Raw genomic sequence first — 561467 nt, forward strand, 5'->3', positions numbered from 1 at the left:
ACCTTTGTCTACCTGTTAGAATGGTGGAGATGCTTCCCGTGGGCCCACTGCAGGGGCTTTGCTGTTGCATCTGTTTCTCCAGTTCCCGGAGCACATGATTCTGTCCAGAAGTGTTCTGGTTTCTTCGAGTCTCAGCCCCTCCAGGGAGGCGGGGAGAACAGGACTACAGTCGGACAGACACTGTGAGAGAGGAAGCCAGGACCAGGCAATCCTGAGCAATAAAAGGAGTCCGCGAGCATACAAAAATCGCAGAGCAATAAGGAATCGATTAACCCAATATAAACGTTGATTAGTTTCCTAATTTGGCCGGCTTTGGGGTCCTCTCATAACTGATTCTGTGCTGCCCCCTTGTGGGCCTTAGGGCCACACTGCCCAGGTTCTGTAATGCCTCCGAACTTCTAGAAGGGCCCTGTTCTGCAGATGGTTTCAGAGATACAGCTGGGGATATGGCTCAGTGGCACAGCCCTTGTTTGGCAAATGCAAGGTCCTGAGTGCTCGGGTACAAAAAAACTGTTTTGGATATACAACCACCCATAGAGGAGTGAAGACCAATCTCTCCTGCTTTTGGAATGGTACTTTAACCCTCTCCAAACTACTCTTGATTAAGTTACTTAGCCTCATTAATGATGTCTTGGCAGCATTTGAGATCAGGAACTTTGCACAAATTCTTTAAACTTCATAAAGCACTGGGTGTGGTGGTGCATGCCTGTGATCCTAGCACTTGAAAGGCTAGGCAAGTTTGAGGTCACTGTGGGCTACACAGTGAGTTAAAGGCCATCCTAAACTACATAGTGGGACCCTGTCTCAAAACAAGAACACACACAAAAAAAACTTCATAAAGCATAGAAGTTCACAGAATCATAAACAAAAATATTCTGCACATTACCTATAATATAGATATTTACTGTGTGATAATTGTGTCACTTTGTATGTGCACCTATGTCTATAGCAGCATAATTTGTAATACCCAGGTCTTGGAAACAACCTAAGTGCCCACTGACTGAGGAATGGATTAAAAAAAAGATGTGGTATTTTTATACAATGGAATACTACACAGCCATAAAGAAGGATAAACTGGAGACTTCTATAGGTAAATAATGCAACTTGAGACCGTACTCATTAGTGAATTAATAAGACACACATGTGTAAACATCATATTGTCTCATTAGTGTGAGAAGCTGAAAGAAACAACATATATATGTATATGCAGAAAAATAGTTAAGATAGGTATACTAATTTCTCTGAATTCACTGAAGATAAAGATTTGTGCCAGTATTGTTTGGATAACTGAATGCAGATGTCTTGGGCTCGCACTGAATGATTTGGGGATGACAATGAGCAATGTGTGTACCATTATTGCCTCCTGATGGACATGTTTTGAAATTTTGCTTCAGTTTTTTTCTTCTTTTCCACCTTGAAATAAAATGGATTTGGAAAAATGTGAAAAAAATAATTGGGTCACTTACAAGTTTCCTCTGTAGAGAGACTCGAGAGCGAGAGCCTTGGAACACATATGGATGGCATGTGGAGGGTGGAAGAGAGAGAAGAGAGACAGAATGTGACCAGGGAGAGGACGCTTTGCATATCCGCCTGAAAGGACCCGTGTGGGGTAAAAGGAACCAGTTAGGGCTTCATGGGCCACAAGAGCATCCATGGATGGTACCTGATTCTCGCGATTGGCTGCCTGTGGCTGAAAATGATTCCCGGTATTTGAGGGCAGGAAAATAAGGCTTTCTTCCCACTGAGGAGGGGGAGCTGCCCCAGACAGTGCTCTGTGTTAATATAGATGACATCAAGGCTGTCTTAGTTAACTTTGTGGTTGCTGAGACAGAACACTGAATACCCAAAAATAAAGGAGAAAGAGTTGACTGTGACTTACAGTTTATAGTTTCTAGTCCTTAGTTGGCTGGCTCCAGAGCAAGTTAGCATGAGAGAGGGGCATCACAGAGCAGAAATAGTTCATAGTGTGGCAGACAGATGGCCAGCCGGCCTTCCCCTTTTATCCCATCCAGGTTACCAGCCTTTTGGGTGGTGCCACCCAGAACTATGCTGATTTCAATCAGTGGGCTAATTTAGTTCCACACACTCTTCTTAATCCCAGTATCATGCACCCTAGATAGAGCCAGGTCCAAAAAGCCCCAACTATGAGTATAGGAGGACATGGAAATATAAATCTGTAACATACATAAATTAAAACATTGTATCATACCTCATAAATATGTACAAATATTGTAAGTCAGTAAAAAACTTGTAAAAACTATAAAATGTGAATCGTCTTGTATTTATTAAAAGACTCAAATATGGACTTAACATCTGCCCCCATAAAGGAATACCTGATTGTAACTTACCCCTCTTCCCTTTTCTAGATTTGGTTCCTCCTGTATTTGTTTTTGTTTTATTTTGGTGATTTGGTTTGGTTTGCTTTGGCTTATTGAGTTTTTTTGATACATAGTCCAAGATGGCATTGAACTCATGGTATTCCTCCTGCCTCAGCTTCCCAATGTTAGAATTATAGGCGCATACCACCACACCCAGGGAGTTCCTCCTATTTCTTCCCTGCCACACACTTTGTTGGCCTTGCCAACAAGAACAGGCCGTCAGGGCCCAGCTGCTGCCCAGGCACCATGTGTAGTCACTGACAGGTGATGCTATGCAGCTGGGCTCATGGAGGCTGAGCCCTTATTCAGAAGCCCACAGAAGCACTGTATTCTACTGAAGCACATGTCCGACAGTCACACTGGAAATAATGAAAGACAAAACATGAAAAGAAACAAGCTGGTGTAGAGATTTAAAAATAAAACCAAATTTATACCTAAGTAACTAAGACTGAGGGGGACATTGAGACAGGGTGAAGAGACCAGTTTCATCAGGAAGCATAGCAATGGATACCCAACCATGGTCATGCCAGACAAACACAAGCATAGCTCCAAGCTGAAGTGGATGTGCAGCCTGACAGTGTACAGAAAGAGGTTCTGCATCCCACTTGCTGATGAGCCCACTAGCAACGCAAGACTTAATTCAATTGCATGTTAGTTGTATTGCAGAATCCAAGAGATCAGAGAGACCAGTGGAAAAAGAGAATTTCCAGGATTTTAGATGCTCATCAGCCTAGCTGAACTCATGTCCAAAGTGCTGGGCACTATAACAAATCAAAGGTTCTAGTTTTATACATTTGGATGAGGGGTTTGGACTTTAAAAACTGGTGGGGTGGGGGTAGGGCAAGATAAAGCAATTGATAACTTCGCCTTAAAAGAAGACAGAATCTCATGAGTCCTGCAGGAACAAGATGACTGCTTGAAGGATATAGCTGTCAATTATATTTGTACAGAACAAGAAGTTATAGTACTGGGGAGGGTGGGAGGCTCAAGGGAGATTGTTCTTTAAGTCCTGCTTAATTCCCTTTTGATACTTTTTATAATGTTTCAATAGAGAGCATCACTATCATTAACATATACCTTGTTATGGGGGTTGGTCCTCTATTGGGCAGGGAGAAAATTACAACAAAAAAGGAAGACTTGTATCATATCCCAATGCCAATCCTCAAACTCCGGCCATGTGTAGACTGGTTAGCTCCCCAAGTGACTAGAGAAGTGCTATTGTTTCCTCAAGCTTTGGGCATGTGTAGACTAGTCAGCTTTCAGGGTTTATCTCCAGTCATGGCCTGATTTCACTGAAGGATCAGCTGTTCCTGCTGGCTGGTCCACCTATTTTGGGCCATTGTCTTCTGTCTAATGAATCTAGGGCACAGTTTTTTGTTTTTTGTTTTTTAACTTTAAGAGCAGTAGGGGTAGATGAGATGAGATTACAGGATGAGGTCCATCCCATATGAGCTCCAAAATTGTTGGATTTTTTTTTTTTTTAACCAAAACCAAGTCCCCAAGTTTGAATAGGTGCATTGGGTCTGTCAGGCTCATGGGCATTTTTTATGCATGGTTGTAGAGGTCTTACATGACTATTTTTAAAACCTGTATTTGTCTCTTTAAGGTTAATTTTTAAAATTTACAACAGTCACACTCATTTTTACCTATAACTGGGGATGACCAGCCAGATAAGATTTTGTAAGAGGAATATCCAGTTTGGTGGGAGTACAGCGGACTCACAGGAGGACCATGAGTAGAACATGATCCCATCTCAAGTGGGTTTTCTGACTTACTATTGTTGTTGTCTTCTTTTGTTTTTTAAGACAGGACCTCGCTACATGGTTCAGGCTGGTACTCACTATGTAGCCCAGAATACCCAGGCTGACCTCAAGCTCACAGCAATCTTCTTCTGCCTCTTGAGTGCTGGGATTACTGTTGTATGCTGCCATGCCTGACCTTTAACAATATTTTTGGACAAATGAAAGTCCAGTTTATGTGTTTTACTTTTTTTGAGCTCTGAGGCCAATCAGCTTTATGAAGCCTTCATTTTATCTTTAACATCTATGTGAGTTCCTGGACTCTCTCAGCTACAAATGTGAGTTATCTGACCCCAAAGTCAGGGGCAGGCCAAATCTTGGGATGAAGTCTCTTAACAGCACCTTGATCATCTTTTGTGTTTTTCTGTTTGGATGAGGAAAATTTCTACCCATTTCTAGAAAGTGAAGACAAACATAACGTAAGTCTGTAACATAAATCTGTAAGCAGGTTTTCACATGGGCTAGCTCCTGTTTCCTGGATACCCAGTGTTGGATGAGCGCTTGTCTTGGGTGGCTTTGTCAAGGTCACACACTATTTAGTAAGTCATGACACATAGAAATGGCAACCTAATAATGTTTTTAATGTTTGTGAGACTCCTGATGGCATTGTTTAATGAAACTGGGGGATGGCTAGCCTCTCATCAGCAAATTTTTATTATCCCCCACTTTGGATATTTTCTTAACTTCTTAGACAAACCAGGTTTTTTTTTTTTTGGAGAGTAATTTGTCTTGTAATCCACAAACAAGCCCCTCAGAGCCCCCAAACTCGAATTCCAAAAAATGGGGCAGGACAGGTTTTTTTTTAAAAAAAGTAGCGCTGATTTATTTTATCCTGGGCCCAGTGACACAGTGTAGTTGGTGTTTGCAAACGCTGTGTGTCTCCCTCAAAACTTTCCCAACTTTTTGTAGAGAGCACAGTTTACAAAGTAAGGGGTTATGGGCATAGATCAGGAAATCTGCTAAGGAAATGAGGAAGACCTCTGTTTCCCTTGGCAGAGGACAGAGTAGTCTAGCAGTAATTAACAATCCTTTGTCAGCTTATTTTTAACATCTGTTATTTGTAGAAGGCAACAATGGTTTAACATATCAATTAGGTTAGGTTCCCAGGGATTCACAATTCTTTACAGAGGGGAGCATTGATTAACCTATCAATTAGGTCACCCAGAGGGGCAAAAAACACATACAGACCAGTACAGTGGCGTTACAGGTACTTTGGCATAACAGAAACATAACGAAGCTCTTTTTGCTAGTGTACAGCATTTGCAGTCCCTGGGAGGGGCTGCTCCAGAATGAGGACTCTCCTTTGTGGGGCTGTCACAGCAGACCCCTTTTTTTCCTGTCTGCATTTTGGTTTTCTCTGGCCTTTATTGTCTTAGTCCTCTGGTGTCCCCTTAGTGTATAATGGTCACTTTCCTGGGGCCCATATTGCATCTAGCAACTGCAAAATTTTTCAGACTTTTTTTCTTCTGCAGCTGTTGGGAGCCTGCTTTTTTATATTTGGAGTCAGTATATATGTTAACATTTTTGTATTTTGTCATCAAAAGAGCCTTTGTCAAGGCTGTTAGTTTTGTCTGCTGGGCTGAGGTTCCAGAACGTAGGCTGGGCCTCTACCACAGAGTCAAGTCACCACTGCACATGCTATTTGTTGGATCCCTTTTAGCACAGCCATACAGTCATGAAGGAGGGCTCCTAGTTTGACAGGGAGCAAAGTGGTCGGGTTAAGAGTGCTCATTGTCTCTGTAATTATGTGAAGATTTTTGCATATGAGCCCCTGTACCAAGTCTTCCTCCAATTTGAAAACCAATGGTGTCCTCTCTGATCCATTAAGGTTATAACTGAACGTGCTACTTGAATGGTCAGTTTTTGTCCATAGTCAATTTCTTAGCCCCCTGTGTCAGCAAGATGATGGTAGCAAGTGGCCTAAAGCATGGAGGCCATCCTAGGACTACAGAGTCTGTTTTGACCAGTGTGTTGTCTGATGATGTCAGGATCCCATTATCTGGATTAAGACTCCTATGGGCATGTAAGAAGGAAGGTTTGCTTATATCTGACAGTCCTAAGGTCGAGGCCTGTGACAGGGCTCCTATGATTCGTTTAAATCAATTTCCTGGTCAAATTTCCAGAAGATTTTTCTTCCTCCATTTCATGGATTTATCTGAATATAGTCTCCATTTTTTTGTTTTTGTTTTTGGCTTTGACCTGTGTCAAGCTCTTTTGCTGTGTTATCTCCTCTGTGTGTAACCATACCCTCAGTTTCACATTGGCCCTTAGCTGTCAGCCTTTTTATGAGCATAATTAGCTTCTGGCTGCTACCGTGCCTGTCGCTTTGGGGGGTTTTTGTTTTTGTTTTGTTTTTCATAGCTGCGCCAATGTTACATGTTTTTCCTATGGAGTGTGATTTTAGCTATGTAGTGTAAAGGAGTCACACTTCCTATTATAGTTTCGCCTCTGTATTACACTGAGTGCTCTCTAGGGTTACCTGTCTCTGTCTCAGTCACTTTACTTCTGTGGCTTGTAGTTGTAGTTCCTCCAGTGACTATGAAGCCTTTTTTTTTTTTTCTTTTTGAGTTTTCTCAGCTTTAGCGTTCACACACAAAGCCAGTTTTGTCTCTGTTTGATGTTCGTGTTCGCTTTCCTTTGACATCTATCTGCAAGCAATTAGGCTCCTCTTATGCTTGCCACCTTTGGGCTTTTGTCTCCTTCATCTATGTTCATACAGCCCCTAGTTCATCCTTAATCCTACCGTGCTGGTGCTCAGTTGTCTCCAACCATAAGCGTACCAGGGGGATCTCCTTTTGACATGTAGGCTGTTGTGTTTAGTTGTCTCCGCCCATCGGGTCTTGGCTTGAATCTTTGCCTCTGAACTCTGCCACAGATGTAGCTCTTCTTAGATACTGTGTTTTTGCCTATCTGCTGTGGCTATCCTCTCTCATATGTGCCATCGTAGTTTTTGTGTCTTGAGTTCCATTTATACCTTGTTTTGGGCATGTGCCTCTGGCAGCTGTTTGAGTCTTTCTATCTTTTCATCTGCTGGTGAGACCCTGCTGCTTTATATTTGGCATGTTTTTAACCTCCTTGGCCTCTTCAGCTGCTTGCCAGGTTGCCTCTGTGTGATCATGTAGTCATTTTACATGCTCCTCTTGTTTACCTTTGTAGTCACTTATGAGCAAACCACCTGGAGCTGTTGAGCTCACTTGTTGTGTTGCTTCCTCAGGCGTTGGGCATCTTTCACCTTGGCCTTGAGTCATTTGATTTCAGTGCAGCCTTGTGCTGCCTTGTGGCTTCCTCAATGAAAGAATCTTGCCGGGGAGACCAGAGAACATGGCGGACAGACAACAGCAACTACCAGAGGCTCTCTGAAAGGTTCGGCTCAGAGGCCAGAAATAATGCGGACTAGGGAGACACGAATCAGTAGAGATATGCTCTGCTGACTCAGGAACGAACTGGGCTGAGAGAATCCAACTTGGAATACAGTCCTGGCGCTAAAATAGGAACAGAAAAATCTCGGTGTGGAGGCTCGACTCCGCGCCATCGGAAACCGGTTTGGATTTCCCGCCGTGCGGCGGCCGGCTATCTCCACAGCGGCTCAGCAAGGAGAGACGCGCCGAGCTCTGGGAGCGCCGAGCTCTGGGAACGGGAGAACGGAGTCGAAAAAAAAAAAGGACGGACAGAGGTGTACACGAAAACTGACTGGTGGCGAGGTGAGTGAGAATCTGACCCCCCACCACAGTTTGACTCTAGCGGAGATCTCTCTGGGCGCCATTCCCCTCTCGGACGGGATTGGAGAAAAGTGCCTGGCCTGAGTGACGCTGCTGGCGGACTCTCTAGGCTAGACTAGCCTAACCCAGATCCCAGAGCCGGACGATGGCCCGGAGGAGCGACTGACTTCCGCGTAGGCTGCCTCCTCCGAATCCCTGGTGCGCAGCGGTGGGCGGGAACAACTAGCCAGCGCAATTTGATCAGGCTGTGGCTGACAGGCAGGGAAGCCGGGCCTCCTTTGTAAGATTGCATTTTATAAGGAACAAAAAATATGGGGAAGGGAAGCAACAAAAAAAGCTCCTCGGCCCCCAATCCTGAGAAACAGGCAATAATGGACGCCGCACCAGTATACATTAAGCACCATATTGAGAGCCTCATAGACCAATTCAGGAATGAAGTTATCAATGATCTGAAGCTAGAAGTATGCAGAATAGTTAGAGAAATGCTAAACACCACCCAGGAAAAAACAGATGGTGGAATGGAAGAACAGAAAAAGAGGGGAGAATTGCTTGATGGAGAAAACAGAGAAAGCATTGAGTATGTGAAGCAGGTTCAAAGGGACTATCAAGAAATTAATAAGTCTATACAAGACTGGCATAACAGCTTGAAAGAAACTAAGGACAGACTATCTGAACTGGAGGGCAGACTTGAAATATGGGAGAATGAAATGAAAAACTTCTTAAAAATAACAAAGAAACAAACAGCAATAATACAAAGACAAGAAGATGATAAGAGGAGCCACCACTTAAGGATTAAGAACATAGAAGAAGAAGTAGGGACACAAACAAATGAATTACAAAAGCTACTCACAGAAATAATCCAGGAGAATTTTCCTAATTTAGCAAAAGGTAAAGATACTCAGCTGTATGAGGCATACAGGACCCCAGCTACCTACAACCCTAACAGAGAAACACCCAGGCATATAATAATAAAAATCCCAGAAATTCAATACAAGAACAGAATATTAAAAGCTGTAAGAGACAAGAAACAGATCACTTACAAAGGAACACCCATCAGAATTACAGCAGATTTCTCTTCACAAACCATCAAATCACGAAGAGCATGGGGGGAAATAATTCAAGCTTTGAAAGATAATAATCTCCAGCCAAGATTGAGATATCCTGCACAACTGTCCCTGGAAATTGATGGAAAAACGAGGTGCTTCCAGGATAAAGAGGAACTGGGGGAATTTGCAACCACCAATTCAACTCTACAGAAAGTATTGCAGGATATTCTAAAAAAAGAAAAATACAAAGAACCCAGAAATAGTGGCAGGGAGGCCACAACGAATGGAGCAGAGAACAAAATGAAGAAGACAAACTGACAGCTACTGACAGAAAAAGAGCTCAACAGAAATGAGACAGAGAAGATTGGATGATAGGAACAGCTATTTTTGAGAAAATGACATCTTAATAGGTAATGCTGATTCAGTACCATCTTGTTTTGAAGTCTCATCTAGCTTTTGTTCTTCTGTCTCCAATGGTCTAACCAGGTTGTATCTTATTGGATTTTGTTATGTACGTTAGTATAAGCAAAAACCTTTTAAAGACAAGGAGATTATACAGAGACCATTGTTCATTTTCTGTTAGTCAATTCCAAATACTCTATAATGCTGTCATTCTCTTAAATGGTTTTACATTGTTTTGATATACTTAATGCTACAGTATATGAAGTTGTACTCAAGGACTTCAGGGAGGGAGTCAATATGGTAACTATTTTTAAGTCGGAAATATCTGGTGGTGAAACACTATTCTGCTTAAAAGGTTATGTTTTGATCTGCCCTGTTTCGCTGTTATGCCCTCTTTTTCTTTTTCTCAATCTCCACTCCATTATATACTTTTTTATTGTTATCCATTTAATTAAAGGGAAAAATATAGCAGGATATAATATAGTAACCCACTTTGACTTTCTATTTTCTCGATTTGAAGCCCTGTATTACTCTCACCATCTTGTTTTTGACTGAGGTTCCTCTATTCTGTTTTGCTGAATAGTATCAGGTTCGAAAGTTTAGGCATCAGCTGAGAAGATAATGAGATTCATTATAACGCCCATTCTCGTTGACTTCTATCTACTTTTGAAGACCTACAATATCTCCAATGTTTTGGTTTTGTCGGTTTTATCCTTTACGGTTTTGTTCAATAGTATTACAACTAACGATATAGGCAATTCTATTAGAAATAGCGGGAGGCATTAGGGTAACCATTGTTGATCACCTTGTATTATGTTTTTATATTATCTATTATATCCACCCTTTTGACTTGACCGATTCTGTTCTGTCATGTCACATTTGGTTTTACTCTCTTCCAAAAAAGCAATAAGAACAGTGGGAGCAATGAAACCCAAAATGTGTAATAGTCACTGTACAAAAGAGAGGAAAAGAAAATGCTCTAAACTATATAACTGCATGTATATTTAAATGTATAAGACAGAAAATGATATCACAGAGTTCTAATGGATCATTGAACAGAACTGTTTGCAGTATCATTGCTGGAATGTCCACTCTACAAACTTTAATTCTGTGACTTGAACAATTATTTCTAAGATGGCAATATGTAATCTATTAACTAGTGATTTCCTACTGCGCATTTTTTTTCTTCTGTAAATCTGTATAACTTGTACCCTTCACTGTTTTTTTTTCTTTTCTTTTCTCCTTAAATAAAAATTAAAAAAAAAAAAAAAAAAAAAAAAAAAAAGAAAGAATCTTGCCCTAGGCCGGACACTGTGTCCCCAGGAATTTACCTGTGGCGTGAAATGAATTCCAATGGGCTGCCTGTGCATCAGTAATACCCCTTAGGCTCCACCCCAAACCTAAGCTACATGTATGCCCCCATTCCACGTGTCCGATGTAGAGATTGCCAGACCCCGGAGAGAATGCTGGACCCCGGTGGGGCGGGGGCCTCTCCCCGTATTCTTAAAATAAAGGTCATTTATATTTCATACTTCTTTCCAATTCTATCACTCCTCACTTGTTAGGTTCTTTTGTATATGTTCTTCGGCCTCACAGACTCACTGGTTTTTCTCCATTGCCAACTGTCCCTGCCAAGCGGCCTCCCCGTGTTGTCTTGTTTTCAGTTGTGCAATGCTTTCTCCGTTCTGCTGGGAGGGGTCCCAGCTTGTGTTGTCTCTGTCTTGTGAGCAGTAGCCTTTTCAAAGCTCACCGCAGTGCAAGAAAATGTTTTTATTTTCACCATTGATTCAGTGTGTTTTTTTATCAGTCCCTTTTACGGCTTGTGGTGGTCTGTTTCCCGAGGTATGAAGGAGCCAAAGAAAATAACTTGGAAATCAAAAATTATTTATTAAAGCACAGGCCTGGCAACACAGCCTCCAACAGCCAATATGGAAGACTGCGCGCTGGACAGCTAAGGGGCAGGTAACACAGCAAACATCTGCTGGTCTCACAATGCAGGGGGGTTTTCACAGGGGCACTAGCACTACAGAACAGAAACACAGTCGTTACATTCCTCAAGAAGAGCAAGGTTCAGGTAAGGGTTGGGCTAACAAGCAAGTTTAGATTAGGTAAACATCCTCTGGGGAAGGCACATCTTGCAAACAAACAAATTATCCTGCAAACAAGCAAGTTTAGATTAAGAAGACACTCTGTTCTGCTCTTAGAGTTATCTTTGATCTTTCTCTTGCCTCTGGGGAGACTTATGAGGGGGTTTTATATAGATTACAACAGGCTTGAGTTCAGTCTTTGTTTCTCGTGCAACTAGGTGAGGCATTCCTCAGTGTCAGACTTGTGTTGTTGAGGGGTTTTGTTTTGTTTTGTTTTTTATCCCTGTGGCCCAAAGGTAATTTGGGTCTGTAGTTTTGGAGTAGGTCTTTTTTCAGCAGGGGAACTGGACAATTTGGAAGATAAAGGAATTTATGTTGATCCTCTTTTTTGTTGTTGTATAACTCTCAGACCAAAAAAATGGCCTCTTTTAGAGACTCTGGTGGCTCTAACAATAGTGACATGGTTTTTTGATAATGGTCCAATGGGCTGTGTCTTTACCAAATGTTTATTTCCGCCATCTACCAGAAAGTCCATTAGCGGGTCTGCTGTAGTGAGTCCCCAGTGCCTGCAAGGTGTTAGGATGCATGGCAGAAAGAAAAAGCAAGATAAAAAATGATGAAGCAGTGAGGAACTGGGATGACCAGTGGTTCACAGGGAACAAAAGGCCGTGAAGCAGCCAGAACCAGGGGTGTTTTGATTACATCTGTGTCAAGAACAACGCCTCCACTGAGCTAAATTCCCTTCCCTTGAACAAAGCATTCTTGCAAGGATGAGACAAGGGACAGTAAGGAGACTGCTGTTTCCTCAGGGGAAACTATTTCCCATGTTGCTTTAAAGATCGTTATTGTCCTCTGCTGGTTTTACCTTGCCCTTGTGAGTGCCACAGCATCACTAGCTGTAGGGCTTCAGCTGTGGCCAGAAGACAGCAAGGAGTTTCTTCATTCTAATTTGGCTCAAATGACAGGACAAGGAATTACTGAACATTCCCTAGACTCAATTTATTATCTGTGTTCCCCAACACTCCATCAGTTGGCTCTCTATTCTCATTGTGACCATGGGCTTTTAGGCGTCTAAGGCTTTGGCCTAGTCTGGCCTAGTCCTGGCAAGCATTAGTTCCTAGAAATGACTCAAGTATATCCTCCTCCATGGTAGAGTAGTACTTCATTGTATATATTTTTTAAAACCCACATGTTCATTTATTAGCTGATGAACACTTAGGTGGTTTCCAAATTATGAACTATTATGACTGTGTTGCTATAAACATAGATGTACATATATCTATGTACATATATCACTGTGACATGATGCTTTAATGATTTTGGGAAGATACACAGAAGGGGAATGACTGGGTCAAATAGAACCTCAGGTCCTAGTTTTTTTGGTTTTTTTTTTGTCTTTTTCCTTTTTATTGGTACCAGGGATCGAACTCACGACTGCCTGCTTGTAAGGCAGGCGCTTATGCCGTTGAGCTAAATCCCCAGCCCCAGATCCTAGTTTTTTGAGAGATATCTTCACTGATTTCCACAATGGTTGCACCAATCTGTATTCCCGCGAACAGTGGAGTTTTCCTCAAAGCCCCACCAGCCTTTGTTAATGGTTGATTTCTTGATATTAGTCATTCTTTCTGAAATGAAATAGAATCTTATTGTTTTAATTTGTGTCTGTTATGTGACCAATGATGTTGAACATTTTTTTATATATTTTCTGTCTGCATTTCTTCATCTGAGAAGTATGCATCCATCTAAAATGCCCATTTTTGGATTGAGTAAATTTGGAAGGTATGATTTTTTTGAATTCTTTATATGTTCTTGATAGTAATCCTTTATCTGAGGAACAGCTGGCAAATATTTTTTCCCATGTTGTGGGCTGTCTCTTCACTATGAGCCAACATTTTAATGGAGTGGGTTTTGATGTTCTCCCTCCTATATCTACTCTGTTATGATACAAATCACTTTCTTAAGCATTTCTGTTTTATGTGAATTTGATCATTTTCTTCACAGGAGTTTTTAGAAGAAACATGATTTTTTAAATTTATTTTTTTAATTAAGGGAAAAATAAAAATAGCAAGATATAGTAATTTTTTTGATTTCCTATTAACTTGATTTGAACCTCTGTATTGCTCTCTCCATCTTGTTTTGACTGATTTTACTCTATTCTGTTTTGTTTGACAGTATCAAGTTTGAGGGTTGTAGGCAACTACTTTGAAGGCAATAAGATTCACTATGATGCCCACTCTGGTTTGACTATTATCTTCTTTTGAAGTCCTGTAATGGCTCCAATGTTTTGGGTTTATTGGTTTTGTTCTGTACTGTTTTGTTCAATTTTACTATACCTGATGATATAGGCAATTCTTTTTAAGGTAGCAAGAGGCATTATGGTAACCATTGTTGATCACCTTGTATTCTGTTTTTACATCATGTACTATGTCCATCCTTTGTTTTGACTGACTGCTTTTGTTTTGTCACATTTGGTTTTATTCTCTTCCAAAGAAAAGTAATAAGAGTGGTGGGAGTAATAAAACCCAAAATGTGTAATTGTTATTGTAAAAAGGAGAGGAAAAGAGTGCTCTAAAGGATACAACTGCAAGTGTGTTTAGGTGTGTAAGATAGATGACCATATTACTAAGTTTTTGTTGGATCATTGAACACAACTGTTTGTAGTCTCACTGTTTGAATGTCTTTAATGCTTTAATGTCTGTGTATGCTTTAATTTTTAACTTGAACAACTATTTCTAAGATGACAATATATAATCTATTAACATGATTTCTTACTGTTTATTTTTTTGAAATTTTGTATTACTTGTACCCCCTTTCTGTTTCATTTTTTTCTCTTTAAATAAAAATTTTTAAAAAAGGAACAACATGAGCTCCACATAATTAATGAGTAGCCATACATATTTATTTTTCAATATACTTTCACATGCTTTCCTTGATATACATATGCTTTCCAGTCTTGTCATTCTCTCTCTCATTTTTATTTATTTTTTTTTTTTTGAGACAGGGTCTTGCTATGTACTTTATTCTACCTTGAACCCACTTTGTAGTCCTGACCTACCTCAGACTCCTGGTGATCCTCCTGCCTCAGCCTCCCAAGTGCTGGAATTATAGTGTGTGCCACCATGCTTGGTTTTACCTCTCTTTTTACCTCTTTAATAGGACAAAACTTTCATTGTACAAAATCCTCTTAAAGTGGGTTCGTAAACAATATAGGAATCCAAGCAGACAAATTGATAAATTTGTAATTTAATTAGTTGAGCTCAGTGACCATTCGCATGGACTCCTTTCAGAATCTCATTGAGTGGCCACGAACTAGAAAATTACAAAACCTTTAAATGCAGAACCACAAAAAGACATGCTGTTGGAAACAATTTAGCTAGAATCTTACATTAATTTTTGGTTGACACCTGTATCCTGCTTCTTTTGTTGAGCAGGTTTTTTCTCCTGGGGGCTCACTCTGCTTTTCTCATGGGACTTATACCCTGATTAATTTTCCATTTTCTTTGATCAAATACAGGGAACTAGCTAAATGCAGGACTCAAGATGGCATAAGTTATGCAAACTACAATAACTCTCATACAAAAATATCTTTTATACTCATAGCCTTTTTTTTTTTTTTTGTCTTTTTCCTTTTTATTGCTACCAGGGATTGAACTCACCACTACCTGCTTGCAAGGCAGGCTCTTATGCCGCTGAACTAAACCCCCAGCCCCATTCATAGCCTTTTTAATTTTTTTATTTACTATAAACTTTTTAGTGCCAAGCATGGTGGTGCACACCTGTAATCAGCACTCGGGAGGCTGAGGCAGGAGGATCATTGTAAATTCGAAACCAGCCTGGGCTGCAATACCCTGCCTGGCAGGGTGAGAAGCAAAGCTAACAACTGGGTCACCTGGAAACTTGGAGGTCTGTTGGGAGCCGCGGCCGAGCCCGGTCGCCTTACTTGGCGGACGTGAGGCCTGTAGGAAAGAGCAAAGCCTGAGCTAGATTACCCCTCCCATCGAGTGTGCTAAGATGGCGCTTATCTCCTGCTTCCTGCTTGGTAAACAACCCGCCCTGTAAGATTTCCTGCTTCACAACCCGCCCTGTAAGATAGTCTGCCTAGCAACAACTGATGTTAGCCAATCAGCCCGCATCGCGCGCTTTGAACTGATTGGCCACTGTAACCCTATAAAAGTGAGTGCCTCTCCCGCCACGAAAAAGAAGAAGCAGAAGAAGCACGCAAGGAGCTGCGGAGAGCGGACCGGTAGAGGCTTCGGGACAGACTGTAGGGAGAAGCACGCAAGGAGCCGCGGGGAGCGGACCAACAGAGCTTCGGCCGGGAGGATTCCCGGGGCAGGCTGTACGGAGAAGGAAAATAAAAGAAAAGGTTGTCCACTGCCAGACTTTGTTGTGTGTCCTTCCTGCCGGCCGGGAGTGACACCGACAGAGGTCAACCTGGGCAATCAGAAAAATGTGGGTGTCCAGGATGAGCAGTGAGGATAGTGGGCAAGAGTACAGGCTTCCCAGATGGATGTGTTAGAGTTTGACTGTAATAACAAAGTTTCTGAGAAAGTCAACTTAAAGGAAGAAAGGCTTATTTTGACTCTCATTTCAGAGACCTCAGTCCATGGTGAGCTGGTTCTGCAGCTGTGAGACAGCCAGAGTGGGGTGGAGTATCGGGTACCTGGCCAAGAGTCCCCCAGTTGTCAATATCAGGAACCCAGTCAAGAGTCCTGATTGTCAATCTCAAGAATATCGCAAGAAAAATAAAAGACAGAAACAGGTATCTTATTCCAACAATGGTTGGGAAATCAAAGTCCCTGGATCCAAGCTATTCACTCCCAAACAGCCACTATTTATTTAGTCTATACAATGATAGATGGGGCCAGCAAAGGATCACGATTCATCCAAAGATTCCAACTGCAGAGTGCATCGATAATCTTATGTTTGAAGTATTTTGACTGGAGGATAATCTTGTGGTTTAAAAGGCATAGATGATTTTATGCTTAGAAGTATCTTGTCCGTCCTAATCCTAAGGTAATTTAAGAAGGCATAGATGATTTTATGCTTGGAAGAGTCAATGGGAAATCCCAGATGGGTGGTATCAACAACAATCCAATTCTTCCTTTCATCCCACAGAGAAATACGCAAAACCAGTCACTGTGAATTTGTGGTCCCCAACGATGGAGTAAAGCTGTTTAACTCATGCAAGCCAAGAAGCAGAGTGGGGAAAGAGCCAGCACGAAAGGGGCCAGGGACAACACATACCCTCAGAGCCACTCTCAGCACGACTTCGTCCAATTAGACCTCACCCCCTGGTAAACCCAATGAACTAGAAACTTGACCAATGGACTATCCATTGATCAAATTAGCTCCCTCATTATCAGGGGAATTCCAGGGTTTTGGTGCCCTAAAGAAAGAATTGGACAAGACCACAGGCGGCACAGGGTACATTTATTGAAGGAGAAAAAGAAGTAAGCTCTGCAAGGCAAGAGTGATCAGCAGACTCATGGTGGTCCTGAGGATAAGGGAAAATGATCTTTTGTGTCCAAAATCCCCAGACTGACTTCTCCCACATACAAATAAGGTACTGAGACAACAGACCTATCAAAAGACTCACTTGACTTACTGCCAGATGTAAATGAACTGAAAATAACATTTTTCTGATTGGAATCATGTACCGAGCTCAGGAGCTGTGGAGTCTTTTTGGGGGAGGGGATTTGAAAAATAATCTATTTAATTTCTTTTTGTGCATGTTTGTTTTTGTTCTGTTTTGTTTTTGAGACAGTCTTGTTTTGTATTTCAGGCTGACCTGGACTCATTATGTAGCTCAGGGTGGCCTCTAACTCGCAGTGATCCTCCCGTCTCAGCCTCCTGAGTGCTAGGATTACAGGTATGCACCACCAAGCCCAGTTTAATTGACTTCTTTTTTGAAACAGGGTCTCACTATGTATGTAGTCCCAGCAATCCTCCCGCCTCTACCTCACAAGTGCTGAGCTTATACGCCTGTACCACCACACATGGCACATACTCACTTTGGATCCTGTGTTCTGTGCATGTCCTGACTTTTTATGATTTTGAGATATTCTGCAAGCTGTTTTTTCAGATTTTCCCACCCCTAATCTCTAGCTCACAATCTCTTCCTAAAAGCCCCATCTCTGAACACAACTGCCTTGGAGTCCAAGCCAGCAACACGTGAGCTCTGGGGGACATAACCAAGTCCAAGCAATTGGCGTGGGTATAGGTTCACAGATGGCTCTGTTTCTTCTGGAGCCAAATTCTCTCATCTGTAACATGGAACAATCAGACTTATCCTGGTAGCCCCAGGCAGTGCTTCTCAGACACCACTTCAGGAAAGCTAGGAATTCTCTTCGAAGATTAGCATTCGAAGATTGGCTGGAGAAAACTGGCTCTGCCCAAGGTCAGATCTCCTTCCTGGGCAGCCCACAGCCAATCACAGATTACGGGGGAAGTACTGAAGCCCAGTTCCTCCTTGAAACTGGGACAATGGAAGGATCCCTTAGCTCCAGGGCTCTGTTGGGTTGAGGTGGGTGTGGGCTAAAGCTTTCAATGGTCTGCATCACCCTCACACCAATTCTGCCCCTCACCCCTCCACACCCCTCCAGAAATGTGTGGATATTAACCTCTGTCTCTGACATCTTCCTGGGGAGCCCACATTGCAACATCTGTCCCAACCAGCTGTGAGCTTCCATAAACTGAGACATGCGGCCAAACGCCCAGGCTCCCCTGCACCTCAGTCTAATCCATTTGTCCAGGATGCAGCCAGGAAAACCTGCAACATACATGCGGTAGCTTCTTCCTTAGGTGGAACCTTCCACTTCAGGGAAAGAGAAAAGAAAGGGAGTGAGAGAGAGAAAGAAAAGAAAAAGCTGGGCATAGAGGTGCAACCCTGCCATCCCAGCACCCTGGGAGGCTGAGGTAGGAAGTTGCAAGTTCAGCCCAGCCTGGGTAACTTAACAAGACCCATCTCAAATTAAAAGTAAAAAGTTCTGAGGATGTACATCCACCAAAAAAACAGTACCACAAAGAGACAGACAGAAGACAGAGACAGAGGTAGAGAGAAAGGGGAGCAAGAGGAGGAGGAAGGAAAAGGGAGAGAAGCAAACAGTGTGAACTCTGCTCTCTGGCTCCTCCTCCTGCCTCAGCCACCTAAGTGCCGGAATTATGGGCCTGTGCCACCATACCCAGCCTGTGCTTTTCTTAAAAAGGCGGAAAACACAGGAAAATGTGGCTCGCTCTTTAGAAGGGCACTAGCCTCTTCCATAGGTGTGGACACAGTTTTTGTTTTAGTTTTAGCTTTTTTAAAAATAGGTAATTTATTCTTTGGATTTTCTGGACCTACGAGTCAACTGCTTTTCCTCAAGCCATCGTATAGTTACAATAGTTACGGTTGAGGTGGCTGTGGGCTCGAGCTTTCAGTGGTCTGCATCACAGCCTGCATCATCCCCTCAATAATGGTCCCTCCCCACTCCCTACCATACTTGTAGTATTTCTGAGGAACTTTAGATGTGATGGGTCTGGTAGGGAAGAAACCTAAACGTACTCTTGCCCAACGCTCATGGATGGCTTTAAATAACTTTGGCTGAGTCTTAAAAGTTGCAGTCTTCTTATAAAGTACACTTTTTAGTTATGATTTCCCAGTCTCATTTTTACCTGTGTTTCATTTCTCCTATCCTACCTTGTTTTTTAAGTTTTCTTCTGTGGCTGCCCCAGATGCTTTGTAGCCAGTGCATTGAGTACCATGGGCTCTGCATATTTTGCTTAGACTGTAACAGGCTTCAGTCCTGGACCTGCCCCAGATAACTGCTCTGCAGCACCTCTAGATGGCTCTGTCACTCTGCAGTCTTCCTCCTTAGGTCCTCAAGAGTCCCCTCCTCATAACCAATCAGAATTTCTGACACTACCCATGTACAAGCCCACCTTATTGTTCCCATACAAACAATGTCCCATATCCTTAGCAGGTTCATTCCGTGTGTTGTTTCTCTTTATGCTGAAACAGAATTCCCCCAACTCACCCTTGAAAGAAAAAAAAAATTCTGGATGGTATTTTTGCCTATTCATGATTTCTATCTCTAGTAAGGCATACTGAGCTGGTACGCTATGAGCTGCTACACCAAAGATTACTGGGAGCTGAGACTAGTAACACCAAAGACATCTAGCAGTCAGAGAACTACAGAGAGCAACTAAGAATTGCTAGATCTGCCTTATGCAGTGGCCAGGAGAGTTCTCAAGGACTGCTAGTAGCTATTGGTTCTGAATGGTAAGTGAAAGAGTTTTGGCCCAGACAGGACACTGTAGCGGGTAAAGCCTCAGGTGGAACCAAGGAGCTCCATCTTCCTCACCCCTAGGAATTTACCTCTGGCGCCAAACGAGTGCCAATGGGCTACCTGTGCATCACTAATGCCCCTTAGGTTCCACCCCAAACTTGGGTTACTTATATGTGCCCACACCACGTGTCCACCAGAGAGAAAGCCAAACTCCAGTGGTGGTGGTGGGGGGGTTGTTTTCTCTCTCCACATTCTCAGAATAAAGGCCTCTTTTATCTTATACTTCTCATCTTTTGAACGCACTATAATCTTATCAGCAAGAAAGGCTGCTAACACTAAAAGAACTGATAGCCACGGCATTCAAAGTCCAGAACTGTTAACACTAACAGAGCTACACTTTGCCAGCTGTTATGGTTTATGTCAATGGCCCTCCCAAATCTCATGCAATCATGGATGCTGTTTAATCTAGCATTTGTGATTGGTTCATTACCTATTACTCAGATTGACGGTGTGAGTGCTACACCCACCCAAGGGTGGAGCCAGCATATAACAGTGGAAAGAAGACATGTCTTTCTCTCTTCCTGGTTCACATTTGCTGTTCACTGCAGCCCCACCATGCCACCCTGATGCTTGGAGCCAGCTGAATATGGACTGAAACCTCCAACCTGTAAGAAACAACCCTTCCCTTCCCTAACTTTGGGCATCAGGTATTTAGTCTCAACAACCAGAGAGAAAAGTAACTAAGACATCAGCTCATGATTTCTATATCAACTAAGTGAGACCCCTCAGCCAATTGATGACATTTTAGAAGCCCATATGGGGCCCTGCCCTTTAGAAGATCCTGAAGAAGAGGGTGGACAGTGGCAACAGTTATAAATTTATCAAGAATTGGTGCCACTTGTTTTCCATCTTAAAAGCAGCTAAGAATCCACGTTACCTGGAGACACCAGCCCTAGTAAATCCACAAACCCACAGTGCTTTAAGTATTAAAATGTCATACAAACCAGGTGTGGTGGTGCATGCCTGTTATCTCAGCACTTAGGAGGCTGAAGCAGGAGGATCACTGTGAGTTCAAGACCAGCCTAGGATACAAAGTGAGTTCAAGGCCAATCTGAACTGCATGGTGAAACCCTCTCTCAAAAAGACAAAACACACACACACACACACACACACACACACACACACACACACACATAAGCAAGCAATGGGAAGGATGCTCAGGATTTAAACTAGGGTCTTTGCACTGAACTACATCCTCAACCCCTTTCTGATGTTTTATTTTGAGGCAGGCTCTCACTAATTTGCTGAATTTCCCAGGCCAGGCTTGCATTTATGCACCTCTGTCCCCAGATACTGTAGTGACCAATGATCTTTTTTCAGGCCCTTACTGTCCTGTTTGAAGAATTGGAGAGCAAATGAAATATGTAAAAGCTTAATATTTATTAGAAGTAAAGCAGGAAGATAAGAAATGCTCCAAAGAAGAGGTGCCTTAAAGAAAAGAGAAGGAAAAATATGTCCTGCATGCAGGATGGGCCACTGCAAGAGCAAGAGAACAGTGGCTGCATGACCAGTGGCTGCCACCTTTTACATCCTCCTCCTGATGTTAGACCTGGGCTGTCCCACGCAGTGCTCTGCACGTGCGTCCCAGTCATGACAGACAGGTCCCTGCAACTAACAGGTCACACAGATTGTCTAGCCACTTTGCCATGCTGTAATCTCCTGCCTCAGCCTCCTAGAATGCTGGTAGTAGAGGCATATATCACCATCTCTGGTTTCAGATAAGTAATTTTTAAACTCTTTACTGAAGTATAAGATACAAACAGAAAAGGCCTCATGTGCCCCCTGCACACACACACTCACTGACCCAATGGCAATGAGCAGTCCTGGAACCCCTGTGAACATAGTTATTGGGAATGGTGGCCGTAGGCAGGTGCCATGGGGATGCTGCGAACTGAACCAGCTCCACTTCCAGTGAGTAAATTCACGGAGAAACAGGAATGGATAACAACAGAAAATGGAACAGCGGGACTCAGCAATTTTTCACAGCATGATTTGAGGGATATTTACTGTAGTCTGCCTGACGGTGGGCCAAGATTGAAAAATCAAGATGAATTTTGTGCTTTGGAAAGTGTGAAAGCTGCCTTTGAAGTCTCCCCTCCTCTTACTAGGAGAAACAACCAAAGGTGAGAAAGCACTTGCAGAAAATCCAGGGCTTGTCAAGAAGTCTTGTTAGGGAGGTGGGGGGGTGGGGGGGTGTTAGCTCAGTGGCTTAAGTGCCTGCTTGGCAAACGCAAGGTCATGAGTTCAATCCCCGGTACAAAAAAAAAAAAAAAAAAGAAGAAGTCTTGTTACGGAGATGGGTGGCTGATGAAGACATCACGTGGCCGCTGAACTAGGTGGTTTCAAGAGCAAGGAAGTGATGAGAAACACTTGCAGTTGACTGAGGAGTGAAGCTGCACCCTAAATAAACTAGTGTGAAATCACTTACTTCAACATGGTTGTCTTCTATTAGTGAAAGGTAAAAATTTTAAAATATAAATTTAGCCAGGCATGGTGGATTACAGCCATTCCTGTAATGCCAGCACTCGGGAGTCTGAGGCAGGAGGATCACTGAGAGTTCAAGGCCAACCTGGGCTACATAGTAATTTCAAAGCCAGCCTGAACTACACAGAGAGATCCTGTCTCAAAAAAAAAAAAAAAAAAAAAAGAAAAAAAAAAAGGGTTAGCAAAAATGTAATGATGGAAAACCTGCCCCTGAAAGAAAATACAGTACTCATAACTTCCTAATGATTGCAGATAAACATAATGTGCATCATTTTTATATGCAATTGCAAAAAACATCAAAACAGCATGCAGGATTTGGAATCACATTTATTTTACAAAGACGGGCACAGACAGGAAACCAATTGTCTCTAAAAATGTTAGACCTCAAAGGGCCAGGGGAGGGAGTTTTTTTACAGGGTTTCAAAGGGGAGGTGCAGTGCTAAGAATATAGATTAGCAGCACATTGCCTGCCTGGAAAGCAAAGGTCCTGAGTTTGATTCCCCATACAAAAAGTGGGAGAGGGGGAGGCACAGAGACAGAATTCTACATTGTCTTTGATTGGTTTTTACAGTATGTGTCAGAGTGACCAGTCAGTTTCTAGGAGACAGTGGTAAAAGAAACTATTACCTACTAACAGACTGGCTGGGGATATTTTCTGCTACAATGCATCTTACGATTTTTAGACTAGGCTGTAGATTCTGACTTTTAGGATTCATAAAATTACCCATGGTAAAACCTTGGTACAGCAGGGCATGGTGGTGCACACCAGTAACCCCAGCATTTGAAAGGCTAAAGCAGGAGGATCAATGTAAATTTGAGGCCTAGTTGGGCTATATAGTGAGTTTAAGGTCACCCTGCATCACAACAACAAAAAAACCTTGTTACAAAAAATATGCAATTCAAGGATAACATTGTTATCATATAATATTGCAACTTGCATACATTCCTTCCTCGATTTTGAGCCAAATGCTTAAATTATCTTCTTGGAAATAACCAGGAGTGAAAGAAAGTGTCAGTTGCAGTTGTCCAATGTCAGATGAAGAACAACGTATTTTTTTGAGATAGGTTTTGCTATGCCTTTCAGGCTGGCCTTGAACTCATTGTGTAGCCCAAATTGCCCTTGAACTCTTGATATCCAGCTGCCTCAGCCTCCCTGCTGAGATTACAGATGTGCACCACTATTCCCTGTTTAAGAACAATACTTTCCTAATTTTACAATACATTGCATTAAAAAAAAAAAACCATCCCTGCAACACACTGCATTTGCTGATGTTGTTTTTATTCAGTGAAGCAACAGCTTTGCAGAACAATAAGAAAAAATAAAATATTCTGTTTCTTTGGAAATAAAAAAAGGCTTGATGAATTCTCAAAACTGGACCAGTACTCAAGAAGCCATGCATTTGTAACCTGCACACTTAAGCCTCTCTTCTCTCTGTCTTTCCCTTTTGTTTTCTGCTCCTTCCTAATCCTTTTTGTTGAAGAGAAGCCTTTCCTTAATGTTCATTGCTATATTCCAGGCTGATACAACTCTAGATAATGAAGCTCCCTCCCAGTGCATGGATTTCTTACCCAATCTCTGTAATCTCTTTTTCTCTGATAAAAGCTCTTCGTTGATAGAGCCCAGACAGGGATATTACCAGTTCAAATGAGCCCACTACCATCTTAGAGAAATGTAGGTCTCATTTTACTTAGGTCATGACCAGTCCCCCAAGGATGTGTCAATAGGTCACAGAGGACACATCAAGTTACGAGCCTGCCTTTTCTCCAGCCCACGACCTCAGAAGCCTGCCAAAAGAGACAGCATCTCTGTTCTGCTCTCATAAAGAAGTCCCTCTCAGATTTAGCAATAAACTTGCTTGTTGAGTTGTGTCCTGTCTTTCCCACTCCTTCATGGCCCAGAGTGGTGGCGTATGCCTGTATCCCCGGAAGTCTAGGAGGCTGAGGCAGCGACATGCTCAAGCTTGACCTAGGGAATTTAGTGGCTTAGTGTAAGGCTTTGTTTTAAAATATTTAAAAACGTAAAAAGGTAGGAGATGGAGGTGGAAATGTAGTTCAGTACAAAGGCCGTGGCTTCAATCCTTATTGTGGAAAAAAACCTGAGAGATCTGAAGCAGAAGTCTCCTGTCTTCAGGGCCAGTCTTTAAATAAAACCTTTTCATTCCACAACTTTGGTCTCTCAAGTTTCTGGTTGACAGAGGTTCAGCACAGACATTTTTGCTCTGGTACCATAACCAGCCTTCACATTAGTGTTACAGTTAAGTGGGCCAAAAACAGTCCAAGTTCTTGTCTATGACAAGGAAAGAATTGCCAAGTGTACCAGGTGGTAGCTATCCAGGGACAGTACCATCGGGAACAGGCCGAAGGCTGAAGTGGAATGAAAGGGGGCTCATTAATAACTGAGTAATAAAGGGTCACACGCTATGACCCCAGGTGCCCACCCGTGTCTTACTGTGTCAGTAATCTGCAGGTTTGGGTATCAGACTTCTCATCTAAGCCTGAGTAGTCATTAGGGCGGTGTTGTGTTTATGGTTGGAGAGAAGGGAGGTGGTTTGCAATGTTGTCCCTGTTTTAGGATTATGGAAGCATGGATAATCTTCAGGGTGGTGTGATGGAGAGAAGGCTCATTGGCTCCCTCGTTTCTGACAGTATTATCAGGACACAACACTTGAAAGCTAGTTTGTTTTAGTCACCGCCCTCCAAATCCAAACACTATCATGATTTATTAAAAAAGTTTTCTTTTACATAAAATGAAATCTTAAAAATATACTCATATCTTTATAATTTGATTGCTTTTACACAACACTGTTTCAGAACTTGAGTGATTTTCCTATTGTGCTGCTTACTTAAATACTAACACTACTGCTGAAAAAATACTAAAATATCCATAATTTTGCATCAGCATTTAGATGTGATTAAGTCCTATGAAAACAGTTTTTAGCCGGGTGTGGTGGCTCAAGCCTGTAATCCCAGTACTCAGGAGGCTGAGGCGGGAGGATTATTTTGAGTTCCAGACCAGCCTGGGCTACAAAGTGAGCTCAAGGTCAGCCTGAACTGCATAATGAGACCCCGTCTCAAAAAAGACCCCCAAAAAACCCAGTTTTAAAAAATCCATGATTTGCTGGAGATTTAGCTCAGTGGCATAAGTGCTTGCCTGGCAAGCATGAGGTTGTGAGTTTGATCCCTGGTACCAAAAACAAAACAAAATAAAACGAAAATAAAAAATAAAAATTCATGATTTGCCATGTTGTTGATTTAGGAAATCACTCTCTAAAATAGTTAATGATTTCTTACTTACTAGTATTTACACTTCCTATGTGCTAGGACCACTCTAAGTTCTCTGTGAATATTAAACTTTAATCTTTTTAACAATCTTCTATGGTAGGTTCTGTAATTATTATCTTCAATTACACACAAGGAAATGTAAAGATAAAGAAACTGAAGCACGGACAATTTACATAAATTTCTCCAAATCAGACAGCTAGTAAATGGTAATCTTGGAGAGGGGAGAGGGAGGATTTGAAAGCAGTGTCATCTGAAAGGGGCTTGAAGGGGCAACTGGTCTCCAATAGCACAGCAAAAAATATGTAAGTAAATACTTTTTTTTTAATTAAAAATTTTTAAATAAAAATGTTCAGAAACAATAAAAAGTGTTATGGTTCTGTTTTGTAATACGTGACCTAGAATTACAACCTGTTCTTAACTGATATCTAAAACCTTTAACTATTTTTGGCTATGAAAAAAGAATTTTGAGACAGTGCCTAGGAGGAATTTAGGTGGTGGACCACTTTAAAACATATTCTACACTCCCTTGATTTCGCCCTCCTCCCTTCCTTTAGATCGCGTTTCTTCAATTTGAAATCTCGCGAGAAGTCGAGTTCCCATGAACTCTCGCAGGAACCACAATTCTTCCTCTTCCTGTAAGCGGCCCAAGGTGAGTGTTGTAGTGGTTTGTTGGTCCGTGTGTTTAATCCTCCCTTCATCTTCGCCATCCTGGCCTTACCGGCTGTGGTGTCAAGTCCTCCGAGAGGGAAACTCTTAGAGCTTCGATTCATCCCTGAAAGAGGTGTTCCCTTGTGCGGAGGGAGGTGTCGGAGCGCCAGATTTACGACAGAGGGCTCAGCCGGCTTCTGCAGCTTATGGAGGAATGGAACGAACGGGAATGGGGGAGACTGGGCTCTTCCGTTGGTGTGGGCATGGGTTGCCTGGGTCCGTCTCGCTTCCGAAGGTCCAGTGTCCCACGGTGAGCAGTGAACAGGTGGTGTTGAGGCTTTACTCATTTCGTTAGTGCTGCACGCTGGATGGCTCTGGGCGTGGGTGAAGGCCGGGACTGGAAAGCCTGCGTTACTGTGATGGCTGCGTGAGTGAGGGAGGCTTCTATACAGAGAGGGAAACTGATCTTGGCTTTTACCATGCTCACGCGTCACGTTACACTTGAAAGAGCTGGGGCTGGCTTGAAGGGCTCCAAAGGGAAGGGAGAGCGTGATGAGGGTGACTGGTGATCAGTGCTGTCTTCACTGGAAGATCCAGAGCCGGGGAAAGCACTAGGGCAAGGATGGCTGCGGTGATGGCGTTTCTTAGGACACCTTTGGATTAATAATGAAAATAATTACTGTCTGAGCAGCCCTTACCATCAGTAGTTTAATTGCATTAGTTCCTGAAGTATGTGTTATTGACGGGCTAGTGCTGTCTTGCAGGTAACCTGTGAAAATGGTTCGCTACTCTCTTGACCCAGAAAACCCCACAAAATGTGAGTAGAACTTAAACTCGGTTTTTCTATTTTGGGGTGAACATAGAACCCAAAATTAACAAAGACTTTTTTGTTTTTTAGCATGCAAATCCAGAGGCTCAAATCTTCGGGTTCACTTTAAGGTATGGGAATTCGGACTAAGATCTAAAGAAGTTTTACATGTACTACTAGTAGCTTTTGGTTTAAAAATGGTAGCTGCGGTGATGCCTTTCTTAGGACACCTTTGGATTTACCATGAAAATAAATAAAATTCTGAGCAGCTACCTTTTATGTATTTTAAGTACTTTAAGTACACAGTACTTAGAATTTGAGGAAATAAAACTACTTGATAATGCAGGTCAAGGTGGGGTACAATTGGAATAAAAGATGATGGAATTTAAACAGTTTAGGGTTGTGTTTAATTTTCGTTAGCTTCACAGTCTTCCTGGTTCAGTGTTTGCTACAAAAGATAATTCTTTGACATGATTAACCAAGACTTTTATTACTCATTTAGAACACCCGTGAAACTGCCCAGGCCATCAAGGGTATGCATATCCGCAAGGCCACCAAGTATCTGAAGGATGTCACGTTAAAGAAGCAATGTGTGCCATTCCGGCGTTACAATGGTGGAGTTGGAAGATGTGCCCAGGTGAGGACTGTTGAGATAGTTGAAAAGGCAGAAAGGTGAATGGGTGGAACATTGGGTAAGGTCTGCCTTTATCAGGTGCTTTGTGGTTGCTATGATGACGAACTTAGGACACCTTTGGATTAACCATGAAATAAACCATATTCTGAGCAACCATGATGTTGGGCAAAAATAAATTGATCTTGAGTATAATGTTGATGTAAACTAAGGAAAATGTCTAATGGCCCCCCTTTATTTCAGGCCAAACAATGGGGCTGGACCCAGGGTCGGTGGCCCAAAAAGAGTGCTGAATTTTTGCTGCACATGCTTAAAAATGCAGAGAGTAATGCTGAACTTAAGGTACCCAAATCCTTAACATCCCTTTGTATTTGCAATTTAGATGAGTGTTTCACCTTTATTTTCTTGATTGTCTTGGTTCTCAGCAAGTAAATCTCATGCCAAAATTTAATCTAAAATTTTTTTATGAATAAGTCTGACTTTTTTACTGTAGGTGCTTGTGAAGTGTTTTCCCTAGGCTGAGGGTGGGTGGTAGAACATTTGGCCCTACAAACTTCAGGGACAAAAATATGTTTTACCAAATGCCTGTAACTTTTTTCCATGCTGTGGATCTTTTTGGTAATACAGTTGTCAAAGTGACTGCCTTTTAGTGGTTAATGTGGTTTGTTGCCTACATTTGTAAGGAAGAAAAATAGTAAATTTCAGATTAAAAAGTAAACAGGATAGTTGACAAAAGGTTCTCCATTGTTATCTTTCACCCTTTTGCATATAAGTCTAGTACTGAGCTAGAATTATGTTAGAAAGGCTTAGAAATTGGCTTTGCTTTATCCTACACCTCAAGCCCTTTAATGACCTGTAGGGTCATTCATTTAAAAACCTACAAAACCTTGCATGGTGGCACACAGCTGGAATTATTGAGGTAGGATTATGAATTCAAAGCCAGCTTGCAACAGAGACCCTGTCTCAGAAACAACCTATGTTTAAACCCTAGTGCAGTGGTATGCACCTGTAATCTTTAGTACTTGAGAGGCTAAACCAGGCAGATTGCAAATTTAGGCCAGCTTGGGCAATTAGGCAAGACTAGCTCAAAATTAAAAGGGCCAGGGATGCAGCTTAGTGCTAGAACATTTGCCAAGCATGTATAAGGTCCTGAGTTCAATCCTCAGTGCTGTAATGGGGATAGGCGGGGAACACTTGGTTAGTCTGTTTTTGAGACAGGATCTGTTTTAAGACAGTCTGTCCTTAAACCAACTGTTACGGAATAGAACTGAAGGAAGTCCTCAACCACCTTACAAGTCCTGAGATTACAGGTGTGTTCCACTACACTGTTTATGGTTTTTTTGTTTGTTTTTGTTTGGTTTTGGGGAAGTTTTTTTGTTTTGTTTTTTGGTGCTGGGAATCAAACTCATGACATCATACTTGCCAGACAGGCATTTGTGCCACTGAGCTAAATCCCCAGCCCTACCATGCCCAGTTAAAAAAAAAAAAAAACACATTTATTTAGTGCATTGAATTCAATGATGATTTAGGTGCTAATTTCATTAAGGCAAGGGTTTGAGGCATGATGGGGAATTTGTCAGTGATATGGTTTGGTGTTAGAAGTTACTACCTGAGTTTTATCTTTTTTCCTAGGGTTTAGATGTAGATTCTCTGGTCATTGAACATATCCAGGTGAACAAAGCACCCAAGATGCGCCGCCGTACTTACAGAGCTCATGGCCGTATTAACCCATACATGAGCTCTCCCTGCCACATTGAGATGATCCTTACTGAAAAGGAACAGATTGTGCCTAAACCAGAGGAGGAAGTTGCACAGAAGAAAAAAGTAAGCAACTTGGCACCTCGGTTTTGTTGGTACATAATACTAGAAATATTTGGTTGCTGTGATGACTATCTTAGGACACCTTTGGAATCACCATGAAAGGAAAACTATTCTGAGCAACCCTTTACCCTTTTTTTTTTTTTTAAGTTTGGTGACCCTGATTGGTTTCTTTACTAGTAATATATAATAACTGCATTTGATAATAATTAGCTGTGTCATTTTGTCAAAGTGCTCATTATTAGCAAATGATCGTGTTCAGTTCTTGAAGCCAAGGAATTGCCTGGGAATGATTCTATAGTTTTCCCTTCACAATCGCCTTCCATTAACGTTCTCACTTAAATGTTATCTGCTCCTTGCTCTTCTTGGGCTTTTGGTCCCCAGCAAGAGTTGAAACCCAGGATTTATTGTAGGTTTGTCCTTAATGGTCCTTTTTTTTTCTTTCAGATATCTCAGAAGAAACTGAAGAAACAAAAACTTATGGCACGGGAATAAATTATGCATTAAATAAATTCAAATAAAAGTAATATTGTTTGCCATTATTAGTAAACATGTTATCTGTCCTTACAAGATGGATCAAGTGGGTTTAATTAATTGACTCAAACATGCTAGTTGTAGGGTTTTTACATTTTGAAATGAGATAGTTCCTAGCCAGTGGAGCAAACCTTTTAGAGCTTTCAATGATAACAAATTCACAGCAGCATCTATGCCATAGTAGGTTCAATGTTTCTCATAGGTGCCACTTTCTAAACTGGACTCTAGCCCATTTGCTTCAGCCTCCCAAAAGTGCAATTAGGTAATGGAATTCTTGAAACTGATTCTGATCTAATATCCTTAGCAAGATTTAGAACACAGTTCACTCACTAAAAATGCAGCAGGATTGGGTATGATGGCATGTGTCTGTACTACTACCACTGAGAAGGCTGATGCAGGAGGACCAAGTCTTGGGTTTGAGGCCAGCTTGGACTACATAGTAAAACCCTGTATCAAAGACAACCAGAAACATTTCAAAGCTTAATATATTTATACATCCTGCCACCATAATCCATTGCAGAATGTTTTCCCTGACCATAAAGGAAGTTGTGGAGTAGTGAAAAGTGTTGAACATCACTGCCACCTATAGTGAGGATTGAATCTAGGGCTTTTGCACTGAGTTGGGTCTCTTAAGTTGCGTATGCGGGTATACATTCCTATGGAAGCCTGGAGTGCAGGAGTTACATAGGTGTAACTATTCCATGTTTACTCCGTGGCTGTTTGTGGTGTCAGATGGTGCTGCTGTGAACCTTTTTGCATGCAGGTTTTTGTGTAAGTATGCTTATCAAAAGTGAAATTGGCATCTTCAATCTCAGCACTTTTGGAGACCATAAGTGAGACCCCAGACTAAAGTGAGTCCCTGCTGGGGATGTAGCTGGCTGCAGAGACCCTGAGGTCAATCCATGTGGAAGAATGAGTGCCATGATTAGCAACGGTTGGGGTGATGGCAGATATTTTTGAAGAGGCTGCATATGGTTGCCGTGTTTGAGAGCTACAAATCAAGATAATTCAGTGTGATCTGGTGGTTTTGGTACTGGGGATTGAACCCAAGCCCTTCCCACCAGAGCTAACCTGCTTTTGAGATAACTTGGATACTGGAGACAACGTAGCATCCCACGTGCTAAGGATGCATAGTACCCCTGTTTATTTTTTTATTTTTTTTTGTTTTTTTGGTCGTTTTGAGACAGGGTCTCGCTATGCAGTTTGTAGCCCAGGCTGGTCTGGAACTCGCAACGATCCTCCTGCCTCAGCCTCCCGAGTGCTGGGATTACAGGCATGAGCCACCACGTCCAGCTCTTTACCCCTAAATTTAAAGCTGATCCTAAACTCCTGTACTTCAATAAAATACAGTATTTAAACTGGCTAAAAGAGCCAAACCACAATAGCATCTGCAAATAGCGTACGCGTGTGGGCCGTGATGCCTTCTCTGTGCGGTGCTGAGTCAGTCACCCACATGGGTTATTTTCAGTGTTTTCCTTTTCCGTATTCAGGAATAAGGTCTACCTCAGTTCTTGGCAACAATCGGACTCACCCCTCCCCGTCCCCAGGCACTACTAGCTGCCTCCACTAGCCCCGCCTAGGTGTCAACGTTACGACCCCTACGTCCACACGCTGACATAGCGCGCCTTTGTCCGCCCCTAAGAAGGTACCCATTGGCTGAACAGCGGTAGTGCGCCTTTGTCGGACCCTGTGAAGGTGCCCATTGGTTGAACAGCTGCTCGACCCGCCACCGGAAGTGCGGCGTTTGCCTCCTGGTCGTAGATGACCCGGATTTCTCTGTTGGAAGATTCGTGGGGTATCGCCCGTGGTGTGTTCTGTCCTCGGCGTTTCCGAGTGGCTCTGGAGGCTCCAGCGCGCGTGGTCACAAAATCCCAGGCTGGTGCGCGACTCTCCTGGCCACCCAGCCTTGTGGCGGCCTGCGCTCAAAACACCAAGCCCGACTCTTAACGGTATGCTTCGCTCCCTCTCTTGCCTCTGCCGCCCGGGCGCCCTGTGCTTGCCACTGGCCGTTCTCCGCCCTGCCAACCTCGGTGCTTCTCTGTGTGTGTTTCGCGTTGGCATCATTTCCCCTCCCTGATCCTCGCGGTTGGCCCTGCCCATGCCCTCCTGTTTTTTCTGTCGGTTTTGCCTCACGTTCCTTCGAAGTGGCTTTCTCAGCGTAAAGGCGAGTGAAAGGGGACTCGTCTACAATGTCTGCAGTGATTTTAATCCATCTTGCTCACTTTGTTTGCTTGGAGAATAGTTAAAATGATGCCTTTCTTTGCGCCACCTTCTAGGCTTTTCTAACCCGTTGTCTATGGTGTAAAATAGAACGTCAAAGAAACATTTATGAGGATAAGATGAATACAGAAGCTTCCTTCTGAACAGAGCTAAAGTTTTATTGTTATTGTGGTTTAAGTGATTAGTAGCATTTGTTTTTGAGAATTTATTGACATGTGTGCAAACTTATTTAAGACATCAACTACAAAGATAAAAGTGGATTTTTTTTTTTTTTCTTTGAAACAGGGTTTACTGGGTTCGAATTTGCAGCGATCCTCCTGCATTGACTTCTGAGTGCTGGGATTACAGGTGTGTGCCACCACATCTCGCCTAAAAATGAGTTTTTATAATGAACTGCCAGTCACCAGTTTAACCATGCTGGTAAAATTTCCATCTGTTTTGAAGGAGATAATTGGTTTTGAAGGTTATGTCCCTTGTGGTTTTTAGAGTTTAGAGCTAGGGAATGAGAACTAGGAATTCCAGTGTTAATGTACTCTGTTAACCTCTTTGTGGAATAATGGAAGGGTCACAACTTTTGGATCTTTATATTTCTTTCTTTTTTTTTTTTTTTTTGGTATCGGGGATCGAACTCATGACCTCGAGCTTGCCACTGAGCTAAATCCCCAGCCCTATTTTCCTTTTTAGAATAACAGTATGTGAGGACACTGAGCTTTGTATTCACATCCCCAACCCCTACTGCGTTCCTGAGACCGGATACTGTCTAGGTTTAACTTAAGAGAATTAAAGTTCAGTCTCAATGAATAATTGCTCAGACACCATGTAGAAAGCTGTGAAGCAGGTCTCAAGTCTAGGCAATTCCAGTGGAATCTGCTTAACTGTGAAGTCAGGGTACCCTTAAGAGGGTGCATCAAGTCCTTAACCAGATCACCTCTGAAGTCTCTGTAAATCAGATTTTGACTTTGTGACCAAAATAATCCCTTGAAAGATGCTAAAAATTTACTGCTCAATTGGTTTATTTTACTCAGGATATATGTTCCTTAAGACAGATTGTTTTGGTAGATTGTTTTTTTTTGTTTTTTTTTTTTTTTTTTTGTCTTTTTCATTTTTATCGGTACCGGGGATCGAACTCACGACCGCCTGCTTGCAAGGCAGGTGCTTATGCCGCTGAGCTAAATCCCCAGCCCCGGTAGATTGTTTTTGTTTGTTGTTGTTTTGGACTAAGGATCAAGCTTACAACCTTGCACTTGACAGGCAGGTGCTTGTGCCACTGAGCTAATCCCTGGCTGTTTTGGTAGATTCTTAAATTCTTATTTTAATATTTTGAAAATCGGCCTGTCATGGTGCTGCATGCTTGTAATCCTAGCATTTAGGAGAGCAAGGCAGGACAATCTTGATGAGTTTGAAGTCTGCTTGGGCTGCGTAGTTGAGTTTAAGGCCAGCCTACAGTGCACAGTGAGACACTGTTTGAAAAAAACGAAAAAGGTAAATAAAAACAAAGTTTGACATCTTGAATTAGACTTCTCATACTGTTCTGAAGGTGGTGTTCCGGTTTGGTTTGATTTGGTTTGGTTCTGCTTTTGGTTTTTGGTACCTGAAATCAAATTCAAAACCCATGCTTGTCAGACAGGTGCTATGCCACTGAGCTATATCCCCAGCCCTGAAGCTTATTTTTTAAAGCTTGTTATCTTACTTCTAGAAGCTAGGGCTTGCACATGCTAAGCAAGTGCTTTAGCGGTGAGCTGTGTGTCTCCAGCACTTTTTATTTTGAATCAATTTTGCTAAATTGCTCCTGCTTGCTTCCACTGGAATCTTTCTACCTCATTTTCCCACAGTGCTAGGATTTCAGTATGCCACTCCACACATCTTTGAAGAAAATTTTCTATTACTTAGCACATCTTAAATTATGTTCTTATAAAGAAAGGGAGGCCTGAGGGTGTAGCTCAGTGGCCACTCATCTTGCAGGTGCCCTAGTATAAGCTCCAGCACAGGATAAAAAGGGAGGAGAAAGGAAAAGAGAAAAAACATACTGAAGAAGAGTTCTTGCCTGGGAAAAACCAGTTGATTTTTACCCTAGGAATCTTTGGAAGTGGTATCTTGGTAAGTTTCATATTATAGAATTTGCCAAGTGCTGTAAGATTTGGCTAATTGATATTGTCAGATCCTGAAGCTTAGAAATATGGAGACTTCAGAGGTGATCTGGTTAAGGATTTGATGCACCCACTTAAGTGTTGTCTACATTTAAAAGGAAAATAATTCATAATGTGTTGTGCCTTCTTTTCTTAATCTGTGATTGGAGAGTGCAAGGGTACTCAGCCTCCCTGTTTTTTGTTTGTTACGTTTTGTTTTTTGGTGGATTAAATGAGCTATTGTTTATAAACTGCTTGGCACCTGCCAAATACCATTGTCTTCCTTTTGTTACCAAATTTATGGTCAGGAGCCGTGACTGGAAAGGATTGGACGTACATCTCTCCATTCATGTCTACCATCTGTCATTCCTTTACCTTGCTGATAGAAGAATTTTTAAAATATTTTTAACAAATGATGCTTGAAATTTTTTCTTTATTGTAGAGTTGATACCTTAGGTAAAGTCCTTCCATCACTAGCCTAAGATAAACTAATTTTTCCTTTATATGTATCAGCAGCTTAGGACCTCGAGCCTGTGACAATGGTGTGCATTCCTTGCATAGTCATACCGATTCTGCTCTGGATCTACAAAAAGTTCCTGGAGCCATACATATACCCTTTGATTTCGCCTTTTGTTAGTCGTATATGGCCTAAAAAAGCTCTACAAGAGTCCAGTGATAAAAGTAAAAGTCAAGTTGACTGTAAGGTAAGAATTTCCAGATGCCTTGAAGAGGCGGTATTTGAGTAACACTTGGTTTGTAGAAGGACAAGTTTTTAGAACAAGAAGCTTCAATAATTGGTCTCACAGCACTCAGAAGACTGAGGCAGAAGGATCATTGTGAGTTCGAGACCAGCCTGGGCTACAGAGTGAGCTCAAGGCCAGCCCGAACTGCATAGTGAGACGCTGTCTCAACAAGACAATAATAATAATAATAATAATCTGTTTCAATTCAGTAACATTTGGGTTAACCTAAAGTTTCCAGCAAAGCTTCTGATAATGCTTTCGTCCCTTCCCTTATGGCCCAAACAAATTGAAGTTTTTTTGAGAACAAATTTTTAGATAACAGTTGTCTTTAGCATTGATGATTGTTGGGTTCAACTTTGTGTTCTATTGTGCTTGTTTAGTCAACCTACACATTTCTGAATCCAGAATTGTTTCATTCTTGTTGATCATCTGTTTTTAAAGAGAATGTCTCTTATTATCAGTGTCTTTTTTTTTTGTAATAATTCTTAAAATGTTCTTTCATTTCAGGGTGCAGACATAAGTGGACCAACAAAAGGACCAACAGAAATCTGTGATAAAAAGAAAAACTAATGCCATTTTCCCAAAGGATCTCAATTGTTTTAAAAATGGACCTGATAATATAAAGCACCTTTTTCGTAATTATCTCTGACCTTTTCTCTGAGACCAGAATTCAGGGTAGACAGTTTAGATATTCACCTGACACTAATCAGGAAATACATAGTATTTATATTTAAAATATATTTAGTTGTATTTAGTGACTTCATTTCTAGTTCCTTGTTCATTAAAGTAGCTCATTTCTATTATTGCCTTTTTTGAGGATTGGAACAAATTGAAGGTTTGTGCAGTAGACACTTTGTTACTAAATCAGTACTTAAAATCCTAGAGCCTGTAGCCTTTGTTCATATGAATTAGACTGCTGCACACTCTAATTTTTGTGGGTTTTTCTAATTTGAGTGGAGTAAATTTTACCATAAAACATGATAATGATGTGAAATGTAATGGTATAATTACTATCCAACATGGCGGAACAGTTTATCCATGAGAATAATAGTTATTATTTATTGTTCTAAGAAAGGTAGAAAAGATGGAAATAGGAAACTTATTTGAAAAATGAAACATCTTCTATGTAAATATTCAGTGAATAAATTCTAACTTGCATTCCTTCTATTCCTACAAATACATTAAACATTGTTTATCTAATGGCTCTTTATTCTTTTGAGGTCTTTATTGGAAAGAGACATTTTTTACAACATCACAGCACAGTTTTAGTAATGTGATGGCATCTGGATAGTGGTGGGACAGCAAGTAGCTTTTGTTTCCTAACAGACACTCCAGTATGGGATGGTTTCAGCAGTGACTTAACTGGGGACCTGGTCTTTGATCTTGGGCTTCCTCACGTAAGTGTAGGCGTCTGTAGCTATTCAGAGATGATGCGTGCTATCCGTATGCCACACATACTCTATGAAGCAGGGTGAGATTAAGGAGGCCTCTTGCGTTGGGTCCCCAGTGAAAACCATCATTTGATATAAGTCTCAACTATCCTGCCCCAACCCAACTGAGGATAAAGTACATTAGCAACTAAGTCAAGCTCATTAATTTGATTTTCTTTGTCTTCTAGAGGGGAGGTAGTACTGGGGTTTGAATCCAGGGTTTCCTACATGCTGGTCAAGTGGTAATACCACTGAATTACATCACCAGCTTGAATAGTTTTTATGGTATGAAAACTATACTATAAAAATAGCAGAGCTTTGTAGTAAAGCAAGAGCATATTAAATGACAAGTTCATATTCTTTGATTCCCTTCTCAAGCCACAACTTTTTGTATGGCCCTCTAGCAGTTTATTTTAAAATGTTTTTGTTGCATACAGGCATGATCTTACATAATGTCCTTTGTCCCAAAAACTTTGCTTATTACAATGTTACTTTTGGTAGTGCTCCATATTTCTGAGTTATACAGTAGTGCGTCAGTTCACAATCTTAATTTGTTTCACAATTTTGGGGAAGAAGAAGGCTGTGTTCCTGTTCATGGGAAGATAGCCATGGTCATGTTCATCACTAGGTGTGGAATTCATGAACAGAAGCAAACTTTAGCCAGACTCTTCTGTTCATGAACTGAGTTCACGTGTTATATGTATGTATATATGTGTGTGTGTGTGTATATATATATACCTATATATATATTTTTTTTTGTTTGTTTGTTTGTTTTGTTTTAAATCAGTCTCACAGTGTAGCTCAGGTTGGTCTTGAACTCATGGTCTTCCTGCCACAGCCTCCTGAGTATGGACTACAGACATCTTACCATGTCAGCTATAGTCTGCTGTTTTAATTTCTTTTTTTTTTTAACTTCGTTTGCAGTACATAGTCATTACATTTATTGAGGGGAGTTGCTACAAGTACATAACATCTAAATTCCCGTACTCTCCCCTCCCTAAACCCCCCATCCCTAAATTGCCTTTCCATTTGCAAAAGATCTGTCTCCTTGTTTGTACTGCTGTTTTATGAGATTGACTTCCAGTTGTGGTTGCAGTGCACCCAGCATACACTTCTGCTTCCATGCATCCTTTCTATGCTGTTGGGGGGCCACTGAAGAAAGCAAGTGCTTCAGATTGAACCCAGAGCCTTGTGATTACTAAGCATATACCCTTAGTACTAACTATACTCTCATCCCCTATGCTTTAAATTTCTATAAATCATTAATCAGTGTTTATATTTTGACTATGCCCACTGTCTTTAATTTGTTCCTCTAAACCTCTGTTACCTTTGTCCTGCTTGTCTGCCTAGGAAAGCTGCATGAGTTACGTCAATAGGCTTCCCATTCATCTAGGTTCTGCTGGACTTGGAACGTAGGGATACCCAGCAAGAGAGAAGAGTGGTGCTTATTCCCTTGGCTCGCCCATTGCCAGGTGGGCCATGTGTTCCTCAGCCAAGTGGCTGGCACGAGGAAGTACACAGGGCGGTGAGTGCATGGAACAGTTCAGTCCTGAGCTCTCCCTCTTCATACCATTTTAAGTCTAGCAGTGGTAGCATCTTAACTAGTTACTGGCTTAACTACTTACTGGCATCTTAACTACTTACTTAACTACTTACTGGCTGTAGGAACCCGGATAAAATGTGGATGTAATACCGCATGCTGCACAGGTAGCAGGAGTGTGCTACAACTGAATATCTACAAGCATTGTTTTCTTGGAGTTACTGATTACATTGTCTAACTGGTGCACAGTTGGTTCCTCAGGACTTGACTTTGCCACTTCCTGTGTTGGTTCTTGGTTCCTGCATTCAACATTTACTTTTTATGTAGCACACCAGTCTTCTAATTCAGTGCTCATAGGTGATTGAGGATGAGTAATTTTGAAGTCTTTCCTGGACGACTCCAACTGAATGATGATCACTTTACTGAGAATTATAGGTCTCAAGGCCTTTCTAGTTTTAACATCCTGTCTCTAGGGCACTGGTTTTCAGTTTTGTAGTTGTGATACTAATAACATTTTTTTAAAGGGTAGAGGTAGCTAATACACAGTTGCCAACTTTTTCTAAGTTAGAATGTATGTATGTTGGGCTGGAGATTTAGCTCAGCGGCATAAGCGCCTGCCTTGCAAGCATGCAGTCGTGAGTTCAATCCCTGGTACCGATTAAAAAAAAAAAAAGAAGAATGTATGTATGTAAAACAGGGAGGGTCTCAGTAAGCTACTCAGGCTGTCCTTAAACTTGGAATTCTCTTGCTTCAGCCTCCTGAGTAGCTGAGAATACACACACATTGCACCATGCCAAGTTCTAGGGAAAGGGAAATATATAAAATTTAGGTTACTGTTATATATACATTTTAAATATGTATCAATAACATAACAACCTATTAGACCAGGCTTGGTGGTGCCTGCCTGTAACATCAGTAATTGGGAGGCTCAGACTAGAGGTTCACTGTAAGTTCAAGACCCTGTCTCAACCAAGGGGGAAAAATAGCTCTTTACGTTTATGAAGACTCTCGTATTCACTGTTTTGCCCATATGTATTTTTTCAGTTTTTATGACTGGTTGGAAAAAGCTATCGGGTGTCTTTAGACTGGGTTTGGTGGCTAAGGTCCTATACCATACAAGTGCTGTCTTGTCCCAAAATACCAGTCCTAATCTGCCAATCTACATACTGGAGTTGGCTACCTGCTGAGAGCTATCATTGGTTAAAACACCTTGTGCCTGGCACTGTGCAGGGGTATTTCAGGTGCATGAATGTGTCTGGTCATGAAAGTGAAATAGTGCAAAGCACAGGCTCGTAGAGATTAAATATATTAAGTGGCATGCTCAGGATGTCAAAGTCACCCTCAGACTCTACACAGAGGAGTCTTGCTCAGTTTCTAATACTCTAATGGCAACACTTGATTGGACAGAAATGGAAGAAAGTGAGTTTCAACTCAGTATTTGTGAAGTTTTTTTTTTTTTTTAAGTTCTAATTTTGTTCACCTTGCAGCATGACTTTTTAGCTTACCTACTTTTCAATAACTCATTTTGGCATTAGTAAATTTTAATTGCATTTCCTGTCAAGCTTTTGTGTGTCAGGTGCATTTGCTCAGGTAATTATTCAGGGATCCTCTGAAAGATTCTGGGGCTTGTCATATTTTTTTCTTCATTACTGAGCTGCCTTCTTAGGAAACACAGGTGAGTCAGCATTTTCTCTAAACGCCATGCACCAGAATGCTGATTTTGGCAGATTGACCGGACTGAGGATTTAACCACTGCTCTGAGGTCTCCAAAACCCATGGAGTTAAAAGCTCCAGGTTTACTCACAAAGAGGAACAGGAAGGAAGCTCTCTCATTGTTTCCTCCCTGGGATGTTACTAGCTTGTTCTATCTCAGACTTGTATTTATCATCACCATAACAGACCTTAAGGGAGAAGCAAAGACCTTGGGCACATTTATTATGAAGTAATAGCATGAATTAAGAGGAAAAACAATGTGGTCAGGACTGGATGTGTTAGCACACACCTGTATTTGAGAGGCTGAGGCAGGAGGATCTCCAGGAGCTCTAGGACAGCCAGAGGTACATAGTGAGCTCAAGGCTGGCCTGACCTACATACACAGTGAGACCCTGTCTATAAAAATACGTACATACATGTATACATACATTGGGAGAGACTTGGGTTTGAGTAGGTTTAAAGTGTTGGTGGGGAATGTTAGAAATTTCCATTTTTTCAAGTGAAGGGAAAGGTTAAAAATTGAAAAGACAGAAGCTGTAGATGAATTGGGAGGGGCCAGTGTGTGGTAGACCATTGACTAAATATCCAAATGAACTGGTCTGGACCTTAGGTTACACCTATTCCAATCCTGCCATTTGCACTGAGCAAAAAAGTTTAAAAGGAAACCCAAGCACTGGACTACAGCAAGAGTGGCATTCCCACAGGGCTGCCAGGTACAATTGTGCTAAGTGCATATTGCCCACTTTCAGAAGAGCCATTGACATTGAGCTGTGGAAATGATTCTCCTGGGCATGGACATTGTGCGCTCAAACAACCTTATGGGAGCACTGCTCCTGAGTGCAGTTCAGCAGTTGTGATTGACGAAATGTGATGTAACAGACTGATATAATAGATTATAGGTAATGAGATAATTAATAGTTTGTGCCAATTTGAATAAGGATTGTCCAACTAAATTGGATCAGCAGAGTTCTGGGTGTGGCTGAAGGGATTTACAGATGACAAGACCCACCCTGGGCAGGAATAAAAGGGAAACAAAGCTGCTTCTGTCTCTTAAGAGGAGCTCCAGTCTTCACCTTCACCTTGGATGTTGTCTCTTGGCTTCTGACACTCTTCAGCCTCCAATATAGACCTTTTGGTCTCCTGATGCACTGCACAGACATTACACTGAGTTCTAAGGCCTTCAACTTGATCCTGCAGATCTGCAACATACAGACAGACTTTTTACACTCTTCCCTACCTGGCTCTGTTGGCAGCCATTGTAAGCAAATCTTGGAAGTCCTGTTAAGTTTGTATATTTTGCATTGTCTGTTTCTCTAGTAAACACTGATACATGACATATGATTTCCTATTACTGCAAAGAAGTTACAACAAATTTAGGGGTTTAAAAGAACATAAATGAATATGTCACAGTTTTTATGTGGCAGATATCCTAGTATAGTGTAGCTGGCTTAGAATTTCACTGGGCCGGGAAGAGAATAAGAAGTCAGCAAGAGGCAAGTCCTCCCTGGGAATCAGCACCATGTGGGGCCAGTGAGGGGAGAGCCAGATGCCAGCCCCTTTGGCACGTAGGCTGGGAAACAAGAAGAGCCAACATACACATTCCTCTGCCCTGCTGAAAGCGACGGGTTGATCTGGAGAAACAGGCTGTGATGACTGCTCTTGAGGTAAAATACAATTTAATGCTTATAGTGTTTAGTGTCTCACTGACTTTGCAGGCCTAAAGCCAGTATTCCGATCATCTGTTCACAGGATAACAATACACAATGTAGCATCTATATGGGATATCCTTCTGAAGGTGAAAGCCATTGTTAATTCCCTATCATCTTGTTTTGAAGTCCTGTATCATTTTCATTGTTTTGTTGAGTTGGATTTTATTCTATTTTGTTTTGTTTAATTTTATTATATCCAATGGCATGGGCCACTATTTCAAAGATAACAAGATATATTATGGTAGCCATTTTGGATTTACTCAGCTTATTTTGATAACCTTTATTGCATTCATTTTTTGTTTTTATTCTATTCTGTTCTGTTTTACTTGATTTTTACTATATCTGAAGTTACGGGCAGCTATTTTGAAGACAGCAAGATGCAGTATGGTAACCATTGTTGATTTTCTAATGTTTTGAAGTCCTGTGTCGCCTACATTGTTTTGATCGGCTTTGTTCTGTTTTATTTTGCTTGGTCTTATTCTCCTTTTTTTTTTGGTGGTACTGGGGATCAAACTCATGACCTCACACTTGCCAGACAGACGCTTATACCACTGAGCTAAATCCCCAGCCCCTGAGTTTTATTCTCTTTAAAATAAAAATTTAAAAATTTTTTAAAAAGGTGCTTGGTGACTCAGGAGAGCTTGGAAGCTGTGCTGCTGTTGTGCTCTGGCCTCTAGATACCTCCACCCCCCTTCTCCCCAAAATCATGTGACAACCCAGACTAAGTCAGCTGTCCTACTGGCTTGTGCACCAGCTTCTGGGAAGGTCATAATAATTACTTACTTCCACAGACATAGTCTAGTGTGAAAACAGTTTTCACCTACTATGATTCACGAGCTCCAGTAAGTTTGCCTAATCATTACACACCCTTGGATCAGTTCTATTTCTTCAAATCTTCCCTAGATTATTTGCTTTTATACCAGTGTTAAGAGTTCAATTTATGCCCCTTCAAAATTTCTACATTTGAGTCCTAGACCCCAGACAGAGAATGTGACCTTATTTGGAAATAGGAGCATCGCAGTTGGAATGAGGCTTAAAAGGTCAATACGGTGGGCCCTAGGCCAATACGCTGTTGTCCTCATGAAAAGGGAAATTTGAACACAGAGACACATTCACCAGAACGCAGAGGTGAGGCCATGAGCGGAGGGAAGGCAGAGCTCCCAGTGAATCTCCAGGAGACAGGGAAACGGTCTGTGCTTCCTTTATTACTTTGCATCTATACAGACTTAGAGTACAATGAACACTTTCAATTGCCTGCCCTGTTTATGGAGTTCAGTGAGTTAATATCCTCTAGGCTCTTTGGAACTTGAGCCATGTCCTCTCCCTGCCTTTTTGGTTTTCAGTGTTTAGAATTAAAAAAAGTTAAATTGTACATATTTTTAAATTTGTTTTTAAAGTAAGCAGGCACAGCAGCTATTTATTCACTTGTTAGCTTGTTTATACCTTTCTTCCTAAACTTACTTTAGATGACTCACAAATAAATGTTAATGCAATGTATAAAATAGCAACATTAGGGGCTGGGGATTTAGCTTAGCAGCATAAGTGCCTGCCTAGCAAGCACGAGATCATGAGTTTGACCCCCGGTACCCAAATCGCAACATTAAAAACAGAAGAAGAAGAAGAAGGGTGAGTAACTAAAGGCAGATCCCATGTCCTGCAAATCCTCCTAAACTCAGCAGGCATAGGGTGCCCACCTTTAATCCCACCACTGGAGAAGCTCAGGCAGAGGCAGACACCAGCAGTACATGAAGACTCTTACCTGCCTCCTAAATTGGTTTCTCTTTCCAGCTAAAATGCGTCATGGTACCTATCGTACCCAGGCTTACTGGTTTGCTGGGCTGCCACACCAAAGTACCAGAAACAGGGCAGCTTGCATAAGAGGCTTTTATTATCTCACATTTTTAGAGATCAAAAGTCCAAACTCCAGGCACTGGCAGGGTCTGTGGCTTCTGAGAGCTGTGAGGAAAGATCTGCTCCATGCCTCAACCTCTCAAGTGCTAGGACTGCAGGTGCGAACCACCATGCCTGTTCTAGAAACGTGTGTTTTTGAATGGCCATGGTGGCATATACTGTCTCTGGGATAATATTGTGTTGGTCTACGTCAGGTCTGCTTGTTTGAATACCAAAGGAAATTTCAGTTTTACAGATACAAGTTCTGTTGTAAAGAAGTTGGTGAAAATTCTTACCTAGTCCTAGTAGTATATTTTCAGCATTTATTTTTCAAAAAGTTGTCAATTTGGGGAAGAATATTAAGCTATGCTGGCTGTTCTCTTGCATCATGATTATTTATTACATTTTAAATATGTGTAAAGCCTCTTTGTACTACTAGTCCTTAATCTTCATAAAGGCAGACCAGGTCTGAAGCACAGCACTTAGAGAGTTGCTAAATAAGTACTTATTTTGTTTTTGTTTTGTTTTGTAGTGCTGGAGATCAAACCCAGAGCCTCGCACTGAGCCCTGGCCCTTTTGTGTTCTCTGTTTTGAAAAAGGGTCTCACAAAGGTGCCCAGTCTGGGCTTGAGTTTATGATCCTCTTGCCTCAGCAGGGATTCAAGCCTGCAGCATCACACCGAGCTGGTATCTGTTGACTCTGAATGAAGGGTAAATGAGTCAAGGGAATCTGTTCCATGAAAGGCACATCCTCCTTGTGGGATGACTGTAGTTTTGGAAAGTCACAAAGCAGTGAGGAGAATGAATGGATTCCTCAGGAGTGTGATTTCCAATGGTGTAATATCCCTAATGTTCCACTTGACTCTTCACTGCCTCACTGGCTTTCCTGTGCAAATCAATGTACTTCTCGTTCACTTTTATAATAATCTAACCAAAATGAGCTGGAAATGTCATAAAGTTCTGCTACAAAAATAAAAATTGCATGCCTTCCAAAGTGAAATAGAAGGAAGCGAAGGTAGGAGGATCACAGCAAGTTTGAGGCCAGCCTGGGTTACAAAGTGAGTTCAAGGCCAGCTTGAATTGCATAGTGAAACCCTATCTCAAGAGACCAAAGGTGGGAAAAGGGAAGAATCCAAAGTGTAGTACAATATTTGTGTGTGTGTATCTTCTGTTTCTTGTTTTCTTTCCAAGTAGCACAATGTTGGGAAGATAAGGCAGTCATTTGGAAGTTCTTTTTTTAATTAAACTGTTAATTTTCAGATGCTTTTTTTTTTCCTGTTGCTGCTATAGCACATTGCCAGAAACCTAGTGGCTTATAATGACACAAAGGTACAACAGTTCTGTAGGTCTGAAGTTGGACATGGTCTCCTTGGGCTAATATCATGGCACTGGCGAGGCTACATGAGTTCCTGGAGGCTGTAGGGAATGTTTCCTTTCCTCCTGCAGCTCCTAGAGCTGGCTGCCCATCTCCTAGCTCTTGCCACGTTCTAAATCAGAAGTGCCTGGTGCTTGTGTTGCATCACTCTGACCTTCTGTGACCTTCTGTAGTCACTTTCTCTCTGACATCTGATCCTCGCTTTCACTCTGATTACATGTGACCACTCTGACGATCAAGGATGATCTCCCTATTTTAAATTCAACTGATGAGTAAGATGAATGCCTCCACAATGTTAATTTCTCTTTGCCACAGAACCTAACATATTCAAAGATTCTGGGGATTAGGAAGTGGACAGCATGCCAGGGGGCATTATTCTGTCTACCACATGGAATAATTTTATATTTAGAAGAGGTACACGGGTTACCATGTACAATATCCTTCACCCAGCTTTCTTTGATGTTAACCATTTTACGTAACAAAGGCATATTTATCAAAATGGGAAAATTGGCATTGGTACAACGTCCTTGCCTTCATTTGGATTTTATCAGTCTTTCCATTATTGATTTTTTGTGATTTCCAGATTCACTGCATTTAGCAAAAGGCTTTCATGGCTTTCTTGTTGAGGTTTGTGCACTAAGTAGAGACTGATATAGTCAAGTCAGGCAAAGGTATCCTGATACTTCTCTTTTTCTGAGACAGGGCCTCATGATGTAATTTGGTTACAATTGAATGGGCCAAAAATATTCCAGGTTCTTGTCTAGGACAAGGAAAACACTGCCAAGCATACACCTCGTAGTATGTGGTAGGTTTATTGAAGATCACAGGACAGTAGCAAAAATGGGCACAAGGACAAAGCAGGGTTGGGGGAGGGAGGAAAAGGGACGAAGGAAGAAAGAGGGAAGGGAAAACATGGCAAAGGGAAAGAAAGGGCCTTGATAACTCAGGCGTCTGCTATTTTTGGGTCGGATACCACTGATCCAAGGTGCTTTTCACTGTCTCTTCCTGATGCCAGCAATCTGGGTAACCTCCTAAATTTAAACCTGGGTAGTCATTAGGGTGATGTGGCATTTATAGCTGAACAAAGGGACTGGGATTCCACACATTTGTTTCTAATTGTACTAGTTCAGCTAAACTCACTGTGTAGACCTGGCTGGCTTCGAACTGAACCTCCTGCCTCAGCCTCTCAAATGCTGGGATTTTAGGCATACAGCTTCTCTAATTTAGTGTTTTGTCACCAATTTTTAATGTTTCCTTCAGAAGTATCAGGATAAACTTGACATGGTGGCATTTGCCTGAGATGCCAGCACTCAGGAAGCTGAGGCAGGAGAATAACCATGAATTTGAGGCCATAAATTTGAACTACATAGTGAGATGGTTTCAAAAAAACAAAAAACAAATAAACAACCCCAAAGCCAAAAAGCAAACAAGAAAACCCAACCGAAAACAACCGAAGAAAATTAACACTACAAAAGAAGGGTATATAAAATGTCACTAATAAGATCACTTCAAAGGAGACTACGTTGCTTCTTGGTCTATAATAACAAGTTTTGTTGTCGTTGTTGTTTGTTTTTTGAGACAAGGTCTCTATGTATAGTTTAGGCTGGTCTTGAGCTCAATTTGTAGCCCAGGCTGGCACTGAACTTGTGTCAATCCTCTTGCCTCAGCCTCCCAAGTGCTGGGATTACAGGTGGGTACCACTCTGCCTGGCAACAATGCCAGTTCTGAAGAAAGGCTCATAACTGTTGCTCTTATAATTTGGCAGAAGTAAAGTGAGTGCCAGGCAAAATCACAGAACAGTTAAGCGTTTGTATTTGATGCCTGCTTCTCTTTTTGTTATGACTTTGAAATTATACATGAAATTTATATTCATTGTAGAAAAATTAGAAGAACGGAAAATTAATTGTAATCACCCATGATCTCTTTACCTTAAATTATATATTGTTAATATTCTTTTAACCGCTTTGTCTCCTGGGCACATATGCATAAGTATTATGAATATAATTAATTTATAAAAATTGCATATTCATACTTTTTTTCGAGACAGTCTCACTATGTAGCCCAAGAGTGGCCTTGAGCTCACGGAGACCTACCTTCTTCAGCCTCCCAAGTGCTCATGGCCCAGGCTGGTCTTGGACTCACAGTGGTTCTCCTGTCTTATCCTTCCAAGTGCTGCCCAGCTATTCGTACTCTTTCTACTTAATATATCGTGGAACATTTTATTTATTTGTTATTAGTACATGTTGCCATGTGTAATGATCATATTCATCATGGGCCATGGACACATTTTTAAAATAAATATGAATCTATAGCACCCCTTACAATAGCTGCATATTAGCGCCTGCTTGTGTTTTAGTTAGGTCCCCAGGTACCTTGTGTTTAACAAAGTTTTCCTGCACTAATTCTGCAAGCTCAGTGAATGCACAGGTAATTGATACTGGAAAAATATGTAATATTTATTCTGCACTTTTGGAAGTTACCAGCACATATCAACTGTATAATGAGATAACTGTGAAAGCTTCTTCATAGGTTTATTTGAAGAAATAAAACAGCAATGCATAGCAAGTAGAAAACAACTCATAATATGAATGATTGTTACAGTCATGTTAACTATCATATACATAAAATCTAGGTGAGGAAACTGACTGAGGGAAGTAATAGAATTGCTCAAGGACGTCAATCTGGTAACCTCAGCTCATGGGACTTTGAATTCCATATTGATTCCTGTGGGAAGTGTCCTGACAATAACACAGGCAGGTGTAGACTTTCCACGAAATTATAGTCCATAACGTTGCTGTAATGCCATCAATCTCTGATGCCGAGATTGGAGGATATTAATTGGAGCCTAGCTAGGGCATTTCAGCGACTTTGTCACACACTGTGTAAAAATAAAAATAAAAAATAAAAAGTTAAGCATGAAGAAAGTTGCAAAAAGAACGAAAACAGGGGGCTGGGGATTTAGCTCAGCGGCATAAGCGCCTGCCTTGCAAGCAGGCAGTCGTGAGTTCAATCCCTGGTACCGATAAAAACGAAAAAAAGACAAAAAAAAAAAAAAAAAAAAAACGAAAACAAATAAGTCAAAAAGGAAAGAAACTGAATACTGCATTCAGATAAGGAAAAAGAAAATCCACCTGGGGTGGCGGTGAACACCTGCAATCCCAGCACCCTGAGAGGCTGAGGCAGGAAACAAATTTGAGACCAACCTAGGCAATTTAGCGGTAGAAAGGATTAAACCCAGGCCGAGGATTGAACACTGGATTGAATACTGAGCGACGTTTCCAGCCCTTTATCAACATCGTTGTTATCATCGTCATCGTCATTCTTAATTTTGAGAGAAGTCTGTGCTGAATTGCCCAGGCTGGGCTTGCAGTTGCGGTTCTCCTGCCTAAGCCTTCCAGCATGGTAGCATTGCAGGCTGGCACTACTGTGCTCAGCCTGCTTCTCACATCTTGGAATTGCTTGACAGTGGCATGAGTTACTCATCTGGAACTAACAGACCTTAAATTAAGGCACTAGAACAGGTGGGAGAGGTAAGACACCCAATGTGGCACCGGAAGGCTATAATTTTGAGGCTTACGGAGTTTGCAACGTGGCTCCACGGTTGCCTGGGAGACGATGGGTGGGTGTGGAAACCAGCAACGCGGGAGGACTCCATTTCCCAGAGGCCCGCGCGCCGCGAGCGCCCCGGGACCGCCTGCTGGCGCGCGTCTGGCCGTTCGGTCCCTATTCGCTTTCTTGGCCTCTTCCCTGTTTTCCCCGCCTCCCGGCCTCCGCACCGACTCTGCCGGCGCTGGAGCGGATTCGGAGTCCGAGCCGCAGAGACGTGGACACAGGGAGGCCTGAGCCGGCTTGCGCCACCCGGGCTGCTGCGCGACCGTGCTTCCCTGACGCCTTCCGTCCGCCACCCGCCTGCCTGGCTGCCGTGCCCGAGGCTGGACGCTGAGCTTCCTGCAGGCTGAGACAGGTGGGCTCCGGACGCTTCCCCTGCCTGGCCGGCGCCCGGAGGGCTGGGCAGCTCGGTCTGCACGGGGACGTGGGACTCTTCCCCGGCCGGGACTGGGCCACAGCGGGGCCGCAGGAGTGACCGTGTGCCTCGCCCAGGCGGGCCCTGGGGGTGTGTTAGACCCGAGCGTGACCTCGGGCCGGTCTGGACTGGGAGTTGAGTGATACCGCCTGACAGTCGAGGCTTCCGGAGATGCAGCGATGTGGGTCTGACACATGGGCGTGTGATGGGCAGGGTGAGCAGTAGTGCGTGTGCGCGTGTTTGTTTGACATACACTTTTTAAAAATTGAGATATAATTCACATGCCATAAAATTTACCCTTTAAAAGTACAATGAAAGTACAGAGCGGAATCTTTTAGCATATTCACATGGTCGTGCAACCTTATCACTAATTCCCAGAGCATTTTTATCACCCATTAAGTAGCCCGCACCGTTTAGCAGTCACTCCCTGTTGGCCCTCCTGCACACTGCAACTATCAGGATGCCTTAGCAGTTGGATTGAACTGAAGAGGGGGATGTTTGTGTACTAGTGGCAGTAGTGGGGAGTGGGTAGTGGGTGATAAAACTGAGAAGGGTTAGGGAAGCAAGGGGATGGGTGTAATAAGGCCAGCAAAGGAGATGTAGGGAAAAGACTGCTGGTCGATGGAGTGGGATCCTTGAAAGAGCAAATGCGGCTTGGAAGATCCTGTGGGTACAAGGGGCTGCACTGGAATGTATGAAGAGATGGAGGTGGTGGAGAGGACTGTAAACTTACCAGAGGAGCCCAGGTGCTTGGGCTAATGAGTTGGGGGCTCAGAGAGGCACTGGAAGTGGAAGGGAAGAAAATCTATAAGAATAGGTGAATAGTTGTTGCAGTGGATGGATTTTATAGCTCTGGCTTTCTAGAATGGTTATCCTGCTTTGGGGTTTTTAATCTTAGATAATCTTGGCAACTCAGAGATAGGATAGGCAAATATGAATATTCCTCATAAGAGCTAATCTTGGAAGCAACAACAGATGAATAAAGATAATGTGAAAGTTAGACACAGTGGAGCACTACTCTGCTATAAAGAAAGATAAATCTGAGTAATTTGTAAGCAAGTGGATGTACCATGAAACAATGTTAAGTGAAATAAATCAGACATACAAATTTAAGTGGTACATAATTTCTCTGATATGAGAATCTCGAAGTATAAGTAACTTAACAAAATAAACATTGGGAAAGAGGGAGGTAGATCTTTTGCAAATAGGAAAGGAATCTGGAGGCAGAGGGAGCAGGGGAGAGAGGGCAGGAAGGGCAAAGAAATAAAAAGGATTAAGATGTTAAGTACATGTACCTGCTCTCTAAGATAAGTGTAAACATGTAGTACAAATATGTACTAAAAAAAGTGAATATTCTTACTCTGTAGATGAATCATTCTTTCACAGCGGAATTGTTTGAGCTTGTAAGGTTGGTGATAAGACAAAATGAGTTGAGATTCCAGAATAATTAAAATTATCAGTCCTAAGTATATTAAACTTGATGGTTGAGGCAGTGCATGTTAATAGAAAAGACATAAAAAACTGGAAAGGACATTATCTGTTTAGTTTATATTGTAATAAAATGTATATAGAAAGGTCTATTTTATCATAGGTCAAGGTATTTTTAAATTTTTGTGCCTTTTTTGGGTACCTTTTAAATACAGAAAAGTTCATACAAGAGCTGGGAGTGTAGCTAAGTGATAGGATTTTTTTTTTTGTTTTTTTGGTTTTTTTTTGGTTGTTTCGAGACAGGGTCGCACTGTGTGGTTCAGGCTGACCTTGAGCTCACTTTGTAGCCCAAACTGGTTTCAAACTCCCAATGATTCTCCTGTCTCAGCTTCCCAAGTGCAGTGATAGAATCCTTGCCTAGCCTGTATGTAGCCCTGGGTTCAATCCTCAGCAGTTCAAAACAACCACAGCCAGGGATTTAGCTCAGTGGCATAAAGTGCCTGCTTAACAAGCGCAAGATTGTGAGTTCAATCCCCAGTACCAAAAAACCCCAAAAAACAAAAAACCAGCAACCATAGTTAAATTGTATAATGTAGTCCCAATGTAGTCTCATGCACACATTACCTAGCTCTAACAGTAATTAAGTCAGGGCAGTTTAGTTTCATTCAAATCCCTATCCATTCTTAAAACCATAGTCTCCCCCAACTTCCCCCTCCCTTTTTTGTACTGGGAATTGAATGAGGGCTTTTGTACTGAGCTACATTTCCTGTCCTTTGTTTATTTTTTATTTTTGAAGCGAGATGTCTCTAAGTTGTTAAATCATCCAGGTAAACCCAAACTTGTGATGCGCTGCCTCCTCCTCCCAGATTTCTGGCATTACAGGCATGTGCCACTATGCCTGGCTTCCGGTTGTTTTGGAGCAAACCATATATGTACTATTTTGTCTGTAAATATTTCAGTATATGTTTGCAGGAGATTGCTCATTGTCCTTTTATATGCCTATAATACCATTATCACACCTATAAAATTAATAGTAAGGTCTTCATATCATCAATATGTACAGGGAATTTTTTTTTTTTTGAGATAGGGTCTCACTGTGTAGCCCAGACTGGCCTTGAACTTGTGGCAATCTTCCTGCCTCAGCCTTCTGAGTGCTGGGACTCAGGTGTGTACCACCACACCTGGCTAGGATTTATTTTTTAAACATAGTATCCATTTGATACATGTTTGACTCTGAAAAATATAGCGTATCACTTCACTTTTCCAGGAGATCATAATATCCTGTTCATTTTTTGGATTAATATGCTGCCTTCCCTGCAAAAAATTTGAAAAATTGTCAACATTAACTGGCTTTTTAATGAATGGACTTTTGCAAGGGTAGGAGAGAAATAGAAGGAAAATATACCACAATATGCACAAAAAATTCTTATAGTGTTCTAAATATTTGGGCAATTTTATTGTATTTTTTTTCTAGATAATTTCATATACTGTTAGATGTCCTTTTCTGTGTGTGTGTGTGTGTGTGTGTGTGTACTCTTTCCATGACTGTCGTAATACAGTAACACAGATTTTGTGGCTCAAAACAACATAGATTATTTTATTCTCCTGTGGAAGTCTGAAATGCTAAAATCAATACATCAGCAAGGCTGTCTACCTTTCTGGAGGTTTCTTAGGAGAGAATCCACTTCCTTGCTCCTGTGATTTTCCAGAGGCTGCCACTTTCCTTGGTTTGTGGCCTCCTTCCTCCATCTGCAAAGCCACACGGATGCTTGTCTCTGTTCTTCTATCCTCACTTCTCTGGCCACAGCTGGGGAAAGTGATCTGCTCTTAAGACCTGTGGGATTGGATCAGGTATCCTTGAATAATCTAGGATAATTTAATCACTCCCACAAAGCCACTTTTAAATAACATAATCACTGTTTCCCAAGATTAGAGATGTGGACATCTTTGTAAGCCATCATTCTGCTTACCCCTTTATGTTTTGGAATATTTTGTTGAGGTTTAATAAAGCAAGTGATTCCTTTTTCTGCTGTAGATACATTGAGATAATGGTTGTAGATAATGGTTAGATCCAGTGAGGACTGTTGGATTTTTCTTTTCATTAAGTGGGAAATGCCTGTGATACTTAACAGTGTTAAGATTTTGTGAAATGAGACCTTTTAAAGGGATTAAGTATAAGAGTGATGTTAATCCTTTATCAAATTTTTCTGTTTCATTTTAGCCTCTTTTTTAATATTCATGGTTTTAAAATACTTCATACCTATACTGTTTTAATGCCAAGCCTTGGGGGCTGTGATGGTTACAATGTAGAGAGAGACTGAGACTCTGTCCCTGGAGGAAGTAAATGGAGGCATCTCTCCTGCAGCAGGAAGAGTATGTTCTTCGAGTGAAAGAGTATTTTTCATGGAGAATAAACTGCTGTGAGATTTGGACCTGAACAGCTTTCTCAATTCTTCTGTGACTCAGCTGGACATGGTTAAGTGCTGTAGGCCTGAAAGCAGAGTGACAGGATGGCCACCATTCTTCTCTCCCTCCTGAAACAGAAACTAGTCTTAAGAGAGGGCAAGGGTCCCCAGATGTCCTTTATTTACCTTGGGATCCTGCTTTCTAGTGCAGCTCCCACGCTGTGAAGTCTTGACTGTCTCTGGTGAGAAGGACCTGGCTGCGTTGTGGTCAGGGCTTCTCTCATCAGGAAGTGTAATGGGAATTACTGAATATGTATGTTTCAGCCTGTATTCTCCTTAGAAGAAGTTTTTGCAGAGCATGATGTTTTGTGTGTGTGTGTCACTGGGTGTTGAACCCAGTTCCTTCACACTGAGCTATAACCCTACTTTCTAGCCCTTTTATCATTTTTTTCAAAAAAATTTTTTTTGGTACTGTGGATCAAACTTACGACCATGTGCTTGCAAGCCAGGTGCTTATGCTGTGGAGCTAAATACCCAGCCCCATTTTTTTTTTTTTTCAATTTTGATACAGGTCTCAGTAGCTAAGTTGTTCAGGCTGTGCTTAAACTTGTGGTTTTTCTGCCTTAGTCTCTTAGAGTGCCAGGGTTAGCTGAGTTTAATGCTTTGAATTTAATTTGGTGCCTGAAAGTAGTTTGTGCATCACATCACATTGATTATTTCTTTTCTTTTTGATGAGGAAGTCAAGGCAAGGTCCTGCTATGTAGTCCACACTGCTTCAAACTTGTGATGTCCTCCTGCTTCAGCCTCCTGAGTACTGGGACAACAGGCATGTACTGCCATGCCTGGCACATTACTTAGTTCTGCAAAATAATCTAAACTAGCAGGGTTGGGAACTACTTTACATTTAGGTTTTATTTACTAAAATTTTTTTTCCCATTTCATTAAGAAAGCTTAGTACTTTTTTTTTTTTTTTTTTTACTTTTTAACTTTTTAATGGTTTTCTTTTTTAATTAGTTTTATTTTTTGAGACTGAGGCTCGCTATGTAGTCCATGATGACCTTGAATTCACTATGTAGCCCAAGCTGATCTAGAGCTTGAAGTGATCCTCCTGCCTTAGCCTCCTGGGTGCTAGGATTACAGTCATGTTCCACCATGCCCAGCTCTTCATATCTAATTTTTATCACATTCTTTAAAAATTGTGGACACTAGACATGATTGCAGCTCTCCAATGGAAGAATGGAAGAATTGTCTTTAAAAACTCTTCTATATGTAACATGACTGTTTCTATTTGTTAAAAATTAAATGAAAATACCTTTTATCTACCTAGCAATGCATACATTATACACATTTATTTTGCTTCTCTTCTCTCAATTTCTGGACTTGGATATCTGAATGGGTGACATCAAAAGAGGAATTAGAAGTGGATGGGGAAAGATATATACATAATTCACTATTGGGCACATAGAATTTGAGTTGCATTTGGGACACTCGCTGATCCAATCAGGTTGACATCAATTGTGTCAACTGTCAGACTGTGCCGGAGTGGGCACTTATTTTGGATTTATCAATAGGTGTGGGTAGTCACAATCTGAAAGTCTTAGGAGGTGTGTGACCGTATGGCTACAATGTGCAGAGTAAGAAGACATGCCCTTAACTAAATCTGTCCTTAAAGCATCAGCTTAGGTTCAGGCTTCTTTAGACCTCCACTTTTATTCCTTCCCTCTTACCCTTCAGGCCTCAACTTCTTAATTGGCACTGGCTGCTTTTGTGGTATGAGCTTTTCCTGAGTCTTGGCTGTGTTTTGGATCTTGAATGTCGCCAGGAACCCACGTTTTAGGTTTGGTCCTCTAGTGATGCTGTTGGGAAGTGGCAGAACCTTTGAGAGGTGGGGCCATGGAGGAGGTCCTTAGGTCACTGGGGGCATCCCCTGGAAGGGATAATGGGACCTGACTCCTTCCTTTCTGGGTCTCTGGCTTTTGTGAGGGATACTCTTACTGTGATGCACTGCCTCTCCAGAGGCATAAAGCAGTGGGGCCAATTTGTCATGATTTCAACAGGTAAAACTGTGAGTGAAGAGACACCTGTTTTTCTTTTTTTCTTTGTAAGTTATTTATGGTAGATTTTTCATTATAGTGATGCAAAGCTGATGAACAATCTCAAATAATTGTATTGTTATTGTTACTATTTTGGTTTTTTGAGATATGGTCTTTCTATATGCTGTGCTTGTGTAGCACTAGTCACGTAGTGGGTACTGAGAAATATTTGTTGAACGCTGACAGGGTCCTTTGTGTTTACTTAACTATAATGTGATAGTCTGGGTACTGCTTGTTTGGATTTTTAAACCCTATAGTGCTTTTGATATTTCACATTGAGTTGTTTACATGAATCAATTGTAAAATAGTGTAGCACGTTCGTGTAATTTATTTAAAAGTAGTTTAAAGGAAATTCTTATGTACAGATATTCTTCATTTAACAACCTACCTGTTAAATGACTGTTTGGACTTATCAACCTGCTACTTGGACTTATGATCTTTTTTTATTTTTATTTTTGGACAGTTCTGTACATCTTGTTTATAGAGCCTCAGTGTCTTTTTTTGTACAGTATATATTTATATAGTGCTGTAATTTTTACTCATTTTACTGTACAGTAGTACTGCATTGTAGTTTTGTATTATTTTACATTACAGTACTACATGTAAACATGCAAATAAAGTCAAGTCATCAAGATGGAGTTGCCTTTGACTATTTCTTTGTTCTGAAAATGTGTGTATGTGTGTGGTTTTTTTTTTTTTTTTTTTTTTTTTTTTTTTTTTGTCTTTTTCCTTTTTATGGGTACCAGGGATCGAACTCACGACTGCCTGCTTGCAAGGCAGGCGCTTATGCCGCTGAGCTAAACCTCCAGCCCCTTGTGTGTGGTTTTTTGATACAGGGACTTGCTCTGTAATTCAGGTTAACCTTGAACTCATTATATGGTCCAGGCTGGTCTTGAATTTGTGGTAATTCTCTTGCCTTAGCCTTTTGAGTGCTGGGGTTACAGGTGTGCCACCATGCCAAGCTGTGATTGATTTTCTTAATGACCTAATCTTGGGAACAGAACTTGATCATTAAGTGGGGAGTATATTAGAAAATAACATTAGCTAGGAAGGTATATTATTAAAAAAACATGAAAACCTTATCATTTTTTTTAATCTACCCAAGGCAACTACTTTGAAAAACTCTTTTTGGCATGGCACTTAATGACTCTTTTTATGGTAAATGAGGTGCCTCTTTCATCTCTAGCCCTTTCAGTGCATGGATTAATTTAGTGTTTAATATTTACAATTAATAACAATGTAAATATTGCTTAGTACTGGTGAATAATTTGCCATGTCCCTCTTACCTCCTCAAATTTGCTTAGATTTCCATGAACATACTAGTTTTTATCAAATACTTTGAAAGACCTGTGGGAATTGGTGCCCAGGGAACTGATGCAAGATGTTACTCTGGCTACTGCTGCTGCAGTCCCAGAGGAGCCGTGTCTTCCTGAGCTTTGCAAATAAAGTAAAATCTGAGACCTTTCAGAGGCCTGACTTAACAGTGTTGCATTCCTGTTTTGCTTGTGCTTTTTTTTTTTTTTTTGGAAACTCCTATTATTAATGTATTAAGATCTTCTAAATTTGTCTTCCTTTTATTCTTTATCTTTTATTTTTCATTTACATGTCTTCTTATTCTTTATTATGAGCTTCCTTGACATACCTTTTCTCCTTTCTATTGAATTTTTTAATTGTATTTTTAACTTAAAATTCCTTTTTTTTTTTATGACAGCCTGTTCTTGGTTCATGAAACAATTATGATATTATTGTTTATTTATTTATTTGGTGCTGGGGGTTGAACTCACGGCCTCGTGCTTGCCAGGCAGGCACTGGTGCCACTGAGCTAAACCTCCGACCCCTGATATTATTATAATGATGAACAACAGCACAGTTGCTGCAGCCAGTTTTCTTGGTTTGAAACCTAGTGTGCCACTTCCTAGCTGTGTAATTGTGGGCAAGTTACTTAACTTTTCTTTACCTCCATGTATTTATATAGGCTAGGAATTGTCAGATACTTTGTATAAAGGAAAAATTATAGATATTTTAAGTTTTATGGGCCAACAGGTAAAATGAAGGATTTCCCCCCTTTTCTCTTTTCTTTTTCTTTATTAGTACATGTGTGCGGTACATAGTGGTTGTGTTCCTTGTGTGGAGTTGGTTCATGTACATAACACATTTTCATCCTCTTTCCCTCGACTCCCTCCCTTCTCCTTCTAGCTCTTGATTGTCTTCCCCTTTGAGAAGGAGCTATGTCCCTGCTTCCCATTACCTGTTACTTTGCTGTTTATTTATACTTTGGATTGCTTAATTCTAGGAGTCTTTTGATGGAGTTTGTGAAGTCTTCTATGTAGAGTATCAAGTCATCGGTAACTAATGCTACTTTAACTTCTTTCTTTCCTATTCCGATTCCTTTTTTTTTTCCTTGTCCAATTGCTCTGCCTAATGTTTGCAGAACTGTATAGAACAAGACTGGTTCTAGTGGGCATCCTAAATCTGTCATATAAGAGAAACCATGTGATATTTAAGCATGTCTGGTTTATTTCAGTTAACATTATGGACTCTAGCTGCATCTGTTTATCTACAGATGACTCAGATATACCATTCTTTATGGCAGAGTAGTACTCTGCTGTATGTAAATGCAATATTTTCTTTATCCATTCATCTGTTGATAGACATACATGTATAGGCCACTTCCATAATTTAGCTATTACAAGTCAGGCATGGTGGGCACATGCCTGTAATCCCAGCATTTGGGAGACTGAGGCAGGAGGATTGCTGTGAATTCAAGGCCAGTCTGCACTACATAGTAAGAACCTTGCCTCAAACAAACAAGCAAACTCTGAAAAAAAAAATTTAGCTATTACAAGTTGTGTTGCTTTAAACATGGGTATATATGTTATTATTGTAGTTTCATGTTTTAACTTTTTTGGGAAGATAACCTAAAAGGGAAATAGGTAAGTCAAATGGAATTTCTAGTTTCAGTTTTTTGAGAAATCTACATACTGATTTCCAAAATGGTTGTACTAGCTTACATTCCCACCAACAGTATAGGAGGGTTCCTTTTGCTTGCATTCTAGCCAGCATTTGTTGTTATTTCATTTCTTGATGATGGCTGTTCTTTCTGGGGTAAAATGGAATCTCAGTGTTTTGTTTTGCATTTCTCTAATGGCCAGCAATGTCAAACATTTCATTCTTTATTTATTGGCTATTTTGTACTTCCTGTATGAAGTGTCAGTTCATTTCATTTGCCCATTTGTGACTGTGTCTTATTTGGGGAGTCTTAATTTTTTTGAGTTCTTTGTGTATTCTAGAAATTAGCTGTATAGCTGACAAATGTTTTTTTCACATTTAGAGATTATCTCTTCACTCTGGTGGTTGGTGTTTTGTTTTTGTGTTTTGTCTTTCTGAGACAGATCTCTCACTGTGCAGTTCAGTCTGGGCTTGTGCTCACTTTCTAACCCTGGCTGGTCTTGAACTTGTAATGATCCTCCTGCTTCAGCCTTCTGAGTGCTGGGATTACAGGTGTGCGCCAGCTTCTGTTGGTTGTTTCTTTTGCTGGGCAGAAGAAGCTTTTTAGTTTGATACGATCCCAGTTTTTGATTATTGGTACTATCTCCTATGCAACCGGGGTTCTTTCAGAAAGTCCTTGCTTATGCCAGTGACCTCAAGAGTGATATATATTTTATTTCCCAGCAGATTGTTTCTGTTTTAACCTTCAGTTTTTTGATGTATTTTGATTTTAGTTCAGAACATGGTGAGAGATAGGGGTCTAGCTTTAGTTATCTGCATGTGGATAGCCAATTGTCTCAGTACCATTAAAGAGACTGTCTTTCATTCAGTGTGTGTTTCTAGCTCCTTTGTCAAAGATCAGATATACTGCACATAACACATCTTAGTTCTTTTCATCCTCTTTCCCTCGACTCCCTCTCTTCTCCTTCTAGCTCTTGATTGTCTTCCCCTTTGAGAAGGAGCTGTGTCCCTATTTCCCATTACCTGTTACTTTGCTGTTTATTTATACTTTGGATTGCTTAATTCTAGGAGTCTTTTGATGGAGTTTTTGAAGTCTTCTATGTAGAGTATCAAGTCATTGGTAACTAACGCTACTTTAACTTCTTTCTTTCGTATTCAGATTCCTTTTTTTTTTCCTTGTCCAATTGCTTGTTTCTGTCCCTTGAGCCTCCTGTTTGTTTTTCTCTCTTTTTTTTTGTACTGGGGATTGAACTTAGGACCATGTACTTGCAAAGCAGGCGCCTATGCCGCTGAACTAAATCCCCGGCTCATGTTTGTTTTTGTGCCACATCATGCTGTTTTTATCACAGTAGCTTTGCAGTGTAACTAAAATGGAGAGTATTTTCTAGGTACTTTCCTAACAGGATAAAATAATTTTGTGTAAGCTTTTATTAGTGATGTTCAAGATCGAATACTCATAATGGTTAAGAACAATTTTTTTGTGATGAAAGATTTGCTAGTAGGAAGAATGAAATTCTTTTTTGTTGTTACAGAACAAATAATGTAGATTACAAATATTTATCTATTCTGATTTTTTTGGTTTATTCTGATTTGTGATGAGATTTTTGTATTTCATCTTTCAAAAAAATCTTCTTACACAGATATTGCCAAGTAGTAATATCTGAACATTTGGTTTTAATGTGACATATTTATTCCTTGGAGATACTTATAGAATTGTTACTTTTCTCTTTGTCTCTCTTTCTGGGAGATGAATCCAGTGCCTTCTTTACACATTTTGTTTTTAAAAATTTTGAGACAGAGTCTTGCTAAGTCACTGCATTGCTCAAAGTGGGCTTCAATTTGAGATCCTTTTGCTTCACGTTCCCTGAGGGCTGGGAGTACAGGCTCGTACCACCATGCTCAACTTCTTTTCTGGATATTTACCTTTTCTGGATATTTTCTGGATATTTACCTTTAGCTTATCATTGCATTGCAGATAGATACTTTCATTAGCAAGTGATAGATACTTTCATTAGCAAGTGAAGTTCAGGCTCCTCATTACATAGTTACATGTGGAAAGTTGTACTCCAATTAAGGTCTGAAAAATGGTGCTGGGATTATAGTTTGATTTTAGAGGGCATACGTGCTCCACATTTGTCTAGGAGGAGAGTTCTCTGTGGTTTTTTTTTTTTTTTTTTTTTTTTTTTTTTGACAGCATAGGAAGGGTTTGACATGATTTAGGCAGTTATCAGTTGTCCCTGAAATGATTTTTATCTCACTGTATAGGTTTTTTTAAAAAATTAAAAAAATTTTTATTTTAAAGAGAATAAAACCAACCAAACAAAACAGAACAAAACCAATCAAAACAAACCAGTGTGACACAGAACTTCAAAACAATAGGAAATGAACAATGGTTACCATAATGCCTATTGCTGTCTTCAAAATAGCTGCCCATACCTTCAGATGTAGTAAAAATCAAGCAAAACAGTACAGAATAGAACCAAGAAAAACAAAAAATGAATGCAGTAAAGGACTTCAAAATAAGCTGAGTAAATCCAAAGTGGCTACCATAATATATCTTGTTATGTTTGAAATAGTTGCCCATGCTATCCATACAGTAAAATCTAACAAAATGAAACAAGACAAAACCCAACACAAAAAACAGTGAAAATTATAAAGGACTTCAAAACAAGACAATAGGGAATCCACAATGGCCAGCAATCTCAGAAGATTCCCCCATAGACCTTACTTTGCGTACCACCGGCTGTAGGTCTGCAGAGTCAGTGAAACACTGAACACTACAAGCATTAAATTGTATTCCACCTCAGTAGCATTATCGCAGCTTGTGTTTCTCTGGATCAGCTGGTCGCTTATGGTAGGTGAGGAGGATGGTGCTGGCTCTTGTTTTCCAGCTGTGTGCCAGAAGGGGCTGGCATCTGGCTCTCCCTGCTGTGGCCTGCGCATGGTGCGGATTTGCAGGGAAGGCTTGCTTCTTGGTGACTTGTTCTCTCTCCCACAGTCTGCGAATGACACTGACTCACGAGAAAATGCTGGCTTCTGGCTTTCCCTGCAGCAGCTGGTGCATGGCCTAATTCGCAGGGAGGACTTGCTTCTTTTTTTTTTTTTTTTTGCTTTTGTAGGTTTTGTGTATAAACACCATGGACCTTCTGACTTGTTTTCCTTTTTTATTTATTTTTGTGTTTTTAAAAATTTTATTGATACAGTTTAGATATATATAGCATTCATCACAGGGAATTTGTACCTGTACATAACATATCTTGCTTCTTTTTTCTCCCATTCCTTTACCCTCCCTTCAACTCTTCCCTTCCTTATTGACGAAAGTTTTGCTTCTATTTTTCCTTGTATCTTTTTCTTGATGTTTCCTTTTTCTCCCTCACTCCCCCTCCCTTGTTTCCCTTCTCATTTGAACATTTTCTTCCCATTTCTCAGTATCTAGGATACATTTTAGTCTTTATTTACAGTTGCAATGTCTCACATCAGAGGAACAATAGGTATGATTGATTGATTATCCTTTTTTTTTTTTTTCCATATTGGGAATTGAACTTAAGGCTTTGGGTGGCTAGGTGGGTACTCTCCCGCTGAGCTACATCCCCAGTGGCTCCTTGATTGCGTTTTTGAGACAGAGTTTCTCTCTGCAGTTCAGGTTGCCTTGAACTGACTTTATATTCCATACTGGCCTTGACCTCATTCCAATCCAGCCTCAGCCTCCCAAGTGCTGCATTACAGATGTAATGCCACCACAACCGGCTCCACATGCATTTCTACCTCCATCATTTATTATACATCATAGCAAATTTCACCTCAGGTTGTCCTGAGTTAGTATTTTCTTTTGAAAATATTGATGCCGTAATGATTCCATATGGATTGTTCTTTAACTATGTTAATTCTGTTCACTGAAAGAGTTGAGATATTAAAGGTGGTTGTACTGAACGTGCTGTATCACATCTGTAACTTCAGCACTCAGATAGTTGAGGCAGGAGGATTGCCATGAATTCACAGCCATGCTGAACTACATAATGAGTTTAAGGCCAGCATAAATTACATAGTGAGATTCTGTCTTTAAAAAAAAAAGAGGTTTGTTTTTTCTGTAATACGCGTTCCTTTGTCTGCTGTAATGCAATCGTTCAACTCACTACTGATAAAGCCTTTCCATACTTGATCAACAAGTGAGAAGTCTGGAAATTGTCTTTGCTTATAACCTCATTTTCATTTTTTATTCTTTTGTGATGAGGTGACTTGATGTAAACTGTCTAATTTTCCTGACCGGTGTTCTTTTAAGTTGGGAGTGCGGGCTGTCTGGCAGGTCAGGCCAGGATGCTGTGATGGATGTTTAGTCTGGTGATGCTTCCTTTATTGTGTTTGTTTGTTGCTGTTATAAATAAATAAACAAAATGCTTTAACATCTAATTAGAATAAACATTATATTGTAGTTTAAAGTGACATCAGAGTCTACTTTTTTGTAGATTGATAATAAAATAATTGTAGTACAGCAACATGCAGGGCACTTGAAATGCTGTTGCGTTATGGCTGTGTAATGATTTGTGGGGTGCAGAGTGGCAGTATGAAGGGATGAGGGCAACATGGATGAGTCTGTAGCAAACCTTTAATTCTCAGGAAAACAGCTCCAGATAATATGTGAACAAGGGAGCACAGCTGTGTCCTAATAAGTCTTTGTTTAAAGACACCAAAATACTAATTTAATGTAATTTCCATATGTCACAAAATATTCATTTGGTTTTTTCCCAGTCATTTCAAGTGTAAAAGTCATTTTTCAGGCTGCAGGCTGTGTTTTGGCACTTGAACCATAATTTATCAACCCATGCATGATAAGCTATGAATATAACAGTGCCAAGTCTTCAGTTGTGGTGGAGAGTAATTGTGTCAGTACAGTACATGGAAAATACTTAAAGCAGTGCCTGGGGGATACAGAAGATGTTATATAAATATTTCGTATTATTTCTGTTTTAGGACCTCTTTGAAGATACTATTTTTTTGGTGGTGGCGCTACTGGGAATTGAATTTGGAGTCCTTACATTAAGCTACATCCCAGCTTGCCCTTTCTTTCTATATATATATATTTTTTTTTTTTTTTGTCTTTTTCCTTTTTATCGGTACCAGGGATCGAACTCACGACTGCCTGCTTGCAAGGCAGGCGCTTATGCTGCTGAGCTAAATCCCCAGCCCCTTTTTTTTTTAGATTTTCAGACGAGGTCTTTGTCTAGGCTGCATTTGAATTTGCATTTCTTTTGCCTCTGCCATACTGTCTTTAATTTTGTCTTAGGTTTATCTGTTGTCTAGGATTCACTTTTTTATTTTGGTTAGCATTTATGTTGGGTTTCCTCCACTCTGCTGGTTTGGCTATACTCTCCCATTTTCCACACCTCACCAGATCTTACCTTTTCTTAGATCTTTTTATGTTCATTAGTCTCAATTCACTGGGGTAGAATACCCACGTGTACTTAATGCAGCACTTGGAACCTGGTCACCTTCCAGAGAATGTCCCATTACTTGCTGGACTCATGGCACCTATGGCATTTCACATGTTCTTAGACTAGAGACCATTGCCCATTATTTCTCTGGTCTCCAATTTGAATTGAGGTTTCTCCTTAAAGTCTCTTTGAGTGCAAAGGAGGTACATATATATGTATATTGTTTATACATGTGTGTACATATATACACACACTTTTTTAGGAGGCAGACAGTTTTTTTTTTTTGAAACAGAGTCTTGCTATATATTTGAGGCTTGAATTCACTATGTAGTTCAGTCCAGTCATGAATTCAGTGTAATCCTCCTGCTTCAGCCTCCCAAGTGCTGGGATTATGCTGTGTACCACTATATCCAGAAAGGCAGGCAGATATTTGGAATATAGCTTAAGAATTGTGTATTCTCAACCTAGGATGGAGCAAAGTGCACCAAGGTGTCCTTTATATATTTTGAGTTTGTTAGGACAGAATTTGGTTAACATAGATCAGATAGAACCTCTAATATTTGCTTTCCATTTAAAGCATATTGAGTTAGGAGCTGACTAGTGAATAAGCACACACAAAAAAGAAGAGATTTAATTTATGTTCATATTAAATATTTCACAAGCATAAAACTTTGAGCATGTAATTTCTTGGTTTGTAGTACTATTTTTGTACAGGTAAAATTGGCCTGGGGTAATAACTGATCTGAACAGTTAGGAAGGCGGTACATAGCAAAACAGGCATAATAGAAAGGGAGTCAAACTCACATGAGTGGGGAACATAAAGAGTGCTCCAGGATTACAGAGAAAAAAGAGATCATTATATGAGGAAGTGAATAGAGTTTGAGGTATGTGGAACAGATACGTGCGTGAGTGTGTGTGTGTGTGTGTGTGTGTGCATGTGTGTATGTTTTGTTTGCTTTATGATTATTATTATTTTTGGAGACAGAGTCTCGCTGTGTAATTCAGGCTGGGCTTGAATTCACTGTGTAGCCCAGGCTGGTCTTGAACTGATGGGGATTCTCCCACCCCAGCCTTTGAGTGCTGGGACTGCAAATGCACTCCACCATGCCTGGCATTGAGACTGGATCTTGATATGTATTCCAGGCTGGCCTTGGACTCACTAAGTAGCCCAAACTAGGCTGCAACTTTTCATCCTCCTGCCCCAACTTCCCTGAGTGCTGGGATTAAAGATGTGTGCCACCACACAGGGCAGATTCAGTGTTGAAAGGGAGGTGGATGGCAGGAGCGGAGGTGCAGCTAAGCCTGGTAGAGTTTGAGAGGATAGCTTGTTACAACTTTCTGGTAAATTGAAGTTTACAGACCACTTGTATCAAAATCACTATGCATATCTTTTAAAAAATGCAGATGCTTATATGCTATATCTTGCTAGTCTGAGACTTTGCCTCCAAGAATTTGCATTTTTAACCAAATGCTTCTTGGGTGTTTTTGAATTGATTCATGTTTGAGAACTACAGGTTTGGAGGGGAGTTGGAGATGAAGATCAGAAGTGTGCTCACAGGTAATGAAGAGTTCCTTTATAGTTTTTGAGCTGATTAATGAAATGGGGGAAATGGTAATTTTCGCAATACTAAATCACATTTGACTTTTTATTTGGTTGTACTTATTCTCAGCCAGGGCCCTTGCTCAGTGTTTTGCATGCCTCCCCTTGCTTGATCCTCAGAAAATCTTACAAGTTATAAGCACCGATATTTTTTCCTGCTACACACTTGGATTTTATAAATGTTAAAATGAATACTGAGACTTTATATAGACTTATTAGCAGATCTCTGTCACATGAGAACTTTGGTCACAATTGCTACTCTGGATTGAATTTCCTAGACTTTAAGGATTAATTTAGCAGTGGAGTGTGCAAAATGATTCAAAATCGAGAGATTGGAAGCAAAGAAATTAGAATACTGTTTGCATGAAATCAGGTAAGAATATAGTGCTATGAAAGTATAGACTAGCATAGAGGTAGTGGATTATAAAGGAAGAGGCGGATTTCAAAGACTTGTAAACCTGTGGGACTTGGTGCCATTGGAGAGTCAGCACAGTAAAGTGGTAAAAGAGCAGTGACTCTGGAATTAGATGCCTGGTTCAAATCCTGGCTTTGTTCTTTATCTTTGGGACTTTGGCCAAATTACGCATGCCCCGTGTGCTTTAGTTTGCTTCAGCTGTAAGTTGAGCTTCTACCTCTTTGGATTGTTATGAGAACGATAAGGGTGGATAATTGTAAAGTACTTAGTTTCTGGCATATAGACCAGCAATAAAGAAATAAAAATGGGTTAATCAAAGTGCCATTGTATGTACTGTTCCTTCTGCTGCAAATTCTCCTGTAGTTCCAAAACTTCTTGAATATAAATGAGTCCATTGTAGTACTTCACCATATTGTGTTATAATGATTTGTTGATATATTGTCTTTCCCATTAGAATTTAGTTCATTAGCGGTAGAGGCTTGATTTTATTTGTTTTTGTGTTTCCAAAAACTATTCTAACACCTACCATTTGAAATACACGGGTATTTGTGGAATGTATGCTTGGGTATATGAGATAACATGAGTGAAAGATGCTGATAACATTGATAGAAATTTGAATAGATTTTGGAATGATTTCTTATTCCAAGGGGCAAATGATAAACTTTTTTTTATTTAAAGAAAGACAAAACAAGATAGAAAACAGGCAGAAATAGTGCATACTTGCAAAGAAAAGAAATAGTAATAAATCACTAGCTGATGTTTTCATATTGTCCCCCTATAAATAGTTGTTCAAGGTACACAAGTGGAACATATAAATGGGATTTCAACCAGGGGAGAGGGCAAACAGTTCTGTTCAACTATCCAACAAAAACTAAGTATTATGGCTATCGATCCTATACACTTAGACATGTACGCGTTTATCCATATCTTCATTTATGTTGAGACCTAACAGAGCATATTAGATTAAAATCTTTCTGAACAAAGATTAACAATATTGCTGGATTTCACATCATAACACTCCAGAATCAGGATTGGATACTGCAGTGCCACTTCCTTTCTTTCTTTCAAAGTTTTTGTTCATTTCATCATGTGTCATCAGAACAGTGCTCATAAACTGTTTATAGGTTTTACATAAGCTTGAGTCTCAACATATATTTCTATCCTTTCTATGTTAGAGGAAAAAACATAACAAAGCAGGACAGAACTAAACTTTTTCCTATAGACATATAAAACTAAAAAGACTTATAAATCCGCTGTATAAGGAGTTCTATCCTGGTCACTATGCTGTTTCTTGTTATCATCAACAGAATTGGCTATATCATCAGATAAAGTATAATTGAGCATATAGTACATAACAGAATTAACAGAAATACAACTTTATAGATAGTGTAGAGCTACAAAAACAGGTAGTAATCAAATCAGAATGGATATCGTAGTGAATCATTGTCATTTTCAGTATAGTTGTCTGTACTCCTCAACTTGTTGCCATCAACCTTACAGGTTTTGAATAAAATCTGTCAGTAATAAGCAGCAATCAAACAAGTCAGATTTAACTAAGATCAGTCATGATATAACAGTATAAGTCATACATGGATCCTGATTGAGTTAATAGGGAATTAAAGATGTCCCCTATGCTATGGACCCCTCAGATCCAATGCTTGTATACAAACTAGGACAGAACGAGTTCCAACCACGCAGAGTGGTGCGAATAATAGGGGTTTTAATTCCTGATACACTATTAGCTATTTCTTCTGCTGTTTTTTTTTTTTTTTTTTTGAGGACTATTCCTCCCTTTTACTCCCCCAAAATGAACTGTGTATTTTTGGGTCTTCACAACACTCACGGTTTTGTATTAGGGGGGAAACCTGCTATTTATTTAAGTGTTTCTGAACTTTCTCCCTCCTGGGCTGGATTTCTAGTTATATTTCTTCATTTCTTAAAGCCTGTCTGTTCAACCTATCCATATATATTGGTCTAGTTACCCCTATTACTCTCTGGTTCACTCACATCGAGTTCCATTTTCTCATGTTTGATTTTGATCAACCTTCTTCAGGCTAATTATATTTCCTATAAAGAGCCTCGTGGTGGATTCTATCTCTTGATCCCCTCTGCCTGCTATTCTCTATTTTTTCCCTGAAGTTAGGGTATCTAGGCCATCTATATTAGAAATTATATCCAACCTTCTTTGCCTCATTTCTGTTGAGCTCTTTTTCTGTCAGTTGTCAGTTTGTCTTCTTCATTCATTTTGCTTTCTGCTCCATTCATTGTGTCCTCTCTGTTACTGTTTTTGGAATCTTGTTATTTTTCTCTTTTAGAATGTCCTGCAGTATTCTCTGTAGAGTTGAATTGGTGGTTGAAAATTCCCCTAGTTCCTTTTTATCCTGAAAGCACCTTGTTTCTCCATTAATTTCTAGGGACAGTTGTGCAGGATATATCAATCTTGGTTGGAGGTTATTCTCTTTCAAAGCTTGAATTATTTCCCCCCATGCTCTTCGTGATTTGATGGTTTGTGCTGAGAAGTCTGCTGTAATTCTGATGGATGTTCCCTTGTAAGTGATCTGTTTCTTGTCTCTGATGGCTTTTAATATTCTGTTTGTCATGGTTTATGTCTGTGTCCCCCAGGCCTCATGAGTTTGCATTGTGTATTTGTGATTGGTTCATTGTCTACTGCTTGGATTGATGGTGTCAGTGCTCCACCCACATAGGGGTGGAGCCAGGATGTGATGTATTGGCAGGAAGAAGGTGTGTCGCTCTCTCTCTCATTTTGCTGGTTCTTGCTTGCTGTTTGCAGCTGCCATGAACAGCAGCCCAGCCATGCCCACCTGCCTTGGAGCCAACTGAGTGTGGATTGAAACCTCCAAAAACTGTAAGAAATAAAGCTTTCCTTTCCCAGCTTGGGCTTCAGGTATCTTGTCTCAGCAACGAGTAAAAAGTAAGATACTATTCTTATATTGGACATCTGAGTATCTTTACCTTTTACTAAATTAGGAAAATTCTTCTGGATTATTTCTGTGAATAGCCTTTGTAGTTCATTTGTTTGTGTCCCTACTTCTTCCTTTACGTTCTTAATTCTTTTTTTTTTTTTAATTTTTTTTACTATCTTTTTTTTTTTTTTTGTCTATTTCGTTTTTATCGGTACCAGGGATTGAACTCACGACTGCCTGCTTGCAAGGCAGGCGCTTATGCCGCTGCGCTTAATCCCCAGCCCCTTACGTTCTTAATTCTTAAGTTATAGATCCTCTTATCATCTTCTAGCCTTTGTATTATTGCTGTTTGTTTCCTTGTTATTTTTAAGAAGTTTTTCATTTCATGATCCCACTATACAAATCTGTCCTCCAGTTCAAATAATCTATCCTTAGTTTCTTTCAAGCTGTTATGCCAGCTTTCAGTAGAGTTTTTAGTTTCCTGGTAATCTCTTTGAGCCTGCTTCACGTATTCTATGTTTTCTCTATTTTCTCCATCAAACAATTCTCCCCTTTTTTCTGTTCTTCCATTCTACCATTTGTTTTTTTTGGGGGGGGGGCGCTGCTTAGCATTTCTCTAACTATTCTACTTATATCTTGCTTTACTTCACTTTTGAACTTGTCTATGAGGCTCTGGAGATATTGCTTTATGTCTATTGCCGTGTATGTTTTCTGTCCTCATTCTCCTTTGCATTTACCTTTCCTGGATCAGTGTTCTCAGGATTGGGGACTGAGGACCCTTTCTTGTTGCCTCCTCTTCTCATATTTTTTGTTCCTTCCATACAGGCTTATATAGGAGGCCCAGTTTCTTTCTTTGTGGGTTAGCTGGCTAGGTGTTCCCACCCACTGCAGTGTAATAGGGAGACACAGACTTCTGCCTCAAATTTCAGAGTTGCAAGGTTATAGGTGCTACCACAAAACTGATTCTCTAACAGAGATAACTGGTCTTGGATCATTGCTTATGTTTCGTAGAAGCAATTGATCTGTCTCCTATAAGAATCTGATGTTTATTGAAACTCATAGAATTCTACTCTTGCATTTTCTTTGTCCTTATTCAAATTATTTAGAATATTTTTGTATATGCACACATTTAAGATCTTTCTCATTTTTTTTAATGCCTTTGGAGTATTCTATTGTATAGTTATTCTACAATGTAACTAATCTCCAAATGATGATCATTTAGGTTTTTTTTGTGTATTTGCTGTTGTGAGCAGTGATGTGATTAATATCTGCATGCAGAACTTGTCAACTTCTGTGGATTTACCTATAAAATAAAATTTTGAAACAAAAATTGTTGGCATAAAGGCTATGTACACTTGAAATTTTGGTAGATACTGCCAATGACTACACTAAATGTGAGAATGTCGGTTTATTTCTTACCCTCATACCAGTATCAAGCCTTTTAGCTTTTACTAGTCTGATAGGTAAAAATGATACTTTACTGTTTTAATTTGCATACTTTACTCCTAATTTAGCCTGAAGATTTTTCATGTATTTATTAGCTGTAGGCCTTTGACTATTTCTGCAGGGATTTTTTTTTCTTTTGAATACTTTCTGTCTAACAGTGTGCTGGAGATCAATTAGGGATTAGAAGGAAATAACAACCCTGATTCTGCTCTCAGGAATAATCTACCTGGGGAGATCTGTTTATATATACCATAGAAAGGTAGCACTTCAAGGCCATTTTTGCATAATGGGAGTTTGAGGAAATAATGAGCTGAGAGGGGAAACTTTTTAGGAGGGATAATGAAATCAGTTTTGCATGTGTTAAGATTGAATTTTTTTTAACTTTTCTTTTTTTAAAATCTTTTTATTTTAAAGAGAATAAAGCCAAGCAAAATAAAACAGGATAGAGACATTCAGAGCCAAACAATGAATGTGATTCAGGACTTCAAAACAAGATAAAAGGAAATCAATGACTAACACAATACCTCTTGTTATCTTTAAAATAACTGCCCATACCATTAGACATAATAAAATCAAAACAGAACAGAATAAAACCAATCAAAACAAGACAATGAAAGCAATACAGGGCTTCACAACAAGATAGTAGAAAAACAACAATGGCCACCATAATGCCTCTTGATATCTTCAAAGTAGCTGCCTATAGCGTGTGACACAATAAAATCAAAATAAAATGGAATAAAATCAATTAAAACAGTGAAAGCAATACAGATCTTCAAAACAAGTTAATAGGAAATCAGTAATGGCTACCAGAATATATTTTGTTATCTTTGAAATAACTGCCCATTCCATCAAATATAATAAAATGAAACAGAACAAAAAAGAATAAAACCAAAGCAAACAGAACAATGAAAACAATACAGGGTTTCAAAACACAATAATAGATTAACAGTGGCCACTGCCTTTCCTTTTTAGACATTTCCTCCTCTTTCATTTTCACAATGTCTGTGTACATTTTGGATCCCACTAACTACTCTAGTTTTTTTTTTTTTTTTTCTGTCTTTTTAGACAGAGTGTCACTGTACAATTCAGGCTGGCCTTGAGCTCATTTTGTAGCCCAGGCTGGTCTCGAATTCACACCGATATTCCTGCCTCAGCCCCCAAGTGCTGGGATTACAGGCATGTCCCACCATGGCCAGCTTACTCCTTTAGTTTTGTGTACTAGGGAGACAGCACGACATTTACCCATGTGGCTCTGAACCATTTCACCTATGAGCATGATCTCAAGTTGAATCCATTTACCTACAAGAGCCTCAAGGTTATCTTTCTTTATAGCTGAGTAGCTTTCCACTGTATAAAAATGCCATATTTTTCTTAGCCATTCTGCAATTGATGGGCAAGATACTCCCACTTTTTTCTGATTCCTTGTCACATAGAGCATGTTTTCTCTTCTTTGACTTTCAGTCTGTGGATTTTCTTTTGAGTTAATTGTGTTTCTTTTGTAATTCTTTGAGTTTTTGTTACTCTTTCTCGTTAATTCTTTGAGTTAATTGTGTATAAAGCATATTGATGGATCCTGTCTCCTGACCCACTCTGCCTGTGTTTCTTTTTATTGGTGAATTGAAGCCGTCTACATTAATGGTTGTGGCCAGCATGCACTGGCTTATCTCTGCCATGCTGTTTTCCTGCCATTCGGTGCCTACTTTTCCCTTCCATTCAGTTGTCTGCCCCACTGGGTATCCCTCTCTGCTGCTGTTCCTGGAACTGTGGTCACTTTTATCTCTCTTTAGAATGTCTTTCAGTATTGTTTGTAGGATTGGTTTGGCAGTCATGAATTCCTTCAGTTGCTCTTTGTTATGGAAGTATATTGTTTCTCCATTAATTTTGAAAGATAGTTTTGAGAGTACAACAATCTGGTTGGAAGTCGTTTTCTTTCAGAACTTGAAATATTTCACTCTAAGCTCTTCTTGACTTGATGGTTTGTGTTGAGAAGTCTTGTGATTCTGATGGGTTTTCCTTTATAAGTGATTATTTCTTTTCTCTAACAGCTTTTAATATTTTGTTCTTGTGCTGAATTTCTGGAATCTTGATTATTATATGTCCGGGTGTAGATTTATTTTCGTTATGGCTAGTTGGAGTTCTGTATTCTTCACTTATCTGTATGTCATGTCCTTTTCTCATGCATGGGAAGTTTTCTGCTATTACTTCTGTAAATGGTCTTTTTATGTCATTTGTGTTGACCCCTACTTTTTTGCTGACACCTATTATTCTTAAATTACTTTGCTTTGCATCATCTTGCAGTTGTTTCATTATTTCCTGGCTCTTTGTTACGTTTAGGAGTTCTTTCCTTTCTCGATCTCTAGCTGCAAATCTGTCTTTAAGGTCTGAAAGTCTATCTTCTTAGTTTTTTTCAAGTGGTTTTGTCAGCTTTTGATAGAGTTTTTAATTTCCTGGATTGCTCTTTGAATAAGTTTCTTGTATTCTAAATCTTTCTTACATTGTTCATTCAAGGTTACCTTTATTTTCCTATTTCCTCTATTTTTTAAATTTATGTCTTCTTTAGAGATACTTAGCAATTCTTTTTATTATGTTTTTTACTTCTTTTACCTGAGTTGGTATTTCTGTTTTAATTTCTTTTATAGCCTTATGAAATTGTTTCTTTATTTCAGTTGCCATCACTTCAGAAATTTCAAGTGTATAACTCTCAGTCTCTTCCATGTTTACATCTCCTTTGCACCAGTTGGAGGCCAGAGACTGCCTTTTGCTTCTCTGACTTGACATTTTCCTGGGTTCTTCTGGACAAGCAGGTAGTGGGGTCCCAGGCGCTTCCCACATTGGCTGCAATTTCTCCAAAGCATGACTGTTTGGTTCTCCTGGCCAGTGCTTGCTATGGGTATCTGATGGTAGTCATTAGATATGCTGGTGTGGGGCTGCTGCTGTTCCCAGCTTGTGCTGGTTACCAGTAGCAGGACGTGTCCCTGATGGCAGCTGGTGTGCGCATGAGGTAGGGCTGGCTGCTGCCTCCTGGACCTGAGCTGGTTAGTTCTGTTCTTCAGTTCTGCCTAATCTGAATTTTTTTTTTTTTTTGAGACACAATCTCACTATTTGAGACTGGCCTCAAACTCATGGTGATCCTCCTGCCTCAGCCTCCCAAGTGCTGGGGTTACAATTGTGTGCCACTATACCTGGCTGGGATTAAGTTCTTTATTATACTGCATTCAATGCAAATGGGTCTTGTTATGGTTTAGATCTACCTCAAAAGTCTCATGTGGTTGGCACTGATTCGATCATCGGGTGCCATGCTCATTGATGGATCACTCACTGTGTTCATGAGTTCACAGGTAGCTGAATGTGCTGTTGTGAGATGGTGCATGGACAAAAGAGGTGTCACTAGGAACATGACCTGGAAGGATGTGTTTTTTTTCTCAGCTTTTCCCTTCTCCTTGCATTCCTTGATGCCATGGGTTAAGCAGCTATTGTCTGTCATGGTTTGCTATCATGCTCTTGCTCTTTCTGCCTTGGAGCCAACGGCCTTTGTACTGAATCTCAAAACCATGAGCCAAGTTAACTGTCCTCCTTTAAGTTGAGGATGTCAAGTATTTTGTCCTTATGACAAGAAATCTGATACAAGTGCTTTGAATGATTTACTACTGTCTTACTTATCTTGATGAGACAACATATTGGACATCCAAAGTTGAAGGAGGAAAGATTTATTTAGCTCACAGTTTGCAGAGGTTTCAGTTCATAGTTGGCTGCCTCCAAGGCAAGGTAGCATGGAAGGGGGGTATCGGAGAGAGAAATAGTCCATGCAAAGCAGGGGAGGCAGCAAGCTGCAAGCTGTCCTTGTTTGTCTTTTGTATTTATCCAGGCTACCTGCCTTTAGGATGGGTAGCACTGGTACCCTCAATCCTAGCATCACATAATGAATCCACACCAGCATAACATTCTGGATCCCAGCATCATGCACCATAGATCCAGCCACCTCCAAAAAGCCCCACCTATGACCACATGAGAGTTTGGGGAGGGTACATCTGGTTAGAAGCCATTGCACCTACTAAAACCATCAGCAATTGCATGCTGCTAATTTCTAGCCTAGATTATCAAGGTGCACTTTAATCAGTATAATTACTGATTACATGAATATAGGACTATAGATATTATACTTAAGTTAAAATATTCTTAACTATTAGGGCTATCTATAGAATTGGACTGATCAGAGGTTGTAATTAGAATGGAAAGATTTGAAAGTTGTATTATTTAAAGCCATTAGTGAAGTCAGGAAAATAAGATTAATTGCTAACAAATTTAAAGAAAGACAAACTTTGTTTTTAACTTTGCTTTCAATGGATTGGTAGCAGATAGAACTTTCTGGCCAGTGTAGGTCAGTGGTGCTCCTTTTTGCTTGGCTAACCTTGTTCCTCCTGGGCATTCCAGTTCCTTAGAAGTTGCTTTCACCCTGTTCTGTGCCAGTGATACCTTCCCATTGCTGCTGGGGCAATTCTTTTTCTTTGGATTTATCATACCTTTATTTATTTATTTATTTTTGGTACCAGGGATGGACCTCACAACCTTATGCTTGCCAGGCAAGCATTTACGCTGCTAAGCTAAATCCTTGGGCCCTATCTATACCTTTATTCTTTTATCTGTGTAAAACATCTTAAATACTTAAGTAACTGTATAAGAATAAGTGATACTTATGTCTCTTGCTGGAAATGTGAATGTAATAGCAAATTTCTAAACTATGTAAATGTCCATCAGTATGAGCATTTTATGATGGAAACCTTGAATGTAGAAAGGAATTATGATGCATGAAACAGATTCAAAGAGAGATGCAGGAAATTAAATATTTAATCGAAAGTTGGCAAAACCACTTGAAAGGGACTGAAGATAGACTTTCAGACCTTGAAGACAGGATTGCAGCTAGTAATCATGAAAAGAAAGATCTCTTAAAAATAACACAGAATCAGGAAATAACAACTGAATGGCTGCAATATGATGTGAAGAAGCATAACTTAAGTGATAGGTGTAGGTGAAGAAGCAGGGGCAACACATGAAATTAAAGGATATTCACAGAATTAAAGAAGAAAACATCTCAAACATGAGAAATGGCTCTAGCATGCAGATAAGTGAGGCATATAGGGCTCCCAACTAGCCATAACCAAAGTAAATTGACACCCAGACATATAATAAAGATCCCAGAAATTCAGCACAATAACAGAATATTAAAAGCTGTTAGAGAAAAGGACAGATCATCTATAAAGGAAAACCAGTCAGAATCACAGCAGACTTATCAACACAAACCATCAAGTCAAGAAGAGTTTGGAGTGAAATGTTTTAAACCCTGAAAGAAAACAACTTCCAACCCAGATTGATCTACCTAGAAAAAGTATCTTTCAAAATTGATGGAAAAATAAGATACTTCCATGATAAAGAACAACTGAAGGAATTCCTGACTACCAAACCAACCCTACATAGAATGTTAAAGAATATTCTAGAGAGAGATAAAGCTGACCATGGTTCCAGGAACAGCAGCAGAGGAGGATCACCAAACAAGACAGGCAATTGAATGAAGGGGAAAAGTGGAGGGTCAACAACAGGAGGATAGCAGGCCAGAGACCAATCAATGTATGCTGGTTGGAACCATTAATGTAGATGGCCTCAGGTTAGCAATAAAAAGAAACATAGGGAGAGTGGATCAAGAAACAAGATCCATCCATATACTGTATACAAGAAACACATCTTACTGGAAAGGCAATTCAAGACTGAAAATCAAAGGAGAAAAAACAATTGTTCTGTATGACGGGAGACCAAAAAAACAAAACAAAACAAAACAAAACAAAAAAACCCAAAAAACAAACTATGAATAATTTTGCAGAATCTGCATCAGCTGCAGAATGGATAAGAAAGATATGGTATTTTTATGCAGTGGAAAGCTACCCAGCTGGAAAGTAGAATAATCTCAAGGTTCCTGTAGGTAAGTAGACGCAGCTGTAACTTATATGCGTAAACCCTAGCATAAGAAACAGAAGGAGTTAATGAGATCCGAAAGAAAAATAGTTACTGTAAGAGCAAAAGGGAAGAAACAACTGGGAGGGAAAGGTGGAAACTGTCAATTTCTTATTGTCTTGTCTTGAACTCTTGCATTGTTTACACAATTTTGTTAATGGTTGGCTTTGTTCTGTTTCATTTTGTTGGATTTTATGTGTCAGATGGTAGGGGCAGCTATTTTGAATATAATGGGGTATATTATTGTAATCATGGTTTCCTATTATATTGCTTTGAAGTCTTACAGTGCTTTCATTCATTGGTTTGATGGGTTTTATTGTTTTGTTTGATTTTATTATGTGTGACGGTATGAACAGCTATTCTGAAGAAAACAAGACATTATGGAAACCATTGCTGATTTACTGTCATCTTGTTTTGAAGTCCTACCGTGCTTTTGTTCTTCTGTTTTGATTGATTTTATCCTGTTGTGTTTTATTTGATTGTAATAAGTGAGATGGTATTAGCAGGTTTTTTGAGGAAAATGAGGTATTATAGTAGCCATTGTTCATTTCCTGTTATTTGATTTTGAAATCCTGTAATGCTTTCATTCTTCTGAATGGTTTTCTAGTATTTTGTTATGTTTGATACTATTGTATGTGAAGATATGCTTAACTATGTCGAAGAAGAGAGACATTATGGTAGCTACTGTTGATGTCTGGTTGTCTTGTCAAGTGCTGTGTTGCTTGCATTGTTCTTATTTGGTTTGTTCTGTTCTCTTGTTTTATTCTCTTTAAAATAAAAAAATTTAAAAAAGTATTTGAAAGATTTGGGAAACAGGAAATACCAATATTTTTAAGTTGGTTGATGAAGACAAAATGTGTTGTGTATTCCTCAAAATTAATGAAGTTTATATAGAGTTCCCAAAAGATGCAAAGACATATTTTGCTTTTATGCAGTTCAGGCCAGTTCATTTTTTAATAGGTCTGAAAAAAGAATTTAGGGAAATTAGTTGAAGTGAAAGAGCATTTGAAGGCACTAAGTAACTATAATGTGAGCTCCTAATGTGACACTGTGATAAGGTGATTTAATATGTAAAAATAAATAGGGATGTGAGAGAATCTGTTAGTTTGATTTGTTGGCAAAGTACTGGGATATATAGATTAGATTTTTTGGTTAAAATTTTAATTGATTTAAAATAACTTTTATTTTGAAATAATTTTAGGCTTTTTTTTCTTCTGTATTTTTGAAACAAGGTCTCGCTATAGCAGTTCAGGCTGGCCTTGAGCTCACTTTGTAGCCCAGGCTGGTCTCGAACTTGCAAGGATTCCCTTGCCTCAGCCTCCTGAGTGCTGGGATTATAAGCATGCATCACCATGCCCAGCATAATTATAGACTTTTAAAAAACTACAAAAATAATGCAGAGTGCCGCATGGTATTTTATCTAGCTTCCCTTGATGTTAATGTAATTGCTATAAAGGGAAGAGAAAAAAAACCAGAAAGGAAGAAAAAAAGGCAACAAAGCTTTTTTTTTTTTTCTTTCCTTTTTCTCTGTACCAGGGATCGAACTCACGACCGCCTGCTTTGCAAGGCAGGTGCTTATGCCACTGAGCTAAATCCCCAGCCCCGGCAACAAAGCTTTTGTAAATGACACGAAGAGATGTTAAAGAGAGGGAGTGAGGAAACAATCAAGATATACTGTGTACAGGTACAAATTCCCTGTGATGAATGTGATCATTATGTATACCTAAACTACCAATAAACTTAATTAATAAAACAGTATAACCATTATATTGTCAAAACCAGGAAATCTGATATTGGCGCAGTGGTCCCAGATATTTCTCTAGATTTTGATGCACTGACTTTTTAACTTGTGTATGTATATAGTTCTGTGAAATTTTATCACTTGTAGATTCATGTAACCCACACATAACAGAAAATTTCCATTCCTGTAAGTGGTCTTTAGTTTTCACTATAGTTTTTGTTATTCCTTGGGTTTTGTTTGGTAAGTCCCTTTTCTAATAAGTTTCCAACAGAAAAGTAGAATAGTAACCACCTGTTTCTCCATCCACATTTTTCCAGTTGTTAATAATTTTGCTTTATCTCTATTATTTCTTTTTGAACTATGTGCAAGTAAGTTGCAAATAGGATGACTTTTCACTCCTAACTGCTTGAACAAGGATCTCCTGGACATCACATAATTTTCTTAGTGAATCACAGCCGTACCATTATTCCTGTAAGTGCCAAGTATCTCCTGCTACTCAGTCTTTATTACATTTTCTTAATGATCTGAAGGTTGTTGTATATGGTTTCTACCTGCTCATTCTTTGTCCAACTCTGGATTTAATTAAAGTTCAGACAGTCACAGTTGGTGGTTATACTCATTTAGTTTTCTTTAATTAGAACAACTCCTTTCTGTAAATACGTATATTTTCCATGATACTGACTTTTCCCCCCCAGGTTTTTTTTTTTTTTTTTTTTTTTTGGTCCTGGAGATAGAACTCATGACTTTGTGCTTGCTAAGCAAGGGCTTGTGCTGCTGAGCTAAACCCCTGGCTTTTTTTTTCTGTTTTCAAGGCTTTTTGTTTTTGTTTTCCCCTTTATTTTTATTTTTTTATTTTTATTTTTTCTGTCTGTTTGAGACAAGGTCTCGCTGTGCAGTTCAGGCTGGCCTTGAGCTCACTTTGTAGCCCAGGCTTGGTCTCCAACTCGCAACGATCCTCCTGCCTCAGCCTCCGGAGTGCTGGGGTTATAGGCGTGAGCCAACACGCCCAGCGAAAAATATTTTTGAAGAGTCCAATTTTGCATTTTATTATGTTCATGGGGTCATGTAAGTTGTTTCTCTGTCCCATTGATTTTGAGTACTCAAAGTACTTTATTCTTTTAAATTTGTTAAAGTGTGTTTTATGGCCTAGAATGTGACTCTAACTTTGTGAACATTCTGTGGACTTGAGAAGAATGTGTATTCTGCTATAGCTGAATGATAGATATCAGTTTCATACATTTGATTAATGATACTGTTGATTGCAACTAATCTGACTCATTGAGGATCTGACCATTTTGATAGGGGTTGTTGCAGTCTCCAGTTATCATAATGGATTCATTTATCTCTCCTTGCAGTTGCATCAGTTTTTGGACACTGTTTTTAGGTGTGTGCACATTAAAGATTGTTATGCCTTCTTGGAGAGTTGACCCTTTTATTATTGTGCAGTACTATATTCTGTTTCTCCTTGATAATATTCCTTGCTGTGAAGTCTGCATTTTTTTTTTTTTTTTGGCAGAGCCGGGGATGAAGCCCAGGTTCTCATGCATGCCCAACAAGCTTTCTACCGTTAAGTTACATTCCCATTCTTTCAGTTAGTGTTGTTAGCATCTTTCTTTATTATTTTATCATTAATCTGTGTGTGTCATTATATTTAAGGTAGATTTCTTGTAGACAGCATGTAGTTGGATCTTGTTTTTTTTTTAAACACTCCAGTAATCAATCAATCTCTCTCTCTCTTTCTCTCTCTCTCTGGTACTGGTTGATTGAACTCATGACCTTGCACTTGCCAGGCAGACGCTGTGCTGTTGAGCTATATCCCCAGCCCCTCCAATAATCTCTTTTAATTAATACTTTTAGACCATTGATGTTTAAGGTGATTATTGGTATAGTTAGATTAATATTGTTATATTTGTACTGTTTTTTATTCATAACTTTTGCTCTTTTGCCTTGTATTCTTTTTCTGCCTTTTATGATTTTAAGCATTTTATGATTCCTTTTTCTCTTTAGCATATCAATTATAACTCTATTTTTGCTTATTGTACTGGTTGCCCTTGAGTTTTTTAGTATATATGTGTTTACAAGGAATCCGAGTCTACTTTCAAATAATACTGTATTGCTTTATAGTAGGCTGTGTACTTTATAATAGCAAAACATTGTAGTCCTAATTCCTTCTGCCTCATATCATTTTTCACTTATGCTTAGTCCATGGTCACTGAATGAGTTTTTGCCTTTAAGAAGCAAGTTTTTAAAGAAAAAGTGCTTATGACAATGCCTTTGCTCAGTTACAGAGCATCAGTGGCTCATTCTTTTTATCCCATTATGCGAATGTCTTCATTTGCTTATTCATTCACTTGGGACTTTCAAAGGATGTTTGATTTGTTTTCAGTTTCACTATCACAAATAAAGCAGTCATGAACACTTGTATGCTTTCATTTTGTTAACTTTTCATTTTTCTAGAATTATAGGCCAGGAGGACAATTATGAGATGAATGGTATATATATATATATATATATATATATATATATATATATGTCTAACTTTATAAGAAACTGCTGAATCATTTTCCATAATTGCTGTATCATTTTAAGTTCCCATCAGCCATCTATGAAAGATCCAATTTCTTTACATCCTCAGCAGAATTTAGTGCTGTTGGTAGTTTTTAAATATTTTAGTAGATATATAATGACATGTTACTGTATTTTAATTTTCAGTTCCCTGATGTCTAATGATTATGGAATCTCTTTTCATGTGTTTATGTTCTGTTTACATATCTTTGGTGCTTTGTTAAAATCATTTGTACATTTTCTAACTGGAATGTTTTTCTTACTGTTGAGCTGAGAGAGTTCTTGATATATTCTAAGATCTTTAAAGATAAGTGATTTCAGATATTTTCTTTTAGTTTGTGGCTTGTCTTAAAGTCTTTCATAAAAAGCCAAGTAATATAAAATCTAATAATATATCAACTTTTTTTTAATGGATTATGCTTTTGCATTCTAAGAATGCTCTAACCCTAGGCCCTAGAGACTTTTTCCTGGATTTTCTTCTGAAAGTTTTATAATTTTATATTTTACATTTAGGTCTGTGGTGTTTTTGGAGTTAAATTTTTATACAGTATAAGATATGAGGGTTATGTCAGCGTGCTGTCCCTTACCCCATTATTGGCCACATATTCTAGTCCCATTTGGTTAAATACCATTTTTTGTTCATCTTCTGTTGAATTGTGTTTGCATCATTGACAAAAATCAGTTGGCTGATTTCCAGGGTTAATTTCTGAATTTTTCTGTTTGGTATATCTGTCACTACTGAGGGGTTGAATTTAATTCCTCTTTTCTGACTAATCACTGACTGATTTGTTTGTAAACTCGTACAGTGTAGGAATTTTAAATTTATATTTTCAGAGATAGCGACTTCAGTTTATATATATGACATTAAACTGTCAGACATAGACTTTTTCTTTTAAAATGAAAAAAAAGATACAGAATTCAAAACAAAATAATAGATTAACAATGGTTAATGTATTGTGTATTAGCTTCAAAGAAGTTGCTCAGGTTACCAGATATAGGCATGAAAAAAGGATCAAACAATGAAAGCATAAGCCATTCTTTTTGATGAACTAACAGATTAGTAGTACAATTATCTATCTTGTGTATATATTGAATATGTCATATACTATATATATGTATATATATATAATCTTTTCTTTCTTTTCTCTTTTCCCCATCCCAGTTGTTCTTTCCTTTTGAGCAGTTTCTTCTCCTTTCACTTTCACAATACATATTGTACATTTCGGATCTTATTTACTCTTTCAGGTTTTTACACTAGGGAGACAATATGATGTTTATCCTTGAGAGTCTGATTTATTTCACTTATGAGTATGGTTTCAAGTTACATCCATTTACCTATAAAAGCCTTTAGTTTATTCTTCTTTATAATTGAGTAGTATTCCACTTTGTAAAAATATCACACTATTTTTACCCATTCTGTGATTGATCTGCATTTGGGTTGTTGCCAAGATTTAAGCTGTTACAAACTGTGCTGCTATAAATATGGATGCACATATGTTGCTATAGTATGATGTTTCGAGTTGTTCTGGGAAGATATCCAGAAGGGGAATAGTTGGATTGAATGGGACCTCCAATCCTAGTTTTTTGAGGAATCTCCACACTGATTTCCATAGTGGTTGCATGAATCTACACCCTTACCAGAGAAGGATTGCTTTTTCCCCACCAGCATTTATTATTGTTGATTCCTTGCTGATAGCTATTCTTTCTGGAATCTCATTCCATCCGATTTCTGGGATGAAATAGATTCTCAGTGTTGTTTTACTTTGCATTTCTTGAATGACTAGTAATATTGAACATTTTTTCACATATTTATTTGCTCTTTGTGTTTCTTCATCTGAGAAGGATGTATTCATCTCAGATGCCCATTTTTGGATTGGGTCTAAATTTGAGAGGGGCATGGTTTTTTTTCAGTGGTTTATATGTTGTTGATAGAAGTCCTTTGAGAGACAGTTGGCTAAAATTTTTTCTCACTCTGGGTTGTCTTTTTACTCCGTTGATTTTTTTTTGATATGTACAAACTTTTTAATAAAATGAGATCCCAGTTGTTTATTCTTTGAAACTGCACTTTCTATGCAGTTTGGGTTTTGTTCATGAGCTCTCCGCCTACCACTGTATCTTCAAGATTTCCACTTTGTCTTCCAATAGATGTAGGATTTCTGTTTTACTATTTAGATCTTCGATCCATTTTGACTTTCTAGTTTTAGTCTTTGGCATATGGAAAGCCAGTTTTCCAGCACCATTTATTAAAGAGTGAACATGTTTGGCCCCTTTGTCAAACATAAGGTAGCTGAATGTGTTAGTAGTTGGATTTGCATGTTCTAATTTGTTCTGTTAATCCTCCAATACCATGCTGATTTTATCACAGTAGCTTTATAATAGAATTTCAAATCAGGAATTATGATGCTTCTTGCATTGCCTTTGTTGCCCAGGATTGCCTTTGCTATTTTAGGTCTCTTCTGTTTCCAAGTGAATTTTAAGAAAGACATAGATTTTCTTAAGTGTACTAGTTATCTGCCTCAATAAAGACTAGTTCTCATTTTTGTTATTTGTTTCCTTATAATGGTAATATTGTGTATTTCATATATGTTAAAAATTTAAATCACAATAGGAAGTGTGATGTTGGAGAAGGTTAAAAGTTCTTTTGAGAAAAGGTCTTGCTATACAGTTCAGACTGGCCTTGAACTTGCATAGGTCCTCCTGTTTCAGACTCCTAAGTTCTAGGATTACAGATGTGACTGGCAGATGGACATGGTTTTTTGTTTTTCCCCTTATGAAATCAAATAATATAATAGACTTAAAAAAATACTCTTCCTCATTGAGAATCTTTTCCTCCCACAGGGAATCTCAAATTTATTACCTATTGTTCTCATTATTTACCTTTTTTATTTATTAATGAGTTTTTTAAAAATTTAGAAATTTTAGATGTTTTCTAGTGGCTCCCTATCTGTTGTGGAAGATGAAAATGTGACACATTTAAGGCACTCTTTTTCTATAATCTTCTCAATTCAGTTACCTCTGAATTTTTGGTTATATTTTTGTTTACTATGTGTGTGGTAATGCTTAGATACATGCAAATATTGATTATTATTGAACTGAGTCTGATTACATGACCTTTCTTGAGCAATTTTTGATTTTTCCAAAGTACATAGTCTTTCTTTTTTCTGGTAGTGGTGGTACTGCAGAATGAACCCATGTCCTTTGCACAGAACTATATTCTCTGCCTCTTTATATATTTATTATTTTTAAAAATCAAAATAAATACTTTATTGTTTTAATATTTTTTTGGAGTGGAGTACCGGGGATTGAGCTCAAGACTTCATGCCTGCCAGGCAGGTGCTTGTGCCACTGAACTAAAAATCCCCAGTCCTATTGTTTTAAGTTTTAAAGAAATCAGCCTTTCTGTGACATTACAAACATTCATAAGCCTTTGAGATATTCTTTCAGAAAAGAGTATTAACATCCATCTCAATCACTGTATTTTTTGTTTTGAGACAGTGTCTCTTTCTGTAAGTTACTTAGTTGTCCAGGCCAGGCTAGAACTCTCGGCTTTCTTGCCTCACCCCCTCAGTGTGCAGGGATTAATTACAGGCCTGTACCACTATGCCCAGTTAAAGTATATAATCTTTAAAAAATTGTGTTTTCTTAAAAACCAATTCCAGATTTTCTTACAGTATTGTAATACTCCACATAAAGCATTCAGACAGATCAACCTATCAGTTCTGTTTTTCCTTCTGCAGATCCTGGAGCCATTCAGCTGCTACACTGCTCTTGACCTGTGGCTTTGCTTCATCACTGCTCTGTGTTGAGTCCATGTTTCCTGAATTTTGTCTTCTTTTTTCTTGCTTTATTCTTTTATATGGAAAGAGTACATCTTCCAGTAACTTACAGAACATGGGATGCCTGGAAGCTGTTTCGAATCTTGGCAAGGCAGAAAATGCCTTCATTCTTCCTGCGTACTTACTTGGTAGATTGGCTAAGTCATTTTCTCTTAATATTTTAATGCTATTGCTCACTTGTCATTTGGCTTCCAGTATTGCTGCTAAAAGTTGAGAAACCAATTGTTTCCTTTTAAAAATTAACACACAAAACAGTTGGGAACAGGGTGACCTAACGAAAACCCACGTAACTACTGTCCATTTCAGCAAATGTAACGTTTGCTATTTGTGCTTCATTTCTTTCCTTTTTCCACTTTATCTCTGCCTGTGTCTTGCTGCAGTGCTGGAGGTCACACCCAGAGCTTTGCACATGGTAGTCAAGCCACTTTTTCCTTTAAGTATTTATTTATATCGCTGCCTCTCTCTCTGGCCTTTCTGATATGACTAGAATTTGCTCTTGTTTTCTCCATGTGTCTTACTACTTATGCCAGGTATTAATATATCCATAAAATTGTTTGCATGTTTTAAATTTTTTCCTTCTCTTCCCTTCCTGTCCCTTTCTTTTTCTAGTTGGGGTCCCTGTCCCCATGACTAGGGAGGCTGGAAGCAGTGGGGAGCCAGGGCAGCGTTCCTCACTCACCTTCTACAGCGCAGCTGCGCATGTGTGCTGGGGGAAGCCTGTGTCCTAAGATAAAACTCGGTTCACTTATGAAGAGAGAACATGGCAATTCTGACCCTGGCTTTAGGGCTTTCGTGAAAGGAGGAGGGACATAAGTAAGTTAGTCACTAATAAAAATTTTCGTTTGACCTGAGCTTTCTTTCATCATTGAGCCCACATTGTTTTCTTTCCTGGTGAAGTTAGTGTAATTGTTATGCATCTTATCTCCATTTTATTGTTCAGTGAGAGACAAACTGAAATATAACATGATCTATTAAGTGGGAGTTGAGAAACACAGTGTAACTAAGTCAAGTAGTAGGAAATAAATTTGTTTCTGTCTTTTCTGCTCCACTGTTTTCCTTCTCCAGAGGTGATGGCTGGAGTAGCAGTCTCTTTAGATTCCTTCAAACCTAGTACAAGTTATTTAAACTATACTCCTTGTAGTCTTTCAAAACTACACATAAGTAGTAAGTTAGGTAAAATATACCTTGTGTATGTAAGCACATATGCAGGTTCCTTATTCTATTTAATGACTGATGAGTAACTATAGAATATATTTTATCAGTTTTCTATTGATGAACATTTTTTTCCTTAATGGTCAAAATCACTCACTCATTCCTTCAACATAGTATTTAGGGAATGTTTGTTACATGTTAGTCTAGATATTGGGGCTAGAAAGCTAAATTAAGATTACCCCTATATCAAAGATAAGATTCAAGGTTCAGGAAAAGATATGTGTCAGTAAATACCGTGAGTGTTCTAGAAGAGACTGAGAGTGACATTACATGCGATTCCTTTGGAAATGAAGTGTGTAATTCAGGACAGACCTATCCCCTCTCCTCCCAAATGGACGTAGTTTATAGCAACTTTTCTGCACATTCGCTGTCCTGTGTCTGTATTTCTCTGGCATCATCATCTCCATTGTAAGTAAGCCCTATTTTCAGACCTTTTTGTTAGTAAGCTATCATTACTATGAATTTGCTGTGAGATTTTCTTGGGCAGAGGTCTGCTCCTCCTAAGATCTGTGATTCAAGTATAAGTTTGGAGACTTGTGTTTTTGTAGCTAGAAAAATTTTGGCTCCATTTCCCCCTTTATAACTTTGTATCTGATATCTAATATAAACAAAAGGAGGTATGATTTGTTTTATAAAGTTTATAGTTTTTAAATAAATAGGCCAAAGGTGGTAAAAGAATGGTGACTATTTGGAAGAAGTTTGAATTTTTTTCCTTTTTTTTTTTTATAGGTTGCCCTGTGGAAATGCAGGAGTAAAGACAAGTTGTCCTACCACATTAGAAGATGGGGTCAAATAGCAGCAGGATCAGTGATCTTCCTAAAAATGAGTATTTACAAAAGCTGTCGGGCACAGAATCTGTCTCTGAGAATGACCCATTCTGGAATCAGCTTCTGTCATTTTCTTTCCCTGCACCAACTAGCAGGTAAGAGATTCCCTGAAGATAAAAGGTCCTATGAACTTGTGTGATATGTTGTTTTTGAAAACATATTTTTAGTGATAATAGTCTATTTGTGTCTGTCATGCATCAGTAGAAAATTGGAAAGATATGAAAGAGGGAGTTAAACTTCTTGTCTCTGCTATTCACCATCTCCCTTCTTCAGAGGTGATTGCTTGTATGAGTTTCTTTGGAATCCATCAGACTTTGTACAAGGTTGTTTAAGAGCTGTGCCTTATGTAGCCTTTCAAAATCTTTTAAATATAAGTAACTAAAATGTGTCTGGTATATGTAAGCACATGTGCAAGCTGCCTTAGTCTTTTTAATGGTTGAGGAATAACTATAGAATATGATAGAACTGTGGGGGACCGGCGGTGACTGAAAAGATAAGAAGTATGAAATATAAATGACCTTTATTTTGAGAATGTGGGGAGAGACACCCCCGATTCCCTGAGGGGCGGCATCTCCCCCTGGGGTCAGCGATCTTTCCATGGAACACGTGGAGTGGAGGCATATAAATAGCCTAGGTTTGGGGTGGCACCTAAGGGGCATTAGTGATGCACAGGTAGCCCATTGGTCTTTGTTTGGCGCCATAGGTAAATTCCCAGGGGCGGGGAAGATGGTAAATTCCTACGGGTGGGGGAGATAGGAGCTCCTTGGTTCTGCCTCTAAGGCTTCACCAGCTACAGTGTCCTGTCTGGGCCCAAACTCTTTCATATCCTGTCTTACGATTATTATTATGAAAAGGGGCGAAGATTTCTCTCTTTAATTACTTCCTGCTGGCAGAGGGCGCAGTACTGGTGTCTAGGGGAGTTGATGAGATGACAGTTGATGCCCAGGTACAAGCTGGTGCCAGATGTTTTAGCTAGGACAACTTCACTGGTAAATGCACGTATGTTAGACTGGAAAAACAAAGAGACAAGATGTTATGAGGAGGCATGGCACTGTCATATTTAAGGACCCAGGTGAGGTAAAAGGAAAGGTGCCTTGATTAGACATGTCATTATATCAGGACCACATTGAGGTAGGATCATTGTCCCGGTAAGGTAGAATTCTGAAAAATAAGTATGAGGTTAGGAGGAGTGAAGTTATGAGAGGTGATTACTCCCCCCATCTGAAAGGGTAAAGGTTAAGACGGTAGGTAGGTAAGGCTTGTCTCTGGTATGCATGATGTTGGAGTCTTTAGGAAATATTGTTTTTTTTTTTTTTTTTTGTCTTTTTCATTTTTATCGGTACCGGGGATCGAACTTACGACCGCCTGCTTGCAAGGCAGGTGCTTATGCCGCTGAGCTAAACCCCCAGCCCCTAGGAAATATTGTTGAGAGTCCTGCTGTAAAAGGAATAAGAAATTAGAAACCAAATTGGATAACAAAACATGACAGCCTAAGAATTGTGGCTTTGGGGCCTTCGTAAGGCAGAGATGAGTAGGCAACAGGACAGTTAGATCAAGGGCCTGAGTGATGTGAAACCAGAATGGCAATCTAGCAATGAAATAGGCCCTGTTTATAAATGGCACAGATTGACCCTCAATGTCTTCTAGAGATTGAGGACTTAATATAGTGGCCTGAAAACTCAGGAAGAACTCTACATATGGCCTCTATGTCCACAGGTATAGAGAATGTCTTACCTGAGACTTTTAGTAGGACTTGGACTCTGAGACAGACACCTTAAAGTAGGCTACTGTTGACCCTGAGCCCCGTTAGTCTTCAGCAGCACATTTAAGCAGATCTGTCAGTGATGAATCTGGCAGTGTTGGCATTTCCTGTGAGGGCTAGAAGTTAGGATGGCTTACCCACTTTCTGGTGGCTAGGACAGTCCAGTAGCCCTGGGGTAAGGTCTCAAAGAATGCCAGGATGGGGCACTCTGTTGCCCAATGTCTTCTGCTGCGTTTGAGGCATGGTCCATGGGGGGGGGGGGCCCAGGCAGCTCCACCTTGTGTTGGTTTACCTGTCTCAGAACGCCAAGTGTCACAAGTGTTATTGTTATCTCTGTTGTTGAAAATATGAAAAGCCATATTAAGGTCTCTATGAGGTTTGAAGGTCAAGTTTTGCCTTTTTGTTTGGGATTTGGTCTATAGTAGAAGGTATCTGTAAAATTAAGTAAGTATGCAGGAGTTAAATATAATCAACAGGGTATTTGTAATTTTAGTAATGACTTCCCATAAGGAGGACAGGTCCAGAGAATTTCAGGAACTGACATGTTATTTATGTCATATATATAAGTATCTCTCTGTTATTAAAATGTCTAATGCCATCTAATTTTTAGAGGATGGCCTGTTTCATTAATTTTTTACTTTTTTATTTAGGAGAGAAATCAGCTATAGTGTTATTTAATATCAATTGAATATAGTTAATTATGGCTTGGTGGAGGGCTGAGCCAGGGCAGGCAGATAGGCTGGGAAAAGGTTTAAGTTTGGCTTCTGCTGCACTGTCGGTTTTGTTGTTTTGCATTATCATATAACCCTTGTTTTGGAAAAGGGCTAGTGGTTCTCAGCAAAAGGAATTTATAATTATTTTTAATTTTAGTTGTTAAACATCTAGACTGTATATCTCTAAGCGTATATCTGGATCTAAAAGAAAACATTTGTCATGGCTGGAACACAAAAAAGGCAGCAGAAACAATCTGAACTTTATATCTGAAAACGTGAATACAGCATCAGGTCAGCAATATAATGAGTTGTCTGCTGCACCTGTCTGCACTGGCAGACAGAGCCACGCTTGAGCTTGGGGGTGGGGACTAGTCTGCGCGTGCACAGAGCATGCCCAGTGGTGCAAGCAGAGTGAAGGCAGGGCAAGCGTTGGGATGTAGCACGCAGGGCGGGCTGGGACTGCCCCCGGAAATGCACAGGGCAGTGGTGGCAGCGGCGGCACACGGGGGCGGAGCTGGGAGGCAGAGTTGGGACGCCGTGTGAAGCTGGGGCTGCTCCCGGAGGTGCAGCCGGTAGCCGACCAGTATGGAGCTGAGCCGCCATGTGGAGGAACTGTTCACAAGACGTGCAGATTAGGGCGCTTGAACTGCTTACGGGGCGTGCGGATTAGGGCGCGGCATTAAAGCCAAACCCTGCATGGACTTGGAGCGGGGCATGAGATCTGAGATACCGCACGGAGTTGGGGCGTGGTGTGAAAGCCTAAAGCAGTAGTATCTCCCAACACTGATTTCTCATGGGCTGGAGTGCGCTTGAGAGGTTAAAGCAGCCTCTCAACACTGTTTGGGCATATCTCTCAACACTGTTTGGGCTCATTTTTCCCATCTCAGCGGGGAGGTGGGGGAGGGGAAGCAGGGAGGAAAGGAGACGCTGAGAAAGCTCCGAAAGGCTGCAAAGAAAGACACTATTATCTCTTTCAGTATGGGGAGGGGGAGGGATCCTGGGGGAGCAGGAAAGGACACACATTCCCAAAACAAAGGCTTAAAGATAGAGAGTCTTGTAAACTTGTCATCAGTGTGGTAAGCCATAGATAGGTATGGTTTTTTAGGGGGGACCAGGAAGTGGTCCCCAAGATAAAATCTGGTGTGGGGTCTAGCACATGGAGTTATAGCCAGATGAGGCAATGGACCGTGGTCTACTAACTTTAAAGTTGTCACTTTTTACTCTAGACCGATCGGTTATTATATGATTCCAAAACTCATAGTAATTGGCCGTCACCAATATATGAGTGGATTTCTCATGGGTTTAAGTAACAACTCTGCCCGTGAGAACTTAAAAAGCTCTGAAGGACGTGAGAGTCTTTCAGTGTCGACATAGGCTGGCCCAGGAAGACTCTGCCTTGGGCTATCCGAACCCAAAGGATATGAGAGTCTCCTAGTATAGACACAGATTGGCCCAGAAAGACCCTGCCTTGGGCTATCTAAGGACATGAGAGTATCACAGGAACCCACGGAAAGGGGGAGAAAACCCGCCTGGGCCTGGCCAAGTGGCAGTCTCTGTGGGGTTGCTCACCTGTGGTAAATTGGATCAGTGTTGTTTGCAAACCGGCAGTGACAAGTTTACAGCTCCCAAGTGTAGAAGTGAGGAATTAATGCAGGATGCAGTCTGGTGCTGGTCCCCTGAACGGCAGGGGACTCAAACTGGGTAAGCCCCAGGAGTCTCTCATCTGCCATTCCCGGTCAGGGAACCATATGATAGAACTGTGGGGGACCAGCAGTGGCTGAAAAGATAAGAAGTATGAAATATAAATGACCTTTATTTTGAGAATGCGGGGAGAGACACTCCCGATCCCCTGGGGCGCGGCATCTCCCCCTGGGGTCGGCAATCTCTCCGTGGAACACGTGGAGTAGAGGCATATAAAATAGCCTAGGTTTGGGGTGGCACCTAAGGGGCATTAGTGATGCACAGGGAGCCCATTGGTCTTTGTTTGGTGCCAGAGGTAGATTCCTAGGAGCCAGGAAAATGGAGTTACAGGTAAATTCCTAGGGGTGGGGAGATAGGAGCTCCTTGGTCCCACCTCTAAGGCTTTACCAGCTGCAGTGTCCTGTCTGGGCCAAAACTCTTTCAGAATATACTTAATCGATTTTTATTAGTGGACATTTAGACTGTTCCAGTCTTTTGTTGTGGTAGATAAGGCTGTATACATTGTTTATCATGCATAGAATGCTAGTATTTCTGTCTTAGTTACTTTTTACTCCTCGCTGAGACAAAATACCTGAAGCCCAAGTTGCAAAAGGAAAGGTTTATTTCTTACAGTTTTTGGAGGTTTCAGTTCTCACTCAGTTGGCTCCAAGGCAGGCGGACATGGCTGTGCTGCAGTTTACGGTGGCTGCATACAGCAGGCAAGAACCGGCAAAAGAGAAAGACACACCTTCTTCCTGCCATTACATCACATCCAGGCTCCACCCCTATGTGGGTGGAGCACTGACACCATCAATCCAAGCACTAGACAATGAACCAGTCACAAATGCACAATGCAAACTCATGAGGCCTGGGGGACACAGACATAAACCATGACAATTTCTCATACTGGAATATGTCTCTAGTATAAATTCCTTAAAGTAAGACAGATATAGTGGTTTATACCTGTGATCCCAGTCAAGAGGTAGAGGCAGGAAGATTGCAAGTTTGAGGCCAGGCTGGGCAATTTAGTGAGATCCTATTAAAAAAAAAAAAGGCCCGGGATGTATCTCAGTGGTAGAATGTTTATGTATCTTTTGGTTCCATCCCCCTAGTACAGAAAAAAATAAAAATCAAAACCCCTTGAAGTAGAGTTGCTGGGTCAAAGTATATATGGATCTATAATTTTAGTAGGTATGTCAAATTGCTCTGTAGATATTTTTGTTGTAATCCCCTCCCAAAAAACAAGGCCCAAGTGAGATGAAAAAAAGAATGGGGCAAAACGGCGTCGCTTTAAGAAGAAGCGCTTTTATTGTAGCTGGCCCAGCGACACAGTGCAGATGGAATTTGCAAAGCTGTGCAACTGAGTTAGAATTTTGACTGATTTTTATAGTTCATTTATGATTAGCTCATTGATCATTAAGTACATAGCAATGAGAAACAGAAATAAGATGGGCCTTTGTTCCCTTTTGCTTGAGGTCAGAGGCATTTGACAGTGGGGCGGTTAGCCAATTCATAGCCCTTGGTCTGCCAATTCCAGGAACATTTGTCTTTCATAAAGGGAACAATGGTTGACATAGCATCTTTTGTCTCTTACAAGGGGAACAAAAGTTGACACAGCAAACAGGTTACTAAGGTGGGCGGGGCACAACACATTACAGAATAGCATGATGACGCGGTCAGTTAACTTAGAACAAATTTATAGTAATGTGGTCAGTGCTCCAGGTACATGGTTACTAGGGTACTAAGCATAGAGCATAATAATTTTATTCTCCTACAAGCTGTGTATAAGAAGGTTTACTTCCCCACATCTTTGTTAATGTATTTTTTTTTTTAAAAAGATAGAGTCATACTTTGTAGTTTAGGCCTTGAACTCACAATGATCCTCTTGCCTCAGCCTCCAGAGTGCTAAGATTACAGGCACACACCACCATGCCTGTCCTTAATACACTTTTTGACCTTCTTTTATTTTTTTTAAACAAGATCTTCCAAGTAGATCAGACTGGGTTTTAATTCATTATGTAGCCAAGGCTGGCCTTGAACTCATGGAAATCTATCTGCCTCACTTTTCCAAGTACTAGGAGATTATAGGCATGCACTACAATGCTCAGCAACTATTGACACTTTTTTTTTTCCTTGTACTGGGGATTGAACTGATGACCTTTCACTTGCCAGGCAGGTATTTGTGCCACTGAGCTAAACCCCTGGCCCACTATTGCCATTTTGATAAGTGGAAGACAATATGTCATTTTAACTCTTTATTATAAAAGTCAACTGAAATATTGTAATACAGAGTGGCTACAAGTTTCCATATGTTCAATAGCTAGGTTTAAAACAAAATTTATATTTTAACAGACTTATACACATGCAGTAAAAATCTCATTTCTTCCCATATTGACCTATAAGTTCAAGACAGTTGTTAAAATTCTAATAGCATTGTTTTGGGAGGTTGGGGGGATCTTGATAGATTATAAAATTTAAATAGAACAAAACAAAACACTGGGCTTGGTCTTTCCTCCGTGTGCCCAATGTGGGCAGAGAGAATCAGAAGACCCTCTTCTGCTTGCCGGGTGCTGCCACCAGAAGGCCCATTCTTCTGCACTCCCGGAGTGGTCCAAAGGAGACAGACAGATCCACCTCTGCCCGTTGTATGCCGCCAACAAGAGGCCACGTCCTATAGGCATCCAGTATGGGTAGAGAGAACCAGCAGATCCACCTTTACCTTCAGGGAGATTCTTCTTCCTGCAAGCAGCCAGCAGGAGCAGGGATACTCAGCCAGGTAAGCCCTGTGCATCCATAGGCCACCATTTGAGGCCCTTGGTTCCCTTAGCAGCCATCATCCACTAGCAGAATTAGACAAACACACGCCTGTGTGTCTGCCACCATCATGGGAGTCCCCGTGTAGACACATAGACTGAGAGAAGCAGCCCCACCTCCAGGCACCCCTGATCATCAACAAAGCCACAGTATAACTGCATAGCTCTGGAGAAGTGTGCTGTACACCCTGCTATCTCTTTATAAGTCTGGAATTAGAGGAACCCAGGTACCTGTCCCATCCCCCCCTATACTGCTTAGGGGCACACAATGTGGGAGGGAAGTGCCTGGGACCCCTCAACGAGCTTGCTGGGAGAAATTTAGTGGCATATCAAGATGAAGGAGCAAAAGGCAAATTGAGACCTCTAGCCCATACAAAATAAGTCTGGGAGATATGGTCATAGACGAAAACGGAAGTCACTTGAAACCTCTGAGAGGATAGCAACTGAGGTAAGGAAACAACTTCATGGGATTGTGAAAGCAGTCAAAGCAGAAATATTGTCTCCGGTAAAAGACGAAATCACAAACATACTGAAAGAATCGTTCAGTGGGTCTAAAGAAGACATAGTCAAAAAAAAGAGCATAGGAAGATGATGGAAACCTTCAATGAATGTAGAAAGGAATTACAATTCATGAAACATTCAAAGAGTGATGCAGGAAATTAAAAATTCAATCGAAAGTTGGCAAAACCACTTGAAAGGGACTGAAGATAGACTTTCAAACCTTGAAGACAGGATTGCAGCTAGTGATCATGAAAGGAAAGATCTCTTAAAAATAACACGGAATCAGGAAATAACTGAATGGCTGCAAGATGATGCAAAGAAGCATAATTTAAGAGTGCTAGGTATCAATGAAGAAGCAGGGTCAACACAGATAAAATTAAAAGGTTATTCACAGAAGTAATAGAAGAAAACATCTCAAACATGAGAAATGGCTCTAGCATGCAGATAAGTGAGGCATATAGGGCTCCCAACTAGCCATAACCAAAGTAAATCGACATCCAGACATATAATAATCAAGATCCCAGAAATTCAGCACAATAACAGCATATTAAAAGCTGTTAGAGAAAAGGACAGATCATCTATAAAAGAAAACAATCAGAATCACAACAGACTTGTCAACACAAACCATCCAGTCAAGAAGAGTTTGGAGTGAAGTGTTTCAAACCCTGAAAGAAAACAACTTCCAACCCAGATTGATCTGCTGAGCAAAACTATCTTTCAAAATTGATGGAAAAATAAGATATTTCCATGATAATGAACAACTGAAGGAATTCCTGACTACCAAACCAACCCTACAGAGAACGTTAAAGGATATTCTAGAGAGAGATAAAGCTGACCATGGTTCCAGGAACAGCAGCAGAGGAGGATCACCAAACAAGACAGGCAGTTGAATGAAGGGGAAAAGTGGAGAGCCAACAACAGGAGGATAGCAGGCCAGAGACAAAACCAATGTATGCCGGTTGTAACCTTTAATGTAGATGGCCTCAGGCCAGCAATAAAAAGAAACACAGGGAGAGTGGATCAAGAAACAAGATCCATCCATATACTGTATACAAGAAACACATCTAACTGGAAAGGCAATTCATAGACTGAAAATCAAAGGAGAGAAGAGGATTGCTCCATGTGACAGGAGACCAAAAAAAAAGCAAGAGTAATTTGCCCATCACTTGCAGAATGGATAAGAAAGATATGGTATTTTCATGCAGTAGAAAGCTACCCAGCTATAAACAGAGTAATCTCAAGGCTCCTGTAGGTAAATGGACACAACTGGAGATATGTTCATGGCTGAAACAATTTGAATTTATATGTGTGAACCCTAGCATAAGAAACAGAAGGTGTTAATGGGATCCAAAAGCAAATTAGTTAATTTAAGAACAAAGGAAAGGAAATACCTAGGAGGGAAAGGTGAAAACTACTGTAAATATCTTGTTTTCTTATCTTAAACTTTTACATTATTTACACAATTTTTGTTAGGTTTGGCTTTGTTCTGTCTTGTTTTGTTAGATTTTATGCTGTTAGATGATAGGGGCAGCTATTTTGAATATAATGGGATATATTATGGTAATCATGGTTTAGTATTATATTACTTTGAAGTCTTATAATTCATTTGTTTGATTGGTTTCATTCTGTTTTGTTTGATTTTATTATGTGTGATGGTATGAACAGCTATTTTGAAGAAAATGAGAAATTATGGCATCTATTGCTGATTTATTGTCATCTTGTTTTGAAGTCCTACCATGCTTTTGTTCTTCTCTTTCGAATGGTTCTATCCTGTTGTGTTTTTTTATTTTTATTATGTGTGATGGTATTAACAGATTTTTTTGAGGAAAATGAGAGATCATAGTAACCATTATTCATTTCCTGTTGTTTGGTTTTGAAATCCTGTAATGCTTTCATTCTTTTGAATGGTTTTCTAGTATTTTGTTATGCTTGATACTATTGTATGTGAATATTCTTAACTATGTTGAAGAAAAGAGACATTATGGTAGCTACTGTTGATGTCTGGTTGTCTTGTCAAGTGCTGTGTTGCTTGCATTGTTCTGTTCTGATTTGGTTTGTTCTGTTCTTTTATTTTCTTTAAAATAAAAATTAATAAAAAGAAAACCACTAGGCTTGGTGGCGCAGGCCTGTAGGCTGCTCTGATAGGCTGAGGCCGGAGAATTACAAGTTTTAAACCAGTGTGGGCAATTTAGTGATGTAGCAAAATCCTGTCTCAGAATTAAAAAATAGAGAAAGCCTGGGGATGTAGTGCACCTTAAAGGTCTTAGAATCAATCTCCAGTATTGCCAAAAAACCAAAACAAGCTTAGACTAGCTGAAGAGCTAAAGAATACGGTGTGTATATCTTGGAATGCCTTGTCTGACCCCCTGTGCACGCGTAAAACTACGTATTGTACTGAGCTCTGTGTGTAAGCAGTCTGACATCATGATAGTTCATCTGATAGCCAAGTAGGCTGCTGCTTGACTAACAGGAGGGCAGCATATACGCTGGAGAAAGGGACGTTTCAAAACCAAGTGAACAGGGCTGCATGGAAGGCACAGGATTTCTTGTGGTACTCAGAGTGGTATGCATTTTAAAGTTTAATGGATCGGCTGGGCATGGTGGTGGACATCTGTAATCCCAGTAGTTGGGAGAATGAGGCAGGAGGATCACCGCAAGTTGTAGACCCGCCTGGGCTACATAGTGAGTTCAAAGCCAGCCTGAACCACATAACAAGACCCTGTCTCGAAACAAAACAGATAGAACAGAACAAAACAATTTAATGGATTGCTTATTTCTGGAATTTACCATTTAATATTTTTAGACCATGATTGGTCATGGGTAACTAAAACTGTGGAAAGTAAAACTTTAGTAAGTGAAGACTATTATACCTGATTTACGTAGAGTTGGCACTTAATGGCTGTGGGGAAAAAAGTTGAACTTTTTGTTTCCTTTTTTTTTCTTTTGAGACAGAGTCTCACTTTGTAGTTCAGACTGGCCCAGCACTCACTACATACCTGAGGCTGGTCTCTAACTCACAGTGATCCACCTGCCTCAGCTTCCCAAGTGCTGATACTACAGACATGTGCCACCAGGCCCAGCAAAAATGGAATGTTTTAAAACATAGCAATAGGACTAATTAATTATCCGTTTTTGTCTTTTGTAATCTCCAAGTCTGACATATGTACATCATTGCTTTATTATATATTTTTTTAGTTTGTTTTGTTAATTATTCATTTTTCTCAAATATCTTTGGTTGTTCTCATGTGTTTCTTTCTAATGTCATTCCCTTTTCGTAATTTACCCAACTTTACAGAGAAAGGTGTAAAGGAGTCTTAGAAAGTGTAAAATGCTGGGAAGTGAATATACTGCACATTGTAGTTTAGCGGTAGTACTCTTTGTCAGTTCATTTGTAGGTTCGTATACTTTTGGTGGCACATACTTCGTCACTTCGTTTTCTGTTTGAGAAAGTGACACTTCATTTGTGAGAAGCTTTGCTATTTGTGATGATGATGATATATGATTTTGCGATTGAGTAGGCTTTGAAGTAGTAGGCCCTCCCTCATTGACAGATTCAGGAACTGGAATTGCCTTGCTTATAAATTATTCAGGGATAGGATGAATCTCTGTAGGAAATATTCTCAATTTAGGTATTTCTGAGATTGTTCATTCCTTGAATTCCTTGGATCCATAATGCTATCTTCAAATATAGCCTATATTTGTGGCCAAAAATTGATGTGTGCCAGTTTTTAGAAATACTAATAAGGCCTTTAGGACTAAGCAAATCCTTCTATACTATTAGTTATTTTTAGAATTAGAGTAATCAGATTTTGTTGTGATTCTAGTCATGGTTGCAAAATCTAACTAGTTTTTCACTAGTTTTTAATTCTTCACCTTGTTAATGCTAATCATGAAGCAAGGATCAGGAGCTAAGTATAATTCAAGAATAAAGTTTAACATTTTTTGTGATATTTAACTATTAAAAAGTACTTAACTATTCACATAACTGATTTTATATGTATTTCTAAATCACATATTGATAGCGAAAGTGCAAACTAATCTGTGCTTATTATTTTTTTTAGTTTGTAGATATCTGAATAGCTCACATGAAGATAGGTGCATGTGAACACACTCATAAATGTATGTCATGCTTATTGAGAACTGCAGGACCAATTGAACTTTCACTGTGTATGGATCCATTCATTTGTTTTTTAGGCTATAATGGTTAAGTAGACAAAAGGTACCACTTGCCCTCTAAGGGTTCATAATCTTATTTGTAAGCCAACAGTTGACCTTGGTGATATGTTATGGAATCGTATTGGGAAGCATGGACACCCCAGGAACATCTCACCCACATTGGAATGGAGCAGTTTAGGCCATAAACTTCCTAGAACACATAGGATTCATTTATTTCTTTCTTTTATGTTTTGAAAGGTTAATTAAGTACTATGGTTTGAATCTCAGAACATCCTAAAGCGTATTTGATGAAAGGTCTCCTGCACAGTGTTGTGGTCAGGGTTTGTAAGGGAGACAGTTTATAGAAGGGCACATAATTTATAGTATTATTTTATATTATAATAGTCACCCAAAGAGTCAAACACAAAAAGTGCAGGAAATCTGTCCACACATTAAAGACCCCAAAGTATCCAGCTAAGGGCGTGGATCCCATAGTAGTATCCTGTATTAGTCCAGCTGAAAACTTAGAGCCCATGACAGTGCCCCCTACAAGTCCAGCTGGAGGCCTAGGGTCCATGACAATGTCTTATGCAAGTCTGTTTCATGGATCTGGTCTGGCAAGGTCCCAATGGGTAGTGGAAGCTAGTAAGTCTGGGCCAGTGAGATGAAGAATCTGTGACAATAGCTGAAGGTTCTGCAGGGGAGCCAGGAAGTGGTGCTCAAAGTAAGAACCAGAGCTCCTTTGAGAAGTATCATAGCTGTCTTCAGCAACAACGAGGTCTCGGGCTCCTCCAATGTTAAGTATAGCCAAGTTCATATCAAGAAACCAGTGTGACAAGTTTCTTCTGCAGATTGAACAGCACATGTGTTTCCCTTTGGAGCCAGAAAGTGATGCTCAAAGTAAACCAGAGCTCCCCCAAAGTGAATTGCAGCCATTCTCAGCAACAACAAGCTCTTGAGCTCCTCCAATAATGGGAAAACCAAATTCATGTCAAGAAAGAAGCTCGACAAGCTCCTCCAGGAGAACAGTGGTAGCAGGAGAACCAACAACACTAACCTCTTCTTCTCTAGTTCTCCTTTTTATGTTGGCAACAGTCCTCAGGTGGGCCATCTGTACCCAAGCACCATACTGACTCAGTTCAGCTGGTTGTTACAACCAGCTGACCACCGGTGTCAATCTGCACACATTCCTGTCTTCAGCCACCTGAGTATTCCTTTCTGGAAGCAGCCAAAGTTGACCTTTGAGCTGAGACCTGAGCCAGAGAAAAGGGCTGGGAACAGGAGAAGGCTGGTCCAGGTAGGAGGAACAGCATTAGGAAGACTTGGTGGTGGGGAAGAACTTGTCAAGTTTGTAGAACTGAAGAGAAGTGGTATGGGGAGAAGGATGGAAGAGCTGAGAGTTATAAAAACACTGAGTTTCAGTTTTGTCCTAGTATCAGTGAAAACCACTGAAGGATTTTAATTACAAGAGGCGTGATCAGGTCTTTATTTGATATTCCCTTTGCATCACCTTGTGATAGTCATTCTGTCCTCCAGAAATTGTTGTTTCTTTACTACCAAGTTTTTTCCTTACATTTTAGTGTTTAGTGCAGGTATTCTGACTTACAGCCATCTTTTTTTTTTTTTTTTTTTTTTTGAGACAGGGTCTTCCAGTGTAATTCAGCCTCCTGAGTGTTGGTATTACAGATGTGAGCCATCACACCTGGCTTCATGTTTTTAATTTTTTTTTGTACAATTCTGTATATTTTGTTTATAGAGTCTCAGTATCTTTTCTTGTATGTACATCTTCCTTATACAGTGCTGTAATTTTTTGATTGCACAATACAGTACTGTAGTTTTATGTTATACATCACAGAACTGCATGTAAGAGTTTTGTAAAGGAAAACAGTTATCAAGTTTGAATTTCCTTTGGCTACTTCTTTGTTCTGAGCATTGTAATGTACACACAGTATATTATTTTTTTGTTTTTGTTTTTTTGTCTTTTTGAAACAGGGTCTCACTATGCAACTCAGGCTGGCCTTGGATTCACTTTATAGCACAGGCTGGTGTTGAACTTGCAACAATCCTCCTACCTCAGCCTCCTGAGCGCTGCCATTACAGAAATGTGCCACCATGCCTGGCTTGTATATAATTCTTCATTTAGTGACCAGTTCATTTAACAGCCTAGTCATAGGAGTGCAACTTGGTTATTAAACAAGGAACATCTGTACATGTTTGCAGTGCATAATGTTTACATTCCTCGTGCGAGTTGGTACATGAATATAATTCATCTTCCTTTTTCATCTCCACCTTCTGTCCCTTCTCCCTCCCTCTCTCCATCTCTTCTCGATTCCTTTCCCATTTGAGAAAATCTATCTCCCTATTTCCTACTACCCTATTTCCTATGCATGTATTACTATAATATGATATCTTTAACTCTTTTGGGAAGATTCTTAGGAGTACCTAGGTTGAATGGAATTTTTAGGTTTAGTTTTTCGAGGACTCTCCATACTGATTTCCATAGTGGTTGTACAATGTAAAAGGGGTCCTTTCCCCCTACAGCCTCACCAGTGTTTGTTATTATTTGATTTCTTTCTGGGGTGAGATGGAATCTCAACATTGTATGAATTTGCATGTCTGTATTCAACAGTGTTGAACATTTCTTCATATATTTACTATTTGTAGTTTTTCCATGAAGTGTCTGTTCATTTCACTTGCCCGCCTTTTGATTGGGTCTTTTATTTTGGGGGACTAATTGTTTTGAGTTGTTTATATATCCTGGATGTTGGTCCTCTGTCTGAAGTATAGCTGGTAAAAATTTTCCCTCCATTCTGTAGGTTGTCTCTTTATTCTATTGTGTGTTTCTTTTCCTGTGCAACTCGGGTTCTGTTAGGAAGTACTGGCATACACCAGTGACTTCAAGAGTTTTACCTGTTTTACCTTCCCCCGGTTGCTTCTGTTTTAACGTTTAGATCTTTGATTCATTTTGATTTTGTTTGTTTGTTTGTTTATTTTTTGGTACCAGGGATTGAACTTACAAGCTTGTGCTTGCCAGGCAGGTGCATATGCCCTGGGGCTGTATGCCTGGCCCCTTGACTTAGTTTAGTACATGTTGAGAGATATGGATCTGGAATCAGTCTTGTACATCTGGATAGCCAGTTTTCCAAGTGCTGTTTATTAAAAAGACTGTCTTTCTTCCAGTGTATGTTTTCGGTCCCTTTGTCAATAAATAGGTGAATGTGCTTGAAGTAGTTTCTGTACCCACAGAGTTCATTACACCTCCTGTTTTTATGCCAGTACTATACTGGGTTTTTTTTTTTTTTCACTCCAGCTTTGTAATACAACTTTAAATCCAGATTGTTGTTACCCAGGATTACTTTTGCTGTTCTGAGTCTCTTGGTTCCATGTGAATCTTAGGATTGTTTTCTCTTTTTCTGTGAAGAGTGTTGCTGATGTTTTGAATGGGATTGTTCTCGGTAATGTTTTGAGTCTTGTGTTGAACAGGAGTAGTGACAGTGGATGTCCTTGTCTTGTTCCTGATTTTAGAAGAAAAGTGTTCAGTTTTTCCCCACTTAATGTGATGTTGGTGGTAGGTCTGTCATAAATGGCTTTTACCAGTTTGAGATAAGATCCTTCTGTATCTATTTTCTTCAGTATTATTTATCATGAATGGATGTCAAATTTTGTCTTTGTTTGAATCTATTGAGATGATCATGTTACTTTTGTTTTTGCTTTATGTGGTATGTTACATTTATTGATTTGTGTATGTTGAACCATTCCTGCACCCCTAGGATTTTGAAGCCTACTTGTTCAGATGTATGATCTTCATGATGATTTGTTGTATTCTGTTTGCCTGTATCTTGAGGATTTTTGCATCTATTCACTAAAGTTTTATTATGCATACTGAACACTAGGTGGTGCTCATATAAGGCAAAAAGGCAGCATTTGGCCATCGCTTAAAGCTAATTTTTTTTAATGCTGAAATGCTACATGTTAATTTTTAATATTTTCAACAGCACAAGTAAAGCAGAAAAAGGAGATAAAAACCAGTTGGGCATAACTATTGTTGCCATTTTGGTTGCATATCCCTTTAGTTCTCATTTAAAAATGTTTTCATCATGTTCTGTAGTTTTTCTTCAACTCACATTTTCTTCATGTTAGTGCTTTTCTGCAACATGATTTTAAATTTTTGCTAAATATCCATAAGTTATTTAACTAATATTTGCCATTTAGCTCTTAATTTTCATGAGGAAAGTACAGTGAGTTTCCTGATAACTAAGTCTGTGTGTGCATCCCTAATGATGTAAGTAGACAAATTCTTTACAGTTGATTTGTCAGTAAAACAATCTTTCTATAACCGGGTAAGTAATCTTCCATTATAGAAAGTTAGAACATACAAAAGCAAAAGGGTAGTCATGTTTTTCTTATCAGATAGATAACCACCATTAATACTTTGGTTTATATTTTTGTATACTTTAAAACATGTGCGTATTCTTTAAATATATATGTGTATGTGTGTCTTTTTTTTTTTAACTAAAAGGTATACTGCGTTGCTGCTAGGTACTTTTTTGGATTAATATATTCAATATGTTTTCTTTTCAACAAATATGCATATTTTTGATTGCTAAAACAAACAAATAAACAAACATTGCTCAGTGCCTCATATTTGCCAGGCACTGTTTTTAAGAGCTGAAAACATGAAGACAAAATCCTTTGCCCTCATGCAACTTATGTTAGTAGAGAAGATGTGCAATAAACAAGTGAACAAATACATAAAGTCATTCTTGGAAGTGTCAGATATAATAAAGAAAAATAAAGCAGAGCAAGGTCCTGGGGAGTGACAGAATGGGAGCAGATACAAACAGGATGTTTCTTCAGTGAGGGAGTTTCTGGAAAAGCAGCGTTTGAGTAGAGGAAGAAGTGAAGCCAGGAAGGGAACTGTGCATATTCTGGGCAGGAGTGCAGTATTTTAGGTGGCAGGAAGAGCAAGAATCTGAAGCGGTAGTTAGTCTGGCTTGTTAGAAGAATAGCAAAAAGGCCAGTGTGGTGGGAGAGTGAGAGGAAACAAATTGCATACGGACTTTGGGCCACATTAAAGATTGTTTATGTTTCATGTTCCAGAGACGGGCATGTTTTAATGGTAGTATTTGGGAATGGAGGGTAGTCTGCTATAATTTACTGTTTTCTATGATACAGGGAGATTTTACAGAATTTTATTATCAAATACATATAAAATTTACATATTTAAAAGCCATTTTTAAATGTGTAATTCAGTGGTATTAAATATATTCATAATGTGCCTTTCTCTCCGTTTCCAAAACCTTTTCATCATTTTAAACAGAAATTTGTACGTTGGCCGGATATGGTGGCACATGTCTATAAATCCCAGTACTTGGGAGGCCAAGGCAGAATTGGTGATAGTTCAAGGCCAGCCTGAGCTACAAAGTGAGTTCAAGGCTAGCCTGAACTACCTAGTGAAGCCCTGTCTCAAGACATAACAAACAAAAAATTCACTACTAAGCTCCTTCTCCCTCCTTTCTCTGGTCTCTGGAAACCTATTCTAGGTACCTTATGTGAGTGAAACTATAATATTGACCTTTTTATGATTGACTTATTTTATTTCGTGTAATGCTTTTTAAAAAATATTTTATTTTTGGTACTCAGAATCAAACTCAGGACCTTGTGATTGCCAGGCAGGCACTGTGCCACTGAGCTAAGTATGCAGCTAGTTTAGTGTTTTTAAGTTTTACCTAAATTGTAGTCTGTGTAAGAATTTGTTTCCTTTTTAAAACTGAATAACATCCACCGTATTATATACCTCATCTTTTAATGTTCTTAAAATTTTACTTCATTGTACTAATGCATTTTCTTTAAAAAACCTTTCTCTTTAGCATTGTTTGATTCCATTACTGCTTTGATTTTTACTTCAGGGATTGTTCTTGAACATAAAATATGTACATTCTGCTAAGAGGCTTTGCCAATATAAATGTCATTGTTAACTTACTATTTATTTGTTGAACATTTATTATATGCCAGTTGCTAGGCTCATTATTTTGATGCATTTCTTTCCTCACTTAGTTCTCATGTCTGTGTATTATTATTCTTGCACATGAGAAAACTGAGGCCTAACAAAGTTGTCTAAGGTTAAACCAGGTATATGTAACTCCAGAGGTGAGTTTCATTGATCATCATGGTACACGTATGCTTTTGGAAGCATAGACTAACCACAGACCACGCTTCAAATAATGACTAAAAAACTGCACCATTAAATTATCTGGTAATCTGTAAGAATCTCCAGATTATAAAGTCACATTTTCAGGTTCTTTCAAAGGTGCAGGTCATAATCAGAGATAGTGTATTTAAATGCCATTGTTTACAATAATGCAAGCTGGCCTGTGATCTGTCTCATATTTTTAGCTTGATAGAGCAGAGTGTGTCTCCTCCTAGAGGAGCTGCTTAAATGATCTTTTCTCAAAGTTTCTTAATCTGTTTTCTTAGTTGAGAAATGGAAAAAGACTTTTGTTAAATTAGATGACAAGTTTCTGACAGAAACAAATGACTATACAATTATTTATTTCTTTGAACCTTTGTCTGCTTCTGTGTTTTTATTCTCTCTGTTATACTTAGCATACAATTTTATTAGACCTTTTCAAATTGAAACAGTCTGCTGTGTCATAGAGGTGGGCCCGGTGCATTACTAAACTGTGTTCTGAATTCTCTTCTGAGTTTTTTGTCATAAGTTTGCCTGGATGATGACTAAAATAACTAGGCCATTTTACTAATGGTATCACAATTTAAGACTTTTCTTGGCATCTTATTTTCTCAAAATGAGGAACTACAAGAAGTTTAGTTTTCACATGCTTAGTCAAAATCTTTATTTCTTGCCCTGTGTTTTATAGCTTTATGTGGTGAATTCATTTAAAAGGTGATTGAGTTTGCCCAGGATTAATTATTCCCTTAACCTCAAAGTTTAAATGGGAGGGGGCTATAAATAGCATTGTTTAAAGCATTAAAGTAGGGGGCAAGCTCTATCCCTGCTACACCCTTTGTGCCTTTTCTCATTGTGTTGGCTGGAGTCTGATATTTTTTCAGTCTTTTCTTTCTTGTAGTTTCTTGAGAAAATAAATATAACATTGCCTAGCATGTAGTTACTGAAAATTGGACAGTTCAGTGGTTATAATTCTTTCATTTGGCAGTTGAATGATAGCATGTAGAATAGTCTTGAGACTCACATGAAAATAAACTTTTTTGGTTCTGCTTGATGCATTGAAAATTGCTAAAATAATTTTATATGCAGTTTTTAATCCTTTGCATTTTTCCTATGAATAGGCCCTTTTAAAATATTAACCTTCCCACAGTTTAGCTACTGAATGGGCTGATTCTTGTTAGTTTTGTGAATGATTTCGGTAATTCTGTCTTTGCTAAGGTAAGGAGGAGACAAGGCTTCAGAAGTACTTTTTGTGCTTTTCTGAATAGTTATTTGTTGACTTAATCAGGCCATATCTTTTTCTTTCTTTCTTTCTTTCTTTCTTTCTTTTTTTTTTTTTTTTTTGTTTTGTTTGTATGAGACAGTCTCACTGTATAGGTCAGGCTGGCCTTGAACTCACTAATCTAGGCTTGCCCTCACCCTGGGACTGTGGTTAACTCAGCCCTCTGAGTGCTGGGATTACAGGTATGCACCACCACCTGGTGTCAGGCCCTGTTTTAAATTGACAAACATAGGGGGCTGGGGGATTTAGCTCAGCAGGCATAAGTGCCTGCCTTGAAAGCAGGCAGTCGTGAGTTTGATCCCCAGTGAGTTTGATCCCCAGTACCGATAAAAAGGGAAAACACACACACACAGACACACACACACACACACACACACACACACACAAAAGAAAAGAAAATTGACGAACATAATGTATTTATAAGAATAGGTATGTTGTGGACTGAAAAATGACATTATTAATATAAAGTGTCAATTTTGTAATAATTTTATGACAGAATTTTCAGTGAAAATCATTTTCAATATTTATTTTATGGACTTCATAGTTTGCTTGTTTAGCAAATCTGTATTCAGAGTCTACCCTAATTTTTACCCTTGACAATTTTTTGCCTGTCAGTTTTTCTTCAAAAGATTTCAACAGGGCGTGTAGTGCAAGCCTGTGATCCTAGCAATTGGGAGGCTGAGCAGGAGGACTGTCTTGGCTTCGAGATCAGGTTGGGCTACATAGTGAGTTCAAGGCCAGCATGGACTATAGCAAGACCCTGTCTCAAACCCCTCCTCCCAAAAAAAAGATTTTAACTATAAATTTATTACCTTCATTATTGAAATTTATATACTGGACTGGTGTGCTTAGAAGTAAAACCAGTCTAAATTACCAAAAACCATGAGGTAGGAATGTATAATTAAAAAACTTAACTTCTTGAATAAACTCGCTTATGGTTTCATGGCAGTTATTAAAGTCATCAGTCATTTTACCATTTTCCTTATCAGTATAAATTTTTAAATTTTCTTCTCAATTTTTTATCATTTTTTTTTTTTTTTTTTTACATATATAACTTTTTTTTTTGGTTTTTAAGATAGGGTCTCACTGCGTGATCCAGACTGGCTTCAAACTCATGATTATTTTGCCTCTGTGTTCAGAGTGCTGGAATTACAGATGTGTGCTACCATACCTGCTTTAGATAAAATTTTTTTAAATAAATGCAATATGTGATATGTGATATACAATAAGTAAATGTTTTTGTAATAAATACTTTTAGGATTACATACATAGAAATTCCAAGTAGTTGGCAGTAGGGATTTTAGGTTTGATGTTACCGAGATTTACTTGAATTCAAGAGTATCTAAATATTGCTCACATCAAGTGAATTAAACCAGAAGTTAGATATGTTGATTCTTACAAGTGATCTTAGGGCTTGTATTTAAATATCTCCCCAAAGCCTTCTGTGGTCTTGCGAGGGGCTTTGCGGAGCTGGCTGGATGTGGGGTGTGTGACACTAGGATTAAGAGTGTGGCATCCAATTCGTCTACTGACTGGCTTAGCGCAGTTCTGAGCTGGGTAATGGGAAGGCTCCTCCCGGGTGTGCGTGGCACCACCCAGAAGACCTGAAGCCCTAGTGGGATAAAGGGAGAAGGGAGGCCTCCTGCCGCTGTTCGGCTGCTTGCTGCCTCCTGCTGCCGCACCGTGGACTGTCCCCTCTGTGTCCACAGCCCCATACCGTGCTGCCCTGCCTTGGAGTCACTGTAGACTGTCCCCTCTGTGTCCACAGCCCCGTACCGTGCTGCCCTGCCTTGGAGTCACCGTGGGCTGTCCCCTCTGTGTCCACAGCCCCATACCGTGCTGCCCTGCCTTGGAGTCACTGTAGACTGTCCCCTCTGTGTCCACAGCCCTGTACCGTGCTGCCCTGCCTTGGAGTCACCGTGGGCTGTCCCCTCTGTGTCCACAGCCCCATACCGTGCTGCCCTGCCTTGGAGTCACTGTAGACTGTCCCCTCTGTGTCCACAGCCCCGTACCGTGCTGCCCTGCCTTGGAGGCAACTGACTGGGCTGAAAGCTCTACAAACCGAGCTGAGACACACCTTCCTCCTCACATTTGAGGGTGTTGGGTATTCTTTTTCAGCAACAGCAAAACTAACCAAGACAAGTAACTTCTCTGTTTCTGCTTATAAAATGAAAGCAATTCTATTTTAGTCAATGTTTGAGGGTTTTTAAAAGAAATTATATGAAAGAACTTTGAACAATGTGTGTGTTTCTGTGATGTGGGTAAATTTATTTGAATGTCAAAAATTAATATGCTGATGTTTTTAAATATATTTCTTTTGTAGAAGGTTACTTTCCCCAAATCTTTCCCTCTCATTGAAATACATTCTATAAAATATAACACAAAGGATGCTTTCGTTATTTTTTCTATATTGTAAACAATTTACTTTTATGTGGTGCTATGGTTTAGATGTAGTTGTCTCTCCAGGGTTTCTGTATTACATGGTTATTCTCCTTCCCTCCCTCCCTCCCTCCTTCCTCTGTCCCTCCCTCCCTCCATCCTTCTTTCCCTCCTTTTGTTCTTCCTTCCCTCTTTCACTGACACAGTGTCGTGCTATATAGTTCCACCTAGCCTTGGACTACTCAGTGTGTAGCCCAGGATGGCCTTTAACGCACAGCAGTATTCCTGCCTCAGCCTCCCAATTCTGAGATTACAGGTGTATGCCATCATGCCTGGCTCATTAGACCATTCTTGAAGTTAAGGCCAGCGCTGTTTATCACACCAGGGGATTTTGGCAGAAAGTTTAAGTCCAGAGAGGTTGTACTATGTGATGTGCCCCATCTTCCTTCTTATTTAGTATAAAAATTGATTGCCTGATACAACAAATAATTTAGGTAGTGTTGAATAGAATTTTTTCTGAATTTACAGTGATATGGTAATAATTTGCTCATTAAATTTGTGTCTTTTGTAAATTCTTTGTAGCTCATTTTGTGGGAAGGGATCTATCTTTGCATAGAGTCTTATGATTGTATACTATCATCATGTATTCACCTTGAATGTAAAGATCAAAGATTTGAGTTTGTAATTTTTTAAATTTAGCATAATATTGGCATTTAGCCACAGTTATGTACTGTTAGTGAGTAATTGGTTAGATCTTTCTGGCATGAACGTGTGATATTCACCAAAACCAAACTGCTCATTGATTTAGCAATTGTACTTGTAGAGTTTATGTTAAGGAGATAATTGAACAATTGAAAAAATACCTATAGAAAGATATAAATATATTCATATTTATGATAATAGGTCATTACTAAGAACTTAAATGTCCACAAGTAAGGAGATTGGAGCAGTCAGTCAGTCAGGATTGTGCATCTGCATGCTGGAAGAACACATACCCTTAAAAATGTCAGTCTCTTTATAGACATAGAAAGGAATCTCTAGCATATTAAGTGGCTAAAGTGAGTTATAAAATAATTTATATAGCATAATCTTGGTAGTGCAGATTGTATTTGTGTATATTTAATTGACTTTTGGGGGGGGGTATGGGGGATTGAACGCACGACCTCACGCTTGCTAGGCAGGTGCTGTGCCACTGAGCTCAAGTTTGAATAGTTTATTTTTATGGTTCAGATTTTTAAAGCTTACTTTAAAATAACTTTTATTCATAGGAAGTTGCAAAAAATGTATAGTTTTCTCTAGCACCCTTCAGTCAATGTCTCTTAACTGTAATATCTTGTATCTTACGGTCTGATACCAATGCTTAGAAGAGTGACATTTGTACAATCCCCAGAGATTATTGAGATTTCAGTGATTGGTGGTGTGTGTGTGTGTGTGTGCGTGATGTCATACCATTTTATTCTGTGTGTAGATTTGATGTAGCCACCACCCCAATTGGAACAGAACTGCTGCATCCTGATAGGGCTCTCTGCCCTTACGCCATACCCGTCTTTTCCTCTTCTCTGTCATTGTCCCACCCACGTTCCCTGATAGCTACTCATCACTTTTCTATCTGTATAATTTTACTTGAAGAAATATTATGTAAATGGAGTCATAAAATGTGTTTTGATATTGACTATTTTCGCTCAGCGTAATATCCTTATGATTTGTTGAAATTGTGTGCCTTAATAATTCATTCCCCTTTTTTTCTTCGTTTTTGGTTTTTTGAGACAGGGTCTCACTGTGTAGTGCAGGTTGGTCCTGAAGTCACTTATATAGCCCAAGCTGGCTTCAAACTCACAACGACTTTCCTGCCTCAGCCTCCCAAATGCTGAGATTACAGGCATGCACCACCATACCCAGCAATAGTTCATTTCTTTTAAAAAAATAGCTCATTCTTTTAAAATTGCTAGGTAGTACTCTTTTGTTGTAGATGTACTATAGTTGTTTTAAATAGTCACTGAGAAAGAAATACTGAAATTGATTTTACCTTTTGGCTATGATAAATAAAACTGCTATCAACATGCCTGTATTTTTGTGTGAATGTAGATTTTCATTGTTGGTGGGGGGATAAATGCTAAAAGAGTATAATTGCTGAGTAGTTATATGGTAAATGCAATTTACTTTAATATTTTTAAACTTTTACTTTATTAGTATGTATTTACAGTACATGAATTTAACAGTCATCTTGGGGAGTTAGTTTATGTACATAATATGGTTTGTTTTGTTTTCTTTTTGGTTTCCTTGAGACAGGGTCTCACTATGCAGTTCCAGCTTGCCTTGAATTCACTTAAGTAACCCATGCTGGTTTTGAACTCAGCAATTTTTCCACCTCAGCCTCCTGAGTGCTAGGACTATAGGCAAGCACTGCCGAGCCTTACTGTTTGTTTCTGTTTTAAATTTCCCTTCCTGCCCTCTCCCTCGCACATTAACTTTTATATGAAACTGCCAAATAGTTTTCCAGTGGCTATATTATTTTACATTCCTACCTGCAGTTTACTAGAGGTTCAATTTCTCTGAATCCTCCTGGCATTTAATACTACCACTCTTTAACTTTAGTGGTTCTGAATGATATATGGTATTACTTCATTGGTTTTTAGCATGATTTATTTTTTATAATAATAAGTGTATATATAAATACTTTTTTTTGTCTTTTTGAGACAGGGTTTCACTATGCAGTTCAGGCTGCCCTTGAACTCATTTTGTAGCCTAGGCTGGCTTGAACTCATGGCAATCCTCCTGCCTCAGTCTCATGAGTGCTGGGATTGCAGGCATACATCACCATGTAGGCCTAACTTTTTTTTTGTTTTTGAGACAAAGATCTCACTATGCAGGTCAGGTTGATTTTGAACTCACTGTATAGCCCAGACTAGCCTCAGACTTGCAACAATCCTCCTACCTGTCTTCAGAGGGCTAGGATTACAGCTGTGCACCAGCAGGCCCAGCAATAATAAGTCTTTTAAAAAGTTACATCCTTGTTCTGCTGCTTAATATTTTCTTTTCTTTTTGTGGTATGAGGAAGTGACCATAAGGCCATTGGACTACATTCCTAGTCCTTCTGGAAAAATTTGAGATGGTGGCTTGTTGGCTAAGCTTGAATTTGGTATCTTTCTGCATTGGCTACTTAGATGGGTTTACAATTGTGGGTCACCATGCCCAGCTAGTATTTGCTTTTCATAAGTATCACTTATTTGCAGACTAGAAATACTATTTCATGAGATGGTTGGGCAGATCAAATGACATACATTTATAATGATTTTATAAACTATAAAGCAACATATAAACATAATTATGTAATGCTGAGATTTATTAGGTGAATCTGGATTATTGATTTCTATTGTAATCTACTAGGGTTTACTTCTGCTATAGTAAAACATTAATGTAAATAAAAATCAAAGCATATCACCCATAGTTGTTTGATATAGCTGCTCTGATAATATTTCATAATGTTTACTTCAAAATTAACAATGTTTTATATATTTTAAGTATCCACTGGAGGAGGACAGCAAAATGCTGAGAAATTACTTGTGTGTTAAGGAATAAATACAGGGGTTGATTGAAAAAAAATCTTGTGTATTTAAATAAGTACTTTTTAATTTCACTAAAAGATACATTGCTGTTAATCCCACTCAGAGTCTCTCTCTGTGTCTTTGACTCTGAACACACTTGTCCTGCATTCTTGTCACTTTCTGAAGCAGCTCTGGAAGTCCTTTTTCATGAGTGTCTTTATAAGGTGTGATTACAAATATACAGTGAATGCTGCTGCTAGGTGCCATCCAGTGTAAACACAGGCTTACACAAACGTTGCAGTGAGTCCTCGTCCACCTTAGTCACTAGATCCTGTACCATGTGATTTTGGGCTCTTTTAAGTCAAAGTGACCATAAAATGTAAATGCTTTGAATTGATTTAGGACACTAAGATAGTCATAAGAGCACAACTAAAGACACTCTTGAAAAAGGGCCTCCAGCTTCAAAAAGTGACAAGAATGATAGGATAAGTGTGTTCAGTGAGGAGGGGAGTACTGTAGGGAGGTTCATGAATGGCAAGGTGTCTTTTACTCTACTGGTTTTGAAAACGTAAACATTCCCCATAGTTATCAGTAGCATCTTGTACAGTAGATGAACAAGTGACTTTAATATTTGTGCTTTTTTGGGTTTCCTCTTTTCATAGTTGTTGGAGGGCTAGAGAACTCATATATTTGAGTTGTGTGCTGGGCTCTTTACACATTGCTGTGGTCCTCACAATTACCCCATGAGACGGTGGCATCCTTCCTCCATTTCGCAGAGGAGGAAATGCGGACTGTCAAACTAGTACTGTAGTTGGCTTGTATCTAGGAAATGCGGACTCTGGAACTTCATTGTGCAGTTTTGTCATCTGTAGTTTTTCCATTGTCCCAGGACACACATCATTTTCTGTAATTGGCCAGTAATTGGAAATCCTATTGAAAAGTGCACCTGAGTTTTGCTAAATCAGTTGTTAAATTGAGAGGTAGTAAACATGGTGACTAGCCATGTGACCAGTGACCAGCCTGTGAATCTCGTGGGCACAGAGAAATTCCTTATTTATGCTGTTGGAATTCCTTTCTAGTATTTTAAAGTGGTATATAATTTCAGTGGAATTAAACCGGAAGTTTTAAAGACTGTGTGTGTGTGGCTGTCTTCTGATTTGCTAACAGTGGTCTGTGCTGACCTGACTCTTTCTTAACAACACTGGTTAATTTTTTGATTGATGTGAGCACATGATTAGGCCTTATCATATACCCTACTAAAAATGTTATTCCTGTTGTTGTTCCGATACCTTTTTCTTTTTAGTACATATCTCAGGGCAGTTGTAATCAGTGTAAATTTCTATAACGTGCCTGCTTTGCACCAGTTTGAGAGTGCTATGATGACCAGAGCCCACAGATAACCAGCTGGGCAATCTTCCTTCCATGTGCTCATTTTTATGACTTGGTGCTTTGGGGTGCTTTTCACACTTGGTTTTAGGCAATCAAAGGAGGTTACTTGGAAGAGCTGATGTCCTAACCAATTTCACTAACCATGGTTACAATCCAAGGGCACCTTGCTGCTGTTGCTATAAGGGTTTTGCTGGTATGTGTTTGATTTTGTGTTTAATAGCTCCCCATTATATTTAGGATAAAAATCCCAATTCCTTAGAGTAGTGGATTGGTAACTGGTGGTCAGCTTAACACTAGCAGACCTCAATCAGCCTGGTGTAGACAGTGAGGGTGGCCCATCTGAGAACTGTTGTCAGCATAAAAATCAGACCTGGCAAGGAAGAGTAGTGTTGTGGGTTCTTCTAAGTTGTTGTTTGGATCCGTTGGTTCTCCTGGAGCTTGTCATGCTGGCTCCCCTGATGTGTACTCAGTTGTTCTCATTGTTGGAGAAGCTCGAAACCTCATTGTCATTGAGAATGGCTGTGGTACTTTTTGGGAGAACCCTGGCCTATATTTTGAGTGTTGCTTCTTGTCTCCAGTGTAGAACCCTCAACCTTGTGGCACAGACCCTTCACCCCGCTGGCATAGACATTCTAGCTTCCACCACTGACCTTTTTGCCTTTCCAGTGCAGATTCGTAAAACAGGACTTGCCTGCGTCCTTGTCGTGGGCTGTTGGCCTTCAGCTGGACTCGTGGGGAGCATTGTTGTGGGATCTAGGCCTTTGGCTAAGTTTTCCAGGTCTTTAGTGTATGGACAGATTTCCTATATTTTCTTGTTTTTAACTCTGGGTGACTGCAAATTCTGTGTCCTGTGTGTAATTGTTCTCCTTGCAATCTCTGACTACAACACTTAGTATTGACATTCTTCACTCTTTTGATATGTTTTACAGGCTCCTCTACTGTCTGTACTCTTCAGTAACTTTGTCAGGATGTATGTTGGCAGACTCAGCAGTGGTGGCATATAGATTATGTTGATTGTTAGAGACATGATTTGGAATTAATTTGTCTCTGTTATTGGTATTCCTTGTTGAAATTCTGAAGTGGAAGCTCTTACAGAAATACATGAGTGTGAGGTTGATGGTGATGACAGCCTTCTCCCTAGGGAGATTCTTTTCATAAAATCAAAGTTAGGAAGTGAATAGATCTAGAGGACAGTTCAGAAATGGCAGTGATAATGTTTTAAGAACTTCTCTGTAGTTAAGCACATTCCAACAACCATTTCCTTGATGAAATCTTCAGGGAAATCCGGGGAAGGTTCTTAAAACTATGGAACAGTACCTAGGCCTGTTTCATGTTTCCTTCTGGGATGTGTATTTATGAACAAGCAAGATCTTGGGTATAGCTGTCTAGTCCTTTTAGTTTCAGTATTCATTGGGATGTTACCAGCAAACTGAGATGTGGCTTTATGACTTCTTCTGTATATAATACTGCCAGAATGATGGTATCACCAAAGGTCTCAGAAAGGGTACCCAAGCATCATAAGGATTGTGCAGCTAGAGCTATATCTGAGCTTTGGGTCAGTATTTTATTTTATTTTTTCTAGAATTAAGGTAGTTTAACAAATTTCGCTAAGTGATAACTAGTTTTAAGATTTATCCTTAACTCTCCATTGTTGACAGATTTCTAGTTGATCTGGAGATGAGGAGTTTATGTATCTGTTAAGTCTGAAATAATCTATGTGATTCTAATTTATATAATTTGAATTAGTATGAATATTTGGTACTTTTTTGCATGTTCCCAATGCCTCAAATTTCAGAAATCACATTCTTTAGAAATCACATTCAGTTTCTAATTGTAATTGTCTTGGAGACACTGGCATATTTTTGCAGTACCATTTTACTTTTATTTACTGCAAATGATGATTTGTTAGTTGCCTGCTGCCAGCACATCTGAGCTCATTTGTTTAACTAAAACATTATTGTGCATAGATGCCTATAACAGGCAGTAACAGTTACCAGCCACCTCAGTTGCTTACCACTTTGTTATGGGTCTAAATCAAGCAAATGGGAAAGCAGATTATTCTTAAAATGTTCCAAGAATTTTTAAAAAACTGGAGAATGGTGGGATGAGAGGAAAGAAATTCTATTACAACAATCAATGTGTTGGTTTTGGCAGGGGTGTGCCTGGCTGATTTCCTTTGTAGAAACAAGTAACACTTCAGAACATAGAAACTGCAGGCATACTGCAACAAACAGAGCCCTGTGAATCCTTTATTGAATAGATAATTACCAAGTATTTTTTTTCTGGCAGAGCCAGGGATGGTGGGAAATGTATGATTAAACCAGCACTTTCCAGTTCCCATGGAGCATATAACCTGGGCATGAAGATGCTTTGCCCAGAAGTTACGATGGCTCAGGGGAGGGCAGTGGTAATGTCCAGACTGGTGGGCTCATCACAGAATGGCAGGGGTTGGCTGATTCACTGCAAGAGGAAGCTTTCCATGTGAGCTGTAAAGAACTGGGACTACTTCAGAACAATATAGTCATACATCTGGAAACAAATAAACATCTTTAAAAATAATCTTGATAAAATTTTAGCTGGGTTGGATGGCTTACACTTGAAATAGCTACTAGGGAGGCTAAGTAGGGGGCAATCACAAGTTCCAGGGCAGCCTGGAGTTTAGTGATGCCTTTATCTATAGATCGATCAATCAATCATTGATAGATAAGCAGGCAAGTGGGTAGCCTGAGGGTGTAGCTCAGTGGTAGAGTGTCTTGGGTGCAATTCCCATTGTGGGGGATGGGTGGGTGAAGCTAAACTTCTGGGCACAGCCTTCCCGGAGATGGAGAGAGTGGGAAGTATTTCTTGAGCAAGGGGAGATAATTTTGCCTCTGGCAACAAAGTGTCTGACAGCAGCATTCAGTCATTCAGTGAATTTCTATGAAGTGTCTGCTTTGTACCAGTTTGAGAGCACTGCGATGAACAAGAGCTCCCAGATAACCAGTCGGGCAGTCTTATTACCATGTGCTCATTCTTATGCCTGGGTGCTTTGGGGTGCTTTTCTCACCTGGTCTTAGACAATCAAAGGAGGTTACTTGGAAGAACTGTAAATCAACCTCACTAATAATATTTGCTGGAATTAAGCCAGGATAGTATTATATAAGAAAATATATGCAAGCCTTGTTTTGATTTTTAGCTTTGAGAACAGCCAGCAACTTCTGTTAAGAGAAAACTGAGCACCTGGACACTCCAGCCATTAAGCCTGCTTTGTTGTTTGCTATTCCTCTGTTGATTGACCACTGCATCTCAGAACATGCCTCGGTCTCTGTGACTGCCTCTGTGTACGCTATTCCCATTTGCCTGGCTAACTCCTTTTTGGTCTTTCAGAAAAGAACTTTAGCTTTTTCCAAGATGCCTTCCCTGGTGTCACCTCTAGTGTAGGTTAAGCGTACATCTTCTGACCTCACACACATGGCTGGTCTTGAGCTTTATATTTCCTCTGTACCGTGCAGTCTGGCTGCTTCTTCATTTATCCTGGAGGCAGAGGTCACATCTTTTCATGGAGCCCTGCATATTTTAGGTGCCCAGGCACTGTTTGCTGAATAAACCACATTTAGCAGCTTTTGAAGGTTATAGCCACGTGTATATAATTGTAGCTCTTGGTCTTAGTTATAAAAGAGAGTATCATTTAATGAAGGAAGTGAAACCCAGTGAACAGATTTTATATATATGATCTAGTTATTAACCTCATAAAGCTCTTTAGAGTCCTTTGCATTTTATACCTCTTTGCTTTTTGCCTGAGTAACTGAAAAACTAAGTAATTAATGGTTCCTACTTCCTGCCAACTACTAATGTATGTTATTAAATCTGATCACAGTGTTAAAAAATTAATTAGAAGTCTTTGGTTATTAACAAAAATCAATTTGACTTAGCCTATGCCATAGAAAGGGGAATATGTGATGAAGAGACAGGGGTTTCTTAAAGAATCCAGCATTTTAGGAACATAGCGAGGCTTCAGGGAGACCTGGAACTGAGAATTGGGAGGCCAGCAGGGATCCTGAGAGTCCTTTCGATTTTTCTGCTTATTTCTGCAAAGCTGTTTTTTTTTTTTTTTTTAATTTCTTATGAGCCGGCTTTCTCTGCTTTGAAGTGGGGTAGAGGATGGTCTCCTATACTCCTCAGCTTTGTGGCCAAGTTCCAACCATATGGAAAGCCTGTCTTTCTGTCTCAATTCCAAATTCCCCAAGACGTTGGCTTGCCTTAAGCTACATATCTATCCCAGTTCAATTGTATGGCCAGAGATTGGGTCATGTTGAACAAGTCTGTCTCCTTCTGGTAACCTCTGAAGAGTATATGAGACAACAGAAAAAAAGAGGAGAGAGCAAGGTAGACAGGAGAGAGGCATCATGACGCTGTTGATATTCTAAAAATATCTAATAACAGTGATAAATACTAGAGACCAATAAACTAGCCTGGGATCATTTCTAGTTTATCTTTGCCAAAAATATTTAGTCTTTTTAAAACAATTATATTCATCCTTTCATTTTTATTTTTCTTGGGTACCAGAGATCGAACTCACAACCGCACGGTGGCCAGGCAGGTGCTCAAACAACTGACCTAATTCCCTGGTCCCTATATTTATCCTTTTAATATTAGTATAAGTTGATATTCTTAAGGTAATGACATAGTCACTTAAATTGTTAGGGAGTCTTAGTTTTGATGTTGGTAATATTTCTTAAATATGATACTATATTTAATTGTTGGGAAATATCTATTCAATAGATATATGATGAGTCACATGTAATTTAAAGTTTTCTAGAAGTTCCACTGAAAAAATAATCAAGCAATTGAAATTAATTTTAACAATACATTTTACTTAATGTTATATTCTTAAATAAATATATACACAAAACACTTAAGATAGTTATACTACTGATTGGTATTTGCTCATTGAAACGAAAGGTTTTTGCCTATATTGTTTGATAAATTTTTCATGCCTATATCTTGTAATATGAGCAACTACTTTGAAGATAACAATACACAAAGTACCTAACCATTGTTACTTTCCTACAGTCTTATTTTGAAATCTTATGTCATTAATTTCTTTCTGCTTAAAATAAAAAAGAAACAAAAAATGTTATCTTCCAAATATTGTTTCATAAATATAAAATTAAGAATGAAGTGTTTCCATTCTTTTTGAATTTTTGAAATCTCAGATATATTTTGCATTCCAGCATATATCAATTTGAAGTAACCACATTTTAAATTGTGACTACTGGTAGTTCAGTGGTTACCTTCTTAGTTTTAGAACTGTCTAAAAGCAATGTTTTCTTCTTCAGATCTTCAAAAATGTACTTGTTAAAAAACCCTAATTGAACTTATTGATTGATTTTTTAAAAAGGGCTTCATCAGAGCAACTCTAGGGATGGAGATTTTTAAACCGTTCACAGAAGAGTTGCTGGTTTGGAGGATTTGCTACGTGGCAGTAGAAGATATATAATTCTTAACTGAATCACGAGGCTTGAAAGCTGGTTCTTGTTTTTGTCAGTCCTCTGATTCCTGGAATGTTACTTAAACTCCTTGGGAGCTTCAGTTTGCCTATCTATAAAAATAGGACTAATAATGGTCTTGCTCATTAGAAGAGAATTTTATAGGATTTAAGTGCACTAATAAACTTGAAAGTGCTTTGAAAGACATTTACAGGGTTTTACAAATATACAGCATTGGTTTAATTTAACTGCCCCCTCCCAACTACATTTTGGAGCCAATAATTACTATCATTTGTTATGAGTTTACTTTGTGCCAGGAAGTGTTCTAAGTATATTATACACATTATGTAATTTAATCATAACAGCTTGTTTAAGAGGGTATTGTTATCTCTGTTTTATGTATGAGGAGCCTAAGACATGAGGGTTAGGAAACCGGTCCAGGGTCACATATTTGGTGAGTATTTAAACTGTTGGGAATGCAGGATGTCCTGCTTCGTACCAGTCTGAGAGTGCTGTAATGAACAAGGAGCCCCTCGTTGGGATGAAATGCATAACCATTTTTAAGTATATAGTTCTGTGGCATTAAGTATAGACACAAAGCTTTGTAACTATCACTGTCGTCCATCTCCAGAAAGTCTTCATATTCTCCAGCGGAAACTGTGAACCTGCTAAACACTAAGTGTCCATTTCCTCCTCCTCAGGCTCGGGGGACTGCTGTTCTACTTTCTTCTTCTATAAATTTGATCTCTCCACTACATACAAGAGAGCTTATGCAGTATTTATCTTTTTGTGGCTAGTTTATTTTACTTGGCATACCGTCCTTAAGGTTCACCCGTGTTGTAGCACATGGCCAAATAGTATGTCGTTCGATGTTTGTATCTCATTTTGTTTGTCCATCTCTTGGTGGAACTTGGATTGTTTCTACCTTTTGGCTGTCATGAGTAATGCAGCTATGAAGATGGGTGTACAGATATTTCTTCAGTGTGCTGCTTTTACTTCTTTGGGGCACATACTCAGAAGTAGAATTTTGGATCATGTGGAAATCTTTAACTTTTGGAACCACATATTATTTTCTACAGTGGCTGCATTATTTTGCATTGCCGACTAGTGATGTCAAGGGTTTCAATTTCCTCACATACTTAACAACACCTATTTGTTTTCTGTGCATTTTCTTTTCTTTTTTTGATAGTAGCCGTCTATATTAGTCACCTCTCTTACATGTATATCTTGTGATTGGCCCTAAGGCCAACTAAGACATGAGGGTTCGGAACCAGTCAGGGTCACATATTTGGTGAGTATTTAAGGCAGAAGCGATACTGTGGAGGAAAGCTGCTCACTTTATGGCAGCTAGAAAGCAGAAAACAGAAGAGCCTAAGAAGAGAAAATAACCTTCAGAAGGCATAACCCCATTGACCCAGTGCCTCTGGCTAGACCCCAGCAGCCAATTCAGTTAATGAGCATATCAGTGGTAAGGTTGTGTCTTCATTATCCTATCATATCCCTGGGCCCCACCTCTAAACATTGATGTGTTTGGGCCCACGCTCTCACAGCATGAGTCTTTAGGGGAAGTTTTCATATTTAAACCATAGCACCATCTTAATGGGTGTGAAAAAAAAATAAACTTCCAGTTGGTGCATTGGGTTTGTTGAATTTTCCTGAGGAGAAGTCCTAGGTAGCAGCCTTCTATGTACTTATTGGCTATTTGCACATCTCCTTTGGAAAAAATGACCATTCAGATCCTTTGCTTTTTTTGAGAAGGGTCTTACTGTGTTGCCCAAACTGCTGTCAAACAGGTGAGCTCAAGTGATCTTCCCACCTCAGGCATTCTGAGTAGCTAGAATGGTATGGACATACCACCATGCCCAGCTCCCTTTTTTAAATTGGGTGGTTGATTTCCTTTGTTGTAAATTAATTATAGGATTTTTAAAATAATATTCTGGCCATCAGCCTCTTAATATATAATACAACTTGCAAACATTTTTATCTGTTGTTTGGGTTGGAGTTTCTTCTGTTGATTTGATTCCCAGAATTTTAAAATTTTGATAAAGTACAGTTTATCTGTTTTCTCTTTTGATCACTGTATTTTTGCTGTCATAACGAGGAAGTCATTGCTAAATGCAAATGTCATAAAGCTTTCCCTTTAGTTTTCTAAGAGTTTTGTCCATCTTGGTCATTGACTCTTGTCTCTATTAGCTTGTGTCTGTCTCTACATCTGTTCATGTCTTTTTTTTTTTTTCTTTTTAAGACAGGATCTTGCCATGCAGTTCAAACTGACATTGGGCTCACTTTGTAGCCCAGGCTGGTTTTGAACTTGCTACGATCCTCCTGCCTAACCCCCCTGAGTGCTGGGATTACAGGTGTATACCACCATGCCCAGTCTGTCCATCTCTTATCTCTTATTTGGGAACCATTGAAATTTCTGTATGCTCTTTCTTTTATTTTCATTAAAGTATTTGGCTATATTGCAAACATCATGGTACTTTTTTTTTTTTTCTTTTTCCTTTTTATTGGTACCAGGGATTGAACCCACGACTGCCTGCTTTCAAGGCAGTGCTTATGCCGCTGAGCTAAACCCCCAGCCCTATCATGGTACTTTTTGTATCTCCTAAAAAATAATGACATTTTTTGGCAAATATATGAAAAAATGTTCATCAGCATTGGTTGTTAGAGAAATGCAAATTAAAATTACACTGAGATTTCATCTCACCCCTGAAAGAATGGCCAGGATCAAGAAAACCACCAACAGCAAATGCTAGAGAGGATGTGGAGAGAAAGGAACTCTCCTGCATTGTTGGTGGGAGTGTAGACTAGTGCAACCATTGTGGAGGTCAGTCTGGAGATTTCTCAGAAAACTAGGACTGGAAACCCCATATGACCCAGCTATACCTCTTCTAGGCATATTCCCAGAAGAACTGAAAGCATCATACCACAGTGCACCTGTGATATATGTGCACCCATGTTTATAGCAGCACAATTTGTAATAGCCAGATCTTGGAAACAACCTAAATGTCCATCGACTGAAGAATGGATAAAAAAGTTGTGGTATTTTTATACAATGAAGTACTACTCAGCTATAAAGAATGACCGCATTGAGACATTTATAAATAAATAGACGCAGCTTGAGACCATACTCATAAGTGAAATAAACTCACATGTATAAATACCGAATAGTTTCCCTAGTGTAAGAAATGATAAGAATACATAGAAGTATGTGGTAATCATGATTCCCAGTCATATTGGTTTGAAGCCATATAATGTTTTTACTCATTAACTGCAATGGCTTTAACCTGGGTTGTTCGATTTTAGTATCTATGATAGCATGAATAGCTGTTTTGAAGAAAGTAACACAACATAAAAAGCTAGTGCTGATTTAATATCATCTTGTTTTGAAGTCCCATCAAGCTGTTGTACACCTGTTTCCACTGGTTTTAACATGTAGTATCTTACTATATTTCACTATATGCTATAGTATAAACAAAATTCTTTATAGGCAAAGAGATAATATAGAAACCGTTGTTCAGTTTCTATTAGCAGGTTCTAAATACCCTGTAATTCTTGCATTCTCTTGAAAGACTTCACACTGCCTTGATATGCTTGATATTATAGCATATGAAGTTACACTCAAATAATTTAAGGAAAGAGGCACTATGGTGACTACTATTATGTTAGATTATCTGGTGGTGAAACACAATGATGCTTGAATTGCTCGGTTCTGCCCTGCGTTGTTCTATTACAATCCTCCCTTATCTCAATCTCCCCCCTGCCACTTTTTTAAAAAAATTAATCTTTTTTCTCTCTTTTTTTTAATTAAGGGAAAACTAAATAAAAATTACGGGACATATTATAGTAACTTTTTTGTTGTCCTATTAACCTGACTTGCACCCCAGTATTACTCTCCCCATCTTGTTCTGTCTGATTATTATATATTCTATTTTGTTTGACAGTATCAAGTTTGAAGGTATAGGCAACCACTTTGAAGGCAATAAGATATACTATGATGCCCAATATGGATTGACTATTATCCTTTTTTTGAAGTCCTGTAAAGTCCTCAGTGTAGATTTTATTGGTTTTGTTCTGTACTGTTTTGATCAATTCTGTTATACCTGATGATATAGACAACTCAATTTAAAAATAGCAAGAGGCACAATGGTAACCACTTTTGATCACCTGATACTCTATTTTTGCATCATGTGCTATGCCCACCCTTCTGTTGTAACTGACTCTGTTTTGCTTAGTCACATTTGTTTTTATTCTCTTCAAAAAAGTAATAAGAACTGTGAGAGTAATAAAACCCTAAAAGTCTAATTGTTACTGTAAAAAAGAGAGGAAAGTAAGGTGGACTAAGCGATATAACTGCAGGTATGTTCGAGTGTGTAGGATGGAAAACCATATAACTGAGCTTTTGTTGGATCATTGAATGGAACTGTCTCCAATTTCACTGTATGAATGTCCACTTTATATGCTTTAATTTAGTAATATGGACAACTGTTTCTGGGAAGATAATATGTAACCTATTAATTGGTGATTTCGTACTGTATATATTTTTTTCTTGAAATACTGTATTATTTGTACCCTTTTACTGCATTGTTTTTTTAATGTCCTTTTTTTTTCTCTCTTTGAATAAAAAAATGACATTTTTATAAATTATTGTAATTCCATTATCAGTACTCCTGTAGAACTGGGCATGTGAGGCCCTTGCTGTATGTTCTCTAATTTGGAGTGTCTTTCTCAAATGTATGTTTCTCCTTTTATCCTAGTGTCTGAAAGATAGGGAACCCCAAGCTCTTCTGTTCTGGCAACCTTCTGTTGAGAACTATGGCAGATTTCCTTACTGCATTGAAAATTGTAGCTCTAGTCTATAGTGCTGATTGTATTGTTTGTCTTATGCACCATATTTTTCTTCTAATTTATTTTTCTCTTACTGCTTTGGCTGGTTAGTGTATTAGTGTATGGTATCTTTATAAATTACTTTTCTTCTTTTGTCTCTCTAGCACTGAGTTGAAACTCTTGGAGGAGGCAACCATTTCTGTCTGCAAGTGTTTAGGTAAGCATACAAATGGGGTAAGGAAAGAATTGTCTATAAACATTTTTGATAGTGTAATATGAACTGATGAATGAAGTGATATATTCTTGGTTATGGTGATAGTAATTATTTCTGTTCATTGATGGTGTTAGAGGTTACCATTTGGTCATTATACGCTTGGCTATATTTGTAGTGGTAATGCTTAAGCTGTTGGTATTATTTCAGCTCTTTTTTTTTGGTGACTGTGGAAACCAAAATATTATGTTGTATAGTTGCAGCACAGTTCACATAGAACTTAACATTTGTCCTATGACTTGCCAATTGCTCTAATTGTGCTATTGTTGGCTGTGTCAACCAAAATAATTTTTACTCATTAAAATATACTAGGAAGCTTCTCTATTGCAAATTGATATTGTGGTAAAACACATGGGATCTGGAACAATTTTATGATCTTCCTTCAAGCACTGTTACTTAGTAGCCAAAACTTAATTTTGTCATCTAATTTGAGGTTAAAAATAACCATTTTACAGGATTCTTAAGGGAAAAAATCATGCAATATATAAAATTTTTAGTGTAACACATAACATCTAGTTATTTCCATTTACATCAACCGATATTACCTTGTTTGACCTCATTTCTCGAATGCTTTACTTTAAAGTTGGTAGCAACTGGGTGTTGTGCCAAATGCCTATAACCCTAACACATGGAGGCTGAGACAAGATGATTGCTATGAGTTCAAGGCCAGCCCTGGGCTACATAGTGCATTTAAGACCAACATGAATTACATGGTGAGACTGTCTCCAATGACAGTAACAGGAACAGCAACAGCAACAGCAACAGCAGCAGCAACAGCAACAGCAGCAACAATTAGAAAGAAATGTGTGTGCTTTTTAAAAGGCAGATAATTAAAATTGCATTGTATTATTGTTTTGAAAATTAGAGACAATATGTCCATAAAATACCTAGTGCACAGTGGTTTTAGTAGGTTATAACAATATTCTGACTTGATTTTATTTTATATTTTTGGTTTTTTTGAGACAGGGTTTCTCTATGCAGTTCAGCCTGACCTTGAATTCATTATGTTGGCTGACCTTGAACTCATGGCGATCCTTCTGCTCAGCCTCTCAAGTGCTGGGATTATAGGTTTGCACCACCATCCCGAACTGTATGGCATATTCTGTTTTTAAATCAAGCCATTTAACTGCCAATTAAATTATGTGGCTAACTCATATAAGTTATTTTTCCAAAAACAATTTTTTTCTTTTTGTTGTACTGGTAATCAAATTTATGGCCTCATGTATGTATGTATGTAGGAAAGGACTGTATTACTGAGCTACATCTGGTTCTGACAAGTACTCTGATGAAATTTTTTTGTTTTTAAAAAAATTATATTGTTAATGGTAGTGTTGTTATTGTACAAGTATAGCCATTAATTATTTTGTGCTAAATAGAATTGGCTCCCAAAAACAGTGTAACAGGTTAGTGCTGAAAATTACAGTTGTATGTATTGTGATGATGACTTTAAGGTGACTTTGGTTTTCTAAAAATTGTAATTTCACTCTTGGGACATTAGACTAGTTTTGCCATCAAGGAGCATAAACATGATTCTGCCAGATCCATGTTTATTCTTTAGAATATTTCTGTAGGGTAATTATTAATTTTAATTTTATGAATTTTACTATATTAAACAATGAGTACTTAACAGGAAAATAATCACAAAATAAAGTACTGAGTTGACATGTATTGAGTGTTATAAAAAAGCATCAAAGTTTCAACATCGACTGCTTTTTTGGTGTACTAAGTCTAAAAAACAACAAATAAATTGTTTTCAACAAATAAATTCTTACATGAACTACAATGAAAATGCAAATAGTATTTCACAAAAAGATAGATTTACTTCAGTTACCACACCTAAGGCAGTCTTCACACATGACAACAGACATTCCATACACGTGTCCCTTACACGGACAGCACGTGTATTTTGCTTTCCTCACCATTTTATAGGACTACTTGACAACTTACTGGTCTTGCTGTTTTGTCAGGAAGTTTTTGTTTTTGTTTTTGTTTTTTTTTTTGGTGTCAGGAATTGAACTCATGACCTCATGCTTGCCAGGCAGGCACTTATGTGGCTGAGCCAAACATTGCATACAAAAAGATCACATCAGAAATAAAAACCTATGTGAACTAAGTGTAAATACAAACAAAAGTCTACCACAGAAATAATCTTTGCTTCCACTGTCACATCAAAGGAAGTCTACACATGACAACTGCATGTTCCATACACAGCGTAAATGTTCCATACATTTACGCTGATAGCACATATGTTTCGTTTTCCTGTACTTTCTTGTAGGACCCAGTTGACATCTTTTTTATTTTCTTGTTGTCATAGTAGGTCTTTGTGATACTGTGCCTGCCTGTTTACCTGTCAGCTCAGGTCACCATTGTGCTCCACAGTTTTTGCATTGTTCCCTGTGCAGAAACAGTTTGTTTTTTCCCTCTGCTGTAAGTGATTTTTTATGAGTTCCAGTCCCAGGGCTCTAAGAAAATTTCTCTGTGATATTTTGCACCTCTTGTTTTCTTTGTAAACTGTCTTAACTGTGCCACACATGTTTAGGATGGAGTAAAGCACAACCATTAGCCAATGCTTTGTGTTTCCAGTAACATCATAGTGGCTGCATAACTCACCAACAGTGTCTACTCCACCTTTGGTATTGGTAGAAAGTTGCCATCTCAGGCTTCTGTTTTGTGGAGGTTTCCCTATCAGTGTTCCCATCATGGTGTAATGTTGACATCAGCGGTAGCAGTTTGTTTTTCTTTGCCTTACGTGAGCCCAATGTTTCATCTTTGTGAAATCCAAAGATCGTAGTATGGGATTCTGTGTTCTGAAATTGCAGCATTGCATTTGGAACTTGTGCTTTGTTGGTGTGTACAGTTCCCTTGCTGGTCACCTATTGCTGTGTTAGCAAATGTAACATCATTGGAAGCTAGTAAACCAATTGTTGAATGTCACATTCTGATTAGTTTGAGAGGCGGGAGCAACTAGTCTGTTTACAACATCATTTGGTTTATCACTTTATCTATAAGGACCTGATGGCTGAGTTCCAGGATAAATGTCTAAACTTTAAGCCTAATAAGTCATAGCACTGCAAGGGCACACTTTTTTTTTTTTTTTTTTTTTTTTTTTTGGTACTAGGGATCGAACTCAGGATCTCGTGCTTGCCAAGGTGGTGCTTATGTTGCTAAGCTAAATTCCTGGCCCAAGGGCATACATTTTTATGCCGTATTTTGACCCATTGCATTTCCATAAGTCTTTTACATTCCTGTAATCACCATGAGAAATCTGTGATGCTTTCAGTTCAGCTAGTCAGGTGTCACAGTACATACATTTGTTAATATGGCCATTCCTGCATTCGGAATACTGCACTTCAGCCTTTTTGCACTTTCAGCATCTTGTAGTATTTCATTTGTTACAGTTTCCAACATTGGAATGGTATTCTGTCCAACATGTTTCAGCCCTCCCAAGACTTTCAATATATTTTCAGACCTAATTGTAACATTGCTGTTTTTCTTCTCATCTGAATCAAGGAGGTCTGTATTCCCTGTCTGTGTCACTTGATTCTAGCTCCATTTCAGTGTCACAGGAACTTTGGTTTACATGGCCAGTGTAAGAGATACCATCATTATCATACCCCACACCACTCTTCTGTATGAAAGGATGCATTTTTATAGTGGATCATCTTCATCCTATCAAGTATGATTTACTTTTGTCCTCCTCCAAAACTTACAAATCTGGTTTTTCATGTGCCATTGTATTTAATTAGGCTACTTTACCAGAAAAATAAAAAGAAAACTCTTTTAAAACAAATTTTGGAGTGGTGTGGGTCTATCGGGCTCTCTATCATGCTGGGGTAAATATTCACAAAACCAGTTAAATGGAGTACAAGGTGGGTATAAATTCCACTTTGCCACTTTTGCGTATATGCACACTACTTACCATTGGTCATACCAAGCAGATAAAGACAGATCACTTCATATATCCCTCATAGGAACACAGCCAGCAACTATGATGCTAAAGTACAAATTTATAGTAGAAAAGTAAGGGATGGGTGCCCTGGATCCAGTCTTATGTCAAAAAATTGGAAGTAATAGTTACTTCCTAGCTATAATGTGGGAAGCATATATATATTTTATCTTGACTTTCTGTTAGAAATGTGTCATTAAAATGTTAGCAATAACATAAAACTTTATTTTATTGCCAGCAGTTCCAGCAATACAGTGATACAAATGAAATAAAAATAATCTCTGCCAGTTTTAAAATTTTTTTTATTTTTGAGGCAGGGCCTCTCCATGCCATTCAGGCTGCCCCTGAACTCACTTTGCTTCCAGGGCTGGCCTTGAACTCATAATAATCCTCCTGTGTCAGCATCCTGAGTGTTAGAATTATACATACGTGCCACCGTGCCTGTCTGTCACTGCTAATTTTTGTATAATATTTTTAGAGTACCCTATTGTATATTGAGATACAAGCTCAGTTTCACATAGTGGTAATTTTTATGCAGGGATTTATGCTTTGTGAGCATTTAGTCCCTTCAGGCCATCTGCCTCCTGTTGGTGTCCTGCTGTAGCCCCTGAAGCACATCCAGCTTCAACGAAACATTTTACTGTGACCAATTAACTTTGCTCCTGTTAAATTCCTTTACTCCTTACCATTGCTCTGTTTTGGAATTTTGAGTTTAACACAGATATTATTTTGTAAAATGATTCAGCATGTTCAGTTTTACAGATTTTCTGCTTTGGCCTCCGTCTTTCCCAAATGAGCGCTGTGGAAACTTTTTAACTGCCTTGGAACACAAGGTTCATTAACACAGGATTCTGTTTACAGGTGTCTCCTGAGGGCCTGAAACAGAGTGGGCAAGTGTGAGTAGCTTAGTGAGTGCTTGGTGAATGAATGAAAAAGGCACCTCAGCTTTGTATCAACATGCATGTCTGATTGCTCTTCCCACCAACGCAGGGTTATTTTTAAAGTTGTGCAGTAATACTGGGACCGTTGAGTGAACAACTGGTAAAGTTGGGATTCTGAACGATATAGTTGTAGGCGTATTACACTCACCTTTGGATTTTTTGATTCAGTTTTATTTTGATTTACAATAGCTAGATAACAGCAATCCCTCAGACATGGACATGTAAATACTAACTTTTTAAAAAAGTTTTTACTGAAGTCTGAAGATGTTTTTTCCTTAAACTAAACCCAAAGCTTAAAAATGGAGTAGGGAATTTTTTTCAAAATGAAACTAACAATATCTAATCATGTATCTTTTAAAAATTAAAAAAATTTATGTTGGGCATGGTGGTGCATGCTTATAATTCCAGCACTCTGGAGGCTGAAGCAGGAGGACTGCCATGAGTTTGAGGTCAGGGATTCTGAAGGAAACTACATAGGGAGACCCTGTCTCAAAAAGCTAAAAAAAATTTTTTTATTGGTACATGTCTGTAGTACATAATGATTACATTATCATGGGAGTTGTGATGTGTACATAACATATTTTAATTCATTTACTTCCCTTTCCCCTTTTCTCCCTCCCCCCTGCTCTATCTCTTGGTCTCCTTCCATTTGATTTATCTCCCTGTTTCCTATCACATATCTATTTCTGATATGTGCGGGACAAAAGATTTACAGTACTGGCAGCACCTTCCTACCTACCAGGTGTTCTTTGGCCAGCAGCAGTGGGGGTCACCTGAGAAACTGAAAGATGTGGCATTTCATGTGTACTTTACATATGTGGAATTGGGACTTACATTTTTACCAAAATGCCCTGTGTCTCCCCCCAGCCTTCCCACTAACTGGGAACTGAGCCTAGGGACTTTGCACTGAGCTGCATGCCTGGCACTTTCTTAATTTCTTTTACGGCATTTAAAATTTTTTGGAGGCAGGATCTTCTTAAGTAACTAAATCACCCAGATCAGGCTTGAACTTCCGATCGTTCTGCATCAGCTTCTCAGAGGGCTGTGATCACAGGCGTGTGCCACTATACCCAGCTAAAAAATGCTCTATGATTTAAATTAAATTTAGAGAAACACTGTAACTTTGGTGGGTGTAGAATAGACCTGGGATTCTGAACTTCCTGCAGATTCTCAGATGCTGCTGATGCTCTGTGTTCATGGACTGCACCTGGAATGGCAAGGTGCTGTGACGTCTTATGATGAGCAGTGATGAGGCCACATCCAGCAGGTTTTAACTGAATTGACTGGCAGTTACTAAGTACAATGCAGATCACTTATCTGCATGCACAGTATTTCAGTTATACATTGGGGATCTGATTTAAAGAAATACGTATTTTGAACTCTTTGTAAATCTTGGATGCATTTGTTTAGCTTGTTATTTTGGTCACCAAATACCTGAAATAAACAAAGGAGGACAGATTTCTTTAGGCTCACAGCTTCAGGGGCTCCAGTCCGTGGTTAGCTGGCTCCATTGCTTTTTGACCTGGAGTTAGACCAGATCATCATGGGCAAGGTGTGCCTGAGGAAAGCTGCTCACTTCACAAGAACCAGAAAGCAGTCACTGGGGAAGAGCCCAAGAAAAGTGATACCTTTTAGAGGTGTTCCCAGTGACCCACCTCATCCAGTAGGTCCCATGTCCCAGTTGGCCCAATGAACTATGAAGTCATCAGTGAATTTAATTTACCTGATAAAGTTAGAGCCCTTGTGATCCATTAAATTTCTCAGCTGGCAACTAAGCCTTCAACACAGTGAAGCTATTGGGGGACATTTTGAATCCTAACCGTAGCAACACTTTTCAAGAAGTTTAGATATCTGTATAATTCTGAGGCATGCATAAAAATGAGTTCTCCTGGCAGCGCAGGACACGGTGTTTGAATGTTTTTGCATTTTGGATTTAAAAAAATATACTTCATGTGATCCCACCTACTCAGGAGGCTGAGGCAAGAGGCAACGTTGACAACTTAGTCTAATCCGAAAGGTCTAAGGGTGTTGTAGTTCAGGGGTAGAGCAGCCCTGGGATCCTGCACCATAAATAAACACCCATAAAAGGAAACTATCCAGAACGCTGGAATCTCACTTTTGAAGACCATTGGTAAAGAAAAATGATTGTGGACTTGTTACTCATGCATTGTTAACTTTGGGTCTAACACTATCTCTGTGAGCGTTTTCCTTCATTAGTAAAATTAAAAGTTCTATGTAGTCCTTTCTGTTGAATTCTTCTATGCCTCTGTGACTTTTTGTGTAGTCTGGTAGCACTTTATAGTTTCATGAAGTCCAATTGTTTGGTAAAAGATTTGAGTCAATAGACAAGGGTGTGTACTTGAGGAAGTAAGAACCTATAAGTGAGAGTAGGTAAAAATGTCAGCCCCTGGGAAGTTGAGGCAGGAGGATTGCCATGGGGCTGACGTCATTTCAGCAGCTACATAGTTAGCTCAAAGCTAGCCTGAACTACACAGTGAGACCCCCTTTTTTTTTTTTTTAAAAGAATGTGTAAAACGGGAATAACACTGATGCTTATCCTCTAGAGTTGTGAGAATTAAGTAATGCTGGAAAGCACTTGTGTACATTTTTCAATATTTAATTATGGTTTCTCTTAGAGATAAGAAAACTGAAGTTGGAAAAGTGAAGTGATTTGTCTGAGATTTAGTATCCAGTTACTTGGATCTAGAAATTAGATCTTTAGATAGGGTTAGCTAAAATGCCTACCTTTTTAAACTTTAAATGTTTAGACAAATTCTTTAATGTTTTATCTCATCAGGACAGCTCCTTCCCCAGCTACATTGGCTTGTTTATGTGTATTTTTCATCATTAAAATAGTTTGTGATGATCTGAGCAGTTTTACCTCTATAGTTTATTATATCCTATATACTCATAAAATAAATGATACTTTTTAAAGATGTATGTGTATAAAATTAAATATTTTATTTAAATATTAACTTCCTACCCTTACAATTTTGGATTCTGAGAAGACGTCGCTATTTTCTTCTAATTTTTATTATTTTCATTTTGCAGATCATTTTTTATGTTCAGAATTAAGACCAAGGGCAGCAGTTTGTCCTGCTGCTTATTTCCTAGTTAGACGTGAAATTGGCATTAGGTTGATCAATGAACAATTTCAGTTTGACATTTGGTTTTATAAATGTTATGATATACTCCCTTTGATTTCATTTTTAATTTTAACTTTTTAAATCTTTTTCTTCTCTTTCAGTTGAAAATAATCCTCGAACAGGAAATCTTGCTGCACTAATTAAGGTCTTCCTTGCTAGAACCAAAGAACTCAAACTTTCAGCAGAATGTCAGAAGTAAGCTCACTAATTAAATCATGTTTGCTTTATATCTAACAATATGAATATTTTTCATCCATTGGAGTATATAGACTGTGATCTTTTGAAAAGCCTTATGAAGGAATTATTGTTCTTATTTAGGGGAAAAGTTGAGAGAGAGCTTTTGGTTTAGAGTCCTAAGGTATTGGGGTGAGATTATAAATTCTAGAGACCTTCTGATTTCAGCGTTTTGTACAGTTGTTAAGTAGATTCACTGTATAAGATACAAGTGAAATATAAAGTAAAATGCAGTACGGATCAGTGATCCAATGTGATCAATTAAAAAACATTTTTATATTATAAGTAGGCTGGCAGAATTATTGACAAGTCATGCAGAAATCCTGATCTAGAAATAAGCTGATCATACTCATAATTAAATACTGATTCTGAAATGATTTCCGTCTTTCCTCAGCCACCTCTTCATTTGGCAAACACATAATGCTTTGTTTATTATTTGCTGTTTGCTGAAAATATTCATCTGTGAAATGTCAGAGGAGGAGTTACAGCTTCATTTTACTTATGAAGATAAATCTCCTGGCAGTTACAGTAAGTACTATTTTTTGACAGTGTTCTCGGTATGTAGCATATATAATATAAGACTCAACTTTGAGAAATAAAAATATGATTTTGACAATCACAGTTTTCCTCTCATAACTCCATTTTTCTGTCTTAATAAGAAAGCTGGCAGAAATGAGGCTTCTGTTGATTTGACTTCCATATATGTGGTGGGAAAAAGAAGTAAAATAAAAGAAACTCATATGATTGCTTTCAGAAAATACATGTGTCACAACTAACAGGGAAGTGCATTATTAAGAGAGACAGCCAATCAAAATTAATTTTACAAATATTAAAAGTTACTTTTCACAACATGGAACAAAAGACTGAGTGTGTAAGGGACTACCTATTTGATACTTTCAAGGACTATGTAATGTGTTCTCTTTCTAAGGATACAGAGAAAGGTTATTTTTGTCTCCTGATACTGCTGAGGTCCTCCCACCTCAATTATTAGGAAGACTTGCAGTTTTTAAGATAAAATGAATGCTGGTGTTTTAATTCTCAATATTAAAATTTACAACCTAAAAAATAAAAGAACAGAACAGGATTATTAACCAGTGAAATATGGTGAAAGTAGTGTTTTGTATCTATTTTTTTTTTTTTTTTTTTTTTGGTCTTTTTCCTTTTTACCGGTACCAGGGATCGAACTCATGACCGCCTGCTTCCAAGGCAGGCACTTATGCCGCTGATCTAAATCCCCAGCCCCTGTATCTATGTTTGATGTTAAACTGTCTGAGGGCAAAGATGGTATTATTCTTTGATGATTTTTTTGTTGTTGTTGATTTTGTTTTTCTTGAGACAGGGTCTCACTGTATTTTGAGAACATGCCTCTAAGCAAAATAAGCCGGACTCTGAAAATTAAATATTGCCATGTTTTTTCTTATACAAGAAACCTAAATGCCAACATTTGATATTGATATTTACAAAAAAGAAACATATGAGCAACTGCAGTAGAAAGAGAATCACTCTACAAAGACTGGCCTTGAACTTGCTTATGTATCCCAGGCTGCTCTCGAACTCATGGTGATCCTCCTGCCTCAGCCTCCCCAGTGCTGAGATTACAGGTGTGCACCACCCCTCTCAGCTTCATGATTTTGTTTTCAGCATACATGTGTGCACTCATTTGGCAGACAGGGAAAGATCGCATGTGATTCAGAGTTAGATTTACCAGTTCCTGCGTGTTAGGGGAGATTTGTAATACTTACAGTTTTCAATATGGCCTGTGTGTTTTGTGACTTTCCGGTACATATTTAATCATACTTTCATATAATTAAGAGTGATTCTCTTTCTATTGTGGTTGCTCATATGTTCCTTTTTTGTAAATATCAATATCAAATGTTGGCATTTCTTATTCATGTTTTAGGTTTCTTGTATAAGAGAAAGCATGGCAATATTTAATTTTTGGAGTCTGGCTTATTTTGCTTAGTGGCATGTTCTCGAGTTCCATCCTTATCCATGCAAATGACATGACTTCAATCCTGTATAGCCTATTAATATTCCATTTTGTGTATATACCACACCATATTTTATCCATTCACCTATTGACAGCCATCGAGGCTCTTTTTACAGGGTAGCTATTGTAAATTGTGCTGCTGTAAATGTGGCTGTTTTTGTAAGTTTCATGATCTCAAATAACATTACCTCCATAGATATTCCTCAATAACCATGCTACATACATTTGTTACAGTATGATGTCTTTAATTTTTTCAGAAGTATACCCAGGAGAGGTATACCTGGGTCAAATGAAATTCTGTTTCTAGTTTTTTGAGGAATCTCCATTCTGATTTCCATGGTGGTTGTACTAGTTTACATTCTCGCCAGCAAAATAGGATTGCTCTTTTCCTTCACAACCTTAGCATTTGTTATTTTTAGAGTCCGTGCTACTAGCCACTTTTAATGGGGTAAAATGGAATCTCAGTGTTGTTTTAATTTGCATTTCCCTGATGGCTAAAGATATTGATAAATTTTCATGTATTTATTGGCCATTTGTTCCCCTAACTTTGAGAAGTCTGTTTAGTTCACTTGCCCATTGTTTTGATTGGGTCATTTGTTTTTTGTGTTTTAATTATTTTTAGTTCTTTATATATTCTAGATATTAGCCTTCTAACAGAAGAATAGTGAAGTAAAGATGTTCTCCTGTTCTGTAGGTTGTCTTTTCATTCAGTTAATTGTTTCCTTCGCTGGGCAGAAGCTTTTTTTTGGGGGGGGGTACTGGGGATCCATCTCATGACCTTGCACTTACCAGGCAAGCACTTGAGACACTGAGCTAAATCTGCAGCCCAGGGCATAAGCTTTTTAATGATGATATTCCCTGTGCTATTGAGTTTTATTTAGGAAGTTTTTGCCTATTCCTACAGCTTTAGGTGTCTCCCCTATGTTATTGTCCAGCAATTTCAAAACGTTTCTATTTTTATGTGTAGGTCTTGGATCATTTTGCTTTGATTTTAATACAGGGTGAGAAGGATCCAGTTTCAATGTTCTGCAAATAAATAACCAGTTTTCCCAGCATTGTTTGTCAAAGAAGCTGTCTTTTCTTCAACATACTTTTTTTTGTCAAAAAAGCAGATGGCAAAATGTGCATAGGTTTATTTCTGTGTCTTCTGTTCTGCTCCTTTGATCTAGGTGTCTGTTCTTGAGCAGTTGTTTTTGCTGCGATAGCTTTGTAGTGGTAACTGGAGGTGTGATGTCGTGATGCCTCAAGCTTTGCTCTTGTTTGGCCACCATTGCTTTGGCTCTTCTGGGTCTTGTCTCATTCCATATGAATTTTAGGGCTTTTTTTTCTAGTTTGGTGAAGAATATTGTTGGGATTTTAATAGTGACTGTATAAAAATCTGTAGGTTGCATTTGATAACAGGGGCATTTGTCAAATAGCATTGACGATATTGTAGTCTCCCAATTCATGAATAAGGGATGCCTTTCCAATTTCTAATGTTATTTTCAATTTCTTTAGAATTCTATAATTTGCATTACAGAGATCTTTCACCTGCTTAGTTAAGATTAATTCCTAAATAATAAAAAAAATTTTAAGCTACTATGAATGAAATTGTTTCTGATTTCTTTTTTGGTGGGCTCATTATTGGTGAGTATCATTTTAAAGTTAAAGCTTCATTTTTTAAAAAAATTTTATTTAAGGAGAAAAAAACAAAAAGAGTACAAATTATACAGAATTTCAGAAAATAAACAGTAGGAAATCACTAGTTAGTAGATTACATATTGTCATCTTAGAAATAGTTGTTCAAGTTACAAAATTAAAGCATATAAAGTGGACATTCAGACAGTGAGATTGCAAATAGTTCTGTCCAATGATCCAACAAAACTCAGTAATATGGTTATCTATCTTATACACTTAAATATACATGCAATTATATTGCAAAATTAGAGAAGTTTTTTTTTCCTCTCTTTTATACAATGACAATTACACATTTTGGGTTTTATTACTCCCACAGTTCTTATAACTTTTTTTGAAGAGAATAAAACCAAATGTGATATAACAAAACAGAGTCAGTCAAATCAAAAGAATGGATATAGTACATAATGTAAAAACGGAATACAAGGTGATCAACAATGGTTACCATACTGCCTCTTGCTATCTTAAAAAGAATTGCCTATATCATCAGTTATAATAAAAATTGAACAAAACAGTAAAGAACAAAACCAATAAAACCAAAACATTGGAGACATTGCAGGACTTCAAAAAAAGATAATAGTCAAACCAGAATGTGCATCATAATGAATCTTACTGTCTTCACAGTTGTTGCCTATACTTTCAAACTTGGTAGTATCAAGCAAAACAGAATAGAGGAAAATCAGTCAAAACAAGATGGTGAGAGCAATACAGGGTTTCAAAACAAGTTAATAGGAAATCAAAGTGGGTTACTATAATATATCATGCTATTTTTTAATTTTTCCCTTAATTAAAAAGATAAAAATAAAACAGTAAATAATAAAAAAAAGGAGATTGAGATAAAAGAGGACATAAGAGCACAGGTCAAAACATAACCATTTAAGCAAAATAGTGTTTCACCGCCAGATATCCTGACATAAAAGTAGTTACCATAGTGTCTCTTTCCTTGAAATCTTTGAGTATAACTTCGTATACTGTAGCATCAAACATATCAAGACAATGTAAAACCATTCAAGAGAATGACAGTATTACAGGGTATTTAGAACCAACTAACAGAAAATGAACAATGGTTTCTGTATAATCTCCTTGTCTATAAAAGTTTTTGTTTATATTATCACATATAATAAAATCCAATAACATGTTAAGACCAATGGAGACAGAAGAACAAAAGCTTGATGGGACTTCTAAACAAGATGATATTGAATCAGCACCAGCTATTACGATGTCTTATTTTCTCCAAAATAGCTGTTCCTATCATCCAACCTTCTCTGCCATATCTCTGTTGAGCTCTTTTCTGTCATTAGTTGTCAGTTTGTCTTCTTCATTTTGCTTTCTGCTCCATTCATTGTGGCCTCTCTGCCACTGTTTCTGGAATCTTGGTATTTTTCTTTTTTTTAGAATGTCTTGCAGTATTCTCTGTAGAGTTGAATTGGTGGTTGCAAATTCCCTACTTCCCCTTTATCCTGGAAGCACCTTGTTTTTCTATTAATTTCTAGGGACAGTTGTGCAGGATGTATCAATCTTGGCTGGAGGTTATTATCTTTCAAAGCTTGAATTATTTCCCCCCACGCTCTTCATGATTTGATGGTTTGTGCCGGGAAGTCTGCTGTAATTCTGATGGTGTTCCCTTGTAAGTGATCTGTTTCTTGCCTCTGATGGCTTTTAATATTCTGTTCTTATATTGGATTTCTGGAATTTTGATTATTATATGCCTGGGTGTAGCCCTGTTTGGGTTATAGGTGGCTGGGGTCCTGTATGCCTCATACATCTGAGTGTCTTCACCTTTTGCTAAATTAGGGAAATTCTTCTGGATTATTTCTCTGAATAGCTTTTGTAGTTCATTTGTTTGTGTCCCTACTTCTTCTTTTATGTTCTTAATTCTTAAGTTATAGATCCTCTGTCATCTTCTATCCTTGGTATTATTGCTGTTTGTTTTCTTGTTATTTTTTAAGAGGTTTTTCATTTCATGCTCCCACATTACAAATCTGTCCTCCAGTTCAGATAATCTATCTTTAGTTTCTTTCAAGCTGTTATGCCAGCTTTCAATAGAGTTTTTAGTTTCCTGGTAATCTCTTTGAACCTGCTTCATGTTTTCTATGTTTTCTCTATTTTCTCCATCAAAGAATTCTCCCCTTTTTTTCTGTTCTTCCATTCTACCATCTGTTTTTTCTTGGGCAATACTTAGCATTTCTCTAACTATTCTACTTATATCTTGCCTTACTTCATTAAATACTTCATTTTTGAACTCATCTATGAGGCTTCAGAGATACGGCTTTATGTCCATTGGTGCCATGTCTGATATTGCATATTTTCTGTCCTCATTGTCCTTTGCATTTACCTTTCCTGGATCAGTGTTCTCAGGATTGGGGGCCGAGGACCCTTTCTTGTTGCTCCCTCTTCCCATACTTTTTGTTCCTTCCATACAAGCGTTTTAAGGAGGCCCAGTTTCTTTCTTTGTCAATTACAGTTTGTTTGAATTGCGCCAGCTAGGTGTTCCTGCCCACTGCAGTGTACTAGGGAGACACAGACCTGGGCAGCCTCTGCTGGGCCCGCCCTTCCAGGTCAGTCAATGTATTCAAGGCTTCACTGCTAGGGTGCACTGCCAGGTGCTGGGACCTGGTTTGGGCTAGCCTGCTGGGTCTAGTCCACAGCGTCACCCAGGCTAAGCATTCCCCACCAATTGCACTTGAGAGGGGAATATGCAACTAAAATCACTGCAGTGTCCTCTTCCGGCTAGTCTGCCTGGTCCCAGAATGTCCTCTGTTGGAGCCTCCTTATCAATGGAGGGGTCCTCGTTCCTCTCACTCACCACAGGTTGATGCAGGGCTCCCCGCCAGTCCCGCTCTCAACTCTCTTCGCCAATTCCCACTTTCAGAGGTTTCGCATCTCTGTCCCTGCTGTGCCGATTGAGAAGCAGCTGCAGTAGCAGGAAATTCAAATCGTGGCTTCCAGAGGTACAGGTTCCAGTTTCAGTGCTGAGCTTTTATTTGTTCTGCTTATAGCACCAGGATTGCATTTCCAGTTGGTTTCTTTCAGCTTAGTTTGTTCCTGGGTCGGCAGGGTATATTTCCCCTTGCTTAGGATTCCTCACACCACATCATTCCTGTATTTTAAGCTGGCTAAGTCAGAGAGCCTCCATAGCTGCTGTTATCTATCCGCCATGTTCTCCTGGAAGTCCAACTTCATGTTTTTGGCATATCTAATTATGGGTTAGGTTTACATGTTGTTAGTTTGAAAGTTCTGCTTTTGATCACTAAGGCATTTTAAAATTCTCCACCAATTTCTTTTTACAATTGGTATATTAGAATACTATTGATTTTTGTGTGCTGATTTTATATCCTGATAATGAAGTATTTTTTAGGAAATCAACTTGGACATAAAAGATTCTGTAGAATTTTGATTTCTTGAGTCTTATGAACTTTGTGTATTCTATGAGGGGATGCTTGTGAGAATTATGTAGAGTTAATTTAAGATAACTAGTTTATCTTTTACAATTACTGTTTGTGAGTCAGCATTAATTTTCAGAGCATGTTTATGCTTCAGATTTGTATTTTTGAGAGATGAATATGCTTAACTTACTATTGTGATTAACCTTCTACATTTCTTAAACATACACTATTTAAACAGAACTTTTAATCAGCATTGTGACTTGAATGTGCTATGTTTGTTGATGCTAGCCTTCACATTTATAGTACAAGTAGTATCCAAAACAGTTCCATTTGATGAGTTGCAAACCTTTTCATATGGAGTGAATGTTTATTCCCATCCCACAGGGCCTGTGAGTATAATCCAACCAACCTTATAAATCCAGCACTTTGTTTTATATTCTATGCTAAAAATTACAGATATTTTATACTTGGAATATGTCATTTTTATCATAAAATTATTTTTCACTGCTTACCATTGAATAAATTGATGTACTTGTGAGATACTATATTTACTGTAAGGCCAAATTTCCTGTGTATACTCTTTTTTAGCACTGTTGTCCCTATTTTTGCCCAAACTTGAGAAACAGTTATTTTTTGTATATCCTAGATTACCAAAGATAGGGATAGTGTAAAAACATATTCTTAACCACAGTCCACTTTATCAAGATGGTTGTTACACTGAAAGAGCCATCTGTGTGGTCTGATAATTGGTAGCTCTGCCCATGTGCTGGTTTGTCTCCTTTTTTTTTTTTTTTTTTTTTTTACTAAGGTTTTATAAGGCTTTTTAATGGTGTTGTTTTCATTTTTGAATCTGCTGGTGGTGCACAAGCGTAAATCCAGTGAATATCTTTTTAAGGTTAAAAACTTGATGTTTTTTTGGCATATTTAATTATTTTTGTCTTGGTCTTATATGTTCTTAGTTTGAAGGTTTTATTTCTGATCATTAAGTCTTTTTTAGATTCTCTACCAATTGGTTTTCACAATTTATAATAATGCAGTTATGCTAACAAATATTACACAAATGCTATAGTGAATGAGAAAAATACAACTAGTATCTGAAAGCATCCATTTGTCAGCTCATGTATGAACATTTAAGGTATGTGAAAGACTACTTAGGGATAGCAAATACAGTATACAGTAGTATAGGCTGTTTGAAGACTGAATTTACCTGAGTAGAGAACCGTCTGCAAACAGTTGAGCAAGTCAACTGAGGCGTTTTAGGTATGTGGGCTTATTACAGCATACAGCACTTTTTATTTACTCCAGTCCATTGTAATACTGCTGAGATTACTGGCATTTTTAGCAAAGCAGTCTGTATGAGTGTTGTGACTGTCAGTAAGCTCTCAGGTTAGAATCTAAATTTGGGAGGATTTCGTGTTTGAACATTTTCCCGGGGGCTACGTGTGATGTGGTAGCAGATTGTTAAGAGAGAATTTATAACATTATAGAAGGATAGCTCTTTTCAGTATTCCATGCCTTTGAGAATTAGTCAGAGGGGCCAGAGCCGGCCCTAGGCAAAACTATGAAGTACGGTACTACAAAATTGCTTCCACTTTCCTTTTGCCTGCAATAGGAATTTCTCTTCCTCCTCCTTTTTTTTTGGTTTTATTTTGTCCCACTCTTGTCAAGGTAGTACTGATACTTATTTTGCATTTTATCTCCTGTGTCCATGGCTTTAAATCTATCATCTGTGTTTACAAACACTTCGGGTGGCTTGTTTGTTTATATAATTATTTGATGATTTTGGTTGTATTTGACCTTAAACAAATACAAAAGGCCCACAATAGAGAGAAATTTATATTTGCTTTAAGGGATCTGGGGCTATGTACTTGATGCCATTTTAGCTTCCTTCTGTAGTTTGTGGTATAACTTGGGGTCTCAGGATCAGGCTGTCTTCCTTGACAATGTTGGAGGTTTAAACTGCCCATAGTAAGCTTCATTAATTTTGGTATTTGTCTTAACGTCACACTGTTTTATAGTTTTCTTGCTGTATATCATTTTACTCTGGATTCAGGTGAGTTTATTTGCTTGTGGTTGTTATTTTTGGTAATGGTGTTACGGTTTTTGGAGATCTCTGTATCTTGGAATCCTGTCTGTACAGTGGAGCCTTGACTTGTGAACTGTTTGCAAGGGCTGACTGTGACTCAAGTTAGTTATAAGTTAAGACTTTTTCCCATAAGAAATACTGGAAAAATACCCATAATGCATTCTAGCTACCCAAAGTATCCCTTAACTGATGTTTTCTTAATAAAAAAGGGTTGTATAATGTGTATAATTTACCAGGAACACCAATAATATTCCCTTTTTGGTGTATTCACCAAAAAGTTAAAAAATGTGTCTAGTTTACCAGAAACAATAATTTTGTACTGTACTTACCATTCAAGTTGATCTTTGGCTTGCAGGAAGGGAGGATAAAATGGAAGGTGGTTACTGTTTGGAAAGAGAGTCGCCTTCCATAAGAACATCAGAAGTCCGGCTTTCTGGTGTCCTTTCTCTCTTTGGGAGAGTCTGTAGCCCGTTAGGACTTCTTCCAACTCAGTCAGTCTTAATCTTTTCAGAATGAAAAACTGGTCTAACGTTGCCTGTTTCCGTCTTTTCTTTAACTCTGTTCAGTAGTATGACACTGTCATTAAGCAGGTGAATGCAATGACTGGCTTTTTCTGTCTGTGTGAGACTTTACAAATGTGTGTAGTAGCTCTGTCCATTTTTTCAGGATTTCCTTTATTTCAGAAGTAGGACACTACTGCACTGATTGTTGATACTCCCACTCCTCCAGAAAGCTCCTCAGTGCCATTCTCTGTTGCTCAGCCAGAAGTTGCTGAAGTTCCTCTGGAGACCATTCCTCTGAGTGCTCCTCCACCAGTTCCTCACCTCACCACTATCTACCTGCAAGCCTGTGGATCTTGCCATATTGCCAGTGTCATCACCCACAGGGTCAATTGAAGGCTCAGGCTTCTCTACATTAGCTTCCTTATACAAATCCTTTCTCTGTAAGATAGTCAGGATGATGGATTTGGACATGCTGTACATATTAGTGAAGTTGATCACATGAATGCCACTCTTTGATTTCTCCACAGTTTCCTTCTTCTTTTCTATTGTGATTGCTTTCTCTACGTTTCCTTCCTTCCTTAGCTGCTTTTCTAGCTTTTTTGGAGCCATTTTGATAGTAGTAATCATAGCGAATAGATAAAACACTGGAGGAAGTCATGCCCACAAACATGTGCACCTGGGCTCAGACTGATGCTTATGTGTACTTACATATGCTTGTCTGGCACCACGAGCCTTTGTTTATGACCGCAGAAGCAGCCAGCATTATTATTAGTCAAGACTGGTTGTAAGTTAAATGTAAAACACAAGTCATAACCCAAGTTGTTCAAACGCAAGTCAGATTTTTAACTCGAAGGTCTGCTGTACATGAAAAAGTGTTACACATTAGTTTAACAAAAACCAGTTGTTTTGAACAGGAATGCCCACTGGAGTACCTACTCCACCATACTGCTACCACTACAGGAAGGCAATGAATTTTCCTTTCTTGTTTGTTTTGAAATGAGAGAAGAAGTCTTTTGGAGATTGAAGGTCTGAAGGTAGAAGCAACAAGGGAGAAAACTGGAAGCAAGACCCAGGGAAGTAGAAGGTGCTGGGAAGAGGAGCATAGACAGGAGCGTGAGGAAGAGTTGATCCCACACCCAGAAATGGGGAGAGCAGGGAGCATGGGCGAACCGTTTAATGCAGCTCCATGGGCAGTAGACTGGACTAGACGCCTGGCTAATGCCCGGTAAAATCCTTGCTTAACTGCACTTTTTGACATAGAATAGCTCAACCTAAATTTATTTCTAAAAATTATTTATTTTTAAAAAGATTTGCTTTCAGGCATCATCAATTAAACACACATGTTTATTTTTACTTTTTCTTTAAACTCCAACAAAATACTTTTAAAACTCATGACTTAATAGATTAAAGAAATTGAGAGGAGAACAGTGTTAACATAGTGGAAGTTGGAAGACCAAGTAATGAAGAATTTAACTGGTGGAAAGTGAAAGCTAAATGCCTTCAGAATTGGCGAAACCTTGAGAAAAACTAATTCTTGTCCCATATCCTAGAAAGGCTTGGAAATTCGAAGTGTCAAGTGTCCCTAAAGGTAGACAAGCACTTGAAAGAACAGTTAGCAGCTGAGATTCTTTTCTTGGCCTTGCATTTAGGAGACCACCCCTCCCAGGTTAGTGCTGAATCTGTTTTGTATAACCCAGGGCCTCCAGGGTGTTCTCAGGCAGAGTGAGGCTGGCCTGCAGACGGCAGACTCAGGGCAAGGCTGAGCAAGAATGAGGGGGCTTGTCTTGGTCACCAGAGTGCTGGCATCAGGATTTTATCCTCACAGATTAGTGGGTACTCTTCTAGAGAGAAGGAACCAAAGCAAGCGATGACTGGCATTCGGATGTCCTCAGTGACTCAGCACCAAACCTTCCAGTGGATGCTGCCACTTGCAGGTTCTGTGGGCTTCACTATGGCAGGTAAATGGAGAGCCAGTCAGTGTGTAAACAGTTGAGAAAGGCAGCTAACTTGTAAGTGATAACACAATAAAGGAAAAAATCACTTAAGAAGATACATGTAGAAATGGATTTAAAAATCCCTGATTATACCCCTCTACTTTCCTATTTTTCTCTGGCTTAAAATATCTTGAAACTTTCTTTGGGGTTTTATTTAAAATCCGTGACATTTTTGTTTTGCTAAACACAGTGGAGGCAAGTCTCTCCTTTGAAACTATTAATTTTTTTCCCTTTACTGATATGCTTTGGCTGCCCTGGCAGCAAGGTGTCATTGCCTGCTTTTCTCTGTTTGAACTGGTCTCCCAAAAATGGTCAGGCTGTTGCTGAGAAGGAAGAAGATTCAAAATTGCATAACAAGCAGCTGAGTGGTTTTTAAAAAATTGAATATAGTTAACAGAATCAGGCATATTTTGATGTACAATGCCATGTTTTGAGATACATATACATTGTGAAATGATTACTATGATCAAGGTAATTAATACATCCATCACTGCATACACATAGCAATTATTAGTTTCCTTCATTTAGAAACATTTCATAACACAAATCCAAAAAAATTTCTTTAAGTTTTTATTTTAGTATAAAATTTCATGATTTAACTTCACTAGTTATGGATAAGCAATGCAAAAATAAACCTATAGGGAGAAAACGTATTTATTCCTTTAAAAATATTTAATATTTAGACTAGTAATCTGTCTTTGTAGAAAAACACAAGTGCTTTTTAGGAGCTCCTGAGTTGTTCTTTGATCTTAGAATGGGTGTTGCTGTTTGTAGTATTTCTCTTCTCTTCTTTGCTTTATGCTATCAGTGGAACAAATCAATAAAACTTTATTAATAAACACACTTTGTAATCAAACCAGTAGACAATTTTAAAGTAATTAGAGAAACATTTCTTTTTCACCACAGTAATAATAGCCAGAGTTGTTATTGATTTTATTGGACTATTATAGGGCATAAGCTTATAGATATTCTAATACATTGAAATGTAGATCAGTTTTTAGAAAAAAGTTCACTTGCTTTTCTTCATTATGATTTAGAGGCATTTTTTATTTTGTTAATCAGATGTTTACTATTTTTGAATAACCTCAATATTAGCTTCATAATTAAAATTGGCAACACTATAGACTCCTGTGGTTTTCTGAAAATAAGTTTATAATAAATATAATCTAGCTGTGTTCCTTCCATTTTAAAGAAATTAATTTTGTTTTGAAGTTTTAAGTCACTCTGCTAACTCTGATTTTCAAGTATGTCTCTGTTTTTCATCAAGTTTAATACTTATTTTTGGCACAGTTTCATTATGGGCAGCATTGAGAAACTGGCAATTTTACTTTGGGAATGCAAAGAGAGCAATGATTAGCTCTGTCGTTTAACATTCCTTTTAGTAACTGTATGCAGCCTGATTTAAACAACCCATATGTTTCTTTTTTTCTGATTCCTGACTTATTTTCCATGGATCAGTGTGTGTGTGTTGTGTTGTGTTGTGTTGTTTCCTGGGGTTAAGCCTTCTACTGTGATAAAAAGTGTATGATTCAGGATAGTGTTTTAATATTGCTTCTTGTCCTAAGGAAGAAATAAGAGGGGTCTGTAGAATAGAAGGAATGAGCAGGCCTGCAGCTTAGTCTTGCATATATAGAGTATTAGTAGAGTTGGAAGGACCTTAAAAACCACCTTGTCTGTCCCTGTTCTTTCCTCTGGTGAGGCTTGTGAGGTTCTGCGAACCGGGCAAAGCTTTTGGAGGCTTTAGAAATCTTAGAAGTTGGAATTTTAGTGATTGTTTCTATACAATATTGATAAGTAGGTAATATTCATTATTTTAGACTACATTTGTACGTTGGACTCCTTGTGTGCATTGATGCGTGTATAATATAAGCTCATATGTGGTCCTTTACTTCTCTCACAAACTTGTTACACAGTACTCATTTCCCAAGGAGTTTGCTTTTAGGGTCCTCATGAAACATGGATCAATTGGTTTTTTGCCAAGTTTGTATAAAAATGAGGCTTTAGGATGATTTTTAAAGATTTTCTTTTTTTTTTTTTTTTTTTTTTTCTTTAAGATTCCTGGTTTATGTTCAGATGTTGTCTTAGTTACTTTTTACTTATTGCTGAGACAAAATACCTGAAGCCCAAGTTGGGAAAGGAAAGGTTTATTTCTTACAGTTTTTGGAGGTTTCAGTCCCCACTCAGTTGGCTCCAAGGCAGGCAGGCATGACTGGGCCGCAGTTCATGGCAGCTGCAAACAGCAAACAGGAACAAGCAAAGAGCAAGGCACACCTTCTTCCTGCCATTACATCACATCCTGGTTCCACCCCTATATGGGTGGAGCACTGACATCATCAATCCAAGCACTAGACAATGAACCAATCACAAATGCACAATGCAAACTTGTGAGGCCTGGGGGCCACAGACATAAACCATGACAGATGTGGTCTTTCTTATTCTAAATGAACTGATCTCTCTGAATCTTAAATTCTTTATCTGTAAAATGATTGCAGTCATCCCTACTATGAGTTATTGTCAGGATTAGTGTGAGACAGTGTGAAGTGCTCAGCACAGTGCCTCTCAGATGGAGAGCACTGTGTGAAGTTTAGCCATTAATGTTATTTCAGAGGAGCTAAGATTTAGAAAATTAAAAGACTTCAGTTTTTTTTGTTGTTGTTTTGGTTTTTTGAGACGGGGTCTTGCTGTGCAGCCCAGGCTGGCCTTGAACTCATGGTGATCCTCTGTTTCAGCCTCCCAAGTGCTGGGGTTACAGGCATGTTCCACTATGCCCAGCCTTAGCTTTATTTTTATTAGTACATATTTGTCATACACAATGAGCACATTATCATAGAGAATTTGTGCCTGTACCTAATACATCCTAGTTCTCCTTTTTTTTAAAAAAACCCTTCCCTTCTCCTCCTTTATCAGCCAGTTCTTGCTACTGTTCACTTGCTATGCAATTATATACTTCTAGATTAGTCCTAAAAATATAAAAGGGACTCTGAGGAATTTTTTTTCCCAAGAAATGTTAAGTTAGAGATTTCAAATGGAAATTGCTTATTCTTGTCTTGTTAGAACATTAACTTTGAAATGTTAACATTTTACTTGTGTGAAATGTATCTATTATCTTCATTTATTATGTTAAGTTGATAACAGTGCTGTAAATGTATCTTAATTGACCTAGCTATAAACTTGGCTGAGGTCATGATTTGGATGGTGCGTAGAAGTGAATAATCTTTCTCACTGTTTTAATGTTTAAAATTAGATGTGTTTACAGGTCTGGAAGTAAAAAAATCCAATCAGACACCATCTGTGGGTCCTGAGCAAGTGTTCCCTCACCTTCTGTAATTAAAAAAAAACTCTCCTGGCTGCTTAGGTGCACAAGAATAGGTTATTAAATTGGCATGTGTTGTGAAATGTTCTTTAGGGAATCAGTAAGTGATTTCAAATGTTCTTATTGGCACCTGGGTCACTGTACTCTGTAGGATGAGCTAAGGAGTGAAGTTCGGCAAAATATACTGAATATGTACTATGTGCCAACAAATGAACTTGCTGGAACAGGTTAACTCGTTTGGGTTAGATTGGATAGTTATGGCAGTAAAACAGATTTTAGACTCACTCCTTACTGTGTAGTCTCAAAGACAAATATTACTTATTTATTTTCTTCACTAAATATGCCAAGCCCACTGCCTCTTGGTGTGAGATTTAATGTTGTTGTTGAGCTTGAGTCTTGCTGTATACCCTTTTTTGCATTGATTGATGTGTTCAGTGTGATTTAATATTCTTTTCACTGTTTGTACTCACCTGTCAGAGGGTTACTGTGCCAGTTCTATTTGTGCAAAGTAGGAAGGCATTTCTCTGTAATTACTGAATACCAGCTAATGTAGTACCCTAGAAAACAATTGCTGAGCTGTTTTTGAAATTCAGAGTATTCTTATGCTTTAGATATAACTGCTGGATCTTTAGATATAACTGCTGAATCTTTATGAAAATACCTGGGGGCAGTTCAGCAACATACATTACATACAGTAGTTTTCTTCTTGGTATCTGTTGAGGATAAGTTCTACAAGTCTGTACAGAGACCAAAATTCATAGATGCTCATTTATATAAAATGAAACTTGCATAGTATTTCCATATAATACACTTTTTTTTTTTTGGATAGGGTTTCCTGTGTAGTTCAGGGCAGTCTTGAGCTCTCTATGTAGCCCAGACAGGCCTCAAACTTATAGCACTTCTTCTGCCTTAGCCTCCTCAATGCTGAGATTACAGGTGTGCATCACCACCCCCAGCTTCTCCCATACACTTCAAATCATCTCCAGAATACTTATAAAAGGAATACAATGAAAATGTCATGTAAACAGTTGTTATGCTGTATTACTTAGAGAATAGTGAAAAGAAAAACATGTGTGTTCAGGATAAGCACAACATTTTTCCTAAGCAATTTCACTCTGTAGTTAGTTGAAGCTCATCTTTCTTCATTTAAACCAAGAAGATAGCTAATGGAAGAATTCAGGGAGGCAAGATATTCTGGAAAGCAGATGATGATAAGAAATGGAAAAAGAAATTGGTTAGACATAAGATATTAGGGGAGTGTAAACCAATAGTTTCCTTCCTTCCTTCTTTTTTTTTTTTTTGTACTATACATGGGAACTCAAAACCTTCACATTAAGTTACATCCCTAGCTTTTTTTCAGTTTTATTTTGAAATGGTCTTGCTAAATTGCCCAGGCTGGGTTTAAACTTGTGATTTTCCTGTTTCAGCTTCCCATAGTGCTGAGATCACAGTTGAGTGCCACCATGCAAATTACCATTATAGTGGGTGTGTTTCGTCCCAGACTATAGCTAAGTGACCTCCAAATTTCCAAAGCCAACCAATATCTTAGGTGATTTCTGGTTTTGGACACTCCTAACACTTATTCCTTCTTTAAATTCTTCCAGTGAAATACTGTAGTTCAGTTAAATGTATAAAGTCTATAAAAATGAAGCTGTTCTGCTTTGTTTGAAGCAAGGGTAGACGACCAATATTCCTCTGTACTATCAATATCTGACACTAACCTTAAGTTTTTTTTGTTTCTTCTTTTTATTGGTGCATTTTAGATAACATTCATCATAGGGAATTTGTACCTGTACATTATATGTCTTGCTGCTTTTTTTTCCCCATTCCCTTTCCCTCCTCAAAAACAAAAGCTTTGTTTCCATTTTTTGTCCTTCTACGTTTATTTTCTTGATGAACATTAAAGTACTTTTTCTGATCCTCTAGGGACACACAGTCATGGTATGAAACAAACGAACTCTTTATAAATTATAAGCCAGTGATAAAATGGCTTTCCCAACTCACAGGATAAATAAAAGGAGTGGTAGGATAAAAATTATCATTTTAATAGAAATATGTTTTGTTCAAGACAAAATGACTTCTAAATTTTCAAAGCCAGTCAATATCATGTGATGCCTGTTTTGGACACAGATGATACCTACTGATTAATGAAGTTCTTTCTTCAGTTTCTAAGAAAATTCTGTCCCAAAGTACAAATTAACAATGGACTTGGGATATAGCTCATATGAAAGCCTTAAGTTCAGTCTCCAGTACCAGTAGGTACAAAATAAGAATTGGAAAATTACTGGCCTGGAGGAGCCTTGGAAGCTGTAATTAATAGCTGGTGTTCAAAATTCGTGTACTGGGGCTGGGATATGGCTTAGTGGGAGAGTGCTTGTGCAGGTAGGCACGGGTTCTGTACTACAGTTCCTAGTACTGCAAGCAAACAAATGAGCAAATGTAAAACCACCAATCCAAACTAGAATTCTTGTACCAGGTGAAGATCTTAACGTATGCTAACTCTCTCATAATTTAGTTTTTATTAAGAGATCAAAATCAGTGTCTGAATGTATGTAATGATCATTTTCATTCTCCTTAGGGGTAGAAACCTAACTTGGAAGCAATTTCATTTTGTTTCATACTTTGTTAAAAAACTTTTTATGTGTCTTACCAGGTTCGGACTCAGAAGATCTTTTGGAAGAATTGCTCTGCTGTTTGATACAGTTAATCACTGATATTCCACTCTTGTAAGTTCTGGCTAAACTAGGATTTGTTTTATCTTCTGTATATATTAAAGATGATAATTGACCATGTTGAAGAGTTTATGGATCAGTGTAGCACTTTTATGCATGCCTTTTAAGGGTTATGTATCGGTGGAATTCTTTTATCTCTCTTGCCTAATATGTAGACTCTCATGATCAATCATCAAAGCAAGAATTCCATGTTACAGAAGAAACCATTTAGCTATATTAAGTATATGGTAGGCACAGAAATAGGCTAATCTCCTAATAAGAGCTCTTGTAGGTCTTAAGAAATAAAGTTTAAGAGAGAGATAAGCAACTTGAATCTAACTGGCGTATTGTAGACATAGCTAGTTGGCCACTCAATATTGTATATTTGTTCTTCCTTCCTGGCTTTCGTATTTTTTTCTAGTCTCTTTTACAGAGGATAGAGTTCTGTTTCTAGCCTTGTTTGAAGATATGTGTGAACTTTGAAATGTAGATGCCTTCCAGTGACATTTTTGGCTAGAGCTGTCAAGCAGCCATCTCTCTGTGTTAGAGACAGCCTTTTTGTGGGGGCTGTCTGGAAAATGGACAAGGTCTTTTGAGGAGCGTGGCCACCTTGGTACTATGAACAAAGCTTCTCCTGGGAAAATCTGTTAGGCCCTCCTCTCCACTGGCACTGGAAATTGAATCTAGAAGCTTAGCACTGAGCTACATCCTCAACCCTTTTTGTTTACTTAGCTAAATTGCCCGAGGATGGGCTTAAATTTGTGATCTTCTTGCCTCAGCCTCCCAGAGTGCTGGGATTATAAATGTGTACTCTGATGCCCAACTGAAAATTGTGATTTGATGTCACTGAGCTGCTGAATCAAAGTCAGCAACTAACAGTCCCCCACCCTTACCGTCATTTTAGGTAACAAAAATAGACCCATATTTGTGTACTGTAACTGGATTTATGTCACTGTTGCTTAATGCAATTTCTATGTGATTCAATTTGTCTAAATTTGTTTCTTGTAAGGCAGTGCTTCTCGATCTTTAAAAAAAAAATCATTGTTTTTACCTGACAAGCCTTAGATACTCTTTGATCATTGCCTTTCTCCACACTGAATTCTCATCTTGCTTGTGCCTTTCGAACAACCACAAACTATTCTAATATCTGTGAAGCTTCTCATTCCCCAAAAAACCAGTTTTCATCTCTATTGAGAATGCATATGTTAAACAAATTATTTTTGAAATAAGAAAATAGATTTAAGGTTTACCATACCCATACAAAAGTTTACTAGGGGGATGTGGTCAGAAATGTGCTTTCTACCTCTGGCCCAAGAAAGGAGAGAGAAACCTTTGCAAGAAAATGTGCTCCTGGCCTTTATTGTACATAACTGTAACATATAGAATTTTATTAGAGATTTAGAAGTGAGAAGCACAAAACCCTGTTGTTATTTGCTTTGGTCATATGCAGCTTAGAAGAGGGAGCCATCTACTTGAGAAGGGTTTGGAGAATAGCCTCCCACTGAAGTTGAACTGTTATGAAGAGACACATGTGTTTTCATCAGGCCCAACATCCTTTCTAGCAGAACTCTGACTTGCTTGGGACAGCAGTGAGTGACCAGCTTAGTTTTCAGACACCTTCATTACTCCATCTGGCCAGGTCACATAGTTTGGGTCAATGCAATGAGGTATAACCAGAAGTCATGTAATTGCATGCACGTCCCCTTCAGATTTTGCTTCTTGCCCTCTTCGTCTCCCTCTCCAATCCTGAAATGCGACAGTAGTGTTTGGGTCATTTTGAAACTAAGAGTGTCAGTGTTATATGCAAAGATTAGTGGACCAGATATGGGATATTGATGATGTTTATGAAACCATTGTATTACCCAGGACTCCTTAATCTTTGGATTCTTTTAAAATGAGAATAGCAAACATCTATCTTGATTAAGCCACTACAGCCCAATGTCTTTACATATGGTAAGATTGAGGGAAGGGGAATGAACCCGTATATTGTTTGCTCTTTCTTTGTCACAGAGTGTAGGATGCTTCCTGTGTTTTTTTATTTAACTTTAAAAATTGCACATCTAATAACATTATTTTGTTCCCAAATACCAAGGATTTAATACATTTCCTAAATAAGTGCATTCTTTTTTTCCCTCTTTGCCTTTATTAGTAAATTGTTTTGGTGAAATTAAAGGGTCTGGATATAGTTGGTAGCTTTAGATAGTAAATAAACTGAACACAATGAATGGAGTGGCCACTTAGACACTCTTAAGAAGCAAGTGGACAGTGTTGCAATATATCAAACATTTCATGTTTTAATGTGTTTATACTTTTTAAATAAACTGAAAATGCACAGACAACCAGATGTCCTGTGTTATGTACACTCAGGTTTAACCAGCTGCTGAAACAATTTATGATTTAATATTCTTGGAACTCCATCCTACAAGAAGGTTTGTCTTGGTTACAGTTTCCATGTGCAACCAAAGTACTCTTTAAATGTTTCATCTACTATAACTGTAGTGATATTACACATCAGCTTATAATTTATTTTATTTTTTGTACTAGGGATTGAACTCAGAACTTCGCACTTGTTAAATGCCCAGCTCTAAGATGTAATTTTTCTTTTTTTTTTTTTCAAATCAGCTTATAATTTAAGAGGGATATAGTTATACGAAAACCGGGAATGCTTTCACACCTGTACCTCACCAGTTTCACTATAAACTTTTCACGTTTAACATTGGCATATATACCTGAGCTGAAATAGCAGGTGAATAGCAAAGAATGTAATTTTTGTAGCTATGGAGAGTAATTAAAAAAAACTACCTTAAATGTTTCTGTTTGAGCCTCTGTGAAATCATTCTATTTTTGAAAACAAAATGATTACTAGGAACAGACAGACATGTATATACATGTGTATGTGTATGATCTATGTTTAATGAGAAATCTGTAAGAATTAAGTACTAATTGATACTTTATTATTAAGAGAGTAGGCTCCACTGCAGTATAGTAGTTGAGATAAACTCCCAGAAGTTCATTACAGTGAGCTTTATGGAGTTCACTTATAGTGAAGATCAATTTGTAAATAGTCTCTACTGTTTTCCTGACACTTTGGATTTCTTGATATTATTAATTTTTTGAAGTCGTAATCTTCAAAGTAAAATTAAAATTGCTCATCTCAGGAATCCTTCCTTAACTCCATATCGCTAAGCATTTATATATTTAAAATAAAATTCATCATGTGCAGGTTTGGGTTGGTCCCACTAAAATTTAACTGAGTCTCCCAAAAGTCAAAGTCCGCCTTTAGTTTTATACCTTCTGTGTGTTCTCAAAGAAAGGAGTGAAGTAAGATACTTTCCTCAAGAGACTAATATGTAATATAATGGAAAGAACAGGGTTAAGTGGGCCAGAGTTGAAAACCCAGAATTTAGAGTTTATAAGACTGTTAGTTCTGTGTCACTGCAAAGATTGAGTAAGACCTGTGCGATAAGATCTGATGGTGGAGTTTAGGCACAGCAGCAGAAGCAGTTATATTGTTATAGAACAATTGTATACTTATTTTCTGGGAACTTTCCTTGTGTTTTTACCTTTTTTTCCCCCCTTTTTTTGGAGGCAGGGTCTCACTATATAGTTCAGGCTGGCCTTGGACTCACAATGGTTCTCCTGCCTTAGCTTCATGAGTGTTGCTATTACAGGCATTTGCCTGCATGTCTAGGACTTTGCCTGATTTTGTTCCTGTTGTTTTTGGCTAAGATGTTGTGTTAGCTGCTCATGATGATGATGATGTCAACTACAGGCCCTGTTCCTTTTCTCCTTGTACTGAAGTACCTCAGTTTACAAACTCATTTCTCTCCCTAATTCTGGTCACAAACTGGACTGACTGAAAACTGAACCAAATTTCCCCATTAGGTAAACATCAAAGCTAACCACTGAATTTGATTTGGTTTTTGTCCAACTCAGTTTGTGACCAAAATCAGAAAAAATAAAGTTTGTGGACTGAGACACCACTATGATCCCTAGGAAGTGTGCTTAAAAGGTTCCTTTAGATTGGCCCTGGGACTGACATACAACCTTTCCCTTAAAGATCCATTTATGTGTTCTCTCGTATGAACCTGTGAACTTGTTGAGGACTGGGGCTTAATTAATTCTTATCTGGCCTTGATTTGTAGATTTTTTTCAATTATAATCTGAGAAAATATTTCCTAGTTGTTTCATAATTTATCAGTTGATAAAAATGAGATTTTTATGATTAGCTATAACTTCAAAAATGTGTGTGTGTGTATGTATGTATATTTGTGTTGTGTAACTTTATCTATTTGTCGAGTGCAGGGAGTAGTTGATGTTTCCTGCCCACCACTTGCATGTCACTCTATTATGGTTTGGCTTGACTGGTACTTGCAGGGCAGAGCACCAGTTTTGTCATAAATGTGCTTCAGTGTAGATATGTGATACCCATGTTTATTCTTTAGAATATTTCTATTGGTGCATTATTAATTTTAATGAGTTTTATATTAAATGAATGTTTAATACATAAAAATATTGAATTTTAAATATTTACTATTTATAAAAAAGTGACATTTTCAGTATTGATTTTTTTCATTGTGCTAAGACAAAAAAATAACAGAAATAAATTCCTGTATGAACTGCATGAAAATACCAATAAAACTCTATAACAAAAATAATCATCAGTTATCATATCTGAGGCAGTCCTCACATATGGCAACAGTGTGTTCACATACACCATGTATCTATTACACTGACAGCATAAATGTTTTGCTTTCCTGGTCTTTTTGTAGGACATAGTTGACATCTTGCTGGTTTTGCTGTTTTGTCAATAAGTATATATTATATTATACAATGTGTGGTTAACAGGAACATAAAATATGGATAAACTGAAGTATTCTTAGTATGTATTGCGTGTCTGTAGTAAACAGCAACATTTCCATGTCAGCTGTGTAGTTCCTTGCAAAACCTAAAAAATAACATCAGAAATATATTCATATATGAACTACAAATACCAGTAGAAAATACCAGTAGAACTCTACAACAAAAGTACTTGTGCTTCAATTGCCACACCCAGGGCAAACAGTCTTCACGCTACAATGGCATGCTCTATACATATGTCTTGCTTACACTGACAACATATGTGCTTAGTTTTCCTTTCCTGTTGTAGCAGGCTATTCTTGTCATTTGTCTTCCTGGTTTGTCAAGAGCTTCCTACTATATTGTACAACATGCACTTAGCAAGGAAATAAGATATCAATAACATAAAATATCAAATATGTAATGAGTGCTCGGAATAGACATGAACATTTTCATATCAGCTGTTTACTTGCATACAAAACTTAAAGATCACATCAGAAAAAAAATCTATATGAACTACAGTGTAAATACAAGCAAAAACTACAGAAATAATCTTTACTTCAACTGTCACACCAAAGGAAGTCTTCACACATGACAACTGTATGTTCCATACACAGGTATCATTTACGCTGATAGCACATATGTTTTGTTTTCCTGTAGTTTCTTGTAGGACACAGTTGACATCTTTTTTGTTTTTCTATTGTCGTAGTAGGTCTTTGTGATCTGCACCTACCTGTTTACCTGTCAGCTCAGTTCATCTTTGTACTCCACAGTTTTTATATAGTTCCCTGGGCAGGAACAGTTTGCTATCCTTCTGCTCTCAATGATTTCTTATGAGTTACAGTCCCAGGGCTCTAGGAAAATTTCTCTGTGGTATTTTGCACTTCTTGTTTTCTTTGTAAACTGTCTAACTGTGCCACACATGTTTAGGATGGAGTAAAGCACAACCATTAGCCAATGCTTTGTGTTTCCAGTAACATCATAGTGGCTGCATAACTCACCAACAGTGTCTACTCCACCTTTGGTTTTGGTAGAAAGTTGCCATCTCAGGCTTCTGTTTTGTGGAGGTTTCCCTATCAGTGTTCCCATCACGGTGCAATGTTGACATCAGCAGTAGCAGTTTGTTTTGCTTTGCCTTATGTGAGCCCAATGTTTCATCTTTGTGAAATCCAGACATCGTAGTATAGTATTCTGTGTTTTGAAATTGCAGCATTGCATTTGGAACTTGTGCTTTGTTGGTGTGTACACTTCCCTTGCTGGTCAACTATTGCTGTGTTAGCGAATGTAACATCATTGGAAGCTAGTAAACCAATTGTTGAATGTCACATTCTGATTAGTTTGAGAGGTGGGAGCAACTAGTCTGTTTACAACATCATTTAGTTTATCACTGTATCTGTAAGGACCTGATGGCTGAGTTCCAGGATAAATGTCTAAACTGAAAGCCTAATAAGTCTTAGCACTATAAGGGCATACATTTTTATGCCATATTGTGAAAGTTTTGGGGGAGTATACTGCCTAAAGCTACAGTGACCATGGAATACTACAAGATGTGTTTGTAAATTGCTTGACAGTTACTCACGAATCTCTGAAACCATGAATGAATAACATCCAGATTATCAGTTCTTTTTTTTACTTGGTGGGTGGTTTTATCAACAAACCTTAGGCAGTTTTGAAAGAAACCAATCTCCTTGATGTCGTTGTTATACAAACCTCAAGCCCACACCCATGGCTTTTCTATAAGTCTTTTATATTTCTGTAGTTACCATGCAAAAGCCCTGCTAAGTACAGCAGACCTATGAATGTTTTCAGTTCAACTAGTGAGATGTTATAATAAATATATTTTGAATATTGCTCTTGGTGTATACAAAATGTTTAATTTGTATTTCAGTATTTGTGTGTTTCACATCATATAGTGTTTTGTCTGACACAAACAATTTGTGATCTTGAATGGGAATGCTGGCATTCTATCCAATAGGTTTCATGTCTGCCAAGATCTTTACTATATTTTTGGACCTAGTTCTAACATTAGATTGTTTCATTTGGTTGCATAACCATTTTATACCATTTGTACTAGTCAAATATGTACTCACATTGATATTTTCTTTATTTTCTGAATCAAGGAAATCTGCATTCCCTGTTTCAGCTTTGGTTAATTTTTATTTCAGTATCATAGGAACTTTTGCTCACATGGTTAATGACAAAGTTATTACCGTCTTCATTACCCATGAAGGAATGATCTGATGATTCACTTTTGACATCTTTCCAAACTTGCTAATGTGGCTTTTCATGTGGTATTTTAGTGAATTAGGCCACTTATTTCAGAAAAATCAGTGTGTTTTGTTTTGGGTTTTTTTTTTTTTTGGTCTTTTTGAGGCAGAGTCTCACCGTACAGTTCAGGCTGGCCCTTGAATTCACTTTGTAGCACAGGTTAGCCCAAAATCACAGTGAGCCTCCCAGGTGCTGGGATTATAGATGTGCTCCAGGAGATATGGATGAAAAGAAAATTTAAAAAAAATCCTAAATGCACAGAAATTTAGTAATGAACCTTCATGGGTAAAATACACCTGTTGCTGCTTTGGATCTCCTATACACATTACCTTGTTCTTTGTCTGCCAAGTGCATGAATGCACAGATGACTTTTTGTCAAGTGCACTCCCTGAATCACACCCACATTCCTTTTATGTTAAAACACATGTTTACAGAATAGAAGAATGGTGTTGGGTGTATTTTACCCCATTGTGATGCTCAGGCAAACATATGCAAAACCTGTTAGAGCATTATGTGGGTAAAAATCCCAGTTTGACACTTTGCATACATCCCCACCCCTTACCATTTCTCATATGAAATGAATACATAGGAAGATTGTTTCCTGTATTCTTTAGGAATAGCTGCTGAAATGCACAGCCAGCCACTGTATGTTAAAGTACAAATTTATTGTCTAGAAGTATGGTATGAGTTGTTGTAACCCAATATTATGCCCTGTGAGTGTGGGGGGTGTGCCCGTTGTCCTGTCTCCAAGGACTTTGCCTTTCTTTTCGTGTCTTGACTCACTCTCTCCAAACATTTGCATGGTTCATTTCCTGATGTCTTTTCTTTCTTTTGCTCAGGGCCTGCATTTTTAGAAAATAGATCTTTTCTCACTCTCTGTCCCTTTATCATGCTTCATCCTTTGTCTAAACATTTAACCAGTACTTTTCATACTATATCTCCCTTGCTAGTATTTCTCAATAAAATTAGAGTGAGAGCACTATGAAAACTAGGACTTTTTTCGGGCCAGTGTTTGTTTTATTTACTGCTGTATTTCTTTCACTCAGGTTAGCTTGGCACATGGTAGACTCTCAGAAGATACTCTTGAATGAGTAAATTAGTAGGGGAATAACTTATTCAGTATGCTTAAAGCATTTTGTTTGCTTTATTGTTTGCCTGTATCGTATACAGAAATGCAGTATTGTGCTAAGGCATTTTCATTTGTCATGGATCAAAGTCCTTTGCAGTTGGTACATTTTCTTATAACCAGGTTTCTAACATTAATAGTTGAAAAAGGCATGGGGATTTAGCTCAGTGGCAAGCACCTATCTGGCAAGTGCAACGAGTCATAAGTTTGATCCCCAGCAAACCCCCCCACCAAAAAAAAAGGTAGAAGGAAGCTATTAGAACTCAAAACATCTGACAGTATTTAAAGAAATGATAGATTACTTGTTCATAAATGCTATTTGGCATTTTGGTATTTTGGATCATTTAGTTTAGGTATTATTGAATATATATTTAAGCTGCTCCCAGGTTGCTCTCAGATTACCCCAGTATAACAATTTCTTTTTAATTCAGTTGATTCTCAAAATATGTATAATGAATAGCCTATATGTGTATGCTTTACTAGGCCCTGGGTGTAGCAAGATGTGACTCTTGAAAAGTGTAGAAATGGACAGATACACAGAAAGATAGCCTCGTAAGAGGAACAATTGATAAATACCATGGTCATTTGAAGCCATACTGATTAGCAGTGGTGAGGTGATTAAAGAGCCAGAAAGGGCCTGAATAGGGACCTCGTGGGTGTAAATGATGTTTAACAAATCACAAGTTTGTTAACTTGATTATAGCAGATTTCTGGAAAACTAGAATTGTTTAGTGGACCAGAGATTTGAATGTTTAGAGGACCTACAATAATGTGTAGGGTCCTTTCTCACTCTCTGTCCCTTTATCATGCTTCATCCTTTGTTTAAACATTTAATCACAACTTTTCATACTATATCTCCCTTGCTAGTATTTCTCAATAAATATTTTTTATTTTTACTTATTTATTTTTATTTTAAAGAGAATAAAGCAAAACAAAATAGAATAAAGCTAATCAGAACAGAACAATGAAAGGGATACAGGACTTCAAAACAAGATAATAGGAAATCAACAATGGGTAGGATAATGTCTGTTATTTTCTTCAAAATAGTTATCTGTACTATCAGACATAAATAATAAAATCAAACAAAACAGAACTGAATAAAGCCAATCAAAACAGATCATTGAATAAAACAAAACACTAAAACAGTGAGATGTTGGGTTTCAAAAGCAAGACAGAGGAAATGCCCCATATTTGCTGTACTGTATATTGTTATCCTCTTAATAGATGCTCAGACTACCAGCCTTAGGCCTGCAATGCCAATCAAATGATACAAGTATTAAGTTGTTTTTGTACCTTGTTTGGCATCAGCTCAAACTATCTTCCAAATTAGCTGGTTTCTTACTGAAGTCAGGGGTAAGAAGAGATGAGGTTCTTGTTTCCCAGCTCTCCTGCCAGTTGGCTCACAGGAAGGGCAGATTGGCTTATTACTCCTCCAAGGCCCGCATAGCTTCTGCCAACTCACAGGAAGGATGAATTGACTTGATTTTCCTCCCAGAACCCATGTGGTTTGTACCAGCTCATGGGAAGGGTAAATTGTCTTCTTGTTACTCCTCCTAGGCTCAGCATGGCTTCCTCAGACTTAGAATATTGTTTAGAGCTGTTTCTTTAAGATCTATTTTGGAAATACTTGGAGAGAGATGAAACTGGTTAAGAATCTTATTTATAAAATCCAGTGTATCCAAAGATTTCTGAACTGTATTAAAAGTATATGAAATGGATGTTTTTTAAGCCCATGGTTCTTAGATATTACATTGTAAGATTTGAATATTGAACACATTTCTTTTGGTGCTAGTAGTAAGTAGGTAGTTGAAGAAGAGAAACAGTGGTGAAGAGGATGATCATTCAAGTATACTTTTATGTGATGGGATTTTGAATCATACAAATATATACATGAAAATTAAATTACTCAAAAATAGAACATTGTCACAAATATTAAAAAGTGAAGTTTTATCATTTAAAATTTGGTGGCATATTGAAATAAAAGTAAATGAAAAACTAAGTCACTCAAGTTACACTACGGTATGTTGTAGAAGTCACTGACTCAGAGTTAGGAAAGCCAGGATTTATTTCGTAGTTCTCCCATTAACTTCAACAAAAAATTTTCTCTGGGTTTTCTTATTTGTAAATAAGCACATGTGGCAAAATGATCTCCAGTGTTCTTTCTTCATGGACGTTTCTATAATGCTCAAGAAACAGGAACTCAAGGTTCCTATGTAAACAAAATTAAAAATATTAATTGGGCTGACTTAACTGCCAAATAATTAGGGAAATATGAGCCAGAGAGGCCAATACTTGAAAGAAACAAAAATTCTACCATGCTGAGCTTGGTGGTTTTTAAAAGATGAAAAATGTTTTCAGCCAACAGATCTTTCTTGTTTTAATGTCCTTGTATAATCTTCAGAAGATTTTCATTATGCAATCACCAAAACAAAGTCAACTTTAGAAAGCCAAAATGTTGCTTTGGCTACCATATTATCCAAAGAACTTTCCACCATCTGGTCTGGAAATGTCCTAGAACAAACTACTGTTGGAGCAAGTTATTAATTTTGTGTGAAGAAAAAAAGAGAGGCCCCTTGACCTTGTATTGCTCTGCTAGAGCAGAGTGGAACACTTGGATAAAGACAAAAGCCTTCATGAAATGGGTGTTAGTGTTGGCTAAGGGCAAAGTCAATGAATATAGCGGAGGAAAAACATGCTCCTTTGACTTACTATTGGATAAGAAACCTGATGACACTGTAAATGGAACATAAATTGACTAAAAACAACTGACAAGTTCAAAGGATTAAGCCTAAGATTTAAAAACATCAGTGCCATGCACAACATGGAGACTCTAAAGTCAAATCCAAGGAGAGACTAAAAAGTGGCACACATAACCCCTCCCAGTTCCTGGGACTGAACCCAAGGAGCACATGCTAAACACATACTCTACCACCTACTTAAACCCCAGCTCCTAAAAATCTTATAAACAGAAAGTCCCTGGAGAAGAGGAGTCAGGAACCTTGACTAGTCTCAGAACTGCTGCTTAATACCTTTACTGACCGTCTTGTCTGTCACCTGTGTCATACATAAATACTATGAATGTGTCACAGAAGTGTCTTTCATGTTTTCACAGTTTGATATTAAAAAAGTGCATCAAAGGTTTAAAATATAGCCACATACCTTCTTGAAATAAAATTCAACGCAGAAAAGAGCTTCTAAAAATATTCTTAAAAACCAAGAATTAAGATACACTGACAACTTGGTAAAATGACAGTAATGCAAATATATCTAAATTATAACAATTACAGAGTTTCTCGTAGGTATATGGATGTCTGAAGTGCAATTATGCCAACTCAAAAAATTGCATTCATAAAGGAATGGGGATGGGGATTAGCTCAGCAATGTAAGTGCCTGACTGGCAAGTGCGAGTTCATGAGTTCAGTCCATGGTACAAAAAAAAAAAGGAGCGATCAGTCAAATCAAGTTTCTGAAACTGAAAAATCATCACTAAAACTTCAGTGAGACTCAGAAATGGCCTTTCAATAGTCATGTACTAAACAATGACATCTCAGTTCATGATGAGCTACATACATGGTGGGGTCCGATACAATATAATGGTGCTGATATATTCCTATTACCTTCTGATGTAGCAATGATGTCAAAGTATAACACATCATTCATCTGTTTGTGGGCATACTGATGTGAAAAACCTGAATTGCCAGTTGCAGAAAATCATAGCACAGACAGTTATTTGTAGCACATAATGATTGATAGTGATAATAAACAACTGTTAGTGGTTTATAAATTAACTACATTATATTTTTGTTCTTTTATAGCATATTTCTAAAGAAGAGTATTTCATGCAACCAGCAGCAGCCTCACATATTTCATGTTTACTGCATCTTTTGTTTATAATATTTCAAATGTCTAATTCATCCAAAAAGGTGTACTAGATATTTACCATCCAATCTCTAAAGTGTAACTGCTGCATGGCTGAGATCACCGCGCATCCTCTGCTAAGGCTAGCTTTGGAAAAGTGTTTTGAGATTCAGGTACAGGGTTTCAGAAAGACAGTTTTTTCACTGCCAATTGCAGGCCTTTCAGTATTTTCACTCTTATCCAACTAGAGATTTCATAAAGAAACCCTTTACCAATTCCTCAGGTTCTTCAAGTATCTACTCACTATTACCATCAAAAGGGGTCTTGCTGTATAGTTCAGGCTATCTGTTAACTCATTATGTAGCCCAGGCTGGTCTCAAACTCCCAGTGATCGTCTTGCCTCAGCCTCTCGAGTGTTGGGTTTATAGGTGTGTGCCACTACACTTGGTGAGAGGGACTATTTTGAGGGGGATTAATGGTAATGTGTTTTTACTGTAATAAAAATTATAAATTTACTTTATATTATAATCACATTGTATATGAAATTTCATGTATAAAATTTTGTATGGACATGTTTTTCGTTCTTTTGAGTATATATCTGGGAGAGAAATTGCTAAATCCTATATTACTCTGTTTAACTTTTTGAGCAACTGCCAAACTGTTTTGGCTTTACCAGTGTACAGTTCAACCAGTTATATTTGTGGGCTGTAGTTTCTCCACATTCTTTCTTACTCTTCTTTAAAAACTGCATAATGTTCCATTGTAAGTCATATCAAAATGTGTGTAGTCATTCCCCTGCTCACAGATATTAGGGTTAACTTTTTTTTTGCTCATTTTATAATAAGTAATACTTTATTAGTGCCTGTTTCTAGGGCATTTTTAATATTAGCAAAAGTAGCCCTTTGTGAACAGAATTTAAAGCATAATTTTTCTCAGTTTGCCTTTGGACTTGACTGCTTTTATTTTTTGTTTTTGCCAGACAGGTACTTATGCTGCTGAGAAAAACCTCTGGCATAATTTTTAATAATTTTAATTTGCCAATCTTTTATAGCTTTCAAAGTCTTCGGTCCTTTAAGCTCTTTGTTGCCTATTTGACCTCATCTCTTATGGTTCTCTTTCTTGAATATTCTATTCTAGTCCTATTGACTTCTCTGCTGTTCTGTAAATAGTCAAAGTATGTACTTACTCAGGGACTTTAAATGTTCTGGTCTCTCCACCTGCAAGACTATAATCTTTCCACTTACTGGTTTCAAATCTTTGCTCAGATACCAACTTTTTGCCAAAGCCATTCTACTTAAAATTGTAACAATCGTAAGGAAGATTGTCAGTACTGTCTCATTCATTATTTTCTTTTTAAACAATGAAGAGATATGAATCTTATCTTTTTATTTATATTAAGTGGTAGATTGACATAGTGTTTGGCTTATAGTAACAGGTTTTTTTTTAGAGAAATAATCAACAAGTAAATACTGCCTTGAGCATGTGAAACGTTCACTTTTTATAGTTATTAAAAATTGGCTATTAGAGTTTAGCTGGACAATGACTGTCCAGGTTGCAATGACATTTTTAGGCTCCCTTACAGCTAGATGTGGATTAACCAGAGAAAGTGATATAAATGCAACATTTTAAAAAAAATGGCCATAATGGGGAATTGGCCCAGGGGCTTCATGCTGAGCCACATTCCCAAATGTTTCAAAATTTTTTAAAATTTTGAGATAGGTTGTCACTAAGTTGCTAAATTAATCAAGAGGGGTTCAAATTTGTGATTGTTAGGCTGGACTTGGTGGCTCATGCCTGTAATTCTAATACTTGGGAAGCTGAGGCAAGAATATCACTGTGAGTTTGAGGCCAGTTTGGGCTACAAAGTAACTTCAAGGCCAGTTTGAACTGCATACTAAAACACTCAAAAAGACAAACAAAACAGGGGCCAGGGATTTAGCTTAGTGACTCAAGTACTTGCATGGTAAATCCATGATTGGGAGTTGGATACCCTTTACCAAAAACAAAATAAAACAAAAAGAAACAAACAAAAAAGACAAATTTGTGACTGTCCTGCCTCAACTTACTAGAGTGTTAGGATTAAATGCAATTTTCACATTATTTCATAAAAGAAATGACTTACCTTGGATTGCACTTCTTCCCTTTGATGTGGTGGGAAATGATAAAGGGAGCAAACTTGGAAGCACATACCAAATATAATAGCTCCTTTCTCAGGATGGGCCTTTGGATTATCTTGTTAAATAAATTGTGCTTGATTGGATTGTTAAGTGGCAAATAAATAACTTTGATCTTGTTTAAAACACTCTAAGATCAAATCTCTGTTATAGCAGCTTATCCTGTTGTTTATCCTTCTATCACATCTGGGAACTCTTTGTCCAACATTTATGCCTTTTTAAAATTTTGTAGCACTTACCACTTTTTAATTTGTTACTTGACATATTTACTAGTCTGCCCTTCTAGATTACATACTTCATGAAGCTTGGTATAAAATAAATGCTGAATAAAAGTATGAAATGAATGGCTATAAAATGTAAGCTTAATGTAAGAGAATTTTTCCATTTCCACTCCTAGAATGTTTTGATTTTTTAAATTTAAACATTAACTTTGATATATTTGGGATTTCTTTTAGTTTAAGGTCTAAGGTATAGCATCAAGGTTATTTTGACCCCAGAAGATTATAGGTATTGTAACATCATGTGGTAATATCTTTTTTTTTTAGAATTGTATTGAGAAAATCTTATTAAGTTGTATAGCAGTGATTAAGTATAAAGAATGTAAAGAGAAAAGAAAAAAAGCCTAGATAAAAACTAACCTTTTGCCCAATAGATTTCTCATGGGGAAGAATTATCGACTGTATCATCATCATATCAAAAAGATGATGGTGTCCTTTTTGTTTGTGTAAAAGTTCTGTTTTTATTCATCTTACATGACATATATGACCTCTCAATCTTTGACTTGAAGTTGCAGGCTATTTTGGAAACAAAAATAGCAAATACTGTTTTGGGCAGTGTCATTAAGCTTATAAAGCCTGAGTAAATATTTTTGGTGCTGAAATACATGTTTACTTTTTATGGTTATTACAAATTAGGTGTCTGTGGTAGAATTATGTTTTTTCTATAAGAGGACTGAGTTTCTATATATAAAATATGTCAAATAATGTTTAAATATTTTTAATGACTGAGTACTTTTAATAAAACTGAAACTGTAGCTCTGTACTTCTCTAGTAGCAAAAAGTTTAGCTCACATCTTTGATTGGCATGTGTGGCTAGCTCATATTATTTTTCCTAGTTGCATATAGCTTTTTTTACTTTGTTTACAATGAAGGAGAGGGGAATACATAAGAAAATCCATGGTTGAAATAAGATTAGATACAGTCATCAGATCATCTTTTTTTCCTTGAAGTTTCTCAATAGAGTTAAGTGGTTTTAAAATTTTTTCTCTCATTTTCTTTGTACTTAACCTTTAAAAAAATTAAAAGTAATAAAAACTATCATAATTTGATCTCCTAAGATAGCTGTTTTTTATTTTTATTTTAAAGAGAATAAACAAAACAGAAAAAAGCAAATCAGAACAGAACAAAGAAAGCAATACAGGACTTCAAAACAAGACAATAGGAAATCAACAATGGCTACCATAATGTGTCTCATTTTCTTCTTAATAGCTGTTCATACCATCACACACAATAAAATCAAACAAAACCAAGCAACAAAACCAATCAAAACAAAACATTGAAAGCATTACAGGACTTCAAACCAAGATAACAGAAAAATCAACAATGGCTAGCATAATTGCTCTTGTTTTCTTCAAAATAGCTGTCCATACCTATGCACATAATAAAGTCAAACAATACAAAACAGACTAAAATCAAATAGTAGGAAAGAGACTAAAACCAATAAGAACTAAAGAATGAAGGCATTATAAAACCAGATGATAGGAAATCAATAATGGCTACTATAATGTCTTCTTTTCTTCAAAATATCTGTCCATACCATTACATGTAATGAAATCAAACAAAACAAAACAGAATAAAACTAATCAAAAGAAGACAGCACTATAGGACTTCAAAACAAGATAATAGGAATTCAATAATGTTACCATAATACATCCTGTTATCTTCAAAATAGCTGCCTACGCCATCAGACACTGTAAAATCTAACAAAACAAAACAATGAAACCAAATCTAACAAAATTATGAAAATGATACAAGAATTCAAAACAAGATAATAAGAAATTAACAGTGGTTACCACTTTCCCTTTTTAGGCATTTCTTCCTCTAGCACTTTGATAATATCTATGATGCTTTTTGGATCCCACTAACTCTTTCAGTTTTTTATGCTAGGGAAATAAGTCAGTGTTCACCCTTATGCGTCCAAACCATTTCACTCACGGACATGATCTCCATTTGCATCCATATACCTACAAGATTCTCAAGATTATCTTACTTTAGGGGCTGGGGATTTAGCTCAGCGGCATAAGTGCCTGCCTTGCAAGCAAGCAGTCGTGAGTTCGATCCTCGGTACCGATAAAATGGAAAAAGACCAAAAAAAAAAAAAAAAAGATTATCTTACTTTATAGCTGGGTAGTTTTCTATTATATGAAAAAAAGCATATTTTTCTTACGCATTCTGCAGTTGCTGGGCAAGTTATCCTTGCTTTTTTCTGATCTCCTGTCCTGTGGAACAATTGTTTTATCTCCTTTGATTTTCAGCCTATCAATTTCCTTTTGAGTTAAATGTGTTCCTTGTGTACAGTATATTGATGAATCTTGGTTCTTGATCCATTCTGTGTTTCTTTTTACTGGTGAATTGAGGCCATCTACATTAATGGTTACAACTGGCAAGCCTTGGTTCATCTCTGACATGCTTCCTCCTGCTGTTGGCCTTCCACTTTTCTCCTTTGTTCAGTTGCCTGTCCTGTTTGGCAATCCGCCTCTGCTGTTCCTGGAACAATGATTATCTTTACTTCTCTGATTTGGTGGTCATGAATTCTTTCGATTCTTTATCATGGAAGTATCTTATTTTTCCATCTTTTTAAAAAATATATATCAGTGATGGAACTCATAACCTTGTGCTTGCCAGGCAGGCCTTGTACTACTGAGTTAAACCTCCAGCCTCAATTAAACCATCAATTTTGAAACGTAGTTTTGCAGGGTAGGTCAATCTGGATTGGAAGTTGTTTTTCAGGATTTGAAACATTTTACTCCAAACTCTTTTTGACTTGATGGTTTGTGTTGACAAGTGTGCCATGATTCTGATTGGTTTTTCTTTATAAGTGATCTGTTTCTTTTCTCTTAACAGCTTTTAATATTCTTTCCTTGCACTGAACTTCTGCTATCTTTATTATATGTCTGGGTGTAGATTTATTTTGGTTATGGCTAGCTGGAGTTCTATGTGCCTCGCTTATCTGCATGCCAGATCCTTTTCCCATGTTTGAGAAGTTTTCTGCTATTACTTCTATGGTCTTTTTATTTCATGTATGTTGATCCCTGCTTTTTCACTGATACCTATCTTAAATTTTTTTTGTTGTGTCATCTTGCAGCTGTTGAGTTGTTATTTTCTGGTTCCTTGTTATTTTTAAGAGGTCCTTATTTCACAATCACTGGCTGCGATCCTGTCTTCAAGGTCTAAAAATCTATCTTCAGTCTTTTTCAAGAGGTTTTGCCAGCTTTTGATGGAGTTTTAAAAAAAATTTCCTGGAATTTCCTTTGAATCTGTTTTATTCATTGTAATTCCTTCCTATATATAGTTCATTCAAGGTTTTTATCATTTTCCTATGCCCTTCTTTTTTTTAACCTATGTCTTCTTCTCAGCAATTCTTTCATTATGTTTGTGATTTTGTCTTTTACCTGAGACAGTATTTCTGACCTGAGTACTTTTACTGTCTCTTGAAGTTGTTTCTTTATTTCATTTACTATCTTTTCAGCAATTTCAGATGTGTAACTTCCATGACTGTATCTCCCAAACTTGTTCTGTGTGGGCTGGAGGTCTGAGATTGACTTTTGCTCCTTTGTCTTGACATTCTCCTGGGTTCCTCCCAGCAAGCCAGTTGTGGGGCCTCAGGCATTTCCAATGTTGGCTGCCCTTCTGTGGTATAAGAGAATGGGCCAGGCACCTGTGTTTCTCTCAACCCAGGTTCCCAGGGAGATAGCAGGACATGGGGCAGGCTTCTCCAGATCCATGCAGCTACACTGATGTTCCCCTAATGACCAGGGGTGCTTGGTATGGGGCTGCTGCGTGTATATACTGGCATTCGCCCCATGGTAGCAGGCACACCAGTGTTTGTATGATTTCTCCAGTGGGTGCTCTGGCTGCCCGAAGGAAGCAAGAGTCTCCAAAGGTGCAGGCACATTGTGCGTGTCTGGCCATGTCGCCCTGTCCATACTGGCTGTCTGCAGGAATTGATGGTGGTATCTCCTTGCCCACCCTGGCTACCCACAGAAAGGAAACCTTCAGATTGCAGGCATTTTTTTTGTTTGTTTTTGTGTGTATTATCATTTGCATATATGCCCATCCACAGGCACAACTGCTATGATAGGCAACATTTGTTCTTTTTGCTTAACACATAATGAAGAAAATATTCTAATGAAATATGTTTTAAAAGCATATGGGATAACTTATTTTATGTGGCCAGCATGATCTTGTATTAAAACCAAGTAACACATTATATAGAAGAAAATTATAGATTGATAAATCTCATGAACATAGAAACATATTTTTTTAAAAAGCAGAAAGTTAAATCTAGCAGTCCATTGAAAGATAATATATCAGAACCAAGTGAGGCTTATCTCAGGAATCCAGTGTTTTTTAATACTTGGAAATCAGTCCATATAATTTGCTATATTGATAAAAAAAAATCAGAAAATTGTATTAGTAAATGTTGAAAAGCATCTAGCCAAATCCATCATCTATTCATGAAAAAACTCAGATTAGGAATAGAAAGAAACATCTTCACCTGAATAAAGGTAATCTACAAAAAACCTGCAGCTAACATTACACTTAATGATGAAAATTTCAGTACTTTTCCTCATCTATGATGAGTAAGAAGTCAAGGATAGTTACTCTTAGCATTTTTGTTCATTGTTCTATTGAGGCTCTAGCCAGCACAATACAGTAGAGAAAAAAAATAAAAGCATGGAGATTGGAAAGAAAGAACTGAAATCATGCATATTTGTTGACAGCATAATTATTTATGTAGCAAATTCTAAAAAATACATTTGCACTTAACAATCAATCTAAGCTTATAAGATCTGTTATGCAGTGAATGTTTGTCCCCTTTTCCCAGTTTATATGTCAAAACCACATGATGGTATTAGGAAATGAAGCCTTTTGAATGTAATTAAATCATGAGAGTAAAGCTCTCATACATGGAATCATTGATTTGGTTTTTTTTAAGAAGACATAACAACAACAACAACAAAAGACATAACAGAGTATGCTCCTTTCTCTTTGCTTTCCACTGTAAAAACATATTGAGAAGGCTGCCCCATGCAAGGAAAGCCCTCATCTGGGAAATGAACTGGCTGATCTTGGACTTCCCAGCCTGCAGAATTCTAAGGACCAAGTGTTTGATGTTTAAACCACCTAGTCTGTGGTAATTTGTTCAAATAGCCTTACATGTAAGATATTTTAGAAAAGTCATATAATAGCAGCAATAAATGGAAAAAATAACTTAAAAATAAGAAACATGAAACAGGAGTAGATTGAACAAATACATGTGCAACTTGTATATTGATAACCAAAACACTCTTAGTGAAACCCAGGACTTCAGTGTAGTGGGTGTGGGTGGTACATGCCTGTAATGTCAGCACTTGGGAGGATGAGGCCAGTCTGAACTACATAGTGAGAGACACTGTCTCCAAAAAAAAAAAAAAAAAGTAAATTAAAAATGACCTCAATGTAAACATATATTCATGAATTGGAGAACTTAATATATTTAAGATGTGATTATCACCAAAATTATTTTATAGATTCAATTCAGCATATTTGTATCTGTATTTTTAAGTGTAATTAGTAGGCTTATTCTAAAATGTAAATGGAAAGGCAAAGAATGTAGAATATGCAGTGCTGTATTGTAAAAGAGTAAGAGGAATATTTACACTATTCACGTTTCGTGATATACAGGAAAACAGCAGTTTTTAAGACATTGTGATATTGACATAACTCTGGAGAAATAAATCTGCATAGAGAACCAAGATATGATCAGTCAGATTTTGAGACAAACAGCAAAATATATCCTTTGAAGAGAGAAAACAGTTTTCAACAAATTGGGCTGGAAAAGCTAGTCATCTGCATAGGGAAAAAACAAAAGGAATGTAAAACAAAAATGATTCCTTACCTTATGCAGTACATAAATTAAGAAAATTTATACAGTGTTGGGTTAGGTTAAAAAAAATAGGCCACGTAAAGCAGAAACTTAATAGAAGAACTTCATAATTAATCAAAAATAAAAACTCTGGCTCATTTAGAAGACACTCTTGAGAAACTGTAAAGTTAAGTTGCATTTGGGGAAAAAAATCTATAGAATAGATATTCCCTTCCCTTCCTTCTCTTCCTTTCCTCCGTCTCTTGGTCTACTTTCCTTTAGCAAACGTTCAAGCTCCCTGTTTAGCTTTGTTAACTGTAGAATTTTCAACAGCTTATTCATTGTTGTTAGTATTTGTTAGCTACTAGGAGTTATTTTAGGCTGTTTTTGGGAGAGAAGTCCTTCATCAAACTTGTGGTCTATAGTCATTTTATAAATGATCAATTTATTTTGTGTTTTTAAATTTATAGAAAATTTCAAGAGGATACATGTAGAAAGAATAACAAAATCCCATATGGTTATCGTTCAGCTTTAATGATGATCAGTTTAGGACCACTCATGTTTCCACAACCTTGTTCCCCATAATTACAGAATTATGTTCAAGAAAATTTCATGCATCACAAACCTGGCTAATTTTACATGAAGGTTTGCTCTGCAGTTACTAACTCATGTTCCCCAATGACACAAAAATACAAGACCTGTTTTTATTGTATCATCTTTATCATGGTATACTTTTTTCATCTGTCTTTCACTTCATTTTCAATTTTAGCTTTTTATTTTTTGTTAAGAGCTTTTATCTGGGATTCTTTGGTACATATAAAGTCATGCAGATCAGTTTGCAAAATGGCTGCAATATTGATTTTGGAGTTACAAGCCAGTTTTAATGAATAATGGAAATCAGAAATATCGACTCTCAGTAATGAGCATTGACTATATACAGAGTGATTTTCCATTTCCTTTGATTTAGGTTGATGACGTCACCTTTTAAATTTGACATCTGGAAAATCTTAGTCTTTTTTTTTTTGGTGGTCCTCGAAATTGCCTCATGCTTGGTAAAGCACTCTTCCACTGAGCTTCATTCCCATTCCCTTTTATTTTATTTTGACACAAAATCTCACCAAGTTGGCGAGGCTGGCTTTAAAATGAGATCCTCCTGCCTCAGGCTCTCAGATATCTGGGATTTACAGGCGTGTGCCTCTGTACTTGGTTTCTTACTCTTTCTTCATTAGTCTTAATTAGTTTCTCTCCCATTTTAAGTATGCAGACTGCAACTGAGTGGTATTAATTTTATTTTCAAGCTGTCCCTTTGGTCTCTCTGAAGCCTCAAATGGGAGAGGGCTTGGCGCTGTAAGTCTCTCTGTCATTTGGTGGTTGGCAGGGTTTACGTCCTCAGGGACTGTTGGAGTGAGAGCCACAGTTCCTCGCTAATTGTTGACTAGAGGCTTCCATTAACATGTCGGCTCACAGTAAGGCAGAAGAGAGGGTCCCAGAACAAGTCATATCTTTCTGTAAACTAAGTTGTTCTCAGAAGTGACATTCTAACCTTTTGACTGTATATTCTCTCTGTTAGAAATAGATCGCTAGATCCAGACTATAGACTGTGAGACATGGATGGCAGGAAGGGAAAATTATTGGAGGGTCATTTTAGAGTTGTCTGCTACAGTCTTCATTGGTAGTTTTCTGTCTGTGCTTTTTTTTGCTTGGTACACATACACGTTGATTCATAGGCTGCTTGGTAAATGGCTGCACTGGTCAGTATTCTCATCAGTGCGTCCGGAAGGCTTTTATGTCATCTCATGCCTGCCAGTGCTGCGTTCTCGAGGACATACCGAGATACCACATTGTTTTAAAGTGCCTGCTTGTGTATTTTGGTCTCTTCTTGTGGTGAAATGCCTGCCTTTTTATTGGCCATTTGTAAGAGTTAGTTATAGTATTCTAGATATTAGTTGCTTGTTCTTTTTCCAATCTATTATCTGCCTGTTAACTTTGTCTCAGGTTTCATTTGCTGAGAAATAATCCTTAATTTTGATGTAATTATGTGGGTGTATTTTGCCTTTGTGGTTTGTGCTCTTAGGCTTTTATTTAAGAAGTCCTATCTTGTGGTTATGTTGCAAGTTTATCATTATACGTACATTTTCTTCTATTAACTGTAGCTTTGCTATTCACATCTAAGTCTTTAATCTATCTGTAATACTCTTTTTCTGTTAATACATGTTTGCCATACATACTGATTATGCTCAGCATGGGGAGTTGATGCTTGTGTATAACACATCTTATTCCTTTTTCATCTCCTTCTCCTTCCCTGTAGTAGGTCTTTGAGTGTGTTGTAAAGTAAGAATTCCTATTTTTCTTCATGAAATGGGGTGTTTTCCCAAGCACTATGTTCAGTACAATCTGTTCTTTCTTTATTAATTTGTAAAGACGTGTTTATTGTATCATGTATCCATTTGTCCAGTTCTGACCTTCAGTTCTCAATACTATGTCCTTCAGTTTTCAACATTAGGGTTTTTATCACTATGCGTATTATACTGTGCTTTTAATTGTTCTGTATAGCGTGGTTATTACCTGGAAGGCAAGGACCCTGCTTTATTCTTCATTTTTCAGATTAACTTAGCTAGATCTTTATTGTTTCATAAAAGTTTTAGAGTCAGCTTATGAAGTTCTTCAAAGTTTAGCCAGAATTTGGTTTTGATTGCATTGATTTTGTAGATTAATTTTGGTAGAATTGTTATCTTTACATTATTCATTGCATTCAGGTGATCCTCTGTTTCCTTTATCCTTTATTATTATTTTTTTGTAGAGGTCCTTTGAATTTGTGGCTTTTAAGTATTTTAGATATTCTTGCAATTATAAATGCTTCTGTTTTGTTTTTGAAACAGGGTCTTGTTTAGAGTGCAGGCTGGCCTCAAACTCACTGTGTAGCCTAGGCTGGCCTTGAATTCGCTGTGATCCTCCTGCTTCAGCCTCGCAAATCCTGGGGTTACAGGCATACACCACCACAGCCAACCTGGAATTGTAAATGTTATTTTATTTTTTATAATCTATGGTTGTTGGCTGGTACAGCTAAGAAAATACACTTTTTTGTTTTTCAGAGATGATATTTTGGCTGCAGGGAAAAAGGAACCCTTCTACATTGTTGATGGGAATATAAACTAGTATAACTAGTAAGGAGATTCCTTAGAAACTAAAAATAGAGATTCCATTCAACTCAGCTATTTTCCTTCTAAGAATCTTCCCCAGAGAATTAAAGGCATCATATTATAGTGATACATGCATACTCATGTTTATAGCAACACAACTTATAAAAGCTAAATTTTGGAAGATGTATTTATACACAAGGGAGCATACTTAGCCATAAAGAAGGATAAATTCAAGACATTTGTAGGAAAATGGATGCACCTTGAGACTATAATGTTAAGTAAAATAAATCATGCACAGAAACTTAAACATCATATCATTTCCCTTATATGAGAAACCCGAAGTATGCATAATTTGAAGAGCAAAACAAAGGATAGGTAATAGGAATCAGGGAAATCTTTTTGCGAATGAGAAGATATTGAAGGAGGAATATGAAATACTATGCAAAAAGAATAACTATGTTATGTATATGTGCCAGCTCCCTATGGTGAATGTAATCATTACATACTATAACAACATGCTAAGTACTAAAAATTAGAATTAAATTTTTTTAAAATACAAAGATAATTTTTTTTAATCTGAGAAGCTGGCTGAACTTTTTAATTAGTTCTAATAGTTTGTTCATTTTTTTTACTTTTCTTTTTTCCTCTACATCTTTATCCTTTGAATTGACTTCACCCTTTGGCCCTACAACTTCCCGTCTGTCTTACAATCTCTTTGATCAGTACTGAATTCCTTGCTCGCTTTCAAACATTATTGGATCTTTTTTGTGGTTGCATGTCATTGTGTGACTTCTTCATTTTAATGTGCTTTTCCTTCTTCTTGGTCTTTGTTGATCACACGTCATCTTTGTGAGGCATTTCTCCTGTGCCTCTGGCAGTACTGGTGGTTGTTCACTTTAGCTTGTCTTCTCTCATGGACCGACCTTAGCCAAGTTTCACTCGAATTTCCACTTGTGTGCCTGATTCTTCTTCTAACTCTTTACTAGGACCTCAGCCTTCCTCTTCTCCTTTCTTCCCTTCCCCTCAGTCTTGCTCTACCTATCCTCTCTACTGGTTTGTCTCCCAGGCCAGAGCTTTTCCCGCATTGGCAGAGAGAACCTCCAGCAGCTCTAATATAATTGGTGTTTCACACGTGGAGTTTCAAAAGGAGACTCTTTCGTGATAGTTCTAGGAGTTCTGGGAAAGACTGATGAGGACCATATTTATTGGCCAGCCGTCGCTTACCTCTTGTAACCAAGGAAGTGGAGTCAAATTCCATTTCATCTCATGAATGGTATGGGCAAGTTCAGGGGAGTCTGAAAAGAAAAGAGGGCTTCTTTTGCCAGAAAAAGAGTGGTAGATGCTAGTAATTTTGTCCAGCAAAATTAATAGAAGATTGTCTCTCATCAAGGGGGAACATCTTGGATTCTTCCATGAAATTCTTTTTACATTTCTGTTGTAATGAAATTTTCTTCTTTTCTTTTTTCTCTTTTCAGCCTTAGTAATAGCTTTGTTTAATTCTAAGATGCTATCATAATGAACAACCTTAACTTTTATGCTACATAATTATATTCAAAACTTTCTGTACTTTTGTTTATAATTACAATTGTTTAGTACTAAACTAATGAAAACACTATTTTGTTGAAAAGGTCTAGCATTTAAAAGAAAAATCTGTAAAAACCGAAGCACTAGGCCACAACAAATAGCAGATTTTTATGAATACAATTTATTTCGGGGAAAAACATGGGATCTCATTTCAAAACAGCATATTTGAAATAGTCTGAAAATGGTAACTGAAAATCTTTAAGATAGGAAATAAAAGTACATATCTCTTTTAAAATTTTTTGTAATTGAAATTCCTTTCTATATTTATAAAAATGAATTCAGGAAGCACTGAAAACAGCGAGATTCTTCCCCCTTTTTTTTTTTTTCTTTTAATAACAAATTCCAATAGCTTGAATAGAAATTTTCCAATTTTTCTTTTGGTAAAATTATATTCTTGGATTAAAAGTTATGACTAGAATATCAATAAAATATCAGTCTCAAAACTATGTAAAAAAAGCAATTTTAATGTCACTTTCTTGAAATCACTTCTGCATCTTCATAAAATATACTGCTATTCTGAATTACATTCTTTTATTAATATCAATACTATACCTTAGAGAGTACCTGAATATACAAAGCAAAATCTAATGAAGTTCTAGTAAAGACCATCATCATCTAAAACTCGAAAGTTCAGCATTTTTTTTAACCTGCCTTACAGTAATGTTTATGAAAGCAATTAACCCTTCTTCACGAGACAGTAAGTAAACAGAAATGAGCAATTTAGGTGGGGAACTTGTTCATGGGTTTGTAACCAAAAAAAGGAAGGGGTTTCCATACAGAGTAGCACTCTGTTTTGATGTAAAAACAGAGCTAACATGAGTGAAACAGAACAGTAAACAGAAGCCAGATTGGTATGTTTCATCAAGTGTACGCTTATCTTAAAAATCTTTGGTCCTGCAGTAAATATTTGGCAACTACAGTAATTAGCAGTTAAAGTAATTTCAACAAAATAAGAATTCATCAAAAACTGACTACTTGTCTGAAAGAGCAGTATCTGTATACAGATTGAACTTCATGGCTCATCACAACCACTTTCAAAATTTAAGTTATACAATCTTTATATAAATTAAGAGAATTTCATTTGTGCTCCATAGCATGACGACCAAAAAGGAAAAAACAAAAACCAAAACCCCTCATACCTAAATTTAGGATATTGTATTCTATAGCAACTAAAAGCATTCAAAACAAATCAGTTTAACTTATTTTGATAGGCATATAAGCATCTCAAAAGTGTAATGAAATCCAATGAAATTATGTGGTATATAATGTAAAACGAGAGTGGACTCAACATTATACGGACATTTGCTGAATAAAATCTCCCTGGAGGACTGTTACATATAAACATGGATAAGGTAAGTGCAGACTAATTCTGTGTAACCTTTTTGAAATTGAAAGTCCAAAACACAATACATTTTACAGGTAAGCACCAAGTTATTCTAAAAATTTTTCACGACGGTTGTTCTGACATTTCTTTCATCAGAAACTCTATGTATGTCATCAGATACATATTCTTCAGATACATATGTATGTCAACAATACATATGATTCACCAGGAAAAAAATCCTCTCAAACCAAAACACCATTCCAGATCCCATACACTTAAATATATCATTCTCATTGGAAGTGCTATTAGCATAGTATTTCCTACTAGCCCAAAGCATATATTTAAGAAGCTTTTATAAATTGTTTGTGATGTTCAGTATGTTTAATTCTTATGCCAGACTGCTTTCTGATGAAGACAGCTTTGTGCTTTATGCAAGAATAGAAACCTCAAAATAATCACCATAAAGCTTCTAACACTTATGGGAGAATAAACTAGGATGGCCCACAGATATTAAGATGAAATCCACAGTGTTGGAATTATAAATGTTTAGAGCAGCCCTGACTAGAAGACAAGCCCAAACCCCAACTGAAAGAATGAAATATGATACAGTCCAAAGTATATTCTTAAAGTTCTATCTCAACCCTCAGTCTGAATAGTGAGGACTGATTTTCAGTTCTATCTAGCCAGCAGAAATTCACTGTGTAATTTTCCATTGTATTTATGGTAGAGTGTGTACATTCTATAAGGTTCCTTTAGTGGTACACTGTTGCACTTTTTATCCCAGCGATTTGGGGACGTCTAGATTCCACAAAATCATCAATGAGAACAGGCCATCCTCCTTCATCATAATTAGACATGTCATGTACAATCATTGAACTGAAGTCTAAAAGAAGATTCCAAGTATCTTTTGGTGTTGATAGTTTATGATGTTCCAACAAAAATTTATCCCATAAGTCTAAGAATTTAAATCTCCCATAAGCGCTAAGTTCTAATAGTCAGTGGCCATTTGTAGATCTATTTCTTGGCAAAATTAAACTGGTAAAAATCCTGAAGTTGTCCTGGTTCTTTCAGTACTTGTTCCATCTTGGGTATTTGAGCCTTCAGCTTTTCTGTGCTGTCACATCCTAATGCTGTCATGCGGTCATCATCTCTTGCTTGGAGAACTCACATTGTGTTGCTGCTCTGATCTTCCCTGCAGTGATCAAAACACTAATGCTGGCTGGGTCAAGGGCCAGGCCATCACAGAATTGCTGTATACCATCTATTCCAATTTTATTTTCATCTTGAGTATCATGTTGGTGTCCTCCAGACCTTTCTTCTCCTCCCTCGGCTCCGCAACAAATGGAGGGCAGCTCCTCACACTGGTACACCAGGCTTCGGCTCATGCGCAGTACCCTCCACCCCCCAACCCTGTGCCACCGGAGGAGGCTGCCCTGGTCTCAGGAGGCAGGGTGGGGTGGGGGTCTGGGACTGGGACTGGCAGCGGTTGGGTGCAGGCAGTGCCGGGGGAGAAGAGGAAGGGCGCTGAAGTAAGACCATTTGTATACTTGCATGTGTTTTATGTGATGTCAACGTTATTCTTCTTCATTTCTGTTCTTTATAGCTACCTCATGATGAAGCTACTTAAGAAGGTGTATAATACGTTTACCAGTCAAAATCAGAGCTATTAGGAACCTTCTGTGTAATCCTAGAGGCTTGGAAGGCTGAGGCATGAAGATTGCAAATTTGAGCCCAGCTCAGGAAACTGAGTACCTGTCTTAATATAAAGATTTTGAAAGGGCCAGGGATGTAGCTCCAGTGTGAAGGCCCTGGATTGAGTCCTCTTGCCCCCAAGGACCCTTTATCTGTACTGTATTTGCGGATAATATTGTACATATAACAGTACCACCCACAAATGAAGGAGTAGACTCCTTCACAAGCAATTAATCCTCACACTTTAGGTTGTAGGATCTTAAATTTAAAGACTCTTGTAATCCTATCTTGTCCCTGCTCTTTTTCTTTATATCACTTTTTAAAATTTTTTAAAGAAACACTACACAAAACAGAAAACGGGTAGAACAGTAAGACATCACTAGATCATTATATATTGTCCTCTTACAAATAGTTGTTCAAGATACAAAAGTAAAACACATAAAGTGGGGATTCAAACAGTGAGACTTCAAACAGTTCTGTTCAACTATCCATCAAAAACTTAGTAACATGATTATCCTACACACTTAACCATACATGCAGTTATCTGTATTTGTTCATTTTATCATGCTTTAGAAGATCAGTTCTCATAAACTGTTTATACGTTCTACACATGCATGAGCCTTAACATGTATTTCTATCCTTTCTATATTGGAGGGAGAAACAAAACAAAACATATTCCTATAAACACATGAAATGAAAAAGACATACAAAAACCACTGTACAAGGAGTGGTTACTGTGTTGTTATCTTCAATAAAATTGGCTCTATCATCAGACATAGTATATTTGAAAATAGCAGTACATAACAATATTAATAAAAACAACTTTATAGGTAGTATAGTATAGTATAAAACTTCAAAAACAAGTGGTAATCAAACTAGAATGGGTATTGTAGTGAATCTTGTCATCTTCAGTGTAGTTGTCTATACTCTCAGACTCAATACTATCAATCATAACAGTTTTGAATAAAATCTGTCCATACCAAACTGCAGTCAAACCAGATTTAACTAAAATCAGTCATGATAAAACAGTATAAATTATACAGGGCTCCAGATTACGTTAATAGGAAATTAAAGATGTTTATTGTACTGTATTCTGATATTTTTGAGATAGCTGTTTGTGCCCTGTCAGATCTAGTGCAAGTAGACAAACTGGGACAGAATAAAATCTATCTAAGCAGAGCGGTGCAAGTAATATGGGTTTTAAATCCTGATATACTGTTAACAATATCTTCTTTTTTAAGACTATTCCTCCCCTTTCACTCCCGCAGGGTGCACTGTGCATTTTTGATTCTCACCAACACCCTTGGTTTTTAGATTAGGGGGGGGGCAACCTGCTATTTACCTAAGTGGTTTTGAACCTTCTCCCTCCTAGGGAGACCTAGTTGTATTCCTTTACCTATTAAAGCCTGTCTTTCCAGTCTGTCCACAAATACTAGTCTAGTTGCTCCTATTTCTGTCTGGCTCCCTGTCAAATAGAGCATTGTTTTCACATATTTGATTTTCAGTCCATATACTTTTTTTCAGGTTAATTGTATTTCCTATAAAGAGTATCTCAGTGGACCCTAGCTCCTGATCTACTCTGCCTGTGTTTCTTTCTTTCTTTTCTTTTTTTTAGTGTATCAAAGCCTTCTATATTAGCTTATAGCCAACCTTCTCTGCTTCATTTCTGTTGTGCTCTTTTTCTGCCATTAGTTATCTTTGTTTTTTTTTAATTTTATTTAAAGCAAGACTAAGCAAAACAGAACATAAGTAGAAATAATACATACACTCAGAGAAAAAAACAGTAAGAAATCACTAGTTGATGTTTATATATTGTCGTTTTACAAATAGTTGTTCAAGATACAAAAATGGAACATGTAAAGTGGGAATTCAAACAGTGAAACTGCAAACTGTTATGTTCAACTGTCCAACAAAAACTTAGAAATATGGTTATCAATCCTGTACACTTAAACATGCATGCAGTTATCCATGTCTTCATTTATGTTTAGATTAAACAAACTAAAGCAGGTTAAAATCATTATGAACAAAGAATAATAGTATTGCTGGATTCAACATCATGACACTCCATGATCATGGGTACCATAGTGTCTTTTTTTTTAAATTTAATTTAAAGAAAGACTAAACAAAACAAAACATATTGAAATAATACATAATTTCAAAGAAAAAAATAAACAGAAATCACTAGTTGATGATTATAGATTGTCTTCTTACTAACAGTTATTCAAGATACTAAAGTGGAGCTTAAAAGTGGAGATTCAAACAGTGAGATTGCAACCAGTTCTGTTCAACTATCCAACAAAAACTTAGAAATGTGGTTATCAATCCTATACAGTTAAACATACATGCAGTTATCCATCTCTTCAATTATGTTGAGAATGAACAAAACCCAAGCAGGCTAATATCACTCTGAACAAAGAATAATACTATTGCTGGGTTTCACATTATAACATTCCAGGATCAGCACTGGGTATTCTAGTGTCTCTTTTTCTTCAGAGTCTCTGTTCATTTCATCATGTGTCATATGATCAGTTCTCATAAACTGTTCTACACATGCATGAGTCTTAACATGTATTTCTATCCTTTCTACAGTAGAGGGAGAAGCAAAACAAAGCAAGGCAAAACAAAACATACTCCTATAAACACATGAAATGAAACAAACCTATAAGACTGTTGTACAAATCGTTCTACTGTAGTTCCTGTGTTGTCTCTTGTTATCTCCAATAGAATTGGCTATATCATCAGACATAGCATAATTGAATATGTCAATACATAACAGTATTAATAAAAACACAACTTTGTATATAGTATAGAACTTTGAAAACTGGCAGTTATCAAACCAGAATGTGTATCATTGAGTTTTGTCATCTTCGTTGTAGTTGCCTATACTCTCAGACTATCAATCATATCAGTTTTGAATAAAATCTCTGCCTCATTTCTGTTATGCTCTTTTTTTTTTTGCCATCAGTTGTCTGCTTATCTTCTTCATTCTGTTTTCTGCTCTATTCATTGAGGCCTCTCTGTGACTGTTCCTGGAATCCTAGCACTTCTCTCTCTCTCTCTAGAATGCCCTGCAGAATTCTCTGAAGAGTTGGATTGGTGGTCGTGAATTTCCCCAGTTCCTCTTTGTCTTGGAAGCGTCTTGTTTCTCTATTAATTTCTAGAGACAGTTTATCAGGGTACATCAATCTGGGATGGAGGTTATTTTTTTTCAGGGCTTGAAATATTTCACTCCAGGCTGTTCTTGACTTGATGATTTGTGTTGAGAAGTCTACTATAATTTTTTTTTTAATTTAAGGAGAAAAAGGAAAAAAACAGAAAAAGGGTACAAGTAATACAAAATTTAAAAAATAAACAGTAAGAAATCACTAGTTAATAGATATTACATATTCTCATCTTAGAAATAGTTGTTCAAGTTACAAAATTGAAGCATATAAAGTGGAAGAGAAGTCTACTATAATTCTGATGGGCCTTCCTTTATAGGTGATCTGTTTCTTATGTCTAACGGCTGTGTTTTTTTCTTTTTTCTTTTTTTCTGGTACTGGGGATCAAACTCACGACTGCCTGCTTGCAAGGCAGGTGCTTATGCCGCTGAGCTAAATCCCCAGCCCCTCTCTAACAGCTTTTAATATTTTGTTCTTATATTGTATTTCTGGGATCTTGATTATTATATGCCTGGGTGTAGCTCTGTTTTGGTTGTAGGTGGCTGGAGTTCTATATGCCTCATATATCAGAATATCATTTCCTTTTCCTATGTTTGGGAAGTTTTCCTTAATTATTTCTGTGAATATCCTTTGTAGTTTCTTTGTTTTTACCCCTGCTTCTTCATTCACATTCTTTATTCTCATGTTATAGATCATCTTGTCGTCTTCTAGCCTTTGTATTGTTACTACTCATTTCCTTGTTATTTTTCCTTCCATGATCCCACATTGCAAACCTTTCCTCCAGTTTTGGATAGTCTATCATTAGTTTCTTTCAAGCAGTTTTGCCAGCTTTCAATGGAGCTTTTTATTTCCTGGTAATCTCTTTGAACCTGCTTCATGTTATCCTAGGCTTTCTTTATATTCTTCATCAAATGATTCTCTTCTTTTTTTGGGCTTCTCCATTCTTCCGTCTGTGTCTTCTTGAGAGGTGCTTAGCATTTCTTTTATTAATCTACTTATATCTTGCTTTACTTGGTTAAATATTTCACTTTTGAACTCGTCTATGAGGTCCCGAATATATCTCTTTATGTCCACTGATGCTTTGTCTGATATTGCATGTTTGCTGTCCTCAATCTCTTTTATATTTACCTTTCCTGGATCAATGTTCTTAGGGTTGAGGCCTGGCGACTTTTTCTTATAACTTCCTCTTGTCATATTTTTTGTTTCTTCCATATAGGCATATAGAGGAGGTCCCAGTTCCTTTCTTTGTTGGTTACAATTCTTCTGAAGCATGCTACGTAGGTGATCCTGCCCACTCCAGTATGCTTTTGAGGTGCAAAAGGGATCGATGTATGCCGGCCCCTCCCCTCTGGATCAGTCAACCTGCTGAGGTCTTCACTGTGTTAGTGTGCTCCATGCATAGAGAATTGGTTTGGGACAGCTTATTGGGTATCAGCCATGGGTGTGACCCAAGGCAAGCACACCCCACCAATCTTGTCTGGGAAGGGAACAACTGACTGAAGTCACTGCTGTTCCTTGTTCTTGCCAGTCCTGCCCAATTCCAAAATGTCATCCCGTTGGAAAGACACCATTTTCCGTGGAAGGGTTTTATTCCCAGCACTCACTGCAGGTTGATGCAGGTCCCTTTCCAGCTCTGTTCTCTGTTAGGCTTGCCAAGCCCTGACTTCAGTGCGACTGCGTTTCAGTGTAACTGCTGTTCCAGTGAGTTGAAGGTTCCAGTGAGTTGAAGCCGCAGGGATTTGGGCAGCTCAATGAGTCACAGCTGTGTGAATTCGCGCGCTGCAGCGGGAGCACTGAATCTTAGCTGCTCCAATAGTAGCATCAGAACTGCATATTTGACTGGTTCTTTTTACTTTAGTTTCTTCCTGAGTCAAGAGTATTCATCTCCTTGTGTCCAGGACTCACCACACTGTGTTATTTCAGCATCTAAGTTGACTGTCTCAGGGAGCCTCTATTGTCTGTTCTTATCTATCCGCCATCTTTACCAAAAGCCTATATCACTTTTTGAAGTAATTATTCTATTTTTCTCTTCTCTATTAAATTGTACACTCCACAAAGGTGAGAGTTTTATCCTGCAAATCATGAATGTTGGTAAGTTTTTTTTGAAATATGTGACATAATGGCTGTCTCGACATAATAAGAGTTAATTCTTTGCAAATATTCATTGAGTGATATTTGAACTGAAGTGATAAAAAAATTTGATGATTTTTGTCTTTAAGCCTTTGGAAGCACACAGGAATGCTTATTAGTTCCATTTAGAAATCCTAGGGAGTAGTTTTAGCGTCGTATGAAACCTAGTATCACAATGATTCAACACTATTATGTGCTGTATGCTTTTTGTACCTCGCAACATCAAACTCAGAACTCTTCACTCTTTGATTTTTTGGAATCCCATGATTAGAGAAGATAGTCTAAGAGCTAACACTTTTCTTGTGATTTAGTTTAGTTAATTTTGAAGGAGAGCAACTCTATATTCTATATATATATACTTTCCAAGATTGTTAGACCTAGTATTTATTAATAGCCATAAGCTTTCAATTTAACAAACTAAAAAGATAAGTTTCTGGATCTATAACATAGAGTAAGACATTAAATTGTAAAGTACTACAGTCAGATATTTCTGATGCAACTTACTTTTCGTTTTGTTTTTTGAGATGGGTTTTGCTACATAGTCCAGACTGGTCTTGGACTTAATATGTAGCTCAGGCTGACCTCAAATTTGCAACCATCCTCTTGCCCCAGACTCCCAAGTACTAGGATTATAGGTATGAACCCCCAGATCTGAGTAAGCATCACTTTTTATGCAGTTAATGTTTATAATACTAAAAGTCAAATTTCTGAGTGGAACTGAGTTTAATTTATAACAAATTAGGGTTAGTTGTGTTAGGCAGAAAGACATTAGGCAGCTGGGTACTGCATGGGAAGAAAGCACCATGATTGTATTTTTCTTTTTCTTCACACTTTCTTAATTATTATCTGTAGATAAAATCGAAGCAAGTTTATAGTTTTAAGCTATAGCTTGAGAAAATGTCTCCTCCTCTGAACATCCTGATAAGATCCAGGGTCTGTACAAAGTACAAACAATGGATGAGGGTTTGGAAAATTCTCAAGGCCTCAAAATAAACTAAATGGAAGTATTTTACCTAGAGAGTAAACAGGAATGTTCTTTCTTCTGAAGGTGGTCAGAACAGCCCCATTTCCCTTGTAGTAAAACAGTGACCTCCGAGTAAGGAAATGATAGTCCTTAAAGACCTAATTAATAGTACAAATACAGCCCAAACTTTAAATGGTACAACTTGCATTTTAGTGCTTGCCCCCCTTCATACTTGAAGGTGTATGCTATTTATTGCATGAAAATCTATCTCGTTTTGCAATGAACTCTGCTTTACTTTGTACAGTTGCCTATGTGTTATGTCTGACTACTTACATTGAAGTCACACTGAACCAAGGAGCCTTGCGCATTCCTTCAGGTGTTAGTAACTGACTTCCAGGTGTTACTAGGTCTTTTGTATTTTATTTTGTATACTTTGTTTTGAAACATATTTCTATCCATAATAACTCTTTAATGTATCTGGTAGAATTAAGCTTGTCTATCTCCAGAGTTGTCATTTTAATTAGCTTAATGAGCATCTTTATCTAGGCATTAAGTACTTTGTACAATCCGTGAATATTTCAGATCTGTAAAAATCCTTTCCTGTTTACCCAGCCCTTCTCTCCTTTTTCCTGTGCTGGAGGTTGAATCCAGGGCCTTCACACTGAGTTGTGTTTCCCAGTCTTTTATTTATTTTTTCTTTGGAGACCATCTTCAGGTCACACATTTGCTGGAATTGGTTAGCTGCTCCAAACTTCTTCAGATCAATGGTATAGCAGTCATACCCTTTTCTCTACAGGGTAGGAGGAAGCAAAAGATGGCCAGAAAGCATAAAGAAAACCTAGAAGTGTCTATTGTCTCATTGCATTTCCTTTCCTCTGTGTTCCTTACTATAAACACCTGGACCTGCGCACTTGGACACAATGAGATGGTGATTTGTGGCAATACAAATTCCCTTTCAGAATTCAATACAAATCTCCTTGGAACTAGCTCTGAAGACAGCCTTTTCCTTTTGACAATGCCCCTCCGACTTCATGGGATCAGTGTTGTGGACTGAGTGGCTGGTAATAGTTTCTAACAAAAATATGTGTAATAAGATTGGAATAACATATTTATTGTTAATAATTTGGTGAACATACAAAGTTGACCTTGAAAAACTACCCTAGAGGTAGAAGATATGTGTACCATTATTCTGAGTATAAAGAGATTGCCAAGAGAGTGTTTTCTCTTCCCTACACTGACTTTTATTTAGTCTGCGTGGTTTTTCTGTACTAAACAGAGATGAACATAGAGGCAAAAACTGTGGGTAATTGTTTCCATGCACACTAACAGACATGTTCTTCAATCACAGGTAGGAAAATCATGAATTTAAATATAGGAGACAGTGGCTGGCAAAAGATCTAGTATTTATACTTGGGATAATTCTTTTTTTTTTTTTTTTTTTTTTTTTTTTTTTCTTGGTCTTTTTCCTTTTTATTGGTACCAGGGATCAAACTCACGACTGCCTGCTTGCAAGACAGGCGCTTATGCCGCTGAGCTAAATCCCCAGTCCCTTGGGATAATTCTTATATCAAGTATATTAGTGTTTTTTAATAATATGAAATTGTTGAATATGTGGATTTGAATTTTTACTTCCCAGTTTATTTTAAAAAGGACCATATCTTAAATCTTTCAAAGGTGTCTTTATTCTGTTTTCTCTCCACTTCTCCAGAGATATTACATATGAAATATCAGTGGAGGCTATATCAACAATGGTTGTTTTCCTTTCCTGCCAACTCTTCCACAAAGAGGTTTTACGACAGAGCATCAGTCACAAGTATTTGATGCAAGGTCCATGGTATGTATGTTTCATTTTACATTTACCATTTATGTACATTTTATTGTATAACCTGTATTTCTGATTTTGGCATCTTACCTGAATGCTGTCCCATATCTCCAACCGGCCCTTTCCTCTGGTTGTTACTTCATACCCAACACATTACAGATCAAATTCTGTTTCTATCAAAGCTATGGTCTTTTCTGTCCCCTTTCAGTTACTGTTTCTAGAGGTTTTCTGTCCCCATGATTTCAGTTACTGTTTCCAGAGATTGCTTTGTAGAATTGAAACTTTGAAATCATCTTTTTCTTCCTTCTTTTTCATTCTCTTAAGTACTCATTAGGCCATATTTGTATATTCAAATTGCTTTTTGTGTCCACCACTTCTCAACAGTGCCTTTGAAAGTAGTTGTTCTTTGTATCCTCAGGGGGCTGGTTCCAGGGCCCTGCAAAAATATGCAAATCTTCTGAGCTCAGGTCCTTTATATAAAATATATATAATCTGTACATGTTCATTACCAATGCAGGTTTTCTTTCCTTGATATTTTCAATTTGCAGTTAGTTAGGTTTGCAAATATGGTTTTGAAGGATGCTGGGGTCTGAGATATGGAAGTCTGTTTGCGCTGTAATCCTTGACTTAGGACCATGCCAACAGCCTCTTCATTGACTCTTCCTACTTGCATTGAGCCAGCAAATATTTGCTGTGTGTTATGTACTGGTCATGTGTTAGACTTGGGCTGTGTGCCTAAGCTAAGGTTTACAGTTTCCTAGGAAGTAGGCTTGGGAATAGATAAATATTAAATATGAGGTGTGCTTGAAAAATACGGTGAAAGTTTAAATTTAAAAAAATGTTTTGCAGGGAAAAGCACATCGCCATTAAGCTTGCTCTCTCATTGCCGTTAATACTCCCTCTTACTTCTAAACACGTATCCCATCACTCTTGCCACTTTCTGGAACAACACTGGAAGTCCCTTTAGTAGTGTCTGTAGTTGTATTGTCATTGGCTGTCTAAAGGTCCCATATTATTTCAAAACATTTATTTTCTGTGGTTATTTTTACTTTGGGGAAAAGCTAAAAGTCAAACAATACCTTATCCAATGAGTAAGGTGGGTAAGGACCCACTGTAATGTTTTTACAAGTCACCTTTCCATTGGATAGTATTCACTGTATTCTTGATCATGCCTCATAAAGATTCACAAAAGAGGACTTCCAGAACTGCTCCAAAAAGTGGTACAAATGATGAAATAGGTATATTCAAAGTGAGGGGAGAGTATTTTGAGGACGAATTAATGGCAGTATGTTTTAGTGCAATAGAATTTTTAAATTCACCATATATTTTGATCACCATATATTTTGTACCTCATATACACACATACAACCTTCTAGTGACAAACTTCACAGAACTTTAAAATAGCTTTGATTATAGTTATCAGGTGGGAAAGAAGCTTTGTCTCCTCATGGTCTTCTCATAACTTGATTATACTGTGGCACATTCACAGCTCCCTTAAAGCTTTTTGGAGCATGTGTGTCTGTTCTGTTGCTAGCACCACAATACCACAGATGGGGTCACTTATAAAGAAGAGAGAAATAATTTGGGCTTACAGTTTTGGAGATCCAGGGTTGAGGGGCCACATCTGGTAATGGCTTTCTTGCTGGCAGTCTTGAGGCATCACAGAACATCACATAGCAAGAGACAGGGACCATGTGTGGGCCTTCTCTTGTTTCTCTCTTTTCTCATATAGCCACCCTGATTCCATCATGAGGACTCTACCCTGATATTCTTATCTAATCCTAATCAGTCCCCAAAGCTCCACTTCTAAACACTAGAGTCAGATTGTTTCTAGCCTCTTAATACCTCATAGTGAGGATTAAACTCTGCAATTGCAGAAGAGATAAGCCATATTAAACCATTGCAGAACATACTTGAGAATCACTGGTAGGAGAGAAAGAGCCTTAGTTTAGGAGATGGAAGATGTGTGTCTAAACCTTTCACTGACAGTGACACTCAGAATGACCCTGGCTTAAGGTCATAGTAGGCAATTTATGAGTACCTTTTGAGTACCTCTGTCGAAACAAAACTATGAACTTTGTTCCTTCTAGTGTCAAAAGGGTTGAAGTTGCTTTTGCAATAGACCAAAAAAATGCTAGTGTTCTTATTTTCTAAGACATTAAGTTTTTATAGTATCATACTACGGTGCCAAATACTTAAAGTGTATTCTTTTACTTATTTTTGTAGTTCATATTAGGAGCTATATTTTAATAAGTTCAGTTGTACATTCAAAATCTATTAAAATTTTACTTTAGATTGCAGGAATAGATTTATCATTAAGTGAATAAATTGAACAATTTTGTACTGAAGTGTATTCTTACTATTTTAAAATCCTTTTTCTTTCTGATTTTACATCCTATGTTCAAGTACTAGGTACTGTGTTATGCTCTAAATTCATTAGTATCTCACAGTGTTATTTAAGTTATAAGTAAGGTAACTGCTAGTCTGGAGTTTTAAAGATTTGACCAGTGTCTTCCACTGTGGTGTGAAGCAGAGCCAGAAGTAAGCCTCAAAACTGATCTCGAGTCCCATGGTCTTGACTGTTACGTGACACTGCTATGTTTGTTTGAGTCAGTACTACTGACAGAATTGCTTCTGTATCAGTGCAGATTTGGATGACTCCCATAACATGTGAGTTTGATTTTTTTTTCCCTTTTTCATGTAGTCTTCCATATACCAGCAAACTTGTGAAAACCTTATTGTATAACTTTATCAGACAAGAAAAACCACCACCTCCCGGATCCCATGTTTTCTCTCAGCAGTCAGACGGAGGAGGACTGCTCTATGGACTGGCGTCAGGAGTAGCAAGTAAGACCTGTCAGATTTTTTCAGTTCTTAGATGTACGTACATTTTGTCTAATTAGACATAAAAAATTCTTGTCACTTAGCTGCTGTCATTTAACACTTATATTGGGTCTGTGCAGCTGGCTAATGTAATTTAAAAAGTAATTAAAATATTAATCATTCTATTCTGTGCAGTGATTTATGTTAAACATATGCAAATAACAGATCAACTGTCTACATACAGAACAGCATTTTTCAGGAAGGATGTTTTATACATAAATATCCATATTGCAGTATTCTAGGTATATAGTAAAAATAAAGTTAAGCCTTTGGAAGCTTTGTGTTGCCTGTGTAGTAAGAGAAAATCTTTCTATTTCGGAGACTTTATATGGCTAATTAAGTGTAGTTTTTATATTGAATTCAGGGCTTCATTTGTTCAGTGACATATTAGCACATTTGGAGGAGTTTCATAATGAACACTGAAGTGGTGCAAACTTAGTTTTGTCTGATTGGGAGCAAATGTGATAGCTGAGAAAGCCCTTTGCTCCTCACAGAAAGCCCTCATTTCTGCTTCCTGGGCTTCAGACCTGCAGGTGCCCAAGTACTGTGCAAAAAGTTTTTATACTATTTTGTTTTGTATGAATTCATTGTGTGTGAAGATAGAGACAACTATTTAGAAGAAAACAAGAGTATTATGGTAGCCACCGTAGATTTCCGGTTGTCTTGGTTTGAAATTTTGTTTTCTTCTGGTCTGCTTTGTTCTGTTTTGTTTTACCCTCTTTAAAATAAAATTTAAAAAAAAAAGTAGTACTTTGGTTCTTCCTCTTTGTCTGCCTGGAAGGCCACTCTTATAGGAGGTTACGTAAGTAGAGTTTTCAGTTTATTCTATAAGGGAAATAAAAACTAGACTTACATTTGAGCAGTCATCAGGTGTGCGTGGACGCTGTGCTCTTACTAAGCCAGCAGTACATTCTCTCTATACTCAGGAGTCCAGGGTCCGCACAGAGCTGATTTCCACAGAAGAATTGGCCTGGGCATGCTACTTACACGCTCATAAAAGCATCAGTGCGTAGAAAAAGGCAGTATTGTGTGCAATTTATTAGATCATGAGGCTTGCTAACTTCTCTTTTTAAAATACAGGCTTGTTCTGTTGATTTAAGAAATTGATTAATGAACCAAACTTTCTAGATTTGCCTTTTTTTTAAAACTTCTTTTAATATCATGAATTTCAGTATATTTGTAGTCACTTAAGCCTTGTCTGTGGTGGTGAGCAGCCTGCTAGAGGCCACGTGAGTTCTTCGGATTGCTCCCATGTGGTGCCTGCTGTGTCAGGTGGGCAAGCTCCTCTGTGTACAGCTCCTCTGACTTCCAAATACAACACACATGGCATTTTGGGTCCCATGGAAGGTTTAATTAACGCCAGTGTTTTGCTTTTACTTTTCTTTGTTTATCTTGAATGTGGTATAAATACTTAAAAACTGAGCATTTTCTGGTATTTTAAAATAGAATTTTGAGGGGCAGTAAGCTCATTAGTTGCTTTCTTCAAAACAGTAGTAATACTTAGCAAGTTTGTAAGAAAAATTAAATATTTGTGTGCAGTTATTTCCCCCTAATTATATATTATATCAAAAGGAACTGCAGTGTTGTGTGGTGCATTTGTCTTCTGGATATCAGAAAATCTGAATTTTAGACTTCAGAGCTGTTGAGGAGTGCATAGTTCACAGCACATTTTAAGGAGCTTTCTTACTTTGCCTCTTATTTTTCTCATCTGTCGAGTGAGGTTGGGGTTGGGATGGATGAGATAACTTTAGGATAATATAAAATTAAAATATAAAAGTATGGTCTTTTTTTCAGTAGCATAAAATTTAGTATCATTTAAGGACATTAAAATTCAATGTATGATTTTTAGCATATTTTGGGTCAGCAGTGGCCAACCTATGGTACATGTGCCGCAGCTGCCTGGCTGTTACCACTGAAAGCTCTAAAAGGCAGCCATAACCGCTGTAGTCACAAACACACTTTGTATAATTCTTTTCCTAAAGCTTTATTAAAATTATTCATGTGAAAGCATAAGTCAGGATGGAGTGATTATGGATTCACTGTTTCATAGCGTATGACTCAAAAGATTATAAAAACAACAAAAGGACATTCTCCTAAAAAGTGCAGCTAAGTATGTGGGCAAAATAGAATGTAAAAAAAGATCACAGCCATCTAATTAAGCCAAATTCCAGTAAAGTCAATCAAGTTAACAAAATTGACTTAAATTGTGTGATCACTTTTGATGATTTTTGTAGTTGGTAGTTAAAGAATTTTCTTACTTTAATTTTGGCTTTCAAAAGTGTGATTTGTAAGTTTCTCCTTGAAAAAATGTATATTTCAAAGCCAAAGACAAATTTTAAGCTCTTGGATTATATTCAGTTTTGCTGTGATGGGATTTTTCCTGGATATAAAAAATGTTTCCTTTCATAGCAGTATGTATGTTGTATGTTTTTTAAAAAAATTACTGCTTTTGAAATAGAGTGCCTTATTTAAAAAATTCATTCCTGGATATTTCAGCTTTCTTGGCCCCAGCAGGGTAGGAGGAGAGTTTTTATTCTAGAACTGGGGTCTGAATGAGTAGAGAGGCATGTACCGGGAGCCTCTAAAGTGAATATAGCTACGGATTTTGTGATTGTCTCACGTAGAATGTATTTTATTTTCTAGAAATCTAGGTGAGAATTTTTCTGTGAGAGCAGTGATCTAAGGTTTTCTGGGTGACAGACTTCAGAGTTAATGAGGATTCTGATAGTTTCCCCTCACATTTAGGACTTAACCTGCAAGAATGTTCATGAAACTGAAACTGGTAATCTCCTCGGTGCTGGGAAGTGCTGGGAAAGTGCCTTGTAAATTCAAGTCAGATCCCCTTTCCCACAGTAGCTCCACAGTGGATTATATCATAGGCCTTCAGTTGCCTTTGCTCCTCTCCCACTCATGCAAGTTCTGGTGGATAAAAGTGGATTTCAGAGACTGATAATCAGAATCAGATTTGAGATGGCTCCCAGAGCTCAATGTTACTGTAGCAAGTTCTTCAACTTTTAAAATTTCATTCCTAATTTATAACACTGATAAATATTAAGACCTTTTATACAGACCTTTTATTGTGAGAAGTCAATCAGTATTGTATATAACATCACTTCTAAAATAATGTAGTATTTGTCCCCATGTAAACTTTGTCTGAACTGAAGCTCAGATGGTGCTTGTTGGTTAAAACAAAAATAAATAACAGCTAGTGATCAGGAAAACTTGGACACATTTATTTAAGACTTTTAAAAATTAACAACTTTGTATCTTTTTGGTCTATTTAACCCTTAAAATTTGTTTAAAAAATGTTTTGAAAAACTGAATAAATTGAGCATGCCATATTTTTGCTTTTTCTCCAGCTGGATTTTCACTTTAGGTGGTACAAAATTTGACCAATGACAGCTAAGAAAATTTGATTGTTTAATGGATATTTCCACAAAGAGATATCTCCTTGCTTCCTAGACGAACTTGCCTTGATAAGTGTACCATGTCTTATGTACTAATGTATCTGAAAGGTTATTGTATTTGCTTTTGGACAGTTTATTTATAAAATTATCCAAGCAAGTATTTTAGACAAGATTTGATGTTGGCTTTACGTGAATTACAATAATTATTTCAGGTATTCATCTAAACAAAGATATTATTACTATTGGTAGTTTTAGTTATAGTTAACAAGGTACTTCATAATTCTTACTTTAATCTACAAGTACATCATCCTACCCTATCAAAATGTTTTGTAAAGCAAATGACCAATGCTTGCACTGTTACAAGATGGGATAGGATGTATGCTTGTGAGTTATTGTCTTAGCTTGGGCTGCTATAACGAAATACTATAAATGAGGCAACCTGGATAGCTAATATTTATTTCTTACAGTTCTAAAAGCTGGAAAGTCTATGATCAAGGTGCAAGCATATTTGGTTCTCAATGCTGACCTTCTTTCCTAGTTTTCACATGGTCACCTTGCTACTGTGCCCTCATATGGCCAGAGGAAGGTCTGGTTTCTCTTTCTCTGATTAGTAGGGCACTTTTCCTACTTGTGGGTCTACACCTATGACCTCAGCTAAAGTTAATTATCTTTTAAAGGTCCCATCACTTAATCACATGAGAGAGCTTCAGTGCATAAGTTTGGGAGATGACACAGAAATCCATTATACTGGTCAGTTTTTCATTACTATAATTGAATACCTAAGCAGATTACTTTATAAGAAAGGTTTATTGTGGCTCACAGTTCTACATATTCAAAGTCTAAGATTTGGTTGGCCACAGGGGTTTGGTCTCTGGTGATGGCTTGCTTGTTGGCTGAGTGCTGAGGCTTTGTGAGGCAGTAGACAGGGAGCGCCCATGTCTCTGTCTTTTCTTGTGTCTCTTCTTATAAAGACACCAAAACTTCATCATAGGGGCCTCACTCTAATAGCATTATTTACTAATCACTCTCCAAAGGTTTACCTTTGAATAATATAATTGGATTTTCTGTCTTCTTAATTTCATAAACACATAACCTGCATGAATATGGGGCATTAAATTGTATTCAAATGATAGTACCACATATGAAGTAGATTATGCTGAAATTTTGTTCCCTGAAATTCTCAATTTTCTCACTGGCTTTTTTTGTGTGTGGTGATACCTAAGGTGCTGTTTGGCTCCAGTCATTCATTATTTTAAACCACAGCCTTACTTAGTGGTCGGTCATGAGGAAGGCTGTGGTCAAAGTAAATCATTCACGATCCATGCTAGTGACATTTGTTCATTTTTTTTAAGATTAAAAGGTAAGTGATTGAAAGAAATTATTATTTTTTTTACTTTGAGAAACCAATTTCATTGTCATTTGGAGGAGTAGGTTCTAAATTATGCTAATTTGATATTATGGAACATGTATAAGTAATGAGACTCCTGGATGTTGGCATTAAGTAGACCTAGAATTGATTAGCACACGTGGCTGCTTTGTGTCCTTGGGCTATTATTCTCAATGACTAAAAATTCCTCATGGCAAAATGTTTAATAGTAGACCCCCCCCTTAATCGTAGTTTTGTTTTCTGTGGTTTGTTACCTTCTCTTAGCTGCAACCTAAAAATATTAAATGGAAGACTCCAGAAATAATAAGCTTTAAATTGTACATGGTTCTGAGTAGCAAGATGAAGTCTTGTACCACCCTGCTTGTGGCTGCCCAGGGTGTGAGTCGTCCCTTTGTCCAGTGTATCCGTTCTGTATATGCTACCTATTTCATTACTCTTTAGGGGCTGACTTGGATATCAGATGGACTCTCTGAGTCTTTGAATTAAACCCTTATTTTACTTAATGATGACCACAAAGTGCAGGAGAGGTAAAATTGACAATTTGATTAAGCCAAACAGAAGCCATAAATGCTCAAATGGGTAGGGAAACTGGGTGGGAGGAGAGAAAGGAAGAGAAAGGGAAAAAATGAGAAAAGAAGGAAAAATGAAAACAGTTTTTGTAAATAAGGAGGGTGGGTAACCAAATTAGGGGAAAAAAGAATCAGATTATATCATGTACCAGTACAGATTCCCTCTGATGAATGTGATCATTATGTATTCCTAAAATGTACCAATAAACTTAATTTTAAATAAAATATGAAAGTTCTTAATAAGGACAGAAAAACTCATAAGCTAACACTGCTAAGATCTGTGGTATGAATTAATCATCTGTCAATGAGATTGCAAAGAAGGAAAAAGAAATTTGTGTTAGTGTTAGTCTGACCTCAGACTGCAACAATTACAGCCACTGTGTGATAAAAGCTTAGGAATGATAGAAAAGACACTCAATTTGAATATGTACATGTAGAGGAAAATCATGTGTGTTCAATTTGGTAGTTATGTTTTCAAACATTCTCTGGGGTTCTTGAAATGTATCCCCTGTGGACAGGTGAGGACTAGTATACCTTTGTAGGATTGCAGAGGAGATCAGATGAGCAAATTACGGAAGACTGGTACCTCACAGGTACACAATAAATAGCTACTAAAGTAACAGATAATACTTAGTAGTATTTAAAAGGTAACTTTTGTTTAAAAATTTCTAAAAATAAATGACCTTACAATGTCAAGTTTATCCAGGATTGTACTGTAAATTAATTATGCAAATACCAGATTTTGGTATACACATTGTGTATTTGTATATTATATAACATAATGTTATATGATTTATATTATATGTACATGCATTATACCATACTATATGTGTACATATTGCATAGTGTATGCATATGGCCTATAGTCATACTGTATGTGTGTATGTGCAGCGTTGTGTGCTTAACAGGGATATGTTGAGACACATGAATGTCCTTAGGTCATTTTATCATGGAAGTATCATACAGCACACTTACATGAACCTAGGTAGTATAACTTACTAGACACCTAAGCGATATTGTGTATGTATGTGTGCATTTACGTAATATAGTCTATTCAACAGCCATGATGAACAAATCAAGATTAAACCAAGCATAAGAGAAAATGATGCAGTCAAGAGATACAGAAAATGGGACAAATGAGACTGCTGTTGACATCACATGGCATCTGATTATGGAAATCTTTTAAGTAGAAGCAGTGCATTCTAAAATAATGATCAAAAGTATAGTATTGTAAGTGCATAACCAGTAACATAGTCATTTATTAACATTACCCAGTATTGCGTGCTCTACAGAATTGCACCGACTGTACTCTTACAAGACTGGCAGCACAGTAGGTTTGTTTACACACACATCACCATAAATCCCTAATGCTGTGTACTTATGCTACAAAGTATGTGACATCTCCAGGCAGTAGGAGAGGTTTTGTTGTTGTTGGAGGCCGTATTAGGGGTTGAACCCAAGGCATGCACCACGATGCTTGGCACAATACTTTTTTGCTTAAAGCTCTATCATTGGTCTTACATGATGACCATTGTATATTTAGTTATTCACTGAAATGTTATATGGTGCAGATGCATGACTGTTATAGTTCCTTAGTCTCTAAATGAAATGTTATGTTGAAAATCTGACATTCTGAGGAGAAATAAGTTACAACATTTAATTACTTTTCCTTTTGTGTTTTAACTATTTTCAAGCATTTTTAACTTCTTCAGATATCTAAAAATGATGATGTCACATTGACTTTGAAATTTTCAGTGTTTTAAGTTGTAAGACAAAGCTGTAATGTAATTATAACTTGAGTATTTAGTATTTAAAAAGCCAAACCTAATTAAATGTGTTCTGCTAAACTCTATTTTCCATCACAAGTTCTGAGATTTTACACAATAACTTCTGATACATGGTTTTTTCATTTGAATGAGCCATCAAAAATGCCCCCCCCCCCGGTTGGTTGCAGTGGTGGATATCCCAGGCAAATTGTTAGGACAAAGTAATAATTATTTGTTTAAGCAAACGTTATACTAAAGAAATTCATAAAATAGAACTTAAAAATTAAAACTCAGATTTCTCCCTGTTGCTGTTGAGAAAGCTATTAAATTTATTATGACAGGTATGGTATCTAGTACCATTAATTTATTTTATAAGATGATTACTTTTTTCTTCAGTTTTGACTTTTTCTGAGGTGACTCACTGAATGAAAGAGAAACTACAGTAAGAGAAAAGTATGTGACACTCAGGAAATAGGATAGATGTGAAAATAACAGATTTCTAGTTAAAACACTTTAAACTTTGTAAGATGAAAAGACTTTATAAGCAGTATTCTCATTTAACTTTTATTGAAATGATTTGGTAGGTGCTGTATACTAAGTGAAAATAATTTTTTTCTTCTTTTTACAATAGAACTTGTTTTTGATTTTTATATAGTAGTTCACTTCAGTTTTATGTTTTCTTGAAGTGGTTCTTTAAAAGGAAGGAACTTTGGAGATTTAGAATATTTACAATCCAAAATCACGGTATTGCAGAATATAACATTATTAAAAATAGAGTAATAATGTGCTTTTTTGGTTTGTTTGTTTTTTTGAGACAGAGTCTCACTATGCAGTTTAGTCTGGCCTTCAGCTCTTTGTAACCCAGGCTGATCTCAAACTCACAGTGATCCCCCTGCCTCCCTCAGTCTCCCAAGTATTGGAATTACAGGTGGGCACCACCAAGCCCTGTTTAAAAATAAGTTTATACTGTGTGACAGAAGTATTGTTTTAGATGTTAGATTTAGAGTTTTTCCTTTTTTTTTTTTTTTTTTTTTTGATCAAACTCATGACCTGTGCTTGCCAAGCAGGCACTTACCCCACTGTGCTAAATCCTCGGCCTTGATGCTAGAGTTTTTGATTGATGTTTATTAAATGATTTTTATCAGCTATCGTTGTAAAAAAATAGTTTTAACATCGTTTTCCTTGTAACTTGCTGACTACTTGTGAACTAGTGTTCAGAAGTGGTTTTGAAGGTCAATATGCCAGCCTTCTAATTTGCTTTTTAACAAACTAAAGGGAAGATTGATAACCTTTCCACATCACAGAAAATTGAGAAATAAATGCATTTATTTTTACTATGAAAATATAGAACAGAATAATCAATTTCAGTCGATATCCTTGGAATGGTTTTGAGGCTTTGCTATGAATGCTGTTTACCTGATACTAGTAACCTAATTTGGTATTGAAGTTCTGTGGTATAAGTTTTTATTGTGGAACTTAAAATGTTTTAAAAATGAGAATAAAAAAACAGCAAAATCATAGAGAATACAAATTTTGTTTTTTTTAAATGAAGCAATTAAATTTGATTTGCTTTAAAACCTATCAGTAGTCATGTGAATATAACTTTTATTAACCAATTGTTTAACATACATTAATTTTAGCACAAATATTTGGAGTAAATTCAAAGGTTTAGTCAAGGTTATTTGCTGATGGAATTGTAAATGGTGGTACAAATATCATAAATTAAATCTGGTGTAGTTTTCAGACCAATTTTTGCATAAATGACTTTTTAAAAATTCTATTATAAATTATGTAAAGACTTCTCTTTTAAAATAGAATCACTGTGTTTCTGCATCTTACTTTGAAATGCATTAATAAAATAAGCTATACTGATGGATGAGTAGAAGGGGCATAATGATTAGGGATGTTAACACAAATAGACCAAAATGTTAGTGGCGAGTATGTAATTCTTTCCAATTTTATATATGTTTGACAGTTTTTATAATACTGTGTTGGGGGAAATGAAGTCACTCAGAGGATGAACTACTTTTCTAAATTGCAGTCTGTCCATTAAAAACAAAAATACTAAAAATTATCATCTCTTTGACCTTCCTTAACCCTTCCAGAAATGGTAAATAGCTTCGGAAGAGATGGGGGTCTATCAGATCTGGGCTTAAACCTTGACTGCAAGTTGATCACCTCCGCAGCCTTCAGAGAGTTTTGTAACATCTCAGGCCTTTCCCCAACTTTAAAAACAGAATAAGACTCTGTCAAGCTTTTGGTAACTATCTCTCCCCCTTTTTTCCCTTTGTACTTCTCAATCTTCGTAAGTCAGTCCATGATCCTTGAGGCTCACGGAGTCCAAAGCAGATTTTTAGCAGGTGAAGCGCCACTGCTCATTGTTGATTTCCAGCCTCTGGATTCACTTCTGCAAGGGTGGAGGGCTTTCATACTTGGCAGAGCTGAGGCTAGGACAGGGGACAGAAGCTGCTGGCTGTCCTTAGCAACAAGATGGTAGATTGGAAGGAAAATACGGCTTTTGGCATCAGAAAAGTCTCAGCTGGAAACTGGGTTTTGCCTTTTACAAATTGTGTTTTGCTAAGCAAAGTGATTCACTGCGCTCTAGTTTCTTTATTTAAAAAATGCAGTTTAGAATGGCTCAATCTGTGACTTTTGTTACCCTTAAATGATGCAGACAAATACGGAAGAAGTGTCTACAGCATGGGTACAGCAATAGTATTATATTAGTTAGTATTTATCTTTTTTCTCTCATCTCTGTCAGTTGGTCTGGGTTTTCAAACATCTGAAATATTTTAATCTTTTCTGACTTATGGTCTTTCAACTTTTCTATTTGGAAAATTATCCATATATTTAAGATAATTTTCCCCTTTTCCAAATTGATAAATATGGATTTAACAGCAACTTCCATAGCCTTGTTCACCATGACTTCACCAAATTAGAAGCTTTGTTGATGACTGATAACATTTTCTGGACCATTACATTAGATCTACTTTATTTTACAGAGTGTAGACAGATACTTGTCTTAAGAGAGCAGGTCTTTATAGTAATATTCCAAAGTTTAAAGCTTTATAGGAACATTGCTAAAAGTGAAATAATCTTGCTGATTTATGTATCTGTTTTGCTCAACAGATGATGCTGTATGAGTAAATAAAAATCTGTAAAGTTACCTGCTTATTCATTTTTCAAGATCATTTCAAGGGGCTAAGGATTTAGCTCAGCGGCATAAGTGCCTGCCTTGCAAGTGCATGGTCATGAGTTCAATCCCTGGTACTGAAAAAAAAAAAAAAAAAAAAATTTCAAGGCATGTTGCAGTTCTTAATTTTTTGTTTCACTTCCCTCTACCCCATTCTGACCCTTGTTTACTGCTCTTGGTGTCCTTACAATTTCCTGTCTTACTTTGCTGCTTTGAGTCGCCCTGGCCCGAACAGCTGCTCCTATGTCTTAGTCCATGATCCTGGAAGCCGTGGTAACTAACCTTGGGATGAGCGTCTGAGTTGGCAGGTGTGGACTTTGAGCCAGATGGAGTGGGCAGCTAGAGTGAAGGGGTGGGATCTTGTGGAACCATGTATTTTGCTGAACATTCCTGTGATTTTGAAATGGTCTAGGCTTCTCAGTTTCTTTTTAGCCACCTTTTAGCATGTGACAGAAGTCATATGATCAGGAATTGCTTGATATTCATACCTGTACCACTCTCAGCACATTATAGAGAGGGCTTGGGGGCACTATGTATTTATTGAAAGAATGAATGTCATCTATCCTTTTTTGAAATATGATTAGTATTGAAAATCTGCATAGCTCAGGATAAGGGAAAAACCATTATTTTGTAGGTAACTGTTTTGCCTGAACATATTTGATAAGTCTTCGTGGCCAGCCCTGTTTCTCATTGCCTCTGTTCCACACGCTTCCTGTAAATCTAGACCCTCATTAAACATTCTGTTGGGGCAGATGGGCTCTCCTTTCTCCTTCTCTGAGAATTGGTCTGTCTCTTGCTACATTTACTATAAACTTGATACGGAAATTTGTTTTAAAAACTATCCACTTATAACTTCATTCTCATTTTCTTAATGGTTGTAGATTTTGTACTTCTTTACATTTCATTAAAACAATTAATGAACTATATTTTTGAGCAGTTCTAGGTTTAGAGACAATTGAGCAGAAATTTCAGACTTTTTAATGTAAACCTCTTCTTCACGTTTTCCATTATATAACCTCTTTTGTGAATGTGCTAGTTGTTACTGTTGGTGAATGCTGATACATTGCTTTCTAAGGCCCACAGTTTAGGGCCTTAGGCTTCACTGTTTTTGTTGTACCTTCTATGAATTTTGACACATGCATAATTGCTTTCAAATTGGAAGCAATTGACATGTCTTTCCATAGGTGGTACAATCCATATAATAGCACAATCCATACATTCATTTCAGCAATCAAAAGAAATGAGCTATTATGCCAGGAAAAGACATGGAGGAAACTTATGAGGTTAAGGGAAAGAGAGTAAGCCAGTCTGAACAGGCTACATGTTACATGATTTGAACTATGTGACATCTGGGAAATGCCAAAAAAAAAATGGAGACAATAAAAAGACCCATGTTTTCCAAATTTTGGAGGAGGAAGAAAGGGATAAGTAGGTAGAACACAGCATTTTTATTTTTAGCCCAGTGAAACTAGGAGGTATTGTAGCAGTATCTCCTGCTTTTTAGCTATTAACTATTACATTTTTCATATTGTTGCAATCTTTCATAAACATTTTCTTGTGTCTTTTTTTTTTTTTTTTGGTCTTTTTCATTTTTATCGGTACCAGGGATCGAACTCACGACCGCCTGCTAGCAAGGCAGGTGCTTATGCCACTGAGCTAAATCCCCAGCCCTTTCTTGTGTCTTTAGTCTATTTGCATCTACCATAATTTATTTAAATCACATCATATACATTTAGATGGTCTATAAATTTGTGCTTTTCACTATAAATAAATATTCCCCCAAAACTATTGCTATAGTAGTGAAAAGATTTACGCATGATATTTTCTTTTTTCGTGTCCTTGAGCAATATAAATTGTGGGGTATTTGGAATGAGACCTTTAGATTTACATAGTAGTCTGTAAAAGTTGCATTCCTTTTCTTTTTTCCATACTTTGAGGTATTGGTGAATTATTTATTTTTTGTGTTGCGGGGGATCAGACATAGGGCCTCATACATGCTAAGTAACTTTACCACTGTACTACATCCCCAGCCTGATTTTTTAAAATATAGATATGCATATTTTTAGCAAAAAGGAAATTTGATGTATTAACACTTCCATTTATTGATAAGGAAAATACTTGCTCAAATTTTTTGCAACAGATAGGTTTTTTAAAAAATAAAAAACAAAATGTTGCCAGGTATGATGATGCACACCTGTAATTCCAACTACTTGAAAGAGTGAAGTCACTAAGTTCAAAAACAACCTGAGCAACTTAGTAAGACTCTTGTCTTAAAGATGAAAAAAGAAAAAATCCTAAAATTTATGTGGAATCACAAAAGACCTCGACAGCTAAAGCACTTCTGAGTCGACAATTCTGTACCTGGTTTCAGAATATACCATAGAGCATGTTACTGGCATAAAAATAGAAACATAAACCAGTGGATTGCATAGAGGACTAAGGAATAAACCCATACTTCTTCAGCCATCAAATTCTTGACAGAGAAGCCAAAAACAAAAGTTGGAGAAAAGAACCTCTTAAACAAATGGTACTGGTAAAACTAGACCTTCACTTATAAAAATTGAAGCTAGATCTCGCTCTCTCTCACCTTGTATGAAGATCAACTCAAAATGGACGAAAGACCTTAATATGATATCTGAGTCTTTGAAACTCCTAAAGGAAAATGTACAAACCTTTGAAGATACTGGTATAAGCAGTGATTTCCTTAACAGGTCTCAAATAGCTCAGGAAAAAAATTAATAAAAATTGACAAATAAGGTTACATCAAATTAAAAAGCCTCTGAATAGCAATGAAAATAGTGAACAAAATAATCACCCTAAGGAATAGAGAGAAAATCTTTGCCAACTGTCAGAAGACAAATATCCAGAATAAGTAAAAAAAACTCAAAAATATCTAAAAGTTAAAACCAGCATAGTGGTATGCTGGGAGGTTGAAATAGGAGAATCATGAGTTTGAGCCCAGCCTAGGCAAGATTTGTTACAAAAACAAGCAAAAAACAAGGAATTAAATTAATAAACATGCAAATGAACTGGACAAATACTTCTCAAAGGAAGTAAAATGGCTAATAAATATGTGAAAACAAGCTCAATATCCTTAACTATTAGGGAACTACAAATCAAAACAACATTGAGATTTCATCTCACCCAGTCAAAATGGCTATTATCAATAAAACAGAAAATAATAAAGTCTGACAAAAATATAGAAGGAAAAAGGGACCCTTATATACTATGGATGAGAATGTAAATTAGTGCCATAAACATTGTGAAAGTTCCTCCAAAAACTAAAACTAGAAATACTGTGTTATTCAGCAGTGTCACTCCTGGGTATATACTCAAGTGAATCAGAGTCAGTGTACTATAGATATACCTACATAACCATGTTTATTATGGCACTATTCAAGTTAGGCCAAGTTAGGGTATTAGCCTTGATGCCCACTAATGAAATTAATGAATTAGTAAATATGTATGGTATATAGAATGAAATTCAATGGTTAGGCTTAGTTTTGCCCTTATAGGGAAACTTGATTTGGTTCTCATCCAATTAAGTTTGCAACCAGGATTGTAGAAAGAATTCGTAAACTGAGGTACCACTGTGTGTTTCAACCATAAAGAAAAAAATCATGTCACTTGCAGGAAAATGGACAGAACTGGAGATTTTTATGTTAAACACAATAGGTTAGACTCAGAAAGACAAGTATCACATTTTCTTTCATATGTGGAATCAAGGACTGTTAGGGAAGGGAAGAGGACAGGGGGACTAGAATTGAGCTACTTTTTTGACACGTATTTTAGATAGTTGAACTAATTTTTTTGAAATGTATTTATTTTAGAAAAAAGTGAAAGTTATATCTTTTAGTTGTTTGTGCACTAGGTATGGCAACAACTTAACTTGTAATCAGACTATAACTGGTGATAATATTCCACAGTAGGCAGCGATGGTGGACAACATGAACTTCTTTGCTGAGAATATCTTTACTGCTGCATCTTAAGTTTATAACATGTTTTCAGTATACAAAATTCACTATACAAAATTTCTTACTGCAGATGTTGATGTTATCTGTTTTTTTTCTTTACACTTGGTAACCAGGTCAAATGTAATTCTGGTAGCTAGAAATACCACTGAATACTTTTGTGCATGGGAATTTAAATTTATAAATTAACATAAAATCGCATATTAAATGATTAAAGAAATAAGCAATATTAATAAATATGATTAAAATGCATAGTAAGAGCCTTCCCAAAAAGATGGTGAAAAATTCTAATGACTCTGAGTTCTAATGGATTCTTGGAAGAGCTATGAAGGTCATACATACATAGTTTACTACCATATATTTGGGAAGTTTGAGTCCTAGTAGAACACAATGCAGAGAAATCATGATGTTACTTTTATTAAATTCAGTTCTTGACTTGGTCATATCAGGAAAGCAGGCAAATTCTTGCTGTCAAATAGCAAGTTATTTTCCTCATTCTTGGGCTCTTAAATTAATATCCCATGTTTTGTGGCATTCTGCTGAGTACATCTATCGGGAGAGTATATTGGGAAGGGAACCATAGCTCTGTCAGTTCTCAGGTTGTGGATATATCTCTCCAGAGCTATTTATTTGGACCTAGTGTTTTCTCTTGAGCTAAGTGAAGGGAAGGACACAAAGGACAGGCTGTGGAAGTCCCACTAGCTGTTGCAGCATCTCAAGTAGAATTGGCATATTTTGGGAACATTGCAAAGGCTTACTCAGTCATAGTGTGGCAGTGTTTACTAGACCCTGTCCCTCTCACCTCCCCACCCCCCCAATTTTAGGTGACTATATGGGGATCAGGTAAACAGGCAAACCAGAATGGTATATTTTGGCCAAAAGAATGTAAACAAATGATGTGGACAAATTTGCAGGTAGTATTTGTAGCTCGATCTTGGTGTGACTTGAATGAAACTGTGATGGTTGGAACTGATTTGGCTGTCTCAGACCCTAAGTAATTTTTAGGAATGGCAACCATGTATACAGAAGCAACAAGAGAAAACAAACTCAGCTCTTTAACATCATGAAGAAATAGGCAAGCTCTGTTGCATTTACTTTGGGACTTGTGTTGTCACCATTCTTACCCAGGTCTGTTATTTGTGACTCTGTAATCCTGTATTATACACTTACATGATAGCATAGAGAAAATGAAGACAAGTCTGTGGTGTAATAAACTTGTTTTCTAGAATGATTTATTTGTAGAAGTTACCATCTCATGGCAAGCAAAGAGAGGTGAAATGAGAGAGAACCATGTACTTCTCTCTCTTTGGCTGCCAGTTTTTGTCCTCAGTCTCCTAACGTTTTTGTCATACTCTGCACCCCTAATAAAATGTTTAAATCCAAAATAAAAGAAAATTTCCCATTTGTTATAAAGAGACCTTGAATGATGAGGTCCGCAATAATTCACACATCGTTGAGAAAGCCAATAGAGTCATGAACAGTGCTTTTAAGCTTAGCCATGATAACTGAAGCAAACAAATGTATAACTATTGAGCTTATGATCATGTTTCACTTTTATCTTAAAAATAATGCATATTTTAAGTTCAGTAAACACAACCATGTTTGTTTTATTTCTTAAAAAGATGTAATTACATCCTAGTTTAATGACTTAAATACCTTCTTTGAAATTTTTGTATAAAATTAATGGCCCAGGAAATTGTACCATGTTTGTTCTATGGCTTTGCTCAGTCCTAGCCTGTCATGGACTATTTCTAGTAATTTATCATTCCAATTGAAGAAGTAAGATATACGTGACTTCTTCAACCTAGTGGAATTTCTGAGCCAACTGGATTTTTCTTGATCTTCTTTCTGAGTATTATAATGTATTTAAAAATGTCTGCATGCAGGTCCACACCTATAATCTGAGCACACTGGGAGACCGAAGCAACAAGATTGAAAGTTCAAACTCATTGTGGGTAATTTAGGGAGATCATGTCAAAATAAAAACAAAGGACTGAGGATACAGCTTAGCACAAAGCACTGGCTTCAGTCCCCACCCAGTACCACCCCCACCAAAAGCAAACAACCTGCACTTGTGACCATAGAGGGGGGAAGGTACTAAATTTTTGCTTTCTGGTAAATTCTGTATCTGATGTTTTAATTTGTTGTATTATGTAGTTGCTGTTTTCTTCATTTCTGAAATTCCCATGATAAATGTTGGAACTTCTTGTTCTTCCTGTTTCTTTATTGATTGGAATTTCCATTTCTGTCTCATTTACATTCTGAGTAGTTTTCTCACTTTTATCTTTAAGTTGACTAATATTAAACTGTCTGATCCACGAGATCATTTCACTGATGTTTTCTGATGTTTGAGGTACAACATGTGCAGTACAGTTCAAATCCTAATTATGTGACTGGCATCGATGTGAGAGACTGAGTAAACTGAGGATTCGTAATTGACAGCTGTCCTGGGTAAGGGGAAAGTTGGTTACCTTGTCTTAATTCGTTTAGTTGGAGTGGTGTTTAGGAAGTTAATAAGGGTGAGCCTGAGGGGAAACTGGTAAAATAAAGTCAGGAAAATATGGCAACAAATGAAGGAGAGATGATTGTAGGGAGATTTCTTTTTAAAGCAGGAAATGGCACATTATATTTCTCTTCTATTCTATGATAGAAATGATTCAGCTAAACTCAACAAACATTTATTAAATGCTTGTGTTTCATAAAGTTTAGTATTGATGGAGGAACAATATTAGCAAAGATAAAAGAATGAATATTTCACCCCTTTTGTAGTACAGTTTGTGTATGTTGTCGAAGATAAGTATGTAGATTTTAAGGAGGAAAAACAAGGTAATTGTCTTCTAATTGATTCGATTTCTCAGTTAAAAGGTAAAACAAAGAAACAGCTGACCTTGAGGGTGGGGGATTGGTTTGGATGTTGGAAAAGAACCAGTTTCCCCAGAGTGCTAGAGAATTGTGGTAGGATTGCTGGGGGCCTACTTGAATCTAAAGTCAGAGTAAGTAGAGTCATTGTTAGGTTGTTCCTTAGCTATAAGTAGCTGCTGTGGGACAGAGAGTAAGTGAAGAGTTGGATTTAATCAGTGTTGAAGCTTTGCCAGGCAGATACAATGAAGGAAAAGACAAATGTGGAACATGAGAAGAAATACACAAGAAGTAGATATGGCGCAGAGCCACCGAATCCTGGGTGGGTGGGAGGGAGGAAAGGACAGTGAAGAGTGATGATGGATAATGATCAAGGTAGTAAGAAAAACTGGCTGGGTCAAAAATTGAGTCAGGTATAAAATAAAATGACCTGTGGCTGGAATATTGTCCTCCAAGAATAGAATGCATGAATCAAAATGGTGGTGCTGGGCATGGTGGACATGGGGACCTGCTTGGGAGATTGAGGCAAAATAATTGCAAGTTTGAACCTAGTGACAGTCTGTCTCAAAATTAAGCAAAACCAAACCGCAACAAAACCATAAAGGGATGGGGATGTATTTCAGTGGAAGAGCACTTGCCTACCATATTCAAGGTCCTGAGTTCAATCCCTATTACTAAAAAAAAAAAAAAAGAAAGAAAGAAATAAGGATGCAGTACTACAATGAACAGAAAGTAGAAAAGCCAACAAAATAAACAAAAAACAAACAAAACTTTTAATCTTCTTGGACCTGTGTCACTGTTTTCTTGTGGATATGGATTCTGTGGGAAAGAAGTCTAGAAAGATGATTTGGAACTAACCACACATTAAACCACAGAATTTTATCCTCTGTACCAAATAGATTAAATTTAAGTATGTTAAATCCTAGAGGCTGAAGATCTGTTTCTTGGCAAACTTCAGATTTGTTGTAATTCCCAGCTGAGGTGGGAGCCTCCTTTAATGAGTGTTTCGGAAACAGTAGTGCCACCATGCCTGATACTTCCATTATTTTAAAATTCTCTTTTATGACTCAGTTTAGTCAAACCTAGAAAACATAAACACACAGGTCACAATGTGTCTCATGTTGAAAGAGAAGGAAGGAGTGTACTTCTTGTTTTGTGGCAATTTTCTTTGTGCTGATTTTCTCTCTGAAAACTTGGGATACCACTCACAACATGACTTCCTGACAGATGGGCCAATAGCAGATGTCAGTGTGGGCTGATTGCTGCTTTTCCTAAGCAGCAAAATCTTAATTCTTGTATAGTTTCCAGAGGAAAAACAAAGCTCCTTAGCTAGACTGGAGACTACTGGTGTGCATGTGTGTTTAACTTGCTTGTTGAATTGAATGCTCTAAGGCAGTGATGGTGAGCCTTTTGGAGCTCTCAGTGACAACTCACTGTGGCACACATGCCACAGGTTCGTACCACGGCAGGCTGTTTCTTATGTTTTGTGAATATGTCCACAGTGTTCAGTTTTATTTGCATATTTCACGTTTAAGATTGAAATGGTCAAATTTTGGTCAGAAATTCCCCATCTTTTCTTGAGTATCATTTTCAACCAGAGAGCATTAGTCACTCATGGATTCTCTTACCTTTGGCCACAGAGATCTCACATGGAACCTATTTTTAATTCCCAGAAACATCACTTAAAGAACTATGTTCAACAAAAAAAAAAGACTATCACTGGAGTTAGGAACAAATCTCTCTATGTTTTATTATATCTGCAGTCCTTTGGTTTATATTTGTGCCTTCAAAAGTGAAACTTAAATGTTAATGTAAAAATTAGCGTAACATTTTTCTATCTAGAAGCTTTTAATTTGTAGATTCTCTTTTGGTTTCTACTGTTATTAAAGTTAATACATTTATTCTGTTATGTTTTTGAGTATATGAAAGTTCTGTAGTGTGTTAATCTAGGTGGTGGCAAATCTATGGCACATGTGCTGCACCAGGCCGTCTGCATCATTGAAAGCTCTAAAAGGTTCGCCATCACTGATCTTGGTGTTTCTGACAAAACCACTTATTAACTCAGACTTCAGTCTTGATTTTTACTTAAAGAATATAAGGAGTGTTATGTGAATATTAAAACCAGAAGATAAAAAATCAAGCTTCAGAAATCCAAAAACTCATTTCCCCACTTAGTATGATGTAGAAGTTTATGTTATATTAAACCCTGGAGGCATAAAGGAATAAACCATGGTGAAGGGAGGTACTGTCTTAGGAAACACAGCTGGATGGCTCTGCAAGTTATGGCTGGGCAGGAGGTCAGTGTTTTAGTCACTTTTCTCACCTCTTAGACAAAATACCTGACACCTACAACTTGAAGGAAGAAAAGTTTATTTTGGCTTGCATTTAGTCCATGGTTGGCCTGCTCTGAAGAAGAAACAACATGGCACATAGGCAGGGCACATAGGCATGGCAGATAAAAAGCTGTTACTTCATGGTGGCCAAGAAGCAGAGAGTGAAAGGAGAACCTGGGGAGGGAGATGTGTCTTTCCGGGTCTGGCCTCCTGTGACCCACCTATCAACCAGGCTCTCCTGTAACAATTTTTAGCTAGAAGCTCATCAATAGACTAATCTACTAATGAGCATAGGGCTACCATGATCCAGTCACCTCTAAAAGCCCTATGTCTGAGCACATGAGGCTTTGGTAGGGGGCACATCTAGATAGAAACTGTCAGACGCCGTGGGGAGAAGAGGTGTGTGTAAGAACATCAGATTCTAGACATGGTACGCCCTGTGATGTGGGAGCACATTGCATTGTTGGATTTCTTCAACTGAAAAAGGAATGAATGGTTGTATTAGGTTAATCCTCATTGATTTTTGTTTCTCTTCCATCGTTGATACACTGAAAAGTGTTATGTGTTGTGAGGGTACCTCATTGTCACCAGGGCCACTCTTCTGTTTATTTTTTATTTTCCCCACGTATCATGGGAAAAGTTTTGTAGAAACCAGGCTTTTTTTGTTTGTTTCCTGTAGTGATATACAATAGTCTCCCTATCTGCAGTTTTGCTTTCCATAGTATCAGTTACCTACCAACAGTGGCAGCCTAAAAATCCTAAGTGAAAAATTGGAGAAAAAAATCTAACTTTTTTCCCACAAAATAATAGCCTTTGTTGTTAAAAAAAATTTTTAAAGTAACTTTATTACAGTGCATTGATTGTTATAATTCTATTTTATTAGAACTAATTATTATTTTCCTCTTAGTGTACCTAATTTATAAATTAAACTTATGTTTCATAAGTCTGTATGCATAGAGAAAAGCATAGTATGTGTAGGGTTCGGTACTAACAGTTTTAGGTACCCACTGTGGGTCTTGGAATGTTTCTTATGGGTAGGAGAGCAATACTATATGCTGTCAGATACTTAGAGGCTTATTTTTCTATAGGGTATTGTGTCCTAAATGTCAGTCACATCTGTGTAATTGTCATGCTTTTGCAACTTGAATTCCAGTTCACTTTGGAATGACTCATATTTTCAAAATTTTAGGCATGTTATTTACTGTAGTACTGTAGTACTTTTATTTTTATTTTCTTCTGAGTCTAGAGTTTCATTCATTCTAGGGAAATGCTTTGCTTTATTTTTTTATTTTATTTATTTATTTATTTTGTCTTTTTTTGAGACGGGATCTCACTATGCAGTTCAGGCTGGCCTTGAGCTCACTTTGTAGCCTAGGCTGGTCTCGAACTCGCAACGATCCTCATACCTCAGCCTCCTGAGTGCTGGGATTACAGGTGTGAGCCGCTACGCCCAGCGCTGCTTTGCTTTATTCTTAGAATAAGTATTAAAGTCTTTTGAAAATTCTGAGGCTGATACGGTAATTGTATGTATCTCTAAAAGTATAACTATTAAAGATTTAAAAAGTCTTTCCTGTGCCAGACTTAACCATTCTTTACATCATCATGTACCAGTTTAGGAAACTCAGCTTTAGGGAATGACATTTATATTTGTGCCTTCAAATATGATGAAAATCCTGGAAACCAGACCTGGGCATGTTTAATACAGAGTTTATCCTCTAAGCATACAATGTCTTTTGCTATTTAATCTCAGTTAATTTGCTTATTATTTCAGGGTATTTGTGTGATATAGAATTCATCTCTGAGGGAAGAAGATTTCTCATTTTTTTTCATTTTACGTTTTAAGTTTCAGTGTAGTGTCAAGCTCATCTAGTGGTCTCACACCTTTTTTGAAGGCTCTGTGAATCTAGAGTTTTACTTAGACAGATGAACACTATTGTCTTTTGTTGTGTATCATTTTTGTAAAAGGTATCAATCTTCTAATTACTGGGCTTTTTCCAGTGGATTCCAAAAAATGTATCTTAACAATTGTTCCATTTTCTATTCCTTACAGGAATTAATTTTTAAAAGTACCATATGGATTATATTATGCCAGATTATAAATCAGAGATCTTGACAGATTTAAAACTACAAAGGTGGATAAAATGTTTTACTATGTTATGAATTTTTAAAATCAGTTTGCTTTGTTCCTTTGTAAAGCATTTCTCTCTCTTCTTTTTCTCTCGTCAAAGCATTCCTTTTGGAAGACAAGATGGCGTAGTAATATGATGTTGTTTTGTGTCAAGAAAATTGAATTTGACTCAAAACTGGTTAGGAACTCACAGTCATCAGACATTTCAAGAGTCTTTAAATGTAAACATATGTAAAAAGTGAAACTGTTAGTGACCCTTTTTCCCCGTTTTTAGCTTTCTAGTATGATTGGCTACAGTATAAGCTTTTGTTTGTTACTATTTAGCTTTTATTTCAAGATGGCATAAACAGTTGGTAAAGATGGTATTTTCTGAACATATAAGTTGATTACACACAAAAAGAAGTACCTTAAAACTACATATTTTATGAATTTTTAAATCAAGTATGAATTTTTTTCTAATGAAACCAATACTTAATTTAAAAAAATTCTTAAGGTATTCTGTCAACTCTTTCAGGTTAAATTTTATTTACTGTATGATTATTCTAGAAATCAAAGCATTCTAGTGAGAAAAAAATCACTTTTTGCTCTAGTAAACAACCACTTTGGGCATTATGGTATGTACATAGTGTCATCCTCCTCATCACCAGCATCTTACAATAAGAAACACATACTGATTTATTCTTTTTCTTAGTGATAAGTATTTAAGTGTGACATACAGAAAATACACAGATAATTAGTGTTTAGATCATATTATTGTAAAGTGAACATGTAACGCCAGAGGCTTCTCACACTTTACAAGTCAGTCTCCCTGCTCATCTGCAAAACAAAACTTTCCTAACTTCTAACAGTATGGATTAGTTTTGTCTAGTTTGAATTTTGTCATGTGTATTCTTTTTCATTTATCATCTTTTTATTTTTGAAATTCATCTATGTGTTTGTTGTGAAGCACAGTTTGTTGATTGTTAATTACTACATATTATTCCATTTAACTATCCCATATTTTATTGATTCTTCACATTGATAATTTTATTAGTTTCAAATTAAATATTTTTTCAAAGAATTTGTGCCTGTGTACTTTCTCACTAGAATATAGGTTTTGCTAGAATTTTGTTTTTAAACAATTGTCTTTTAAAAAAATTTTAATAGTACATGTTTGCAATACATAATGATTACATTCATTGTGGCAAATTGTTACATGTACATAACACATCTCAATCCTTTTTCACTCACCTCCTTTCTCTCTCTCTCTCTTTTTTTTTAAACCAGCGTCAGATTTATTTTTACAGGTCATGAGTTCAATCCCTGCTACCAAAAAAAAAAAACCCAAAAAAACCAAAAAAAAAAAAAAAAAAAAAAAACCTAGGCCAGGTACAGATGCACCCCTGTAATCCCAGCACTCTGGAGGCTAAAGCAGGAAGATAGTCGAGAGTTCAAGACCAGCGTGGGCTCCAAAGTGAGCTCAAGGCCAGCCTGAACTGGATAAGACGACCCTTCTCAAAAGAGACAAAAAAAAGTTAAATGTCATACATATAGATTAACAGCCAAACTAATAGGCCAAAAACCATAAGACAGTTATACTAAATCAAAGTACACTTTTAGATGCATTGTCCATGCTGGATTATAATAACTTTCTTTTCTTTTTTCCTGTTGTCCATCTTTTATTTTGTACTTTATGAAGAATTTCATATAAGAGACATCATGTGATGTTTACTTCACTTAATATTATGGTCTCAAGATGTATTCATTTCTCTACAGATTGACTCAGGTTTATCATTTATGACAGAGTAGTACATCACTGTGTGTAAATACAATAGTTTCTTTACCCATTTATCTGTTGATGGACATAAGACTGCTTCCAGGATTTAGCTATGATGAGCTGTGTTGTTCTAAACATGGGTATGCATAAATCCTTGTGGTATGATGTCTTTATCTGTTTTGGGCAGATACCTAGATGCCAAGTATTTCTTTTAACACCATACCAGTTTTGCTTCTTTATGTGTAACACCTGGCAAAATCAAGGATTCAGTATGAAAAATCTGTGGAAACATGTAACATATGTGCCCACTCATGTTTCCTCTGAATATGACATTGTGATACACCGTGGGTATCAGCAACATCTGAGATACTCGTCTTTGTGTACACCTACTTCAGTTTTGAAGCTTTCAACAATTCTGTGTGGAAAATTAAAGTTATCTTTGTATTAATACTTGACCCTGTCCCCTCATCCCTTATTTTGTTTAAAGTGTTTTGGTAAATTTTAGAGATGTGAATGTAAAACATTACTTTATAAACATTGGTTGAAAAGCATTAAATAAAGCAATAGATCTTAGGATGCTTGTGTGTAAAACAGTTAGTGATATTCTACTGGAAAAATACTAACAACATTGATATTGGATGCTGTGTGTGATTTCTTATGAAAGCATGATTTTCTATTGTGTTGATGAGTATGTCACAAGTAATCAGTTCCCTATTAAATATTTTAAAGTGTACACATTTTCAGTGTGACTTAAGATGAAAACATTTTAATCCGACTATTCATTTTCTTAGGTTAATTGTAATTAATTATTTTTCTGAGGCAAGTAATGTGAATTTTAAAAAATGCTTTGATCACTAGATTGTCCTTCATAGAGATTCTACTTATTTACAATCCTGCTACTAGTACCTGAAAGTATGTTGATTCCTAGAACCTTTATTAGCAATAAAATACTACAATTTAAAATACAGAATTACAAACCAGGAGTGGTAACACATGCCTATAATCCCAACACTTGAAAGAGTAAGGTAAAAGCTTAAGTTGGAGGCCAGCCTGAACTGCAGAATGATATCTTCTCTCAAAAATTAAACACAAAAATAAAATAAGACCATTGTAACACCTATTTTTAGAATATTCAAAATAATGTGCTTTTCCTTTAAGAAACTAGTACAAAAATCTGTGTATTTTATACACTTTTAAAATATCCTTCATAAAGTATTTTGTGAAGGGTCCAATTAAGTTTTTAAATTGGAGCCCTCTGAGGTGTATAAAACCTGAAAAAGATGCAGTTCTTTTCCATCAGGGAGCACACATGAAGACTTGTGCGTGGGCAGCATATTAATATTAGTATAATTAGCGTCAGACAGTGGTGAGCACCATTAAAGGAGGTATAACCAAAGTGCTGTGAGAGCAGAGGAAAAAATAATTACCTTTTGCTTCGTGAATTACAACAAATGACTGTGTTTGGGACCTTGAAAAATTTGCCAAGCCAGAAAAAAGAAAGAAAAATTTAAAAAGGAAGCAAGTGGAGTAGCACTCTGTAAATGTAAAAAAGTTTATAAACCAATGGTCAGTCCTATTCATTGACAGATTTCCAAGCTATTTTTTCTTAAAAAGATTATTAGTTTGGGCAGCCCCTTCCCTTCAACACACTGAAGTTTATTTACTTATATTTGTTTCATGTGAGTTTTTTCTTTAACTATAGGTTACAGTGACTAGGGCATAGTGTGGCTTTTCTGTGGGGCTGGCTTTACTCACTCCTGGCTGCTTTTCTCAGATGATCCATGGTCCTGTCCAGGTGTTTTTTTGGTATTGGGAATTGAACTCAAAACTTCGCTCTTGCCAAGCAGGCACTGCACTGCTGAGCTATATCCCCATCCCAGTCTATGTTCTGGGGTCTCCACTGCACCTTTGGCTTACTACTCACAGCTGCACACATTCCTCTCTCAGGCACACTGCCTGACTTTCTAGACCTTCTGAATTTTTTTGTTTTGTACCAGTAATCAAACTCACAACTGCACACTTGCAAGGCAAGTGATTGTGCCACTGAGCTAAATCCCTGGCTAAATAGTAGATTTTAGCCTCTGCGGTTTTTTTCTTTGTGGTACTGGGGATCCAACTCATGACCTTGCACTTGCCAGGCAGGCACTTACACTGCTGAGCTAAATCCCCAACGCTGGCCTCCTGAAATATTGATGGAAGCCTTGTGACTGCACAACTCTTGCATTCTACTTGTACCCAAAACCAGCACCATGTAAATGATGCCAACATCTGCTTCCAGCTGTAGCACTAGCCAGGCTTCCTTCTCCTCTGTGCTGGGGGTTGAGTGCCTGGATTGCTGAGCACTGTAAACCCAGTGCTAAGGAAAAAATTCTTCAGGCTGCCACCATGCTGGAACATGGTGCTCTGCGACTGTCTTCTCAAACCAGTCTTTCACTTGTACAAGTTTGAGGCTGCAAAAGGTGGAGTTCTGTTGGTTCTTGTGATGCCCTGAAGCCATTTTTTCTATTGTCCTCTTTTGAAATTCTTGGGTTTTTATTGCCACTCTTCTTCAGCAACTAAGGTCTCCTCTGTTCCATCTTTGTGGGCTGCATTTTTACTTTCTTTTTGACCAAACTCTAAACTTTTAAAATCATTCTGTTGTGCAGTTTGCTCTTGATTTTCAAGGCACAGCAGACTAAAAGCTCCCAATTGTAATCATGCCACTACCTCAACATTAGACTGCCTTGAAATTTTTTTCTGCAAGATTAATAGCTTATTGCCCTTAGTCTCAGTCAGGTAAAGTTCTAGACATAAGCCAAATGCAGATTTTCTGCCAGAGTATAACACTCATGGTCTGGAGCCCAATTGCCAGTGGAGTTCTTGTTCCTAACGGAAACTTCTGACCCTGATCTTTACTGGCAGCATTTCTACAGCATGCTGGTCTTCTGAGCTCAGGCCAGACTCTCCCATCAAGTTCAGTTTATAGTATTCTAGGGATGCTTCTTCAGCTTGCATCTCCTCACAAGCCAGTTCCAAAGGCTCCTGAACCATATGGTCAGGAACAGTTACAGCAGCAACCCCACTCTTGGTACCAAAATCTGTCTTAGTTATTTTTCTCATTGATGAGACAGAATACATAACCTCCAAAGTTTTTTTTTTAAGGGGGTAAGATTAAACACAACAAAACAGAACAAAATAAGACCGTAAGAAAGCAATGTAAGAGGTACAAATTTCAAGCGAGACGACCTGAGATCTTCACTATCATATTGTCCCTTATTTTCTTCCAAGTAGTTGTTCATGTCTTCGCATACAGAGAATTCATACAAAACAACATAGTATAAAACTGATCAGAACTGAATGACAAAGGTGTTTTAGGTCCTCAAAACTAGACAATAGGGAAGTCACTAGTGGCTGTCGTAGAGTCTCCAGTTGTCCTCAAAATAACTGTCCACACCTTCATGTATACTAAAACAAAACTGGCAAGAGGGGAGCGGTTGCTTGGTTTCCCGGTGCGCCAGGTCCCAGTGTGGCACGGGTCCCAGTAAACGTCGGTGGCTCCCATCCTGGGCTGCCATAGCCTGCCTTGCTCACAGCCGCTTACCAGGATGGGGAGGGGTTGCTTGGTTTCTTGGCACTCCGTGTCCTGGCATGGCAAGAGTCCCAGTAAACACCCATGGCTCCCGTCCTGGGCCACTGCAGCCTGCCACACTCACAGCTGCTTACCAGGGAAGGAGAGGTTGCTGGGTTTCCCAGCACTCCAGGTCCCAGCATGGCACTGGTCCCAGTAAATGCAGGTGGCTTCTGTCCTGGGCCACAGGAGCCTTCCATGCTCACAGCCACTCACCAGGGTGGGAGGGATAACCCCAAAGTTAAAGGGGAAAGATTTATGTTAGCTCACAAGTTTTAGAGGTTTCAGTCCATAATCAGCTGGTTCCAAGGCAGGGTGTCATGGCAGAAAGGAATCAAATTAGAGACAATTCATGGCATGGCAGCCAAAGACAGCAACCAGCAAGCCTGCCTTTGTCTTTCTCCTGTCCAGGCTACAAGCCTTTTGGATGATGTCATCCACACCCAGTGTTGGGGCCTCTGTCTCCAGTAAATTCATTCAGCCACTCTCAGAACTATGCTAATTCCAATTAGTGGGCTAATGTAGTATCATATAACACCTTTAATCCACATTCATCATCCTAGATCCAGCCACCTCTAAAAAGCCTCACCTGTCATCACATGAGGCTTTGTACAGGGGAACGTTTAGATGCAAGCCATGACAGCAGTATTGTTTTGGAATTTTCCATACATAATTGCATTAATTAGGATATTGGGTTGGCTTTTAAGAGACCCACTCCTAATGGGTTCTATGAGATAGGACATTACATTTTTCCCACATAAATCTCGGCTTGTCCATGGATGCAGACACACTTGCTTTGTGAGGTCATTCAGGGAGCAGAATTCCTTCCTCTTGTTTCACTCTTCCCTAATACTGTATTCTTATGTACAGACAAGTTTGTCTACTGCTATACTTGGAAAAAGTGAGAACATGAGGAAATACTAACTTCTAAGAAGGTGACCTAAGATTTTTATAAGCTACTCTCAATCATATTCCATTGGTTGGAATTTAATCATATGGCCATGATTTCCTGTAGGAAAAACTGGGATGTATAGTCCTATTTACTAAACTCCACCATAGTTTATTTGTCCAACAACAACAAAAAAAAGACAGGCACATGGTATCGAGATCAGGTACCTGACTCCTGTTTGTTCTGGAAGGCACATTCTTTATTGATGAAGCTTGTCAGCTCTTATTATTTTTATTACATTTAATATAGGAAAGCATAAATGTTTTAAGAATTAGATGTATTTGTTGGATCATTATGGCAATTAAAATAGGTTTTAGTTGTTGGAATTCTTGTTTCCCTATTTTATAAACTTCCTCAAAGACAATATGAGCTTTCCTTGTTTGTATTCTTGGCTTTAGGGCTTACCAGCAAGAGGAATTCATTATGTATTTTTTGATTAACTAGCTTTTTATAGGTATTGATTGAATCAGTGCTAATAAAATTTTCATACATGTCTCCAGTGGCGGACCTGCCTTCTCCTTCATTTTCTTATGGTACTTAGCTTGTTATTGTGTATGGGTTCAAAAATAGATGAATATGAGTGTCTCCCCAGATTTTTATAAGTGTACTTGATTGTGTTTAGTGTCACTTATTTTCTGTTTGTCTGAATGGATAATTAGTATTTTGTAATATATTTGTTATGTATAATAAAGCAATTACAGTTATAAGTAGCATGTTTACTAAATTGAAAAATAGTAATTTACCTCTGTTTTTAAAATCTTAATAAAATGATATTGATTTTTGGGTTCATTTTTTAAATGACAGATATTTTCCCCTTGCTTTTATGTTAATTGACATTTCCGTTAGTCATACTGTGTTTCCTCACCCCATTTTGATTATTAAGGATAAATATGTGTCACTGCTTTTTGGGGGTAAGGGGTGTCTTTTGAGACAGCATCTCACTGTGTAGTTCAGCTTAGCCTTGAAATCACTTTGTAGCCCAGGTTGGCCTCTAATTTCCAGTGATCCTCCTGTCTCAGCCTCCTGAGTGCTGGGATTATAGGCACCACACCCAGCTGTGAGTCATTCCTTTTAAAACATGGAATCAACACCAGATTTGTTCTTTCATTTTAATGTTTCTTAAGTTTTAGCTAGATGACTTTTAAGAGCTTATTTGGAAGACCCAAGGGATATAATTAGAAAACTTTGGGAACCATCCTTAATTTGGTTTTTGGAACAGAAAGAAATATAACTTTCCTTTATTTTTCTGGTGGAAAGAAAAAATTTTTTTCCCAAACAGGAAAATGCAATTCCATTGAGATTCTTGGGTCATGGATCAGAGGCTTGGATCAGGAAAAAAAATCTTTTGGAAGAATTCTGGTCCAAAATCATGGGCCAGTTTAAACTACAATGTGGGCAACGGCAGGCTGCCTCATTCTTCCGGCAAGGAAAGGCACCATGGCAGTACTGTTTACCAGAAAGAAGTAAGAGAGAGGGCTCTCTCTCTCCTTTCTTCCTGCCTGTCTGTCTCTGTCTCTGTGTGTCTCTTTGTCAGTGTCTGTCTGTCTTTCTGCATCTGTGTCTGTATCTGTGTGTGTGTGGTGTGTGTGTGTGTAGATAGGGAAGCTTCCTCCATAAGGAGCTCTCAGCCCTCCTGGAAGAATTTGAAGGACGATAAAGAGAGGAGCCGTGCTGAAAGAATTAGTGTTTTGTTGTTCAGGGATAGTCAACTCTTTTAATTCTTCTAATAATGAAGATGAGCAACTGTGAAAAGAATCCCCCAAACAAAATCACTTACACTGTATTTTGGAGAGCCTTTTGTGGTTATTTTTGTTGCATGTTGAACTTTCTAAGTATGTTTTTCTTTGCTGGCAATCTTGGAAAATGTGGTGATGGGATATAGGGGTAGACAGTCTTGAAACAAATTCTAAGTAGAAAAAGTGACCTAAACCTTTTAAAAATGTTAAAGATTAACAGCAGATCAATCTCAAACAGTTAGTACTTGGCTACTGGCTGTACTTTCCTATTAATTTTGAATTTCTTACTAAATGTCTCAAGTGTCTTAAGTATATCATAAACATTATGTTGAATAAAGTTTTGATGTAGTCATTACTTAACGATAATTTTTATTCAGAATTTTTAATGAAAAGGAGAGACCATACTATTTAACAGAAACTTTCCTGTCTTCCTTGTATTAAAATTCTTTTTGTATCAATAAAATATTTTCACTGAGCCTCAAGTTTACTTGTACCAGCTCTGAGGTTTTATGCCAAACGTGCCATTGGAGGTTCTCTTCATACTCCTCTGGGGCCTCTGAAATTTGGGTGAGGTGAGGGACTGCCCTGTCTCCCTGGAACAGCATCTTAAAAATTCATGGTACATCCCATGTGAATTGTAAAAAAAACCCTGAGATTTGTATGCCCACAATTACATAAAAAATATATAACAATAGGCTTTTAAAGAGGTATTTATGTCATTTTCAGTAAAAATGCAAAATATCAGAAATGAATAATTTTCGTCACTAAACTCATAATATAAAAAGGAATAAAAAGTATCTGCTTATGTTCAGAAAATATGAAACATCAGTTGTTTATTTTACCTTTTGTAGCATTTTAAAATATTTTATAGAAGTATTTAATTCTTTAAAAAAGTTTATTAGTGCATATTTGCCATCCACAGTGTTCACATTAATCATAGAGAATTTGTACCTGTACATAACGTATCTTAATTCTTCTCCCCTCCATTCTTTCTTCCTCTACATTGTCCTTCTTCCCCTTCCTATTTACAAAAGCTTTTTCATTTTTTCCTATTTTTTGTTTCTTTAATTCCTTTTCCCTTCCTTCCCTCCCCCTCTTATTTATGTTTTTCCTACTTCCTAATATCTATCCTCCATTTTGTTCCTTGTTTACCCTAGACTTTCTCACACAAGAGAAACAGTATGATATTTAATCTTGTATGTCTTATTTCACTTAAAATTGTAGTCTTGCGGTGCATCCATTTAGATACAGATGGCTCAAGTTTATCTTCTTTATGACTGAATAGTAGTCCATTGTATATAAATACCACATTTTCTTTATCCATCATTTGTTGACAGGAATATGGGGTGTTTCTAAAATTTAGCTACTATAAACTGTGCCACTATAAACATGATATGAATATATCAGTATGGTCTGATGCTTTTCACTCTTTTGGGAAGATTCCTAGGAGGAAAACATCTGGATCAAATGGGATCTCTAGTTTTGTTTTTTTGAGGAATCTCCAAACTGATTATCCTAGTAATTTTTCCAGTTTACATTCCCATCAACCATGGAGAAGGGTTCCTTTTCCTTCATAGCCTCTCCAGCTTTTGTTATTGGTTGATTTCTTGGTGAGATCTATTCTTTCTGGAGCAGACACGTAAGTGTTTTTGGATTTCCGGGAAGATGGCAGAACAATAAGCTAAAGAAAACGGCCTTTCCGAGAGCGACCATCCACACATGGGAATTTGGCATCGTGAGGAAGACAAGAAGGACTAAACCCAGGAAGAAACTAAAGTGTGAACTGAAGCCCACAGAGTAAAAGGAAAAACTTCAACCAAAGAGAAGGTGGTAGCTGGTAGTGCCTTTGCCCGCAGCCGGACTCACAAGAGGAGCTGTTGGACTTGTGGACACACGGTCGCAGTCATGGTCATGGTAATGGTGATGGCAGCGGCTGGCGACTCTAGAGGCCTCTGCAGAAACACACGGCAGTGGAGGGGAGTGGTGGACATGGAGGACTGCACTGGCTGGCGGTGAGTGCAGAGGACTTAGTCCTCCTGCAAGAGAGAACAATTAGTCAGGAGCCCTTTTGGAGCCAAACCAGATAAGCCCAAAACCAGAACTGCTGCTGGCCTCCTCCAGTAGCTGCTAGCTGGGCGCAGACCCATGGAATTGCTTGGATTGTGGTGAGCCCAATCAGTCTGGTCTCAGGGCAGGCCCGCTAAGGTTATCTACTACTCTACCATAAGGCAATGGCTGGCTTGCGCGGGTACAGTGGCACAGTCTGTCTACTGAACCCAGACAGAATCCTGGAAGTGGACTTTTGTTTGTTTTTTTTCTTTGTTTTGTAACATCAGAATACACATTCTTCTCAGCTGCACATGGGTTATTCTCCAAAATAGACCATATACTGGCTCATAGAACATGTTTAGGTAATATAAAGGAATTGAAATTATCCCATGTGTACTATCAGACTACAGTACATTGAAATTGGAAAGCCATGCCAAAGGAATCCACAAGAACTTCATAAACACAGGGAAATTAAATAGCACCCTACTGAAAAACCAATGGGTCACAGATGAAATTAAAGAAGAAATTAGACAGTTTTTACTGTTGAATGAGAATGACAGTACAACATACCGGAACTTGTGGGACACAATGAAAGCAGTCATAAAAGGGAAATTTATAGCAGCCAATGCCCATATCAGGAAAACAGAGCAAGCACATAAAAACAACTTAATGTTGAACCTCAAACTCCTAGGAAAAGAAGAGCAGGCCTAATCCAAAAACTTGTACAAGGAGGAAATTATGAAGATCAGAGCAGAAATTAACACACTGGAGACTAAAAAACAGTATAAAGAATCAATGAATCAAAGAGTTGGTACTTCGTAAGATTAAATAAAATTGACAAACCCATAGCCAACTTTTTCAAAAAGGAAAGAAAAGACTCAAGTCCATGCAATTAGGAATGAAAAGGGTGAAATTACAACAGACCCTGCAGAAACACAGAAAATCATCTCTACCTACTTTGAAAACTTGTATTCTAACAAGATGGAAAATGTAGAAGAAATGTATAGATTCCTAGATGCATATAAATTACCAAAGCTGAATCAAGAAGATATAAAAATCCTAAATACCCCAATATCAATAAATGAAATAGAAGATACAATTAAAAACCTATCAAAAAAGAAAATCCTAGACCCTTATGGATTCACTGCTGAATTCTGCAAGAAATTTAGTGACAATCTAACACCACTACTTCTCAAACTGTTTAATGAAATTGAAAGGGAAACAATACTCCCAAATTTGTTTCTAGAAGCAAGCATTATTCTGATTCCAAAACCAGATAAAGACTCACAAAAGAGATTTACAGGCCAATCTCCATAATGAACATCGGTGCAAAAATCCTCAATAAAATACTGGCAAACAGACTGCAGCAAATCATCAAAAAGTTTGTACACCATGATCAAGTGATATTCATCCCAGGGATGCAGGGATGGTTCAACATACATAAATCTATAAATTTAATGCACATTTTAACAGAGCCAAGGACAAAAATCATATGATCATTATAATAGATGCAGAAGAAGCTTTTGACAATGTCCAGCATCCATTTGTGATAAAAACCCTACAGAAAACTGGAATAGATTGTGTTTATCTCAATCTGATAAAGACCATCTATGACAAAGCAATAACCAACATACTAAATGGACAAAAACTGAAAGCTTTCACTCTAAAATCAGAAACAAGACAAGGATGTCCACTGTCTCCACTCTTATTCAACATAGTCCTGGAAACTTTAGCTGGAGCAATTAGACAAGAGAAAGAAAAGGAATAAAGATAGGAAAGAAAGAATTTAAACTATCATTTTCAGGTGACATGATACTCTACATAGGAGACCCCAAAATCTCCACTAAAAGACTTCTAGATTTAATAAGTGTCTCAGTTACTTTTCTCTCATTTCTGGGATAAAATGCCCAACACCCAAAATGAAAGAAGGAAACATTTATTTCTTACAGGTTGATTGATTCAGTCCATACTCAGCTGGCTCCAAGCAGCAGGGTGGCATTGCAGGCCACCATTCATGGCCGCTGCAAACAGCAAGGCAGGAATCAGCAAGAGCGATAGACACACATTCTTTCTGCCATTATGTCATATCCTGGCTCTACTCTTAGGTGGGTTAGCACTCACACCATTAATCCTAGTGCTAGACAATGAACCAATCACACATTAGATTTGGTTGAGTGCATAATTGCATGAGGCTTGGGGGTCCACTGACATTAAACCAAGACAATAAGCAAATTCAGTAATGTAGCTGATTACAAAGTCAACACTCAAAAATCAATAGCCTTCTTTTACCTAAATAATAAACTCACTGAGAGAGAAATCATGGTAACAGTGCCTTTTACAATAACATCCAAAAAAATGAAATACCTAGGAATCAATCTAGCAAGGGAGGTAAAAGACCTCTGCATTGAAAACTACAATACTCTGAAAAAGGAGACTGAAGAGGATAGAGAGCTATCCCATGCTCTTGGGTAGGGAAAACCAATATAGTGAAAATGGCCATACTTCCAAAACTGTTAAATAGATTCAGTTCAATCCCAATCAAAATTCCCGTAACATATCGCACAGAATTAGAGAAAATAATCCTAAAATTCATCTGGGACCAGAAGAGACCTAGAATAGCAAAGGCAATCCGGGGCATCATAAACTCTGACTTGAAGTTATACTACAAAGCTACTGTGATTAAAAACAAACAAACAAACAACCTGTGGTACTGGTGAAAAAACAGACCCGAAGATCAGTGTACTAGATTAGAAGATGCAGAAACAACTGCAGACACACTAAGACATCTTATCTTTGACAAAGGTGCCAAGCACATTCACTGGAAGAAAGATAGCCTCTTTAATAAATGGTGCTGGAAAACCAGCATCTATACATGCCGAAGATTAAAACTGGACCCATATCTTTCACTATATACTAAGCTAAAATCAGAATGGATCAAAGATCTTAATATTAAAAGAGAAACATTAAATCTGCTGGAAGATAGAGTAGATAAAACTCTTGAAGACTTGGGTGTAGGCAAAGACTTTGTGTGAAAAACCAGGTTGCACAGGAACTATCACAAAGAATCAACAAATGGGATTTCACTTTACTGAAAACCTTTTCCACAGCAAGAGAAACCACCAACGGAGTGATGAGACAACCCACAATGTGGGAGAAAATGTTTGCCAGCTATTCCTCAGACAAAGCATTACTATGGAGAACATATAAGAAACTTAAAAAAAAAAAAATCAGTCCTCCCAGATTTAAAGACCGAGTCCAAAACTGGGTGTCTGAGATAAACACACACTTTTCAGATGAAGAAATACAAACAGCAAATAGATACATGAAAAAATGTTCAACATCACTGGTCATTCAAGAGATGCATATTAAAACAACAATGAGATTCGATCTCCACAGAAAGAATGGCTAGCATCAAAAAATCAACCAATCACAAATGCTAGACGGGCTGTGGAGAAAAAAGAACCCTTCTCCACTTCAACAGTTTGTGGGAATGCAGACTGGTGTAACCACTGTGGAAATAAGTGTAGAGATTCCTTAAAAAACTAGAATTGGAGATTCGCATTCTACCCTGCTATTCCTGTTCTGGATATCTTCCCAAGAGAATTTAAAACATTATATCAGTGATATATATGCACCCATGTTAATAGCAGCACAGTTTATAATAGCCAGATCTTGGAAACAACCTAAATGCCTACTGACTGAAGGATGGATAAAAAAGATGTGATACTTTTATACAGTAAAGCACTACTCAGCCATAAAGAATGATAAATGGGACACTTTTATAGGTAAATGGATGCACTTTGAGAACATACTCAATAATGAAATAAATAAGATACACGTGTAAACATTGTATTGTTTCATTAGTGTGACAAGCTGAAAGAAAAAACGTATATATGTACAAAAAGCTAAGATAGTTATACTACTGATTTCTCTGAGTTTGCTGGTATTGTTTGGACAATTGAATGCAGGTGTCTTGTGCTCTGGGTGAATGATTTGGGGTTGACTGTGTGCAATGTATGTACCATTGTTACCCCTGATTGATGCAGTTTAAAATTTTTTTGTAGTTTTTTTCTTCTTTTCTTTCTTTATGAATAAAATGGATTTGAAAAAATGTGTTTTTTAGAGAATAACACCACCATTATAATAGGCAATAAAAACGTAGGCATATCCAGTAGACCTTTGAATTATGACTGACCTCATGTTTTGACTTGGGTTACAAGCATACTTTCAGGTTCAACTAATGATCAAAGTCATGAGTTACAACGTGATAGCTTGCCACTTGTAATTGTAAACAAATATTTGTGATACCAGAAAAGTGTATGTAAGCATATGTACATAATCATCAGTCTGAGCCCCAAGATATACATGTTTGGGGATGTGATTTTGGCCAGTGCTATATATAATCATACAATTACTGCTATCAAAATGGCCCCAAAAGGCTAGAAAGGAAGCTAAGGAGGAAGGGAAGGTAAAGAAAGTAATCACAACAGAAAAAAAGGAAATTGTAGAGAAATATAAGAATGACCGATCTCGCTAATATGTATAAGGTGTCCAAATCCACCATCTTGACATCTTACAGAGCTTTGTAATATGTGTTTCTAAAGGTGTTGCTCAAATTAGTAAGTCATGATCAACAGTGTATTAGTAAACGAACGGATTGTATTGGATAAACGAAAGGCAGATGGCAGGTCTGAGCCTGTAATTTGTGAAGAAGGTAGGAGTATATATTCAGGTCTTGTAAAGGATATTCCCATCGATGAATGATAATAGTGAAACATTTTGCACTAGTAAGGGGTGGTTTCACAATTTTAAAGCAAGAGCTGGGGTTCATAGTGTAACTAGGCATGATGAAAATTACATGCAGCACTTCAAAATGGGAACACAGATAAATGGCTTTTGCTCGCATCAAGTTTTCAACTGTGATGAAACTGGTCTTTTCTTAACGAAAATGCCCAGTAGAACATACATTGCCCAGGAAGAGAGGCAAATGCCAAGCCATAAGCCTATGAAGGACAGGGTAACATTATTGCTAAAGATAGGACCTCTCTTGGTTTATCACTCCAAGATCCGTAGAATGCTCAGGAAACCTAGTCATGAGGAATAGCCTAGGGGTCTTTTGGAGATCTAATACAAAAGCATGGGTAACAAGCTTACTTTTTCATGAGTGGATCTGGGAGGCTTTCTGTCCTACTGTTAAGAAGTATCTAGAGGATAAAGGTTTCAAATTTGGAAGAATTTGCTGAAGAATTACCATGATTCTCAGTCAAGTTCTTTCCACCTAATATAATTCCTCTACTGCAGCCTATGGGCCAGCAGGTTATAGCTAATTTTAAAAAACCTACATTAAGGAAGTGTTCCTTAAGTGCTTCCAGATGGGCTCATACAGATTTAACTCTTAAAGAGGTCCGGAAAGAATGTTAAAACATCCTTTCCTGTGGGATTAATTGAGAAATCCTGGGCCAATGTCTCTATAAGGACACTGAGATCTGCTTGGAAGAAGTATGGCCTCAAATTATATTTGAGGATGTGCACAGGATCCTGAGCCTTCAATTGACTCTGTGGGTGATGACACTGATACCACGGCAGGATCCACAGGCCTGCAGGTAGATAGTGGTGAGGTGAGGAACTGGTGGAGGAGCACTCAGAGGAATGGTCTCCAGAGGAACTCCAGCAACTTCTGGCTGAGCAACAGAGAATGGCACGGAGGAGCTTTCTGGAGGAGTGGGAGTATCAACAATCAGAGCAGCAGTGTTCTACTTCTGAAATAAAGGAAATCCTGAAAAAATGGACAGAGCTACTACACACATTTGTAGAGAAGTCTCACACAGACAGAAAAAGCCAGTCATTGCATTCACCTGCTTAATGCCAGTGTCACGTCATACTACTGAACAGAATTAAAGATAGAAACAGATCCTTAGACCAGTTTGTCATTCTGAAAAGTTTAAGACTGAGTGAGCCAGAAGCAAGCTCTAGTGGACTCTCCTAGAGAGAGAAAGGACACCAGAGAGCCGGACTTCTGATGTTCTTATGGAAGGGGACTCTCCTTCCAAACAGTAACCACCTTCCATTTTATCCTCCCTTCCTACAAGCCAAAGATCAATTTGAATGGTAAGTACAATATGAAATTGTTATTTCTGGTAAACTAGGCACATTTTATAGATTTTTGGTGAATAAACCAGGAAAATTACTGGTGTTTCTGTTAAATTACACACATTATACAACTTTTTGTTATGAAAGGATTAGTTAAAGGATGTTTTGGGAGTTAAAGGATGTTTGGGTGGTATTTTCATTATTTCTTATATGAAAAATAGTCTTGACCTACAACTAGCTTGAGTTACAGGTAGCTCTCGTGAATCAATTGAGTTTGTAAGTCAAGGGTCCACTGTAAAAAGTGTGCTACTCCATAAATGTGGCCAGTATTAACATGTTGGTGATAATTCTTTTTGTATTTTTCTTTTTATTCTTTTTTTAATTTCCATTTCCCATTTACTTTTTTTCTCTTTCTCTTCCTTTCCCTCCTTGTACTATAAAAATTATAGGGCTGTGTCCCTAGTTCAGAAGTGTATTGTGTAATATTTTCTGGGATTGGTGACCACAAATTTTCTTCCTTCCTTATTTCCTTAATTTTTAAATTGCTTATCCTTATTTTTTTTAATTGCTAAAGTTTATGCTTGTGTGCTTCTGTGTTATAAGAGTTAAACAAGTTTTTTTAAAAGTAGGATCTATTATTTTTATGTATGTAGTCTTCTGTGATTTGCCTGTTTCACTTAATGCTATTCTAATGAGGATTTTCTTTATCCTCCATAATGACATACTAATCATGTCAATGTTTTTATTTTTATTTTTTTTTGTATTTTTTTCATTTTTATCGGTAACCAGGGATCGAACTCATGACTGCCTGCTTGCAAGGCAGGCGCTTATGCCGCTGAGCTAAATCCCCAGCCTAATGTTTTTATTTTAACATTGTTTTAAATTGCTTTTTTAAAAACAATGAATATATTATTGCAAAAAAACTTACAAAATGTAATGATAGTCTTTGTTCATTCCATGCAATCTTACTTCATTCACCAAATGCAATTTCTGTTACACAAAAGGTTCTATACTTACAGTCTACACTTTCTTTTTCTCCTCTTTTGGGGAGAACAGTGGAAAGGGACTGAGGCCTTATTTGTGCTACCCAATGGCTCTGCCACTGAACTACATCCGCATCCTGTTTTAAAAATATTTCAGACAGGGTATTGCTACCTTTTCTAGGCTGTACTTGTATTTGTGATTTTCTTACCTTCTGAGTAGCTGGGATTCCAAGCATATGCCACCAAAGTTAGTGGGCCTCTTGTTCCTTAAATTTTGTTATGATGTATTTGTTCATAAATCCATATATACACAGATACATTTGTGGTTTTAGGAAGTGGCTGTTAAAACTACCGCAACCAGTGTAAGATAGATGACCATATTGCTAAGTTTTTATTGGATCCTTGAGCATAACTGTTTGCAATCTCACTGTTTGAATGTCTACTTTGTATGCTTTAATCCTATAACTTGAACAACTATTTCTAAGATGGCAATGTGTAATCTATTAACTATTGATTTCTTACTTTTTTTTTGAAATTCTGTATTACTTGTACCCTTATACTGTTTTGTTTTTTTTTCCTTTAAATAAAATTTTTAAAAAAACTACCTCAACTTTCCCGCAACTTGATTTTTTTCTATAAAGACATTTCTTTGTTAGTACTAAGCATCAACCTCCTTTATATTCCCTAATTGGATTAGCCTTAGTTTGTTACGTTATCTTTGTTATTGGTAAACATTTACATTGTTTCCATTATTTGATTATCATACTACTATAAAAACTTGAGTGCATTCACCTTTTTGTTCCACTTGAGTGTGTACATTTTAAATTAGTGAGAACTGCCAAGTATCCTCTAAACTAAACTGATAAAGATATAAGTTTAAAAGTACTCTTGGTACTTTTTTCTACTTTAAATGATAAATGGATATTATCCTTTAAATGTATTTTTGTTCTCTTGGATACTATTTATGTATTTTTGTCCTTTTATTATTTGGACTTTTGTTGGCTATTTTTACTTTGGATTATTTTCTTTTGCTGATTTATAGGAGATTTGTCTTTTAAAAAGTAAATTTTTTAATACGTTGCAAACATTTCTGCTCATCTGTTTCTCATTGTGTAACTTTATAATTTCGTTACATAAAAACACTCTTCCTATGTTCTTGGCATTTGTTAGATGGGTAAGAAAAATATTTCCTTCCCTTAGGTTGTATACACATACTTTTAAAATTATGAACTGGGCAAACGATTACATTTTATTGATCCAAGGACATTGGTAGATTTTTAAATACATTTGTTACTGATTGAGAATGCTACTTTATCATAAATCAAATTCTTTTTTAACTTAATTTGGCTACTTTGTTGCCAGATTATACGTTTTTGTAGGAAAAACCTTGCTATGTAGTTCCGGCTTGCTTTGAGCTCACTATATAACCTAAGGCCTTGAACTCACAACAATCCTGCCTCAGCCTCTCAAGTGCTGGGATTACAGGCATGAAAATCATACTTTTAAATGACTAGCTTTATAAAAATTTTACTATGTAAGTGGCGATATACCTTTTCAGGTTACCATTTCCCAGAAAAATCTTTGTTTTCTCACATGTTTTTTCATCTAATAATGTTTATATATACTATATTGTAAAATATCACACATTCCTATTGGTATTTTGATAGTTATACTGAATTTTAGATTCTTTGGGGGCAGATGGGATATTTAGTTTCAGTACTGTGCCTTTTTGTCCAAAAATATGTTATATCTTACTTTAATTAAGATTTTCTGTGACCTTCAAGTAGGTTTTATAGATGTCCACCTAAAGGTCTTACATATTTTGGGTTTCTCCTGAATGTTCTATTACGTTGTTATTGTGATTGGAATTAAATTGTTTTTTAGTCATTCATTACCTGTGTAATGAGGGTTAGATTTTTCTCTTTTATCCATTGAACTATGTCAAAACCTGTTAGTTCTAATAATTTGTCAGCACTGGAATAGCAGTGAATTTTCTTTGATATTCTAGAACAGCATTGACCAATAGAAATTTAAGTCATACATATAATGCCCAGTAAACATTCTTGTACCTGCATTTGTGTATCCTTATCCAAGTATTCTCTATGAAGGAAGCAATCTTCTGGTACCATTTTTTTTTTTAAAGAAACAAGTGGAAATAATTTTAGGGTTAAACTTTAACCTAGTATGTCCAAAATACTATCATTTCAACATGTAAACAACGAAATACGAGAAGGATATTTTACATTCTTTATTTTATACTTATATTACAGTGCCATTTTTTAAGATTGAAAAGACACAGAAAAGAAAAACAAAAAGCAATACAACTAGACAACAGCAAGAAACCAAATACAATAACAGTATAGGTTACAAAACAAGACGATAGGAATTTGAGAATGGTTGTAATATTCCATGTTGTTACCTTCAAAGGGTTGCTTAGATTAACAGATATAGACACGTAAAATTGATCTAAACATATGAGTATTAACTGGCCTTTTCTGATAACTAATACAATTAGTAGTATACTCATTTTAGCTATCATATGTATGTCACAGTCCAATTTAGACTGCATCTCAAATGCTCAATAACAACAGGTGGCTTTTGGCTATTGTATTTGACACAACTGTATTTGTCTGAAAGTAGTGAGTATTTTTCCTAACTTTGTATTATTTTTTTCTTCTCATAGTGTTTTTGCTTAGAGAATCAGTAATATGGTGCTAATGTTAATCATATTAATGGGAATACTTAGTAGTGTTTATACTGCTTGATTGTAGTGGATTAGTTTAAAAGTTATACATGGAACTTTCTTATAATTATGCGTATATTTTGGTATTTAAGAAAAATATATGTAAGAAGTTTAAATAGTGGCTATGTTTGAGAAGTAAAAGTAAAATTATAGGACCAGGAGCTGATACTCTTTAAAACATTTTATATTGCTTAGATAATTAGAAAAATGTTAAGTATTGATATCATTTTCACTTTATAATCCAGAAAGGAAGTAAAATGTTATTTCCACATTTTAAAAATAAAAATGCATAGACTGTTGTACTGGTAGACATTCGCTTCCTGGCGGCCGCGATCCTAACTGTGTGTTCTCTCCTCAAGCTGGACTCTGGACTGTCTTCACACTAGGCGGTGTGGGCAGCAAAGCAGCTGCCTCTGCAGAGCTTCCCTCTCCTCTTGCCAACCAGAGTCTCCTGCTTCTGCTGGTGTTGACTAACCTGACAGATGCTCCAGACGCACCAAATCCTTACCGACAGGCCATTATGTCTTTTAAGAACACCCAAGGTTCGTGATGCTGTCCCATTTTCTAATGCACTATTCATTTTAAATATGTATCTTAAATTTTTGGAGATGAGGGCAGGTTTGTTGTTTTCATATTGGTTATATATGAGCAAAATAAATTTTCTTGTCAGTAGTCTCAGGAAAATCAAAATAAATCTTAGACAAGTGCTATGGTTCTTAATAGCCATTTCGATTTACATTTTTTTCAGAGATAACCAAACATCAGAGATAAAAGATGTAGTAAAGCAATTGACTCAGACTGTTGGCTTTACATTCAGATTGACCTGCATTCATATCGCAAATTTATTACTTAAACTCTAATGGCATTATCTGGGAATTGCAATCTCTACTTCATACAATTTTTGTAAGAAATGAATGAACTTTTACTGTAGTACAGGCTCACCAAATTGCTGCTGTGATTATTAGAAGCAGGCAGAGTCTGCTCTGGGTTTTACTCAGAGCTGATCTGTGAAAAAAATACTTAACCTCTCTGTCTACTTAATCCTTTGTAAAACCGGTCAAAATGACATGGTTGTTGCACAGCTTAAATAAACGATAATAGATGGAAAGCAGTCCATGTAATGGCTGGTGCACAGCATTTATTACCTAGTAATACAGAGATGTTGTGGATGCACACACACCGCACACATTCACCAGTGCAGTCAGTATAGTGCAGGCAGTGAATACGCAGTTTCGCCTGCATTGTGAAGAAGTGTAGCGTATCCAGAATCTTCTTTAGTGAGTGTCATGTAGATTCTCTAGTATTTGCATACTCATAGTGCATGACGACACTTCTTTTTGCCATCCCTTGCAAAATTACAAAGTCAACCTCACAAAGAAATTTTTGTTAATGTCATAGTGTTAAGACTGAAAAAAAAAAAAAACCCCTATATTTCAAATGTAGAAGGAAAAGTTAAGGTGCTGTATAGCTGCCTTGCAGGTGTTTGTGGGTGTATTTCTCTTACAAACCCAAGGTACTGAAGGAGAATCTTTGAATCATAAGGCTGATCTTTGTGTTGGAACAGCTGTTTTCCATGAGGACAGTTTTTAGACATGGTAAAGCAAAGTCGTGTGGTTTTTATTTTTGTTTGTTGTTGGTGGATCTTCTGTATTTTAAGTTACTTGCGCTTATTTTTCAGAACACATGAAAATATTAGGTCCTTGTCCTGTGATATTCAGTGTTTGATCTGATGCTATTATGATTTTTTCTATGTCAGTTGAACCTGTGTTTATCTGCTTTTTTAACTTCTTAAGTTTTCTTGCTTCAATTTCTAAGCAAATGCAGTTAACTAAGGAAAAAGGGCTAGGTCAGTTTTAGAATAAATACCAAGAGTTTTTCCAATATTGGTTACCATGTATGCTTTTCGTCATTCCATTTTTTTAAAAGTTTCTTTACAAGCTGTCACTTTCTTTTAAACAATAAACTTACAGAAATTTTCTGACAGTTGTCTTAGGGTTAGTATGTTTTGTCCATTATGGGAGTTAATGTTGAACATATGTACTGATTTTGATGTTTTTGTTTTTGTTTTGTTTTGTTTTTGGTAACGGGAATTGAACCCACGACCTCACACTTGCCAGGCAGGTGCTTGTACCACTGAGCTGTATCTCTGACCCCTGATTTTGGTATCATTTTAAAACTAAATTATTTGTTGTTTTAGCCATTTTGTTTTGTTTTGTGGTGCTGGGGATCAAACCCAGGGCCTTGTACATGCAAGGCAAGAACTCTTACCACTGAGCCACACCCCCAGCCCAAGCCATTTTCTTTAGAAGTGGATTAATAACATTGGTAAATACTTTAGCTACAATTCATTTATTTGAGATAAGCGAGCTTAGCTTCAAGGCAAGAGTAGTTTTTTCTGTTGTTCTGTTTTTTCAAACACAGTTTTGCTAAGTAATCCATACTGTTCTGGAGCCTGACATTATCCTGCCTCGGCATCTTGATGCTAGGAATTGAAGACATGCATCACCATGCCCAGCAAGAAAGTTTTTTAAAAACCTTATTTTAGAATAGGATTTATTTTACATAGAAACTATATTCTTTTATACTGTACACACACATACACATATATACACATATATAGAGGAAAGGGTAGAGAATATTTTTATTTAGGACTGGTTGTGTTTGTTATGGTAACAAAGGTCTCAGTGTCTGGTAAAATTATATCTATTAGAGAGCTTATGCCCCATAGCTCTATTTAAATGCGTGTTATTAGTCCTGATTTATTTCTGCTCTATATGGGAAAGTAGTAGCAAACTGTGGAACTTAGTTTTTACATCCTAAATTTAAAATACAAATTGAAAATTTAACTGAGAAATGTAGGAATTTTATATAAAATTAATGTTAATTGAAGTGTAAGCATTACTTCAGTAGTACTTTTATTATTTATATAAAAGCACAACAGAAAATAATCGTGTTGTTTTTTAAAATTTCATGCATGTTTTCTGTCTTGTAGATAGCAGTTCTTTCCCCTCATCAATTCCACATGCCTTCCAGATTAACTTTAACAGCTTGTACACAGCCTTGTGTGAGCAGCAGACATCTGACCAAGCAACACTTCTCTTATACACACTGCTCCATCAGAATAGTAACGTCAGAACATACATGCTGGCTCGCACAGACATGGAGAATCTTGTGAGTATCAAGCTGAACATGCAGTGCCTTGTGTATTTTATGGAACTTTGAAGAATAATTTCTTTTCCCAAGAGAGCAAGTATATTTGCCTGCTTATTACACAGGTAATGGTTGAGAGATTGGTGGGGAGATGTCACCAGAAACAGACACAGGTCAGTGTTTCTTCAGTGTAGCAGACAGTTCACAAGGAGATGGCCTCAGAACAGAGAACAGCAGCATCCTCAGCTGGCTGGACAAACTCCCCTGTCCTAGAGGTCATGAACGGCCACTCATTTCCCAGGATCAAGTGCTCTAGGAAGTACGCTCTGCAGTTTGCAAGGTGGTTTTATTTCTTCTCCTTCCCTTCCAGCTGCTGAGTGCCTTACAGTTGTGTAACTGAACTCAGTTACAGCTTGCTTATGATGAGAATGGCAGGAAATAAAGGTGATTTTTTTTAGTTTAGTTTCTAAAGTCTCTTGTTCTGACAGCCTGGACTTTTAGACTGTCTGAGTATAGTTTCTGGACTGTCATGGTTATTTTCAGGTACTTTGCCAGACATCCCTTGAATGTGTACTGTCTTTCGTTGTGAATAAAATTGGTTCTACAGTTTCTGTTGATAGACAGAAACTCACATATATGATCATTGATTTCCATTATAACTAATGAATGAACAGCAGTCTTTCCCTGAGCAGAACAGTAAGCTGCCTCTCCAAGGTATGTTTGAAGTGTGTATATATAGATAACTATGGACTATAAAATGCATTCAGAAAAACTTGAACCTTCTTGAAATAGTTTGCAGCTGCTGAAAGCAACAGACTATCTCCTCTGCTTCATTTTTTTACCAGTTAATGGAAGCTTTACTAGGCATGTTATAACCAGTTTTTCAGTGTTAAAATGCTCTGTAAACACTGGAGAAACATGGCATGGTAGAACTCATTGAGCATTTTGTACATTGTGGCAACACTAAACATAGAAATTATGGTGAAAGAACCTGTCTCCACACCAGGCGGGTATGAACAGTATTGGCTTGAATATAAAAATTGAGTGTAAAGTTTACTGCTCATGAGTAAAATCTTGAGAAGAGCATTCTTGTTTTCTGATGCATGTGTAAAAGCACAGAGACAGTTCTGAGGATGATGCATTTTAAGGGAAATGTCGATGATTATCACAAAACTTGGGGGAGCATCTCTTTTAGAGATTTGTAAGATGATAAATGGAGTGGCTGTCTCTGATGACATACACCAGTAGACAGTTTGGAGGCTTTGTGTTGGTTGTTCTAGGGAGGGTTGTTTTGTTTTTTGTGATACTAGGACTTGAATCCAAGGGCACACTACCGTTGAGCTATATTCCTAGCCCCTTTTAAAGACATTTTGTTTTGGTACAGGATCTTGCTAAATTGTAAAAGTGGGACTTGAACTTTCAGTACTCCTACCTCAGCCTTCCTGAGTGCTGGGATTACAGTTTTGAACCACCAGAGCCAGAAAAGGGTTTTTAAAAACTGTTTTTCATAGATTACTTTGATAATTTCTTATCCCTTACTTTATTCCTTATGTTCCTATCTGTTCTGTTGAGGCAATGATGAAAAAAATATGTCATCAATGGAAAATTTGCTGTGCTGATCTGATTTTGTTGTTGTTATCAGTGATTTCATTCTGTAGCCTCTGATATTAAGAAGGCAATTTCTGAAACTTTAGATTTTTCTCAAATTATCTTGTTGGATGTAGGTTCTTGGGAGGTCAGAGGCAGATCTGCCTGTCTTCCATAGCAAGTATTGACTGACATGGGCCCTTTTTAATGATGGTCTGAGTGACTGTTCTTTGATGATTTTTCCCCCTCAGTCCTGGGGATTGAGCCCAAGGGTACTCTACCACCAAAGTTCATCCTAACCCCTTTTATTTGTAGTTTGAGACAGCATCGTGCTAAATTGCCAAGGCTGAGTTTGTTCTTGCTTGCCCTTTACTTGCCCTTTACTTCCTCAGTAGCTGGGATTACAAACATGTAATCTTTGACCTTTTTAAACTCAAGAATGCTCATTATTAATCTGAAGTAATTTGTATTGCATTTGTAAATGGTATCCATCACAGTAACACTGCAGTAACTTGTAAATTTCTTTTTATGCCTATGAATAGTGTCTAGGGTAGAATCCAAGGTTATTTTTTGTTTTCTGGTTTTTTTGAAACAGCATCTCATTGTGTAGCGCAGGCTGTCCTTGAACCCATTTGTGTAGCTCAGACTGGCCTCAAACTCACAACAGTCCTCCTGCCTCAGCCTCCTAAGTGCTGGATTACAGGTTTATGCCACTCCCGGCTAGGATGCCCTTTTTAGAAAAAACTTATGCATAAGCTTCTTACTTTGTTGTCACATGGAAAGTAGTTTACATATGAAAATGGCTCAGATATTTTAAATAATCATGATTTTTTAGTTGTAAGTAATAAATTTATACTTACGTTAAGGATTAAGGAATATAGTATTTGCAAAAATGAAAAATTTGTGAATTTTTATTTCAGTCATGGTTAGTTCATGTTAAATCATGTTCAGGTCTGTCCCTGATCTATGTCTCTGTTTCCTCCAGCCTTGGTCTCCTTGTCAGGCACACTTTTTCCAGGGCAAGAATGGATTTCTAGCAGCCCCAGTTACGTCTATCATTTATCAGCTGAAGGGGAGAAAAATTGTATATCTACTATTTATCAAAATTTCATGATTGGTGGCAAAAGTCTTTCTGGGCCACGCACTAAGTTTGTCTGTCCATGATAACCCATCATAGCCACAAGGTGCCCACGGGCTCCATAAAGGGACGAATCGTGGACAAATACTACACAAGCACTGCAACTCTGCATTCTTAGTGCTTTTTTCTTTTAGGCAGTCACCATTTCAGTTTCTGTTTCTGTTAGTCCAGCAGAGACTGGGCCGCTGTTTCCTTTAAGCCCCCACCAGCCTTATGTCCTTGGACCAGGCCTTGAATGTGTACATATATTTCAGAAATGCAACTCATGTGAGTGGTCTTTTCACTAATTTAAAACTTCACTCAAAACACACAGAAACAGTAAGTTAGGTATTTATAGTGACACAAAGTCTGATTTGTTGTTAATGAGAAACAAAATTATTTAGGAATTTTTGTATCTTCTTTTGGCTACTTGATAGTCCTTTATTTTCTGAGTATGAATTTTACATAAAAATCATAAAGGCCATATATATCTTATTTGTTTTTTCTTGTCTTTTTCATGGCCAAATTTCTTAAAAGATGTGGGCAACATTCTCTGCCCTGATTCTGTATTTACCATTTACCATTCAGCTGTTTGTGATCCACTTCTGATTCCTCACCAACAGCACCTTCTTACAGAGTCCGCTGCACACGTGTTGTCACTATTCATTTGAACACTGCTGCATTTCACAGTGTTCTCTTTTATTATTTAAACTGCCTCACCCTCATGTCAGGTCTGATTGCTGTAACAAAAATACTAGACTGGATGCTTAAACAAGGTGGGAATTTCCAGGCACAGTTGCTGGCCTGCTCCGTGTCTGGTGAGCAGCTACTTCCTGGTGTGCGGATAACCACCTGCTTGCTGTGTCCTGACGTGACAGGGAGCTGAGAGGAAGAGGAGACCGGCTGCTCTGGTCCCTTATAAGGGTCATAATCTCACTGTGAGGGCTCCACTATGTACGCAGCCACCTCTCAAACACTTTGTTTCTTAATTCCATCCCACTGGCATTGAGAGGTACGACCTGTGAATTTCAAGGCGTGGAATGAGAAATCCATACACCTACATATATACCCTGGGCTTGGACCGCTGTGCTCTGCTGGTTTTTCTGTCTGTGTGCCTGCTGCTCTCTGTGTCTCTCTCTCTCATTTTCGTTGACCTTTAAGTGTGTTTTTATGTATAACTCTATTCATCTTTATCTGCTTCACTGTAGTTCTCCATAGAACATCTACTGAAAACTCACTCTGTTGTCATTTATATGTGCGCAACTTTGAGTCTTTACAGCGGATTAAAGCATCTTCCCAGTTGCCCCAGACATTTTCCTGTGACAGCCTCATGGACATCTTACACCCTACATGTAAAGGCAGAATTCTTCATCTCCCCCAAGACCTGCTCTTTCTTCTTTTAACTCCTGTGTCCTCTGTCCCAGTGATGAGCCATCCAACTGCTGACAGAAGTAAAAGCCCCGACTCCTCTCTTTTCTTCTTCCAGATCCACCTGGGTCCCTTCATTTCCACTTCTCAGTGTCTTTGGGATCTATTAATGTTCTTTTTCCTCATTGCCACTTTTTGGCTTAAACTGATTCATCTCTTCGATATTTGTAATATCTTTTCAAGTTTGGTTTTATTAGAATGTTTGCAGTAAGGAATGATTATATTCATTGTATGGAGTTGGTACAAGCACATAACACATGTTAATTTCATCCATTTATCTGGTCATCTCTCTGTCTGCCTGTCTATCTGTTTATCTGTCTATCAGTCAAGACAAAGTCTCCCTCTGTTGTTCAGGCTGGCTTCCAAGTCAGGTGATCCTCCTACCTCAGCCTTCCAAATCTGGAATCACAGGCATGTGCCACCAAGCCTGGCCTTAATCTTTTTAATGTTTTTCCCTTTTCCTCTTTTTCTCCCTCCCTCCATCTCTTGGTTTCCTTCCCTTTGGAAAAGATTTATCTCTGCTCTGTGCTGCTGAGCTATATCCCTTGCGCCTCCCTGTTTTATATTATCTTTAATTTTGTTCTTTATTTATATTTTGGGTTTCTCATATAAGAAAAGTTGTGTGGCACTTAACCTTGAGTGTCTGATTTAGTTCCCTTAACATTATGGTCTCTATATACATCCATTTTCCTACAAATGACCCACACTTGTCCTTCTTTATGGCAGAGTAGTACTTCACTGTGCATAAATACATATTTTCTTTATCCATTCATCTATATATAGGCTACTTGCAAGATTTATCTGTTAAGATTCACATTGCTGTAAACAGGGGTATATGTATATCATTATAATATCATTTCTCTAACACTTTTAGGAAGATACCTAGAAGGGAAATCAGTCTTCAGCTGATTTCCATAGTGGTGATACCATTTTCCATTCCCACCAACAGTGTAGAGGGATTCCCTCTTCCTTACCACCTTGCCAGTATCTGCTGTTAGTACTGTATTTGATTTCTTGGTGATGGCCATTCTTTGTGGAGAAAGATGGAATCTCAGTGTTCCAGAAAGTTTGAACATTTTTCTTGTGTATTGGCCATTCATACCTCTGAGAAAGGTCTTTTCACTTCAGTTGTCCGTTTTTGACTGGGCCTTTTATTTTAGGGGGGGAATCTAATGTTTTTTGAGTTTTTCATGTATTCTACATATTTGTCCTCTGTCTAAGTATAGCAGGCAAAAATGCTTATCCATTGTGTAGGTTGTCCTTTCACTCTTGTTGTTTTTTTTGCTGTGCAGAAACTTTTTAATTTGATATGATCCCATTTGTTGATTCTTGGTGTTAACTTCATATGGAGTTAGGATTCTGTTCAGAAAGTAGATACTTATGCAGATGTTTTAAATTGAATTGATGATGTGGTATTTAAATTATGTATCAATAAAATATTTAAAGGAAAAAATTCAAGTATTATTTTGATTTAGTCCCATCATTACTCATTATTATTATTATTATTATTATTTTGTCTTTTTCCTTTTCATCGGTACCAAGGATCGAACTCACGACTGCCTGCTTGCAAGGCAGGCGCTTATGCCGCTAAGCTAAATCCCCAGCCCCAATTATTTATAAGTTCAAATATATGACTTATTGTTTATCACATCCACTAAAATACAAAATCTTGAGAACATGTGACTAGATGAGTATTTTTGTAGCCATGGATGTAGTTCCTACAGTTTAAACTGCAAAAGAAAGACATGATCGGGGCTGGGGATTTAGCTCAGCAGCATAAGCACCTGCCTTGCAAGCAGGCGGTTGTGAGTTCGATCCCCAGTACCGATAAAAAGAAAAAAAAAAGAGACATAACATAAAATATATATAAGAAACTGCAGAATCAGGAGTAACATCCGTTAAGTGGTTGTAAAATCTTAATTATGCTAACTAGGTAATATGGAAAGTAAATATAATGTTGTACATTTGGTATAATATCAGAAGGGCCCCCAAAGCAAAGGATGCCTGAAGTGTGCAAAAAAAGAAAAAGAAAAGTAGATTATTGTGGTAACTGTGGTACACTTAGCTCCTGAAAGTAAGTAATGTTTATGCAACTGCAGTGCATAATTTTGAGGAAGTTTCAGCTACAATTCATGAAATTAAAATACTTCAGGTATGTCTCCCAGAATTTGGCTGTTTTTATGGGCTGTGTATGCCATTGTGCTTTCCAGACTTGTGTATGTATTTTATTCAGTACAGGTTATTGTCTAACTTCAATTATAGATGAATGAATGAACAAATTAAAGGTATCAAAATAAGGATTCAAAATAAATTCCTCTGTGTACGCAGGGTCATCAAGTGAAAAGCTTGATAGGTGCACTGAAGGGTAAATCTCAGGGATACATGTTGAGAAAGTGTAGCTTAGGTAGTAATAGTGTAATTGTTTGCTTATTGTAATTGCTTATTGAACTGGCTTATTTTTATTGATTAGCATTGAAACACAAATAGCATTAAGCATATAAATTAAGATACTCTTTAATTTTTGAGTAGCTAGGCTTTTCTATTTTTTGTTTGGGGAAAGATAATGTGACTTTATAAAAACTTTAAATCATGAGCTTAAATGGTCTCTACAAATCCCAGCCTTTAGGCTGCATAGACAGTTAGAGACCATCCTATACTTTGTAATAACTTTGCTTCTTGGAATTTTAACAATACATGTCATAAGGGGGTTGTATGTTTTTTTTTCTCTAAAGGAAATTTTAAATATGACATTAAAAGATACAAAATGTAAAGATTTAAAATAATTTAAGGTTTTACAATCATATATTGAAATATTACACTATAATTTTTATTCCCTAGGTTTTACCAATTCTTGAGATTCTGTATCATGTTGAAGAAAGAAATTCACACCATGTATATATGGCCCTTATAATATTGCTGATACTTACAGAAGATGATGGCTTCAATAGGTCCATTCATGAAGTGGTAAATTACCGTTACTTTGATTAAACCCTCCATAAGATTTAGTGTGATCCTCTCTCATGTCCAGTTTTTGTGTCCATCGTCTTTCTTTGACACCAGTGTTACAGATCTACTATGGGAGAGTCCCAACCTAATAGAGTTCTTGCTTACTGAGATTTAGAGCTGTGTTCCAAAGTTGTATCCTCTGTACCGGCCATAGCAGAACGTATGTGTCTCCTTTTTCTTGTACATCCATGTAGAGGTTTTCTGCTCCTTGTTAGGAAAGCTATATTTTTAAAGACATACTTACCAGCTGTTGCTGGTGGTGCATGTGTTTAATACCAGCACTCTGGGAGGCTGAAGCAAAAGAATTTGAAGTGTGAGCCTAGCCTAGTCATTTAGCAAGACCCTGCCTCAAAAAATGAAAAAGCATTTGGGGATGTACCTTAGTGAGAAGGGCCCAGGTTCAATCCCCAATATGACACATATACATAAAAAAGAGGCATCTACTTTTTCTTTTTTCAAACTTCAAAATATTTTTATTACAAAGTACAGTACAAGGCTTATAGACAGTTTTTCAATGTCCTCTGATACATACACTGCCAATGAAGCACTGCAAAGTACCTGACATTGCTTGTGAAGCTTTCCTTATTTTCACTTTCAACTCTTTTTGGTTTTTCTGTCACTTTATCCTGTGTGATACCTCCATAGTTTACTTACCAAGACTGAAAACATCACAACTGATTTTCATTTACTGCTTAATTTATCTGTAGAACAAAAAATCATAGTTTATCAAAAATTATAGATACAGAGTAATTTCTTTTCCTTAAGTCAGTCATTTACTTAAACTTTTCTTCCTTGTTACAGATATTAAAAAATATTACTTGGTATTCAGAACGGGTTTTAACTGAAATTTCACTGGGGAGTCTCCTGATTCTGGTTGTAATAAGAACCATTCAGTACAACATGACAAGGACAAGAGTAAGTATTCCATGCTGTTTTTTTAAATCTTTATGCAAAAATACAATTAAAACTATCATTTAAAGTAATCTTAGTTTTTTGAGTGCTGATATTCTCATGAAAAAATGATGGAAGAATATAGATCAACATGTAGTCACTGTATTACATGATTATAGTATAATGTCTGGTTCTTAGATACTTAATGATTGGATGATCTGAGACATACACATGACATAGAAACAAGCTGTGTGGCACATTTAGATCCAGTTTATCATGTATCTTTGCTGAATTGATAACGCAGAGATTTGCCTTTTAAATGCGGCATAGAGATAAAAAGTAGTGAGCACAAGAGTATGTGTTTTTGGATGAGAAAGAGAGGTAGAAAAGAGAATGCTTTAAGCAATAAAAAGAAGGCAGAGACAGGAGGTACGGCTACAAGGCCCTGAGTTCCACCCCTATCACCGAAGGAAAAAGAAAAAGAGTAAATGAAAAATCTTTTTGGATTCTTAGTTACTTTTCTCTTGTTGTTGAGACAAAATACCTGATGCCCAAAGTGAAGCAAGAGAAGGTTTATTTAGCTTACAGTTTTGGAGGTTTCATTCAGTCCATACTCAGCTAACTCCGAGGCAGGGTGGCATGGCTGAGGGGCAGCAGTTCATGGCTGCCACACGGATAGATAAACTTAGATAAACTGGATCTAAATGTGCCACACAGCTTGTTTCTATGTCATGTATATGTCTCAGATCATCCAATCATTAAGTATCTAAGAACCAGACATTATACTGTAATCATGTAATTTTTGCTCATGGTGGCAAGAGCAAAAAGAGCAAAAGAGAAGAGCGCACCTCTTTCCTGCCCCACACTGTACACCAGCTCCCGGCCCAGGCAGGTGCAGCACTCACACACCAGTCCCAGTGGTAGGTAACGACCAATCACAAACACTAGCTTCAGTCATGATTGCACGAGGCTTGTGGGAGCCATCCTAACACAAACCATAACAGGCTCTATTTACATTCACTGAGAGCAGTTTCAGTTCTGGTAGTAGGGAAATGATGAGCAGAATTAATAGCTAAATGGTCAAGTGCAGTATTTTCATCTTATGGAGCTAATGTAAATACATGTCCATATTCTTTTAATCTGATATCCTAAGGGCTAAAAGGTTTTTTTTTTTCCTTTTTGCTGGTACCAGAAATCGAACTCACGACCGCCTGCTTGCAAGGCAGGTGCTTATGCCGCTGAGCTAAATCCCCAGCCTCGGGGTTAAAAGTTTTTGTTGTTGTTGTTTGTTTTTGAAACAGACTGAAGTTCAAGCTGGCCTCTAACTTACTGTGTAGCACAGGCTAGCCTCAAACTCACAGAAATCTTCCTGCCCCAGCCTTCTAAATGCTGTGATTACAGGTGTGTGCCTCCACGCCCAGCCTAAATATGTTCTAGGGTGGAGAATTTTTACATTTTTAAAAAGGTAATTATTGTGTGCATGCTATACTATGTGTAACCAGTAGACCTGAGGCACACTGTTATTTAATATTAATATCCTACAGCAAACTATTTCAGTGTCACCATGGTGAGAATGATGAAGATCATCAAGAGCATTGTCATGTTTTGTGTCATTCATTGCTTTAATGAGTTGTGAAAAGACTTTACTGGCACTGCGCTTTACAAATTTTGGAATTAGAGAAAAGACATTGTGGACTCTAACTATAAAATCAGTGACAATCAACTTTACATTTTCATCAGTTTACCTTGTTTAAAATAAGGAGAAGACTTGATATATGTTTCAAACTTGCTGTTTTCTAACAGGACAAGTACCTTCACACAAATTGTTTGGCAGCCTTAGCAAATATGTCAGCGCAGTTTCGTTCTCTCCATCAGTATGCTGCCCAGAGGATTATCAGGTAAATATGGGATTTAAAGAAAACACTGATTTTGATGACCTATTGAGAAAGATCCATGTCAATCCTTTTCAATGATATATGCAAAAGATGCCAAATTTTTCTTCTTATTTTTATTTCTTTCCTGTTTGGTTGACACTATCTACTTGTTTTCTAAACCAGTTTTTAATCAAAGTTAATCATTTGTATTTATAATGACACTGGGGATTGAACCCAGAGCCTTCATACTGAGCTACTTTCTCACTCCTCTCCTTTTTTAAAGACAGAATCTCACTAAGTCAATACATTGCTCAGTCGGGGGTTACAGATATGTGCTACCATATTCCATTTATTTTAATTCTTTTATCTAGGTTCAGGTCTTGTATGTTCTTTTTTTTTTTTTTAACAGAAACAAGTGATTTTTTTAGTAATGAAAACTAAATCTTAAAATAATTGCTGAGTGTTTTATAGAGTATCACACTATGAAGAGTTATGTTTATTTTAGAAAATTCTTTTCTTTCTCTTTTTTTTTTCTCTTCATAGTACTGTAGTTTGAGCCGAGGGCGTTATGCATGTTTAGAAAGTACTCTACCATTGAGCTCAACCCCAGCCCTGGCAATTCTTTTCATACAAATTTACTCTTGTATTAATTTTCAATTGTTGCCATAGGAAATTACCACAAATTATTGACTTAAAACAACAAAAACTTGTTATCTTACGATTCTGTAGATCAGAACTCCAGCATAGATTTTGCCAGGCTGAAATCAAAAGTCAACAGGGCTGCATTCCTTTGTGGGTGCCTCAGAGGAGCATCTGTTTGTTTCTTCCTTGCTGTTAGAGGCTGCCTCATGCCTTGATTCTTGGTCTCTTCCTTATTCTCAAAGTGAGTAGCTGTGTGTCTTTGAGTCTCTCTTGTGTTTAATCACTCAGACTCCTCTTGTGGCTCCCTGTGCCACTTACAGGACCCTTGTAATTGCCTTGGCCCTACCTGAGTAATCCAAGGTAATCTCCTCAAAATCATTAGTAGAATCACAAATGCAAAGTTCCTTTTGTCAAGCAAGGTAACATTTACAAATATGGAGGATTAGAAGGAGGACAATCTGATACCGTTATTCTGTCTGGCACAGCTGTCTGCATCAGAAACCCCTCTTTCTTTCCTTTTGTCAAAGGCATGATCTTTAAAGATCGGAAAACCAGTTAACCAATCATACATGACATTATTTACAGGGATCTTTAACCTGTGGGGGGTACTTTGTCTTCTAATTGTCTTAGCAGATTGTAAGTTGAACAGTTGTTGTCTAAGTTAGTGAAGACATATTTTATTCTTTAAAGTTTTGCTTTTAGACTAGTGCAGTTCTTTTATTTGCACATTTTTGCAGTATGATCATTTTCATCAAGGGGCCAATGCGGTTTTGATGATTAGTTTTTGTTTCTAGCCATTTGTGCCAGTCCCAGCCCCATATCACTTTTAAGCTTTGATCTCAGATTCTACCCAAGTGGTACTTGTTTATTGCTGTGTTCATTTTTAATAATTATTCAAAATTAATGTGTTGTTTATTGTCAAATTTCAATAGAAGATATTTTGCATTGACTCACTACCATTCCAGTAGAATATCTTTATACAGTCTATTGGGTTTGTGGGGTAGCTTGTACTTGAAAGATTATCCAGTTGACTAATATGAACTTGTGATTTGTAACAGTCTCTTCATGTTCTGAGTGTCTTAGGTATTCTGAAGACCTTTTAGTTCCCAAAAGCTAATCTTTGTCACTATGCTTATTTCAGCCTGATAGATGTAATGATTTCTGTGTTGCTTTGCAGTCTTTTTCTGTGTGTTGATGTGAAGTTTACAATGGCTTCATGAAGATCTTGTTATAGTATTAATTTTTCCTCAGTTGATAAGGCCTGTTCAGTATGAAAATGCCGGATGGATTGGTTCAGAATTTAAGTACTGGTAAAATGTACCAAGTAAGATTAAATAAAACATTGTAAATGAAAGTGTGGAAAAACTACAAGTAAAGTACAGTGCCCAATTTTCTATATTTGATGCCCAAAATAGAAAACAAACCAATCATATTGAGGAAATAAGAAACATAATTTAGTTTAGATTAAGTTTATCAATAATGAATAGTGCTTTGTTTCATTTTTATGGACTGTCATTTAGCATCATCTGAAGAACTATTTTAAACTATACAGGGAGTATCAGAAACAATAATAAAGATTCTGCCTTCAAATAACTTATAGTTCTGGAGTAGAAATAGCGTAAAGATCCTACCCTGTATATAAGATACCGAGATCTTATGAACAGTGCAATATGATAAACAATATAATAAAATAAAAATTCCTATGACAAGAATAAAAAAATTGGTTCAGAGATAGTAAGAACACAGCTCATTGAGAGATTAGGCAAAGTGACTAGAAACTGGCCAGATGGGAAAAACATCAACCACAGCCACCAAAACAAAGCAAGAGAGGTTGTAGTGCGTAAGGATGGTTTATAAGTAGAAAATCACCAGTCCCATTTGGTTGGCTTGTTGTGGATCTGTGCAGCATTATAGATGAAAAATGTGAAAGAACTAGGGTCTTATTCTGGAGGGGCTTAAGATTTAGATTCACGGGGCTGGGGATGTAGCTCAGTGGCATAAGCGCCTGTCTTGCAAGCAGGCAGTCATGAGTTCGATCCCTGGTATCGATAAAAATGAAAAAGACAAAAAAAAAAAAAAAGAATTAGATTCACAATTTTGTATAATGGAAGGAGGAGAGAGAAATGAGGTTTGATCTTTTAAAACAACGAATAAAAGTGAGTTTTAAGGAAAAGAATTCAAGGTAGATTTCCAGTCATCCATGTCAGCCGACGATATTGGTGTTTCTGTTCGTCTCACTGGGGAACCTAGTTCAGACAACTTTCCAGTTGCCCTCAATACTTCTTGTTTAAGGACTCCATTTGAGTAACCAGTGTGGACCAGAGCATCCATGTCATCCAGGAGAGAGCTTGGTAGAAATGCTGGTAAGCGGCAAGTAAGCCAGTAATTGGCTAACCCTGGTTTGTACAGATCATTCACGGCACTGCCATAGCCAGGCTGTTAGAGGGTCACCTGCCTGGAACCATGGGCACAAACTCGCAGGGGTTTTCTGAAGCCGGTGGAGTCCTACAATCCAAGGTAGCCATGCTCTTGTTGATCTCATCATTTGCTGCTCTCTACCCCTTAATCTGGCTACCTTTCAGTATGGTGGTGAACATAGTGAAGTATTTAAAAAGTATTTTGTGAACCAGCTATTTGAGATAGACATGAGTATGTTCAGCTATTATGATACATGTTGTGTGGAAATTGCTCTGGAAAGTAAACATGAAAGGAACTTGTATCATTTAGCCTAGAACATTCTTTTACATCTAACCCTTGATATTAGACTTCATTTTAATCCAGTAAATACTTACAGTGCTTTTATTGTACACCCACCACTACTGAGGTTTTATTTGTGATTTTTTACATTTTCATTTCAGGCTAACACTATTTGTTGTACATATCTATAAATTAAGTGTTACACTGATTTGATTTTTTTAAAAACTAATTGAGTTTCCATCCCATTATCTGTTATCATTATAGTCAGGAAGTAGGGAATTATCTGATGCAAAGAATTGTAATAATAGTTCAGATCTACCTTGAAATCTTAGTTATTTAACTTCTGTTTTCCATCTCTAGAATGAGATATGATACCTAGTTCATGTGTAGTGAGAATTGATAATGGTTTGTAAAGGTTTTGCAACTCTGTTCTCTTTATTATAGTGTCATAATATTTTTTGAAATAATTTGTATCTAAAAATAGATTTGGATTATATCCCTACAAAAGAATTTCTTGGTTTCTTTTAATATTTGTAGATTACGATTCCCTGCCCAAGGAATAATCAAATTGTCTGTATCTCCCAAAAGGTAGAAAATGAAGGCCTCACTGAATGTAGATACAAGTTTTTAATAATAATGTGTTTCTTTCAGATCAGTAGATATGAACAATGCCCTTGACATATAAGTATTTCTTTTAAATGCACATGATTTCATTTTTAAAGAGATAAGTAACTTGTTCTTACCCAGTGTCTGGGGACCAAACAGGGCAGTTTCTCCTTTGGTGTAGCCTTTGCTGAGTTTTGTTTGATCTTGGCAAAGCATGAATCAAGAAAGGAAGGAGGAGTGTTTGCCTTCAAAAGGTGGCTTCCTGTATTTCCTACAACCAATGATACTTTAAAGGCAGCAAATTTTTTTTTTTTTTTTTTTTTTTTTTGGTGAAAGGCAAATCCCTCATGGATTGCTTTTTCAGTTTAGACTTCTCAAGAAGTTACACTGAAAGCATTTAGAAATCTTGAAGTTGAAAACTTTTAAGTTCCCAGTTGAGGATTTGTAACTATTCAGAAAATTACTAGTATCATAGAGTGGTGTCTGGCAGACTTGATGGGACATGTAAAAATTACCTAAGTCATTTAATGTCAGTTTAGATTTCTGGCACATCTAGAATGTCAGCGTTTAAAGATGTGTGCCATGCATTTATCCAAATTTTGATTTCTTGTGTTTGTGGACAAAATTGCCATATGGGAAATTAAATTAAAAGGGTTTGCATAGAGGTTTATAGAATGAGATCATATTTTAGAGGTGAATTTGTGGAAGGGTGTCGCTTATATGTTGTCCTCTTAACTATCCATGTATTAAGCCTCCGTTCCTGTCTACCACTGTGGAAGATCTGAGATGTTTACTCTACTTTTAAGCTAACAAATCAGCCTTTCTCACTTTTGTAGATACTGGTAGGAGACTTAGTACTCCTGGGCCAGAGACAAAGAACAATTCATTACTATGTTTTTACTATATATTGTGTTATAAATTATTACAACTGTACTGGAGCCAGAATATCATCATTTTTTGTATGTCTCCCATGACCATAGGATACCATGACAAGAGACAGGTAACATTTGCAAATGTAATGGGTGACATTACAGGTGAAGAACCATATGCACAGGAAACCATAATCATTTATAGTAGCTTTAAGGAAACCTGTCTGATGTCTGCTTTGGAGGGAGACCTCTTTAGATATGCCTGATAGCAAATTGGCCTCTCCTGTAGAAGGAGACATTATCTTGCATGTCTATAAACAGCCATGAAATGACAGTGCAGAGTACAGGTCCCTGCATATGTCTGCTTTTAGGATACATAGAAACAGGAGAAACTGAAAGTGATGGATGGCTTCATTAGTCTCTGCTTTGCATGTGTGTCATAATGAATTTCCAGTTCAGGTTGTACTGACAGCCCTAACATAACCCTAAGCCTTGGTCTGAGTGGCTTTGACAGATCTAGAATATTTTTGCTAAAATATTATAGCAGTATTAGATTTGGTAAAATTTTACGGCATTTTAAAATTGCAGGTTTGGAAGGACCTTTAAAAATCATCAATGAAATCTTGGACATTTGACATATGGCAGTGTTGAAATTGAGAGTTAACTATGTGAATGCTTGCAAGTGAACACAGGCAAGTGAAGCAGAAACAGAAATGAAATCTTCCAGCTCCTAACCTGACATTAGTTCTAGAACAAGAGAGAAAAGAGGCTTTCTTGTGCACATGCTGTCTTTCTTTTACCTAGAAGTGATACCTGATACTTTGTAGAATGCCAAAACCATGTAAGAGAAACAAAATGATTTAATACAGCCTTTTTCTTGATATAATGCACATATTTTGTAACCATTGTAAAAGTTTCTTTTTTAACACAAAGACATCATTTGTGTTAACAGGAGAAAGGAAAGTAAACAGAAAGATGAAGAGATTAAAATGACTGATATGTCCAGTGCAAATACAAATTAAATCATAGGTACCAGATACGGGACAAACAGAGGAAGACAGAATGATTCCTGAGAAGATCTAAAAGGATAAAAATACACAGGAAAAAGTATCTTTAAAAATATAGCTCAATAAGTCCTTATCCTGAATATTAGGAATTTTATGAGCATTTGACATTTGCTATTTGTTTAATGTTACTCAATCTCCTAATTTACAAAATGTCAATATCTTCTCAGAATCTCAGTCTGGATATTCCAGGAAGAACAGCTGATTAGACAGTTACACCACCTTGGCTAAAGTGGTGCAATCTGAAATAATAATAGCTTCAAAAACATCTTAGAAAATGACAGGCTATTAAACTGCCACCTTTAACAATATGAACTAGATTTTTGTGGTTATATAACACAATTTAAAATGAAGCAGAAAATTGTATGCAGGAAATTAGCCCTCAGTATGGTGAGAAAATTTTAAAAGGATTGGGGGAAAAACAGAAATAGAAAAGAGAGATTAGGAGCAAGGCTGGAAGACAAAAGAGTTTCACTGAAACTTTGGGAAATCGGTGAAGACAGGAGGGGAAAAAAGAAGGAAAAATAATAACAAAAATAAAAATCATATTCACACTTATGTTAAAAACAAGGATAATCAAGGAAAAACCAAGCAAAACAGAACTCATACAATACAACAACAACAACAAAAAAAAAAAAAAAACGAAAGAAAAAAATGGGGAAAAATTATTCATTTCAAAGCATCTCTGCTGTCACTGCTAGACACTGCTAGGCAGAGTCCAGATCCAACTTGATTAATCCCAGCAAACCAGACATAGTTTATCGAAGGGTAGTGAATAATCCCAGCAAGTCTTCACCTTTAGTTCCACTAATGTTCAGGGTGGTTTCTGGCTGTGAGGCTGTAATCAGGTTTGTACAGCCTCCAACAGTCCAAGTGCCTCCTGCCTGCTTGAGTTTGGCTCTCTGACCTCCTGCTGACTGACCCTGTCACTGAAAGCCACTAGATGGAGCTCACAGCTGTTCCGAGTTCTGAACTCTGTTGGCCCCTTTCCAAGGTAGCCACCAGCAAATTTCCCTCTCCTTGGGGACATCTGAACCCAAACAACTGAAGAGTCATTGCAGTCTGCTTTCTCCATTACTAGGTTCTACTGCTTCACTTCTTCATGTAGATGTTTGGGGTTCCTGGTGGTTACTGTGCTTGTGCAGATTCGAGCTGCCTCTCCCACACAGTGAGTCTGGGCTCAGAGAGAAAGCGACCTGTGACCTCTTCCTTCTTCATTGAAGTCTTTTCTTTGCTTCAGTTCTAGCTTCTGGTCTTTCCTAGGTTGCAGGAACCCACTTTTGTCCTTCTCCTCTTTCTCCAGTTGCTATATTCCAATCTCTGGACACAAGATACCACAGAGGTTCTTCCTCTGCTGCTTACTCCTCCATCTCCCAGAAGTGGCACCTGTTTGATAAACTTTCATGAATATTTTGCCCTGGAAATTCAGAAATATATACAACTGTGTTATAACTTACCCTGATGTAGTAATAACCATGCTAACCATCTGCTTGTGGTGATACATCATAGTGTAATCATCCTTAAGTACCTCAGCCTGTCAGAGTGCATCACATTACAAATTTCACATTTGGAATCACTGCATCTTAAAGATATCACTGAGATTCTAAATGTGCCCTTGGAGAAACTATAGTAATATTTTCTTCATAGAATATCTTGTAGCCGTTATCATTTCTGTTTCACATGAGTAGGAGGGAAGGGATCATTTAATCATCAGGTCTTTTCTGTACCTCTGCCGTGCTGTAGTCCTGGCAGGCAGCCTCATGAGCCTGTACTGTCCTGCCTTCACAGAGCTTTTCGTCTAGCAGCTGCAGCAGAGTAGCGCACTGCATGTGGTGCTGGGATGGAAGTGATGCACGGAAGGCAGACGTTGCCTGAGTGTTGCTAGAGCCTCACTAGCGAGGTGATGCTGCTGTTGTAACTTGAAAAACGAGCAGCCATTTCTTGTCTCTACTTGTTTCCAGTCCTTCCCTAAAGTTCCTTTCAAAACTCAAGTATTTTTTGTTACATAAAAATGGCTCCCTTTCAGTTTTCTAACTGGTTTCATCTAACTTGAAGGTGATAAAAAGAAACAAAACATGAATTAAAGAGTCATGCAGAGATTATCTGCCAAACTGATTTTCAGCCAGTTTTAATTTATTCAAAACCTTTTCAGTTTGTATCATTTTTGTCAGACAATTGAAATTCTGAAGTTGCCTTAAACTTTAGCTTAATTAATTCTTACTGGATCATAGTTCTTCCCTAGAGGAGGACGGGAAGGTGGGCTGATAGCAGATGACAGTGAGCTCAGGCGGGCTCCTTTCTGCAGGATGTCTCTTGCTAGGGAGTGTGTGGTGTGGCTTTTGGCAGTGGGAAAACAGGTAACTACCAGCAGGGAAAGGGGCTGATTTGCTGTTGGTAAACTTGTACAGTATTAAATTTGACAGAACCAGTGCGTACAAATAAGTGCAAATCTCAAGATACATTTCAAGAGAGGTGACTTTTTTTTGTTTGTGGTACTGAGGATTTGAGTTCAGGCCCTTCACAATGAGCTACAGCCTTAGTCCTTTATTATTATTTTTCATTTTGAGACAAAGTCTCACTAAATTGGCCATTCTGGGGCCCAGCTTGCCATCTTCCTGCCTTAGACTCCTAGACTATAGCACCATACTTGGTTTACATATCAAAGTTTTTAAGTTCCCTCCAGCTTCAAAAAATGTAAATTTGTGACCAAATTTATTTCACTTATAGTTCCATTTTTTCTCCCTACTATAGCTCATTTTGAAGCAATTCATTATTTCATTTATCAAAATTACATTTATATAAAAAGGTGTAAGTTTTCACACTTATGATTTGATACCTCTGGAAATGGAAATAGTGGCATTATTGCCATCATTCTAGTAAGTATGGATGTTAACTGAAAGGTCCTTACTGATTTAGAATCCAATTCATCTCTGAACTTACTCTGTGCCACTCACAATGTTATTCATAGATATTGTTACTCAATTTTGGCTATATTTCTCTATGAGGTAGAAACTTTTTATTTTATACATAAGGAAGCTGAGACCCAGAGAAACTGTGAAATATTTTCAGGATCAAGTGGCTCCTAGTGTGATAGAGCTGAAACTAGACTTCAGTCCTGCTAATCTAAAAATGTTTCTGGTAAACATGACATTTATAAATACTATGAAGGATAGATGTCTTCTACCTTATATTCAGAGTCTTAGTTTTGAATGAGTGAAATGTCTGTAGTCTGGTATCTCTTCAATATACTGGTTTTCAAAATAGAATCTACAGACCACAAAGGATCCATGAAGCTTCAACTTTTTATAATAACTGTTGTAGTCAGGGTTTGCAAGGGAAAAAATTAATGCAGGGCATGTAATTTGCAGCATTTTTTTATAATAGTCATCCAAAGAGTCAAACATGAAAAGTGCAGGAAATCTATCCACACACTAAAGACCCCAGAAGATCTAGCTGAGAGCCCGAATTCCATGGTAAACATCCCGCGAGTCCAGCAGAAGACCCAGAGCATGTGACAATGTCTCGTGCAAGTCTGTTTTATGAATCTGTGCTGGGAAAGGCTATAGGTCAGTGGTGATAGACAGAAAGTCTGTACCAGCAGGATGAAGAATCTGCGCCAGTAGGTGGAGGGTTCTGCACTGGAGCCAGGAGGCAGTGCTCAAAGTAAGGACCAAAGCTTCCCCAAGGTGAACCACAGCCATTCTCAGTGACTACAAGGCCCTGAGCTCTTCTGACAGTGAGAAAGCTAAGTTCACGTCAGGAAGGAAGCTCAACAAGCTCCCCCAAGGAACCAATGGTGACAGGAGAGCCAACAATGCCTCTTTCTCATTAGCTGTCCTTTTTATGTTGGCAGCCATCCGCAGGTGGGCCATCCACAGTCCACACCATACTGATTCAGTACAGTTGGTGTTACAAGTAGACCACCAGTTGTCACTTATACTGGCACACCACAATCCACCACAGTCATTTGCCACTTGTACTGTACTAACAGTTGTATCACGCAAAAGCACAATCAAGGTAAAATTATTGAGATTTTAGTATAAATCAAGTGACATCCCAGTGTACTAGCACTCACTGTATGCTTTGTAATCACTTGGCATGAAAAAATTTGTCTACAATTAAAAATATCCTTGATGAAATGATAAAAATATTAGTTGTAATAAATGTTGACCCTTAAATGCATGAGTTTTTAATATTTTGTTTTACAAAACTAAAGATTCACATAAAGCAGTTCTGCACACTAAACTGTAGCAAATATCTTCAGAAAAAAATATGTGTGTCATTAAAGTTATGAACTGAACCAGCCACTTGTTTGATGAAATATTATTTTTACCTGAAAAATATTTGTGGCAATCTGTAGTTATTTAGACTTGGCAGACATTGTTATTTCAAAGAAAACAGCTGACAGTGTTGGATTCCAATAATAAAATTAGAATATTCAAACAAAAGTTAGAATTCTGAAAAACTTGTACCTGGTACCATGAGTTTGCTTCCCAATAATTTTAAAACTTGTGATAAGATAAATTATGTTAATAAATAGAGATTTTTGAAAATACTATACAACAAATGTGTCAGTGTTTGGAACATGTGCCGAATGAATTTAGTGAGCCATTATTTTTCAAATGACTAAACAACGTTTCATAAATTGTACTGTTTATATTAACATGTAATGTATTCATTATTATCTGTAAACAAACTAATAAGTATTTTAGATTTTCCTTAAAGTGTGTTATTATAATCTATATATAAAAATTTTTGAGTCCTTAATAATTTTCTAGGAGCCTAAAGGGGCTCTTTAACAGAGTTTAGGAACTGCTACTCTAATGCCTTTTCAGGGGATGAGATAGGCAGAGTGATTATGAGCATGTCAGTGTTACAAAGTTCACTGCATATATTTTTAAATATCTGTTGTTTCTGAATTATGTCCTTCCATCAATATAATCAATACTTAGCTATGTTTGTATTATTCATGATTCCATTTAATAAATATTTATTGAGAATATAGTCACCAGGGGTTTGAAGAGTAGGAGTTATATAGAATATATAAGTCATGTTTATTTTCTGTAGGAGCTCAAAGTCTCTAAAATGTTATAAGATGGCAGTGTAACGGTATTAAATTGTTTCTAACTTTATTGCTAACCTTGCCTGGATGTTGCTATAAAATAAACTTACTCTGATTGTGTTATTGCTTCATAACAAACTATTTAAAAACTTTGTGGCTTAAAATAAGTTTGTAATGATATCCCAGAGTGCTGAGAGTTAATTGGTTAACTGAATGATACTCATTCAGAGTCTCTTGCATGTTTGTAAGTCAGAGAACAGCTAAGGCTGGATACTTAGTATGGGCAGCTAGATGGGTACCACCTCCGGGCAGTCAGCTGGGATGCCTCTTGAGGCATTAATTAGAACACTTCAGTTCTGTGTGTGACCTCACCATGATGCTTGATCTTCTCCCAGCAGTGCAGCCAGGTTCTTAACAGGGACTGTCCCAAGAATTCTAGAAACTTGACAGTTTCTTAAAACCTAGCTCAGTCCTCTGAAGACATTACTGCTGCCATGTTTTACTGATCAGAAACAGGTTATAGTAGCAGTCCGGATTCCCAAGGAGAGGAAAACCTCAGAGGTGCACAGATGCTGGGAAGTAGTGTTCCTTTGTGGCTGTCTCTAGATACTAGCTGCCAATAACACTATTAAATTCAGTGTCATAAATTAGCTGAGAAAATATATTATTTCATTCTTAAATTCTAGGTTTAAAATAAACCTCTGGACTTCTGTTCAAAATTGACAAACTGAATCCATTCAAATGCTATTCTTTACCTTTTTATTTGTTTTGTGTAAATTATTTTTGAAATTTTCTCCCCTGACTTTTTCCTATGTTCAGTTTCTTTTGTTGAGAAGGCCATGCCCGCTTTGCAGTACAGGTGTCCTATTTACAGCCAGGGTAGTAAAACAGAGTCACATGAAGTCCCTGGGCTGTGAATGCTCATGTGGCTATTTTGCTGCCCACTAAAGTCTCATCTTGGTCTGAGAAAATATAGGATGCTATCTCATGATGTGTGACTGATAGGAAACTTTTGCCCTCTCACAATGGCATCTGCAGCAGCTCTGTGCAAAAGAGACTGAGGAACAACATCAAGTTTGGAGAGAGGAGCTTAAAGATTGGAAATGGCATTTACACAGCATTCTCACTGTCTCAGATTTAGTTGTGTATTCAACAGTGACTTGATGATTTTGCTAGAGGAAATTTGATAGGGGGGTGCTTTAATAAAACCTCCCCTTGGTGGTGCTGTTGCACTGTAACTTCAAAGAGAACAGCTTTTGTTGCTTATTTTTTTCAGCAAACATTTTATTAGACATTAACATGCACCAGCCCAGGCTGGCCTTGAAATTACGGCAGTCTTCCTGCTTCAGCCTTCAAGTGCTGGACTCCCAGTGTGTACCACCACACCTGGTGATGGTAGTCTTTCTAGCTGTGTGGTGTTGGGAGATTACCTAACCTTTCTTTTGTGTACAGTCCAACATTTAAACTAAAGAATGTGGATAACAGTGCCTGCTTGGTGGAATTATTTCGAAGGATTAATCAGTCAAACAGGAAACTATTTAGAATAATGTCTCATTGTCTCATATATTAAAATGCTAGCCAACCCCTTCTCTCAAAAGGACAAATCATCAACAAGTGCTTATGAATGTTTTTGAGGCCCCCAAGTGATGGATAATAATAATTATTCAGAATGAAATCTGTCTCTTGCCCATATTGTTGATGGGAATGATAACAAGTACTACCACTATGGAAATCAACTGAAGAAGCTTAAACTAGAAATTCCATTTGACGCAGCTTTTCCCTTTCTAGGTAGCTTCCCTTTGTAGGTATCTTGTCCCTTTTGATAGTTCCCCCTAAAGTAACCCTTATGAATAGTTTGCTTAATAAAATTTAGCACTTGGAAAATACACAGATGAATGACAGCAGACAGTGCAGATGAAGCTAGGGATACTGCATCCTGTAAGCAGGGAAAGGTGTTCAGGTTCTCTCTGGGAGAGCAAGCAGGAGATGAGGGACTGCAGGCACCTCGATTGACCTTACTAGGTTATATTAACAAAGAGGACATTTATTTGGTCTTCTCTACTACCTTGGAGTCAAGGGGCTCCTCATACCCAATTCTCCTACATGGTTGCCTTTTAGAGGCAGTTTACATTTTTCCATTTACTTATATTATTTTTTTGCTTGAAAAGTGATAAAACCAAGGAAAATAAAACAAGAAAAACAGTAAAAAATAAGCCAGTATAAGTGTTACAGGACTTCAAAACATTACATACATTACACAACAATAGTTACTACCATAATGCCTTGTGTTGTCTTCAGAATAGCTGCAGATACTTTTGGACATAGTAAAAATTGAATGGATCAGAATAGAATAAAAGCAATAAAGCCAAAACAGTGCATGCAATAAAGGACTTCAAAACAGACGACTGGTAAATCCAAAATGGCTACCGTCATATGTCTTGTTATCTTTCAAGTAGCTGTTCATGCCACCAGGTTTAACATAGTCAAACAAAAGAGAATAAAACCCAACCCAGCAAAACAATGAAAATGATATGGTTTCCCAGTTGGGATCACTTCCAGTGAGGCCTGGGTCTCTGCCCCTGCGCTCTGGGAATGGTGCAGACCCAGGGAGAGAGGCTTGAGTGTGACTGTCCCCGCTCCAGCAGCAGCTGGCACCTGGCGCTGCTTTCCAGGTGGGGATCACCTTGTGGTGAGGCCCCTGGTTCTCACCACCGCAGTCCATGAATGGTGCAGTACATTATTATTTTTAAAAGGCTTTATTTCCATTTCTTATTAATTGTTAACTAGTTCCTAGAATTTATCCCAGCCTACTTTCCTTTCTGAGTTACCATTCGTATAGCAATTTCTTCTTTCCACATACTACAGGCTTTTGTTTTTTTTTTTTTTTTTAAGACAAGGTCTCAGTATGCAGTTCAGGCTTCCTTGAGCTCACTTTGTAATCCTGGCCAGTCTCAGACTTGGAACAATCCTCCTGCCACAGCCACCCAAGTGCTAGGCTTATATGCATGTGCCACTATGCCTGGCCACTACAGGGTTTTTTTAGATGAAGTGTATTAGGTAAAATGGGAAGAGTTCAGAAATGCCAAAAATATGACTGAAGATGCCCACTTAAATATTTTTTCATTTGCATCTTAATGGATGTTTCATTGACCATACCATCACATGAAGAACTGGAATTCCTTCCTAATAACTAGATTTTAATTTTTAGATTATTCGGAGTGACACTAGAAAAGTGAATAAAACATTCCAGAACCATAAAAATGTTAATTCTGCTCCTTATTTATACCTTAGATTTCTCATATATGCTATATATATATGTAGTATATGTATTTCTCATATGTGATATATATAATACGTATATTTCTCATGATATATATGATACTGTGAATTACCATGTAATATTTAAACTCATGTGTCTGACTTATTTTACTTAATATTACAGTCTCAAGTTATATCCATTTACTTATGAATGACTCAAATTTATCCTGCATGACAAAGTATTAATACTCTGTTGTGTATAAATTCTTTATCCATTTGTTTGTTGAAGGGCACATGTTGTTCCCAAGATTTAGCTGTTGTGAGTTGTGAGTTGTGCTGGGTCACTGTAATATGATGACTTTAATTTGGGAAGATACCTAGAAAGGGAAGAGGTGGGTCAAATGGAATTTCTAGTTTAAGCTTTTTGAGCTGATTTCCATAGTGGTAGTACTAGTTTACATTCCCACCAACAAGAAGTCCCCCTTTCACTAGCCTCGCCAGCATTTGTTGTTTAATCTCTTAATGAAAGTCATTTTTTCTGGAACAATATAGCATTTCAGTGTTGCTTTAATTCATATTTCTCTAATGACCAGCAATAATGAACGTTTTTAATATATTTATTGACCATTTCTAAGACATATCTGTTCATTTCGGTTGGCATTTTTTGATTGGGCTTTTCTTTTGATGGGGTCGACTTTAGAGATATTAGTTCTAGGTGGCAAAATTTCTTCAAATTCTGTATATTGTCTCTTTATGGATTGTTTCCTTTGCTGTGCAGAAGATAGGGGGATCTTTTTCAGATGGGAAGGGGAGTGAAGGATGAAGGGAGGGGAAAAGGGAAGGAAAGAGGATTAAACATAGAATTGAAAAAAGATGGAGGTAGTTTTGAAGATAGAGTTTAGAAGGGAACCAAGGGATGGAGAGGGGAGGATTGAGGGTGAAAAAAGAATTGGTATATGTTGTAAACCAGTCCCACCTCCCCACAATGGATGTGATCATTATAAAAGGCCAAAGATGTACATGATCTGAGTATTGATGTGATCATTATAAATTGCAAACATGTAAAACAATATTTATTCTAGGGCTGGGGATTTAGCTCAGCGGCATAAGCGCCTGCCTTGCAAGCAGGCCGTCGTGAGTTCAATCCCCGGTACCGATAAAGAGGAAAAAAACAAACAAACAAAAAATTTATGCTAGTATTTTATACAAAATTTTAAATCATTGTATACAAATTTTTGGATCATTTAAATCATTAGAAATCAGATGTCTGGTTTTAAAATGAAGGTTGAAGTAGTATAAAAAACTGCTTGCAGAAGTCTGATTCTTGATGAAAAAGAAAAGATAATATAAAGATTCTATAGCATATTTTTATATTGCTTTTGTGAAACAGTCAAATTAAAAGTGATAAAAGATTTTAGACATTTTTCAATCTGTAAGTATTTTTCTCTTTCACAGCCATACATAGTAGTTATTCAGGATTGTATTTTTCTTTCTTATCATACCATTTGTGCCTGTTTGCTAATATAAAATGATTAGCTTTATTGTATCCCATAAGTAATTACTAAGCTTGACTCCACCAGTGTTCAAAAATGTAATATTATCCTATATTTAAAAGGTTTTTTTCTTAAAATTGTTCCATAGATGTCAAACTAAGTTTGATGTATCATGTACCTCTCATTATCACAACTTAAAAAGTGGGAATACACCTTGTTAAAGAGTATGAGTAATCATCACATCTATTTTTTAAAAATTGCTCACAATTTGCAGTAGTATATTGTATTAGCTTCTATTATTCTCTAGTTGTTGACAATTGTACTGGTATGTATCGAAAGGATTTCATCACATGTATCAATTAGATTTAGATTCAACTGTGAATAACAGAAAAGTAAACAGTATGAGTGGCTTAAAGGAGAAAAAAATTTTTTTGTAAGTGAAAATCCAAAGCGGTCCTTCTGGGACTTAATAAGGAGTCTCTGTTTCAAGGTGTCTGTATCAGTTTCCACTTACAACTGTAACAAATTATCAAAACTTAATACTTAAAACAACACAGATTTATTGTAGCCAGAAATCTGTCTTGGCTTGAAATCAAGTTGTTGACCTGTTGGATTCTTACAGGAAGGCTTGAGGAAAAAACCTGCTTTGGTCTTGTTGAGATTATTGGCAGAATCGTTCTTTGTGACTGTAGGATGGAGGTCCTCCTTGATTAACTGGCCCTCGGCTAGGGACTGTTCTTAGCTGCTGGAAGCCTCGCTTGTGTTCTTGCACATGGGCCTCTCTATATAAAACTCAATAGCATATCAAATGGCTCTTCTTATGCTCAGAATCTCCTTGACTTCTGCTACCTCTCTCTGATTCTACACAGATAATGTTCGCTGCTTTAAGGGTTTATGTATCACATCTTCATTAGTTATTCATACATCATCTAGGTTGATTCCATATCTCGGCTAATATGAATTGTGCTGTACCAAACATGGAACTGCAGATGCTGCTTTAAGATTATGACTTCAGTTCCTTTACATATACTGTATACCCAGTAGTGGGAGTTTCTGTATCATATGTCTGGTTTCTAGTGTTCTTGATGAGCCTTTCCACTGTTTTCCACAATTGTGTTTACAATTTGCATTTCTACCAGCAATACATTGGAGTTCCGTATTCTCCACATCCTTGTCAGTATTTTTTTTGTCTTTTTGTCATTTTGTCATTTTGTCATTTTAACTGGGGTGAAATAATAACTCACTGTGGTTTTCTTTTGTAATAATGATTAGGGATGTTGAATATGTTTGTCATATACTTATTGTTCATTTGTGTAGCCTCACTTGAGAAGCATCTATTCAGGTGATTTACTCACTTTCTAAAAATTAGTTTGTTATTGTTGCTGTGTTTTATATATATATATATATTCTGGAAATTAGTCCTTTGTTGAAAGAATAGTTTGTGAATACTTTCTCCTAGTCTGTGTTGTCTGTTCACTATGTTCATTGTTTCATTTTGCTTTTTTAGTTTGTTATAATCCCATTTGTCCTATTTTGCTTTTGTTGCCTGTGCTTTTGGAGTCTTATCCAAAAAATCTTTGTCCAGACCAATGTCCTAAAGTGCTTTCAAAATTTCTGGTCTACATTTAAATTTGATCAATTTGAGTAGATTATTGCATACAGTAAGAGAGAGGAGGCTAGTTTATTTCTTCTACACCATTTGTTGTAGACTGTCCTGCTATCTTTGCTGAAAGTGAGTTGGCTCCAAATACGAGGATTTATTTCTTAGTTTTCTTTTCTGTTCCACTGGTTTGCTTGCTTACTTGCTTATTTATTTATTGCCAATAATATACCATATTAGTTACTATTACTTTGAGCTCACTTCTGGTTTTATTCCTTTTGTTTATGATTACTTTGAGTACTTGGGGTCTTTGTGGTTCCCAGCAGATTTTAAGAATATTTTTTCTAGGGCCAGGGATTTAGCTCAGTGGCATAAGCACCTGCCTTACAAGCTCAAGGTTGTGCGTTCGATCCCCAGTACCAAAAAAAAGAATGTTTTTTCCTATTCCTGAGAAGACTGTCATTGATACGTTAATAGGAATTGCATTGAATCTGTAAAGCATTTCAGATAGTATGGACATCTTAACAGTTCTTTGGCAGAGCTCGGGATCAAGCTCAGCAGTGTAAGCACTTGCACCTGGCAAGCACGAGATCATGAGTTTGATCCCTGGTACCAAGAAAAACAGTTCTTTTGGCAATATAGGCTGTTCAGTAGTTCTTTTCATCAGTGAATGTGGAATATCTTTCCACAGTTATTGTGTCTTGTTCCATTTCTTTCTTTAGTGCTTTGTAACTTTTACTGTAGAGATAACTGCAATTCACTTCCTTGAACCAGCGTGTTCCTAGTTACATTTTGTAACTATTATGAATAGGATCCCTTTCTTGATTTTTTTCTCAGCAGTTTCATTATTAGTATATCAAAAAGCTACTGATGTCATGTATGGTTTCATACGATGATTTCATATCCTGCAACTGTACTGAATTTGAGTTCTATTTGGGTCTTCTCTTTCTGCTGGTTAATCTAGCCAAGTGTTTGTCTATTTTATATTTTCAAAAACATTTACTGCTCATGCATATATTTTAAGTCTATTTTATGTATTTCTTTACTGGTCTTTGTTCTTTCCTTCATTCTGCTAGTTTTGATTTTGGTTTGTCTTGCTTTTCCTAGTACCTTGAATTTCATTGTTTTTTGTTTTTTTTGAAACTTCCTATGTTTTGGTATATAACTAATTTATATACCAAAACTTATAAATTTACCTCTTAGTAGTTCTTTTACTGTGCCCCACAGATTTTGGAACGTTGTGTTTTCATTTTTGTTTCAAGGAGTTTTTAAATTTCTCTTTAAAGTTTTTCAGGAATTCATTGGTCCTTCAGACAGTGTTTAATTTCCATGTATTTTTACAATTTGTAAAGTTCTTGTAGATATCTAGTTCTGTTCCATTATGATCAGAGAAGTTACATGATTTCTTTTCTATTTTAACTCTCAGTTGAATCCATGGTCTCTCTACTGAGCTACGTCTCCAGACCCCTTTAGTTTTTTTGACAGGGTCTCACTAAGTTGCTCAGTTTCTGGGCTTGAGCTTGTGATTCTCCTGTTCAGCCTGGCAGAATGCTGGGATTTATTCTGGTTATGGTTTTATTTTTTAAAAAAAAAAATTTTTTTGAGACTCCTTTGTGGCCCAACATAGTATCTTATCCTGGAAAAATACCCCATAAAATTATGAAAAGAATGTGTATTCTGTAGCTATTGGAAACAATGTTCTGCAAATGTCTGTTAGGTCTATTTGTCTATAACAATTCCAGGTTTCTTTGTTTGTGTGTGCGTGGTAAATTTTCCATTTATGAAACTAGTTTAGTTTAGAGCCTTGCTCTCCTTTGGTATCTAGTAATGTTTGCTTTATATATTTGAGTGCTTCAGTGGGTACATATATATTTATAATCATTTTTACTTCTTGTTGAATAGGTCCCTTTATCACTCTTTCTCTTTGTATTTTTTAAGTCTGTTTTGTCTAATATAAATATGGGTAATCCTCTTTGTTGTTGATTTTTGTTTATATAGTATGTCTTTATCCTTTTTCTTTTAGTTTTGTGTCTTTACTGGTGAAATGAGTTTTAGTAGTGGGCAGCATATTGTTGAATTTAGTTTTGTAATCCATTAAACCAATCTGTATCTTTAATTAGAGAACTTAATGTGTTTACATGTAAGGTTATTGTTTATAACAAAAGGTATATTCTTGTCATTTTGTTGGTATTTTCTGGTTTTGTACATCTTGTGTTCCTATTTTTTTTTTTTTTTTGTCTTTTTCCTTTTTATCGGTACCGGGGATCGAACTCACGACTGCCTGCTTGCAAGGCAGCGGCTTATGCCGCTGAGCTAAATCCCCAGCCCCTGTGTTCCTTTCTTATAGTTCACTTTTGTGATATGTTGGTTCTCCATATTTATTGGTTATCTTCTCTTTTTTATTTTGAAAAGCAAAACAGAAAAGAAGGATATAAATAATATAGAATTTCAAAAAAGAAAAGTAGAGTATTGAGTATTAACACTAGTTAATATATCACACATTGTTATCTCAGAACTATTTCAGATTACAAAATCTAGATATGTAAGTGATCAATCAAATAATAATTCAAACTGTTCTTTTTGATGAACTAAGAGAGATTAGAAGTATAGTTTTCTATCCAGTGTACATATACATACATAAATTTATACATGCTTACCAACATACCTATAATATTTTTCTTTTTTCCTTTTTTCCTTTCCTCTATCCCAGTAGTTCTGTCCTTTTGAGCACCTTCTTTCTCTATCATTATTACACTATCTATTGTATATTTGGGATCTTACTACTCTTTCAGATTTTTATTTTTATTATTTTTCATAGTAGGGAGACTATAATATTTTTAAATGTGTTTGATTTATTTTGCTTATGAATATGGTCTCAAGTTGCTTCCATTTACCTATAAAGGCCTCAAATCATCCATTTTTATAGCTGAGAAATATTCCATGGTATAAAAATACAACATCTTTTTTATCCATCCCTCAGTTGATGGGCATTTTGGTTGGTTTGTGCCGCTGTAAACATGGGTGCACATATATCACTGTGACATGACCTTTTCAATTTTTCTGGGAAAATACCCAGAAGATGAATAGCTGGATTGAATGGAACTTCCAATCCTAGTTTTTTGAGGAATCTCCATACTGATTTCCATGGTGGTTGCACCAGTCTACACTCCCACCAACAGAGTGGAGAAGTGTTCCTTTTTCCCCATAACCCTGCCAACATTTGTTATCAGTTGGTTTCTTTTTTTTTTTAATCGGTACCGGGGATTGAACTCGCGATCATGCACTTGCAAGGCAGGCGCTTATGCCACTGAGTTAAATCCCTAGCCCCTCAATTGATTTCTTGATGGCAGCTCTTCTTTTGGAGTGAGATAGACTCTCAGTGTTGTTTTAATTTGCATTTCTCAAATGACTAGAGATGTTGAGCATGTCTTCATGTTTTCATTTTCCATCTATGTTTCATCATCTGAGAAATGTGTATTCATTTCAGATGCCCACTTTTGGATTGGTGTTTGAATTAAGGGAGCCTTGATGTTTTTCAGTTCTTTATATGTTCTAGATGCTTACATCTAGACAAACACATCCTTTGTCTGAGGGACTGCTGACTAAAATTCTTTCCCATTCTGTGGATTTTCTCTTCACTCTGTTGATAATTTCTTTTGAAGTGCAAAAACTTTTTAATAAGACAAGATCCCAGTTGTTGACCCTGGAAGGTACTTCCCATGTAGTTTGCGTTTTGTTCATGAACTCTTTGCCTACCCCCATGTCTTCAAGATTTCTACTTACTTTGTCCTCCAGTAGATCTAGTGTTTCTGTTCTAATATTTAGATCTCTGATCCATTTTGATTTTAGTTTAGTACATGGCGATAAACATGGGTATCGTTTCAGTCTTTGGCATATGGAAAGCCAATTTTTCCAGCACTATTTATTAAATAGGCTGTGTTTCTTCTAGTGGACATATTTAGCCTCTTTGTCAAAGATAAGGTGGCTAAGTGTGTTTGTAGTATGTCTGCATCTTCTAATCTGTTTCATTGAACCTTGGGTCTGTTTTTTGGCCAGTACCATGCTGATTTTATCACTGTAGTTTTGTAGTATAACTTCAAGTCAGGGTTTGTGATGCCTCCTGCCTTGCCTTTGTTGCCCAGAATTGCCTTTGCTATTCTAGGTCTTTTCAGGTTCCAGATGAATTTTAGGATTGATTTCTCTAGATCTGTGAAGTATGCTAGTGGTATTTTGATTGGAATTACATTAAATCTGTATAACAATTTTGGGAGAATGGCCATTTTCACAATATTTGTTCTTCCTATTCATGAACAAGGAATGTCTTTGTGTTTTCTCACATCCTCTTCAGTTTCTTTTTTCAGGGTATTAAAATTTTCATTGAATAGATCTTTTACTTTTTTTGTTAGATTTATTCCTAAGTATTTCATTTTTTTTGGATACTGTTGTAAAAGGTGTGGCTTCTCTTATTTCTCTCCCAGTGCATTTGTTTGTATATAGGAATGCTATTGATTTTTTAGTACTGACTTTGTATCCAGCTACATTACTGAATTTAGGTATTATACCTAGGAGTCTTTCAATGAAGTTTTGGGGGTCTTCTATGTAGAGTATCACATTGTCTGCAAATAATGATAATTTAACTTCCTCTTATCCTACCCTTACTCTTTTTATTTCTCTCTCTTGTCTAATTGCTCTCGCTGGTATTTCCAGCACTATATTGAATAGGAGTGGTGGTAATGGACATCTTTGTCTTGTTCCTGATTATGGAGCAAAAGCTTTCAGTTTTTGGCCATTTAACATGATACTGGCTATTGGTTTGTCATAGATGGCTTTTATCATATTGAGGTAAAGAACATCTATTCCGGTTTTCGGTAAGGTTCTTATCATAAATGAGTGTTGGACCGTATCAAAAGTTTTTCTGCATCCAAAGAAATGATCATGTGGTTCTTATTTTTGGCTCTGTTGATGTGGTGGATTACATTTATTGATTTGCATATATTGAACCTTCCCTGCATTCCTGGGATAAATCCCTCTTTGTTGTGGTGTATAATCTTCTTGATGATTTTCTGCATTCTGCTTGCTAGTGTTTTATTGAGAATTATGCATCTGTGTTCATTAGAGAGATTGGCCTGTAGTTCTTGTTTTTGTTTGGGTCTTTCTCTGGTTTTGGTATTAAAGTAATACTTGCGTCCAGGAATGAGTTAGGGAAAGTTGCTTCCCTTTCAATTTCAGTGAATAGTTTAAGGAGTGTCAGCATCCAATCTTCCTTGAATTTTTTTGTAGATTTCTGCAATGAATCCATCAGGACCTGGGCTTTTCTTTGTTGGTTAGGTTTTAATTATGTTTTCAATTTCTTTAATTGAATTGGGTTATTCATCAGTTTCATATCTTCTTGATCTGGCTTTGCTAATTCGTATGTTTTTAGGCATCTTTCCATTTCTTCTGTGTTATCAAACCTATGAGAGTTGAGGTTTTCGAAGTAGATATTGATGATGTGTATTTCCACAGGGCTTGTAGTAATTTCACCACTTTCATTCCTTATTGCATGAATTTGAGTTTTTTCTTTCCTTTTTTGAATAAGGTTGGCTAGGGGTTTATCAATTTTATTTATTCTTTCAGAAAAAAGGCAGCTCTTTGATGCATTGATTCTATGTATTGTTTTCTTAGTCTCTATTGAATTGATTTCTGCTCTGATCTTTATAGTTTCTTCTCTTCTATGAGCTTTGGGCTTGACTTGCTCTTCTTTTTCCAGAAGCTTGAGGTGTAACATTAAGTTGTTTATTTGTGTTCATTCTGTTTTCTGAAATGACAATTTATTGTTGTATATTTCCCTCTTAGGACCACTTTCATTGCATTCCACAGATTTTGGTATGTTGTACCTGCATTTTCATTGAATTGTAGGTATTAATTTCACCTATAACCCATCGGTTGTTCAAGAGGTTGTTACTTAATTTCCATATGTTTGTGTAGGTTTTACAGTTTCTTTTGCCATTAATTTCCAATTTCAGTTAACTGTGGTCAGATAATATGTGTGAGATAATTTCAATCCCTTTGCATTTATTTAAGACTATTCTATGGACTAATATATGGTCTATTTTAGAGAATGTCCCATGTGCAGCTAAGAAGAATGTGTATTCTGATGTGGTTGGTTGGTGTCTTGGTTACTTTTCTCTCGTTGTTGAGACAAAATACCTGATATCCAAAATTAGGGAAGTAAAGTTTTATTTCTTACAGTTGTTAGAAGTTTCAGTGAATACTCAACTGACTACAAGACAGGGTGAACATGGCTGCCACAAACAGCAAGGCCGGAACAGGTAAGAGAGAAAGATGCACCTTCTTCCTGCCATTATACTGTATACTGGCTCCACCCCTGCGTGGGTGTAGCACTCACACCACCAATTCAAGTGCTAGACAATGAACCAATCACAAATGCTAGATTTGGCCATGTCCAATATTGCATGTGGCTTAGGGATGGGCACTGACATAAACTATGACAGGTGGAACACTCTGTAAACATCTACTCAGTCCATTTGTTCACAGATTGAGTTCAGTTCTGTTACTTCTTTGCCAACTTTTTTTTTAGTTGATCTATCTCTTTGTAACAAGGGGATATTAAGATCCCCTGCTATAATAGTGTTATTACAGATTTGGTTTTTCATGTTTATTAGTATTTGCCTTATATAATTGGGTGCTCCTGTTTTTGGTGCATGTAAGTTTATGATTGTTAACTCTTCCTCTTGAATTATTCCTTCTTTATCTCTTTTGACCATTTTTGGTTGAAGTTTACATTGTCTGCAAACAGAATGGCTACCCCTGCTTTTTTGTGGGTTCCTGTCACATGGAATATTATTTTCCATCCTTTGACTTTTACTCTACGAGTTTCCCTTTGAGTCAGATGTGTTTCCTGTATGCAGCATATTGATGGATTCTGTTTCTTTATCCATCCTGTCAACCTATTTCTTTTAATTAGTGAATTGAGACCATTTACATGGATGGATATAATTGGTATGTACTGGCTCAACTTTGTCATGTTATTTTCCTGCTGTTGGTTTTTGCTTTTCTCTCTTGTTTAATTGCTTGTCCTGTTTGGTGGTTTCTTTCTGTTGTTGTTTTGATCTCTACCTAGTATGTCATTCAGTACTCTTTCCAAGATTGGTTTGGTGGACATGAATTTCTTTAGTTGTTCTTTGTCATGGAAGTATCATATTTATCTATTAAATTTCAAAGTAAGTTTTACAGGGCACATCAATTTGGGTTGAAAGTTGTTTACTTTAAGGACGTGAAACACTTGATTCCCAGCATGTATTAACTTGAGGGTTTGTCCTGAGAATTCTGACATGATTCTAATAAGCTTTCCTTGATATGTGAGTTATGTCTTTTGTCTAACAGCTTTTAGCATTGTTTTTATGCTGAATTTTTGAGATCTTAATTATTATATGTCTGGGTGTAGATTTATTTTGGTTATGACTGTTTAGCATTCTATCTACCTCACTTACCTGTATATATGATTGTTTTCCCATGTTTGGGAAATTTTCTCCTATTACTTCTGCAGATAGTTTACTGATGTCTTTTACATTGACTCCTGCATCTTCATTGATGCCTATCAATCTTATATTGTTTCTCTTTGCATTGTCTTGGAGCTGGTAAATTGTCATTTCATGCTGCCTTGTTACTTTTAAAAGTTCTTTCCTTACATGATTGCTAGCTGCACTCCTGTCCTTAGGGTCCAAAATTCTATCCTCAGCTTCATTCAAATGGCTTCACCAGCTTTCATTAGAATTTTTTAGCTCGGATATGTCTTTGAATTTGTTTCATGCATTCTACTCCTTTTGTGTATTGTTCATTCAAGATTTCCACATTTTCTCATGCTCCTGTACTTTTTTTAAAATCTATATTGTCTCTAGCTATGCTGAGCAACTCCTTTATTAAGGCTGTTATTTCTTTCTTTACATGAGAGATTATTTCTAATCTGATTTCCTCTATAGCCTCATGGATTTGTTTCTTTACTTCACTTGCTATCTTTTCAGAAATTTCAGGTGTATGACTTCTAATGTCCTCTATTTTGATGTCTCCTGTACTTGTTCTTGATGGACTGGATGTTTCAGATTGCATTTTGCTTTTTCATTTTGTCAGGTTCACCTCTTGAGTTAATATTTTTGTCTTTCAATCCCACTAGTCTCAACTATCCGTTGTGTCTGTCTTAGGGTCCTACTGTGTGGTTGATGTTTGTTCACTTACTAGGTCCCACAATGAATAGGTGAAGCCAACACTTTAATTCCTCCTGTAGGGCCTGTTGGTTGAGTCCTATATTCTAGGCTGATTAGCCTAGGAGTATTGATGTAAGTCAGCCCTCATTCCGTTGTCACTATGGCTTCAGCCTGTTCCAAGCTACCAGATTTACCTGGACATAGTGTGCACCTCAGCTGGGGATGACATGCATTCTACTCCTTTTCTGTATTGTTCATTCAAGATTTCCATCATTTTCTCATGCCCCTGAACTTTTCTTTAATCTATATCTTCGCTAGCTATGCTGAGCAACTCCTTTATTAAGGCTGGGGGAGGCCTTCTTGGCACTTTCCTCAATCCACCTGGTGATCTTTGTATGGAGGAAGTACTCACCCACACTCTTGCCAGACTCACCAAGGTCCTACAGCTGGGAAGGTGTTCACTGCTGCTCCTGTTTACCCACTGAGGTCCTCTATTTGAGGGGGAAACTCACCTGACTGTGGCAAGCCCGCTGAGGTCCTCTGTGTGGGTAAGAAGTTGCTGAGGTACCTGCCAGTCCACCAAGGTTCTGCAGGTGGTAGAAGGGTAGTTGTCCATGGGCTGCTGTAGTCTTTTGGAGGAGTGACCAATGATCCTGCCAACCCCTAGGTCCATGGAGGGAGGAGGAGGGCTGAGGTCGAAGCTTCCATTGACCTGTAGGTCCATGGAGGGAGGACAGTTATCTTGTCTTTTGTATATCTGTTGTTCTGTTGATTTTATACTTTTATAAGTTTCATGATAATAGTTGTTATCCTTTCACTTTATAGTGTAGGACTCCTTTCCAGTTCCTTGTAAGGTCAGTCTAATGGTGATGAGTTCCTTATTTTTGTTTTTCTTGGAAAATATTCTTTTTTGTTTCTGAGGAATAGGTTTCCTAGGTAAGACATTTTGGTTGGCAGGATATTTAAAAATTTTTTTTCTAATATTTTTAGGACTTTGAATATGTTATCTCATTTTTCCCTAGCCTGTAACATTTCTGCAGAATAGTTTGCTATTTTTTAATGGAGATTCTAAGTGACTTGACATTTTTCTCTTACTGTTTTTAGAGTTCTCTGTCTTATACTTTTGACAGTTTAACATGCATTGGAAAGGATTTTTTTTTTTTTTTTTAGCTTTTTCTTTTAACGGTCCTTTGAGTCTCCTGGGCTTAGAAGTTTGTATCTTTCTTAAGATTTTGGAAATTTTTCAACATTTCTTTTGTTGAATAGGTTTCTATGTATCTCACTCACACCCTTTTTTTCCTTCAGGGATACCTAATGTTCAATAATTCTCAATGCTTTCCTTGTTCTTTTTAATTTAAAAAAAAAATCTGACTATATTATTACAAAAAAACAAACCCTTCAGTTTTAGAAATTCTTTTGCTTCATCAGTTTTGGTATTGGGACTCTTCACTTCATTTTTTGTTTTACTAATGAAGTTCCATAAGTGCATGATTTCTTATTAGCATTTCATTGTGAACTCTGTCTCTGTTGAATTTATCATTCACACCATAAATTGTCTTAATTTTGTTAACTTCCTGTTAATTTTTCTTGTGTTTCATCCTTTCCTTAAAAATCATTCTTTTGACTTGTCAGATCATTCATTCTCTTCTCTTCTCCTCTCCTCTCCTCTCCTCTCCTCTCCTCTCCTCTCCTCTCCTCCCCTCCCCTCCCCTCCCCTCTTCTCTCTCTCTCTCTCTCTCTCTCTCTCTCTCTCTCTCTCTCTCTCTCTCTCTCTGTCTCTGTCTCTCTCTGTCTCTCTAGATGGCACATAGTGTTGAACATTGAACGCAGAGACCCATACATGCTCGGCAAGCCCTCTACTGCTGAGCTACATCCCAGTTCCTCCACTACCACCATTTTAAAACAATCTTAGTAAACTGAACATGAAATCCTCCTGCCTCAGTCTCCTGAGTAGTTGAGTTTGCTATACACCTGGCAGTGTTTCTTCTTCTTTGGGTTCTTGTTGTTTGGGAGTTATTGTATGCTTCTGGAGGCATTTTGTTACCTTACTTTTTGACACTTCTTATATCCCTACTTTAGTATTTATACATCAGCTGGATCAGTTGCCTCTACCAAAATTATAGGATGGCTTTATATGTAAGAAACTTTCTGCTGCTCATGTGTCTTAGGGTGTTGGCTGGATATTCTGCTTTGGCTCTGATTCCAGGTAGATGCTTTACTATAGCATCTGGTTCTTTAGCTATAATCCATGTTAGCAGTATCTGCAAGTATCGCAGTGGCCTAGGCTGCAGTGTTGTGGCACACACTGCCAGTTAGAAAGCAAGGTAGCTTTCTTAGACTGGGAGCTCTGGGCACTGTGTGCCTGGATACCCATATCAGGTGTCTGTTAATTGTGCAAGGATGGGATCACCCCAGTGCCAGCTGGTTATGGCACAGTATGTTTGGTAGAAGGTGCCTGTCAGTGTCTGAGTGCCACACAGGGGAGAGACTGAACCACTGGGCTTAGGTAGGGTACCTGTCAATATCTGAGGACTTACAGTATAGGTGTCAAGATGCACAAGGCCATTGGATCTTCAGCCCTACCAACTCCTTTTGAGTAGTAACATATTCACAGTTCTCAGGCACTGTGTCATGGCCCTGTTTGGGTGGGACGCATACTCTGTGTCTCAGGGTCCTCAGAGACTCAGACTCCTTTTATTGCACCTCTGCCAACCCTGGGATAGAGCTTCCTTCTTTAGTTCCAGTTAGCATCTCAGTCCAAACTCCAGGACAGAATGAGAGACAGAGAATAAAAAGTGAGGTGAGATGTTGGGTGAATCTTAAGGTTTCTAGGAGTTGCTGGGAGATACTCAGATTTACTAAGCGAGAATTTTAGACATGTATCAAACTGAGAAACAGTCGAAGTTGAGAAATGAAGTTTTTATTCATTGCAGCCATATGCCTAGCTAAAAAAAATTTAATATACAATAAAGGGAGTAATGGGTCATTGGGGAACAACCAGTGTCCCCTGCCCCATCAAGTGTATTTGCCTCATCATTGGAAACCAAAGACACTAGAAGGAATTTCAATAGCACAACTACTATATTGCATGGTGGGTGCTTAAAACAAAAAAAGGTCCTTAGAGTCAGATTGCAGAGAAATCCTTAAATAAGCAGTATAACTGGAACATACTAGGGAACATTTCTATCCCTAAATGAGCCTCTAGTCTTGATTTTTCTATTCTTGTTTATATGGCACAGTGCTTTCACAGAGTAAATCTTTGTGATTATTTTTCAAATGAATAAAAATGTTACTCCTCATAGGGCATTTTGAGTAAGTAAAATACTTTACAAAGCTACAAGGGATGGATATTCAAGTGTTCTGTGAAAGGTACATTTTTGGATTGTACTCTCCACTAGATACTGCACAGTCTGTTAGGAGTTCACATTATATGGATCTTTAATTTTCACTACGTCTAGGTTCCTCATCTTCTAAAAAACAATATCTAAGTATAGTTTAAGAATAAGAAATTCAGTTTTAATCCAGGCTAATTTCTGTACAGCCAGCTGATATAAGACTAGAAGTAGTAAGCAGTACCTAGTACTGCAGGAATGTGGAAGGAAGGGAGAGAGAATGATTCTAACTTGAACAACAGGCTTTATGAAGTATAAGTCCCTGAAATGTTCTGTTTATTTGTGTGTTATAGTACTTCAGGTTGAACTCAGGATCTTCACACTGAGCTACATCCCTAGCCCTTTTTATTTATTTTTTATTCTAAGACAGGGTCTTGCAGAGTCATTAAACTGCCAAGGCTGGACTTGGACTCATGATTGTCCTGCCTCAACCTCCCAAATAGCTGGAATTACAGGTGTGTGCCACAGTGCCTGGCTGAAGTGAGCATGAAGAGTATTTCCACAAGTAAAGTTAGGGGAACAGGAAAGTCACATCTGTAACTAAAAACCATCAATAGGCTAACAAGGAAGAATAATTTTAGAATGTATACTGGACTGATCATCATTGTTCAGTAATGACTTTTCAATTTTATATCAGTTAATGTTTCCTTGTGAAATTTTCTTCAACTTCTTTTTCTTTTCTTGGCAGTATGTAAGAAATCAGATACAGACATCAGTGTTAGGAATCATGTTAACATGATTCTTTGCAAGACTATTCATTGCTTATAGTTTGTATATAGACCTTGATTAAGTTGTTTCATTTTGTTTTGTAATTTTTAAGCTCTTGATATGCTAGTACAATATGAAGCATTTTATTTTGTTTTGTTTTTGTAAGACAGAGTCTCACTATATAGTCCAGACTGGCCATGAACTTGCTATACACCGCACATTGGCCTCAAACTGGTAGTTCTGTTGCCTCAGCCTCCCAAGTGCTGAGATTGCCAGTGGGTACCACCACACCTGACAATATGAAACATTTAATGCTTTCATTAGGGTTGGATCTAGTCCACGGCTAACTTTGGGAAACCATGTACAAATTGATCCATTCCATTCCACCTTACACTGTTTTGCAAAGTGAACATGCTGATGCTAGTAACTAAGAAGGATGTGGTAGCTAGTTCTTACATCTGTTTGTTTCACATAGAATAGCATAGGAAAGTGTTACTATGACCTACATTTGGCTTACCCTGGAAAGAAGCTGAAAGAATTTAAGCTGTTTAGCAGTAGCTACAAGTCTTTGGAGGCATATAGGACAGATGGATGGAAACTTACTAATGTCATTCCTAATCCAAGATTCTGTGATAATTTTACTTTGAAGCAGTGGTTTTTAGGCTTTGTTTCCTGCTTTGTTCTTCTGCAGGCCTTATGTTTTCTTTGCTAGTGGCGGTGTGAACAACCAGGGCTCAGTGATACCCTTTTCACTACTCCAGCGCCTCCCAGAACAGCTCTGCTCTGCTTTTTTGTTTTATACATTTCTCTTTCAGATCAAATTACATTTGAAGAAAGAGTTTTGTTGCTTTAAGTACATGGGAACATACATATATGATGGACTATCAAGGTTAATCTTAGGGTTCTTTGAATTTTCTTTCTAGATAGTGTGTATCAGAAAAATAGCATTATTTTGTATCATCCATGGAGTTGTGTTTTTAAAAATAAATCATGAGTTCAACTATTTAAACTATGTGCATTTTAAAATATATTTGTTATGTAGGAATTTTTTATCTTTCTATTAAAGGCTACGGAGTTTTTCTACTTGGTTCTATTTTTTATTATTTTGCTCTCTGATTTACAGAATTTTATCTCTTAGAAGGTAGACTATGGATTCCTATAGAGAAAATCCGTTTTATTAATTATAAAGCATATGTCTCAGGCTACCAAACCAAATATACTGAGTGTTTTGAATTAAATATTTAGTGCTTCATTGACTATTTCCTCTGACTTCCATTAAGACCCTGAGAAATAATTCTTCTCTAATAAGCCTCTTGTTTGGGGCCAATACTTGGATTGATGTAGAGTGTAGAGTGAACCGTCACAGTGGCGTTTGGGGTGTGGTAAGCTTTCCTTAGTACCCGATTTGATTTCATTATAGTTCATTTTGTTAGGAGGTTGGCAAATTTGTTGCTGCAGTATACACTTTGTTTTTGTTTCTAGATAGCTGGTAGTACCTAATTTCATTTTGAAAACAATTTTGATATTGATTTGGAATAAGAAATGTAAAAAGCATACAGAGATAATAATGGGTTTGACATTAAAAGTTTTATAATAAAAAAAAGGCACATGGTCTGTGCTTGTACAGGACATACAGGACTAAGCCTGGAATCTATAACGTGATTTTCTTCCTCCCTAGAATACATGTGATATATTTGACTAGCATAGGCTAATGCTTCATCATAGACAATCATTTTTTGCTACTTTGTAGTTAAACCTTTCCACTTACTCCAGACTGGACTGTAGTTTTCCACTTTCCAGACCATTGTAAGTTATACAGGATATACTTTTTGGATTCTGGATGTTTTTCTGTGTTTTTGTATGTATCATTCTTTTTTATTATTGAGCAGTATTCCACTATACGGATACAGCAGTTTATTCATTCACCAATTGAAGGACATTTGGGTTGTTTACATTTGGAGGCAATTATGCACAAAGCTGCCATAAAAGTTGATACTGAGAATTCTGTGGGAACCAAAGTTTTCATTTCTCTTATGTAAATACTAAGAGTGGTGTTTATATGGTAAGTCATATGTTAAGTGCTATCTTTAACTTTATAAGAAACTGACAGTAAGGCATGTTGGTGTGTGCCTGTAATCCCAGCCCACTGGGAAGCTGAGGTAGGAGCACTGCAAATTTGAACCCTGCTCGAGCAATTTAGTGACTTAGCAAGACCCTGCCTCAGAATTAAAAAATTAAAATAAAAAGGGCTGAGAATGGAATGGCTGAGTGTGAGGGCCCTGGGTACAGTTTCCAGTACAACAAAACAAAACTTTCCAAACTCTTTTTAAAGGGGCTATACTGTTTTGCATTCTTAAGATAGTGTGTAAGAGTTCCAGTGATTCCATACCGTCAACTGGAAACTAGTAGTGTCTTTTTGTAAAAACCTTTTAATAGTCACGTAGTCCTGTCTCATAGCTTTGTGTTGCATTTCTCTAATGACTTGTAATGTTAAGCTTTTTTTATGTGTTCCTTTATCGTGTGTGTGTAATGTCTATTCAGACTTTTTGTCCCTTTGTATTGGATTGTTTGGGCTTTCTGTTTTTGAGTTTTGAGTTTTAAATAAATTTTGGATGTAAGTCCCTTACAGGATGTGTTTTCCAAATATATTTCTACCAGCCTTTGGTTTATCTCTTAACATTATCTGTTAAATAACTGAATGCACAATACCCCTTTAATATTTTTCCCTTGGTACTTAATTCTTTTTAGTGCTTTCTTCTGTTGCTATTCTTATAGCTATAACTGGCATGGATTTATTATTTTTTTTCAAATATTATTTTGTGAATTTAATATGGCATTGTTATATATTTTATAGTTGTTATTTTTAGTATGATTATATTTTAAACCTTCAATTAGTTTATAACCTATTTGTTGAGTAACTATTGTTTATTTTTCTTATAGATTACTTTGAAACTAGCGATGAAAAAGAACAGACAAAGAATTCATAACTGTCTATCCCAAAGTAGATGATAATCCTTGTATCAGATTTTCTTGTTCTTTGAACTGGTCATCTGAAAGCACTTTCTATTCATAATAAATCCACCCCAACCCCCTTCAAGATTTCGTTTGTACCATCTTATCCATTTCCTATATCCAATTGTTAAAACTTTTATCTTTAATAGAATATGTAGCCTTTCATAAGGCACTGAAGTTCTGAAAGTTGGTAATTTATTGCTAATTTTGATCTAAAATATTCTAACGTAATTCACAGAATAAAATAAATCACAACTACTAACATCTTCAAAACAATTTCAGGTGACCAATCATGAGATTAATTATGTCATTCTACTTCTCTCTTCTGCTTGAAAAAAAAAAGCTTTTATTTGATTTGGGCCCAGATGATTAAAATGATTACATGATTTGTGCTTCTGAAAAATGGAGACTGTGGAACTTTTTAAGGTTTAAAATAATTATCAGTGAAGGTCTCAGAAAAAAAATTATCATGTAGGTTCCAGTTGCCAGTGATTTATAGGCCTTTTGCTCAATTCTAAGGAAGGAAGTAATTTTATGTTTATGATTATTACTCTGAATCCTAACCCAACCTAAACCGTCATCAGAAAAATGTAAAGGCAATTGTGATGTAGAAAAACTCCCATAAACATAACTATGGATTATTGAATCTGGAATGTTAATTTTCCAGTTTTCCTCCCATAAATCAATAAATATTATGCACTGTGCTGGGTACCAGGGAAACAAAAATAGAAACTCAGCTTCTGTCCTGAAGGGTCTTAAGATTGAAAGAAAAGATAGAAATAATAACAGTTATAAATACAGTTTATAAAATTGTCTGGTGTTAGTAAGCATAAGGTTCCCTGGGAACCTAGAGGGGAAAGCACCAAAATGTGCCTGCAACTGGGGAAAACTTCTTAAAGGAGTCCACTTAAAGAAAGGAAGAGTAGGAGTTTGCCAGGAAACCAACGAGATTGAGCGAGAGCCTCTCCACATAGTTGGCAGCAGATGTAAAAATCCAGAAGCAAAAGGGTGGCCTATTTCCCTAGGAAAGGGGACCCTTGGGTACCCCTCAGATGCGTTGGCAGTCAAACTCACACTTTCGGTAGCCTGTTTAGAACAGTGGATTGATGAAACCAGTAACAGACTTTTCATCTCCATCTACTCACACCAGTGAGCTTCTATCTCACAATAACCACATTTCTGTGACAGACCACACCAGAAGTCCTTGCTTGTCGGCTCACAGATGTAGGTGTGGCATGTGTCACTGCACCCTGGGTAAAGAGTTAGGGGTGTGTGGATATTTCAGAGTATATCCATGATCACAACTGAAAAATGACTCCGAGATGGTCCTCTGTGGATGAGTTATTAACATAATTTTCCCTCTGTAGCAACACTTGTTCTTATTTTTAATAATTTTCAACTCTTCTAATTATATAGCATTTTATCTTGTGTGTATTTTTTCCAGCTCTGCCATAGAAAGGATGTGACATAAATATTTAATCAGTCTCAGCAGAATTGGCTTTATTTCATTGCTCCAGATTATCTAACTTCAGTGATCTAATACTTGTGGCATGTATAGCAAAGAAGCAAAACTTACAACTCAGGTTTTTAAGAAGAATTTTATAACAGCTATAAATTCTTTTGCCAAAAGGTAATTTGTAAAATATAATGACTTTTAAAGTGAGCAAGCTTTTTTTTATGATCATAAAATATGCTGAATGTGCTATTTTATTCCTGTTTCTTTGTGAAGTTAGTCTTTCTATTACATTCTTAGTGTTTATGCCCCAGATTATTTAGTGTAGACAGATGTATGTGGACTGGAAAATACTTCTGAATCTAGTCTATGGTCATTGCTAATATCCCCCAAAGACAAAATTTAAAAACAAATATCTTGCTTTCTCCAGATGATATGAAAAGGTAAATTTAAAAATTTTAGGCTACTCATGTGTTTCTATTAGCTGTTTCTGTAATCAGCATGTGCTGTGGGTCTGTTTTCTCCTCAGTTGACTCCACTCCCAATGGACCCTGGTTCTTGAGAGTCTCATTTTAATGAGTACTCTGTCAATCTACCACTTCCCCTGCTATAAGGAAGATCAAACAGCATTGAAATGCTTCTTTTAAAATATAAATTGTGAGCTAATCTGTAAATTATTTAAAGCAAATTTTGTTGTTTCCTTACGAAGTTTTCTTTACTGTTCTCTTTATCTTCATTCTATTTGTTAGAAGAAGTGTTAGAAAGGATTGGGGAGTAAATGTCTATGTTTGTGAATTTTTAGGCTTTTCTTACTGGACCACAAATGGAGCAGGCAGAAACACACTATTAACACACTGAAATACAATTTCAGGTCATATAGCAAACTGCATTGCTGGGAACCAGGCCAGCTTCACATTGCGGCATGGCCTCACTGGGCATGTGCAGAGCAAATGTCTGTAGCAGGACAGCCACGACAACATTCTTTTTAGAAAATTGCTTTGTCCAAAGTCAAAAGACATTTTTAACGTTGTGTAGAAAAGAATGCTGATAATAAACTGATCTTTTTATCCATGCCTATAGACACAGATTGTAACATCTATAAAAACGAGGGATTAGAATGTATTTAATGAGAAGCATAGACCCTTGCTATTTATAAAACTTTTTTAAAAAATTATTTTCAAGTATCTAGTCTTGTTTACCTTAGTAATATATAAAAATTAGTGCCTTTAAGCATTTTGCATTTTATAAAGATGACATTCTGTAAACTAAACTGTGACCAAAACTTCAAAGAGAGGTTGTTCTCAAGCATATTCTTAGAAATAATGTTAAGAAGTAATACGATTAATACTATAGTTACTTCCAAATATATTTCTGAATCTAACACCTTATTTATTTATTTATCTATTTATCTGTACTGGGAATCAAACTCAGAACTGCGCACTCGCCAGGCAGGCATTTATGCCACTAAGCTAAATCCCCAGCTCCTGACTCTAACACTTTAAAATCAGGAATCAAGTAATTTGATAAAGATATTATGAAATTACTTTTAGAATATTTGGCTATTTTTAAGTTTATAAAAAGGTTTAATTTTCAGGTCTTTATTACTACATCCTTGTCTCAAAATGAGTTCCTCATACAAAATAAAAGTGCTTACTGGATATTTTTAAATTAGTACAGAATTTGATTAAATTTCAGTGATAATACAAATTTTAATTGCTTGAAAATTTTATGCTGCAAATTTAGAATTTTTTATTCTGAATTTATTCAGCAACTGAATAACAGTTTGTAGAAAATCTATTTATACTATTAAAGAGTTCCCTTTTTATTTTGGTGGTCTCATACCGCTTTCTAGATCTGTCAGTGAGTATTAAGTCATTTCTTTCTTTCTGAGCTGGTAGATGGTTTCTTTCAATATATTTTCCAGTACTTGGGCCAGTCTGCTAATCCTTCATACTAGAGATTCCCAGGATGTTCATTGCTGGCTGTCGATTCAGCTCTGGGAAAAATGGTCTCTACTGCCAAGGAGTTAAATGATTCAAGAGTGTGCTTCCACCACAGTGTATATTTCTTGCCATTTTTCCAGATTTCTCTTTGCTTATTTTCTTTGATATAGAAGTTTTAAACAGTATGAAATAGTACAAAATCACATGTGTGCTATTTTATAAATTTTCTTGATATGTAAAAATCTCTTCTAGAAACTGAATGCATATTCATACAAATGAACAAATCAGTGGGATTAAGTATATCCCAGGGTATCTTTCATTCAAATTGTTTTAATGAGTGATACTTCTAATATTCACACAAGGGACTGTTGATTACCAGTGATCTCCTCTCCCCTTCCTTTCCTCTCCCATCTCCCTTCTCCCTCCTCCCCCCACTGCCTCCCTCACCTCCTTTCTGAGATGATCAAGTCCACTTTAATCTACATATAGATGACTCGATAACATATATCCTCTGGGTTCTGAGACTTAATGTGTCCATTCATTCTTGATGTGACATCTTCTAGGCTTCTCGAGTCATCTCAAACTCAGTGTCCAAAATGGAAATCTTGCCCTTTCCCATCCTTCTTTGATCTTCTGTACCTGCTTCTGCTTCACTGAATGGCACTTTCTATTACATAAGCTAGAAACCTGGGACACATTTTTATTAAATTTGGTGCCGGGGATCAAACTCATAATCTCATGCTTACCAAGCAGGCACTTGTGCCATTCAGCTCTACCCCTGCCCCCACCCTCACCCCGGGACACTTTTGACACTTGTTTTCTCTCACCTATCATATCCAGTTCATTACTTAAATTTATCCATTCTGATCCAGACCGATCATTCAAGAGCATATCTCATCCTGAAACTGCTCTGCTTAGTATACTTTAGACACTTCTTAATGAATAGAGATAACACTCATCTGCACCATGCTTCTACTTGTCTCTCTTCTCCCAAAAGGTCAGCTCTTGCTGAATTGTCCTTTATTCTTGTATAAGAAACACATTTTCTACCAGCCCAGCTCCTCAGTCTTCATGGTTCTGCTGTTTGAAGTTTTTTTCCTCTTTATAGTCACCTTGTAATTTTGGCTGATTCATTGCTTTTGTAGGAAAACCTATTCCAAATTTCATTCTCAGTATTTTGTTACCTGTTTGTATTAACTTGATTGCTCAGTAACTTGTCTACCTTAGAATATTAAATTCTTAATATATTCTGATGGCAAATTTGCATTTACATTGTTCCTGATGACCTGAAAAACATTGATTTATTTAGTTCAATTTAGAACCCACACATGATTCTTAAAACACATTTGACTATTTGTGATTATTTTCAAACTGGCAAGTTTGGTTTTTTTAAATGTTATTAGAATACACACATATCAATTTAGGTATTTCTGTGGCTACTCACAGCAGTTGCAAAGTTAAATAGTTGTTAGACAGTGAAGAACGCAGGTACTTGTTATCTGAATCAGTAAGAAAATAAAACTCTTGACTTGTAACTTGGAATTGTATTCTTTTCTGTTTTGTTTTCTTTAACTCACATCTTTAACTTGTGGTTAACAAATTAGTTGTTTCTCAGAACATCTTGCATTCTGAATTTTTTTTCTCATGTACTTTAATTTATTCATCCTCATTTTTATTACCAACTGAAAATAAACTGTAGGGTAGATCATTCAGATTTTAAGGGTTTTTTTTGTTTTGTTTTTTGGTACTGGGGATTGAACTCACAACCTTGCACTTGTCCCTGCAGACGCTTAAGCCACTGAGCTAAATCCCCAGCCAAGTATTTTTCAAAATACTTTAAAAATGTTCCTGTATGTTTCCTGTTTTGTCATGTCAGGAGATGTATAATGTCTAATTACCCTGGACATGATGAGATTTATTAATGAGGTCAGATGGTGGTAGCCTAATCCCATCATTTAAAGTCTACCATCATTCTTTCATGCTGTAGTTAAGTATTAATGACCTTTGAATTAGTAATTTCATTATAGGCTGCCAAATGACAATTTTCTATTACAACATTATGCACATATTTGTTAGGAAGAATTCTGTAAAGAACATTTACTTATCAGGTGTGGTTAGTTTTTTGGTTTTGTTTTTAAAAGCAAAACATAAAAAAGAATAGAAATGATACAGAATTTCAAAAAATAGGAAATTAATACTAATATATTGCATATTGTTATCTTAGAAGTAGTTCAGGTTACAAGTTCTAGGCATAAAAAATGATGAAACAAACAATGCTGTCATTCCCTTGAATGGTTTTACATTGTCTTAATATGTTTGATGCTACAGTATACGAAGTTATACTCAAAGATTTCAAGGAAAGAGACACTATGGTAAACTACTTTTATGTCGGGATTATCTTGTGGTGAAACACTATTTTGCTTAAATGGTTATGTTTTGACCTGTGCTGTTTTGATGTTATGTCCTCTTTTATCTCAATCTCCTTTTTTTTATTATTTACTTTTTTATTTTTATCTTTTTAATTAAGGGGAAAATTTTTAAAAAGCAGAATATATTATAGTAACCCAGTTTGATTTCCTATTAACTTGATTTAAAACCTGTATTGCTCTCACCATCTTGTTTTGACTGATTTTCCTCTATTCTGTTTTGCTTGATAGTACCAAGTTCAAAAGTATAGGCAACAACTGTGAAGACAGTAAGATTCATTATGACACCCATTCTGGTTGACTATTACCTTCTTTTGCAGACCTGCAATGTCACCAATGTTTTGGTTTTATTGGTTTTATTCTTTACTGTTTTGTTCAATTTTATTATAACTGATGATACAGGCAAATCTTTTTAGGATAGCAAGAAGCATTATGGTAACCATTGTTGATCACCTTGTATTCTGTTTTTACATTATGTACTATGTCCATCCTTTTGATTTGCCTGACTCTGTTCTGTTATGTCACATTTGGTTTTACTCTATTCAAAAAAAATAGTAAGAACTGTGGGAGTAATAAAACCCAAAATGTGTAATTGTCATTGTACAAAAGAGAGGAAAAGAAACTGCTCTAAAGGATATAACTGCGTGTATATTTAAGTGTATAAGATAGATAACCGTATTACTGAGTTTTGTTGGATCATTGAACAGAACTGTTTGCAGTCTCGCTGTTTGAAAGTCCACTTTATATGCTTTAATTTTGTATCTTGAACAACTATTTCTAAGATGACAGTATGTAATCTATTAACTAGTGATTTCCTACTGTTTATTTTTTCTGAAATTCTGTATAACTTGTACCCTTTTTCTGCATTTTTTTTCCTTTTTCTCCTTAAATAAAATTTTTAAAAAACGACAGCACAAACTGTTGTTTCTGATGAGCTAACAGTGACTAGTATCGTTATCTGTCTTACATACTTTTTTATATATGGATACTACATTCATATAATCTTTTCCTTTCTTCCTTTTCTCCTTTCCCTTATCCCAGTTGCTCTTTCCTTTTGAGCATTTTCTTTCCCTTTCATTATTACAATATCTGTTGTCAGCTGTGGTTAGTTTTAAAGACTGGATTAATTTTTATTTTTTCCTTTTAATATTTAATGTTTAGAAATAGAAATATCCCCAGTAGTAACAAAGACATTTAAAAATTTATCCTGTTTAATTAAGAACTCTTAGATTTTTAAGTGTAGCCTATATGTTTCAATTACTGGCAGAGTAGTTATTTTGATTTCTGATTGTTGTCTTTGACCACCAGACAATCCTTTCTGTTGTCTGTTAAGTCTTTTGACAGAACCCCATTCATCTTTGATAATTTTCTTCCTTGCCTTTAGATCAAGGCTGTCTCAGGCTCATTTGTACATTTTCTGTTTCAGTCCTAGAAATACTCATTATTCTAAGGAATCTTGTTTCCTTTATTGAACATGATATTTGGAAACCACCTGTACCTTCCTTTTACTTCTTTGCCTTGACCAATTGCTTTGGCAAGTACTTGCAATATTGTGTTGAGTAGAAGCAGTGAGATTGGGCATCATTGCCTCATTCCAAATCTTAGAGGAAAGACTTCAGTTTTTCAACACAGAGTACAGTATTAGCTATGAGTTCTCAATGTGGTCTTTAATGTATTGGGGTACAATTCCAGGGTACCTAATTTGATTGGAGTTTTTATCCTAGAAATACACTGCATTTTGCCAAACACTTTTTCTGCCTCTAATGTGAGATTATCATATGCTTGTAGTCCTTCATTCGCTTGATGTATCACATTTATTGACTTGCCCATGTGAGATCATCTTTGCATCTCTTGGATAAATTTCACTATCACAACAGATGATTTTGACAATATTTGTTGAATTCCGTTTGCTAGTATTTTATCGAGAGTGTTTACGTGTATGTTTATTGAGGATATTGGCCTGTAATTTCCTTATAGTGGCCTTGTATCAGGTTAATACTGGTCCTATAAAAACAGTTTGACAGTATTCTTTTCAGTTTTTTTGGAAGAGTTTGAGAAGGACTGATACCAATTCTTCTTTAAATGTTTGATAGAATTCAGCCATGAAACCATCAAGTCTGGTGCTTTTCTTTGATGGTTGACATTATATTAATGACTTAATATCCTTATATGTTATCAATTTGTTTGTTTATGATTCAGTCTTGATGGTTGTGTGTATCTGGAAATTCATTTATTCTACATTATCTGATTTGCTTTATAAGTGTTCACAGAAGTCTCAGTTTTTGTATTTTTGTGGTATCACTTGGAATGTCTCTGCTTTCATTTCTGGTTTTATTTATTTAATCTTATCTTTTTCTTAGTGAGGATGAAGGATTGTTGATCATTTGTGTTATTTTTCTAGTCTCCATTTCATTCACTTCTGTTCTAATCTTTCAGAAATACTTTCTGCTTTTTTTCTAGTTCTTTGATATGCATGTAATGTTATGCTGCTTATATGCAGTATTTTTTATTTTTTGATATAGACATTTCTTGCTGCAACATTTCCCCTCCCTTCCTCATTTCATCTTTTCCCTCCTATCTTCCCCTTCCACTCCCCTCCCTTCTCCCAGTACAAGGGAGGGAGCCCAAGATTATGTATATGCCAGGGAAGAGGTGCCACTGAGCCACATTCCCAGCCCTTAAACTTTTCTCTTAGAACTGCTTTTGCTATATCTTATCTGTTGTAGTATGTTACCATTTTCATTTGTCTCAAGAATTTTTTTTTTTTTTTTTTTGTCTTTTTCCTTTTTATCGGTACCGGGGATCAAACTTACGACTGCCTGCTTGCAAGGCAGGTGCTTATGCCGCTGAGCTAAATCCCCAGCCCCCTTGTCTCAAGACTTTTTAAAATTTCCTTTTTAATTTTCTTTATTGACCCATTGGTTATTCAGGAGCATATTGTTTAATTTCCATGTACTAGTGAGTTTTCTGAAATTCCCTCTGTTAATGATTTCTGGTTTCATATGCTTGTGGTCAGAAAAGACACAAGATATAATTTCAGTTTTATTACATTTGCTAAGGTTTGTTTTGAGCCCTCGCATGTAATCTTCCCTAGAGAATGGTCTGTGTGTTCTTGAGAAGAATGAGTATTCTGTGGCTTTTTGATGGGTAAAATGTCCGTTGGGCTTCTTTAGTCTAAAATCATGTTCAAATCCAGTGTTTTCTTATTAATATTCTATCTGAATGATCTACTTATTGTTGAAGGTGGGAATTGAAGTCCCTTATTATTGTATTATACTCTATCTCTTCTTTAAGATCCTTTAGTATTTGTTGTATATGTTTAAGTGCTGTGATACTGAGTGCATGTATTTTTCCCATTGTTTTGTCTCTTCATGAGTTAACTCCTTTACACTGTGGCCTTCTTTTTCTCTTTTGACAGCCAAAGTCTATTTTTTGTGTGTGTGCTAGAAGTATAGTTGTCTCTGTTTTCTTTTGGTTTCCATTTGTATGAAATATCTATTTCCATTCCTTCATTTTCAGTCTGTGTATTTTTAAAGGCCCTTACAAGTGAAGTGAGTCTCTTGTAGGCAGCAGCATGAGAAAAAGAAAAAGTAAAAAAAAAAAGAAAGAAAGAAAGAAAAAGTAAAATTGTCACTATTTATGACAACATGGTCTTCTAATATAGAAAATTCTATAGACACTACCAGAGAACTGTAGTAGAATATAAAATTAGTACTGAAAAACAGTTACTAACATTTCTATTCACTTTAACAATGAACTATCCAAAAGAGAAATCAAGAAAATAATCCCAATTATAATAGTGCAAAAATTACTTAGGAATAAATTTAACCAAAAAGATAAATGACCTATGACCTGAAAACTATAAAAGGCTGATGAAAGCAATTGAAGAAGATACAAATAAATGGAAAGATGCCAGTGTTCATAGTCTAGAAGACTTAATAGTGCAAAAATGCTGATAGTACCTTGGTAGGTTGATAACTGGTGGTCAATTTGTAATACCAGCTGAACTGAAGCAGCGTGGTACTGAGCATGGATGGCCCACCTGAGGACTGTTGCCAAGATAAGGAGAACTGGAGAGGAAGAGTTAAGCACTGCAAGTTCTCCATGATGTTGTTGGTTTTCCATGGTGTTGTTGGTTCTCCTGTCATCATTGGCTCTCCTGGAGGAGCTTGTTAAGCTTCTTTCCTGCTGTGAACTTGGCTGTTTTCACTGTCAGAGGATCTTGGGACCTCGTTGGCACTAAATATGGCTGTGGTTCACTTTGGGGGAATTCCAGTCTTTGCTTTGAGCATGGCTTCTTGCCTCCAGAGAAGATGGTATACTGTTCAGTCTCTAGGAGAAGCTAGTCATGTTGGGCTTCCTAATAAGAACTCAGCTGTCATCATCAGAGGAGTTTGGGACCTTGTCATTGCTGAAGATGACTGTGGTACTTTTCGGAGGAGCTCTGGTTCTTACTTTGAGCCTTGCTTCCTGGCTCCAGTGCAAAACCCTCAGCCTACTGGCACAGATCCTTCATCTTTTGCTGGCACAGACTTTCTAGCTTCTACCACTGACCTTTGGACCTTGTCAGTGCAGATCCCTAAAACAGACTGCATGAGTCATTGTCATAGGCTCTAGGCCTCCAGTTGGACTCATGGTGGGTTTTGTCATGGGCTTAGGTCTTTAGCTGGACTCATGCAGGACATTGCTGTGGGATCCAGGCCCTTAGCTGGATTCCTTGGGTCTTAGTGTGCAGATGGATTTCCTGTTCTTGTATTTAACTCTTTGAGTGACTATTATAAAATAATTCCGTAAGTTATGTGTCCTGTATGTGCTTGTTTCGCTTGCAAACCCTGACTATAACAGTGCCCAAAGTAGCTTACAGAATCAACTTAATTCTTATCAAATTTAGACAAAACAGTCTCGAATAACCAAGTTAATCACCAGCACAAAATGCTTTAAAATGCCCAGTCATGAGAAAACTGAGAACAAAGCAAGAGATACTAATTGATTTTAAACTATACCATATAGTAATTAAAACAGCATGTTACTGGCCAGAAATGACACATTAACCAATGCAGCATAGAGACCAGAAGTGAACCCATACAGGAATGGTCAGTTGATTTTTTAAAGATATCTTAAAGATACCAGAAATATTTGAAGGGGAAAGTGTAACTTCTTCCATAAATGATGCTGGGAAATGTAGAAATTCACATACAGAAAAGTGAAATAAGGCCATTATCTCATGTCGTATGCAAAAGTCAACTCAAAATAGATTTTTAAACAAGATCTGATTTAGAATCTGTGCAGGACAATAGAATCTTTTATTATTATAAATTATTGTCATATCCATAAGCATAATGGTGTATCTTCATTTGTTCCAGGTTTTTTTTGTGTGTGTCCAACAGTAAATTTTTATCATTTTCTTCATAGAGGCCTTCCTTACTAATTTCTTGATATTTTATATCTCTAGTAATGAACTATTAATAAACTTTCTTCTATGAAAGAAAGGAAAGCAAGGAGAAGGAAGAAGGAAAAAGGGGAAGGGAAGGAACTAGAAAGGTAAAAGATAGGATACAGAATATTCTGGGTGGTCCTCAAAAGTTCAGTCTGTCTCTGGTAATTTAAGCATATATAAATTAAGCTACTAAAAAGTTGTATAAAACAGTACTAAAATTGTATTATCAGAGTACTGTAAAATACATTATTAGAAAACTTGACTCTGGGGTCTTTTGTAAACCATATTCTTGCTTGTAGTTTTTGGCATCCTTTATAGTCTTGAGTGTTTTTTTAGGACAGGACATTTTCCTACTTTATTTTGGTGAAGGATGACCATATCGAGTAAAATTTCAGAACTACATATTGCATAATCTTGGACATTTTCGTATATGAAGGCACTAAAATTTTATTTTTTATGAAAATATAACTCTTAAGTAAAAGTGGCTGTTTTTTATGGGATAACTCCAGACCACATTTACTTACTTCCCACGCTGTAGATTTTCTGATGTTCCCAAGCTTTAAGTATAGAGGTCAGAATGACATTTTAGGAGTCTAGATTTTAATCCCATAATTTAAAAATGGAAATTATTTAGTTTATCAAAAATATTAGTTCTTTTCACATTAAAATAGTTTTTGATGTCTGTGATACGGTGTTTTTAATACTTTTCATCTTGATATTGGACTTACGAAAGTTGCAAAAACAGTACAAATAATTTTTACCTTTCACAGATTCCACAGATGTTAAAAATTTACATTTGCTTTGTCATTGTATTCATCTCTTTCTTAAATTGAGGATGAATTTATAATTATAACGTGCTGTATTGTGTTCCACTAAGTACTGTAGTATGCGTTTCTTAAAAATAAGGACATTATAAAAATCAGGGAATTAACATGGGTTTTAAAAACTTGTCTGCCAGCATTAAAGTTTTGTCATTTGTCCTGCTAATTCCCTTTCTGGAAACTATCCCCTCCGCTTAGTAGAGGGTCCAGTACAGAATCACATGTTAGTTGTTTGTTCTCTTTCATCTGCTTTAATCTGAAACAGTCCCTTGGTCTTTGTCTTGCATGGCCTTCAAAAGTTAAAGAATGCAAAACTGGCTTTTGTGAAATGACCTTCCATTTAGTTTTGTCTCATTTCTTGGGATCAGATCTGTGCTGTGCTGTGATCATAATCAGGAGTCACGTGACGTGTGCTTGTCCTACCCTCCCCCCTTCCCTCCATTCCTGATGATAACATTAACTGTGGTCACTTGTTTATGGTCATGGTGAATCACATTTTTAAACAACACAGTTTTTATGGCTTGTTTTTTCTCAGTTGTATGGATTTACGGATTTCATTTTGGCAGATTCCTATGTGCACATAATGTGCTTTGATCATTTTCAACTCCCCATCACCCTCCTTACCCTGTCCCCCCCACTCCTACTTCACATTTTAGGGGATGTTTCAATGTATATAATATATTTTGCTCATATTCACCCAGTCTATTGCCTACCCTCACACCCTTCTTCATCTCTCTTACTCCCTTCCTCTTATTAATAATAGCCTGCCTTTTACTTTTTTCTCATCTTTTTTAGATTCTACACATTAGGAAAAACATATTATTTGTCTTTCTCTGTCTGGTTTATTACATTCAACATGATGGTCTCCAGATCCATCATCCATTTTCCTGCAAATGATAGTTTTGTTTTTCCTCATGGCTGAAGTCTGTGTGTGTGTGTGTGTGTGTGTGTGTGTGTGTGTGTGTGCATCTGTGTGTGTATCTGTGTGTGCATGTGTGTGTGAAATACTTACTTTATCCATGTTAATGGGCACCTAGGTTTGTTCTGTCTTAGCTATTGTGAATTGTGCTGCAGTAGACATGGGTCTGCAGTTTTTATGTTATCTTTGTTTTTACTCTCCTTTGGAACAGTCCTTCCTGAGGACCATTAGACATACCTATTTAAGACTTTATAACTCTATCTTATCTTGGATTACTTGCTTAGTAAGAATTTCAGTTTCAGTTTGGTTTTGTTATTGTTTAATATTGGTCTTTCCCTCCAGATTGTAAGCCTTGCGACAGCAGGGACTTACAATTTGTGCCTTACACTATCTTCAGTGCCTAGAGTATTTCTCCATATACTAGGTAGGAGATAATGTTTGGCTATAGTAGTTGATTGGTTGGTAGTTAAATGGATACTTGGATTATTCATTTGTGAAAATTGTCCCATTTTAAATCTTCTAATTTATTTGTTTAATTTTGAGTTCTACATGTTTTAAAATGTGTCATACCTTTAGTGACTTGTTATACTTTTGGTTGTGTTCTCTGACACGGTCCCCTAAGGCTAGCAGTATGAACATTACTTGGTGTGTTTACTGCTTCGTGATACACCTTGTGCAACTGATTTTTTTGTTTTCCTCTTTGTAACTTGTTATGTTTATGTGACTTGAATGCAGCTCCAGTGAAACTGCTATGGTAGTAATAATGATTTTTACTGTTCTACATTTTTGTAGTATCTCTTCAGAAGTTTGGAGTAGGTTAAGGTTTTTAATTCTGTGTTGTTTGTAGAACTGAGGTTCAAAGGGATCAGATAAAGCTACCTGTCACTGAGGTGAGTCTGGCTGCTAAATTTTCTGATCCTTAATTCAATCAGATGCTTTTGCTATAGCATCTCTCTTTTGGCTATGGTGTTATCGCCTGGCTGCCAGAAATATGTTTTGTAATACTATGATGAGAAAATACCTATGCCAGTTTGTTCTACCACGGCAGAGTTTATGTGGCTCATTAATTACACCATCATATTTTCATACTTTTCTCCCTGTGGGTACATTTCCCCTCCCTGTTCTTAATAAGAAGGTTTAGGTGCACAGTAAAATGATGAAGAAAATACAGAACATTCCTAAATACTCACTGTCCAGTGTGGTGAACATTCTCTACCAGAGTGATGTATTTGTTACAAATGATGAACCTGCATTGACACGTGATTATCACCCAAAGTCTAGAGTGTTTACATTAGATTTTACTGATGCTATTGTATGTTCTATAGGTTTGGACAAATATATAATGACTATTGTAGTATCATACAAAATATTTTCATTGCCCTAAAACTCCTCTTTGCTTTTCCTGTTTATCCCTACCCCCTCAACTCCCAGCAACAAGTGATCTCTCTGTTGACTTCATAATTTTTCCTTTTTCAGAATGACATAGAGTTGGAATCAGTGTAGGCTTCACTGATCGACTTCTTCCACTCAGTAATATGCTCTTGAGTTCTTCTGTCTTTTCATGACTTGATAGCTCTTTTCTTTTTCACATAGAATAATATTTTCTTTCTGTAGGTAAACAGCGTATCCATTTGTCTAATGAAAGGGTATTTTGGTTGCTTCCAAGTTTTTGCAGTTATGGATAAAGCTACTGTAAATATTCATGTCAAGTGTTTTGTGTGGACACAAGTTTCCAACTCCTTTAGATAAATTCTAAGGGACAAATTTCCAGGTTACATAGTATGAATGTGTTTAGTTTTGTGTCTTCCAAATTATCTTCCAAAGTGTCTGTGCCATTTTGCATTCTCTTCAATGATTAAGAGGTCCTTTTGCTACCCATCCTCTCAAGCATGTGGTATCCAATGTTCTGGAGTTTTCTACTGTTCTCGTGAGTTTATAGTGGTGTCTTATTATTTTAATTTGCATTTCCCTAACCATTTATGAGGTGGAACACCTTCTCATACGCTTATTGGCCATTGGTATATCTTCGGTGAGGTGTTGTTCAGATACTTTGCCCTTTTTTATGTGGATTGTTTTTCTCTTATTTTAATATTCTCTTTTAACAGTTGTGAGTTTGGGGGGGCATCACCTAGTGAAGGTACACAGAAAGCTTTGAAGACATAAAGAATATATTTTTTTGAAGGAAAACTTCTCTCTTTCTGTTTCTCTCCTTTACCTTGTCTTTCAGTTATACCTGCCGCCACTTGCGGAGATATGTTTATGTGTTGGACAAACTGTATTTCCCCCACTCTCACTGTTCTACGCTTCAACATTGCTTCTCGGCCCTCAGTGACAATGGAGAGGAACTCTTGTCTTTAACTTGCTCTCACATTCTCAGATCCTATGCTGCCAGGTTATTAACCTCTGCTGTCTGTTTACTGCATGCTGCACGTTGTGTATGACTGATACCTGCATGCTTTACTGGCACACATGCCAATTGAAGGGTAAAAGTGAAATTCTATATTTCAAATGCTACTAAATAATGCTTTAAAATCATGGATTGGATTTGTTTCTTTACATATGTCTTCTTAAGTACCGTATATTTCATGGGAGATAGGAGGGCTTTCAGCCACACAGTTGTCGCATAAACTTGTCAGAAATTTTCTTTATTTTGTTCCCTTTGGATAACTCTTGATTAATAGTAGTTGGAATGTTCTGTCTGATTTGTATATAAAATAGGTTTTACAGTGACTTAATTATCAGTGACGTTTAAGTTCTTTCTTGGTATGTAAGCTTACCCGAGAGCTTGCTATATGACTGCCTCCCTGCTCATATCGAGGCACATTCACCTGTGTAGGTGTGACTTTATAAGAAGGTAAAATTATCTTATTTGGATTTTGTTTCTTACTCACTTATTTACATACAGAGTTATAAAATCAGCAATCTGAAATGCGTTATGGATGCATGTAGATTAAACATAATGATGGTGAGAATGGTAAGAGACAAGCTATCAATCTCAAATACCAGAAGAAATCAATACCTAATATTTAATATATATCATGCACCAAAATAGAGGAGCAGCATGACATTACTGCTTTCTGCTTTACACTTGACTGTTTTGGTTTCTTTCTCTTAGTACTAAATATGGAACCCAGGGATCTATAAGTAATCTATATTCCTAGCCCCTTCCCTTTCTTAGTTTGAGACAATGTGTTAGTAAGTTGCTTAGTCTGGCACTGAATTTCTGCTCATCCTACCTCAGCCTCCTAAGCAGCTGGCATTACAGACATGTATCACTGTACAGGCCAACAGTTAACATTTTAAACACACATTTTCTATAAGTCAGAGGTGACTTACACCAACATACTGTTAAGCTCTATGTGATGATTTAAGGCAATATCTTCACTGGCAGATGAATTAGAGGAAGAGGGAAAAATTCCAGATCAACCTTAACCAAAAGATGGAAAACACTTAGAATTAAAATAGATCTTTGCAGGTGAAATATAAAAGCTTCAGATGGTACATTATGTCTAAATGAAAATACTCAGACAAGGAAAAGAAGACCGTGTAGCATCTAAGTTTACTGAGACTTTTCCTGGCAGTGGAAAGATTGTATAGACACATGGTAATGTTGGTTTGTACATTATAGATATTTTTGAGAAATCAAAAATCAAAGATAGAAAAGCAAGAGAAAAAAAAAAAGAAAAGCAAGAGAAAGTAATAGAATGGGAGAGAGAAGAGAAGGCAAATTAAAAAAATACGTGTATTTACCAACTCCCCACAATGGATGTATTCATTATGTATTGCAAACATGTACTAATTTTAAAAAAAGAAACCTTTAAAAATAACCTGTTAGTTATCTAGTATAGAACAGTGGTGGTGAACTGGTGACACACATGCTACAGTGGTATGTTTGTATCATTAATAGCTCTGAAAGGTTGGCAATCACTGGTACGGAAAAATGTGTGAAACTTTAAAAGGCTTGTGAGTTTCTACTGACTTGCATTAAAGTGAGGGGATGTCAATTTAAGTGAATGATACTTTTAGGAATTGGAGATACAGTTGTCTGGTTGTAAGAAACAGAATTGCTAATGATCATTGATCCTCTTAAATTTCACAATAATTAACTTTATCCTTATTTACTAATGTATCAAGCATCTATATAAAGCTTCTAGGATAATACCTAATACATTTGAGAGGGTGAGGAAAGGGTGAGCTCGTAGGAAGTTGACTTTGGTAATTTTTTTGGTGCAAACAAGCCTGAAGTCTATAGGGGAAGCTGACAGGCTGAAAATTCAGGTACGCATGATGATGTTATAGTCTTCAATCCTACTTTCACAGGCAGTAGTTTTATGTTGTCATTTTGAGGCAGAATCCTTTCTTCCTTGAAATACAATCTTTGTAAGGTCCTTAACTAATTGAATGAGTCCTATCCACAATACAGAAGGTAGTATGCATATGAAGTTGAGAGAGGAAGGTCACAAGTTCAAGGACAGTCTGGGCAGCTTAACCAATCCCGTCTTAAAATAAAAAAGGGCTGGAAGGAAAAAAAGGTGGGGACTGGAAATGTAGTTCAATATGAAGGCCCTGGGTTCAGTCCTCAGTACCCTCTTGCAATCCCCCAAAAATATGTGGTCCTGTCTATAGTCCTCAGCTTCCCCTTCCATACCAATCCTCTGCCAGGCTGCTTTACTGTGCTGCAGCACTTGCCAAGTTTTGGGAACCATTTGGTGTTTAAATTGGAGGCCTAAAAGGCCTGCATAAGGTTGGCAATTTTCTCTTTCTTCTTGATTTCTTTAATTTTTTCCTGAATTTCTGCCTCTAACAAATTTTGCAGAAAATATAGCTATTCTTTTGGTTCATCTTTGTATGTTGAATTGCTGGATACAGGTTGAGAAGAGGGATTTCTTATGTTATTTTGCAAATAACCCAAGGGACTGTCTCCATCTTATACGTGGCAATAATGTTGATTCTACATTTTCTCAATTTCCATTTGAGAAATATGATATAATTGATTGCACTAATGTATCACTTTCACAATTAAAGTCAGTCTGCTTGCTTATGAAGTTTACTAGTTGACACCCACTTTGCTGGAAAGAAGACATTTCAGGCTTAATAGCCAGGTCAGTGCTGGCATTGTTCTTTCAGGCTTGTAAGACGTTCATAAGGTTCCTTCCACACTCCCTATGGTTGCTTTTTCAAGACACCGCATGGCATTGTTCAGATATACACTTTCACAGTGCAATTTCACTGTCTTATAGACAATATCATTTTTTTAAAAATATTTATTTATGTATTTATTTTTGTCTTTTTAAGAAAGGGTTTCTATGTACAATTCGGGATAGCCTTGAACTCATTGATCCTCCTGCCTCAGCCTCCCAAGTGCTGGGATTATAGCTATGCACCTCCATGTCTGGCCTCAACATCATTTTTAAGTTAATAGACAGCAGGCTGTATGGTCTGGTAAGATCAGTTTTTCCAATCCAAAGAGTCCTCATGTCGATGTTCTCAACTGCTATAAGTATATTGTCTCGAAGTGAGATATTTTAATACTGGCAATTTTAACAGTTGTGAATCTGCAACAGAGGTCAAAGGATGATTGAGAATTACTTCGTGTAAAAACTGTATTCCATACCATGCCCGAATGTTCCAGAGGTCAGTTCAGTGAGTAATCACACACACCAAAAAAACATAAATTGCAAAAGAAAGTAGTGGTTCAAATGTCTTTCCATTGAATGTATATTACAAGATAAATCTAGTTTTTCACCCTGTTGGTATGTTGTCCAAATATTTTCATCAAGATTAAAAAATAAAGTTTCCTTGGAAATTTAGGTGGTGTTGGACTCTAGTGTAAGCACTCAGTGTAGCCTCTGCATTGGGTCGAAATCAGTGCATGACAGGGTCTCCTCTTGGCAGGTTCAGAGCTTGCATATGTTGGTGTGTCATGGCCTTCTGCTCCCTTTGCATACTTAAAGCCTTTTGTGTGCTATGATTTGCATAATAGTTTACTGATCTTTAAGTTCTACATCTAAAGATTTAGCGGTGACTTCAGTGAGGTTTGGATGTTGAGCCTGAGCCCCACGTGGATGTGGATGTGGATGTGGACGTGTCATCTCAGGATGCTTTGGAAAAGGAGCTGCAGCTTCCTCCAGGGCTACAGAATGTTCAGCCTGTGTAATGGAAATTGGAATTAGGGGTAAGCGTCAGATTGAAAGTTAAACCTGCAACTCTGGCTAGTGCTGGATGCTGAGCTGCCTTTTGACCTATAGTTAGAACTCTCATCTCATGAATCACTGGAATTTGAGCTATAGCCTCATTAGATGCTTCCAAAGGCTTAAATGGCATCTCCTGCATAGTGGAGAAAGTCTAAGTAGATTGTGAAGTTCTGGTTAGCTGATATCCAAAGTCGAACTATGACTTTGGTCAGGTTTGGATGCTGAGCCTGAATTTGGTCTGGATGTAGAGGTGTCACCTGAGCCTGTTTTGGAGGAATTGCTGTAGGTTCTTTGGGAGCTATAGAAAGTCAGCCTCTGTAATAGATTCTGAACTAATGGTTATTTCCAGGTCCAACTGGGTACAGCATGATGCTTGGCAATGTTGGCTACTGAACTTGATTCTAAGCTGGTGTTGGACTTGTTGTCTCATAATGGGCTAGAAAATGAGCTACAGTCTCATTGTGTGGCTCATTTGGAAGCTGAGATGGGACCACCAACTACATTGAGAAAATTCTGTTTCCTCAGGATGCTCTGGAGAAGAAGATGGGATTGGTTGCAGCACAGATGATTCCACTGGTTCAGAGTATTCTGCAGGCCAAGGCAGGGTTATCTGCTGAGCTGGAGAAGGTTCCATATTGTTATGTGGCTCTGCCTCCTGGGGGACTGGAAATGCTTCTATGTCCTCAGGTAGTTCTGAAGGCTGAGCTGAAAATGTTACATTTTCTGTCAAAGAAAAAGAAAGTAGTATTCTTAGAAGGTCTTAAAGGTCGAGCTGAGAGCTATTTCTGGACTGATGAAAGTGCAACACCTCCTGCAGAGAAGTTTGGGTCAGAGGTAAGCTTCCCTGCTACCTTGAACAATGTTGCTCAGGAAACACTACAGCCTGATTTGGGACCTTCTGTCAAATGAAGAATGTTAATCCTGCACAGCAAGGCTTTCATGATGAGTTTTAACCTTTTGCTCATCTTTGAAAGGCTCAGACTGTCCAAGGAACCTGGAGGACTGAATGGGGGTCTCCAGTTGAAGTTTTAGTTTCAACCTCATTGATTGGAAGGTCAAAAGTGACACTGTTCAGTGTTGGAGGGTGAACTTGATCATCACCAACAGGAGACTGTTACTTGATGATGTTCCAGAAGTTGAGCTACAAGTACATTAGGGAGCTCCAGAGGCTCAGTTGCAACCTCCTAAGGGCTTGATGGTGGTTAACTGTCAGTGGTTTTCAGATGTTCAGCTACTATCTCCTGATGGATCAAAGAAGGTTCAATCTCCTCAGGGGTTTGTAGATATTTAGCTGTGCCACCCCAACTATGTTGAAGATTCATCCACCTCAGAGGTCTGTGAATTCCAACCATGGTCTCCTGATGGATGAGAAATGGTTGCTCATCCTGAACAGGTTCTGAAGGTTGAGCTTGAGTCTCTTAATGAAATTGTAGGGGTTCAGACCCATTAGAAGGCTCTTGAGGAAGCAGTGTTGGGGCCTCATTCTGAGTTCAGAAGGTTCTCATCTTTAGAACTAAGGTTTAAGCTGTAGCTTCCTGGTAAACTGGGGAAATTCCACCTCTGTAGTGGGTTCTGGTGTTACGGTAAGCTACAGATCTGAAGGTTTAATAGTCACATTGAGTAAGTGTAAATGCTTAGCTTAATGGTAACTTGGTGTTGAAACTATTAATGCATGATGCTCTGGAGAAGTTTCCATCTCAGCATACTGTGAGGCCTGAGCTGGGGCTTTCAGCAGCCTTCTGGATGGTTCATCCACCTCACTCACTGGGAGAAGGTTCAGTCTCGTCAGGATGGGCTGCAGTCTGAGCTGGGGCCTCTTGTTGGGTTGAAGATTTCCCACCTTTTCAAAGTGCTCTGGAGTCTGAGGGGGGACCTCTTGTTGGATTGGAGAAGGTTCCTTCTCCTCCAGACTCTGGGAGCTGAGCTCTGGGACCTGCTGGATTAGAGTTAAGTCGAGCTTCTTTCTCTACTTCTGTAGTTATGCTCAGGTTTAGCTGCGACCATTGGATGTTTGAATGATGAACTTCACGTCTGCTTGATTGAAGTTGGAGCATCCACTTCCTGATACACTGAAATTGATCCATATCCCTTCCCAGTAGCAAGTTCATGCAGACCCTGGGCTACTGCTACATTGAAGACAGCTCAGCTTCCACGGGGGACTGAGGATTGACTTTCAGTTTCTTTCTTTCTTTGCTTTGCTTTTTTTTTTTTTTTTTTTTTTTTTTTTGGTACTGGGAATTGAACTCACAACCTCACACTTGACAGGCTACCTTCAGTTTCTTGCTGAGGCAAACAAGATTGGACTTTCAGAGTCTCCAGCTGGAATTGAGAAGGTTCAACTTGTTCAGTGGCTTCTAGAGGTGGAGCCAACCTCTGGGAGCGAGCAAGGGAACCCAGGTCATCAAAGCTTCTCACTCCCATACCTGCAGTGTCCCAGGGGCCACTGGTGGGAGATGAGTTGAATACCAGGGCTTACTAGGCTCTAGGAGCTCAGTGGCAGTAGGACCCAATGTCTGTTCCACTCCAAAAGTCGTAGTCCACAAGGAGTCTAGGAGTCCCAAAGCACAGCAGGAATGTGAGAGGAAATGTTATGGACACAGCCACTAGGACCAGTGGAGTGCAGGCACTGTGGCTTATAGAGCAAAACCTTTCTGGCAGCCACTTGCTAAAGTGCCTTAGAAACCATAAGCTGTGCCCCACTCTTCGTTTATGATATCTCTGTGGGGTTTTTTTGTTTTGTTTTGTTTTGTTTTTTTGTTTTTTGTTTTACTGGTACCAGGGATCGAACTCACAATCACCTCTTGCAAGGCAGGTACTTAGGCTGCTGAGCTAAATCCCCAGCCTCCATTTATGATATCTTTGTTAAGGAAACCTTTTACAGTATTAGGATCTGCCTAGATGCCTTGCATGGCATGACATTGCATGGCATAAGGGAGCCTTTTCCCACAGTTATCAGTCCAACTCCATTTAGAACCCTGGCAGAGGTGATTAGTGACCTCCTATACAGGTGCCTCCCCCATAGGTCCCAAACCTGAGTAGTCCTGTGCCTCCAGCAGCCCATAGAGTACAGCAGAGCATAGCTTAATAAAGTCACAGGGCTGGGCTTAAGAATACCCAAAGTGCTAGATACTTGGTTTGATGCTTTAAGATTGTTACACAGACATGATGTTGATGGAAATTCCACCTGATGACCACAGATGTCATACTTTCATGAGAAGGGCTTCTCAGACTAGAAAGCTGAAACTGGTCAGATCCACCTCTTAGAAGCAAATCAGGGCCTCCAATAACTCAGCTAGGTTTTCTCAAGGTCTCAGCCTTCAGGGCTGTGAAGCAAGAGAGCAGGTCAGTTCAATGACTCTTTGCTCATCAGATTTCCTTTGAGCACAGCCTGTGACTTTTGCTGCAGTGTACAACTCAATAGGGAAAACACCACCATTCAGTGTTGAGACCACTTCCAACGCACACATGAAAGCAACCTGATTATTATGTGATTTGTTTTCATCAGTACGTCAGTGCTATGAATTCTTGATTCAGCATAGTTTATCCAAACCACAATGGACAGTTTCTGGAATGCATCTGACAAAGCCTTCTGAATAGCAAGCTTCAGGCCACCTTCCTTCTTGTAAGGAGTAATATCAGTCCTTCCTCCAGCACATTTCTGGACTCCTCTGCAATGCCAGCTCCAGGATTCCTGTGCTCGTGGGAAAGCAGCACTAAAGCACAAACTTCACTTGCTTCTTAGCTGGTGCTGCAGGATTTTCTGTTTGTTCAAGGTGAGAAAGCTCTTGACTCTTGATGATTCTTTTGCCCATCCATTGAAAACCAAGTAGTAATTTGCCAACTCTTGGTGTTTTGAGCTGTTCAGGGCAAGAGCCTATTGTCAGATTACCTATGTCTAGTCCCAAGACAACTTGCACTGGAGAGTTCTGGAAAAGCAGCTTCTCATTACAGGCCTTTTGGGCTCTGTGGACTTTGCTGACTGAGTAAAATTTGATGACTGCTTAGAAAGCTTGATAGGTCACCAATGCATTTGGAGGGCTGGGACCGAGGGTAGAGGGCCAAACTGGAAGTGTGCTGTGGAAGGAGACTGATGCAAGGCCTCAGCCAGGGATCCTCAGTTTTCACACAAGCAAGGTTTTATTACTCCTGGTGGGCACCATTAAGATGCCAACTGCCATCCAGTCATCGCCGTACCTAGACATCTAAGACACAAGCAGCACTGAGCCTTCCCACAGCACGCCCGCAATGCTTAAAACATTAGTTTGTACAGCACAAATACACACAGCTTTTTTCACCTAAAAAATTATAAAAATGGTGGATGATACTGGATTCTGTTAAGAAATATGCTAGAAATATCTATTGAAACAATTAAAATATCATGTGGGAATTTATCATAAGGAAAAAAAGAAAAGAATTATACTTAATGGTTATGCTGTTTGTCTTGTCAACTTAGTGGAAAACCATACAACTTAAAATATAAAGAAAAGTAGACATTTGCAAAACTTTTGAAATGGTGTTAAGTGAAAAAATAATATAAAATCACATGGTGCTATAAAATAGCTATAGAAAATTATGCACATATGTGCAAAAAACTAGATAATGAACACAACAGTTCTGAAACAATAGTAAAACATTTAACATTCCTTGTTTAAATAATTTCAAATTGAGTTTTTAGAAAATTTTCAAGATTTTATAAATTTCAATTATAAATTTCTTCTCCTTTTTCTCTGTCATCCTGATGGTTATCTAAATTAAATGAATGCCTTTCTTTTTGCCCCTAAAAGTGTAAGGTAATATTGTTTTATTAATTGGCTTAGAACTGGGGTGGTCCAAGGGTGGGTAAGAGTTTCCATGGCTTGATCGTTGAGACTTTCTTCCATGCTTATTTTAGAAGTTGTGTTCCTTTATTTTTTTTGCTTTTCTTTTATCTGGATGGGCTTATAGGTTTATAATTCTAAGTAAGTGTAACATGAAGTCATGTCTATCTACACTGTAGCACTTTGAAATTTGGGAGTTTTGCCTACTTGTGTGTCTTTTATACTGTTTTTCTTTTTTAAAAAAAATCACATCTGGTGCCATTTTGTTGCTTTCAAAGGATTGCATCTTCATTCTTAATCTAAATTCTAATGAGTTTCCTCAAAAGAGCTTTTAAGATTTGCTGGAACGGTCTTGTTATAGTATACCACTCACTAAATCTGTAATGAATAAATATTTGAAGCCATAGTAATAATTTTTCATACATATGATACTGTCTTAATAATTGTGTTGTGGCTGTATGCTTTATTGATTTCTGTGCCACTGCAGTGGCATGAAATGAAATGTATTATCCCACTTAAACCATTACGGTTTCCTTTTGAATTACATATTCAGTACTTGATCCTGTCATCAAGCCTCTTCCATGTTCTATAATGTGGTATTCAGTCTTAGAGATTTACTGCTTTGTACTCAGAACAGTATAAATCAAAATAGAGCAGATAAATCCGGAGTAGTAAAGTTGGTAAGAAAATACAATAAGCAGTTAAACTTCTAGAAATCATTCTTCTTAGTATGTGTTCTGGTTTGGGGTTTCTTTCTTCTCACGAGCTATGGAAATGATTGATGCTGTGCACTCTGGAGGAGGAGAGAGGGCAGGTCCCAAGACCCCACTTGCCATCTATCCTGGGTGGAGGGGCTCTGCCCCGCCCCGCCCCGCCCCTTCTCTGGCTTTTCTGACAGCACATGCCTTACTGTTTCTCACACTTTTGCCGTTATATTTTAGGCTCTTTTGTTTTAAATGTTAGAATTCCTTAAGACTTGTTCCTAGGGTCCTCTCTCTTTTCACTTCAGGTGGTAACCTGAGGCATGTTCGTTGATTTTTATCATATAGTGTTATCCATTAGCCAGTACTTTGCAGATGACAGTTCCAGCTGCAGAGCTCCAGTTCCGTGCTATCAGGTGCCTCACTGTTAACCTCAGCACTCACGTCTCTCACATGCTCCGTCTCCCCGATACACTCTTAACCCCTCACTTCATAACCCTTTCTTTCCTTCCTTCTCGGGCATGGTGGCTCCGTCCACCAAGTTGCTTTGCTTATGCCTGTCACCTGAGAATCATCTATTTTCCCTTCGCCTCCGGCATCCATCCTTATAATATCCATTTCAGTTCTGTAGCAGAAATACAAGTTGAGTCGGCCCTCTTTTTTCACTTTCCACTGTCTGCTCCAGCTGTCCTTACCTCACACTTGGACTTCTCTCTACTTCTCCCTTAGTTCTTATCGCTCCCTTCCCCACTCCTTAGTTCTTATCTCTCCCTTCCTAATTCCTCCTCCAGTAATGTCTTCATATACAGTATTGTTAATCAGATTGGGCCTCTTCCTCACTCAAGCCCTTCAGTGGTTTTTCTCTGTCCACAAGATGGTACACCATCTAGCCACACCGATTCTGTCTCCCAGGTTTTTCTGAGCACTTGTCCATCTTAGGACTTTTCACGTGTTATTACCTGTGGTTTTCCTTTTTGTCTCTAGCATTTCTTACTTCCTTAGACAGTTTTCCTTTACCCCTCAAAATTTAAACATCACACAGAAAAAGTTTGAAAACAGGGTGGTCCTGACACTGGGGCATGGTGCCACAAGCCTGAAGTCCTAACACTTGGAGGCTGAGGCACGAAAGAGTCACTGTGAGTTTGAGGCCAGTGTCGTCTACGTGGAAAGACCCTGTCTCTCAAATCAACAAAACAACAAAAAACTGATTAGTCTTAACAAGCTGTCCCCATCCTTCATGAAAGTTTTGCTTGTGCATAAAAAAATTATGGAGGCAAATGACTACAGTAACAGGATGACGTTTTGAGATTTAAATAAGAAATTAACATAATTATATATATATTTTTTTCATTTGCTTGCTTTTGTATTCAGAGTTACCTATTAGGTAAGCAAACAAGTTTATTTTAATCTACCTAATTGGAAATGTTTAGAAAAATAATTTTCAGTGTGTTCTTTATAAGAATGTTGGTGAAATGTAATGAAAACCAACACTAGAGCCACACTCCAAATAGATGCTCTGCTGTGCTAGCCTGTCACAGTGACCTGCACTAAAATGACAGCAAGTTGTGTTACATAATTTATCATCAAACAAGTGATATACTCTTCATGGATCAAATTTTCTGTTAGAAGAATACCTTGAGAAACAAAACAAGAAATGATAGAATCTTAGGAAAAAACAATGTGAAATTCACATTTGATTAACAGGAAGCGGTAGGTCATTTTTTTCCACCAAATGCTCCTTAGATGTAGAACTCACTGGTGAAGAAGACATTTTGAATCACTAGTTAGTTACACCTGTGGGTGTGTAGGTGTGACCAAGAGTTCTGGAACACTAATAAAGTTTTTCATGCAGTTTATTGCTAGTTTATGTAGGGAGAATTTGGAGTAGGTACAAGATTTCCCCACAATGAATGCTCTTCCTCCCTGGGGCTGCCATTTGCAGGGAAGTTCATTTACATATTCAGACATACAGACTTGCACAACTACTTATTATAGAGATATTTTTGGTTACTAAATGTCTAACAGACTTAAACATACAAGGTTTGCTGAATATGGGAAAAAAGTAATTCCACCCACTCTCCATGCCTTGGCATGTCATGATGCCAGCCCTTAACATTTATTTGACTTCCAGAATTTAAATAGACAGTGATGTAAATCAGAAGTTAATGTTTCATCAGCTGGCACTAAGTAACTAAATCATTATACTTGTAATGAAGGTAAATCCTTTTCATTTTATCTACTGAATGGAAATGGCATTTGTACTAATTCTGTCCCTCTAAGTTATACTGACAACAAAATGATTTGTTCTGTGTTACAAAAGATGAGGAAGCAGAAAAGAATACAGAGAAGTAAAATGGTTTGGCAGTGATCAGACAATCTGGAAGTAGAATCCAACTCTCTCTGGAATCCCTGCTCTAAGTTATATCTTATTGAATATCACAGATTTATAAAGTAAGATAACTGTGTGAACCACACAATGTGCTTAGTGAGTTTTTCTCAGTAGATATCTTCTTCTATTTTTAAAACATTGTATGTTTTGAGATTCTAAAATTTCAGTTCTGTTCTGTTACATTTAACAATATCGTAAAGATTTAACTAGAGTAATTGGAGAATGACTGATATTTTTCCATGTGCATTCTTATATTGATCTTAAACTGGAATACAAAGTATTCCAAGAGGCTGTTAGTTTAGCACAGCAGTTATACAAACTAGCTGTCTATAAGAGGCAGTGCATTAAAAATTAATTTTTAAATGAACTTCAGATGTACTATATAGATTTTTTAAAGGCTGCATACATATGAACTACTTTCTTTGCCTAGTAATGGTGATAATGACTAATATTTATTGTGTTCTTACTTTATAACATACATTATTTCACTTATGAACTATTTGTGTTTTACTCTTCAAGATAACTATGATGTAGTATTATTAGTCCCACTTTATGAATAAAGAAACTAATGTACAGAGTGATTAAATAACTTGTCAGGTGGAAAAATGACTATTGTAAACCAAATATTCTGGCTTCAAAAACCATATTTTTAACTTTATACTGCCTCATAAGCATCTTTTTCTAATAGTATGATTTTATTAAGTAACCTTGTCTTGAAATCATTTTGATTCATCTTAAAGGCAACTAAAAATCTGATTTATTTGGTGATTATATATTTTAAATGATATTCTCTGAATTCTTGAACTATTGTGGTTCTCTATACAGTCACAATTTCACTCACAGACAGTTTATAAAACTGGAAGAATTTTTAATTTAAATTAAAGTATAGACTGTAGGAACAGAAGAAACTTAAAATCATATTTCTTGGTTCTTTAAAATTCTTTGTACCATTTGTTCTTGTTTTTGCTGTCTGTTTTTCAGGAGATATTATGGTCCTTATAAAATTTCATAATGTTGTATCCCAGATATCTGAGTTTGGTGGTAATCTTCTTTTCTCTCTCCCCCTCACTCTCTCTCTCTCTCTCTCTCTCTCTCTCTCTCTCTCTCTCTCTCTCTCCCCCTCTCTCTCTCTCTCCCTCTCTCTCTCTCTCTCTCTCTCTCCCTCCCTCTCCCTCTCCCTCTCTCCTTCTCTGTCTTCCTGAGACAGGGTGTCACTATGTAGTTCAGCTGGCCTTGAGCTCATTTTGTAGCCCAGGCTTGTCTCCAGCTTGCAATGATCCCCCTGGCTCAGCCTCCTGAGTGCTGGGTTTATAGGTGTGTGCTACCACTCCAGGTTTGGTTTTAATTTTTGATAGAGGTTTGATATTTATTTTCTTCTCAAAATAATAGGTGGTTATAGATATTCTCAATTTCATTTGTTTACATTTGGAGTCCTGAATATTGAACCCAGAACCTCATGAATATTAGGGAAATGCTCTACTACAGAACCACATCCTTAGTCCTCTAAACTGTTTTTAGCAGTATTTCAAAAAGTAAGCATTTGTAAGGTTTTTCAAGATAACCCAAAAGATAAGTTTTGCATTTTTACTCACTGCTGGGAAAAAAGTAAAAGAGTTAGCAACTGAGTATAATGTGGAGTAGTAACTAATACACTTATAGCCTCCCTTGATTTAATCACTGACAATTGTTTCATTTTTTTCACTGTTAACTAAATAAATAAGCAGATGCTTTCCCGGGAATTTATTATCCATAAATGTACGTGTTACATAAATAGCATTTCTATAGACTGTTTGTTGTTTTGAAACCGAGTCTTGCTGTGTAGTGTAGACTGATGTTCAAGTATGTGTGTAGTGCAGGCTAACACAAAACTTTCAACAGTCCTCCTGCCTCAGCCTGCTGAGTGCTGGGATTGCCTGCACCCCCTACACACCTGGCTGAGAGACTTTTAGATTAAATTCATTATTCGTATGCTTCATGTTGATTCTATTGCCAGGTGCATTTGTTTCCAGACAATAGAATATAAGCCAATAGGAGGAAGTTCAAGTCCTATTTCTTCACAGTAGAAACCTGAAGATTTATATTTGTCTCTGCATGCTAACATGCAGTGGGCATGACACTGGAAATCTAAGCAGAGGGTGCAATTTGTGTCTGGCTAAAGTGATTTCATGTAATATCTTTCAGTCCTAAAGTCATATGTAATATCTTTCAGTCCTTAAGTCACATTTAAAGATAACAGTGAAACTCCTTTATGTAAAATGTTAAACAGTAAAAGTAATATAAAGTCAGTGATTTAAAAGCTGCAGAAAAAAATTATTCCGTATGTTCACTAAGAAAAATCTGAGTTGGGAATACTTTCCATAGTTTAGCTGATTGTCCAGAAGCCTTTGAATTCCTCTTGTAATTCTGAAATAGTCAAGTCAGAGTGTCACTATGAATTAAGTGCTCATCAGTAAAACACAGTAGGCATTATTTGTTCTGTAGTTACTTGATTCTTGCTGGTTTTCCATCTTATGTAACAGTCTTATTACCGCAGCAGGCAAGCTATGAGAACAGTGTGTTGTGATAGTCTTGTTTAAAGGAAACGAAGGAACTTCTCTTTTCATTAGTTTTTAACTATTCCTTCTGAAGAATTCTTGTCATTTAATTTCTGTGTCTGGCACTTAAGTAGCAAATGCAAGAAAGTAGCCAGATTGCCGAATTTTGGTACAACTATTACAAGAGTTTGTGATGTTTCGTGTTACCATGGTTGTTTAAAGAAATTCTATTTTACCCTCACTGTTAGGCCCTACCTTAGTCTTGTGAAGATAATACTGATAATAACCTGCTTGTACCTCGAATCTGTGTACATTAAGAATTTGTGGTTCCACTGATAGATGAGCTGCTTGAGCGAGAATCAGAGTATATAAGCTAAGAGACATTGACTACAAGTTGTAAATGTAACCCTTTTATACCTGGGACTTTTGGGTTCTCTGGATATATTCTCTTCTTCTGTTTGCCTGCATGCTTGTTAGTTGGTCGTTGCTGGCCTCAGCTCATTGTTTTGCAGATTGTAAATATATGCTTCTTAATTTTAAACTACTTTGGGGATGAGAAATGATAACAGTGTATTATGTAATGCTTCCTCACTACTCCATTTCCTATTTACCTGCTTTACTAGACCTATATAAAAATATTTCCCCTAGAAAAGAGGTAGCAGCTGTACCCTTATTCTTGAGGAGAGTTTCACTGTTGGGAACAGCTAAGTCTTAAAGCTCACTCACCTTTTCTGTTGTCTGTCTGTGTGCCATACACTACCCACTGTCAAAGATGTGTTAAGAACACGCACCTTCTGTGCTATACCATCTGGCTTTGGCAGGCTTAAAGAAACAAATCTGACTGGCCCAAGACTATCTGGGTTGAAGTATTTCTATCTCCTGTATTTTATGCATCTTTTCTTTTAATAAAACCAAGCCAGTTGGCTTTCATTTGCAGTGTCTTTTATAGTCGAAGGTAGTTGTTTTGCTCTGCTGTAAGGAGAGTGGTATCCCAAACAGGAAATGAACTCTTGTGATTGCTTATGTTTAACTCAGTTCTGGTATCTTTTACGTATTTTGTCTCAGCTTAACTATTAATGTTCCTTTCACTCTCTTAAAGTAACCTGGTTTGAATAATATATTATGTAATTATCCATTTAATAATCATTTCTTTTTTCTGCCCATTCAGTCTTTTTTATTAAACAATGCTAAACTAAGCAGTCAGCATTCTTTTGGGGATATAGGTTCACTACACCTTTTTTAATCAAGAGTATTGGTTCTCAACATTTACAGCATAACTTTTTGCTTGTCTTCAAATGGCTCCAACAACTCTTTTCCAATTCTGTGTCTGATCTCATCTCCTCCCACATCCTGTCCCATTCTCTATTCTTCTCTCCTAAATGAACCCTTTGTTTCTCACCCACTCATGCCTTTATCTTCTTTCATGCCACCCCGCTACGCTTGGAATAAACCTACTAGTCCACCAAATGTCTGTCCTCCAATCACTGTTTTCAATGTTGTCTGTAGTCAGTGAAACCTACCTGAGATCACCATCTGCCTGTCCTACTTGTGACCTGAATCTTTCATACTAACTTTTTTGTGACTCAAATTTGAAATGTTACTGTTAATACTGTTGTACTACTGTGATAGTATCATATCCGCTCACATCAAAGAAAGTAAATTCTGGCCAACTTTGCAGTTTAAAAGTAAGGTTTTCAGGCTAGGGGTGCAGCTCAGTGGTAGAGAGCTTGGCTAGCACATGTAAGGCCCTGGGCTCTATCCCCATCGCTTAAAGAAAACATTAGAGCTGTCAGATATGTCTATTAGCCAAAGGAAAAGCATAAAGCAGAAGAATCCTGCTAAATGTAGCCATTACTTTCACAAGATAGAGGGTCAAACACCCAGATGCAGATATTTGATTGTCAATAAGGAGATTATATTCATTGACAGTACACAACTTTAAAAAATAGTTACTCTTGGTCTCTTTAGGAAAATGGGTGAAATGGAACTCTGGTCTGGCCCTGCTCCTCTCATCTGCAGTTTTCCCAGTTCCAAACACTAGTTCTGTGCTTCTTTGCTAACACTGACAATAAAATCGGTGACACATGTCCAGGGAAGATAGAAAAATGAAATGGTGTGCGAAAAGCTGTTTCTTCTGGGCCAGAGACTACACATTTATTGAACTAGTGTAGTAAGCCAGTATAGAATAGAAATTCCATTAGCATATTGATGTTTTACAGGGAAATCATACTTTTAAAAAGGAAGATAAATAGTTTTGCGTAACTGTAATTTTTTATTTGTTTGAAACAGGGTCTCACTATGCAGTACAGGCTGACCTTGAACTCATTTTGTAGCTCAGGCTGGTCTTGAACTCACAATGATCCTCCTCTTGCCTCAGCCTCCCCAGCACCTGGGATTACAAGTGTATGCCACCATACCTGGTTAACACTTATTTTTGAATATCATGTTTTGTTTAAAACAAGTACAGTGCATTAAAATCCAAAGCTGAAATAGGATATCAAAAATATTTTATATGGTATGATATGTCTAAAAAACAATAGAATAAAAACTAAACTCTCCTTAAATATTTTAATAATAAAGATTAGTAGACTAGAAAATAGCTCTTGTATTATATAAACGTAAGTCATCAAAAGAAATATCATTTAATTATATGAGGGAAAAGCCAGCATTTCCAAATATAGAAAATCAGAGAATGCTACCTACAGAACCAGATTAGGAACAGTAACATGATACTACATGTAGTACCATTATGCAAAAAACACTCATATTGAGAAAGTACGTATTTCCCAGGTATCTGTTCAACTCACACCTTTGCCTTCTTCAGCTCTTCAAATGCCACCTCCTTTGTGAAGCCTTTCCTGACCTGACCATCATGTCTAGAACCAAACCTGTTTCTAGCACTTCTATTCCCTCTTTAGATTTATTTTTATACTTTCATAGATGTTGGTTAGGTTAGAAGCACTGTGATGGTTCTCCATACCTCTGAGAGGTTTTGCTGGAGTAGCTCTAAACATTAGCCTTTTTTATAGAATGAAGATTTATGCTTCTCTGTTCAGTAACTGTTCCTTAGAGACTTGAGCTTTCTTCTAGAATTAGTTTGCTTATAAAAAGGGCTTTAATGTGTAATCTTCTTAGTTTGGAATGAGTTGTGATGGCTGTGGTTGTGGAAGAAGTGACAGCACTGTTTCAAGTATATGCTTCCCACCACTGATGTCGAAGACCTAAGAGCCCTAACTTGTCTTTTAGTGAAAAGAGAGCAGCAGCCTCATCTTAACTTATGGCTACCATAGCAAAATATTGAGTAGTTAAAACAATAGACATTGAGTTACCCGCCGTTTTAAAGACAGAAGTCCGAGATCAAGGTGCTGGCAAGTTAATGTCTGCTAAGGGCTATCTCGTGGAGTTATAGATGGGCGTTGTCTTGCTGTGTGTTCACATATTCTGTTCTTTGTGCATACGTGGAGAGAGGGATTTCTGTTGCCTCTTGATATAAGGATACTAATCCTATCAACCAGGGCCCCAACTTTACAATCCCATTTAACTCCTTAAGTATAGCGACACCAGGGATTAAGGGTTCAATATATGAATTGAGGAGGGCACATACACTCAATACTTGACATTATATATCCAAGATTATTTTTATTTCTGAGTTTAGTTCAGATAAACAGTATTTTTTAAATTTCAAACATTTTTTATTGTTTATTGGTACAATTTAGATATATATAAAATCATATTCACCATAGGGAATTTGTGCCTGTGTATGATATGTCCTGATTCCTTTTTCTTTTCCCCAATTCCTTCCCTTCTCTTCAAATCCTCTCCTCTTCCTTATTTACAAAGCTTTGTTTCTGTTTTATCTCCCTTTTACCATGTTTTTTTTCCCTCCTTCCCTAGTTTCTCTTTCCTTTTGAATGATTTCTTCCTATTTCACAATATCTGTTGTACGTTTGGTCCTTATTTATGCTTTCAGTTTCTCACACCAGGGAGAAAATGTGATACTTGCACGTGTGTCCAATTTATTTCATGTAAACATCATAACACAGCCATATATGTACACTCATATTTATGCCAGCATAGTTCAATCTTGGATTATATAGTTAGGTACTCCTGTATTTGGTGCATACATATTTATGATTACTATCTCTTCTTGAAGTTCTCCCCTCACAAGTAGGTAGTTGTAGGAGATAATTTGAGTGACTCCCCTTGAATGCAGAACAATTGCTGCAATTTTGATTATATTGAGACATTTCCATATACTGATGTATATAGAACTATGATATTTCCTTCTGTCTTCAGTTTCCTCTGAGCATTGCAAATAAGGTTAGTCAGGCACTGTTATGTAGTCTCAAAGCCATCAGAGAGTTTCCTGTTCCCTCACATAGTGCTCTCTATAAAAGATATATAAACACAGTGAGATGATAGAGCCACTCAGCTTTAGAAATGTCAACTGGGTTGAGCCTCCAGATAAAAGAGACTAGGAGTCCCCAGGGCACAAAAGTTTACATATCAAAAACTAAAGCAATAGCCTACAATTCAGTTGCTACCTTAATTAAATTAAGCAGATTAATCCTTCTGTGTATTATTTCCCTTACCTGGCTAGCCAGCTCAAGTTACTCACATAGTTCCTGCCATCTTCACTGCCACTCATCCTCCAGCAACCTCCTTCTTCACATCCTTAGATCAGGGTGTTTGTCTTCACATCCTCTTGGGGATTGGATTTAGGATCCCTTGGCTGCCCTTAACTTTAAAAATGTCTTGATGTCTTTACTCTTGCCATGGGTTGCTTTGGAGGTGGTATATTGACATTAACTTGCTGGGATTCCAATAGTATCTCAATAGGATTATAAATATAACCTTTTGGGTTGTGAGGAACACAGAGAAAGAGATTACAGTACTTGAATTAACATACTCCATATTTGGGATTACTATAGCTAGTGACCTTATTTGTCTCTTTTGATCATTCTTGGTTTAGAGTTTACAGTGTCTGCAAACAGAACAGCTGCCCCTGCTTTTTTTCTGGGTTCTTGTTTCATGGAGTATTGTTTTTTATCCTTTGACTGTCAGCCTGTGAATTTCTTTTTGAGTTATATGTGTTTCTTGCATGCAGCATCTTTTTAGATCTTGTTTCGTGATCCATCCCACCAGTCTACTTCTTTTGATTGGAGAACTGAAGCCATTTTCATTGATGGTTAGAACTAATATGTATTCACTTATCTTTGTCATGTTATTTTCCTCCTTGGTTCCCTGCTTTTCCCCTGTTTAATTGCTTGCCCTACCTGGTGATTTCTTTCTGTTGTTGTTCTTGGAATTGTGGTCATTTTTATCTGTCTAAAATATCTTTTAGTACTCTTTGTAGGGTTGGTTTAGTGGTCATGAATTTCTTCAGTGTTCTTTGTCATGGAAATACTATATTTCTCCATTAATTTCAAGAGATATTTTTGCAGGATACATCAATCTGGGTTGGAAGTTGTTTTCTTTCGGGACTTGAAATACTTCACTCCGAGCTCTTCATGACTTGAGAGTTTGTGCTGAGAAGTCTGCTGTGATTCTGATGGGCTTTCCTTTGCAGGTGATCTGTTTCTTTTCTCTAACAGCTTTTAATATTCTGTCCTTGTACTGAATTTCTAGAATCTTATTTTATTTTTTTTAAATATTTGTTTACTTTTAGCAGGGTTCTGGGGATCAAACTCACAACCTCATGCTTGCTAGGCAGGCACTTATGCCACTAAGCTAAATCCCCAGCCCCAATTTCTAGAATCTTGATTATTATGTAACCTGTTTTATTTTGATGATGGCTATTTAGGGTTCTATATGCTTCATTTATTTGTATGTCGAGTTCTTTTATTTTTATTTTATTTTAAAGAGAATAAAACCAAACAAAATAAAACCAGTCAAAACAAAACAATGAAAATGATACAAGACTTCAAAACAAGATAATATGAAATTAACAATGGCTACCATAATGCTTGATAACAAAATAGCTGTCCAGACCATCAGACACAAGCATGTACAATTAATCAAACAATACAAGAATTAAGTTACTTCTTTATTTCAGTTGTTATCTGTTCAGAAATTTCAGGTATATGACTTCTAATTTCTCCTGAACTTGTTCTGTGTGGCCTGGAGGTATGACATTGTATTTTGCTCCTTTGTCTTGACATTTTCCTCTGTTTCTTCAAATCAGCCCATTGCTGCATCCCAGGCATTTCCTGCATTGGCTGCCAGTCCTTTGGTGTAGGGGATTGGGCTGGCACCTGGGTTCCTCTGATATGGGGCCGTTGGAGTGGTAGAGAATCATGAGGCAGTAGTTTACCAATGGTGGCAGAACTTCAGGGAGTGGCTTCTTCGCTGGGCCAGCACTGGGCTCACTGAGTCTCTCTGGGCCACTGATACATGGCCTTGGGGGCATGGCTTCTTCCTATTAAATGCATTTGTTTACAGGTTTGGCCCAGTTCTGATATTTCTTTGCTGATTTTCTGTTCAGTAGATCTGTCTCTCTTTCACAATAGGGCTCCAAGGTCCCCCATTACAATTGTGTTTTTACCTATTTGATCCTCCATGTCTACCAATAACTGTCTTATATTATTGGGTGCTCCTGCATTAGGTGCATGCATATTTATGCCAGCTTTCTCACTGACCCCAGTAAATCTTGTGTTACTCTTCTTTGCTTCATCTTGTAGCTGTTGGATTGATTTCTCATGGTCTCTTGCTATTTTTGAGATACCTTTCGTGATTACTAGCTTACAATTCTGTCTTCAAGATCGGAAATTCCATCCTTTCCTTTGTTCAATCTGTTGCATATACTTTCAGTTGAGGTTTTAGCCTCCTAGATCTCCCTTTGGATCTGTTTCTTTCCTATGTTGAATACTTTGTGTTTCCATATTTTTCTAAGCTCATCTATTCTTTTATCTGTATCTACTCTAATATCTTTAATCTTAAGCATCATTGCTTTTTAACCTGAGAGATTATTTTCTCTATAGCCTTTTCCACTTTTTTTTTCACTTCTGTTGCTATCATTTCAGAGAGTTCCAGTGTTTGACTTCCAGTTTTGTCTATCTCACTGTGCTTTGGGATTGCCCTGGGTGGGCTGGAGGCCTGGGGTTGTATTTTGCATCTACATCTCGTCATTTTTTTTCTCTGTTTTATTTTATTTTGTTTTCTATGTTGATGCTTGCCAGTTTCTAATGATAGGTAGTTTTATCACTAATATTGAGACTTCCCTAAAAGATGTCTGTTCTTTGGGGATGTCTTCTAGATATAGGTGGTTCTTTATAGCTATCCCAAGAACCTGCCTTCATATTTTGTAAAGAATGCAAAGTTATTATTTGGCTCAGGTCCCAATCCTTTGGTGCTGGACCATGGTGATGATTATGACCCTATACAAGAGGTAAAAAGTGATTATACCATATGTGACATCCTGGCTAAAGTAGCACAGTAATAACAACAGTTTCAGGTACAGCTTAACTACTGACAAACTGTATTAACCATTAACCTGCTACTTCCTGTCCACAGGAGCATAACAAAAATCAAACATATCCTATGTACTTGCATGTAGTAATTTTCCCTTTACCGGAGTGATTTTACCCTTCTGCTGGGGGTGGAGGTGGGGAGGTTAAGATTGGCAGGGGATGGGACAAATTGATGAATGTGGTCAAATATAGTAGAATCAAGGCTGGAGGTCAAAGGATGCTCACTTGAGTTTTGGGAAAATGGAGGACACAGGAGCAAAAGAATGAAATAGAATGTGAAGGAGTAAGCAGATAGGGAAGAGACAGTGTTTACTACCTTGACAGCTTAAATTCAAGAGGTAATTGAGAAGAGAAAGAGGATCAATAAAAGACAACAAAAAAGAAAAGTAAGGAATCTAAATGGTAAAAAAAAAAAAAGGAAGAAAGAAAAGAATCAAAAAAGAAGGAAAAGAAAGGAAACCAGAAAAAAAAAACGAGAAAAGAAGAAGAAAAACGCACAAAAACAAAATAACCACAAGGTACTAAACAAAACACAACAAAATCCAGCCAGATAGGTAAAAGCCAATCAAACAAAAGAAAATAAAAATAGTAAAATACCTGTGATGTTCACAGTTCTGTGATTGTGTCCAATCAGAGCCCAGAAATGTGCTGTGTACTGCAGCCCAGTTTGCCATCGGAACGGTGCTGGGCATGGAGCTCATCTTGGCTTCTGGATGTGGGGGCTGGGACACCTCTCTGTTGGTTGGGTTTTCCAGAGCCCTCCACTGGCTCCTTGCTGCTGTGTCAGATACTTCTACATTGCTGGTCTTATTGATTATTCTGCCCACCAAACACACATGTGTGCGGAATGCACTTGGAGGCTGCCTGGATGGATGTCTTAGTGGTCCAGTCTGGGACCACTAAGCTAAACCTGGGAAATGCCCATCAATTGAGGGATGAATAAAAAAGATGTGAGTGTTTTATATAGCAGAGTACTATTGAGGCATAAAGAATGGTAAACTTGAGGCATTGGTAGGTAAATGAATGCCCCTTAAGTAAACAGTGTTAAATGTACATGGTCACTAGAACAGACACCAAGGAAGCAGAATGGAATTAGGCCATACTCACAAATTTAATATTTTATTGAGGCACATAAACATGGACATAACCAGAAAATTTGATAAGCATTTAAAACTTTGGTTTTAGTTCATACTCCTTAGGTTTCTATATAAAACTTCTAAAATTACAGGTTTTTTTCAGACAAGTGTTTAAAAAAAAATCACAATTTGCTTCCAACCAAGATGGAGTAACAGAGTGGATTTGTCCTTCTGTGTGAAACAGCAACAACAAAAACGGACACAGTGTGTGAAACAGTGGCTTTCAAGACCCTGGACACCAGCAGAAAACAAACCTTGAGAAGTGGGAAACAAATGAGATGAGCTCTATGAGCATTGTTGTTCACTATTTTGAGAAAATTTCTCAACTACTGTTCAGAAGTATAGCAAACAAATCCCAGCCTGCTGGGAGGATGAGGAAGGAAGACCATAAGTTCAAGTCCAGCCTGGGCAACTTAATGGCCTAATAAGACGCTGTCCCAAAAAACCAAAACCAAAAAAAGAAAAAGGAAAAGAATAGAGGATATAGCACAGTAATCATCTTTAATTTCCTATTAACTTAATCTGGAGCCCTGTATGACTTACCCTGTTTTATCATGACTGATCTTAGTTAAATCTGGTTTGTTTGATTGCTGTCTGGTATCGACAGATTTTATTCAAAACTGATGATTGATAGTATCAAGTCTGAGAGTATAGGCAACTACACTGAAGATGACAAGACTCCACGATACACATTCTGGTTTGATTACTGCCTGTTTTTGAAGCTTTATATTATATACAAAGTTGTATTTTTAATTAATACTTTATGTACTGATATATTCAGTTATACTATGTCTGATGATACAGCCAATTCTGTTGAAGATAACAAGAGACAACACAGGAACTATGGTAGAACTCCTTGTACAATTGTCTTATGTGTTTTTTTCGTTTCATGTGTTTATAGGAATATGTTTTGTTTTGCCTTGCTTTGTTTTGTTTCTCCCTTTAATATAGAAAGGATATAAATACATGTTAAGAGTCTTGCATGTGTAGAACCTATAAACAGTTTATGAGAACTGATCTTATGACACATGATGAAATGAACAGATACTCTGAAGAAAAAGAGACACTAGAATACCCAGTGCTGATCCTGGAATGTCATAATGTGAAACCTTGCAATAGTACTATTCTTTGTTCAGAGTGATAGCAGCCCGCTTGGGTTTGTTCAATCTCAACATAATTGAAGATATGGATAACTGCATGTATGTTTAAGTGTATAGGATTGATAACCATATTACTAAGTTTTTATTGGATAGTTGAACAGAACTGGTTGCAGTATCACTGTTTGAATCCCCACTTTATACGCTCCACTTTAGTATCTTGAATAACTATTTGTAAGAGGACAATCTGTAATCATCAACTAGTGATTTCTTACTGTTTATTTTTTTCTTTGAGAGTGTGCATTATTTCTACCCTTTTTCTGTTTTGTTTAGTCGTTCTTTAAATAAAATTAAATAAAAAAATAAAGACACTATAGTACCAAGTGCTAATCCCGGAATCATGATGTGAAATCCAGCAATAGTATTATTCTTTGTTCAGAGTGATATCAGCCCACTTGGGTTTGTTCAATCTCAACATAATTGAACATACGGATAACTGCATGTATGTTTAAATAATCATATTACTAAATTTTTGTTGGATAGTTGAGCTGTTTGTAGTCTTGCTGTTTGAATTCCCACTTTATATGTTCACTTTTGTATCTTGAACAACTGTTTGTAAGAGGACAGTATGTAAACATCAACCACTGATTTCTTACTGTTTATTTTTTCTTTGAACATATTATTTCTACCCATTTTCTATTTTGTTTAATCTTTCTTTAAATAAAATTTTTAAAAATTAAAAAAAAAAAAGATGGGACAGAAAATCAGTATCAAAGTAATAGACTTCAGTATAGCCATACCTCTAGCACTCGGCAAAAAAGAAAAGAAAAAAAAAAAAGCAGGAATAACTCTTAGTATCAGACAAAATGATTTAAATATTTACGAATAAGAAAATTCATTTCACAATGACAAAGGAATCAGTTCATCAAGAGGACTGTTATAATCCTAGACATTTGTTCAATAAGTGGCTGACCTTTAAAATGTATGAAGAAAAAGTAAAACTGCATGGTCAAGTTGACAATTACAATTTGAAATTTCAATACTTAATATAAAATAGGTAGACAGAAAATAAACAGAACAAGTCTGTAGAAGACTCCATAGCACCAACCAACTTGATGTAACTGACACTAGTAACCCAGGGCCCTCATTCCCCATGCCAGAAGTCAGTCAGAACTGACTGGCAGCTCTTTCCATAGGCTGTTTATGAAGGATTTTTATACTAAATCTCTTAGTTTAATCATCACTGAAGTTCAGCGGCAGTCACTATCACCATCACCTCATATAAAGAAACTGAGTCCCATAAAAGGAAAATAGTCAGGTTCACAGTGCTAGGAAATAGAGGAGCTGGTATGTGAATAGCTGCTAGGTTATCCTTAGTACCTTTTTTTTTTATAATATCAAAAGTGAAATTTTGAAATCTGTCAGTTGGAAAATCATTAAAGACCATAAATATATGATGTTACAGAGCCACAAGTATTGTGTTTATTATATTATTTAAATAGTGTAAGGTTAAATAGTATAATGTGCATTCACATTGGGGCCATAATTCATACATCTCACTACTGGGTGGCTTCAGTCACCAGTGGTACACACATGACTGTTCCTCCGATGGCTTTTTAGTAGTTTTACCAGCAAAAAGACCAATAAAAGTGATTTTTCCATTTGTACCATCATGTGTAAGCCACTGATGAGACAGTCGTGCGTGTACCATCAGTGGTTCAAGCTGGCAGGAACATGTTAAAATTTATATTCATCAATTCCCCTAAATTCCTTAAAGTCAGTTTTACCGTAGACTACTGTCTCATCTCTAGAATGTTGACATTTGTTTTCTGTACTGTCCAAATAGTTTACTGATAAAATACTGAGAAAGGTTTTCATTTTAACAGTGTTTCCCTGTTTAAATAATTTAACGTGACTCATTTCCAAGAAAATAACAATCACTACCCGATAACAAGGAGCGGCACTGATGTCTATAGTTTTCTGGTTTCAAAAGAAACATAAAAATTAATCTTCACATTGAATAAAAATTGTCTGTGGTTTAGATAACAATTTATGTGTTTCATTGAGAAACAAATGTCTCTTCCCAACAAAGATAGGCTTGTGTATTCTAACTGAATAAATATTTACTTTTAGTCTGAAGAGATTAAATTCTTTAATCCGAGACTGTTTGTGTCTGTTTCTATAGCACTGTTATCTGACTAGACCTAGTGTTATCAATTTTCTAAAAACTAGACCACTTACAATTAAATATATTACACAAAACATAAATTGGAATTAAATATTAACTTACACTGTAGATTGGTGAAAATCTGTGATTGCAGATCATATAACTCACTGTACTAAGAATAAAGTGTTAACCCTCTCCACTTTAGTATAAACTTTAAAAGAAATTAAAGAGTCATAAAATTTTTTTTACCTGAAGATTTTGATTTTTTCTGGGAGGTTGGGCTGCTGGTTCTGGTTAAGAGAGTAATTTTACTATTAGTGTCTCAGCTGATGAAAAATTAACAAAATAACAAAGTAGGTACATACAGAGGAAGTGTTACAGAATGTGATGTCTAAGAGACTGTAAGTTACTTTTCCTCATCTTTGTACTTAAGGGGAGATACAAATGCCTAGTTTGTAGATTACTCTTGACAGTGTTTTCTCTAAAGTTCCAGTCCTGTACTTATTATGTAAAGGACATTCTGTAGATGATAACTAATATCCTCTTTCTTTTCCTCATCTTTTGTCATTGTTGTTATGATTATTATAATCAGCAAAATGATTATGGTTTTTACTGGCATAAAGATATACTGTAGGGTGGTCAAATGTTACAAGCCAAAAACTGACATGTTTTGTAAGGAAATGATAGAAGCACATTAGGAGAAATTTAAGTTCTTGTTTAGGCTTTACAATAGGTTTCTTGAATTGGCCACTGGTCACAAAAATTAGTAAAACATGGACACTGAGCATAAATGCCTTAACTAAATATTGATTAAATCTCCTTAGTTATAATTACAGTACAGTGATGAATCTATGTATAATCCATAAATACTAAGCTTCAGATTTTAGACTACCTATAGCAAAGTAAAATTCAGTACTAATCTTGTACATGAAAACAAATTATTGTGTACTAGAAACACTGTATAAAGAGTACAAAGATCAAGATGGTTTCGTCTCTGAGAGTATTGTAACTTTGGTCAAATGATGTCACTTCACTTGTTTTTCTTATCACTCAAAGGAAGAAGCTAGGTTACTATCTTTTAAGATCTCAAATCTAGTAAACCAGTTCCTTTCAGTGTGTTCTAAAGGGAGAACCTTATACAACAAATCTGTCAAGAATAGATAAACTAGAGCTATGGAGCCAGTAGAGGGAGCACAACGCATGAATTTATGCCCAGGTTTTAGCATGGTGGGGGCTGTTATGTGGTTAAACATTAACCAGAGTCCTTAAAACAGATTATTTCCTACCAGGTTATGCTCAACTTGATTTGAGCTATATTTTTGTCTTGAAATAGTAACATTTTTACAACTACTGATAGCATTCTATCATCATAATTATTGGTAGTAAAGAACTGTATTTTAATCAGTGATTTTTTATAAGGATCATTATGGTTTATTTTCTGCATTGTTACATATATTTTAATAAAACATTGTAATTTAATTGATATTAGAAGCATTCTGTTGATTTTGTAATAATTCTGTTGGAAATCAAAAGACTTTAAAAGTCCATTTTAAGTGATCCTTATTTATCTGGCATCCTCGGAAATTGCAGAGTTCCAAGTACTTTCTAGATAACAAAAGTGTAATTCACTAAAGGACTACCTCAGGAATGTTTTTAAAGTATTTTGGATAAAGACATTGCTGTTGCAGACTTTTGGGGAGTGTTTGAGTACAAGACCTTGCACACCAGTGAGTCTTGACCTACAGTATTGTTGATTTGAATGTGCACCATTTACTAAACCATAATGGGATCCTACATTGGTTTCTTTTTCCTGTCTTGACTCCTTTTCTCTCTTTGGCTACACTATTAAATTTTCCCTGTGTTTATGTACTCCTGTGCTGGTTTTCCCCTCTTCTTCTGTCACCTTATTTAGAAATTTTCATTAAGGATGCCTACTATTGAGCTTCTTGAGAATTGTGTGAAATCAAATTAATAAAGCTTTTAAGATCTAAAGAGCTAAGCTTATAGTTTTCCTTTGGACCTTAATGGCCTTTGATGCATGGAAGTCTTTCTGGTTTGAGTTTATGTCTTAGGATGGGAGAAAGCGGTTGGCCCTGTAGTTCATGATGAGTCACAGTGGGTTTCCTCTGAAGTTACTGTAAATATATTTGGTTTTGTGGTTTTTCTAAAAAGTATTTCTAAACTTCAACTCAAGGGATATTTTATCCACCAATGTAGCCATTTTAATTTAAAAAAAAAAAAAGTGGGGAGGGAGAGGAGCCAGGATAACCCATTGGAACCATCAGTACATATAGGAGGCATTGCAAAAGAAGCTGACAGAGCAAGGGACAAATGGACATCTGGGCCTTGGAACGTGTGCTCACAAAAGTGTGTTGGGTATGTAAGCATAAGATAGAGGAATATAAATGTTTAAAATGTGCAGAACAAATATAAAGTATAATTAAGTACTCAAAAATCCAAAGACATTGAAATAAACGAATAGGATTTTTGCAGATTTTAATTTTTTTTAATTAGCAATGAAGCCAGAAGTCAAGTAAAGGAACTTACCAGTAAAGACTTACAGTTCCAATTAAGACTTCCTGTTCATGTGGACCTCCCAAAATTGAATTATATTTACTTGATGTTAAGGGCTAAGCAGAAAGAAATCCCAAGTTTCTACTTGGGATCCCCAGACACCGTCCAACATCTACAAAATATCTTCTTTATAAATTGTGTTATGAGTGAGGATATTTCACATCATTTTCCACATAATTACCATTATCAAGTTTTCCTGTGACTTCTTTGTAAAATCTAACATTTAGTAAACATCCTTTATTTAGTAGGTCTCCCCTGAGAGGAAATTTCTTTACACTTAGGAAGTGGCTTATGACCCACAATAATAATAACAACTTTTAAATTGCCACCATGGCTCCTCTTGTGCCCACTGGGAGACAATTCCTCTTTCCAAGGGAATTTTTTTATAAAATATTATTTTAATCCTAATATTAGTGACATCATATTATGGGACTTTTTAAAGAATTGGATCAGCTTGTGTGATTTTCTCTAAAAAGTAAAAATGTGTAACAAATTTCAAATCAGAAAAATCCCTTTTTGTTCTTTACTGAATATATTTTTCTAGTAGAAATGAGAAAATCATGTGGAACTTTTTACAAGTTCAATATCTTTAGAATTGCATACTTACTACAAAGTACTATATGTAAGGTCTTCCATTGTATTTGAATTTACTTTGGGGTATAGATTTTTAAGTATATTACTCATGGATAGGCATAAAACCAAGTTAATATTAGAAGTAAAGTTGTTTTGAATTAAATCAGATTACTAATTTAATTATTCTTGCTTAATAGCAGTGCTAACAGATTTAGTCAAAATTAGAAATAACTGCCTTTAAAAAATACCTTTCACATTATATCTACTTATTAAATGTTTTTCTCCCTCAATTACTGTAAAAACACACAGAAGAAATGTGCTTGAATGTCTTTGTGAAAGGTAAAAGTAATTATCTTTAATGATAGATTCTGTTTCACTTACTTAGTTTTTGGTAATATGGTTATCAGATCGTGTATTGACAGTGCTTGTATTTTATCTATTATTCTCAACATATTTTTACTATCAGTAATTGTAGCAATCACGTAAGAGTATTTTAAAAGTTGTTATTTATCTCTGTGCTTTTCTTCTTTCTTCTTTATTTGGAGTGTAGGTACTGTGTGTTAACCTGAAGAAATTCAATTCCTGAATTTCAGCATTTTTTAAAAACAGAAACCTTGTCTAATTAATTGTTAGCTTTTCCATGTTGTATGACTAGTTATCTTTGGTTCTATGTGTAGTTTTTGGTTATGCAATTGTATCATGCAAGTCGTACTGAACATTGTAACCATAATTTCAAGTAAAATACTTCCTATGTTTTTGTAATAGCAGGATAGCTTTCATTTGCAATTTGGACAAGAACTTTGCTTACTAGGTTTTATTTATATCTTTTGCTTTTAGTACAAAGTTTTGAAGTTACTGAGTTTTCCCTATAGGTTGAAATATAGAACAATATAGATTATAACAGATCATGTAGCACACATGCTGATGGACATGAAATATTTGTATTTAATAAATCTTGCTTAATAATCAACAAGATAGTGCTGTTAAGATTACTTATTTTGTCCTGTGCCTTCTATGGCATAAAATCAACACCATTTTAGCACACATCTTGAATAGAAATGAATTTAAATGTAGTTATTATATATCTAAACAATAGTTATAGTGACTAAGGCAATGAAATGTGAACACATGGGCAGTCTGCTGTGCTCTACCTCACATCTTTGTGTAAATATTCATGTTCTCAACAAAGATACTTAATAATTACCTCCTTAATTACGTGTTATATATATATATATATATATATATATATATATATATATATGTCTTTTTACTAAAAATAAACCAGGACCTCCTGCCTCTAATTTTGTAAGGCAGATATACTGACATCTTGTAGTTTCTTTCTTTTTTTTGTTTTAAAGATAATAAAGCAAAACAAAACAGAACAAAGTAGAGCAGAGTAAAACAGTGCAAATAACCCAAGATTTCAGAAGGACGGCAGGAAATCAGCAGTAGCTGCCATAATGTCTCTTGTTTTCTTCAAAATAACTGCCCATATCTTCATATATATTAGAATCAAATAATTGAAAACAGATAAGACCAATCAAAACCAAGAATAAAAGCATGATTGGCTTTTGAATCAAAATGATAGGAAATCATCAGTGGTTACCGTGGTATCTCATTTTCTTCAGTGTAGTTGTTCACACTATCACACATACTAAAATCTATTCTTGTAAACTCTTTAGGTGAAGTTCTAGGCATATATAAGTATATACATGTACATCTATCCTTTCTGTATTAGAGGAAAAAACTAAACAACAAATAATACATCTAAGAGCCCAAAACAACAACAATGTAGTTTTTCAAAACAAGGTAGAAGGAACATAACAATTTTTGTTGTTTTCCATAGTTACCTTCATAAGTCTTATTTGAATTACCAGATACAGTCATGCAAAATTGATCTGATCTTATGTATGTTATGTTTTGTCTCAAGAACTAATAGAATTAGTAGTACAATCATCTTAGTAATCTTGAGTATATATATATAAATTATATCTTATTTCATTTCTGTTTCTTCTTTTCTTTTTCCTTGAGTTATTTTTTTCCTCTTTGAGCAGTTTCTTATCCTTTCACAATATTTATTGAAGATTTTGTATCTTATTTACTCTTTTAGTTTCTTACATTAGGGAGACAATAAATCTTGTAGTTTCTTTAATGAAATAAGAAAGGTAAGAGAGAAATTACTTGACATGTTGAGTACAGAACGTTTCTCAAAATTTTGTAACCAAAGCCTTAAAAGAATTTAGATAGACAATGATTTACAAATTTAGAAAGAAAATGTTCATAGTACATGTATTTACATAAATAAATGTATACTTTAAGAGTGACTATGAAAGGGGCTGGGGATTTAGCTCAGCGGCATAAGCACCTGCCTTGCAAGCAGGCAGTGAGTTCGATCCCCGGTACCGATAAAAAGGAAAAAGACCAAAAAAAGCAGTGTATTAAAATAAGAAGCAGTGTATTAAAATAAGATCATATATCTCAAGAAATCTAAGGAGCAAAAAAAATAAGATCATAGAAATGGAAAACCTATAAACTTTACTCAGGTATAAAGAGAGGTTTCATAAAATGAACTTGTTCTGACTTTATAGACTTGATTTTTTTGGGGGGGGGGTTTTTTTTTTTTTTTTTTGTCTTTTTCCTTTTTTATCGGTACCAGGGATCGAACTCACGACTGCCTGCTTCCAAGGCAGGTGCTTATGCCGCTGAGCTAAATCCCCAGCCCCTAGACTTGATTTTTTTTAATTATATGAAGGTACTTTTTGTTTTTGTTTTTTATTTTTTGTTGTTGGCTTTTTGAGGCAAGGTTTTACTATGCAGTTCAGGCTGGTCTTGAACTCACTTTGTACCCCGGCTAGCCTTGAACTCACAGCAATCCTGCCTCAGTCTCCCGATTGCTAGGATACAGGCATGCTCCACCACGCCCAGCCTCCAAAGGCATTTTAATTCTTAGTCTTTACCATATTTGCTAGAGCCATCAATATCTTTCTTCCTTATATCACCTTTCTGTCACTTCTAATTTGATCTGATGGATTGTGTTTGACAAGGACTACCTGAATCTTATCCTTGGCAGTCACTGGTCTCTGCTTTCTAGGAATAGTCCGAAGATTCTTATGCTTCTCAAGCACCAGTAGAAAGGTAGAATGAGGAAGGGCAGCATTCTAGGCAAAGAGTACAGCATTTCAGCAGGGGCAGTCATCATTTTAAACTACCCCGCAGAAGCTGCACCCAGCCGCATAGCCGCGCTTAAAGGCCAAAGTCACGTAGTGGTCGGAGTCAGTTCAGAAGTCAGTGTTAGCATGTCATGGGCTGGTCATCTTTACCGATAATCCATAGCCTGTAATAAGATTCTGTTTACTTTTTACAGCAATTTATTTTTAAAAAGCCTTTTATCTTTATTCTAGGATTTAGAAAATGGGTAGTATTAGGTCTGAATTCACAGTTGCTGTTTCTGCCTTTGAAAGGCATTGCTCAGTGTTTTGCAATGTTGAGATGTCTAATGCCGTGCTAATTCCTGACAGGCTGTATATGGCCCTGTCTCCCTGTTTTCCTCTTGGACCTTCTTCTGATTCCGAATTATGTGCTGTAAATATGGGAGTTTGCTTGTTTATATTGCTTTTCTGGATTCTTGGTGGACTTTCATTCTGGAAATGCAAGTTTTTCAGTTATGAGAACTTCCCTTGAATAATTCCTTAATAGTGTCTTCATTTTTCTCTTTAAAAGAAGAATCCTATGTTAGACTTTATGAATAATTCTCTAATAGTCATTTTTCAGCTGTTTTTCCATTTTTTTTGTCATTTGATCAGCTTTTTCAAATTTATTTCCAGCCCTTCTATTAAATTTTTCATTTGTCGTATTTCCATTTTCCAAGCATTGTTTTTAGTTCTTTGATACTCCTAATTGTATATCCTCATTTCTTTGCTGCAGTGTGTTTACTTTTCTAAAAAACAAAATGCCAAAAGCAAACAAAAAACAACAGGAATAAAAAACAGTAGGAATATAGTTTCAAAACAAGATTTTTTTTTATTTAAAGAAAAGGAAACAAGATTTAACAATGGTTGTTATAGTGTATCTTTTTTCCTTTCTTGTTTATCATTTCTGGCTGTCTCTGGTGCCCTTTGGCAAAGAGTTGATACTGTGTTTCTTTCTTTCTTTCTTTTTTTTGTTTTTTGATACTGTGTTTCAAAGGTACTGGCCAGGCCTGGTGGCACACTCCTATAACCCTGGTAGTTTGAGGCAGCCTGGGCTACATAGTGAGACCCTATCTCAAAAAAAACCTCCCCCCAAATAAATAAATAAATAAACAAATGAATGAATAGATAAATAAATGTAAGGCACTAAAGAACTGATTGGAAGTTTTGCATACTTGAATTGGACTTTGTTGACTGATAGCTTCAGTTTAGGATGCACCAACTGGGCAGTTTTATTGTTTTTGAGGAACCCCTAAGTGGTGTCATCTATGGGTTGTTTGTCGGAATGTTTCTCAGTTTCTTCTGAGGGTATTTTTCCTAAGTCTGGAAACCTTGCTGGGGGCTTTCTCAGAGTGGCCTGGGGAGGGAAGCCGGAATATCCGTGTTGCAGATGCGTTGTTACTTCATTGCTCCTCTCAGTGCAGCAGCTGCCAAGCCTCACAGAGGCCTTCTGAGAATGAACTCCATTCTTTTGCAAAGGTACAGAAAGACATCTGTTGGACTGAGAGGGGCATGAGTAGGAACTAAGTCTGATTTTAAAGTATAAATTTTCAGTCTTTCTGTTTTGGAGCTCATATTGTTCCCCTACTTCCTAGTTCCCACTGCTGGTAATATCCACACCTTACTGGAATTGTATAGGCTCATTTGTTATGGTTTTTCTACACTACTAGCTTACTTTGTAGCCTTCAGGACTCTGAATTTTCTCATCTGTTGCCAAGGCTTTTCATACTGGATGTATGTTTGCACATTCAATCCAGCAGGAAATCCTTTTAATTTTGCCATTCTCTAAGTTTGTATATCCAGTCAAAATACTGATATAGAAAATTTTAAAATGTAAGGCAATTGTATTTCTAGGTAAATCAGCATACAGTCTGTGTTTTTATTACAGTAAAAATAAGGAAAAAAGATCTTTTGCTAGCCTTAAAAACACTAGGTATTTATCTACAAAAAATCAGAAACCAGATAAACTTTAACATTTTAAATTTAACAATAGTACCACATTTACTCCTTTGCATTTTATTTAGTGAGTATTGAGTAACTCTGATGTACCAAGTATTCTGAGCCCTGGGAGTGTAGCAGTGAACAAAATCTTTGAATTTTTTCTGTGAGAGACTTTACTGACTAAGTAACCCTAGGCTTGCCTGTCGGATGGCCTGAGGCACGCTCAGCTCCATCACTATCACGTGAAAGCAGCCACGGACAGCATAAGTGGCTGGGCACAGCTGTGTCCCGATGAAATGGCATCTTTGCCCTACGGGTTGTAGTTTGCTACCTTTCACTGTAATGATAGAAATGACAAAAGTGTATAAGAAAAGCTCATGGTTTTTAGAAAGTGAGGATTGTAGACAGAAAACATAGGGGGTGTATAAAGAGTGTATGCCAGGATTGGACTGTGATTGTAAGCAGAATGATTATGGTAGCTTCAAGGAAGAAATGATAGTTGAGCAAAGAATTTAAGCTGAGGAAGTAAGTCATATCAGACTCTAATATATATTTTAAAAGGTGAGATTTGTTTTAAATATGCTGAGCAGAGAGTAGAAATGCAGAAAATGTTGGATATATTCTCTAATTCATTCTTTAGCCACCGCCCTGCCCGTCACCTATCCTTCCCCTAACACATTACATTTCCTTCGTAGGAGTTGAACTGTGACCATAACTGTCTCCCGACTCACAGCTTTACAGTCTTCCAACCTGAGAGGGAAACCAGTTTTCATCCCTACTTAGAACAGTCATGAGGAAAGTTTCCCTCTAGCTATCTTGGAGCATATGTCCTTAGACTGGTCTTTGTGACCTGGGGAATGAAGAATTACAGTCAGTACAACCTGTGTAGTGAACTTGCTTTCTTCAAGAGAACAGTTTCTGTCCCTAAAATAGGAGGTGAGAGTATATGATACCAGACAGAAAAAAATAATAGCTACCATCATTATAAAATAACTCCAGAGAGGAGATAATAAATGGTTATGAGTTCAGGGTCTAGTCAGATTTCCAAGATGTAAATTCTGGCTCTACTGCTTACTACTTATAATCCTTGGCAGGCTCATTTAACCTCTGTAATACCTTAGTTTCCTCATATTAATGTGATGGTAACAGCAATATTTTCCTCATTAAACAGCTGCATATTAACTTAATAAATACAAAAGAAATGCTTAGCACAGAGTATATTCTTAGTAAATGCTATCATTTTTATTACTAATTCACATCATTGTTGTATAAAAAAGATAACCATCAGGATCCTATCTAGAACTGTGAGTTGATTTAATATTCCACATTCAACCAATAAATCTACTACCTTAACAGATGTAAAGGGAACCACAAGAGTGTCTCAGTAGATGCCGAAAAAGCATTTAACAAAATGTAACACCTATTTATGATTTTAAAAAAACAACACTTAGATAACAAGGAATACAGGATAATTTTTTTAACCTAATAAAAGACATTAAAAAAATTTAGGGCAAGGATGGGGTGAAAAAAAGATAGAAAACAATTAAGATGTATTACCAACTCCCCATGATAATTGTAATCATTATGTTTACTACAAATATGTACTAATGAAAAAAGAACTTAGAGCTAAAATACATTTAACATGAGAGACTAAATGCCTTTCCTGTAAGACAAAGAAAATGGCAAGGATCCCTGCTCTCACATTTATTCACCATTGTACTAGAGGACCTGGCAGCACAATGTTAAGGAAACAAAATTATAAAAAATTAGATTGGAAAAGAATATTTTAAACTGTCTTTTCAGGTCTATAACTATTTAGATATTTGCCTCAAAGATGCTCATTGGTTTAAAAAATTCTAATCTATAAAAATATAAAATCGATAAGTGAATTTAACATAGAACAGGGCAGTGTGCAGAAATATTTTATATTCTTGCTAAAAACAGTGAGAAACAAAAACATTTTAAAACATTGCTATATATTGTACCTTCCAAAGTGTGAAATGATGATCTGGGATTTTTAAAAATGAAAATGAAAAACACAACTCAGTCTCCTACCTCACCCTAACCACAGATTGTCGATGTATTCACAAAATATATATCTGATAAAGATATTGTGTCAAAGATCTTGTATCAAGAATATATAAATTTTACAACTTGCAAAGAAAAGCAATGCTCTTTTTTTTTTTTTTTTTTAAATCGGTACCAGGGATCGAACTCACAACGGTGCACTTACAAGGCAGACGCCTATGCCGCTGAGCTAAATCCCCAGCCCCGCAATGCTCTTTTTAAATGGGCAAATTTTTGAAGAGATATTTAAAATCCATTAGGAAAATGCAAATTAAAACCATAGGGAAAATCTACTTTACATCCCCTAGAATGTCTAAAATGAAAAAGACTAAAATACCAAGTGAAATATCAAGAAGAATGTGAAACAGTTTGGCAGTTTCTTGTAGAGTTAAACAAATAGCATAAAATTTGGCAATTCTATTCATAGGATTATTTAAAAGAAATGAAGGCATATGTTCATACAAAAACTTGTATAAGAGTATTTCTGTTACCTTATTCATTATAGCACAGTACTGAAAACAAACTCTATAGTACATCAACTTGTAAGGAGATGAAAGAAATTGAGGTATACCTGTGTGATGGAAACCTACTGAACAATAAAAATGAATTATGGATAGACAAAACAATATGGATAAACTTGGAAGGCACCATGCTGACTGATAGAAGGCAGACACAAAGTACATATGGCATGGTCTTCTGTAAATGAAACTCTAGAAAAGGCAAAACTGTAGGGAGGGGAAGCATATCACTGGCTTGCACTCTGGGAGGCTGAGGCAGGAAGATCCCAAGTTTGAGTCCTTTCTGGGCAATTTAGTGCAATTTAGTGAGACCTTGCCTCAAAAGAAAGGCTGGGAAAGTCAAAATAAAGGCCCTGGGTTCAATTCCCAGGAATGAAAAACGGGCAGTTAGGGATGGAGATACGGATGGTGGTGGTACCCATATCACATAATTGTTTGATGGAAATGCCTCATACTCAGTGAGCACCATGTATATGAGAGCTATTATTCTGTTTTCCCAAACCGCTCCCTGCCCTTCAGCTTTTCGGTGTTTTGTTGACTATCTATCCCTCAGCGACTACTTTTTCTGAGTTAAGAGACATCAGTTACCTGCCATTCCCTTTCACTCTGCCTGTTCTAAATAGCTCTTACATGCTTTAATTCAGGACCTTCTTATCTCTTCTTTTGGATAATATGAATGCTTTATGAAGTTTCCTAGTTTCCACCTCTGTTCTCTTAATCATTTCTCTTCAAAGGAGAGAAATTTTTCTGAAGTAAATATAATTGCAGCTATACCTCATTGGTCAGGAGTGGTTTTCAAACTTTGGTTCTGAGCCCTGGGGTGCCATGACAGGGACACAGTGACCTGTGAAATGGGAGCATGCAGGGAAGATGATCAGGATTCAGATGCATGAGGGGTCACCGCCATCCTTCCTGCAACCCGTCCTGCCCTCCTCCCGAATGCACATCACAGAGGCTTCACTTTTGCTGTTTCTTCACACTGCAGTCCTGCAGTCACAAAACCGCTCTTGCAAGATGAAGTCAAGGTTCTACATGAGACACGGCAGGCGCTTTACGAACTCTCCTGCCTACCCCGGCGTTGTTGCCCTGTTCAGTCGTGTCCACAGCACTGGCTGCACATGAATAGTGCTGTCTCTGTGCTAGCAGTGCTCGGGTTTCTTAGCCTCTCTTTCGTTCTTTTCTCTGTGCAGATTTCTTTCTCTGTTGCCTAATTTGTTTAGGCAACTCCTAGTTATTATCTACGGTGATGCTCAGGCATCATCACCAGAAATGTTGTCCTGTTCTAGCCCTCAGGTACAGGTGGATAACTTTCAACACTGACCCCCTACATGCCACGTTTATCCTAGTCTACAGAGAAGGCGCATCCTCCCAGAATGCGGGGCCTGCTGGGAAAGTAACACAGCGACTGTGCTGCTTGCACTTGCTGTGCTAGCTCAGGCGGTTCTCACACTGCCCGACACATAGTGTGCCCTTGGCAAATATTTGATTGACTTTCTGTCTCAGTGACTTAACAAGGTGAGGTGTAAACCTCTTAGGTTGAGGTACAAAGCCTTTTAAATCTGGTCCCTGCTATCTTACCAGTTTCATTTCTGGCCATGTCTCACTCACCCTTACAGACCTCCTCTAGTCTCAACTAAAGTTAGTTATGTCCCTGGAGTGTCTTGATTGACTTTGTGTACTGCTTCGCCTTTCTGGATGGTTCTTCCCCCGCCCCCTTTGCTTTTCCAATTAGCAAGCTCCTAACCTGAAAGGCTGTAGTCACACTGGAATTCCTGTGCAGAATCTACCTAACCTTCCTCTGTGCACAAGTAGCACTCTCTTCAGATCCACTCTCTTCAGATTCTCTGATTTCAGATGTAAACTTTTTTTTTCTTATCCCATTAGACTTGAGCTCCTTGGGGGCAAGGAACCATGTCTCTTTCATCATTTTCCATTAGCTTCTCAAGTGTGTATAGAATAAAGTCCAGGGCTTTTGATGTGTGCCGTGAGTGGCCCTTCACAGTCTGTCTTCAAACTGTCTTCATTCTGGTCTCATCTCCTGTCACCATCTGTGCACCCTCAACTGGCAGCCATTTGCTGCAGCTTGTGATCTTCTCAGCGTGTCCCAGTTTGGGCTGACCACACATATTCTATTTACATGCAGCTTTCTTTTGTGAAATGTCATCTGTTGGCAGGGGCTCTGTTTTCTTCAGGATAACATGTTCTTTTTATCAGATTTTTAAATGTATATAATATTTGAAGCACATACAAAAAATAGTAATATATCAACCCCTGATGTATATATCCAGTGTTAAGGGGACCAAGGGCCTCACTTAATTCCATATTTCTATTCCTGGATCCTATTTTATTCCCTCTTTCCTCAGAAAACAGTGACTCATCTAAATGTAGAGTGTATTATTCCATATATATTTTATATTATTACTTCGTGTATTACATCTACAAAATCCATCTAATTGTTCTACACTATGAAAAACATAACTAATCACTTTGTCCATGTTCCATAAGAATCTCTGTTTTTCATTAGCATTGTGCTTGAGACTTATCCACATTAATATACCTAGCTTTAGATCACTTCAAATTGCTATATGGTTGTTTCATGGTATGAGTATCCTAAAGGTTATTTACTCGTTGTATCCTGGATCAGTGTTGGGTTGTGTTCACTTTCGTCATTGTTAACCCACATTATAAAGCCCATTCTTGTGTTTAAAACTAGACTTTTAAAACAAAGTAATCTGAACATTGAGCACACTTTTTATATCCAGATTTATCTTTTTACATACAAACATCATGTCTTTATGACTTACTCTAACTGGCATAAGCTAGAGCTAAGTACTTTGATGAGCATTAAGCAAAAGTAACTTTTCTCACTCAGCAATTTGCAAGTCATGTCTCATATAAATTTAAGTCATTTTGCCTTAAAAATGTTAAATGAAATCCAAAATTAGAACTTAAAAAAAGCACACAAAACTTTGAAAGCACTAGCTATAAGATCTGAGTAAAAAGCCTATTAACTTGTATGAGGATAACAACTTCAGAGTATGAATTCTGTTTCTCATTCGTGATACAAACTTGGAAGTGAGCTGGGGATATAGCTCACTGGTACAGCGCCTGCCTGGCAAGTGCGAAGTCCTGAGTTCAATTCCCAATACCAAAAAAAGAAAAAGAAAGGAAAAACCTAGAATGACCTCAAATTATCTGTTCTTACATAGACTTTTAAAAATATAGCCAGAATCAGTGTCCACGGCTTTTTGGGGTGTGCTGTTTCAACATCTGATGTCTTTAGTAAATCAAATTTTCCATCATGCTCAACTGAGTACCTTATGTTAGAATTGAAGCTTACTTCTTTGTTTGGTCTCCTACTAACACAAAAACAGATTGTTAGTATTTACTTATAAAATAAATAAGTAAACAGCCGAGCTTTTCTTTTTCCAAAGGACTGTTTCAAGTATTTTTGCTAACATTTCCAAGATACATATGATAATTTCTCAAATTGATGATGAAAGTTACCATAGATTGTTTTTATGTGCTCTGAGGGTGCACTAATATGAGAGAGAGACAAGTAGAGACCGAATATCCTAGATGTAGTGAGCCTGTAAGGCAGCTCTGGAGTTGCTATTTGTTTATAAACATAACAAAATGCATTGCTCTGTCTTGTCTTCTTATTAACCCCAGGAAGCTCTCGTCTTTAAAGGCAGTTTTGTTGGTCATTCAGTTTGTGCCTCTTGAATCTTGCCATGTCCTGTGCTAGACCTGACCTCAAACTTTTCTTCAGCCTCAAAAAACTTGCAAACTTTATGACAGAAAATGTATTATACCCAATTAGAATCATCTAATGTCTGTCTTTATGCATTTTCACATGAACATGGAATCCCAATATATTATCTTCTCATTTGCATCTCTTGCAAAATAATGTGTATATTTTAAAATATATACCCTAGGATGTAATCAGTTACTCTTCTCCATGGAAGCTTTATTTCAATGAATTTATCCTACAGCAAGTGAGTGTCAGTTCTGCTAAAAGTTATGTTGATTGTGGTGCTATTTATAATATAAAAAGCTGGAAACAGTTGCAATTATTTTTTGTTTTTGTCTTTTGGAGACAGTGTCCTACTATGTAGTTCAGACCGGCCTTAAACTCACTATATAAACCTGGATGGCCTTCGACTCATGGTGATGCTCTTGTCTCAGCCTCCCAGATGCTGGAATTACAGGTGTGCACCACTGCCCCTGAACTGGCCCTCAATAAGTGTGGGCTGGACTGGGGATTTAGCTTAGCAGCATAAGCACCAAGTGCCTATGCAGCAAGCGAACAATCCCTGGTACAAAAAAAGAAAGTGTGGGCTAAACAAAGGAATTTATTGTTACATGGAAAAATACATAAAAAAAAAAAGTGTGGGCTAAACAAAGGAATTTATTGTTACATGGAAAAGTACATAGTATAGTATAGTGTATACTTTGTGCAGTTTAAAAGTGCATATAACATATAGTATGCATTTTCGTACATACCTTGATGCATGTAACATTTCAAGAATCACACAATAAACTGATAATGTTCATTACCATGGGAATAGTATTGAATGGAAAGCATGATGTTTATTTTTAGATGTAAGTGGAAAAATAAAACAAAGTAAGACCTTAAATGAAGACCCAGACAAATAAAATGATTGAAAAGAAAAGCCTGTGCCTTCCTAGCTTATTTCCTCCATCTTTGCATCGCACTCCCACTCCAGGCTTCGTTGTCCTCCTTTTGCCTCTGTGCTTTGCTTTTTAAACTGCCCTCTGTTCTCTTGCGTAAATAAATCTTTCTTTTCAAAACTAAGAACTAACCCCAGGCAGGCATGGTGGCGCATGGCTGTAATCCTAGCACTCTGAAGCTAAGACAGGATAACCGTGAGTTAAAGGCTAGCCAGGGCTACACAGGGAGCTCAAGGCTGGTCTGAACTGCGTGGTGAGATCCTGTCTCAAAAAAAATAAAATAAAATAAAAACAGGACTAACCTCTTCATGAAACTTTACTGGACTTTCATTTCACAGAAATCTGTCTTTTAAATATGTACTTAGTGTGTATTCAGTTTCATATGACCTATTAACCAATAATTTTATATAATCATTTTTATGATGTGTTTTTATTAGTACATGTTTGTAGTACATAATAAGTATGTTCCTTGTGGGAAGTTAGCATATGTACACAGCAAATTTCTTTCCTCTCATCTCTTTTCTCCTCCCTCCACCTCTTGGTCCTCTTCCCATATGCAAAAGATCTATCTCACTATTTCTTATTATCTTTTATTTTCCTCTCTCATTTATTTCACTCCACATTATGAACTGAAGGTGCATCCATTTTTCTACAAATGAGTCATTTATCCTTCCCTTATATTAGAGTACTACTCCATTCTGTATTTGCACATTTTCTTCACCCATTCATCTGTTGATGGACATATAGACCACTTCCAAGATTTAGCTATTGTGAATTATGAAGCTATAAACATGGATATACACATATCACTGTTAATCTGATATTTTTAACTCTTTCAGAAAGATACCTAAGAGAGGAAGCTGGGCCCAATGGAATTACTTGTTTTAATTTTTTTGAAGAATACCATACTAATTTCCATAACAGTTAAACTAGTTCACCTTTCCACCAACAGTGCAGGTATCCCTACTACCTTCCAGCATTTGTTGTTATCTGATTTGTTTTTTGTTTTGTTTTTGTAGTCACTATGTAATTTCTTGATGATAACCATTCTTTTTGGAGTAAGATGGAATGTCAGTGTGTTTTGGTTTCCTTTTAATTCTTTATATATTGTAGATATAGTCCTCTATCTGAAGCATATCAGGCAAGTCTTTTTTTCTCTTCAATAGGTTGTCTCTTCACACTGTTGGTTGTTTCCTTTACTGTGCAGAAGATTTTAAATTTCACATGGTCATATTTACAGATTCTTGGTGGTTTTTTGTGCCATTGGAATTGTATTCTAAAAGTTCTTGACTATACCTATGACTTAAAGAGTTTTATCTATTTTATCTTTCAACAGATTAAGTACTTCTGTTTTAGTTTTTTCAACCATTTTGATTTTAGTTTAGTACATAGTGAATGATAGATTCAGTCTTCTGCGTCTAAAATAGCCAGGTACCACTTGCTAAAGAGGCTGTAGTTCCTCCAGTGTAAATTTTTCATCCTTTTGTCAAAGATCAAGTAGCTGACTGCGCCTGGAGTTGTTTCTGTGTCCTCTGTTCTGTCCCACTGAACCGCATGTCTGATTCTTTGCTAATACCATGCTGCTATGCTGTTGTTTGTGACTATAACTTGAAGTTCAGGATTGTGATGCCTCCTGCCTTGCACTTTTCGCTGTGGGTTGTTTCTACTACTCTATATCTCTTCTGATTCCATATGAATTTTAGGGTTGTTTTCTCCAGTTCTCTAGGAATGCTGTTGGTATTTTGATTGAGATTGTGTTCAATCTATATATCTGTTTTGGAAGTATGGCTGTTTTTATAGTATTGTTTCTGCCTACTCAGAAACAGGAGATATCCTTCCATTTTCTGATGTCTTCTTTGATCTCCTTTTTCCGAGTACTCTAGTCTTCCCTGTAGAAATCTTTCACTTACTTGCTTATGTTAACTTCTGAATATTTCATTTTAACTCTAACCCTAACTGTAACCCACGAGTTATGAGCCAGGGAGAGCCCAGTTGTTTTATTCTTTTCTCTGCAGTAAGGTCCATCTCTCCAGGTTCTCAGTAGCTTTGTTTTCCTGTCAGTCCTGCCCTGACTCCCAGTGAACCACTGCTCTTTTTATCTTCACCAGGTGGTTATTTTTTATCCTCTCTATAGAGTCCAGATCTTAGAGAGGCTGGATTTTGCAACCCACCATTTTCTCCTCTCTCTCCCTTTGTTTTTATTTCCACTGTATTTGAGTAGAGATTTAAAGAATATTCATTGTATTTGACTTACACAACTCCTAGCATTACCAGTAAGTGTTTTAAAGAATTTTTTTCTTTGATGATGTTAGTTAAAACAATCTGGGGTTGGGAAAATGCTTTGTGGTAGACTTATTGCATAGTATGTGGGAAACCCTAGGTTTGGTCCCCAGTACTACAAATAACAAACAAACAAACAAACAAACATCCTTAATCTAGAAAGACTGAGGAAATGAGGTGTGAAAGGCTTACATAACATGCATGAGGCCAAGGGCTCAATACGGGGGAGGTGCAGAGGAGGGGGTGTGTATGTCTGTATGTGGGTGCGCTCATGCATATGTGCACCTCCGTGTCTGTTTGTATAAGTACATATATATAATATCATTTTTTAAGAAATAAAGATATAAAACGATAACATAGAAGCACACTCTGTGAGCAATATTCTGTCTAATCCAACACACATTTAAGAGATGAAAAAATTAAGATAAATAAACTCAAGCAGTTCCTAATAGGTTACACTGTGAGGGATAAAGCTAGTTTATATCTAGTGTTTTCTCAAATACTGTCCACTGTTTTCTTTGATACAATAACCTTTTGAAAATATATCCTGTGTTTGAAACATATTAATCTTGTGTTAACATAGGCATGCAAAATAATTTACAAGTAGATTTTAGAATAGTTAACATGCTGTGAAACTTTAGAATTCTATATTAGACCAAGAAAAGATAACAGGTCTCAATATAATTGGGGTTTTCTCTTCTCTTTTTTCAGTTTGTTTTCTTTGCTATCTAAAAAACACAACAAAGTTCTGGAACAAGCCACACAGTCCTTGAGAGGTTCACTGAGTTCCAATGATGTTCCTCTACCAGATTATGTAAGTAGTTCTCTCATTGATAAAATTTTTCCTTTCATTGTTAAATTAATAAATAGCAATACGTCTCAAAATCTTTGCTTTCAAAAACTTCTATGAAATAAAGGAATGAAATTTCAAGTGAAAAAATTTTTAGTGATTGCTGTCAAATGGATGAAGAAAAAAAACCCTAAAGTAGTAGTTATTTTTAATAATTAGTAATCCTAATATCTAAATTAAGAAACCCATTCAGCCTGATGACACAAAATGAAAGGAGGGATTTTTAAGGGAATATACAGATATTTCTCACTGAACTCAGGGAAAAAGGAGCGAATACACCTGGATTTCATATAGAACTATAACCTAAAATTGACAGACCGTGAGGTTCAGAAGTTACTGAGACCCATTTTGTTTCTTATATTTTATTTTTTTCTTTTCCAATCAGATTTTTTAGTACATTATATATATATATATGTATATATGTGTGTGTGTGTATAATCACATTCATCATAGAGAATTTGTACCTGTACATGATATATTTCTTTTTTCCCCAGTCCCCTACCATCCCTTCAACCCCTCCTCCCTCCCCATTTGCAATAGCTTTGTTTCCATTTTTTCGTTCCTTTTTCTTTCTTTTTTTTTTTAACTTTTCCCTTCTTTCCCTTCCTCCCACCCTGGTTCCCGCCCCATTTGAACATTTTCTTCCTGTTCCATAATACCTCCTATACATCTTGTCCTTATTTACACTTTCAGTTTCTTGTACCAGAGACTCAATGTGATGCTTACACATGTGTCCAATTGATTTCACTTAAGAGTACAGTCTCAAGGGGCACCCATTTACCCAGAATGTCTCGAGGTTATCCTTCTTTGTGGCAGAGTAGTACTTCATTGTATAAAAAAGTCTCATCTCCTTTCTGCATTCACCAGTTGATAGGCTTTTCCCAGATTTGACTGTTGCAAACTGTGCCACTATAAACATGGGTGTGCATATATTGCTGGGGTATGATTTTTTTAAATCCATTTTGTTTCTGATCTTTATTCCATTTTGCTTGTCCTTTATTCTTCCGCTGTGCTCTACCAGCCAGGTTTCTTCCTTTGCTCACTTGGGTGTAAGACGGCAACCTCAACTCTTACCTTTCTTCCTACCCGCCCAAAACGTGTCCTGGTGGCATGAGAGCCTTTAGCTAGCCCATCAGTCTTAAAGTCCCAGGTGTCGTTCATGGGAAAGACAATCCAGCTGGCTGTCATCTTCCTAGTATGTTACTATAAACCTATCAGGCATAGTTGGAAGAGGAGCACTGTAACATGTTGCCTTTGTTCACCCACTTTAACGACAATTCCTTACTCCTGCCTGATCTGGGGAGATGCTCATGGAGCATAGAAGCAGCACTCAGGGGAGTTTATATGAAAGTAGGAAGGAGAGTACATTATAAGTCCCTTTAGGGCAGGGCCTCTATCTGTGACATTTGTTAGATTTTGGAACATGGCTTAAGTGAAGGCACTAAAAATAATCCTGCCACAGAAGAAGTTCGTGAAATTCTAGTTGAAGCCTCACTGTGTCACCCAACAGTTTAGTAAATTGGTATTTGGAGAATTTATTAGAGAATCTTTAAATTTGGTATTTGAAATGGCAGTGCATATCAGACAGTTGAAGAGTTGTTTTGCTTGTGTCCTGTGGTTTGTTTCATTTCTAAGTGGTGGAGCTGATACGAGACTGATATGATACCCAGACCGGTATCAGTCACCAGCAAACAAAGATAGCTGTGTAGCCACAACCTGACTGCTGCTATTTTTCTTGTCTTTTATTTATCTTGTATGTGTTTGTCTCTAGTATGCCATACAGGATTTGTCATCCTATTAAGGTATTAAGTTTGTATTTCCAGAAAAGAATTTTTAAGACTTTCTTGCTAAGTAGAATAGTCCAAAATTTTTAAAAATTAGTTTAACTGCTCACTTAATTCTATACTTATTTTGACTTGTGATAAGAAAAAAAAATCCCTTTCTGATACCTCTTTGGAGATTGTCAGTGAAACAAGGTAGCAATGGGGAATTATATTAAAGAACATGAATTTGTTTCGTATGTGTTTAGTCACTTTTATATAATTGTTACTTAATTCGTATAATAGTTTCATCATTTATTCCACAACAAGCATTGAATTTTTATAGTAAACTGAAGTTTCCCGAGGCACATTTTTCTTTAATCAGAAGCCCATAAAATTGATATTTCTTAGGGGAAATAAGTCATATTTAATGATATTTTCCAATCATGATTATGCAGTATAGAACAGTTTAAATTTGTTGCTTTTTTTGTTTTGTTTGAGACACAGTCTTGCTGTGTAGTTCAGCCTGGTCTGGACTCACTATGTAGCCCAGGCTGGCATTGAACTGGGGCAGTCCTCCTGCCTCAGCCTCCTGAGTGCTGGGATTACAGGTGTACACCACCATGCCCAGTTTGACAGTTTGAATTTATCACAGGCATTTGAGAGTCACTATTTAATTATTTTCTTCTTTAATGAAATTCTCACAAAACAAAAATTAAATTTGTTGAAGTATCTGCTCCCTAGAAATACTAGAAAAATTCTCTTTAAAATCTATTGTTAATAGTCTTTATTTTAACTTTTGTTTGTATGGAAATCACAATATTTTCCAAACGAGGTTTGTGAACTTGAGTTTTGCTGCCTTTCTTTGCCATTAATTGGAGAAGATGCCTGCCACAGATTCAGTAGTAGTGATGGTAACGGTGACTCATTCCCTCTGCCTTGGACCTGAAAGGCGATGAAGGAAATCAGCAGTAACCTTAAAAATAAGGATGACAACATACTCTTCCTTCATGATAACTCAGTGTTTTCTTGGTCAAAATACCATGTATATATGATTTGCACATTTGAAATCACTCTTATTGTCCTCTTTTCATGTAGTAATTATCAAGAAAAGTTGAATATTTTCCTCCTTTTTAAATTTTATTTTTGGTTGAGTCCTTGCCAGCAGCCACATAAAATTCTGTGTCATGAACTAGTACTTTAGACTACTTGTTCATAAAAGATAGAAAAGGAATGAAAAAGAATCTTGATGTAGCCGTGGATTCCCAGATGCACACTTGCTGTACCAAGATTGGATAAACTCCATGAGCAAAGTGTTTGAATAAGTGCTTAGAAATGATGTTTTTCTTTTCACTGTAGTACACAGAGTACTTTTTAGTCTACCTAGAGGTTTCTGAGTTTATTAAGAAAATGTTTATACTCATACTATATAATTGACAAGTCAGTTGAGTAAAGATGTAGAAAGAAAATTGCAAGTTACAAAAACATTAGTATTACTACTTTACTACAACCATGCTTGTCTGAACCTCTCAGGAGAAACTCTTCAATGAAGTCTTAGGTAATGAGGAAACTGCCCTGGCTGCTTAGGGGGAAATAAAACAAAAATTATCCTCCAATTTTCTGTGGGGAGGAAGGCTCATGACAGAGAAAGTTGCCAGAGGGACAGGAGAGGTCTTTGTTGACTTGCCCATGTTTAGCTGACTGTATATCAAGGTTTTATAAAATTCAATTCAGTGACCCAAAGCACAGAATTTTTAAAGGAGAATCTCTCAACAGTTTCTTTTTTTAAAATAATAATGTACTTTTTAGACAACCTTGATCAAATGTTACAGAGTATGGTATATGAAAACAAAAGCAATAAATGGTTGTCACTGCTTTTTAAACTATCACCATAGTTTTTAATAATAATATTGTCACAGTGTTTTGTGGCTTATTTCCCTTATTTCTGTCTCACCTGAACAACTATGTGCAAAAGAAGAGTTTTAACTTTTATTCTAGGTGGAATCATAGAAATGAAATTAGGTTGCTTTTTGTTCAAAGAGCTTTTGCATCTTTCTGTAGGGCTGACTTGTCATCTGAAGTCCAGAAATTAAATGCAGACAAAAAGACCCTAGCCAGACAGACTGCGGAGCCAGAATTAGAAAAAATTAGGAGTGTAAACAGTACCTAATGTGCTCACTTGAGCAGCGCATATACCAAACAGTAGCTAAAGGTTTATGCTTGACTTGCTGAGCAAGTATGATGCTACCCTCCAGTGGAGCTACATATTCCAGTGCTTGTCAGTGTCTCATTTTTACTTTTTCCTCTCACAACTATACTTCATTGTCGTCTAGATGCTACACAGTGATTGATAAGAAATTTCTCTGACAGCTAATAAAATGTTTATATATTGTTGAGTTTTAAATTTTTCTTGTTTTAATTTCTATTATGGTAAATATCAATGCTCGTAATCCACATAAAAATAATTTTTAAGAACACCAGTGATTTTTAATAGTATAAAGCTGTCTTGAGACTGAAGTATTTAAGAACCAGTGGAATATGTAATTTCCCAGATACATGCTCACAACTCCCCAATTAAATATACAGGTATACTGTCTCATTTTCTGTAATTATTTCTGAGCCAGTAGGATTGAATGCTACTTAAAAGCATAGTGATTGTCATATCCTAAGCTAAAAATAAAAAAATAGACTCCATATTAACCAAATAGTTGATGAAAAAGGACAACTCAGTGCATTTTTACACTGAGGGTTGTCCTGAGTTGAGAGAGGCTTAAACTTCAGTCATATGTATATAATATACAATTAGAATTGTTTGACTGTTCTTCAGCTAGATTAGTTTCTTCCACAGAGAGAGCATGGGAAATTTCTATGCTACATTACTAAGTTTCCTCATTAATTGTTTTATGATGTGAATATGAAAATTGATTCTTTTAGTGAGTGAAGTATCACTTGCCTGCAATCCCAGCACTCCAGACAATGAGGCAGGAGCATCACAAATTTGAGGCCAGCCTGGATAACATAGCAGATTTAAAGCTGACCTGGATCACATAGTTAGGACCTTGTCTCGAAAAACAAAACAAAACCAAAAAATCTATTTTTTCATATTCAAAAATAGTTGTAGCATTTTTTTTTTCTTTTTAGCTCAGTACAAATAGAAAAGATTGTTCAAATGCTTCTTTCATTTTTTACTTTTTGGTCTTTTTCCTTTTTATCGGTACCAAGGATCAAACTCACGACTGCCTGCTTACAAGGCAGGCACTTATGCCGCTGAGCTAAATCCCCAGCCCCCTCTTTTTGGTCTTTTTGGTCTTTTTGAAACAGGTTTTCACTATGCAGTTCAGGCTAGGCTTGAGTTCACTTTGTAACCCAGGCTGGTCCCAAACTCAAAAAGATCCTCCTTGCCTCAGCCTGGGGTTACAGGCGTGCACCACTACGTCCAGCTCAACTGCTTCTTGATCTGATTTGATAATTTTACTGTAGCTTTTTAACAAATAAAACCCATATATTTGAGACTTACTTTTATCAAGTTGTGATTACTTATTCTCAATGTGGAACCCTAAGACACTGCTAATTATAGACTCACTTGTCTCGTTTTTTGAATCGACAGATTTTGTTAATAACCTCTTACATCTTGTTGATGACTTTTGTATCTGCTTTTAGACATTTAAACTTCTTCAGAAATATATTAAGGGATATTTTGACTGGAATCCATGTATGTCATTCTATGTTTAAAAATTTCTTGTTAGTACTCACTGTTTAACTCAAGACTGATACGAAGAATTTAATATTCACATGACATGGAAACAATTATCTTGGGTACATTGACATATCCAAACAATTTAAAATTATGACTTTTGTCACTTTTGAAACCATTAGTTGTGGTTACTGGCTCTACATGTATATTTATTCCAATGATGGTGACATTAGAACATTATATAGCTAAACTTCTATTTTAGAGTTACTTTAGGTTGGTAAAAAATGAAAAAAGGGATAGTGCCTACATGTAGGGAATCACATAGTAATAAAAAGACTACCTAGAAAAACATAAGTAAAATATAACTCAACATATGTCTAATTTTATAAAAGATCTATAACCAAACTTGCGGGATGTCACAAGAGAAAAAAGTTTTGGGAAACAGGGGAAGTATTATGACAGTTTTCATTAAAAAGAGTTGAAATTTGAGCTAAGCAGTAGTTTTAAAATTTTTTATTTTATTAGTACATGTTTGCATTACATGACTTTTACATTCATCTTAGGTAGTAGGTACATGTACATAACACATCTTAATTCTTTTTTATTTCCATTCTCCCACAACAAACCCATCTAATTCAAGAAAGCATTTATAGACTAAAAGTCAAAAGATTTAAAGCAATATTTTATGCTCCAGGGCCCCAGTGACAAGCAGGGGTAGCAGTGTTACTCTCAGATAACATAAACTTCATGCTAAAACTGATCAGAAGTGACAATGAAAGTCATTACATACTAGTTAAGAGAATAATCCAACAGGAAAAAGTAATACTTATATATATACATACACTAAATATTGGAGACTGTATCTTCATAAAACAAGTGTTACTTGACATAAAAGGTCAAATAAACACTGACACAATCATAGGTAACCTCAGTACCCCACTTTTGCAAAGAAATAGAACAGCTAAACAAAAGTTAAGTATCAGAGATGAATCACACCCTTGAATAGACATATGTACAGTGTTCTACCCTACCACAACAGAGTATACACCATCTTCTTACCAGCCCTGAACTTCCTCCAAAGTAGGCCACATGCTTGTCTACAAAGCTTGCTTAAATAAATATAAAAGAAGCAAAATTACTACATATTTACTATCAGACCATGGGCAGTGAAATTAAAAATCAATCACAGAAGAACTGCAAAAAATTTAGAAACACTTGGAAACTTAATAATATATTCCTGAACATCAGTTAATCACTAAATAAATCAAGGAAGAAATAAAAACAATTTCTAGAACCAAATTAACAATGCCAGTACAGAACCCATGAGCCACAATGAAAGCAGTCCAAAGAGGCAGTGCTCACATTAGAAAGACATTGTAAGCTCAAATAAATAATCTAGTAAGGAACCTTAGGGCACTCACAAACCAACAAAAATCCAAGCATATACAATGTCTAAGGAGTGAAATCATAAAGATCAAAGTGAAAATTAATAAAATTGAGACTAAGAAAAACAATACAAAGAATCAGTAGATTGAAGAGCTGTTTCTTTAAGAGGATAAAATAGTTAATTCCTTAGCCACATCCATCAAAAGGAAGAGAGAAAAGACTCACATAAGTGTAGTCACAAATGAAAAAGGCAAAATGAAAATGAATACTGTTGAGCTCCAGAAGTTAGTACCTACAATGAAAAATTGTATTCTAACATATTAAAAAACCTTGAAGAGGACATATTCCTAGATTCATGAATTACCAAAACTAAACCTAAGAAGACGTAAAATTTTTTGAATAGTGCAATAACAAGCAATAAAATTGAAATGGGTCATATTTCTGAAAGTGAAGGTTAAGATGAGAAAACATTCCAGCAGTTAACTTCTTGAAGAAGGACACTGAACTGGAAAAAAAAAAAAAAAAAAAAAAAGGTAAATCATTACCATTGGAGACTTCACACCCAGCACAGATTCTGTTATATCACAGTTGCTCCAGAATTGCTTCCCACTCCCTCATACCAACTGCACAGTTAAGTCAGAATGGACCATCAACCTAAAAATTAATACAATAAAATGTTAAGAAGAAAAATATGAGTAAAGTTTTATGTCTTCGGTTAAAGACTTCTTAACACCAAAATCACAAGTGACCAAAGAAAATATAGATAAATTGGACTTTATAAAACTTGAAAATCGACCTGCTGTGGTGGCACGTGCTGATAATCACAGCACTTTGGGAGACTGAGGCAGAAAGTTTACAATTTCAAGCCCAACCTAGGCAACTTAGTGATGTAGCGAGGCTGTATCTTAAAAGAAAAAAAAAAAAGGAAAAGCCCTATGTTCAACCCCTTGGACTGCAAAGCAACAACAAAAAGTTGCAGTTCAGTAGTAAAAACATAAACCAATATTTAAATGAGAAAATACTGTAGTTTATAACATTCTGTAGCTTGTGATATATGTATGTGGCTTTGGGCAGGTTTGCTTCTCTGGGCCACGGTTACCTCACCTGTAAAATGAGAGCAACAGTAGAACCAACCACTCAGGATAGTTGTGAGGATTAAATGAGCAAGTTGAAATACTATCCTTGACACAGCAAGTGCTTAGCAATGCAAGCTTTTACAGTTATGCTGTACTTCTTCAGTATTAGAAGGACATTCTGGGACTGCAGATGTTAGTTTAGAGAATGGCTCTATCCCTGTTCCCCATGACAGGCCTCCTACAGGAAGATTAGTGGTATGATACCACATTAGAGGGGTAGGAATAACAGAAGCCACCGTTCACTGACCAGTTAAACAGCCAGATCAGAGGGACTTCTAGTCTGTCAAGCAGTTATGTGGCACCCAAGATGTGCCCCTAATTCTCAGGTGCTCACTCACTTTGCAATAACCAGGACTCAGTGTATCTGGAAGCCTCAGAAATAAGCCAAACCCAAGTTACCACCAAGAACAAAGAAAGAGGTCATGTGGCGGGTTTCCAGTCATTCAGCTGCCTTTCCTGAATGCCAGCTATTTGCAAAGTATGCTTCTAGACTTTGAGTGAAGCAAAAACCGACCATCCATTTCTTCTCCCTGGTTACATAGGAGACACCAACATTTTTCACTCCCTGGTATCTAGAGGAGAACTATAAAACTTTTGTAGTCAGTAAAGAGTAGGAGGAAGTAGTTTCACCAGTGTGCTGTCTTCCAAACTTCACATCACTTCATCACCTGCTAACTGAATGCAGGAGACCCAATGGGAGATTTAAGGCCCAACACAATGGGCTTGTCTGAATTTCTGCATCACTTTATGGAAGGACAGCCAATATTTCTTGTTGGACTATGTCAAAGTAAGCAATAAAGCTTTTATTGCATTTTTAAATGAAAAAGGATCTGATTGGGGTTTTTTTTTCCCCTCAAAGAAAATGTTAAAAATAACCAATAAACACACTAAAAATTACTGGATATCATTAGTTGATAGGGGAATGCAAATCAAAACTACAAAGAGATGATAGCTTGACTAGCATCAAAAAGGCAGTTAATATCAAATGTTGACAATGTAGGGAAATTAAAATCATCAGATGCTGCTCATGGGAATGTAAAATAGATTCAACCACATTGGAAAACAATTTATAGTTCTTCAAGTAGTTAAATATAGAATTACTGTATGATCCAACAGTTACATTTTTGGATTTAGATACAAATGAATGGAAAACCTATGTCCAACACAAAATCCAAATATTTATAGAGCTGTTGTTTGTAGTAGCCCAAAAATAAAAATAACCCAAATGTGCATCAGCTAACGAGTGGATTAATAAAATATAGTATTACCAATCATCTTTCTAATTGCTGAGACACAATACCCAACACAGCTTAAAGGAGGAGCGATTTGTTACTGGCATCTACAAACTCCTAGGATATCCACAGCACCTTTAGCTTCATTTTCATACCTTCATACACTGCCCTCTCCTTAACTTGCTTTTCAGGCCTTCCTCTGAAATCTGGGTATAAGCCTTCTTGATCCCATAGCTCTTGCATTTGCCATGACTGTAAAACCAGCATCACGTGGTTGACAGCAAGGTCTGCTGCCCATCGAAGCAGTGGCCAGGCTCCTTTGGACCATGGCTTCAGCAGACTCTGTGCCAGGATGACTTAGCATGGTAAAATTAATCCCAGGGAGGTAATGCTCCTTGTCTTGAGCAGGCATCTCAGGGACTCCTCTCCAGTGAAAGGTTTACACTTTTGCATCCTTAAGCCTGAGATGGTTGTGTTCTTGTTGATTCCTGAAATGCATTTTTCTTCTTGTTCCTCTGCAAAGTACTTAGTGTCTTTTTAATGACAAACACTCTTCCTTTGGCCCCCACTTTACACATATTCCTTCTGGGTCCAAAGTTTAAATTTTTCTGTTTTTCCTTCTGCCCTTGATTCTTACTATAAATGATCTGGCTAACATGAGCCTGTAGTACCCATGCTACAGATTGAATATTGAGCCGTCTTGAAATTTCCTCCACCACATTAATTAGTTTATTGCCCTTATTTTCTTTCTCTTGCAGAGTGTCAGGCTATGAGCAAAACATAGACAGATTTTTCTAACAGAGAATAATATACATGACCTCTGGTCTGAATTTTGGTGGCATCTTCTTTTCTATCTGAAACTTCCTGAGACTAGTTTTCACCATCTGCATTCCTATCAACATTTTGATCTTCTGTTATCTGACCAATATCATCCATCAGGGTCTTTACAGCATTTTATCACTACTCAAGGCCACATCTTCAAAACTTTCCAAAGTCCTTCTGCAAACTTGTCTAAAAGGCTCTAAACCACATGGTCAGGTGTAGTCTCCTGAGTGCTGCGTTTACAGGCGTGCACTACCATGCCGGGCCCATCTCTTTTCATAGCATTGAGTACCAGTTGTGCGCTGTCTCTCTCTCTCTCTCTCTCTCTCTCTCTCTCTGTCTGGGTGTGTGTCTTTCTCTCAATTAGTACATGTTTGCAGTACATAATGATTACATTTATTGTTGAGAGTTGATTAGATGTACTTAGCACCTTAATTCTTTTTTCATCACCTTTCCCTCCCCTCTCTCCTCCCTCCCTCCATCTCTTGTTCTCCATTCCCGAGAGAAAGATCTCCCTATATCCTATCACCTGTCTTTATTTTGCTGTTTTTATTTTGAATTTCTCATATAAGAAAAAGAATGTGATATTTATGCTTGTGTCTTTGATTTATTTCATTTACTATTATGGTCTCACTGTGTCCTCACTTTCCTACAGACGCTTCAAGTTCATCCTTTTTATGGCAGAGTCATGCTCCGTTTTGATAAATACCATATTTTCTTTATCCATTCATCTGTTGGTTGGTATAGGTTGTTTCCAACATTTAGCTATAAATTGTGCTGTATATATCACTGTACATGCATATCACATGCTTGTATCACTGTAATATATCTTTAACTCTTTGAGAAAGATAGCTTTGAGAAGGGGAATAAATATTCTTGAATATTTTCTCTACAACTGATTTAGCCCTCGTTTGTCTTCTGCCCAGGCCTTTTTCATGGACATACCTTATTTCTCCTTCTATTTTGAAGGATTGCTTTGATGGGAAAGTTAAATCTACTTGGAAGTTATTTGCTGTTAGGATTTGAAATACTTTAGTCCAAGCTCTCCTTGCCTTCAAGATTTGTGTGAGAAGTCTGCTGTGATTCTAATTGGTTTACCTTTAAATGTGATTTTTTGTTTTTCTTTGACTACCTTTAAAATTGTGGGGCTTTGCTGGTTATATGTGAATTTAATGAGGATGTATGCCTTGGTGAACTTTTAAGTATCACTTACTTGTATTTTAAACTGTTTTCTTATATTTCGTAGGGAAATTTTCTTCTATAATTTCTGTAAGCATGTTAGTAAATCCATCTGTGCTGTCTTGTAGTTTTTTCTCTAACCTCTTTTAGCCTTAGATTGGCCTTGTTAACATCTAGTAGCTGCTGGATAGTCTTCTCGTGTTGTCTTACTTGCTTTTTGGCTTCCTTGAGATCTTTATCACAATTTACTAATTTGTCTTTAATATCAGACAATCTGTGTTCACATTGGTAATTTCTGCCATTTATGAATTTTATACTATTTTTTATTTCAGGTATTTCTATCTGACATCTTTTGAGGATTCCATATCCTTGTTGAATCTGTCATTTAGATTTTGAATGTTTTGGTTAGCTTGTGAAGTTTTTTGCCTGTTTCTCTGAAATTTACCGTGGTCATATTGACTGTAATTGTTTTGAACTTTTGGTTCATTTCCTCTTTGAAGTCATCTATTTTCTTTATCCCATCTAAGAATTTTTCACAGATTTACACTATCTGGTAGTTGTTTACCCTTTGTGACCCCCTGCTATGCTTTGGGAGAATTGGGAAGGTCTGGGGATCTTCCTTCCCCATTCTTCTACTTGTTATCTGTGTTTATTTGTTATATATATTTATTGTATATAACCCTCTTTTTTCTCCTCCTCTCTTTTCTTGGGGGGACGGGTGACTCTGTCCTTATACTTTGGTGAAAAAAATGTCTTCTATTTATAACAGCATGCACAGATTATCAATTTTACAACACTTTTATATGATAGTCCTTGCAGTTACACTTCATCTTTTGTCTATGCTCTGTGCACACTGAAAGAGTTCATTATTTGTGGTGGTTTTGTGATGAGGTGGGAAGAATGGGAGGTGGGTGAATGAGGAGTATTAGGCACTTAAGGGGCAGTTTTGAAGTAGGAGATGAGAAGAAAAGGTTGATGCAAGGTCTGATTATACTGGAGTTAGTATTGAGGATTTGTGGGGGCAAGGGTAAATATGGGAGAAAATGGGGTTCAATTTGTGATTGAGAAAAGCTATGTGGTTGTCAGAACATGCTGAAAAGAGAGGATAGTAAGCTAGCAAAGATACAGAAGAGCCAAAGCTTAGGATGAGGAGGATTGAGGAATACTAGAGAAGACGGAAGTGACTGGGGGACTGTGATACTAAGTATGGGAAATCTGAAAACTGGGGAGGAGGAACGTGTTAACACTGTCACAGGGCTTGGAGAGGGAGACTTGAGAGGGAGCGGAGACAAGGGAGAGAACCTGGATTAATTAAGTCAGAGCCAATGAAAGAATACACAATGTGCAGCCTTAAAAAAAGGAAACCTTAAAAGAACATAGCATAGCCCCACATTACTAAATACATTAAGAAATATGCAAAAACTTAAACCTATAAGAAGTCCAATGGGAACACGATTAAATATTCCAATAAAACATTGCATATGTGATTCCCAGGTAGTTTTTGTTTTTGTTTTTAGTTTTTGGTTTGGTTTTTGCTAGTTTGAGTGCTCACACCTCAGGAACTCTTCTGATGCCTCCACTGTAATACTAAAGTTAACTCAGACTCAGGATTTTTTTCTGCTAGGATGCAGACCTTCTTGCAGAATCTGATCTAGTACAAGTTTTTGGATTAGGACCTCTTGCTGTCCCTCTGCCTGGGTATGACAGTAGCTTTGGAGGATAGATTCACTGGCACAAAACTGTCCACCAAATCAGGATTATTCCTGTGTAATCAAATCAGCTATATCAGTAACAGGTTAATCTGTTACAGTGGTATCTATTAGGGCTCAGTGAGAAATTACATACCATGCAACCCTGTTTTGGGTCTCGCTTTCTCGTAAAGAAGAAATGCACAGTTATCATACAAGCATCCTAACAACCCAAATCTTGACCCATAATTAAATGTGCAGTAAATTAATGCAATGGTTCTGTCTTCTCTAATGGTGAAAACCAGCATTCACCAGTAGTGTTACAGAGTCAGTGGACTAAAGCTTAGGCAATGGGGAGGGGGTAAAGCCAGAGGTAGGAAGAGAAGAGAAAAAAGAAAACAAGTTGGTTTTTTGTCTTTTTTTTTTTTCTTTTTCCTTTTTATTGGTACCAGGGATCGAAATCACAACTGCCTGCTTGCAAGGCAGGAGCTTATGCCGCTGAGCTAAGTCCCCAGCCCCTGTTGTTTGTTTTTTAAGTCCTCTGCTTTGTGGTGTGGAAAGGAAGAAATAGGAAGGTGGCAAGGAATCCTGATGATACATTTAGAAGGAAATACAATAGCAGGGAAGACTGGGTACAAAATCAGTAGTTGGAAATGGAAATGGGAAAATGTTCTATGATTCATATAAATCTTTAAGAAAATGTTAAAGGGAGTCAAATGAAATGGGTGAGGAAAGAAAAAATTTGAGAATAATTAAGACATAGGAGAAAGAAGTCAGGAGAAGAGATACGGATAAAAAGCAGGAGGGATGTAAAGAGACAAGGAAGAATTCCCTTACTCTCCATAAAGTATATTTGGAAGAAAAAGGCAAGAAGAGAAACACAAGTACACTACCACACTCATGAAAGAACAAAGGTAAAATAATGGAATAAAATATAGAGGGAAATATACAGAAGAAAGAAAACCGCAAAGAATTTTTTAAAACTTTAAAAATTAAGAAATAAAAAATGAAATATTAATACAATCAAAGTATAATAAAACAAAGTTTTCTATTGTTTTGGCTGTGTGGCTTTTTTCTTCAACCTGGGTTTAAGAAGTGGAGGTAGAGCCAGGATGTTTCTGTCCATGCTGCAAGTCTAAGGCGCCAGGCTGCCCCCAGAACACTGCTGGGTGTAGACATCTGCTTTCAGTGAGAACAGGGCACCAATGGGAGCTTCCAGTATTGTGTAACTCCGGGTGAACCTTCCTGGTCTCTGACCTCAAGAGCCTGGTCTGCTTCACCAACCCCTTCTAAAGATGACTAGTTGGTTATTTTGTAGAATATTCGTCAGTTTGAATTTATCTGGTGTTTTCTTAAAATCAAATTAATGTTACGTTTTCTTGGGTAGGATGCTACAGAGGTGATGTGCCTTCTTTGTGCATCCTATCAGAGAATGTACAATATTGATTTGTATTACAGGTACTGCCTTCCTTGATTATTTTGTTTGGGTGTTGTCGCCAGGATTTTCACTGTAAACTTGAAATTTTCCCTTTGGGATTTATGTATAATTTATACTTTAGATAATTATAATATATACATATGTACCATACAAAGGATTGAACTAAGGGACTCTGCACTGAGCCACACCCCCAGCTGTTTTAAAACAAAAAAGTTTTTTGAGACGGGTCTCTCTAAGTTGCTCAGGCCAGCCTCCCAATGCTGGGAATATAGGCATCACCACCAAGTCTAGCTTGATTATTGTATATTTTTAGGGAAACGCTCAGAGTTTGCCAGTGTTTTGTTTCTGCTTAAACACTTAACTGCAAATTTTAGAAATTTTTGATGGATCTTGCCTATGATTTATATCATTGACTTACTAGTGATTTTTTTCTCATTTCTTCTACATTTCTCAATAGAATTTTGTTATGAGTTGTTCCAGTTCTGTACTATATTTATTTATGCTGTTACTATTTTAATTATTTATTTATGTATATATGTATCAGTATGGACTAAGGGCTACTGTTTTATTCTTTGTGTTATGGTCCAATACTGTTAATTATTTTGTTGCGGAGCTTGTTCCAGCTTTTGCCTTTAGGGTCTCTTTTATGTTGCATCCTCTGCCCTCTAAGTATGTTTCTTTGTTCTAAGACCTCAGGATATTATGGCTCATCTTCTGTTTTCCTACCTCTACTTTGATGTCAACCAGTTCTTCAAAGAGGATCTTGAAATTTGAAACAATGTCTTTGTAATTACTTGTATAATGAAGAAACTATGTTTGAAAGAAAAGCTAAATCTCCTTTGGAGGGGAAGGCAAGGGTCACTGCTGGGAGTTGAATCCAGGACCTTCAGCATGTTAGAGTCAAATCTTGTGAATAACATTAATGAACATCCTTCCAACAATTTCTTTGAGCTCAGACAGATTCCAAGCCCCACATAGGTTAAATCCATAAACTTTCTTCTTTGGCTGAACTGAATTTTTCCCAGTTTCACTGAGGTATGGAAGATAAATAAATCTTCTATACTATATTTAAAGTGTACAACATGATGCTTTGATGTATGTAATTATAAAATATTTACTGCAGTCAAATTAACACATCCATCACTTTACAAAGTTATGTATTGTGTGGTGAGACCACTTACATTCTCTTGAAGTATATATTATTTTTTATTAAAAAAAAGCAAAACAAAAAAGGGTAGAAATGATACAGAATTTCAAAAAAATAAATTAAGAAATCACTAATTGATATATTACATAATGTTATCTTAGAAGTGGTAGTTCAAGTTACAAAATCAAAGCATAAAAAACAAACAGACAATGACAGCACAAACTATTCTGCTTGATGAACTAACAAGAATTTAGTAGTATCTTACACACTTAAACATACTTACAGTCATATGTGTATACCTACAAATTGTTCTTTCCTTTTGAGCACTTTCTTTCCATTATTACAATATCTGTTGTACATTGTGAATCTTACTACTCTTTCAGCTTTTTATTATTACTATTTTTTACACTAGAGAGACAATACAATATTTACAAATGTGAGTCTGATTTATTTCACTTATGAGGATAGTCTCAAGTTGCGTCCATTTATCTATCAAAGCCTCAAGAGCATCCTTTTTATAGCTGAGTAATATTCCATTGTATAAAAATACATCTTTTTCATCCATTCTGTGGTTGATGGGCATTTGGGTTGTTACCAAGACTTAGCTATTACAATTGTGCTGCTATAAACATGGATGCACATACTGATATATGACATGACCTTTTCAATTTTGGGGGGAAAATACCCAGGAGGGCAATAGCTCGGTTGAATGGAACTTCCAATCCTAGTTCTTTGAGGAATCTCCATACTGATTTCCACAGTCTACACTCCCACCTACAGTGGAGAAGTGTTCCTTTTTCCCCACTGCCCTGCCAACATTTGTTATCAGTTGATTTCTTGATGGTAGCCTTTCTTTCTGGTGAAATCTCAATGCTGTTTTAATTTGCATTTCTTGAATGACCAGTGATGGTGAGAATTTCTTTATGCATTTATTTGCCATTTCTATATCTTCATCTGCAAAATGCATATTCATCTCAAATGCCCATTTTTGGAGGGGGTCTTTGAATTTGGGGGCCTTGATGGCTTTCAATTCTTTGTTTATGTTCTGGATGTAAGTCCTTTGTCTGAGGGACTGCTGGCTGAAATTCTCTCCCATTCTGTGGGTTTTCTTTTCATTTTGTGGGTATTTTCCTTTGAAGTGCAAAAACTTTTTAATAAGATGAGATCCCAGTTCTTGATTCTTTGAAGTACTTCCTATGTAGTTTGTGTGTTGTTCATGAAATCTTTGCCTACCCCTATGTCTCCAAGATTTCTGCCTACCTTGTCTTCCAGTAGATTTCTGTTTTAAAATTTAGATCTTTGACCCATTTTGACTTTAGTTTAGTACATGGTGATAGACATGAGTCTAGTTTCAGTCTTCGGCATGTAGAAAGCCAATTTTTTCAGCACCATTTATTAAAGATGCTATCTTTCTTCCAGTGAACATGTGTTGTCAAATATAAGGTGGCTGAGTGTCTTTGTAGTTATGTTTGCATCTTCTAATCTTTTCCATTGATCCTCATATCTATTTCTTTGCTAGAAATGCTGATTTTATCACTGTAGCTTTGTAGTATAATTTCAAGTCAGGAATTTAGATGCTTCCTTCCTTGCCTTTGTTGCCCAGAATTGCCTTTGCTATTCTAGATTTCTTGTGTTTCCAAATGAATTTTAGGAATGATTTCTCTAGATCTGTGAGATATGTCGATGGTATTTTGATTGGAATTGCATTAAATCTGTATAACAGTTTTAGGAGTATGGCCATTTTCACAATATTGGTTCTTCCTAACCAAGACAAGAGATATCTTTCCATTTTCTAATATCTTCTTCAATCTCCTTTTTTAGCGTAATACAATTTTTAGCATACAGGTCTTTTACATTGTTGGTTAGGTTGATTCCTAAGTATTTCATGTTTTGGATGCTATTGTGAAAGGAGTTAGTTCCATAATTTCTCTCTCAATAAGTTTGTTGTTTGTGTACAAGAATGCTATTGATTTTTGAGTGTTGACTTTGTATCCAGCTACACTGCAGAATTTGCTTTTACCTCTAATAGTCTTTTGATGGAGTTTTGGGGGTCTTCTATACAGAGTATCATGTCATCTGCAAATAGTGATAATTTAACTTACTCCTTTCCTATCCTTATTCCTTTTATTTCTCTCGCTTGTCTGATTGCTTTGGCTAATGTTTCCAGAACTTATAATACAATATATATTTTTTTTAATTTGAAGACTTCTTTATTGGTCATACCCATTTTACTAGCAGAGTGTATTCAGTGAATAAAAGCATACAAAGACAGATCATTAGAAGAAAATTATAGAAATTATGAAAAATGAACTCAGTACATGTTAAAAACTAAGACAAGGAGCCATTATCTTATTAAAACATCCAATATTATAATACAATATTTTTAATTACAGTCAATGTCCTGTTTATTAGATCCACCGAATTTACTACTCTTAACAACTGAAAGTTTGTATCCTTTGACCAGCATTTTTCTGTTAATCCCCACCGCTTCACCCCTTAAACACTGTGCTACTCTGAGTGCTTCTGTGAGTGCTTTTTAGTTTCCATGGATAAGTGAGATCACAAAATATTTGTCTTTCTCTTATTCATGTAGCACAGTGTCCTCGGGGTTCATCCATCATGTCACAAATTGCAGGATGAATACCACTCTATCATCACACATGCATCATATTTTCTTTATTCCTCTGTCAACAAACAATTAGTCTATTTGTGTATTTTGGATATTGTGGATAATGCTGCAATGAACATGAAAGTGCATGTAACTCTTTTGGATACTGATTTTATTTTATTTTTTTGTCTATATACCCAGAAATGAGTTTGTTGGGTCATATGGTGGTTCTATTTTTAAATTTTAAGGACCCTCCATATACTGTTTTCCATAACAACTGAACCAATACAATCAGTTTGAAAATTCAAATACAGTGAAGCAAAGTCTCTATTAAGTGAGCAGCTCCCCACCTTTCACCTCACCACTTTTTGCCTAATTGAAAACCAGTCCTGAGTTTAACATAAGATCAGTTTTCATGATTGTACTCACTTTTAGTTCCAAAGAGTTACAAAAATTTTCAGTTGGGAGACTCCTCCCCCTCTCCCCTTCTCAAAAAGCACACTTCAGTCATTGAGGGGAAGTGTTGCCTTCTCTTGAGAAAAAGTTTGTCCTGTATCTTCTTAAGTAATATAGTAGAATATTCTTTTTGAGTACTTTTAAAATACTTATTAAAAATACTTTTAAAATTTGTATTTCTTTCTTTGGCTTATAAAAAGAAATAGGATATATTTACATTGAAATCTGGCAATGATTAATTAACTTTCTAAGTGAAGTTTAAAAGAACCCAGAACAAAATAACCCATGCGTATTAAATTCAGTAGTAACGTGTGGTGGATTTGTAAAAGCCAACGATCGTGTTTTTTTGCTTTTTAACTCTCCTTTCCATTTTAGTGAAAAAAATTATTACTACTGTTCAGAGCTGACACAAAACACTTTTTCCTGAGATGTCTCCAGATCTCCTTTATTGTTTAAGAAATTGTTATTTTAATTTTCTGTTTGCTCTCATCTTGATTGTTTTCCTTCTTTCTCTCTTTCTGCCTGAGTTTGTAGTTCCTAATAGGAAGAAAAAAGTCTAGAATTTTCTTTGATTTATCCCTGATTTACATGGTAAATAGAAAGCAGCTGTCTGTTTAAGCATCTAATTCTTGAAACCATAGTCCCCTCAAGCGTCATCTGGAAATAATGTAGCTTGTAAAACAAAGCTAAGAAGAAAAGGCAATGTTTGTTTTATGTGAGATGAATGATTTCTGTTGGGGTCCTTTAATTCGGCTATTATGAGGGTTATTAAAAAGCAGTATTACAAAAGAGGTTTAAATGAAAAGAATTTTTTTGAGCTGGTATCTTATTATTATAGTTGATTATAGTCAAAGTTCCAAATGTTTTATAAATGGCACTCTATTTTAATTTCTCCAAATAAGACCCAAAAAACTAGTAATCTTACTCATTGTATGAGTGGAAATTCAATCTTTTCCTTGATTGATTTAATTTCTGAATACAAATTGTGTTTGAAAATTCAGCTCAGGCCTTTTTTTTTTCTGGAAATTTCATGGATTTCTGAAAAATTCTTTAGCAAAAAATCCTTAAAGGAATGTTTGAGGATGACCTTATAAATGTAGAGAAGGGACATAAAAAGCATCAGAGTTATCTAGACCTAAGGTATTTAAAATTCTTTCTTTACTCATAAATGATTTGAGTATCTCAGTTAAGAATTTGGAAATCTCGCTTTCCTCTGTACGCCCAGTGTGGGCCGAGAGAACCAGGAGATCTGCCTCTGCCTGCCAAGAGCCGCCACCAGAAGGCCCCTTCTTGGCTGCACCCAGTACAAGACAAGGGAGACAGACAGATCCACCTGCTGTGCGCCGCCACCAAAAGGCCACGTCCTGCAGGTGAGCACTGTGGGCAGAGAGAATCAGCAGATCTACCTTTACCCTGAGAGAGCTGCTACCAGAAGGGTGCTTTCTGCAGGCAGCCAACGGCAGTAGGGACACACAGCCAGGTAAGCTCTGTGCATCCATAGGCCACCATTGGAGGCCCTTGGTTCCCTCAGGTAAACATCACCCACTAGTGGAATCAGACAAACACAACCTTGTGTGCCTGCCACCATTGTGGGAGTCCTAGGATAGCCACACAGGCTGAGAGAAGTCTCTTTCAAGCAATTTTGCCAGCTTTTAATTGAATTTTTAATTTCCTGGATCTCTGCTAGAATCTGTTTCATGCATTGTAATTCCCTTCTACATTCATTCAAGGTTTCCATCATTTTCCTATGTTCCTTTTTATTATCTCTATCTTCTTTAGACCTGCTGAACAATTCTTTCAGTATATTTGTGATTTCTTCTGACATGTTATTTCTGGTTTGACTATTTTTACAGTCTCATGAAGTTGTTTCCTTACTTCAGTTGCTATCTTCTCAGAGAGTTCAGGTGTGTGACTTCTGTTTTCTTCCATGACTGTATCTCCTAGACTTATTCGGGGTGAGCTGGAGGTCTCAGTTTGCCTTTTGCTCCTTTATCTTGACATTCTCCTGGGTTCTGCCCAACAAGCTGGTTGTGGGGCCCCAAGCACTTCCCGTATTGGCTGCCCCTAAGCAGTGTAGAGGGATGAGACAGGCACCTGGTTTTCTCTTATTCCTGATTTACAGGGAGATGACGGGATGTGGCGCAGGCTTCTCTAGACCTACACAGCTACACTGTGGCTTCACTGGTGATTAGGAGTCCAACTGGAGATCAAGCTCATGGCCAAAACAGTTCAAACTCATACGTGTGAACCACACGTATCATAAGAAACAGAAGGAGTTAATGGGCTCCAAAAGCAAAATAGTTAATGTTAAGAGCAAAGGGGAATAGATACCTGAGAGGGAAAGGTAGAAATACTGTCAATTTCTTACTGTCTTATCTTGAACTCTTGCATTGTTTACACAATTTTGTTAGGTTTGGCTTTGTTCTTTCTTGTTTAGTTAGATTCTATGCTGTCAGATGGTAGGGGCAGCTATTTTGAATATAATGGGATATATTATGGTAATTGTGGTTTAGTATTATATTTCTTTGAAGTCTTATAATGAAGTCTTATAATTCATTTGTTTGATTGGTTTTATTCTGTTCTGTTTGATTTTATTATGTGATGATATGAACAGCTATTTTGAAGAAAGCAAGACATTATGATAGCCATTGCTGATTTACTACCATCTTGTTTTGAAATCCTACCATGCTTTTGTTCTCCTGTTTTGATTGGTTCTATCCTGTTGTGTTTTATTTGATTTTATTATGTGTGATGGTATAAACAAAAGTTTTTGAGGAAAATGAGGTGTTAGAATAACCATTGTTCATTTCCTGTTACTTGGTTTTAAACATTGTCATTCTTTTGAATGGTTTTATACTATATTGTTATGTTTGATATTATTGTGTGTGAAGGTAAGCTCAACTATTTCAAAGAAAACAAACATGGTAGCTACTGTTGATATGCGATTGTTTTGTGAAGTGCTGCGTTACTTACATTGTTCTGTTCTGATTTCCTTTGCTCTGTTCTCTTTTGTTTTATTCTCTTTAAAATGAAAAATTAAAAAATTTTTTTTAAATCTCAGTAATAAGAATTGGTGTACTTTGGAAAATAGAAAAGAAAGATAAATTGTGCTTTTCCCATTACTCTAGGCCATTCTTTGCTAGAGGTGGACTGGTTTTCTTTACTTATTTGTTAATAAAATAGCTATTTTTTGGATAGTTTGATATTTAGAGACTAACATTTTGCATTTTGGCATACTTGGAATCATAGAAATAAAATTACTTCACATGTTGAATTATCAGTACAGAGGGCATATTTAATTATGTTCCTACATTCTAGTTATCTATGATCTCTCTGTTGGTATCGTCTATGATCGTAAATTTGTTATTTTGCCTGAGGTTGTGAGGAGTGTATTGTGTTGCTCAGAAACATATCTTATTTCCTTTAATGTGCAGTATTGAGTGATCAACATAGTGATTGAATTAATCCTCTTTAGGGTCGTATTTTAAGCCTATTTTGGTCCACTGGGTGGCGTAAACAACAGAAATTCATTTCTCATAATTCTGGAGCATAGGAGTCCAAGATCAGGATGCTAACACAGTTGGGTTTGGTAAGGGTACCCTTTTATATAGCCTTTAATCAGCACCTGCACTAGCAGAGAGAACAAAATCAAGTTCTCTAGTGCTTTCTGATAAGGCTGCCAATCCTATTAGATGATGGCTTTGTCCTTATTTACTGAATTATCTTTCAAAGGCAGCATTTTCAAATACCATCACTTTGATGGATAAGGCTTTAGCATATGAAGCCAGGTTTGGGGAGTACTAATATTTAGTCCATAATAAAATCTAAACAGTAAGGAGCCTTTACTAATGGTATTATCTCTCCTAAGAAGTTTTCTGCTGGTCAGTAAATCCAAGTTAGAGTAAGAGTAATTTTTCTTTTATCATTAGTAGTACATTAAATTTATATGAAATAACTCATCAATGTTAAGGCCTAAATTTCTCATACTCATTGTAAATCCCCATAAATTATAAATATTATGGCATTTAGGAAAATGATACATATCTAGAACTACCTTGTCTTTCTACTTGAAATTCTTTATTCTTTCATCCAACAAATAGTAACTTCTGTTTTCCAGGCACTTTTGTCTGCCCTGTGACAATAAAAAGCTGTGCTCTCTTGAAAACTAAATTCAAATGCTGGGAGATGTGTGATAATTGCATACATAGTGAATGAAAGTATAAATAAATTATTAAAAGATAGTATGAGAAAATAAAGAAGGATAAAAGAGTTAGGAATGCTGGAAATGAGAAATGGCTGGTTAGTGAAGCAAATGTCTTATTTAGAAGGTGACATTTGAGCACAGGCCTGAAGAAGGAGAAGCAGCGGGCCATGCAGCTTCTGTAGGCTTTGTGGCTAGAAAGAAGACTTATTGAGAAGTGACCCAGAAAAAGTTTTGGATGGAGTGACAACAGCCTGTGGATTAGAAGACCTGAGTTCTATTTTTGAATAGAGCTGTGTTCTATTTTTGAACTTTAATTTGCTATGAGCTTGAGTAACTTATTTTGTCATTTTGCCTTTGGGTTTCCTTACTCTTATAATGTGTCCTTTTTTTATTCTTTCAATATTGGTGATTGTACCCGAGCTACATTCCCATCCCTTTTTAGTTTTCTTTTTCATTGTGTGATCGGTCTTGCTAACTCACTGAATAGTCCAAGCAGATCATCCTGCTTCAGTCCTCTAGAGTGCAGAGCATGTGCCACTGTGTTGGTTACTTTTCTCTCATTGTTGAGCCAAAATACTTGATGCCAAAATGAAGGAAGGAAAGTTTTGTTTAGCTCAGTTTGTGAAGATCTCAGTCCATACTCAGCTGGCTCCAAAGTGGCTAAGGGGCAACCATGGTGGCTGTAAGCCACAAGAGTGAAAGGACAGAAAGGAGGGGAGCAAGCCACTTTGCCTCTCTTACATTGTATGCCGGTACCCACCGCGGGGTGGGTGCAGCACTCACACCACCAATCCCTGCCCTAGACAAGGAACCAATCACAAACTCCAGATTCAGCTGCCTCCACGACTTCCTGAGGCTTGGGGGGACGTTCAAATACAGATCCTAACAGCCAGCACGCCCAGCTTAACACATATTTTAAATTCTTTGTGTGGTTTCTTTAGCTTTAGTATTCTCTAGTTCTGTCATTTCCATGGGGGTACATTGGATATATAGAGAGATTATCGATATTACTTCAAGTTAAATGCTAGTAGATAAGTAGAGAAAACAGGGAATATTATTAACAATTTCAATGTTACTTTTACTAAAGAACCAAAAGAAAAATGACAGAAACAAGATAGTAAAGAAATTGCAGGCACTGATCAAACTATACAATGATTGTTTAAATTTTTAAAATGTTTTACAGTAAAAAATAACATTGCCATTGATCTCCTTCAGAGTGCTCTCCCTTGTTTTGAACACACTTAGCCCATCATCCTTGCCGCTTTCTGAATCAGTTCTGGAAGTTCTTTTTTGTGAGTGTAGGTATGATACTATAAGGTCTGATAAAAAACATGGTGAGTGCTGCGCTGAGTGCTATCCCATAGAAACTCCAGCTCATAAAAGTATGATGTGTCCTTATCTACCACCTTATTCACCAGACCTGACTCTGTGTGGCCCCTGGCTTTCCCAAATGATCGAAATGATCATGAAAGGTTAACATTTTTTGCTTTATTCCAGACATCAAGTCAGCCATGACAGTTCAAGTAAAAACACAAAAGAAGACTTCCAGAACCGCCTCAAAAGTGGCACAAGGAATGGGATAAGCGGGGAGTTTTCTGAGGAGAATTCATGGCAATGTGTCTTCTACCATAATACATTTTTTTTAGAATTTAAACATTCACCATAGTTTTTGATCATTCCTCATATAGTTATTTATATATATAAGCCTGTCATTAAAAACAAAATACAAAATTTCTATACAAAATACAAATAGTAAAATACAGAAAAGCAAGTAAAATAAAAATATTTTAATTGAAAAACTGCTTGTAGAAAATACTTGAATCCATATAAATACAGATGAGAGCATTGAGACCAAACAGATTAATCTTCTACCTAGTGCTCCATTAGTAAAAACTAATTGAGTGAACTTTGGTGCATTCACACCAGAGAGCATGATAAACCTATAGAAATGAATGAAAAAGAGCTATGTGAGGTTCTACACACTGCCACATTTATACTCAAGTTGGTAAAATCCATTTGTATTTAAAAAACAAACATTGGAAAGATGAACCATAAAAGAAATTTGATTGTTTCTTTTCACAGTTGCCTACCTATAAAAAGAAGGAATATGGTAGACTATTTCTTAGTCTGTAAAGTAATTTAAGAACTATTTAGCCGGGCATGTTGGTGCACATCTATAATCCCAGCACTAGGGAGGATGAGGCAGGAGGATTGCTGTAATCTCAAAGCCAATTTGGGCTGCAAAATGAATTCAAGTCACTTTAAACTACACAGCAAAACCCTATTTACAAAAGAAAAAAAACTATTTTACCCAATTTTGAAACAAAATTTAAGTGTAATCTCTAAAATTTAAATAAACTGAAATATGTAGACCTAAATATGTATCTTGTTGGTATTGTAACCAAACATCAAAGTGACTCTTCATCTCTAGTAGGATAAACCTTAAAGATTCAACTGAAAATACCATACTTTTTATGAATGATAGTTGTATGGAAACTTTGCTATTGTTATTTCAGGATCTGTGTTTGTGTGCGCGAGTTGGTGTGTATGAGGTGAGATAAGGTAAATGAGCAACTATGAAATATCCTAATTTTATTTTCTCCATTGTCCTTGGGAACCTCGATTCTTGGCATAGAGGAGTTACTTATATGCAGATGTAAAATAAAAGCAGTTGAGTAAAAAGCCTTTGATCTTAAAGTTGAATAAAATATCTCTATAGACTCTTACTTTTGTTTCTTAATGTCAATAGCATTGCCTAGTCATTCTAATTCTGTCCTTTGAACTCATAGAAACACTGACCAATTCAATAAAATAGCTTCGAGAATCTCTAGCAACCAGATTTGCACTAGAAAGAACTGGGCATTTGGGGCTGGGGATTTAGCTCAGCGGCATAAGCACCTGCCTTGCAAGCAGGCAGTCGTGAGTTTGATCCCGGTACCGATGATAAAAAAACAAAGAAGTAGGCATTTATTCTGCCTTCCATATAAGGTAACAAAATAGTGGATAAGGGGAAGCTCCTCTTTAGAGAAGCATTTCAGCTAATAACCAATAATGAGAGATTTAGTGTCATGATTTTATAAGCCTCAAATTAAAACCTGCGCATTTTCAGCAGCTGCTAACTTACAAAGAGACGACCCATACATGTTCCTCCTGATGTAGAAAACCACCACCACCTATGAAATAATCTTGCAAACAAAACGAAGTGAAACAGAAACCCTCTGATTGAGCTCTAGATTCTGCTCCCAATTTACTATGCATATCCAGAGCAGAGAAACATAAAATGCCACCAAACTCTGGATTGGAAGTAACAGGAAAAATAACTTCATTTATTCAGTTAACAAATTTCAATGAAAAAGAAGAGAAACACACTTTAAAAAGGAGCAGTTGCACTGTAGAGATTATTTGAATCCTCATTCCATAAAACTACTTTCAAAAATTTAAACTAATTATGCCATGCGTGGGTGGCCGCCGGACCAGGAAAAGCCAGACCCTAGCCTCTCCCCGTGAGTCAGCACCGTTCACAGACTGGGGGCAGACAGAACAAGGGCACATCAGCAAACAAGCCCAGCCTGGAAACCATTTGGGATACTGCGGGACTTGGAAAACCGAGACCCCAGCTCCTTCCACTGCACGGCTGGCAATAAACAAAGTACCAATCTCCCTCACCCGCATAAGCTTTTCTGGGGAAACAGGCTGGTTGTTTTGATTGGTTTTATTCTTTTTATCCTCTTTAAAATAAAAAAAGAAACTAATTAGCAAGTTGAGCACTGATGAGATATTTGATGATTTTGATAGGTTACTATTAATTTTTTTACTAGTTAATAGATTATTTATTGTCATCTTAGAAATAGTGGTTCAAGTTACAAAATTGAAGCATACAAAGTGGACATTCAAACAGTGAGACTGCAAACAGTTGTGTTCACTGTTCCAACAAAAACTTAGTAATATGGTCATCTATCTTACACACCTAAACACACTTGCAGTTGTGTCCTCTAGAGCACTTTCTTTTCCTCTCTTTTTTACAATAACATTTACACATTTTGGGTTTTATTACTCCCACAGTTCTTGTTACTTTTTTTTTTTTTTTTTGAAGAGAAAAAAACCAAATGTAACAAAACAAAGCAGTCATCAAAACAAAGGATGGACATAGTACATAATGTAAAAACAAAATACAAGATAATCAACAATAGTTACCATAATGCCTCTTGCTACCTTAAAAAGAATTGCCTATATCATCAAGTATAATAAAATTGAGCAAAACAGTATACAACAAAACCAACAAAATCTAAACATTGGAGCTATTACAGGTCTTCAAAAGAAGATAATAATCAAACCAGAATGGGTATCATAATGAATCTTACTGCCTTCAAAGTAGTTGCCTATACCCTCAAACTTGATACTATCCAACAGAACAGAATAGAGTAAAATCAGTCAAAACAATTTGGTGAGAGCCATACAGGGCTTCAAATCAAGTTAATAGGAAATCAAAAAAGTTACTATAATGTATCCTGCTAATTTTTTTAATTTTTCCTTTAATTAAAAAAAATAATATTTTTTTTTAGAAAAGGGGGAGATTGAGATAAAAGAGGATATAGCAACATGACAATACAGGTCAGAACAGAACAATTTAAGCAACGTAGTGTTTCACCACAAGATAACCTGACTTAATAGTAGTTACCATAGTGTCTCTTTCCTTGAAATATTTGAGTTTAACTTTGTTTACTATAGCATCAAACATATCAATGGGGAATCATGATTACCACATACTTTTATGTATTTGTATCATTTCTTACACTAGGGAAACTATTCGGTATTCATACATGTGAGTTTGATTTATTTCACTTATGAGTATGGTCTCAAGCTGTGCCCACTTATTTATAAATATCTCAATGTGATCCTTCTTTATAGCCGAGTAGTACTCCATTGTATAAAAATACCACAACTTTTTTATCTGTTCCTCAGTTGATGGACACTTAGGTTGTTTCCAAGATCTGGCTATTAAAAATTGTGCTGCTATAAACATGGGTGCATATATATCACTGTGGTATGATGCTTTCAGTTCTTCTGGTAATATGCCTAGAAGTGGAATAGGTGGAACAATTGGAACATACTATTAATTTTTATATGTGAAAACTGACATGTTTCTACTTTTTTAAAGAAAATTGGCTATTGAAATTTCACAATGAAACATGCTAAAGAGGTTAAGTAATAGTATAAAATACTTAAATCTACAAAACTGTGTATTTAGAAAAGATAATGATGCTAAATTTTATATTGCATGTATCACCACAATTTTTTTAAAGTTTAAGAATATCGGCACTGGAACCTGTATAGTATATAACTATACTTAACTTTCTTCTGACTTTACCTTAAAACCAATTGTTTCACTTATGAAATAAAAATGATAAAACATTCATGAAATGTTGTGAAAATTAATGAAACAATACACAGAAGGTGCTTTATGAAATATTTGGTAGATCACAAGTACTGTGTAAATCTTAGTGATCATTGTTATAGGACTGTAGTGTCTATCACGTAAAAGATACCATTTGAAAGCCAAAGCATATTACTGAAGAAGCCTATTTAAAATCCTTTTAAATCTGGATGTGGTTGCCCAGGCCTGTAATCCCAGCACTGGGAAGGCTAAGGCAGGAAAATTGCTGCAAATTCCAAGCCAGCCTGGGCTGTAAAGTAAGTTCAAGGCCAGCTTGAATTGCATAGCAAAACCATGTCTCAGACAGACTAAATAAATAAATTTTTTAAAGTCCTCTTTTAAATGCATTTAATCTAATGAAATATCTTATACTGCAAATCAAACAGATGGGTATGAGTTAACTCTGTCTTAGCATTTAATAACTATGCTATTAAATATTTAGTTACCTAAGAGGACACTCTGCTCGCTGAGATTATTTTCTTATCTATAAAGATACCAACATCTATTCTGTAGACTTGGATTAAATATTAGAGACTATACAGTGTTCCTGTTACATGTCTAGATCATATTAAGTTTTCAGTAAGTGGCAGATGTAATTGATCAGTATGATCATAAGCATGGTTATATTGAGTCAGATATGTTATCATTGTTCAAGAGTATCTGAACATGAGAATAATCCACCTCTGATTTAATTATGTGCTTTAGAATATACTTTGAAATAATATCCATCTTCTGAACTTAATTTCTTTCTACATCTGTATTTTGCTGAATTTTTATTGATAAACATATCTATTTAGAGGAATGGTAGGGTACTCTGTTAATGATCATGACTGATTGAAGATAACTGGAAAACGATGCCCAGTGTAGCCAGCGTTTTTGTTAGTAACTCATGGGAAGTATCAGAAAGAGTTTGTTATATACGGGATGCAAATAGATAAAGTCCTTGCCTTCCCACTGAAGATTCAAGTACAGCCGAGATACTGCATCTGACACAATTCCTCTAGAACTACTTCTGGATATATGAGGGAGGTGACTACTCACATGTTTTTTAACTGTATACTTCATTGTTATTCTATTTTTCATCATATAGATTGCTTTATTTCTTCTAGTGAAATAACTTCATAGCATTTCTATCATTGAAAGCATTGTTATTTGTAATGTGTTTTGGTACTGTGCAAGGATTTTGAACTTACACGATACAAGGATATGTCGTCATTGTCCGTAACCAACATAGAACTCAGTAATATTACAAAGGAGAACTAGGGAGCTAAAAATGGATTGGCTTTAGGAAACCCATATTCTCAATACTTGAGTAATAGTGTGCATCCTCTTTCTCGGAGGTGGTGGGGAGCAAGATATTCAGGTTCTTGTTATGTAAATCATTAACACATTGTCTGGGCTTCAGTTTCCCCATTTGAAAACAAAAACTCTCGAGTTAGCCATACCTGGGTTCAAATCCTAGTTCTTTTAATAGCTATGTGGTAATATAAAACAAGTGACTTAATTTTTTTTATGTTTCATTTCCACTTCTGAAAATAAGCACAATAATTCTGTTAATTAATTCTCTATTGTTAGGTTTCCTGTAAAAAAAAAAAAAAAACAGGATTCCTAATCTGTGGACATATGTCTAAATATACTACCACATTGACTTTATGTTTTGACCTAGGCATCGACTAAACATTGATAAGTGGAGAGATATGAACCCTGCCTCATGGAGCTAGTAGAGGGGAATACACACACATGTCATTTAGCAAACAAGTAAATATAAAATTATTAATAGAGCTAGGAAAAATAACAGGAACATAACATAAGAGAATCTTGAGAATTCTAATTTAGATTTGTGAGCATAGGGGAGATCAGGAAGTTGCTTTCTAAGGAAGTGATATTTAACAGTGGTAGATTAGTAAGAGTTGGCTAGAGAAAGAATAGAGATACAGTGCTTTAAATAGCATGTTTAGCAGCCCTGAGGCAGCTGAGTAGTTAAGAAACTAAGCAGCCCAATGTGGCTTGGGGCATAGAGAGTCCAAGAGAGAGAAGCATTTAAATATAGAGGCAAAAGTCAGTGATGCACTATACCAGGCCTGGTAGGCCATTCCTTATAAAGAGTTAAGATTTTTATCCATAGTTCATCTTAAGGACATTGAAGGATTTGACATGTGGAGTAACTTGGCCTGATATACCTTTGAAAAGTGTACATCAGAGAAGTGACATGAAGGGGTAAAAGTTGAAGCTGGAAAGCCAGTTAATCAACCTGATGAGACAACAATGGTAGGGAATGCAGAGAAATTTAGGCTACAAATTAAAACATATATAAGATCTTCAAAGCTATGGCAGTTGATGAGAGCACAGTAGGAGAAAAAGGGGCACCAGAAGGAAAGAAGGATTATCCTAGAGCCCTGCAATACCTCTTGACTTTCAAAAGTTGGAGAGAAGAAACACCAGTGAGGAAAGTTAGAGAGGCTAATGAGTGCATGGCACCAGGTAGAAATGTCTTAAAGAGGGAGAAATGATGAGTCATTATGGGTTAAAGATGGAGGATTAAACCATGTCTGTTGATTTGGTGAACTGAGATGGTATCTGGCCATGTAGAAATGGTTAGTGTTTCAGCGTTATGGTTTGGATTTGAAATGGCTTGATTGCCAGCCAGTGGGCTATTGGGGAAGTGATTGGATCATGAATTCTGTATCTTCATCAAGTGAGTTGGTCCGCTGATGAGATTATAATTCAACAGCATTGTTAGGATGTGGTGGAAACTGGGGGATGCGCCTAACTAAAGGGAATGGATCATGGGGGTGTCACACCACATGTGGTCCCCAGCCCCTTCATCTCTGGGTCTTTCCCTGTCTTTGTCATTCCTGGTGAGCTGCTTTCTTCCATCCTGCCATTCCACCATGATGTTTCTATCTTGCTGCAGCTCTCATAGGTGCTGGCCAACCATGATCTGAACGATGGCCATAATAATCTCTTCCTTTTTAAAATTGTTTATGTCAGAGTGAGGCGTGGTGGTGCATGATTGTAATCCCAGCACTCATTCAAAAGGCTGAGACAGGAGGATTGCTGTGCGTTCAAGGCCAGCCTGGCCTACATAGTGAGTTTAAGGCCAGCCATAACCTTGTCATACACACACACACACACACACACACACACACAAAATTTGTCTGATAGGAATTTTGTCACAAAGCTAGCTAACATGTTTAAACAGTATAAACTGACAGCAAGATTAATACTAAGAAGATTCTTTTTTAATGAGTAAATTTTTAAAGTTGAAGTCTAAAAAAGGATATGAAATTAATTATTCTCAACCTCCTATTTAGCTTTTATTACCTTAAAAATGTCTGTGTTACCCTGTGTTATCATTTAGCATACTCAACTTTATGAAGTTTATGGAAACTAACGATAATAAATAAGCTTGTTTAAAGTATGAATTTTTGGAAGCCAACAAGCCAGCCTTTCTGGTAAGCCAAGCAAATCACAGAGGTTCCAGGAAGAGAAAAGTCAGTGCCTCCCATGAGCCTACTGGCGAATCACACACATACCCCACACATACCCATAAGCAAACAGTGAGTTGATAGAACTAAGATACATAATGCAACTAAATGCTTGTATTGTTTGGTTGATTTTGCAGGCCTGGGGCCAGCGGTCTGAGCATCTCTTGGGAGGATGACTTTATACAATATAGCAGATGTGGGGGATTTCTTTGTGTCTTGTCTTCAAAGTCTAATATTATTCTCACCGTTTTGCTTTGTTCTGATTGCTTTGTTTTATTCAATATTCTATTTTGATTGGTTTTATTCTGTTTGGTTTGATTTTGCCATACCTGACAGAAGGGACAACTATTGTGAAGATAACAACATATATACCATGGTAGCTACTGTTTTTCTAGTATCCTTTCTTGAAGTTTTGTACCAGTTTTGCTGCTTTGTTTTGATTGGCTTTGTTCTGTTTTGCTTTGTTGGATTTTACATATTTAAAATAAAAAATTAATGAAATATGAATTTTTATCAGTATTTTAAGTAATTCATAATGATAAACTTCATAGTAGCTATCTTGATTAATTTTCTTTAAGTTTCTATCAGGTCTTAAGTTGTTATGCTTAATAAAGCAAATGAAAAACACTAAAGTCATAGTGTATTCTCATATCTGAGGTTATAAGAAGCTCCAGGTGTCTTCATCATAGCATGAGAATTATTTCCATAACACTGCCGGATGTATTTAAGTATCTCTTACCTTATATAATAAGCCTTGCAGTGATTAGCCCATATATGGTTCAAAGAAAGTGCTCTTTAAAAGCAAGTATAAATGTACTTTTTGTTCTACAAATGTTTGTCATTTTCCTATCAAAAACTATACAGGAAAAGGTATTGAGAATGGAGTACCAATGAGGAAAATGAGTGCTGTGTAACAAAGGGTGAACTCCGTGTGTGTGTGTTTTGAAAAAGCTTCAGGTTGTTTTTCTCTTCTTATGCTTTTATCCTAGTGCCCTTACTATTATATTACTTATGTAGAGCCTTCTGTCCATTGAGTTCAAAGCACTTACAATCATCAAGTCATTTATTTCTTGGACTTACTGAATGGGCACCCATTGTTCAAAAGCCTGTGGGCGTAAGTACAAAGTTATAAAAGCACACAAATTAAATGTAATAGTGCAGGAATAAGACAGAAAGCCTGCAGGATTGCCGCATTGCCTATCGGGAATGCCAGACTCATAAAGAAAGAAGAAAAACAAAAAAGGAAGAAAAGGAAAAAACTAACAACCTAGGAGCTGTTGCATTCTGAGAACTATAAAATGAATTTGTCAGTTAAGCAGTGACTGTGGGGAGAATGTAGAGGGCCCTCTCTCACACACTCCTCCCTCACAACCCAGTGATACTCCACAACTAAGCCTAAGAGTGCTTGCTTGCTCTTTGTCCCTCATTCTACAGATAAACATTCAGATGGAAGGCCATTTGGTTAACCGCCGTTGCATGATCTTATTCTCAAATTCCAAGTTAAATCTTGGTTTCTATTTCTTTCAACAATTTAACTTAGGAATATTCATTTCTTTTTAGTGTTTCCCTCATACAGTGACTTTTACAAATGGATATTTTTACAGTTTAGTACATCAGTAAAAACTTGTTTACTCTAAAATTACTTTAAGAGAAATTAAGATTTTACTGAAGTCTATAGCTAAAATTATAAAACTAAAAATTGAGAAGTAAAAGCACATGTATCATTTCAGAATAAGAGGGCAGATACTAGAAGAAACACCTAAAATGGTTCCCTGTTGTACCCTTAGGTGGTCAGTACTGGGAAGGAAAACAGTAGGTCAGGGGACTTACTCTCTTTTCATTTTCAGTCTAGTAGTCTTCATGAATTTTTAACTACTCATTTATGACTTTGGTGAAAATAAAAACTGATGTTTAGGGAATAGAAATAGAGCCAGGTGTGGTGGCATATGCCTGTTACCCCAGCACTTTGAACACTGCAAGGGAGGCCAGGCTGGGCTCCAACCTGCACTACAAAGGGAGACACTGTTTCAAAAAACGAACAAAAATGTGTTTCTTAATATAGTTCATGATCCAAATCTGTTTAGCTGGTGTAGTGACCACACCTGTAATCCCTGTAATCAGGAAGCTGAGTTCAAGGTCAGCCTGGACCATACATAGCAAGACCCCTTCTCAAAAAAAAGGATAGTAAAGCAAAATTTCATGTGCAATATTGGAAATCATTTTCAAAATGATTTTAGTATATTCTAAGGCTTAGCCTTTAAAGCCGTAAACTTAGCACCCTCATGCTATAGAGCATAGTTTGGTATTTTGTAATTCAGGAAAGATTGTCTAAACCTGCTGATAAATTTTGCCCTCTACAATTAGTCATTTCCTCCTCCGTCTAGTATTCTCTTTTACTTAACTAGAAATCTCAGATGGCACTTAAATGATGAAACTTGAAAGTAGTATAACATGAACTCTTAATTGGGAGCTTTTCTGTGCGGCTTTATTATTTAGGTGTCAGTCTGAAGTGTTACAAGCCTCCCTTTCTGCTGTCTTTTTGCATTTCCTACACTTCACAGTTATCTCCACTGAACTCTTAAGCTGCACTTTCCCATAAATCAGTCATCCAGTATTTGTTAAATAAATGATACATTTCATCTGGGAACACTGTAGTGGCTAATTGGCAGCCACTGGGAGAATTGATTAGGTTGTATCACTAAACCTGATAATGTAGAGTTAATAAAAACTCCCCACCTCCCCAGATTACATTGAACCAGGCTCACCAAGGCTAGAAAATTACAAAAAAGCACAGAATACCAAGTAGGTGTTTAGGGTCCATGTTATCTAAAACTCCTGGGAGCTGCAAGGATATGCAGATAGCAGCTGTTTTGTAAAAGGCAGTTTGTAACTTCTTTGTGTGTGTGCAGTTGATGCAGTTTAGACGTCTCCCTGTGTGCTTTTGTCTTGGTTTTCTTATTCTTTTGCTCAACATGTCTGATTTCCCATTCAATGTACTCACATTTTAATTAATGTAAGTTGAAGCCATTAGGGTTATAGCCATTCTTTTCATTTGACTTGTTCACACACCAAGGAATTAGAATTAGTAATGACTCTTGTACGGTAACCAAGTAAGATAGTTTAAATAATGTCACAACATGTTTCATATATATATATATGTCAGATTTGTAAAAGAAAAACTGTTTCCTGAAAATTTTGCATGGAGACATTGTTTAAAGGAAAAAGGTAGTTAAATTACTAAAATTGGTTTTATGCTACTGTTTCCCATTCTCTGGAAATATGAGTGTTCTTATCGAATTCATAGTGGGTTTTGGCTTGATATGGTTTTTGGTAAAACCAAGGGACTTCAAGAAGGCATGGGCAGGAAGTAGATTAGGAAGAAGATGCTTACTTTTCATTTCAGTCATAGCAGAGGGCATCATGCGGCGGTCAGTTCAGCACATTCTGGTAATAGGTGGTTTTTTGTTTTGTTTTCTCTTTGTCTGGTTTTTGAGAAAAGGTCTCACTATGTAGTTCAGGCTGGCCTCAAACTTGCAGCAATCCTCCTGCCTTACCCTTCTTAGAGCTGGGATTATAGGGGTGCACCACTATGCTAAGCTCTGATAAATGGTAATGGGGAATATATAATATTATTTGAAGTGTTCATACATTGTAGGAAAAAACTGCATCTTCATCATACTACTTCCCTATATAGTCACTATTCTTTGATGAAAAATGTTACCAAAGTGAAGTTTGCCTTGTCATTTATACCAGTAACAGGTACTTGAAACTTTTCTTGTTACAGTGTACTCATTTACCATAAATGGCTTTTACTTACATTTCACACCTTTTCGTAACAAGATCTCTTCATTGTCTCCAAATTGTACAGTTGGACTAAAGAAGTGCATGGGAGAAAAACATGGGAGATTACATTCCTTCTTGCCAAATAAAGTTTGACTGATGAGGCTCCTTGAACAGCCTTTCCCTATGTTTCTACATAAATATGAACTTTCTCTGTCTCAGAAGTAGGATTTCCTTCCTGCTACATTAAGGGTTTGTTTTTTATTTTGATTTCATCTTTTATATATTAATAGTTTTCTGAAATCTTCTTCCTAGAGAAATAAAATTTGGGTTTTGTCTCGCCCTCCAAAACTGGCAGCAGTTAGCAAAATGACAAGCAGCCCCAACTCATGGTTTGACTATCAGAATCTGATTCTAAACTGAGCCTTTAAGTGTTATACATATTAATTTCTGTCCCCCAGAACTAATTTCATACCATAATGCAAAGATAGATTACAGTGATTGAAAAATTGTGTTTTATAACTATATAGTCACTTACAGGTAAATGTGTGTGTGTTTATGTATATTTGGACTGAAGATCTCCTGATGTAGTAATACTTGCTCTGGCAAGCATTCTTTGTTACTTACTCTAAGGACTTTCGAACTGCTTTTTAAATTAGTTTCTGACACAAGAAATAAATTTCAAATTTAATACAAGATTGCCTCCCAAAGTTTTTGAATGGTAATTGCTGGGTAATAGGCAGTTTCCATGGCAACTCCAATGATCCCTTGCTCTAATTGTACTACAAACTGTGTCACCCCCATTGCTATTGACCTTGACTGAATTGGGAGTATTAACAGTTAGTTGGGCAAAATATAGACATTGGTCCCATTCATTAGGCAACTATAACTACGAATTTTGGTCATTGTTGTGAAATATGGCTAATACAGTAGGTTTCAAATCAAGCTGTCTTCATTCAGAGATTACCGTATTTCAGCATTAGATTTGGAATTTTTTTAACATTTTTCTAAAGAGATTAATCATTTACTATAACAGTAACATTTAGGTTCTTAAAGATCTTAAGTTCACAGCCCAGAGCATTTCATTGCAATGTAAGTGCATGTTCTGCCCATTATCTCCTCTTTTATATGCCAACCATTTTTCCATAAAATTGGAGGAGTGTTTAACTTACAGATTATAGCTCTTGATTAGAATCCATGAAAATAATAATAATCATTGTCTTCTATGGTTTTGGTTTTTGGCTTTTGGGTTTGGGTTTGGTTTTGGTTTTAGTTTTGGTTTTGGTACTGGGGTTGAATCCAGGCAGCACTGAGGTACATCCTTAACCTTATATCTTAAATTTTGAAATAAGGTTACACTAATCCTTGAATTTATAACCTTCCTGTGTCAGCCTCTCTTGTAGTTGCAGTTATAGGTACCTGGCATTTTGTGGTTATTTTATGTCCATTTCATTATTTGGTTTTTTTCAACCAGCTGAGGATCTCTTCTGTCAAATTTTGTTAAACTGCAAGATGTCTTTGTTTATTCCTCCCTAGAAACAATTAAAAAGAGACAGCGTTAGTTCTTTCATTATATTTGAAATACACAGCCAATATATTTATCATGGAGAGTTAGAACAGATACATACTACATCTTAGTCCTTACTTCTCCTTCCTTATATTTCCCTTCTTTCTCTGTGTGTGTAGATCTCCTATTATCAAAAGATCTGCCTGTTTCCTATCATCTGTGTTTTATTTTGCTTTTTGTTATTTATACTTCATTTTTCATGTAAGATAAATCATGCAATATTTGACCTCCTGTGTCTGATTTATTTCATTTAGCATTATGATCTCAAAGTATATTCATTTTCCTACATATGACTCAAGTTTATCTTTCTTTATGGCTGATATTCCATCGTGTATATATACCACATTTTCTTTATAAGTTTATTTATGGGCATTTCCAAGAGTTAGCTATTGTGAGTTGTGCTGCTAAGAACATAGGTATGCAAGTATCACTGTGATACGAGGTCTTTAACTCTTTGGGGAAGATACCCAAAAGAGGTATAGCTGGGTTGAGTGGAATTTCTATTTTTAATTTTTTTAGATCTCAAGTGATTGTACTAATTTACATTCCTAGCAACAATGTAGAAAGATTCCTTTTTCCCCATGACCATTTCAGAATTTCTTGCTTCTTGAGTTCATGGTAATAGCCATGCTTTTTGGAATAAGATAGAATCTCAGTGTTGTTTTTGATTTGCATTTCTTTAATGGCCAGAGATGCAGAACATGTTTTCATGCACTTACTGGCTGTTTATTTGTACTTTTTCTGAGAAGTGTATTCATTTTATTTGCCCAGTTTTGACTGAATTTTTTTAGTTTTAAAAGAGATTCTAATTTTTGAGTTCTTTGCATGTTCTAGATACTAGTTTTCTGCCTGAGAAAAGGCTGGCAAAAATTTTTCCCATTCTGTAGGTTCTCTTCGCTCTGGTTGTTTCCTTTGCTGTGTGCAGAAGCCTTTTAATTTGGTGTAACTTCATATAGTGACCCTTGGTGTTACCTTTGCATTGTCCTGACATGTTCCTGATTTTAGAGCAAAGTTTTCAGGTTTTCTACATTTAGTGTTATGCTGGCAGTGGGCTTGTCTTTAATGGCTTTTAGCATTTTGAGATGAAGTCTTTCTATTTCTGTTTTTGTTCGGTTTTTTTTTTATATATATCATGAGGGGATATTGCATTTGTCAGAGGCTTTTTTCTATGTCTGTTGAGATGCTCATGTGATGTTTATCCTTGTTTCTATGTGATGTGTTACATCTGTGATTTATGTATGTTGAACTGTTTTTGCATCCCTGGTTTGAAACCAACTTGGTCATCATTTATGATCTTTGTATTGATTTGTTGCATCCTATTTGTCAGTATCTTCTTAAGGTTTTTTTATAACTGTGTTCATTTAGGAGATTGGCCTGCGTTTTTCTTTAAGTCTTTGACTATTTTGGAATCAGTGTACTAGCTTTGAGAAATGAGTTTGTCAGTACTCCTCCCTTTTCATTTTTGTGGAAGAGTTTGCAGAGTATTGGTGTTAGATCTTCTCTGAAGTGCAGGGTTTTTCTTTGTTGATAGAAGTTTGGTTTTCTTTTTGGTTGATTGGTAGGTTGGTTGGTTGGTCTTTTTGAGACAGGGTCTCACCATGCATTTAAGGCTAGCCTTGAGCTTACTTTGTTAGCCTAGGCTGGACTTGAACTCACAATGATCTTCCTGCCTCAGCCTCCCAAGTGCTGGGATTACAGGCGTGTATCACCATGCCTGGCTTGTTGGTAGAGTTTTTATTACTGCCTTTATATCATTGTCTGTTATTGCTGTATTCAACAGCTGCAAGATGATGAAAGAAAAATAATTTAACACTGATAGCTGTCAACAAAAAATCAGGAGACAGCACAATGACATAAAAAAGACTGTTTACAGAAGTAATAGTAGAAAACTTCCCAAGCATGGTAAAAAGACCTGACATACAGACCAGTGAGGCATATATAAAACTCCAGCTAGCCATAACCAAAATAAATCTACACCCAGATATATAATAATCAAGATCTCAGAAATTCCTCAAAAGAACAGAATATTAAAAGCTGTTGGAGAAAAGAAATATGTCTGCTGGTATGGGCAGCAATTAGAAGATAACAAGAGGCATTATGGTAGCCATTGTTAATTTCCTATTATCTTGTTTTGAAGCCCTCTGTTGTGTTCACTGTTTTGTTTTGATTGGCTCTATTCTGTTTTATTTTGTTTAGTTTTATTCTCTTTTAAAAGAAAATTCTCTGAAGATATAAAGTAGTTTACTCAAAATCATATGAGCACAGTCTCCCACCCATCCCACTTTTTTTCCTTTCCTTTGTGGTGCAGGGGATTGAACTCAGGACCTCAAATGCTGGAAAGTGCTGAGCTGCACCTTCCAGTGCCTGGTCCCCTTTTAGCAGTATACTCTGCAGAGTTTTTTCTCCTTCTTTCCTGGCCATTCTCTTCACATTTTGTTTGATCTTGGGCTGGGGTTTTAGCTCAGTGGCATAAACACCTGCCTTGCAAGCAGGCGGTCGTGAGTTCGATCCCCGGTACCGATAAAAAAAAAAAAATTAAACACATTTTGTTTGATCTTAAGTAAAGTTGAAGAATTGTAATTTCCTAGACATTTTCCTTTCTTTACATTGTCAATGTTAAATACATATATACAGTAAATGTTTAAATTTTTTAAATGCTTATTACAGTAAAGGATACATTGTCAAGAATAATAGGATAAATGTCTTTGAGGTGAGAGTGTAGAGTACAGTACTTTTATGGAGATTAATGGTGATTTGTCTTTTGTTATAATAATTTTTTATTTAGGCATTCACCATATTTTTGACCAGTAAATGTTGATCAAATGTTTTATGGCAATTTCTGTTGAATACAAACATTACAGTGTATTCTTATCCACCTTATTCCCTGGGTCTGGCATTGGGCACCATCTGGATCTTCCTGGCAGTCAAAATGACCACAAAAGGTAAACATGTTTAATTGAGTCAGAATATCAAGGCAGCTGTGACAGTGCAACTAACGACTCTCAAGAAAGAGGCCTTGTAGAACTGCTTCAGAAAGTGATAAGAAAAAAAGAAAATGACAAGGAAGATGGGATAAGTATAGCAAGGGAGAGGGAGTATTTTGGCAGGGATTGACAGTTACTAGCTTTTTGCTGAGATACATTTATTTATTCTCTGTCTCTGTCTGTCTGTCTCTGTGTTTCTTTCTCTCTGTCTCTCTCTTTCTGTGCTGGGCAAGCACTCTAACACTGATCTACATTCTTTTTTATCTTATCTTTTCATTTTTAAAAAGCAAAACAGAAAAAGAATAGAAATTCAGGATTTCAAAAAAATAACAATCAACACTAGTTAATATATTACATATTATGTCTTACAAGTAGTTGTTCAAGTTACAAAATCTAAGTATAAAAAATGAATGGGCCATCAAACAATGATAGCATCAACTATTCTTTTTGATAAACTAACAGAATTATCATATTGTCTCCTGCTGTAAAAGATAAATAAATAATAATAATAATAATAAACTGAAGGTAATAAGATCCAAAATGTAAAATAGACATTTTAATAATGAAAGGGGAAAAAAATGCTCAAAAGGAAACAACAACTTGTACGTGTAAACTGTGTGTATGTTTAAGTGTGCAAGATTGATCCACATTCTTATTTTGAGACCTGGTCTCCCTCAGTGATCCAAGCTGGCCTTACACTTGTGATCTCCTGCCTCAGCCTCCCAGGTAGCTAGGATTACAGATGTGTGCTGTCATGGTTGGCCTAAAAGAAAATTCACTCACAAAAGTAGTTCAGTGATGCCCTACATGCTCATTACTGAGATTCTATAATCAGATTTTGTCATGATATGCTTTTTTATTTTTCCTTTGCTGAAGTATTTCATAATAAATTCTGGAATTTTATTCTTTCATACTTTGGATATCTAAAAATAGTATTTTCTTTCATAATCACATATCTTACTCACATTCAACAAAATAGCAATATCTCCTTGGCATAGTCTAGTACACAGCATAATTACATTTCTCCAGAAGTTTCAAAATTGTTTTTGGCAATGTGTTAAAATGCGAATCCAAATAAAATTCATATATTTGGTTGTTACGTCTCCTAAAACTCTTTAAAGTAGAGAAATTCCATCCCATTTTTTTCTCGCCCATTGTGGTGTCACAGAAACCAAAGCATTTTTCGTGTAGAATCTTCTATATTATTTTTCTTCTTCTTCTTCCTTTCCCCTAAGACAGGGATTCTGTGTGCAGTTCAAACTGGCCTTGAACTCACCAAATTCCAGGGTGGCCTTGAACTCCATGCAATCTTCCTGCCTCACCCTCCTGAGTGCTGGGATTACTACCCAGCAGAATCCTCTACATTCAGTGTGTGTCTTTTTGTTTGCTATTGGCTTCATTTAACTGGTTCTCTGTTCCTTATATTTACTGTAGTGAAAATTTGCTAAAAGCTCAAATGGATCTAGATACTTCTTTCTTGCAAGAATGCTTCATAGGTGATTTTGATTGCTTCACACATCCAGAGGTATGGGTGTCTCACCTTAGTCATTCTACGTGTTGTAGACTAGATGGTGTTTCCCCAGAATTGCTAAATGAATTCCCCAAGATGTCTATATTTGAATATAGGACCTTTAAGGAGGTAATTAAGATTAAATGAGGTCATAAGGTGGGGCTGTGATCCAGTGGGAGCAGTGACCTTACAGGAACAGGAAGAGACACCAGAGCTCACCCTGTGCCATGCATGTGTCTCACAGAGAAAAGGCATGCAAGCACACACTGAGAGAGTGGCTGTCCACCAGCCAGGCAGCTGGAGATGTCCTCCATATTCTTGCTTACTTTCTCACCCTAAACCTGTATATTAGGGTTTTCTTCTTTTTTCTGATAAGCATTATGTCTGCCTTCTGCATTTAATAAAATCAAATATGTTTATTCAATTATTCTATTGTGGCTTTATTTTTCTGACCTACTCATTTAAGTTTTTATTACTTCTTCTGTCTTGCTTTTGGGAAACTTACTTTGTTTAGTTTCTAAATTCTACTTGTTTAATTATGAGTGGCTGGGACCGAGGATATAGCTCAATGATACAGTACCTGCCTGACAAGTGTAAGGTCCTAAGGTTGATTCCCAGTATCAAATAAATAATGATAATAAGGAAATGCATTTGTTTGTTTCGTCATCTTAAATTTTATTTTGAAAGTAGTAAATACAACAGAACAAGACAGAATAAAGTCAACTAAGATCGTACAGTGAAATTGGTATAGAACTTTACAGCAGGTTACCGGGATAACAGTAATAGGTATCATAATATATTTTGTTATCTTTACAATAGTTGTTCTTTCAATCATGTATATCAAAATAAAATGAAATACAGAACATTATAGAACTTATCAAAACAATATTGAATAGAGCAGTACCATTAATCAGAATAGAGCAAAACAGTAATAAAAATCTTTGCCTTCAAAAAGATGGTAGAAGGAAATCCCCCTTATTTGCATATGGTCAACCTCCCAGGAGATGCTCAGATTTCTGGTTCTCATTTGCTAATGGGGATGGGGACAGGAGAAGGGGAGTAGGGGCAGTGGAATGTTTGACTCTAGGCCATGCACCAGTAGGTTCACTATTGCTTAGCAGGGAAGCAGGCTGGTTGCTTGGTTTCCCAGCTTCGTAAGTTCCAATGTGGTGTGGATCTCAGAAGACACTGGTGGTTCTCCCCCTGGAGGGGCCGTAATCTGCCACACTGCTGCTGCTTACCAGGGAGGCGAGTTCTTGCTTGGTTTCCCAGCATCCTAAGTTCCAACATGGTGCGGATCTCAGGAGCCACTGGTGGTTCTCCCCCTGAAAGGGCCAGGAAATGCATTTTCCTTTAAATACACCTTTGGTTGCATCTCTGTATTACTGACTGCCTTTATCTTGAGGTATTGTTTATATTTCTCTTAATGATCTATATAAGGTTTCTTCATATATTTGTATTCTTTTGATGTATTGCTGATGTTTTTCTTAATCATCATTAGTCTTTCCTCCACTTATGGAGTTGTTTCATTTCAAAAGATTGATACATTTATTTTATTCAGATCTGTGTAGTTATTTTTCTTTAAGTCTTTTGGGTTTTTTGGTTTTTAACTGATGTTCCCCTATTCTGTTTTGCTGGATAGTATCAGGTTCGAAAGTTTAGGCATCAGCTGTGAAGATAATGAGATTCATTATGACGCCCATTCTTGTTGACTTTTAGCTACTTTTGAAGACCTACAATGTCTCCAATGTTTTGGTTTTGTCGGTTTTATTCTTTACTGTTTTGTTCAATTGTATTATAACTAATGATATAGGCAATTCTATTAGAGATAGCGGGAGACATTATGGTAACCATTGTTTATCACCTGTATTATGTTTTTACATTATCTATTATGTCCACCCTTTTGACTTGACCGATTCTGTTCTGTTATGTCACATTTGGTTTTACTCTCTTCCAAAAAAGTAATAAGAACCGTGGGAGCAATGAAACCCAAAATGTGTAATAGTCATGGTACAAAAGAAAGGAAAGAAAGTACTCTAAACTATATAACTGCATGTATATTTAAGTGTATAAGATAGAAAATGATATCACAGAGTTTTATTGGATCAATGAACAGAACTGTTTGCAGTATCATTGATGGAATGTCCACTTTACAAGCTTTAATTTTGTGACTTGAACAGTTATTTCTAAGATGACAATATGTAATCCATTAACTAGTGATTTCCTACTGTTCATTTTTTTTCTGTAAATCTGTATAACTTGTACCCTTTCCCTGCTTTTTTTTTTTTCTTTTCTCCTTAAATAAAATTAAAAAAAAAAAAAAAAGTCTTTTGGGTTTTTAATTTCTCCTTCTGAAACTTTGAGAAGCCTTCCTACTTTCCCACTCCTCCCTGGGCCTTGATTATGAAAATATTTGTCAGTATTTTTCTACCCCCTTTAAATTTATTTTTATGTCTTTTAGAATTATTTTATTGAAAAGGATAAATTTGAAATCTATTCTTTACATTTTTTCTGTTTATTATTCAACCTAAAAGCAATAATTGAGCATGTTTCTTTGACATGAAATTGAATCTGTATAATTTGCTAGATTTCACATTTAATTGAATGCGTTTCTGAAGTCTTTGCCTTCTTTCCATGTCTATCTCTCTGTGGTAACATGTCTAGTACACTAATTAATGTAGTTTTGACTTTCCATTGTTAGGGTAGAAAATGTCTCTCCTTCGCTGGTTTTCAGGACTTTGGATAGTACATTGTCCAAAGCTTCATCTTTAGTCGCGGTCTCTGCTGTCTCCGTTCCATCCCTTGTGCCCTTTGCACTGTGCCTGGGACAGCATCCCTGCATCTCTGTCCCAGTAGATTTTTATAGTGTTCCCTGAGCTTCTTGAGACCTCTCTTCATGATCCAATTTGATGTTTCACAGTGCTGCTTTTTAGCTAGAAGTGGTTTGTAAATTCTTTTCTGGGTATTTCACAACTGGAAGGAGTCTAAAAGGCCAATGAAGTTCTGAAATATCTGACTTGACCAGTGAGGCCTGCCTGGTCTAGTTTCAGCTCGTGTCCCAGCTCCGCTACGTGTGCTACTGAACCCAAATTGGATTTCCTAACCGTGCCATGTTCCATTTCATGGTTAAGCTTTTTGTACCTGCACTCCTCGCTACTTTCTCCCCCGCCGCTTATAGAGGTTTCTGCCTAGTCATAAAATAATCATAATGACTACATTTAATAAGTCTTTATCTGCTTGGTAAAAAGCAATGGCTTTTAAATATATTATGTTGTTAAATTCTCACTTTCTATAAAATAGGTAATTTTTAAAATATTTTCGAGAGCAATTTTTATCTTTTTTATCAGATCAACCTCTGAAGCTACACAGTCTTGGGAATCAGACCTCCAGGTGAAAAAAGTAATAATTTTTTTTAAGATGAGAAAGTTGTTTAGAGAGTTTTCAGTCACTTATAGAAGAACACATAGCTAGTATAACCCTGCTCTAACCCCACCTCCCCTAACCCAGGGACTCCCATAGAAAGCACTCTACTTCTATCTACTTACGATGTCTGTTCCCTGTGATAATCTATGAGAGGCACAGACAGATGTATCTCAATCACCCTTCCTCACTAGCACCTGCCAAAATGCCCACCAAGCATTTATGGACTATATGATTCATATTTATGCTTCTCATAATTTTATGTTGAATGCTGAATATTGTGAATAGGAGAGTAGAGTCTGAGATTTAATTGTATTTGTGCCTAGCTATGCTGGTGGTGCACACCTGTAATTCCAGTCTTCTGGACGGCTGAAGCAACAGATCACAAGTTCAAGCCCAACCTGGGCAATCTAGTGAGATCCTGTCTCAAAACTTTTTTAAAAAAAAAAAAAAATGTTTTTTTTTTAGAGGCCTGGGGCCGTAGCTCAGTGTAAAAGGCCCTGGGCTCAGCCCTTAGTGTGTACTGGAAAGGGTGAGGAATTACGCCTCCACTGTTGAGCCATTAATGTGGAGCTAGCTGAATTTGGAGTTTGTGTCTGAAGTACACTGCCAGCTTCAGGTTCTCTCAGCAGTTGTAACTTTATGGGGTGTCAGAGGGCTTTTTCAGTGTTCCTTTGTTAATTACCCTGTTCTTTCAGCCGTCCTTCTTGTGGAGTTGGAAGAGGGAAACCCTAGTCAGCCTCAATCTTGTGGAGTTCATGTGTGTCCCTAAGTCTTGGAGGTGGGACTATCTTGGCCTTCCCACCCTTTTCTCACTGGTAGCAGGCCTCTGCCTGGCGTTGATATAGATTCCTGATTCCAACCTGATTTCCTGTCTCAAATTCCAGTGTTAGAATTTTCTTTTCACTTCTATCCTTCCACTAGCAGGAAAAGATCTTCGCCCATATATATCCTGGATGTAAGAGAGTTCCTCACCTCTCTTTCAGAGCAGAATGGTTTATATTTCTCTTGCTCCCTAGCAGCAATGGAAATTTCTGCGTGCCTTTGGTAACAGTGCTTGCTGCCTAGCAGATTAAGGCTTTTGGATATCATGGGGAAGGGTCTGACAAACAGTGAGTCTCAGCATCTTTCCTTAGCAGCAGCCAACCACTTCCTGTGAGCCTGATGCATGGGGCACCTCAGTCTTTTGCTGCTGGTGGAGAACTGGAGAAGCACCCCGTCATCTGGACCCCAGCTTTGCAGCCTGACCAAGCCACCACACTTAACCTTTCCTAACTCATGGAATATTTAGCATCTCTTCCTCCTGCACGCAGCCCAGGGTGGACATGCTTGTTTTTCTTATCTTGGAGAGAGGCATGGCTGTCTCTGGAATTCATTTTATATGGTTGCCTTACAGATTCATTCTTTGATGAGCTTACAAAAACTTCACATTTTCCAAATTGGCGTTTTTCCTATTGTTAAGAGTAAGTGGCATTCTTTGCCCTTTCCACATCCTAAGTAAAAGCCCAAGTGTAGGTCCCTGATAATGGTTTCCTACATTGGTCCCAGAAAGTCCATTTGTTTTATATTTGAAGGGACTGAGGCCCACGAAAGTGGTTTACTTATTCCATAGCAAGATTTGGACTAGAGCCCAACCTACAGCTACCCTCTGCTAACTAGCAGCTGTGTTATTTTCCCTTTTTATTGCACAGGTATAACTCCCTATGTATGGACATTTTACTGCCTTTTCTAACATTGCTGACTTTCTTTCCACGAAAGAATGAAAACTGAATCAGATGTTACAGGTCTCTGAAGGCAGTGAAGAAGTCCATGACACATAGGATTAGAGATGATTTCGCCTCATATAACAACTCTAGCAAAGATAATTAACATGTGTAGAGAATAGAAGAATGAATAGGTTATTTGGTTTACAGTGGTTATTTGGTAATTTAACCTTGTATATTTTTACTCAGTGATTAGAAGTTTCTTTTTTCTCTTCTAAAATCTAACAATGACTCTATTCAAGGTAGTGGGATAATCAGAAGTAAATTCCAAATTTTATTAATATTTGAGGTCACATTTTCCTACATTAATTACATTTTTGTTACTCTAATAAAATTTGCTTTCTAAATTCAGTATGTTTACATTTATGGAAGCTGAGACTTGAGAATAAGAAAGAATTTTTTCAAATCATATAAGCACTTGTTTTTGCAAAACACTATAATTCAAGCTAAATGACTTATCAGAAATCACACAACTAGTTTGTTTGTGTGTTTGGAAAGTGTTTTGGTACCTGGAATTGAACTCAGGACCTTGCAATTGCCAGGTAGGCACTTACGCCACTGAGCTATATCCCCAGCCTCATATAACTAGTTTTTGGCAGAGCTGAGACAGATTAGGACTTTGGGGCCTTAAGTCCCAAGATGCACTTGGTAGGAGTTCAAAGACATTAACATACATATACACACCCCTTCCTAGAGTATTATTTTAGTTAGATTTTGCTTTATAGAGGACATGGGAGAATATTTCTTTTTATAATAAAATACCAATACATTTTAAGATAATGATAAACAGTAATATTTAAGGTTTTAAATCGAAAAACACAAAAAATTCCGGGCTCTGGTATATGCTTACTCTTTGGCAGACAGAAGGGCCTAGGGAAAGGCTGCTCTGTCCCACTCCTGTCTGCCCTGTGCCAGTGGCTTGCTGAAATAATCTGCTTGTTAGGGGCTGCAAGTGTAGTCGGTTTCAGTCAGAACCTTTGTGTGTGTGTGTGTGTGTGTGTGTGTGTGTGTGTGTGTGTGTGTGAGTTTTCTGGCCAGGTTCCAGATATGAAAAGGATGTAAAGTTAACCCTTGTCCCCTAGTGGCCACCATTGGCTTACCTCATGTCACCAGGGGCTAAGCAGCATTGTGTTGTAAATGGCCATTTCCCATGGTTCTAGTTGAGGCCTGTAGACCACATCAAACCAGTGAAGAAGAACACATGGTTTCAAGTTCCTGCACAAGAATGGTGGGGCCATAATTCTGCCCTCTTCTCCACCTCCCAACACATAAGGTTACCTATTGTTTCATTTGGTCACAGGACTTGGTCATTGGCTGTGATTTTGTGTGTAACATAAAGCCAGTTCTTTCTGTAAGAAGCTGGATATTTTGGGACAAGTCCAGTTCTAGCTAGAAATACCACAATCACAAAGCTTTTCAGTGTGCGCGCCAACGAATTAACAGCATAAAGATAACAAGAGTCTATCACTGAAGAGTTGCCTTTGAAGGCGCAGGGCACTCTAAAAAGGAGCCTGCCCTGCTTCTTTCCTCCCGCTCCCTGCCTTTGGCAAAGTCTCATTAATTTTGTTGAAGGTTTTATTTTTTTGCTGAAGATGCAGGAAATTTAGACAACTCTCTTGGAATTCCCCCAAAACTAATACAAACAAGACACATATGCTCCTCTTAAGGAAACTAAATTATTTGAAACTATTTAACTGCATAAATTCCCTCTTAAAAGGAAAAGGAAGTCTATAGAATGAAAGGCAACTGAGTGATGTTAACTAGGTAAAATATTCTTACAACTGCCAATTTGTCTGTTTGATATCAAATTACTACTCAGCAAAGAATTTGTTGGGCTATCATTTCCAACATGTAAATCAGAAATATCTGAACATGATCTTCTCCAGGTCATTGTTTTTACATCTAAATTGTCCACAAAAAAGTGAATATACCTCCCTTCTTTTTTCTTGGTCTAGACCGGCCCATTCTTGTGATAGAAGCTATATGCACTACAAAGGAAAAAATCGGAAATACAGAAGATGTGTATTTTGTTGCCTCTCCACATTTTGTTGCTTTGTCAATGATCCATGAGATTGTATCTTTGCCAAAACCATTTTAACATAGTACAGAAAAGACATGGTTAATTTTTAAGTATATCATTTTTATACAAGTTTATTTTATTCTATAACTATATAAGCTAGTTTTATATAATACTCCCTAAAGGATCAATTTTATAAATTAATAAAGTTAATTTTGACTCTAATTTAAAATTAAAGTTAATGATTTTTGAGTTCTTTGTATTTGTGGTACTTGCATTAGTTTAGTAGCTTTAGAAAAAAACATTTATCTTTTTTTCAGTAATGTGTAAAGTTAAATAATTTTTCCCTTTTAAAGTATTTTAACATTTGTTTTTTAAAGCACACCGTATTGTACACTGTTTCAATGCCTTTACAAACACTAGCTCATTTAAGCTTCAAAAAGAAAAGATCAGATACGGGGTTGTAGGAGTAGCTCAGTGGTAAAGCTCATGCTTACATGTGAAAGGCCCTGGAGTTTAACCATTAAAAAAAGAAAGAAAGAAGAAAAATAAAATCCAGTAGTGTAAAATACCATTTGAGATTAGTACCCAAGTAATGATTGCATTATATAATCCTTTAGGTCTGTTTAAATACTGGCACTTGGCTGGTTTTGTAGTTTTAAAGAAATTAATCAATTTCATACTAATTTTTCTTTTTACAAGTGATGATTATTGCCCAGCAATGCTTTTTAAAAATGAAACATACTGCATTTCATTAATTTATTACCATGTATGGTAGATACCTGCACCAAAATCCAGTCATAGTAGCAACCTAAAAATTCAGATAACTTGCAAATTACATTTATTGAGATATTTTTCCTTGGAAATTGGGATTAGTTGAAAGGTTGATATATTGCTTTCGTACATCAGGTTCTCCTGGCTCATAGTGTATACCTCTGGCCCATTTATACCACTGATCCACTTGGTGTCTTAAAGCTGCAGTTGATCTTCCACCAGGAATAGAGTGACCCAGGATGGTTTCTAGGAAGCTTACAGTAATAAAATTCTGGATCTTTCTCAAAGGATAATTAAAATGAAGGCTACCAAAAAGAATTATTGTCACTGCGTGCTAACATTGCAAAGATTATATGTTCTGTGTATAAGTTGACCACTTGTTGAAAGATATTGGAGGGAAGGGATTCTACCATTCATAAGGGTGGCATCTAGTGTAATTTCTGAATGTGCTTCATGGTTTTATAATTCTCTGATTAAATTCTAAACTTTCTCAATATTAAGCGAAAGCATTACTGAGTTGATTAAAATGACATACATAGTACTTCTTGATACAATTTTTTAGAACATAATAAAAACCAGTATAGATACCTAACTAAAAGAAAACCTCATTTCTCAAGAAGTAGTTCCTTTGAGAGCATTTATGGAAGTGTCTGTAATTGGCACATCCAATTATATGATATATGTCAGTTACTTCCATGTTGCTGCAACAAAATCCCTGAGACCCTCAAATTAAAGAAAGGAAGGTTTACTTTGCCTCACAGTTTGTAGAAGTTTCAGTAGACAGTCAGCTGACTCTAAGGCAGGCCAGCATGCAGAGGAGAAACAGTCCATAGCGAGACAGCAGGAAACATCAAGCCTCCCCTTCCCTTCTATCCCATCAAGGCTATAAGCCTTTTGGGTTTTGCTACCCACAGCTTTACCACCCCATTATTCTAACCCAGAATTTGATAAAACAGTTAGTGAACTAATCCTGTGCCATACACTCTTAGTACCAGTATCACACAGCCTGGATCTACACCCCTCCACAAAGCCCCACCTATGACCACAGGAGACTCTGTGGAACGTCCAGATATAAGCCATAACATGGTGCAAAGTAATTGGGCTGTTTGGGTTATGTAGATGCACATCCAACAGAATTAACAGCATCGTCTCATTGTTAAACATTTAAACTTTCTCTCCTGAGTATAACCAGCAAGAAATCAAAACTTATCCCATCGAAAAGGTGGTTATGCTGAGGTTTGGAGAGTTTTTATCTTGAAATTTGAATAGTCTAAATTATTGACAGTGTTACATATTTAGATATTGACCAAATACTATAATCAGCTAATTCTAAATTGTATATAATTTCTCATTTTTTGCTTCTTTCATTGTTTTTTATCATGACATATGGTGAAATTTAATGTTACATATGTTTTCTAGATCTGTATGATTATATTTTGTCAATTTGAGTAATGCTAGAAACTATATTTGTACTGTTTATATCTCTGCAGCTGAGTATAATCTATAAAAGATAGAATTAGAATTTATCAGAGAAATAATCTAGAAGTTAGAAAAATACTAGTAGCTACTTTAAATATGAGTTATAATTCTTAAAGAGCTTTTAGTCAGATTGATGCAAAGTAAAAACTAATACAGATCATGTTTATTGATTTAAGCTTTCTATCTTATGCTTTCCAGACTTAGAATAAAATAAATGACCAGTATTTTAGCTTGGGTTTAAATGAGCCAGTCATATTTGAGAGTTGGCTAGTTACCTTGTTTCAGAAAATTATTTGAACATTGGTAATAAACTGAGTAGGTTTGAAAGCAGAGATTATAAGCTATCAACAAATTTAATATATAAGGATTTAACATAAATAGATGTATGAAATACTGACATAAAATTGTACAGAAAGCTAGTATTTTGGCTTTTTTTTAGGCATTCTACTATTTCATTGAGTTGTTCTTAAATGACCTTAGAGAATATTCTGAAACTCAGAAGTGTCCTCCTCCTCTAGTAATTAAACACTGTCTTGATTACTTTCTCATTGCTGGGACAAAATACCTTATATTTACAGATTAAAGAAGGAAAGATTGACTTTAGCTCACAATAGAAGTTTCAGTCCATAGTTGGCTGGTTCCAAGGCAGAGGGACAGGGCAGAGTAGAGAGTTCATCACATGGCAAATAGCTGCACAGCTCATTTCATTTTTATTCCATCCAGGCTGCAAATCTATTGGTTGCTGCCATTCGCACCCAGGGTGGGTCTTCCTCCTATAGTAAACCCACCATCCCCTCCCTCCCACAACTATGCTAAACCAATCAGTAAACTAATCCAGTATCACATGCATAATCCAAAAACTGCCGTCTATGACACATGAGGCTTTGAGGGGACATCTGGATATAAGCCATAACAAACACTGAGATTTTAAAAAAAATTTTTTTAATAAAACTACCTGCAATCATTCTGTCAGCTCTAAATTTGAAGTGTGATCTTATCCTTTTTACTCTAAAAACATAATAGTAGTAGTTGAACCCATAACAAGAAAAGGTACACCCAAAAATGGGATCAGTATTTCTTAATGGACCAGAAACAGAATAAGCAAGGAACAGAGACTGCCACTGAGCCTGCTGAACCTCTGATCAGAAAGGAAGACATGGCTGGGAGCTCAGCTACTAACAGGGGTGACATCCCCAGGTGAGAGGCAGCACACTTGTACCCAAGTGCCCGCTAGAAATTGGGAGATGGGTTAGATCTTTCATTGAAATGCTTTTTTCACTGAAGCACTTGAAATGCTTGCTGATTGCTTGCTTTGTGTTTTGGTGTTTGACAGTCATTTTATGTTCAGATTCCCAAAAGCAAACAATTGAAATAATGGCAAAACCATAGACTATAAATACGAAGGTTGGGATGACAACACGAAGAACTAAAGTCATTTTCTGAGTTAAGTACTTATCTGGAAAATACTAAGCCCCTACCACTACGACTTTAAATTGTGAAAGTCAAATGCAAATAGACTTGAGAATGCAAATAAGGATATGTCAAGTGACGTGCTAAGTTCCAAATTTTCCTCTTGATTAGCAAATCTATAGTTTATGGGATTTCTAATTGTCTTCATACTGAGTTCAAATCATTTCTTAGCTCAAATTCTTTAGCAACTGATAAACCTAACTTTAAAGACTCTTTACAGAAATAATATTGAAGAATAGTCCTGTGTGATTTTTCCAATGATGTGGGAAAGTCATTACCCTTATTTTGGTTCCTTCTGTAACAGGGAGAAAAACACTGACTCTGTGTTGGGATTTCCTTCCTTTTTAAGGCACAGGATCTCAATGTTATTGAAGAAGTGATCCGAATGATGTTAGAAATTATCAATTCCTGTCTGACAAATTCTCTTCACCACAACCCGAACTTGGTGTACGCACTGCTTTACAAACGGGATCTCTTTGAACAGTTTCGAACTCATCCTTCATTTGAGGACATAATGCAAAATATTGATCTGGTAAGTATAAATGTAAGTACTTACTATGATTCTTTATTAAGTACTAAAAATCAGAAAAAGTTTAACAAACTTTCATAGGAACATGTATAACAGTAAGAGTCCCTTTCAACATTATATTTAAGATCCACTTTGTTGTAACAATTGTTGCATTCTACAATAGACACACAGGCTTAATAGAATTGAGATCGTACTTTCTTTTACACAGTTCTATATTTCTATTTAACATTTACATCATCAACATTTTTCCGTAGTATCATTAATTCTTCAGAAGTCTTATTGTTTGATATCTGTCAAGCCTATATTAGAGATCTAAATATATTTAACCATTATCCCATTGTTATTCATTTTAATTATTTCTAGTGTTTTATATAGTTTCATAATTAATGAAAGTTTATAAATTTTATTTTACATGTTTAAATAATATTTTGGTATAGCTAGACTCTTAATGGTTCTTACCAGCAAAGGATCTCTGTTTTCAAGATTCAGCCCAGTCTGCCAAATTGCTTTCCAAGAACAATTTTGCATCTGTATGTAATTGTGTATTTCCACAGTAACCTATGGGATGCCTTGTCTCACCATGCTTTTGCAACTTTGAGCATTAAAGTTATTTTCATAGTTGTCTTTTATAGTAAAAATGGCATTTCATTATTATTTTAATTTCTATAATTACTAGTGTAGTTGAAAAAATTTTACAGCTCTGTGAACTTTTGCTTCCTGACCTTTCCAAAAAGATTCTCACTAAATTTTCAGTTGCTATAATAGTATTTTACAAATCAATTTGACTCCATGAACATTTTTTGAATAGATAATATGATTCACAGTGTTCAGAGACCAGAATAAACTGAACAGCCTACATCCTGTTCTGTGTTATCCACATTTAAGAAAATATTTCATAATTAAATTTGCCACACAGGCGTAAATATGAGTTGAATAAAAAGCACGTATACATACCTTTGTCAAGGGTGTCTGCTCAATGGTAAAAGTTCTGAGTGATATGTATCATACCAAAGTGTTTACTATTAAGTACTACCGTTTTCCACTCTAACCCATGATGTAGGAAAATTACTATTGTTTTATATTCTAATTTTTATAGTTTTGCCAATTTTGTAATGGCTTTCAATTTTAATTGTGATTCCTTGATTATGAATGAGGATGAGTGTATTTCATACATTTATTGGTGGTATGAATTATGGATTTCCTCTTTTATGAAATGCCTATTTAAGTTTGTCAGTGTTTCTATTGAGTTATTTATCTGTTTCTTATTAATGCTACTCTTTATTATTGTTATCCTGTACATTCTAGGTCTTTCTTGGAATGTAAAACAAATATCCAGACACTAATCCTGCTACAGATTTTCTGAAAAAACTCTAAAATTCTCAAAATGATAAAGCAGATCCATTAACTATCTGCTCCTTGAGAACCTGCTTCCTGAAAACCCACTTGTACCCTGAATCTCTTACCGAACTGCGATGGCTTCCTGGGGATACTCTTGCTTTGGTTGAACCCAGCTCCTGTGTCTTCCTCTCTATTGGTCTATTGCTCCTTACTGATGTAACACACACAATACTAGCTTTCTGAGAAAAAGCAGGACACAAGTTTTTAAAATTAATGCACAATAATGATACATTTATAGGTTTTAGTGTTACATTTCATTGTATATAATGCATAATGATCAAATTTAAGTAATGTGCATATTTATCACTTTAAACATGTATCATTTCTTTTTTGTTGTTGTCTTTTTAAACGGTCTTACTATTTAGTTCAAGCTGACCTCATGGCAATTCTTCTGTCTCAGCTTCTCAAGTGCTGGGATTATAGGTATGCACCACTCTACCTGGCAATCATTTCTTCATGCTGAAAACAGTCAAAGTTTTCTAGATTTTTTTTTTCAGTGCTTGGGATCGAATTCAAGGCTTTGCACAACTAGGCAAGCACTGTACCACTGAAGTACACCCCCTAGGATATTTTGAAATATAGATTTTTTAAATATTTTAATTTTTGTCAAAAATGTCTTTCTTCCTTACATATAAGACCGATTATCTCTGAGAAGGTTTTCTAATCTCTTGAAATTTCATGATTTGCTGAATCTTGGTTAATTTTATTGAACGTTTGGAAGATCCTTACGTGTAGAGATTTATACTTAGTACAAATACTATTTCTTGCTTGCTACTTCCTTTTTATAAAGCTCCTATTAATCCTTTGAAGATTTCTGATGTCAGTATTATTAAATCTTATTTCTTGAACTGATCCCTGTCCTCAGGTATAAGAATTGGCTTGGGGACTATAAACCTCTTTCAGTATTTTAAAAAGAGACTGTACAAGGTTGGGGTTAGAGAGAGGGAGAGAGAGACCTCTACACAAAAACCTCTTTTTTGCTTTTTTGGTAGCAGCAATTCATGTGTGTATGCATAGTTTCTGATCAGATTTCAGATATTTAAAATATTTCTCCATTCTCCTAAGTTTACCAAAGTAAGTAAATCTTTTGTTCATCCCAGTAGAGTTTTATGTGGTTATTAGGTACTGAATTAAATCAACTTCAGACTCCACCTGGCCTATCATTCAATATAAATACATAGTATATATCTACTGCTGAACAGTCTGGAATCTTAAAAATTACCTGTGAATTTAATTAGAGCTGATTACACTATTGCAAACCTGATCAGTGATCTGCTTGATATCATTATTATTTAATGATTATTGATAAACAAACATTAAAACTCTTTGCTGTCAGGTGAATTCATGTTCATGTGTTCACTGGCTTTACTATATATGCAAGGGTGTAGCTATAGCAGTTTTTTTGCTACGCACACTTTCATCATTTTCCTAAACTTGTGTCAATCAGCATAATGTAAGTATCATTAACAACAGTAGACATTTGGGTACAGTTGGCATCAGTGCAATCAAGTTGATGTAGAAGCACCATTTCCTACCAGTATGTTTATTTCTTCAAGACTTGACATTTTTAGGTAGGTTTTTAAGTTCTCATCATTATAGACAGGTATTCCAATATACATTTTTAATATTAGGATGTATAAGAATATCCTCAAGCTACTTCTCAAATTTTTCTTGTCTGGCTCAATGTTCTTGTTAACTGTGGGTTTAATTGTTCTAAGTTCTCCTCTTAAAATTAAGAATTATGAGTTGGGGAGGTCTCTCAGTAGTATAGTACTTGCTTGTCTAGCATGCATGAGACCTTGGTTGCAATCCCAGTACCTTCTCCCCCTCCCCACAAATTGAGAAGTATTAATGTTAATAAGACCATGAAACAAATTACTGCCCAAAGGAATCCAACGTAAGTTACTTCTTCTTTAGTAAGTCAGATGATCTTTGATGACCGGGTAGATTGTGGTTTTTAGTTCAAGAATTAATAAATGCTTTGGTAAGATTCTTGAGAATGCAAAAGCACCAGGTATTGGGGAGGGTCATCCCTCCTCTGATCCTAGGTCTCAAACTCTCCAGAACTTAGGCAGAGCCTTTATCCTTCCTTCATGTTCTTTTTTTTTTTTTTTTAATTTTGGAGGGAGTAAAACAAAACAATAAAATGAAACAAAACAAAACAGTGAGAACAATATTGCCCATAGTTGTAAAATGCATATTTTATCTTCTAAACATATGCTCATACTACTGGCTTTAGGCCTGCAAAGTCAAACAGTAAAAGCATTGTTTGTTTTGGATGGGAGGTACCAGGAGTCCAACTCACAACTTTGCACTTGCCAGGCAGGCACTATGCTGCTGAACTGTATCTGCAGCCCTCTAAGTTGTTTCTGTTCCTCAGTTGCTATCGTCCAGCCTATGTTCCTCTGACTCTGCCAGTTGCCACGAGTGGGAGAAGGGACTCTTCTTGTTTCCCAGCCTGCACACTGGCTGGCTCAGAAGGGGGGCGGGTTGACTTCTTCATTCTCCTCCTGGCTCACAGGGCTGTCACTGGCTCTATCCCTTCTTCTTCGCAGTTCATGCCTAATAACAGTCTTAAGGATTATAATATTGTTATGGTTGGTGTCTAGATGTCCCCCCAAAGCCTCATGTAGTCATAGAGCTTTTTCAGAGGTCGCTGAATCCAGAGTGTGTGATACTAGGATTAAGGGTTCGTGATTAGTAAATCAGTACACTGATTGCTTTGGCATGGTTCTGGCTAGGATTGAAATTGTGAGTGCTACCCCCACCTAAGGTGGACAGCCTGCATTCAACATAAGGTACAGAAGAGTGTTGGCTCCTGCCTTGTTGCTTTACCACTTTCTGGCCACCGTGAGTGTTCTCTTCTGCCATGCCACCCTATGGTGGGGTCCGGGTGATTATGGACTGACACCTTTACAAACTAGCAGCTAAATCAATCTTTCTACCTTGATCCTTGGGCATTGAATATTTTGTCTCAGCAAAGTAAATAAATGTCAAGCAGAAATTCTTTTTCTCTGTGAAGGCAACTTTTAGAATATCTATATACTTATTTCTAAAAATACTACTTAATGCTGCTTAAGGATTTGACCTCATTCATTTCTGCTTGCTGCTAGTACTATTTTTGGAAGTAAAACACTGAGTCTGTGATTCACTTTACTATTATACAGATTTAATGTAATCCTGATTTAAATACCATTAACATTCCTCACAGATCTAGAGAAAATATTCCTAAAATTCAGTTGGAAACAGAAGAGACCTAAAATAGCAAAGGCAATCCTGGAAAACAAAGACAAGGCAGGAGACATCACTGTCCCTGACTTCAAATTATACTACAAAGCTACTGTGATAAAATCAATATGGTACTGGTAAAAAAAAAAAAAAAAAAAAAAAAAAAACAGACCTGAGGATCAGTGAAACAGATTAGAAGAAGCACACACAACTACAAAGATACACAGCCACCTTATCTTTGATAAAGGGGCCAAACAGACAAAGGGGCCAAACATGTTCACTGGAAGCAAGATAGCCTCTTTAATAAATGGTGCTGGAAACATTGGCTTTCTATATGCCAAACTAGACCCATATCTATCACCATGCACTAAACTAAAGTCAAAATGGATTAAAGATCTAAGTAGTAAAACAGAAACACTAAATCTACTGAAAAACAAGGTAAGTAAAATCTTAAAGGCATAGGGGATAGGCAAAGAATTCAAGAACAAAATGCAAATGCATGGGAAGTACATCTCATCTTAATAAAAAAAATTTTTGCACTTCAAAAGAAATCACGAACAATGAAAAGAAAACCTGCAAAATGGGAGAAAATTTAAACAACTGTCCCTAGAACATATGAAGAATTGAAAAACATCAGGCCTCCCAAATTCAAAGACCCAATCCGAAAATGGGCATCTGAGATGAACAAGCACTTCTGAGATAAAGAAATACAAAAGGCAAATAAATACATGTGGAAATGTTCAACATCACTGATCATTTGAGAAATGCAAGTAAAAACAACATTTAGATTTCATCTGACTCAGAAAGAATGACTGCCATCAAGAAATCAATTGATAACAAATGTTGGGGGACTATGGGGAAAAAGAAATACTTCTCCACTGTTGGTGAGGGTCTAGACTGGTACAACCACTGTGGAAATCAGTGTGGAGATTACTCGAAAAACTAGAATTTGAGATTGCATTCCATCCAAGTATTCTCCTTCTGAGTCTTCCCAGAAGAATTGAAAACACCATGCCGCAGCAATATATATGCACTAATGTTTATAACAGCCAATTGTAATAGCTAAGTCTTGGAAACAACCGAAATGCCTATCAACCGTGGAATGGAAAAAATGGAGTATTTTTATACAGAGAGTATTACTCAGCTATAAACAAGGATAAATGAGGCATTTATAGGTAAATTAATGCAACTTGAGACTGTACTCATGTGAAATCAGACTCACATGTGTAAATATTACATTGTCTTCCTTGTGTAAAAATAAAAGAGTAATAAGATCCAAAATATACAGTAGATATTGTGAAAATGAAAGGGAAAGAAAGTGCTCAAAAGAACAACCAGGATAGGGGAAAGGAGAAAAGGAAGAAGGGAAAAGATTGTATGTATATAGGTATATGTATATATGTGTGTGTGTAGGATGTGTATGTACAAAATAGGTAGCTATACTACTACTCTATAACCTCATCAAAATGAATAGTTTATCCTTTCATTGTTTGATCATTTTTATGCCTACATCTTACAAACTATTTCAGAGATAGCAATATGTAATATATTAAGTACTGTTAATTTCGTACAATTTTTTTTAATTCTGGAGTTTTTATCCTTTTGTTTTTAAAATAAAAAATTCATGATACTCATGAGCAAAAGTTTAATAAAATCATTACACAGTGGCATATACCTGTAACCCCAGTTACTTCAGAGTCTGAGGTGGGAGAATTGTGAGTTTGAGGCCAGTTGGGGCAACAGGGTATAACCCTATCTCAAAAACAGGAAGGAACCTTGGATTAAGTAGTGTCTCACCCAGCTCCCCGGAAAGCTAATGAGGGTGGGGTGTCATCAGTATCATCCGGCAACCTTGCTATGGTAAAATGCTAATTTGATAATATGTATTAGGGCAGCGAAGTCTGGACTGGGAAGAACTGTAAATACCTGGTAAGAATTAATAGCTTTGGGCTTCTCTGAGTGAGAGAGGTGTTACAAACAGGCATGTCCTTGACAAGGACCCAAAAGCTGGAACTGCCACAGGTTATTGGTTTTTAGGAAAAACTCACATCCAGCTCACCTTCTGAGGAAATTAACTCATTCCCAAGTCTGACCTAAGAAGAGGTGTGCCCATTTCCAACATAGAGTTTACCCCAGTCTCTAGGTCAGGGCCCTCGCCTACTGACCTCCTGCTCAAGGATATGACAAAGGAATAAAATACAGCCTAGATAGATAGATAGATAGATAGATAGACAGACAGACAAACAGATATTTTTTCAGTTACAAGGGAACTGAGTTGATCAAAGCCCATCGAAAGACTAAGCCCATGAGACACTTTGCAGGATGTGCTGGTGAGATGCAGGAAGTTATGGGGGTGAACTGCTGGTGCGGGTAAAGTTCAAGTATTCGAAGAACAAAACATTTTTGGGAAAGCACACAGGAACAGATCATGGTTAACTAGTAACCTGATTATCTGCTAACTGAGACTGCTGACCTAGAAGGAAATTGGGCAAAATCCTCAGCTGTAGTGTTTCACTTGCTTTGAGGTGCCAGGACTTCACAGACCACTTGCTGCTTTTTGGGTCCTGGCCTTTGACCTGGTGATTTATTTCATCCCATCCATGCCATCCACAAGCCACAGCACAAGTCCCTTTAGCCTAAGACACGCTCCTGATTCATTTTATTTTTATGTCAGTTTGTTAATATCAACCATTGCCTGCTCTGCACCACGTCAAGCTGGTCCTTAGTATTTAAGATTCTACACATGATGTCCAATGTTCCACCAAATACTGCAAGACATTAAAGAGCAAGAAAAAATAATTTTGTCAAGAGACAACAGAACTACACTGTGTGACGACTGGAACTGTCCCTTAGGGACTTTAAATATGATAAATATAGTTAATAGATCTGGCACAAGGTATGGCCCATGGGTCAAATCCAGCACATGAGTTGACTTTGAACAACTTGTGAACCAAGAAATGTCTTTTGTATTCATGAAGGTTTGAAACAAAAGAACAGAGACTATTTTATGACCTGCATGCCTTAATATATGCCCTGCCTCGTCCTTTAAAGAAAAAGTTTGCCAACTCCTAACCTACTAGCTTAGATGACAACATGGATAAATATACACAGTTCCAGAGAGAGAGATGAAAGCTGTATTTAAAAAGTTGGAATACTATTATAAAAACATGACATGGCAGACAACAAATCACAGTGACTTGCGCTTTTGTAGGCTTGGGTATAGCTCACGGGGGTGGGGGGAATGAATGAATTTGAAGCTAAATAAATAAAAATTATGAAAACAAATCAGAAACAAAGTATGAGAAATGAAAACAAAACACCCAAGAGCTATAGGACAGCATCAAATGATCCAATATAAATATAATTGGAGTCCTAGAGAAAAGCAAAATATAGAATAACTGAGAATTTTCAGAATACTGAAAGACTTCAAACTACACATCCAAGAATCTCAAAGAACACCAGCCAGGATGTCCATGTTTAGAAAATACACATTATATATAAATAGCTGAAAACCAAAGAAGGAAGAGAAAATGCAGTCTTAAATACAGCCCAAGAAAAGAGAGATGTTATATATCCAATGTTTATATAATAACACAACAAAAAGAATAACAGGAGTCTTCTTGTCAGATTCTATGCAGATCAGATAATGGGGTTCTTTCTGTGTGTGTGTGTGTGTGTGTGTGTGTGTGTGTGTGTGTGTGTTCCCAAGTCATTTGTTTTATTTATTTTATGCCATATATTCATGTGTGCGTGTGACAGGTTTCACTCTGTTGCACAGGCTGGGCTCAAACTTGTGGTCCTCGTGCTTCAGCCTCTCAGATTGCTGGGATTCCACACATTCAACACTACACCCAGCTAAAAATCATTTCCTTTAGTAAATCTATGATGTAATGATCATTCACCAGTCTCATGACATGGTTAAGTGTGATTTTTTGATTAATTGAAGAGTACAACTGATTAATCAGAACATGGCATTGAATTTTCACATGGGATTTTCATGGTTCAAAGCTAATAGTATAATACCGTATAGTACTTGGATTTCACCAGATGCCTGTAAATATGGTAAGTGGAGGAGGCTGTAAAACAAGCACTGTGGGAAAGTGCTTTCCTTTAAAAGGTTGCCTTCAACATATTAACAAAGTATTCGTTCACATTTTAGCTTAATGTTCTACTCTAATTTTTTCTATTATTGGCTGTATCTTGAACATATAATTTCAGAGGAAAAAAGGTTTTCTGCTGTAACAGTTTTAATGAGTACACAATGATTAAAATGTAATCTGTGAAATCATCATCACTAAAATTAGTAGTGCATACAGAATTCTAAATTGCCAGAAAGACATACAAGATCTTACTGAATTTTTTTAGACTCTTTGCTGATATTTCAATCTGATTCCATCTGAAAATTTAGGCTAAACAAGCTATGCATGTCATCTCAAATATTTTCTATTTAAAAAACTAATCCTATGCTCCATCTTCTATGTAAGCATTGCTGAGGACATGACAAAGTCAGAAGAAATACCTGAGTTTCAATCTGATACTTCACCTGTGTGACTGTTTTACCCTCTTGTCTTTCTGATCCCATTTGCGCATCTGTAGGACAGAGATTTTATAAGCCTCATAAATTTGCTGTGAGAATGAAATAAATGAATATGAAGAGCACATAGTCCATACTAAATATTTAGTAGAGGTTCCTTTTCTTCCTTCTTAATGTATAAATTGTACTTCCCTTCTGGAAGGTGGTAATTTTTCATCATTTTGTAGAGTAGTGTCACTTTGAATGTAACATTAGCGTATCAGCCTTAAAACACACAAATAAAATTTATTTTGCAAAAACAATTTTCTTAGAACTCAAACCTCATGCCTGCTCTATAGCTCTCCTGATGGGGTAGGAATTTCTTGTGACTCAGAAGCAAGCCAGTGTAGGCAGAGGGTGAGCAGAGTGAACTGTCATCCCATCGCTTTGTTCTGTGGGGGTGTGACACGTGAGAGGCCTCTGTTTGGCTGCCTTGTAATACCTTTGCGTATGTGAACACTGTGTGCTCCACTGAGCTTTATCGCAGTCAGCAGTCTCCTAGGCACGGACCATAGAGGTTGCAGGAGGAGCATGAGAAGAATATATTGCAGCTTTATTTGTTCATTTAAAAACAGATACTGCTTTACTAGTAGTATTGGCAGTGACGTTGTGCCAGAATCAGCACCAGTGCTCTGGGTATCCTGAGGCAAAGCACAGAAGACCTAGCATGCAGGGCTCAGTATATATTCATTCATCTTGCTGTTCCCATGATTCTACTGTAAAATTGTGTTTCTAGTTGTAGCTAGATTCAGTCAAACAAGCCTTCACAGAAGACTGTATTGTGTATTGCCTTCCACATTGAAGTTAATATGTACGTATTATCAGTACACAGGACAAAAGACAGTGGCATCCCTCTCATCCTAGAACCGGTGCCATGTTACAGGTGGAAACAGTGATGAACTCATCTATAAGACATGGATCCATAAACATTATCAGGAAGACTGTTTCCAGTGTGGGTTTATATCAGCTGTGATGAACAGTGTGTTTTACTATGAATGTGTGTTTTACTTGCTGATGATAATATGAAGCCTTTGTGATTAACAGGACATGATAGCCAGTTATTCAGTTGTTTTTCTTTTTGCTATTACTGTTTCTGTTTTTGTTTTGATGTACTAGGGACTGAGCAAAAGGGCTGTATCACTGAGCTGTAGCCCCAAGCCTTTTTATTTTTCTGATGGGCTCTCACTAATTTACCCAGACTGGCCTCAAACTTGCACATTTTATGGTATATAAAACATTAATGTTGAGAAACATTGTATAATTTATAAATAAATGCAACATATATTGCAAGTGCATTTCCCCCTCCCCGTTTTTCAAGGTTGTAGGCATATACAATAAGAAAAGTTTAAAGACTTCTAGATTCTGGCTGTCATCAAAATTCCATGGAGAAAACAATGTAGAAAGTTTCTGGTTGGGTCCCCAAACCAGTGTTTCACAAGGCTGCCCAACTACTGTTTGTGGTCAGTCATGTCTGAGAGCTGTTCTTTACCTACCTTATCTACAACTGTGAGCTAAACAGTTTCCAATAGCAAATTCTGCTTTTAGTAAGTACTAGAACACCAGGCATCTACCTATTGCCTGGTACTGTTTCATCTGTGCTTCTAGCAGTCTGCTTCTACTCTTTAACCATTTTTTAGCAGAGCAGTATCACTTTTCAGAGCAAATTGCAGTGACATTTGTGTAAGACAGTGTACTTTCCACTAAAAGACTTCACTGTGCCCTACCATAAATAATGTATAAGAGATAACTAAAAAAACATTAAAATATCTGCAAACAATTGTTTATGTATTTTACCTATAAAATAGAAAACATGTAAAGGAAAAGTTCAACTTTAGAAAACAAATTTTGTGTGTTTGCAAGTCTGACTATGTATATATTTTTTTGTAAAAATAAGTCAGCAGGGCTGGGGATTTAGCTCAGCTGCATAAGCGCCTGCTTTGCAAGTGTGTGGTCGTGAGTTCGATCTCTGGTACTGATAAAAAAAGAAAAAGACAAAAAAAAAGTCAGCAGTCTTATTGATTTACTAACATTGTGATTTTAAAAATGATTTGCTTAGCTGGGCATGGTGGCATACTCCTGTAATCCCAGCACTTGGGAGGCTGAGGCAGGAGAATTGTTTGCAAGTTCAAGACCAACCTGGGCTACAAAATGAGCCCAAGGCTAGCCTGAACTGCATAGCGAGACCCTGTCTCAAAAAGACAATAAAATTTAATTAATTAATTTAAAAAATGATTTGCTTAAAAAATGAGATTCTTTTAGATTTATTTGTATTTCATTTTGGGTTCAGTTGTTTTTGTTTTTAGTATAGGGATTAAATCCAGTTTGACCCCTGCTAAACAAGTACTCTTCTCTGAGTTACATCTCCCACTCCTGTCTTCATTTTTAGTGGCAAATATTCACGTGCTATTTTCAGAATGCTACTACATTAGCATCTTGCAACATAGTTTAGGCTGTGCTCTGACATGAAACAAAAGTAATTATAGCTTGCTGTTGATTATCCTTGGTGATCAAGGATGATGTGGATAAATAAATCCATATATAACCTCCAAAACATCATTTTAGCCATTAACTTAGTTCCTTTTCTATTAAGCCTCTTTCTCAGACCTCCTAGTAAACTTCAAACATGGTAGGTTCTAAGATTTAGCTTTTATTCCCCACTTCTGCTAGGAGCTTCCTAAATGAAATATAAATGCAAGGTAGGGCAACACAACAAAGAGTAGAATTTTGGAAGCCACTTAATTCACAGAGTGAATGAATGATCCTCCTGAATATCCAGTCTTGGCACTCATTTAGCCAGCAAATCCTATAAAGAGAGGATTGCATTTAGGAAGATAGGTAAAGCACAAGTCATGTCACCTTAGAAATGGAATTATGGTTGTCATATGGTTGAACTACCATATGACAAGAGCATCTACTGAAAAGACATTGTATACAACTACTTGCTTAAAAATAACTGTTTACATTGCAGGTGATCACCTTCTTTAGCTCAAGGTTGCTGCAAGCTGGAGCTGAGCTGTCAGTGGAACGGGTCTTGGAAATCATTAAGCAAGGGGTTGTTGCGCTGCCCAAAGACAGACTAAAGGTAGGATGATAAAAGAAATGCCCCTGCCTCACACTGTTGACTCTCCTGACACAAATACCAGTGTCTGAGCAGGCTCTGTTTGGAATCATGCCACGTACCCAGAACATGTGCTGAGAAGGCTGTCTGCACATTGCCTACACTGCTGCAGACTCAGAATTGTGATGTTCTGCAGCATTTCAAAAGAAAACTGCAAAATCTTCGTATTTCTGCATATCCTATAGTAATGCATATTCTGTCAACAATGAGTTATGTTATTTTTTTAACCCAGTGAAATAAATTCAGCCTTACAATTATCATCAAAGGTTGATGGGAAGGTGGTGAAAATATTCAGTGTCATGCCGGGTTCTCTTATTGTACATGTATCAACAACACATTCTGTCCTCAAAAGGACTCTTTAAGATGGGTACTATTATCATCTGAATTTTTCTGGTGAAGAAAACAGTATAGAGAGAGGTTAAGAAACTTTCCTGAAGACATACAGCTAGAAAATGGTTGAACTGGAGGATCAGATGCAGGAGATCTGACTCCTAAGCCTTTGCTCATAATTGCTACATTATTTACTGCATGCTAAAGTAAGGGAAGGAGAAACATTTCATGGAAAAGGTAGAGGTTCTGGATTTAGGAAGGTATTCATATTTTTGTGACAGATGTGCTCCTAAATGATCTCATGATTTATAATTCATATTCCAAGACTAATTATCCCATAGAGAAAGATGTAAAGGGAATATTTTAGCAGTATGCATGAATGTGTAGCTTTGGGACATAGTTTTACTTTAATGCTTCTTTCTCTGTTTGTCCTTCATTAGGCCTAATTTTGTACAGTGTTTTGTCCTAAATGAACAACACAGACTTTTACAGCAGATGTTTGGTCTTCTTCATTGCATTTTATCATAACCACCTTGTGTTCTAGTTATCATTTGGGAGCTGTGTTTTTCAGCACTATCACTAGACCCACTGCCTAATGGACACTTGAGAGATATTTAAAGTATAAAAATATTTTCACTTACATATTAGCACAGTTTGTTAAACAACAGCACATTAGCCATCCTAATCATGTACAGAAGTTTCACTATACATAAACAGCAGTAAGATTAGCCGAGTTCTGAGCAAAGGTGGCAAGTACTTCTGTTGATCCACCAGTGGCACCTACCACAGTGTGGTAACGGAATGAAAATTGATTACAATTCACTGATCCTCCAACTTTCACATTATTTATATCCTGACCATTTTTTAAAGTTAAGGAATTTACTTAGTCCTATTCCTACATAAAATGAGACTTGGGTTCATATGCAGGGGTACATTTCCACTATTTCAAATTTACTTGTACTGTGTATCATGTGAACCCAGTTTAAAACTCCATGAAGGCTAGAGCGGCTGTGGGCTAGAAAGTGATGGCCCTTGGTGTCTCAGCTGAATCACCAAGAAGTGAAATACTCAGCGACTGTTAGAAAAAGACAATACAGAAAAGATAAGGCAAGGGGGATTTTGAGAAGACTAAAGAATTAACATAGTGGAATTCAAAAAAAAAGAGAGACTGTAATTAAGGAGTAGTGTTTTTAGACTACAATTTTTAAAGTTGTGCAAATTGTGGTGATAACATGGTCTAGATGTGGCCATGCATGTGAGGGGCCAAAATAATATGGCTGTAGATGAGAGTCAGTGTGGCTGAGTCAGATAGCGAAGTGAGCACCAGGGATATCTGAGCCTGTCGCCTAGCAGTCAGTGGGGGCAGTACAAGGAAGACAATAGGCTCCTGTCAGTCACACAACTAGAGCTTTTTACTTAAGAGTAGAAGAATAGCCAGAGAACGACAAAGCAAAGAGAATTCCAGCCTACCTCCAGACCCTAAAGGATCTGGAGTATGAATGGCTGGGGGAAGCGGGGCAGGGAAAGTCCTGAGCAGAGACCCCTATTTTGGTTAAAGAAGAGATAAGGAGAGAAGACTGAAAGGTCTGAGAATGTAGGAATGCTTAATAACCGCAAAAAGAGGTTTGAAAACGCACAGTAATGTATGGGCGGGAAGGAAGAAACAGGAGACTGGATCAGGAAAGAGAAAGCACAAAGCAGTAGAAGGACAAAAGTACAGGAGAGGACGACTGGCAGGGTGACTTGCATTTGAGGCACAGACCACTGAGATGAGATGTTCAGGCTTGCCATAGGTCTGTCAGCACCGAATAGATCTTCATCAAGAAGCCACTGTTCTCAGTCCTCGGGCTACGTCAGTGAGCAAAGATGCGTGTACATGGGCTCCACTGTGTAGAGGGAGGGACAAACAGTAAACAATAAGCATAATGAATAAGAAACAGATCTAGTATTGTAATGTGTTAGAACATGGTGAGTACTATGGAAAATAAAAATAGACCAAGTTAAGAAGATGTAAGAGTTACCAGTGAGGATGTGGTGGGAGAAAGTGGTGGGAGATGCTGGGCAGCATCTAGTAAAGTTAGAAAGAAGGTGAGGGAGTTAACTCTATTGACACTGGAGTAAAAAGAAGTCCTGTGGCAGGAAAATGCCAAATGTGTTCAAGAAATAGCTAGGAGACCAGAGCAGCTAGAGCCAGACGAGCAAGAGATAGAGGAGCAGTGAGTGGGCAGAGAGAGATGACTGGGAGAAGGAAGAAGTGAACGCACGTCATATAACGGGCTCTGGAAGGCTATTTCAATAATTTTGTGTTTTGTTTTTGTTTTTGTTTTTCTGAATGAAATGGGAAGTAGTGCAAGATTCTTGAAGAGGGGTTTGATGTTATAGTTTAATAACAATTAGGCTGCTGAGAAACAGAACTTTAGAAGATTATTGCTTGCTTGGACCATGGTAGTAAGAGTGGAAGTAGTCCCGGAAGTTACCTGGAGGGGAAGGGAGGACACTCGGTCCCCTTAGGAAGCAGCTATTGTCTGACTGCAAAAGCGCCAGGGAATGGTGGCTGGAACCTAGGTTCTGATATAGAGTAGTCAGAGAACTAGTCAAGTTTAGGGAGAGTTGTTGATGCAGTGGATTCAATTTTGGTCTGTGTGGTTGTCTTAGTCACTTTCCTTGTCACTGGATACAATACCCAACACCAGCAATGTAATGGAGGAGGGGTTTATTTTTTGCTTGCGTTTTCGTCTACTGGTTCCAGAGTGGGGTAGCATGGCAGGTGGGCATAGCAGAGAGAAGGTGCTCACATCATGGCGCCGGGAAGTAGAGAGTAAGGGAAGGAACTGGAGAGGGAGAAATACTCTAGCAGACCATGCTCCCACTAACCTGCCTCTTCGGACCAGGCCTCATCTCTCAACATCACAAGCAGCCAAAAAGCCCTGAGGTCCATTCACCTTCCCAAATGTCCCACCTGTGAATCCATGAGGTTCTTGGGGTCATCTAGGTATAAACCATAACAGCAGTCTCAAAGACACTCAAAACAATTGGGAAAAACTTTCTACTGTTAGTAAACCAGATCTATTGTGGACAGAAACCTGCCTCTGCCTCTGCTTTTAGTGTCATGGAGCTTAGCGGTATTTTGTAGGTCTGTATTCCACTAGTATAGAGAAACTATCTGTGCTAGGCTCTTCAGAGCTAATTTTTGTGAATGCACATATAAGACAATGAGGAAAACTGAGAGAATTATTAAAATTGTGAAATAACATAGAGAATAATTAGAGGAGCTTGGACTATTTTTATTAGCCTTAAGAAAAGATTTGAACCAAAAAGATTTATCTTCAAGTATTGGAAAAATTGTTTATGGAAACATATTTGATACGACTAGCACCAATGATTGGAAGCCACATACAGGGACACACCTTTTAGTCCCATATAAGGAAGAACTTTCTAAATGATGGAACTATTTAGAGATAGAATGGGCAGGTTTAAGGAAGCAGCAGTTTCACTCTCATTGGAAATGTTAGAGTACTAGGTTGATGGACACTTGGCAAGGATATAAACGGTACCATTTTGATTGCAATTCTTGCCTATTGCTACTCGCTGGCTACATACTGAGAGCAGGAGGTTTCTAAGGCTGAGTTCACATGGGTTAGAAAGAGTATGCCTGCCACTGGCAGCAGGAGCCGCAAGCAAGAAGCACATTTCTTTGCCATTCCAGTTGTAAATATGCTAGCACATAGTTAGAATTCTAATTATGTATATAATTCTATCTATGCATAATACTAAAATTGCCATTCTTTCCAAAGAGGGAACTGTGTCAAGTTTGGTAACAGTTTTCCCTCAGAATGTAAGAAACAATGGGAAAAACCTGTGAGTACAGGCATGTTTTTTTATGACAGCCCATTTTTTGCTCATTATAACAGAGGGCATAGTCAGATCTGTATGTTAAAAGAAAGACAAACTGTTAAAAGTTATATATTACTCATATCAAAATATAACTTAAGAGGGATAGAAAGTAAAAATATGTTTGTGTGTGTGTGTGTGTGTGTGTGTGTGTGTGTGTGTGTGTGTGTAGAGAGAGCGTTTACCTAAAAAACACACACTTCAGGAAAAGAAAAAGGTTTTGTAAGTATTTTAATACTAAATTTATTGGGACATAATGAGATTACTACAAGTTACCTTTGGCCTCTACAATTACAAAAGGTGCTCAAAGTGCTTGCTCTATGCTTCCAGACACTTATTAATACTCCACAAGCCTGGTTTCTCTTCTGTCTTCCGAAACCTACACAAGCTCCTCCTGCCTGCTGGAGGTATGCTAGGAAATGTAGTTTTCTTGCTTTCAGCCCTAGTCACACAGAGGACGGTGTGAGGCGGAGGAAGGCATTGTTACCATGGGCAGCATGGCTCAGGGTCTGAAGGCACTGGTAGCACCGTGTGAGAATAAGACCACCCTCTGATGAACACAGGCTTTTTAAAAGGTTTTGCACACAAGGTAAAAGTATGTGTAACAGCCAGTGTAAGGGAGTGGCATGAATTTGCATCATCAGAAGACTCAAGTTAGAAAGAGATTCTTTCTTTTTTTTCTTTTCCTCTTCCTAGAAAGGGATTTTGATTCTTTAGGGAAAAACAAGAAATGCAAAAATTCGTGAGCCTCCAGCACAGGACCAAAGGATAAGGATGTGATTTATTTATGTATTTCCCATTTTTAACCTGGTGGTTCTGTCTTCATTTATTTTTTTTTCCTTATACTTATTTGTTTCTTTTACGTTCTTCAATAAGATTAGTTTAAAACTAGGAGAACAAAACCAAAGCCCAAGATCAGTAAAAAGAGCTCCCACTCTTTTATTTTTTAATAGGCACATAATAATTTACATGTGTGTAGGGTACCTTTGTGACATTTCAATACATATTCACAGCCATAATGATCAGATCAAGGTAACTGGCCTATCTTTAACTTCAGACATTTATTATTTCTTTGTGTTTGAAAATCTTTTGTACTAGCTGTTTTGAAATAATTCAGTTATTTGTTGCCAACGATAGCTTCCTACTTTGGAACATTAAAGTTATCCCTCCTGTCCCTTCCATTCCATTAACCATCCTTTTCCATTCCTCCCTTCCCAGCCCCTGCTAGTCACTGTCCTAGTCCTGCTTCTGGAGTCAACTCTGCTTCCACTTACAAGTGAGACCATACAGTAGTTATCTTTCTGTGCCTGGCTTATTTCACTTAACATAATGTCCTCAAGTTTAATCCATGTTGCTGCAAATGACAGAAGTTTTCTTGTTTATCAGTGAGCAATATTCTGTTGCATATATGTTCCAAATTTGCTTCATCCATTCCTCCGTCCATCCATGATTGATTTTGTTTCTTGACTCTTACAAATAGTGCTGTAGTAAACATGGAAGTATAGATGTCTCTTCAGTATGTTGATTCCAGCTCTTGGATATATAATCAGCGGGGGGACTGCTGGATCACGTGGTAGTTCCATTTCTAGTTTTGTGAGAAGCCTCTATACTGTTTCCCATGATATTCCCTTTTAATATTAAGAGTATTTCTCAAGCGGGGTGTGGTGGCTCATGCCTGTAATCCCAGCACTCGAGAGGCTGAGGCAGGAGGATCATTGTGAGTTCAAGACCAGCCTGGGCTACAAAGTGAGCTCAAGGCCAGCCTGAACTGCATAGCGAGACCCAGTCTCAAAAAGAAAAAAAAAAAGAAAAGAAAAAGACTGTTTCTCAAAATACTGGTAGGTGTAACCTGTCAGTCAATTTGAGACCTCAAGCACCACAATAACAGGAATGCTGCAAGATACTTTTCCAAACACTTTCTGACAGCAGTATGAGTTGGTGCTGTTTTTACCTTGATTTTCTAGATGAAGCCGCTAAACCATAGAAATACTGAGAACTGCCCAACTGCCAAGCAGGGCTTCCAACCCAGGCAGTTACTACAGTACTATGAGGAATGAAAATGTATAACCGGCAGGAAGGGGGGTTCAGAAAAATACAAGAACTATGTTTAACCACTTTAAGGATTATACTATCAAATAAAAATTTAGCGTTTTGTTTTATGCCAGAGACAAGGTATAGAAATTGAACCAGGGAGATATTAATTCAATTTAAGGAGATCCTTTCTGACTGCTGAGGTTGTGTAGCAGTCACTATGTGACTTTAGAAATACTTTGTGTGAAATATTCTCAGTAATTCTGTTTGACAAATTTAAGAACAGTGGATGATGGAGCGCAAATCCAGGGCACAGGAGAAACAGGTGTAAGAAGTCCTTTGCTAGAAAAATATGCAGGATGAACCCGCAGTTCTACAGTTCTGTCTTTGTAGAACAGTGCTCTGGTATCATCCCTCTCCCACCCCAGAATATTCAGAGATCAGTGCCCTATAGCTGTCAAATGAAGTTTAGAGCCCTTAGGAATTCTAAACCAGTCACCTTCTAACCCAGACCTCCTGTGCTAGTCCGCTTCCTTTTCCCCACCCACCGCTCCAGCTTAGCTGTGCCTTTCACTGCTTCCTTTCCTGAATTTGTGGATCTGGTTACATAATTCTTTCTTTTCAATATACTGTTCCTCCACCTTTGTTTTCTTATTATCCAAGTCTTTTTTTTTTTTTTTTTTTTTTTTTTGAGACATAGTCTCACTTTGCAGTTAAGGCTGAATTTGAACTGGGTATCCAAGGCTGGCCTCAAATTTGTGGCAATCCTCTTACCTCAGCCTCCTGAGTGCTAGGGTTACCAGACATGCACCACCATGCCTGGCTGATTATCCAAATTCTAAGCATATGTTAGAAGCCATCATAGATACAATAACTTTTCTGAAGCCTTTCCTTTTACTCCTCAGACTAGACACTGTGTGCCTCTTTACCCAGAATACTCATAGCGTTATGCCTGAGTCTTCTCTTCTGCCTTTTATTTAACTGTTTCGTGTATCTTGCTCCCTCAGCTGTAACTCCCTTGACCGTAGGGACCATGCCTTACTAATATGTGTCCCCTGTGCCTGGTTCAATGTTGGGTACATAGTAGCTGCTCAATCAATGGGATGAATTGATAAGTGAAAAGCATACTCAAAAGAATTGGAGACTTGTTAGAATCAGAAATTGGAGAAATTTTCTATCTCAATCAGCTTTTCAAATTTTTATTTACCACTCATCCACTTTGGAATTTCAATTTCTGTAACTGTCTCTCTGAGTATGTTCTAAGCACTATTCTAGCCTTGTGGATACAGAAGTAGAAAAACAGACAAATCCCTGCCCTCATAGAGCTTATTGTGTGTGAAGAAGAAAAACAGTAAGTTAAATAAATAAAATATAGTAATTGATAATAGATAATGATGGGAAAGGGCAATACATAAAATTGACCAAAAGAAATATGTTTGAGTCAATGCAGTTTGTTTTTATTGTTGTTAACTTTTTTTTATCCTATTTTAGTTTTATTTTATTTGCGGAGGCTGGTACTGAGAGTCTCCCTATGTAGTGTGGGCTAACGTTGAACTCACTCTGTAACCCAGGCTAGACTTGAACTCCTGGTGAACCTTCTGCCTCAGCCTCCAGAGTGCTGGAATTACAAGCATATGCCACCATGCTCAGCTACATTTTATTTTTAAATAACTTCAGACTTATGGAAAAGGTGTAAAAAACAACAGTTCAGATAAGCGCTTCATCCAGCCTCCCCTGTTGTTCACAGTTTGTATAACTGTAGCCACAGTGGTGGCAAAACTATGGTACACATGCTGCGGGCAGGCCGCTTTCCATCACTGAACGCTCAGAAGGTTTGCCATCATTGCTGTAGCACAGCGGTCACAACCCGGAAATTAACATCAGTGCAGTACTGTTAACCACATTACAGATCTTACTGTACTCTTACCATGTTTTTTCTCTCAATCCCCTTTTTTCTGGTCCAGTGTCCTGTCCAGTATCCCATACGCTATTTAATTGTTGTGTCTCCTTAATCTCCTCCCATCTGTGACTCTTAGGTTTTTCTTTCTTCCATGACTTTGACATGTTTTATGAGTCAGCTATTTTGTAAAAATGTCCCTTCAAATTAGAATTTTCTGATATATTTTGTTTTTTATTTGAAAGGAAAAAAACAGTTTCAAAATAACATTGTATGAGATGACAATGGTTAGTACGTTGCATATTATCTTCAAAATCATTGCTTATATTACAAGATACAGGCATGAGAAATCAATCAAACAAGACAGACACAAACCTTTCTTTTCAGTGAACTAATAACAGTTATTAGTATAACTGTCTTAACTATTTTGTGTATGTATGTATTTATTTATAGGATTTTCTAACATTTACTCATGACTGCTGAAGTTACGTATACTTGGCATAAACACCACAGAAATGGCATGTCCTCAGTGCACCATTATAAGGAGGCATGCGATGGTAGTGTGTCTCGTGGGCATGTTGCCTTTGATTGTTTGGTGAAGGTATTGTCCACCAGGTTTCTCCCGTGAAAGATGACTGTCTTTATTCCCTTTGTAGTTTATTAATATCTTGGGAGTGATATGTGCAATCTTCACTGATATCCCATTTCTCCTCCAAGTTTTGCCCACTCATTTATTTTCAAGAAAAAAAAGCAAAACAGAAAAAAGGGTAAAAATAATACAGAATTTTTTTAAAAATATTAACAGTAAGAAATCACTAATTGATAAATTACATATTGTCCTCGTAGAAATAGTTGTTCAAGTTTCAAAATCAAAGCATAAAAGTGGTGAGACACTCAGACATTGACAGTGCAAAGCATTCTGTTCAATGATCCAACAAAAACTTAGTAATATGGTCATCTATCTTACACATTTAAACACACATAGTTATCTGCCCACTGATTTTATCATCCATTACATACATCATACTTGTGTAAGTAGTAATTTATTACCGTGGTATTATTTAGTGATGGTTTTGTGTTTTATTCTCTGGGTTATAATTCGGTACTAGAATTTGTTATTTTGCTGCTTAGATTATTTTATTGCTGCCCACTGGGGCTCGCCCTGTGACCTTTGATGTGCCCCCATCCTGTTCTGACTCATAGTTCACTATGATACTGACCTGAGCATGAAATGAATTGTGGGATTCAGGCTTTGTATTTTATGCTATTGTGTTCTTCCTTTTTTATACTGTTCTTCCAGAAGAAGTGGTTCTTTATGCTTGAGACAGTGACATATAAATGAAAATATAACTCCTTGTTTTTCAAGAATATGGCTAAAAAGAGAAATTAATTGATCTGTGGAGGGTCATAGGCAAGTTAACTGTTAGAGAAAGATTCTGTTGAAGCCAAGGTCCTGGGTAAACCCCTTAAATGAGCCAATTAATTTTGTTCTGCAACTTCACAAGAAATTGTATTCCTCAGCTCAGCTTGCCACCTCACTCTGTGGTTGCAAAAGAAGGAAGGATGGATGATTCAGTTTAAAAATAAAAAGAGGGAATCTATCACCAGTACTAGGAAAAGAAACTAAAATTACATTTACTCATGGATGGTGAGTCATCTTCAGATGGGTTCAATGATAGCATGTTATTACCCTAGATGTTACTAGAGAAAAGAGACTATCTTTTAATCAACCTCATCTTAATTATTTTAATCATCTTTTGAATTGAGCGTTTATAATAAAATTAATCACTTAAAATCTTTAGAGCTTAATTCACAGAGTACTATGGTATCTGAAATTTATTGAAAATTCAAGCTGTGTATTGAGTAATATTTGTATTACCCCACACAAGAGCACATAGTCTTTTTTGGGTGGTTTATAATATATACTGATAAGATAATTGTTTGGTATATAATGATAGCTTGCTTTTGTACATGAGATTGATATGAAATAGTTGGTTTCAAATTAAAGTGTTGTTTTCACAAGCCCTCTATGAAAGAACAGAATGGTGTGTACTTGCTATTTTGTCTGTCTTAAAATATATAAATGAAACATGAAAAAGTTAGGGTTCTTTCCAACTATTTTGTGGGTTGTTGAGAGGATCACAGTGCCCCTTACTTATGAATTTACCAGAGAACATCAAGTGACACAATTAAGTCAAAAGTTTTTGAAGTTTCCTTTGCGTTGTAGAACTAAAACCAGTATTTTAGAACTATTCTAATTTTCAGCAAATAAACATTCAGATCTGAAGCCCATGGCTTAGTAACTGACTTTCAACCAAATAAAATATTTTTCAACAAAATATTATTTGACACAGCCTTCTAAAATATTTGTATAATATCCAGTGTGAGAATATATGCTCTTCAAGTAAATATGTCTGTCTAGTTAAACAACTTGGCTAGTCAGAGTAAATAGTATTATATCATTCTAAACAATCTCTTCTTACTGGTATTCCATGAAGTCTGGGAAAAGTAATACTAGGTAATTATTTTTTTCCAGACCCTCCTGCTTAAACAAAGATGTAAAGAATAAGCTTTGGAACCCTAAGTTGCTTATTTCTCATTTAGGGCTTGGAAGGAAATAAATAAAGTTAGTAAATCCTCCCAGAGCTGAGTCAGAAGCCACAGCTCAAAGCTCTCACTGTCTGTGTCCGTAACAGGGCATCTACCAGGCCCCCATGTCACCTAGCAGGACCCTGGATGCTGCGGGCATGAGACACAATCCATTCCATTTCTGCTCACGTTTACTACCGTACCTCTTCGTATTTGATTATGCAAAGTTCCCAGATTCCCTCGTTTTGTTGGTTTAGTGGATTATTTGGCTGATTAAAGGAGTAAGACTTTTATCTAGTGATTAAAAATTAGATGATGCTTGTCAGGGAAATTAATCAAAAGATAATTTCTCTTTTAATTCAAATAGGAAACTATGGAATAATATGTTACTGACATTAGCTGAATTCTTACTGAAACACTTTATAGCTATAAGAATTAAAATTGACTAAGCTAGGCATGGTGGTGCATGCCTGTAATCCCAGCACTCTGGAGGCTGAGGCAGAAGGATCACTGTGAGTTCCAGGCCAGCCTGGGCTACATAAGTGAGTTCAAGGCCATCCTACACTTCATAATAAGACCCTGTCTCAAAAAATCAAAACAGTTTCACACCAAATGACTCTTAAAGCCTTCATTTTTTATATGTACTTTTTAGAATGCTTTTGTCTTTTTGCATAAAGAGAAATATAGGAAGTTACACTAGCCAAAATTTTAAGTGTTTCACAGCTTCTTAGTATTGACTTGCTTTAAAATTTTTCCCATTTTTCCACTTCCATCTCGCCCTTTTTCTCTTTGTCATAACTGATTACCTATGCCTTACAAATAGTATAATTTACAAGTGTGGCTTGACTGTTTATCCCACCCACAGTAGTTATTTTACCCTACTTTGAACATGGCGTTGCTAGACATTAGTGAGGGAACAAAGGCACATAAAATATCACCTCCACCCTCAAAAAACATATCATATTTCAGAAGAGAAAAGACACACCCTTGCACAGATGACTAACAAAGCAGAGCAATGTGTGTTGTGTCAAATGAATGGTATAGAAGTTAGTTCCTGGAGGAGAGAATGGAGACATTGCTGGGCAGGGCTAGTCTGAGAAAGTTAAGAGAAACCTGGACGTGACCTTCTCTGTCTTGAAGATGGTAAGGTTTCCATGGGCAGAGATGAAAGAGGAGAAATACAGGCAGAAGAAATCCATGTGTAAATAGAAGAGCAAGCTCTAAGCAATTCAGCTTAATGTCCACTGAAACAGTAGGACTCTTTTAATTCCCTTTGCTAAATTATTGTAGCTTTTGTTGTTTAATGATGCTATAAAGTCATTACACAAGTGGCCTTCAACTTTTTGGCTGCTGTTCCCAGTTATATCAGTAGGTGCTTCCTAGATTTAATGCAAGATATACAAATATATAAGAACTTCCAAGATAGGCTTACAGCGGCTGCCCACAGAGTCAAGTAGGGAACAGTGTAAAAGGTCTGTCTGCATGCTGCAGATCGGAGGATCCAGTCAGAGACCTGGAGCTCAGTGTAATGTTCCGATGGAGTCTGTAACTGGAGCCTAAAGAGTCTGTGCTGGAAGCCAGAAGATGACTTCCAAAGAAAAGATGAAAACTGGGGGTCCTCCAAAAAGCAGAAGCCTTCCTTCTTCATTTCCCCTTTATACCATTCGTGACAACTGACCCTAGGATGGGTCTTCTGTCATCAGTAAATCCCCTCAGCCACACTTGGAGCTATGCTGGTCCAATTTAGCTGGGCATTTCTTCAGTTGACACAATCAGTTCACTACCTACCAATAAAGATACATTTTGCACCACAGCTCAATATGCACATTTATATATAACTGAAACAAAAATTTTATAAATCAGTACTTATGAATATGACAGGTTCTGATATTTTCTCTTTTTTAATTGCTCAGCAGGCCTATTACTTGGTTTGATAATCCACTATTATTTAGTGACTCAGTTTAAAACATTGTAAATCAGTAGCCCTCGAAGTATGTTTATACCAGGGTCATCAGCATCTTCTGAGGCCTTGTTAGAAACTTTTTAGACCTCACCCTAGACTTACTAAATCAGTAAGCTTGGGACCCTGCTATGAGGCTGTGTACTTTATAGTCAGAGCCTGTTCTTTAGCAGACATCCAGGTGATTGTTATGCATCCTCTAGTTGGAGAAGCCTCACACCAGAGAATCCCATCACTCATACCTTGCTCTCTACCCTGGAGCCTCTACCTAGCTCACTCTCCCTGCAGGTATCTACATGCCTTGCTCCTGCACCACCTTCCATTCTACTCATTGAGGCCTCCCTTGCCTTCTATGTTGAATCTCAGCACTCTAAATCTTCCTAGCCCCGCTGTTCTTTTTCATATTCCACGCATAACTCACTTAATATACTGCATAATTGTTATTGTCTTGCCAGATAGCATAAGCTCTAGAAGGGCAGGGGTCTGTATATTTTGTTTACTGGGACCGCTAAAGCACATCTTATGATCCAAAGCACTTTTGCTGCATGGGAGAGAAAAAGGGAGGGACAAAAGAATGGACCTGTTGACCTGATTGATGTGCTAAAATGTTGCTTCAAGAAAACATCCTGTGGAAAACAGTTCTCTGTAGATCTTGAAAGTTCAGCTTGCAGTCGTAAGTATGATAAAGAAGCCAAATTACCACTGGAAGCCTTCACATTACTAAAATACTACAGCTACCTAAATGTCTAATATTACTTCACATTGTTTTTTTTTTAATTTTATTTAAGGAGGAAAAAAAAACAGAAAAAAGGTGCAAGTTATACAGAATTCAGAGAAAAGAAACAACAGGAAATCACTAGTTAATAGATTACATATTGTCATCTTAGAAATAGTTGTTCAAGTTACAAAACTAAAGCATATAAAGTGGACATTCAAACAGTGAGACTGCAAACAGTTGTGTTCAATGACCCAACAAAAACTTAATAATATGGCCATCTATCTTACACACCTAAACACACTTGTAGTTGTGTCCTTTGGAGCACTTTCTTTTCCTCTCTTTTTTGCAATAACATTTACACATTTTGGGTTTTATTACTCCCACAGTTCTTATTACTTTTTTTGAAGAGAATAAAGCCAAATGTGACATAGCAAAACAGAGTCAGTCAAATCAAAAGGATGGACATAGAATATAATGTAAAAACAAAATACAAGGTGATCAACAATGGCTACCATAATGCCTCTTGCTATCTTAAAAAGAATTGCCTATATCATCAGTTATAATAAAATTGAACAAAGCAGTAAAGAACAAAACCAATAAAACCAAACCATTGGAGACATTACAGAACTTCAAAAGAAGATAATAATCAAACCAGAATGGGCGTCATAATGAATCTTATTGTCTTCACAGTTGTTGCCTATACTCTCAAACTTGGTAGTATCAAGCAAAACAGAACAGAGGGAAATCAGTCAAAACAAGATGGTGAGAGCAATACAGGGTTTCAAATCAAGTTAATAGGAAATCAAAGTGGTTTACTATAATATATCCTTCTTTTTTTAATTTTCCCCTTAATTAAAAAGATAAAAATAAAAAAGTAAATAATAAAAAAAGGAGATTGAGATAAAAGAGGACATAATAGCAAAACAGCACAGGTCAAAACATAACCATTTAAGCAAAATAGTGTTTCATTACCAGAGATCCTGACATAAAAGTAGTTACCACAGGGTCTGTTTCCTTGAAATCTTTGAGTATAACTCCGTGTACTGCAGCATCAAACATATCAAGACAATGTAAAACCGTTCAAGAGAATGACAGTATTACAAGATATTTAGAATCAACTAACAGAAAATGAACAATGGTTTCTGTATAATCTCCTTGTCTATAAAAGTTTTTGTTTATATTATCACATATAATAAAATCCAGTAAGATACAACATGTTAAGACAGATGGAGACAGAAGAACAAAAGCTTGATGAGACTTCAAAACAAGATGATATTAAATCAGCACTAGCTATTATGATGTCTTGTTTTCTCCAAAATAACTGTTTCTATCATCCAACCTTCTCTGCCTCATTTCTGTTGAGCTCTTTTTCTGTCATTAGTTGTCAGTTTGTCTTCTTCATTTCGCTTTCTGCTCCATTCATTGTGGCCTCTCTGCCACTGTTTCTGGAATCCTGGTATTTTTCTTTTTTAGAATATCCTGCAGTAGTCTCTGTAGAGTTGAACTGGTAGTTGCAAATTCCCCTAGTTCCTCTTTATCCTGGAAGCACCTTGTTTCTCCATTAATTTCTAGGGGCAGTTGTGCAGGATATATTAATCTTGGCTGGAGGTTATTATCTTTCAAAGCTTGAATTATTTCCCCCCACGCTCTTCATGATTTAATGGTTTGTGCCAAGAAGTCTGCTGTAATTCTGAAGGGTGTTCCCTTGTAAGTGAACTGTTTCTTATCTCTGATGGCTTTTAATATTCTGTTCTTATATTGGATTTATATATCTGGAATTTTGATTATTATATGCCTGGGTGTAGTTCTGTTTGGGTTATAGGTGGCTGGGGTCCTGTATGCCTCAAAAATCTGAGTATCTTTACCTTTTGCTAAATTAGGGAAATTTTCCTGGATTATTTCTTTGAATAGCCTTTGTAGTTCATTTGTTTGTGTCCCTACTTGTTCCTTTACGTTCTTAATTCTTAAGTTATAGATCCTCTTATCATCTTCGGGCCTTTGTATTATTGCTGTTTGTTTCCTTGTTATTTTTAAGAAGTTTTTCATTTCATGCTCCCACATTACAAATCTGTCTTCCAGTTCAGATAACCTATCCTTAGTTTCTTTCAAGATGTTATGCCAGCTTTCAATAGAGCTTTTAGTTTCCTGCTAATCTCTTTGAATCTGCTTCATGTATTCTATGTTTTCTCTATTTTTCTCCATCAAGCAAGTCTCCCCTTTTTTTTTCTGTTCTTCCATTCCACCATCTGTTTTTTCCTTGGGCAGTGCTTAGCATTTCTCTAACTATTCAACTTATATTCTTGCTTTACTTCATTAAATACTTCATTTTTGAACTCGTTTATGAGGCTCTGGAGATATCGCTTTATGTATATTGTTGCCATGTCTGATATTGTATGTTTTCTGTCCTCATTCTCCTTTGCATTTACCTTTCCTGGATCAGTGTTCTCAGGATTAGGGACTGAGGATCCTTTCTTGTTGCCTCCTCTTCTCATATTTTTTGTTCCTTCCATACAGGCATATTTAGGAGGCCCAGTTTCTTTCTTTGTGGGTTACAGTTTGTTTGAATCCTCCGGCTAGGTGTTCCTGCCCACTGCAGTGTACTAGGGAGACACAGACCAGGGCAGCATATGTTGGGCCTGCCCTTCCAGGTCAACTTACTGAAGGTTTCACTGCTAGAGTGTACCGCCAGGCACTGAGACCTGGTTTGGGCTAGCCTACTGGGTCTTAGTCAGTGGTGTCACCCAGGTCAGGCGCTCTCCACCAATCCCACTTGAGAGGGGAATATGTGACTAAGTTACTGCAGCATCCTGTTCCAGCTAGTCTTCCCGGTCCCAGAATGTCCCTTGTTGGAGCCTCCTAGTCTATGGAAGGGTCCCTGTTCCTCTCACTCACCGCAGGTCAATGCAGGATTCCCCACCAGTTCCACTCTCAATTCGGTTTGCTGATTCTGCTCTCAGAGCTTTCATATCTCTGTCCCTGCTGTGCCAATTCAGACGCAGCAGTGGCGGCAGGAAATTCAAATCACAGTTTCCAGAGGTGCAGGTTCCAGCTTCGGTGCTGAGATTTCATCTGGATTGCATTTCCAGTTGGTTTCTCTTAGCTTAGTTCATTCCTGGGTCAGCAGAGTATATCTCCCCCTGCTTAGGAATCCTCCACACCGCACCATTCCTGGATTCTAAGCTGGCTATCTCAGAGAGCCTCTATAGCTGCTGTTATCTATCCGCCATGTTCTCCTGGAAGTCACTTCACATTCTTATCAAGCTGCAAAACTCTAATGTGAAGACCTCTGCTTTAGTACTCATCAGTAAGGCAATTTCTTTGTAAACTGACCTTACTAAATTTTTAGTAGTTTCATAGAATTCTCTTCTTAGCTGTTAACTGCAGAGATTTCATTATAATCCAAACAGTGAGAAGTCTGATTTCTGTTAATAGAATAAATTTGTGAAGTGACTTTATTTTATTTTATTCCTGGATCTTTCTCAGAAGATAGAGCATGGTGGCGCTATCAGTCCCTCTACCCCAGCTTCCTAGAATTAGATTACAGACACACACTACCATACCTGGCTGAAACTGCTTTCTTTACAGTGGCTTTTTATTACTGGGGCAAATTTGAGGTGGCAGTGGCAGTGGTTAACATAGAATAATCACACCAAGAATACTGTTTAGCATTTGACTATGTCAGTTAAAATTTCTTGGTGTAATGCTTTTGTTGGTTTTAGAGGATTTGAGAACCTGAAATCTAGCCTTGTTCTGTGAAGAATGCTCTTTATGCCTAAAAGAGGTTGAGACAGTTAGCTTGTGGAATATTTTTGAGTTTCCTGGCAATTCACTACAAGTTCTCTATAGAATTCTTGTGTGGCAGATCGGAGGGCAGTAGGAAGTACATGGGTGTTGCGCACTCTAATGGAAAGGAACTGAATTCATTCTCAAAATTAAAAATAATGGTATGATCTTTAACCCAAGGCCAGTCTGAGATATGAATTTGGATATATATTTCAGAGGATTTCCTAAATATTCACCCTACAAAAATGCCAATGTTAAAAATAAGTTATAGGCTAATTGGTCTTTGTTCATCAAAAAGATGTCTTGCATGCTCTTTAAATAGAAATGACCCAATTACATTTAAAATATGAAAATGTTTTTGTGAAAGCACTTAAAATTAGTTTTTCTTTGGTATTAGGTAAATGTTAGACATTAGGTAAGGTAATTATTGTTGCTTGCTATTCTTACATGACATTAGAAGAAACATATTTTATGCTTAATTTCAGAAGTTTACTGAGTCATGGGAATGATGCCCTGTCATACCTCGTGTCTAAAACATAATCATCAATAAAAAAGGAACACTAAAAAAATTGTAGTCAAGGTTTCATCCAAAAATAACACTATTCCCCCTTTTTAAACATTTAGACTAAGAAACAATTTATACATACAATCTCCACCTAAACTATACATATACATTTGAAAAAGTAAGTATAAAATGAATATCCATGTGCTCATTATTCAGATCAAGAAATGAAATACTAGCAACAGACCAGAAGTCCCAACACACCCTGCCCCACTGGAAGTAAATACCATCCTGACTTTGGCGATAATTGTGTTATTCTTCATCATTTCACCATCTGTGTTTATATTCACCAACAATATGGTTTTTGATTTTGAACTTTTCATAAATGAAATCATGTACTATATTTTCCTTTGCAACTTTCTTCTTTTATTCAACATTATATTTATACCAGATATTTATTTTGTCATACAATATTTATTTCTGATGCATTAGCATTATGTTATGTAAATAATTCACTTTATCCAGTCTATGGAAAGACATTTAGATTATTTCTAATTTTGAGTTATTAAAAATAGAATAAGTGAAGTAATTGTAGCAAAACTTATAATATCGAAAAGAAATAAAGATAATTCAAAAATAATAGAGCCAAGTGTAGTGGTGCACATCTGTAATCCCAACACTTAGGAGGCTGAGGCAGGAGAATAATGAGTTAGGGCTACCATAGCAGCACCCTATCTTAAAAAACAAAAAAAGAAAAGTAAACAAAGTTAGATACTTCAAGTCTCAGTAATAGAATAAGATAGCAAGAATATAGACATGAACAACACTATCAGCCAAATTGATCTGAATGATTGGACGATATCTAGTGCCAGCAGAACACGTAATCTTTTTAAGTACACATGTGACACTCTTCAGCATAGGCTGCATGCTAGGTCTAAAACAAATCTTAAAAGGATTAAAGTCACTCAAATGTGTTTATTGACCACATCAGAATTAAATTGGAAATCAACAGTGGGCAGAAATTTGGAAAATTCCCAAGTATCCAAATTTTAAGCAAAACACTTTTAATGTGTTTAAGAAGAAATCACAAAGGAAATTAGAAAATATTCTGAAGTGAGTAAAAATGAACGCTTAAAATATCAAAATGTATGGGATGGCCTGCTTGGGCCACTTAGAGAGACCCTATCTCAAAATATAATACAAAAAGGGATAGGGCTATAGCCCTCCAAAATTCAGTCTGGGGGAAAAAAATTAGCAAGATGATGTCATTCAAACAGGGATTAGAGGAGAATTTACAACTTGAAATACCTATATTTGGAAAAAAAGAAATATAATTAAAACCTGAGCGTCTAAAGAAACTAGAAAAACAAACCCAAATCAAACAAAAAGGTGAAAATCATTAAGATCAGAGCAGGAATCAATGAAAAAGAAAACAAAAACTATAATTGCATCAGTGAAAGCAAATGTTGGATCTTTGATACAGTCAAAATGGATAAGCCTTTATCTAAAGTATGCACGGAAAAAAAAAGAGAACACATACGTTACCAAAGGAAAGCATAGAAGAAGGGATATCATTATTGCATTGCATAATATAAAGGAAATAGGAATGTGAACAACTTTAAACCAACAAATTAAAGTGTTGATGAAATGGGAAATTTTTTAGAAAGATATACATTATCAAAAGTGATTTCAGAAAATAGAAATCTGCTTTGTCTCACCACTTGTTTAAAAAAAGAATTTAAAAATTAGTAATTAAAATTTTCCCATAAGGAAAAACACCAACTCATATTGCTTCCCTGGGAAATAGTTTTTAGAAAAAAAATATAAATCCTACCAGACTCTTTTCACAAGCTACAGGCAAAAAGAATGTTCCCCAGATCATTCAGTGATGCCAGTATTACCCTGATACCAAAACCAGACAGAGCTGTCACAAAAAAAAAAAAAGACCAGTATCAATCACTTACACGCAAGACACACACATGCGCACACACACACACACACACATACTTTACAAAATACAATATTAGGAAACCAACAGCAGCAACATACAGAAAGGTTTACACCATGACCAAGACTTATTTCAAGAATACAAAATTTGTTTTATATTCAAAAATAAAATGACATAATGTTCTATCAAATGTAAAAACACCATGATCATTTCAGCAGACTACTGACAACCCACAGCCAAGGCTTCTTACCTGACACCTTGGTGTGTAAATGGGGTTGTATCAGCACTCGGCAGCACCCACTCATTTATGTGCTGTCTGTGGCTATTGTCATGGTACAAAATCAGAGCTGGGTAGTTGTGACAGAAACTGTGTGGCTTATAAGACCTAAGTTATTTATTTTTTGTCCCTTACTTTAAAAAAAATTGTAATGAACACAACTGTTTTATCTACTCACAATGAAAATTCTTGAAAAAGTAGGACTATAAGGAAACTTTCTCACTTGGTAATGGCCACCTGTCAGAACCTACAACTAATATGCCTGGTAATGAAACACATACTGGTTTTTCCTCTAGGATCCAGAATAAGACAAGGCTGTCTGCTGTTAGCATGCACTGTGCTGGATATCCTAGCAGAATAGTAAGATAAAGGAATCAAATGTGTAATGACTAAAAACGAAGAAGTAAAATTGTGTTCATTTGCAGATAAAATGATTCTGTATGTTCAGAATCGTGAAAACGCAACACAGCTAAAAACAGTACATAAATTTAAAAGACTACTGGATCTAAGATTGATGTACAAAAATTTATGCTTCTATACACTAAAAACAGTGCTGTACAGACAGTGTTACAGTCACTAGTGAATTATGTAATATGCATATGTTCAGTTTCAATGGCAAATTGCTCCCCAAAATAATTATACTAACTTATACTTTTATCAGTAGTGCTTGAGTGTTTACCTACTTCTCTATATACTCTAAAAAGTGGTGTCAACCAGATGTGGTGGTGCACACCTGTAATAGTCGTCAAGGCAGAAAGCCAAGGCAGGAGGACTTATCATGAATTCCTGGGTAGCCTGGACTACATAGTGAGTTCAAGGTCAACCTGAACTACAGAGCAAGATCCTGTCTTTAAAAACTAAAGCAAAACAAATGAAAACACAAAAAATGTCAGAGGATATCATCTCTCTCTCTCTCTCTCTTTTTTTTTTTTTTTTTTTTTTTTCTGAGACAGGGGCTTGCTGTGTAATTTAGGCTGAGCTTGAACTCACTATGTAGCCCAGCCTAAGCTTGAATTTACAGTGGTCCTCCCACCTCCACCTCCTGAGTGTTGGGATTACAGGCATGTGCCACGACACCTGGACTTTATTTTTTATTAATCCAGTAGATATGTGTAAGTATACCCTTGTACTCCTGTAAATCCTTTATTTTCTGCTTCCCGGAACAACCCCTGTTACCTCTTGCTTCTATATGGCTACCTAAAGCATGAATTTATTTGGCTTACCTTTAGTTAAACATTGGAAGCACCTCTTTTACTTTTATATCTAAATATAAGTGTACCCTGTCATTATGTCTTTCACACCATTAACCATGCCAGTCTCCTATAAATACCCTCCTCATATGCACACTGAGTCATGCACCCTGGTGAAAACATGGTCTATGTTTTTCGGTGTCCCTTATGTGCTACTTCCAAACTTCTTTGGAAATTGACCCATGTCTCAGAAAGCTTGGCCAAAACTTTCTCTTACATCTCTGTTTTTTGTACTATTTTTTACTTTTTATATTTCATCCTACCCTATAAAAAATGTGTCTATGTATGTATGTATCTATGCATGTTTGTTTTAATTTCTTTTCAAGTTTCTTGCTGAGGTTTCTATGTCTATATCCCCTCTTAGAATCTTTTTTTTATTTTTTATTTTTTATTTTAAAGAGAATAAAACAAAAGAGAACAGAACAAACCAAATCAGAACAAAACAATGCAAGTAACACAGCACTTCACAAAAAGACATTAACAGTAGCTACCATAATGTCTCTTCAAAATAGTTGAGCATAACTTCACACACAATAATATCAAACATAACGATATAGTATAAAACCATTCAAAAGAAAGAAAGCATTACAGGACTTCAAAACCAAATAACAGGAAATGAAACAATGGCTACTATAATACCTCATTTTCCTCAAAACATTTGTCTATACCATCACACATAATAAAATCAAATAAAACACAACAGGATAGAACCAGTCAAAACAGAACAAAAGCATGGTAGAACTTCAAAACAAGATGATGGCTACCATAATGTCTTGTTTTCTTCAAAATAGCTGTTCATACCATCACACATAATAAAATCAAACAAAACAAAATAAAACCAATCAAACAAATGAATGAAAGCATTATAAGACTTGAAAGCAATATAATGGGAAACCATGATTACCATAAAATATCCCATTATATTCAAAATTGCTGCCCCTACCATGTGACAGCATAAAATCTAAACAAGACAGAACAAAGCCAAACCTAACAAAATTGTGTAAACGATGCAAGAGTTCAAGATAAGACAATAAGAAATTGACAGTAGTTTCCACCTTTCCCTTCCAGGTATTTCCTCCCCTTTGCTCTTACATAAACTATTTTGCTTTTAGATCCCATTAACTCCTTCTGTTTCTTATGCTAGAGTTCACACATACGAGTTTGAACTGTTTGAGCCGTGAACATGATCTCCGGGTGCGTCCATTTACCTACAGGAGCCTAAATATTATTCTGCTTTATAGCTGGGTAGCTTTCCACTGCATGAAACTACCATATCTTTTATTTATTTATTTATTTTTATCAGTACCAGGGATTGAACTCTCAACTGCGCACTTGCGCCGTTGAGCTAAATCCCCAACCTACCATCTTTCTTATACATTCTGGGTTGATGAGCAAGTTACTCTTGCTTTTTTTTTTTTTTTTTTTTTTTTTTTGGTCTCCTGTCACATGGAACAATTGTTTTCTCTCCCTGATTTTCAGTCTATGAATTGCCTTTTGAGTTAAATGTGTTTCTTGTATACAGTATCAATGGATCTTTTTTATTGCTGACCTGAGGCCATCTACATTAATGGTTCCAACCAGCATACATTGGTTTATCTCTGCCCTGCTATCCTCCTGTTGTTGGCCCTCCACTTTTCCCCTTCATTCAATTGCCGGTCTTGTTTGGTGATCCTCCTCCATTGCTGTTTCTGGAACCATGGTCAGCTAATCTCTCTGAAATATCCTTTAGCACTCCCTGTAGGGTTGGTTTTGTGGTCATGAATTCCTTCAGGTGTTCTTTATCATGGAAGTATCTTATTTTTCCATCAATTTTGAAAATAGTTTTGCAGGATAGATCAATCTGGGACGGAAGTTGTTTTCTTTCAGGGTTTGAAACACTTCATTCCAAACTCTTCTTGACTTGATGGTTTGTGTTGATAAATCTGCTGTGATTCTGATTGGTTTTCTTTTATAGGTGATCTATCTCTTTTCTCTAACAGCTTTTAATATTTTGTTCTGCTGCTGAATTTCTGAGATCTTGATTATTATATGTCTGAGTATAGATTTACTTTGGTTATGACTAGTTGGAGTCCTATATGCCTCACTTATCTGCATTCCAGATCTATTTCCCATGTTGGGGAAGTTTTTTTCTATTACTTCTGTGAATATCCTTTTAATTTCATTTGTGTTGACCCCTGCTTCTTCACCTACACCTATCACTCTTAAGTTATGCTTCTTTGCATCATCTTGCAGCCACTGGGTTGTTATTTCCTGATTCCATATTATTTTTAAGAGATCTTTACTTTCACAATCACTAGCTGCAATCCTGTCTTAAAGGTTTGAAAGTCTGTCTTCAGTCTCTTTTAAGTAGTTTTGCCAGCTTTCAATTGAATTTTTAATTCCTGGATCTCTCTTTAAATCTGCTTCATGCATTGTAATTCCTTTCTACACTCATTCAATGTTTCCATCATTTTCCTATGCTCCTCTTTATTGTCTCTGTCTTCTTTAGACCTGCTGAACAATTCTTTCAGTATGTTTGTGATTTCTTCTTTTACCTGGGACATTATTTCTGATTTGACTGTTTTTATAGTCTCATGAAGTTGTTTCCTTACTTCAGTTGCTATCCTCTCAGAGATTTCAGGTGTGTGACTTCTGTTTTCTTCCATGACTGTATCTCCCAGACTTATTCTGTGTGGGCTGGATGGAGCTCACAGTTTGCCTTTTGCTCCTTTGTTTTGACATTCTCCTGGGTTCCACCCAACAAGCTGGTTGTGGGCCTCAGGCACTTCCAGTGTTGGCTGCCCCTAAGCAGTGTAAGGGAATGGGACAGGAACCTGGGTTCATCTAATTCCAGATTTACAAGGAGAGAGCAGGGTGTGGAGTGGACTTCAACCTATGAAGCTATACTGTGGCTTCACTGATAATCAGGGGTGCATGGAGGTAGGGCTGCTCAGCCTATGTGTCTACACTGGGACTTCCACGATGGTGGCAGCCACACAGGGGCGTGTTTGTCTGATTGTGCTAGTGGGTGATGGCTGCCTGAGGGAACCAAGGACCTCCAGTGGTGGCCTATGATTACACAGGGCTTACCTGGCTGTGTGTCCCTACTCCTGCTGGCTGCCTGCAGGAAGGAGCCTTTTGAAGGCAGCTCCCTGAGCATGAAGGGGAATCTGCTGGTCCTTTCTGCCCATGCTGGCTGCCTAAAAGACAGCCTTTTGGTGGCAGCACACAGCAGGCAGAGATGGATCTGTCTGTCTCCCTCGACCAGCACTGGGCATGCGGAAGAAAGGGCCTTCCTGTGGTGGCACCCAGCAGGCAGAGCCAGGTCTTCTGGTTCTCTCAGCCCACTTGGGGTACCCCTTCATATAGTCTTAACATAATACAGTGCCTTACACAGAAGATGTACTCATTAAATATTGTTGAATGAATTAATGCAGGATAGTTGAAAGTCAACATGGGAATCAGGGTGTCCAGGTGTCATGGTCTAAGAGCATACCTGCTGATACTCCCTACAGAAAACAATTATAATATCTGAATAAATATATGAAACACAACTATTTGAAGGTACTAGAGAGTGGACAGGAATAGTCTCTACAGTGAGGAGAGCAGAAAAGAGACTGTTTCTGTTTCTGTGGCTTTTGGCTTAAAACTAAGTACTGTCCGGGCAATCTGTAGCATGGAGTAAAGGACTCATATGGAAAACTTTCACATTTCTGGCGTGGGAAGCCACAAAAGTGAATCTCAAAAAGCTGAAGAGATTAGACCCTCAGTAGGGATCAAGCTAGAGAAGGGATCCCCATATTAGACCTAACTAAACCTCTGGCTGATCCCTGAACTATGTATATGAAACAGACTTAAAAGCAGCTCAGCCAAAGGCCAGAAATCTGAACTAAGAGCAGAATTACAGCTCCACAGATGGAAATGAGTAAACAGATGCAGACAGACTCTGGTAGTGAGTATAGAGCAATGACGGGGAACTTTTAGAGCTTTCAGTGACATAGACAGCCCGCTGCGGCCTGTGTGCCATGGGCTTGCCACCACTGGCTGCTATTCATTTGGAGATTGAGAAATAGCAAACTTACTTTCTATCTCTAAGGCATTTAGCATGGGGCTTATGGCAGTCCATGGCTCATATAGCAAAAGAGGACTGAATGTGGAGAATTTGTTGCCCCTCTAGCCTAGAAAATCTGAGAATCTAAGGAACTCTGAGGAATCCCAGAACAAAAAGTCAGAGGAGGGAATCTTTAAATTCTGTCTACTCATAACTCTGACTGAACCTTAAACCACACATCAGCCAAACCAACTTTAAGCAGCTCAACTAAAGACACAAAATCTTACAGAGATTGGAGCTACTGATCAAAATAGTCTACAGCTCATGCCCAGACAAGACTCTTAGCAACTTAATATTTATTTCATTCAGGTTATAACCCACAATTTTACAACATCCAAGGAATTAAGAAAATGGTACATATTCTCTAAAAGAAAATTAAGTTCAAAATAAAAGAAAATTAAGTTCAATTCCAAGATGAACCGGATATCAGAACTAATATACAAAGATTTTAAAGTGACTACTTTCTCAATTTTTTCATAGTATAAATCATGTTTACATAAGAATTTCAGAAGAAAAATGATCAATGAAAAGAATAAAAAATAATCACATGGAGAAAGGACTGAAGTGTTATAGATGTAAGATGCTAATACTAAGCAAAATAAACACAGTGAATTTTACATCGAGGCACATCAACATCAAGACAATTGAAAGCCAAGGAAGAAGACGAAGAGAAAAACCACATAGTACAACACAGTACAGGGTAGTTCCTCTGTATAAATGGAACAGCAGTCCAGTTAGCATCTTATTTCTAAGATTAGACACCATTGGAGCGCAAAGGAAGTAGAACAAAAACTTTAAAAGAAACACTTGTCAACGGAGAATTCTGTGTCTGGTGGAAAGATCATTAAAGAATGAAAGGGAAATGAAGACATTATTAGGTAAAAGAACCTGTTACTAGAATATGTGCTCTATTAAAAAATACTAAAGGAAGTTCTTCAAGCTGACCAAAAATGATAGATTTTCAGAGTAGAATAAGAATATTTGTAAGAAATTATAAATATCTAAATTAATGTAAAATGTTCATATTCTTATTGTCTCCCCACTCCTTCCCTCCTCCTAATATTTTAATAAAATTTATAATTTCTGAAAGGCCAAATTATCACATTACTTTTTAAGATTTATAATGTATGTAGATGAATTATATGTAACAACTCTAGTTGTTATATACAAAGGATGGGGAAATATGGTTCTGTATTGTTACAAGATTGTATGTTTTACATGAAGTAGTATATTACTACTTAAGATGACTATGAAATGGTTTATAGGTTTAATGGTTTATTAAATATAGGATATTTAATAATCTAGGTCAACTACTCTGAAAATAATGCAGAAGTGATAGCTCAACAGCCAACAGACAAATTAAAATTCTAAAACATATTTCCATCATCCCTACCACCACCCCAAGGCAAGAAAGAAGGAACAAAAAAGAAGATTGAAGTAGAAAATAGAAAGTAAGGTTGGCAGAGTCAGATGTGACCATGTAGGTGATTACATTAAATGTTAATGCACCAAGCACTTATGCAAAGGCAGGAATTGTCTAAACACATGAAATAAGACCCAACTAAATGCTATCTGCAAAGAACAAGCTAAATTGAAAGCAAATGGTTGGATAAAAGAAACCATTCAAACAGAGATCATAAGTTACATTAGTATCAAATACAGATTTCAGGGCCGGGGATGTAGCTCAGTGGCATAAGCACCTGCCTGGCAAGCCTGAATTGGATTCCTGGTTTAAAAATAATAATAATTATATATATATATTTTTTTTTCAAAAGCAAAACCTGAAACAAAGGCTAATACCTTACAGTAGTTCAATATTGATCTTCATATTGCTGATCATCATCTTGCTATCTAGCCGGAAGCTATAATAATTATAAATACATATGCACCAATAACAAAATTTTAAAATTAAGAAATAAAAATTGGTGGAACCAAAGTTAGAACTGGACAATTCTATCATCTTTGGAGACTTTAACATACTTCCCTCAAAAATTGGTAGAATTACACCAAAACTTTCAGCAAAGACATGATAGCTGAGAAGTACCATGAGTCACTTTGTCTTTTTTTTTCTAGTGATACATAGAGAATACATTTATTGTGAGTAGTTGATAACATATACATTACATCTTTACTCTTTTTATGACCCACCCTGGACAACTCTTGGTCCCCTTGCCATTTTGCAAAAGATCTGTCTCCCTGTTCCTACTGTCTGTTTTTTGTGTTGCTCTTTAATTTATTTATACTTTGGATTTCTTGTATAAGAGAAACCATACAATATTTAAGCTTGTGTGTGTGATTTACTTTACTTAATATTACGGTCTCAAGGTACATTCATCTTCCTACAAATGACTCAAACTTACTGTTCTTTATAGCAGAAAGAGAGATTAATTTGTACAATATTCATCTGTTGACGGGCATATACACAACTTCTAAGATTTAGCTATTTTGAATTGTGCTGCTATAAAAATGGGTATTATATATCACTGTAATATGAGGCCCTTAGCTCTTTTGGGAAGATATCTAGAAGGGGAATAGCTGGATTGAATGGAATTTCTAGTTTTAGTTTTTTTGAAGAATCTTCATATTAATGTTTTTATTAGTTTACATTCCAACTAATAATATAGGAATGAAAATGCGTGGCCAGTATTTGATTTTTCATGATAGCCATTCCTCCAGGAATAAGATGGAATCTCAATGTTGTTTTAATTTGCGTTTCTGTTTTGGCCAGAGATGTTAAACATGTCTTCATGTGTTTATGGCCATTTGTGTTTCTTCTCTAAGAAGTCTCTATTCATTTCAGGTACTCATTTTATGACTGGATCTTTTATTCTGGGGATATTGTTGTTGTTGTTTAAATATTCTAGATCTCAGTCCTCTATCTGAAAAATACCTGGCAGAAATGTTTTCCCATTCTGTAGGTTGTCTGCACTCTGAAGTTGTTTCTTTTGCTGTACAGAAGCTTTAATTTGATATAATTCCACTTGGTAGCTCTTAATCTTATTTCTTGTATAGTCAGGATTCTGTTCAGAAGCCCTTGCCTATGCCTATGTCTTCAAGAGTCTTCCCTATTTCATCTTCCAGCAGGTTGTTTCTGTTTTAATACTTTCAAATTTTTGAACTATTTGGATTTTAGTTTAGTGTATGGTGAGAGATACTGGTCTAGCTTCAGTATTCTACATGTGGATAACCAGTTTTTCAGCATTTGCTGAAGGCACTGTCATTCCTCTAGCATATGTTTTAGAACTATATTGTCGGTGGGAGAAACAACAGACCAGGCCAGCAGTGCTAACTCCAAGAAAAACCCAGGACTTGTTAACTGCAAATACGGAGATTTTGCTATGTGACTCCCTCTAAAGGGCAAGCTGGAGTTGGAGAAGAACACCAGTGCAGCACAGCGCTGTTGGAGAGGGTTTAATAAAGAGCCTTTTGGGGAAGGGGTTAATTGTTTAAGACTGAGCTACACGGATAGATTGGAAAATGGCGGCGAGCTAGGGGATCGAGCGAAGAATCTCTCCAGAGAATTCAAACTCAAAGATTAAAAAAAGACAGCATGGAGAGGACCAGACAAATCGATAGCGATTCTTATTAACCAAGACAGTACAACTGGAGGATTTAAAGTCGTGCTGAGACCGGAGGCTACAAATCCCGCGCCCTTAAATCAACAAACAGACTCGTGGACCCAGCACAAAAAGCTGAGTTGCTTTTGGAGACCGCGGGAAACTGAGACCCAGATCGAGACTCCAAGTAGCAGCCAGTTCTGCACCGCTGCACCAGAGCGGATGTACAAAGCTCTGGCGATTCAAATCTAAACGGTGCACAGAAATCTGACCGGTCAGCGCTGAGCCGCGAGTGGGGGAAAAGTGGACAGCTTGGTGTGCGGCGGTCCCGGAACGAGGACTTGCACCGGACCCTGGTGAGTACAGAAAACCCCGCCGCTGCTGGGTTTGACCAGAGAACAGCTGGCCCGCCACCACGGGGAAATCAATAACACAGAATCTGGTGCAGACATATTAGCCTGGCGGCAGAAATCGCAGCTTAGTGATATCACCAGGTCCCCCTGTAGGGAGGGCTGGTGGAAGACATCTTAAGTCCTGGCAGAGCCTGATTACTTGTTGGCTTCAGCTCCACACAGAGAACTTAGTGGGAGCCATCTTTGTTTTGGGCAGATCTGCTTTTCTGGTGCACCTATCACAGAGAGGTTTGGAAGAGAACGGCTGGGACCTGGGCAGAATCCTGTGCCATTACCCAGCTGCTTCTGATTCAAAGAGAACTGGCAGGAGCTACTGGGGCTAAACCAAGCCTCTGCTTGGGGCCCAATAAGCAGATACAAAATAGTCACAACTCAGTGACAACCAGAAAGTACAGCCTAATTTATGAACTAACTGACACAGAGGCTAGAGTCTAGACTGTACCGCCCCTACATCCCAGCCTTCCCCAGATAACAGCAAATTGGGGAGGACAGCAAAAACTCAAGCCAGCACGCTTCTGAAAGGCCCTAAGCAATTCGGAAAGGGCCAGAGAACTCCAGGACAGTCTGAAAGAAACCAGAAACATGACAAGAGATAAAAATAAAAAAAAACCTCCAGCTGTTCAACAGGAGAAATTAAACCCAAGAGAACTAAACACTGAAGAGAACAAGCACAGTAACCATCCTCTACTCGACACAGCATCAGCTGAAATTAAAAAGTACCTACATGATCTCATAGAGGAATTTAAAGATGTACTCCTGATCCAAGTGAGGCAAGATATAAAGAGATTAATTAAAGAAATGACAAGCCCCGCCCAAGAGAACACAGATGGAAGAACTGAGGAAATCAGAAAAGAAAGAGAAGCATCTGAAGAAGAATTTAAGCATAACTTAGAATACATGAAACAGATCCAAAGAGAATATCAGGAAACTCAGAACTCCATTGAATATTGGCAAAATGCCTTGACAGAAACTAAAGACAACCTTCTGAAACTTGAAGAGAGATTTAGGGCTTATGAACGTGAAAGAAAAAGCCTCTTAAAAATAACAAGGAACCAGAAAGAAGCAATTCTAAAACTGGAAGATGATAAAAAGATACATAACCTAAGGATAAAGAATGTGAGTGAGGAAGCAGGAACATCCAAAAATGAAATACAAAAAATATTCACAGAGATATTAAAGCAAAATTTCCCACGTATAGCAAAAAGAAATGATATCCAGATAAAAGAAGCATACAGAACGCCAGCTACCTACAACCAAAACAGATCTACGCCTAGGCATATAATAATCGAGATCCCAGAAATCCACCAAAAAAACAGAATATTAAAAGCAGCCAGAGAAAGGATGCAGGTTACCTATAACGGGAAATCTATCAAAATAACAGCAGACTTATCATCACAAACTCTTAAGTCAAGAAGGGAGTGGGGAGAAATATTCCAAGTCCTGAAGGAAAAAAATATGCAACCTAAGTTCATATATCCGTCAAAACTCTCTCTAAAAATTAATGAAGAAATAAGATACTTTCAAGACAAGGAGGAACTGTGGGAGTTCGTGGCCACCAATCCAACCCTACAGAGAGCGCTGAAGGACATTACAGAGAAAGAGAGGAAGAGATATCAGGATTACAGCTACAGTGGCAGAGAAGCCTCAGTGAACGGGGCAGACCATGGAATGAGGGAATAAGGTGGACAAATTATAGCAGAAAAGTGGAGTAGCAGACATGAGGCAGAGACGGTAAGCTAGTCTTTAGTAGAGACAGCTCTGAAACTATATTTAAAAAAAAAAAAAAAGCAGAGGTCATTGCTAATGGTGTATAACGATTTAAAAGACACAGTAGTCCTAGTGACATATTTAGATTGAATTAAATTTGTTCTGGTCTGTCCACTCATATCAGATTTGAGGACACAGACCTCTAGAACCAAAAATAGCAGGTTATACCACGGCAACTATCCTTACTTTCCTATTGACTTAGGCTGAAATCCTGTATTACTTACATTGTCTTACTATGACTGATCTTAATTGTATCTGAATCATAAGACTATTGGTTGGCCTTGACTGATCCTATTTGAAATCGGTATGCGTGTTAGAATCAACCCTAAAAGTAGAGGCAACTACTCTGAGCATGACAAGATGTAAAGGATATCCATACTGGTATGAATCAGTAACAGCTCTCAAATACTACAATGCAGTCAAAGATAAGTTTTTATAAAAATAGGTGATAGTATGTTTAACTATAATAAGCCAGTGTTGTCGACAAATCTATTGAAAATAACAAGAGAAAACATAGTAGCTACGGAAGATCATTTATATTATAGTTTTATAAGTCCTATCCATTGCATGTTTATCTAGGAAATTGTTTCGTTGTCTTGTTATGACTTGGTTTTCCCTATAATACAGAGAGGATAGGAACAAATACTCTGAGGAAGAAACCTGAAAAACCCGAGGCTTATTTTGTAGCATTATAATATAAATTCTAGCAATCTATTGCTTGCTGATTAAAATGACTCTGGACTGGTTTCTTCAGCCCAACTTCAGCATATGCAGAGATGGGGACGGCTATCACAAAGAGAATGAGAGATGCGATGGTAGTTGGTATTGTCTTCCCTAAGTTGGAACTTGAGGACCTAAAAAGACTCCATCATCCTGTAATGATTTGATTAGTTCTATAATATGCAATAAGTATAGAAAGTGGGTGAAGTTAGGGACAACTATTTGTAAGAAACTAGAGACAGTTAGATAAGGTAGATCTCCAGTGGACTTGCTTTGAAATCTGTATTTCTTTAAATTGTTTTTTTATTTTTTTTTAAAAATGTTCTGTTCTGTTTTGATATGGTTAACCTTATCCTCTTAGAGATGTAAAACAAATAGGTGGGACTGATAATCATATTACAGAGCTTTTGTTCGGCCATAGAGCAGAATGGTTTGTAGGGTCATTTTTTTTTTGAATGTCATTCTATATACTTTAATTCTATAACCTGAACAGCCATTTCGAAGATGACAATTTGTAACTTATCAACTGGCAATTTCTTACCTTTTGTTTGTCTGTAGTTTAGAATTATTTCTACCCTTTTTTTTTAAATTTCCATGTATTTTTTTTCGTTTCCTTTTCTTTAAATAAAAAAAAAAAGAACTATATTGTCTTGATTTATAGTCTTAGAACATTTCATCTAGTGATGATGGAATTCACACTTTTTCTAATCTACGTGGCACATTCACTATGGTGAGCCATATTCTGAGACAGAGACTAATCTCAGTAAAAATTATAAACACTCAAATAATGAATGATTAAAAATCAGTAGAAGACTAGCAAAAGCAAAATTGTGCCCTAATACAGATCTCTAGCTGCTTTGGGGTAAGGGGAACAGAATGAGGAGTCATACTTTAAATTAGTGAATTTTTATATGATAAGCTCAGTAAACAAAAAGAAGCAAGCAATGTATTTGATCTTTTTCAGTTAACAAACTCCTGAGTTTGATTCAAAATGATGGTAGCCAGGCATATGGTACATGCCTTTGATCCCAACACAATTGCTGGGAGGATGAGGCAGCAAGATGACAAATTCAGGCTCAGCCTGGGCTAAAAAACAAGGCCCAGTCTCAAAAACAAACATGACTGGAGACAAAAAAAGCTTTTGCAAGAAGAAAGGTAGTACTTCTGCAAAGCTCCCGTGTCGTGCAGGATACCATGTCTCAATACTTGATAAAACAGCTAATTCATGATTCAAGCATTTAAACAGTTCAGGTTTTAGAAAAAGGAGCTACAGAAACTAAACTTCTGACATGGACCTTAAGAACATTCTTTCTCCGTATGCTTCTTATACAGGCCAGGGCTGATTCGTGTAATAGAATAAAAGCTGTATAATACCCACCTCAAAAGTGAATTTCTTTACATAGAGTTGAAAAAGATGGTTTTCTTTCCATCAAAGCTCATTACCTGTCAAACAGTGATCAGGGCTGACAAGAGCAGTGCATTTTGTGACATCTATCATCTCTCTGCAGAACTCCCCAGAAGAATTCTGGCAATGACTGATACCATGTTTCTGCAGTACTTTCAAGCGTTATTTTAATGCTGAATGTACAGTTCACCTCTTTCCAGATACAGTGTCTTCAAGATGTGGATGTTACATGCTTTCTACTGTTATTACATTTAAAGATACTAACTCTTTGTAGACAAAGTAAAATGGCTCCAAAAAAATCATTTCATGTAAGTGTAGTTTCAAAACTTAAACAACACAATGCTTATTATCATGCTGAAGTTGTGAATTACTTGAACAATTACAACAGTATGTTTCACCAAACATATTTCAGTAGTTTACTTTTGGCATCTCTGTAGCATGGAGAATAAATCAAAAGTAGGAAATAATTTATGTCATCGAGAAGTAAAAGGGCATTGCAGTTTTTTTTTAATGTGTCTGCCAGACTCAGTTAAAAACATTGTAATATTTTTCATATGACTGCAACTGTTTGCATATTTATAAATAATATACACAGAGGGACAAAAAATAATTCCTCAAAATGCAAATATTTACCTGTAGGTGGCTTGTTTATCTGTTTTGTTTTGCTCACTTTGTTAAAATTTTCTTTAATGTTGTTACAATGCCCCTGTGAAAACAAGGTCCTCTGCTAACACATTTCTGACATTGCCCTTTCAAACAGGATAAACGTTGCCAGTCTCGACACAGGAAAATATGTGTTAGCAAGCTTTTAAGTGTATGGGGCTTAAACTCTTCCTGTGTTACATCAGATCTTTGATGTAAACGACTCAGTATTTCCCAGCAGATAATAATAATTAGGTCTTTCACTGGAAGGAGCACTTCATAAAATTTTTTCTCTGCAAAATAAACACTCTTTGATCCCTTCTGCTTTCCCACCTTACAACTTTAACTGCTATTCCTCATTTCCAAGACTCAACAGTAGTAAATATTTTGAATTCCCAGTGCTGGAAAAATTATGGCATTTCACAGCATTGCCTGTGAGCCCCACCATCAAAATATAGCTGGAGCCCTCCCTTCCGTAGTCCTACTCACACCCTTTGTCTGTTTTCCAAGTAAGGATCTAAAAATGTGTGTGTGTGTTTTTTCTGGACCCTGACACTGACTCCGTTTGTCCTTCAGTGAGTCTCTCTGTACCTACATCTCAACTCTACAGTGAACATGCAAGTACTTACTCATACTAATTAAACATTTCTGAGCGTCCTTCCAAAAGAGAAGTAGAAGGAATGCTGGGGGTGGCCGGGAGTGTCCACACCCATCGATGTCAGGGAGATGCACCTTCTGACTGCAGGCAGCCTGTCCGCTGTCCAGCCGGCCCACCTCCCCTGTAGGACCCACACACCTCAGCCCTTGGAGGGCACAGTGTTGTGACTTGTGTTGCTCCCTGAGACCTGAAGGAAGAGGAGCGCTCCCTGACGTCGCTGCAGGGGGACCTTGGATTCCTGGGCATCCAGACTCATGTAGGGCCAGGGTCCTCCTTCATTGTCTAGCTGCAAAAGCCACTTTGTTCTTCCTTCCCAAGCCTCGTGCTTGACCTGGATTTGGGACTGACAGCATCTGTGGGAAATCGTGCCTGCCTGCCTCAGCTTATCACCAGCCTCTTTCAGAGCTCCATGAATCTAGTTGCCGCAGGCCTTTTCCGTGCCAGCCTCAACATTACTGCCCGTTAGCTTTTCATCCTCTCACCCACCCCACCCAGCCCTCCTGAATTTGAGACCTTCTACAAGCAGCCATCTTCACAAAAAAGAAAAACACAAAAAAGAAAAATATTATTATCTGCTATCTTGGAATTTATGGTTTAAGAAACTCATGTGCCTTGCAGAATATTTACAAGAAATGGTTGTTGAGATTAATTGAGGGTCTCAGATTTGCTTTTGGCCATTAAACTCAGTAGTCATTTTAGCTCTGTTCTACAAAGCACTGATGATTATCCTTTGACAAATTCAGTTTTCGTCTTATGAAACAGACTGTTTCTCCCACCACAAGCAAAGAGCCCTATTTTTCAATTAAACCTCTCAATTTTACCCAGTTTGTTTATTTTCTGAATTTAAAAGTACCATGTACAAATATATATGTAGGTAATTAAAATATGAAGTGGTTTATAAGCACAATGCCTGGAAATTTATTTTACTCTTTATAAGCAATAGAGATAAAAGAGCTCTGGGTGTGAAAATGGTCATCCTTTTCATTTTATATTAGTGCCCAGAATCTCATCTCAAATGGTTTTAAATTAACCTGGGGGAAGGGGAAATAAAATAAAATAACCTAGGAACCCCTACCTTTCCTTTTGTTTTTCCTTTTTGTTGTCACATTATTTGACCTTAATAAAGTAAATTTTAGTCATGACTCCCAGCAAGTGAATGCACAGACTTCTGTTCTGTCCTCAGCCTGGGGTTGGAGACAGCCCTACTCAGTGCCACCAAGAATCTAAACTGGAAGTCAAAGAGAAAATGATCTTACGGTCCTAAAACCGTGGAAGAAGAGAAAAAATGGATTAATGGTTACAAAACAAGTTGAAGGGCTCTTTGGTGTTCCCTGCTTCCTTATTTTGTACAGTTCTGATTGGTGGCTGCCACTGGCGTCTTGTTCTGTGGGGACCGCCAGCATTTCCTCACTGCTCCTGGGACGCATATGCAGGAGCCAGGCTAATGGGCTGCAGGCCTCCCTGCCAGCCCACGCCTGCCAGCCTCTGGGAAGTTCATGAATTTCAGGCTGTTTTTTTTTTTTTAATAATTAGGGGCCTGAAGCCATTATTTAAGACTTTGTTCCCTCTCCTACCTTCAAGTGTTCAATGACTACTTTATAGGGGGGAGTGGGTAATTTTGTGTACTTTCTAAGCAAGTCCAAATTAAATATTTTACATCTGCCAAATTAACCTTTACAAAATTTGCTTGAATTCAGTAAACTATTTTGTAATATATGTTTTAACCAATTGTAAATATAAAAGATATTCTTTTAAGATTTTTTTAAAGGTTTAAGTATAAATACTGTACATTCATGAGACTTGGTTTAGTTTACTTACAAAGATATTCCTGTCAAGCTTAAAATGATCTTGTGATCAGAATAGCTTTTACATGGCCACTGACATTGTTTGAGTATTTTGAGGTACTTTCTGTTTTTTATGGCTTCTCTCAGATTGGCTTTCTGTGCCTTACTCTTACGTATCTGAGTATTTGTTTTGGTGAATTGTATTTTCCAACTCAGAATCTAAACCGAATGCTAAGGATCTGTTGTTGGGGTTGGATGAGGAAGATTAAGTTCAAAAGAAGAGGATTAAACCTGCTCTTTTCAAATAATTTTAACAGACATATATTTCCAGCCCTGCAGGTTAAAACACTTCGTCTAATGGAAAGGACACCCTTCCATGAGCAGTGTCCCTTCCTAAAGAGAGGCCACACGTGGGGAGAGCTCTATCACTTGCGCTTTGGCAAAGCGGGAAATGGAAGCTGGCAGCTCCCTGTCAGCACGGGCTATCTCGCCTAGCAGTGATAAGCAAAGACAGCCTGGCTCCTTCAAGGAGCCTTTCAGTAAAGTTCCCAAACTCACTAGCCAACTTTCCCCTGTGGACCATTCATTTATCAGGAAATGAAATTGGTTACAGGGTTTCTCACACTGCCAAACCTCACTGACGAAATCTGGTTTCTTCCAAAATTCAGGAGAAGCATTAACTCTTTATTGTGGATGAGTACTGGAGGCCTTATTCCCTGGAACCCTCATCACTCCGAAGATTTGAGGAACACCAGAAGGAAGGGGGACTGTGGAGCAGGCATGGAACGAGGCTGGGGCTACTTCACTGGTGTCAAAAGAGGACCTGTTAGGAAAAGGATTTTTTTTCTGGTCAATACCATCATCATCTTTCAGTGGTACTTTCACATGACTGATGTTTCCCCTGCAAAAAATGAAAGCCTTTACACAGAACATGAATCACTTTATTTGCAGCATAACCTGGCAACTTATTCTAAAGATCATTTCTTAAATGTTGTGAAACTAGAAAGAACAAAAATAAAAGAGGAACATATAGTTGTACGGCACAGAGCTTGGGTGGGAGAAGGTTAAGTTACTGCAAAGTGTGTAATCTAGTTCATATGTTTAAGGAACGGAAGTAGGCTAAATTATCCAAAATATTCTGATGTACTGAATCATTTGGTAAGGCAGAGTCAGTCGAGCAGGGCATTCTGTTGTAGGCTAGTCCGTTTGGTGCCGTCTCCAGCTACGACCTCCTGTGTTTAGAATTAGCTGGCCCAGAGGTAACGCACAACATGCATGTGGCAGTTATTATGGCTATGGAAGTGGTTGCTGGCTAATTGATAGCAGTAGCAGCTAGAGACAGCCTTATTTAATTTTCAGTAGTCCCTATGAGAGGATGCTATAAATGGGTCTTTGTAGTCTCACTGTTGTCCTTTCTATCATTAAATATGATAGTTAACCTATACACTAGATAAAAATTAGAAATGAATTTTTTGACTCATTTTCCTTCTTTGGAGATTCTGTTCATTTGAGGGTTTTTTTGGGGGGGGCGTTGTTTTCTGGTTTTTTGGAGGGTTTTTTGGGTTTTTTTGAGGCAGGATTTCAGTTCAGGCTGGCCTTACTTTGTAGCCCAGGCTGGCCTCAAACTTGCAGCAGTCTTCCTGCCTCAGCCTCCCGAGTGCTGAGATTACGAGCGTGCGCCTCCACATCATCCTTCGTTTGACTTTTTAGTAAAAACACAGTTATCATCAGTGAGCCCTGTTACCCTTGCCTATCATGACTTCTGTTTGCTAAAATACATTTGTGATCACAAAGCCAACCTTTACCTTGTGCTAGCTGGTAATTTTGCTCATAATCTGAGCTCCAAAGAGACACAGTAGTTTCATAAAGGGTAAATGCATGAATCATTCTATCTGTTCATCAGGAGGAGATAAGCTTTTGAGAACTTAAATTGTATTTAGACCATTGTGTACATGGTTTCAGTTGTATCCCAGGAGGTTACATAGACTCAAGTAGGTGGTTACTTTTTGTCAAGAATGATCTTATTTTTCTCCATTCAGTTTTAATATAGCAAAAGCACTATCTTATTTAAAATGTGCATTAGAAGAATTCCACTAATGAAAAGTACTCGAGTGTATCTAGTTTTGTTTTGTTTGTTTGTTTTGAGACAGGGTCTCCCTATGTAGTTCAGGCTGGCCTTGAACTCACTTCATAGCCAGGCTAGCCACATACATCAGTCCTCCTGCCTAGGCCCCTAAATGCTGGAATTATATTATGCTCCACCACACCCAACTCTTGTTTCTAACAATCTCTGCCATTAAATAAATCTCGTTCTAACAAATGTGTGTATTCAACATGCTTCTAATTAATAGAGACGTGAAAAGTCATAGCAGATCAATACTACAAAAGATTTGTCTTCATCTCTGGTGATCTATATCTCATCCTAACCTAGAGAATCTGCAAGTGAAAAGTCAGTGCATCTTCTAGTCCTTTGTCCTGCCCTGCATGTTCCCTTATAGCCTCTTATCACTCACAGATCCTATCAAAGAGTAAAATCCCAAGTCGAAAACTGAGGGGCTTTTTGAACTTTGACATGATCAGTTACAAGGAACTACATTTATTTATGGTATATTCACAATCCTTAGACTCTCAGTCTTTGAATAAATAATCTCCAACATCCAGTAGCTAGCATTCCTCTTTATAGAAAAAAAAAGCTAGTATTTGCAATAGAGATTTTCTTACCTTTCATTTATTTGCTCAACTAATATTGATTAAGCACCTCCTGCCTGTGCTGTACTTCGCTAATGGTTGTCCCCTAAAAGAACCCTGCAGTTTAGGAGTACAGTTACTAAAGTATCATTCAATGAAGCAGCTTTCTGCCTTTCTTCTTTTCCACATGTAAGGAATCTTAAGCGAATTTGGGGATGTGCAAATGGGTAGGGAATTAAAAAGCAAAGGCAAGACACTGCCAAACTCTGAGAGCTGTGGACAGGACACAAACCCTGAAAGCAACACCCTAAAATATGTAAGTTGAGCGAGGCAGGTTGCTGAAAAGCATGTGAGTGAATCAGGCTACGCAGTTGTGTAGTCTGGGCAAGTTATGCATCCTCGGTGTGCAGGACATTCTCCTCTCAGTGACAGATGTGTCTCAGTCTCGCTTACCTCCTGGAGCAGGTGTGGATTAAGGGACAGCCCATGCACGCAGTCTGCAGCACATAGAAAGCACTCCATGATTGTTAGCAAATGTTGGCTTCTCACTTATCTATCCACTTCACTTTTCTAGAACAAAGGCAGAAACTAGGACCATAGATTCTGAGCAATCAAAACGGAGGGGAGCTATGAGCCCCTTACTCCAACCTGACACTCCTCACTTGATACATGGTTTTAATGAGTTTAGCCATCTGGTTTCCAAGGCCATAATAGATTTGAAGCCAACTTAAAAGAACTGCTACAAGTTAGTATGCCAACAGTGCAGAAAATTGAGGGCCACTTGTCCTCATTAGTGAGGGAAGGGACAGAGAGCAACATATGTGAATGCTGCTTTTCAGTGTCTCTTAAGAACTTTTACAAGTCTGCAGAGGTCACGACCCTGAGGAAAAGTTGGGGCAGTTCCAGGACATAGAGCTGATATCATCTCTTCTCTAAGCCTAAAACCCTTTCATTGCGAGCAGCTAGGGGAAGACCTAAGCCCAAAAGAAGTCCCAAATCACTGGCCTGAACTTTCAAAACAGATAAATTGCCAAGTGATTTTATTTAGGCAATTAGTGTGCTTATTATTTTACTTCAGAAAGAATCACAGCAAAATTCTTTAAAACATGATTTTATTTATCATTTGCAATTGATGATTTTTCATGAGCATATTAATAACTCTGGTAAGACCCAGTTAACTCTAAATGTATGGTGTAAAATGACATAGAATGAGACTGAGCCAGGCTAACTCTGAAGACTCTTAACTTCCATAACCAGTTTACTGTACTTCTTTTATTTTGCCTCTTGTTTCTTCATTATACATTCTGTTCAGTACTTTTTTAAAAAAACTGAGAATTTGTTACAGATTTTTTCCCGATTCCAGTGTTAAGATACTTCAGTTGTATATTTATGAAAAGACTTCTCAATTCTATGCAGCTGTTTTCATGTGTACTACTTAGGGGTTGGCCATGAATCTGAATCTCCAGTGGAAGGACGAGGTGGTTTGGAATGTAATTACTGCTGGAGAGGAAACGGAGAAGCCGCTTCCTTGTTCTGTCTACTCATCTCAGCATGTGAGAGCTGCATGTGATTTTTTAAGTTCTAACAAAAGCAACAAAGTATCAAAGTACTCACATTTTTTTCTTTCTAGTTGTTTTGATTTACCACTTCTCACCTGCAGCAGCCCAACCAAACAGAAACTGTGTTGAAATGATTTACAGGGATAGTCTCTGAATCATTTCTACCATGCCAGGATTTGTGGAAATGTTGCTTGAAGAAAGTTACACAGGAGCAAGACTGAGATTCCTTTCTTTTTAAACTGATAAATATCCCTTTGCTCAGGATGAGAAAGAAGAGATGTTTTACAAAACTCTTTGTTTCAATTCCTTTATTTAAGAGTAGGGAAAATGAGAATTGACTTGCCCAAGGTCACCTGGAGAGGCAAGTGCAGCCCCAGACAGCAGTTTCCTGACCCTGTCTAAACATTCCTGTTTTTTGCATGATTTTTTTTTCTGTGCCCAGGGACATGATGATACTTACTGTCAGTGTAAAATCCTCACATAAAGCAACCTCAAAAAAAAAGCTTGAACGTTTAACTGTCATGAGTAATTAGCCTATAGCTGATCTATGTACAGAAAGATGATGCCTTGAGTTTTGGCTTGATATCATGGTGTACAGTATTATTGTTAATTCAGATACACTTTCACAGAAATGTCCCCTCCATGTCCTTGCAAAAGACCCAGTTTTGGAGTGTTGGGTGGCCTTTGACAATTCCATATAGATGTGTTTAGCAAAATTCTCAGGCTAGGTCTCAGGGGTTCAGTTGTTGTAGTACTAAAAATATTGTTAGAACTGTATTTTGGTATTATGTGTGCATGTACATTTGTGACTAAAGAAATGCTTTTTTAACAGTAATCAATTCAAAAATTTTAAATTACCTACAGTTCCAAGGAGAATGATGTAATCTCTCATCATACTGTATCATCTTACCCTATACATAAATCATTCCTTTGTCCAACGTATCTAAGCCTTGTAAGCTACATGCCCATTAGTCGCTTAGTAGCCAGAGCAGATGGACTATTACAGTAGCAGAGTACTTGTTTGTAGTTTGGAATTATCCATGATTTCAGGTTTCCCCTGAGGATAAGGAGACTGCTATACTCTAGTCCACTCCTAGGTATGCATCGAACATGAATGCTTGCCCTTGTGCAGGAGGAAAGATATATAAGAGTATCTATACTATATAATACTTTTGTTTGTGAGTAATTGGGTTTGGCAAAATTTTGGTTTTGTTTGCAAATTTGGCATCACGTGACAAGCATGATCACAGCCATCTTTCTTGCGTGAACATAGACATAGCCATCTTTTTCAAAACTGTGCAATAAATTAAGTTCATGCACCCAGGTATCACTGTAGTCAGACCCTAGAAACAACCCAGGTTCCATCAGCAGTAGAATAATTAAATAATGCGTATTAACAAATTAATGATATCATTTGAGTGAGGCAGAGCATAAAGAGGGGATGGATGGAAGTAGATGAAGGGGATAGATCTCTTGCAATCAGGAAGTGGTCCAAGGAAGCAAGAGTAAGGAATGAGGAGGAGGCTAAAGGGGGGAAAAGTAGAATAAAGATATGCCATGTACAGGAACCTAATAACCTTGATTAATGTAAACATGTGTCATAATACATGCTAAGGTAATGTCAGCAAGAATGCAAAACGGGATGGGGAATTGCAGGAGGGAAGGGGATTTTCAAAAAGAAAATAAGCTGTGGTGTGTACATGTAACAGTTCCCCAGGATGATTGTAAATGGCATGTACTGCAAACATATACTAATTTTAAAAAATTATTGACCCAGAAAAAAAATTTTAAATAAATTGTGCTATATTAAAACAAAACAGAATACCCTATAGCAATGAAATGAGTGAATCCCAACTAACCCCAATCTGAATGAATCTTGTACGAATATTGGTAAAATTAAAAATCCAGACACATGAGGATGTATTCTATATAATTCCATTAATTGGGTTTAGAGATAGGCAGAAATTACTAGTAGCATTTTTTTAATTTATCATTTTTTATTGGTACATGTTTATAGTACATGATTACATTCATTGTGGAGAGTTGATACTTGTGCACAACATTTCTTAATTCATTTTTTAACCCTGTCTCCTCTTCTTCCCCCTCCCTATCTCTTAGATCTCTTCTCATTTATATTTGTATTTTTAATACATATTCATAGTGTATGATGATCACATTTGTCATGGGGACTTGGGACTTGGAGAAGTCGCCTGTGTAGTATTGGGGGCTGCAGATGTAGGTTGCAGAAATATGAGAAAGAGCAAGGAAGTAATCCCGCAACAGTCAGGATGGTGGTTAAGGGGTGCAGTGGAATGTTACTGGCCAGCCTAGACAATTGCTGGCTGCTGATTCAGTTGCTGTACTTCCATATCTGTGAGCTTCTGTGTGGTAGTTTACAACAGAAAAATAGAAGAGTCCATGAAGAATCCATAATGTAAAAAATGAATAGTGGGTGTGGTGAGTGAGAGAAGTATTGGGCAGAGTCTAGCTAAAGCAAAAACATTCTTATCAACTGAGTAAAATTCTTCCCTTGGTTTCATTCGCATGTGAAAAGCAAATAGTCCCTGTTTTCTCTCCCTAAAATGTGATCCATACACCCTTCTCCCAAAAAAGGGATAGAGGAGATACAACCATGTTTCACAGTTATTATATTTGGATGATGATAATATTTTAATCCCTGTTTTAAAATTTTACCCAAGGAATATCCATTTTATTTTACTATAAAGCATTAGTAAATTTTTTTTGTTGTTAACTTTTCATTAAAGAGAAAGAAGATGGGCCAGGCAGTATGAGTTAAAGGAGGTTATAATGAATGTGCACTTAAAGGTTTTACAGCAGTTTGAAACAGGGAAATAGATCTAATCCTTGCTTTCTCTGAAATAAAGGCCCAAGCCTCCTGAGGGGATTTTTGTAACATGCTGTGCAGACACTCACAAGAGAAAGCTTGTGTTTCTCTGTAACCATTTTCAGACAATTTGTATTTTTTCCTTATTTTCTCTTATCTAACAATGAATTAATTAAACTAATTTGTAAATATACCTTAAACAGTTGTATAAGTTCAGAAATAAGGATGTAACTAATTTAAATCATACACTAAGAAGTCTGGAAGAATAAACTGTATAGTTTGGCAATAGGGCCAGGATATTGTTTTTTTAGAAGACAGTATTTAGACACGAGATGACTACAAATGAATACTAGGTGTGTACTAAGTAGTAAAGGGACTAGATTGCAAAATAGTTTGTGAAAGGAAAGAGAAACTGTAGTCTTTGAACATGGAAAAATTAATTAGATTTGTTTCAGATGCAGATTGAGAGTCTGAAAAGGAATATATATATATATATTTGGAACAGTGTCCCAGATGCTTTATTAGAACTCAGTACACTCACTGATGATTTCAAATACCTGTTAACTTCTCCACATACAAGTGTAAAAGGTAAAAGGTAAAAGTTCCCATGTATTGGTCTATTTGTGTTATTTTTAACTTTCATGAGGGATTTAATCAAATAGATCATAACTAAAATTTTAGAGTGGCCTTTAATGTGACATTTCTTACTATTCAAAGAGTACAGATAGGTAACTGTTGCAGAGAGCTTTACAGTTGAATCAGTTTTCAGAATCGTGTATCTGTAACACGTATTTCAATAACACTTTCTTAAGAAATTATAAGTGACTTTTGGAGAGGTTAAAATAAAAATAATAGTTGAAAATAATTGAAATGTCAGAAGATAATTGTTACTGACCGGTGTGGGTAGGCTTATGAAACATCCTAATTTGAAACCAGAGAATTTACTTTTCCAAGCAGGAATCTATCCAAGAAGGCTACTTTCCTAGGCATGGTAATTACTCTGAAAAAATTTTGTATAGTGGGTATGATAAGGTTCTATACATAGTTATTTTTATTGTGGTAGTTGTTTAGTTTAGTTTGGTCTTGAGATAGGGTCTCACTATGCAGTTCAGACTGGCTTTGAATTCACTAATATCTCTGTAAGAGTGCCTTGATTTTTTTTTTCTGCCCTCAAAATGAGGCTGGTTATTTATTATAAACTCCTTCTTGTTACTTCCATTCTCAACCCTCATCTCCAAAAATGAAAAGAAAGTAGGTGGGGAAGAATCCCAGAAGTGAAACTTGAACACACATTGCTAAAGGGGAATGTTTTTCTAAACTTTGTATAAAGACCAAGACTTCACTGTAATCAACTGAAACCGTCAGCCGTACTGTGTCTGAAGGACTCGATTCCCTTCCAAATAATTTGAGATCCAGATAATGTGGTCATCTCTATGTGTTCTGTGGATGAAACAGGGGTGGAACTGTACTACTGGCATGAAGCACCCCAAATCCAGTCCTTCTTGCTTCTTGCTTAGAGAATCCTAGGGATTCAACATTTGCTACACTCACGACTGTCTGCTTGTAAGGCAGGCGCTTATGCCGCTGAATTAAATCCCCAGCCTAGTCACTGATTCTGCAGGTCCTAGCACTCCTAATCAAGGCCTGGAGACTGACCAGGACGTTGATCAGTGGGTCCTGAGCTGGAACTAGATAAGGATGCTTCCTAGGCCAATGACAGTAAGTCATTCTTATTCCTAAGACACTATTACTGTGCTCAAATGTTTACAGGGCCGATGATCAAAGATGTAAATGTGCAGAACAAGTAAAACATTCCCCTTTCTCCCCGGCCCTTTAACCCTTTTTCTAACTCTTGAATATCGAAGCAGGAGAATTACAGTTTTGACAATCCCTCCAGACAGCCTCCTTGGTCTTGGCTGTGAGACTGTCAGGCCAGGGCCACATCTTCAAGGCACCATGAATCAGCTGCACAGAGATGGTTTCCCAGAGACAACCTGGCTGAAGAAACCCCAGCAAAAAGATAAAAACACATTAGAATGGAGTCAGACAGAAAGATGGAAACAATTCTATTTGTCTGTTTCTTTGTTTCTGATGAAAAACAAAGTAACAAAAGTCATTGAACTCCAACAAGAAACTTGAAGATGGCAAATGGAGGTTCTTGGACTGGTTTCTGTAGCTGTCATTTCCCAGTTCCAGTTTCTCTTTCCAGGAAGAGGTAACTGCAGGAACTTCTCAGGTGGCCTCTACCCTTCTTCTGCTCTCTGTCATCTCCTGGGTCCAGGCCTCAATCCCCTGATAGCTGATACTTGGACTGAGCACTCGTTCCCTCAGCTCTTCTTCCACTTCCAAACCACCTGGGCTGCATTGTTTTCCAAGTTGCCTCCTAAATCCATGCTCAGGTCCTGGACAGCACCCTGCTGACACACACGCAGCGGTCCCTTTGGTCTGCAGGACATTGTCTAGGCTCAGGCAGAGTGGATCTCCGTTAACCAGCTCCCAGGCTTTCTTTGCATCACACGCCCATGACTTCAGACAACTTGAATCCGCTGGCCCCTGCACTTGGGCGCATTTCAGCCTCCTGTCTGTGTTTCTGTTAGTCCTCTGCCTGCCCTGCCCTTCTTATTCCCCCCACACACCTAAATTTAGCCCTTGTCTGCAGATCTCCCATTTACCAGTCCTCCTCGAAACCTTTCTTGATTGCTCTAGTTTAGTTTCTCCCCGTAGATATATTTTTGTGCACTTTGTGGTATCTTTTTCACTGCCTGCCTTCCTTCTAACATTACAGTGGTTTTCACAGCAGGCTTATCTCCGTGCAGAGGTTGCTGTATACCTAAGACAGAGGCTCTGCCTGTTCCTTTTGTATCATTCATGATATTGGTGCTGTTAGACACATTTTTAAGCACAGAGTAACACAATCAGATTTCAGAATGGGTCTTTTTTACTCACGTTCCCCTTCCTACCCAGGAGCTCCTCATACAGGTAGCTACATAGGAGGGCTTTAACCTGATAACTGGTTGGCCAGATTTTCAAATAATCTGCAGAGCAAGCCATCCCACCGCTCCCCTCTTCTTTTTGACCACCCAGATTCACTCTCTTACCAGCCTGCCCTGATTGCCTAGCCCACAATGTTTCTCTCCTGAGCCACCACGGTACACCTTAGCAACTGTCATTCCTCTTGGCAAAGTGTTACTTGGAGCTGTAGGTGGCATGTGCATAACTCTCAAACTTTTATATTCAAACCAGGATCCAGCCGGGCACTTTGTACGAAACACACAAATAAATGCTCTGGAAGGAAGGGCTAAGCCTGGCGAGCATGAAGGACTATCTCTGGGGTGGCAGTGGGAAATTGGCCAGCATGATCAAATAGCAGTGTGGGGTGAGGCTAGCTTAGTGCCAGAAGGTGGACATGAACCTGGAAAGCGTAGAGGATCTGGGGAGTCCCTAATGCAGAAGCTGATGGTTTCCAAAGAAGAAAAAGTAGATAAAGCTAAGACTGACACACAGTCACTTTAGGAAGATTCTAGAATTCATCCACATCAGAGCTGGCAATTATTATATACCTTCTATTGTTAGATTACATTGGAGAATTGTTTTTCAGTGATTTTTTTTTCCCATCTTAGCTCTCCAAATATATACTAAAATCCTCAAGAGCAGGGATGATATTTCATATTTTTTATTAAATGCTTTTGTGGTAGAAAAGCTTGCCCTATAATTTATTCTCATATTGGGTTATCTTAACATAAAATAAAAAGTTCTTACCTGTTGGGTAATACCAAGGGATGAGTGAAATCATCTAATGTCCAGGATTAGCACCAAAAGCAATTCAGAGATGCTAAGTTGAGACAGCCTAAAAAAGAGTGGCCATGAATTCATAACTTGGAGCTGCATGATGGGCACGCAGGTTCACTGTAGTATCATGTCCACTTTCATGTGTATGGTTGAAATGCTGGACCTACTAGGTATAATATACAAACCTACAATCCCAGCTACTCCAGAGGCCAAGGCAGGAGGATTGCAAGTATGAGGCCCGCCTGCACTAACTAGTGAGACCTTCTCTCAAAATCACAAGGGATGGAGATGTAGTGTGCCCTTAGGTTCACTCCCCAGTCTCTCTCTCACACACACACACAGAGCTGGGCCTATGGAGCCATCAGCTTATAGCACCCTAGCGCTTCCTGCCTTCCTCACACTGTGGTGCTGTATAATAACCATCTGTGTCTGTTATGGCCAGCCTTGCCCACTACTACACTGCCTGATGACTAGAACAATGAGGAAAATAGCTAAGGGGGAATGATGAAGACCTGCCAATCAAAGAAGAACATTGTTTTATGTCCATCATTATGTTAAAATTTGTATTCGTTAAAGCATTGGTGGTTATAATTATCACATAAATGTTAACAAAAGGAAGAAAGGATAAATGAGTGAGCAAATGACCTATACCTTAGTATGTTTAAGCTTCTATAACAAAATGCCATAGACTGAGTGGCTCATAAACAACAGATAGTGATTTCTACCAGCTTTGGAAGTTGGAAGTTCAAATCAAGGCACTGGCAGATTCCTTACCTGGTGAGGTCCACCTTGTGATTCATAGACTGCCCCCTCTTAACTATGTCTTCACATGGTGGAAAGAATAGCTATCTTTCTGATCTGTTTTATAGAGTCACTAATTGCATCTATGAGGGTACTGCCGTTAGGATCTTGTCGCCTCCAAAAGCCACACTTTCTAATTATCATCACCTTGATGATTAGATTTCAACATAAGAATGTGGTTGGGGGTGGTACTAAGGTTCAGACCATAGCCCCTTGCAAGAGAGATTTCACAGAAATTTTATCATGGTGGACACAAATCAGTTTATTTGAAGGGCGTGGAAATAGTGAGAAGGGGCTGAAGAAGACCATGAGATCAAGCATTCTTGACAGGGCCAGCTCCAGTCTTACCATCATGGAACAAAAGCAGAACTTCTGTCTTACAACATCTTTCTTCATTGGAAAGTGTTTTGTATATTCACTAGAATGGAGAAATCACAGAAGACATGTCTGCAGTGTAAATTGCTCCAAAATAAGCACAACATTCTTTCTTCTTTGATCTGCTTCTTTTGAAAGTAAAGCAGCATTTAAATAGCTCCAGAGCTCATGTTGCCAATCCTTTGAGGCCAACACTAGTTCTCCTTAGGGGAGGTTTATCATTTTCACCTTGTCTGCTTATTTGAACCAAATTTGGATTTGAAAAGAAAAACAGTGGTGAAAGGTGTGTTTTGCATTCTCTTACCCTAAATAAACCCAAATATAAAATAATGTTTTATGATTTGTGTCCTATATTCAAATGCAAAAATATAGTATATTGATTATTTAAATTTAGAATTTCATTTTAAAAGATCCCTTTAAATGTCTTAGGAACATTTTCAAGGTAAATTCTAATTCTATTTAATTTTCATGCTTGTGGTGTATAACAAATTGAATTTTACATGGTTTGTCCTTGAAAGTAAATTAAGAGGTAAGCTATACATCTGTCTTTATTGAAGGATATAAATTTGAAATAATTAGAGTCCATGCTATAAAATACAATTTCTTGTTGTTAGATCACCATCATGTAGAAATGACTGCCAGTGCTGAAATGCTTCACCTGCAGATGTTTCACTTCCTTCTGGGGCACTGATTGGAAAGAAATAATGTAGACACCAAAATAGACAGGCAGGGCTCCTTCTACTTTCCAGTTTTTCTTTGACTGTGAGCCTTGTCAACTGGCAGGAGAAGGGTGCGTGGGCTTTTCTCTGGCATCACTTGAACAAGGCAGGGCAAGGTGCTAGCCAAATCCAGCCAGCGGCCCTGAAGCCCTGGTTGGGCCTCTTCCCCCGATGTGAATCACCGCAGCATCATAGCCAGTCTTCAGCCTTGTTCTCTCTGCCAGGCAGAGCAGCCCTCATCATCTGTAATGGGTTACAGATGAAGTGACTCAGTGTTGAAGAGATGTCATTATTTGTCCAAGTTTGTTAGTGTCAGTGCCAGCTCTAAAATTCAGACATCCTGAGTTTTCCCTCTGTTCTGCGCAGCCTAGATGGCAGATGCACATGTTGGTTTATAATTTTATACTCCCTTATCACAGTATTTATTTAAATTTCAAGTAATTAGTAAATATGAAAGATTCCACAGAGAGCATTAGCTACTAACTGCCTGCCTTTTGCTATGTCCAATCTATCTCAGCTGGGGAAACAGAACAAGGCAGAAGTCGAAGTCTTATGCCTGGCACAGCTTCACCTTTTAGATTATGCATGGCATAGAGAGAACCTGGTGGCTCCGGGGCCGAGTTGATATTTGGCTTTATACCACCTCAACGCCCTATCCTGAACATACAGAGCCGCTGCTGGGAGGAGGTAGAAGCAAATATGACCCAGCTTCCCTGGCCACTGTTGCACAGATGCACCTGTGCGAGACCACACATGCTTGCGCGTAACCTGCCTGACCAGGATTTGAGCATTCAGTGAGAAGCCTGGCTGACGCAGCAGGTCTCTGCATAGCATGTAGATTTCTTTTTCTCCGCTGTCCTACTCCGTTATTGTCACTGATTCACCACCTAGAAACTTACTCTTCCTTTAAGTTGCTTGCCCTGTTATTGCTTATACATAAAGTTGTAAAATGTCCCCTTCATTAAAAATTAGAAAAACAAATTATGTGACTTTGTAGTCATGCATTTAAATTTCTAATAGGCCCTGGGTAAGGCCAGTTCAAAACAATTTTGACTACGATGACCAATTTTTAAACTGCCAATGCACCGAGTAATGAACCATAAAACCCATGCCTTTTTGTCCTGGAAAGGATAAAAACAGGAATTACGATGGCAGCGAATAGGCTTTTATAAGTAGATTTGATCTTTGTTTCAGCTTACAAACATTTTCATATTCAGTAACTTCCTCTAAGGATTCTCATCAGTGGGCATGAGGTCTGGTTTCTGCTAAGGTGGTTTAATTTGTGATCACATCACATGCACTTTGTTTTTATTCTGTCTCTATATTGGTTTTAGAAAACTGAGAACTTGAGGTAGTATTTTTCTTTCTGCCACAATATAAATAAAAATTCCTTCTTTAGCAGTCTGTTTAGTTGCTCTGTGGCAGTATTAGAATAAGAAGGTCTCTTAGCTCATTTTGTGGATCTTGAGTTTCTGCGTTGTCTGCATGGTTCTATTTCAGCAAGAGCAGAGGGTGAGAGCCAAAGAGACAAGTGTAACTTGAGAAACGCTGGAGTTCCCTGTGGCTTCCTCCCCATCACTGCACCCGCCACCCCAGGCCTTGCACACAGTGCTCTGGTGACCCCGCCAGCACAGCATCCTCACTAGTTAGAGCCAGGAGCCGTTGTTACACTGTAGTCATCTCTGAGGGCTTATTCATTCATTTGCTGCAAACCTTGCCAGGCTCTAGCTCCTTATGGTCTCTGCCATTGTGTTCTCACTGCAGGGAGACCTTTGTCTGAAAGGAAATTCAAGTCATTTACCCAGAGCACTCTGCTGCACAGTTAGCATCCTGTGTGTTTAGCCCCCTGCACTTGGAGAGTGTGCCGCTTAGCATGGAGCTGCCCAGGAGACAAGCCATGGCAAGATCCCTGCTGTTGTTTTAGAACCTCAAAGCGAAGAGTGCTGCTACTGTAGGTTAGAGAGGACTCTGGCACATTGTATTCAGAATCTGTCTTCCATTCACATCATCTTTGAAGACACAGAACTAATGTAAAATAATTATTTGTGAAATGATTTGCATGCTCACAGAACTAGGAAACTTCTAGCAAAATTTGAAGCAGCTAGATTATCTTGAAGCATGATTTTTGTCACCTTTTCCCATGTTTTCTTACTGTTCACCTCCGCTTTGTTCTTGGCCCCAGCCTTTCTGCCTCCATAGGTCCAGCCCAGTCAAGGCCTGAAGTACTCCCTTCTCATTTTCTTGGTTCTTGTTAGTCCTCGTGGCTGTGAAGAAATAAACAAAGCACATTATGTGTTTTTCATCAGTGACATGTTGGCATAACTGTGCCAGATCTTTCACACTGGACAAGGATACCACAGGTCTGGCCTAGCCCGGGTGGGTCATGCTTGATCACTAAGAAACATAGCCATGGTATAGTTCCTTCCTTTGGGCTGCACACTGCTTGTCAGAACTATGGATTTGGGGCTGAGGATTTAATGGCAGAGTGCTAATCCCCAGTACCAAAAAAAAAAGAATTGGGGGCTTAGGCAGTATTTTCTCCAAGTAAACAGAAAGAAACATCACTGCCTTAGCAACCACAAAGCTTTCCATCTAACACCTGGAGTATACCATTCTTTGCATAATCAGAGAGGAAAAAATCCTCCTATATAATGGATGCACAAAAATGTTGGTTACCAGGGTCTAGTTTTTATTTCTTGCTAACAATTGATAAAGCATAACTATTTGAGTAATGGGGTAAGGCCCTGTAGGTTTGAGGTTTGCTTATAGCTTAAATCCTAAGAATGTTCAAAGAAGATAACTCCTAAGAAAGTAAAGACAACTTCTTAGCTTCGCATTTGTCCCAGTTGGAATTCTCTTTCCAGATGCCTCTTTGACATACTGTGGCCTAATAAAATTACCCAAACTATAAAGAGAGCCCCTCCTGGTCCACACATAGTCTGGGAGGTTTGTATTTGTAATCCCATGAGAAAGTTATTTGAATTCCAATAAATTAATTCCAATCTACCACTTCCAGTGTGACACATGGCACAAATAAAGACACAAAGCATATGTGTTGTTGTGGGGAGCCAAGGGGGTCTTAAGTCCAGCTAGGACGATGGCTAACTAAACAAAGGCCACAATCCAGGGCCAAATCCAGGTTTTATTCATTCATCAAGAGGGGAGTGGATCAGGGATGAGTGACTGTAGCTGTGGCCAAAAGTATGTGAGTGCTGTGAGCTGGGCTATGTAGGAGGCCTGAAATCACCTCTCAGTATGCAGAGAGAAGGACGTGCAGAAAGAGGAATGTCTGAGGTTTTGAGGTCAGTGCTTCAGCTCTGATCTGTAATCTTTATGCCCTGGGAAGGCACAGCATCTCATCTCAAGGCTGGATCCCAGAGGATTATGAGTATAGTAGGTAAGGCTTAACTTACATTGTGAGGCAATATGCTTGTTTATTTATCCTCCCATACCACAGCAGTGACAAGACTCAAAGGTAAAGGGCTTATTGAAAATGAAACTTTAGTTACATGTCAGCCATCATTCTAGTTGATAAGTGAGATGTGATTGAAAAATATAATGAACATTTATATTTTTTAAATTTCTTATAGTGAAAGGTACTTTGCCATTAATCCCCCTCAAAATAGTCCCTTTGAGCAAACTTACGGTTCTTGCCACTCAGTACCAGGGATCAAATTCACAACCGCCTGCTTGCAAGGCAGACGCTTATGCTGCTGAGCTAAATCCCCAGCCTGGTTCTTGCCACTTTCTGAAGCAGTGCTGGAAGGCTTCTTTTGTGAGTGTCGTTAGTTGCTCTGTCATAACTGCCTCAATGTCCTGAATCAATTCAGCATGTTTACCTTTCATGCTCGTTTAGGTTTTAGGGAAGGGCCAGAAGTCTCCTGCTGTCAGATTCCATGAATAAGGTGAATGAGGACCCACCATATTGTTTTTACAAGCCTGCCTTTCTGCTGGCCAGCACTTGGTAGCACCCGTGCTGGCCACGGGTTCACTAGTTTTGATCACACCTGCAAAATCACATGAAAGAACTGCTTCAAAAATGGCAATAATCGGGGCTGGGAATTTAGCTCAGCGGCATAAGTGCCTGCCTTGCAAGCAGGCAGTCGCGAGTTCGAGCCCCGGTACTGATAAAAAAGAAAAAGACCAAAAAAAAAATTTTTTTTTAAAAATGGCAATAACCATGAGATATGTGTGTTCAAAGTGAGGGAGAAGTATTTTAAGGGAGATTAATGGTAATGTTTCTTTCACTGCAATAAATTTTTATTTAAATGTTCACTGATATTTTGATCACCCGCCATACATCTCATTTACATGTTAAGAAGTTTCCTTTCCACAGTTAGACATGTGTGAAATACAGCAGTGACCATGTGTATCAACGTTATTCATTATCTGTGAGCTGAACTTTCCTAAATAAGTGAGACTGTCACAATGGTAGGGTAGTAGTAGACTAGCAAGCAATTTGAGAAGTAAATAATCTGATAGGCTGAAGCCTTTCCCCTCAAATTCTAAATAGCACAGCTGATTTACTTCTCCAAGTACATGAACTTAATATGACTCACTTGGTCCCTAATAACTTTGGACATTTGTTTCACTGTTTCATCTCATGTGTGGTACCTGGTTTTTTTTTTGGAGAGGGTGTGGATTTTTGGTGTTGGTGTTGTTTTTTTTTTTTTCCAGGGTTTCTTTTTGGTTTGGGGGGGTTTTTGGTACTGGGGATCAAACTCATGACCTTGCACTTGCCAAGCAGGCACTTATGCCACTGAGCTAAATCCCTAGCTCCATGGTACCCGTTTTCTAGACTTTATTTTGCATATAACTCTGAGTTTGTCCATAAATAGTTTGGACCCCATTTATTTTGGCCATTCATTTGCTCAGAAGATATCTGTTAAGGTTTTAGCAATATTCCAAACACCAGAAAACACTTTCATGTGGAGTTAAAAAAGAAATCTCTCTCCTCAAGGAGCTTGTTTTCTGGTTAGAAGTTCATCTCATAGAGATGCACTGATTTCCTGGGAGCCTACGTCAGAGTTCCTTAGTACTAGGAATTAAACCTAGGAAGTGCTGAGTTACATCCTAGCCCTTTTGTTATTTTGGTTTTGAAATAGGGTCTTGCTGAATTGCTTGTGCTGGGCTAGAATCAGTGATCCTCTTGTCTTAGCTTCCCAAGTAGCTGCATTACAGGTGTGCACCACTGCACCCAGTGCTAAAGATCTATCCAATTATCTCTCCTTGATCTGTTCTCTACTTCAGAACAGCGGATAAACAGACTTCCAGACTCCCAGAACTCAAGGCAGCCCCCGTGCACCCCTATTTTTGAGCCCATCTCCAGCTGCTGGTAATACCACACTACCAGCTGGCCCCAAGAGAGTCATCAGCCTCTGAGCTCTTCAGGGTCCCTGCAATGATCAAGTCCTCTCACAGATTTCCTTGTAGTAGGAAGGCCTGGTTTTCCTTATCTCATGCTCCGCACTGATCCGAGAAAGACAGAGACATTGAAAACTGAAGACAGTCTCTCCTTCCCATAAGCTCCTTCCCTACTGAGGAAAGGGCCTAACAGAGACATTTGAATGAGCTTCAAATTCTGGCGGGTGATGTGATGGCAGATTTGTAGAGAGTTTATCACATGTGTGGGTTTTAGCCTTATATCATATCCATCATACTTCTCTAAGTGTTTTTGTTCCCAGTTACAGAAGCCATTAGTGTCACCTGTCAATATTCAAAAGTGCAGAATTGTTTTCTAAGCTTCAGGTGGCCTGATCTTTCTGGATCTTGTCTGATAACCTGTGGCTATCCTCTCGCGGTGACTGACTTCTCAGAGAGCGCACGGGGGCCTTGTGCATGGCCAGCTGCTGCATTCCTAGACATAGGATATGTTTTGACTGACTCTTATTATGGGCTTCTTAATTTTAGCATTGTATTTTTTACTGTGCAACGCCTAAGAAGTGGTCTTTCATAATTTTTTGTAATGTGGAGTTAGTTCTTCATTCATTTTAAAATGAATTCACTGTCAAGGCATGATGATAGGTGAGTGTGGTCCCAGCTGCTTAGGGTGACCTCCAGGAGTTGGAGACCCGCATAGGCAACATAGAGAAAATGCCACTATGTTGAAATGGCTGGGGTGTGGCTCAGTGGCGGAACACTTGCCTAACATACGTGAGGCCATTAATTTATCCCCATCATTGGAAAAAAAACTCAAAGCAGGACTACTCCACCTTCAGCACTGTTGTTATTCATACACTAGCCCTTGTCTTCTTTTTTGATGGTGATTATAATATTTGACCCATTTATTCCATTACACATGGCAGAACCTTGTGCTTCAGTCTTACTGAGCCAGTAATTCAGTTGATTTGATGATACAGATGTCTCTGGATTTATTCTCCCTAGTCTGACTCCAAAACCCACGTACAGCCCCCCTGAGCTCCTAGCCCCATAAGCCAGAGTGGCCTCCGAGCACACCCTTGAGGCACCTTCTCTTTCCATCTTAGTGTTCCTATTCCTCCTACTTAGTCCTACACTGATTTGAGCAGGAAGCATCATTCTTTCTCTGCAGCCTCAAACACAGTGTCTCATAGGTAGTTGATGCTCATACAACATTTAAGTAATGGAAGTGACCAAAGTTAGACAGTGATCATCTATAAAATCCCTACATTCTATAATTCAACCCTGCATTTTAAACAGACCTGAGGTTTCCCTTGCTGTGTGACCATGGCATCTCCAAGCTGCTTTATTTTACATCTGAGCAGGTCTGCTCACTCTGGACCCTGCAGCACGCCCTGTTCCTCACCCTGCTCTTCGCCAGCTGCCGGCAGTTCTTGGGCTACCTCACTTCCGTTGTCCCTTCAGAATCTTAACCTGGGCTTTAAAATTTCATTTAATGTACTATGTAGCTATTTGATTTTAAATTGTATTAAACTTTCTGGAGCTGTGCCAGGTGCTTGCTAGAGTTTCTGATGCTATCTATGTATAATCTTTAGGTGGAAGCTGGAAATCTCTATCCAACTTTTGCGGTAATAAAATTATTACAGTTGTGCCCTACATCTGCTTGCTGAACTTCCTGTGGGTTTTCATCAGATCACATGACTGACAGCAGAGACAGGCTGTAAGGCTTTTGGTCTGTTTGTTAGATCCAAGCTTCTTCCACTGAATCAGACCTCTGCTTTGTCTGAGCTGGGCGTCCGGATGTCCCTCTGTGGTAGGTTGATTTGCTGGAGCAGATAAAAACGTTCCAGCCACACTTGAGAGTCTAGCATTACCTCTGGCTCCAAAAATCAAAACAGGATTGTCGTAAGTAGCTTTGGATTGAAACCAAGTTCCAAACTTCAGAGATGGGTTTTCTCTGCTTGTTGAGTTAAGTGATAGGACAAGGATCTTGGAAAGAGAAGAGTAAAAACCAGGGAGTCCCCCAGGGTCACTTGGCTGATAACACTGGCCATCCTCAAGACATGGCCAAGTCCAGGGAAGGGAGGAGGGTACATGCCAGAGTTGGAAAAGCCTAAGAATGCCCTGTGACCCACCCTGGCTGGGCCCTGGGCTGCCGAGTGGTGCTTATTGGTCATGTCGGGCATGAAGACACTCTTAAGTGAGGAAGCAGACTTCCCTCTGCCCTGCAGGGTGGCATTATTGTTCTCTATGGGTCAGTATGGGAACATAAAGGAAAGGGTGGCTTTTCCTGAGTTGTTGATTTGGCTTTCAAGCGTGATATTTCTTGGACTGAGTCCCTTAAAATATGTCAGCAGTGCCCTTAGTGCTAAATAAAAGCTTTTGTCTTTCTTTTCCTTGGCTCTTCAGACTATCTGAGACATCTCAGAGGAGCACATGGTTTTAAGGATATCTGTTTAAGTCTCTCTGTGGCTGGAGAGAGGGACAGGTCGATTTGGGACAGTGTCCAATTAAATGCAGCTCCTGCTCATCTTGTACAGCAGCTGCATTCCCATTCATCGGGTTTCTTGAAGAGTATTTTGAAAGCTCTTATGATTTATACCCAATATGTTCCCAGTACACCGGTCTCCCAAACAACTCATTTCACTGAGGAGGAAGCTCTTTACCTTGTGCTTTCAAGTGTTAGCCTTGCATAGCTGATCCTTGTTTTTCTTGCTATTTGTGTATCATTCCCTTTTCTGAACCATTTAAATGCTGGGGAAGAATTTCATGCAAACCCAGGAAATAGAAGTCACCACTAAGTCATTCACACTAGGAGAAAGGGAGCTGGTACTTAAGCCACCAAGTCAGCACATGAGTTCTCTACATGCCCAAGCAATTTTTCCAGCAGTGCAATGCCTCACATTCTCTCTGCTTGCTCTTTGGCTCCCCTATGACCAATGGTATACATTCAGGAGATAGCAGTTTGGGAACCCTATCTTTGGACTGGCTCAGACTTTAACCAGCAGAATTGGGGGCCAACCCTAGAACTGCAATCCACTTAACTGTGAGCTCTCACCCCACAGAGCAGCTCAGCACCAGCTTCATGTTTGTGTTGGGCCCTTGGGCCAAAGCTGTTGGGCCTTTGGCCTTTAAGGACAAGGGCTACACCCAGGACAACTTGGAAACATTCACTGTCCACTAAGGGCTGGCTGAGTAGTCGTCACAACTTGACTTCACAATACAGCTAAGCTCCAGGTCATCCCAGAAGCATGGCAAGAAGTAAAAATATTTAGACCACTTCTGAGTTTATCTCATAAACCCATACCTAGGCAGAGTGAAGAGTTCAGAGGTCCTTCATTTTACTCAAGGCAATAAACCCAAAATCTAAAGAGATGCTCTGAATTGCCCCCCGAGTGTTAGCAGTTCACAGGGCAGAGCCCAGGCCTCCTGACCCCAGCCTGGACTACCTCCAGAGAAGCCCTTCCCTTCACAGTGAGGACATGAAGCACAAAGTTTAAATAGCCATTGGTGGAGGGACACTGAAGAAATGTTGGAAGTTCCTGTCTCTACTGGCTGTAGGTGTTGTAAGGAAGAGCATGCCAGGCCCCTGGAGACTCCGGGGGCTGCGGTGAGACAGCGTAAGTTTCTTCTACTGCCAGCACCACCACTTCTTGGCTCTGGCCTCCTTGACATCTTCCTTATCCTGGATGACACTTGGTTTTCTTATCTCTATAACAGATTAATAATGCCTGTGTTGCAGGATTATTGTGCGGATGTGAAATCATTCATTCACTTAATTTAATAAACATTTCTTAGTAATATGTTCCTAAAGTTTCTGTTTTCTTAGAGCCTGTCTTCTACTGAGGAGAGGAATAGCATGCAAGCAAACAAGTTAATAAACAAACTAAGCTTCTGTTGTACTAGGTAGTAAAAAGACAGTGAACCAGTGGGCTGGAAGATGCCACTTTGCTTTTTTAACAAGGTCGTCGTTGGTCAGCCAGGATGTGCCTGGTGTGTGGTGGCTCCAGTCAGCTTCACTCCCTCCGGCTCCCTACAGGTTGCTGGCTCAGAATCTTCCCTTCAGTCAGCCAGACCCCTGGAGCTGCCCACCCTGTGCAGCTTGGCACATTAGTTACCACACCCTTCCCCATATTGGGTGCTGAACGTGCCATCTAATCTTCTGAAAGGTCGTGAACCACTGAGTCATGGTCCAAATGTCAGCCGTGTAGTAGAAGTGACCCTCTGTCCTTAGGTCCATGGCCTCATAATTCCACCTGAAGTCTATTCCCTCCCTTCCCCTGAGCCCATTCCTGAGACAGAGATGCAGGGCCTGCCTTCTCTTTTCTCTGGGAGGAGGCTTTGTTCTTTAAAAAGATCTCTGACCTGAGCTGCTTGATTGCAGCCCTTTGTCAGCAGTTGCTCCTGCTCTCAGGCCAGGAAGCTGAGGGTCTTTATGTTTCTATTAAGAGTAAGAAACAGGCTTGCCAAGTGACAAGTGTCTATTGGGTGACATAAAAATGGTCTTGTGGCCAGGCCAGTGACATGTCTGTGGCCTCTAGATTTAGCCACTGTACTACCTCGCATTTACATGTAATTTTAATATCAGTAATAATAGCCAAAACTTAGTGAGCACTTACTCTGTGTTAGGAGCTACCTAAAGCCCCTTATTACATGGCTTATCTCATCTGATTGTTGCTGCAGATCTGTGAAATAAGCAGGATGGTTAAAACTCAAAAATCTCAGAGAATAAACTTTATCTCTAAGAGCCTCAGTCTGAAAGAACAAAACTTGTCCAAAGTCACCTAACTATTTAGGACCACACTTTTATCCCGTAAATGCTGGGTCCATGTATGTCTTAGCCATAGCTGTATTTCCTCTGTTTACTATACAGTAGGCCCTCAGTAAATATCTGCTGAATGAATAAAGGAATGGATAAATGAATATGAATGGGGCTAAAACTTAAATGACCTGCCTGCCTTTCAAGTTTTTCCTCTAGTTATTTCAAAGACTAAATGAATAGCTATGTATAAATGTGTTTGCATATGCCTGCTACATAAAATCGACTATGTCAGCTATAAGTAGTTAGCCATAATTTCAAAATTTATTAGTATGCTTTTGTGGAGAACATCTATAGAAATAATCATTGATCAGCTCAAAAAATAACTTCATAATGAAGTCTACACATGTTCACTGCTGGCAGATAAAGCTCATGCTATTTTTGTGTACGGTGTGCAGCATGCCCATGTTGGCATCCTGAGATTGAGATTTTGTTTAAATCTGGAAGCAGTAGCCATTATTGGCCAAACAGTCATTGAGATTTGTGCCTCTGCAGAGGAAGAGATGGACTGTGGTTCGACATTGACTCAAGGCTTTTTTCCTCTGTTGGTACCAGTTGCTAGAAAGGATCATCAGACACCAGCACTTTGCTAGGCCAGCCTCTGCAGGACTTCAGGGCAGCCTTTGACTCACTATTGTTTCTAGCTGGATCATCACCAGAATGTCCAAAGGCCATGAGAATATGTAAACCTGGTGCCAGCCATGAACTCAGTGGTAGCTCTCACCGAGGTTTCTGTAATGTGGTTGGAAGGCATTTTATAAGAGCCCCTCCCTGACTTTGTCATTTTATTTCCCATTATAGCCCATAAGCTGCTGCATGTTCCCTCTTAGGCCTTTATAGGAAAACCGTCCAATATGTCACAGCATGGAGAAGGTCCTCACATTTTTGAGTCATTTTTATTTCTGACAAGTGCATTTTAATGGCTGTTACCTCATAGATATACAGAGTATTACTCCAGTCGAAAAAGACAGGGGGCTGGGGATTTAGCTCAGCAGCATAAGCGCCTGCCTTGCAAGCAGGCAGTTGTGAGTTTGATCCCTGGTACCGATAAAAAGGAAAAAGACCAAAAAAAAAATTAAAAAAAAAAAGAAAAAGACAGTGGGGAATACTGATCTTTTCAAACCCCTGCTTCTGCCCCACTGACCTTTACTTCTCCTTATCCAAGTGAACAGTTTTCCAACCTCTGAGGCCATTCTAAGAATGGAGACCCTCATCTCCATTACCCTGGGGTAAATTTATTTACTTAAGCAGTCTCCCATTCTTTCTTGACAACTGACATCACCGTGGCCTTGTGGTTATTTTTTAAGGACCAGCAATGTCTTGAGTTCTATACCATACAGCAAAAAGCCTACAACTAACCCTGAAGAGTTTCATGGAGCCTGAAAGGATTGAATTTAAAAACAAAGTATTAATGGGACTAGAAGGCTGATCTGTCACTCTTCAGACTGACTTTGCACACTCAGTCAGACCTGAACTTTCAGCCTGACTCCACCCAGCAGGCCACAGACCAGAACCAGATTTTCATTCGTTGGAGCCTGGCTGTTCCCTCTGCTAGGGGAATGATTGCAGGCTGTGCTGAGCCCATACCATGTTAGGACCCTCCCCAGTGTGGTACATAAGGAGCACCAGTTGGTGATAACTTTCGGCTACACCCTGTTCCATACATATTAGATGGAGATTTTCACGGCGAATATCATGGTATTGGTACTTTAAGTCACCTGCTTCTGTCTCAAAGGCCTTACTGCCACCTCCAAGCAGCTTGCCTCCACATTCCACCACAATGTGTGGGGAGGGGGCTCATCAAGCCCCAGGAGACTACCAAGAGGCCGAGGGGTTGCAGTGTACCCAGAGTGCTGGCTCAGGGTGGGAGGGATCCAGGGGCTTCATATGTGGATGACATGAGAGTTTAGAAAACAGAGGGGCCTACTTTAAACCCAGATCACATCAGCAAGTATTGGAAGTAGAGCCACATCCCTGAGCTGACTTCAGAAGCCCAGATGGTGTCCTCTGGGAGGAGCCAGGGACAGTATCATCCATGTGCACTAGGCTGCGCACACTGGCAGTGATGGAGAACACATTTCAAGTGTGGGGTGGCTGAGAGGCTGGGCTTTCATTACACCCGAGGCACTTTGGAAAAGGACCAGAGCATGGAGTGGTGGAGAGCTGGCACGGGCGTGGCATAAGGAGTGCTGGCGTGTGTCCACATAGGAAACTCATGCTATATACCGATGTACTTGGCACTCTGGGAGTCACGAAGTAAGACATTGGTTTTTCCTAAAGTTGTAGCAGTCAACTGTGCTGTGTCAGAGTGGCATCAGGCAGAGTGCCTTCCTTTTAGGAATTCCTGTGCACTTTGTCAAGATGAACACAGGATAGTACCCTGCCACTAAGCACTTCCTCACTCTGCCCTTATCTGCTCCTTCTAAAACTCTAGGGATTTGGCACTTAGATGTTTTCAGTCTTTATCACTGTGTTATTCCAAAATTCCTATGACTGACATGGATACACGTGCACATACATATGTACCTCCCCTCCTTCTCCCCTCTTCTAAATACCTTGTAAATCTACCATCGTCTTACCTCCCCTCCCCTAGGGACCAAGCACATGTTCCCTCCTGTTCTCCACACTATGCAAGGCCACCCTCATTATGCTGTGCCCTTCGTCAGACCCTTCAAAGCCTTCTGCATCATTCACATGGAGTCCAGGGGTCTTCCTGTGGCTCGTGGACCCAGCCCCTGCCACTGCCCACATCAGATCTTCTCTCGTGCCATTCCCGGAACACACATCCTACTTCTGGCTACCACCTCTAATGCCTTCGGGCCTCTGCACCATCTTCTCCTTTCCATTCTTACTGCTCAGTCATAATTATTCAACTGTCATTCCTGCTCTACCGCTGCTGGCCCTTCTCTTCCGTGAGCGTATAGCCTCTGCAAGGATGGGAGCTTTGTGTGGCCATCATACCCATGGGCCATCACACAGGACCTTGCAGGCACCTGGCACCAGACACTCAAGCAGATGAGTGGACTAACAAGATCAGATAAGATACTGTATGTAAAATATCTACCAGAGTGCCTAGCCCCTGGCTCGGGGATATATTTGCTCACAAAGCATGAAAATCTCCCTGCCCTTGTGGGCCATGCATCCTAGTATAGTGGGATAAGTATGGCTGTAGGTGTGTGTGTGTAATAGATATCATCTCCTTTCTCCTTTGCTGTGGCCCTCTCCCTCACCTTCTACCACACCCCCCTCCTCATCCATCCCTGGGCTACCTCTGCTCTCCTGAGCCCCACCTGCCGCAGAGGTCACCAAACTGCAGCTCCTCCTGCCTGAGCTGCCTCAGTGAAGGGAAGGGGTTTTAGCAGATCCAGCTGCTCCTCAGGGTCCTGGGAGGACAATCTTTTTCTATCCCAGCTGGATAAATAGGTCAGGAGCAAAATTAGAAAATCAAAGCCCAAGTCGTAGTGAAGTGTTACAATGTAAATGCTACTGTAGGCTGCTAAGCCACTCACCTTCTGTCCTGTGGCACAAGACCGAAGAGTGCAGCCCAGGGGACCTGCAAAAGCTGCAGAGCAGGCCGGGTGCCTTTCCCACCACCTTGCAAGGGAAGCTGAGGCCAGGCTGTGGCCCGTGTCTCACTCTGCAGCTCCAACCTCAGAACTAGTGACGGAGTCCTCTTCTCCAGAACAACTCACCCCTGAAGGTGTGGCTCAAGAAGAGCCAGCCCTCAGCTTCACTCACTGGGGAGTGTTTGGACCCTTCCGGCCACCAAGCAGGGGCCATTGCTCTGTGTAGTGTGTCTCATTTTACCTTGACCCACTTAGGTTCCAGTTAGCACGCTGTCAGCTAAGCTGACATTAACTGTTCAGGACTCATTGTGTTGTTCATTCTTTCCACAGTTAATCTGTGTTTCCTGAGGTGTGACTTGACAGCCAGAGCATTTTAAAAGCATGGCGCTCTCAGCCTATGACCAGTTGGAGGAAGGGGGCTCCCAGCACACACCACCACTTACAAACTCCTGCCATGTTTGCTTATGCGCGTATCAGTGAGACAATAAAGTCATCTTGTTCTTATTTCAGAAATTTCCAGAATTGAAATTCAAGTATGTGGAAGAGGAGCAGCCCGAGGAGTTTTTCATCCCATACGTCTGGTCTCTGGTGTACAACTCAGCAGTAGGCCTCTACTGGAACCCACAGGACATCCAGCTGTTCACAATGGATTCCGACTGAGGCAGGGCGGACTGCTGCCCACACCCAGCCAAGCAGCCCCCTAGTTATTTTATTCAGGGGAACAGAAGCAGACAGATGCCTGGTGTGTCTTCAGTCAGAGAGCATCACACGAGAGTGTTCCCCTTGCGCACTCTGGAGAGTTGGTGCCAGTTGGCCACAGGTCACTCCGCTTAGATTGTAGTGCAGGGAGGGGAGCGTGCACAACAATAATAAATGTAAGATCTGCTATCCAGTGTGAATTTTTATTTCTAAACCAAAAATCTAGAGCTTTCCCAGGATCCTGCTGCCTTAGAAATATAACACCTGAATGGTACTCAGCAATTATAAGGTTTTTATTTTATTTTCAGGATGTGTGTGTGTGTGTGTGTGTGTGTGTGTGTGTGTGTGTGTGTGTGAGCATGTACCTCTCAGTGACCCACAGTTTCATAAACACTGTACCTGGGCAGCATCACACTAACCTCTTGAGCCTCTTCATCTTTCCCTCAGAGAAGGAAAAGGACTCTTTTCTGGTATTTGGCCTGTGTTGTACCTGGAATTCAACTGGAGCCCAGAAGTAATTAAGTTAAACTTTTCAGCATTTCTCATTGGGGAAAAAAAACCTTAATTTTGAAAGCAATCTTTTATTTCATCCAGTCTAGGAGAAGTGAAAGGAGACCAATTTATTGATACTGTATTCTATATGAGATGAAAAACGTGATTTTCTGTTTCTGTTTTTTTTTTTTTACGTTATATTTTTTATTAGTACCTATTTGTCATATTGATCACATTCATCATAGGGAATTTGTAACTACATAATGTATCTTGATTCTTTTTTCCCCATTTCTCTCCCCTCCCTGCAACTCTTTTTCTTCTCACCATTTACAAAAGTTTTTATACTTTTTCCTTCTATTCATGTTGTTTTCCCTTTGCCTTGCCATCTGCCTCCTGCATCCCATTTTCTTTTTATTTGAACATGTTCTTTTTTTTTTTTTTTTAATTTAAGAGGAAAAAGAGAAAAACACAAAACAAACCAAAGCGACGTAAGGGTACACGCAATACAGAACTACAAAACAAAACAAAACAAAAAACCATAACAGTAAGAAATTACCTGCTAGTAGATTACACACTATTTTCTTGAAAATAGTTCCTCAAATCACAGTATCAAAGAACACAAGGTGGACATTCAAACAGGGAGACTGCAAACAGCTGTGTTCAATGTTCCAAAAACATTGATAAAGTCAGCTATTTAACACCCCCAAACACACTTGCTGTTATATCCGTTAGAGCTCTTTTTCTTTTTTTTTTTTCCCTCTCTTTTTTACAACAAAATTTACACATCTTGGATTTTATTACTCCTTAGTGCTTATTACTTTCTTTGGGGGGGGGGAAGAATACAGTCAAATATGGCAAAACAAAGCTGTCAGTCAATACCAAGGATAGACATAGCACATGGTGTAGAACAGAGTACAAGTTTATCAACAATGGTTATCAACGTTGTCCCTTGTTTCCTTAAAAAGAATTGTCTATCTTATTAGATATTATAAAGTTGGACAAAACAGTAGAGAACAAGACCAATAAAACTTAGGCATTGTAAACATTACAGGACTTCCAAAGAAGACAATAGTCAAACCAGAATGGGTATCTTAGTGAATCTTATTGTCTTCAAAGTAGTTGCCTATGTCTTCAAACTTGATACTATCATATAGAATGGAACAGAGTCTAATCAGTCAAAACAAGATCATGGGAGTACTACAGGACTTCAAAACAAGTTAATAGGAAATCGAAAAGAGTTACTATTTATATATCCTAATTTTTTTGAATTTTTTCTTTAATTAAGACAAACATAAGAAATGACTAAATAATTTTTTTTTTAAACAATAAGGGGGAGATTGAGATAAAACAGGACATAACAATATAACAATAGAGGTCACAGCATGACTGTTTCAATAACCTAGTACTTCACCACCTTATAACCTGACTTAATAGTAGTTACCATAGTGTCTTTTTCCTTGAAATATTTGGGTAAAACTTCATATACTCTAGCTTCAAATATTTTCATATCAAGAAGCCCAGAATAAAGCCTTTCTAATTAATGAGTGAAAACTTTATAAGGCTTCAAGGCCACCTAATGGGGAATCATGATTACCACATATTTTTATATATTTGAATCATTACTTACATTAGGGAAACTATTCGGTATTCACACATGCGAGATTGATTTATTTCACTTATGAGTATGGTCTCAAGCTGTGCCCATTTATTGATAAATATCTCAATGTGATCCTTCTTTATAGCTGAATAATACTCCATTGTATAGAAATACCACAACTTTTTTATCCATTCCTCAGTTGATGGGCACTTGGGTTGTTTCCAAGATCTGGCGATTACAAATTGTGCTGCTATAAACATAGGTGCACATATATCACTGTGGTATGATGCTTTCAGTTCTTCTGGGAATATGCCTAGAAGTGGAATAGCTGGAATAAATGGGATTTCCAGTCCCAACTTTTTGAGAAATCTCCAGACAGATCTCCACAAAGGCTGTACCAGTCTACACTCCCACCAGCAGTGCAGGAGAGTTCCTTTTTCCCCACAGCCTCTCCAGCATTTGTTGTCGGTTTTCTTGATCCTGGCCATTCTTTCAGGAGTGAGATGGTATCTCAGTGTGGTTTTAATTTGCATTTCTCTAATGACCAATGATGATGAGCATTTTTTCATGTATTTATTTGCCATTTGCATTTCTTCATCTGAGAATTGCATATTCATCTCAGATGCCCATTTTTGGATTGGATCTTTGAATTTCGGAGGTCTGAGTTTCTTTAATTCTTTGTATGTTTTAGACAAGAGGCCCTTGTCTGAGAGAGAGTTCACTAAAATCTTTTCCCAGTTTGTGGGTTTTCTTTTCACTATGCTGGAGATTTCTTTTGACATGCAGAAACTTTTTAATAAGAAGTGGTCCCAGTTATTGATTCTAGGAAGTATTTCCCGTGCGGTTTGAGTCCTGTTCATGAATTCTTTACCTACTCCTATGTCTCCAAGGTTTCTACCTATTTTGTCTTCCAATAGATTTAGTGTTTCTGTTTTAATATTCAGATCTTTGAGCCATTTAGATTTTAATTTAGTACATGGTGATAGACATGGGTCTAGCTTTAGTTTTCGGCAAATGGAGAGCCAGTTTTTCCAGCACCATTTATTAAAGAGACTGTCGTTCTTCCAGTGAACCTGCTTGGCCCCTTTATCAAAAATAAGGTGGTTGAGTGTGTTCGTAGTTGTGGTTGTATCTTCTAATCTATTCCACTGATCTTCAGCTCTGTTTTGATTCCAATACCATGTTGATTTTACTACTGTTGCTTTGTAGTATAACTTCAAGTCAGGGATTGTGATGCCTCCTGCTTTGTCTTTGCTGCTTAGAATTGCCTTTGCGATTCTAGGTCTCTTCTGGTTCCAGATGAAATTTAGGAGTGATTTCTCTAGATCTATAAGGTATGTTGATGGTATTTCTATTGGGATTGCATTGAATCTGTATAACAGTTTTGGGAGAATGGCCATTTTCACAATGTTTGTTCTTCCTATCCATGAGCAAGGGATGTCTTTCCATTTTCTGAGATCATCTTCAATTTCCTTTTTCAGTGTATTATAATTTTCACTGTATAAGTCTTTCACTTCTTTCGTAAGAGTAATTCCTAAATATTTCATTTTTTTGCTTGCTAATGTGAATAGTCCAGTTTCTCTTATTTCCCTCTCTGTAATTTTGTTGTTCGTGTATAGGAATGCTATTGATTTCTGAGTATTGATTTTGTATCCAGCCACATTACTGAATTTATTTATTGTATCTAAGAGTATTTCAATGGAGTTTAGGGGGTCTTCTATGTAGAGTATCATGTCATCTGCAAACAATGATAATTTAACTTCTTCTTTTCCTATCTTTACCCCTTTTATTTCTCTTTCTTGCCTAATTGCTCTGGCTAGTACTTCCAGTACTATATTAAATAGGAGTGGTGATAAAGGACATCCTTGTCTTGTACCCGATTTTAAAGTAAAGGCTTTCAATTTTTGGCCATTTAGTATGATGCTGGCTGTTGGTTTGTCATAAATGGCCTTTATTATATTGAGGTAAAGACCATTTATTCCAATTTTCTGTAAAGTTCTTATCATGAATAAGTGTTGGACCTTATCGAAGGCTTTTTCTGCATCTATAGAGATGATCATGTGATTCTTATTTTTGGCTTTATTGATATGGTGGATTACATTTATTGATTTGCGTATGTTGAACCATCCTTGCATTCCTGGGATGAATCCCACCTGGTCATGGTGTATAATCTTCTTGATGATTTGCTGGATCCTATTTGCCAATATTTTATTGAGGATTTTTGCATCTGTGTTCATTAGGGAGATCGGTCTATAGTTCTCTTTTATAGTTGGGTCTTTCTCAGGTTTTGGTACTAGAGTAATATTTGCTTCCAGGAATGACTTAGGAAGGATTGCTTCCCTTTCAATTTCATTGAATAGTTTGAGGAGTGTCGGCATTAGGTCTTCTTTATATTTCTTGTAGAATTCTGCAGTGAATCCATCTGGGCCTGGGCTCTTCTTGGTGGGCAAGGACCCAATTACATTCTCAATTTCATTAGCAGAGATTGGGTTATTCAACAGTTTTATATCCTCTTGATCTAGCTTTGGTACTTCATATGCTTCTAAGAATCTGTCTATTTCTTCTGTGTTATCAAACTTTTGAGAGTAGAGGTTTTCGAAGTAGGTGTTGATGATCCTCTGTATTTCTATTGGGTCTGTAGTGATTTCTCCTTTTTCATTTCTTATTGCATGAATTTGAGCTTTTTCTTTCCTTTTTTTAATAAGGTTGGCTAGGGGCTTATCGATTTTATTTATTCTTTCAAAGAACCAACTCTTTGATTCGTTGATTCTTTGGATTGTTTTCTTAGTCTCTATTGCATTGATTTCTGCTCTGATTTTTATAATTTCCTCTCTTCTTTTGGCTTTGGGCTTGACTTGCTCTTCTTTTTCTAGCTGTTTGAGGTGTAGCATCAAGTTATTTATTTGTATTCGTTCTGTTTTCCTGATGTGGGTACTCAGTGCAATAAATTTTCCTCTCAGAACGGCTTTCATTGCATCCCACAGATTCCGGTAAGTTGTATCTGCATTTTCATTTTCTTTTAGGTATTGTTTAATTTCTTCTTTAATTTCTTCTGTGACCCACTGATTACTCAAGAGTGTGTTATTTAGTTTCCATGTGTTTGCGGAATTTTTGCAGTATCCTTTGTCATTAATTTCTAATTTCAGAGCGCTATGATCCGATAATATGCAAGAGATGATTTCAACTCTTTTGCATTTGCTTAAATATGTTCTGTGAGCTAATATATGGTCTATTTTAGAAAATGATCCATGTACTGCTGAGAAGAATGTGTATTCTGATGTTGTTGGGTGGAACATTCTGTATATGTCTATCAAACCCATTTGTTCACAGGTGTGATTCAGTTCTGTTATTTCTTTGCTCATTTTCTGTCTGGTTGATCTGTCCCTTGGTGTCAGTGGTGTATTAAGGTCTCCTGTTACAATTGTGTTACTGATAATTTGAGTTTTCATTTCTGTTAATAATTGTTTTATATAACTGGGTGCTCTGGAGTTTGGTGCGTATATATTTAAGATAGTTATCTCTTCCTCTTGGAGTTTTCCCCTTACGAGTATGTAGTAACCTTCTTTGTCCTTTATGGTCATTGTTGGTTTAAAGTTCACATTGTCTGCAAACAGAATGGCTACTCCTGCCTTTTTTTGGATTCCTGCTGCATGAAGAATTGTTTTCCATCCTTTGACTTTCAGTCTGTGAGTATCTTTCTGGGTTAGATGGGTTTCCTGTAAACAGCATATGGTTGGATTTTGTTTCTTGATCCATTCTGCTAGTCTGTTTCTTTTGATTGGTGCATTGAGACCATTTACATTAATGGTTATTACTGTTAAATGCTGGTTAATTGTAGGAATGTTATCTCTCTGCTGTTGCATCTTTATCTTTCGGTTCTGTTTAATTATTTGCTTTGCTTAGTGGTTTTTTCCTTTGTGTATCTAAACTGTCTTTCAATATTTTTTGCAGGGTTGGTTTGGTGTTCATGAAGTTCTTCAGCTGTTCTTTGTCATGGAAGTATCGTATTGCACCATCTATTTTGAATGATAGTTTTGCAGGATATATCAGTCTTGGTTGGAAATCATTTTGCTTTAGGATCTGGAATACTTCACTCCATGCTCTTCTTGACTTTATCGTTTGTGCTGAGAAGTCTGCTGTGATTCTGATAGGTTTTCCTTTATAAGTGATTTGTCTTTTCTCTCTGACAGCTTTTAATAATCTATTCTTGTGTTGGATTTCTGGGATGGTGACTATTATATGTCTGGGTGTAGTTTTATTTTGGTTATGACTGTTTGGAGTTCTATATGCTTCACTGATCCTGATGTCAGTTTCTGATCTCATGCTTGGGAAATTTTCAGCTATTACTTCTCTAAATATCCTCCTGACATCCTTCATGTTGTCTCCCTCTCTTTCATTAATCCCTATCATTCTTATGTTATTCTTCTTTGCATCGTCTTGCAGTTGTTGAATTGTTGTTTCCTGGTTCCTTGTTATTTTCAAAAGATCTTTCCTTTCCTGTTCACTAGCTGCAATCCTGTCTTCAAGGTCTGAAATTCTATCTTCACTTTCATTAAGGCGGTTTTTACAACTTTCAGTGGAGTTTTTTATTTCCTGTATATCTCTGTGCATCTGCATTATGTATTCTGTTTGTTTCTTATATTGCTCGTCTAGGGATTCTATCTTTTTGTTTAGTTCCTCCAATTTTTTATCTGTGTTTTCTTTAGATATATTTAGAATCTCTTTCATTTCTTTTATCATTTCTTCTTTTATCTGGGAGATTATTTCGAGTTTGAATTTCTTTAAAGCTTCTTGGAGTTGCTTGTCAATTTCAGTGGCTATTGTGTCCGATATATGAGGTGGATGGGATATATTTTCTTCTATATACATCGCTCCTAGGGTTTCTTGAGATGGGCTGGAGGTTTGAGGTTGTAATTTGGTCTTTCGTTTTGTCATTTTCCTATATTTCTGTGTTTCAAGTGTTATTTGAAAGCTTCCTCAGGATCTGTTGAAAATCCCCTTCTATGTTTGGAGCTACTGGGACTCTGGCGCCGCGCTACTCCAAGCCATTAGGCCTACAGAACCAGTGGCCCTCCTCTGCCTGCTCAGAACTCCGCAGTTCCAGACAAGCTGGGCCTCAGGGACACTGTGCGCCCACCTGCCCCTTGGAAGCTCCACAGTTCTTCATTCGCAGCCGGGTTAGGGTACTCACCACAGGCCGCAGTGCTTCAGGAACCTGTGGACCCTCCCTGGTTGCAGAGATATCCACAGTCCTCCAGACACGCAGAGAGGCCAGTGAGGGCACCCCAGATCTGCCCAGCTCCTCCTCTGCAGACCTATGGCCAGGCGCAGCAGCTAAACAGGCTGGGCTAGGCTGGTAGTGTGGGCCAGCCCACCTATCGGGCGCTCAGCAGGTCTCCAAATGAAGCCGGGAATGGGGAGGCTGATGTGGAAGCCTCAAACCCACCTCTCTCCTTCACTGCACCTGGAAGCCTGAAGGAACTCCAGCAGTCTGGGCGCAGAAATCCAGAGTTCTCCAGACACGCAGAGAGGCCAGTGAGGGCACCCCAGATCTGCCCAGCTCCTCCTCTGCAGACCTATGGCCAGGCACGGCAGCTAAATAGGCTGGGCTAGGCTGGTAGTGTGGGCCAGCCCACCTATCGGGCGCTCAGCAGGTCTCCAAATGAAGCCGGGAATGGGGAGGCTGATGTGGAAGCCTCAAACCCACCTCTCTCCTTCACTGCACCTGGAAGCCTGAGGGAACTCCAGCAGTCTGGGCGCAGAAATCCAGAGTCCTCCAGACACGCAGAGAGGCCAGTGAGGGCACCCCAGATCTGCCCAGCTCCTCCTCTGCAGACCTATGGCCAGGCGCGGCAGCTAAACAGGCTGGGCTAGGCTGGTAGTGTGGGCCAGCCCACCTATCGGAAGCTCAGCAGGTCTCCAAATGAAGCCCGGAATGGGGAGGCTGATGTGGAAGCCTCAAACCCACCTCTCTCCTTCACTGCACCTGGAAGCCTGAGGGAACTCCAGCAGTCTGGGCGCAGAAATCCAGAGTCCTCCAGACACGCAGAGAGGCCAGTGAGGGCACCCCAGATCTGCCCAGCTCCTCCTCTGCAGACCTGTGGCCAGGCGCGGCAGCTAAACAGGCTGGGCTAGGCTGGTAGTGTGGGCCAGCCCACCTATCGGGAGCTCAACAGGTCTCCAAATGAAGCCGGGAATGGGGAGGCTGATGTGGAAGCCTCAAACCCACCTCTCCCCTTCACTGCACCTGGAAGCCTGAGGGAACTCCAGCAGTCTGGGCGCAGAAATCCAGAGTCCTCCAGACACGCAGAGAGGCCAGTGAGGGCACCCCAGATCTGCCCAGCTCCTCCTCTCTATTTGAACATGTTCTCCCTATTTCCCAACATCTAACCTTCATTATGCTCCTTGTTTACCCTTTGGGTTTATCACACAAGAGAAACAATGTGATATTTAAATTTATGTGTCCAGTTTCTTTTACTTGAGATTACAGTCTCGAGGTGCATCCATTTTCCTACAAATGACTCAAGTTTATCCTTCCTTCCGGTAGAGTAGTACTCCATTGTATGTAAATACCACATTTTCTTTATCCATTCATCTGTTAATGGACATATGGGCTGTTTCCAAGACTTAGCTATTATAAATTGTGCTACTGTAAATATGGGCATACATATTGTTTTAGTTACTTTTCCCTTTTTGCTGAGACAAAATACCTAACACCCAAAGTTAAAGGGGAAAAGATTTATTTAACTCACAGTTTATAGAGGTTTCAGTCCATAATTAACTTCCAGAAGACAGCAAAAGCAACAAATGAGAGACTGGAGAGGCAAACCTTTTTGTGTCCCTTATATTGAATGCAGCTACCTACCCTAGAGCAGGTATAGGACTCACACCCATAATTCCAGCATTCAACCATGAACCAGTCACAGATTCTAGATTCACTTATAAAAAGTTTACTCTCCTGACTATGTATAGAGGCTCTTTGGGGAGACACCTAGACACACACCACAACATTCCACCCCTGGCTCCCCAAAGACTTGTGTACATTCCTTTATGCAAAAGGCAGTCTATCTCTAAGAGTTTCCAAAGCCTTAACATTTCAGCATTGCCAAAAAGTCCAAGTCCCAAGTCTCCTCTGAGGTTTAAGGCAAACTCTTAGCTGTGAGCCCCCATACAAATGAAAAGAAAGTTAAATACTTCCAACATTCAGTGGTACAAGATACACATTACAAACAGGAATACAAAGACCTGGGACCAAAGCAAATCCAAAATCTAGCAGGGGAGACATTAAATCCTGTAGTTCCACTTCCAGCATTCCCAGCAGTTGAGCAAATTGTGAGCTCCACCCCCAGGCATGGTCTGTGTTTGTAGCTCCCATGGCTTCTCTTTTGGGCTTGCTGTGCTCCCTCTTTGCACTTGTCCTTAGATGACCCATGTGCCTGGTTCTCCAAACTTCTGGGACCTCTCCTGTACCTTTGACCTCGCACTCACAGCTTCACACACTGCCCTCTCAGATGCATACTGTGTGGCCTCCCAGACCTTCTGAAATCAGTGTGGAAGCCTTCCTGACCCCACAACTCTTGCATTCTACATGCACCAAAAGCTAGCTCCACATGGACGATGCAAAGGTCTGCTGTCAACTGGAGTAGTAGCCAGGCTTCCCTCTCTCTTCACTTAGGAGTCAAGTGCCTGGATCCCTGGGAACTCTGAATCCAATTCTAAAGAACAAATTCTCTATGCTGCCACCATTCTGGAACATGGTGCTCTGGGACTTTCTTCCTAAAGCAAAGTCTTTCACTTTTGCAATTTTGAGTCTGCAAAGGGTAGAGTCCTGCTGCTTCATGTGATGTCCTCAGGCCATCTTTTCCTTCTCAATAATCAGGATCTCTTTTCAGTCCATGGTTTTACTGGAGCTCTTTTCTGACCAAACTCACAACATTTCAAACCATCCTGATGGGCTCTTTGCTCTTGATTTTTAACATAAATCTGGCTAAGAGCCCCCAACAGTAGCCATGCCACTGCCTCAACATTAGACTTCCTTGAAATTTCTACTACCAGATAAATTAGTCTGCTGCCCTTAATGTCAGTCTCAGGTAAAGTCTCTGGACACAAGTAAAATGCAGGCAAAATTTCTGGCAAGCTATAATGCATATTATCTGGCCAATGCATCGGCCAATGCAGTCCTTCTTTCCAATAGAAACCTCCCCAATCTGGTCTTTACTGGAAGAATTTCTATCACCTTTCTGTTTTTCTGAGTTCTGACCAGAATTTCCTGTACAAAACAACCTAATGTGTTCCAGTTCTACTTTTCAGTGGGCATCTGCAAACCTTTCCTAAATGCTCCTGAACCACATGGTCAGGCATAGTCATAGAAACAACCCTATACTTGGGACCAATTTGTTGTAGTCAAGGTTTGCAAGGGAAAGATTGACTATAAAGTATATAATTTATAGGATTATTTCATAATATTCATCCAAAAAGAGTACAGGTAATCTGTCCATACACTAGAGACCCAAAGAGTCCAGCTGGGGCCTGGATCCCATACTAGTGTCTTGCATGAGTCCAGCTGAACACCTAGGAGCCTATGACTGTTCCCTGTGAGTTCAGCTGAAGGCCTAGAGCCCATGACAACCTCTCATGCAAGTCTGAGTCAATCTGCACTGGAGGGGCTGGAGGTTTAGCTCAGTGGCACAAGTGCCTCCCTGGCAAGTGCAAGGTCATGGGTTCAATTCCCAGTACCAAAAAAAAAAAAAAAAAAAGAAATTCTGCACTGGAAAAGCCCAAAGATCAGTGGTAGAAGCTAGAAAATCTGCACTAACAAACTGAGGAGTCTACACTGGAGCCAGGAACTGACATTTAAGGTAAGGACCACAGCTCTACCATAAAGAATTGCAGTTATCTTCAATGACATTGAGGACCAGAGCTCCTCCAACATTGAGAACAACTAACATAATATCAGGAAAATCAATGCTGAAAGCTTCTTTAGAATAATCAAGAGCACCCCATCTTCCCCTCCAGTTCTTTTATGCTGTTGGCAACAATCCTTAGGTAGGGCCCCCACACCCAGAATCACATTGATTCCTTCAGCTGGGTATTACAAGTTGACCATTAATTAATCCACCACAATCCACCCCTGGTCCATTTGATAACCAGTCACACTTCCTTAAACCATAGTCTGCAGTGACAGGTTTGTGAGAAGTTAACATGCCTTGATCTATTCAGATTTATATTAATATAACAATTACATATATAATTATTGCATTCATTTGCATACCAAAAGCAAATATTCAAAATTAAAACCACAATACCTTGACTAAGTAACCTAGTTACAAGAATGTATCTAAAACTACATTAAAATCATTAAAAGAGCTATTACAATCACTATCCTTGCTTCCCATTAACTTTTAACAACAGGGCATGCAACACTAAGAAATACCCCAAGGGACTTCCTGCATTTTAAATACACTCTTTCCTTCTGGTCAAAGGCCTTAGGTCATTTTTTTACTGTCCGGTACCTTCTCAGCAACCTTGTTCACTGTTTCATCCTTGCAATCCACAGCAGCTCTGGAGCCTTCCCTCTGGCCAAATGCTGCAAATCACCCTGCTGGCTCTTTGGTCTTAATTTCAAACAGAGATTCAGCCAAAAGCTCTCAACAATAACTATGCTCTTTCAGGAAGAAGCCTAGGAGGGGAACAGCTGGGTCAAATGGAACCTCTAATTTTAGTTTTTTTAGGAATCTCCATACTAATTTCCATAGCAGTTGTACCAGTTTATACTCCCAATGGCATGGAGATGGAGAAGGATTCCTTTTTCCCCAAAGCCTGGCCAGCATTTGTTAACTAGTTGATTTATTAATGACAGCCATTCTTGTTGAGGATGTTTGCATCTATGTTCATTAAGGAGATTGGCCTTTAGTTCTCTTTTTTGGTTAAATCCGTCTCTGGCTTTGATATTAGAGTAGTACTTCTGGGAATGAGTTTGGGAGTATTGCTTCCATTTTAACTTCATTGAAAAGTTTGAGAAGTAGTAATAAAAGATCTCTAAATTTCTTGTAGAATTCAGCAGTGAATCCTTCAGGGCCTGAGCTTTTCTTTTTTGGTAGGCTTATTATTATTATTATTTCTCTTCAATTTCAATGACTGATGTTGGATTATTTAGTATTTTTATATCTTCTTAATTTGGGTGATATCATTTCATAATATTTACCCACAAAGTCAAATGCAAAAGAGTGCAGATAATCTGTCCACACACTAGAGACCCAAAGAATCCAGCTGGGGGCCTGGATCCCAAAGCAATGTCTTGCATGAGTCTAGATGAAGACCTAGGAGCCTACGGCGGTGTTCCCTGTGCATCCAGCCGGAAGCCTAGAGCCCATGACGATCTCTCATGCAAGTCTGTGTCAAGAAACTGCCCTGGAAAGGCCCAAAGATCAGTGGTAGAAGCTAGAAAGTCTGCACTAGCAGGCTTGATCTTGGTGCATCGTCTTGATTCATCTTTAGTAACTCATACATATCTAGGAATCTGCCCATTTCTTCTGTTTTCCCTCTTCCTGGAGTACATGTTCTCAAAATAGGTATTGATGAATTTCTGCATTTCTGAATGGTGACTTTATCCTTTTAATTCCTAATTGCAAATGGATCTAAGTCTTTTCTTTCCTTTTTGGGATAAAGTTGGCTAAGAGTTTGTCAAATTTATTTAATCTTTCAAAGAACCAACTCTTCAATTCACTGATTTTTGATTGTTTTTAGTCTCAATTGCCTTTATTTCTGCCCTCATCTTTATAATTTCCTCCCTCATACGCACTTTCAGTTTAGCATGATCTTTTTCTAGAAGCTTGCGGTTCAGCATTAGGTCATTTATTTCAGCTTGCTCTGTTTTTCGGATGTGAGAATTCACTGCTTTATATTTCCCTCATAGGACTGCCTTCATTGTGCCCCCAAAATTCCAGTGTGTCATATTGACATTGTCATTTAACTGTAGAAACTAATTTCTTCCTTAGTTTTATCTGTGATCAATTGATTGTTCAAGAGAATTTTATTTAATTTCCATTGTTTATGTAGTTTTTGTGGTTTCTTTTGCCATTGATTTCCAATTTAATTGCCCTATGGTCTGATACTATCCATGGGATAATTTCAGTTTCTCTTTTGGAGAAAGCCCTGTGTGTGCCTGAGAAGATAGTATATTCTGTTGTTATTGGGTGGAATACACTGTAGATATCTAACTCCATTTGTGCAAAAGTTTGGTTCCACTATGACACTTCTTTGTTGATTTTTTTTTGTCTAGTTGTCTATTTGTGACGGTGGGATATTGAGGTCTCCCATTACAATTGTATTTCATATCTTTTAGTGTTTGTTTTATATAGTTGGGTATGTCAGTGTTTGGTGCATATATATTTAGGCTTTTTTTTAAATCGGTACCAGGGATCAAACTCATGACGACGTGCTTACAAGGCAGGCGCTTATCTCTTCCTCTTGGAATGATCCTTAAAAGTATGTAGTGACCTTCTTTTTCACTTCTAATCAGTCATAGCCTAAAATTCATTTTGTCTGCAAACAGAATAGCTACCCCTTTTTTTTCCAGGTTTCTGTCACTTGGAATATTGTTTTCCATCCTTTAAATTTCAGTCTGTGAATTTCTTTTTGAGCTAAATGTGTTTCTTGTATGCAGCATATTGTTGGATCTTGTTTCTTGATCCATTCTGCCAATCTGTTTCTTTTGATTAGTGAAGTGAGACTATTTATGTTGTTGGTTATAACTGTTATGTACTTCTTGTCATGTTACTTTTCCTCGTCATGTTATTTTCCTGCTGTTCCCTTCTGTTTAGTTACTTGCCTTGGCTGGTAGATTCAGTCCATTGGGATTTTTTTTTAATTGTTGTCTTCATTGTCTTTTTCTAGAATGTCCTTCAAAACTTTTTGGAGTATTGGTTTAGTGGTCACAAATTTCTTAAGGTGTTCTTTGTCATGGAAGTATCTTATTTCTCCATCAATTTTAAATATAATTTTCCAGCATACATCATTCTGGGTTGAAGGTTGTTTTCTTATAGGGCTTGAAATACTTCAGGCTCTCCTTGACTTAAGAATTTAAGTTGGGAAGTATGCTGTAAGTCTGGTAGGTTTTTCTTTCTAGATGATTTGTTTCTTTCACTAACAGCTTTTAATATTCTATTCTTGCCAGTTTAGCTCAGCAGCACAACACCTGCCTGGCAAGCACAAGGTTATGAGTTCAATCCCTGGTACCAAAAAAAAAAAAAAAAAGAAGAAGAAGAAGAAAATCTGTTCTCATGTTGAATTTCTGTAGTCGACTTATTATATGCTTTAGAGTGTCTTTTGTCAGATGTTCATTATTTGGAATTCTATATGCTTCACTTTCTGTATCACGAATCCTTTTTTCATGCTATTGCTTCTGTGAATAGATTTTGTATGCCCTTTGTTCTGTCTTCTTATTCCTCATTGATTCTAATTAGTATCAGTCATCTTTGCATCATCTATTGACTACTGATGATTTTTAGATTTTTTTATTTTAAAGAGAAATAAAACAGATCAGAATAAAACAATGCAAACAATACAGACAATTGTTTGAAATGTCTTCAAAACAAGACACTTATTGGATGATTTTTTGCACCCTCTTGCTATTTTTAGGAAGTCTTTTATTTGATGAGCACCAATCACAATGCTGTCTTCTAGATCTGATGGTTGACTGCTATATACACTTTCAGTAGAATTTTTAATCTGGATTTCTACTTGAATGTGTTTAATGGAATCTGTGTTGGGCATTCCATGTCTTTCCTAAGCTCCTCTATTTTTTTAATCTATACCTACTCAATTTACTCACTCCCTTCACTATGGTAATCCCTATCTCTGTTTTGTTTTTGTCAGGAGACATTGATCTGTTTTGTTACTTTCACTGCTACCATTTCATAAAATTCAGCGAGGTGGCTTTTGATTTCTTCCACCTTAAGGACTCCTGATTTACCTTGGGTGAGTTGGGGGTTATAGGTTGCATCTTACTTTCAAGTTTTCTCATTCCATTTGTGTGTTCATTTTCTGTATTGAGGCTTATAAATCACTTACGGTAGGGTTCCTCATTACTAGTATTGAGACCTGTTTGGGAAATGACTACTTTTCAGAAGTGTCTTCTGGGTGTACGTGGCTTTTGGGTTTTGAGTCTGTTCTAGGATCCAGCCTCTTCAATTTATTATGAATGAAATGTTCCTTGTTTGGCCTAGCACCCAGTTCTTATAGTAGACTATAGTATCGTTTATGACCCCCAGACAATCTTAAGTGCTGGCATCAAGGAAGATCAGTTGACCACAACTATGGCACTTTGGTTAAAGTAGTACAAATAGTGGTAACAGTAGCGTCAAACACAGACTAGAAAATTAAAAACTGTGGTAACTATTAATTTGTCACCTTTAACCATACACACAAGGTTTATATAGTGGTGCCTTGGTTTAAGAACACAGTTCTTGGGGCTGGAAATATAGCTCAGCAACACAGTGTGTGTTTGGCAAGCTCGAGGTCATGAGGTTGATTCCCAGTAATTAAAAAGAAAAGAAAAGAAAAACTCAATTCTCTCCATGATTCTGGTTGCAAACCAAATTGTCTAAGAACCTAATCAAATTTCCCCTTTTGATCAACACTATGTAAATGTAGAATTTGATTCAATTCTCACCAACTCTGTTTGCAGCCATAATTGTGGAAAGAATCAAGTTCATGAACCAAGGTGCCACGTATTTATATAACAAAATTCAAGACATATCAAACTTATGTACAGTAAATGTTCCCTCAGCAGAGCAATTTTACAGTAAGAGAAGAAAGTTTAAGAGAGATAAGAGAAAAAAATAGAGAAAAGAGAGAAAGAGGTTAGAAATAAGGCTGGAGGACAAAGAAGGTTATCCAAGCCTCAGGAAACTGGTGAAGAAGACAGAAGGGAAAGAAAGAAGGAAGAAACAGGCTGGGGATTTAGCTCAGTGGCATAAGCACCTCCCTTGTAAGCAGGCAGTTGTGAGTTCAATCCCCGGTACCAATAAAAAGGAAAAAGACAAAAAAAAAAAAAAAAGAAGAAGAAGAAGAAAAAGGAAGAAACAAAACACAACAAACCTAAAAACAATATTTACACTTACAGAAGAACATAATTTTTTTTTAATTTTTTAAACATTTTTATTGGTACCAGGGATCAAACTCACGACCGCCTGCTTACAAGGCAGGTGTAGAACATAATTTTTTAAAAAGCCAAATGAACAACAAAAACTCCCACAAGTGATGAGGAAAAAAGTAAGATTTCTGTCTGATTTTAAGGCTGCAGGTACCTTTAGGGCCTATAGTTTTGCAGTAGTATCCAATTCAGGGCGTGGCTCTGTTCTCACTGGTACACTAAGGAGGCTATCAGAGCCCAGATCTGTGCTGGATAATCCCAACAAGCTTGCAGTAGGATCAGGGCAGGGTGCTGGTTCTGGTGCTTTCAAGTCCACAGAAGTTCAGGTTGATCTTGGCCTCTCGTTGCGGAACGGGGCCTGAGTCATTTAATTTACAACACTCTGCAGGTCTCCTGCTGACTTGACCATGGACGGCTCCCTGACCCTGGACATCTCCTGTGGCTGCCCCTCACCCATGCCCGTCACTGGGTTTTTAGCACTGGAAGCCCTAAGATGACGCCAGCTCACAGGAGCTCCAGGTCCCAGGTGCAGTTGGCCCTTCCCTAAACTGGCGTCCACCCAAGCACCATTTCCAGGAAACTTCAATGGCTTGGACTCTCCCACTGTCGCACTGCTCTGTTTTCCCTGGAGGCCTCTGGAGTCACCTTCTTTCCCTGTGTCTATAAATTTGTTCCTCCTCTCATGCCAGAAGCAAGGGAAAAGGTGCAGAATTCCTTTTTCTACATTGAGGTCTGTCTCAGTTACTTTTCTTGTTGTTGAGGCAAAATACCCAACACCCACAGTCAAACAAAAAAAGATGCATTGTCACTCAGTTTGCAGAGGGTTCAGTTCATAGTTGGCTAGCTTCAAGGCAGGGTGTCGCGGCAGAGGAGAAACAATTCATGGCGGGCAGAAGGCAGCAAGCATCACAGTGGGAAAGCATCAAGGGTGACAGCTGTCCTCCTTCTGTCCACTGCACACCCTTAGGGCTGGTGCCATTAGTACGCAGGTGGGCCTTAATCCCAGCATCACACACTCTAGGTCCAGCCACCTCTGAAAAGTCCCACCCATGACTGTGTGAGACTTTGGGAGGACATCTCAACAAAGCCATAACAAGGTCTGTTTACTTTCTCTGTGAATACTGCTTTTCCCTCCAGGTCCCTTCTGGGTCCCAGGGATCCGCCTCCCTCCTTCTCTTCCCAAATTTCTACCTTCCAGTGTCTGGATACCAGGTCTAGGAGAGGTCAACTTATTACTGTTAGCCACCCCACGATCTTCCCTGAAGTCTGCTTCTGATTTGTAAAGCACATTTTGAGGCCTATGAGACCCCTGTTTGGTACCTGAGCTGCAAGAGAGAGGGATGTGCTGAGAAGAGGGACAGGGGCCAAGGGCTGTCTGTCTAGGGTCCTCAGGAGAGGGACCCTAGTTCTGCTCTCAGAGACAGGTATCTTTTTTTTTTTTTTTTTTTTTTTTGTCTTTTTCGTTTTTATCGGTACCAGGGATCGAACTCACGACTGCCTGCTTGGAAGGGAGGTGCTTATGCCGCTGAGCTAAATCTCCAACCCCCAGAGACAGGTATCTTGCAGTTTTCTGCTTAAATAGCACATAATCCAAATGTGGCTGAGCTCTGAAGTCACCCCATCACTCCGTCAAGACTGGTGTCTGTATCTGTCCTAGGGTCAAGGACCAAGTCATTTTGGTCCCTCTCACCCCCACTATGTGCTATAAAGCTAAACCCCTGCCAGCACGTCAGCGTACACCACACCTGTGTGGTTTTCACACAGAGAAGCCAGCAAAGGATCCTTCCTGCGGGCGCTGCTGGGGACAGGTGCGCAGGTGGGCAGGTGGTATCTTTGTCCTCATCTGAATGGGGTGAGATGGAAGGTCCTGAGGTTGATGAGTTAGGGAGGAACGTCCAGGAGGCTAGTGTGGCTAGCCTCCCACAGCCTCAGTGCTGTCCTGGCAGCCCCTGTCTGTGCCCCCTGGAACAGCTGGGACACCCATCCTGCGGCTCAGTGAGCTCACATGTACAGGGTCGCCCCAGTTAGCACTATAGATCAGCAAGACCTCAGTTCAGCTCACAGGACGTGATCCAAAGGTGGAATGGTTTGATTATTGTTGCATTAGCATTTGGGAATATTTCCTTTCATTTGTTTACAGAAGATTCTAATTTTCTTCCTTCTCCTTTAAAACAATCTTAAGATTCATCCGAAATAGCCAAGTCTCTGGTTAGAACCGTAGATTGTCCTTGAGTCTGCGGGCTGAGCAGTGCTATGGACAGTCAGTGGAGGATCCATTTCTTGTTATGAGAGGAAAAATAGTTCCCAAAAGCCCAGTCATCCTGATGAGAGCAAACACCCCAGGAAACCATAACCGAGGTTGGGTCCTTCTCTGGGCTCCTGGCTTCCAGACCGCCCCAGGCCTGCACTCTATCTGCTTGCCACACAAACAAGTGCTCACCGACCTAAGTGCTCTGCTGGGACCTCAGCCTCCCAGCCCCCGGGCCGAAGCTCCTGCCACCTGGTCCCTCTAGACAGCAGCTCTGCCTGTGTCACTGCCTTGGCTCTCCAGAGCCACCAGAGTTTCTTCCTTACCTTTGTGAAAGATGTATTACATGGTAGATGAAGTGATGAGCTTGACTTACGCTTGCATTAATCTTGAGTGGTAATTTCTTAGAAGTTTTGTTTGTTTGTTTGACACAAATTGAAATGAAGCAACACAGGATCATCGTGTGTTCAGGTGGAAATTAAATACGATTTTACCCAAGGTATGAAGCCATCACTGTAGTGTGCCATTGTGTTGCAGCGTACCAAAGGGTTCTATCTCAGCATTTATTTTTAAAAGAATGTGCCTCTTCCAATAGCATTTTTGCTCTCAAGAGTTCAAGGCACTTTGCTTTCTGCTTCAGAATTCTAACTCTGGTTCCCACGGCTACCCACTGGGGCTGGCGTCGCACAGTGTGTGAACAACCTTGCACAGGACTGTGTGTGTAGTTCCGCACTGCAGACAAAACAGCTAGAGGACAAAGAGAAGGAAAAAAGAAGGTTTCCGGAGGTGAAGCATAGAAAACACACTGCACACGCTGTTCTCTGGAGGAGGAGACCACGGTAGCTGAAAAAGTGAAAGAAAATAGGCAGCCTTAGCAGATGCTCTTTGACACTCGAGAGCTGGCTGAGGCGCATCGAGAGGTTGGGAAGACGTTGGTAGGCGCTCCCGTATCTGTATACCATTCTTCAGCCAGCGCAGTGTCCTGCAGACTTTGAGGAGCCAGGGTTTTATGGCAGGCCTTTAAGCTCTCTGCATAACTGAGCCACCCCGTGCTGCACTACAGAACCATAAATTAGAGTGAGGGTGTTGACGGATACCTCACAGGCCGGTGTTTGCAAGGTCAGCCCTGTGGTCTCATCCTGGTCCCCTAGGCACGCTGCCTGCCGTTTCTGTAGTTGTCACCTGATATCGGCACTGATCCTTGGGCATGGTGACTCCCAAGTCAGGCCTGCTCCAGTGTCCCACATCACATCCTGGAGCCAAGGGGGCCAGGGTTCTGTTCTCTGATGAAGAACCAAGTTTGCTATCACCATGAGAAACTAAGTAGATCTCAGTCCACAGCAGATATTGCATTTGTAAAAGGAATTTTATTAAAGCTCAAAATTTAATCTCATGTGGTTTATCCAGGCTCCCCTCGGAGGAAGAAAGATCCCCAGGAACTCCCAGCCCTGTGGCCAGGTCATATTACAGCCCCCGATCTAACTTCACAAGGATCTCAAAGGGCCAGCTGCCTAGGCTCTGGGCTTATCCAAAGCCCCAGAGGAGAAGCAGCCTGTGAGCCGGCTCTGGGCCCTGGAACCACACAGTCGTTACCGTAGACATTTCCTTCCCCCAGTTACGATGGGAGGATCGAGGCAGCAGCTCGGTGAGAGGCTCCTTACCACCGCATCTCAGGCCGAAGGGAGACAGAAGGCAAGAGAAAGCCACTCCAAAAGTCCTTTAACCACTCACTGATGGTAACCACAGGTTACCAGGCCATCACCTGGCCAATCTATTTGTTTGGGTACTGACTATCCCAAGTGTCACTCAAGCAGGTGTAATTTCAATCAGTCAGTTCTTATACTGAATAAATTTGATTATTATTTCCTATCTTATAATGTTATATCTTATCTTAATGAAAATATGCAATTTTTGGCCACCCTGTATTTAATTGGACTGGTAAGTAGTTAAAAGCATTAAATCTACCCATGAGGGCACTGCTACAATGGTAATTGAATATGAACATGAATTTTGGAAAGGATAAACCTTAAAACCATGGTACACCTCACACAGCTGGCGCTTCACCATCCCGTTGGCTCTGGGACTCCTGCAAACCAATTTGTAAAGTATCATGGCCCTGTTTTCAAGTTGTCCTTAGCTGGAGAGTGTGCTTAGACTGCCTCGCCCCCCATTACCAGCTCTACCCACCTCATACTGCTGAAGGCAGTATGCCTCAGAGTCTGCCTGAGGCGAAACCAGACCTGGGCCCTGAGCTGAGCCAGAGCCCAAGTCCAGTTCTTTCTACAGGAGGAAAACAACCCAAGGTCAGAATTTATTTCCACAGCACAATCGCAAACATCCAGGTATAGAAGAGGACCAGAACATCTGAATCGCTCTAATTAAAACCATCAGGAAGCAAAAGAAAACACAGGCTATACAAATACTTAGGAGGGCTCCAGATATGTCAGTCACAGAATTTAACAGAATTTAAATCAGCTCTGCCTACTGTGTTCAAAAGCTACATGTGTTGCCGTGAATTTCAGCAGAGAATTGGAAACCGTTTAAAAAAAAAAAAAGACCACATGGGAAATTTTAGAACTGTAAGATACTATAATAAGAATTTAAGAATAATTCATCGGATGGGTTTAAGAGCAGAGAAATCAAGAGGAAGAGCAGCAGTCAAGAGGACAGAATGTAAAGACTAGAGAGCAAGAGACATAAAGGGTACAGAGAGAATTTCTGACCGAAGGGCAGCTGGAATCTCAAATGTGTAGAAGAATGGGACGTTCAAGTAAAAGGTCAAGAGACCCAAGCTTAGTGGCACAGGCCTATAATCCCAGCACTCTGAGGAGCTGAGGCAGAAGGACCCCAAACTGAAGCCCAGCCTGAGCAAGATAAAAAGAAAAATGACTGCGAATATAACTCAGTGTCAATGCTTGGGTCAGCCCCCACGATCACCAAATAAACAGCCCACAACTTTCCCAAAACTCAAAGATACAAAGCCATGATTTTAAAAAGGACTCCCACAAGCCCCAAGAAGAACAAATAAGAAACAAACCATCCTCACGTCTACAGATCATAGTAAAAATGATAAAAACCAAAGAAACAGAGAAGCTTTCAACCTGCCAGGGAGGAAGGAAGGCAGATACTACAATGAAAGGAGAATTAGAGCCTGACAGCCAACTTCCCGGCAGTGCTGATGGAAGGCGATACATCCTGCCTGTGCGGTACTGTAAGAAAATGGCTGCCAACAGAGCCATGATCTGGGGAAGACCCAGCAAGAGTGGAGGGAAATGAAGACACTTCCAGAGAAACAGCCAGCATTCAGCACGCCCACCCAAAGGAATAGTAAAAGGATCTGCTAAAGGCAGAAGGAAAATGGTCATTTTGCCTTTAAAAAGACAGAGGACAGTTTTAGAAAACACTGAAGAGCACAGGAAAATAGAAATACATAGGTCAACACTTATTTCTGTCTTGTAGGCTTTTCCACATGCAGGGTGAAGAAATAAGAGGACAAGCGTTTGAGTGGGAAGGGCTCACATGAAATTGTGTTCTAAGATTCTTGCACCATTCGCAAAAAAAGACAAAACCCATTTAATATTAAATTTCCATAAGCCAAGTTTGTTATTATAGCAGTCAAGGTATTAGTAAAAGAATATAACTTTCTACCCAATAGGGGGACTTGAATAAGTAACTCAGGGTGTAGGTTTAAGAGTGGCAAAGGGGATAAGAAAAAAAAATACAAAGCAAAGTATTAGTCATAAATTCAGTATTACATTAAATGTAAATGGGCTAATGCTCAGATGTTGGCAAAGATTATCAGGCTTGATTTTCAAGCAATGATATGCTGTTTAAAAGAAACACATTTATTTATATGAATTTAGCAATCATGAAAGAAAAGCTAGGAAACCACACAGCGACAGTCGCCATGAGGGAACAAGTGCGGATATGTTGGAGCAAACTGAGGCAAAGAAAATTTTTTAGAAATAAAAATTCAGCCAGGGATATAGCTCAGCGCCATAAGTGACTGCCTGGCAAGCACAAGGTCCTGAGTTTGATTCCCGGTACCCACAAAAAAATAAAATTGAAAAGAAAAGAAAAAGAATACTTTAAAAAGAGAGAGAGAGAGACAGAAAGAGTGAAGTGTGATGGTGGAGGGGGAGTAAGTGTGACAGGGAAGTGAAGAGGATCAAAGTGTGATGTCTGCGTGGATGAATCTGCCCAAATGAAACCCATTAATCTGTATAACCAATTAAAAAAAGAACCAAAAATTCCAGAACTAAAACACAAAGCCAAATACTGATTCTGTAATTCCAACTACTCATGATGGTTTACATCTATAATCCCAACTACTCATGACGCTGAGGCAGGAGGTTCGTAAGTTCAAGTCCAGCCTGCACAGTTTAACCAAACTCCGTCCCGGAAAATGAAAAGAGCTGGGATCAGCTCAGTAGTGGAGCACTCTGGGTGCGATCCTCAGTACTACAAACCCCACCAGAAAACAAGAGACGATGGTTTCCCTTCTACTAAGATTGCTCAGAGAAGGAAAGAAGGTAGGAGGAAGGATGGAAGAAACAGCCAATTTAAGAAAGAAAAATGAGTGGATTACTTCAGGATCCTGAAGATATCAAAAACGAAAATAAATCTAGGCATAGTGGCACACGCCTGTAATCCTAACACTTGGAGGCTGAGGCAGGGAGACTGCCACAAGTTCAAGGCCAATTTGGGCTACATAGTTAATTCAAAGCTAGCCTGAACTACACAGTGAGACCCTGGAGAGAAAGAGACAGACAGACAGACAGACAGACAGAGACAGTCCATTTTCTGCTGGTGTATCAGAATTTCACAGATTATTTATTTATTTAGGTACCAAGGATCAAACTCATGACCTCATGCTGTTAGGCAAATAATGTATAAAGAAATGAAATTTAGCTGTGTGTAATGGCACATGCCTGTAATTCTAGCATTCTTAGAGGGAGGAGGGCCCCAAGTTCAAGCCCTTCATGAACAATTTAGTGACTTAATAAGACTCTATCTCAAAAAATAAAAAGGGTTGAGGATATGGCTCAGTGCAAAGGCACTGGGGTCAATTCTCAGTGTCTAATTAATTAATCAATCAATTAATTCTCATGTAGATTTTGATGGCCTTCCCACTCCATTATAACATTATACAAGGCATTTTCGAGGCCTGGAGAGTGAGAAAACCCAATCCATTCTGGCTTAATACAGTCACAGTGACAATTAACTTCAATATGAGTTTGGAGATGGCTTTCACACCACAGCAGTTCTGTGTATTCTACATGTTAATTCCACTTTTTTGTGGTTGTTGTCTTTTTGAGACAGGGTCTTACTATGCTGTTCAGGTTGGCCTTGAGCTCACTTTGTAGCCCAGGCTGGTCTCGGAACTCACAATAATCCTCCTGCCTCAGCCTCTCAAGTGCTGGGATTACAGACATTTGCCACCATGCCAGGATCCACATGTTAAATCTAAATGGAGGCATTCCCTGGAGGTAAGTGCCGCCATGCTGATTGGAAAGAGCCTCAGTCAGAAGAGAAACCACGCCTTCCCGTGAGCCAGCCAGGGCATGGGCTGAAAAACCAGAGGAACACCCACCACACCACACCACACGCATACACACTCCATCCCCCCACTGACTTGGAGGACTCAGGGGAGATGACAGCAGCTGAGGGGAAGGGCTAGCTCGATGCTTGTATTGTTTGGCTGCCTCTGCAGGCCTGGGGCTGTGGTCAGGCACCACCTTGCCGCCTGGCGGTGTGCACTGGGCAGCTGTGGGGGACACCCTCCTCCTGCCTTGTTTTTGAAATCCAATGTTTTGTTGTTTTACTGTTTTGTTTTATCCCTGAGTCTGGTACCAGGAGCAACTATTTTTAAGATAACAGTGTTCCGTATTGTTCTCACTGCTTTGTTTTGTTCCGATTTATAGTTTTGTTTTATCCAATGTTATGCTTTGATTGGTTTTATTCTGCTTTGTTTTGTTTGATTTTGCAATGTCTGATGGTATGGACAACTATTGTGAAGGTAGCTACATACACTATGGTAGCTGTTGCTGATTGCCTCTTGTCCTGTTTCGAAGCTGTGTGCCACTTTCGCTGCTGTGTTTTCATTGGCTTTATTCTATTTGTTCTCTTTAAAAGAAAAAAATCTGAGGCTGGGGATTTAACTCAGCGGCATAAGCGCCTGCCTTGCAAGCAGGCAGTCATGAGTTCGATCTCCGGTACCGATAAAAATGAAAAAGACAAAAAAAAAAAAAAAAAAATCTAAATGGAATTACATAGATGGTAGTGATGGTGATGTACATATGTCAAAACTAATCAGATTGTATGCTTCATATGTGTGAACTTCTATCTGTGTATACTTCAGGAAAACTATTTTAAGATTTTTTAATAAAATTCCTTTAAAAAAAAAAAGAAAAAGAAAAGCAGCTTTGCAGCACATACAGAGCTGGCGCAGGTGTGGAGTACCAGGGATCTCAGAGTGCAGTAGGGATGCGCTTTGGAAAATGCTGATGTCGGGCGTGGTGGCTCACACCTGTAATCCCAGCTCTCGGGAGGCTGAGGCAGGAGGAGCATTGTGAGTTCGAGACCAGCCTGGGCTACCAAGTGAGCTCAAGGCCAGCCTGAACTGCATAGAGAGACCTTGTCTCAAAAAGACAAAAAAAGAAAGCAAGCAAGCTGCTGGGCAATATCTGCCAAAGCTGAAGACACTCAAACCCCAAGACCCAGCAATTCCAGGAGAAGCGCACACATGCACACTAAAGCATGGGTTTGGGGCTGTCAATAGAAGACTCGCTCATCACAACTCAAAACAGAAGCACGCCGAGTGACGGTCAGCTCTAGGATGCATGAATAGATGGCAGCGTGCTCATTTTCCCTAATCCCTATCTGGAAAGATTAATGGAAAATTCCAGAAACAGTTTATAAGCTTTAAGTGACCATTCTGAGTAGCTGCAAAAATCTGAGCACCTTCCATGCTTCGCAGCCCGGACCATGAACCTCTTCGTCCAGCTTTCTCACCCCAGCCCAGGGGTCCGCACCACCTGCGGCTCTCCCTTCATCATGGTCGTAGTCCTCAGTACCAGTTATTTGGCTTTCCTCCTCCATTCCTTCACCAGAGCTAGCTAGAAGCTGCCTGGCGTGCAATACGGCAACAGAGTTAGTACAGAAATTGACTCAAGAACTCAGCTGACTTCTGTTAAGCCAGAAAATAGAAACTTTAAAAATACAGAACTATGCTGCTCTCCTCAGACATTTTTTGCTATTTTAGAAAAATAATTCTTTTTCTCAGGAGGCTGAGGCAGGAGGATCACCAGGTTTCCCATGGTCCCCCTTGCCTGTCCCATGCCCAGGCACAGCCTTGTCCCCACAAAGAGAACCATATGTCCATCCACAAGGAGACAAGCCCAGATCCAATCCGGGCTGGGTGGGAACATCAGCTTGAATGACACGGCTAGAAAGAGATGCCCGCTGTCTCCCCCGAGCGGAGAGCCAGAGTGGCTGCTGCCCACTTAGCACCCCGCCTCCTTCCACACAGCAAGAGCTCATTCCCTGAATGCTGCACATAGTGGCCCCAGGGGGACCTAGGGCCACCACTCCCTCCTGATGCCCTTGCACTGTTGTCCCTGTGCCCACTCCCGCTCCAGCGTGTGGCTGGGGTGCGGGGAGCTGGGCTGCAGGCAGAACCCCAGGAGCAGGGAGCCTTTTGCTCTTCAGCCTATAGTGATATGTTCCTACACCGAGGCACTGTTTGAGTTGAAAACGAGGCAACATGAGGCATGGAGGATGCTTTCTCTGAGTTTCTGCAGTCTGTAACCCACACCTATGGCAATGTGTGGGTCAGCCTGTCATTGCTGGGACAAAAATACCCACAATTTAAAGATGGAAGAATTTATTTGGGCTCACGGTTTCAGGGGTTTCAGTCCATGGTTGGCTGTCACAAAGCAGAAGCATCATGGTGGGAAGGTGTGGTGGAGGAAACCTTGGAGCATCTGGGAAGCAGAGAGCAAAGAACAGGAGAAAAGATGCAAGGGATCGGACCCTGTGGGTCAGCACCTCTCATGGTCAGAGGGAGGCTGCCATAGTCCCTGGTGTTGCATCAAGGCATGAGCTCATTGAGAGTCACCTTAGGAGCGGGGGTCTTCTCCCAAGGACTCCCCACATTTCCACTCTGAGGCCTGCATCACACACTCGAGATCTGCCTACCTGTAGTTTGACCCTGTGGGTCGGCACCTCTCATGGTCACAGGGAGGCTGCCATAGTCCCTGGTGTTGCATCAAGGCATGAGCTCATTGAGAGTCACCTTAGGAGCGGGGGTCTTCTCCCAAGGACTCCCCACATTTCCACTCTGAGGCCTGCCTCACACACCTGCTCCTTAACCATCACTGGCAAGAAAAGGGATCGTGACAAACTAATCTGGACCTGGAGCCAAGGCAGTTTAGATGCACAGAGGAGAGTGACCAGATTACAGGAGTCAGGCTCTCACTGAAGGAAGGGAAGGCCAAAGTGGACAGGTAAGCAACCCTCAGGTGAGCAACGGCAGAATCCAGGCCAGATTCAGGCTTTCAATGAGGACCCCCATCTGCGTGCTCTCACTCCTAGCTTGTGGACCTACAATTGGAGGCTGCAAGTGCCCAGGACGAAGGCCAGGAGCTGTAGGAGGGACATCTGCACTGCTCTGCAGCCCTCCCAGCCCTCTCTTATCAGTGACACACACATGCACATGCGTGTGCGTGAGCTGCAGGGCTCACAGTGGCTTCTCCATCCTCCAGAGTCTGCTTAATAGGAAACAGGGTTTTGTGAGAGTAATTTACGACAGCCCAGGCCCTCAAACTGGAAACATCTGCCCTCACAGTCACACAGCTCAGGCAGAGTCCTGGGGCCCACCCTGCCCAGCTGGGGACAGAACCTTCTGGAGAAGCACACAGCGCCCCTGGCCTGGGAGAGGCTTCCTGACTCCCATCTCCAACACCTCTGTCTTGTGGCCTCCTGGACGCATCATGTGCCCCACTGCAGGCCACGGAGACACTGAGGGCAGCTGCTCTGGGTTTACCGACCCACTGGGCCAGGGCCAGCTGGATGAGGTCCCCTATCTCCCCTTCTCACCCCACCAACTCTGCTCAGACTCTGCCTGCACCACCCTTCCTGTCCCTATCTGCCTGGCCTTTTGCTGTTCCCGGGGAGGCCAGGTTCAGCACCTGTCTTTGCAAGGTAGCCCTACCCAGGCTGTCACCATGTGGCCTCTGCAAAGACCTGGGCAAACATCGGGGGAGAAGTGACCAAATACTCCTGGCATCAAAGGCCAGGAACAGTGGCCACCGACACTCATACACCTAGCCGCTGTTGCTGGGAGAACCTGGCCACCTGACCTCCTGATGGGCACCTGTGCCAGGCCTGTCACCAACCCTCCCTGAGCCTCAGCTGCCTGGTCTATAATGAGGAGACCTGGGGTCACAGCTTCAGGAACATGACACGAGAGCTGCGAAGCACCTGACAGTGGGGGTTTAGCAGGCTGAGGGTTGGCAGCTACCCCCGAAGGCTTCCAAGCTGAGCTCATGGGGGAGTTTCCCTGAGTCAGTGTTTTAAAGATGGGGGCTGGGGCAGGGAGCACCTGGGCCCCAGAGCCTTGCGGGCCAGGGTCTTACACGAAGCTGTCTATTGCTGTTGAGGTGGCAAAGATGCAGGAGAAACTCTGCTTGCATCCCCCCCAAACTGATCCAGTTTAAGCCCAGCCTTCTGCACAGCCAAGCTGTTGTGCACCAGCCAAGGCTTGCTGGGCTCCCACAGCATCGCCCCCACTCCATGCTCCGCCAGCCTCGGGAGGTGACCTCCACTCTGATCACCATGACCCCTCGGATCAGCCTCAAAAATGCAGGTTGGATCATTGTCCCTGCTACCCAGATGGGAGGCTGAGGCATGGCGGAGGACCAGACATATGCCGGTGTTGAGTTTGCTTTTTCTTCCCTGTCCCACCTGCTGCCTGAGGGACTGAGGGGTTGGCACTCCACTGAGGTGGATAGGGTAGGGAACAGAGGGGCCAGGTCTGGGGCTGGGGGAGGCTGAGGCTCTGCTGGCAGCGGAGGGCACATAAACATCTCCTCTCAGCCCCCTGCCCCAGCAAAATGGGAGACACCCCAATGTCAGCTACCCCTGCCGGAAAGCGGGAGGCCTGGACCCCAACTCCCCCTCCACTCAGAGACCAGGAGACCAGATGTAGCTGAGGCAACCATTCCAAAATGCACACATCTTCAAAGCAAGGCTATTTTCCATGTCCTTTATGCAATTTTAGAACAAGTCCATAAAAGTGGAATTTTAATGGATGACGTATTTGTGTGTGTGCACACATGTGCAGCTCTGGTGGCTGCTGTGGCAGTGGCCTCTGAGGAGGTGAAGGACGCTGTGTCTTCAAGGACATCCAGGTTCAGTGCTGGTGAAAAGGAGCTGAACCCTCAGAACCTGAGGGTGGGTGGACGTGGCCAGCAACAGTGTGGGCAGTCCGAGGCCTCCTGGTCCAAAATCACTGTCCCGGCTGCCTGGTCTACAAGAGCCCGCTCTCTCGCCTCTGCTTGGAGCCCTGCTGTTAGCGAGTGGCCACCCTGACAAAGTCTGGCCATGCCTTCCACGACAGCCCTGTGTTTCCACACAGTTCTGGAGATCTCTCGGTGTCAGCAGCAGTGGCTTCTGCAGAGGCCTCTGTGCTCAGCATACAGACGGCCACCTTCCTCCATAGCTGTCCCTCTCTGTGATTTTGTCCCAGTCTCTCCTTATAAAGACACCAGTGAGCATGCAATGAGGGCTCAGCCCGGTGAAACTGCTACTCAGTTGGCCTCTCTAAGGACAGGCCCATCGGAGGTACTGGGGTCCGACTTCCAGGTCTAAATTTGGGGGTACAATCAGGCAATAACACCAGATGCCACCACAGTTTGCCCCACTTGGCCTCATCTTCAGCACCTTCATTCTGAATGTGTCCTTGCACCCCTCTTTATATCCAGCCCCCCCACACTGACATAGATGTGCTCATATCCAGGGCAGGGCCAGGACCCTCCCATTCTGGGTCAGAACCTGGACACCCCACCCCTTCCCTGAGACCCTCAGACTCCGTGGCAGCCTCACCAGCTGACTCACTGCTACTCCCAGCCGCAGTGGCCTTGGCCTGCACTGAGGCCCTGCCAGGTCTGCCCTGGTCTGAGCGCCCTTCTCTGGGCCCCTCAGCTCCTCAAAATGGCTTCCGCGCCAATCAAGCCTAAACTTGGCCGCCTCTCCCAGTGCTGCCCATCTGCCTCTTGTTTCCTCCACACCCTTCCTCTGCCCTAAATGTATCTTGCTTATTAATCTGTTGGCATCTATACACTGCTGAGGCTCCATGAGGGCAGACTCGAGGGACAGAGTCCCAGACCCCAGAGACAGCTCCATCCCCTGCCACACAACGCCCAGCTCAGCCCAGGAGGACCACGAGGTCACTATTTCCACACAAATACAGAGGAGTGCTAATGTTTGCAAGGGATTGAGGATCCAGAAGATGGGCCCAGGGACACTGGGAATGACCCAACAGAAGGGACAGGGCCTCAGGCGATCAGGAGGGGAGGCAGGGCAGAGGGAAGGGGCTGAACACCTACTTAAGAGACACAGAATCACCACCCTGGGTGTGAACAGGACAAATAACCTAAGGCAAGGATGCTCACCTTTCCAGGAAGATTGAGAGACAGGACCCCATTAGGGAAACCAAGGCACAGGCAGCCGGGGAGAAGGCTGAAACCAGGAGGGAGCAGGGTGTAGAAGCCGAAGGCCAGGTATTTCCTAGAACACCTCAGTAGGAGCTGGGAGGTGGGGTCGGCTGTGCTCTTACTATTGTACTCACATAACTACCAAACTCGGCAGCTTCAGCCAGCCCCGTGTGGCCGCAGCCTGTAGGTCAGAGGACTGACAGGGAGGGAGCATGCTGGACAGAGTGCTCCTGCCCAGGACATCTGGGCTCAGCACTGCTGGGGAGGACTCGGTGACCAGGCCAAGGTGCCCGACAGTGTCTTCATCTCAAGGAAGGTAGAGGAAGGCAGGGTCCTCAGCGCAGCTGAGGCTGATGGTGGGAACTGCTCCCATGGCCTGGGCTTCCTCCCAGAACAGAGGACTCCAGCAGGGGGAGGTGGGATGGGAGCTTAGGGCTCCAACAAGTGTGCAGCAAGCATCACCAGATCCTTGGCAAACCTGAATGGGAAAGTGAGTGGAGCAGAGCGGCCTTAAGAATACACAGCGGGGGGCAGGGGGTTTAGCTCAGAGGCATAAGCACCTGCCTTGCAAGCAGGGGTCGTGAGTTTGATCCCCGGTACCGATAAAAAAGGAAAAAGACAAAAAAAAAAAAAAAGAATACACAGCAGTGCAGGCCTGTAACCCTAGCTACTTGAGAGGCTGAGGCAGGAAGGTCAAAAGTTGGAGCCCAGTCAGGAAAACTGAGTAAGGCAAAATAAGAGAGGCTTCTTGTGCTCAGTCCCCAATACCGAAAAAGAAAGAGAGAGAGAGAAAAAAGACAAGCTATTGATGTGTGCCCAACAGACTGGGGATCTAGCTTAGTGGTAGAGCACTTGCCTAGCATGCACAGGCTCTGGGTTCAATTCCCAACACCACAGAAACAAAAAGGAGCAGAAAACAAAGAAACAAAACAAAAACAAAGACCCTGGAGGCAGACAGCCTGGGTTCGAATCCCAGCTTGGCACACATTGGCCGTGGGCCCTCCAGGCCCTCCAGCTTACCTAGAAAATCGTCACAATGCATGACCTGCACACAGATCTGTGAATGAGCCCTGTGCTCGGTGACAGTGACACATTTAGCCCAGGGAGTTGCCTTCCCAGTCCCTCTACACCGTGTGACATTTGTTGGTGTAAGAACCCTGGAGAGGGGTGTTCCCAATATGAGCAAGGCCCACAGGCCTGTTGTGGGGATAGCTTGGTTGTGCCTGAGTCCAGGACAGCAAAGGTTGGCCAGGACCATCACGAGCAAGAGCTGACCACAATGCAAGAGTCAGGCCCCGAGTGTGCAGAAAGTGTCTCCTCTCAGGGCCGAGAACAGGGCCTGATGGTGTCCCAGTTAGGACTGTCACAGTATGATCTTTGGGAACCTGGCGCAGGCCCCACAGAGGAGTTTCAGTAGGAAGGCGATTCAGCATGTCTACTCAAAGCTACCGGCACCCCTTTCCTCCCCGGTTGCCATCTTCAAGCAGGAAAGAGGAACAATGAACCCATCAGGAGGTTGCTGTGAATTCCCTTCAAGCGCTGTGTGAGCAGCGTGCGGGCAGGTGTAGGTCTATGTATGTGTGCACACATGCGTGCATGTGTGTACACACACTGGAGTTCAGCAGTGCACAGCTCACACAACCACACCTGGCAGCACCCACTGTCTCTGCACACCTTACACGTCAACCTCCCATGGGCCAGGTGAGCTCCCAAGGCCAGGCCACCTCTCAGGCTGCCTGCCTTGCAGGATGGACAGAGCCAGGCAGGAGCCCGAACCTTCCCTCAAGGCACCCATGTTCTTTTCTAGGCCGCTCTGACTCCCACAGTCTCTGCCGGCACTGTGCACTTCCCACCGACACCCCAGGGACACTAGGGCACAGGGCGGAGTGACCTCAACTCTGAGACTTTGGCAGGGCCCCACCCTCTTACCTGAGTCATGGGATCCTCTGAGGCAGGCAGGGCTGCTGCTGGGAGCCAGGAGAGGTGAGCTCATGGTCACGGCCACCACTGGCCCTGCCAAGGGGCAGGGAAGGGTGTGTCCTGTCCTCTGGGGCGGGTGGCTGAGCTCATGTTTCCCAGAGTCCTCTGACCTGGAGACCCAAGCATCTGCAGCTCAGGCTTCCTTACAGATGCAGCATCCCCTTGGACCTCAAGTCCCTGTCCACTGTCTCACCTGACCCTGGTCAGCGCCCGGCCTGAGCCAGGGTACTTGGAGTGAGGGGCACTGGTGGCTACAGCTACCCAATCAGCTCAGCCAGAGCAGCGCAGACCTAGATGGACAACACTTGGGGAAGGAAGTCAGGGCCCACAGCGGGGATCTGGGCTGCTGGCCTGGGCTCTGGTGAAGGTGACAGACAGGAGCTTTCAAGGATTCTGAGCTGGACCAGGAATGATTGAGGTCACAAGGCAGCTGGACTGCTGTGCTGAAACAGCTGTGCTGTCTGGGTGAGAGGGGGCTGGGAAGCTGTGACAGCCAGGCACTGGAAGCCTTGTCCTGTCTTCTGTCCTCTCAGCCAGGCTCCCTACCACCCCTAAAACACCAGTGGCCAACCCATGGCTCACAACAGGAAAACTAAGGCCTCAGCCTCCAGGTCATAGGAGACCTCTGAAGCTCACACTGAGGTCCCCAGAGCCGCGGCTGGCCAGCCACACAGCCACCTTTGAGGCAATGGGTTGGTGCCAGGTGATGGATGGGGGAGGAGTTGTTGAAGTTGGCCGCAGGGTAGGGTGACGTGGGGAAAGGTTTCTCTTTGGGGTGGAGAGTGCAAAGGAGTAGCTATATCCAGGCCTGCTGCCCGTCATTGTGGACATGCTCAGAAGCCCCTGAAGACAGGTCCAGGTTTCCAGGAAGGCCAGGCCTGGGGGTCTGAAGGAGTTCCTCAAGGCCACGACAGCTCCAGACACCAGCACCCTGGGAATTCCAAGGACGGGGATGTATGGATTAAAAACTGGTAGTTAACAACGCCAGCTGAATTAAATCAGCGTGGTGCTGGGCGTAGATGTTCCACCTGAGGAAAGTTGCCAGCATAAATACACATGGAGAAGAAGAGCTAGGCATTGTGGGTTTCTCTAAGTGTTGCTGTTTTGAGCCATTGGTTGTCCTGGAAGAGCTCGTCATGACTAGATTCCCCAATATGAGTTCGACCATTATCATCAGAGGAGCTTGGGACCTGGTTGATGAGAGTAGTTGTGGTTCACTTTGCATTAGCTCTGGTCTTTACATGGAGCATCGCTTCCTGGTTCTGGATGGGAAGATGTGCGCTGTTTAATCTCCAAGTGAACCTTGTCATGCATGGCATGTCCTCGACTATTCTTAACATTGGAGGAGCTCCGGACCTCTGTGTCGCTGAGGATGGCTGTGGTAGTTTTCAGGGAAGCCCTGGTTCTTATTTTGAGCGTGACTTCTAAACCTACCAGCACAGCTCCTTCACCCCACTGGCATAGACTTTCTAGCTCCCACCGCTGACCTACAGGCCTTCCCAGTTCAAATACATAAAACAGACTGGCATGAGTCCTTTTCTTGGGTTCTAGATCTCCAGTTGGACTCGTAGGAGGCATTGTCATGAGCTCTAGGGCTTCAGCTGGACTCATGCAGGACATTGCTGTGGAATTCAGGCCCTTGGCTGAATATTCTGAGTCTTAGTGTTGTGGACAGATTTCCTGCACTTCCTGTGTGTATAACTCTGGGTAACCATCATAAAATAATATTATAAATTCTGATTCTAATTGTTCTCTGCACAACCCCTACGACAAAGGAGGTCAGTGGGAGTGGCTCAGAGGGTTGAATGTGACCGTGCAGTGAAGGCCTTTTGAGTGCTCCTCATGGAGCTCAGTGGATGAAATGCCAGGAGGGAGGTGAGACATGTGGGGCACCCTCCTTGGGGAGGGAAAGGCCTCACATGACAGGAGGTCCCCTGGTTCCCACCTGGGAGTTTGGGCAGGGTATGAAGATGGCACTTCCCAGGTAGCGGCCTGCTGAGTTACCAGCCCCTGGCAACAGAGGCCCCAGAGCTGGAAATAAAGGGAACATCCAGCCCGCTCTGTTCCTGTCTGAGTAGAGCTGCCAAAGGCCTCATTCTCTTGTGGAGGCTGCTAAGCAGATGTCAGAAATTTAGGGTGCAGAAGGCTTGGCCCTTCTTCTGAAGCCCAGGCCTTGGAGGAGCTGAAGTTGAGTTCAGACACAGCCCACTCCTCCATCTCTGGACCTTGGTTTTACCAATAGTACCTGATCTGCTGGAGATTCCCCACTGAAAGCCACCACATGCCTCTCAGGGGTGTGGGGGTGACTGTTGGACAATGTGGATGCTGGCAGGGGAGGGTGGGGTCATGGATAGCCCAGATTCCCCCTAGGTTGACCTTCTTGTTCTAACTGCCCTGATTTCCTTGGGTTTGTTGAGGGGCAGGAGCAGGCTCCCATTTCCTGAGACACTGGCTCCGGAGGCATCTGCAGGCAATCTCTTCCTCCTGGGCCTCAGTTTCCTTCTCCTCCACAGTAGCCGTGCCTCATACACCGGAGCTATTCCTGTGAGCATGATGAGGTCATGGCTGGTTAGCCAAGAAGCTCCCAGGAAGATGCACCCCCAAATACCTCCTCAGCCTGGTCTTTGAGAAGGCCCAGGAACCTTGCATACAAAGCTGAGCAGGCGAGAGTCACCACAGAAGACAGGGCCTGTCCTGGGACCGGGTGCTAGAGAATGGCAGAGGATGACATCTCAGCCAGCACTGACGGGGCTCCCTAGCTGTGGCTCCCAGCCGGCGCTGAGGCTCCTCTGGCTCAGCCTTCCCCATTTCTCTTCTCCCACACAGGTACGCACAGCCTGTAAACCCCGGGAAGCAACACTTCCTGAGTGCCTACTGCATGCCAAAGTCAGCTGGGACAAGCCCACCCGGGGGTTGGCCATGAAGGAGGGTGGGTTCTCCCCACAAAGTTGCCCCTCCCCAAGGACAAGCAAGAGGGAGGGAAGGACACAGGTAGAGACAAGAAGATAAGACTCAGCACTGCCACTGGGGCTAACACAGAGACAGAACTGGCCTGATGCCCCTGGGCCTCAACAACCTGGACTCTGGGTCTCCTGAGGGCACAACCGTGGCTTAAGCTCTAGTGTACCCCACGCCAAGTGTGCACTGGAGCTCAGGGTGCAAGGGCAGCCACTGCTCCATGACCAAGCAGAGCCATGGTGACCTCCAGATTGGCCCCTGCCGGCTGCCTTCCCTCCTTCGGCCAGATTAATCTGGAGGATGGTGACAGGCTGGCCGCCAGCACACAGAGGGCTGAGTCCACTCACATGGCTCTGCGCCTGGGCTGGGAAGGATCTGTATCTTCTGAGGGGGCTATGCTCTCCCACCTGAGCTCAGTGGGAACCTGAGGACCTCCATCAGCTCTAGCAAGGATTTTTTGTTTGTTTGTTTGTTTTGTCTTTTTCCTGTGTATCGGTGGCAGGGATGGAACTCACGACTACCCGCTTGCAAGGCAGGCACTTAGGCCACTGAGTTAAATCCCCAGGGCCAGCTCTAGCAAGGAGACCAGCCTAAGCAAGGGAGGGACCAGGTGCCCTTTCACTTTCTTTCTTTCTTTCTTTCTTTCTTTCTTTCTTTCTTTCTTTTTTTCTTTCTTAATCGGTATGGGGGATTGAACTCACGACTGCCTGCTTGCAAGGCAGGCGCTTATGCTCCTGCGCTAAATCCCCAGCCCCTTGTTTCTTTCTTTCTTTCTTTTTTTTTTTTAAAGCAAGACAGAAAAAAGGATAGAAATGATACAGATTTTCAAAAAAAGAAAAAAAAAAAGTAGGGAATTAAACCGAGTTAACATATTGCACATTGTTATCTCAGAACTAATTCAGGTTACAACATCTAGATACAAAAGTGATCAATAAAACAACAATAGGGGCTGGGGATTTAGCTCAGCGGCATAAGTGCCTGCCTTGTAATCAGGCAGTCATGAGTTCGATCCCTGGTACCGATAAAAACGAAAAAGACAAAACAATAAAATAAAATAAAACAACAATAGCACAAACTGTTCCTTTTGATGAACTAAGAGAGATTAGTAGTGTAGTTATTCAGCATACACACGCATGCATAAATTTATGTATGTTTACTAACATACATGTCATCTTTTCCTTTCTTCCTTTTTTCCTTTCCCTTATCCCAGGAGTTCTGTCCTTTGAGCACCTTCTTTCCCTCTCATTATTACAATATCTATTATATATTTTGGATCTTGTTACTCTTTCAGATTTTTACTATTTTTATACTTGGGAGACAATATGATATGAGCCTGGTTTATTTCACTTATGAGTACAGTCTCAGATTGTCTTCATTTACCTATAAAAGCCTCAAGTTCTCTCATTGTTTCTTACACATTCTTATGGTGTCTTAAAGTTGCATATGATAAAAATACTCAGAAAGCAAGAAATAGAGGTGAGTGTCCTCAATCCAGTAAAGGCTTCTATAATCCCAGCTCTTCAGAAGGCTGGGGAGAGGAGTGTCAGACTGAAGACCAGCCTGAACAGTTTGGTGAGCCCCTCTCTCTAAATAAAATTAAAAAGGGCTGGGATGTAGCTCAGCAGTAGACCACTTGCCTAGTATGTGTGAGACTCTGGATTCGATCCCCAACATTGTAAAGCAACATCAATGACAAAAACTCATCACTAACATCACACTAACTGATGCAAGGTCAGATGCTTTCCACCTAAGACCAGGAACAAGGCAGGACATCTGTGGTCACCCCTCCTACCTAGCATTACCTGGAGGTCCTAGCCAAGGTGACAGGGCAGGAAAAGACACAGAAGTCATCAGACTGGAAAGGAAGAGTAACTTTCTGTTTTCAAATGACATGATCTATATAGAAAATCCTTTTTTAAAAATCCATTTAAAATGATTAGAAGGGAGTGTAGCTCTGGTTGTGTACCTGCATAGCAAGCACAATGTCCTGGGTTCTGCCCCCAGGACCATGATCAATCAATCAATCAATCAATCATTCAATCGTTATTAGAACTAAGCAGCAAATTCAGCAAGCTTATATGATTCAAAATTGACATACAAAACCCACTGGACTTGTGTACACTAGGAAGGAACAATATTAAGAAAACAATTTTATTTCCAATAGCATAAAAAAGACTAAAATACTTGGTAATAAATTTCACAAAAGAAGTATAGGCCTGTACTCTAAGGTCTACAAAACATTGTTGAAAGAAATGCTAACGCACTAAAATTAATAGACATCTGTGCTCATGAACCAGGAGATGTAACTAACACGTTGCTAAAATGACAGTGTTCCCCAAGTTGTTCTAGAAATGCAACACAACCGCACCTCTTACAGCCCTGAGAGGTCTACTTTTGTAAAACAAGAATGGGCCCCTTTATTTGGGAGAGTTGGAGCTCCCCCCTCAGTCAATCCTTCAGAACCATCAACAGATAATCCCAGAAAGCTGTCCACTTTTGTTTTTTACAACTCTAAAACAGTAGTGACAGCACCTGTCTCCCAGGGTAGTGAAAAATAAATATTTGCAAATCCCCTCCCACATGGTCCAGCATACATAGTGGTCCTGGATCACATTACAGTGATACACTGCCCCTCTCTGCACCAAGACTGGGAAGCACGGGTCATGGTGGCTGATCAGGTCCTCACTTGCAGGGCCGTGGCAATTGACATATGACATAATGGAAACCTCGTACTTGCCTTAACTAAGTTGCACCTAAGTCCCCTCAAGGGGCTGGATCAGAGGGGTGCACCTATCTTGTGATGGGCCCAGGTCAGGGGAAGGGTTGGGCCCCAAAGTGACCCATGCTCATGGAATTTGCCCAGTGGCCTCCTGGGCAGAGCTGGGGCCCCTGAGGAGCCTTGACTGGAGCAGGGGTGTCAGCAGTGTGACTGGACCTGAGACTTCATGTGGTCACCATAAGGTAGCAGGAAAAGTCCTAATAATTGACACTTATGGGCCTTATGCTGCACTGCCCTGAACACGTACAAACTTATTGAACCCTTATAGCAACATTGGCCTAAGAAACATTTCAGCCAGCTTCCCAGGAGTAGTAAGTACCATCTTTAATCACAGTTTTCCACGAGGAAGCAGCTGGCCCAGGGTGGTGCAGGCAGAAATGACCTCACTGGCTCCAGGACACTTAGCCACTTCGTTACAGTCCCTCTGGCTCCAGAGTGGGTAGTTGTTGCTTTTAAAATGGCCTCAGACCATCAAGAATCAACAAATCAGATTATATCAATTTAAAAGCTTCTTCACAGCAAAGGAAACAGCCAACAGAGTAAAAAAACAATGCACAGAAAGGGAAAAATATTTTGCTAATTATTTCTTGAACAAAGGACTAATATCTAGACTATATAAAGAACTAAAAATAATTAGCTTGCCCAAAATAATAAGCCAGTGAAATGAATAGATGCTTCTCAGAAAAACAAATGACCAATAAAAACATGAAGATATGTTCAACATTACTAGCCACTTCAGAAATGCAAATCAAAACAACACAAACATCCTACTCTGGAAAGTACGGCTACCATCAAGAAATCAGATAATAACAAATGCTGGTGAGAATACAAGTGGGGAAAGGAAACTTTCTTCATTGCAAGTGAACTAGTACAACTGTTATGGAAATCAGTATGAAAATTCCTCAAAAGTCTAAAACTAGAAATTCCATTCAAGGGCCAGGGGTTTAGCTTAGCAGCATAAGCACCTGCCTGGCAAATGCAAGGTCATGAGTTCGATCCTTGGTACCAAAAAATAAATTTTTTTTTCCATTCAACCTGACTAGTCCTCCTTTCAGGAATCTTCTCCAGAGAGCTAAAGACATCAGATTGCAGTGATACGAATACACCTATGTTTATAGCAGCACAGTTCACAACAGCTATATCTTGGAATCAGCCTACCTGTCCATCAACAGATGAATGGATTTTTTTTAAATGTGGTATTTACACACAATGGAATACCACTCTGCTGTAAAGAAGGATACATTTGAGTCACAATAGCAGAAAATGGCTCTCCTAGCCAGTATGGTTCAGTTTTTTACTTGTTCAGGTAATTGTTCCTGTCCAAGTTCCAGTTACTTCTGTCTGTTAGAAATGACTGACCACTGTGATGCCTAGCTGGTCACTCTGATGCACACTGTATAAACCAATCTGTTTGACAAGTTATTCTGCTTATGTACTTACACTTCTTTATACCATGGAAACCTAGACAACCAGAGATCAGGGCCTGATATTTTGGGAGAGGTCCCAATCAGCATCCACTGACATAAATAAATCTGCCTTCAAACTCTGGGTGTCATCTCAGTGTTTCTGCTTGCCATTGCATCTGCTGTGTCAGCCAGGAAGACCAGCCATGGTGACCTTTTTGGTTACCAGTCATGATCCTTGCTGGCAGAGCAAGGATCTCTCCAGGTCCTGAGGGGAAGGGGTGCCCTTGAGATTTCTCATATTCCCTTGGAGGTCTAGAGGATTATTCTTGGCTCACATTGGACCCCAAAGGGAGGAGGACACAATCTGTCTGTCTTCTTGCCTGCTTGCCTGATTCTTGTAAGATCCCTGAGGGTGGGGCTAGGGGTTTAGCTCAGCGGCATAAGCACCTGCCTTGCAAGCAGGCAGTTGTGAGTTCGATCCCCAGTACTGATAAAAATGAAGAAGACCAAAAAAAAAAAAGATCCCTGAGGAAACCCTTCATTAGTCAGTCTGTCAGTCCTACTCAGTTCAAGCAGAAAAAGAGCTTGATCAACTCTTGTTAGTTAAGGCCACCTTCAAGGAAAGGGAGTTTAGAATCTTTAACCTCTGAGTACCTGCTGAATGAATGCATGAGTGCAAGGGATGGACAGCATAAGCAACAAGCTGCTCCCTCTCTGCACCAAGACTGGGAAGCACGGATCATGGTGGCTGATCAGGTCCTCACTTGCAGGGCCGTGGCAACTGACATATGACATAATGGAAACCTCGTACTTGCCTTAACTAAGTTGCACCTAAGTCCCCTCAAGAGGCACAGCCAAGTGGGCATCTAAATAGTCCCTCTCTGAGGGGCACCCACCCTTTGTCTCTTGCGCCATACACCATAGTACACAACATACACTGTAGGCAGGTAGAATGGGAACTAATTAGCTAAAATCTACAGTCCCTGACTGCAGGAAAAGGGACTTTTTAGGAGTTAAAAATAAAACTAAACCACTCCCTTCATCTCAAGGGGAAATAAAAAGAGGCACATTCTTCCTGAGACTTCCACCTTGGTTCTTTTGTCAGCTGCTGCAGTTGCTGCCAGCACCTATAGCTTCACTGCCTGCTCCCAGCTCATCTACTTCCAGCCAATTGAACTGGTTCTTACTAGCTATTGCCTGTTTTCAGCCACAAAGACCCTCCCTCAAGAGCTTTCTCCTTACATGCCTATCCTGCTCAGATGGCGTCGTGCCACCCAAGATGACTGTCAACAATTTCTCCTGAATTCCAAATTTTGAAGAAAATTTGGACTGTCAGCCCTGACAAATGAGTCCTACCCTCTCAGGCCTAAATAGATAGGACAGACTGAACTTTATCAAGTTGTGCGTCTGAGAATCCCATAATCATTACAAAAGTCAGGGGCAAACCTGTGACTTTCCTGGTAGACAATGGAACACAACTCTCTGCTTTCAAAGTTCCCTCTGTCAAAAAGTTACCACCACCAGGGCAGGTAGGACTCTTGCTTCTCATCCCTTCTACTAGGCATAAACTTATAGCATGGGAGAACATCACCTCCACACTAAGCCAGTCAGCCTCCCTCTCATGTAAACCTGCTCTTTGAACTTTGACTGTTCCCTGAAAAATGATGCTTGCATCATCCTGAGACAGATAACCATAATCCTGAAGTTCTGAAAACTCTCCTTCCAGAGGTATAAACTAAAGACCCACCCCTGGACCTGGCCATCGACCCTGCCACCTCACTGTGACCTCCAAGCCCATCGCTGATGTCATAGGAAGCACAAACAAGCATCCAGCCACACATCAGCCTAACAGACTGTTAATCACCTGGGCAAAATACTTATGTTATAAACAGTGCAGCATCACCTTGCACTCTGCAGTTCTTGACCCACACAAACCTTTTGGACAGTTCTAGATTTAAAAATGCCTTTCTCTGCTTGTGAGTTGTTCCCATAGCCCCTTCAACTGGGAAGATTCTGGGGTAAAAATTACTTGGACTCAACTGCCACAAGGGGTTCAAACTCTCCCACTGTTTTCAGGGAGCTCTAACAACATATTTGGCCAAGCTGTCAGCACATTTTCTCCCACGTTTCTCTGTCCCTTCCAGCTCTATCACAGTCACCAAGCAAACAGTATAGACTGCCAAACTGATAAAGCAAACCTCTCTTGCCTATAAAACCAGTTCAAGATCTCCAAGCTGCTAATGCTGCTGTGATTGCCCTCCATATATACTGCCTCAGTCTCCTGCACCCACAGCCTGCTGGTACCCCTACTTAGCCCTAAAAATGCTTCCTTCTGCCTTCAGTTAGCTCCTGTAATACAGGCCCTCTTCACAACTGACCAGGACTCAACCCCCCAGAGGTTCAGAAACTTGTTTTCTCTCTGAAAAAAAAAAAAAAAAAAAAAACTTCTGATTAATGACAAGCTACTTGCTGGAAAGACACAAAAGTTCTGCTACAATACCTGGCAGAAGCTAGTTATAAGAAACAAATCACAAATTTTGTAGAGCTGCTGGCTTCTATAAAATCTGGATCCCTGAGTTCACAAAATCAATGATGTTTAGTCAGACTGCCAGCCCCTGGGAGCTCCCAGTGGCCTACCTGTGCAAATACTTAGATCCAGTCCCTAAGAGTTTCTTCCCCTCTGCCTCCATGCTCTAATAGCCACTGTCCTTCTGATCAAGAAAGCTGACAAGCTCACCTAAGGCCAAGTCCTGTCTAGGTGCCACATGCTGTGCTGGACCTTACCTAGTACTAAGGACCCATCCAAAAATCTCCACCTGACTTGTGGTGATAAAACCACTTAATCTTTCCACATACCTGCCCACAGAGTAGGGCCCACCAGAACATGATTGCTTGGCATTGTCTGATAAACTGTTCTTAAGATGATCAGACTTAAAAAGAAGATATGCCCCACCTCAACAGATGTTAAGTATACCCTGTTTATAGAGGACAGCAGTTCTGTTGGGAATGAAGCCCAACAGGATAGAAATGTTGTGGTTGCCTTGGACAAAACTATTTTGGCCAAAACTCTCCTGTAGGGATGATACGTACAGCAAACTGCTTCCTGTTGCTGTTTGGAAACCTGCCACAAACAGTGAAAAATAATCCAGTCCAGAGGTGTAAGCCCCCTCTGAGGATCCAACTTACTGAAACATCAACTCTATCCCCCAGACCTGCCCCCACCTTATATGTTCTGCAAGTTTAAGCTGCTATGCTGGCACCTGTACCTCTGAAGCCAGCTCAGGCTTCAGCATCTGTGTCACCAGCTCCAACCTCCCATTCTCTACCTGTACTGAAAAGACAATAAACGTTTGTAGGGTCCTGTTGTAAAAAATCATCTCTAGATATGGCCTACCTTTGATCATTGGCAATGACAATGGACATGCATTTGAAGCAGAAGTAACTAAAAAATTAGATTAAATAAAAACTACATATAGCATACAAGACATTAAGCTCTAGAAAAGTTAAAAAACAACTTGTAACTCACACTTATAACCCAGGTATATATTAACTACCACTACAGGTTTCAGAAATCCAGCCTTAGATCCACTGAAAAATTTACCTGAACCATATAGCTCACCCTAAAGAGACAGTGCACTCAAAGCCTTGCTCTGGTCATTCTGAGCACTGACCAGTCCATGCATAGCTGAAGCCTGAGGACACGCTTCACAGAATTGTGCCATACCAACATCCTTTGATTTTTCAGGCTGCATATCCCGGTCCTTGCTTCCCTGTTCCCTGCTAGCTATGTTTTTGCCTTAAACTCTACAGACAGTTGCTCCAAAGAAAATAGAACAATCAAACACTTGACCAAAATTTGATGAGCATCCAAGACACAATAGACATTCTCCCAGATCTGATTAACTCCCTCACGACCTTGCCAGAGTAATGTTACAGAACAGAAAGGCCTAAATTATATCTCTTCCTAAAAACAACTTAGGGAAGAACTCCGTAATAAGACAATCTTGGGGAGTTTGGCTAGGGCCCATCCTTGGATCACTGACAATCCTAATGTTACTGCTTCTAGTTGGGCCTTGTCTCAAAAGATTGCATGTAATATGCTCAGAAAAGATTTACTGGGGAAACTAGAAGAGGGAGATACAACCAAAAATGCCCCCCAACAACTAGTGTACTTCAGTTTCTTAGTCACAGGTAATAGCTCCTGGTCCAGCCCCAGTTGCTTCTGTCTTAGAAATGACCGGTCACTGTGATGCATAGATGGTCACTATGATGCATATTGTATAAACCAATCCCCAACTGACAAGTCATTCTGCCTCTATTCTTCACATTTGTTTATCTCATGTAAGCCCTGGACCACCAGAGATCAGGACCTGATATTTTGGGAGTGATCCTAATCAGTGCTCCCTCAACATAAATAAATCTGCCTCCAGATTTATTTATGCTGGGTGCTGTTTTGGTGTTTCTGCTTGCTGTTGCATCATCTGTTGGTAAATGGATGCACCTTGACACCATAATGTCAAGTGAAATAAATCCGACCCACAAGCTTGAGTATCTCATGGTGTCTCTTGTATAAGAAGACCAAAAAATAGGGGGCTGGGGATTTAGCTCAGCGGCATAAGCACCTGCCTTGCAAGCAGGCAGTCCTGAGTTCGATCCCCGGTACCGATTAAAAAAAAAAAAAAGAAGAAGAAGAAGAAGACCAAAATACCAATAAGGAGCAAAATAAAAGGTAGATAGTAGGAGGGAGGGAGGGAGGGAGGGAGGGAGGGAGAGAGAGAGAGAGAGAGAGAGAGAGAGAGAGAGAGAAAGAAAGAGAGAGAGAGAGAGAAAGAGAGAGAGACCTTTCTCAAATATGATGGGGACCGGGGCTGGGGATTTAGCTCAGCGGCATAAGCACTTGCCTTATAAGCAGGTGGTCATGAGTTCAATCCCTGGTAACGGTAAAAATGAAAAAGACAAAAAAAAAAAAAAAAAATGATGGGGACCAAGGGATGGGGAAGGAGGGAGGAGATGTAAACGGAATGAAGATGTGTTATGCACATGAAGAATGTAATCATTATGTATTGCAAACATCCTAATAAAAAGAAAATTTAAAATTAAAAAAGATGGCCACAGCCACCATGAGCTGGGACTCAGACACCCAGAGTGCTGACCTGGCTCAGAAGATACAAGGTATTCACAGCAGGCTCTGGGGAAGGGGCATTAGATTCCAGGGCATCTCACAGGGACCCCCCTTTTTTCCAAACAGGTGTGCTTTTGAGGTCTAGTGCGCCCGGAATTTCTCCGGGTCCTTCATACCTAAGCGGTAAAATGGGGTGGGGGCTGATGTTTTCCCCACACTGCTCTTCCATGGCAATCACCCTGCAGGGGAGCTGTAGCGAGCCGGACTTGGAATCTATGCTTCCTGAGTGGGTTCCCAGCTTTGCTGCTCACCAGCTGTGACCTGGGCTGATCTCTTCACTTCTGTAAGCCTCAGTTTGCTCATCCATAAAACAGAGCTGTCGCCCACTTCTGGTGGGTGGAAGCATAACAAGTCCCGATACAGCGAGCTTGCAGGAATGGTTTGGCCAGTAAACGGCTTGAGGTTTCTGTGGCCTTTCACCATGTCCGAGGGCAAGGTGGAGAAAAGAGCCAGAGAAGCAGGTGATTGGTAGGAAAGTGTGAGGCTGAAAGCCAGCGTTTGTGCACTGCACCATTAGCACACTTGGCCTTCCAAACAGCCCAGTTACAGAGAGGACACAACACAAAGCATTTCCCAACCAGCCCAGGAAGGGCAGTGGGCAGATGCAAAGGGACCCCACACTGTGCCCAAGGCTGGAGGCCAGGGCTGCCTGCCGGCTACAAGGTGAAGCTTGAGGAAGGGCCTGGCACAGGGGCTCCCAGGCCCATCCTTGCTAAAACAGGGCGACTGAGCAGAACAAAAATTGAAAAATAAAATTTAAACAAACATCAAGATAAGCAGCAAAACAAAACCATGGTGGGAGGGCTGTCAAGGCAAACAGAGATGACAACGGTCAGGCCAGGACAGTGGCCACGCCTAGGGGCCCAGGGAAGAAGGCCCCAGGATGAGGGGTGCCGTGGGGTGTTGGAAATGTTCCCATGATCTGGGTGGCTGCGGCGTTTCCTTTAGAATTGTTTATTCTGCAGCACTGTTGTCTTTATGTGCTTTTATCTGTGCCTAGTTTCATGATAAGAAAGTTTTTGAAAAAAGAAAACAAAAGTCTCACAACAACAGGACCAGGAAAGGGAGCTCAGCCACAGATAAGAGCGAGACTTTCGCAGCAGGAGAAGATACTGGGCACCATGCTCTGCCAAAACGTGAAGATCGGAAAGAAGTTGGGGCGCTTTGGGAAAGCTAAGGAAGAGGGCTCCCTGCAGACCCCAGGCCTTGGCAGCTGCGGGCGGCTAACGCTTTCCATGAGGCCCAGTTGGGTCCTGGTGAGACCTTTTGCACCTAGTATATTTTTGCAATGGGAAGAAAGGGCCAACCTGGCAGTGGCTCAGAGTAGGGCTGGCCGGAAGGTGGGCGGGAGCGCTCCGGCTCCACTGACCCATTTTCCAGAGGCACCCTCCAGAGGCCCTGAGATAAGGCTGGCGTCTGGCTAGCCCGGTGCTCTGCTCTGTCTGTCTGCAGCGGGAGCCGAGCCCCCCTCCTTCCGGAAAAGTCTATTAGCATATCTGGGCTATCTGGGCGCCTGGGAGCCGGCGCTGCCGAGCGAGGCCCGGCTGGGCTGCCCTGCCCTGCCCTGCTCTCCCAGCAGGATGGCGTCTGATGAGGGGCCAGGCAGGCTCCCATTCTGCTCGGTCCCTTCCTGGGGCCGTGGAACCCCCTCTGAGCCGGAAGTTTGGGGGAGGCCGGTGGCCTAGGAGCTGATCTGTAGCCCCTCTCCCGCCCCCGGGAGGCGCAATGCTTAGTGACAGCACGCCTGGGGCCCCTAAGCCCCTCTGCCAGCAAGGTCTAAAGGTCTCAGTCCCAGTCATTTTTGCTCCAAAGAATAGGGTTAGGGGAGGTGCAGGACACCCAGAGAGCATAGGAGAAACCCTTTCACTATTTGAAAACCGAAATGGTAGAGTTCAAAGACAAGGGGCACTGTATGCGGAGGTAATTCATAAGAGATTAGTATCCTAAAGGTACACACAAGAAAAGATAGCCCAGTTGGAAAACGACCAAGGAGTGCTCCAGAACAAAATAAAATGGTCCATAAATTTACAAGGTGCTCATTTGCTCCAGTACAAATAGATAACAATGAGATGGTTTTTTCCTCTATAAAATTGGGGCACGGTGGGGGAGGGAGGAGGTACAAACCTGTAATCTCAACAGTCTGGGAGGCTGAGGCTGGAGGATCCCAAGTTTGGATCCAACCTGCCCTGGAAATTTAACAAGACCTTGTCTTACAATAAAAAGGACTGGACATGTAACTCAGTGCAAAGACCCTGGGTTCAATCCACAATACTGAACTGAAAAACTTTTTAAAATACATAAAATGATTGGTACCATGCAGGACGGATGCAGCAGAATATGTGCCATTGCTTTGAATGTAAATCATTGCAGCCTTTTGGGGGTTAATGTAGCAATGTCTCCCCGATGTTTACATATAACTTTCAACCTAGCAATTCAATGTCTAAGAAAATATTGCATAAAATCCTCACACAAGCTTATGCAGATGGCTTGGAAAGATAGCCATGTAGCTTTGTCTGAATAAAGATTCAGAGGCAACCTGCCGGCCTGTCGGTAACCAGGATGCCCCCGTAGGTAACCAGGATGCCCCCGTAGGTTACAGTAGCTCTGCTATGAATTTCAGCATTACATTCACTGGGAAGAATTTTCCTGATATTGTGCTGTAGAGTGAAAAAGTCAGGCATGAAAGAGTATGTGTAAGATGAATCCAATTTTAAGGAACCAGCACACATCAAAGCTAAACAATAATGGAGGGTTGGGGATTTAGCTCAGCGACATAAGCACCTGCCTTGCAAGCAGGCGGTCGTGAGTTCAATCCCCAGTACCGCTAAAAATGAAAAAGACAAAAAAAAAAAAAAAACAATAATGGAGAATAAAAACACAGTGAGGTAGACTTGGGGCCAGCAGTACCCACTCTGGGGGAGATCTGGCAAAAGCCATCACCTTACAGGGATTTTATTGGTGCCTCAGAGACAAATCAGGGAGCTGAGGAGGTCAGGGATAGGTAAGGCCAGACTTCTTTCCTCCCTTCTGGCTGCCTCTCATCCTCAAAGGACAGTGCCCTCTGGGGAACCTCACAGGCCTCAGTGGCAAACACCCTGCGCCCATCTCTTACCCCAGCTCCCAGCTGCGTCTTTCTGAGGTGACCCCCTCCTGACAAAACTCCAGTGTGACTTTCTCTGGCGGATGCCCACTGCCAGCCGTGGCTCTGGGCCCCCCATTCCCAGAAGAGGCCATTTTTTTCAGGCTGGTGAAGCCCACTCAAGTGAAGGTGCCCCTGGCTGGCGTTTTGTCCTGGCCTCAGGAAGCTCCACACCAGCCGAGAAGGATGGGGAGGGGGTCAAACTGCCTCTTACAGGTCACTGCATCCTCAGCAGACACACCCAGGGCCAAAGCCAGCCACTGATGGCCCAAGTGGTTCTTTCTCTCCCTGTGGGCGGGCAGTCCAGCTGGGTGACATAGCTGGAGAAGAAGTGGAGGAGATAACACCCTGATATGACTCCCTTCATGCTAACGACCTTCCCCAGACACACACCCTGGTCCCACTGGATCCTAGGCTGTCCTTGGGGGCATTGCAGAAGCAGAAGGGGAAGTAACAAAGTGGCCAACAACTGACCCCCACAGAACCACCCAGCAGGAACCAGTTAGCCTCCTCCTGCCCCTGCCCCAGGGATTCTAAATTTTCTTGCAGTTTAACTGTTTTTTTTTTTTTTTTTTTAAATGGTGGTACAGGACTGAGGGTTTAGCTCAGCAGGTACTGAACTGAGTTTCATCCAGGTACCAAAAAAAAAAAAGGTGATACATTCTTGTAATTCCAGCCCTCTGGGCAGCTGAGGCAGGAGGATTGCAAATTCCACTCAGCATAAACCACTTAATGAGAACTTGCCTCACAAGAAAAATTTAAAAGGCCTGGGGATATAACTTAGTGTGAAGATTCTGGGTTTAATCTCCAGCACTGAAAAGAAAAAAGAAAAAAAAACTTTAAAAGTTTGTTACTTTAAAAATTCAAACAGGGAAGGATTATAGTCAACATTCACAAGCCCTTACGCTCTACCATGCTTCTACTCTCCAGAGCTTGTGCCCCGAGCCTGGCTGAAAAGCAATTTTTATAAACGCACATATCAAAACCAAGTGCTCCCCAATTCCTGCTGTGGCCAGAGTTCCCTGTCGGCCTGGGTTTTGGGATTGCACGTGATGGGTTCTGTCTTGCACATCTCCTTTTATTCCTTTATTCATTCAACGAACATCTACTAAGCATATGCTGTGGAGCACAGAGAACCAGAGAGACAGACTTTACGCAACAGGGAGCCTGAATAGGGTACTGGATAGTGTAAGTACCCTAACAGATGCCCCCGTAGGTTGCTAAGTGTTTCTCTTGCACATCCTCAAATTGTCTCCTTGCCTGGGGCGCTCTTGGTACCCCTCTGTCTTTACAAATCCTCCCGCCCTATGAAACCCGCTTCTCAATCACCCCAGCCCACAGGGAGCCTTCGTCTCCCCAAGTCCTCCATGGCTCTGCATTTGTTACTGTCATTATTTTTATGTCCTGGGGGCTGAACTCAGGGCCTTCACATTGAGCTACATTCGGAGTTTTTTTTTTTCTTTCTCTTTCCTTCCTTCCTCTTCTTTCTTTTCTCCTTTTCTTTCTTCTTTTACAGTGGGTGTCGCTAAGTTGCTAAATTATCCAAGCTGGGCTTGAACTTGTGATCCTCCAGCCTGAACCGTGCCGACTGCTGGAATTATAGGCGTCTGGGTCATTTATTTCTTACTATTAACTCACACTTGACCTCAAAGAGAGTTGGGCCAATGCACTGGAATCCAGCCTACAGACAAAGCCTGTGGACTAAATGCCCCAATTGTTCTGGCCATTTTATATTTGCAGACACCGAGGCTGAGGGAAAGGTGCCGTGACCTGCCCAAGGGCACTCGGGACGGAGCCTGGGGCGGCCTCGCCCCACAGCCTCATGACTGCAGAATCAGGTGCTATCCTCCCTCCCCTGACTTCCATCCCGGGTGGCCCAGGGCAGCTCTCCCCAGGAAGGCTGGGGCTTTGCTAGGGAAAACCGCCGAGTGTCACACACGCTCACATACACCCAGCAGGTGACAGCTAAGTTAGGAGAGAGATGGGGCGCTGGTTTTGCGGGTGCCCCCTTGCTTCGCGCATCTCACAAGGGGCTGTGCGGGGCAGCAGTGGTGCGGGGCGGCGAGGCGGGGGCGCAGGAAGAGCGCTGGCCTTGGGCTCACCGAGGCTGCGCCAGGCGCGCTGTGACTCGCCTTCCGCCCCCGGAGGAGGCTGCAATTATTCTCCGCGAGGGCTTCCCAACGTGTCATTAATGGACCCGCTCCGCCGCTGCAGAGGACGGTTGCTTAGAGACTGGGTGAAGGGGCACATTCTCCAAAGGCAGCGCCGGAGAAGCCGGGGGAAGCAGGAGGGCAGCCGCCCCGGCCCCCCTGCCCCTCACCACCAGCAGATCAGATCGGATGAGGAGCGCGCTGGCCCTGCTGGGACTCGGGAATGAGAACCCCGCAGCTTTCTTTGTAAAGGGCCTTTCCCCATGACAGACGGTCCGCTGCTGGCTCTCGGGGTACCTGCCCCTGTCTGTTTATCCCTCGGCAGGTAGACTCCACTGCAGTGGCCTGGGGTCGTGTGTCACTGTGGCTGGGGCCCCCGTGGCCCCTTGGGGACTGGTGGAACGGAACGTGGGTGTAGCAGTTAGGACCAGGCGAGAAGCACAGGCTTCGACATCAAAAAGCATCTAGGGCTGAGGATTTAGCTCCGTGGCATAAGTGCCTGCCTGGCAAGTGCGAGGTCCTGAGTTCAGTCCCTGGTTCCCCCACCAAAAAAAGTAATCTAAACATCAGGATCCAAGGTCCAGTGGACTGGACACAGCTACTCTGTCCTCCACACCTGGACCATGGAAATAGGAGTCCAGCTGAGTCACCCCATTTTCCCACAAGACTGTAAACACAGCCTAACATTAGGCTAAAGCAGGATTGCAAGTTCGAACCCAGCCTGGACAATTCAGCAATTTAGCAAGACAGCACCACCTCAAACACTGTTCAGAAAGGGAGGCACTGAAGGGAACAAGCAGGGCAGACATTAAATGTGGAGGCCCTGGACGAAGTTCACAGTGCGGCACAAAATAAGAATCTAAACACCAGCTCTCCAGCTGGCCAACTTTGCGCAAAATGCTTCTTGGCTTTTCTGCATCCATGTCTCTGCCACGATGTGGTAGGGATTTGGGGAGAATTAGTGATGTTTGAAAAGAGGTCAGGACAAAATATGCTGAGGAAAATGTAGCTATCATTCTTTGGAGTTGTGTGGCTCTTCATTCATTCGTTCACTGGACACGCTCTGTAGGCGTTAGGATGCATCCTGCCCACAGATGATGTCCCGGTGGGGGAAGTCAGGCTTCCAACAAGAACCGTCCTCAGTAAATTGGACCCACGTTAGGTCATAGATATGCTCCTGAAAATCAGAGGTCACGCTGTAATGAGGGCGGGAAGGAACAGCCTGCTGAGAAGGTGACATCTGAGCCCAGACTTAAAGGAGGTGAGAGGGCGAATGGTACGGAGCCAGGGTAGAGCAGACAGCAGACAAAGGCCCAAGGGCAAGCAGCCTGGGGTGGCAGAGGCTGGCAGGGGAACAGAGGGATCAGGGAGTGGAAGGGCAGAGAGAAGGGGCAGCCGATGCTCATAACTGATCTGCAGGGAAGCCTCCCTGGGTGATTGAGGAGTGGTCCCTTAGCCCCACCTAGCCCCACACAGCTGTCTGAGGGGCCGGGGGCTGAGAATGTGCATTTCCAGTGAGTTCTCAGTTGCTTTGAGAATCTCTGCACAGACTGGCATCAAGCCTTTGACCCACTCTAGAGGGTTTTAGGGTTTGCAAGGGGCTCAGGGATGTGGTTCCCATTTTGAAAGGGAACTCTGGCTGCTGAGTTGCCACAGGCTGCAGGGGTCAAGAGTGGACACAGGGCCCTGAGTGAGTCAGCAAGAAGTTTCAGAAGTGATAGCACGGGCACAGCGGTGGTGGTACAGACGTGGTTGGGTTCTGGCTGGATTTGGAAGAAAGGCAGAGCTGTTGGGGTTTCGCAACGGACTGTGGGGTGTGGGAGAGAGTGCGGTCAGGGACGAAGCCTGAGGAGCAGACTCAGAGTTGCCGTGAACCCAACTGGGGAACCCTCTCTAGCAGAAAGTGGTGGGAAGCTCAGGAGTTCATCGGATAAGGTCACGGGAGGCCCACTTGGAAAGTCCAGGGAGCGGTGGGACATGTGACCCGTCACTCAGGAGGAATCTGAAGGTGGTGTTGAGGATACCACGTGAGCTTGGAAGAGACCATGGTGGGAGTTTGTGGCTAGAGGAGGCCAGGGAAGAGGGGGAATACAGTCTGGAGGGGAGGAGGGAATGGGGAAGAGGAGGGGGAGGGGTGGCAGGGAGGAGGGAGGGAAACTTAGGTGCAGGACAGTGCAGATTGATCACAGTGCTGGGGACTATGGAGGTGATCCAGGATGTGACATGCTGGCTGGCCTGGGCTACATAGCTAGGCCTCCCGAAAACAAGAGACCAGGGGTCTAGACATACAGCTCAGTGGCACAGCGCCTGCCTGTTAAGCACAAGGTCATGAGTTTGATCCTTGATACCAAAAACAAAGAAAGCAAAAAAAAAAAAAGACCAGCCAGGCATGGTGGCACACACCCATAATCCCAGCACTCAGGAGGCTGAGGCAGGAGGAGCAACACAAATTCAAGGCCCGGCTGGGCCACATAGTGAGTTCAAAACCAGTCTGAACTACATAGGAAGACTCTGTCTTCAAAATAAATAAATAAAAACCAAAAGAATCTCAAGAGACTGTGGAATAAGCTGTTGTGCTTGTGGGCTCTGGAACACTGGCTCACATAGGAAGGACGGGAAACCCTCCAACTGCCAAGGAAAGGCCCCCAGGACAGGATGCTAAGTGAGGACAGGACATCGCAGAGCACACCAGACAGACAGCTACAGACCAGACACAAACTGGGCAGGATGAGGAGATGTCCGCAATGTAAGGTGAGAGCTCTCAGCTCCCAGCCCTGAGAAGGCACAGAGGGGCCACTACGACTGAAATTTTCATGACAACATTTTTCAGATATTATATGAGTGAATTTTGTTTTGTTTTGAGACAGGTCTCGCTATGTCCCTGGGGCTGGTCTTGAACTTGCAGCAATCAATCCCTTTGCCTCAGCCTCCCAAATGCTGGGAGTATAGGGGTGCACGATCATGCCCAGCTGTTAGTGATTTATTAAATGGCTAAAGAAGCTTTTATATTTAAGTGTGGGTTATGTGAAAGGAGGAATTTCCACTTTGTAGACAAGAACTGAGGTCCCTGGGAGCTGAACAAGTTAGGGACAAGGCGGTGCGAGGGCAGGACTCCAGGCCCTCCCTTGCCCGAGCACCTTTCTTAGGTCCGGCTGGTATTAACCCTGGCCTTGTGTTCAACTACTGAATGAGCAGAAAAGGAAGCCACGACCTAGAGGTGTTGGGCCAATTGCCAAGATCTCTGGTACCTTCATGCATTTTGGGAGAGCTGCATCTCCCCAGACTGCTGTGGCTAGAGCTGGCCAAGTGGCCTCATCCAGAGAGCCTCAGCGAGCTGAGAGGTGACTATGCAAACCTGCAAGGACAGCCAGAGTCTGCTAGTGTGACTTTAAGAAGTCTGAGACAGGGGCTGGGGATTTAGCTCAGCAGCATAAGTGCCTGCCTTGCAAGCAGGCAATTGTGAGTTCGATCCCTGGTACCGATAAAAACGAAAAAGACCAAAAAAAGAAAAAAGAAGTCTGAGACATCAGAGGTGGACAAAGATGTTCCCGATGGGCAGAGAGGCCTATGGAGGGGCAGAGAGCCATGGACAGCCATGTTGGCACCATCCCAAACCTGAAGCCCTGGGTGTTTCCTGGGGAGGCCCCTGAATCCTCCCTTACAGACACATCTTGGGGACAGTGGTGGGCCAAACTCCCTGGGGCCTGGAACTCCTGATGTGTGGAAGGGATTGTGGGCAATCCAGAAGCCCCCAGCATTTTTCTGCTCCCCAAGTGATGGGCCCTTACCCTGAGACTTGTTCCTCTGGATGGTGGAGGCCTATGTGACTCCATGTGAAGTTTGGAGGCAACCTTGGAATAAGGCCCCAACAACCAACCCCTTTGAAAAATTTTATTTCACTGTAATTATAGATTTGTTAAAATTAATTGTCAGAGCTGAGTGTGGTGGAATGTATCTATAGTCCCAGCACTCTGGGAGGCTGAGGCAGGAGGAACAAAAGTTCAAGCCCGACTTGGACAACTTAATGTCTTAGTGAGACCTTGTCTCCAAATAAAAAAATTGTTTAAAAAAAAAAAGAAAGAAAGAAAGAAAGAAAATAAGCTTGGATGTAGTTCAGCACGAAGACTTTGGATGCAATCTCCAGTACTGATTAAAAAAACAAAAAGGAAAAGAATTAATTGTTGGATGTGAAGTTGGTATGTACCAACACATTTGGCTTTGATTTGACTTTTATCATCTCGATTTTCAGCTCTGAGGTTTTTTTTTTTTTTGTCTTTTTCATTTTTATCAGTACCAAGGATCAAACTCATGACCGCCTGGCTTGCAAGGCAGGTGCTTACGCTACTGAGCTAAATCCCCAGCCTCTCAGCTCTGAGTTTTATTACAGGCAATGTGATTCATTGATTCTTTTGTACTGTTTAATTATTTGACCAGTCACATATTGTGCTTAGTGGCTGACCAATGACCTGTACATTAAAGAAAATAATCAACAGAGTGAAAAGCAACCTGTGGGACTGGGGATTTAGCTCAGCGGCATAAACGCCTGCCTTGCAAGCAGGCAGTCATGAGTTCAATTCCCGGTACCGATAAAAACGAAAAAGACAAAAAAAAAAAAAGGCAACCTGTGGAATGGGAGAAAATAATTGTAAATTACACAGCTGATAAAGTTTAATATCCAGCACACACTGTATACAAAGAACTCCTACAATTCAAATAACAATAAAACAGGTAGACTTTAAAAAATGGACAAAGAACTTTAAAAGCCATTTTTCCAGACAAGATACACAAAAGACTAACAAGCGTTTGAGAAGATGCTCAGTCTCCCGACCATCAAGAAAATGCAAATCAAAACTGCAATGTGATGCCACCTTGCTCCTGAGAGGGTGGCTACTATAAAAAACCAGAATGCTCATAGAGAGCGTGTGGAGAATTGGTACCTTCATGTGCTGCTAGTGGACATATAAAATTGTGTAGCTACTGTGAAAAACAGTTTGATGATTCTTAAAAAAACAAAACTAAAAATATAGTTACCATATGATCCAGCAATTCCACTTCTGGATATGTACCCAGAAGAACTGAAAGCAAGGTCTCAGAGATATTTGTATCCACATTCCTTGGCTGCATCATTCACAATAGCTGAAAGACAGAGGCAGCCCAAGTGTGCATAGATGGATTCATGGACGAGGAAAATGTATTATATACACACAGTGAAACAGAACCCAGCTTTTAAAAAGAAGGAAATCTGCACGCTACACCATGAATGAACCTTGAGGATGTTACACTGCTTGAATCAGCCAGTCACAAAAGGACAGATGCACGGCTGGGAATGTAGTTCAGTGGCAAAGCACTTCCCTAGCGTGTGGGAGGCCCTGGATTAGCTCCGGGGCAGCACACACGTGCACACACACACATGCACACATGTGAATGACTCTACTTAGACGACATATCTAGAAAAGTTAGTTTCATGGAGAGAGAAAGTAAAATAGGGTTTGCCAGGGGCCAGGGAAAAGCAAGAGGGAGTCGTTTATTGGGGACAAACCCTCAGCAAGATCAAAAAGGTCTAGAGATCTATTGTTGTACGACAACGTCAATATAGTTATCACCAGTGCACACTAAAATGGTTATGAGGGTAAATTTTATGTTTTTACCACATTAGAAATAAACTTTAAAGGGATTGGGATTTAGCTCAGCTGCAAAAGCGCCTGCCTGGCAAGTGTGAAATCGTGAGTTCAATCCCCAGTACAAAAAAAAACAAAAAACAAAAACACAACTTTAAAAATAGTGACCAGCAAACAAATTATAAAGTCTTATTTTAGTGGAGAGCCTGGGTTTGCTTGTTTGTGAACTTCTGCTCTATTTAAACCAAACACACACACACACACACACAGCCTTTAGTGTATTTCCAAAGGCCCCAAACTGGCTCTCTCTCCATTCATGTCACCCTTCTCCCACCCAACCTGGTTTCAGTGTCCCTGGGGTCTTTCTCTGTGCCCCAGAGGGGCCCTGTTCATGTGTTGGCATGGGGAACCCTGGAGGGGCACACAGTGGGCCCTCAGCTAAGAGCCGATGCCTAGCTGAGATTTTGGAGCTGAGGACTGTTGCTCCTGGCTCTTAATAGGAAGAGGGAGGTCTGAACCCAAAGGGCATTGGGCCCTAGGGTCACTTGCCAGAAAGGAAAAGCAGCAACTTGGCCAGGGAAGGGACTGGGCAAGAATCCCTTGGCTCTCTCCTGGCTGTGCATAGAATCTCATGATTACATCAGAATCCATGTTTCTTAAAGTCCCTTAGGTGATTCCAGCAGGGATTGAAGTTGTGAGCTGCTGCGGTAGAGAAGAAAACATTTGTGTATCCCTGTGCGGCCAAGAGGTTCATTGTCAGTGGGAATGTAGCCCAGGGGCAGGGACCCTCTTCCCAGCCTCCAGCCCCAAGGACTTGCTAGCTCAACTCTCAAATGCACTTGACCTTGGACAGGGCAAGAACAGTCCGGCAGGCACCAAGGGTCTCGCCTGAATTCCAAGGCTGTCACACACATTCCCTTTCACCCCACCCCAGGGGCCAAAGGTGTTACATCATGTTCAGAGCCCTGAGTCACTGCTAATGTCTCAGGCCATGGCCACAGAAAGACAAGCACCCAGCAGGAGAGAGGAAGCTGTGAGCCCAGCCAGGCTGCCGCAGACCCACTCAGAGCAGCCCAGTAGACAGGACTGAGCTATTTTAGGGGAATCGGATCAAATGTGGGGATCAGTTGCCCCGGCTACTTTTGACTTAGTACTTCAGGCTATTTCTGTGCGGGTGAAGGCTGGTGACACCCCACCTCACTGAGCACTCTGGGTCTGAAATTAAATGTGTCTAACTAGAAGAAGGAGTGTGAATTCCTATAGGGTAGATGGTTGCCTGGCAACCAAGTGTCAAGGCCAAAACATGGGCCAGGGTAGAATGGGTGCGGGAGACATTCAGGTCTACAAAGTGCCAGCTCCAGCCTGTCAGTCTCAAGAGTCTCCTTTACTCCAGAAATTGAAGTTTGCCAGGATGGCTGTAGGCCTTCACCTACACACAGAAATGGGGATTTGAGAATACATTGGGACACTTGGTGGCTGGTGCTCCTGTCAATCCCATACACCTACATTTGATCAATAATTCTGTACTATTTTTCTGAAGGAAACTCCTCACAAATTATATAAGCTTCAGGGTCTCCTTTCATTATCTGGTGGAGCCCCTGAATTCTTATCATACCAAAGAAAAAGTTCCAGTTAGGAACTTCAGGATCAAACTCACATACATACAACATCCTGCAACGAAAGCCTTAAATGGACCTGCGCTCTGGTCAAACACTCAGTATCAGTTCCATGTATGTAATTGTGAAGAGGCAAGGACCTTAAAAAACACCTCACTCAGCCCTTTGTTGGATGGAGAAACTGAGGCTCTGAGAGGTGAGGCAACGTGCTTCACCCACAGCAAGAGCTGTTGGCAGAGCTTCTCTCCAGACTCCACCCTTCCCTGCTTCCCCTGGAGCTGGCAGTGAGGGAAATGACCTGGGATTATTTTGAAGATCTTGCCTCAGAGGTGAAAGACACAGAGAGCAAAGTGCCATTTTTATGGTTCCTGTGATGTCATCACTTTGAGAAACTTATCTATCCACACATCTCCTCACCTCCACAACAAAGTCAGCATCAGAAAAGACAGCCCTGAAGCAAACTGTTTGTTTCACGAGTTGCTTAGCAAGGAGAGGCATCTGCTCTCCAGATTCTAAAACTGTAGGTGTCGTGGGCAGCTAAGGCTCCTAGGTCTCACTGGCCCCAGCCTGCCCTTCCCAGCCCAGCCAGTCTGCAACACTGGAGTGGGGGTGGGGGTGGGGGTGGTGTGCCCAGAGCCAGAGACTGCAACCCCGACAAGCCCCGAAGCCTCCTCTTCTCCAACCTGGGCCCGACCCTAGCTGCTTCCAGAATCCTCTGCTTGCTGCTTGCCATTGCTCACAGCCTGCTTCTGAAGGCCACCCCAAGTCCTAGTAATTCTCCCCAGAGTGAAAGCTCCAGAGGTGACTTTGGAAGCCACTGGTCCAGATGGATAACACCTATCCCAGGGCCCTACCATGCTGAGGCAGTCGGCCCCATGCCTCCGGCCCCTCAAGCCCCTCACTTGGACCACTGTTCTTTTCTCCACCCCCCAAAGCCTGTTTCTTGTAGAGGTTTACTAGACTCCTGGTTTTAGGTATAGGGCTCCTAGACCAGCATCAGCCTTGGTTGGGAACTTTGTGGGTTTCTGTCATCCTAGAGACTGAAGCCAGTGCCCTGTACATGCTGGGCAAGTACTCAAGTGCATGAGCTCTTGAGCACTGAGCTATATCACCCTGGGGGTTTAGAAGATGAGCAAATCGCAAGTGCTAGTTCAGCTCCCACTGAATCCTAGGTTTCGGCAAATCCTAACCACGCCCATGATTCTAACGCACCTAACTTTGGAGGCCTTTAGTCTAGGCTGTAAGCTCCATGAAAGCAGGGTCCTGCTTTGTTGGCCACCATTTAAACAGAGCTGCTGGAGGGCAGTAGCTTCCCAAGAAATGATTATACTAACTCAAATGAGAGTTTTAACACCTGAAATGTGTTAGTGGGCATCTCTCTGAACACTGGCACTTTAGCAGGCCTTCAAGCACAGTGAGGGATGAAGGGGCTGCAAACACTGTGGAAGGGTAAAGGGCTTAGAAGGATGTCCCCATGGATGGCAGTGTGCTGGCTGGGCCCGCTGACTATGTCTGAGGACAGCTAACTTTAGAAATGGGGTAGGTTGCCTGGGCTCATACTGTCTCTATTCACCCAATCTCTTTTATAGCAGTGGAACTCTTGGTCTTCCAGGAAGTGAGGCCACTAAATAAGCAGGTAGTGAAAGACAGATCCATCACAACTTGGAGAATCGCCTGGGATTCAGAGGATGTGGTGTCAGCAACTCCAGAGTAAAGGCGCGGTGGTGACTGGGTGCCCCACTCCTAGGCTGATCGATGGTGTCTCTGGCAGGTATCGCTTCTGCCTTGTTCTGTCTTTCTTTCTGTGCCTGCCAGGCCTGATGGCTTCTCATGCTGGCTTCATCCGGGGCCTGGCAGCCAGGTATCCAAGACAGGGTGTCCGTTCCACACCTAGACAGCTCTGGGGCCCCCAAGCTGAGCCACATCAGTGCAGACCAGAGAATCAAACAAAGGTACCTGCTGCCACTCACTACCTGCTCCACGCTGGTCCTCATTCTGTGACCAGGTGATGTGGGGACACTGCAGAGCTCAAGACACAGGCACCATCCTTCAAAGGGACAATCTAACTGCCCAGGGCAAAGACATTCCCCCAAAGCTCAGAAAAGTTTGGAGCTTGAAGGCTCAGAGGACCTTCCCCAGTCCAGGGAGTCTAGGGCATCACTTGAGGGCTGGTGGGAGGGTGTTGTCTTCAGGAAGGGATGGAACATGGGGGGTTCCCCAAAGAAGGCAGGTCTTGGAAGGCAGTGAGTACAGAGAAGGGTTCCAAGGGAAGCAGGGAACAGCAGTGGTAGGTTAAGTGAAATCGGTCACTTTTAGAGAGGCATGAGAATTGTCTCTGCTTCCTGCATGCTTTCAAACTTGTGGGGGGTTAATGGGAACACATGAGGCATGGTACCATTCACCCTCAAAAAATCCCAAATTGCCAACCACCTCTGAGTCCAAGCACTGGTACATTTTAAGGAATAACATTCAGCATAACGATGCCCTCTGGGCAGGTCTGAGCAGGGTTTTCCCTGACCATTCTGTGAGGTCAGTGTGTGGGGGCAGGGCGGGGATGAGAAGGGAGGGCAGGGTTTTGGGAATGATTTCTACACAAATAACTGGCTATTTTAGTTACACCAGGGAACTAAATGCCAAGTATCAATTAAATATTTTTTGAAGAAAAAATAGCTATATTAATCCCAGCCTCGTCCCTTCGCTGGTTCTGCCCCTTCTCTGGTTGGTGAGGTGGTGTGTGGGCGTGAATGCCTGTGTGTGCACTGGGAAAGTGTTTTATAGCTGTGTGTGCCAAGCACACACTCTCTACATGTACCTATTCACATCCAAATGATACAGGAACAGCTCAGAAATGACAAAACTGCTTCATGAATCCAGCAGAGAACCGACCAGACTTAGCATTTTGCTGGGCTGGGGTGGGGAGGCACGTCCCCTCCGCACGCTGTCTCCCACAGGGACAGAAAAGAACATCATACTTTATTTTATGAGCAGGAGGTCATTTGTCTATATCTGCTCTTGAAAGCCACTGAGGACATTTTGCCAATCACTAGGAGAAACTAAATAAACAGAGCCAAACAGCGTCAGCTCTCTGCAGCTGAGTAATTATGAGGAATTCCTCTTTAAATAGAAGTTTAAGTAAATATAGAAAGATCACTTTACAGGAGGCAGCTCAGGAGAAGTGGGGGCGAGGGGCAGATGGGTGCCCCCTTCCAACTGCTGGAGGAGGAGAGGGGCCTCTGAGGTAGTGGGGCTGGGACACTGTGCCTCTTGCCATCCCCCCCACCCCCACCGGAAGGACCAGGAAGCAACCTGCGGTGTCGCTTCTGTCCTCCTCTTGGCAGGTTTCAATTTCAGATGCTTCATTCATAAAAATGGCTTCTGTTCTGGGTCGGAGACTGCAGCCGCGGCCTGAAGTTCTAGCCAGGAGTTCTGCACACCAGGCTGTGGGATGTTTGTCCCTGTTGTTGCGGAGCCATGGAGAGGACTGAGTATAACCGGCAGACCCAGGCAGTTAGCTGGGCACAGCAGGGGAAGCCCCTGGCAGTGTGTGATCAAGACTTAACATTACTGCTGGGTGGCTGAGCAGAAGGCAGTGGGCACTGGGGGCTCTGGCTGCCCTGGTCTGAGGAGGCCAAAGGCTTAGAAGGCTGGTGCTGGTTCGGAGGAACAGGGCGAGGCGGGAGGCATTCTATGCAGGTGACACCAGGGGGGCTATGGCACAGGGGCTGCAGGCCCAGGTCAGGGCCACACTCGGGGGAGGTGGGGTTTGTTGGGAGCAGCAGGAATCACACTGGAGAGGCCAGTGACCCCACTGACCTCGGACTCAGGGGCTCGGTGCTACTCATCATATTGGGAAGTGACTCGAGGGTGTCTGTGCCCACTGCTGGCAGGGGCCGGAGTCACCTTTGGCTCCATATACTGTTAGGACGCCCAACTGGTGACATGGGACACCGAGAGCACTTGCTCACTCTGCAAGCAGTTCCGAGCCCTGCTGTGGGCTGGCCTCGGTGCCAGGGGCCGAGGGAGTACAGAAAAACGAGGCACTGTCCCTGTGCCAAGGAGCTCACCATGCAGCGGGGTTTGGCTGAGGGGCTCACGGACACGGAGCCTCCTGCCCAGGGAATAGATGCCTCTCTGGGAGCAGCAGAGCCTTCTGCTGAGTGCTGGGTGGTGGTGTGGGGTGCTCACTGCTCTTACCAACCCTGGGCAGCAGTGGTTGATGACAAGTGTCAGGGACAGTCCCCCTAGTCCTTTACCCTGGGCTTTTGTGAGTTCAACAAAAAAACCTGTTGAAAACAGTGGGACCTATATGCTGTAATAAAATAGGTCAAGCTATGTCACTCTTGTAAAAGCCAATCTAGAACCTCAACAAGCTCCTGGGAGCCTGGGAGGAGTTGGGCAGCTCTCAGGGGATGAGTACTACAGCAAGCCAGGCTGGCCAGGAGGGCCTCCCCCAGCCTGTGCTCTGTGGCCCTGACTGTCTCCTCCTGTGTTTCATTATGGTTCTTTGTAAATATCAGACATCCAGCAAAGTGGAAAGACTTTTACAACCAATACCTGTTGCTCTGGGGGTGTGGCTATGCAATTCAGCCTGCCCTTGAACTACTAGACAGTCCAGACTAACCTCAAATTTGCAGCAATCCTCTTGCCTCAGCCTCCCAAATTCTGGGATTACAGGCATGAGCCACTACACCCAGCTAGGTAATTTAGTAGACTCTCAAAATAAAAAGGACTAGGGGTGTGGCTTTACAGAAGAGCCCTTGATTTTCCTGTGGGAGGGCCTAGGTTCAATCCCCATTCCTGACCATTGCTTTTGACTTGAGAAAGATCCTTACCAAGTCTTCACCTGAGCCACAAGGACAAAGCTCACGTCCAAGTTCCCCCCTGCTGAGACTCGCCCAGTACCACTCAGTTAACTAAGGCCATCTGAAGATCTCTGTCTTCATCTAAACCGGCTGTGTTCTCTGCCACAAGGCTCTGAATTACTGATGGTCATGGACACAAAAGACGTGCTTTGCACTGTGAAACATCAAGACGTGTCCTGAGTTACTTCTACACACGGGCTGAGAGGTACTGGGGGGTGCCTAGTCGACGGAACACCTAAGCCATGTCTGGGAGAATGGAAGAGTTTGTGAGAGAAGCAGGGAAAGGCATTGTAGAGCCAGTGTGACCTCTCAGAGGTGCCAACCCCAGTGTGCTGGGACAGTCTGAGACAGAATGGCTGCAGTGTGCGTGAAGAGGGGAGGAGAAGTGACAGGGCAGGGCCCAGGGATAAAGGAAGGGTCAACCTCTCAAACGGGTTTGTCTGAAGGGCAGTGAGGAGCCATGGGAGGTGTTGGGCAGAGAATCGGCAGGTGCAGGCTCTCCGCTTCCCAGCTTTGCACTGAGTGCCACGTGGGGGAAGGGTTTTGTTTGTTTGCTTGGTTTTTGTTTTGTTTTGTTTTTTGTGACAGACTTTCACTGTGCAGTTCAGGCTGGCCTCACACTTGCAGCAATCCTCCTCCTGCCTCAGCTCAGCTTCCCGAGTGCTAGGATTCATGTAGAGGAAGGTTTTTAATTTTTAATTTTAATTTTTTTATTTTTTGGTACTGGGAATCGAACTTACAACCTTGCACTTGCCAGGCAGGTGCTTGTGCTGCTGAACTAAATCCCCGGCCCAGGAAGCCTTAAAGAGAGTTAGGGGAAGCAGGAAATTCCGTCAGGAGATTGCAGGGGCCTGGGTGAGAAACGAGGGTAGAAGTCTGTGGAATGGGCACTGGAGACAGAGGTGCTGAAATTAACCAGCTGTGCTTAGTAGAGAATGGCATCGGGAAGGGGCAGGGCGAAGTCAAGGCACTTAGCGATGAGCTCTTCTTTCTCACATGAACAGTTTGGGGGTAGGGGTGGGTTGTGGGGTGCGCCTTCAAGACCCCAGGAGGAGGTTCAGTGAGCAGCTAGACCAGGTCTGGAGCACAGAACAGAGGTCCTACCTAGATGGAAGTAAAAATCAGGCCCAGACATCAAGAGGGAGTAAAGCTACGGCTCGGTGAAGTCACTTCCAGGAGAGTGTGGGTAGAGGATATGTCCCAGGACAGCCCCGGTCCGAATCGGAAGGAATGCGGAGGCCAAGGAGAGGAGAACCAGCAGGTGAAGGAGAAGTCAAGTCGGAAGCCAGAGGAGGGGACAGTCCAACAGAGGCCTGAAAATGGCCATCGGGTGGTGATGACCCAGTGAGGCCAGAATCCCCAGGAGATCCATCAGTAGAGAGTAGACAGGCAGAGGGGAAGACGCAGACTCGTCTCACCTGAGCAGGAGATGCCACTCTACAAGGGGCCTGCACCAGGTGGCAGGCATGAGGTGGCTGGGTGCAGGAGGCCCCCTTGTCTGCTAGAGAGACAGATGTGCCTTGTTTGCGAGAGAGACAGCTCCTGGTGGAGCTGGGGAGAAGAGCTCTCAGGAACTAGGGGTAAGGTGCCCTTCACCCGCCTGAGTGTTGGCAGGGTTGGGGGCTGGATAGAGTTGGGAAGCCTCCTTCCTTTGGGCGGGCTTTGGGGCAGCCAGGAGAGCCATTAGTTTTCTGGGAATCAGGGATGAAACAGTCCTGTCTAGAGACCGGACCTGGTTCCTGTCCAACCTCAGGGCAGCATAGCCAGCACCCCTCCCAGAGTCTGGATGACTTGACCCTGGCGTGACCTGCTGAGCTCTCCCTGGCCTCATGCATAACAGGTTCAGCAGAGATAGGCTAATCTAATCTCTTCATGGAATAGGAAATGAGAACCCTGAAGCCAGAGAAGTGACTTTTGCAAGGTCACGCAGCATATGGCAGATGGATCAGTTCTAGAATCCAGGGCTCTGGACCTTGCTGGAGAGAAATTTTAAAAGTACCACAGGGAATCAGTCAAAAAGAGGCAAACTGTGTATTGATTGCATGCCCTGTCCTCCCTCCCCACAGCTCACTGAAGGGAAAGATGGGCATGTGTGTGCCACATGGTACCTTTGCTGCCAAGACCCCCCTGGTGAGTGCAGGAGACTCACAGGAAAAACTCAGATGCCCAAAGGCTGCAACATCTCTGCCATACTCATGGCTCAGTCTAGACCTGAGGAGGGGCCAATGGGGCCGGGGCACCATGAGCCAGGCCTTAGCGGGTAACCAGCCACAAGTAAGGGTGGAAGAGGGTGGCCAGACAGCCAAGGCCCACAAAGCCAGAGCAAGGGCCCGGCTGTCTGTTGGCGGGGTTGGTTGAGCAGGGCAGGTCTCAGGCTGTGTGCTGGTCTGGTTTTCTTTCCCCTGTCTCCTTCCTGCCCATCATGATGGCACTGAGGCATTCACTTTTAGAACTGCCTAAAGGATTGTGAACAGGAGCTTTGGCATGGAAGGGGGCAGAGGCTCTGCAGATAGGGCCCAAGAACTCAGGAATCCAGACTCCTCTGAATGGGGACTTCTCCTGACCCTGCCCTGGCCCCTCACTGGGGTCTTAAACTTAGTTCTTGAAGGCCAGCTTCGCTGGGGATTTAGCTCAGCGGCATAAGTGCCTGCCTTGCAAGTAGGCGGTCGTGAGTTCAATCCCTGGTACCAAAAAAAAGAAAAAGAAAAACTGTGTTTCTTTAGACAAAAAAAAAAAAAGGAGCTGGGGATTTAGCTCAGCGGCATAAGCACCTGCCTTGCAAGCAGGCAGTCGTGAGTTCGATCCCCGGTACTGATAAAAAAGAAAAAGACCAAAAAAAAAAAAAAAAAAAGAAGGCCAGCTTCACCTATATCTGAGTTAAAGGAGGCTAGGGCTGGATAAGAACTTTAGGCTGGGGGACTGGGGATGTAGCTCGGTGACCAAGTGCTTGCCTAGTACGTTCGAGGCCTGGATTTGATCCCTAGTACTGTAGGGGGGAAAAAAAATCAAGGCCAGGACCTTTGGGAAGTACAAACTGCTAATCTTATCCACTGGGCTCAGAGGAATTTGGCAGAGCCCCGAGAAAGGGGCTCCAGGGACTGGGCTGGTTGCCCAACCTGTCTCCCCCACCCTGGAGCCCGTGCTCATTATTCATACCCCCACAATACATCTCGCTGATAACGCAGCTCCCCCTCTCACAGCACAGACATTTCCCCAGCTCAGAACAAGAAAACAGACAAGGAACAAACCACCAGACCCAACCCGGCTGGGTTTTGTCCACGCAGCGAATCTTTGGATCGAAGCCACACAGCCTGTGTCGAGAGGGCCTCACACCAGTGGTCTGCCCAGCAGCCCAGGGATCTTCTTTCCTCTGCAGGAGCAATGTCCACCCAGCTTTTCTCTGTTCTCCTACCCTGGCTGCCCCTCCACAGAGAATTTGTCCCTCTGCCCGCCAGCCGAAAGCTAAACCAGGCCTGACAGTCAGTGCCAATCCCACAGATATAGAGGTTCCCCCTGAAGCCTAAGTCTTCAGCCAAAGCAAGTGCAGGGGTAGGCCTTTGAGTGGTGGCCTAATTCTTCCCTGCCTCCAGGGCAGAGCAGACCGAGGGAGCAGCAGCCAGTCCACTCCCCTGTGAGACCCCAAAGCACTGATTAGAAGTCTTTCATTTGTTGGCAGTTTGTTGAGTGAATAAATGAATGGATGGGTCTTAGAAGGTAATTCACTTGGTTCATCAGTAGCGTCTTAAGAATAATCACACTATAGACAACAAGCTTGTGAGAGCAGAGAGCAAATGGGATGGGGGCACAAGCAGAGAGAGTGGTATTACTTTACTGGCGCTTCTGAGCATGGGATAAGAACCTTCTATGCTCTGATGCTGCAGGGTGGCAGAAGATTCAAGGCCCCGTGGTGTTCTGGGGCTGGGACCTGTTCCCACCCACAGCTCCCAAGCAGCCCCAGGAGGCCATGAGAAGCTTCCTCAAATACTTTGAACTGGGCCAGGCCAAAACTGGGGTACAGCCAGGAAGTCTGTTTTTGGCATTAGTTCGGGAGCGCCCAAGGCACTCGGTAGCTGCTTCCCAGAGCACCACAGGAATGCCCAAAACACCTGCTGGAGAGCTCAGCCCTGCCGACTCTGACCTTGGCCCTGCCAGGTGAGGTCTGTGATCTTGCAGAGGCCCTCATCACCCTCCCTTAGCTGTCAGGCTTCCCGAGCCTCCCTCTGCTGAGCCCATGGCCTGCCCCAAGCTCTGAGCCACAGGGCAGGACCTGGCTAAGATCCTGTACGGCTTGCAGGACCTATGGACTGGACAGAACTCAGGGAGCCCAGGCGTTCCTGGGGACATGGGGTATGACCCCCAGCGGAAGGTAGAAGGGACCTCGGGAGCCCGAGGTCAGCCACAGGTCTGTGGCGCTTTTCAGAAAAACATGTTTCTTCCTCAGTACGACCAAATTCTGGAAAACTTTTAAACAAAGAAACCACGTGGGGAGGGTGGAAAAGAGGGAAAGAAGAGGAAGGCGGGAGAGGGCACCCCCCAACACTTCTTTCTCTCTGAATAGCCAACCAAGTCCTAATCCTAGCAGTTTTGGGGCCAGATTCAATAAAAATGCTGTCTGCTGAGGCCTGAGTAAAGCCACAGAAAACAAATACTTTGCGGCTCGTCCAGTCTTCTGCTGCCTGGAGCCCCGGGGGCCTGCTATTGACTCTCAGCCCAGAGGGATATGGACTGAGCAATGGAATTCTCTCCCCAGCCAATTGGCTTCCTCTCCCCGGGTTAGGGCCATTTTAAAATCATAAGTAGAGTTTCCGGTGTGGAGGGGAAAAACAGAAGGGAGCATATTTGGTCAAGAGAAGGAAAAAAAGAACTGCAGAAAGGCCAATGTCTTTTCACTCAAAGACAAAAGAGGTTGGATTGTCTTGTCAGTGAGAAATATTATTTGGAGTCAGGCCCCGGGCTCCCCCAAGCCACCTCCTTTCCTTAGACAGTCTCTGGTGTCTGCAGTGGAAAACCCAGTTCTCAGGGTAGGTGCTGAGCAGCCCAGGCCTCCTGCCCTGTTGGTTGCTGTGCAGCCAGCCAGGCTCAGCAGGCTGCGGTGACAACTCGGCGCTGTAGGCTGGGCCACGGAACATTGGGAAAAACAACGCTAAGAAACCAAGGTAGGAAATACTCAGAGCCACAAACAAACAATGACGGGCTGAACTCACCAGTCAAAATAAAAGTCTTTTAAACAAGGTGGTGGGGGGAGGGGTATAACATTTGGCAGTGTGGGTATGGGGTAGGTTTCCAGAAATCCTGGAGGAAAGAAAGAGGAAGGGGCCACCCGATGAGTGGGTGAGTCCGAACTGTAATGAGAGAACAGCCCAGAACACCGTTAAACTCCACTGGCGCTAAACAACTAAAACCCCCAATTTTTAGGGGGTCACAGATCAAGGCACTTGGACAGCTGTCTTGGGGTGTGAAAATCCCAACCCCAAAGCAGGCAGCAGGAATATGACGTCCCTCCCTTCCACCGTGCAGACCCTCCCTGGCTGGAGGCTGGTGAGCACTGCAGGCCGAGGACCTAGAGGAATTAACGCTTCTGCCCTCACTCACTGCAGCTCTGGGAAGAAACAGAGATAGGTTCTTGTGTTCCAAGGTTAAAGACAAAGCCTGTGTCCTGCAAAGGCCGCTGTGGGACAGGCTGAACCTGGAAAAGAGGAAGCCACTCAATAGCTAGCCTACTTCAAGGGCCTGGCTGGGCTTTGGAGGGCCACAGACCCAGTCTGAGTCTTTTATGTGATGTGCCCAATCCTCGCCCAGGCCTGACTCCACACCCTCAGAGTACTGAAATCAACACTGTTCTCCCCAAGTTGTCATGGAACATGCAGTGCTCTGAGAAAGCCGATTTTGTGCAAACACCTAGCTGAAGCCCTCAAGGACTGAAGAGGAGGAGTAGAAGGTAGATTCCAGGGTCAGTCATGCATAGTTTAAAGTGTTTGGAAGCAAGGTCTTAAGTCTCTTAGTACGTGCATGGATGAGTGGTGACAGACTTGTCAACCAGTGAAACTCTGTGTGTCTCAAATGCTCTCCCAGGAGCAAGATTTCACTAGAAAAGACTCCTGAGCAGCCAACAGAGATGTCAAAACTCATTGGTTGGTCTTTAGTCAAGGCTTTTGAGCTTATATTTTAGGTACAATTACAACTGCCTGTGTGAGCTGATATCAAATCCCAAGCATGTATAAAACGTGTAAGGAGGGAAAAGACCTGTAAAAAGGAAAAATGGTCAGCCCTCAGTTGTCTGGAATATTTGATAAAGGGATGAAAACTTGCTTTTGAAAGTAGTGTTCTAATGCTGTGGGTATCAAACCCTAAGGCAATAACAGAAGTCACATAGGGGACCACAAGTCACCATGAAAGCATTCAACTCAGCTTCAGGGACTGAGTGAGAAATTCAAGAAAGATGTGTATTCAAGAGTTACCACCGTTCTGACTCTTTTTCTTTTTTTGAACCCAGGGCCTTTTCAATGAGCTGCATTACCCAACTCCTATCTTTTTTTTTTTTTTTGTTCCGTACCAGGGATTGAACTCATGACCTCATGACAGCTTTGCCTCTAGTAAGCTTTTCTTTCTTTTTAAATCAGTACTGGGACCAAACTCATGACCACACGCTTGTAAGGCAGGTGCTTATGCAGTTGAGCTAAATCCCCAGCCCCATAGCAAGCTTTTCAATTATCCTGAAGCTTTATGGGAGACAAAAAGAGATCCACGTCCAGCTCCTCAGCCTGCATCAATGACCAGCCCGGTCACTGGCCTGCCGGGCACTGGGTCCTCTTGTACCTTCAGTGTCCTGCTTCAGCCCTTCTGCTCCTTCCTTCTTTTTCTCTATTCTTCTAGTTGTCTCCAAGAGCTTCCATTATTCCTCTCCACCTTTCACTTCTCAAATGTCATCCCAGAAAACTTCTATGCTGTGTTGACCAACAGTAGCAACAAGCCACGTGTGACCATTGGGTGCTACAGCATGGGAGAAACAGCATCCTAATTTTCATTCATTTACTTTTCTTTCGTCTACATTTAAACAGTCACATGTGGCTAATGGGTACTGCTTTGGACAGCACAGTACTCCTGCAGAGCCTCCGTAAGGTCCTCTTAGAGAAGCCACTCCTGTGGCCTGGACTACCCCTGGCATTTATTCCTTGTACATGCAGCAGTTTTTTTTTTTTTTCTTTTCTTTTTCCTTTTTATCGGTACCAGGGATCGAACTCACGACTGCCTGCTTGCAAGGCAGGCGCTTATGCCGCTGAGCTAAATCCCCAGCCCCCACACAGCAGTTTTTAAGCAGCTATTGTACTAGGCAGGCAAAGATCAGCTTGTGAAGTACTTTGGGGGCTCCCAGTGCCTTCCACCTGCTTTTCCTTCCTTTCCTAACCAGTCCCACTTGCCTCAGAGGGCACCTTCTTGGAGTGGCATTAAGAATCCTTTGGGAGACCTGCTGAGAATGCAGCACCCCTTCCCTACTTTGACACCTGCTGAACCAGACCCTTCCCCTAGGCCTGGGTTGGGCACTGGAGACTCTCACAGGAATACGAATAGCAGGTACTTTTCTACCAAAAGTTTATCATTTAAAAGGTGCAGTTGAGTGAAACCTGTAAATATTGAGTTTTCTACAGGCACAGCTATTCCCTAAGAACTGCTTACAGATCCCCAGGGAGGTCTAGTACATACTCCTTTTAAGGTGACATCTTAGGGGAATTCCTTTGGTAAATGGCTTTCTTGCCACAGAGATCCACGGCAGAGTGGCTAAGAGCTGGGATTACAGGACTGGGCCTGGCCTCAACCTATGCCACCTGTGTAACCTTGACAAGAGGAATGGGGATAGTCATTTATGGATTTGATGACACAACACTGCATCACGACAGTTAGCCTGGGGAGAACAGGAAAGGCTTTCAAAGTCTGAGTCTCTGAGGCCACCAGAGTCCTCGGGACCAGGAAAAGCTCTGACCTGCAAGAGGGGATAAAACAAGTGATCCCAAAACAAAAGGCATTTAAACTTTCAAGTATTCCCTCTGGGAAATTTTCAGCTTGGCAACCATGGTTCCAATTTTGTTCTGTTCAACCCAAACATGTTTAGAAAATGTACAGATTTTGGTTCTAATTAAAATGAGTTCATTGAATGCGTTAGCCATTAAAACTAGTGGACTTCAATCTAGTGTGATGGCAAGTGTTCATAAGCTCAGCCACAGTGGGAGGACTGCAAGTTGGATGGCGTAGGCAATTTAGTGAGCCTGTCTCAAAAACAATTTTTGTTTTTTTTTTTTTTGTCTTTTTCATTTTTATCGGTACTGGGGATTGAACTCACGACTGCCTGCTTGCAAGACAGGTGCTTATGCCACTGAGCTAAATCCCCAGCCCCTCAAAAACAATTTTTGTGCTGCTGGGGATTTAGCTCGGTGGAATAAGAGCCTGTCTGGCAAGCACAAGGTTGTGAGTTTGATCCCTGGTACCAAAAAAAAAAACAAATTTTTTTTTTTTTTTTGCATCAGGAATCAAACTCAGGGCCTTGTGCTTGCCAGGCAGGGGCTGTGCGGCAGTGCTACATTCCCCAGTCCTCAAACCAATTTTTCAAAAAATATTTATTATATTATTTTTACTTCTTGTGGCACTGGGAATTGTTTTTTTGGGGGGAGGGGGACTAGGGATGGAACTCATGACCTTCCGTTTGCAGGAGCTTATGCCCCTAAGCTAAACCCCTGGCCACCAAAACAATTTTTAACAAAAGGACTTATACCACAGTGAAATATCTACCTACCTACCTACATACATAAATGTATGTCTAGTTTCAGGGTTGAACATTTCAGGATTTTAGATAGAAGGCTCTGATTCTTTGTTTCCGTTCAAATATTTTGTTCAGGCCTACTCAACAACCATTAATTGAGCATGTAGTGCCTTCCAAAAATAAAACAGGTGTGAGGTCAGTCAGTCCTGGAAACAGACAACCAAAGGACCAGAAACTCCATAGTAAATAAGTTAACAAATCACCAGGAGGCCAGCAGGGGCCAGGGGCTTGGGAAAGGCTGGCCCAAGAGCACCTAAAGGGACAGCAGGGGTTTCTAGACAGCTGGAGTGGGGAAGGAGGACAAAAGGAAGCTTAGAAAAGCTGTGTCTGGACATGGGCACAAAGGAAGGGTGACCCCTAGTCTGTGCTGCCACTGGGCTTGGAGAAGTGGTTGGAGGGGCAGCTATGAGGACGCCACTTCAGCTTCTGCTACTCCTTTGCCACCGCAGAGAGGGACCACTCAGACACGGGTGCCACATCAATATGATAAGCACACTGGCCAGAAAAGTGCTAAGGGATAGAGGGACTATGGGGAGGAAAGAGCTGATGGGCCCTGAGCCAGGTCCTGGCAATAGGCACCAAGTGGAGGTTTCAGAGGAGACCCACATGGGACAGGACGTTCCTGTGGGCAGGGATGGGGCATCCTTAGGGACCCACAGTCTTACAAGCCAGGGAGGCCTGCAGGTAGGTCGGTGGAGCACTCTGCTGTCTGCCGAGGTGCCAGGGACCTGGCCAGGGCAGACAGTGCCTTCGTGTGAACCAGGAGGAGGCGCCCTTCTCTCTCCGGGGCACCCAGCCCCACCCAGGGCCTTGTGAGCTGCGCCAGGACCTCCTGCCCCAGCACTCTTGTGCAGGACACAACCTGTGCACTGTGCTTGGGAATCACTGGTGTGTCTGCATGTGCAGTGTGTGTTTGTGTGGCATATATGTGACTGTGCTGGTGTGAGTACAGTATATTGTGACTGTGTTGTATACCCATGGGATGGGGGTGGTACCTATAGTGTGCCCTATGTGCAGTCTTGTGAGATATGGGCATGGATACATACTACAGGTATGTATGTGTGTATGTGACGTGTGTGTGTGCTGGTGTGCAATCTGTGCTGCTGTTTGTAAATCTCCCCAGCTGCCAGGCCTCTGAGCCCTGAGGGGAGGCAAGGACAGGTGAGAGGGCTCCCTTCCAAGGCCAGAAACTCAAGGTGCCTCTCAGAGATCACAGCAGCCTGACTTTCACCTGCCACCTGGGGTCTGACATGGGTCCCTGGGTCCCGTCAGGGCTGGGAAGGGCTGTCACTCCACAGGACAGTCAGGCCACTGCTGGCCCTCTGCTCACCAAACCCCTTCCTGTAATCCAGCTGTTCTCAGTTGGCAGAGGAAGGTCTGGGCAGACAGGAAGGAGTCAGCAAGAACAGGCCCCCAAGCAGCCAAGAGGTCCACTCAGTGAGGGGCCAGGTTAGGGAAGACTGTGGCTCAGAGGGGAGGCCCGGGAGGACAGGTGGGGTCCACACAGGAGGAACAGTCTGGAAACCAGCACTGCCCAGTAAGGGAGGAGGCCACCTCCTGAGGGAACAAGAGTCCCCAGTGATGCATTTGGGGGCAGCCAGCCCCTTTGTAGGTCACAGGATGCTGACCCCATGGCCCCCACCTGAGGAGGCTCTGGGGAGCAGCAGGGACCTGGGCTGCCCCTCCCAGGCACTGCTCTTGCTCTCCACCCATGGGAGTTACCGCACTCTTCCCCAGCTGCCCCCAAAACACTGCAGGTTAGCAGGGTCTACAGCCATTCACAGCCACTCTCCCATTTTACAGATGAGGACAGGAGGGCCTTCCAGGCGAAGGGCCTGCCCAAGATCACAGTGGTACCACTGACATGCATGGGCCTGTCATGGCTCAGTCCCTCATCCCCTGACCACCACACAAGGGGACTCGGGCTCAGGCTGAGAGGCTATCATGCCCATGACCTTCACAGCACTGTAGTAAGGAGAGGCAGGGCTCCCATGGGTCCCTGCTGTCTCCTAAGCCCTTGCTGATGGCCCTGCCTCAAGGTCAGTGTCACACACACTGAGGAAATCACCTCAGCCCACTGAGGAATGAGGGAGCTCCTTAAAGATGCCTGCAGGTTAAGTTTGGGGAAACTGGACAAGTCTGTTTGTGTTTGTTTCCTATATTGTTAAATGGGGATAACGATAGCAACATTTGGGGAAAAATTAATAGTAATATTTGCGATAGGTAAGATTTAGGTAAATAAACAGCTAGGCATGGCAGTGGATGCCTGTAATCCTATCACTCTGGACCCTGAGGCAGAATGATTACAACCTGAGTTACACTGAGAAACCCTGTTTCACCCCCACATACACACACACACACACACACACACAAAGATTTAAATAAAATATTTAAAGTTGCTTCGTTAAAAAGAAAGCAAGCTGTTTCTCTTAGATCTCAACAAGCAACATCTCTCCTCCCTCTACCCCTTTCCACCTGGAAGTGATACCTCACATCTGCTTTCAATGTATCCTCAAATGTTAAAAATGATGCCAAAGGGGGCTGGGGATTTAGCTCAGCGGCATAAGCGCCTGCCTTGCAAGTGTGCGGTCGTCCTGAGTTCAACCCCTGGTACTGGTAAAAAAGAAAAAGACAAAAAAAAAAAAAAAAAAATGATGCCAAAGGCAAATTAGTCACAAGACCTCCACCAAGCCGCATGATGTCTGAGACCCTTAAGGGCTTAGCCTGTGTCATCTTTATTGAGGTATAATCTACATACAATAAAATGCACGAGTTCAAAGTTAGCCTTTGACAAGTCTAGACAAGAATCAACTTATGCACAACCACTTCAATCAAGACAAGGTCATTTTCATCACCCTCAGACCAGAGGGTTTCCCTGTCACCGACAGACGACCTGTGCTTCTGGTGGGCTGTTAGATTCATCTTTTGGGGGTCTTTTACAATAAAAGTTTACATAGCATGTGTTCTTGTGTCTGGCTTCTTTCAGTGTGCATGTGAGATTGTCCACTAATTCATGCATCAGTAGTCTGCATCTTTATTTCTGCACGAGGACACAGCTGGTGATTGCAAGCTTCATGAGCTCCTGCCAGGTTGAACCTCCTGGAGATGGCCCTATCTTTGCTCAGCCTCTACTCAGGGGTGTCTTCAAGTGCCCCAGATGGGGCCAGGCCTTCAGTGAGTGCTAAAGTCTGTCACCAGTGAATTAATTCAATGGACAATATTACCAATCCGAAGCGATGAGTCACTTGATTGCCTTTCAGGCGGGCCCACCAAAGTGGCGACGAAGGGGTAAAACTTAAATATGATGAGGTGAGGACGGACTGAAGGGAATTTAAACCAGTTTGGGACTAGTCCACGTACAATCATCCAGCTTAGCCTGGCTTTCCCCGCCCCCGACCCCACCAAGGATAATTAAAAGCTGGACGCCACGGTCCCTTCCCTGGGAGGCGGCGATGCTCCCTTGTGAATGGGCTCTCTGGAATGAATAAGTACACAGTGCCCTCATTGTTCGGCGGCCGGGGAAACTGAGGCCAGCAGGCGGGTGGGGAGGGGAGCAGGAGAGAGGCCGCCTGGTGACTGGAGGCTGGGTCACCGCGTGAGTCAGCGGCGCAGACAGGCAAGATTGCAGTCATTAAGGTTTACAGGTCGGCCGCCGCCACCGCGGCCCGCGCCCCGCCCGGCCCGAGTCCCCACCGCGGGCGCCTGCCCGCTCCGGCCTCGGCCGCCACCCTCGGAGCCCGGCAGGGCGCCCCCACGTCCTCAAGCTGCGCCCGGGGCGCAGTGTGGGAGCTCAGTCTCCCGCAGGGCTGCGGAAGGCGCTCGCCACTGCCTGGGCCCAGCTCCGGCCCAGCGCCCACGCCGCGCTCCCTCCTCTTTCTCGCTTCCCCGCGGTGCCCCGGCCAGGCCCGGCAAGTGGAACCTGAGCCCGCGGTGGCTCCGCACCCGCCCCAGCTTCTACCTGCACCACCCGCGCGGCCGGCGCCTCGGGAGGCGGCGCGGACGCTCGCAGCGCGGCGCCGGGCAGACTGAGCGCAGCCGTGCACGCGCCCCGCCCGGCGCCTTCGCTGCGCGCGCGCCCCCGCCACCCCGCCGCCGCCGGGCGCGCGCAGCCTGCCCCTCCCCCAGCCCGGGAGCGCGCCGCGCCCGCCCTCGCGGCCCTGAGCCGCCGCCGCCGCCGCCTCGCGGGTGAATCACGGCCGCGCGCCCCAGCGTCTGGCTCCTCGCTGGCCTTTCGCCCTCGGACCCCCGCGGCCCCGGAGAGGACGGAAGTTGCACCCCACGCTTCAGCCCGCGCCGCAGCAGGTTCCTCGAAGCTGTTTTAGAGGAGCATCGAGCGACCCCTCACCGCGGCGTGGTGGGGGCTCTCCACCCCACCTCCCCTAAACCCGCCAGGTGAACCCCAGCCCCCACCCTGGACTGCTGCATCTCCTCCAGATGCCCCAGTGGATAGCCCTCCCCTCCTCCCCAGCGTCCTAGCCTCGTCGCCAGACCGTGGCACCGGCCGGCTCCCGATGGCAGCCCTGCCCGTGCCTGGCCCGGCTGCACTGGAGTGCGTTGGGCGCGGGGTAGGTCGCTGTCAGCGGTGCCTGGATCACGCTACGCCTGCGCCCGCTTCCCGGTGCCCGCGGGTGCGGCCGCAGAAACCACGAGCCGGGGTCACCCGGGCGGACCCCGCGCCCTGTCCAACCCGTGGGGTTACGATATGCGGGTGTGGACTGCGGGATTTGAGTACGTCCTTACATTTTTAAAAATAGTCTCGCCATATGGAGAACACTGGAACCTTTAAGTATCCATCTGTCACCTGATTTGACTGGGCTTATCCGGTGTGTGACTCCAAACATGCTTATTAAGAAACTGTTGCTTTATTTTGACTAGTTTACATAAATTTTCCACTTCAAGGGGTGGGGATAGTGGGCATGTGGAGTCCCTAAAATAACCTTTAATGGAGAGAAGCCTTCCATTATGGGAAGCGCCTGGACGCAGAGGCGTCTAGAGGCCCAACTGTCACAGCCCAGCCACCACCTGGTTGGCGACTGGGGTTTCCGTGCCCTTGCTGCCCGTGGGAAGGGAGAAGCGGTGTGCGAGCAGTTAAGGAGCGAGCTGCCCATTGGATTAAGAGACCAGAGGCTTGGTTTTCCCTCCTTAAAATGCTCGGATACCAAACAGATGCAAAACAGAGATGGGAGTAAAGATTAAAAAAAAAAAAAAGGATGAAAGCAGTTTGCTTTTCTGAACGGTGTGCTTAGCTCCAGTTATATTTATCGCTCAGACAAGGTCACGGTAACCTTCACGGTCTGGACCTTTCCATTAATTATGAAATGCCCCAGGGCCAGGAGGACTTCATTTTCCACACCACTTTGGAACCTCAGACCTTTGTCCCAACCCACCCCAAAGGGATGGGGCAGGCCAGGGGTGGGGCGGCAAGGGAGCCAGAAGAGGGACTCCTGATAGAGGGAGAACAGAATGAAGGTGAACAGGTGAGGTCAACTTGATGTGTCACACATTTCGGGGAGCCATAAACTGTTTATGACCCTAGCCCAGGAGGCCCTGCCCACCCTTCTACCATGGCTCTAGAGGCTGAGTAAGTGGACACCCCAGGGTGGTGCAGGCTCGAAGCTTTACTGCCTGGTCATGTGCTCCAGTAACCTGTCTGGCTCCTTTCCCATCCCCTCGGCTCAGGGGTGGGGCCGGAGGGGACAAAGCCCACAGTGATCACGTAATGAAAAGCAAGTGTCTGGGTCCCCTCCCACTGCCCCCCAGGGGCAACCATAGTTTTAGCCTTTCTGTAAAGGACAAGAGGAAAGGGTTTAATTTTAAATGATGGGGGAGGGGGAGTGCTCAGCTTTGAAAGGCAAGGGAACAAATACTTTTAAAGGGTTTAATTGGTCCTGTTCAGAACTCAATCCTCCTTCGCTAAAACCCTAGGCCAGCTCAGACCTGCATTTCTGGATTGCCCAAGTGCCTCCCCTTCCCTTTCCTTTGAACAGAGACTCTAGGGATGTGTATAGGGGGTTGCTTTCATTGCCTTCTCCCTGTAGCCACCTCCTTTGTGTGTGTGTGTGTGTGTGTGTGTGTGTGTGTGTGTGTGTGTAACCAGCTAGTTACTTATCTATTGTCACATAGCAGTTTTCCAGGCAGGCAGGGCTGAGCTCTTGCAGGACTACAGCTCTGATTCTCCCAGCTCTGACCTGACTCACTTGGGGCGGGCCTGCATCCCAGTCTCAGGGGAGTGAGAAAGTAGCTTTGAGCAAACTAAACCATTTGGGAGAAGGAACAGTGGTCAGAAAGCAGAAGACATAGTTACTCCAACTATAGACACCAAAAGTAGGGAACAAACCCTATTCTAGATTCAAAGTTGGTTGCAAATGATTAACTTGAGCCAGATAGTGAGGCTAGGTTACTTGGCGTTGTGAGGACTGTTAGCATCCTATTGGAAAAGATGGGCCAGAACCAGCCAATCCATTCTTTGAACAAATGGCTGATTCTAGGGCAGGAAATACTCAAGATGAGCCTGGAGCATCTTGCAGTGCCAGATAGTAAGGAAGTGCTCAAAAACCAAAAGAATGTGAATTGGTCACAGGGACAGAGGGACCGATCTGAAGGAGCTAGCATGAGCCAGTGCTGGAACAATTTGCACAGCTTGCCTTGGATTTTATTCCTAAGTATGAAATAAATTCCCATGAATGAATCCATACTAATACAAAGAAATATTTGAACAAATCAATAAATGTTGAAGACACAATCTCTTATATAGATAATTCCAAATAATTTATGCAGATATTCTCTAAAAGAAGTAGATCTTAACACTCTTCCTCTAGAAGGTGGGCCACACTTAATAATCTGAGTCCAAAGGCTATGGCAGGAAGGAGGACTGGTGGAAAGGAACAGAGCAATGAAGCCTGGCAGACACTGCCCAGCCAGGGGCTTGAGGTCAGTGTCACACGCTAAGCATGGTGACTGCAAGTGTTCCTGATACAATGGGCTGAGAACAGCACTACACCTGTGTGGACTCTCTTCATAACCCCAGATTAACCTTAGGAAAGCAGACACAGCCTGCAACGTACATGACCAGAACTCTTCAATTGTCAGGGTCATCAAAACCAAGGAAACAGGGCTGGGGATTTAGCTCAGCGGCGTAAGTGCCTGCTTTGCAAGCACGAGATCGTGAGTTCATGAGTTTGATTCCAGATACAAAAAAACAAACGAACATACAAAAAAAAAAAAGGAAACTATCCCAGCTCTGTAGGCCCAAAGAATATATACATGAAACACATTTGGTACCTGGATATTAGATGCAGGAAGAGAAAAAAATATGGGCTGGAGACATAGCTAAGGGGCACAGCATCTGCCTGGCAAGCATGAGGTCATGACTTCAGTCCCTGGTACCAAAAAAATAAAAGGTGTTAAGGGAAGACTAGTTGAATTGGAATTTAGTTAACAATAATACACCGAGGCTGGGGATTTAGCTCAGCGGCATAAGCACCTGCCTTGCAAGCAGGTGGTTGTGAGTGCGATCCCTGGTACCGATAAAAATAAAAAAGACGGGGCTGGGGATTTAGCTCAGCAGCATAAGCGCCTGCCTTGCAAGCAGGCAGTCGTGAGTTTGATCCCTGGTACCGATAAAAACAACAACAACAAAAAATAAAATAAAAAAGACAAAAAAAGGAAAAGAAATAATAATAAAAATACACTGATGCTAGCTTTTGAGTTATAACAAATATCACCATAATAATTTAAAATAGGAATTGAATATGGGATATATGGGGACTCTATACTATCCTTGCAACTTCTCTGTAACCCTAAAACTATTCTAAAAGACAGAAGGGTTAGCATGCTCAAGGCACTGGGTTGGATCCCTAGTACAAAAAAAAAAGTACTGGTCAACTTTGGGTCTTTGAATCATGGGATGTAGGCTTTGTTTTGTTTTGTATTCTTTTGTTTTGTTTTGTACCAGGCAGGCCCACAGCCCAGGATGTAGATATCCTAGAGAAAAGAAGGAGAACTAGAAATGACACCCAGGGGACTCTGAAGAAAACAGATTTCAGATACTAAATTGATAAGCTGATCAGGGTGATCAGAGAGAGCAAAGAAAATAATTTAGGGCGTGGATTTAGCTCAGGGGCATAAGCACCTGCCTGGCAAGCGCAAGGTCATGAGTTTGATAACAGGTATCAAAAAAAAAAATTTGTTTTCAAATCACTCCATGGCCCATATATTGCTTGTTTATTTTTATAGTAGTCAACTCCGATACTGTGTTTACCGTGTTGGTGAGACTCATCTTGGTCTATCCAATTCCTAAGATTCCAGGGTGGAGTTTTGTGTTTAGAAGATAGGGACATAGGAGCTTCAGTGATCTGTGGTCCTTACAGGGTATCCAGGGGGAGAGGCTGGGCTGGGTCAGTGAACAGAATTTGCCCACAGCTCTGTCACACCTTGACTGCCAAGGGCCATTCAGAGGATGTGCAGTCCAGCAGAGAGGACCCTGCGGCCCAGAGGGATAAAGTGACTTCCCTCAGGCCGCCAGGTCTAAGACCTGCCTAAAGAGTCTCACCTTGGTAGTCACCTAGCAGTTGGAACCCAGTAGGGTGCTCTGTGACCGAGTTTTGTTTCCTTAGGCAGGGTTTAATGACCTATTTCACAATTTCTCTCAGTCAGGCACAGAAAAAAGCATTTATTTGTTTTTCTAGCATCAAAAATACAACTGTCTGATAGATTTTGTGAAAGAGTATCTGTCACGCTTTATGTTTGAAACAATTCTAATGCTTACTTTTTGTGATCCAGTTAACTAGGCAGGAAAATGGGAATCCTTGGTCGGCCACTGTTGGAAGTTGACTGGGTTTCCAGTAACTCCTCCAGAGGTCTAAGGTGGGTGAAGTAGAATCCAGCAAAGGAAGGAAATGAGGTACATGGTCAAGTTCTCCTCATCCCACAAGCCCATGGAGAGTTTTAGAGTTCATCTCCTAAAGATTTGTGCCAGCGAACTCACAAACTAGAGCTTTGGAACTGGTTCAGCTTTCAGGATATCTTCATCTTTTTTTTTTTTAAAGTTGCTCCCCCTCCTTTGCTTTACAGCACTGTGGATTCACACAGAATTGTAAGAAAAACTAGGGGGGGGGGCGTGGGGATTTAGCTCAGTGGCATGAGCACCAGCCTGGTAAGTGCAAGGTCATAAGTTCAAGCCCCAGTACAAAAAAAAGAACCAGAAGAAAGAAAGAAAGAAAGAAAGAAAGAAAGAAAGAAAGAAAGAAAGAAAGAAAGAAAGAACGAACTACGGTGAGATCCAGCTTGGTTTTCATCAGTGATGTTGCCAAATTAACTCATCTTGTGTGATCTGTCAGACTTCAGGAGGGTTAGGAAGATCTAACCAAATCCTATTCTGGCTGAGATAAAAGGTTGGGTAAAGTGCTTGCCTAACAAGTATGAGATGCTGGAAATAAAGAAAGGGAGGTCTACTGTGGCCAAGGAACTTTGCAAGATCATACCTGGAAATGGGGTCCAGTTTTTTCTTTGGGGCCTGCTAGCTCTGTTTACAGGGTGCTACCTTCAAGTCCCCAGAATGACTGTGATTAGGTAGGTTTGGCAGGTGGACCCCTTTTCCCCACTGCTACAAGAGGGATGTAGTTTTCATGTCTTGTCTGTGCCTATCACAGCTGGCCAGGGCTCTACTCCTGGCTGTCTTTATTAACAGAGGTCCATGTCTGTGATCATGACGGTCAGGGCTAGGGAAAAAAGAACAAGATGATAAACTGGGCATTTCGCACATGCCTGTAACCCCAGCACCCAGGAGGCTGAGGCAGGATGATCCTAGTCCCAGGTCAGCCTCAAGATGATAGTGCTGGCTCTGTGAGTCTGAGAGATCCAGCCCAAAGACATCACATCTCACTGTTACTTCTTCCCTGCCCCATGACTCCTCAATAAAATGATTTGATCCCCTCTCCCCCCAAAAAGATGGTAGTATCAGGCTCTCCTGCTCACATTTTAGTGGCTAAAATAAGTCACAGTTACACCTCACTCCCAGGGCTAAGGACATTTGTTTCTGCCTTTCACCTGGGGATGGAACCAGAAATATTTGTTAAGCACACTAACACTCCCTAACCCTCATCTACCAAGGTGGGGCTTTTGAGGGGGCCCCAGGTAAGATTTTTTCTTCTCCATGCTTCCTTCATTCATTCTTTCTTTTTATTTCTGTGGATTGAACCTAGGACCCTGGTCATGCTTGTCAAATGCTACATCCCAGCTGTTTTTGAGACCAGCTCTCAATGAATTGCTCAGGCTGATTTCAAAATTTGTGTGCTCCTCCTTTCTCAGACTTCTGAGCAGCTGAGGGTGTAGGTGTGGGCCGCCATGCCCAGCCTCGGCTGGCTCCTTTCTTTGCGTGGTTAGAATATGTGTTTCTGAGGGGCTGGGGATTTAGCTCAGCGGCATAAGCGCCTGCCTTGCAAGCAGGCAGTCGTGAGTTCGATCCCCAGTACCAATAAAAAGGAAAAAGACCAAAAAAAAAAAAGAATATATGTTTCTGATTGTACCTTTTCTCCTGTGCCAACCTTCATCTGGCAGGCTTGGTGGGGTGTCAGATGTGGGTCCTGCAGTCTGTCTCCCCAGGGAGGGAGGAGTTCTGGGGAGCCATGCAGGTGCAGGTTTGTTCTGTGGGTCACAGAGCTGTGAGGGCAGGAGGGAGATCAATAGGTGGAAGTGATAAACAGGCAAATTTCAGCTCAGTTGGAGTTCAGCCTTTTGACCGGACAGTCGAGCAAGGCTTCCTTGAAAGCAAGGAATTCCTACTCCCTGAAGCCTTCAAAAAGGCTGAATGCCCTCTCTCATCGATTATTTCTGATGTTCTTCCCAACTCTGAGCTCATAATTCCTAAAAAAGGAAACATCTTAGCATCTCTTATTTCAGGGTCTAAAATTTCATTTTTAACTCTAAATGAAGTCACCTGTCTCCTGGCATAAGAGTTGGTCTCCCCACAATCAATGTCACTAATAATCATTAAACTGCCAATTACTATTCTTTCTTATTTTTTTTGAGATAGAGTCTCATTATGTAGCTTAGGCTGGTCTTGAACTCACAGTGATCCTCCTGCCTCAGCCTCCTGAGTGCTAGGATTATAGGTATGCACTATCGTGCCTGGCTGCTAATCACTATTCTTACATTTAGAGAGTACCTCTGTGTGCCAGGGATTTTTCTAAGTGTATGTATTAATAATGTACTGCTGGACATAGCAGCATATTCCTGTAATCCTAGTACTCAAGAGGCTAAAGCAGGAGGATCACCAAGAGTTCGAGGCCAACCTGGGCCATAATAGTGAGTTTGAGGAGGCCAGTCTGGACCACTTTGCAAGACTCTGTCTCAAAAAAACCAAAGGGGGAAAAAGTTATAGACCAGGATATAGCACAGTGGCACAGTGTCTGCTTGGCAAGCACAGAGTCCTGATTTCAATTCCTGGTACCAAAAAAAGAAAAATTACAGCTAATTTAGTTCTCAGAACAATTCTATGAGGAAAGTACCATGATCCTTACTTCCATGTTACCAATGTGACTACTGAGGCAGAAGGAGGGACAGAAACAAGATTTGAACCTAGAAACTCTAGCTCCTGAGCTGGTACTTCCAGGCACCGCACCACCTCGCTTGACATCCTCTTTGGTAGCTGAGCAGATGGTCCCAGCTCAGCTTTAGTGATGTGTCCACGGTCACACGACTAGCTGAGTGGTGATGCTGGATCTAGATGGAGCCTGGTCTCCTGGCTACCCCAGTGTGTCCTGTAATTCACACATCAGACAAGAGTTTGGATAATATCCCGTTATAAGTCATGTCTAGGCCATGAAGACTGAGTCCCATTTCCTAAACCTCCTAACAAATAAAGGTAACTGCTTTTTAACACCAGAGATGCTTGGTTTTCTCCATTTCCCGGGATTTGAAATATTTGCCCCATTTCCTCGCTATCTAAAGTCCTGCTGATCATTCAGAACCCAGTTATTGGTCAAAAACAGTCCAGGACCAGCTTCCTAAACTGTGTTCAGCCTCCTAAACTCTGAGTGTCTACTTCTGCTCCCTCCTGGACTTGCCCCCAAATCTAACCTCTAAGAGTCAGTTTGTAGTGATTCAGGCTAGGCATAACTTATATAGATTAATTTGTTGGTCTTTTAAGGCTTCTGAGTTGAGAGTATTTCCCTAGCCTGAGATTTTTAAAAAGAATTTTCCTTGTATTCTTTTTTTTTTTTTTTTGAAAAGAGTCTCACTATACAGTTCAAGATGGCTTTTAACTCACTTTGTAACCCAGGCTGGTCTCAAACTCACAATGATCCTTCTGCCTCAGTCTCTTAAGTGCTGGATTTAAGGGGTACGCCACCATGCCCAATTTACCTGTGTTCTAATATTTTTGTGGCTTTAGTTTAGATGTTTACTTTTTTTTTGAGACAGGGTCTCGCTATGCAGTTCAGTCTGAACTTGAGCTCACTTTGTAGCCCAGGCTGGTCTCGAATTCGCAACTCAGCCTCCTGAGTGCTGGGATTACAGGCGTGAGCCACCACGCCCGGCTCAGATGTTTACATTTAAATCTAAGCTCCACCTGGAATTTCCTTTTTTTTTTTTTTTTTTTTTTTTTTTTTGGTGCCAGGTATTGAACTCACAACCTCACATTTGCTAAGCAGGTACTTAAAACCCTTGGCCCTGGAATTTCCCTTGTTACATGGAACAAAGTAACAAACAGTTAACAGTTCACTTTTTTTCCCTAGGTCTGCACTGAGTTGTCCTAATGACATTTATTGGATATATATTTTCTCCCAACTTGTTAGAAATACCATCTTTATATAGAACTAATGTCTATATATTTGAAACCATTCTGAGTATGTTCTCTAATTTCTGCAAAATTAAGATATAAAAAGAGGGTTGGGGATATACTCAGAGGCACTGTGCCTTCCTGAAAGGACAAGGTTGTGAGTTTGATCCCTGGTACCAATAAATAAAGGAGAAAGAGAAAGCTTAGAGATGTAACTCAGGGGGAGAGCACTTGTCTAGCACACATGAGACCCTTGGTTCAATCTTTCCCATAAGAGAAAGAAAGAAAGACAGACAGACAGACAGACAGACAGACAGACAGAAAGAAAGAAAGAAAAGAAGGAGAAAAGCTAGGCATGGTGGCACATACACATAATCCCAGCACTCTAGGAGGCTGAGGCAGGAAGATCATAACTTTGAGCCAGCGTGGGAGATTTGGGAATTTGGAAATAAATAATAATGAACAAGGAGCTTGGGATATAGCCCAATGTTAAGGTCCTGAGTTCAATCTCTAACATTGAAAGAAAGAGACAGAGAGAGAGAAAGAGAGACAGAATTAAAGCCATAAACTGATCCTTTGAAAAAAGTCATCTATACTTAAACCTATTTCTGGCTTTCTATTCTGTTGCTTGTACCTTTCTTTTTATTTATTTATTTTTTTTTGGTCTTTTTTCCTTTTTATCAGTACCGGGGACTGAACTCACGACTGCCTGCTCACGGGCAGGCGCTTATGCCGCTGAGCTAAATCCCCAGCCCCTGCTTGTACCTTTCTGCGTGTATCAGTTAGAACCTATTTTAATTAATAAAGATTTATAGTGTCTTTTAATATTTAGTGGGCCTCAGACTGGCCCATTACTTTTGTTTTTTCAAGTTTTACCTACAATTTACCTTTCATTTAGACTTTAGTCTTAGTCTAGGAGCTTGACCAACCCCCTACTTAAATCCTGTGGGCATTTCTACTGTGATCAGTTAAATATGTTAATTTTAAGAGGATTAACATCTTTATATTATTGAGTCTTCCTGTCTAAGAATAGAGTGGTCACCTATTAGTTACTGTTTGAAAGAGTTTTTTTTTTCATACAGATCATGAATTTTGGAATGTTTTTAAGTATTTTTTTTCTGTTTTTTGCTAGTGAAAATAGGCACTTTTCTTTGATTATATGTTACAGTTTCAATCAGTCAACTCCTAATGCCTCTATTTAACATGTAATGATAATTGTGTTTTGGACATTTTGGCTAACCCCACATGAGTCATCCTTGTCAACCACATCCTCTTCAAATGTGAAATACACATTGACCCTGGGTTTCTTTAGTATTCCTGACATATAATTTTTAAGTAACTGCTGTGCATATGCCCAAAGTCTCAACAAAATCCAAAGCAGTATATTTTAGGTCAGTCACCTAATCACAAATTTTCCTCATAAGGGTCTACACTGTGGCCCAGGCTCTTTGCAGACACCCAGCGTCCACCCCAGACCTGACTCATCCACGGGAGGGTTGATGGGAAGCATGTGCTGGACCACTGGGGGTGCTAACCACTTCCTGAACAAACCCAGATCCAGCTGGGAACAGGAGGCTCCCGTCAGCTCTCCAGGCTTTTAAAATTGATTGATCACAATTTTCCAACATAAAAGTAATTAATATGTGCTCATCTCAGAACATTTGGGTACATACAAAGAACATAAATATGTGTCTATAATCTCTACCACCCAGAAATAATTGCTGGTTTGTTTCCTTTATGGTCGGTTTTTTTTTTTTTTTTTTTTTTTTTTTTGCAGAGATACCAATATGCATATGGCTAAAACTGAGATCTCTCTGGCTAAGTGGTTTTGAATCCTGTTTATCACTGTTTCTTTTTTGGTGGGGAAGGATGCTGTACTAGGGGCTAATCTCAAAGCCTTTACACGGGGCTACATACCCAGCCCCTTTCTGAGTTTTGAGACAGGGTTCTGTTAAGTAGATAAATTGTTTAGGCTAGGTTCTAACTCGCCATCATTCTGCCCTAGCCTCTCTGTGTGCCAGGGCTACAGATGTGCAGCAAGCTATGAATAATGTTTTGCTATGGCATTGTATGTTCTTCCAAAGCAAGTTTGTCGTTGTTGTTGTTGTTTTTGTACAGGGGATTGAAATAGCAACCTCGAGCTTGCCAGGCAGGTGCTTAAGTCGCTGAGCTAAATCTCTGGCTAAAGCAAGATTTTAATGGCAGCATGGTATTTCTTGCACAGATAATTCTGTCGTGTATTGATTCATTCCACTATAACTTCTTAGTGAGTTGTTCCTAGTTTCCCTAAAATAACATTTAAGTTAATTTGCTTTCTTTGTTGAGGATAAAGTTGATTCCCACATAGATTACTGGGCCGGACATTAAGAACATTTAAAAAAAAAAACTCTGGTAAAATGCAAATAACATAAATCTACCGTTTTATCCATTTTTAAGGAGAGTTTGGTGACATTAAGCACGTTCACATTGTGGTGCAACCATCACTATTAACCATCTCCATAACTTTTTCATTTTCTATGTGAAATTTCATGCTCACTAAACCACTCCCCATTTCCTTCACCTGCCCGCTTCCAGCCCTGGCGATCTCTAGCCTACTTTCCGATTATGAAGTTGACTACCTTGTATAAGTGGAATCGTATAGTATTTGTTCTTTGTGACTGGTTTATTTCACTTAACATAATGTCTTCAAGGTACGTGTATCTTCTTTTCTTTTCGTTTTGAGACAGGGTCTCACTGTGTAGTTCAGGCTGGTCTTGAACTCACTTTGTAGTCCGGGCTGGCCTGGAACTTGTAGTGATCCTTCACCTCAGCCTCCAGAGGTCTGGGATTACAGGTGTGTACCACTAAACCTGGCCTGAAACATTTTTAAGGCTCTTGAGTCAAAGTGTCTACTACTGTCCAGAAACATTACATTAACCTATACATCCAACAACAACATATGAAATTAAAGGATCGGGGATGTAGCTCAGCGGCACAGCACCTGCCTGGTGAGTGCAAGGTCCTGAGTTTGATTCCCGGTACCAAAAAACAAACAAACAAACAAAAAAAAAAAGAAATTAAAGTTGTCAAGTTTGTGTGCTAATTCTGTGTTTGTAGTAACCACAGATGTATTATTTTCACACAAAGTTTACTGTACTTATGGTGTATATCTGTACTAATGGTGTATATCTGTACTTGAAGATATATACCATTAAATTATCATACAGGGATCCCCAACAGAGCTCCACTCTTTCCTCTTGTATAGGCATGTATGTGTGATACATGTGTACATATGTGTGGGTAATAGAAGATGAACCCATGCAGTGTCTTCAGAGGACAAAGCCACTTGTCCACAGTTGCATCAGAGCCTTGGAATCTGAGCTCCTGCCTCCATGAGGACTTGCCTGACTTTGGCTTCCCAGGGTTACATTCTTCCAAATACAATTCAAATTTTTATGCCCATCAAAAAAGACACTAAAGATTTTGTTTGGGAGCAAACATCTAGCATTCTACTAAACCTTTCAAAGGGCATCACTGACATGATCTTACAGGGTTCTGCCACACCTGTAGCCTGGGAGGCAGGCTGGGCACTGCTGTCACACTTGTGCAGACACAGACTCACGTAATGGCTACCTGCTAGAGGCTGTGCAGTTGGTCTGTGACCGGGTCTTAAGCTTCTATCTCCTGGCCCCTGTGTGCTCCCTCTGTCCTCCTGCAAATTCCTGCCTCTTGCTATTGCTAGAGCATGCATGTTATCCTTCTCTGGGAATGCACATTCCTGGAGAGGAAGAGGAATAGGTATGCAATTTCACAGCACACTATACGTGCCAGGAACCGAATAGGAACACTCAATAAATATTAATTAAATGTAACCATATTGGCTTATGTGCTGGCCAAGTCAAGAGTATTCCATGAAAAAAAAAATATTCCATGGTGGATTAAATGTTAGGCTGGAAGACTGTGTAGAGGCAGAGAGGACAGTAAAGGTCTGCATTCTTTTGGAAGAAGTGCCTTTCCAGGGATCCCTACCTTCACTGCCAGAAGGTGAGAAGGAAGGGAACACATATTTGTGAAGTGCGTTCTGGGACCTATATTTTTCTAGCTTGGTGGGAATGACTCTGCTCCTCCTCTACTTTTAATCTCTCTTAGGTTGGAAGAGGACTTTGGGAGGTAGGTAGGTGGCCAGGGTCAGAGGCCAGTGTGACTCACGGGTAGGCGAGAATGTAGTCAGTGTATACACCCTGCCTTGGTGTCATGAGTGACATACTCTCCATGGAGTGAGTGCCCTTAGATGTGTCTGGCTTGATAGATAATCCACAGAAGTCCATGGAGATGGACTGGGTTCTGAGTGCAGAGGAGGAGCCTCTTGGAGACCTCTTCCCTGTTCTGGGTCCTCTGGGCTTCCAGAAGACAGAAATGGTATACTCTTAGCCCACCAGAAAGAGGAGAGATCTGGGCTGGGAATGCAGGATCAGGCAGAATCCTGGAGGGCCATCTAATCTGAAGGCAGCTGCCCAAAAGGCCAATATACCAGGAGAGGTGGCAGGAGGAAGAAGTGAGGGTGTCCACCACCACCTACAACTACCCTTTCATTGTATATGAGGAGATATTAGATGAAAAAGTACATGCAACAAAACAAAACAAAACAAAGCAAAACAAAACAAAAAAACCGAAAGTACACACAAGAGGCTGGGCATGGTGGCACATACTTGTAATCTCAGCACTTGAGAGGCTGAGGCAAGAGAATTGCTGTGAGTCTGAGACGAGGTTAGATTACATAGTGAGTTCAAGGCTAGTTTGAACTGCATAGTGAAATCCTGCCTTTAAAAAAAAAAAAAAAAGCACATGCAAGGGAAGGAAAGTGGGGTCTCTAGAAAAGCCAGAATCCAGCCCAGGCATCAGGCTCTGGGACTTTCACAAGTGACTTGGCCTCTGCTTTATATTGGGCCTCGTGGCAAGGGATGGTAGTTTTCCCAAAAGTAAGATGTATGCATTTGTGCATTTTTGGGTGGATACTTTTTGTTTTGGTACTGGGAATTGAACTCACGACCTCACACTTGCAGTGGCTGTGCTGCTGAGCTGTATTCCTAGCCTTTGTGCTATCTTAAATAAATGCTGTATTTCAGAGTAGTGTCAGACAGTTTCTTCATCATCTCCATCAGAATTACTTCATACACTCTTTTCATTCAAAGAGAAATTGAGGGATGAGTGTGCACTGTATTTGCACATGTGGCTGTGAAACAGTAACAGATTTACCATACAAATGGATCCCGCAGCCAAGCCACAGCTAGGAGCTTACTGGTCCACCATGTGCTTTAAGTGGACAGTCCCAGGGCTTGAGCATAAAAGCATTACAGTCATTCTTCAGTAGTTGCAGGGGACTGGTTCTTGAACCCTAACAGACACACATACATAGAAATCCTTATATAAAGTGGTATGGTATTTGTACATAACCCATGTATATTTTCCTGTGTTCTTTAAGTCATCTCCAGATTACTTACAGTCCCTAGTATAATATAAATATTATGTAGGTAGTTGTTACTGTCCAGCAAATAACAACAGGAAAAAAAAAAGTCTGTACATGGTTAGTGCAGACACAATTTGTTAAATGTGTATTTTTGAGCAGATGTGGTGGTGCACGCTTGTAAGTCCAGTACTGGGGTGCTTTGTGTGTAACCCAATAGCCCAATTATCCTGCGTTAATGGCATATTCCACTTAAAATTGTAACTAGCAGCTGGGTGGGGGGAGTTCTGCACACCCCAACCCCACTCTTTTCTACCCTCCAACTGCTCTATGCAGGCCATACCCCACCGCCTGGCCTCCCGGCCAGTCCTCTAACCTCTAATGTGCCAGTCTCGGGCAGGGCCCTAGCCTCGCTCTTTCCTGGAAGATCTTACCTGGACTTTGTTCTCTGCAGACAAGCCTTCCTTGATCACAGATCTGACAGGGCTGTTTTCCTCACCACACCCCTTGCCACTCTAAGGGGTTCATTCAGTGACTTTTTTTTTTTTAAAGCATTCTGACTAGGGCTGGGGATTTAGCTCAGCAGCATAAACACCTGCCTGGCAAAGCTCAAGGCTGAGTTTGATCCCTAGTACCAAAAAAAAAAAAAAAAAAAAAGCACTCGCTATTGTATGAAATTATGGTACATTGTTGTTACAGTTGTTTTTTGGTTTTTTGGTACCAGGAATTGAATTTAGGACTTCTGCTTGCCAGGCAGGCATCATGTTGCTGAGCTGTATCCCCAACCCTGTTACTGTTGCTTCTTGTTTGTATCATTGTGTTAGTACTTAGGCTCAGACCCAAAGATGTTCTATAACTGAGTACATCCCCAGCCTTTTATCATCATCATCATTATCATCACTATTTTATTTTTTGCGACATGGTCTTACTATATGTAGTATAGGCTAGACTTGAATTCATTATGTATTCTAGGATGGAATACAAACTTGTGTTTCTCTTACCTCAGCCTCCCATGTGCAGAGATTATTGGCAAGAACCACTGCACCTGGCTGAAAAAATGTAGGTGTTGGGGTGAGGCATGGGGTGCTAAGGCTAGGACCTTTACACTAAGTTTGAGGCAGGGTCTTACTAAGTCAAGTGGGGCTTGAACTTGTAATCATTCTGCCTTGCTTCACAGACTGTTGGGATTCTAGGAATACATGCCTGGCTGAAATTACGTTTTTTAAAAAAAAATGTATTTGTTAAAAAAAAAGTATTTGTTTATTGTCTGTCTGCCTTCCTCTCAGAATACAAACTCCTTAAGAGAGGGGCCATGTGTCAGGACCAATGCTAGGTGCACAGGGGGTCTCAAGAAATAATTCCTGGAAGGGGCTGAGGATTTAGCTCATAGGCATAAGCACCTGCTTTGCAAGCAGGTGGTCGTGAGTTTGACCCTGGTACCGATTAAAAGATTTAAAAAATAGATAAATAATTCCTGGAGTGAAATACTGAATTTGTGAAGTTTATCCACGGAGTTCCAGATTCTAATAGGTTGAGCTATGGGAGAACTGAAATACAGTCAAGGGTACGAGGGGAACCAAGTAAGGAAAAATTAGGATAATTTTAATTAAATTCCCTCAATTTGTTGGGTCTTTTTTACCAGTAACATTTATTTTCCTCCAATATCTCTCTTGGTCTGAGATTCTGTCCTTGAATTGATTTATATATGTATGTTTTGGTTTTTTTTTTGTCTTTTTCCTTTTTATCGGTGCTGGGGATCAAACTCACAACTGCCTGCTTGCAAGGCAGGCGCTTATGCCGCTGAGCTAAATTTCCAGCCCCTATATATGTATGTATTTAGCAATACTGAAATTGAGTTATATCACCAGGCCTCAATTTTTTGTGTATTGAGACAGAATCTTGCTAAATTGCCCTGGCTGGCCTTGAATTTGCGATTCTCCTGCCTCAGCCTACCAAGTGCCAGGATTATAGATATGTACTATATCTGTTTGTTTGCTTATCCTTAGATTTTAAGTACCCCTTCAGTGTCCTAGTTTTCATATTTATTTATTTTCTTTTCAAATCTCTTTTATTTTAAAGAGAAAAAATAAAACAAAATTTCAAAACAATAACTAGGGGATAACAATGGTATATACATTGTGAGATCGGCTTCTCCTACTTTTGATTTTAGGGACACTTCTGTTCAATTGCCAACATTTAATTTTGCTGATAGATTGGAAAATCAAACCATCGATTATCACCAACTTTTTATAAAAGATAGAGCACATTGATTCCCCAGACTAGGAAGGACATTATGTCAAAATAAATGAAGCATCCTTTAGTACCAGTCATGTGCTCATTTACCAGCACATCCTTGTTGAGTGTTGCATCATATGTCATAGAGCAGATGTCCTGTGTATGACAGTCCCTGGCTTCATGGAGTTTACAGTTCAGGGTGGGGAGGGAGAGATGTTCAAGGAATCAGAATTAGATGTAAAATTTCAGGGGCTGGGGATTAAGCTCAGCGGCATAAGCGCCTGCCTTGCAAGCAGGCAGTCATGAGTTCGATCCCTGGTACCGATAAAAACGAAAAAGACCAAAAAAAAAAAAAAAAAAAAAAAAAAAAAGATGTACAATTTCAGGTCCTGTGAGCGCTTCAAAAGTAAGGTGTGCTAGTACTCAGAGGGTGAACAGTGACAGGAAGTGACCTAATATCAAAGATTAGGAGGCTAGAAGAGTCCTAAGAGAGAAGAGAAGCTGAGACCAGCATGTGCACAGGCCCTGGGGAGGAGGAAGGAGGAGCTGTGCCCTCACTAGGAGGGCAGGAGGGCACCTGGGCCATTCAGGGCTTTGCAGCTGAAGGAAGGGAACTTGTCCTGGATGGTAGTGTGGTCAGATCAGTGCTGACCCTGGCCTTCACCAGAGGCAAACAAGAGGGCAAGTGAAGAGAGGAACAGGAAGTAAACTGGGTGCTAAGGGCTGGTACCCCGCTGGCAAAGTGCTGGGTATGCCTGGAAAAAGGAAAGAGCTTCAGACATTTCACTGTGTTTCTGTGTTTGTGTCTCTATGTTTTTCTCTCTGTCTCTGGGTCTCTTTCTCTGTCTGAATGTCTCCAGTACTGAGGACTGGACCCAAGGTCTTTGCACTGAGCTACATGCCCAGCCCTTTTTTATTTTTGAAACAGGGTCTCATGAAATCACTAAGTTGCCAGGGACTTAGCTCAGGGCCGTAAGCACCTGCTTGGCAAGTGCAGGGCTGTGAGTTCGATCCCTGGTACCAATAAATAAATAAATCACTGAGTTGCGGTTGGGGATGTAGCTCAATTCAGTGGCATAAGCACCTGCCTGGCAAGGGTGAGGTCCTGAGGTCGTGAGTTGGATCCTGGTACCAAAACAAAAACAAAAACAAAAAATCACTAAGTTGCCCAGTCTGGACTAAAACTTGAGACCCTCCTGCTTCAGCCTCCCAGAGTGCTGGGATTAAAAGCTTGAGAGGCCCTTTAAATTAACTGACAGGACTAAGGGCTGCTTGAATAGGAGTGAGGGAGATGGTGCGGTGCGGTCCTTGGCTGCTGGCTCTGTCCTCTGAAGAAGCAGTTCGGGAGAAGAGCGCCTGCTTGGGAGTTTAGGATGCCTTGGAAGTTTTTGTGGGTAGGTGGAGTTGCAGGATTGGATTCAAAGCTTTGGCCAGCACTTTACCTTGAACCACTTTGTGCATTTTTCACTGTACTGGTGGTTGCCTCTGAAAGAGAAGCAGGTGCTTAGGGTCCAGGATCCAGAAAGCCTCACCTTTCTCTTCTTAGCCTTCTAGAGTCTTTGAATTGTGCACCACTGTGCATATGTTGCTTATTCAAAAATCAGTAAAAGATCAAAAGCAAACTAAAAATACCAAGTAACTTGACTTTTGCAAAAACACACGACACGGTATGAACTTGACCACCAGCTTGGCCAGCGGGTCTGGTGCTTGGACTAGAGATGAGTCGTCTTGGGCCGTAACCTTTATAATTCCTCCCTGCCCCAACCTGGTTTTGCCGCACTTCTAACCTTTCTCTTGAGGCTGGAGCAGACTGTCGCGATGGTGAGGTAGCATTGCATCCCTCCAGACTGTTGGGACTCAATGGAACCACGGGGATCCTGAAGCAAAACCTCTGCTTTTCTACCTCACGGCTGCTTGCCATTATTAGCAGAGTGCAGAGTTTATTTCTAGGACACAGGAAAATATTTATGACTCATAGTAACACTAGAAAAGAACTAAAACTACTTTGATTGTTTTCTCACTTATCTCTCTCTCATTCTGACAGGAAAAAAGATTTCCCAGGCATATTTGTTTTTAGACTCAAATGCTGGCCTGAACGTTTTGACAGAGTTCCAACTGGTCCTTGTCAAGCCCGCACAAACAAAATCCCAGCCACCAGGAAAAGTGGCTTCCTTCTCCATTACCCTATCACTTGGACAATTATCTCCTCTCAAATTCATTTCCTAGGCAAGGTTAGGCAAAAATCAGCTCATTGGGCAGCTCAGACCTCAGGATCCATGATAATAATGGCAATTAGCATCTCTATTTCACTTGGTTTACATAGCACTTGGGCTCACTTGGTGTCAGTGCCTCCTGGCAGCCACCCTGTGGGGAGGACTTTGTTTACTGAGTGGCTCACCAAGTCTGGCACACACAAGTCGTTGTGAATTCGGTATTCTACGAGGAAGGCAGACAGACAACACAAAGACTCTCTTCCTATGGCCTCTTATTAGTTAGTAATGGCAGAAGAAATCTATTTAATCCGAAATCTGGGGCAGGGTCTTTGTTGTTCCTGCAGGTCTTCCAGGAGGAAAGAAAAAGTTCGGCCAGATCTAGGAGGCAGCGTGTGTGGTCACCTGTGACCCCAGTCACTTTAGCAGTAACTCCCTACTGAAGAGGGGGACACATCCTTCATGCCTCTGTAGGCTGCCAGTTTTGATTTCTCTAAGACCAGAAGGTCTCCTCATTCAGATCCTAACCAGTACTTACTAGGCAGAATTCAGCACCATCAAAATCACCCGTTAGTGACTTTTGCAGTGCAATGGGAACAATAAAAACAGGAAATAAATTAGAAAAAAGCAAAGGTTAACTTGGTAGCCCCATATGATCAGGAATGTTGAGTTCATTTCTAAGTGATTGGCGGGTCAGTTAAGGAACCAGGCTACAGGATGGTAAGAATATGAGGGCGAAGCAGGGTGTATCTAGTGAGGCTTAGCACTGATTTCTTTGCTGCTTGTGCTTTTTTTCCCCTACTGCAGAGGCTGAATCCAGCAAGCACCCTACCACTGAGCTACCCCCTAGTTCTGTCTTCCATTTTTTTTTTTTTTTTTTTTTTGTCTTTTTCTTTTTTATCAGTACGGGGGATGGAACTCAGGACCACACACTTGCCAGGCAGGCACTTATGCCTATGCCACTGAGCTAAATCCCCAGCCCCCTTGTCTTCCATTTTAAAAGGACCATAAATACTAGTTCAAAAATTTTCTTTCTTTGGGAAACCTTTGGAGACCTCTCAGGTAGAATAAGTCCCTTGATTCTCTGTTCTCAGACAGGGTCTCTATTCTCACTGCTCAGGGAACTGATCTATCACATTTTGCAAGGGTTGATTGGCTGGCTTCCTGTTTCTTTATTCCTCCTAGACAGTGCAATTTTTGTGTTTTTTTGTTTTGTTTTTTGAGACAGGGCTCACTCTGTAGTTCAGGTTGGCCTTGAACTTACTATGTAGCCAGGCTGGCCTCGAACTCAGAGTGATCCTCCTGCCTCAGCCTCTCGAATGTAGGGATTATAAGGGTGTACCACCATGCCTGGATTGCACTGTCTTGAAGGCAGAGGCTGGTTAAGATCCTTGTATCCCCAGTACCTAGCACATCAGCTCTGAATCAGTGCTGGCTAAATGAATTGAGAATCCTGTGAGTATATCTGTGTACACAAAAGCAAAGCTCTCATTTTCTCAGGTTGGGCAGGCTCCTTCCTGCTCCTCTGTCCTCGTAACATCAGTATTTATTAGGCCGCCGGTCCTGGGTTAGAACTTGCACCTGACTGGCATCTGGAATGACTTTTGATTGGGACTGGCATGTTTCCTCGCTGACTCTTGCCAGGGTCATGACGAAGCAGCCTCCACCCTTGCTGTCTGCAGTGAGACATTGGCCTCTGTTGTCATCGACCTTCCTGTAGTAAATGTCCCACAGAGACACTGTCTACAACATCACTCCTATGTGGGGTCTCACCAACTTGTCACCAGACAGAACATCAGAACAGTGAATTTTAGGAAATGAGAAAAGTAGGGAGGAATTTTTAAAAATGTAAAATTCTTGAATATTTTGAATAAGTAACATTATCTACGTATTTCAGAGTTCAAAAGTCACAAAGTTACATACTGTGAATTCCCCTCCCTGCTGTATTCAATAATTATATAGTAGCATTTTGGAGAAAACCATACATATATGTGTGTATGTATGGAATGTCTCCATTGTTGTCACTATTTGCTTTTCCTAGATATTTCTCCTGTCTTCTCCACAACAGCGTCCACTTTATCCACCCCCACCCAAAACCTAGGACTTAGCTGAGTGATTTGGACAGGTACCTGGCAGATGCTATGGACCAGCTGACAGCATGTCTATACTACAAGAATATTTGATGAGTCAGGGCATTGAGCATCTTTCTTTGATTGTGAATTAGATGCATTTTCATTCACTTATGTTCTCGTTCTTCCAAGACAAGCCAAGAAGTGCTGATCGTCACATTGGCCTTACTTGTGTATCTTCCTTTCATAACCCATTGCTTCCATTCGTATTGTCGCCAGTTAAGAATGGTTTAGGGCTCACTCACACATTTTTCAGGGGATGATTGTGCAAGCAATGTTGATATTTTCCAACTTTTTTTTTTTGCCTCTTCAGTTGTTTCTTCTTCATGCTTTTGCAAGGAAAATCATCATCTCTGACTCACCCCTTTTCCTCTCCCTACCAACACCCACCCACAGGGGCTTTGTGTCCTGCCTTTCCCTTCCAGAAACCTTTGAAGATGAGCAAAGAACTAAAGGAATCAGATTCCTGTCTCTCCTAGAGACAGGCTTTGGCTTATGGTTGTGCCAAGGTACCGAGAGTTTCGGAGCAGTCTCTCGCCTTGGCAGGTGTGAAGGATCCCTCTGCTTCATGGCCACATCCTGTGTTCTCTGCTGCTTTTCTTCTGGGCCCCTAACGGCTCAGAGACCTCAGGTCTCGAGCAATTTCCTTGGGCTTCCACTTCCCTCCAACAGTCTTGTCATCGGGCAGCAGCAGCCACAGTCCTCTGGGTGCAGGGGCCAGTGATTAAGTAGCCAGGTCTTTAGCTCCCCCATCCTTGTTTGTCATAACTTTGCTATTTTGGTCTCCGTGACTTGTGGCTGCACCATGATTAGGGTTTGATTACTATCACCAAAGCGACTCGAAGATGAAAATAGAAGCCATAACAGGAAATAAACAACTGCAAATGAGATATTTTATTCCATATTCCCTGCCAGCAAATGATTAGAATCAAACTCATTCACAATAGTTTGGTTTGCTCCTAAACTTTATTTCTTAAATTTTTGTAATGATCAGGATAGTTGGAAGCTGTGTATCAGTGGGTCTCCTTTGTGCCTGTGAAGGGAAAGAAGGGCCTCCCTTTCTAGGTACACCAGCCAGGCAAAGCTTAAGGCCTGCCTGCCTCCTGGCTTCTGGCTTCTTTCTTGGAAAGGAAAGGAGTAAGACTGTGATGGGGTGGGGCTGGCTGTCAGGAAGGTGGAGATGTTAACTGATTCAGGGGATACCAAGGAGCCATAAAGCAGTACCAACTACTGCAGCTACTTGCCCAGCATCCCACCCACTTCTACCTAGGGTAGTAAAATGGAAGAGGAAAGCCATGTAGAGAGGGCAAAATAAGGGTGACGCCTGATTTAAAACACCCACAATTACACTAGATGGGAACATAGCTCTGCAAGTATATGCATGTTCCACCCAGACAAGCTGTGACGTCAGACCCAACTCCTGAAACACCCACTAAACCTACCTGCCATGTGTGCTTCGCCTCTCATCACAAAGGGTGTTAGCACCACTGGACACATTTCCAGAAGAGTCTTCAGATTCTCCATGCAGCCAGGAAGCTTAGAGTGGTGACATTTGCTTTCTCTGTTTCTCTAATCCTTTCTGTCACTTTGTAGCCTGGCCTGATCTCTGTCTTCTAGGGAGACCTAGAGCACAGAGCAAATAGGGCCCTGAGAGGCAAGACACCTGCCCAGAAAGCCTTGGGAAGCCTGCCAAGGCTCACCTAATAGTACAAGTTGTTTAGCCAGCCAGTGGCAGAGCCCCAACCTGAAAGCAGGTTTTCTGACTTTTACTCTGCTATTCTTCCTAAACCTTTCTGAGTATATTATACATTTCCCGGATACCTCAAAAGTCCCATTACCATCTCTTCGAGGCCTCCTCCTGCTTACACACACACCATAGTTTCAAAGTAACACTTTACCATAAAAATACACAATTGTAGCCTATGTGACCTTACACAGTTACTGTTCAGAATGTCACTTTCAGCCTTGTCCTGCACACATTTCTGCTCTGAGGCTTTCTGTTGGGGTGTCCTTGCCTGCACGGGATCATGTAACCTATGTGGCTGACTTTTTTCTCATATTTGTACCATCAAAGGTGATTTTGGTGGGGTAGCAAGGTGGTCCAAATGGCTCCATAAGTCGTAACCAATTGTAAGTGCTGATTTCTAGTTGTGTGTGTGTGTGTGTGTGTGTGTGTGTGTGTGTGTGTGTGTAGGGGGGAGGGCAGTGCTGGGGACTGAAGCCAGGATCCTGATGGGCAGCACTCGCAGTTTTAAAAAATT

General features: G+C 39.1%; 3 protein-coding genes, 4 non-coding genes and 2 pseudogenes across 14 annotated transcripts; 7 read left to right on the forward strand and 2 right to left on the reverse strand.

The window, feature by feature from the left end:
- Positions 1-26103: 26103 nt before the first annotated feature.
- Positions 26104-29968, forward strand: Rpl17 (ribosomal protein L17). Its single transcript, XM_013157218.3, has 7 exons — positions 26104-26173; positions 26937-26989; positions 27071-27111; positions 27483-27617; positions 27855-27953; positions 29244-29435; positions 29877-29968. Exons 2-7 carry the CDS (start codon positions 26950-26952, stop codon positions 29922-29924), a joined length of 555 nt encoding a protein of 184 aa, XP_013012672.1. The 5' UTR covers positions 26104-26173; positions 26937-26949; the 3' UTR covers positions 29925-29968.
- Positions 26799-26864, forward strand: LOC111758091 (small nucleolar RNA SNORD58). The gene has a single exon (XR_002792325.1). It is a non-coding gene; the product is annotated as a small nucleolar RNA SNORD58 (small nucleolar RNA).
- LOC111758088 (small nucleolar RNA SNORD58) lies at positions 27185-27250 on the forward strand. The gene has a single exon (XR_002792322.1). It is a non-coding gene; the product is annotated as a small nucleolar RNA SNORD58 (small nucleolar RNA).
- LOC111758090 (small nucleolar RNA SNORD58) lies at positions 27704-27768 on the forward strand. The gene has a single exon (XR_002792324.1). It is a non-coding gene; the product is annotated as a small nucleolar RNA SNORD58 (small nucleolar RNA).
- LOC111758089 (small nucleolar RNA SNORD58) lies at positions 29489-29553 on the forward strand. Its single transcript, XR_002792323.2, has one exon. It is a non-coding gene; the product is annotated as a small nucleolar RNA SNORD58 (small nucleolar RNA).
- Positions 29969-31703: 1735 nt separating the features above from the next.
- CUNH18orf32 (chromosome unknown C18orf32 homolog) lies at positions 31704-36252 on the forward strand. Of its 5 annotated transcripts, none has more exons than XM_013157222.3 (5): positions 31704-31912; positions 32469-32531; positions 34146-34280; positions 34823-35013; positions 35560-36252. In XM_013157222.3, the coding sequence occupies exons 4-5, from the start codon at positions 34849-34851 to the stop codon at positions 35620-35622; spliced, it is 228 nt and encodes a 75-aa protein (XP_013012676.1). In that variant the 5' UTR covers positions 31704-31912; positions 32469-32531; positions 34146-34280; positions 34823-34848; the 3' UTR covers positions 35623-36252. The 5 variants fall into 5 exon arrangements, with proteins under 5 accessions (XP_013012676.1, XP_063087773.1, XP_013012675.1 ...); XM_063231703.1 differs by having other exon boundaries at positions 34826-35013; XM_013157221.2 differs by lacking the exon at positions 34146-34280.
- A 12209-nt stretch (positions 36253-48461) lies between these two features.
- Positions 48462-463889, forward strand: Dym (dymeclin). Of its 4 annotated transcripts, XM_063231704.1 has the most exons (19): positions 48462-48672; positions 84176-84379; positions 85508-85700; positions 122471-122523; positions 130712-130805; positions 131239-131372; positions 148444-148516; positions 184596-184721; positions 187414-187556; positions 229478-229660; positions 232111-232289; positions 239239-239364; positions 240208-240321; positions 242101-242195; positions 290005-290169; positions 334829-334931; positions 387753-387935; positions 400100-400213; positions 463512-463889. In XM_063231704.1, exons 3-19 carry the CDS (start codon positions 85561-85563, stop codon positions 463659-463661), a joined length of 2175 nt encoding a protein of 724 aa, XP_063087774.1. In that variant the 5' UTR covers positions 48462-48672; positions 84176-84379; positions 85508-85560; the 3' UTR covers positions 463662-463889. The 4 variants fall into 4 exon arrangements, with proteins under 4 accessions (XP_063087774.1, XP_023422594.2, XP_003474101.2 ...); XM_023566826.2 differs by lacking the exon at positions 84176-84379 and having other exon boundaries at positions 48463-48672; XM_063231705.1 differs by lacking the exons at positions 48462-48672; positions 84176-84379 and adding an exon at positions 77086-77108.
- LOC106028550 (DCN1-like protein 1) lies at positions 175693-176325 on the reverse strand (annotated as a pseudogene).
- LOC111758046 (RAD52 motif-containing protein 1-like) lies at positions 293762-298173 on the reverse strand (annotated as a pseudogene).
- Positions 463890-561467: the final 97578 nt, after the last annotated feature.

This window comes from Cavia porcellus, unplaced genomic scaffold, assembly GCF_034190915.1.
Source record: "Cavia porcellus strain 051 isolate PalLab524CR breed Dunkin Hartley unplaced genomic scaffold, mCavPor4.1 scaffold_20, whole genome shotgun sequence".
In the NCBI taxonomy this organism is placed as follows: Eukaryota; Metazoa; Chordata; class Mammalia; order Rodentia; family Caviidae; genus Cavia; species Cavia porcellus.

Excerpts from the sequence above, each read along its gene's own strand:
- Rpl17 (XM_013157218.3), top strand. The coding sequence starts at position 26,950 with ATGGTTCGCTACTCTCTTGACCCAGAAAACCCCACAAAAT. Across the intron at positions 27,112-27,482 it reads ATCTTCGGGTTCACTTTAAG|AACACCCGTGAAACTGCCCA; the intron begins GTATGGGAATTC and ends TTACTCATTTAG. Across the intron at positions 27,954-29,243 it reads AGAGTAATGCTGAACTTAAG|GGTTTAGATGTAGATTCTCT; the intron begins GTACCCAAATCC and ends CTTTTTTCCTAG.
- CUNH18orf32 (XM_013157222.3), top strand. The coding sequence starts at position 34,849 with ATGGTGTGCATTCCTTGCATAGTCATACCGATTCTGCTCTGGATCTAC. Across the intron at positions 35,014-35,559 it reads AAAGTCAAGTTGACTGTAAG|GGTGCAGACATAAGTGGACC; the intron begins GTAAGAATTTCC and ends CTTTCATTTCAG.
- Dym (XM_063231704.1), top strand. The coding sequence starts at position 85,561 with ATGGGGTCAAATAGCAGCAGGATCAGTGATCTTCCTAAAAATGAGTAT. Across the intron at positions 122,524-130,711 it reads TTCTGTCTGCAAGTGTTTAG|TTGAAAATAATCCTCGAACA; the intron begins GTAAGCATACAA and ends CTTCTCTTTCAG. Across the intron at positions 148,517-184,595 it reads ATCACTGATATTCCACTCTT|AGATATTACATATGAAATAT; the intron begins GTAAGTTCTGGC and ends CCACTTCTCCAG.